Source organism: Lissotriton helveticus, chromosome 8 (assembly GCF_964261635.1).
Source record: "Lissotriton helveticus chromosome 8, aLisHel1.1, whole genome shotgun sequence".
Classification (NCBI taxonomy): Eukaryota; Metazoa; Chordata; class Amphibia; order Caudata; family Salamandridae; genus Lissotriton; species Lissotriton helveticus.
This window is the reverse complement of record NC_136069.1, coordinates 1031232016-1031742174: the sequence shown is the minus strand read 5'-3', so window position 1 is coordinate 1031742174 and position 510159 is coordinate 1031232016. Positions and strand designations below refer to the sequence as shown.

The following is a 510159-nucleotide window of genomic DNA, read 5'->3' as shown; positions in this document are numbered from 1 at the left end:
CCGCTGACAGGAGGTCGGTAGGCCCCAGTACCAAAAACGATGTTGGGCGGACTTAAGTTGGCCCAACATCGTAATTAGGCCCCAGTATTTGCGCTCCAGTTTTTAACTGAAGACAGTTCTTTTCCCCATTCATATTTCACCAGGTTGTTTTTTCTGGTGACCTGTGAATGCGGAAACTTCAGAGGTGCAGATTACTTCGCTTAACTAGTACTCCTGATTCAGTCGGAATCTACTGCTAATGAGGCGGTTCAGTCTAGATCACCTCTCCTCCTCTCATGTGCATATTGAATGATTGTCAAACATAACAACACATGTTGGAGGTCCACTGATGTTGATTTATGCCTCAGGCCATTTGTAGGTAGTGTTAAGTGAAAATGACTCGACAAAAGCTCTGTTTTATTTTAACACTATACAACTAGAGGAAGGCCATTGTAGAAAGCCGATTAACCTATACATTTGTATTTTAACTCTGCTGCTTAACTGTCCGGGTAGTTCCGATTTTGTTTTCCAATTGTATAATCATGATGGTGGTATATGTGGCTCAATGATATGCTTTGATGCCTTTGTAAACAGTTGTATTACAGTCCAAGACCATCACAGGTGAAATGAACTAGTCGGTTTAAATATTTTTATTGGGTACCAACATGAAGTAAAATAGGAGACACACAACAACAACCTCGTTGAGATCTAATCTCAGCAAAGTCAGCTAAAAAAGGTCCGAAACGTAATTTAGCAAATAATCACTATAACCATAAAACCTGGCTGCTCTTTGTGGAATCAAAGGGAAGGAAATGTAAAGGAGAGAAACAAGAGAGAAACAACACAATACTCGCTCCTCCCTGGTTTTTGGGGCATGCGCCTTCCAGATCATGACATGAGCATCCCATCCTGAAGATCAGTGACCCATGCAGCACTCAATGCATCCAGTCATGTAGAGATTCAGGCAGCCTCCAAGGTGGAGTACCGAGCAGCCACACGTTGAGGATCCTTCCTTAAGTTGAAGTTGTCAATCAGTTCTATCTTGATATCAAGTTGCAACACAATGTCAGTTGCATGTAGGTTGAAGGAGGTGATCTCCACCCCCTCCGATACAGTTCTAGCCCTCAGAATCTCCAGACATGCACTATGCTTTGTCTTCTTTGTCATCTGTCTAGGCTCAGCACTGAATCCAATAAGCAAAAGGAGTCAAAGGGGGAAGAAAAGGCGGGGCTGCCTCCCACTCAATTAATTTCAGACAATAGAAGGCCCCACCTACGTTGCACTTATCATGACTTAAAACACGGGGGATAATAGTAACTTTATTTTATTCTCCTCCTAGTGTGTTAATTTCCACTACTACGTTTCATCAAAGTGCTCCTTTAGTACTAAAAACTGTAATCACAGGTCTAAACTAAGTCGTGAAAAAGTGTGGTGTGTGAAGAGAGAGTGCCTCACGGTAGCAACACCCGAGGGGGTTCCTGACCTGTAATTGCCAGTCTACCCACTTCTCATCATTGGTCACTCTCTCTTCGTTGTGTGTATGAAAATAATAATCACCCAAAAGAACTGATATGTTCCCTTTTCAACAAAGCTTGTATAGTGAAGAAGTGGTGGACATAGTTGTATGTGTCCACTGCACTAACCATTTACGTGCTCACAAAACCCCAGTGAAAACCAAAAAGGAAAGACATTTTTTGTGTTCTCACTTATTAAAACTGGGTACTGCTTGCTGGCCATCCAATTTTATTCCTAGCTGCAAGCATTCCCATTTAAAAATGGTTATCAATTAACCATGTTTTACGCCAACATGTTTCGTTGCCGGAAATTTTAGGCAACTTCGTCAGGGCTATGGGGGTTTCTAAGTTCTTATTCTCCACTCCTGGTGAATCCCAAGACCTGTGATGACATTAAAATAAACCAACATTAGGTCACGAAAAGTTCATGCATCTAGAGCCACAATCACTCAAAGAACCCGGAAAATTCAGTGTATAGGTTGTATACATTTTGTAGATGTTCAATTGTCTCAACATACCTAGTGGTTGCCGTCTCACTGCATACCTGCAACCACCATTCATAAAAAGAACCCCGTGTCAAGAGATCACGTGTCCGCCGGGTAGCCCCTCAATGTCGAGCACCCTGCAAAGTGTATCAAGCCAAGAGATAAGCAATGTAACATCCCCATCATCCCTCTTAAATTGACACAGACGCATGCCCACATCAAGAAAACGTATGCAGTCTGTCACTTAATCTCTAGTCACTAAGGTGTTTGTTGGGATTGGTAAGGTATTGCCTCCTTCCTTTATCTACAATAGCATACACAGACCACTACTCCTCACATACCGTAACGGTCCCTTATGCAACCCTCACTGTACCTTTCACCCGTCTTCCAAACCTACTGTGGATAGCTTCTGTGAAATACACAACAGCCAGTGCGCTCGTGTGCTTACCGATGCCGAGTCCCTCCGGCACGTGTAGAGCTACGACAAGCTGCTCTCGCCGCCGCTCGGTTTTAAACACAGAAGCTGGCCACCCCTCCAAACACGGAAGTGGTGTGTACGCCGGCCCATCAGCGAGCGCGGCGGTCATCCTAGGTAGGGAAGGCGTGTAGGTGTAATGATACCCTTCAAAATTTATATCTTCAGAACTTTTCTAGGGGTGCTTTTTAAATTCAAAAATACGCACCCTGACATGCAGCCTACCCGAGAAACTCGCAGGAGAAATGAACGAGCACGGGGACTGTATGTTGTTCCTTCTGACAATGGTGGCCATCTTGGATCGGGGCAACCTCCTCAAGAATACAATTACCAAATTTAAGTATTTAATATTGGGGCCGCCCTATCTCACATGCTGAGTGCTCTGATTGTAATAAAAATTAAATTAAAATTAAAATTCATTCCAGTATGTGCCAAAGGGGTCAGGAGCAGAGCAAATGAAAAACTCCGCCTCCTAATCACGTAGAACCCCCGTGCATTGGTCTGAATGCTGCGCAAAAAGGAGGGAGGGGATAATGTTGTCTTAAACCTACGCACTCCTACCAAATGGCAAAATAGCATGGTAAAATGTGCCATCCACGTTTCATAGAATTTTATAACAAGTGGATATCATATGCTACTTCATTTTTTGTTTATACCTCTTATTTCTTATCAAGGTTCACAATTGTCACCGCTTGCTAACATTATTCCACTCTATGGAATCATTGAGCCCGTCCTGATCTGCTTGTTCTAAACAAATCCATTTGGCCTCTTTTCTGGCTAATATGGCCTCCAGAGTGTGGGAATCACCCACCACCTTCTCCAACACAGTCCATCTCAGATCCCTAGGATCATGCCCCTTGTCAATAAAGTGCTGTACTAGACGTGTTGTCAATTTTTTGGCTTTAATAGTGCTCAGATGTTCCTGAATGCGTATTTTTTCTTTCCTAGAGGTTAGTCCAATATAATGTAGATCACAACTGCAGGTAAGTCTGTAGATCACGTATTGGGTATTACAGTTGCTGAAACGGTTTTGGAACCAAGTTCTCCCATCATGTAGTATGACACTTTTCGTCTTGTGGGTCAAACCACAAACTGAGCACTCACCACATGGATAATGCCCAGTGGGCAGTGTGTTCTAAGGTGCCTTTATTTGTGTGCGTGAGTGGAGAAATTTATCTTTAAGGTTTGGTGATCTTTTAAAAGCAAACCACGGCATTGGCATTTTGCTAGTCCCGGTATCCAAAATCAACCAGTGCTTGCGTATATTCTGTCTCATTCTTGTGGACAGAGGGTCAAATGTAGTCACCACTGGGGTACAAGCCTGTCTTTCCTTCACGTTTCTTTCAAGCAAGGCATCATGCGGGGTGTTTAATGCCCGTTTCCGCGCCTGCTTGATAACCTTCACCGGATACTCTCTCTCCTTCAATTTGTTCATCAATTCCTTAGATTGTTCCATATACATATCCGTTGTCAAACAATTCCTCCGATATCGTAAGAACTGGCCGACCGGGAGATTATCCCTGAGGGCCCTAGGGTGGAAAGAGCGATAATGAAGGAGCGAATTGTGATCAGTTGCTTTGTGATGGACATTCGTAGCCAATTTGTGTTCTACCGCACAAATATCAATGTCAAGGTATACCGTAGACATATTGCTGACAGACTATGTGAACCGCAAACTTTCATCCGCCTGGTTCATCCATTGCAAGAACGACATGAGCAGGTCCTCTGTACCTGTCCAGATACAGAGGACGTTGTCAATATATCTTCGCCAAAGGGAAATGTTCCCCAAATACGGGTTGGATGGATGCTGGACCACTGTGCTACACTGGTGGCAGCAGCACGCGCCCTGGGGGATCTTGGGCCCGATTCACAGAACTAACTTAAGACAAAATCCTAAACTTACTACTTTTGGTATTCACAGAAGGCATTTAGTAGTAGTAAAGTTAGGATTTTGTCTTAAGTCTGTCTTAAGTCTGTCTTAAGTCTAATTGAAGTCAAACTTAAGACAAAATCCTAACTTTACTACTACTAAATGCCTTCTGTGAATACCAAAAGTAGTACGTTTAGGATTTTGTCTTAAGTTAGTTCTGTGAATCGGGCCCCTTGAGTGGTTTTATGACACACCACAAACTTTTGTGCTGCAGTGCATGGAGCTGACAATTTTTTTTTAATATCAAGGCCAACTGTATTTGCAGGTGGCAGGAACCTCGATGGGGGCCACAGTTGCCCCAAGTCTGGCCTGTATTTATGTGGGCCAGTTTGAGGCAAATGCGGTCCAGCATCCATCCAACCCGTATTTGGGAACATTTCCCTTTGGCGAAGATATATTGATGACGTCCTCTGTATCTGGACAGGTACAGAGGACCTGCTCATGTCGTTCTTGCAATGGTTGAACCAGGCGGATGAAAGTTTGCGGTTCACATGGTCTGTCAGCAATATGTCTGCGGTATACCTTGACATTGATATTTGTGCGGTAGAACACAAATTGGCTACGAATGTCCATCACAAAGCAACTGATCACAATTCCCTCCTTCATTATTGCTCTTTCCACCCTAGGGCCCTCAGGGATAATCTCCCGGTCGGCCAGGTCTTACGATATCGGAGGAATTGTTCGACAACGGATATGTATATGGAACAATCTGAGGAATTGATGAACAAATTGAAGGAGAGAGAGTATCCGGTGAAGGTTATCAAGCAGGCGGGGAAACTGGCATTAAACACCCCGCGTGGTGCCTTGCTTGAAAGAAACATGAAGGAAAGACAGGCTTGTCTTCCAGCGGTGACTACATTTCACCCTCTGTCCACAAGAATGAGACAGATTATACGCAAGCACTGGTCCATTTTGGATACCGGGACTGGCAAAATGCCAATGCCACGGTTTGCTTTTAAAAGAGCACCAAATCTTAAAGATAAATTGGTCCACTCACGCACACAAATAAAGGCACCTCAGAACACACTGCCCACTGGGCATTATCCATGTGGTGAGTGCTCAGTTTGTGGTTTGACCCAAAAGACGAAAAGTGTCATACTGCTTGATGGGAGACCTTGGTTCCAAAACCGTTTCAGTAACTGTAATACCCAATAAGTGATCTACAGACTTACCTGCAGTTGTGGTCTACATTATATTGGACTAACCTCTAGGAAAGTAAAAATACGCATTCAGGAACATCTGAGCATTATTAAAGCCAAAAAATTGACAACACGTCTAGTACAGCACTTTATTGAAAAGGGGCATGATCCTAAGGATCTGAGATGGACTGTGTTGGAGAAGGTGGTTGGTGATTCCCACAATCTGGTGGCCATATTAGCCAGAAAAGAGGCCAAATGTTTTTTTTAGAACGAGCAGATCAGGACGGGCTCAATGATTCCATAGAGTGGAATAAGGTTAGCAAGCGGTGAAAATTGTGAGCCTTGATAAGAAATAAGAGGTAGAAACAAAAAATGAAGTAGCATATGATATCCACTTGTTATAATATTCTATCAAACGTGGATGGCACATTTCACCACGCTATTTTGCCGTTTGGTGGGAGTGCGCGGGTTTAAGACAAGATTATTCCCTCCCTCCTTTTTGCGCATCATTCAGACCATTGCACGGGGGTTCTACGTGATTAGGAGGCAGAGTTTTTCATTTGCTCTGCTCCTGACCCCTTTGGCACATACTGGAATGAATTTTAATTTAATTTTTATTACAACCAGAGCTCTCAGCATGTGAGAGGAGGTGGCCCCAATATTTAATGCTTACATTTGGTAATTGTATTCTTGAGGAGGTTGCCCCTATCCAAGATGGCCACCATTGTCAGAAGGAACAACATACAGTCCCCGTGCTCGTTAATTTCGCCTGCGAGTTTCTCGGGTAGGCTGCATGTCAGGATGCGTATTTTTGAATTTAAAAAGCACCCCAAGAAAAGTTCTGAAGATATAAATTTTGAAGGGTATCATTACACCTACACGTCTTCCCTACCTAGGATGGCCGCCGCGCTCGCTGATGGGCCAGCATACACACCACTTCCGTGTTTGGAGGCGTAGCCAGCTTCTGTGTTTAAAACCGAGCGGCGGTGACAGCAGCTTGTCGTAGCTCTACACGCGCCGGAGGGACTCGGCATCGGTAAGCACACGAGCGCACTGGCTGTTGTATATTTCGCAGAAGCTGTCCACAGTAAGTTTGGAAGACGGGTGAAAGGTACGTGAGGTTTGCATGAGGGACCGTTACGGCATGTGAGGAGTAGTGGTCTGTGTATGCTATTGTAGATAAAGGAAGGAGGCAATATCTTACCAATCCCAACAAACACCTTAGTGACTAGAGATTAAGTGACAGACTCAATCAATCAATCAATCATGACACTTGTATAGCGCGCTACTCACCCGGAAGGGTCTCAAGGCGCTTGGGGAGGGGGTTCGCTACTGCTCGAACAGCCAGGTCTTCAGTTGCTTCCTGAAGGAGAGGTGGTCCTGGGTCTGCCGGAGGTGGATGGGGAGGGAGTTCCATGTCTTGGCCGCCAGGTAGGAGAAGGATCTGCCTCCGGCGGTGGCTCTTCGGATGCGTGGTACGGCGGCGAGGGCGAGACTAGCCGACCGTAGCTGGCGGGTGGGTGTGTGGAAGGTCAGGCGGTCGTTGAGGTACTTGGGGCCCAGGTCGTGGAGAGACTTGTGTGCGTGGGTGAGGAGCCTGAACGTGATCCTCTTGTTGACGGGGAGCCAGTGCAGGTCCTTCAGGTGGCCGGAGATGTGGTTGCGTCAGGGGATGTCCAGGATGAGTCGGGCGGAGGCGTTCTGGATGCGTTGGAGTCTTTTCTGTAGCTTGGCTGTGGTTCCGGCGTAGAGGGTGTTTCCGTAGTCCAGTCGGCTGGTGACGAGGGCCTGGGTGACCGTCTTCCTGTGTTCGGTCGGGATCCATCGGAAGATCTTGCGGAGCATGCGGAGGGTGTGAAAGCATGAAGAGGAGACGGCGTTGACTTGTCTGGTCATCGAGAGGGAGGAGTCTAGGATGAATCCCAGGTTGCGTGCGTGGTCTGCAGGCTTCGGGGAGGTGCCCAGGGCTGGGGGTCACCAGGAGTCGTCCCACGCGGAGGGTGATGGTCCCAGGATGAGGACTTCCGTTTTGTCTGAGTTCAGTTTCAGGCGGCTGTTCTTCATCCACTCAGCGACGTCTTTCATCCCTTCGTGGAGGCTGGTTCTGGCGGTGTCGGGGTCTCTGGTGAGGGAGAGGATCAGCTGGGTGTCGGCGTAGGAGATGATATTGAGGTTGTATTGGCGTGCGATGGTGGCGAGAGGTCTCATGTAGACGTTGAAGAGGGTGGGGCTGAGTGATGATCCTTGCGGGACGTCGCAGATGACTTCAGAGGCCTCGGATCGAAACGGGGGGAGGCGGACTCTCTGTGTTCTTCCGGCGAGGAACGAGATGATCCACTTCAGTGCCTTCTCTTGGATGCCGGAGTTGCTGAGGCGTTGGACTAGGGTTCGGTGGCAGACAGTGTCGAACGCTGCAGAGAGGTCCAGGAGGATGAGTGCCGCTGTTTCCCCGTTGTCGAGCAGGGTTCGGATGTCGTCGGTGGCTGCGATGAGGGCGGTCTCGGTGCTGTGGTTGGCTCTGAAACCGGACTGCGATGCGTCGAGGGATCCGTTCGCCTCGAGGAAGGCGGCAAGTTGTCTGTTGGCGATCTTCTCTATGACTTTGGCAGGAAAGGGGAGGAGCGAGATGGGGCGGAAGTTTTTGAGGTCGGTGGGGTCCGCTGTTGGTTTCTTCAGTAGGGCGCTGAGCTCGGCGTGCTTCCAGCTCTCCGAGAAGGTGGCGGTGTTGAAGGAGGTGTTGATGACGTCTCGGAGTTGGGGTGCGATGGTGGAGTCGGCCTTGTTGAAGACGTGGTGGGGGCAGGGGTCAGTCGGGGATCCGGAGTGGATGGTGTTCATCGTGCGGGCTGTGTCTTCGGTGGTCACCGTGGTCCAGGTGCGGAGGGTGGCGGTGGGGTGCGTTGGTTCGACGGTTGGGTGCATGGATGGTGCGCCGAAGCTGTTGTGGATGTCTGCAATCTTGCGGTGGAAGAATGAGGCGAGGGAGTCGCAGAGATCTTGTGAAGGGGTGATGTCGGTGTTGCCGGTGCTGGGGTTGGAGAACTCCTTGATGATGCTGAAGAGTTCCTTGCTGTCGTGGGCATTGTTGTCCAGTCGATCCTTTAGTGATTTCTTCTTGGTGGTGCGGATGAGCTGGTGGTGCTTGCGGGTCGCGTGTTTGAGGGGGGTCATGTTGTCAGTGGTCCGATCGAGGAGCCAGGCTTTCTCGAGGGTGCGGCAGGTCTTCTTGGAGTCCTTGAGTTCGTCTGTGAACCAGGGGGCCTTCTTGCTTCTGGGTTTGCTGGGAGGGTTCTTCAGTGGTGCGAGGTCGTCGGTGCAGGCGGTCAGCCATTGCGTGAAGTTGCGGGCTGCTTCGTTGGGGTCCGGTGTGCAGGCCGGGGGGTTTTGGCTGAGGGAGGTGGTGAGCTGGTCGGCGGTGATCTTGCTCCAGCTTCTGTGAGGGATCTGTTGCGGGTGGTGGTTTTTCTGAAGCTGAAGTGGACGCAGCTGTGGTCGGTCCAGTGCAGTCGGGTGGAGTGGCTGAAGGCGATGTGCTTGCTGGATGAGAAGACGGGATCAAGTGTGTGGCCGGCGTAGTGAGTGGGGGTGTTGACCAGTTGCTTGAGTCCGCGGTTGGCGAGGTTGTCCAGCAAGGTGACGGTGTTGCGGTCCTTGCTGTTCTCCAGGTGGAAGTTGAGGTCCCCTAGGAGGATGTAGTCGGCGGAGGGGAGGGCGTGTGAGCTGATGAAGTCCGTGATGTCTTCGCTGAATTGTGCGCGTGGTCCCGGGGGTCTGTAGATGAGGGTGCCTCTGAGGGTCGTCTTTGGGTTGGTGTGAATCTGGAAGTGGAGGTGTTCGGCGGCGGTGAAGGTGTCGTCGGCGTCGGTCGTGATGCGGATGGTGTTTTTGTGGGCGATGGCGATTCCTCCTCCGGTCTGGTTGACGCGGTCCCTCCTGATGATCTTGTATCCATCCGGGATGGCGATGGCGATGTCGGGGGCTGAGGAGGCGTTCATCCATGTTTCAGTGAGGAAGGCTATGTCTGGTGAGTTTGTGTCGAGCAGGTTCTAGAGTTCGACGGCGTGTCTGTGGACGGAGCGGGTGTTGAGCAGGATGCATTTGAGGTCGCTGCTGGAGTTTGGCTTGGTGAGTGCGGTGCCTGGTCGGAGGCAGATGAACTTGCAGGTTGTGCAGGTGAAGGGTCCGTGGAAGCGTTTCGGGGCGGCCGGGCAGCAGGTAGGCCTCCGGCCGGTATTGAGTGCGTTGAGGGCGGCGTCGTCGTATGTTTATCGGGTCGTCTTGCGTCGGTGGGGGCCAGGGGTCCTGGCGCTGGGCGCAGTCCAGGCGCGGACGGGCGCAGACGAGCTTGCCTTTGGCGCACAATCGGCGCGCCCGCTGCGCGTACGAGCGGTCGCCATTTATGGCCAAGTGGGAGGGAGGGAGGAGCAGCTGGGAGGCGGGAGCGGGGAGGGCACAAAACGAAAAGGGGTCGTGTCCGCTTGGACGGCGGCGGGAAGCGGGGAGTGGGGTGGGCAGGCACAGGGGGACTGAAGGACAAAAAACAGATCTAAAACAACAACGTGCAAGGGGACAGTAGTCACAATAATAAAGGCAAATGAAAACAGAAAGGAAACAGAAAGATTAATTAAGCACACGCAAATACGGCGGAGGGGCGGGGATCAGCGAGGCAGGCACAACGAGGCTGCGGGCAGCAGCGAGGCGAGGGGCACACACACAGCTGGTGGCCGTGCGGCGCGGGGGTGTCCTGGGAGCAGGTTTTCTTGATGTGGGCATGCGTCTGCACAATTTAAGAGGAATGATGGGGATGTTACATTGCTTATCTCTTGGCTTGATACACTTTGCAGGGTGCTCGACATTGAGGGGCTACCCGGCGGACACGTGATCTCTTGACACGGGGTCCTTTTTATGAATGGTGGTTGCAGGTATGCAGTGAGACGGCAACCACTAGGTATGTTGAGACAATTGAACATCTACAAAATTTATACAACTTATACTCTGAATCTTCCGGGTTCTTTGAGTGATTGTGGTTCTAGATGCATTAACTTTTCGTGACCTAATGTTGGTTTATTTTAAAGTCATCACAGGTCTTGGGATTCACCAGGAGTGAAGAATAAGAACTTAGAAATCCCCATAGCCCTGATGAAGTTGCCTAAAATTTACGACAACTAAACATGTTGGCGTAAAACATGGTTGATTGGTATCCATTTTTAAATGGGAATGCTTGCAGCTAGGAATAAAATTGGATGGCCAGCAAGCAGTACCCGGTTTTAATAAGTGAGAACACAAAAAATGTATTTCCTTTTTGGTTTTCACTGCGGTTTTGTGAGCACGTAAATGGTTAGTGCAGTGGGCACATACAACTATGTCCACCACTTCTTCACTATACAAGCTTTGTTGAAAAGGGAACATATCAGTTCTTTTGGGTGATTATTATTTTCATACACACAACGAAGAGAGAGTGACCAATGATGAGAAGTGGGTAGACTGTCAATTACAGGTCAGGAACCCCCTCGGGTGTTGCTACCGTGAGGCATTCTCTCTTCACACACCACACTTTTTCACGAGTTAGTTTAGACCTGTGATTACATTTTTTATTACTAAAGGAGCACTTTGATGAAATGTAGTAGTGGAAATTAACACACTAGGAGGAGAATAAGATAACGTTACTATTATCCTCCGTGTTTTAGGTCATGATAAGTGCAACGTAGGTGGGGCCTTCAGCACTGAATCCGTCAACATCTTCTCTGCTTTCTTTGCAGCCACTTCAATGGCCCCAGTTTTTTCTTCCGGGTCTCTATGCAGGGTCGCAAATGAGAGAATCAAAGAACTTCCTCCTTTGTCAATTCCGCATCACCAGGGGGCTCCAGTGGTGCCATGTGCTATAAAGAGTCCACTCAGTTTCCTCTTGCATGCACATCACAACCTGTCAGGTAAGGATACGTAAAAACACCGCAGCACCAACAGGCAGACACTCAGCATCTCAATGTCTACATTGCGGCTAGATCACTGCAGTTAGTTCTCGGGGTGCTTCATCCAGGGGAACGTCAGAGGCACAGATATCAACTGACTGGTCATGATGCTTGTTCCATGGTTTCCCAATGCTTTGTGGGAAAAAGAAAGGGTGATTATTTAGCATCAGTGGCTCGTCTGCCTGCCCTCAGTCAGGCCAGCGCGGTTATGACAAATTGACACTTTTCGAAGTTAACCTCGCCTGCCTCCTCCTCAGTACCTCCAGAAGTCTGGAGCCCACTGTACCATGGTACTGTCTGTTGTTACACAGGGTGGCAAGATTGTCACTACTGGCACTGGCTCCTCCATTCCTGTGCATGGTCACTGCAAAGATAAGGGTGCTGAAGAAGCAGACAGGCTTCTGACCGCTGATCCATCGGAGGTAGATACATTTAGCATCCTCGTGGGCGCAACTCCATTGGGGGGGGGGGGGGGTTATATATATAAAAGGACTCGACCCGAAGGTATCAGAGGCTTTACATGAGCACCAGTGGCGTTACAGACGGACACACTCATTTTGTTAGGCACGGGGAGATTACATGATTTGCCCAGAATCACAAGAAACTGAGCATTCCTGCCGAGACTCGAACTCAGTTCCGAGGTTCACCCTCTTGCCATTAAGCCGCATCCTTTATGCCACATCCACATGCCATTAAGGCAGAAGACATCAATATCAGTGGCTTAGCTGTGGCCAGTGGGTGCAAAATGGCAGAGAACCAAGAGTTCGACCGGGAACACCAGGATCCAAGGTAAGCTTAAGACCTGTTCAGCCGCACCGTTCATGACGCACTTTTAAATAAGCCTGCCTTCCACACCAATCTAGGCCTATCTTCCGATCGCAGTTATAACAGTTGTGTAGCTTCATGTACTGCCACCCGGGGTGGCCCCTAAGTTTGCCGGTAAGAGCGGGGGTGGTGATGGACGACTTGTTCTGGGGTGGGTGTGGCGGCCGACAGATGACTTGTTCCTGGGGTAAACAACATTTACAACGCAACTTTTACAACGCACTACCATTACAACGCATTTTTTACAACGCAAAAACTTTTACAACGCATACCATTACAACGCATGTTTTTACAACGCAAGTACTTTTACAACGCATGCCATTACAACGTAAGTATTGGTAAGTATATAATTATATTTAATATTTTATATGTTTGGTTTTTTTTTACGTTTTCATCTTTTGGGTAAAGGGGTATTTTTAGGGTTCAGGGTCAGTTTTCAGTTTTTGGGTAAAGGGGTATTTTTAGGGTTCAGGGTCAGTTTTCAGTTTTTGGGTAAAGGGGTATTTTTAGGGTTCAGGGTCAGTTTTCAGTTTTTGGGTAAAGGGGTATTTTTAGGGTTCAGGGTCAGTTTTCAGTTTTTGGGTACAGGGGTATTTTTAGGGTTCAGGGTCAGTTTTCAGTTTTTGGGTAAAAGGGTATTTTTAGGGTTCAGGGTCAGTTTTCAGTTTTTGGGTAAAGGGGTATTTTTAGGGTTCAGGGTCAGTTTTCAGTTTTTGGGTACAGGGGTATTTTTAGGGTTCAGGGTTAGTTTTCAGTTTTTGGGTACAGGGGTATTTTTAGGGTTCAGGGACAGTTTTGGGTTTATGAGATACAGGGTTTTTTTGGGTTCAGGGACAGTTTTGGGTTTATGAGATACAGGGTTTTTTTGGGTTCAGGGACAGTTTTGGGTTTTTGGGGTACAGGGGTATTTTTAGGTTTCTGGGTTAATTTGGGTTTTGGGGGTACAGGGGTACAGGGTAAAAAAATTAAATTAAATAAATTAAATTAAATTAAATTATATTAATTACAATTAATTTAAAAAAAATATATTATATACTTACCAATACTTACGTTGTAATGGCATGCGTTGTAAAAGTACTTGCGTTGTAAAAACATGCGTTGTAATGGTATGCGTTGTAAAAGTTTTTGCGTTGTAAAAAATGCGTTGTAACGGTATGCGTTGTAAAAGTGTGCGTTGTAACATCATAGATCCGTTCCTGGTGGTGGGAGAGGAGGTGGCGGCTGACGGCTTACTTGTACTCGGGCCCGTGGGGATGATGGTAGTCGCTGCTCCTAAAAACAGTGCCGCCCGGGACGGATTGTCCCCCTCCTCCCCCCAGCTATGCCACTGAGTTCTAAAGCTGGAGAGGAATAGTAACAGGGGTTTCTGTAACTCAAAAATGACTGTTTGCATTTTGAGCAGCATTCAGTCAGAATTCATCAAAGTAATGGTATTGAAACAGCTAATTATAGCACTGCAATAGAAACCTCTCGAGGTCCGATTATAAAAAATGTGCACTTGTGCAAATATCGAGTGGACGGTATTTGTTCTGTTCTTGCTAGTTGCATAACAGATAACCAAGAAAGCAGGGTTACCACTACTTCATGATACATAAACATGTTTGCAACAGGGAAAAATGAAGAAAACATATTGTAAAACGTGTTACATATATCATAAAATGTTCAATAAGAAACCAAACAAATTCAATAATGGCCCCTTTCTCCAAAAATCATTAAAAATATATTTTGCATTGTTTGAGAAATATGTTTTAATATGAAACGAAAAAAATGTTAGCTAAAAATGTGTTTTGTCTTGGGCATTAAAAAATGGAGGAAAGTATGGGTATCATTTATGAGGAATTGGCGTAGAGTAGCGCCACAAGTCTTCTTGCTGCGCTGCCCTACACCAATGTGAAAGGGCAGGAATCCACTGTATTTATGACATAGAGTGCATTCCTGTCCTTTCCCCCTGTACTGGAGCACAATTAGCTTCCTAGCGCCAGCATAGGCAGCCTTGCAACATGGTGCAAGGGTACCTCCGTTGCAGGCAGGATTGTTTTTGTGCAGGAAGGGGCATCTTCCTGTACAAAAAGAAGCCTGAGAGAATGCCGCTGCCCGCGTCCCACACAGGGGGACATCAGCAGGGCAGCTCCCTTAGTGGCCACTAGTCGCAGCCCCCCCCCCTTTCCCAGGGCGAGGCCCCCTTTGACATTCCCGCCCTCCATCGGCCTCTTTGCGGTATTCCTTCTGGTCTATCGCTGCCCGCTGGCCGCGCTGCATGATCTCTGCCTGCCGTCAGTTTTTGGTAAGTGCCACGCTCTCGCCTCCCCCCGCCCCTGGGTTAAGCCCAGGTTGCACAGAGGCCTGTGGTGGGATACCACGGGGGGGGGGAGAGGTGGCCAGACTGCGGAATTTGTGTGCAGGCAGGCGGGGCCTTGTCGGGTTTGCGTGAGCGCGGTCGGGGAGGTGGGAAGGTGGAGCTGGAGGGCTGCACATGGGATCGGGAGCGCGGGCACCCCCCCTGCCAGAGCAACGGCTCTCCACGCGGCAACTTCGCCTATTTCTTTCGCCTAGACCCCCGGCCTCCTTAGTACATCGCAACGAGTGCAACACGTGGAGGCGGGGTGGGCTCCCGTCCTCAGCTTCGGGCACCCCGCCGCCCGCCCTGCAGCAGAGCCAACTCGCCCCACTGCATCATCACAACGACCGTGGAACGAGGAGGCTGTGTTGGCTCCCGCCTCCAGCGGTGAGGCATCGGGGCTCCCGCTCATCAAGGGAGCCCTGCTAAGGGGGGCACACGGAGGCGGGGTGGGCTCCCGTCCTCCATGAAGAAGTACATCGGGGCTCCCTTGCTTCAGTGGAGCCCCGCACCGGTCGCGGCGCGCGGAGGCGGGGTAGGCTCCTGTCCTCCATGTTAGACGTATCAGTGCCCCCCCCAAGCTGTGGGAGGCACCGGGAAAGGCCACGGACCCGTCTTCCACGATGTGGGCATCGGGGCTTCCTTTCTTTGGGAGCCCTACATCATTCGGGCCACGCGGAGGCGGGTGGGCTCCCGTCCTCCACAACTGCAATGCGTCGGGACTCCCTCACGCACAACGGAACCCCGTAAAGAGCGTGGCATGTGGAGGCGGGGTGGGCTCCCGTCCTCCACAACTTTAATGAGTCGGCCTCCCTCTTCGCAAGAATTGTGCGGTGGGAATTGGGAACGGGCCGGTGCCAGCGGCTACAGTGGTGCTTAGTTGTCGCTCAATATATATCCAGGCCACACGCTAGAGTGTTTAAAAGGCAAGGGGGACTGAGCATGGCAGCATTTAGGCACAGGAAACAATATTATGTGCGAAGGACTATGGTGACACTATGCCCCAGATGTAAGTACACTGGTAATTCATGTGTGCCCATATTGCTGTGGTGTCTACTTTGGATAGGTCTACTTTGGATATTCTAAGCGTGCCGCTCCAGTGAAATAAGAATGTCCACGTGATTAATAAGTTGCTTAAAGGAGAAAGAGCAACTTGTTACCTAACAGCCACATGCAGAATTGTTGGAAGCCTTCTGCGGGATATAGTCCTAGCGGGAAGAGAAGCACCCTGGCACCCTGGGGACTGCGATGGGATTGGCGGTGTACCACAAAAAGCTAGGCAAAGGTGGTGTTCAGGACAGATTTGAGCGCCACTGTATATTTATTAATTAGTTATGCAATTTTATACAGCGCAGACTTTATCGGTAGGTGGCAGAGCGCTTCACAATAGGAACAGTAGCGGTACATGAGGAGGGAATTACAATAGCAAACGTTACGTTACTTGAGGCAATCGGGACAATTGTGAACAGTGCATGGTCATTTGTGGTACTCAACGTGATGTACCAAAGGATCCACACATCGAGTGGTGTTGCAAGGTGCCTCGTGCATGGTGGCACTGCCCGTCAGGGGAACCTGGTTTTTTCCATGGCGACGGCCGCACTGATTGGTGGTTACAGCGAGCTGAATCTACTGCGGCCACAGTACTCAGGAGCTGGTGTCGCCCCCCCGCCCCTGTGGTTGCACGCTCCACTAAACTGCATTTGGCCCGGCCTCAGGGCGGATTACGCAGGTTTAAAATCACTGGGCACCCTGGGTCCCGTTTTGTTCCACAAAACGCGGATCACGCTGCCACGGAGCGCGGCGCTGGCACAAGGGGCGCACTGGCACAGGCTTTGTTTGTGCTGCAATTAAAAACAAAATAGTCCAGCACACGCTGTGCTGCAGCAATGCAGACAGCGCGACTGAGCGCTAGGGCATCCCTGCGCTTTCTGGTGCCTTGTAACTCGAGTGCTGAATGTAGTAGGCAGCTGCCTGGTTGTACCCTAGCCCCCCTTTGTGGTGAGAGTCCAGAGAGGGGCTTAATTTGTGTACTGACAGAAGGCCGTTGCATGGTGCTTCATAGCGCAGTGAGGGGTGCTGAAGTGCATGCCGGGTGGGTAGTGCCACACAACATTGGGATTGTACAGTGGGTAGTGTTGTTTTGGTTGGCCCCTTTTTAGAAGCGGCCAAGGAAAGAACGATTGCGTCCTTGGAATGGCATGAAGATGGCCACTCCGCCCCCTTGATTTTGAAATCATGAATGATTAATCCAGAAAGGAAATGCAAACTTATTGGATGCTCTCTAGGCTTACACATCAGGTTTGTGCACAGTTTAGAGTTGAAGAGGACTCAGCTCCCCCATATACAGTTCGCTTGATCCCCCCCTGCTCAGCATCGGGTGGGGCGGTGTGCCGGTGGCCGGTCGGATTGGCATAGTCAATGCCGGAGCAAGCTGGGTAGCCCGGCAGATTATTTTAATTTGTCAAAGTTAAAAGCCAAAACAGAATAAAGCAATAACAGTCAATATTAATTGAAAGGACAATACAATGTTAGAGAGCTACAAGAAACAGACCAATACAATCAGTCTTGAAGAATTTACACATCCATTCTCAAAAGATTGTACTAGCATTGAGAGATAATCTTCGCATTTCTCCTTACTCAAACAATGCGGAATGAAGAGATTGTGTGTGTTGTTGGGGCGTCGACGCGTTGCGATGGTTTCTTAATTTATTTATCGTTGCCAAGACCAATTGATAGCTCTCTTTTTGTATTTATTTCAAGTGTTCACCTTAAGAGCACAAAGGTTGATCGCCTTATAGTCATATGGCTCCTCTATCTCAATGAGATGCAGGCCATGCATTGTATATATGCTCGTTTTCTGGTTTGGTTGAATATCAAGCTTGGGTCTCTATTTGGCGCCTTTACTGTTTGCTTCTCTGGGACAATCAAAATATTAAAACTTGTTTCTTAAGAATTTCTCCTTCAGAATGGAGGAAGAAGATATCCCCTGTGAGGAGGTCGATTTATATTGTCCCGTTATTTGGATAGTATTCATTGACTCAATCCGTTAGTTGGTTATATTGATAAATGGGCTCAACCCCCGTCAATGAAGTCCGGGAACCAGTGAAAATGTCCGCTTTGCTCCACTGTTGCAAAAAACCTAAGCATGGCAAAAGGGAGTTTTGGGCAAACTAGAGAACTTATTCAAATCGCACACAGAGTGTTGAACGCGCGTGGGGAGCACGAGTGACGCATGACGTTTTTCTCCGGGCCTCCTGTCTGCTGATCTATTTTCAGCGTGGGCCGCTGGCCCCCCAGAAGGGGTAAGCAGCGTCTAATCTGCGCGTCTTCTCCCGCATACAAGATGGCAGCAGGGGACGTGAGCATGATCTTAGCATCTACCGCTTTTATTAGTTGAATTATGGTTTCTGCTCTGTTTTACGGGCCTCGACCTTACTGGAAGATTACCGGCACCACGGGTCCCTCGAGGGGGCGTGGGCCAGATAATTAAGGGCGTGGCAAAAACAAAAGTGGGGCTGGCACCCCACCCCCTTTTTTAGCCGTTCTGGTTGCGGACCTGTCAGTTGACATTCCCTCCTGATCGTTCTCACCACCGCCATTCTTTCGAATTGCCGAAGGTCTTTAAGTGTCAAGCAGGAGCTTACGGGACGGTAAAATTTCATCATTGTAACTGCCAGTGCAGTTAATTAGTATTCGGCACAAATGAGCGCTGCTTAATGTCATTCTAGCCTGCACCCTGTAGGTGGGCCCCCTACATGCCGTTTTGTTGGATGCTGTCGAATGGAAGGGATTTTCATTCTCACATGACGTGACCTTCCTGGGGATGATGTGGTGTTGTGGGAGTCAGCTTATAGCTAGTTGGAAGTTCACCTATCCTGTACCCTGTCTGTAGTCCTTGCCCCTTATTTATGCTTTTATATAAACGCTGACTTTACTCGGAAATGTCAGAGCGCTTCACAATAGGAACAGAACTAATACATGAGAGCACTATAGGTGCACACATTACACAAGCAAATACGAAGCTTCATCAAGCAAAGTGACTAAGGTAAGCAAACAAGTCAAGAGGTAGCAAACAGGCATTACAGGAATTACGTTGGGTGCGAGTTACGAAAGTGTACAAAGTACAAGAAGAGGTAAAATACTGCAATACGGGGCAGACACCCAAACACAAGAACTAATGTTACGTAGGCAATGGTGGCACTTGTGCAAAGTACCAGAAGCATAGACAATGTAAGGGGTTGCATACAGAGTGTTACATGAGAATTGTGATGTTGCTTGTTACTATAGAGTACCAAACACAGGTAGAAGGATATTACTCCAATAAAGGGCAGACTCTCAAACCACAAGAACACTCTGGGAAGACACTTCCATAATCAAGGAGGATAGAATTTTCTATATTAAAAGGTCTTCCATCAGATAAGAGAGAGAGCAGGGTTTAAATGTGAAGTGTCCCTGAGGGAGGAGAACTTTGAGGTCCGTTCAAAGGACATGGAGGATGAGGTGTTTTGTGAGAAGAATAGTAAGGGGACGAGTTAGGAAGGACGCCAAATCACACACTCCAAACTGCATTGGTCATTAGCTGAGTCACCATGTGAATAATTGACTTAGTTTCAAGACGCCACACTGCTGCATCTGGCTCCAAACAGGCTTGGCCTGGGCAGCGTGTGGGGCATTGTTGGCCCCTGTCTCATTGCAGAGGTTCCAGGTTGGTTGATAGATGAGGGGGGGGGGGGCAGGGCTTCTAATGACTTTTTTCTGTCTCTAATGCAGGAACCTCGTTGGAGAACCGCCCTACTCACAGGAAGGGGCCACCTGAACTATCAACAGGTATAAGGGTCAAAGCACTCTGAGGCAGCGTGCTAGGGTCGGGAAGACCCATGTTCTCCCCAGTTGTCATTACTGCCCTTGGTGTAGGGCGCACAGGTTACACGCATGAAAGTGATTCATTGGTAGTTAACTGGTGAGCTGGGACATGTGAAGGCCCCTGCGCAATATTACGAGGTCTCTCTTTAATGAACATGTATTCCCTCATAATAATTCGAAAGACGTTTTCTTTTAACAACTGGCGGATCTCCTTAAAGTAAGGCGTGTGCAGCATGGACCTGGGGTAGCCAGCTCAGGCTTGCCTGGGTTGTAAAGTCGATGTGAGGGCCGGGGGTGCTGCACCATGGGTAAATGATATGGTACAGCATCTAGTTTGCCAGTTCGGGATGGGACCATCATTAGCAACAGCAGCTGCTTAAATGGATAGCATTATAGCCTCTCCCAGTTCACCCAGGGTTGGGGCGGGCAAGGTCAGTAGCTGGGCAGCAGGAAACGGAGTAGAGAAAATCATATCCGGGGATGATCAATGTGCACTGGGCAGTCCAGCAAACTATGTGTCAACAGAACCCTGATGCACAGTCGGTAATAATTGCAAGGTTATTGGACTACACTTAGATATGCCTTGATTGATGCAAGGGGCGCGAGTGAGCCATTAAAAAAAGGTGCAATCGGCCTTGTCAGTACTGAAATGGAGGGGATTGGACACCAATAGGGATACCTCCTAAGCATAATCTGCAGTGATAGTTGAGAGGTTCTGGGACTTTACTGATAAATCCAAGGCAGACTCACCTAGGGCGGCCCTGGCCATTCAGGACGTTTGCGCAAATGGGCTACCCGGTACTACATATTCGGAGGTCCAAAACAGATCAGGCAGGGCAGGGCAGGACAGTAGGACTACAAATTTGGGGAGACCCCGGATATTGCCCTGTGACCAAGGTGAGGGAATACTTGCTAATAAGGCCTGTGTGTTCAAGACAGGCGTCGCTGGCAACCCAATTGTTTTCAGCGTTCCATCCTTCTCCTAAATTGACAGAGTGCAGCAGGGTTGCCCGGTGTGGCTGCGGGGACATTCATACGTTGTAAGGTTGGCATAGTGTGTTTCCCTGGGATGAGATGGAGCAGCACGAGAAACAGTTTAGAGCAACGCCTTGCACTCAGGGGACCCCCTACCAATAGTCTTATTATCCATTGGGTGGCAATGAATTAGTCTCCAAGGAGAGGAGGGCACTCATACAGCCCATGCAAATTGACCCCGGGGCAATCAGCAATAGATCGGGGTCATGCAAGCGATGGTGGTCAGACATTGTCCCACGTAGAGAGTGGCGAGGGGCCAGATCCATAGCTGCGGTAGTGCGCTTACGCAAGTGGGTCAATAGGGCTATGCAGAAATTAACGGAACAAGGAGGCCTTGGGTTCATCAGGCATGCATGTATACAGGCAAGAGTGGAAGGTTATTATGAAAAAGATGGTGTGCACTTGTCCAAGTCGGGATGGATATGTTTCTCCTTGATGTGCAGGAGTCAATTGAAGCAGGGCCCTTGGATTCTTCAGGCATGTGCTGATCCAAGAGAAAGGTGAGGGCCTTTATGAGAGAGATGGGGTCCTCTTGTCCAAGGTGGGGGATGGATATGTTCCTGTTAGATGTGAAAGATGCCCTTGAGGCAGCAGAAGGTCAGTAAGAACTTTGAGAAGGGGGGCTCTATCATCGACGGTAGCCTCATCCAGAGCTGTGGCGGAGTAACAGGGCGATCTGGAGGCAGACGGGGCAGACGGGTACAGTGAGGGTAGCTCTGCGGCAGACTGGTACAGTAAGGGTACCTCTGCCTGGCACAGTAAGGGTGCCTGAGTCAAGGACCTGGAGCCACAAGAGGTTCCAGGAAAACCGCGACGGCGCCCCGTTAGTCCTTCGGGTGGTTGGGGGGCCTGACCAACCGGGGGTGTGCCATACCGCTCCGCCCTGAAAGGGGCAGGAGTAGAAGTCAAGATCACGTGGCGCCCGGAGGAGTGATCTAAAAAAGGTGCTGCACTGTCCAGGCATCTACCCACCGTGCTGGCTGGCTCATTAGGCAGGCGGGGCAGCGAGGGGCTGCCGCCTTGGATCGCCCATAAGATACATACTTTGTTGTATGAAAATAAACCTGCAGCAGTTCTTCACCCACAACGTGTGTACAGTGTGATCATTATATGTACTAAAATGTGACATGTTGGGTGGGAGCGGATGACGGTGTGGACATTATGCCGCTGCCCGCGTCCCACGCAAGGGGACATCGGCAGGGCAGCTCCCTTAGTGGCCACTGGTCGCAGCCCCCCCCCTTTCCAAGGGCGAGGAGGGAGGCCCCCTTTGGCAGTCCCGCCCTCCCCCGAGGCAGCATTGGACGCACTTCTGGGGGAGGGCGTGTGGTACATGGGGGGGCGGCCGGGAACATATGCCCCGGTCGACCCCAGATCGGCCTCTTTGCATTATTCCTTCTGGTCTATCGCTGCCCACCGGCCGCGCTGCACACTCCCTATCCTCGTTCCCAGCAGCTAGGCAGGCGGCGCACAAACCAAATGTTTTAATGTTTTTCTTGTGTTGCAGGCGGAGTTACAGGGCGATCTGGAGGCAGACGGGTACAGTGAGGGTACCTCTGCGGCAGACTGGTACAGTAAGGGTACCTCTGCCTGGCACAGTAAGGGTGCCTGAGCCAAGGACCTGGAGCCACAAGAGGTTCTGGGAAAACCGCGACGGCGCCCCATGAGTCCTTCGGGCGGTTGGAGGGCCTGACCAACCGGGGGTGCGCCATACCGCTCCACCCTGAAAGGGGCGGGAGTAGAAGTCAAGATCACGTGGTGTCTGGAGGAGTGATCTAAAAAAGGTGCTGCACTGTCCGGGCGTCGACCCACCGTGCTGGCTGGCTCATTAGGCAGGCGGGGCAGCGAGGGGCTGCCGCCTTGGATCGCCCGTAAGATAACCCACTAACGCCATACTTTGTTGTATGAAAAGAAACCTGCAGCAGTTCTTCACCCAAAACGTGTGTCCAGTGTGATCATTATATGTACTAAAATGTGACATGTTGGGTGGGAGCGGATGACGGTGTGGGCACTATGCAACACATACGTAAAGAGGAAAAAATGAGGAGAAATGAAATTATTTCTCCTTGTTAGACCTGCTCTGGAGATGAGTAAGGGTGTAGCGCTTCCCCAGGTTTACGTGAGTAAATTTGATGCAGCGTCAAAATCCATGGAAAAACCCAGCGCAACACCCATGGAACACCTCCTCAATGCAGGGTAAGCCAAAATAGCGACTTGCACAGCTTTGTCTTCTCCATATCTATGAGCCCATGCAAAGCCATGCAGAGAGACTTATCATTGCCTCTTAGTGATGATTGAGAGGCTTGTGCTGCCCCTACATGTTTCCTTCCTTATTATTATCCTTATTCACAAAGCGTTAGTTGAAGCGGAAGGGCATGTGATCCCGTTATTTGAGTGTTTGGGGAATTTTTTAGGAATTCACAAACATAGACTTTGTCAATGAATTCTATGCCGGTTATAGATTTCCTTGTGCTTTACAATGAGTAATGTTTGCTAATACAGGCAGTGCACCACGTGGAAAATGCTAAATGGATTATTATGACGCAAATGCTCATTTTTACATGTAACTTTTTGGGAGCTGAGGTGGAATCATTTTTTCCTCCTGGGAAAATGTATTCTGTTACACCCTATTAAATATGAGGATTTTTCCTCCTCATGCCCACCCTCCAAACATTCTTAGAGACAGTGTATTATTTAGTTCTTGCAAAATACTGGTCGCAATTTGCGGGAAGTATTTTTGCGGTCAATAATGATTTTCTGAAACGACATATAACCTCGTGCACATGTAATATATCACTCATTTACGTGCGTACATCCCGAAGTACTCCGATGTCACATAAGGTCAAATGCTGTGATTCACAAAAAACAAAAACTACAAAGGTAAAATAATATAACGTTGTTTCTCATAAATACATAATCGTGCACTTTCAGCTATATATGGGAAAAGCTATGTCAGGCTTAATTCTGGCTTGGGCCAAAGGTATGGCTCTCCCCCAAGTCTTGAATCCAATTAAAGGATGAGCCTTAGACCAGCCATGGTCCTGTCCTCTTTCACCCCCTCAGCACAAACAGTTTTCTGTATAATAAAAGAAAGTGGCTGCAAACACACGTAGGTTTGCATGTATGTATATTCTATTTTTAAAGTGTGAACCTAGCCAAAAGACAACAGAGTGCTTCTACATGGTCAAAGACAAGAATAATGTCAACACATAATACAAGAGGAAGCTGGGTTGTGCACAGTTAATGCAATGAGGATATTCTTCAATTATTTCCTAAACTGGAGCAGTGTTGGGGCAAATCTGATGGCTGTGGGGATGTTGTTTCAGATCCTGGGTACATAGGTGAAAAGGCCTGCTGTCGGGTTTTACATTTCTTCACTTCCGAGGACCTCATCTAGATCCTGGTGGACTGCTTGTTGTCCTGCCAGGGCCCAACAGATTTATATTATAAATGACCACAATGCTGGTGGCCATTTATAAAGCCTTGGTAGGAACCTCTGTGATGGAGGTTTCTGTCAATGCTTTTCGCTGTTTGGTGCAGGGCTCCATCAACATTACGGAGCCTTGCACCAAAGAGTTTTCAAACGGAAAATTCATAAGTGGACATGTCTTATTTAAATAAAAAAGATAATGCCCCCCCTGCCATGGGAGTCCTCTCCCATGGCGAGGGGGGGCATTATTCCTTTCTTTATTGTCCCTTACTGCCAGGGTTTGCCTGGCGATGACAGACAGTACAAAACGGCTATATATCAGCCCATCCTAATTGGACCAATGGACATATTGCCAATTCTCCAATGGTCCTTACTCCATTAGAGAAGTTCGACCGCAGCAGTGACAGAGGACTCACCACTGTGGCGAAACTTAGGTTCCTCCCATGCTGGTGCACCACTGTATTGGCAGGGAGGGAACTCTGTTGCATTATGGCTCCCCTCCACCAACATATAAATCCGGCCTTTAGACTGCAGCCTGACGGTGTTCTGCCTGCACGTGCATTGAGAACTATCAGGGATGACAAGCTTATCTGCAAAATATGTAGAGGTGCGGTTTGTTCTGACATTTCTAAATGATACAGATGTTTTTGAAGATAGTGTGGGCTAACAAGGAGAGCCAATACATTTAATTCAGGATAAGGATGAGGTGATAATATTACTTCAGGCCCCTGGATGAGAGGTGCTTTGATGTGTAGGATGACTCTAAGAGGTGCCAGTGTGGAGTCTGGAAGGTTATGTAGTATGGTATTACCACCACTCAGATGCAAGAGTATAAGGGCTTGAACAGCAGTTATGAAATTGCTTTCTAGTTGAAATGGTTTGACTTTTTTTATAAGAGAGAGCTGGTAACAGCCCGTTTTTGTGTTTTTTGGCAATATGTTACTTGAGCGTGAGGTTGGTGTCCAGAATGAATCCAAGTGACTTGACATTCTGTGAAAGTTGAGGTTCAAAGACATCACGATTCATGTCATTGAATTAGGTTTCTGCTGTTTCTTGTTCTTGGCAAATATCAGGAATTCTGTCTTTGATCAGTTGAGCTTCAGATAGGTGCTGGATATCCAGGTCTCGATTATGTCACTTTCACTGACCAGAAATACAATCTGATAGTACTTAACAGTGTCTTGTTAATACATTTTATTAACTCAATCAAAGTGTGAGTCTTCTTCTGAAGCAACTTCTGTGGGAAGTCATGGAGGGCCCTTGATACTGGCATGTAAATGGAGGGCTCTGCTTTCCTAACATTTAAGTTTGCCCTATGTGATGTCTTCAGCACGTGAATTCCAACTTGGAATCACATGCATAGAAGAAGATGTGGAATGTAAAGGTGGCTCGGGGTGCTACCGAGCCACCCCGAGACGCACCCACGGACCCTTCTGCTGCAACTCCTGCAAGTTCACCTGCATCCTGACCTCCACTACACCAGCACCGACCAAGACGAGCAACAGCCACAGCCACCTGAAATGCATCCTGCTCAACACCCGCTCCGTCCACAGGCACGCCATCGAGATTTGGAACCTGCTCGACTCCACAGCCCCAGACGTCGCCTTCTTCACGGAAACCTGGATGAACGCCTCTTCAGCGCCCGACATCGCCATCGCCATCGCCATCCCAGACGGCTACAAGATCATCCGAAGGGACCGCATCAACAACACAGGAGGAGGCATCGCCATCATCCACAGGAACACCATCCGCATCTCGACCAACACCAACGACACCCTCGCACCCACCGAACACCTGCACTTCCAGATCCACATCAACCTCAAGACCACCCTCAGAGGCACCCTCATCTACAGACCCCCGGGACCACGCACACAATTCAGCGAAGACATCGCCGACTTCATCAGCCCGCACGCCCTCTGCTCTGCTGACTACATCCTCCTCGGGGACCTCAACTTCCACCTGGAGAACAACAACGACTGCAACACCACCAACCTGCTGGACAACCTCGCAAACCTGGGACTCAAGCAGCTGGTCACCACCCCCACCCACTACGCCGGACACACACTCGACCCCGTCTTCTCATCCAGCAAGGACATCGCCTTCAGCCACGCCACCGGACTCCACTGGACGGATCACAGCTGCGTCCACTTCAGCTTCAGAAGGACCACGATCCACCACCACCAGCAACAGGTTGCACGCAGAAGCTGGAACAAGATCACAGCCGACCAACTCGCGACCTCCCTGAGCATGAACCCTCCCACCAGCACACCGAACCCAAGCCAGGCGGCCACCAACCTCACCAAGTGGATCAGCAACTGCACAGACGACCTCGCCCCCCTGAGGACCCCGCCTAGCAGACCCGGCAGCAAGAAAGCCCCATGGTTCACCGACGAACTCAAGAACTCCAAGAAGAACTGCCGAGCCCTCGAGCGAACCTGGCGCAGAGACCCAACTCCGGACAACATGGCTGCCCTCAAGCTCGCCACCCGAAAGCACCACCAACTCATCCGTGCCACCAAGAAAACCGCATTCAAGGAACGACTGGACAACAACGCACACAACAGCAAGGAACTCTTCAACATCGTCAAAGAGCTCTCCAAACCCAACGCCGGAAACAACGACATCACCCCTTCGCAAGACCTCTGCAACTCCCTCGCCTCCTACTTCCACAACAAGATCGCGGACATACACAACAGCTTCAGCACTCAACCGACGCACGCCACGACCGAACCCCCGCCCCCCACCACCACCCTCTGCGCCTGGACTCCGATCAACACCGAAGACACCATCCGCACGATGAACTCCATCCACTCCGGATCTCCGACCGACCCCTGCCCTCACCACGTCTTCAACAAGGCCGACGCTGTCATCGCACCCCACCTGCGGGACATCATCAACACCTCCTTCGACACCGCTACCTTCCCGGAGAGCTGGAAGCACGCCAAACTCAGCGCCCTACTCAAGAAGCCATCAGCCGACCCCACCGAACTCAAGAACTACCGTCCCATCTCGCTTCTCCCGTTTCCAGCCAAAGTCATCGAGAAGACCATCAACAAGCAGCTGGCCGCCTTCCTCGAGACGAATGGATCCCTCGACCCCTCACAGTCTGGCTTCCGAGCCAACCACAGCACCGAGACCGCCCTCATCGCTGCCACCGATGACATCCGAGCCCTGCTGGACAATGGTGAAACAGCGGCCCTCATCCTCCTAGACCTCTCCGCGGCGTTCGACACTGTTTGCCACCGCACCCTAGCGCAGCGCCTCAGCAACATCGGAATCCAGGAGAAGGCACTAGAGTGAATCATCTCCTTCCTCGCGGGAAGGACACAGAGAGTCCGCCTACCACCATTCAGATCTGCAGCCACGGAAGTCATCTGCGGCGTTCCTCAGGGCTCCTCGCTCAGCCCCACCCTCTTCAACGTCTACATGAGCCCCCTTGCGGCCATCGCACGCCAACACAACCTCAACATCATCTCCTACGCCGACGACACCCAGCTGATCCTCTCCCTGACCAACGACCCCGCCGCCGCCAGAACCAACCTCCACGAAGGGATGAAAGACGTAGCCGAGTGGATGACGACCAGCCGCCTGAAACTGAACTCAGACAAGACGGAAGTCCTCATCCTGGGCTCCTCACCTTCCGCCTGGGACGACTCCTGGTGGCCCCCCGCCCTGGGCACCGCACCCAAACCAACAGACCACACACGCAACCTGGGCTTCATCCTGGACTCCTCCCTCTCCATGACCAGACAAGTCAACGCCGTCTCCGCATCCTGTTTCAACATCCTGCGCATGCTACGGAAGATCTTCCGGTGGATCCCCACCGAGACCAGGAAGACGGTCACCCAGGCCCTCGTCACCAGCCGACTGGACTACGGCAACGCCCTCTACGCCGGAACCACCGCCAAGCTCCAGAAGAGACTCCAGCGGATCCAGAACGCCTCAGCCAGACTCATCCTCGACATCCCCCGACGCAGCCACATCTCCGGACATCTGAGAGACTTGCACTGGCTCCCCGTCAACAAGAGAATCACCTTCCGTCTCCTCACCCACGCACACAAAGCCCTACACGACCAAGGCCCGAGCTACCTCAACAACCGCCTCAACTTCTACGCTCCCAAACGCCACCTCCGATCGACCAACCACACCCACGCCACCGTACCCCGCATCCGAAGAGCGACAACAGGAGGAAGGTCCTTCTCCTACCTGGCCGCCAAGACCTGGAACACCCTCCCGACCGACCTTCACCTGACCCGAGACCACCTCCTCTTCAGGAAGAAGCTCAAGACCTGGCTGTTCGAGCAGTAGCAGCACCCCCCCCCCCAAGCACCTTGAGACCCTCCGGGTGAGTAGTGCGCTTTATAAATGCCTTGATTGATTGATTGATTGATGTTGTGATGCATTCTATGTTGTTGGACTTGGCCCCTTTTCCCCCAATTTTTTTTTTGCTTCCCCCCCTGTTTAGGATGTCTCCCTCATGGTGAAGATTACTGTATAGGCCAATTGTGGTGTGAGACGCCATGTTAAATGCAATGCAATGGTGTGCAGTTTTTAACCCCCCATTATAGAAATGTACCCTGATGGAATGCTGCATTTAAAATGGATGCCATGGCTATGTGTTGTGCCACCTGACTGCTGTAGGTTAGCGGTCTAGTTGTTTGGTAGCCAGCCATCCCAGCATTTGGAGGGAAAGCTGGCACCCAGGGTGCTCTACTCCTCCCCCTGAGCCAGTTTGAACCAGTTCCCCAGAGGATTCCAGAAGCTTCTGGCACTGTCTGGTAGGTGGGGTGAGGGGCATATAAATAAGGGGGCTGTGCCACCATGTGATGATCAAAACAAGCGTGCCCCTGATTGGGGGACGTCCCCTGGTCAAAGCTCTGTACCCTCCTGAGGTTGTAAACTTCAAAAATAAAATTATAACAACAAAGTTGCTCCAGAATTCTCTTTATTTCATTCTGTTGTTTTCTCTTTCATCATGTATCTTTTTATTACTTCAATTCAAATGATAATCACGATTTCCAGCCTCTATTCCCAGCCTTTCATCCAATGCATTTCGGGTAGCTAGTAGCCTTCATCAGGGAACTGGGGTCTAAAAATTAAATCATGTGTTTAACCCCTTCGACGCTGATGACGAGCTGGGCTCGTCATGAGGTAGCCTCCTCGCACGCTCATGACGAGCCCAGCTCGTCATGTAAAGTGCGAATCCCTAAAACCCAGCGTACGGGCGGAAATCCTACCGCAAGCATGCGGTTAATATATGAGGAACCACAAGGGAATGTATTTGGGATCTATGTAGTGGAAATAACCTAAATAGCTGCGGGGACGGTGTGTCGATGATAACGTGCTATATTAACTTCAAAGTCCGTGTGAATGTGCTCAATTACACTATAATCAGAAATGATTAGTGACCATTATTGTGTATCTATATGTAATTCGGGAAAATGGACCATAATCAAAAGTGCCAATTCCATGCAAATAACCTTTGCCGTGTGATGCTCGGTTCACCTCGTCAGATTTACAATTACCAGACATGAAATCAGTTGATGCTGTAAAAACCATGGTAGACATGAGCAATCGTTTGCACCAAGAACTAAACGATTTAAACATGAACGCCATCAAAAAACATTGTGCAAGTGTCTTTTACCGAATATGCTGCCGTGTGTACGCATCGAGTTAACTTATGCCCAAGCATTATCTAAATTCGTGATTTATAAAAACGGGCCATAGTCTAAACCCAAAATAAAATTGTGAAAACATAATTTACTGGCGAGCGTTTGTGGTCATCAACTCCTTCTCGTGCAAGTAACCAACAGCGAGATAGGACTATTATGTAAAACTAAATGGGGGCCATCTTTGAAAGTGCAATCAAAGTGTATACAAAAGGAGATGGCAAGTGAAAAAAGACTGATCAAACTCATACCTGATGTGTGGGAGAATAAATAAATAATAATCACAAAGATTATCTAATAATCATGAAAATTAAACATGAGATCCACATATTCTTTCAATGAATTTTTAGGATAAGCAAAAATTACATATTTTATCCATAACTCCAAATGGGAAAAAAACTCAGTGTTAGCATGCGTAGTTAATATATATAATGATTCAAAACAGTGTCTTTATAGATAACAACTGTACTCCGCCCGGTCATTCATTCCCATTGGTTTCAAGGTTTCAAGCTTATAAATCCAATAGTTTTCGCGTTGTAGCAAGTTTTTGTTATTGTCCACTCCTTCTCTTCTGGTGATCACCTCAAGAATAGTGTGTCTCAGTTGACTCACGTTGTGTGAAGCTTCACAGAGGTGGGTAGCTACAGTGGATTTCATCATCCTATTGCGGATGTTGGAGTTATGCTCGTTCAGACGAGTTTTGATTTTTCGTCTGTTTTACCTACGTATCCCTGTCCGCAGGGACATTTCAGTAAATAGATCACATTCATCGTGTCACAAGTTGCAGACACATTCAACTTGCTTCTATGTCCCTTACTTGGGTGCGTGATTACATTGAATTTAATAATGCTGTTGCAATGATTGCAATTGTAACAGGGCATTGTCCCCTGGTGTGTTTCGATGGGTCTACATTCTTTTGGTTTTAGTGATTCTCCTAAGTTCTTGGCTCTTTGATAAATTGAAGATATGAAGAATTAAACAGAAAGGATGAGCATATCCAATTTACATCAGAGGTCAATACCACAAGAAAAACTTTTCTAGATGGTGAAATTTGTAGGAATGGTTCAAGTTTTGAGACAGACATCTATCGCAAATCAACAGACCGTAATAATCTGTTACATCACAATAGCTTCCATCAAGATTGCCTAAAGAAACATCTTCCGTACTCTCAAATGTTGAGAGTGAAGAGAATTGTATCTTCACCGGAGAAGGCGGAAGTCAGAATTAATGAAATGGAAAGCAGATTTAAAGATAGGGGGTACCCCAAGGAAACGTTAGAAGAGGCCAAAAATAGATGTGCACAAAAGAAGAGGAAAGACCTTCTGACGAAAACCATGAAAAAGGAGAACACGAGGACAGTGATAGTATCTAAATATTCGACGAAGAGCAAGGCATTCAAAAATATCATCAAGAGGCATTGGAGTATTTTGTCACAAGAAAGTGATTTCAACAACATTTTCAATGAAATGCCCCTCTTTGCTTATCAAAGACCCAAGAACTTGGGAGCATTACTAAAACCAAAAGAATGTAGACCAATCGAAACACACCAGGGGACAATGCCCTGTTCCAATTGCAATCATTACAACAGCATTATTAAAGGCAATGTAATCACGCACCCAAGTAAGGGACATAAAATCAAGTTGAATGTGTCTGCAACTTGTCATCTATTTACTGAAATGTCCCTGCAGACAGGGATACGTAGGTAAAACAGAACGAAAAATCAAAACTCGACTGAATGAGCATAAATCCAACATCTGCAATAGGATGATGAAATCCACGGTAGCTACCCACTTCTGTGAAGCTTCACACAACGTGAGTCAACTGATATACACTATTCTTGAGGTGATCACCAGAAGAGAAGGAGTGGACAATAACAAAAACTTGCTACAACGCGAGAACTATTGGATTTATTAGCTTGAAACCTTGAAACCAATGGGAAAGAATGACCGGACGGAGTACAGTTGTTATCTATAAAGACACTGTTTTGAATCATTATATATATTAACTACGCATGCTAACACTGAGTTTTTTCCCCATTTAGACTTATGGATGAAATATGTAATTTTTGCTTATCCTAAAAATTTATTGAAGGAATATGTGGATCTCATGTTTAATTTTTATGATTATTAAGTAATCTTTGTGATTATTATTTATTTATTCTCCCACACATCAGGTATAAGTTTGACCAGTCTTTTTTTCACTTGCCATCTCCTTTTGTATACACTTTGATTGAACTTTCAAAGATGGCCCCCATTTAGTTTTACATAATAGTCCTATCTCGCTGTTGGTTACTTGCGCCAGAAGGAGTTGATGACCACAAACGCTCGCCAGTAAATCACGTTTGCACAATTTTATTTTGGGTTTAGACTGTGGCCCGTTTTTATGAATCACAAATTGAGATAATGCTTGGGCATTAGTTAACTCGATGCGTACACATGGCGGCATATTCGATAAAAGACACTTGCACAATGTTTTTTGATGGCGTTCATGTTTAAATCATTTAGTTCTTGGTGCAAACGATTGCTCATGTCAACCATGGTTCTTACAGCATCAACTGATTTCATGTCTGGTTATTGTAAATATGACGCGGTGTACCGAGCATCACACGGCAAAGGTTATTTGCATGGAATTGGCACTTTTGATTACGGTCCATTTTCCCGAATTACATATGGATACACAATAATGATCACTTATAATTTCTGATTATAGTGTAATTGAGCACATTCACACCAGCTTTGAAGTTATTACCGCACGTTATCATCGACACACCGTCCCCGTAGCTATTTAGGTTATTTCCACTACAAAGATCCCAAATACATTACCTTGTGGTTCCTCATATATTAAACACTTGATTTAATTTTTAGACCCCAGTTCCCTGATGAAGGCTACTAGCTAGCCGAAATGCATTGGATGAAAGGCTGGGATAGAGGCTGGAAATTGTGATCATCATTTGAATTGAAGTAATAAAACGATGCATGATGAAAGAGAAAATAACAGAATGAAATAAAGAGAATTCTGGAGCAACTTTGTTGTTATAATTTTATTTTTGAAGTTTACAACCCCAGTAGGGGACAGAGCTGTGACCAGGGGACGTCCCACAATCAGGGGCACGCTTGTTTTGATCATATTGCAGTACTCTACGGAGAGTACACCCTGGAGAACGCAACAGCATCAAAAAAGATTGATAAAATCCAGAGTGGGAGTGTAAAACAAACTTCCACCATGTGATGAGACAGAGCAGGGACAGAAACATGAGGGGACCTGCTGCCAGGGGATACTGCCACTCGGGCCTGTGTGCTGGACCCTGCCCCTATCTAGAACCCCTCTGCTAACCCCAGGGCTAGTGGAAGCCCCACTGCAGGAGTTCAGGCTGCTGTATAGGAGGAGGGCCACGCTACAGTGGAGGATGGTGAAAGCCTATTGCCCTGTTTTGATGAGTTCCCACTAACTGCTGACCTGGCCCAGTAGTGCCTGCTGCTCTGTTCCCTGGCCCCAGAGGATGGAGTGCCAGCCTAGGTCCCTGAGGCCACTGGGACCTTGCACCACGCAAGCGCTGTGCCTAACAGGCCCTGAAGAGGAGAGTGCTGTAATGGGGCTGGACTGGACCCCCCAGGAGGTGAGGAGCATCACCCTGGGGCCCCTGGGGCTTGCTGCTGGGACTATCTGCCCCCTAAGCGCCACAATCCTAAAGCGCTGTGCCTAGAGGAAGCGATGTGTGCCAGGAAGCGCTGTGCTTAGAAGAAGCGCTGCTTATCAGGGCTGGGGAGAATGACTGCCTGTTAAGAGCTGTGCTGCAGAGTCCCACAGCGCTGTTTAAAAATAACTGGGCAGTCCCAAAGCGCTGTGCCTAGAAGAACTGAGCCTGTCGAGTGCTATACTGCCTGTGCCTGCTAAGCGTTGTGTTGCCACAAAGGAATGGTTCTGCTGAAAAGTGTCGCGGGTGCCTACCCCGCGTTTTGTTGCCCTTGGACTAAGTAATACTGTCACGGGTGCCTACCCCGCATTGTAGTGCCCCTGTCGTGGGTGCCTACCCCGCGTTTTGAATAAGCTATGAGCGAGTGCCCACCCCGCAGAATTGCCACCTAAACTCACCGCTGCAGCCTGGGGACCTCTGGAGAAGCACCGCGAGTTACCTGCGGGGCTCCCTGGTGGAGGGTAGAGCCCCGCTTGAAGGTCACGAAGTCCCGGGCCCCTCGGAGCGGGACCTGGGTGAAGAGGAATACGCTGTCCGGTCAGAGGAGGTCGGGAGCCTACGTTGCCTCCACTTGAGCGCCGTGAACAGGAACCACCACCGCGGCCCAGCGCTAACTCAAGAAGGAGGCCATTGCTGTCTGCGACCTCCACCGCGGCCCTCAAAGCCAGGAGAGGGCTGCTGCGGTAATCTGGCAGGCCGTGCCGAGCCTGGTGAAGCCGGGAGACACCACCACCACGTGACAGGGCATCGGCCGCGTCACAGGCCACGCTGATGACGCCGATGCAGCGCACTGATTGGGCCTTCTGATGCGTCCACTGGGAGGCGCGCCCTGATTGGCTGGAGCTGCCGCGCCTCCCCACAGGCCACGTCCCTATTGGTTCCCGGGCTCGTGGAAGAGCCAGAAGGACAGGGACCACCCGGAACACCAGCGAGGGGGGCTCCCAGGAGTGGGAGAGTCCCCGGAACGCCCCGAGGCAGAGCCAGCAGCTGTCTGGAGGAAACGGAGGGGGCCTCGGGGCACATTGTCGCTGCCTGCCCCCCTACTGCATCCGAGCCAGAGGGAGATCCCGAGGAGCCCGGTGAGTGGGGCTCAGCTGTGTGGTGGTAGGGGGTGTGTGTCGGGGCACAGGGTCGGTGCCCGTCCCCGGGACCAGTGTTTTGCTGCGGGGGAGGCCTTGAAGGATTCCGGAGGCCGCCCTGACCCCGCCAGAACCTGATGTTGGGCCCGTTGGCCCCTGTTAAGAGAAGGAAGGCCTAAAAGGAACTAAGGCCCCTGAACTGGGTGAAAGCTTGAAGTACTGACTGTGTTGTGCTGCAGGAACCCCTGGCTAGGGGACTGTCCCTCGTAGGCTGCCTTTAAGCAGGAAGCCAGGTTGCTGTTAATAACGTGCCATGCACCTAGGGGTTCTGGTGCTAAATGACTCAGAACATGTTGTTTTATTGATCCCATTGAGGTCCATGATTATAGGAAAGGTTACCGTCCCTGAGCCTACTGCTTTCACCCTGAGGGGTATGCCCACAGGTTTGTGCCCGGTGCTAATGCTTACGCCCCATGTAACATGTGGTCTGGCTAACAGGCCAATGTAGGTTTTACGCATAGTGTTTCCCCACCTCAATCTGGTTTTGCCTACAGCGTTGATTATGTCGGATGGGTTCCATACCAAAGTTAAGTCTCTACGATCGCATGCTTTGTGCCTAGGAGGTGTAGGGAGTTTATAGGCCTAAGAGAGTGCCCACTCTTTGACTGATGCTGGGGACAGGTACCTACATATGATTATGCCTTCTAGGCCTGATGTTAATGTTGTGCGCTTATTGTTCTTTTTTTTGCAGGAGACGCTAATGCAGGTCATACTGTGCGTTATGCCTAATGTTTTATCTTTATGCGGAATGCCTGAATTTAAAATTTGAATTGAATTTGAATTTGAATTGAATTGAATTTGCCTGCTGTTATATGCCTACTGAAGTCCCCTGCCATGTGATGTTGCTGTATGTTTTTTTCTTCTACAGCTTTTTAGCCTAATTTCTTATGCCAAAGTGATAAGGCTTGATTTTTTCTATTCCAGCATTGCAGCTGATGGACTCACCTTGCTTTTCTCATTTTCCCTGTAAATAATCCCCCTGGTATACATTGCCCTGTCACCAGTTGGCGCCCCATTGTGATTACTGTGTTTTACTTTTGCATCTTTAGTACAATACTAAAGTTATTCTTTTTCATCCAAATTGGTGTTGTGTCTCTTTTGTGGTGTGCCTGGTGTGTCGTCTGTGCGTACTGCGAGGATGCTTCACACATGTCCTCAGGAGCTTGGCCTGCCCGCTCTGCACCATGCTACCCCCCGTAGATTTGGTCGCCCCATTTCTAACATTGGTTGCAGCGGTGGGACAGGACTTGTGTTTGAGCAGTACCACAGTGGCCACGGGTTACACTGCGAATGTAGCTTTGAAGAGTAATCCCAGTCTTTTTGTGGGGATTATTGTGTTTTTCCTGATTATTACTTCCTCCTGAAAGTGTTTTTTGAATTGTGTTGCACTATGGGTGGTGTGTCCTGGGTGTACCTTGCCAGGATGGGGTTGGTTTACGATGAGGACTACCTCATGGAGTACACCAAGCAGGAAGTGTTGTATTTCTGCCAAGAAAGAGGGATACCCCTAGTAGGCGACACTCGCAGGCAGTTATTTCTCTATGAGGCCCTCAAGAGGGGGGAACCCTTAGAGCCCTGTGGGGACCTGTCTGATTACCCCTCCACGTATTTGAAAGGTGGACTTGGTAGAGACCAGAGTGAGGGGTCCCAGTCCATAACCCTGGAGGGTGGTGACTTTGAGGAGGAGGAGGAAGAAGTTTATAGGGCGGAGACACCAGTAGCCAATGAGGATACCATGGATAGGGAGTCCAGCGCTGGGTCCAGTCCCAGGGGCACTGCCCCATCCCTTTCCCTGTCCCCAGAAGAGTGGGTAGATAGGAGGGAAGGAACGGAACATCAGCTGGTGCTGGAGAAGCTCAGACATGCCAAGGAGTTTGCGCAGCTGAGGGTGGTGGAGAAGAGGTAAGAGACGGAGAAGGTCCTAGCACAGGAGAGGATGGCGGAGGCGGATAGGGCCTTTGCCAGGGAGAGACTAGCTCAGGTGGGTAGATTGTCCCCTGAGAGTGGTTTCTGTGGTCTGGATTCGCCAGTGAGGCTGGGATCCAGTGGTGGCAGCGAGAGTGGTTCCAGTGCATGGAGTCCCACTCCCAGAGCCCAGGAGACGGTGCCTGATTCCCAGGAAGAGGGGGACGGGTTGGAGTTCAGGGGCAGGGGAAACCTGTCCCACCAGTCCTGGGGGAGTTTGCGGAGGAGTGTTGGACTGCATTGGAGGATTAGGTAGTGAGTAGAGCAGTGGAGGATTGGTAAGGCCTGTGCCAAGTAGTTATCAAGGAGCACATGCTGAGGATATGTTTCCCAAGTCTGCTTCACCACCTGTTGCAGTGTGGGTTCTCAAACCCCAGGGAAGTTGCACGGGAGGCAGACCTTTGGGTAAGTGCCAGAGAGTTTGAGAGGGCATTGGAGAGTGATCCTGAGGGGATTGGTGCAGGGATCTTCGGACCAAGCGAGGTGGGAGAGGTGAGGAAAAGCCCAGCTAGGACCCGGGTTAGTGAGAGGGTTGTAGGGCCTCACGTCCTATCTACAGGAAGTAGTGAAACGGGGAGGTTTCCCGAGGTGCCCAAACCACAGTCTCAGAGCCTGGAGAGTTTTAGAAGGGAACCCCAGGTAGGGAGCCTAGGCTGTCCTGATGTGCCATCCGGTGAAAGGGATCCCCTTGTGTCAGGAGAACCCGGAGCCTCTGTAATCGGAGCTCCAGGGGTTCGGGGGTCTGCTTAGCCGCAGGGTCTAGATCCTGGGCTGGGGTGCCAGGTTCAGGGGTTGCCTGACCTGGAGGGTGGGGCACTTGTAATCAAGGTCCCTACCGGTTTGACTCAAAGGGGTACTACTCCAGGTAGGAGGGTGCGGAACATTCGGAAGGGGTGCAGGGGGATGGAGGACTCGCCCCTGTCAACGGACAGCTTAAGGATTTAGATCCTGGGCTGGAGTGCCAGGTTTAGGGGTTGCCTGACCTGGCGGGTGGGACGTCTGTATTCAGTGTCCCCCCGGAATTGACTTCCAGGGGTACTTCTCCAGGTAGGAGGGTGCAGAACTCTGGGAGGGGGTGCATAGGGAGGGAGGACTTGCCCCTGTCACTGGGTCAGCTTAAGAGTTTACATCCTGGGCTGGGATGCCAGGTTCAGGGGTTGCCTGACCGGGCGGGTGGGACGTCTGTAGACAGTGTCCCCCCAGAATTGACTTCTAGGGATACTACTCCAGTTAGGAGGGTGCTGGACTCTGTGAGGGGGTGCAGGGGGAGGAAGAACTCACCCCTGTCACCAGTTCCACCTAAGAGTTTAGACTTTAGGTTGGGGAAACCGTTGCAGGGTCAAGGCCCTAGACTGGGGAGAGAGTGTTTGTCTGAGGGTGTCCCGCGTGATAAGAGAGGGCAGAACTACAGAAGGAGAGGTAGGGGAGGAGATCCTCACCCCTGGTGGCTGGTCTGCCTGAGGGTTCGGACCACAGGTGGGAGGACCAGTGGCAGTTTGGTAGGAGGAGAGTGGTAAAAGGATACTACTGGCCTGGGGCTAAAGCTTCCCACTCCCACTCCCCAGAGGATTCCAGAAGCTTCTGGCACTGTATGGTAGGTGGGGTGAGGGGCATATAAATAAGGGGGCTGTGCCACCTTGTGCTTAGACAGAGCAGGGACAGGAACGTGAGGGGACCTGCTGCCAGGGGATACCGCCACTTGGGCTGTGTGCTGGACCCTGCACCTATTTAAAACCCCTCTGCTGTCCCCAGGGCTAGTGGAAGCCCCACTGCAGAAGTTCAGGCTGCTGTATAGGAGGAAGGCCACGCTACAGTGGAGGATGGTGAAAGCCTACCGCCCGGTTTTGATGAGTTCCCACTAACTGCTGTTCTGACTCAGTAGTGCCTGCTGCTCTGTTCCTTGGCCCCTGAGAAAGGAGTGCCAGCGTAGGTCCTGAGGCCACTGGGACCTTGCGCCACGCAAGCACTGTGCCTAACAGCCCCTGAAGAGGAGAGCGCTGTATTGGGGCTGCACTGGACCTCCCAAGAGGTGAGGAACATTACTCTGCGGCCCCTGGGGCTTGCTGCTGGGACTGTCTGCCCCCTAAGCGCCACAATCCTAAAGCGCTGTACCTAGAAGAAGCGCTGTGTGCCTGGAAGCGCTGTGCCAAGAAGAAGCACTGTTTGTCAGGGCTGGGAAGAATGACTGCCTGTTAAGAGTTGTGCTGCAGAGTCCCACAGCGCTGTGTTAAAAAGAACTGTGCAGTCCCAAAGCCCTGTGCCTAGAAGAGCTGAGCCTGTCGAGTGCTATACTGCCTGTGCCTGCTAAGCGCTGTGTGGCTACAGAGGAACGGTTCTGCTGAAAAGTGTCACGGGTGCCTACCCCGCGTTTTGGTGCCCTTGGACTAAGTGATGCTGTCACGAGTACCTACCCCGCATTGTAGCGCCCCTGTCGTGGGTGCCTACTCCGCGTTTTGAATAAGTTATGAGCGGGTGCCCACCCCACATAATTGCCGCCTAAACTCAACGCTGTGGCCCGGTGACCTCTGGAGAAGCACCTTTAGTTACCTGCGGGGCTCCCTGGTGGAGGGGAGAGCCCCGCTTGAAGGTCACTTAGTCCTGGGCCCCTCGGAGCGGGACCCAGGTGAAGAGGAATACGCCATCCTGTCAGAGGAGGTCGGGAGCCTACCCCGCCTCCACTTGAGCGCCGTGGACAGGAACTACTGCCGCGGCCCAGCGCTAACTCAAGAAGGAGGCCACTGCTGTCTGCAGCCTCCGCCGCGGCCCCCGAAGCCAGGGGAGGAGCCTCCGCGGTAATCCCGCAGGCCGCGCAGGGCCTGGTGAAGCCGGGAGACACCACCACCACGTGTCGGGGGTGTTGGCCGTGTCACAGGCCACGCCCCCGCCAATGCCGCGCACTGATTGGGCCAGTTGATGCGTCCACTGGGAGGCGCGCCCTGATTGGCTGGAGCTGTGGTGCCCCCCGTACGCCACATCCCTGTTGGTCCCCGGGCTCGAGGAAGAGCCAGAAGGCCCGGGACCGCCCGGAACACTGGCGAGGGGGGCTCCCAGGAGTGGGAGAGTCCCCTGAAAGCCCCGAGGCAGAGCCAGCGGCTGTCTGTAAGAAACGGAAGGGTGCCTCGAGGCACATTGTCGGTGCCTGCCCCCCTACCTCATCCGAGTCAGAGGAAGATCCCGAGGAGCCCGGTATGTATGGCTCAGCTGTGTGGTAGTTGGGAGTGTGTGTCGGGGCACAGGGTTGGTGCCCGACCCCGAGACCAGTGTTTTGCTGCGGGGGAGGCCTTGAAGGATTCCGGAGGCCGTCCTGCCGCCGCCGGAACCTGATTTTGGGCCCGTTGGCCCCTGTTAAGTGGAGGAAGGCCTAAAAGGAACTAAGGCCCCTGAACTGGGCGAAAGCCTGAAGTACTGACTGTGTTGTGCTCTAGGAACCCATGGGTAGGGGACTGTCCCTCATAGGCTACCTTTAAGCAGGAAGCCAGGTTGCTGTTAATAACGTGCCATGCACCTAGGGGTTCTGGTGCTGAATGACTCAGTAAATATTGTTTTATTGATCCCGTTGAGGTCCATGAATATAGGAAAGGTTACTGTCCTTGAGCCTATTGCCTTCACGCTGAGGGGTATGCCCACAGGTTTGTGCCCGGGGCTAATGCTTACGCCCCATGTAGCATGTGGTCAGGCTAACAGGGGTTCGGACCCCCGGTGGGAGGACCAATGGCAGTTTGGTAGGAGGAGATTGGTAAAAGGGTACTACGGCCCTGGGGCTAAAGCCTCCCACTCTGTGAGAGAGCAAGGGACAGAGACGTCTGGATGGCCTAGTGGCCGGTTCAGGCCACATCCCGCTAGAGAGCTTCAGTGGGATGGTTTGGTTAGTGAAGGAAGGGTTGAGAGAGGGAACCATCGGGTTCCAGAGTGGACAAGAAACTGCAGGTGCTCCTGTAGTTGCTGGGCCTGTCTCAACCTTTTTTCACCCCAAGCAGGGAAGCCCATCAAGGCATTGATTGGTCTACCCTGGCTTTTGGCTAGAGGGGAGTCGTATTGGACTTGGCCCTTTTCCCCCAAAATGTTTTCACTTTTCACCCCCCTGTTTAGGATGTCTCCGCCATGGTGAAGATTACTTATAGGCCATGTGTGGTGTGAGGCGCCATGTTAAATGCAATGCAATGGTGTGCAGTTATTAACCCCCCATCATAGAAATGTACCCTGATGGAATGCTGCATTTAAAATGGATGTCATGGCTATGTGTTGTGCCACCTGACTGCGGTGGGTTAGTGGTCAAGTTGTTTGGTACCTAGAAATCCCAGTATTTGGAAGGAATGCCTGGCACCCAGGGTGCTCTACTCCCCTGAGCCAGTTTGAACCAGTTCCCTAGAGGAGTCCATAAGCTTCTGGCACAGTCTGGTAGGTGGGGTGAGGGGCATATAAATAAGGGGGCTGTGCCACCATATGCTGAGACAGAGCAGGTGCGATAAACAATTCCTAGGCAACTAAAAAATTCATATATACAACAATGTGCGGAGGGTATAACAGAAACAATGAACTAGGTGTCTAAAAAGTTGTGTTATTTTTATTCAGTTATAAAAGTACATGTCTTATTAAAAACATTATTTTGGTCATTTAGAACATAAAATGTTGACATAAACAATATATCTCATGTAGTCGAAATGCAAATAATATATACAATACTAGTTTATAAACATATAAAATAAAAAATTATACACATATACAGCTTTCTTAGAAAGCTATACAGCTTTCTTAGAAAGCTATACAGCTTTCTTAGAAAGCTGTATATGTGTTTTGCTGCGGGGGAGGCCTTGAAGGATTCCGGAGGCTGCCCTGCCCCCACCGGAACCTGATGTTGGGCCCGTTGGCCCCTGTTAAGCGGAGGAAGGCCTAAAAGGAACTAAGGCCCCTGAACTGGGTGAAAGCCTGAAGTACTGACTTTGTTGTGCCGCAGGAACCCCTGGCTAGTGGACTGTCCCTCAAAGGCTGCCTTTAAGCAGGAAGCCAGGTTGCTGTTAATAACGTGCCATGCACATAGGGGTTCTGGTGCTGAATGACTCAGCAAATGTTGTTTTATTGATCCCGTTGAGGTCCATGATTATAGGAAAGGTTAACGTCCCTGAGCCTACTGCCTTCACGTTGAGGGGTATGCCCACAGGCTTGTGCCCGGTGCTAATGCTTACGCCCCATGTAACATGTGGTCAGGCTAACAGGCCAATGTAGGTTTTACGCATAGTGGCTCCCCATCTCAATCTGGTTTTGCCTACAGCGTTGATTATGTCTGATGGGTTCCATACCAAAGTTATGTCTCTACGATCGCATGCTTTGTGCCTAGGAGGTGTAGGGAGTTTATAGGCCTAAGAGAGTGCCCACTCTTTGATTGATGCTGGGGACAGGTACCTAAATATGATTATGCCGTCAAGGCCTGATGTTAATGTTGTGCGCCTATTGTTCTTTTTTTTTGCAGGAGACGCTAATGCAGGTCATACTGTGCGTTATGCCTAATGTTTTATCTTCATGCGGAATGCCTGCTGTTATATGCCTACTGATGTCCCCTGCCATGTGATTTGCTGTATGTTTGTTTCTCATACAGCTTTTTAAAAAAATCTTTTTATTGTAACAAAACAAAAAAACTAATAAAATACATACAATTAATTCTCAGGTGGATGCATTCACTACTAGCACATGGGTCAACGCAGCAGAACACAGAATCAAATACACAACAATCAATATTAGGGTCCGGTGGATTCTTGCGCTGTTGGGTCCAAACCGGACATGGTTGGCTCACAAATTTCCCCACGGTGGCTGTTCCACGCCCCCCAAATCTTACCCCACTTCTGTGGGCAACCCCTGGCAACATATACTGACCTCTCTCTAAACATGCACCAGTCAAGGTCCTCTGCCCATTTATTGATTCGGGGCGGCTGGCTGGCCCCCCCAAAGTTGAGCGATATTACATTTAGCAACCATATATGTTAGCGTAACCCACTGCTACTGGTAGACACTTAAGTTGGATGGCTCCCACACATTCAGCAAACATCTCCGGGCTTCTGGCTGCATCCCCACCCTCAACACTTCCTTCAGCTCATCGCGAATCTTCGCCCAGTACAACTGTATCTCATCGCAATGCCAGAGGGTATGCATCAATATACCAACTGCTCCGCACCCTCTCCTGCAAACTCCACTCTCAGCACGCCCCATTCGTACCAGACGGGGCCCCGTTACGTAGGATCTATGCAATATCTTTAGCTGCACCAGTCGGAGCTGCATCTGGATAGCGACTACCTTGGGGGAGGGCACCGCCTCCACCCAATCCTTGTCGTCAAGCTCTAGCCCATCCGCACTCCACTGAGCTCTAATCCTCACCAACGGGTTCTCCGAATTGTTGATCAATTTCCGATATATCAATGAAATGGTTTTCTCCGGAATATGCCCATCCAGCACACGGTCCTCAAGAGGAGAGGCCTCAGGGAGTTCGGTGCCCTTGGGAACATGAGTGGAGAGAACATGTCTCACCTGTAGATATCGGAAATATTTGTTCTGATGTAGACTATACTGTTGTACAAGGGACCGAAACGTATGCAGTGAGTCCTTCCCCCACACATCCATTATCCGGGTAATTCCAATAAGGTCCCATCCATCGAACCCCTTGGTCTTCCACAGGCTGCCCAATCTCCCAGAATTCAGCAAGGGGGTAGCTAGTGTCAACTTCCCCTCCCACCCGAGACTTTTATTGGCGCATGCCACACCTGTGTCACATGCGCAGTCGGACCAGTCAAAGGAAATCTCCCTGGTCGAGAGTACAATGCCCTATCAAGCATCCCACCAGGGGCCTGACCCCGGTCCATGGCGTAGCCCGGTTCTCCTGGAAGTCCATAGATAATGTGGTTCACTGCAGCCAATTGCGAGGCCCAATAGTACTTCCGCAAATCTGGAAGTCCAATACCACCATCATACCAAGGGAGAGTTAATTTATTGAAAGCAATGCGGGCCCTGCCATCCCAGAGAAGCTGCCTCTGGAGAGCCTCTATATCCTTGAAGTATGCAGCCGGTACAGGGTCCATCGAGTTCTGTAAAGCATACAGAAACCGTGGCAGCGCCATCATCTTGAAGAGGACGGCTCTCCCAAGCAAGGAGAGGGGAAGGGTCTTCCAGCGCTCCACGTCTTTCCTACACTGATTTAACGGAGCGGCAAGATTACTGTCATACCGCAGCTTTGGGTCGAGCGTGATATACATGCCCAGATACTTAAATCCTGTAGTCTCGACACGAACAGGGCACGACTGCGGGATCGTCGGCGGATCGCCCACCACCACAAAAAGCACCGACTTGGCCTAGTTGATGGCCAATCCCGAGTATCTGCTGAAAATAGCAAGCACATCTAGGAAGTTGTGAAAGGACTCCGTGGGGCTAGTAAGATAAAGCAGCACGTCGTCTGCGTATAACGAAATCTTATCTTCCCAGTCAGGAGTTCACCGCAGACCCCGAATCGACCTATCCCATCTCACCCATGCCGCCAATGGCTCCATCGCAAGCGCGAAGAGCAACGGAGACAGTGGGCATCCCTGTCTGGTGCCTCTCCCCAATAAAAAGTCACCGGACCTGCAATTGTTGACGACTACTCTCTCCAGGGGTTTCGCATAGAGCAGGCGCACCCAACCGATAAATTTACTTCCGAAGCCCAGCTTCGCCAACACTGCAAACAAATACTGCCACTCCACTCTATCAAAGGCCATTGTGGCATCTAGGGAGACTAGCATCGTCTGTTCATGTATCCTTGGTCCTCCCCAAGGACTCCGTGCAGCCTGCGTAAATTTAGCCCCGTGTTATGGCGTGGCATGAACCCGGATTGATCCGGGTGAATCAGAGACGTGATCACCTTGACCAGTCTGGTAGCTAGAAGTTTCGCCAGTATTTTGGGCTCTGCGTTGAGTAACGATATAGGCCCCCTCCATTATCAATATATGACAGATGCTTTTGCGCTCAGCGTTAAAGCGCAGTTGACGCGCCCCATGCGTGCCAAAGGTGCGCCAAAGGTAAGCCCGTCTACGCCCGTCCGCGCCTGGACCGCGCCCAGCGCCAGACCCCCTGGTCCCTGCAAATCCCACTCCACCCGCATAACGTACGATGCCTCATCCCTCTCAGCACTCAACCCCGGCCGTCACCCAGACTGCTACCAAGCTGGACCAGGACACACCCATGGACCTTTCACCTGCAACTCCTGCAAGTTCGACTGCATCAGGACCCACACCAAATATACAAACTCCAAACAGAGCTCCGACACTAATCACCTGAAGTGCATCCTACTCAACACCCGCTCGGTCCACAGACACGCCATTGAACTTTGGAACCTACTCGACACCACTTCGCCGGACGTTGCCTTCCTTACAGAAACCTGGATGAACGCCTCATCAGCTCCCGACATCGCCATAGCCATACCGGACGGCTACAAGATCATCCGAAAAGACCGCACCATCCAAACAGGAGGAGGCATCGCCATAGTACACAAGAACTCCATCCGCATCACGACCAGCTCAGACGATAACCTCGCAGCCGCCGAACACCTTCACTTCCAGATCCACACCGACCCCAAAACCACACTCAGAGGCACCCTCATCTACAGACCACCAGGACCCCGCACTCGATTCAACGAAGACATCACTGACTTCATCAGCCCACACGCCCTCCCCTCTGAGGACTACATCCTTCTGGGAGACCTCAACTTTCACCTGGAAAAGAAAAACGACAGCAACACCACCACCCTCCTGGACAACTTGGCCAACCTCGGACTAAGACAACTTGTTGATACCCCCACCCACTACACCGGGCACACGCTCGACCCAATCTTCACCTCCAGCAAGCACATCTCCTTCAACCACACCACAGCTCTCCACTGGACGGACCACAGCTGCATCCACTTCAACTACAAAAAGACCACGACCCACAACGTCCCTCAACCAATCCCTCGAAGTAACTGGAACAATATTACCACCGACCAACTCTCTACCTCGCTTAACAATAACCCTCCTGCCAAAACATCGGACCCAAACCAAGCTGCCACCAACCTCACACAATGGATCACCCACAGCGCCGACGAACTAGCCCCCCTGAAAAACCATCTAAACAAGCAAAATAGCAAAAGAGCCCCCTGGTTCAACGAGGACCTTAAGACATCAAAGAAGCTCTGTCGTACCCTCGAGGAAGCCAAAACAATTACCCAATGCACACCAATATACAGTACAGAAAGAGATGTCTCAATGGGCATAATATTGTACAAATGACCAAGTTCAGAACAGAAAAGAGGGAAGCGAAGTTGTGCGGTTCCTCTTTAATTGTATGGATGGCCAGCCGACACGTGTTTCGTCGTTAAGCGGTAACAATGCTTGTACGACTCATCAGGGCTGTAACGCGATGAAATAGGGCCATAGGTCGCTAAGCCGGTGATACTTCCAACCCGGCCCCTGCTCGAGACCAGGTTACTGCTCGTCGGTAATTGGTGCTCCAAATATCGAGAGTACTGCAGTTAGGGCACGCTCTGTGTTTCAGAAACGGTGCTCCAGGCAATTATGGTGTATACGGAGCCACAAATGAATATAGCGAAGCCTCTGTTTACGTGGTGCTTAAATGTCTGGGTTGGACGATCCGTAGTGGTGGTCCAAGATGCTAGTACTCGCACAAGTATGTGCGTTCAGAGATTGAAGCGAGTTGCTGGTGGCACAGTCTGCGGGATGTGTAACTCCTCACAGCGGTTCCGGGTGCGGACCCGGAACCGCTGTGAGGAGTTACACATCCCGCAGACTGTGCCACCAGCAACTCGCTTCAATCTCTGAACGCACATACTTGTGCGAGTACTAGCATCTTGGACCACCACTACGGATCGTCCAACCCAGACATTTAAGCACCACGTAAACAGAGGCTTCGCTATATTCATTTGTGGCTCCGTATACACCATAATTGCCTGGAGCACCGTTTCTGAAACACAGAGCGTGCCCTAACTGCAGTACTCTCGATATTTGGAGCACCAATTACCGACGAGCAGTAACCTGGTCTCGAGCAGGGGCCGGGTTGGAAGTATCACCGGCTTAGCGACCTATGGCCCTATTTCATCGCGTTACAGCCCTGATGAGTCGTACAAGCATTGTTACCGCTTAACGACGAAACACGTGTCGGCTGGCCATCCATACAATTAAAGAGGAACCGCACAACTTCGCTTCCCTCTTTTCTGTTCTGAACTTGGTCATTTGTACAATATTATGCCCATTGAGACATCTCTTTCTGTACTGTATATTGGTGTGCATTGGGTAATTGTTTTGTATTTGTTAAGCGTGTGCCCTGCACACTCTTTAGAGGGGTTTAGGGCCTTTTTTCCCCTCACCTTTTTGCACCCAGACCTAACCTTTCTTTACACTTACGTAAGCTGTGCGCCCAGTATTTCCCTGAACTTCTAAAAAACCCGTTCCCCACAGCTTCTACCCTCGAGGAAGCCTGGAGAAAAAACCCAACCACTGACAACCTAACCACCTTCAAGAACGCCACCCGCAAACACCACCAACTAATCCGATCCACCAAGAAATCTGCATTCAAGGATCGACTTGACAACAACGCCCACAACAGCAAGGAACTATTCAACATCGTCAAAGAATTTACCCACCCCACCGCCGGCACCAACGACACCACCCCATCCCAAGACCTCTGCGACTCCCTAGCCTCTTTCTTCCACAACAAAATTGCCGACATACATAACAGCTTTGAAAACAAGTCCGGTGACCAATCCACCCCACCCACCCCCGAACCAAATCCCCCCTCTAACAACCTTTACGCCTGGAACCCAATCACCACTGAAGACACCATCCACCTGATGAACTCCATCCACTCAGGATCGCCAACCGACCCATGTCCCCACCACATCTTCAACAAAGCAGACTCCCTCATCGCACCCCATCTCCGAGACGTCATCAACTGCTCCCTCAACTCTGCCACCTTCCCGGAAAGCTGGAAACATGCCGAACTCAGCGCCCTTCTGAAGAAACCCACAGCAGACCCCACTGAACTTAAGAACTACCGCCCCATCTCGCTCCTCCCATTCCCCGCCAAAGTCATTGAGAAGGCCGTCAACAGTCAGCTCGCCACCTTCCTCGAATCCAACAAATCCCTCGACCCCTCACAGTCCGGCTTCCGAGCCAAACACAGCACCGAGACCGCCCTCATCGCAGCAACTGACGACATTCGAACACTACTGGACAATGGAGAAACAGTCGCCCTCATCCTACTTGACCTCTCCGCAGCCTTTGACACGGTCTGTCACAGCACCCTCATACAACGCCTCAACAACGTCGGAATACAAGGAAAAGCTTTGGACTGGATCATCTCGTTCCTCGCCGGAAGAACCCAGAGAGTCCGCCTTCCCCCTTTCAGATCGGAGCCCACCGAAGTCATCTGTGGCGCACCACAAGGATCATCACTCAGTCCCACCCTCTTCAACGTATACATGAGTCCCCTCGCATCCATCGCGCGCCAACACAACCTCAACATCATCTCCTACGCAGACGACACCCAGCTGATCCTCTCCCTCACCAAAGACCCAAACTCCGCCAAAACCAACCTACATGACGGGATGAAAGAAGTGGCCGAGTGGATGAAGAACAGCCGTTTAAAACTGAACTCAGACAAAACGGAAGTCCTCATCAAAGGATCATCCCCCTCTGCATGGGACGACTCATGGTGGCCACCTGCCCTGGGAAACGCACCCAAACCAACGGACCACGCCCGCAACCTGGGCTTCATCCTGGACTCCTCCCTCTTGATGACCAGACAAGTCAACGCCGTTTCCTCATCATGCTTCAACATCCTACGCATGCTCAAAAAAATATTCCGTTGGATCCCCACCGAAACAAGAAAAACGGTCACCCACGCACTGGTCACAAGCCGACTGGATTACGGAAACACCCTTTACGCAGGAACCACAGCCAAACTACAGAAAAAACTCCAACGCATCCAAAACGCTTCAGCCAGACTCATACTAGACATACCCCGCCAAGATCACATCTCCGGTCACCTGAAAGACCTCCACTGGCTCCCCGTCAACTAGAGGATAACGTTCCGACTCCTCACCCATGCACACAAAGCCCTTTACGACCTAGGACCCGAATGCCTTAACACGCGCCTGTCCTTTTACACCCCCACCCGCCAACTCCGTTCATCCAATCAGGCCCTAGCCGCTATCCCGCGCATCAACAAATCCACCATGGGGAGAAGATCCTTCTCCTACTTAGCGGCCAAAACCTGGAATTCTCTCCCCATCCACCTACGCCTCACACAGAACCACCTCTCCTTCAGAAAGCAACTAAAAACTTGGATATTCGATAAGTAAAGTACTCCCCCCTCCTCCCTCAAGCGCCTTGAGACCCTCCGGGTGAGTAGTGCGCTATACAAATTCTGAACTTGAACTTTAACTTGAACTTATATGAAGAGCATAGTGTCCTAGGCTTGCCCGCTTTATGTATGACCACTATATTCGCCACAAGCTGGACATAAGGAAGTTCCCCACTTTCCCTACTTCCATGAACATGATGCGAATATGAGGGGCTAATTTATTCGTGCTCAACTTATACAATTCGCTAGGTATCCCATTAAGGCCCGTCGCTTTACCCGATTTTATCTGCCTAATCGCTTGGGCAACCTCGTCATCTGTCAGTGCGGAATCAAGATAGCTCTTGTCCTCCTCTGACAGACAGGGCATGGCTATATCTCTAATCATCTCGCTGTTCTCCACTTCCGTGTAGTCAGTGTCAGCCGCATAGACCTTTTGATAATACGCAGAGAACTCGTCCGTCATGGCCTGTGGATCCGTAAATATGCGCGACTCCAGCCCTTCCAACTCTGGCACCAGCCTGCATGCCCGCTCCCCATGCTCAAGCCATGCAATCAGTTTGCCGGCTTTATCGCCATGTTCGTAGATGCGGCTCTGAACAGCATTATGGTGGGTCACAGCTCTAGTCCTAACTAATGCTCTGTATTCCTCCTCTCGGAGACGCAGCAAATAAAGGTCCACCGGCGTATGTGTCTTAGCTATCTTCTCCTCCATATGCAAAACTTCCACCTCCTTCTGAACTACTTCCGCCTGGCCTCTCCTCTTCTTCTCAGACACTAAGGATAACACTTCACCTCTCGCTACAGTCTTATACGCTTCCCATAGGGTTCGGGCGGAGTCCACTGACCCAGTGTTCTCCACGAAATAACGGTCCGTCATCCGGAGGACTTCTCTCTTAATGACAGGGTCTTTTAACTGCCAGGCACTAATGGGAGCCACCCTGCTGACTGTTGGCAATTCCAGAGCGAGGCCGAGCCACAGCGGGGATTGGTCGGAAATGCCTCTACCGAGATAGTGTACCTCATGAATCATAGGCACCATCGCTGCTGGGAGCAGCACATAATCCAGCCTAGACAGGCTGCCGTGGGCAGCCGAGACATGTGTGTAGTGCGTAGATGTCGGGTGACGAACTCGCCAACTGTCTACCAACCCCAAAGTATCCAGAAAGTTAGACAGCCACCTCAGCGTTCGCCCAAGCGCGCGGAGTGGGTTACGATCAACATCACCATCCAACACAGAGTTAAAATCACCACCCAACACTAGGACCCCAAGAGGCAAGGAGAGATAGACAGTGCTCAAATCTTGATAGGTCTCAGTCTGGAGGCCGGGCGGCACATAAAGACAGAAGAGTGACCGCACGGCCCCCAACCTGCCCCGAGACACCTGCGTATCTACCCCTCTGATCAATCCAGGTGGCTCGCACAGACAAAGGGAAGGAATTCTTGACCAGGATCCCGACTCCTCTAGAGCCGGTTGTAAATCCAGCGTGCACCACTAATTTATACCCTCCCGTATGGAGGGCTAAGCATCTGTTACCGACCAAGTGCATCTCCTGCAGTAGTACCACATCCGGGGAGTGCCGCCGAATGATCTGACTAACCATCCCTCTCTTGATCTTGTCACCCAGGCCATTCACGTTCCAGCTCAGCACTTTCATCCCGGACCCTGTATTGTTCCGCATCGCGGTACCCATGCAAAATGGTCATCGCTACAGTTTCGTTACCTGAGACCCTAATACAATCTGCAACACAATACAAAAAACAAAATAAACCAAATTCCAATATTGCAACACACAATAATGCAATGCCTCGAACAAAAGACAGAAAAACAATAAAGTGTTTAACTAATACTGTGACACTCAGAAAAACAAACAATCCCCCAAATCCCCTTCCCCCACCCCGCACCACTGCCTATCGCCTACGCACATCCCCAACTAGCAGTGTGCCTGTCGCCACTTTACCCAAACACTAATCTACAAAAAAGGTAGAAAAACCGAGGGAGGGCCTGTACTCGCCCGCCACCTCACCCCGCTCCCAACTCCATCCCCGCCACCCCGCTTTCAGATCAATATATTCAACTTATGGGAGCATCGCAACTCAAGAAAGGAGTATTTACGCCCCTCTTTATCCCCGCCCCCCCCCCCGAATTGCACACTTTACTGCTGGAACCCAGTACGATCATTATACATTATTCCTGGTCTCCCATCACTCCCCGGTCCTGGCCCTCCCTTTCAGAGGCCATCACGCTATCTAACCAGTCTGTCGCCACCTCAGGATTGTCAAAAAACCAGGCCTTTCAGTTAAGCTCAAATCGGAGCCGGGCCGGGAACATCATCGCATATTTTAGCCCTTTATCCCTCAGTCATTTCTTCCCGGAAAGGAAGCTCTGCCGCTGCCTCTGCACCAACTGGGTGAAGTCTGGAAAAAAGAAAAGGGTCACATTCTCATACTTCAATTGGGGGCCACTCCGCGATGCCTGCAAGATCACGTCTCTGTCTCTGAAATTCAAAACTCGGGCAATCATAGGGCGAGGGGGTGCCCCCAGTCTCGGCCTTCCCCCCGGGACTCTATGTGCCCGCTCCACTGTGAACAAGTTAGTAAGACCTTTAGGATTGAGATGTTTGAGAATAAGATTTTTGACAAACAGATCCGGTACCTGACCCTCTGATTTCTCGGGAACCCCAAGAATACGGATGTTGTTGCGTCTTACTCTTCCCTCATACTCGTCCAGCTTACGATCCATAAGAGTGCTCGATTTCTTGAGGTCCTGAATCTCTTGCTGCAACTGGCTGACATCCTCCATTAGGCCGTTCGTTTTGAGTTCAAGTGACTTGACCTTCTCATTGGTTTTGGAGAGGTCTGTGCGAATTAACCCCATTTCAAAGGTGACGGTGTCTAATTTGGCGTCGAGAGCTTCCATCTTCTGACCAAAAGACGCTTGCACACCATTGATAGCTGCCATAAGATCAGTTAATGTAGGTTCAGATGGATCCATAGGTACCTCCTCTCTCATTAATGGTGCCTTTTTGATCTCCCCGGGGACCCCTTGGGTTTAGTGTAGCGATGAGTTTATTGACTTGGATTGGCTTGGGCCCCCTGGAGGAGCGCGATGAGGGCTTATCTGAATCCAGACGTACAGCCATGGTGTTACCTGCCACAGAATCCAGCCGGAATGAAATACGAACCAACTTTGGGTCTTCCACCCCGTCATTACCTTAACGTCTACCAATGACAACGCTCAAGATCGTCTCCACCTCTCAACCATCGGGACCCTTCAAGACGTATAGGCCAGACCTCTCTCCATAGAATGAAAGAGCACTCGAGCAACAACAGGGGTGCAAAGGGGGTACAACCTCCAGTAGAGTATTGTCTCACGAGGTATGGCTCCAAAAGGTACAAACAGGGGACCAGGCTCTCTGGCCTGCAATCTTCTCATCCGCCTCCGTTCAGTGGACACTCAGCATACCCGCCAGTGCCCCACCTTCCACCAGAAAAACACCTCCATCACCAGTCTTTCAATATCACCCAGGCCAACAGAGCAGTTCCCGCAAGTCTCACTCACAAAGCAGCTGCACTCATTCCACAGCGTGCCAGAGCACCAAAAATTACCTGGTCCACGGGGGATGGCTCTTAAACAATCCAGAGACAAAGCGCAGCAATCCCCCAGCACTCTAAGCAGATGACCCAACCACCGGGGTCAAAGACCGTGTCCAATGAGCCCTCAGCTCTCCTGCAGGTGATGAGCCTCCATATACCAGAGCGGCTGGTTGCCACCGGGGTCCCAGGGTGATGGTGCAGTCTTCACGGGAGCCCGCTTTCAGTACTCGTGGGCCCCCGCAGCGCCGTCTCGAGCACAGCTATTTCCAGCAATCACCGAATCAACCCCCTGTAGCGCTCGAGGGGGGGTTTTCTGTCGTCCTGGTCTCTCAAGCACTTCACCAGGCAGCAACCTCGGCGCGTAGTCGGGAGCGGCGCCGCAGTCTGCCACCAGTGTCAGACAAAGAAGGCTGCCCAGCCGCGCTCCACCAGCAGCCGCCGCATAACCCCTGCAGCGGCGGAAAAGTACAGCCTGAAGAACCGGAGCACCCTGCAAGGCGGGGGACAGCGACAAGTCCCGCAGAATATGCCACAATATAGCTTCACCCGCGAGTCCGGGAGCGGCAGCCGCAGCAGCCAAGTCCAATCGGCAAACACCAACCACGGGCCGGTACAGCACCTCCCGCGGCCCCGCTGTTGTTAAACTTGACTCCGGACTCCAACGCCACGGGAGGCCCCGGCTCCCAGCCCCGACCAGGCCCCGATCTTCCGGACAGGATATCGCCGAGGTCCTGGCTCACAGACGGATCGGGAGAGCAGGCAAAAGCGTCGCTCGCCAGTACCAAGCAGAGGGTGATAGTTCCTAACAGGATAAGTGACAGGATGTTAGTAGTAGGAGCGGAGATCGGCGGAGCCGAGTTTTCACACGACCATCTTGGTCGCTGGCTTGGCTCCTCCTCTCATACAGCTTTTAAGCCTAATGTCTTATGCCAAAGTGATAAGGCTTGATGTTTTCTATTCCAGCATTGCAACTAATGGACTCACCTTGCTTTTCCCATTTTCTCTGTAAATAATCCCCCTGGTATACATTGCCCTGGCGCCAGTTGGCTCCCCATTGTGATTACTGTGTTTTACTTTTGCATCTTTAGTACAATACTAAAGTTATTCTTTTTCATCCAAATTGGTGTTGTGTCCCTTTTGTGGTGTGCCTGGTGTGTCGTCTGTGCGTACTGCGTGGATGCTTCACACATGTCCTCAGGAGCTTGGCCTGCCCGCTCTGCACCATTCTACCCCCCGTAGATTTGGTCATCCCATTTCTAACATATGTCAGTTGCTCTTGCCTGTTATTGGGTGAGGTGTTCTTCAATAAACTTGCAATACAGTTATCACCCACCTTCTGTGTAAGTGCAGTTTTTATCTAATGTCACACCATATGATGAATAAAAGAGGAGCATGCCCAATTCTTCTAATCTCTTTAGTTTTCCCGAGTGTTCTATACTAATGTTGCAGATATTCCTCTGTGAATCGATAGCTCTTACATTGCCCAACTTGTTTCAATGTACGTGTACTATGTTACTTGTATACTTTCATCAGTCAATTGTATTCAACATTTTGAACACAGTGTACTGTCAGCTCCTGAAAGACAGTTGTACACAAAACATTCTTATTTCGTATAACACTTGGAAGAGGAGGAGGTAACTCTCATAGCTGAATTGCATGAGCCGTGATTGAAAATCCTGGCTTTCACTAGACCAAATTGTGTGATTCTTGGCAACAACTTTACACCACTAAATCTTATTTTCGTTCCCTGCACATATAATCACTGTAGGGTTATCCCATTAAAAACGTAATAATACGTTGTTTAATGGAGTTCAAAGTTGGTCCATTTATGATAATAGTATTATTGGCAATGTATACTATTTATATTACAGCAAAGTATGGATCATGTATCGCAAACTCTTTCAATCCTTCTTTCTTTAATATTTTCAAAATATCAAAACTGTTAGCTAATGTAATGTATCAAATTGAAATGCAATATCTGTACTGTGATGCATCTGATCGACCATTCGGTGGTTCAGCTCGTGCTTTGGTTCTTAGGACCAAGTCAGAACCTTGTCCCAGCCCTGGTTTAGCTCTTCCTATGACATTCCGGGCTAGTTCTCCTTCTTTTATCCTCGACCAATCTTGTTCACCTGACCAAAAACACAAACGTATTATCCGGTCCAAATTTACATCCAAGCATTTCCAAAACCGTAAATTATGTCCTAATATTATTTAAAGATCCGCCCTTTCCTCTTATAAAATGGATTGAAACGTAAAGGTACTGCTTTAATTCCCTCACATGGTCATGCTACGTCACTCCAATTCATACCGTTAGCAAATTCAGATGCGAAGAAGGTTGGGAGCTCAAGAAGTCATTAAAAAAACAGGCCTATTTACTTGTATAACAATCATTTCTATTCTGGAGTTCAAAAACCACAAATAATACTTTAACCAATTAACATCTGCCTCAAATACCTAGATTGCACTTTTCCAGACTACCACTAGATGGCAGTCGAGGCGAAAATATAATAATTCAGTAAAACACAAAACTTTAGCAGAGTCATATGTCGTCATTTTGTGAAACATGCTTATGAGTGATCTTGTAAAGTGAAGTTTTGTCATGACTGGTTCAAAATTTGGGAGAGAATATGATGCTTTAAACGTCACAAGCACCCGAAATATGGCTGGTTAGATCAAATGCAGAAACAGCATTGGCAAAGCCAATATGTATATCTATAGAGTGATGCTGAGGCACACGTAGCTGTTCTTAAATTAAAAGAAAAGAGTGTCTGCTCACGGTCATAACGTCTATTGCTCGTTACATAAATAATTAAAGCGGCACTCTGTGCAGACAGATTGTACACTTGAATGAATTGGTTCTAAGTGTTTGAATCGACTAGAAAAGGGAAGTCACCCCTCCCTCGACCATCCCTACTTTCATCATTCATGCACACAGCTAAAGAATAGGCACATGCAGGCTCCAACCGAATACATTTTACAGATGATCATTCATTCATGCTCGTCATCGGCCTGCACCCGAGGAGAAGAGGAATTGACTGTCTGTTAGCTGCAGCAGCTCACAAGTGCATGTGTCTGAAGTCAATTGAAGTGTGTGTGGCTGCCAGTGAGTGTGTGCGTGGAACTTACTTGGAGGAAGGCAAGGCAAGCTGAAGCACATGATGATTTGGAACTTTATTACATGCAACTAAAGTGAACTTAGAAGGATTTTAATGCCCCATGCCTGCCTTAGACTCCGCCTATTGTATGTATGTTTTCATTGCAAAGTGAAACGCTCGGAGTGCATATTGTTTAAAAAGGGTGCAAGTGTTGATCTAATAAAAGATTATGTTAAACCAGTGGGACTGTAAAATCATCTATTCTGTAATCCCACTCATTTGTTCTGCACATTATGAAGGCAAGGAATGTGCTTCCACGGTCTGTGTGTGCTATTATTCACAGCCGTGGGAAGAGTGCTTGATCATGAGTAAAAGATAGGAACACAGGGGCATATTATCAAGGACGGTTGATACATTATCGCCGCTTTTATCGGCAGGAAACTGCCAATAAAGCGCCGATAATGGGCTTGATAATATGCTCTATGAATTCCTATCGAAGCCTATGTTAGATGTGAAGACAATGAAACAATGAAATAAATAAAGTAAAAACGACCACAATAAAGGCAGACCAATGACTACGGCGACTTGAGTTTGATCATACATGTAGCCTACATGTCGATTAAAAGCAAATGAAATTAGTAAAAACAGTAAAAACAACCACAATAGAGGAGAATGGATAATGAGTCAATGAACTTCACACATGTGAGAATAAACATTTTGTCATAGAAATACATTTGGTGTAAAGTTTTGGCCAATTGTCCCAATGTAATAGCTGATCTCAGTCACTAAGGCATGAAATAGACCGGTTACAAGTGCACAGGGACAAGTGTCAGCATATAATGTCTTAATGTCTGGGCATATTGATGGAGTAGTAGCTGTTATGGTGTGAACATGCACCACAAAGGTGTGGCTCTGATATTAAAGGAGCATATTGGTAACGTGCATGTGTGCCCTCTGGCAACATGATTAAAGGCTGTTACAGTCCAATGAATTCTCATGAGAGTGGTCGTTCTACTGTGCTGTTACTCTGCTTAGTATCTAATGTATATGGCACGTGTGCTATTTAAGACAGCAGTGTGGTAACAAAGCCCCTCCACTCTTCCTTAGTGTTTAGGCTTTGTGATATTGAATTGATTTTTTCAATCCAACGACACTCTAGTCGCTGTAGAATTTGGGTCATGTCTCCACCTCTGGCCGGCACTATGGCCTTGTCAATGACTTGCCACTTAATGTCATCTGGTGTATGGTTATGTTCTGCATAGTGTGCCACCAAGGGTGCATTAGGTACTGATCGTCGAATGCGACCCACTCTGGTCTTAATGGGCTGGCGGGTCTTGCTGATATATGGCAAGCCACATGGGCACCAGATGCAGTATACCACATTGCGTGTGTTGCAATTAGAAAAGAACTGCAGGGAATGTAGTATAGCTGCATGCTCAAATACTTTGGTGTTGTTAGTCATAGGGCAAACCACACAGTTCCCGCATTTGTAGTGCTCTTTCATTTCGGTAAGTTCCAGGTGGATAAGATGGTGGACTCCTTTCGCTGGGTAGTTTTTGGGGAGGAGCGTATTAGGTGGTCTTTTATGTTTTTACCCCTCTTAAATGCAAACAACGGCATCTCGTGGGCGGATTTCAGTTAAGGCAGGTGCTCGAGTTGAAGAAAGCTAACTTTGTAACCATCTTAGAATGGCGCCGGCAAGTTGCCAGAGTTGCAACTTGCAAGTAAGCAACTCTGGCAGCTTGCCGGCGCCATTCTAAAATGGTTACAAAGTTAGCTTCAACTCGGGCACCTGCCTTAACTCTCTAAGTGCTTCCTGTGTGCCAAAAATTAAACCTCAACAGGAAGCACTTACAGATATAAATAAAGCAGGTGCCCGAGTTGAAGCTCAAATTCAGTAACGTTTTAATCAGTGCAAAACATTAGTGACCACAGTCGAGGATGGGCAAGTGTGCTTTAAACCCATATCTGCCGTCGAGAATTAGCTGTAATACTCGAGGGAGGTCTTTGCATCCATGAGTTTCTCGAGCGCAATCCCTGTGTAGTTCCTCGGACCAGGAGGCTGCTTTCTCCTCACCTGCTGCCCTGCTCGCTCTCTGACCCTTTATTCACAAGAGGCATGTTGACATGCATAGACGCCCTGCACCACACACTAGCGGTATCAAACGTCTTCCCGCCCTTTCCCAACTATGATGGACAGCTCACTCAAGGGACCTCGACGCCTTTTGGCGCGATGGCAAAGTTACAGGCACACATGGTCAGTGGAGACAAATCTTTTGGCCCTTTACGCAGCTGCAGTGTAGGAAAAGCACTATACATTTACCCAACGAGGTAGCACTTACTGATTAGCCAGTAAAAGTACTCCAGTTGAGTAGAGGTATTGCAAAAAATGGTGGCATGTTCGTGGATAACTATGCAGGGCAGGATTCATTCTGGCACGAGGATCCTGTCACAAAAATTAAACCTCAACAGGAAGCACTTACAGATATAAATAAAGCAGGTGCCCGAGTAAAGCTCAAATTCAGTAACGTTTTAATTAGCCCAAAACATTAGTGAGCACGGTTGAGGCTGGGCAAGTGTGCTTTAACCCCATATCTGCCGTCGAAAATTAGCTGTAATACTCGAGGGAGGTCTTTGAATCCATGAGTTTCTCGAGCGCAATCCCCTTGTAGTTCCTGTGACCAGGAGGCTGCTTTCTCCTCACTTGCTGCCCTGCTCGCTCTCTGACCCTTTATACACAAGAGGCATGTTGACACGCATAGAAGCCCCGCACCACACACTAGCGGTATCAAACGTCTTCCTGCCCTTTCCCAACTATGATTGACAGCTCACTCAAGGGACCTCGGCGCCTTTTAGCGCGGTGGCAAAGTTACAGGCACAGGTCAGTGGAGACAAATCTTTTGGCCCTTTACGCAGCTGTAGTGTAGGAAAAGCACTATACATTTACCCAACGAGGTAACACTTACTGATTAGCCAGTAGAAAGCACTCCAGTTGAGTAGAAGGAAATCGCAAAAAAATCCACATGTACGCGGGAAAATCTGCGAATTCGCTGACTTTTGTTTTGCGATTTCGCACAAATTCGCCCATACTTAGTGTCTATGCTCCTTATCAGATGCCAATTCTTTTGAATTATGTTTCTCAATTTATTGGAGTGAACCCCAAATGTGGTGACCCAAATCAATGTATCCATATTCTCTTTCTCTTTTGGCCTAAGCAGCTCCTCCCTTCGACAGAATCAGGTCCTTTTTAAGGATCTCCTGACTATCATATTGGGAAATCCTCTGGCCAGCAATTTTTCTTTAAGGACTTCAACCTCTGCCATGTAGTCTTGTTTGTGTGTGCAATTTCTGTGGAGACGCAGAAACTGATCGAATGGTAATCCATCTCTCAATGCTCTGGGGTGCTGACTCTGGTAGGCAAAGAGAGTATTTCTCTCAGTAGGTTTCCGGTGCAATGATTTATAAAATGAACCCTCTTCATGTTTTATGTTGAGATCTAGGAACGGAATAGATGATTTGTGGATGGTTGAGGTGAAAGTTAAATGCCTCTGTGTATTATTTAGATATGTGACAAAGCATTCAAAGTCAGTTTTAGTACCTGACCATATCAGATAAATATCGTCAATATACCTTTTCCAAAATTTAATATTGTCCATATAAATGTTAGCCAGATTTGTGGCAAAAATTGCTCCCATGCTGGTCCCCGAGCATTGTTGATAATAGACCCCATCGGATATGAAGTAATTACATTCTAATGCAATGCGTAAAAGATTGGTGATGAATGAAGTGGGTACCTGTAGTGGTCTTTCTCTGGTCTCTAGTAGGTTCTCTATGACTTTGATGCTGTCCCCCTGTGGTATATTGATATAGAGTAAGGTGATATCTAATGTTGCCAGCCAGTCAGTATCTATATTGTAGGGCATACCTTCTACCCGGTTTATCATGTACCTTGAGTCTCTAATATAAGATTCCTGTGTGAGTACAAATTTCCTAATGAAATGATCTATGTATTTCCCAATCGGTACTAGTACTGAGCCACAGCCGGATGAGATGGGACGTCTTTTGAGGTACTCTTGTGGATTTTGGGCAGGGTGTATAGGACCGGGGTTCTGGGATTTTTGCCATTTAGGAACTCATATTCCTTTTTGCTAATGTAGCCTTCTTCTTTGCCTAGGGTGGTTATATTTAGAATGTGTGTGTACATATGGCATTAAGTGGGTTGCTGTTCAGTTTCTTGTAGTGTCTAACCTCACTTACTTGCTTGCAAATCTCATTGTCATAGTCTACTCTATCTTGTATCACTTTTCCCCCACCCTTATCCGTGGGTTTTAGGATGATAGAGTTGTCATTTTCAAGGTTTTTGAGAGCCTCTCTCTCTAGTCTGGTGATGTTATATGGTACAAAGTATTTGGATTTTTGGAGATTCTCAAGGCCTGCTAGAATGATTTTCTCAAAGACCAAAAGTTTTGGGGGCATCATACCATTGGTAGGATAAGATGTTGATGGTGGTCTCAGACCCGTGACCGAGTCAGGTGGTATTTCTTCTCTGTCCCTAAATAATATTCTTAGTCTTATTTTTCTGAAGAATTGATATATTTCAGTTTTCAGATCAAAGAAATTAGTCCGCTCGGTGATAACAAAAGATAGGCCTTTGCTTAGCAGGGATATCTCTTCAGACGAGAGGATATGTTGCGATACGTTAAAAATGGGTATTGTAGCAACACTGTCTGTTACTTGATTTAGTAAGGCTGGGGGCCCCACTGGTAATGTTTGCGCCTAGTATGTCGTTCCCCTCCGTATTGGTGCCATGGTCTGCCTCAAGTCTTCTCTCGTCATTCTAAAAAAGGTTGTGCCTGGCGACTGTCTTGGCAACTGGTGCTTGGTTGAGGATCTGAATCGCCAGACCCACCAGATGATTCGGAGAATGTGACTGGCTGGTTTCTTTTGAACCTACCCCAAGTGTTCTGCCTGTATTGTGGTCCTACTGTGGTATAGTAGTCCTCTCTGAGATAAGGATAGGCTCTTTCTGTACTAAAGTTTTTTTTATGTCTTTAGTTACTTTATCTGCCTTCTTTTTCAGCACAAATGAATTAAAGTCCTCTATTGTTTTGTTGAGTTTGTCTAGCAGTATTCTGGCTTCCGTCACTCCGTCACCTCCTAGTAATTATTTTTTTAAATCTTCAATTTCATTTAGCTCGAGTTTTGTGTGTTCTAGTGCTGCCTCGACCCCTAACACCATCCAATGCCTTGAGCAGGTGGTGGAGATGTTACTAAATTTGCCCTTGAATTTAGGGTCTTCTCGGAAAATACCAGGTATGTTTTTTATTCGGAGTCCTTGGGGAGTTATACCTGCTTTTAAATATTCTGTTAACATGCAGGCATGCAACTCTGTTCGAACATGTTTTTTCTTGGCCTTTTCTAGTTTTTCTAATAGTTGCTGTCTGGGACTGGTAGTGATGATAGGTTGGATGGAAATAAGGGATGGGCCACTCGCAATTTTAGTAATATACTCCTCAGTGTATAAGGGTGCCTCATTGTCTGACATCTTGACCCAGGCAAAAGTGGAAACCCAATGGTCACATAGGGTATGGAAAAGAAATTCTTATGGAAAATATCTCCCTTGCGGTGCAGCCACCACTCTAAAGTTAGTAAGAAAAACAAGGGACCCCTACTCACAAGGAACCAGGGTAGTTACTGTATGTCAAGAAACAGTGGTTCATGTGGCAAACAATCATATAGAAATGATGATAATTATACTGCGCAATGGCATTCAAAAATGGATCATATGGATGTCAGACAGAGAGGAGACCGAATACAGTTTGATTGAATACTTACAATTTATAACAGTTATTCGAATAGTTTTCACATATATACAAAACAATACAGTGCTTTGTGTCCCCATTGTGTATTGGAACCAAAAAACAAAAAAGAACAAACTTGTGACAACAGTGATATATGCAATTTAGTTTCCTTCATACGAGAAACTATCAATGAGAATAATAGTTCTTTATCCAAACACTGTGTTCAGTAAACAATGCTGGTGTGGTGATTCATTTCTCTTTCAAGTCGACGGCGTTTCGACCCCTCTGCGGGTGTGGGGTCTCTTCAGGACCTAATAATGTAGCGACATCTGAAAATTTAAACGGGAGAGTGGCATCAACCTCCAATCAAGGGGAGCGTGCGTGTTTCATATATCAGGAAATAAGGTGAAAGGGCCAAGACATTACCTGAACGATTAAGGAACAATATGCGCAGCCACGTGCAATTAGTGAAGAACACCGGTGTATGAATAAAGTAAATAGAATACTCACAGTGGACCCAGCCGGGTGCTACACGTGTGAGAAGGAATAAAGAAGTAAAGAAATAATTAGAGAGGTGGTAGCAATGATAGTGGCACTGATCAAGGGGAGGTGTGTCAGTTGTAGCTTACCTCAGTGTGAGGCAGGAAAGGAGGGGAAGGCTGGCAACTAGTTGTGAGGCACGGTGGATGACGCTGTCTCTTAACAGTGCTTCTGCTGGAGTGCTGATGAGGCTGTATTCAATTGATATACAAGGGGTACAGCCGTGTTACCCACGATATCCAATCTGCAGAAAGGTACAACAAGTCGCTGTAAGCACCCGATGAATAATAAGTGAAATACACAGGATGTGTGCTGATACATTAATATCCATTTAATTTTGGCCTTTAATCATTGCATGATACTATTTAATATAAGTACCATCTGTGGGCTGTCATTTATAGTTTAAGACAATTGATAGTCAAGGAATCGAGAGTCCAAAGGACATTATTTGAATGCAGGGAAAATAGTCCCCGGTAAAATGGAGTTTTAGAGAGGAAGGCTGCAAATTAGTTGACTCCGCCTAGGCACACACATACTTGCTTGTACTTGTGACTGCTTTCGGTGGCTGGGCCACCTAGGGCAGCTGCATTTCTGCATACATGCAGGTCCCCTTTCTCGCCTTTCTGTTTGCCGGCCACCCTCATCAGGCTCGCTCGGGCCGGCTATCAGCTGCAGGGGTCCCGGTCATGATTACCACGGCACCGCAAACTCATGATGCAACCTTCTGAATTGCCGCCAGCTCGTACCATGGGATGGGGCAGGCTTCGTAATGACCCATAACAGTGAGTGTGACAGGTCTCCCTGTCTCACTCCTGATCTTACTCATATCTCGAGGGGACCCATTGGCAGACACTAACTTGAAGCCAGTCAAATATGCTGTGCCGCGGTGATTGAATGTGGATCCAGTGTTACATTGTAGTGAGGTGAGCTCAGCTCAGCCCCACCTCCCCAAGAAGTCTAAAATAAATGAATGTAGGGGGTCTGTTGAAAACCTCCGGCCCCAGGGACCACCACCTACTCAGGACTAACTTCTATGATTGAGGGGGGCTGCATGGCCCCCTTCATGGAGCCATTTAAGGCCATGGGGACACCCACCCCCCGGGGCTTGCTCCGGCTACCTCTTGAGCGCCCACCTTTGGGAAGTAGCTGTTCGCTTTCGCTTGGTAGGAGCTGACAGCTCTCACCAAGCAGAAGTGTCGTGTATTTCTATAGGTTCTGAATCAGTCCCCCTATTCCTGACCCTATTCTGGTTAAACTAACTATCAAGTTAACTAACAGTCAGCCCATGAGGCAAGAAAACCCCCATGATGCAGATACCGTTATCTGACGCAGTCACACTACGGCACAGGAACGTGTTATCTGATTAGGTCATAACGCTTGAGATCTAATTAGACAAGCGACATTCCTCCAGCCCCTGATAAGGCATACGACGTTCTCATAACAAATCAAACCTATGACAACCTGGACAATCCGTGCGGCCATTGTTTTGATTTCACAGAGAACTTTTGCAAAAGAATGTGCTAACGAGCAAGTCGTATGACATCTTTATTGACGTACCTATGTCCATCCTTACGTCAATCTCGGCACCTTTAAGGTATAAATATTGCCGACCTTGCCCTATGCAAACACACGCGTGGTGACAAGACGGAGCAGCCATACTTGCCGAAGCCGAGAGCAGAAGCAGACCCCGCTGGCGCAGCCCCGCCTTCCTGACGCGCTGAGAGACGCGCTGCTATCTCAAGCCGAGAGACCCAGCACCGGCGCTTTCGGGCAGCCCTCGCAGGCAGCCTGGAATATCGAGAGCAGAGAAAGAGATACCATTCCTCATTCATCCTAAATTCCAGGTACAGAACTGAATAACCCCTCACAGAGAATTCTTTAGTTATTCACTTGGCAAAAACAAACTTAACTTAAACTGTAACTTTCTATTCCCGCCCACGCATTAGACTTAGGTCAGGTACACGGGGTAGGCGTATTTAGAAACACCAGTTGAGTACGTTTAGTCAAATGTATATGTGTATGTAAATATATTTTAATCATTTTAAACATCATATGGCTCAGAAACCATATCAATGTTTTTACAGTATTATTTTATACTATTGCTTCTAATGTATGCACTTTACTTAACTATAAGTATTGCAATAATATCGATCCATTTCTCATGTATGAGAAAAGAGACTGATCAATAAATAACACCTTTTTATTGAACACGCCCGTCTCTTCCTTTTCTCTACATTCTGATGAGACTAAGAATGCACGTACTGACTGAGTAAAATAATTGCCTTGTCCTCACACGACTCTTGAGATTGACTCTTGATTAGGGGAGAGCAAAGTTGTCATGTTCTATGGTTGTCAGAAACTAAATCCCTTCTTGTCTAATCAGGGAAGTTAATCCTTCCTTGAACATTCGAGAAAGTTTCTAGCGAACTCTGAGCTTAGCTGGCAAACCCAAAAATTAAGTCTAGTATCGACAGTAGTAGACCTAGTTAACGTCTGGCCTAGGCCTTTACTGCTGTAGGTACTATTCCAATGCGCAGAGCCTATTGGGAAAATAGGAACTACACTACATGGCGCCCAACGCGTTTGGAAAGGGCGATAAAACTAACGTAAGACATTTAGAGTAACTCAGTCATGCTTTCTCACTCAGACCCCTTTTCCCAAATACTCCAAAGACGTCTGGAGTGGGTGAAAGGTTATATCCTCCAAAACCTCGCAGGAGGGAACTCCTATGTATGGTTCTTGGTCAAGTCAACGTTGAAGGATAAACAGTTCCAAAATATTGTACATCTAATCTTTGTTCCATAAAGAAACCTGATCTGCAAACAAACATAATACCATCCTGTCTGTAAAATGGCAGAGAGTGATGATGAAAGAGAGGCAGTTAGATTAGCAACTGAACTCACAGATGCTGATGCTACCATGCAAGCAGCAGACCCGAATATAACACTCATTCCGGTCATTAAAAGGAGATCTATAACCTTAAAACTTATAGAAAATGGACTGACACCTAGAGGTGGCACAGTCATATTCGTAATTGAGGCACACGAATATCGGCAGACAGAGGTATACTATTCATGGATACATTTTCCAGCAGCAAATGCTGTAACAAAGTACTTCCACTATTACAAAGTAGAGGAACCTCCTGAAACGTACACTCCTTTCGAGGAGGTGGAAGTACCACTCAAATTCCAAGAGCATTTGCTCTTATTTGATGGCGCCCTAAAACATAACAATCACATTACAAGGCTCGGTCCTTTAGGAAGACCAGGAGCAACGTGGCCGGTCTTAGCCGGATACACACCACATCCAGACATCGAAAGAATGCCTGCAGCAGAGCTGTTAATACAGCTAAAACAACTACTAAAAATTCATAGACAATTAGTTCAGTATGTAATGCGGACTTCAACAATTCAGCCAGCGATTAAACTTCCACAGCTGACCCCTCACCAGGGGAACACAAATAAAATTACACCACAGAACATCCAATCCTGCCTAGGTAAAGTTCCAGCTAAACGGGAACAAATACCATTCTGGTTGGCACAGAAAATCACCCAAATAGAGGCGGTGTTTCCTGACACCACCCCGCTGGAAAAACACAGGATTCTGACTATATGTCTCCCAATGGGAATCGCACCACACATTGAGGACTGTGACACTTGGGGTACAGTCTTTGCTTCCATCTACACAAAAACGCACGGTGTTCCATCCATTTCGGTAATACCAGATGTGCTAAAACAAATTCAAGATGAATACGGTCCAGAACCTGCTTTAACTCTTGGTATGAAATTACTGAAAGACTTCAAGCAGGTCTCGGCTATATTACTAGCCAACATAAAAGGTGAAGCAGCAAACGTGGCGATCCGCCAGAGGTTAAAAGAGACAGATATAGCAGACCAACCAGCTGAAATAGCCAGAATCATAGAAAAATCCTATGAAGAACTAGGCAGAGATAGTCTAGGTGGAATACCAGTAAAACCGCAACTGACTACAAGTCCAGAAAAAATATTTTTTAATAATAATAATTCACCAAAAAAGAACTGGGATGGAAACAAACAATCCAATCCTAAAGAAAAGAAATTCCAGTCCAGAGGAAGGTCTCCGAGGCGAAGAGAGAAATCTCCAAACCAAAGACAGAGGTCACCGCAGAGTGACCCCTCGGGGAATAGATATAACCTTAGAAATAGGGATAATATTAAAAAACCTGATAGATATCAAGACATTGATACACGTCCCTCTCAATCTTTTCAGAATTCCTCGCAGAAATCGGAAAGAAGAGGACGATCAGAAGAGCACGCCAAGTCCAAAGACAAGGAATCTGCTCAGCAAAAAAAGAAATTACAATTTCCAAAAAAGAAGGTAGCCAGTATCAAGGTAGTTAAAAATGCCGAGAATACTGAGGACACAACTGAAAAACGGAGAGTGGGCTCAGACAATGCTAGACAGCGCAGCAGAGGTGAGCATAGCTCGCAAAGTCCTTATGAATCATCTGGAGACAGTGGACACGAATGAATACCTTCAAGTGGAAACTGCAGACACCAGAGTTAGCAAGCCCCACAAGATATACGAGATAACATTACGTATAGAGGGAGATAAGACTAGGAAAATAAGGGGACTATTTTGGGATAACCTCTCAAAGGGTTATGACATCCTTCTAGCTGAAAAAGACTGGCCACCAGAGTTTGTCAGGGAGTGCCCTCATGGCGAAGAAGTAATTATGCCTGCCTTCTCGAATCAAATACCGATTCATAAAAAATACACACTTGCTAGAAAGTGGGCAGTGGCCTTAGCACCTGCTTTATATAAAAATCATGTAGGATGGGATGAGGATTCTCCTCCTCACAAAATCCAGTTAAAATCACAACCAACTGCACAAAGGCAGTACCCAATTAAGCAAGAAGCTAAAAAACAGGTAAATGAAATACTAGATCAGCTAGAATACCAGGGGGTGATTGAAACTTGCACCTCACAAATGAACAATCCTTTGTTTCCGGTCTCCAAACCAGAATATTCATATCGTCTAGTTTTGGATTACCGACACCTTAACACATGTTGCAAAACCTTTGCAGTGCAAAACTCACACAGTGCTGCACTAATGAATAACATAGTGCGCAAAAAATACAAAACAACCTTGGACATCTCCAATGGATTCTTTTGTCAAAACATAGCACCAGAGAGCAGATCTTTAACTGCATTCTCAGTAAATGGCACTCAAAAACAATTCTGTCGGTTAGCCCAGGGGTACAAGAACAGCCCGGGGGTATTCTCAGCGAGAGTAACAGAATTACTACAACTATATGATGATGAAGCATTATCTTATGTCGATGACATTTACTTAACAGATGATGACTTGGAGACTCACTTGAAAAGAGTGAACACCATAATACTTGGGTTCGCTGCAGAGGGTTACAAATTCAACTTCAAAAAGTCCAGAATTGCCCATCTGACAGTCCTATTCTTAGGATATGAGTTATCAAGTGAAGGCAAAAGCCTGGCAGACAATTTCCTAGAGAAATGTGCCGTAATCCAAGCTCCTAAAACACTAAAAAACCTACAGTCGATTCTAGGTTTCCTAAATTTCGGAAGAACATACATTGCAAATTACGCAGAAAGGGTCAAACCCCTTTATGATCTAATTAAACCAGACTTTAAAAGATCCAATTGGACTCAAACACACACAGACATTTTGAGATCCTTACAAACAGACATGCTAATTAAAACAAAATTAGAAACTCGTGATAACACACGCAATCTTGTGATCCGAGTCATCCCAGGGAGATGCGGATTCACATACCTAACCTCTAATGAGGGAGATAAGGTACCAATTGCATTCAAATCACACATGTACACAGAAGCTGAACAGAAATTCAGTAATACAGAAAAAATCATTCGTGCAGTTCAAACCGCAATAGCTAGAGAAAAAGACATAGCTGACGGTAGACATATCACAGTCAGAACAGCAGAATCAGCCTTTGAGGCACTAACAGCACCGTGTAATTTACCAACAACAACATTGAATCCGGAATGGATACAATGGGTGAATTCAATCACAATGGACAAAGTATACTACTTCTTTGATCCAGAACTAGAAGAATTAAAAAATCTAAAATATGAAAAGACGTATCCTCTGCCAATCGACATTCTGCCTCTACGACATTACGCCTGTGTAATCTATACAGACGGACATGCTCAACCCTCCGTTTGGGGAGAACAAGCATACAACCCCACATGTGAGATTACAAAAGAAGTGTGGCGCGGAGGTAAACTAAGACCTCTATTAACAAAATCACACTCAGTAGAAACTAATTCAGAAAAACAAACTGAAATAATAGCTTTGAAAATGGCGCTAGATAATGCGGATCGCGAATTCCCGACACTTATAGTGTCAGATTCATATTACTGCGTCAAAGCATATAACAAGGATTTGCAGACATGGATTCAGAACGGTTACAAAGATGACACAGATGCACCAATAAAGCAGAAACTGCTCTGGGAACAAGTAGCTCTTTTGAAAAAAGAACTACCAAAGACTCACGTGACACACTCACTGAGTCATCAGCGTGATGGCGTTCACGTTGTGGGGAATTCATTGGCTGAAACAGCCGCAGCGGCAGCCACTAAACCGGCTCCCGTAGATCGAAAAAAGCGTACATTAAAATACATTGACGGTGAAACAATGCTGGCGGTGAAAATGTCATCAAAAGGCGACTGCTCAGCGTTACCGATCAACTATCCACTCAATTATACATACATAATCGATGCAAACTCCGTCCCTTTTGCTCGAATCCCTGGAGTGGGGGATAGAGTGATTCCAAACATGGACAGGAGAAACTTGTTAATCGCAGACGCACACATGGGCGAGGGTCTCAGACACCTTAAATTAAAAGATTCTCTGGAAGAATTACAATCACGGTACTGGTGGCCAGGCATGAGCCTGCACTACACCATGTTTGTAAAAAACTGCCCAAACTGCAACAGAGATCGCAGTGGGGAGAGAAGCAGTTTAATACCTCGTCGTATCAAGGCAGATAATATTACCAGCAAAAAGAATGGCTTGCGATTAACATATACAGGCTAGTTTCCACTTATAATGTAGATCACCAGCACTCGGCTGACGTCCGGACTATTATACAAGATTTGCGAGTCTAAATGGCATATACGCTAAGAGCATGCTACGTTCGACCATTGTTTTCACTCAGGCAATCCAGCCTGGGGGAGAAACATGGCCAAATGAGCACAGCCCAGCGGGAATCTTCTCACTTCCTTCCTGAGGGTACGGGATGGTGTAAAGAAAAAACCAAGGCAGAAAACAATCTATAATGGAAAGGATATTAGGTTCGGGAGCTGGGTGGGTCAAACATCTAATAAGTGTCCAACGTAGTCTAAATAACTTGCCAAGAAATTCTCTGAAGGGATTCAGTCCGTACGAATTATTATTCGGAACTAGGATGTTGATCTCTGACCTTGATAGTCAGACTTCAGTGGTAATAGAAAAAACCTTTGATGTCAAAGACCGTTTGGCTATTTTGCAGGACTTAAACAAAACAAGAAAAGACCTGAGCAACATACAGTTGAAACAACAGCCAACGACCACTGAAGAATCACCACCTGTCCCAGCAAGACCTGTCTGGATTCCAAAAGTCGGGGATCTAGTCAGGGAGAAGATCGCGGTAAAGAAGGAATTTGGGCCTTCTTACAGAAAAGCAGTTCCTGTCTTGTCTGTCAACGGGACAAGATCAGTTGTACTACCGCCACTTGCTGGTAAAAAGGAGAACCGAGTTGTATCCATCGACCTGGTAAAACCACAACATGTGGCCGATAACAAACAGTAGGCCAAGTGGACTCCCAATAAGTAGCAGAACACCAAGGTTTGCTACCAGTACAGAGGTCCTAACAAAGAGGCTCATCACATTCGAAACGCCTACAGAAGAACAACAAGGACTATGCAACAATGCAATAGAACTCAGACCTCTGAAAACCCAAATAAAGACATTTAGCAGAGACACACCAATCTATACTGAAGTACCAAGTGAAAATGCAAAAAACAAAAATCCTGAACCAATTGGAACAATTGACAGAACTGCATCTGGTTACTTCATCAACTTCGATGATTCCTCTGACGGCTTCAGTGAATCAAAGACACAGCCATCATCAAAATCCTTTAAAGACAACGCGAAGGAACTTTTGAAACAACTGAAAGAAACATATCTGATTTCTCCATGGATTGAATTTTGGGTGGGTTTTGGTGCATTTATCCTCATACTTTGGCTCATCATGGTATTTACTTTGGGACGCTTCATTGAGGGAAAATATGCTAAAATGGACACAGCAAGTCAGAACATCAACTTGGTCCTCAAACCACACACATCTTCACACGTCGAGAAAAGAGAACTTTCTCCAGAACTTTCTTCAGCCAACTTCACAGCCAACCCGATACCTGGTGGGGTAGCCTGGGACAACACTGACTATGAAATTTATGGTCCGGTCGAAATCCTGAAATATCCACACCAAATCAAGATCTCTTTGAGTGACTTTGCAAAACCAAACTCATTTGCTGATGATTGGGACTTCGAAAGCATTAACAATATGATGTCTGATTTAGTAATGTCTGCTAAATTTACAAAACATGATTATTTGCAAGGTTCTACAAATTATGATAGTATGTATTGCTATAACCATTATGGTAACCATTTTTTGCATAAATCGGCACAACCTAGAAATGTTTTAAATTATAATCAATGGGAACATTGTGCTACACCTCCAAAAGGAAGCTCTAGAACCGTATATGACAAATATTCATATTTTTCAGGTTTTAACACAAGCAATGCTGAAACATTTTATTTTAAATTGTCAAACAAGACAGGGATGAAAACCATGATAACCAACACAAAATTGATATATTCAGACTCATTCTTTGAACAAATGAATACTTTTGGATTTGATTATTGGGACAAAAATGTTGATTTGAAAAGTGTTTGGGGTACAAAAGAATGGCAAGTACAGGGTTTAGAAGCTTTGTTTAGAGCCTGCATGATCCCAGAACAAATGATATTTTTAAATGACACTGTTCAACAAACCACCTGTCTTGGCTTAGCCAAAATCAAAGATTTAATTAAACCGTCTATTCCAAAGCCAACAATGTTTAGCAATAGCTCTGATACAGATGAAGAGATAGACGTAAACCATATACTTAACCAAAACAGAACACATCCTGATTGGAAACAATGGTGATCTGGCCCACAGATACAAATAACTGTCAAGATAGATTCCTGAATAAAACACAGGGTTTCAAAATGACCAGGCCAGACCCTAGATATCCCCAAAGACATCACCCAGGGATAATAACAACCTACAGTGTGGGCAAATTATGCCTTCAATGGCTACAGACTTCCACACTGCCTGAAATTAAGCAACACCTAACTTTACTTACTGATGGTGCTGACTTGCGTGATTTCATACTGGGACCACGCAAACAGCGTCAAAAGCGTTTCATAGCAGCCTCTGTATATGCAGCATACAATGAGGCCTGGAAGGTTACTCAAATTGAAACAGCAGAAAGAATACGGGAAATTGACCGTATCAATTTGGAAAAATCACTATCTGTAGTGGACAATGGGTTAATGACTCTGTCCTCCAGAATTTTTTCATTGGACAGCATTGTGTCTTCAGCAATCGATATATTATCGCAAGACTTACTGTTATTACAACATGGACAGTCACAATTGCGTTCTATTGTACAGCTTGGCTGGACGTTACAAAATCTGCGTTCAGGCTATGTGCCTTGGCGTTTAATCAACACAACGTCACTATTCCAAATCTTTAACCTTACTGATAGACAAATCGGTATGGCGCAAAAGGGTGCTGATTATACAATCTTGAGCATTGAAAAACTAGAAAGATTACCAATGACAATGTCAGAACGACCTGTCAGTGAATGGATAATCCACGGAATCATAAATATTCCGATCTCAACCTTCAGGTTTCAATACTGCCAAAAATATATACAGGCTGGCATGTACGAGAAATTGGGAAAGGGGTACCTTAAAACAACTTGGAACCTGCCCTATTCACATGCATGTGTCAGTAATAAAGGACAGAAAGTGTTTCTTAGTGGCAACAATTGTGCTATGTCACTAAGCGGCACGCTTCTGTGTAACGGAATTAGTTTGCATGGAGCCTGTGAAGGGAATTCATACAACCTTTCATGTCACCAGCAAGGCGCACCTGCAACTGAAATAGAACCATTCTTTCAAAGACTCTATAATGGGAGTTACATTCTTATTGTAGACCGCAGATGTTGCAGTCTTATGCCCGGGACTCCTTATCTAGTAACTACAACGGCGAAGGTCAAGTGCTGTGGACGTTCTTTATTCCCCAGCTCCTTTCCAGACAGGGAGGCAAGGGCATGGCCCAGTTTGAAAATTACTTCTATTCGAATAGACACTTTAAGCAGAATGAAAACAGTGCTTCTTCAGACGCCTACAAGGCTCACGTCATCAAAAGAAACATATGATCTACAAGTCGCAAGGACGACTGCAGAGATACATACATTATTATCAACTAATTCCCCCGTACATTTCGCGGAAATCCTGAGCGAAATCTTAAATATTTCTGATACCACTGGGGTCTCAAAGGTATTTAAGACAGTATTTTCGATGGCATTAACACCATTCAAAGCCATACTGGGTATTTTTCCAGATTTCGTCCATTCGATTTTTGGCGGACTTCCCCTGATCCTGGGACTAATTGCAGGAATCCTATTCCTAGTCCTTATTTTTCGTTATGGCAACCCATGTCACAGATCAAACTCTCGCGACAATGGAAGATACGATCCTAGCCATTGGATACCGGGACCGGATATCAAAAATCCTGGGACTCTCCCGGCTTAGAGACCTGAACATGACTTGGTTTCTATCATTTCGACCAATGTGGCAAAGGTGTGTTTTACCTGTACTAAGGTGTCTGCTATGCGGAGAAGAATGCGTGTTAGACACCTGTCTGACGCTACAATCGGATGCGCCAGTGGATGCAGATACACTGTTGGTTCCTACCAAGGTTCACGCTTTGTGCTGCCCTCAAAGGCTGCCAATCCTGATGACGGCATTCCTGGAATCTTCACCACTACGATTGAAGAGTAGTGAAGTTCAAGATGAAAGCAGCATCGAACAGGTACGACCTTCTGTCAGTGATGCGAATCAGAATGTCAATGGAGACAATCATGCGCACGAATGCATGGTTACCCCTATTTCCGACTTAGTGGAACTTTCCCATGAAGCTGTTGACAGTTTTTTCGAAAGCCTGAATGATATGATGTTCTCTCCGGAACAGAAATAGAGACTTTTGAGTAAACTCGCACACGGCGTTCCCTGAATTCGGCCTTCAACTTTAAAAATAAAGTCACATGAACAATTACAATCCAGTTCACGGACAGCAATTTTTTCAGCAAGCCCCTAAAATATTTTTCTTCCTATATTTTTCCCGGGACACTGATCTTCTGCTTAGAGTAAGAAACTATTCCTAGAGAACTAAGATTTCTATTTTTAGATACTTTATATAGACTTTAGCTGCCCGCTGGTATGTTCACAAATATTTTATTATGTGATGAAATGGTCTCGAACTTCCTTTCTGTATAGCCATATTAAGAGCCATTTCATGTGTATTTCTCATATACCAATAAGCAATAATGCATAAAAATGCGTGTTTACTTTTGCATTTAATTCATAGCTTAAGTACATACAATATATATGACTGCAATTTTTCAGTATATTTGAAAATTTCGAAATGCATTTATGTATTTTGGGGTGGTAAGGTATACACTATACTCTATAGTATGTTGTACTATGTTATACTATGCATAGATTAGTAGATATGACCATAGTTAGCGTGGAGTGGGTGTCGTGTATTTCTATAGGTTCTGAATCAGTCCCCCTATTCCTGACCCTATTCTGGTTAAACTAACTATCAAGTTAACTAACAGTCAGCCCATGAGGCAAGAAAACCCCCATGATGCAGATACCGTTATCTGACGCAGTCACACTACGGCACAGGAACGTGTTATCTGATTAGGTCATAACGCTTGAGATCTAATTAGACAAGCGACATTCCTCCAGCCCCTGATAAGGCATACGACGTTCTCATAACAAATCAAACCTATGACAACCTGGACAATCCGTGCGGCCATTGTTTTGATTTCACAGAGAACTTTTGCAAAAGAATGTGCTAACGAGCAAGTCGTATGACATCTTTATTGACGTACCTATGTCCATCCTTATGTCAATCTCGGCACCTTTAAGGTATAAATATTGCCGACCTTGCCCTATGCAAACACACGCGTGGTGACAAGACGGAGCAGCCATACTTGCCGAAGCCGAGAGCAGAAGCAGATCCCGCTGGCGCAGCCCCGCCTTCCTGACGCGCTGAGAGACGCGCTGCTATCTCAAGCCGAGAGACCCAGCACCGGCGCTTTCGGGCAGCCCTCGCAGGCAGCCTGGAATATCGAGAGCAGAGAAAGAGATACCATTCCTCATTCATCCTAAATTCCAGGTACAGAACTGAATAACCCCTCACAGAGAATTCTTTAGTTATTCACTTGGCAAAAACAAACTTAACTTAAACTGTAACTTTCTATTCCCGCCCACGCATTAGACTTAGGTCAGGTGCACGGGGTAGGCGTATTTAGAAACACCAGTTGAGTACGTTTAGTCAAATGTATATGTGTATGTAAATATATTTTAATCATTTTAAACATCATATGGCTCAGAAACCATATCAATGTTTTTACAGTATTATTTTATACTATTGCTTCTAATGTATGCACTTTACTTAACTATAAGTATTGCAATAATATCGATCCATTTCTCATGTATGAGAAAAGAGACTGATCAATAAATAACACCTTTTTATTGAACACGCCCGTCTCTTCCTTTTCTCTACATTCTGATGAGACTAAGAATGCACGTACTGACTGAGTAAAATAATTGCCTTGTGCTCACACGACTCTTGAGATTGACTCTTGATTAGGGGAGAGCAAAGTTGTCATGTTCTATGGTTGTCAGAAACTAAATCCCTTCTTGTCTAATCAGGGAAGTTAATCCTTCCTTGAACATTCGAGAAAGTTTCTAGCGAACTCTGAGCTTAGCTGGCAAACCCAAAAATTAAGTCTAGTATCGACAGTAGTAGACCTAGTTAACGTCTGGCCTAGGCCTTTACTGCTGTAGGTACTATTCCAATGCGCAGAGCCTATTGGGAAAATAGGAACTACACTACAGAAGCAAATATAACTCCACTGTCTGCAAGCCAGAGCAATCAAACAGCTACTGTATGCAGACAGCAGAGTTTTCATCTGTTTTCCTGCATGCAAATATGGGAGCCAGGTGGGCCAGTGGGGCATACGTGCTCTCCCATGGTCCATTGCACACTGGGTGCCCTGGGGGCAACCGGGTGACATGGCCGGGCCCCAGGGGATATAGTCCCTGGGGCTGGAATCTACCTGAGGAGGGAGGCCGTGCTGCCCCTCCCTCATTTAATTGTGGTTGGGGTCCCCAGACCTAAAGCAGCCGGGGTGGGAGGGGTGCACGGTCTCCCCCCATAGAATATTGGCTGGGCTCAGAGGTCCCCAGGGGCCTAAACCAACCCACAGAGGGGAGCCACACAACCCCTCCTCCCTGATTCTATTGTCACCGGACCCTGGGAATGGCTGAAATAGGCCCAGATAGCATGGTTGCATGGCCATTTCCCCCCATTTAGTTATAGCCGGGCACAGGGATAGGGTCTGCCCAGGTTGAAATCAGCCAAGGGAGAGGGGCTGCATGGCTCCTATCCCCCATTCAAATGTGGCTTGGCCAGTCACACACTCACTAACAGACCCACTTACCCACTCACAGACACACACAGACACACACACACAGTCCCAGACCCACTCGACACTCATGCACCCCCTAAGAGACCCCCTCAGATTCATGCAACCACTCAGAGGCCCACTCAAAGACTCACACACCCAGTGAGACACTTATGCAGACACTGCCAGAACCACTAAGACACTCACACACCCACTGACAGACCCATAAAAATACTCACTCACACAACCACTGAGATACTGATGCATTTACTCACACACTCACTCTCAAAAGCTATAGTCTACACTATGGAAATAAAATTAGAAAACCTTAGAAATTCACTTAAAAAATCAAAGGTTACCGGGACGTTATTGTTAGGAAATAGACTTAAAAAACCTAGTAATTCACAGAAAAAACAAAGGTTACAGGGACGTTATAGTTAGGAAGTAGAATTTAAAAAAAAACTTTCCCTGAAAAAACCCAAAGATTAGAGGGACGCTATAGTTAGAGTCACATTTCACTCATACAAAACCAGTGAAATTCAGCAGTTATAGTTACGTAAGCTAACTGTAACTTACGCCCCGCAATGCTCTGCTTATGACCTCATATATTACATCACTCATGACATGGTCAGTGACATCTCCGATGACATCACTGATTACATCTCAAAAGACACCAGGGATGACACCACTTTCACATCATTCACAAAACCACTCGCACACCCTCTCAACTCCCATTGAAAGTCTCACATACCGACTCCCACACAACAACTCACTTATCCATTCATACAGTCACACACCCACTCCCTCATCCATAGCCACACACACATCCACTCACCGATACACCCACTCACATATCCAGTCATATGGACAGACACTTACACACAACCTCATATACTCTTACAGCCATTCAATCACCCATACAGAAATTCACTCAGCCACTCACTCACCCCATACAGGCACTCGCACACCCACTCACTCACCCATACAGCCACTCATACTGCTTCTTACTCACCAATACAGCTACTCACACACCCATTCAGCCACTGACATACCCACCTACTCACCCTTACAGCAACTCACAATGGCATTCACTCTCCAATACAGCCACTCCCACCCACTCACCTATACACACACACAGCTACTCACTCATCCAAACAGCCTCTCACACAGCCACTCACACACCTATACAGCCACCCGCACAGCCACCACAGTAACTGATACACTCAGTCACACATACACACTCACCTACCCATACAGCCACTCACACAGTCATGCATACAGCTACTCACATACCCACTAAGACATCCATAGAGCAACTCATACACCCATAAAGCTCATCAGACACCAACTCCTCCACTAATACAGTCACTTAGATGAGATATATTATAGAGTAGCACTCATTAGTAGAACAAGGATGGTAATTTAGCTTATGCAATAGCTTAATATATATCTTTAACTATCAGAAACTTTAACAAAGCGGGATGATGTCACCAGTGATGTCATTTGAGATGTCATTAGTGATGTCATTAGTGATGTCATTGACCATCGCATGTGTGATGTAACATGTTAAGTCATAAGCAGTCCGTTGTGGGGCATAAGTTATTGCTCAGGCAATAATAACTGTTGAATTTCACTGATTTTGCACGAGTAAATTGTTACCCTAACTATAAAGTCTCTGTAACATTTGGTTTTGTTTTGTCAGTCATTGCACAGATGACACTGCTTCATTACCAAAAACATCATGAGTGAAGATTCCATTTTGAACATTGAATGAATGCAGTCCGAGATCATCTGTGGCGTACCCCAAGGCTCATCCCTCAGCCCAACGTTGTTCAACGTCTACAAGGCAACGCTCGCCCACGTTGCACGAAGGCACGACCTAAACATCATCTCCTATGCCGACAACACCCAGCTGATCCTCTCCCTCACCAAAGACCCCCACGCCACCAAAACCAACCTCCATGAGGGAATGAAGGCCGTCGCCGACTGGATGAGTAACAGCCGACTGAAGTTGAACTCGGACAAGTCGGAGGTCCTCATCCTTGTATCCACCCCACTACCTGGGATGACTCCTGCTGGCCGACTGTGCTAGGAGCACACCCCACACCCACCGACCACGCACACAATCTTGAGGTCATCCTCAACTCCACCCTCTCCATAACGAAGCAGGTCAACGCCGCCTCCTCCTCCTGCTTCATCACCCTCTGCATGCTTCGCAGGATCTTCAAGTGGATCCCCACCAAAACTAGAAGGACGGTCACCCAGGCCCTTGTCAGCAGTAGACTGGACTACAGCAACACACTCTACTCAGAAGCCCCAGCCAAACTCCTGAAACGGCTCCAACGCATCCAGAACGCCTCCGCACGCCTGATCCTCGCCATCCCTCGCCGCAGCCACATCACACCCCACCTGAGAGACCTGCACTGGATCCCCATCAACAAGAGGTAACCTTCAAGCTCCTCACCCACGCATACAAGGCACTCCACGACACCAGACCAGCGTACCTCAACAGCCAACTCAGCTTCTACACCCCCACCCGACAGCTCCGCTCCGCCGACCACGCCCTCGCCACCGCCCCCCGTATCTGAAGAGTGACCGCCGGCAGCAGATCATTCTCCCACCTCACCGCCAAGACATGGAACACCCTCCCCATCCACCTGCAGCAGACCGAAGACCTCCTAACCTTCAGGAGACTCCTCAAGACCTGGCTCTTCGAACAGTAGCAGCCCCCCCACCCTTGTGCCTTGAGACCCTCACGGTTATGTAGTGTGCTCTATAAATACCTTGATTGATGATTGATTGAGTGAGGCAGTAATCAGATGGTATTGTCAGTGATGTTCAGTCTATCTGGATGCAATGATTTTAAACAGTAGATCCAAATGTTTTCTCTGGAGTCTAGTAGTGCTTCCTGTAAGACATGTTCCAAAGATAAATTCTTCAAATCTTATAGCAAATGGTCCACAAGATTTAAAGTGATTGGCTATAGGCTGTCGAAGTTTCTTATTATTTATTGCTGAATTGTGGTTCCTGAATTGTGTACAGAGGTCAATCACTGTTTGCCTATGATTTGTTTTTACAGCTTTGTTTTTTTATACCTAAGTAGAATACAATGATACCTTTCATCACCATTCATTTTTTGACAGGTGGGAACGCCCCCCGAAAGTGACGTAGGAGCCGGAAGTCCCGCCCCGGAAGTCCGGCCCCGGAAGTCCGGGACCGGAAGTCCCTCTCCGGAAGTCCGGGGCAGGAAGTCCATGGCCGGATGTCAAGGGGCCGGAAGTCCAGCCACTGAGGGTCGGTTCCTGAAGGGCAGCTGTGGAAGTGGGGCGGGCGTAGTGTGTGAGTGCCCTTTACACAGGAATTAATGGATGTGTGTCAATGGTGTAGAGTGGTGGTGTGGGGTATCTAGGGGTATCGGCAAGGCAGCTAGTAGGGCCTACAGGGGTGTTTAGGGTTGTGGGATGGATGAGCAGAGACTTACCTGTGTGCGCCATGTTTGTTGTGCCAGCAGGGACATGTCTGGGCATGCAGGGACATGTCTGGGCGTGTCCAATGGCTAGTAGCGGTTGCAGGCTGATGTTGCTTGAGCAGCGCCGAGGTCCATCTGTGGAATGGGATCCCTAGAGTGTTGCAGGGTCTTTTTTGGGCGATAGGCTAGCCCCCTAGGAGGTGTGCCTGATGCCAATGGCGTTCCTGAGTGGTGGCCTGAGGCGTGGGGGCGTGCCATAGTCAGCAGAGGACGGGAAAGCCATTGGCCCTAAAAGAGGCGGGAAGCTAGACCATTGGTTTTCTGCGGCAGTAATTTTGCCGCCTAATTTTAAAAAGTCTCTGATGAAAAATGAGAGTTATGAAAAATAGATAAAATAAAAAATAATAAAGAGAAGTGTTACGCAATTGTGGTTTCTTTTTACATGGGGGTAATGTGTTAGGTATGATAAACATGGCCATCTCGTAAAGCAGCGGCAGGGGTCTGGCAACATGTCCAGGCTTTGTTCTGTAACATGGTGGACTGTCCTGCATCAGCCCCAGACTGCTAGTTTGCCAGTGCAATATTTTGCACAGCCTAACATTAAAGTCTCAGGTGTAAAATGACGCCTTTTATGAAATGGAAAAATAAAAACATATTTTAAGGTCTCTGATGTAAAATGATATCTGTTATGGAAACCTGAATAAAGGAAATTTGGTGCAGCATCATGCACAGCCGAAGTTGAAATGCACCGATGTAAGTGACAATTACTAAAAGAAAAAATAGATAAACATTTTAAAGGCTCTGATGTATAATGATTCTAGTTATGAAAAGGAAAATAAATGAAATAAAAAATAAATGAAGACAAGTGGTATGCAATTGTGGCTTCTTTCTACGTGGGAGTAATGTGTTAGGGATGATGAACAGCGGCCAGAATGTAAGGCAGCTGGGGGCTGTGTAACAGACCCTTGCTGGGTTCTTTACTGGGTAATGTGTTGTCACAAACCTAGACTGTGAGTTTCCTGGTGCAACATTATGTACAGCCTATTTGAAAGTCTCCGATGTAAATGACACTAATTATGAAAAGAAAAAATAAATAAAGTCCTGTACTGTGCAACTGATGCTTTGGCTCTACATGTGAGTGTGGGGACATGTCTGAGAAACATTGCAATCTTGTAAGGCATGCGTTAGGGTTCAGCAACATGGACAGGCAAATTTTTGTAACGGTAAAATGTGCTGCCACAACCCAGAAAGTGCTAGATGGTGCAAGTTCCACAAAAGGCGGCAAACCAACCAGGCATTGAGCTGTAACAGGGTGAAGAAAAATGCTGTTGCAGCCCAGAAAGAGCGGGACGAACCAGAGTTTCATAAGAGTGGCCAAACTAAAATGTAAGTTTGCTGATGTAACAATGTTACCACCTAGTTTCAAAAACCGCCTTAAAAGGGTGCTAAGACACAAAGGCTTCTACATGGAGAAAGAGGTGTCAGGGACAGATAAACATGGGAGTCTTGTAAAAAGTGGCACCGAGGGCCTTGGAATATGCACAGTCATGATGTTCTTAGATGGGACATCCTACACATTGCCCCACTGGATAAAGGTATACTTATGCCAGATTACAACATCCCATACTTTATACCAAGCCACATCACAGGCTATCATATTGCACTCCACCCATCTATCAACCTCTCCCATAGTTCCCTATGGTTGCACATCAGACTACACCACACCATGCAGTAAACATGCCCTTCAATATCGCAACTATCCATATAAGAGCCATTAGATTGCACATCATAGCACAGCAGAACTATTCAACAACAAAGTTCACTTAGTACATATCACCACCCGCACCAGCGAACACACCAACATACCACACAAGACAATCCACTCCACTTCAGTCTACCTCACCACAGCTCATACACTAACAAATGCCATCATGTCACATCACCAATTTTCAACACCACATCTCTCAGTACCACCCCACTTTCAACACACTCTATACCACACCATGCCACTCTTTTTCAGACTTTGGCACACCATATGATTACATCTCACCTTAAAGGTCTGTGTACCACATCACCAAATGGCACATAACACCATACCTTCCCCCACTAAATTGCAATGTAATTACTACACAACTCATTATAGTACAATAGCCAAAACCACACTTGACTCCCCACACCACCCTACACCACCCACTGCAACACTACATCAGTCTAAACCATACCAACCTGCTTCTTTACACACGTTACAGCACGACACAAGTCTTACACAGAAAATGAGGGTTTTTAACATCTAGTATAAACCATCAATGTATTATGGCAAAACTCTTCCAGCAAAACCTCAGACTGCTGGGCCAAACAGAGCTGTAGTATAATATACAAATATAATGCAAACCACACAGCCCTCAACCAGAGGCATCTGCTTGTTTACATCCACAAATGGACAAACAATTGTGTTGAGGCTCAGGGATAGAGACACACCACCACAGTGCAAATTGAGGAAAGCCACCACAAACACACTGACAATAAATCAGGAATACATAAGTCTGATTTCCCCAATAAATGAACCTTCTGTTGGAGAGCAAACTGCCATAACACTTAAGGGGGTTAACAGACCATGTAAATGCAAAGAGTTCTTTCCTATTTGCGTGGTTGCTACTAACACAGTAGCAGGTTTACTTCCTTGCTTTCTGGACATCCAAGTCCATTTTCTTCTTCGGCTCAATACACCACAGAAAGTCCTATTTTGACGCACTAAGTATGTAGATTTTAAAGATCGTTATGGTGATGGAGGGATGTCTACCTTGGTCTAAGACACTTTTAATTGCACGAGGATTTGGAAAATAAAAATCTTCTGTCATCTAGAATATGGAAGGTCTAGACTCATCCGCATAAGTGCTCTAAGGCATGAACCAACGTAGGATCTGCTTCCCAGGGAGCTTGAAAGGGGTAAGCTGGTGAATGATGTCACATGAGCTCTGAAAAGCCATCAGTGATGCTAGAACACATTTCTGATTCAGGATGCAGGCCAGGGGCTTCAGTACACTTAAACTGTAGGTGTTCTAAGAGCATCATGCTGTTATTGAACAAGCAAGTGTATGAGCATGAGAAAAAGTTTTGAGTGGGGAGCTGAAGGGATGGAAGGGGGCGAATGATAGTCTGAGACCTTTTTTAGTGAAAATGTGGTTCAGTTTGCATTATGGCCGATATTATGAAACATGTGAGTACATTGTGTCAATTTATTTTTTAAACAAATATTAAAGAAATTAGTTTTTTCGAAGAGACTATTAATAAATCAGAGTGGTTTTTGCCATGTATGCACGCAAGGGTAAAATAATTTGTGGATTGGTTTGTTTTCGCACCCTACTTTAACACATGTCTGTCTCCACATTTCCCAATTAAAAGACTCAAATGATTCTTGTTTGCGATGTTGGCAAACTTTAAACAGGATGTGCTGGTTACATTAGTGTCTTTCATGTGCCTCGTTCTTGTAATCTGATATCACCGACTCACAAGAGTGGCATACCTTTGTTCTCTGGGCTCTCCTTAATTTCTGTTGATCTTTCACTGCTTTTGAGCACACAGCTAATGCTGTTTGAAAATGTCACAGATTGAAAGGCTTCACATATGTATTTTTTATGAAACTAGATTACTAATGGTTGATTTTAGAATGCTGATAAAACTTGTACCATAAATCATATGGTTTAGTATAGAATGCTGATACAACTAGCACAATAAATAAAAAAAATCCAGAAAGGAAAAACTTTCTTTGATCACTCTGGCCATTATGCCACATCCTCTCCCCACTTTCATGGTTGGTAGTTGGTTCTGTTTTAGGCGGTGCTAACAGGAAAAATGGGCTGGTACAAGCTGCCTCCTAACAAGAGCCCCAGCACTTATTTTTCACAAATTAACCACTGCGAAGAATGGTCTACAGAGGAAAATTTTTGCAACTGATATCAAAAGAGCAAAACCTGTGTATCCATGAGACATGGAATCAAAGCAGTAAAACTACAATAAAACAGTATTGTGAATACAGCAGTCGACTGAACAGAAGACAATCACAAGGAGGCTATCAGCGGTGCCAAATAAGGGGATAAAATGGCAGTGTGCTGAGGAATGTAATGCCACGTCGGTAATTGTTAAATGCAATGGTGTTGTCTGAGCCCTCTGATGTGCACTTTGTATCCTGGCTGCTGTAAATACAAATGTACTAGACTAACAGCATCATGGCACACTCACCCTGAAAACATCAGTAATCTTCTCAAATGAATGCGAACATGAATAGAATGTTGATAGGAAGTATTGTCATTGTCGATTTCCCAATAACATTACTGTACTGCAACAGCATCATGGCACACTCACCCTGAAAACATCAGTAATCTTCTCAAATGAATGCGAACATGAATAGAATGTTGATAGGAAGTATTGTCATTGTCGATTTCCCAATAACATTACTGTACTGCCCCTAAACAGTATGAGACTGAGAATAGCCAGCACTACAAGTACTGGAATGCAAGCTGTGTGAAGTAAAGATCGTGTATCAGTCTGCTGAGGAGTGTGCTCGCAGAAGATGCAGCAGGGGAAGGCAAGCAGTCAATAAAATGTAGTATCTGGGGTAGAACAAGTGCGCAGATCAGCAGCCAGTGCACCTACCACAACTGGCCCCTTGTAATACAGCAGACACCGGAGACCACCAACACTTAAGGTATGTGTATAAAAGGTATTGTTTTATTTTGTAATTTTTACCCTCTTAAAGCTGTTAGGTCTCTATGACATAGTACTACAATAATACTGATATGCATGCTTATTTTACAGTTATTCCTTGTCTAATGTTTTAACAAATACCAGGCCTGCCTTATAGAATAAAAACAAAATCCCTGTTTAGACGAAAAGATACAATTAGGTGCTCCAACAAATTTCAGAGTGCAAGGGTAGTTACGTCCCTATTTTAATTTTTTCTCTGCACACTCCCAAGGTGTAAAAAGCGCGCCTTAAAAAATGTCATACTTTCACCGACCTCTCCCTGTCTAAGAACATCATGACTGTTCATATTTCCAGACCCTCAGCGACACTTTTTGCAGGACTCCCATGCTTATCAGTCCATGCCACCTCTCTCCCCACGTAGAAGCCTCGTCGTGTCCTAGACAGGCAGGAAACTCATGGAAATAGAGTTTACGTGTTGCATTTCAATTTTTTTTCTCTGCACACTCCAAAGGTGTAAAATGCACGCCTTAAAAATGCCATGCTTTCATCGGCCTCTTGCACACTGTCCCATCTAAGAACATCATGACTGTGCATATTCCAAGGCCCTCGGCGCCACTTTTTACAAGACTTCCATGTTTATCTGTCCCTGACACCTCTTTCTCCACGTAGAAGCCTTTGTGTCTTAGCACCCTTTTAAGGCGGTTTTTGAAACTAGTTGGTAAAATTGTTACATCAGCAAACGTACATTTTAGTTTGGCCACTCTTATGAAACTCTGGTTCGTCCCGCTCTTTCTGGGCTGCAACAGCATTTTTTTTCACCCTGTTACAGCTCAATGCCTGGTTGGTTTGCCGCCTTTTGTGGAAATTGCGCCATCTAGCACTTTCTGGGTTGTGGCAGCACATTTTACCGTTACAAAAATGTGCCTGTCCATGTCGCTGAACGCTAATGCATGCCTTACAAGATTGCAATGTTTCTCAGCCATGTCCCCACTCCTACATGTAGAGCCAAAGCATCAGTAGCATAGCACAGGACTTTATTTATTTTTTCTTTTCATAATTAGTGTCATTTACATCAGAGACTTTCAAATAGGCTGTACATAATGTTGCACCAGGAAACTCACAGTCTAGGTTTGTGACAACACATTACCCAGTAAAGAACCCAGCAAGGGTCTGTTACCCAGCCCCAGCAGCCTTACATACTGGCCCCTGTTCATCATCCCTAACACATTACTCCCACGTAGAAAGAAACCACAATTGCACACCACTTGTCTTCATTTATTTTTTATTTCATTTATTTTCCTTTTCATAACGGGCATCATTTTACATCAGAGACCTAAAACCTCAGTTGCATAACACACACCTTTTTATTTATTTTTTCTTTTCATAATTAGTGTCATTTACATCAGGGAATTTTAACTTTGGCTGTGCATGATGTTGCACCAGCAACCTTACAGTTTAGGTCTGTGACAACACATTGCCCTGTTAAAGAACCATGCACTGGCCTGTTACACAGCCCCCAGCTGCCTTACATACTGGCCATATTCACCATCCCTAACACTTTACTCCCCCATAGAAAGAAGCCACAATTGCATAACACTTGCCTTCATTTATTTTGTATTTATTTTATTTTCCTTTTCATAACTAGCATCATTATACATCAGAGCCATTAAAATGTTTATTTATTTTTTCTTTTAGTAATTGTCACTTACATTGGTGCATTTCAACTTTGGCTGTGCATGATTCTGCACCAAATTTCGTTTATTTAGGTTTCCATAACAGATATCATTTTACATCAGAGACCTTAAAATATGTATTTATTTTTCCATTTCATAAAAGGCGTCATTTTACACCTGAGACTTTAATGTTAGGCTGTGCAAAATATTGCACTGGCAAACTAGCAGTCTGGGGCTGATGCAGGACAGTCCACCATGTTACAGAACAAAGCCTGGACATGTTGCCAGACCCCTGCTGCTGCGTTACAAGATGGCCATGTTTATCATACCTAACACATTACCCCCATGTAAAAAGAAACCACAATTGCATAACACTTCTCTTTATTATTTTTTATTTTATTTATTTTTCATGACTCTCATTTTTCATCAGAGACTTTTTAAAATTAGGCGGCAAAATTATTGCCACAGCAAACCAATGGTCTAGCTTCCCGCCTCTTTTAGAGCCAATGGCTTTCTAGTCCTCTGCTGACTATTGCACGCCCCCACGCCTCAGGCCACCACTCAGGAACGCCATTGGCATCAGGCACACCTCCTAGGGGGCTGGCCTATCGCCCAAAAAAGACCCTGCAACACTCTAGGGATCCCAATCCACAAATGGACCTCGGCGCTGCTCAAGCAACATCAGCCTGCAACCGCTACAAGCCATTGGACATGCCCAGACATGTCCCTGCTGGCAAAACAAACATATTCAGAAAAGGGGGTGGTGATGAACAGAGTGTCTGAATTAAGCAGACCACTCTTACCCAGTCCAAAGATCAGGGCTTGATCCATCACCGTTATTTAGCTCACTGCCCCATCCCAGCTCAGAACCTGGCTATATGCAAATTAGTCTGTCCCTGGCCCAGTGCATCATGGGAACAGGGCAGACCAAACTACCAAGCCAATTCTTCACCAGAAAGGAGACAAGCTTCCGGGGACCGGTTTCTGCCATTTCAGGCGTCGTCGGCCCGGCTTGCTTGAATCCTGATGGAGCAGTGAGCAAGGGACTCATGTCTGAGTATACCCTTCCACGCTTATGGTGGACAAAATTATTCAGAAAAGGGGGTGGTGATGAACAGAGTGTCTGAATTAAGCAGACCACTCTTACCCAGTCCAAAGATCAGGGCTTGATCCATCACCGTTATTTAGCTCACTGCCCCATCCCAGCTCAGAACCTGGCTATATGCAAATTAGTCTGTCCCTGGCCCAGTGCATCATGGGAACAGGGCAGACCAAACTACCAAGCCAATTCTTCACCAGAAAGGAGACAAGCTTCCGGGGACCGGTTTCTGCCATTTCAGGCGCCGTCGGCCCGGCTTGCTTGAATCCTGATGGAGCAGTGAGCAAGGGACTCATGTCTGAGTATACCCTTCCACGCTTATGGTGGACAAAATTATTCAGAAAAGGGGGTGGTGATGAACAGAGTGTCTGAATTAAGCAGACCACTCTTACCCAGTCCAAAGATCAGGGCTTGATCCATCACCGTTATTTAGCTCACTGCCCCATCCCAGCTCAGAACCTGGCTATATGCAAATTAGTCTGTCCCTGGCCCAGTGCATCATGGGAACAGGGCAGACCAAACTACCAAGCCAATTCTTCACCAGAAAGGAGACAAGCTTCCGGGGACCGGTTTCTGCCATTTCAGGCGTCGTCGGCCCGGCTTGCTTGAATCCTGATGGAGCAGTGAGCAAGGGACTCATGTCTGAGTATACCCTTCCACGCTTATGGTGGACAAAATTATTCAGAAAAGCGGGTGGTGATGAACAGAGTGTCTGAATTAAGCAGACCACTCTTACCCAGTCCAAAGATCAGGGCTTGATCCATCACCGTTATTTAGCTCACTGCCCCATCCCAGCTCAGAACCTGGCTATATGCAAATTAGTCTGTCCCTGGCCCAGTGCATCATGGGAACAGGGCAGACCAAACTACCAAGCCAATTCTTCACCAGAAAGGAGACAAGCTTCCGGGGACCGGTTTCTGGCACACACAGGTAAGTCTCTGCTCCTCCATCCCACAACCCTAAACACCCCTGTAGGCCCTACTAGCTGCCTTGCCGATAGCCCTAGATACCCCACACCACCACTCTACACCATTGACACACATCCATTAATTCCTGTGTAAAGGGCACTCACACACTACGCCCGCCCCACTTCCACGGCTGGCCTTCAGGAACCGACCCTCAGTGGCTGGACTTCCGGCCCCTGGACATCCAGCCCTGGACTTCCGGCCCCGGACTTCCGGAGAGGGACTTCCGGGGTGGGACTTCCGGGATGGGACTTCCGGCTCCTACGTCACTTCCAGGGGGCGTTCCCACCTGTCAAAAAATGAATGGTGATGAAAGGTATCATTGTATTCTACTTACCTAAATAACATAATTTACATTGTCATCAGATATATACAGGATGGCTAAAAGTATTTACCAATTACACAAAACATTGTAACAATTGGAAAAGTGGAGTGTTTTACATTTTACTATCTCTCTGGCTGACATTGAATACTAAGATACAGGGCCTATGCTGTGATTCATACTTTGCGAATGTTATGTAAGATGCACACATATCTCTCTAGGTCTAGACATGGGAGATAGAAGTCATCACTTCATAGAATCAAATATCTAATTCTATCTATCACCTATAAGTAGGGCCCCACTCCGCAGATCACCATCCATTGCTTGGATAGTAAAAGGGCCAAAGTTGTAAAGTGTGTTGTGGATTGCGGACCATCCTTGATATAGCCAGTAGTGCCACTGCTGGAGAGAAGTCTTTTGATCACACTGTTCCCCGATTCTCTATAGCTCTCCTTCAAGTAAGTTGCCACTGCTGGACACCAGCAGACCACGCTAAAAAACATTTTTCTCATATGAACATTTAACACATATGGTCTACATGGCTAGACTGAATGCTTTGAGTCTTGGAATGTGAAATAGACTCATTGGATGAATTCCAAATGCAGTAGCCTATATCTGCTTTCCAAGGATATAACCTTTATAAGGGAGCAGCAGCATTTCCACTGCACATAGGTCTGCCTCACAATCCCATCTGGCTCCATGTGGCACAAAGTCTTGAGTCAATTAGGACACTTGTATAGTTGGATACAAGAGGTCTGGCACTAGGATTATTAATCACAGATGTGAGAGCAGTAAGAGGGGGAAGTTCTTTGGGAAACTGTGGGAGCTCTTAATGAGTTGTGCATTCTTTGGTATAGGAATGCATTCAGTGGTTTTAATGTAGGATAGTCTCCTTTGAAGTGATTCAAAGTTTAATATGGCCCACTGTGAATAGGTCTCCTGTTCAAGTCACCCACAGTTTCGTGGGTTGTTTTTTGACTTTAGGTTTCAATATTAAGGGTACCCAAAAGTTATCCCTAATTGGCACCAATGGGGACTAGGATCTTTGTTAACCCAGTTGTTGTATTCTAATTCCTATTATTACTTTGTTTTATCACTCCCTTTGTTCCTTTCCCCCTTTCCCATTTCTATGAGTATTGGTTCCTCCCTGAATGTTCAGGCTGGAACGTTCTATGGGAGACAGTCAAAGTCATTCATTTTACTGAACATGAGAAGTGAAGACGGAATAGAATTTGCTTGTCAATCTACCTGCTTCTGCCTTCGTGTGGGTTATTATACCAGTCTACCTGCCATACTGTTCCATAAATCCACCATGCATAGCACCCGATCCAGTTAGCCCCCTGCTATCCAGTCAGTAAAAGCACCACCATCCTGAGAGAGCTGTCCCTATCTCTGTTGCAACATGGGGAAGTCCCTGAGATACATTAATCTAAAAAGTGTGTGAATCTCACCGGAGCCACACAAACATATAGCTCAAAGTCCATTACAGAGAGCTATCGGGCCTCAAAGTGCAAAATAAGGGTGCTAATTTTGACCCAAGGCTGTCCATCTGCCCAAATCAATCTAACCATGAGTGAGTTAAAATGGTTAGTAAAGGCTCATGTTGGTGTAATTGTTATGCTAACAAAGAGGCGGGTCAGCATGGGTAGAACTATAATTTTAATGAGCTCTATGCAACCAGCCATACAGATTGGCAACTTAATCTAATGGTTCACCCATTCAAATAACGTATTAAGTATTTCCCCATAGTCATCCATGAAGACCACCAAAGAGTCATGCTGCACCACCCCTTGGGATAGTAATTGAGTCCTCTGCCCACTGCAGCAAGCAGTCCACACTCAGTTATGCTACTGGTCAGAAAGAAGATCAAGGGTTTTTCTAACTGAGCTTGAGACTGGAAAACACAATCAGATCTAATAATCTTGCTTACTATCAGGGAGAGGTTAACCCTGGGGTCTCTAACATGCAGTGGGATATGAAACAGAGGGATGATTATACACTGCCCTGACAATCATAGACCCCTCAATGCATGATGGCCCTCTAACATGTTCGCTAAAGAATAGCACTGATGGTTGTTTCTGTCAATGAAGAACAGTTATCAAAATAGCTGCACTCATGTATAGGGTAATGCACCATTGAAGATGCTGTAGTGGGAGCAGACTGACAATTAATAGTACAAACAAACTTAGCCATTTACAGATTTACAGTTCAAATAATATATGGCCTTTATTATCACAATGAGCTTTGTTATGAAAAGAAAATTATTTACACTGAAGTAAAACGAGCACACCTTATTCTAGTTTCCAAAAATGCTTAAGTGACACATAGAAGGTACCCATCCCAATATACATGACACATGTGCAGGACTAGGATGTTAATGGCCATACTTTTTTCCTTTTTGGCAATTCTTGTGGAATATTACTGTCCACAATGGTTTCATACACTCCTCTGGATAATACTCCAGATGCATTAAGTTTCATGTAAAAAGAACAATTGGTGGACAGAATGTTGGACAATGTCAAACATTAACCCCAGTACAGAGATCTGGGCCTAAATCCATTGTTTGGTTGCTCCCCATGCCTCGCGAGTTTAAACCTAGCCATATGCAAATCAGTCTTGAACCTGCTCCCACATGGGAACAGTCCAGACCAAACTGCCAGGCCAGGTCCTCCATGGACCTCAAACAAGCTTTTTGGGACCAGTTTTGGTGTTTAACCCTTCATCCTCCAGGGTACCTTGACTCCAGTGACCTAGAGAGCACAGGACCCACGTCTGGGCATACCTGTCCCACTCGGGGTGACAAATGCAAAAAGAACAATTGATGGGCAGAATGTTGAACAATGTTAAACATTCACCCCAGTACAGAGATCTGGGCTTTAATCCATTATTTTTCTCCAGTTCTTATGGCTTTTATCGCCCTAAGTGGGAAGGGTATACCCAGACATGGGTCCCGTGCTCTCGGTGCCACTGGATTCAAGCTAGCCTGGTTAATAAGTGGTGATGCCCCACAACTGGCAGGATGCTTGTTTCCGGTCCAGGGAGGACCTGGCTTGCTATATAGGCAGATTTGAGGGTAGAGGCTATAGACATCTGCACCTGACAAATGTGGTATATCTGGATATGGGGTACTTAGTGCAAAGAACCAAGGAGCACTCCCTTCTATGCGCCTTACTTAGGAATACATTCCTATAACAACATTGAAAGCAAAGGGGTTCAGCACTTTCTGTTATAGTAACAAAATAATGTCCAAAGTGGAGAGCACACACAAGATGTTCAAATTCCTGATGTCAATTTCTTTTCTGAGTTGTCCTTCATTAAATTTTAAAATTCACAAGACCATAGCCGACTCATTTTGAAAATGGAATCCATGATATTTTATTGAACCACTCATCATTCCTGAATATGGTTATTGTGACATGAATGAGCCCTGAAGAAGTCTCAAATAGAGACGAAATGCGTCGGCTATGGTCTTGTGAATTTTAAAATGTCCACAGTGAAAAGTATTGTGTCATTCCACTCTGTGTGAGTAGACAGTATCACAATTTCTGCAATGTCATAGACATCAACTGACAAATAATATGATCAACAAATATTTTGTATCTAAGAACAAAAAATAAATCATATAAATGTATGAGACGTGTGTATGTACAATGGTGTAGCAAGTCAGTAATCGTAGAAACATAAAAAATAATTATGTGGTTGAACAAATCTTGTTTTCCTAAGCATATGTGTTACACATGGCAGTATATATGTAGGATGATCAAATTATTAGGAACACAAATGGAAAATGCACATCAAAAATTAATGTTGGGCATGCACTGAAAGAGTAGTATTAAATCATGAAATTCATTTGTACTCTAGGTACATATGTGATACCAAATGAGCAAAGGACAGAAAATTTCCAGATATCACAACATTCAAAATCAAAATGTACACATAGATCATAATCCTCATTGACATAGTTATAAATGGGATACATAACTAATTACTTGCCTCAAGTTACCCATATTTGCTGTTCTCAGTTTACCAAAGTAATAGTGACATAATGAGTATATAGGCTTACAAATACGTGATACACTAGGAAATAATCTAGGTAAAAACTTTCTCATGCTAAAAAAATGGTGTAAGAATCGAGGCATATAAGTAAATATTCACAAACCAGGAAAAATTACATAGATACATGTATAAACAGGAAGTGTTGTGGATATGTCTGTAGAACAATGTTACTTATTTCAACATCATTTGGCTTCATGTGAAAAAGGGCTATGCTGTTCATTAAGACAACTTACAGTGCAAAACTCATTAGCTGATGTATGAAAAATCCCAATTAAAATTAGGGATGTGTGAATAATTTGGCTCCTCTGGCAGAGTTTTCTCTAAGCATGGGCGTAAAATCCGTTACGCTCGCGGATTTTTCGTATTTTCGGAGAATCCGCAATCCGCGAACTCTCGCGGATGCGGCGAGAATACGCAAAATCCGCGCGAAGCGGATTTTTTGTTTGTGTTCGCACTGCTCGTGCTGCTCGCGGTCCGCGGCGCGGGCAGGAACAATCTCGCACTAGCGAAAGTACAAAAATTAGTAAAGGAAGTGGCCCAGTCTCCAACTTCCTGTTCCTGTCCAGCAAGCTCCTCCCATAGGGGTGGGGTGAAGGAAGTGCCCTAGTCTCCAACTTCCTGTTCCTGTCCAGTAAGCTCCTCCATTTCCTGGCCACTTTGATTTCGATCTTGACTGGGAAGGATTACTTTTTGTGGTTGCTGCTGGATATTTGGATTTGAGGCCTTTTGGATTACTTTTGGATTCGAAATTTGATTTCACAAAGAAGTAAGTTGATGTTGTTTGTTTGTGGTGATTTTTGTGTGTGTTGCTTTTTTTCCGACTTTTTTGGGGGAAAATCTGCAAGTTCGCGAGCTGAGGATGTTTTTGCTTGTGTTCGCACTGCTCGTGTCCCGCGCAGCAACAATCTCGCACTCGCGAAATTGTAAAAATTACAATTCTGCTGCACATGAATAGAAAACCACCAGGCTTATTTATGGGTGCATGCATGATACAACTGTTTTGTTGATTTTTTTTTTAACATGATTCTGGCCAGGGCATGGATGGCATTGGATTGTGCTGATTTTTGAGTGTTTTAGGACTTTTTGGGGTGGTGTTGGGGGCTTGCTATGTGGGTGGGGGCCATTTTATTGTCTGGTCCCGTGTGGGTGGGGGTCTAGGGGCCATTTGTAAGCCAGTTTGTGTGCTTTGTGCCATAGGCCTGCACCCACTGTGCTCTGATGTCATCCATTATGCCCAGGGGGGCCCAGAATCGGTCTGTTCGCGGTTTTTGCGGGTTTTTGCCACGTTCGCACCGTGAAGCAACAATCTCGCACTCGCGAAATTGTAAAAATTGCAATTTTGCACCGGAAAACCACCAGCAGGCAGCATAAGCCTTCTGAAAATGGATGGATGGCATTGGATTGTGGTGATTTGATTTGTGTTGTGTTTTTTGACTTTTTGGAGTAGGGGTTGGGTGCTGGCTATGTTGGTGGTGGCCATTTTGAGGCATGGTCCTGGCCATGTGGATGGGGGGTCAAGCGGCCATTTTGAAGGCAGGCAGTGAGCTTTGAGACATAGGCCTGCACCCATTGTGCCTTGCTTTCACCCATTGTGCCCAGGCGGAGTCAGGGGTACATGAAAGTACAACCCTCTGTGTGTTTGCTCTCTTGGATCAATGTTAAATTCCTGTTTCCCAAAAATTTAGCAAATCCTAATTTTGAAATTTCCATATTGTGTGGTGGTGTGCAGTGTGCACGTGTGTATTCATAAATGCCTACTTGCAAACTGTTTATTCAAGCGCTACATATGCAACATTTATATTTACTGATGTTCCTCTGTCTTCGTTTGCGTTTAGGTGCACAAAACTCCGCATCATCGTTGAGCATCAGTGCCAGGAAGAAGTGCTGCTGCGGCCTGTTGTTCCGACATCTGAAGAAGATGGCTCCAAAAAGAGGTGCCCGTAGGTCCTCTTGCAATAAAGATGTCTCTACTAAGGAGAAGAAGAAGCAAGTGGCACCACTTACCAAGGAGACTGGTGGCTCAACCAATACATTTTTTGGGCAACAACAACAAAAAAAACAAAGGCCCACCATGAGTGCTGCACAGGTAGCCTGTTTAGTTGTTGAATCACCAACGACCAGTGATGTTGGTTCCTCGCAAGAAAGTAGCAGCACACCATCAACACAGGTTGTAACTCATCTCACAAGTACTATTCAACAACCAAAGCCGCAACAACAACTGCATGGGCTACTAGTACAAGCAGAAGTACATGCGCAAGGAGCTGTCCAAGAAGGAGCTGTCCGAGAAGGAGCTGTCCGAGAAGGAGCTGTCCGAGAAGGAGAAGACCGAGAAGGCCGAGAAGGAGAAGGCCGAGAAGGAGCTGGCCGAGAAGGAGAAGGCCGAGAAGGAGAAGGCCGAGAAGGAGAAGGCCGAGAAGGAGAAGGCCGAGAAGGAGAAGGCCGAGAAGGAGAAGGCCGAGAAGGAGAGGTCCATGGAGACTTGCAAGTAGAGGTCAGAGAAGATGCCCATGTAGCGGCGCATGGAGCGGTGCAAGTGCCCACAATGGTTGTTCTTCCAGAAGTAGGGGCACAGGAGGAAATTGACTTTGGAGCCGGGGTATCATGTTAGGAAGACGAAGCCACTCCTCCTGATGATTCATTTTCTCCCAGCTCCCCAGCAAGGAAAAGATCAAGGAGGGTGTGTAGAAGTTCCTCTTCAAGCCCCGCTCCATCAGATGATGATCTGGATCTAGATTGGCAACCATCTCTGACGTCTGAGAGGGAGGCACACCATGAGCTGCGAAAGGTATCACATGTTAAAAGGAAGGGCCCCGGAAAGCTCATACTTATGGATCCGAACGTCCGACTTGATGAAGTGGTGCATTCTGATGTTGTTGAAGAGGATGACAGCAATGATCTATTCATCACACATGTCAGTCCAGCCACACCGGCCATGCAGCAGACAGACATTTACACCCTATCCCGACGTCATGCTGAGCGTGACCCTGGCGACGTGCCACTGGTAGCACCACCAACGCAGTCAAGTAGTACCACAAGTTCAACAAAACCTACAGCTCCCATATTTTCTCCCCAGAGGGGGACTCCATCCAGCTCGACTCCCTCAAGTAAGGTTGCTGCAATAATTGCACAACCCAGTAGATGTCTGCAAGGCTCATCCACCACTGCTTCATCTGGCATTGGCAGCAGTATCGCCTCGTGCGGCAAAACCAGAAGTTTCCAGTCCCCAGTTTGGAACTTTTTTAGTGTCCATGAAAAATATGATAACATAGCCGTTTGTTGCATTTGTAAGACTAGCGTTAGCCGTGGTAAGACTGGTACCAACTATGGAACCGGAGGCCAGATAGGTCATCTTGAAAGAAAGCACGCTGTCGAATGGTTTCCGCACCTAGCAAACGTCAAGGGAAAGCGATCCCAAAGGGCAAGTGGCCAAAATATACCCATAGTAGGTGTTTCATCTGAAGATGATGGGGAGGTAGAAGAAGCGTCAGACATGTGTCCGGTTGCACCCAGTACCCCTGGCAGCACCACACCCTCCGTAACACATAGCAGGCACACTGAGAGTCTGGGAGACACACCAATGCGGAAAATGTCAACACTGATCAGAAGTGGGTCGAAGAAGGCATCAGCATCATCCCGTAAATTTGTCCAGCGCACCATTTCAGCCATGTTCTCCTCAGATGCGCAATTTCAACGCAACCACCCAACTGTACGCCTCTATAACACTAAGCTGGCAAAAATGCTAGCAGTGGACCTTCTCCCTTTTTCGTTTGTCGAAGGTGTGGGTTTCCTTGAACTCGTGGCAACATTGGCCCCTAAATGGAAGGTTCCTAGCCGGTACTATTTTGCCAGGGTTGCTGTTCCAGCACTACACAAAGAGGTGCTTGAGTTGGTGGGGGCAGCTTTGCAGAAGAGTGCTGTTCACACTATACACCTGACAACAGACATGTGGACCAGTTGCCAAGCCCTTGATTACATGTGCATCACTGCACACTGGGTCTCTTTTTCAGGGGTTATAAAACAGATAAATGCAGGTGGTGACTTGATCGAGATTTTTAAGGGTGCTCGTAAACATGCAACATTAGCCATGTTTGGCATGGAGAAAAGTCATACTGCAGTCAACATTTTGGCTGACTTTAACAAAAAGGTCTTGCAATGGCTGCGCCCAAGACATTGCAAGGTTGGTTATGTTTCTACAGATAATGGCAGTAATGTAGTTAAGGCCATGGCGGACGGTTTCTATTTCAGAGTGCCGTGTTTGGCGCACTGTATCAACCTTGTTGTGCAAAATTTTTTGAAAAAAGAACTTGCAGTCGACAAAACACTGACCATCTGCAGAAGAATATGCACACATTTCAACCATTCTTTTAAGGCCCGGAAGGAGCTGAGGCGCAAGCAAAATGAACGTAGAATGCCAGTGAAAGCACTTATCCAGGAGGTGGCAACACGTTGGAACTCAACCTTCTACATGCTTGAGCGTCTGCATGAGCTGTTTCCAGTAGTCAATGAGTATTTCTACAACCTGGGTGGTGATACGACAGAAATGATGCTAGCGGTGGAGCAATGGCAGCTAGTTAAAAGCCTGACAGACATGCTTCGGCTTTTTGAGGTCTTCACGCGTGACGTCAGCAGGGAGGACTGTTCTTTGAGCAAAGCTATCCCACTGTTGCTGAAGCTCGAGCACCAAGTCAAGGTGGTGTCTTCACAATTAGAGGACGTTGGAAAGAACGAAGCACATTAGTTGGCGCAGAGATTATTACAACGCCTAGTTAGCAATGAACGGCTTGTAAATATCAAGAAACAACAGCACTACATTTGTGCTACTATTCTGGATCCACGTTACAAAAAGCCATTGTTTGGCAAAGTAATAATTCCTTTTGAAACATCGGATGTTACAGAGTACAAAGGTTGGCTAGCTCAGTCAGCCATTCGTTTTGAAAGAGAGCGGAAGGAAACTGTAGGAGAAGACAGTACTACTAGTGAATCAGCAGGCCATCAGGCGTCCCAAAAAAGCCCTTCTGCATCTGTGCCTGTGGCAGAAGTGAGTGACTTTCCCTCTGAGCCGTTAACCACACCAGCAACCGTATCATCTGCACCAGGCGCATGCGATATGTCAGAAGCGAGTTGGCTAACTCAGCTAGGGTTTCCTGGTCCTAGAAAAGACACAGAAGTGCAAAGTACAGGAATCCGGGAGGACATTCTTTCAATGGTGCAGGCCTATCTGGATGACTCAACAGAGGTCAATATTACTGAGGACCCATTGGCGTATTGGCATGGGAAAAGAAAAATATGGCGAGAGCTCACCAACCTGGCTATCAATTACTTGTCTTGCCCACTCGCAAGCGTGTCCTCAGAACGTGTTTTTAGTTCTGCTGGTGGCATTGTGACTTCCAAAAGGTCCCGCCTCTTGCCCGCAAATGTGGAGCGGCTCACCTTGATAAAGATGAACCAGCACTTCATACCACCAGATTACAGAGTACGAGAATGCACGCAGGAAGAAGAGGACACCGCCCTACCTGAGGAAAGTTCTCCTCAGTTACCAGAAGTAACCCCGACTGATGATTTAGCAGAGTATGAGGACGAGTTCTGCTTCCCTGACAGCGAGTTCTGAAAATGACTCAATCATTCATTAATTGTAAATAGTCCTCCTTATTCACTTTTATTCCTGTGTGTCTGTCTTTCTTTAGCAAGTGCTTCATCACATTCCCAACAAAACTGTAATCAACCAATAAAACAACAAGCCCATCAACAGAACTGTCTTGATTTTGATGCCGCAGCATTCCTCAGGTTCACAACAGTTAGTTGACAAGAACTCAGTCCTGGTCGTCTATCCTGAGTCCTCCTCCTCCAGACTCACCCTATCCATTACCCATAATGCTGATGCCTGGATTCTGCACAATGAAGAAACTTACGTTGACGAGTCCCCTAACGCCTTAGGACACTGTGAATTCCAGGTGGAGCCAGCCCTCAAACACAAATTACAGGTAAGATAAGCGTTTGGATGGGAGGTAGTATAATGGAGTGTTCGGAGAGGCGAGAGAGTGACAGTGGTACTGGTAGTAAAGTCCTAGGGCTCTTGAATTAACAAACTCTGTGACAGGCATTTACTTTGGAAAACATTTGGCCTATTGCACGTGAACGTTTAGGCGTTATCATTGCTCGCTTGCCTGTCTTAGGGGTGCTGTCTGTGGGGCTTCTAGGTTTTTGTGGTGTGTGAGCACCGCTGCCACATTTCTAATTTTGATTGCTTTTGTTTTGCAGAAAATCCACGCCGGGAAACTCCAGTTGTGGCCCTGCTGCAGAACGCTTTAGGACTCTGTGAATTCCAGGTGGAGCCAGCCCTCAAACACAAATTACAGGTAAGATAAGCGTTTGGATGGGAGGTAGTATAATGGAGTGTTTGGAGAGGCGAGAGAGTGACAGTGGTACTGGCAGCAAAGTCCTAGGGCTCTTGAATTAACAAACTCTGTGACAGGCATTTACTTAGGAAAACATTTGGCCTATTGCACGTGAACGTGTAGGCGTTATTATTGCTCGCTTGCCTGTCTCAGGGGTGCTGTCTGTGGGGCTTCTAGGTTTTAGGGTTGTGTGAGCACCGCTGCCACATTTCTAATGTTGATTGCTTTTGATTTGCAGAAAATCCACGCCGGGAAACTCCAGTTGTGGCCCTGCTGCAGAACGCTTTAGGAGTGGGACTCTGTGAATTCCAGGTGGAGCCAGCCCTCAAACACAAATTACAGGTAAGATAAGCGTTTGGATGGGAGGTAGTATAATGGAGTGTTCGGAGAGGCGAGAGAGTGACAGTGGTACTGGCAGCAAAGTCCTAGGGCTCTTGAATTAACAAACTCTGTGACAGGCATTTACTTAGGAAAACATTTGGCCTATTGCACGTGAACCAACACGATGACAGTGTTCAGTTAAATGAAATTACTGCAAAACCACCACCCACCCAGCTCAAAAGTAGTAAAAAAACAGGTATGCTCAGATAAAGTTTGAAAAAGTATATTTATATCCCTAACAAAATAATAATCTCCCGCAAGACCCTCCCTAACCCCAACAAATAAATAGTCCTCAAAAGTCCCCAAAAAACCCAACTCCCAATTCCCACCCCCCAAAAGTCTCAAAAAAAGGGGCAAGGGACACTCTAGGGATGCAAGCTGTTAAGTTTGGCCTCCAGGGCATCATGCTTTAGGGCCAGGGCATCATACTTTTCTTGGAGGATGGCTTGATCTAGGCGGAGGCCCTCCACCACATTCTGATATTTGTGCCATTTCTGGACCTCCGCCTCTAGGTCGGACACTCTGCGGAGTGCACGGCGCAAGCGACCTTTAACAGTGCTGCGAGGTGCAGCTTTTGCTGCTCGGCGGTGGCGTCTTCCGGCACGGCTCCGGTTCGCTGGAGCACTGTGCTTACCGGCAGAACGTGGGGTAACAGAGGAGGATGTAGATAATGTTAGGTTTGATGCACTGGAGTGCGTGTCATCCCCCTCCAGTTCCACCAGTCGCCGATATTCGGCAACAGTTGCTTCCAGCCTCCGTTGCCGGGCCAGTACAGCCAGCATACTCCTCGTTGGTTTGGAGGTTTTAGTATTGCCAACTATATGAAGAAAGAAAGACATAATCTGTAACCAATGCTCTTTAAGAATATGATTAACACAAAATGATTCAGCAGGAAGTTGTGTCACAGTACAACTAGCAACTAGCCAGGGCAGTACAAAACTATTCAGGCCAGTATCATGGGCGTCCGCAGGGAGGGGCGCTTGAATCACCATTTCCCTTCCCACAACTCACTTGTATCCTTGGTTTGGTGCTCTTTCATATGAAAGAGATCTGGCAGAAGTGAGTGATTTTTCCTCTGAGCCGTTAACCACACCAGCAACCGTATCATCTGCACCAGGCCCAGGCGATATGTCTGTTTCCCTCCCTCTCTCTCTCTCTCTCTCTCTCTCTGTCTCCCTCTTTCTGTCTCCCTTTGTCTCCCTCTACCTCGCTGTCTCTCTCTCTCTGTCTCCCTCCCTCACCCTCCCTCTGGCTCCCTCCCTCTCTCTCTCTCCTTCTGTCTTCCTCTCTCTCTGTCTCTGCCTCTATCTGTCTGTCGGTCCCAGCCTGCTGTAATTACCATATTGTAATTTGTCACTGGGCCACCACTGAATACACATCATATCCTATCTAAGAGTCAGATAGTACCTCCATGATCCAGCTTACCTGTACTCGCCACCGCCACCGTCTCCTTCCTCACAGTCTGTACTTCTTGCTCTTGGTCCGACTCCTCTAGCGCCGCCTCCTCCCCAGATTGACCCTCGGACTCCGAGTCAATGATGACCACCACATCCGAGCTGGCCCCGCCACCAGATGTTCCACCTACAAAGTAGATTTAAGAATGTTAGATTACACCACTCCACTAGTATTTGGTCTATGAATGAAAAAATGTGAAAACAACAGAAAAATTAATTGACTGTCTACTCTAGTCTAAAGTAAAAATGTCCCTCCTTCCAGGGAAAGCTGTTGTCTTGCTTCATTTTTTTGTCACAATTGTTGAATGCTTGCTTAATTTTAACACACACTAATTTTCTCTGAACAGACAGAAACTGGACTTCTAAGGACAAGAGGAACATCAACTTGAAACCAGGTGAAAGCTCGGCTCGACCACAAGAAATGTGTACCAATCCAGTACTCATCAACTCAGCACCAAGCACTTTTCCATTTCCAACTAACTTTATTTTAATATATGTGTTTACTTAAACTTTTAATAAAGCTTTTAAACTTGAATTGACTCTGTGGTTTTTAGTCCTCCAGAGAGTCCAGACTAGAGTGACTGAGCGAAAAGTTTTGCAATTTTTGCAAGGAGGAATCTGTGCTGCTGACACTACCAGGTTTACTTTATTTATACAGTGTGCCAAACACGCCACTCTGAAATATTATTACTCTGGTCTTTGGTGTCCATAGTTCGGTTTGTGGAGAATTGTCCCTGCAACAGTAGGATTATTGATTTTGCTCCTATCTAAACACTATTTCGAAACAATTAAATTAGGAATGCTTGGACAACAATAGGTCCTCTATATTTAAATGAAAACTTACTGGGGCCAGCAAAGGAGCACTCGCCGCCCTGGCCTGCATCCTCCTCCTTTGGAGCCACTGCTGCATCAGATTTTTCGGTCCGCTTGCCCCTGGGCGGACCTGATGTACAACATGAAAGAAATAACAGAAAACATTGATGATTGCTGCTTGCCGATGTCCTTGTCAACCAAATCAAACATTTAGAAAGAACAAGAACCTACTATTTCATCCAAAAAGAGGGCTACAAAGGAAGGACTGCACCTGAGCCTCTACTCTAATGGGCAGATTTACAAGCCCCTTGCAGCTCTTTTGCTCCATTCTTGCGTCAATTTTGTGACGCAGCGCCACAACAAGAGAGGCGCCATGGTGTGGCGTATATTAACAACGTGACGCATATGGGAGATGCATCCCATTCTAAAACCCTGCGCCATTAGGGAGCATTCCATCGCAAGGGAGGGCGTTCCTGCGCAGGAACGCATGCTAAAAGTGGTTATGGGGAATATATAAAATTTCAATCAGTCATTTAGGACAATGATGCGTCACTGAAACCCTGCGCCTGCATGAAGCAGACTAACGGCTTGACGCAGCATTGCTGGAGCTGCGCCATCGTTGCAACGCAACTCCATCAATGAGCCGCCTTTACGGCACCGATGCGTAACGCTTCGGTGACGTTTTGGGACCATGGTGTGCCGCATTGTAAATACGGCGCACCATGGGTGGTGCTGGCGTGCCGCACACTTTGCAGGGATGCGCAGGTAATTGCTAATCTGACACTTAGGGGCATACTTACGAGTTCTGAGCTGGACACCTCCAGATGTGCACCAGAACAAATGCGTAACGCAAAACTAACCTTGCGTCACGGCAGATGCGCCGCTATTACAATGCGGCAAACCCTGGCGCAAGGGTAGGCAGATGCGTGACGCATCTCGTGACAAAATAGGGGCGCATCTCTAGAGTCGCGTCGCGGGCGCGATGCAACTATAGCAGTGCTCAGGGCTGCCCAATAATACTCAACATACCGCATCAGTCCTTACGCCTGCTTCAAGCAAGCAGGCATAAAGAATTGACATAGCAGCGTCGCGGAAGTGCCTGCGTTAAATCTTGTAGATTTCACGCAGGCACTTTTGCGAGGCACATATCTGCCTGACTGGCACCCCCCACCCCCCACCCCCCCCCCCTGCGTGGGAACGCACCCATTGTGGCGCAGGCCCAGGCCTTCACGTGGCGCATCTCCTTAGATGCATCACGTTGTACATGACTCGCAGGGATGCGCCACGTTTACGTCGCTGTGCGTCAGGTAAGGCAGTGTAAACGTGGAACGTGGCTTGTAAATCTGCCCCTTTGTGTCTAGCATTACGCAGTTCTGTAAAATACACTCATACATTACTCAGCCCAATTAAATGAACACAAAATAGAAAACAAATAAGCAGTGGCACCGGCACAGAGAAGGAGAACAGTGCACCTGAAATGCACAGAAGATTTTGAAATAGTAATTTACCTCTCCTATCAATGTAATCACCAGCAGCATTATTGCTCTTTGTAAAAAAGTTAAAGCAAACATTTGCAATATAACACAGCCACATAGAGCAGGAGAAAAAACAGAGTAGTGAGTAATGAAAAAATTGCTACTACTACTCACCAAGCCCGGGGACCTCCACTCCCAGCACGTCTAGCAGGTCACGCTCTCGGTCAAGGATGTCGGTCCAGCGGTGGGTCACCTGATTGTAGGTGCGCTGGACCCCCGTGATCTTAAAAAGGGCCCGGCACACCTGCCCCCACCGCTTCCGTCGCTCCTGGCTGTTGGTGTAACCAGCAGCGATCCTGCCGCCTGCCGCGATGGTCCTGGGGAGACGGCGCTGCACATAAAAAACAAGTGCGCCCACCTCCTCAGGGCTGAAGATCTCCCGGGGCACCACCATTTCCGCCCTCAAGCGACCACACGGGAGCCGGGCACGGGCTGCGGTGCCCGTCTTGGGCAGCTTGACAGCTGTCTTGACCATGTTCTGGGCAGGTGTTAGCAGTAAAGAAGAGAAAAAATGAAAAAGAATAAGAGTAGGGAAGAAGGAAATAAAAGTTTAAAAAAGTAGTTCAAAAGTAAACAAAAGTAGCCTAAAACACAAAAATATAGATCTAGAAAAATAGAGGGATAGAAAATAAGTTAAATAGATCAACAAAATATTAAAACAAGCAAAGGATGGCAGAGATATACAAAGGATAGAAACACCATACCCAGACACATAGGAATGAATGAAAAACAAGATGGCGGCCCGATCACGTGCGCGTAAGTAAGTTCGCACGCGATTTCTCTCGCGAACTCTTGCGAACTTGTATTCGCAAGGCGCGAGTCGCGCGAGATTACACATAGCGGGCGGAAACGGAAATACGTCACGCAAACAAAATGGCAGCGCCCATACTCAACCTTGAGGTAACTCGCACGAGTTCGCGGCCTCCACGGGCCAGTTCGCACTACGACGCGCCCCGCGAATAGGGCGAAATTACCGAAAAATGAGTTTTGCAAAAGCAAAACGAACGAGCAGGTGCAAAAGTTCGAGCTCATCATTTGTAACCATTTACCAGGCTGTAGTGCTTCCTGAAGGGGCCCTCCAGAATCCGGTTGCCTACTTGCAACTATTGTGTGACCCTGCTCTGACAGTCACAGAATAGTTACAAGTATGCCATTGCATCCTGTTAAAAAAAATTATTTACATTGCATTTGCAACAAAAAGGAAAGGGAGCAGACAAGCAGGTGCCAACCTTCATTAATGTCAGTTGGGGCAGGGCAGGTGTTGTTGTTTGCAAAACTTAAAGCACTTAGCAGGTGTTTGTTCACTCAGTGGTCAATCAGAGGGTGTTGTGATGACACTGAGGGTGGCATGGGTGTGCCAGCCAGAGGGTGGCATGGGTGAACCAGAGTGCCAGTGTTGACAGAGGATGGCAGTGCTTTGTTTTGCCCCAATAATGTACACTGGTGAACTAGAGGGTGATGTGATGACACAGAGGGTGACATGGGTGAGCCAGAGGGTGGCATGGGTGACCAAAGAGAGTGCCAGTGGTGACAGAGGGTAGCAGTGATGAAGAAATCTTAGCAAACAGGCTGGGCACGTAGAAACAACAAGTTCGCAAAACTGGCGACCCGACAAGTAAGTTCGCAATTTGCGAAATTGTACAAAACCCTCGCGAACTTGCAGAAACCCGTGCGAACACACACACCCCCAAAAAATACGCAAATCCGCGAGAATTCGCGGATTTCGCGTATTTTCGCAATCCGCGAATACGCAAATCCGCAAATTCGCGGATTGCGAATCCGCAAAATCCGCCCATGCTTAGTTTTCTCTTTTGTGCGGCTCGCCAATGTTAAGTTGGTGAGCGCGGGTGAGAATTGATGCCCCCTAGCATGTTTTTCGGGTGCTAGAATGCCTCTCAGTGGTTTTTCTCAATGCAGGCAGTCATGACACGTCACAACCATTTGCATTGAGAAATCTGCAGCTGAAGTAGAAAATCTACTCAAGTGGCAGAAAGACAACAGCGCCATATGGTGTACCACGTGGTACCATTTGTGCTGATTTTACAAAAACGGAACAAGCTCCTAGGCTGAAAACAAGTTTGAGCAATGCAACGTGCTGTATTCCGCCTGCTCGCAAAACTCCTCGGAATCTCACAGACATTTTATTTAACATTGCAGAAGTTCACAGAGTTATATTCCACGAGTTCGGCCCACCTCTAATTAAAATTTGCATATAATATATTGAATAATGGCTACATTTGCTAAGCAACTATCCATCCAAACCTATCTATGGCTGTACAATGTAGATAAACAAGGACATCATAGATGGAATTAGGAGAAATGTATGTCTGAGTCTTAAAGTTGCAATCACTGTCCCTACCTAATAGCTCATAATGTATGCAAGATAACATGATCCAAAGTTAGAAACATTCATACATATTGAGTGCAATTCTCATATAGCAGATGCAAATATTCTAATTTACTTAAAATACTAATCTGCTTAATAAACATCAATATTAGTATGTTGATGTGTTGTGAGTCTTACACTATGTACAATATGTGTAATGAACCATATATGTTGAACATTCATGTGTAAAGCAATGGTCAACAATATCCAAGACTTTTCAGCTTAAAATTAAGAGGAATGTGCAGGAAATTTCCAACATGCCTAATAGACATAGCTTGTCACGTAGAAGTAAAAACAAATCAACTAATTGAATGGTGTTTTCTCTGATTTCAGGTGACTAAGGATATGATTTGCAGCCATAGATCATGACCCCTTATTAATATTCCCTGACTGATGAACAGAAAATATTTAATTCTGCCCTGAGCAAAACTACAAATGTTGTTGAGTGCATGTTTAAAAAACTTCCAGTTTTAGATGCCTCGATCGGTCTGGTGGTAGACAACTGTACTCACTACCAATGAGTTGCGACATAAAATTAGTCTGTGCAATGTTGTACAACATATGTCTGCAGACAAATGTCCCAAGGGAGCATTACTGTGCAATCCCACCTGATGATGATGACGAATCATAAGCAGATATTGTGTACGCAATGGCAGGTCATGTCAGACGTGACTAAATTGGAGCCATTTATTTTGTTAATATTTGTCATATCATTTGTAACTGATTTTTGATTTGTGACCTTTAACAATAAATACATTTTCAGACATCACAATGTTTTAAACTTTGTATTTTTTATATTTGTAAAAAATAATGTGGACCTAATCCCTGTGACTGTCATACAAAAAGATGTGAAGACATATCATACAGAAATGTGACATATATTTGGAACTTCAGAATTAGGTAAGTGTGATGTCTGATCCACTATTAACACATACTGATTGAAATGGCCATATTTATGAGCCTACCTAGATGCATGACCCTCAATGAATAAAAATTGAAAAACTACTTGTTGAACATAAAATAGAATCCTACCACAACACTGTGACTGTTAAGCTATCAATGCTTTCCCATATAAGTACTATTTCTATTGTTTAACTTCACACTTCAAAATTACTGTGCAATTACTTTTTCAAAGGGTGACTTGTCTATATCAAGTCCCCATGTGGTCTATCAAACATATGTCACTCATAGAAAATCATGTCTCACTCAGATTGTGATATGCAACAATCAGCTGCATATTGTAGCAATTGTCACAAAGATGTTAGATGTTAGATGAGAAGTTTATCACCCAATGAGTAATGTAAATGTATTTGAATCCATCTGTACATAAGCATGTTGAAGGTGATCATGCAATGGATCCCACACCAATTTTGAGGGCAATGAATAGGGCAATATTAACACAGTTGGTGGAATACTCATCACATGTACATACAAAAGAAAAAGTGCCACTACAGCTGTAACTTTCAAATAAAGTAATAATCAGGGGAGTTAAAAATAAAAAATAATTGTGTACACAGTTATACATACAACATTTTGTGCATACACACTAACTCACAATTAATGCTTATCCTATACCGATAATCACACTGAAATTAAAATGTATAATGACACTAGTACTGGTAAAACATATACAGGTAGACTCATGAAAGAAAATGTGGCTCGCAAAGGGCCAGATTCTGCGAATCTGGCCCTTTACGAGCGCAATTTTGGCATTTGGGATTCATCATCCCAAAAAATCGCTATTAGCGAAATCACATATTTGCGAGGAATTGCATTTAAGAAATCTCTATTTGAGATTCCTTAAATGCAATTCATGAATCATTTTTCAATTGTGAATTCGCAATTTTTAGTCGCTATTTACCACGAAGTCAGACTTCGTGGTAAATAGCGAAAAAATAGAAAAAAGCACTTTAGTGCATTTTTCTCAATTGCATGTTACACACACACATGTCCTTTGGACATGTGTGTGCCTAACACCTGTGTAAATTTGCATTTCAGGGGTGCCACAGGGTGTCCTCTGGACACCCCTGGCACCCTTGAATTCGCTGTAGGAATCGCCATAAATATTGTGATTCCTACATGAATCCCGTTTTGCGAGTCTGTAATGGCGATTCCTTATGAATCGCTATCAAAGACTCGCAAAACGGGTCTTTGATGAATCTAGCTGATAATCTGAGCAATGAGAATGCTCGTGAAATCAGAGAACAAACCAAAAGCACCTTATTAATAGGTTGGCAACAAGTCTATTTGTTTGAACTTACAAATACCACCATATGGGTACATCATCACCAGTATGACTGCAAATGACAAAAACGGTCTAGAATTGTGTGAGTTCAGAGTTAGGGCCAAATTTACAAGCCCCTTGTGACACTTTTGCACCGTTGTTGCATCACTTTTGTGACACAGCGGCGGCGTACAAAATAAGGCCAATTTACAAAGTGACGCATCTAGGGAGATGAATCATGTGTAAAGACCTGCTTCACATTATACCTGCATCAGGTATAATGTATAAGGGTGGGCGTTCCCAAGCAGGAAAGCCTTGTAACAGTGACGCAGCGAAATCTACAAGATTTCACTGCGTCACTTCTAGGACGCCACTGCATCAAAACCTTATGCCTGCTCTAAGTAGGCGTACGGAGTGATGCAGTGTAGTGGGAAGGGGCCTCAAAATACATTGCTGGAGTTGCGTGGTGCTTGCGACAACTTCAGTAATGCGTGACTTTTGCCCCAACAGATGCATCAGGATTTCTGACGCATCTGTCAATCCTTGCGCCATGGTGCGCTGTATTGTAAATATGGCACATTGGTGCATGAAGTGACACCTGCCTGTTATACCAACACAAAGGAGCAATGGGTCAAAGAAACAATTAATTAACTAACTACATATCTGCAAAGGAGAAGACAGAATAATCCTAACTAATAAAGTGTACTAGTGAAAACACGCCTAGGGTATTCCTTCTTTGTGAAAAAATTCCCATCAGTTATCGACCGAACCACCCTGTTCATCATCTGGGATCCTTCACTCCTGAAGGTAAGATAGTATACCCACAGCAGATAGACAGATGTATTCGCCTAATCTGACCTGTGAGACCCAGTGAATTCTATGGTGAATAAAGGTGTAGGGTGACAACTGTAGGGCAGTGCAAAAACTGTGAAAGAACTTAAGAGGTGAAAATATGTGTGTATCAATTGGTAAAATTGGATAGTGAAGGGGTAAGGAACCTTTAATATGCACCTCTTCACTCCCAAATCAATAAAAGAGTGCGATGATAGTAGTGTAAACAAATAACTACTATAACTTGTGTTAGGTCAACATGTTTCTGCAGACTAAGTGGAGCCAAAAGGTATCCTGCTGCTTCATCAGGACCATTACCGCTACTGCTCAAATATTAAAGTGTAAATAAGGATTTTTTTCACCTGAGTGTTAATCAGTTCATCCTTCTCCTGACTTCATGGTCCATAGTACGCCAGGTGACCCGGAAACACACACGCAGATACATAGAAAGACAAATACATTCCAATTAGTCATGATTCAATCACCGGATACCGATCATTTTAATCCAGTACAGTCATTTTAGGGCAGATGATATATCTCCCTTGTGTCCATTAGGACATATGTGTTATCGCATGCACATTGTGTATAAACTCACTCACCTATGTGGCAGGAGAGACTGTTGTGTTTGTGACACCTGCCTGGCCATAACTAATCCTGATCGGCATTTATGTCTTGCTAAGTGTGCTGCATATGGCAGCTCACTTAGAGAGTGATCACAACAAGAAGATATGACCATATATCTCCTCATTAGCCCTCCCCAGTTAGTTGTGGATAGTTATAGGTTCCCTGCTCTAACTCTAATGCAACATCTGTGTGTACTACTAAAGTAATGTATGGATGTGTGAGTATACACATGATCAAGAAATGAATTTTAGAAGAATTCATATTGATAAACCGAGAAAATATCAACAACACTGACAAACTGAGAGAGGAAAGGGGAGAGGAGGAAGAGGCAAAGGCGGGGGGGGCAGAAAATAAGAAGAGGAAGGTCTGATAAATAATGTGTCCCCCATGAAAATAAGAAAGAGGGGACTCAAATTGGAACAGAAATGGAGAACACAACGAATGTGGTAGATTTATCTGATCGAACATTAACTAGTAATGAAGTAAATGTATTGAAATTAAATGTATGTAAATGTAAATGTAAATGTAGTTGAGCTTATATAGCGCACAGCTACCCGCAGTGGGTTTCCTGGCGCTTGCTTAGGGAACCCTTCCTGGTATTCCCCTGTGAGATAGCAGGGTATCCACAAGGTGAAAGTCAGGCATCCCGCCGCGAGGGGCCGTTGTGGAGATTAAGCAAGCTATTGCCCAGAGTCGCAGAGTGTGAACCCGTGAGTCGAGGAGGCACCGGGGCGAGAATTATCGAGTCCGTGGAATTTTTAGCCCAAGACCCTGCCGAGGCGGGGAATTGAACCCTGGTCCAGGACCGATCTCAGCTTCCGGGTCTGCTGCCTTTAACCCCTGAGCCACACTTCTCCACAAATGTATCCTTCGGTCCCATAAATGCATTCAACCATGTTCAGAGGCGCATTGATCTTTTCAAGTTTACTATAAAACTTAAGTAACACCAGTGGTACACACTAAAGGGTGACTATCCTACTATGAAGACCCGGTGAGGCTTTTCAAGTAATCTTAGTATCATGGATAATGCATTTTTCACGTTGGTGCAACTGGACCCTGAGAGTGGGAACACTGGTGACAGTTATTTTGACTTAGAGCACATGGGCATTGAGCTTGATAGGAGTTGTACCAGTGATTTCAGGGCCAAATCTACCATCAGTTCCTACCCTTCCCTATGATGTGATTAATACCTTTAAAACTATTACTGTACAAGACTTAAATACATTGTTGAAGAAAAATAAATGGCAAGGTGATAATCTGAGCCACAATGAGAGGAAGGCTATTAGAAACCTATAGACAAATACTAATTCTCGTTTGGGCAATTGGATAAAGGTGGTAATGTGCTTATTTTATCCAATGATATGTATCAGAAGAAGGTTATACTCAATTGAAAAACGGACAGTGGTATAAAATGGTACAAAAATGTGATATTTCAATTTAATCATGTATATCATAACACACTGATTAATAGATTATAGAGAACATGGTCTGATTGAATGGAAAGAATATACGTTTTTGCATTGTGAACATCTTAAAATTCTCATTCTTTATTTGCTCCCCAAAATGCATAAGGATGCTATCAATGCCCTAGATAGGGATACATTGACAAAATCCATCGTCCTTTTGTCACTTCCCTACCCTCCTACATTCAGGACCGTCTGGATTTTCTTGCCTGCATTTAGGGCATATATTGGGATGATGATTACCTATTATTAACACTGGATGCTCGTAGTCTTTATACCAGTATCAGTCATAGGCGTAAAGCTATTTCTTAAAAGCAAGATCGTTGTCATTTTTATTTCATACTAAAATGATTACAGAAATGATTTGGTTTTGCCTGCACAGCAATTTATATGTGTTTGATGTCAAATATTTGGACAAATTTGACACTCATGTGGTCACTTGAATATGACATATTGATGATCTATTTGTGGTATGGAGAGGTAATAACATCGAAGCCACCACATTTGTAAAGAAACGTAATGATAATAAGCAGAATTTAAAACTCAGCAGGCACGTGAGCAGAACTGACATTGAGGGCCTTATTTATGAAAAGTGTTGCATCGCTGCGTGAAATCAGCAATGCAACACTTTTCAGTGCATCCTCCTTGCGACACCATGGATGCCCCGTATTTACTGTACGGCGCTCCTTGTTACAAGGATTTACAGATAAGTCTGTATTCCAGATGTATCTGTAGGCGCAAAAGTGGTGCTTTGCTGGGGTGTGTCTGAAAACAGACACAACTCCAGTAATGTGTCCTTTCACATAGGCAAGCCCCATGTGAAAGGGCCTTCGCCAGTCTTACGCCTGCTGTGAGGCAGGCGTAAGGATTTGATGCAGGGACATCCTAGAAGTGTTGCAACACTTCTACGACCCATTTTAGCGAGGGAACCCCCACCCTACATTCATTATACATGATGCAGGTATAATGTAGCACTGGGGGTTTACGAAGTGAAGCATCTGCTTAGATGCATCACCTTGTAAATATGTTGCAGAGTGGCGCATTTTACGCACCAGTGCGTCTCTAAAAGGGACACACCGGCAGCGCAAGGGGCTCATAAAAAAGTCCCGGAGTGTTTAGATACCAAAGTAGAGGTAGTGAATAACAGGCTCACTACTAGATTGTTTAGAAAGCCCACAATAGGCAACACTCTTTTGCATGCTCAGAGTAGTCTCCCCAGAATACTGAATTTGTAGTACTGAGGAAGCCATCAAGTGAAATGCAAAAATAATGATTCAAAGAGAGGGGTTACTCCACTTATACGCTAGATTCTCCCTCCAACTGGTACAGAAGGTACACAGAGAAGAACTGCTCATCTCCAAGCCAGTTACTCCAGCTCCCTATTCTATCACCTTGCGATTCATCACTGCTTAGATTTATCACTACTTACAATCATAAGGCTAGTGAGGTTTGACATTCTAGGGAAGCACTGCAACTGAAGGACATCCAAGACTGACATTTAGAAGAGGTGGGACCTTGAAGAACAGCCTGAGTAAAAATGCCATCAGCAACATCTACCCCTCAGACAATACCAGAGTAGGTTTCTTCACTTGCAGGCACCGTAAAGCTTATTGAAACAGCACAAACATCAGCAAATATTATTCGCCTCTACGGGGCATGGAGAGAATTAACGACAAACATCTTACTTTCACCTCCAATTTTGTGCCACAAGACAGGAGGTTAACACCTTTAATTGAGGCAAACACAGTTAAGCATGCGTACATTCTCCCCCTCAGCAATTGCAAAGCCATACGCGTTTGGAACACTCCTGTGTTCTTGGTCACGGGCACAATTAAGGCAAGCAGGCGGCAGTTCAAAGGAGCCTTTGATAAATGTTCTGAGTCCCGCCCCAGTGGGCGTTTGGATGCCACACGGCCTGCTGGTACTCGTGGTTCCTTTGTCAAATTAATACCCCCAGTGGGTGCCGCATTTGTTCACAAAAAATAATTTTGAATTAAATACTTTTTGTGGACAAACGCGACCTGACTTTCAACACCGTTCACAGTTCGATTCAATACTCCATCAGCATCTTAGCCCACCACTATCCCACTGTAAGTAATACCTTGCTAATCTTCCCAACGCCCCAAGTGCCAGCACACCTTTCTGAGGGTAGGTTTACGATTTACAAATGGTAGCATTTTTTAAATTAAGAAGCATAATAATAACAAATATTAATCCTTTTTTTCTTCTAATGTGAACGATATTTTTTTTATGTCTTCTATTTAGATGTTTTTAATCATGAAAATGCAAAGAACACAGTTTACCGAGTAACACTTTTTAAACTCGCCAACTTCTGTAAATAATAATACCTTATACGTGTTACCATCGAAATCGAAACCTTTACAGCTTCTCAGTTTGTAACTTTTCCCAACACGTGCAGAAGTAAAACAGGTCAAACGTGAGCATGTGTAAACTGCAAAACGTGCCATCTAAATAGGCGGAGCCACATCTTCCTTCCGTAGACTACTAAACAAAAAAAATCTATGTAAACCACACCTACTGTGCATTTAGTTTAGTTTTCATGAGTTATTTCTGAATCTGTGTTGCAGGTTCCGTTTTCTAGCATCGGATTCTCTTTTGGCGTCAACAAATATATTCCGGAGTTGTAAGTTGTTTTAATATGGCATAGGCATATATCTAGAAAAAAATGTTATGGCATGTTTTTCACTTTTTCTCTGTAACGTCAGCAGCTTGTTTTTAGAAACAGATAGATTATAACAAACATTGCTCCTTTTCTGGCTCCTTTCAGCCTATATATAGTGACTTTTTATATTATAATATTGACACTGTACTTCGCTTGAGAGGTGTTGGTGACCCGTCAACGCAAACCCTAAACATTTACAATCAACGTCACCATCTTCCATTTGTTATTGTGTTTTCCCCTAGAGATCACATACTGTTAATATGTATATTATAATATAAACAGTTATGGTGTTCTTAGTGGAGTTCACGATCCGTCGTCACAAAGAGTAACGATAAGTAAGCAACGTTACCGGCTTGCAGTTTTCAGTCTATTTTCCCCTTGTGATCATGTGCTGTGAAAATATATACATATTATTATTCTCACCGTCATGATCTCAGAGGAGTTTATGACCCGTCGCCACGAAGATCAAACTTTTTCACCTCCCGGAGAAAAGAAGTTCAGTAAATAATTACCGCTCAAAAGTAGTTCATTATGGATGTTCTGTTAAATACATAACTTTATTTTCCTTTTCTTTTTACTGTAACAATGGTATCAATCGTTATATTATAATAGATTGTCCTATTGCTACATAAGAGGAATGGGAGATTTTTCAGCGCCATCTGTAATATAACTTTCAAATATTAAAAAGTACTAGATCAGATATTTTTTTCAAGAAACATATTTTACGAAACTGCAGAACAAAAAATATAGCTATCATGCATACTTTGTTACTTTAAATATTTAATAAACCCTACATTTCTGAATGTTATTTTCTAATTTCTATTCTTATTTGCAGTTCCTATTCACCTTCTCCGTAAAGAATAAATAGGACCTGCACTATATATTATAAGAGTACCATCCTATATATTCTTTAGTGAGTATGTGATTTGTTAGCGGAACAGTCTGCAACCTCTAAGCACTATGACAGCACGTTCCTGAATTGTACAGAATACAAATTTTGAAAATAATGATGCAAACATTTCTATGTAATATGAAGTTACTTGTATTTAACTGTTTTTTACTTGTTCTCTTGATCTCAGCTAATGTAGTGCGAGAGTGTTTGTTGTAGCACTTCTATTCTACTTTATCTAAAAGTAACTGATGCCCTCTTACATCATCAAGAATGTGGGGCAACACTTTTACTAACTGTAGCAGAAAAAAGAAGGATATAGCCACGCTTAACTGATATATTATGAAATTCCATTTTTAATTGTCACCCCTTTTATATATACAGCGACAGTTTGTGAAGAAAGTTTATTTGTATTTGCTTAATAAAAACTGTTTCAAACCTAGACTGAATTTTTTGCTGCGCAACCACACCTCCCCATCAGGAAAGTAAACACCACATTATAAATAAATAGTACTCCTAAGAACTATGTCACCCACAAACTTGATAAAAAAAAACAGCGCAAGACACTGTCATTTTTTCCGCCGTGATTTATACACCACACGGCAATTATATAAATGGCCCTTGAAACATATAAAAACATTTTTTCCCTCATAATCCCTCTCCACCACCTTCTGGGCACTGTACAGAGTTAATACTGTTCCTAACCTGCCCTCTACTACTTTCTTTTCCCATACTCCTTTGGAAATGCGTCACAATATCACTGACAACAGTGAACCGTTCCCACCCAATAAGGAGCAAACTTGTGCTCGGAACACTTTAGCCAATAAAATGTCCATGTTGTTCCGCACAGTAGGAAGGAATGACTGCCTAAACTTCTACTTTTAATACTTCACAGCCAATGAACATTAAGCTTCATAAAGTCCCGCTTGGAGCACGTTACCCGAATTCTCCCCTAAGAGGAAGGAATCGCTTACAAAACTTTTCCACTGACTTCTTCTACGACTAACGGTTCCTATAAAAACAATAAAAATCTTCAGCACAGTAACTATTTCAATTAGCAACATATTGTGGTGAACTTCTAACCTCTATGCTCATGCAAGTGTTCCATGAACTGTCACTATGGTAACAGGCAGAAAGCCGTTTGAGAGTAGCGTTGAAAGGTACTGGCTGTACAAAAACCAATATATTTACCCTGGATCCTCTACAAGACCTAAAGGAAAGCAAACTAAAACAGAACACTGTGTACCACATTTACAACCCCTTGCGCCACTTGCGCGTCCACTCCCCCCTACAAATTTTTAAGTCTGTGGACCTCAAACCCCGGGAACAACCACCCCCCGGAGATTTCTGTATTGTGTGACAGATGCTCGGTTGCCCTCCGCCTGGTGCCCACGAGAGCCCTGGAGACCACTATGCCCAGAGCCGGTTCCTGCAGTGTCCCAGGGTGCCTACCCCCGGGATACTGCTGTTTGCTATGAGAGGGCGAAAGTCTTGCGGCTCCAGCCCTACCATAGCAAACTTAGTTTGAACTTTGAAAGACACAGCAATGAAATCTGTTCTCACTTTCAAAATCCATACAAAATTGTATTTCCCAATGCAACTTAGCATCTCCCCATGTGTAAAAGCAATGACGGCTCCAGAAGGACACGAGGAGTCGGCGGGACCGTGGGGGCATTGTGCGCTCCGTCTTTTTTATAGATAGGGTCACGTGTGTAATGACTGATGCGATGGATGGGTGTGGTGTGGGTGTATACCAGCCATGAGGGACTGTGTATGCCGATCTGACAACTAGACCTGGAACTAAGAAATCACTACAATCCCAATCTGGGCCATATAGTGTTGTTGTGTTTTCCTGGTAGCGTAAGCACAGCGGGCTTTACCAACGTATTCAGTCTCGATTAATTTACACCTCCCCCCGGGGCTTTTAAATGTTGGGAGGGGGGCCGCGCAGCTCCGGGACACTGCAGGAGCTGGTCTTGGGGCGTGGCAGTCTCCAGGGCCTTTGAGGGCTCTGGACATAGGGTCACGCAGTCTGCCACACACAATACACTAAAAAGAAGAGAAAGTGATGAGAGATGATTTCTGACGTGTTTAGGCTTCAGAGCCTGGATAGTCATTAAATGGGGTCGTGCAGTGAAGTGCGTACTTATTCTGGAAGAAGCCTTTCGGGGTCTTGCGAAAGCAAGTCATCTTTAATAATTGCCTCTCGCTGCGTCTACATGCAAACATATCTGATTTGCTCGTATGTTAAAAACAGAAGCTTTCAACATCTCTTTTTGATTGCTTGTGAAGCATTGTTAGAAGACTATTCACCTGTGAGGATTTCCAGGCGCTGGGGGAGTATGTGGGGGGGCTTTGTGCAGCTTTCGTCATTCAAAAAGCCAGGTGTTATGGCTCTTACTGAATGCTTTCAGTGTGGGGGTTCATCTGATGCTGAGGGGGAGTGCTTTCCAGGTCTTGGTCATGATGTAAGAGAAGGGTGTACCTCTTGTCTGGTTATGTAATTAGAGGGGATTTCGGCCAAGGCCTGGTCAGAGGAGTGGGCCCCCCTCAGGGCTACCCATTATAAATAAAAACATTCCCCCCGGGATTTGCCCCCCCCCCGGGGGCTAACTAACAATAAAGCGGGCTTTGTTTTTTTTCTTCTTTTTCACAGCATATGCGTACCTTACGCGTATCACGACAATTAGCATGCAGCTCGTGATCGTAATGGTACGCACACTATCCTCGGACAGTACTCGTACGGTACTTCGTCTATAGATAGATCTATAATTTTACTTTAGATTTTCTCAGAAACTATTGAACGGATTTACACCATTTAACAAAAAGCATAATCTGCGAACCAAACTCTACCTTTTTGCCAATTTTGGTATAATTCCGTTCAGCAGTTCGGGCTGTAGCCCGTCTTAAAGGTCCCTATTGAAAATTGCATGGAGAAAACATGTTTTGGGACCACTCTTTTTTCTCGGCCCCCACTTCACGAATCATCCCGAAACTTTCAGGGAAGGAGCGGACGGAGCAGACCATTTTCTTGGAGAATTTTGCGTGTATTCGTCAACCAGAGCCAAAGTTATTCCAAATAGAATGTTGCAGATTTCCTATGGAAACTAGGTCCTAACTATAACTACCTACTGGCGACCGCCAGTAGGTAATATATATATATATATATATATATATATATATATATATATATATATATATATATATATATATATATATATATATATATATATATATATATATATATATATAACTGATGACATCACAAATGATATCACTGATGAGATCACTGATGACATCATCTAGTGACTGAGTGTTTCTAAAAAGTTTAAGAATTATATATATATATATATATATATATATATATATATATATATATATATATATATATATATATATATATATATATATATATATATATATTCACTGAAAAAACCATAGGTTATAGACCATATATAGTTAGGAATTAGCATTTAGAAAACCTTATTTTACTCACACAAAACCATTGAAATTCCAAATATAGTTAGTTGCTCTAACTATATATCGCGCACCCGCAATCCACTGCTGATGATGTCACATATTACATCATTCATGACATGGTCAGTGACATCACTGATGACATCACTGATGACATCTCAAATGACATCACTGATGACATCACTGATAACAACATCCAGTGATTTTATGTTTCTGTAAAGTTTAAATATGTCTTACATATTGAAGAATGAGTGGATGTATAAGTGTCTGGACGAAGGATTTAGTAGGTGCATGACTGACTGTATGAGTGAGTGATTAAATATGTCTCACTGAGTGCATGGGTTAGTGACTAAACTGTCTTAATTTGTGCATCATTATGTCTGTTGTTCTGTAAACTGTTGCATGTGTTGATCAATAGCTATATGAGTAACTATATGGGTTATTGATTGATTGTCCAAGTATTTGTATGGGAGACTGAGTGTGTGTGTGGCTGGCTGGGAGGTGTGTGACTCTGTGCAGATCAATGTGTACTTATATCAATAATTGTATAACAAGGTAAGTATGTGTTAGTATATGTTTGAAAATATAAGGTGCTCTATGTTTAACTATATAGACAAGAAAATGGAAGTGTGATTGATTCTTTACAGGACTGACTAGGTGTGTGAGTAACTCCATGGATGAGTGGCAGAGTGTGAGTGTCTGTATAGGTGTATGAGTGCATATGATAGTGTTGTAAAGATGAGTGATTGTATGTATGAATGATTGTATGGGTGAATGAGTGAATGTGTGTGTAGACGTAGGAATCAGTGAGTACATATGTAGTAACTAGTATTGGTGTGTCAATGGTTTCAAAAATTATACTTTGTATTTAACACTGGGTGAAACAGAGGTTATATTAAAATATGAGGAGATGCATTGTATTGTCACATGAATGATATCATCAGTGATGTGGTCATTGATGTCAAATGAGATGTCATCAGTGATGTCATCAGTGATGTCATTTGAGATGTCATCAGTGATGTCATCAGTGATGTCACTGACCATGTCATGAATGATGTAATATGTGACATCATCAGCAGTGGATTGCGGGTGCGCGATATATAGTTAGTGCAACTAACTATATATGGAATTTCAATGGTTTTGTGTGAGTAAAATAAGGTTTTCTAAATGCTAATTCCTAACTATATATGGTCTATAACCTATCGTTTTTTCAGTGAATTTTCAAGGTTTTGTAAATGCTAATTCCTAACTATATATGGTCTATAACCTATGGTTTTTTCAGTGAATTTCATTGGTTTTTTAACAGCTAATATCTGTAGCTGTAAAATGTATTCTTCTTTAAATCCAAAAATATATTTTATATGTTTATTAATAATTTTTTTTTTAAATATTTTTTTTTCTTCGTTCCCGCTTCGCGAATCGGGAAGCTTCCCGTTAGCTGACCTTGATGCCGCGAAATAGACCGCGAGCCGGTAAACGTTTCTTTACCGCAACTGCCGCGTTAGAAAACAACATCGTGACGCCTCCCGTCCGCATGACGTTTCGCGTTGTCGCGTGATACGTCATATGACGTGCTACGTTAGCGAACTGGTACGCTTACCGAGTCGCAAAGCACAGGTTTCTGGAAGCAAACCGGGAGGCCCTGCAAAGCGCTTAACGTAAACACAGCAGGTCATGTGACTTGGTAATAACACTTTTCATTGGTTCATTTCACTTTTGGTTTCCTAATGATGTAAGACTAGGTCATATAATCTAAAATGAACACTTTTCATTGGTTGAGAACTATTGTTTTTCCCAAATGATGAAAATCCCTCCTTCTTTCCTCACTCTGACTTTCATCATTGTGAGAGAAAGACCCTTTGTTACCAGTGAGCAATGGCTTCTTTAGTAGCTTCAGCTGGTGCTTCCCCACCACCTCCACCACATCCAAGGAAGAGTGGACCACCTGCTCAAGTTATAATTCAGCAAGAAGAGGAAGAAGAGGAACAGGACGACGAGCACGAAGAGAGGCACTTTTTGCCTGAGGAGCCCAGGACGTCTCACCGGAAAGAAAACTTCATTTGGCAATTTTTTAAAATTCCCAAAGGTCAGAAAAAAGTAAATGCAAGATACGTAACTTGCCTTATATGTCAAGATAGACTGTCCAGAGGGACCGACAAAAAATACAGTTTCGGAAACTACACAATGCATCGCCATATGACTAGGTGGCATCCTAACAACTACAGTGCTGCACAGTTTCGTAACGACCTAGATAATCTCCCTATTATGGCCAGAAGATCTGTTGTACCGGAAGTAACGGGACCAGAGGGCAGGGAGATGGTGCCAAATATTCAAACGAGATTTCATGAAGTAAAACACGTCTGCGTACATTGCAATGGATTCATTTGCTACGGAGAAAGAAGCATCACTCTGATCAACAGAGCTATTGACTATCATATGCAAGTTTGTACGAAACGCCCCAAATAATAAATACTTTTTTTTTGTTTTGTTGCTCCTGTTGAGCCCTTTACAATGAATCGTTTTCATTGCCCCCTGCAAGAAAAACCCCAAAAAATATAAAACTGTTCAGAAAAATTCAAAAAAAGTAAAAAAATGTTCAGAAAAATAATAAAAAAAATATAAAACAACAAAAACAATAAAAAAAAAGTTCTTTTCAGAACTACCTCCCCGTTATTAAAAAATTGGTACAATATTTGGAACTGTGCCAACCTCTATTTCTCGTAGTTCGCTTCCCAGTTCGCTCGCCGGTACGCGAACCGGAAGTGAACCAAAATTTTTTTTTAAAAAAAAGAACAGTAAGTATAAGGGAAGGAAACAGACACTTATGTTAAAAGAAAGACAGCTATAGGGGAGTAAACTAGAGATACTATTACCCGTAATCCACTGCTCATGATGTCACATATTACATCATTCATGACATGCTCAGTGACATCATCAGCAGAGGATTGCGGGTTTTTTGGCAACGTGCCTTATCCACGGTTTAATAACGCTGCCTTTTGCTTTATATAAGTTTTCAAATTGTATGAAATATATACCAATAGGTCGTTATGAACCTTTAGGTAGTGCTTTTCTTCATGAGGTCTGGTCGCTTCCATACACATATAGATGTTTCAAAGATGATCAAGAAGTTTATCTGAATGGAGAGGAATGCACTGAGACGCCAGATCATTCACTAATGTGTAGGCACATACAGTTACACGGTTCATGCAACAAACACCGACCAAATATGGCTTGCGTGTTGCAAGGCACGCCAGTTCCTGCTATCATCCCCACGTTCAAGTTGTTGGAAAATGGTAGTTATTTGATGCTCAATAATGAAGATTGTTCTGGGTTAATTAAAAGTATTCCTTTTATCGTAACAGTAAATGAACGGGTTATTTGCTGCAGAAATGTTCTATTTCCTCCCACACATGAACATAGGGAGTTTTCAATCTGGCCACAAATACCAACCATGGGAGCACATTTCAACGGCATGGCAAGAATAAGAGCTCTTTTATCTCAGAGAGAGGTGGCCTTGAGTTCGGCCCGTGAAACTTTCGTGCTTCACATAGCGAACACCCGTACAGAGGTGCAGACCCTTTTAAATACTGATTCGCCTTTGCATTTCAGCGACATGGTTCGGACTATCTTTAACGCGTCCTCCACAAAGGCCCTGGCGCACTTTTTTAAAGTTGTTACCAGTGGTCTCGTGACTTCATTTGAGAAAATCTTTGGAGTCATCCCTGCTTTCTTTCATTCTATTTTTTCCACTCTGCTTCGTGGATTCCCATTTTTACTTGCATTACCAGCGGACGCTCTTGTGCTTTTTTACATTTTTAAATATGGATGTCCCTCCTGTGCAAGCTCCCGCCCTGCAGCTGCTGACACTGTTCCGCAATCGCATGCTAGAATATTATGGCACAATGCCGTTGGCGATATTAAGCACGGCATATGGATTATCTTTTCGATTCTCCTACTTCACCTGTGTCCAGCCTGTATTTCACTGCCTGACCTGTGATTTCGATTGGGCCATTGATTTGTGTCTCTGCGGACCGGTTTCTCCTGACGTCGACTTTAATCAGCTGATGACTCCTATCATTACTCACGAGTTGGTTTGTCCTGGCGAAAGGATTATGGCTGTGGCATTGATGCATGGACTAATTGGTCCCTGGAATTTACTGGCGGCAACACAGTCTTTCTTGGAACAGAGCTTTCTTGAAAACCCACCGAGCTGTCCTCTGATGGTGATAGAGGATCCGGTGCTGGGAGAGCACGTATGTTCTTTTCCGCTTTTAAATAGGATGGCTGAACTCTTTTCGGATGAAGACGGTGACTTCCTATTGGAGGCTGTTGCAGCTTATTTTGCATACACAGTTATGTCATAGACCTTTTTCATGTTTGATATGCTGAGTACTAGCATTTCATTGACAATTCATTGACTTATTTGTCAAGTTTTTATTATTTAGCTTGCCTATTGGCTTAAGCCTCGATAAAGTAGTTGGCTGTTTTATTTTTCTTTAGCATTAAATTTTCCTAGTTTTTAATGTTTTACCTTGCGGACCGTCCACATATAAAGTTGCAATCTGCTCTCATGAGATGGCACTTCTATTATCTTATTCAGTTCGTTTCCGGATCATGGGGAGGTGTCATCTAGGTCCTGGATATCTTTACACCGTGTTAAGTTAGCATGGGCTCATTACCGGTTTAAACGCCATTTTTCCTTTTTTGCAACTTCTGCACACGACACTTAGTTGTTGCTTTAGCTTTCAACCTAGTAGTTCATCGTGGTTTACATGAGAATAATATGTTATTGCTCTACTATCTGCTTTGCTTGTTAAACTATATCTGTACAGCGAGTGCTGAAGTTTCAAGAACAACACGATACAGAATTGTTATGAGGTCTGATCTCCACGACTTCATACTCATAAAATAAGTGCAGCTTCTGCCAATTCTGGGCATGAGGCGGGTTTTATATTGCTTTGCCGAACACACATACACAACAGTTGATGCGGTTCACATGAAGAGAGAGCTGGTGTATGCTGATGTGATTCCTTCAAATCTAAGACACTAAAGTATGGGCACGCCCTAAACCAACACAAACAGACCTTCTTAGCAAATAATATAATATGTGTATTAGGGAGGGTGAGATATAAGCAGCCGCGGGCCGTGGAGGGAGTTACGGTGGGGCAGGGAGGCGGGGAGGGGGAGGGGCAGGATGGAGCCCTCTCCACCCTGCCCCTCCCCCTCCCCGCCTCCCTGCCCCACCGTAACTCCCTCCACGGCCCGTGGCTGCTTATAAGTGTTGCTAACTCTTATTCATTTACAGCATGTTAACATACTGTCACCATTCGCTTTCTATGTACTAGTAACTATGCTGGTAATTTTGCTACTGATAATATGTGTACTTGTATTATCTAAGATACTACGCCTGAGAAGACGGCATTAGTAAATAAACATTTCAAATACACATGTGTTCTTCTTAACTCCATGTTCTGGTTTCTAAGAAATATATAACGACCGACTGTTCATGAGTTCCACGTATCCTGAGGTACTATAAGTTCATATTCTGGATTGTCTAAACATTGAGAGTTTGTTATATCCAATGTGACACTGTACCTAGCTTGCTAAGGGGTTTTTGATTACTAAGGTGAGTTTTGGGACACCCTAATTCGCCGAGGTTCCAATCCTCTGTCCACAGTTCTGTGTGAGAACAGAAACCCTGCGACAGGGGCACCCCCGACCCTTGCTGGAGCTTCATCACACTTGCGATACAACTCCAGCAATGCGCCACCTTTACGGCACAGATACATCACGCATCTGTGCTGTTTTTGCCCCATGATGCGCCGCATTGTAAATGCAGCACACCATAGGTGACGGAACAGCGGCACAGAATGACTAACACATCCCTGGTGATGCGCCAGTCATCATAAATCTATCCCTATGCTTCTTATCTTGTTAGAGATGAACCGCCATATGTATCATCAAAGTTTTTTGCATTTCCTAAATAGCGAACTTTAAGGAATAAATAGCGATTCTTTACCATTCCTAGTTTGCGATGAGCTATTTGCTAATTACAAATTACCCATTCATTTCCTTCATTTCCATAGGGCGGTTGGACTCACTTTTAGCTCGAACGGCTGAATGGATTTCCACGAAACTTGGCAAAATTGTAGGGACTGGTAGCCCGATGTGCCTTTGCTATGTCTCAAGATATATGCTCCAGTGGTTTTTACGAAAATTAACTTTGAAAAATATATATTGGGCTACATTGGCCTATATATATGTTGGAGCCCAAATGTAGCCCAATGTAGCCCAATGAAGCCCAATGAAGCCCAATGTAGCCCAATGTAGCCCAAAGATGGCCACCAGAGACAAAAAAAACAAATGTAGCCCAAATATCAGCCAGATGTAGCCCAACTATAGCCCAGTGACAGAATGACCAATCAGCTTCGCAAACCTCCGTTACGCGAAGCGGAGCGCTGTTACAGATATATATCTTTTTTTGAACGTTAATTTCTAAAAATCCACTGGAGCACATATATTGAGACCTAGCAAAGGCACATCGGGCTACCAGTCCCTAATATTTTACCAAGTTTCGTGCAAATCCATTCAGCCGTTCGATTATTATTATTTTATTTTTTTTTGCCCCGCGGGGCCCTTTTAAAACCTCCACATCAAACCTAGGGGGTCAGCGAGGATCTACTATGCCCCCTTATGGTCATTTGCCCCTTCGCTTTGGCCTCCTCTTGTCTCTCGATCCTACCGAGAGACAAGATGGCGGCCGCTACGGACTGTTTGGAATGTTTACAGACGCCGGAGAACCAATCAGCTTCGCTTCACAAAGCTCCGTTGCGCGAAAAGTACGCGTACTGGAGCGCTGCCCGGTCCGCTGTTACAGATATATATCTTTTTTTAAACGTTAATTTCTCAAAATCCACTGTAGCACATATATTGAGACCTACAAAAGGCACATCGGGCTACCAGTCCTTACAATTTTGCCAAGTTTCGTGCAAATCCATTCAGCCGTTCGGGCTAAAAGTGAGGCCAACCGCCCTATGGAAAACTCAATGTTAAAAACACGTTTTGGGACCCCCCTTTTTTCTCGACCCCCCCTGGACGAACCCCCCCCCCCAATTTTCAGGGGCTGCTCAGAAACAAAATGTGCCATTTTCCTGAAAATTTCAGCCAATTCCGTCCACAAACGCCAAAGTTATTTGACATAGAATTTTCAAAAATCCCATAGAGAAAAAATCCTAACTATATATACCTACTGGCGACCGCCAGTAGGTAATATATATATGATTGGCTACCATAGGAAATCCGCAACATTCTATTGGGAATAACTGGCGCCGAATGAGGAATTTGTGTGTAATTTTCCAAAATTTTGGCCAGCTCTGCTCCGCTCCTTCCCTGGAAGTTTCGGGGGGATTCGTGAGGTGGGGGCTGAGAAAAAAGGGGGATTCCAAAACGTGTTTTCCCCATATTAATTTCCAAAGGACGGTCTGACAAGTCTACAGCCCGAACCGCTGAACGGAATTACGCCAAAATTGGCAAAATTGTAGGGACTGGTACACAGATGTGCTTTTGCTATATTTGGTGAAAATTGCTCCAGTGGTTTTTTTGAAAATTAACTTCAAAAACACATATACATCTATAGGCGCGCTCCGAGCGCTCACCGGTACGCTACGTGAGTGCGCGAGTGGAAAGCTGATTGGCTGTCGGGTGTCTGTCAACATTCTAAACAGTCCGGAGAGTCCGCCATCTTGTGTCTCAGTAGAATCGAGACACAAGAGGTGAAAAAGAAAGGTGGAAATAATTAAAAGGGGGCAGAGTAGACACCCCCTGACCTCCTAGGTTTTTCGAGGGGGGTCAGAAGGACCCTGAAGGGCAAAAAAACGTTGTTTTTAAAAAAAAAAAATCACGGGGTAAGCGCTGGGTGCGCTCCCAGGTGCGCTCTCCGGTACGCGCACCCTGAGCGCACCACGGGGAAAAACAGTGTACGAAAATATGAAGCCCCTTTAGTCTCTCACTCCTCTTCTGTCACGCTCACTCCCTATAACTCAGCCATACTCCCACACTCACCTTCTTTCAGACCTTAACCTTTACTTTCCTTCCTGTCTCTTTCCTTCTTTTGCTCCTTCACTCTTTTCTCTTCCCTTACTCTCCTTACTCCACTTCACTAACTCCTTCTCTTACTCCCTCTGTCCTCTTAGTTCTATACTCCCCTTTCCTCTTTCTCTCTCTGTTAGCCTCATTCTCTCTGACCCCTTAGTCTGTCACTCCTCTTCTATCACGCTCACTCCCTATAACACAGGCACACTCCCTCACTTATGTTTCTTTCCTCGCTCACTCAGGGCCTCATTTATGAGAATTGACGCATCGCTGCGTGAAAGCAGCGATGCGTCACTTCTCAGTGCGCTCTCCTTGCGACATTCATGATGCGTCATATTTAATGTATGAAGCATCATGTCGCAAGGACTTACAGATACGTCAGTATTTCTGACGTATCTGTAAGCGCAAAAGTGACGCATTGCTGGAGTGTGTCACACAAGTGACGCAACTCCAGCAATGATCCTTTCACATGGGGCAGGGCCTGCGTCAGTCTTACGCCTGCTGTGAGGCAGGCGCAAGATTTTGTGGCAACGGCGTCCTAAAAGTGACGCAGTGAAATCTCATAGATTTCACTGCGTCACTTCTACGACCTTTCCTTGCGTCAATACGCCCCCTTTGCATACATTATACCTGGCGCAGGTATAACGTGGCGCAGGGGTTTACAAAGTGACAAATCTACCTAGATGCGTCACTTTGCAAATATGACTCAACAAGGCGCATTTTTTACACCACTGGTGCGTCACAAAAAGTGACGCACCGGCGGCGTAAAAGTGACGCATGGCCTCATAAATGAGGCCCTCAGTCTTATACTCTCACTTTTTCTTTCACTTTCTCTGTTTCTTCACTCCCTTACTCACCTTGTCTCATACTCACTTGCCTTTATGCAGTCTGTATCTCCACTCTTTCCTAAACATCACTGCTCTTTTTTTACCCGTTCCTTTACTACATTTTCTTCACTTATCCTCATTCCCCATGTTCACTCTCCTTCTCCTCACTCACCTCCCACACTCACCTTCTTTCAGTCCCCCTATTTCACTTCCCTTCCCCTCTCGTCCCTTTCTTTGCTTTCTCACTCATTTTCCTCTCCTCTCTCACTGCACTCCACTTCAGTTACTCTTTTTGATTTTTTTAAGAACACAGCTCTTTTTTGAGAATTGGAGGTAGTTCTAAAAATACTTTTTTTCCTTCTTTTTTCGTTTTTTTCTCAACAAAAACAAAAACAGGGATTGTCAAACTGCTCAACAGGAGCAAAAAAAAAGAATCAAAATTAGGGCTGAGGACGGCAGCGGTGGTTCTCTCTTGCTCGGACAATGTTCATAATACTTTGTTCACCCTAACAAAGTAGTTAATCACAATCTTTACATTTGTTTATGATGCCATGAAAAACAGGCTGAATATTTGGAATCAGCTGTTCTGGTCGCCCCCTCACCGATACAGTTGCTCCTCCAGTTGAAGTAGAGGCACCATCCCTTGGAGCCTCTTGTGCCAGAGCCCTGACCTAGTTCTGGGAGTGCCTGCGTTGAACGTGGCGAATCATAGTTGAATTTCCAAAACTGTACTTCCTTTTGGGGTCTCCTCGGGAAAGTACAGTATGGCAGATCTTACATTCAACTTTGGGAGCATTCACCTTTTTTAATCCTTCAGGCATGTCAAAGAACTTCCAAATAAAATGTTCTTTCACCTTCGGCTGAGGAGGCTCTTCATCATTAAAACCATCTGACCCCTCACTGAAACTGGTGGGTCTAGCAGCCATGATAATTCCAAAAAGGGTGAGCAGCAAAAAACAGGCCTTTCAGTCACAAAAGTGAAAGAAGAAGTGAAGGAAATGGGTGGGGTGTTCATTCTTTGTAAAAAAAACTGTAAGCAACCAATGAAAATTGTTATTTTAAGGTCACATGACTTGACGCGCTTACGCTGCGCGCACCGGAGCGCTTCCGGGGGCGCTTACGCGGAGCGAACGTAGGCGCTTCCGGGGGCGCTTACGCGGCAAGCCTAATTACGTTTTGCTAGCTTTTTTATACGCATGCGGAAATAGCGCTCTTGGGTGAGCTTACCGGTGCGCGCACCCTGAGCGCTTCAAGACAAAATATATTTTTTTTAAAAACATGAAAATTAGATTGTAAAAATTTTTGGGGTAAAAAATAAAATAAAAAATAATAGTTATAGTTATAAAAAACAGCTAATAAAAAAAACTGTTTAAAAATCGTAGGCTACAAACTCGATATAAAAAGGAATTAGCTTTTAAAAAAACTATGAAATTCACTGAAAAAACCATAGGTTTCACAATCATTGTATTTAGGAATTAGCATTTAAAAAACCTTTGAAATTCACTAAAAAAAACATAGGTTTCACAATCGTTATAGTTAGGAATTAGCATTTTAAAAACCTTTGAAATTCACTGAAAAAACCATAGGTTTCACACCAGTTACAGTTAGCTGAACATTTTACTCATACAAAACCATTGAAATTTCCACGTTATAGTTAGTTGGACTCACTATAACTCGCGCGCCCGCAATCCACTGCTGATGATGTCACATATTACATCATTCATGACATGGTCAGTGACATCACTGATGACATCTCAAATGACATCAATGATGACATCACTGATGACATCATCCAGTGAATGTGGTTTGCTTCATTATTTAAATATGCATTATATATATAGCAATTTGCATTGAAGTATGAGTGGATATCTAAAAATAAATATTTGGATGGAGGACTTTAACAATGTATAGTGTCTCACTAAATATAGTGGATAGTGACTAAACTGTGTGAATATCTGTATCACTTTGTCAGTTGTTGTGTAAACTGGTTCTCCAGTTGGTTACTAGCTATGTGAAAGTCTATATTAGTTATTGATTAGTTAATTGAGTATTTGTAAGGGAGAGTGAATGTGTGTGTGGTTCGGTGGAGGGTGTGTGACTGCCCAAAGATGTGTGAATAGTTTATTCAGTAGATATATGAAGTTAAAACTACATGTTCTAACAGTTGTTTGGGTGAGTGAATATCTTTATGGGTGTGGTGATGAGCAAATATATTTTCCAATGGTACATGTGCAACAAACTAGAAAAATAAAAGGCAGTGTATGTGTCAGGTGTTGTATATAAATAAGTATACATAAGACTCAATGATTGTGTGAGTGACTGTATGGATAACTGTATATTTGTAATAATGATTTTATACTATACTAAATATGACTTACTATCTAAATGAATAGATGAAGTGGTGTTTGTATAAGTGTGTAGCTAACTAAGTATGTAAGTATGATCCATTGTTTGCATAAGTGAGTAGGATAACTTCATATGTGAATAGGTTGTGTGGTGGTGTGTAATATCAATATAGGTGTATAAGTATTTTTGATAGTATTCTATTTTTCATTGACAGCATTTATGAGTGAATCTACAGGTAAGTGATTAGATGTGTGTATACATCTAGGAATCAATGAGTGGGTTTTTAAATACTTGTATTGCTTTGTCAATGGATTCAAGTATGATACTCTGTATTTTACAAAGAGTGATGAAAGATTTTACTAGTGTATGAAAAGGTGTATGTGATTGTCACAAGGATGATGTAATCAGTGATGTCATCATTGATGTCATTTGAGATGTCATCAGTGATGTCACTGACCATGTCATGAATGATGTAATATGTGACATCATCAGCAGTGGATTGCGGGTGCGCGAAATATAGTTAGTACAACTAACTATATAGGAGCAATTTCAATGGTTTTGTATGAGTGAAATGTCCAGCTAACTATAACACCCCTAAAACTTATAGTTTTTTGAGTGAATTTCAAAGGTTTTTTAAAAGCTAATTCCTAACTATATAAGGCCTGAAACCTATGGTTTTTTCAGTGCATTTGCAAGGTTTTTAAAATGCTAATTCCTAACTATATAAGGCCTGAAACCTATGTTTTTTTCAGTGAATTTGCAAGGTTTTTTAAATGCTAATTCCTAACTATATAATGCCTGAAACCTATGGATTTTTCAGTGAATTTGCAAGGTTTTTTAAATGCTAATTCCTAACTATATAAGGCCTGAAACCTATGTTTTTTTATTGAATATGCAAGGTTTTTTAAATGCTAATTCCTAACTATATAAGGCCTGAAACCTATGGTTTTTTCATTGAATTTCAACGGTTTTTTAAATGACAATTTTTAAATGTATTAATTTGTTTTTTTTATACTGATTTACTACATTTTTGCAGGCAGGTGTTCAGAGGGCACGCCCCCTTTTTACAACACTCTGCAGCGCACCCCATCCGCGTTTGCAGAGGAGGAACTAATTGCCCCTGAATACTGGGGTCCCTGGGGGGCAACTAGCCCACCAGGAGCCTCCAGTATAAGCCAGGGGGCTGCATTGCAGAGAGGTGTAATGAAGCCACACCCTTTTTTACACCTCTCTGCAACGCCAACACTCCAAACCAGGAAGTGTTGGCAGCCATCTTGTGCCTCGGTAGAACGAAGGCACAAGAAAGCAGTGAAACAAAGGTGCAAAACACGCAAAGGGGGCAGGGTAGAAGCATCCTGACCCCCGAGGGCTAGGATTTTTTTTTAAATCACGATATTCCGAACGATTGAAAATTACTTTTCTTGAGATACATTTGGATTTGGATTATCATGTTCTATACTTTGGAATCTTGAAAGACTGACTTTGAGGATGCTATAAATTACTCAAGTCTGCCCGAATTGTGTGGGTAAAATTGATACCTAGTCACTTTGAATTAGAATGTATTTACGTCTCATCTAACATTTGGAAGAAATATCTAGTTATATGACAACAGGATACCGACATAACTTGAAGGAAATAAGAACGCCCTGAAGAAGTTCTGTTGTACAGAACGAAACGCGTCGGCTGACTGTGGTACATAAACTTAAGGAAAATAAAAGCATCTGAATATACACCAAGATTCAGCACTTCAATAAGAACTCTAAGTGATATGATTTGATTGGACTTGTTGTGCAAGTTATGCTGTGCCAAACTTTGGAATATTCTCCACTACTCTCTACTACTCACTCTCTACTACTCCACTACTCTCTAATACTCACTCTCTACTGCTCATTCTCTACTACTCTACTACTCTCTACTACTCTCTCTCTACTACTCACTCCCTACTACTCACTATCTACTACTCTCTACTACTCACTCTCTACTACTCTTTACTCCCTACTACTCACTCTCTACTACTCTCTCTCTACTACTCACTCTGTACTACTCTCTCTCTACTACTCTCTACTACTCACTCTCCACTACTCACTCTACTATTCACTCTCTACTACTCTCTACTACTCACTCTCTACTACTCTCTCTCTACTACTCTCTACTACTCACTCTACTACTCACTCTCTACTACTCTCTACTATTCTCTCTCTGCTACTCACTCTCTACTACTCACTCTCTACTACTCTCTACTACTCACTCTTTACTACTCTCTACTACTCACTCTCTACTGCTCTCTACTACTCACTTTACTACTTACTCTCTACTACTCTTTACTACTCACTCTCTACTACTCACTCTCTACTACTCTCTACTACTCACTCTACTACTCTCTACTACTCACTCTCTGCTACTCTCTCTACTGCTCTTTACTACTCACTCTCTACTCTCTATTACTCACTCTCTACTCTCTACCTCTCTACCTCTCTCTACTTGTCTCTACCTCTCTACCTCTACCTCTCTACCTCTCTCTACATGTACACATATACACACATATATATGCATATATATGCATATGCATTTATATATATGTATGTGTATATATATATATATATATATATATATATATATATACATACATATATAAACATATATGATCTGCATATCTATAGAAATACAAATATAAATGCATGCATGCATATACATATATGCATACATATGCATGTTATTTACATGAAAGTTTGAAAAACACTGATAAAAGCAAAGCTAAAAAGCCACCTCATTACAAACAGAATGGCTTTAACTTAAACGAGGGCTAGATCTATTGCATTTTCAATGCTTGTTTACTTTGGTTCCATCAAGAAGGCATTCAGATATGTCACACATTTGCCATAAATTCTGAATGTTAGCACTCTAGTTGCTCATTAGATCACTGTAGTAAAGCAACTGCTCACCAGGGAAGTCTGCTGCTGGTATTCAAAGTGCATGTTTCAGTCTGCATGTCAGAATTTTTTTAATGAAATAGAAGAGGATTTGAGAAGTCACTCAAAATGTGCCCTAATTTTTCATTCTGAAGCACTAATCATACTTTCTATAGCAAAATGAACTCCCTCATTTTGTTCCTTTTTAAATTAAATGTTTTCAGACTTACCACTTCATTCCAATCAAGATGGCTTTTGGTGTGCCATACTTTTGTCATAAGTAGGACTGTTAGCGCTCTAGTTGTTCTTTAGAACACTCTGGGACATTCTGTCATTGGGCTATACTTGGGCTACATCTGGGTGATATTTGGGCTACATTTGGGCTCTTTTGTCTCTGGTGGCCATCTTGGGAGACTGCATGTCAGAATTTTTTAATGAAAGAGATGAGCATTTGAGAAGTCACTCAAAATGTGCCCTAATTTTTCTTTCTGCAGTACTAATCATACTTTCTATTGCAAAATGAACCCCCTCGTTTTGTTGCTTTTTAAATTAAATTATTTCAGACTTACCACTTCATTCCGGCTTCTGGTGTGCCATACGTTTGTCATAAGTAAGACTGTTAGCGCTCTAGTTGTTCTTTAGACCACTCTGGGACATTCTGTCATTGGGCTATACTTGGGCTACATCTGGGTGGTGATATTTGGGCTACATTTGGGCTCTTTTGTCTCTGGTGGCCATCTTGGGAGACTGCATGTCAGAATTTTTTAATGAAATAGAAGAGGATTTAAGAAGTCATTCAAAATGTGCCCTAATTTTTCTTTCTGCAGCACTAATACTTTCTATGGCAAAATATACCCCCTCTTTGTGTTCCCTTTTAAATTAAATGTTTTAAAAGTTACCACTTTATTCCAATCAAGATGGCTTCAGGTGTGCCATACCTTTGTAATAGTTTGGACTGTTAGCGCTCTAGTTGTTCTTTAGAACACTCTGGGAAGCTGCAGTAGAACACAACGGAATCAACTGACAGTCTCTGTCCTTGTTGGATGTACATGTTTTACTGAGAATGTCAGACTTCATTCTCACATGACTGAGAAAGATAATGTGAATTTACAGAAAATATGGTTTCAGCTTAGCTTATAGATCCCCTTCCAAACCACTGTGGGAAAAGCATGAGATAATAGTTTTCTTTCAAACATGATTCATGATATCCCAGCAGAGGGCTTTTTCATATGGTAAAATCACCTTATAATTTATAATGTAACTAAAGTCTTAAAACCTTCTATTAACTGCAATGCTTTTTAATGAGGTGCTATCATGTATATTGGTCCCAAGATGGCTGCCAACAGTTTCTGGTTTGGAGTGTTGACAGACAGTTGACAGCCAATCAGCATGCAGCTCGTGCTCGGAAAGGTAAGCTTACAGTAAGCTTACAGTAAGCTGCTATAGATATATATATTTTTCTCTTTTGATTTTCTCAGGAACTACTGGAGGGATTTTCACCAAATATAGAAAAGGCACTTCTGCATACCAGTCCCTACGATTTTGCCAAGTGTGATGTAATTCCGTTCAGCCGTTCGGGCTGTAGCCGTGTCTAATCGTCCTATGGAAATTAACATGGGGAAAACACGTTTTGGGACCCCCCTTTTTTCTCGGCCCCCGCTTGACGAATCCCCCCAAAACTTTCAGGGAAGGAGCAGAACTGAACTGGCCAAGATTTTGGAAAATTTAACGCAATTTTCTCAATCGACGCCAAAGTTGTTCCCAATAGAATGTTGTGGATTTCCTATGGTAACTAGGTCCTAACTATATATACCTACTGGCGACCGCCAGTAGGTAATATAAATAGGCGTATTGTAGAATGAGTGGGTGTATGAGTGTCTGAATGGATAATTTAGTAACTGACTATATAAGTGAGTGATAAACGTGTCTTAGTGAATGCATTGGTGAATGACTAACCTGTGTGAATGTTTGTATCAGTCTGTCAGTTGGTGTGTAAGTGGCTGCATGGGTTGGTGAGTAGGTACATAAGTGTCTATATAAATTATTGATTAGTAGTGTGAGTACCTACTCTGAGTGTCTGAGTGTCTGTGTTTTTATAACTGAAACGTGGGAAAATGGAAAAAGTGATCCTGACTGGCATCTAGCAATATTGATAGAAGAGGGGCAAAGGGAGGAGGAATTGCGTTAATTTATAGATCTCGCTACACAGTTAGGATCTCACTTGAGCCTATAGTTGGCGCAGAAGCACTGTATTTTGTTATAAAATTCAACAATATAGAAACGTTTCCAGGCCTATTTATCTACAGACCCCTGGCCCAAGATCCCCTTACTTGGTTTCCCTTCAGACATACCTCGAGTCTTGCTTAGACTCTGACTCCTTCACCATATTAGGTGATATCAATTTTCATTTGGAAGATAATAACAATTCAGATATGACCTGTTTACTAGACAAACTAGCTAGTTTTGAATTAAATCAATTCTGATATGACCTGTTTACTAGACAAACTAGCTAGTTTTGAATTAAATCAAATCGTCTGTGAGCCTACGCAAATAGCAGGACACACACTCGATGGCATTTGCACCAATAACCCTCGGATAGAGGTTAAAAAAGTCTTTCCTCTCCCCTGGTCTGACCATTCTGCGGTGCATTTCACTGTTGCATTGGTAACGTCAGCCTGTGGACAGAGAATCAGACCTCTGACTGGTAAATACCGTGCATGGAAGTCAGTAAAAAAAATGATTTTGTGTGTGCACTTAATGACAGGCCTGTGATTCCAACTGCCGCAAATCAAGCTGCTATGGAATTACATAACTGGCTAAATAGAGCCGCTAATATGGTAGCACCAGAAAGAACTATACGACCACGACAGAGAATGGCTTAGTCCCCATGGTACTCTGCAGATCTTAAACTAGCAAAAACTAAATGTAGACAAAAAGAGCGTACTAGGAGGTCACAATATGACATTGCACAAAAGAAAGTCTACTGTGCGGCGGTTGAAGACTATAAGAACGCAATTATTCAGGCTAAAACTGCTTATTTTACCACCAAAATCCAAGAGGCCACGAACTCTCCAAAAGAACTGTTTCAAACAGTCTCCGCATTATTGAATTGGCCACGGGATGCAACTTTCACACCAGATCAAAAGTTCACAGACAAATTAGCTAGCTTTTTTCAAAGTAAGGTTCAGTCTGTGTATAACGGCCTTTTAAGAGTAGCAAAGGACACAGTGGGAAATGCTTCTGCGCAGTCTGAAGTTAGGGTCAAGAACTGCGGTTTATTGCATTTACCATCATTGGCAGAGGAGAAAGTGGCGGATCTGTTACTAAAAATTATGTTAGCCTTTCCCATGAACCCTTGCCCGCAGTTTGTATTACATCTCGCCCCAGAGGAGATAAGCTCCTTATTATCTCCTGTATTAAATCAAAGTTTGACTTCAGGAATTTATCCAACAATTTGGAAAAAAGCCTGTATTCATCCCCTTTTAAAAAAACCTAATCTGAACCCACTAGGCGAGAAAAACTATCGGCCCATCTCCTGCTTACCTCTGCCTGCCAAAGTTTTGGAGTAGGCCATGAACTCTGAACTAACATCTTATCTAGAGATCAATGACATTCTCGATAACGGAGACAGCCTTGATTATGGCAGCCGAGGAAATACGTAAGGTGATGGATGAGGGAGGAAGGGCTATACTAGTCCTGCTTGATTTAACAGCAGCCCTTGATACAGTGAGCTATGCTGTATTAATACCAAGGTTACAGGATGTAGGTATTAGTGGCACAGCTCTTGCCCTCTTTTCCTCATTTCTATTGTCTAGGGCAGCGTTTCCCAAACTGTGGTCCGCGGACCCCCAGGGGTCCTTGACACATTCCCAGGGGGTCCGCAGGCAGCAGTTTTAAAAGCACTTCAAAGTTCTTGGCAGAATTAGCAGTTTTCGAGCAACAATAAAAGTGTCAAGATAACACCAGTGATTAATGTACCTGCTGGAGAGAGAGAGAGGAGAGTTGTGTCCAGTGGCAGCTTTAACTTATCTAATGTAGCACAGAGGGTTAATATGCCTACTGCAAAGAACATGTACCATGCATTTAATTGTTTTAAAATTTTATGTGCATAGGTCAGTTGGTTACTTACTGCTTTTGTCAGTAACTTATTTTTCTTCCCAGATTGTCGTATCCTGGTGCATAATAAGGTCTTCATTTACTATTCTTTAAAAGCTAATAAAACTCAATATGTAATGATAACTGTGTTGTAGACTGCACCATTGTTTCCCAAAAACTTTTGGGGGAGAGCATTCCAAAGCCCCCTCTGTAGTGGCCAGGCTCACTCATTGCACTTGGTATGCACTGTATGGGTACTGGTCTGAAAACATTTTCTATGGCTGCTTTTGGTTTCCAGTCTCGCCCTGGCAGGAGCAGGAGCCTCGTACTGCAAAATAAAACCAGCCATGTAAAAGTTTGTCACTGGGATGCAGCACCAATCTTCCCATTAAATTATTATTTTTTTTGCAAATTCTTTCAATATAAAATATTAAGAGGGATATTTACAACAGAAGTGGGGGAGCATGTCGTTAGCCACCTTGGCTTAATGACACGGTCCACCACTTCGGAAACGTGGGGCTGCACCATATTTACAAGAATATGGTGCAGCCCTGCGTTTCCCCCTGCGCTGGCGCTACACTTAGCAGGGTAGCGCCAATGCAGGCACCCTTGCACCATAGTGCAAGTGTGACTGCGTGCAGGGGAAGATTGTTTATGTACAGGAAGATCCTCCTTCCTGAACATAAAAAACCCAAGGCGTTTTGCTTTTTCCATGTGTACTGCATAAGGCAGCACACATGGAAAAAGCAACTTCGAGGAGAAATAAAGCATTTCTCCTCGTTTCGTCAAGTTGAGTCCAGGTGTTTCCCGGTTTTAATTTTGGCGCAGCCTCCTATTTACACTGCCCTTGTAAATAGGAGGCAGCGTTAAAAAAATCAATGGGTGTTGCAGTGGAACGCCCATCGCAACCCCCACTGCCCACCTCTTTCACGTTAAGTATTGCATGAAAGGGGGTCTTATTTGCAAAGCAGCGTTAAGCCACAGTAAGTGGCTCAACGCTGCCTTGTACATAAGGCGAAGCCCATATCGCCACGGGAACATCGGAAAAAGTGACGATTCCAAGGGGATAGGGGCTTGTAAATATGCCCCAAAAATTGTTAGTAATTCAAGTTTTTCTTTTGTGTACACCTGTGTTTATTTTGTTCGAATTACTGTTTTAATGTTTGAAATTTAAATCCTACAAATTGCTTGGGGGTCCCCGGCTTCCGGTGGTGACTCAATGGGGGTCCACAGGAGTGAAAAGTTTGGGAACCACTGGTCTAGGGAACAAGTCATTTTCTGGGATGGATATCAGTCAGAGGAAATTTTACTCACTGGTGGAGTTCCTCAGGGCTCTGCCTTATCCCCTACTCCTTTCAACATTTATGTTGCGCCGTTGGCAAAATGAATAAAAAGCCACAGCTTTACGCTGCTGTCATATGCTGATGACACTCAGCTTATAGTGTTTGTAACCCAACCGGTGGATGTCATGGCAGCTGAATTCTTCAAGTGCACCTCTGCCCTGATGACTTGGATGAATTCTAATTTTTTTAAAGCTGAATACTGACAAAACTGAAGTCTTAGAATTTGGTCAGAAAGTCTCGATATGGAAGCAGCTTTGGTGTCCAACTACAGCCGGTACTTATCCCGTGACAGTGAAAAAAGCCGGGAACCTTGGCTTTCTGTTTTATAAAGATCTGACCTGGGCCGCTCATATTAACCAAGTTTCATCTGCTTGTTTTTTCATGTTAAAAGGCCTGAGAAAGATTTTGCCGTTCATCCCCCTCTCCCTGAGGAAAACAGTTATAAGTGCCACAATTCTTTCTAGAATTGATTACGGTAATGCTCTTTATCTGGGAGCAGGTGCTGCCCAATTTGCTAAACTTCAATCAAATCAGAACGCGGCAGCAAGAGTGCTGCTCAAACTACCTAAATATCACCCCATATCAAACACTATTAAACAAATTCATTGGCTTCCAGTCCGACGACGTGTCGATTTTAAGACACTTTGTCTGGTACACAAAGCATTGTTTGGTGGTGGAGCGGAGGATGTACAATCCTTGTTTTCCCGTTACCTACCAACACGTTCCTTAAGGTCAGCCACTCTTGGCTTGGTCAAACTCCCTAACCTAAAAAGAGCAAGGTGTGGAGGAAAACGCTTTTCCTTCCTGGCATTTAAGCTTTGGAACTCAATGCCAGTACATCTGAGAATGATACCAAATCGACTGGTCTTCAGGAAGGAAATGAAACCATGGCTCTTTTCCCAACTTTAAACAAGTCAGCGTTATGCTCAACTACTTTACTCAGCGCCAAGACGCCTCAGGAGTAGTGCGGTCTAAAAATACCCTCAGCCAGTCAGTCTGTGTGGGTGGGTGAGGGGGTGTGTGACTCTGCATTGATGTATGAGAGGGTCAATCCCTGGGTGTACGGGCTCATGAGTGTGAGGGGCTGTATGGGTGAGTGAGTGTGAGTATGGCTATGTCCGTGAGTGAATGGATGGCTCAGTGGTATATGTGTGAGGAACTGCATATGTGTAAGGAAGTATATGTGAGTGTTGGAGTATATAAGTGACTGTACATGAGAGTGAGTGATTGTGAGAGAGGCTTTATGGATGAGTGTGTGCTTGTGTCAGTGATCATATAAGAGAGTAAGTATGTCTTAGTATTGGTATGAATAAGCGAGGTGGTGTGTGTAGTGGTGTGTGTATAACTGTACAGGTGAGTAAATAGCAGTGTGATTGATTCTTTGCATGACTGGGTAACTGTGTGAGTAAATCTATAAGTGAGTGGTGGTGTATGAGTGTCTGTATGGGTGTATGAGGGCATATGATAGTGGCTGTGTTGATGTGTGACTGAATGTATGAGTGACTGTATGGGAGAGTGTGTGGATGTGTGTATCAACAAAGGAATCAGTGAGTGGGTGTGTAGTTACTGGTATTGATGTGTCTATGGTTTTAAGAATGGCAGTCTGTAATTAGAGTGAGTGTATCAACAGTTGTATTAGGGTGTGAGGAGGTGCATCAGATTATCACGTGGATGATGTAATCAGTGATGTCATCAGTGATATCATTTGAGATGTGATCAGTGATGTGATCAGTGATGTCACTGACCATGTCATGAGTGATGTAATATGTGATGACATCAGCAGTGTATTGCGGGGCTGTGCGTTATAGTTAGCTCAACTTTCTATATTGGCCGATTTTCTCTGGTTTTGTACGAGTGAAATGTCCAACTAACTATAACGTCCCTGAAAGCTGTGTTTTTTTTGTGAATTTCTAAGGTTTTTTAAATGCTAATATCTAACTATAACGTCCCTAAAACCTATGTTTTTTAGTGAATTTCTAAGGTTTTTTAAATGCTAATTACTAACTATAACATCCCTGAAATCTATGTTTTTTTCAGTGAATTTCTAAGGTTTTTAAAATGCTAATTTCTAACTATACGTCCCCGAAACCTATGTTTTTTTCAGTTAATTTGAAAGGTTTTTTAAATGCTAATTTCTAATTAAAATCTCCCCAAAATAATTTTTCTATTTTTTTTAAGTTTTATAAAAATAAAGTGATATTTTCCTTTTTAAAATATTCTTTTTTTTCTTTAAAGTGGATTTGCATACCAGTCGTGTACCAGTCTTGGTGGTTGCGCGAATCCAAGAAGTTTGCCGCCATATTGGTTAAGTCATGAGTGATGCACTTTTGGTATGCGATGGATGCATGGCTCATGGTCCTGCGTAACATCACATACGTATTTCCTGGGTCATGCTGGGTGCGCGAATCCATCGCAAATCTTTAAGTTTTAAAAGTATATGTTTATAAATGTATTATATATATTATACTAAGAGATACTATACTAAGAGATTATTTAACAAAATTGTAAATATCATATATTTGTAACTGGAATAAAGATAAATTATTGTTAAATATATTTTTCCGAAATCGTGCCGGATGTGCTCTGGTTGCGTGCCAGGTGCACGGACCTCTGTGACTTCAAAAGAAAGGATTTAATTGGTTACGAAGATTATTATTCTAGAAGTGACAGCCCCCCACTGAAATTTCTCATTCCTCCAACAAGATTGCTAGGAGACGCACCTTTTGTGTTTACTGCTCTAGTTGCATTTTTTTGGTGTTTTTGGGGGAAAACATGGAAAATTACATCTTCAAATCCACCAGATGACATCCTTTGTGAGGAAGATGACTTGGAGAAACCACGAAAAACTAGAAAAAAGAGCATTGTTTGGGACTTCTTGACCTTTCCACCTGGAGAAAAGAAGATGAATGCAAGAAAAGTGACTTGCACTATTTGTGAACGAATAATATTTCGGGGCTCTGAGTAAAAATATACTTGCGGTACGTCATCTTTATCTGGCGGAGTCTGAAATGTATGACCTCCGACTTATGTCCCGCCTCTTTCTCCACTGCGGACTCTCTCCCGTGGACTCCCTGCTCTCCCTGGCCTTTCTTATTTTTGTAACTTGTAACCTTATGTTAGCGCTAGACCTAGTTTTTTTCCAATGCCCGGTGGAGCTACCTGATAGCTATGGAGGAGATGGCCCCCTTGGCCATTACATACCTCGCTGGACTTTGGACAGACTTTCCTTCATCTTGCCTTTGCATTCTCCCTCCCACCCCTTTACACTACCCCCTTTCCCCCTCTATGCTCCATTTTCTCGTCCCCTTATTAAAGACCTAGCTATTTGGCCGATGCCCGGTGGAGCTACCTGATAGCTATAGAAGAGATGGGCTGTGGACTTCCCCCTCGGCCATCACCTACCCAGCCGGACTTTGGGCAGATTTTCCCTTGTCTCTCCATCCTATTTCCCTCCTACCCCTTCTCCCTTATAAGCTCCTTTTATCTCGTCTTTACGCTCTTGAAATGTTTTTCTAGTAACTGATGTAACTGGTAACTGATGTAATTTTGTAATTTTGTGGAACCTTATGTAAAGCACTCTGATACCTCCGGGTCTAGCCAGCGCTATATAAAACTCAAATAAAACAATTAATTAAATAAAAAAGAAGCACCTCCAAACCATGCACCCTTGTTGGCTAGCACAAGAGAAACATCGATGAGACCTGGAACAACAAGCCCAGCAAGGTGATGAAGATGCAGGACCTAGCAGCTCAGCTGGTACATCAAGCTCTATAAGAGGATCTGATAGTAGACTAGAGTTTGCTGGTCTAGAAAAAGATGCATGAAGTGAAAGAAAGTTATTTGAAATGGTGAGCAGTCTGTTGACGCAATTTATTTGCAGCAAAAAACCACCACTGTTAATTTTTTTTTTTTTTGCAATGACTTTTTGATTGCAAACATTTAGACAACAGTTTTGTCAGTTTTTGTTCATTTAAAAAAAATACAAAAAATACAAAAAAGAGTTTGAAAAACACAAAAATATTATAAAAGAAAAAAGAAGCAAACAAATGGTTCTTGTGAGAACCGCCTATTTGGTTAAAAATAGACAAATTTGTATGTGATGAATGAATTGCAGCGAGTGTAATATATGTAAAAAACATGGGTAGTGCATGTGTGACTGCATGAGTGCATGTGTACTACGTGCATAATTGGAGAAGTGCATGGGTAATGATTGCTTTATTGTATGAGTGCAGTGATAATATCTGGGTGATTGAAGGAGTACATGGGTAATGCCTGGGTGTATGGAAGAGGGCATAGGTAGTGCCTGAGCACAAGTAGAACTGCATGGAAAGCTCCTGGGTGATTGGAGGAGTGCATGAGTAGTACACGGGTGATTGCATAAGTACAGGAGTAGTGCCTAAATGATTTAAAGACTGCATGGGTAGTGCTTGGGTGATTGCATGAGTGCCACAAACGTGCCTGAGTGCATGTATGACTGTATGGGTAGTGTCTGAGTGATTGCTTGAGTGCAAGGGTAGTGCTTGGGTACATGGAAGAATATATGAGTAGTGCCTTAGTGCATGTAGGACTGCATGGGAAGTTTCTCAGTGATTAGAGTGCATGAGTAGTACATGTATGATTGCATGAGTACAGAAGTAGTGCCTGAATGATTGAAAGATTGCATGGGTAGTGCTTGGATGATTGCATGAGTGCAGGGGTAATGTTTGGGTGATTGAAGGAGTGTATGGATAATGCTTGGGTGCATGGAAGAATGCATGGGTAGTGCCTTGTTGCATGGAGTTGTACATCAGTAGTTCCTCAGTGATTGAAGCAGTGCATGACTAGTACCTGCATGAGTGCATGGGTAGTGCCTGAGTGATTAGAGGAGTGTATGGATACTGCTTGAGTTATTGCATGATTACATATGTATGGCCTGGGTTATTTTATGCGTGCATGGGTACTGGATGGATGATTGGAAGAGTGCATGAGGAATGCCGGGGTTCATGGAAGAGTGTATGAGTAGTGCTTGAACGCATGTAGAACTGCATGGGTAGTGCCTGGGTGATTGGAGGAGTGAATATGTGGTGCGTGAGTGATTGAAAGACTGCATGTATAATGCCTAAGTGATTGCATGAGTGCAGAGGTAATATCTGTGGCTTTGCAGAATTGCTTGGCTAATACCTAAGGGATTGCATGAGTTGCAGGCATAATGTCTGGGGTATTAGAAGAATGCATAGTTAATACCTCGGTAATTGCACAAGTGTAGGGGTAATGTCTTGCTGATTGGGAGACTGTTGGGGTAGGGCCTGGGTGATAGGAGGACTGCATAGGTAGCGCCTGAGTGATTTGAAAATTTGAAGGGTTCTGGCTGGGTGATTGGGGAAGTACACGAGTACTACTTGGGTGATTGGATGAGTGCATATGTGGTGCCTGAGTGACTGAAGGAGTGCATGGGTAATGTGTGGGTGATTGTATGGCTGCAGGGGTAATGTCTAAATGATTGGAGGGAAGCATGGGCAATGTCTGGGTAATTGGAAGAGTGCCTGGGTACTGCTTGACTAATTGAAAGGGTGCATTAGTAATGCTTTAGTGATTGCATGAGTGCAGGGGTAAGGTTTAGGTGTTTGGACGAGTGCATGGATAATGCTTGGCTGCATGGAAGAGTACATGGGTAGTGCCTGAGTGCATGGTGAGGTGCATTTGTAGTGCCTGTGTGATTGCATGAGTGCATAGGTAGTGACTGGATGATTTTTATAAATGTACAAATACTCCTGAGTGAATGAAGGAGTGCATGAGTAATGCATGTATGAGTGCCGGGGTAATGTAAGGGTCATTGGAGGAGTGCATGTATAATGCATGAGTGCAGGGGTAATGTCTGTGGCATTACAGGACTGCATGGCTAATACCTATGTGATTGCATGAGTGCAGGAGATTTGAGGAATGCATAGTTAATACCTGAGGAATTTCATGAATGTAGGGGTAATGTCTTGCTGATTGCAAGAGTGTAGGAGTATGACCTGGGTGATTGTAGGAGTGCATAGGTAGTACCTGAGTAATTTTAAAACTTAAAGGGTTGTGGCTGGGTGATTGGAGAAGTACAGGAGTAGTACCTGGGTGATTGGAGAACTATATAAGTAGAGCTTGGGTGATTATATAAGTGTATGTGTACTGCTTGAATGAATACATCATTGTATGGACACTACCTGGATGATTGAAAGAGTGCAAAGGTAGTGTATTGGTGATTGCATGAGTGCAGGGATCATGTTTAGGGGATTGCAGAAGTGTATAGGCAGAACCTGGGACATTGGAAGAGTGTACAGGGAATGTGTAGCTGATTGTATGAGTTTACAGATAGTGCCAGGGTAATTGGAAGAGTACATAGGTAGTGTCTGGGTGATATTATAACTGTGTGGATGCAGGCTAGGTGATTTGAGAAATGCATGGATAGTGTATGGGTGATGGCAAGAGTATGGGAATAGTACCAAACTGTAGAGATCAGTGCATGGCTAGTGTTTGAAAAAATAGATGAGCGCAACAAACCTTTCATATGTGCCTGCTGGTATATGTTTTAAGCAATACTGAAAATGGAAAATTGTAACAGGCAGAGTGATTGTTCCGTGTATTATCCATTCAATAGCTGTTTTTCAGCGACTGTAAATGACAATCTTTCCAGTTTTTCTATGCTCAGCAACGTATAGTCTTCTCCCCTCTGTACCAGTTTGATCTGTTTATCAGTAAGATTGAATTCTGGAAACAGTGACGTGGTTTTGATTAAACGCCAAGGCACATAGCTTGAATGAAGGTTTTGCAACATCCAGCCTAACAGCATTATAGAACGTAATTGCGACTGACCATGTTGCAGCATGACCAAGTCCTGTTCCATTATGTCTATGGCAGAGGATACTATGCTGTCCAAAGAATATTTCCTGGACGACTGAGTCATTAACCCATTGTCTTTTTTTTTTTTTTTTTTTTTTATCCTCATATTGCGAAAATTTTATGTATTTTGGAAAGTTTGATTTCTACCTCTGAAGCTTTCCTTTTTGTACCGTCACTGCCCAATGGTCTCTCTTTACTTGGGAGTTTTCCCTTGTCTTGCTTGATCAGAGGAGAACCTTTTCCATTTACATATTAACATATCTGTAGTCGAGAGGGAGGGAGCTAGCCACCTAGGCTACTTCTATGAGTATCATACTCATAACACAGAATACGCTTTCGCATTAATCATAGGACAGTGTGTTACGCCCGATCCTCGGAGGTCAAATGTTTCTCCATGATTTCCCAATACTTGAACCTCTTACTAGTTTTTCCCCTTCTGTCTAATTTATTTATTTTGATAACTGAGTTTAACCACTCTACATGTATCGGGGGCTGAGGACCTATCCACTTAATGCAGATCTCCCTTCTAGCTATCACCATTAGTACAAAGAGTAATTTTGCTTCCATTACTGTTAGTTTAGCTACCCCCGTTGTGTTATCAATCCCGAAGAGAATAAGAGTTGTACTTACATTTAGATGTTTTTGAAATATTGAATTCAACGTCTTACCAACTCCTTCCCAAAATGTTCTCAAAGATGGGCAACTCCAGAACATATGGACATCATCCGCCTTCTCTTCCCCACATTTAGGGCATTTTCTGATTCCCGCATTTTTAAATTTTGAAAGCTTTTTCGGTGTCCAATAGGCTCTGTGCAGGGTGTACAGATGATTTCTTTTTAGTGCCACTGTTTTTAATGTTGACCAACATTTCTCTATGGAATCTTCCCATATATTTACTAGATCTTCTGAAGCCAGGTCTTTTCCCCAGATTTGTTCTACCATCTGGGAGCTTTCCTCTTCATTGTCTATAAAAGTCCAATACCATTTTGCTACCTCCTTCTTTATGGGTAAGATTTTTATCATTTCTTTTTCAACGGTCTTGTTTTCTTTATCGTACTTTGGTAGTGTCTTTGCCCAACTGTTTAGTTGATAAAATTTGAATTTTGATATTCTTCTATTGGAGATCTTATTCAGTTCTTCCCATGATATTAATGTTGTTCCATTTAAAAGTTGACCCCAATATTCGATGTTACATTGTTTTAAGGGGGTAGCCATGACATCTTTTAAACAGTCCGGAGTTCCGGGAGAGTTCCATATCGGTGCCATTGCACTATAATAGGGGATTTTTAAGATCAATCTGATTTGTATCCAGAGTTTAGCCGCCTCCTTCAGAACTTTTAGCTTAATTTTCTTGAAGTACTTTTGGTGACCAAATTTGAAAAGAAAATGATCCTCAGCTTCTGTCATACCTTTCAAATATTCCGGGTAATATTGGTGTATTCTTAGAAGAGACCGAATGTTTTTAAATTGAAATGCTCTGCAGTATTCTGTTAAGTCGGGACTTGCTATTCCTCCTTTCTCTTTTTTTCTCCTAAGTTTTTTCCAGGATATTCTAATTCCCTTGGAGGCCCATATAAAACTTGCTATTTCCCCTTGCAGCCTTTTTAGCTCGGTTTTTTTAAAATCCAAAGGAATAGTGTTAAATAGGAAGGTATATTTTGGGAGTATACTCATTTTTATGATATTAGACCTCCCTATAAAGCTTAAAGGAAGGCTGGACCATACTTTAAGCAATTTTCGCACCTCTCGAGCTACTTTATTCAGATTGTTTTGTGTTATTTTGTTAAGGTTTTGATTAACCAAGATGCCTAGATATCTTATCTCTTCCTTTATGTTGAGGCAGTTAAACTGTGTGTTCCATGTCATTATTTCTGTTTTTGCATGGTTAACTAAGTATCCTGAAACTTCCCCGAATTTGCTGATTATATTTTCTATCGCGGGTTTGGATTTTACATATTCATCTGTAAATAGCATCAAATCATCTGCATAGAGGGCCAGCTTTTTCTCCCATCCTTGGGTCATTAACCCATTGTCAACTACGGAGAGAGATTTCTCTAAATTAATACAATCAAATTCTCATATTCGTTCTGCAGTCTCTGCTTGCATAATCTTCAATGCTTCATTATAAGCAGCACAGATACCGGCATATATAAAACGTTTATTATGAGGTTTAGTAGGTCCTTGCAAGAAGTCCCTTCGATCAGCACCATCTTTAAGTAAAGATAAGTGTTGTTTTACATCTTTGAGTGTAGATTTGTGTAGCCACTCAAGGCACAGTTTCCCTACACTGTATGTTGTTACTATTCCTGGATGCTGTCTCTGAACATATCTTGGATCTGGCCTAGTGAATGTGAACCCTTGTGTCTTATTCAGGAATCTATCTCAACAGTTGTTTGTGTCTGTGGGCCAGATTAACCATTTGTTCCAATCTGGATATGTTCTGTTGAGATGCAAAATAGTATGTACGTCGACCTCCCCCTCTAAAGTGTTACAACTAAGTTGTTTAGGTGCAGGTATGGACAGTTTGTTTAGGTCTTTGATCTTGGCTAACCCAAGACAAGATGTCTGTTGGACAGTGTCATTCAAAAACATTATTTGCTCTGGGAGGATGCAGGATCTAAATAAAGCTTCTAATCCCTGCACTTGCCAATCTTTTGTGCCCCAGAAAGATTTTGTCTCAATGTTGTCTTTCCAAAAGTCGAAACCTAGTGAAGACAGCTGAGCCTAAAATGCCGCAGAATAAATTTGCTTGGTATTTGTCAACATACTTTTCATTCCTGTCTTATTAACATTTTTAAAGTAAAATGATTCTGGATTGGAAATATTAAAACCTGAAAAGTATGGACATTTTCCATTATATGTTTTTGAGCTACCCTTTGGTGGCGTAGGACAATGTTCCCATTGGTTATACATCAGTACATTTCTAGGTTTTGCAGATTTGTGTAAGAAATTATGAACATAGTGATTATAACAATACATTTGTTCATAATCTGATGAACCTTCTAAATATTCATGATTTGTAAACTTTGCAGACATTTCTAAGTCTGACATCATATTATTAACAGTCTCGAAGTCCCAATCATCAGAAAAGGTACTAGATGAAACAAGGTCATTCAAGGAAATCTTGAACTGGTGTAAAATATTCAACAGCTCTGCCGGGCCAAAGATGTCATAATCAGTTCTGTCCCAAGCTATACCACCAGGTATAGGAATGGATGTGATGTTCACTGATGACAAGTCTTTACGTTCACGATGGGAGGATTTGTGTGGCTTGAGTAGTAAGTTGGTGTTCTTACTTGCTGTGTCCTTTTTAACATATCTTCCATTTATCAGCATTCCCAAAATTATTACAAGAGTCAACCAAAGTAGAAGAAAAAGCACACCCAACACAATCAAAAGATCAATCCATGGTGACACCAGATAAGTCTTTTCCAGGTGATGAAAAATGTCTATTACTTGTTCTTTAAGAAAGTTCTTTTTGCTGGCATAATTTCAGGTTTGCTTGGATCCTCAGAAAACGTATCAAAGTTATTGAAATAGCCAGAGGCAGTTCTGTCAATTGTTGGGATTGCATCAGGATTAGTTGAAATCGCTGGAACCACTTGATCACTTGTGACTTCGTTGTAGACAGGTGTTTCTTGATAAACTGTTATTTGGGTTTCAAGAGGTAAAAGTTCCATAGCTTTGTTGCATAGTCCTTCTTTTCGCACTTCAGATTCTTCAAAGGTGATGAGTCTCTCAGTTTGAACCTCTTGGATAGTAGCCAGATTAGGGCGTCTGCTACATTGTCGGAGTCCACTTGGCCTACTCCTTATGATCGACCACATGATGTGATTTGACCAGGTCGATGGACACGATCCTGTTCTTCTTTTTACCAGCAAGGGACGGCAGTAATACTGTTCTTGATCTGTGGATTGCTAGGACAGGTACTGGTTGTCGGTAAGAAGGTCCAAATTCCTTCTTGTCCGCGATCTTTTCTCTGACTAGACCCCCCAAGCTTAGGAATCCAGACAGGCCTTGCTTGGACGGTCGTTTTTTCTTCAGAGGTTGTTGGCTTCAGGAACACATTACTTTGTTTCGTTCTTAGTTCATTTACATCCTATAAAACAGGCAAACTGTCTTCGATATCAAAGGGTTTTTTGTCTACCACTGAAGTCTGACAATCGAGATCCGAAATTAACATTCTGGTTCCAAAAATGAACTTCATATGTGATACCCCCTAGAGAACTTCTTGGCAGATTATTAAGACTAAGTTGGACACTTATTAGATGTTTGACCCACCCGTCACCCGAGCTTAATACCCTAGCTGTTATAGATTGCTTTATGTCCCGTTTTTTTCTCTCCACTACCAAATTTCCCTCAGGATGGAATGGACTAGAGTACCGCAATGCAACACCCAATTTGGCCATGGCCTTCTTGTAAGCTCCAGAGCTAAATGCAGGGCCCTGGTCATAATGTAGCGTGCTGACTGCGTATGTGCAGATCAAGGCTTGCAAATCTTTTATAACAATTCGAGCATCAGCCGAGGGCTGAGGCCACATCCAGAACCTTATCTTAATATTTGTGGAACCCAATTTTGTCCATAGGGACGTCTACGTGTAGAAAGTCTAATGTTGTCTAACAATGGTGTCTGAACTGGGCCGGCTACACTGTAGTAAGGTATCTGGTAGCGTTCTTTGCTGCGATCTCTGTTGCAGTCATGGCAGTTAATTGCAAATGTGTGAATGTGAGCATTCATCCCTGGCCACCAGTACATCTCTTTTAGCTCTAGTATAGATTTAGAGATGCCCTGATGTATCAGACCCTCTTCCAAATGTGCTTCATGTATCAAATCTACTCTACGTTTCCTGTTTGGAATCACTCTATCCCCCACTCCAGGCATTCGAGCAAAAGGAACAGAGTTTGCATCAATTATACGTGAGTATTTGAGTGGAAAGTTTTGAGGTAACGCTGCACCGCTGCCTTTGCTTGTGGCATTGACAGCTAGCATTATTTCGCTGTCTATTTTCGTTTTTGAATGAGTGAGTGCAGCTATGGAAGCTGTTTGCACAGCTGCCTTCGCGGCTTCATCAGCCAATAAATTCCCTGCAATGTGAACGCCATCACGTTGATGGTTCAGTGTATGTATCACATGAGCATTTTGTAGTCCTTGTTGTAACAGAATTACTTGTTCCCAAAGCAATTTACGCTTGATTGTGCCACCTTTTACATCTTTGTAACCGTTTTGAATCCTGTTTTGCAGGTATTTATTGAAAGATTGAACACAATAATACGAATCGCACACTATGAGTGTGGGGAATTCGCGGTCGGTATTCTCAAGCGCCATCTTGAATACTTGTAGTTCAGCTCGCTGAGCTGTACAATCTCCTAGAGATTGTGTTTCAGTGACATTGGTCGGAATTTGCCATAGCTCCAGCGACCTTTAACGACTGCGCATGCCGCACTATAGGCTTGTTTACTCCCGTAGCGGGTTGAGCTGATCCGTCAGTATAAATTATATATTCATACTGCTCTAGAGGCAGAATTTCAGTAGGCAGAGGACATTCTTGTTCATATTGTAGAAATGCTTGTGTTTTCAAATATGGATAAAAAACGTATTCAACGTCTGTTGCAGCAATAGAATTAACCCATTGTATCCATCTCTGATGTAAAGCTGTTGCATTCGGAATGCTCACTTTTGTTACTGCTTCTAACACAGGTACAGGAGTAACGACCATAATACGTTTACCCTGTGGGAGGCCTCTCTCTTTTGCTACTGCAGTTTGGACCGCTGTCAGGATTTTTTCTGTAGAAGTGAATTTCATTTCTGCTTGTGTGTACAAGTGTGATTTGTAAGCTATTGGTACTTTTTCACCTTCGTTAAAAGTTAAGTATGTGAATCCGCATTGTCCTGGAATGATTCGGATCAGTTGCGTACGTTTACGCGTGTTTGCAAATGTTTTGTTGTTAACATGTCTGTTTGCAATGAACTCAAAATTTCTGTGTGTTCTTGTGTCCAATTGATCATTTTAAAATCAGGTTTGATTAATTTGTAGAGAGGTTTAACCCTTTCTGCGTACTTTAGAATGTATGTTCTTCCGAAATTTAAGAAACCTTGAATCAACTGTAAGTTTTTTTGCGCTTTTGGAGGTTGGAGCAGCGCACATTTCTCTAGAAAGATTGCTGCCTGGCTTTTGCCTTCACTTGAAAGTTCATATCTTAGGAAAAGGACATTTAAATGGGCAATTCTAGATTTTTAAAAATTGAATTTGTACCCTTCAGAGGTGAAGCCCAATAATATGGTGTTCACCCTGTTCAAGTGCCTATCCAAGTCATCGTATGTTAGATAAATGTCATCGACATATGATAATGCCTCATCATCATAGGTTTGTAGTAACTCAGTTACTCTAGCTGAAAATAACCCAGGACTATTCTTAAATCCCTGTGGGAGATGACAGAATTGAACCTGTGTCCCCATAATTGAGAAAGCGGTTAAATACCTATTTTCTGGTGCAATGTTTTGACAGAAGAAACCATTAGAAATGTCTAATGTGGTTTATATTTTTTACGCACAATTGTATTCATTAGTGCTGCACTGTTCGCATTTTGTACTGCAAATGTTTTGCAACAAGAGTTTAGATGTCTGTAATCCAATACTAGACAAAATGTATTGTCTGGTTTGGAGACAGAAAACAAAGGATTGTTAATTGATGAGGTGCATGTTTCAATTACCCCTTGGTATTCAAGTTGATCTAATATATCCCTGACCAGTTTTTTAGCTTCTTGCTAAACTGGGTACTGCCTTTGTGCAGTTGGTTGATTTTTTAACTGGATGTTATGGTGAGGAGAATCCTCATCCCATCCTACATGATGATTTTTGTATAATGCAGGAGCCTGGGCCACTGCCCATTTCCTGGCATAAGTATATTTTAAACGAATTGGAATATGGTTGGAGAAGGCTGGCATAATGATGCCTTCGCCATGTGGGCACTCCCTCACAAATTGTGGTAGCCAGTCTTTTTCAGCTAGAAGGATATTATAACTCTTAGAAAGTCGCTCCCAAAAGAGTGCTCTCACTTTTCTTGGTATGTCTCTCTCCATCCGGAGGTTTATTTCATATAACTTATGTGGAGAACAAACCCTGGTATCTGCAGTTTCAACTTGGATGTACTCATTCAAGTCCACTGTCTCCAGATGATCCTTCAAGTTCTTGCGAGCTATGTTGAGCCCATTCCCTGTTCTTGAGTTGTGTCCTCAAGATCCTCGGCATGTCTGATTTTTAGACCTGCTACTTTCTTTTTGGTGAATTGAGGTTTCTTATTTTTCTGAACGTGTTGATCGTCTTTGGACTTCACGCTTTCTTCCTAGTTTTTTGACCATCGTCTTCTTTCGGATTTCTGTTACGAAGTCTGAAAGGTACGAGAGGAACGTGTATCAGTATCTTGATATCTATCAGGTTTTCTTAAATTATCCCTATTCCTGAGGTTATACCTCCTTTCAGAGGGCTCCTTTTGAGGAGACCTACTTCAGGATTGAGAACGCTTCTCTTTAGAAGTGTGTGTAGTATTCTCCCACTTCTTTTTAGAAGGAGTAGTAGTGTTTTTATTAGAAACCTTTTCAGGACTTTCAGACAGTTGGGTTTAACTATAATTCTACTAAATTTTGTATATTACTTAGTAATTCATCGTCTGACATTGCTTCAATGTCAGGGACATTGCTTCAATGTCAGGGTCGGGTGTGTAGTTGGCTAGAGCTAGCCATGTTGCTCCTGGTCTACCTAGTGGACCGAGCGTGGTAACGTGATTTATATGTTTTAGGGTGCCTTTAAACCAGAGCGCATGCTTCTGGTAAGTTAGTGGAATTTCAATATCCTCAAAAGAAATGTATTCCTCTGTTGGTTCATCTTCTTTGTAGAAGTGAAACACTTTTGTTACTGGATTTGCTTCAGGGAAGACTATCCATGAAAAGAATAACTCTGTCTGATAATATTCATGCGCCTCTATCACAAAAACTACCCTACCACCTCTTGCTGATAGGCCATTTTGTATACGTTTTATAGTGATGGCTTTCCTTAAATTTTCTGGAATGCTTATGGCATCCTCGTCTCTTTCATTAAAACCTGAAATGTTAAGAGCTGCACCGGCTTGATCAGCCGCAGATCCACTGTTCGGTGTTGTTATCCCCGTTTAGGGACATTTTTGTTTAATGAAAGTTTGCAGAGCAAGTTTCAAAGAAACAAAGATAAGGTGCACAATATTTTGGAACACTGTATCCTTCAAATTTGAATAAACCAAAAACGAATACATATGATTTTTCGTCCTACTCAGCTTTGGCGGATATTATCCCTTTACCCACTCCAGACGTCTATTGGAGTATTACGGAAAAAGGGGTCTCTGAGAAAAGCACCACTGAGTTACTTTAGTATCTAGCGTTAAATGAGTGCCTTACCAAACGTTAGGTGCCATGTAGTGTAGTTCCTATATTCCCAATAGGCTCTGCGCATTGGAATAATATATCCTATAGATTTGACGTAGGACTTAAGTCAATAGGTCTATATCGAATATACTAAACTTAATAGTGAGTGCAAGCTAGCTCAGAGTTCACTAGAAACTTTCTTGAATTCACAAGAAGGGATTCGTTTCTGACAACGGCATAAACATGACAACATTGTTTCCCAAGAATAAGAATATATCACTCAGAGTCGTGGAAACAATAGAGAACTAGTTCACTCAGTCAATCGTGCATGCTTTGTTTCTACAGAGTTGCAGAGAAATAGAGAGACATGCGTTTTCAATAAAAGGTTTATAGAACAGTCTGCTTTCTCATGCAAGAGAGGTGAACTGCTACAATCGTTAGGCAGAATTCAAAGTATGATGCGTACAGCATAAACAGTAATATGAAATAATACTGTAAGAGCATTGTATGGTTTCTAAGCCATACAAAAATAAATACATAAATAACATAGACTAAAATACTCAACTGGTGCTTCTAAAATATGCCTACCCCAATGTACCTAACCTAGGTCTAGTACCATGGAAGAAGTAGGTGTTTGTCTTTTAGCATAGGTTTAGTTCTTGCCAAGAATCTACCAAAGGTTTCTCTAGGTCTAATCAGCTCCATACCTTAGAATGAAGGAGGTCTGGTATCTCTATCTCAGTACTCGATTTCCCAACACCCCGCAAGGGGAGTCAGAAACACTGGAGCTGGATTCTCGGCAAAGAAGGGCAGCTTCCTGATCAGTGCGTCAGCTGGAGAGTCGGCTTCCTTCGGCACTTGCTGTAGCGAGCTGCTTCGGACAAGTAGGTCTTTCAACTGCTCCGAACCACTGTATCCTGCTATAGCACGTGAAGGTATATTTATACCTTGAAGGTGTTTAGGAATACCATAGTTGATGTAAAGCGGGCATATGAACGTCATGAATGAATCCCTGGGGAATAGTTGTTCATTGTAACTGAGTTCTTGGAGAAATCAATATTCAAGCAAGGGAAAGTCCCTAACGGCTTAAGCTGGTTTTCCAAGAAATCGGTGTGACGTTTGGTGAATGACGGAAGTAGCCATGCCTGTATTTGGATAGCATGGGCTATGCCTAAATAAGGGCTTGATTTTTTATGCCTATATAGGGGCAATGAGAATTGTACCTGTTGGACTTGGGCCTTTTTGGCAGGTTCACCCCTAAACTTGTTGCCTTTAATCTCTGGAATAGTAGTAGTGATTTTAGGCCTCTGCGCACTTTAGCACTGTGGCCCAGTGTAAAGTGCATGTGCACTCTGAGTGTGTGTGGTGAGATGGCCTGCCCTCTCATAGGAATGCATGGGGGATATGTGTGTCCATGGTAGTTCCTGATATGTGGGGAGTGCAGGGTCGTGTTTAGTATGTGCAAACTCATGAGAATAGATGCTGCGCAATGGTGTGCACAGATTTATTATGTCTAGTGGAGAAGTGCCACTTTCAGAAGTTGGCATTTCTGTGTTCTGTGAGATGTGAATTGCCTGTCTGGCTTGTGAGTGACAGGGGCTGGTGGGTGTGGTTGGCTCCAGGAGCCAGGATGAGTCTGCCCGGTGGTGAATAGGGAGATCTGCATGTAGATGGGAGGGAGGAGTTGCACCTGGGACCTGAATAGGGCTGTGCCTTCCCTCCACAATGCCGGCTCAACCTCCTGGCACATTTATTTCAAGGGCCATTGAGAGCCATGCCCCATTTGAATGTTTTCCAGCTGCCCAGCAAGTAGTGGGCAGCTGCACCGTTTAGGTCTTCTTTTCCTTTAGGGGACATGGTTAAGCCAGGAGTGAGACGCACTCTTTTGCCCCATCTTTGCCTGCACAGCTGCACAGCACTTAGTGCCAGCTGCTATGTTTAGGCCCTGCATTTAAGATTCTCAGCTGCCCAGCAAGTAGTGGGCAGCTGCAATGTTTAGGTTTTGCGCAAAGTGCGCACCCTTGACTGTCACCGCATTGGCAACTCGCCCTGACTTTGGACAGAGGGTATTTAAGCCCCTTAGAAATGGCCAGTTGGCCCTGGGGACTATTCGATTTATAGGCCGCCAGGCCCTAGTGTGACCTATATAGGTGCTAGGAAATGCAATGTTTATATAGTATGTTTTGTGCACCTTGATTTATGCTTATAGATGTGCTTTTGTGATTATTAGGTTTTACCTACTGTCTTATGTTTTATTTTGATTCTCTACTGTGGTCTAGGTTTGATTTATTCCCCACTGCATGTTATGTTATTAAGTTTATTCCCTAATGCAAGTTATGTTTAGGAGATTATGGTCTACTATATTTAGATTTATGACGTTGGCGCAGAATAGAGTTCTCGCCTTATGTGATACTGTGCCTGTTATGATTCATGTTACAGGTTGACGCTGAGTATAGTGTCTGCCAATGATAACTGGCTGTGTTCTAAGTTGATGATATATTCTTACTTTTACTATTCTTTACCAATTGATACTTCGAACAGTGGCCCACGTGGCCCTGTCATGTGTAAATAATCCCCTGTAAATATTGCCCGTGCCAGTTGACATGATGTATATTGTGTGATTACCATCTAATGTGTTTTATTATAATACAAAGGCTATTTTTATATATAACCTTGTGTGGAGTTCCTTTTGTGGTGTGCCTAGTATGTTGTTACCGTGTGTGTTGTGCAAATGCTTTACACATCGCCTCCGGGATAAACCTAACTGCTCGTGCCAAGCTACCAAGGGGGTGAGAAGGGGTTATCTTTGGCATGTAACTCCCTTTCCCTGACTAGAGTGGTGGTCTCTGCTGGCTTTGGCGCAAGCCTTAGCCAACCAGAGATCCCCATTTCTAGCGGTACCTATATAGGGGCATGAATTGGGAAAATTCAATCGGAGCCTAAAATGCCACACAACAGTACAATGTGGCCCACAAATGCACCAGGGGCATTGTGGAGCACACATTTGTGTGTTGAAGTCATGTTTCAGGTGCCTGGACGTCACAGGGGGAAACAACCGTTACATCGCAACTTTTACAACGCACTTCTATTACAACGCAGCTTTTACAACGCTGGATCCATTACATCACATGTCTTTACAACGCATGACATTACATAGCAGATGCTATTACAACGCATGTTATTACAACGTAAGTATAAGTAAGTATATAATTTTTTTTACATTTTATTTAATATTATTAAATTAATTTAAATAATATTATGAATAAAAAAAATATTAATTTATGTTTTTTATATTATAAATTAAATATATTAATTTAAGTAATTTTAAAAAATAAGTATGAGTATAAGAGTATATGTTTTGGGGTACTGAGGTATACGTTTTGGGGTGTTTGGGTATTTTTAGGTTTATGGGCTGGGTTTGGGTTTTGGGGTACAGGGGTATTTTTAGGTTTTAGGGCTGGGTTTGGGTTTTGGGATACAGGGGTATTTTTAGGTTTCAGGGCTGGGTTTGGGTTTTGGGGTACAGGGGTATTTTTAGGTTTTAGGACTGGGTTTGGGTTTTGGGGTACAGGGGTATTTTTAGGTTTCAGGGCTGGGTTTGGGTTTTGGGGTACAGGGGTATTTTTAGGTTTCAGGGCTGGTTTTGGTTTTTGGGGTACATGGGTATTTTTAGGTTTTAGGGCTGGGTTTGGGTTTTGGGGTACAGGGGTATTTTTAGGTTTTAGGGCTGGGTTTGGGTTTTGGGGTACAGGGGTATTTTTAGGTTTCAGGGCTGGGTTTGGTTTTTGGGGTACAGGGGTATTTTTAGGTTTTAGGGCTGGGTTTGGGTTTTGGGATACAGGGGTATTTTTAGGTTTCAGGGCTGGGTTTGGTTTTTGGGGTACAGGGGTATTTTAAGGGTTCAGGGCTAGGTTTGGGTTTTGAGGTACAGGGGTATTTTTTGGGTTTTTAAAAAAAACGATTTTAAATTAATTAAATTAAAATAATTAAATTAAAATAATTAAATTAAATTAATTAAATTAAATTAATAATAATTTTAAAATTAATTAAATTAAATTAATTTAATTAAATTAATTACAATTTTAAAATTAGTTAATTTAAATAAATTAAATTACATTAATTAAATTAGATTAATTACAATTTTTTTTAAAAACATATACTTACCTATACTTACATTGTAATGGCATGCGTTGTAATAGCATCTGCTATGTAATGTCATGCGTTGTAATACCATGCGATGTAATGGATCCTGCGTTGTAAAAAATGCGTTGTAACAGAGTGCGTTGTAATATCTCGCGTTGTAACGTCATACATCCCGTCACAGGTGGTAAGCTCCTGTACAGCCCAGACCTTGTGTGCAAGATGATCGTTGCATGTTGTGTGTTGCACAACATATGTGTACGCAGCAAGGCCCCATGGATACGAGTGCCAGATGCACCAAATGATGATGATGACGATGAGGCAGGTGGACCAAGCCCCACTGCAGCCGCAGCAGGAATAGCCCATAGGGACTACATCATTGACAGTTTCTTCCCTGGTTTGTGTCACATTGTGTGGGTCCTTAGCAGTAATGGCACAGTACATTGACAGACCACAGGCACTGCATGTGCTAATAAAAGCATTCCAATACACATTTCCTGCATGCTTGTCACTCATATGTACAGGCACTTCACTCAGACAAGTGTGGGCACGACATGTTGTGCTGTCAATTGAGGGATTTGTTAATGGATGGTGGGTGTGTCACCTCTGTGCAGTGAGGCTGTTTATGGTGTCACGTTTTCGTACTGCCAGTTCTGTGTGTCACAGCTGTTACGGTATCCAACTCTTAGGCATTTCACATATTCCATTTTGGCTGTCATTTGTGGCCTACAAGTGACCACAGGGATTCTTTTTTGCTCTGATATATGCCGCCATGATGCAGGGATGCACCCTGTGTCTCAAGTCCCATGACATGGCCAACATGTACGTAAGGGTAAGTCACTGCCCCTACATTGGTCCGTGCTGTCATTCTTGTTTGCTCATGGACATGGCACGTCGGTGTGCAGGTGATGTTGTTTGTCCCTCTGCAATGTGAGGGGGAGATGTGGTTTCATGGTGTTTACCGTGTTTGTTTCTGCATTGGCGCAGGTTAAATACTGAACGCATGTCAATGTACATTGTGGCTGTTTGTGGGGAAATGCCTATCTGATTTGGACAATGGTCATTTGTTTTGTGTCACAGCTGTGGGGTTGTGCTCGCACATTGTCATCTCACCATTTATTTACTCTGCTTTTATGGTGCATTTCCCCGCCAGATGTGTGGGATTTGCAGGCCGGTGGCTGGTTTTCCTTGCTTTTTGTATCGCGATTGGCCTCATCGCAAGATTTTTTGCGTTCGTGTTTCGCATTTTTGCGGTGTAGCGTTGATTTTACCACGTTCATTTAATGCGTTATCTGGAGACTATCGCGTGGTATGACCGTGTTAAGAATGCTTCGTTAACACGGCGTCATTTTCTCGAGATAGACTGCGATATGCACAGTTGCGTTAAGTTACTTTTGCGATGATTATCACACGTTCTTGAAAATATGCCCCTTAGAGTTTTGTTGTTTTATTTTTGCTGGTGGTTAAACAGCAACTTTTCTTACTGACGCTACAGCACTGGCATCAAGCATTGCCAAGGCGCAGCTGTAAAGTACATGAAAGGTGCCTATGAATTGTACTAATGCTTGTTTTCCTTGTTAGGGCTCAGCCCTGGCAGTCCTCTTTCCACCTAGAGCAGTGCTAACAATCTTATTGAAGCCACTTCAAAGAGCATCTCAAATCTGAAAATAACGTAATTGCCACTACAGTACATTTACAGCCCCTGACTATGATTTTCGGCAGTTAATAAAGTGACTTTCGTTGCCACGCACTTTCGGTTCACTATATAGAATTTCATACAATACATTAAAATCACTCCCCTTTCTTATAGTAGGCAGGCCGGGACACACCCGCCCATCTCGTTTTCCCACAAAGAGACCCATAGCCAGACAGAGTTCCACTTCCTTCTAAAGAGGCTTAGTTTTGCAGCGCCGCACGCTAGGAGCTGTTTACTTTCTCTGTGGCCTGGCGCTGACGCTGCTCTTTGCTCCAGCAGCGAATGAGGGTCTGCTTTAAAGACTTTAAAGGACTTTAGGTCATTCGTACTGACTCGACTGCTGGCGGGTGAGTGTCTTTGTTCTTTCTGTATGATGTTACAGCCCAAGAAAATGATTAAAAAGACGAATGTGCGCATATGCAGTAGCATGTCTTTCAATGAAGCAGCAGTTGCGGTGGTACTGGGGTCCAGGCTAGATGTGATGAACCCATTGCACCCCAATTCATGTCCTTTTTCGCAGTTTCTTCTAGGGACATGGTGGCCATTGACCCTGTTGGCTTAGGCACCGCGGTTCTCTTGCTGCGCTCTATGGCACTGGAATAGGCTGCTTTATTAAAATTAAAAAAATTAAAAATAAGTATCTGGGCATCACAGGAGAGGTTGATGAATACCAAGACTGCCTAACCTTGGTTATATCGCATGCCTCTTTCTTTCAGCACCCTACACTAAATGTCTCTTGGTCTCACTTTTCCAGTTTTTTTCTCCATCTCTGCTCCTCTAGGCTTATGTCCTTTTCTTTCTCCTCCGGTCTCTTTCTGTCATTCTCTCTTTTCCTATGAGTCAAATTCTGACTCTGAACAATAAGGCCCGGTCCCAAAAAGTGAATCGTGCGCCCGCTACCTACAACCACCTGCGCAAATTAAGACCTGAATAAGTCTAGGCTTTCGTGGGAGGCAGGTGCTCCAAATTATTAGTAAACCCATACCAGTACATATGTGCTACTTTAATGTCAGATGTCTTGCAGCACCTTGGGGTGTGCTAAGATTTCGTAACCAAGATGTGTGCTATCAGCCATTATATATGAATCTTAACTTAAAATGGCTGATGTATCATTTTTTTAATGTAATTGTTATATTTATAAAGCGAGTCATGGGGTATCTGTGCAGCTTTCGATTCAGGAGTTTCATAAATCGTTGACCATGCTTTGTTTTCATTAGGGATCTGAAATGTTCTCTTGATTCTGTGAGTGCTGTACAAAATAACCCATTAATTAGATAGTTTGGCAAAAACAAAACCTTTATAAGTAAGCATATATTTTGTATATACCACATAATAGGGTTGTTTTCAGTAAAAGAGTGGTGTTTTGAACATGTTGTCTTAGAAGTGATTGCATTAATGTTCTGGTAAACATCAACATGGCTTCTAGCTGCAGCCATATATGCAGGGGTGCAGCTTCAGGGGGGTGTTTGGTGCGTGAAACCGCCAAATAAACACATTTTTGGCTTAGTAGTTGTCTGGGGCCATAAGCCAGCTTTAAAATGTCTGTTTCGGGTTTTCTTGTCATCCTGATTTCACTAAGACATTTTAACTTGTTCATTTTTTGGATGAAAAACTTAAATATATATAGAGACTAGTTTACCAAAAAAGTTGCAATTCTGCACCGATAGAAGTACTCTTCGAATGGATGCAAATTTACTATCTTTTAGAATTCACGGACATTGGCAGAAGTAGGCTTGGAAAGCTACTCCAGTCCCAGGTTTCCGGCATACTATTGGCCTTCACACACTCGAAAGGTCATATGATACATGATTACAAGTAGTCTAACCCTTGGCAATCACTCAGGGCAACATTCCAAGCCTTTGTTTTTCACCCACTGTGCCACTCTAGACAGAGGGCCTGACTTAGGCTTTGGCAGATGGAATAAAGGTTGACAGAGTGACAAAGGACTTTACTATGTTTAATCCTCCTACCAAATGTACAGAAGTCCGACGGCCCTGCAGACATCTCTATAGATTGGCAAGAACTGTCTTCATGGCAGTTCATGTCAATGTAGGAAAAGTTTGATGGATGGCTCCTTCAAGCCAGACAGCAGTCCGTCAAACTCTTCCAAAGTTTTTATTTTTCAAAAACCAAGTCCCAAACCAGTTATTTGGTTTTGAAATAATTAAAAAACGAATGACCCCTTCAACCTTGGAGTTTTCTCAAATGTTGGGGGGTGATTATTCTTTTCTTTTTTTTACAGTCCATTACCGCCAGGATACACCGGCAGGTGATTGACAGTAAAAAAATAGCCATCCAACAGTCCTCTCTAAATAGAGTGGACAGTCAGATGGTTTACGTTTGACTGCACCTATTCAATCAGCCTTTGGAGGCAGTTTTACCCCAACAGAGTAGTTTTAACTCCGCTGGTGTAAAACTTGTAGTCTGCCCGACTCAAATTTAGGTGGGCATACCTTGAGTTTGTCGAACAGGGTACTCCATTGCAGCTGCATTGAGGTACCAGTCAGGCAAACTCTAAATCAGCCACAGAGGCCCAGCTAACTAAATCAGTAAGGACTCAGATACTCATAGAAACAGTCCATCCTGAACCTTGTCCACCATACTCATTTACACCTCAGTACATTGCTTTTTACGTTGGGAAATTTGAGATTCATCCTCCCAAATCTAATTGAGTAAACTACGTCCCTGCATGTATGTGTTTCCCACTTAATCCAGTTGGCACCATTCCAAGTTCTTATAAGAAAGAAGACAGCACCAGGCAATAATGATCAGAGCCAGGATGTGGAAAGATTTCCTTTTGCCTTTCATTATAGTTAGGATTTGCAGAGATCGGAATTCCTCAGATGTTTGCTGGGTAACAATTTCGACACCATTTGGCGAATCTCCTCAGAACATTGCCAACCTATTTCTTTTTCTACATTGGCTAATGATGCACAGTTTTGTGGCGAATAATTAAGGGTGTGGAAATGAATAACGGTCGTCCCAAATCATGCTTTTCCACCAATGTATTTTCCATGGAATTTTTGCACAGAGGTAGCACCAAAATGGCTGAAGACATTTTTATGAAATTTGGCAGGTGTTAGACCTGGCAGCCTTGGCGTGGGTTTCCCCTGTGTTTTTGCCTTTGACCCCTGTATTTTTTCTGTGTGTTGGGCTTCATTTTGCTGGTCTAGATGCTTTGAGCACTTTGCCACTGCTGTTCAGTGCCAAAGTGCAAGTGCTCCCTCTGTAAATTCTTATGATGGATTAGTCGTTCTATGATTGGTTTAGTTGGTTTACTGTTAAGTCCCTAGTACAGGGCACTCTGTGCCCAGGGCCTATAAACCAAATGCTGCTAGTGGGCTTGCAGCACTGATTGTGCCACCCACACAAGCTGCTTTGTAACAGAGTCTCAGACCTGCCATTGCGGTGTCTGTGGGCAGCCTAGTACTGCCTTGTCGACCCAGCAAGGGCACCCAACTGCCAGGCCCTAAACATCCCTTTTTCTTACATGTGAGTCTCCCCTAAGATAGGCCCAAGGTATCCCTGTGGGCAGGGTGCAGTGTATGTGAAAGGTAGAACCTGTCCTGGGGTGCCGGGCATGCCATGATAGTGAAATACTGCCAATGTTGTTTTTTTACTATTTTATGTTATCTGTCCCATAGGATAGAATGGGAGTTCATTAATACCAACTCATAAATATAAGTTCCCTTTCGGACAAAATGGGAAGGTAAAGTTTAGTATACCTGTACTCAGAATATAAGATGCATCTTTTAGTGAGGATGATTTTTACATTCTGTGTTTGAAAATACCACTTTTAGAAAGTAGGTATTTTCTTGCTTGGCTATCCAGTGTGACTCTGCTAGGTTTGTGTATTGACTGTCTGCCTTTGGAGTGACAGGGGCTGGGGATGTGCATTCTTTTCAGACAGCCACTTTGGGAGGGATAGGTGATTCCTGCCTTTCCAGGGTGAATCAGGGCTGAGCTGAATGGATCTGGCCTGCATTAAGAGTAGGGAGAGGAGATTTCTTTTACATCTGAATGGGCCTGGTCTACCTTGTCTCCACCTACTGCCAGGAAAGCACAGAACTGGTTTTGGCTGGGCAAAGAGTTTCTCTGCCACCAGAGAACAAAGGAATTTGTGCTACAAAAAGAGGGTCCCAGACTCCTGAACTTTAGATTACTGCTGGAGTTCAAGAGGAACCTCTGCCAAGAAGAAGAGCTGGGAAAACTGAAGGAGAAGTACTGCCCCCTTGCTGTGTGCTCTCTGGGTCGGCCTGCAGTGGCTGTTTCTGCCAAGGAGAGGATGAAGACTTTACTGTGTGCTGTGTCTCCTGCTTGAGGACGATCTGCAAGGGCTTGTAGTAGAGCTTGGTTCCTGTTTGAAGTCTTAGGGATAGAACAACTTCACCCCCAGCTCCCCTGAACTTCCTTGCTGAGAGTTCTGACCTGCCAAGAAGTGCATGTGGCTGTATTGGGTCTCTGGAGGTTGTTCTGCCACTTGGAAAAGCAAAACAACTTTGAGAAGCGCGATGCATCCATACCTGTTTCCGACGCATCGCCGAAGAAGCCGGTATAGCGCCTGCCTGCAGCTCGAGAAAATGCTGCACGCCGAATCCTGTGCAAGATCTCTGAAGTTCGAGATCACCGCACCTTTTCTGATGTAGGCCCTGCTGTGCGGCTGCAAGAACCAGTGCATCGTGGGCCAGCGGCTGCAGAGACCAACACAGTGTCATCGCCGCAGCCCTATGGAGAAACGACTCATCCCCGATTCGAATGCATCGCATCTGGGCACCACACCTGCAATAATGCAGGGGCCGCATTAGGAAACCAACACATCACCTCCCCGCACAGTAAGAAACCGCCAAATCACCTCCCCTTCAGTAAGGAACCAGCGCATCACCATCCCGGCATGGCAGTAAGGAACTGACGCATCACCTCCACCGGAGTAAGGAACCGACGCATCACCTTTCCTGGGAATAAGGAACCAACATAACACCTTCCCTGCAACAGTTTTTGTTTGTGCGCTTGACGCATCCAAGGTACTTTGTGTAACATCTGTCCGATCTGCAATTTGTTTTGAACAGAACTCTTTTCTACCTTTTAAAAGTCATATTTTTATTACTGTATTGTGGATTTTTGTTGTTTCGGTCTTAATTGGTTTAGATAAACTGGTGTGGTGTCCATTTGTAGTGTTTTCATTGTATTACTGTATATGTTCACACATGCTTTGCACACTGCCTCTGAAATAAGCCTGTTTGCTTGTGCCAAGCTACCAAGGGGGTGAGAATGGGTTATTTTAGAAGTGTATCCTCCTTACCCTGACTGGGAAGAAGGGTCCCTACTTGGACAAAGAAACCTACCTCTGCCAAGTAGAAAGCCTAATTTCTAACAGCAGGAATGTAGGTTATAGTGTAGAAAGGGTACTTTTTGATGGGAGATGCAGTTGTTTAAAAAAAATTGAGGGTCCGAAACTTAGTGATATATTAGGCCACAGTATAGCGCAATACTACATGGTGATGACAAAACACTAAGCGGCCGATTACGATATTGGTCGGAAACCCTCTGACCGCAGGTTGTAGGCTTTCCGACCAACATTGTTGGTTTCAATTCCGACCGCCTAATTACAATCTAGGCGGTTGGAATTGAAACCGGCTGGTCATTCTGGCTGGCTTCCGACAGTCTCACGGAGCCAATCAACCAGTTCGATATCGGCCCGTAATCCCAATAGGATGGCTTCTCCGTCATTGGGATTATGATGTGGGTTACGGACAGCCTTTCCGTGCCGGCCTTTCTGACACAGAAAGGCTGTCGGAAACTTATTTTGTGGGCCCTTAGCATGGCCCCCTTGTCTCCACAGCCTACAGTTATGGGCCTGGGGGGCACCTATGGAAACTGTCTGTCCATGTCTGTCCATGAAAGGACCGGACAATCACCTCAACTGATAGGTTACATACGCTCAAGTTCCACATACAGCAACCCACGACCAGCGTCAGTTACTCACGCACTCACACATTCGTTCCCCCTATCTCGGTCCAAACAGGCAGTTGACGTTACCTCACGACTCCCTTAAAAATGGTCGACAATTACTCGGGGTGTCTGCTACACGCTAACTGCTTAAGCTACTCCTTGAGCCTAAGACTTTCCCAGGCTGTGCGCGCTCACAGCCTGATCTCCATTCATACAACAGACATTCCAACTCCGCAAGACATCACAACACAAAACACCGCAATCTAACAACATATAACCCTGTTCATACTCATTCTCACACAAACTGCTGCTTTCACCGCACCGTACTCTCCGTCGGTTTCCATGAAACACTGTCTTCCACCGGTAATCCACTGGACAATCATCACCTGAATTCTATGGGCCTTAGGGAAACTCTTTTTCTAATCTAGATCTCCCCTTACTCTAGAGACAACCATCCTCGGTTGCTACCAACTGTTACAGCCGGATTCTTATCTAGATTTTACCTTACCAATCCTTTAGAATCTTTGGTCGACTGGATCTTTATTGCCTGCTAAGACGTGTAAAGGGAAGATTACCAAATTCATAATTCACGAAAATCCTGTAAATGACCAAATCAATCCAATTTCAAAGGACCACTGACTATGAAGTAAAACTTAAAGGTTTTATTACAAAGCCAAATATAACTGAACATACAAACATCTCAGCAAGAGGTTTACGAAATAGACCGGTACTAATACAAACATAATCCTACGCAAGAGTCTCAGGCGACTCAATATGAAGATTAGAGTAAGCTCTAAAACCATCAGGCAAACAATGACAGTCCCTGCTTGGAGCCTTTACTGCATTTACCCAAAGGAAAGAAAAGGTTAGTCTGTCCCTACACTAACTCTAAGGTGACGTCCCTACTTAGCGCCCCTCCCAGGCAAGAGAAATGGTGTCAGCAGTGAAGGCTTCCTAAGAAGCACACACACTTTCTTCAGATAAGTAGCCTAAGCTACAGAGTTCTTTCTAAGATGCTCCTTCCTGCTCAAAGTCTGAACTAAGTCTGCTCTCCACCCTTGGGCACTGTCCCTAATACAAAATCTCAAAAACAGTAGACACGCCTTAAACACACCCCTTTAGGCAGGTGCTTGCGCCTGGATTTTTCCACCAGGTTCCAACTTCATCCAAAAACCGTTTCTGTGTCCTTGGGTCCCAGGCACCTTCTCCGCCAAATGTAACATCTTCACATTCCGATTCACTCCCTCCTTACTCGCTTCTACTATCCTAACTCCTAAACAAAGGATTATTCTACCTAACAAAGCAAAAGTCCTTGCACCTGCAACAGAAACGTGTGAGAAAGAAACCTGGCGCACACACAATATTGCAATTCGAAATTCAACTGAGAAAGGAGCTTTCCCAAGGAAAAATACATTTCAAATCTACGGCGTGTGGTCAAGCTAAGAAAATACAGTTAGGCCTCCACTGGCATCTTCATGTCTCAGGCCTTTACACGTTTAAATGCACTTCTAATACTACATCATAAGCATTACATTCAAACCACTCTAAAGCATTATTTCATTTAATTTCTAAAGCATTACATTTTCTCATGTTAAAACATTACGCTGTTTCATTAATAGGCAACCCTACATGTGTAACTTTTAATAAGGCACGTTAATCCTGAAGCAACATTTTACACATGAAGCAACAATTTCTACATTACTTAAGGTATATTCTCGGTTAAAGCACTACATTAGTCTTCAAATGATATGAGCACACACCTACATTTTACAATACACTCGATTTAGTTCTACCTTTTTAATGATCACACGTTAATACAGTCCTCTAAATATGCAGTAATATCATACTGAATGCACACTGATACCGTGTGGTGCTGTCAGCTCACAAAGTGGTGCAATTATCTTGGCATAATCTTTAACATATCTTGAACACTAAATTTCCATTCCCAAAAAGGATCATAAGTCTGATATATCTTTTGATTTAGTTGTTACTTTTAATGAAGACATATTTTGTGGCTCAGGTCTCATTCCATAATGAGAGAAAAAATGTGCCTAAGAATTAAATTAATTTTTGTGTACCTATCATTTTTCAGCATTTCAAGTTAATCCATTACTATTTAAGTGCATGTGAAGTTCAAACAGTAGTTGGTCTTGTCCTCCTTGGTTTCTAAGAAAAGCTAAAACATCATCAATATAGTTAAGGAAATTCCATAAAGGGGAAAAGGTTTTGCAACTTGTCTTGTGAAAAATTGCAGTACAGCAGAATAGACTCCAATACTAAGTCACTTGTATCTAAATAGGCGTTGATGAGTAAAGAATGTAGCGGTATGACATGACTATCCACCCAGTTCTAGTTGATGGTAACCCTTAGGTAAATATAGATTTGAAAAAAATCAATGCTCTATTAAAGGGGCTTATCATGCCATTTACGGGAGGACTTAAGTGTCTTTCTCTCTCAATATCTGTATTTGGCTCTTCATGTCCACCCGGATTCTAATTTTGCTGCAATTCCCTTTCTTTCTGCACAGCAACAACTTGAGTCACCCACGGTCTAGGTCCTGTCACTGGCTCAATTGTGTCTTGTAATACATTTCAGCTCATTCTCTACATTCTAGTTGTGAACAGGTACTCATCTGTGTCTTGAGCTGTGTGTCTCACAACCCCATTTATAAGAAGTGTGATTCGCTTATCTTTTAGTTTACCAAGTCTTTAAAACACATTTAGAAATGTCCCTAATGTTAAAAAAATGCTCATACACCAATCAAAGTGTGAAAGAGTTTATTAACTTGAGAAAAATGTATAGCATGTGACACACACGTCTAGCAAGCCAGAATTGCCCCTGATAAGCTCAGATGGTGAATCCTCATTGTGCAAAGGCAAAGCACAGGTTTATAATATTTACAAAAGTTTCTTCAGTGGGGAACATGAGATAAGGTTAGACGCAGAGAACATACAGGTATACAGGTATCTGAGACTGAGGGCATGAGAAAAGAAGAGGACAACCTTCAGTTTCTCAGCAAAATGTAAACATTTTGGCTAAGCACTTTCAGGTCTCAGGGACCGAAATATGAATGAGAGAGGCTTAAAACATAAGGCTCGCACTTCATTAGGCGCTTGTTTGCATAAGCTGATAAACATGAGCGAAGCAAGGTATATGTATCATAATGAAAAATTATTGGCCAAAGTCATATTCAGAACAAGTTAGGAACATGAAAGGCCATTGACATTAAACAAAGAAGTCGAGGTGTTACGTTGCTAAAAAACACAGGGTGCAGGCTACGAGGAGCTACTTCCCCCAGTAGCACATGCATTTGTTCACTTGACATATTTCCATATACCAATGTTTACTTGCGTTTTCCAAGATTTTCCATTGGATGGCTTGCACCCCACTGTAAAACATTGACATTTAAGTGACAGTGTAGTGTTTGTGAGCATTTATTCATATTCTGCAGCCCACAAAATATTTAAAGAGGCGCCATTATCGAGAATTAGTGGATCAATTTATTGCCCAACTTGTAATGCCATGACACAGTTTTCTATACATCTTTTCTTTCTAAGAGGCTCCATCCCCATCTAGCATATCCTGCATCTTATTTAGATGTTCTTTCACACTCCTTACAGTAGAAAATTCTGTTGTGACTTAGGGAGGAAAGATAGTCTCGAGGACATGGGAGGCAAGATGGCCGCTAGGCTGCTGTAGAAAGCAGTCGCACTTACTCCTTCTCCTGATCCATGGAGTATGAGGCTGGAAGTTCAAGAAAGATATGCTGATTTTCTGGAAGACACGCAGCAGTGATGAAAGTACTGAGGTGCTAAAGAAAACACTGATTGCCCTACGACTTTATTTTGGAGAGCAACTGAGGAAAACGCTCAATCAAGGCTTCATTACACTTAAAAGGATGGCACAGCGCACAGGAGCTATCCCGAAAACGACAGCATTGAGCAAACGAACCACTGCAGCGAGCATTACCGCTCAAAAGGCACAGCTTAGGAAAGGAGAGAAAGGAGAGAAGTCAGATAAAGCCATTAAAGAAAAAGCTGAGCCCAAGGCAACGTCACAAGCGGGAACCCCTGCATCTAAAGGACAGCAACAACAACAGAGGCGCCACCAATCGGACAGCGGAGCTCCGAAGCACACGAGCAATGTACCTGTCCCAGGCAAAGATTTACGGCAATCCACAGTCACGGAGGCTTTTGTGGGGAGAATCCAGCCAGCAATCTTGATCTCCGAAAGCGCTGCAGTCTCTGGCACTGAGACAAACACGGAAGCTGAGCTCACCGGCCGCGAGGACGCAAGCACGGCGGTTGCCAGGCAACCGGAGCCCCAGGCGTGCACGCCTCACGAGAGAGCCGTACTGAGAGAGAAGGCTGTCGAGAAAGCAGGCGAAGGGCCAGACGTGGATGCAGTGACAGAGGCGGACGCAGACTCAACACCAGAGCTGAAGAAGGTAGGAGAGGCAATGAATGTTAACAATGTTCAAATGCTCGAAGCTCTGATGGAGGTAAACCTTGCACCCACGCCTGGGGACAGTAATATCCTAGCACAATCCAACTGGGGAAGCATGAAAAGTTTAGAAAGTCGCGCATCAAAGGGGGCTAAAGGAAGGAGAGTACGCTCCCCCGAGGCGGAAAATTTTTACTCTGTGACTGAAGGCTCGGATTCCTCGTTACTGGGCTCAGAGGAGGAAGATAGTACCACAGATCTCTCGCTAGGATCAGAGTCAGAAGGGTCCCACTTTAGTGAGCACAGAAGTAAAGAAACACAGAGAAAAAAAAGACGTACTATGATAAGACGAGACAGAGACATAGACAGAGCTGCATCAAGTACGAATAGGAAATTGCTATGGGACTATGGCAGTACCTCTAAAATATACCAGGAACATGAGCTAGGCGATGCCCTTGACAATCATCCTACAAATACCTCTCAAATTACAACCGAAGCGCCACCCCAAGCGACTCTGGATGGAATGTTTGCCATGCTGAAACAGATGCACATGGAAGCTCGTCTGGAGAGCAGGAGAGCTAGACAAGATACTAAAAAAATACAAGCAAGTATCAGGAAAATGAACAAAAAATATGAAGAGGTGGAAGAAAGGGTGGTACAGGTCGAGGAAAGAACTGGCAGGTTGGAGGACGAAGTCACAGATTGGCAGACTTCTAGAGCGGAGCAAGGAAAGGTGATCGAGGATCTACAGTGGAAGCTGGAGGATTTTGAGAATCGCCAGCGGAGGAACAACCTGAGATTTCTGGGTCTAGAAGAAGGAGTGGAAGGGAAAGACCCAAGGGGGTTCATGATCAAACTGTTGAAAGGCGCATACCCGGAGACACAATGGCAATGGGAACTTGAAATCCAGAGAGCGCACAGATTCCCACTGACGCAGAAGAAAACAAGAGAAAATGTTAGTTTTCTTTGGAAACTTTTTGGCCAGACAGGAAGTTATGGAGACTGCCAGACCGGAGAAAAAAAAGTCATTTGATGGGATCACATTCTTTACTAGGCCAGACTTCTGTCACACGACCGTAGAAAGAAGATGGAAACTTAGGCAGCTAATCACTCCATTTCAACCCCAGGGTTCTGAAGCATACCTAATGTACCCTTCAAAGCTGAAAGTTGTTACAGGGGGTCGCGTCAGAATGTTTTTCTCAGAAGTAAAAGCAGGCGAGTATCTCGCAGAAATCGCAGAGAATCAGAAAGGCAAGAGAAGTAGGGACTCCGAACCAGCATAGGCTCCATTTTTTCAAGTTATATTGAATATGGGAATACACAGGCAGGATGGGTAGGAGAAGGAGGCGACACTACAGGAGTGTGTAGCCACACATAGGTCATGATTGACCTATTTGCCTGTAACAGGGGGGGGGTCAGCAAGGGGAGGGGGGGCGACAGGGGGGCGGGAGAGGGGGGGTGGAGGGAAAGGGGCGGTGTAGAAGTAAGGTTATGTACAGCACAAGCTAAGAAGTTATGCAGGTATAAACAGGTGACAATAAATATTTTGAGGAGGATGATTGCGGGCTTAACTTTTAAGATCAGATGGCGTTAAGAGTTGCTACCATTAATATCTGCGGCTTAAATGATGGTGGGAAAAGACAGAAAGTTGCAGCTATGTGTAGACTATTAAAATTGGATGTTATATGTCTTCAGGAGACACATGTGAGAGGAAAGGATAAATACCTTATGGAGCAGCTAGGGTATGAAGTATTAGCACACACACAACAAGATGTAAAAACAAAAGGAGTGGCAATTGTCGCAAAAAAAGGGACTATGGTGGTGAAGAAAAAGAAGGAGGACGATGAAGGGAGATGGGTGATGGTAGAAGGGGAGACTGCTGGAGGGCGATACACAATTGTGTCTGTATACGGCTCGAACGAAGACGAACCTGAACTATTCGAAACACTTGATGTCGAGCTGGCAGTTTGGACAGAGCCAGTAATTTTTTGCGGGGACTTTAATATTAATGGGCTAACAGGGTTGAGTAGGTCGGGAGGGGGGATGAAGGGAGACCGAAAGAAGAAAACACGAAGAGCTATTATCAATTTAATGGGCAATAACGCATTGGTGGATGTTTGGTCAGCACACAATCCCACGGGAACAGGCAGCACCTTTTACTCGGCACCCCACAAAGTTATTGCTAGATTAGACTACTTTTTAGTCTCTAGTCCCTTGGTATCAAATTTAAAAATAGAAAAGTTGCCCAGGGTTTTTTCAGACCACAATCCATTGGTACTGACTATTCCTCAGAACTGCAATACTACCTATAAAGAATATAATTGGACCTTTGAAAGAGGGCTACTCAAGGAAGAAGATTATGTTAACAGAATGAAGAGGTGGATCAGACAATTCTGGGAGGTAAATAGAGGCACGGCCTCTGCAGGAGTGGTCTGGGATACATTCAAAGAGGGGAAACACTGGCCTATACTCTTCACAGGAACAAAAAAGAAAAACTTGAATTAACAAATAGGCTACAGGATTTAACAGAGCAAGAACAACAGCTTATCCAGGCGGTCACTAATCAAGGGCCTCTGGAGGAGATCCTATTAGAAATAGAACTAAAAAGGGCAGAGACTAGCGAAAAACTGGCAAATAAAGCGGCAAGTAATTACTTAGTAAAAAAGGAGAAATGTTACGAATTTAATGAGCGGGTAGGACATATGTTAGCAGTCCGTATTAGACAAGATCTGGCAGCAGGAGAAATTAAAGAAATTAAGGATAAAGGGGGAAATGTTGTGACTAAGGTAGAAGACGTGAGGGAGGTGTTCAGGGAGTTCTATTCTGAGCTATATGATCAAGATTCGGGAGATGTGGAGGATGAGATAGAGAACTACCTAACGGGTATCCCCCATAAAGAATTAAGTGCGGAGGACAAGGTGACATTGGAATCTATACTAACACTGGGAGAAATCCATATGGCAGTAACTAAACTCCCCTCAGGGAAGGCTGCGGGACCCGATCAAATTCCAGCGGAATTTTATAGAGTCTTTTGGGACACCCTGGGGATTGGTATGCTGCAAATTTTAAGACACGCACAGAGGGGGGAAAATGTACCAAAATCATGGGCCGGAGCAAATATTATTGTTATTCTGAAAAAAAACAAATCACACCTGGATCCCGGTTCATATAGGCCGATAACGCTTATGAATGCGGACGCTAAAATTTACTCCAAAGCTCTCTCACTAAGACTAAGTAGGGTAATCGAGGGGATGGTAGTCACAACACAGCACGGATTTATACCTGGTAAAGGGACCACTCAACACACAAGGCAATTGATTACTATATTGGACGCTGCAGGCGCCACAGGAGACCCTGCCTCGGCCATCTTCTTGGATGCAGAGAAGGCCTTTGACAGGGTCTCCTGGGGGTACTTGTGGAAGGTCTTGGAGTGGTTTGGGCTAGGAGTAGGATATATAAAGGCTATAAAGGCGCTATATTTAGAACCCACAGCCAAAGTAAGGATAAACAGAGGGTATACTGATGGTATACGTATAAGACGCGGTACAAGGCAGGGCTGTCCGGCCTCGCCATTGTTATTCGCCTTATACCTTGACCCTCTTCTGCGAAGATTGGAAGGGAACTCCAACATTCTCCCGATTAAATTGCATTCTCATGAGTACAAAACACTTGCCTACGCAGATGACGTGGCGGTGGTTACCCCGGAACCTGGGTCGGCTATCGTAGAAATCGAACAAGAAGCTGTACTCTTTGGCACTATCGCAGGATATTCACTGAATAAAGGGAAAACACAGATTATACAAAATAACTGGGTGAACTTTCAGGATACAAGAGTAGTTACTGAAGTTACATACCTAGGCGTTAAGATTACAACTGACTTAGATAGGCTAGTCGAAATTAATATGAGTCCGCTACTGTCAAAAATAAAAACTAATACAGAAAGAATTAATAATTTGCATCTGACCTTAATGGGCCGAATTAATGTAATAAAAATGGTAACATTCCCAAAAGCTTTGTATTTGTTTAGATCTATTCCATTATTTTTTGAAAACATATGGTTTAATAAGCTGGAAGCGATCTTGAATAAATTCATCTGGGCCAAAGGGAAGACAAGGAGAGCTTATAGACACCTAACAGTAGACAGAGATAAAGGTGGTTGGGGGGCGCCGGACTTCAGGCTCTACTATTGGGCCGCTGTAATGCAGTACTGCCGGGGGTTAATAGGCGGGGGAGGTACAGAACATACAAGAGAAACTGAGGCAGGATCAACTAATGTCTATATTACACTGTTGGGTGAGGAGGCTGAGAATGGGTTTTTAAACACAACAGATTTCACTTATTTTAAGCATACACGGTTTAAGACCTTGAAGGCAGCCTACAGGGTGTGGCAAGGAGTGACAAAAAAACTTGGTTTGGGTAGATTTAATAACTACACGCGGCTGTACACAAATTGTTCACTACCGAGGGAGATCTTTAGGGATGTTACTATGAGAGACTGGTATAATAAGGGCATAGTGAAAATAGGGAATCTGTTGGATAGCTAGGGGAATATGCTACAGTTTGGGACCTTAAAAATGAAATTCGGGTTAGAACACAACAGCTTTTATAAATATCTTCAAACCAGAAGTTTTTTAATGCAAAAACAAGGTGGCCCGGCAGGATTGGGATACTGTAAAATTATGGAATATATAGAATTAACCAATAAGTGTACGATCAGACAACTCTATGCGGAACTGAAAGATTATAAAACAGATGAAAGGGCAACATACTCACAAAAATGGGCAGGAAAATTGGGGTCAGGGTTAGAAACTTTCCAGTTATCTTTGGATTTGGGCAGAACAGTGCTATGCTCTGCAACCCTCCAATCACAGCACTTTAAGACACTATTTTCACTTTATCACACCCCGGCCAGAATAGCACAGTGGGGCGGCACGTCGGGTACAACATGCCCTCGGTGTAACTCAAATGAAGCAGATATTGTACATATGTTTTCACAGTGCCCACAACTGTTTACCCTGAAAAAGGCCATTGAGGATTTTTTTGATAAATCACTTAGGTTTAGGATTAAACTCACTGATGAATTAGTTATACTGGGGGTGGTTGGTTCGGCAGAAGGTATGCCAGTAGAGTTTATTTTTGTTTCACTTGCAGTTTATCGTATATGCATAGCAAGAAACTGGTTGAATAAGGCTCCCCCCCCATTCCAGGAATGGATTGCAAGTCTTCTGTCTATATATAATTTAGAAAAAGCAATCTATGAAAGGAAAGGAAGGAGGGCTAAGGTATTAGGTAATAGTATATGGCAACCTATCACGAGGTGGAAAAACAGTAGGCTAAACCCAGGTCAGTGAAAGAAAGAATTTTTTTTTTCTTTTTTTCTGCCTTTTATCTGGGTTCCTCTCGATTGTTGTATAGGTATGGGTAGTATATATTATGTATATATCTGTCTGATGATTCTTCTTCGACATAAATGTATAATAATGTTCTTAATCACCTGTGAAATAGGTATGTGCTGTAATCATATGCAGGAATATGTGGAAAAACTTCTTGGAAATGCTTAATAAAAATGCTTTAAAAAAAAAAAAAGAACATTCTGTTGTGACTTTTTGATCATTTGCTTCTATTTGTCTACTATTTCTTGTGTACTTCCAGTCACTGTTTAGTAAGTTATGAAATTCATATTTCGTTATGCTTTCAACTCTGAATTTTGTACACTTGTACAATGATTGTTTTATTGCACATTTTTGGCAACATTATGCTGGCCATGTGCCAGTGTGATGACTTATTAGTCCTTATCTGTAGCAAAGTTGTGCTCCTTTTTTTTGCAATTTCTGTTTAAACTTCTGTCTTCACTTCACTGCCTGACATTTAACAAACTTACCCTACAGTTCTTGCTGATCCACTTCCATGACTACTGCATGGGCACAAGCCCTAGCTTGAACACAGGCCACATTGAAAATTGTTGGATGATCAAATGGTTCCTTAAGTAACTTTGAGTGAAATTCAGTGAAGTGGCATCCTTCAATAATCTTCATCCTTATTGCTTCCTCATTATCAAAATTTGGAAATTCACCATGAGTATGAGAAACTTTGATAGACGAATAGCAAAATCACCCACTGATTTATTTAGATCTAGACATGCTGTGTTAACATGTACCTCTCAAACTCTATGTTACTCACTGTATCAAACCTTTCAAGACATTTTACAAGGCCTTTTATGATTGAATATCTTCTGCTGTAAAAGTCATAATTAAATAATCTCCTATTAAGTTAATTTTCAGATCTGGTGCCTGCTCATCTTATGTTTTTTACATCTTGTGTCTTGTGTTCAGACTGGCGCAAATTTCCCAATCTGTTTGGAAATCTGACATATTAAAAATCAGTGGCTGCCAAAAACTAAAACTAGAAATGTTTTCTTCTTCGTCCATGTTTGCATGTATTGGTTCCGCTGAAGTGGTTGCTGTAGCAGCACTTGTAGACATTTTTTGCATGTAATTCTCTGCTTTGCACAATTAAAAGATATTGATGCTCTGCCGGACACTTTTTATTGGATTGTTTATATAAATAACTAGCAGCTCATTCCGACGTTGTCGGGGTATGAAATAGAATGTGTGTAATGTGTGTATTTTGCAAGGGCAATTTATTTTAAAATCTCGCGGTAGACAACATTATTTGTTTCATTAGAATAGGGACGGAGAAGGCCCAGCTGCAGCCCTGGTTGATGATAACAGGCGCGTGTAATTGGTGTAGTGATCCGCCGCCTGAGCCCGGCTACAGCCTTGGTTGATGTTAGCAGGCTCGTGTAATGTCGTTGAATGAGAGAGTTATCAGCCGCGGGTAAATCCGTTTAATGAGAGAGTTGAGTGACAGCGAGTAGGAGAGGCTGCAGTAATTGTCCCCGCAGACACGCTCATTTGCGTGTTTCCCCGCTTGAGGCCCAGATGCAGGCCTGTTTGATGTTAGCAGGCGCGTGTTCCCCCGCTTGAGGCCCTGTTGCAGCCCTGGTTGATGTTGTCAGGTGCGTGTAATTAGTGTACTGATCCGCCGCCTGAGCCCGGCAGGCACAGGCGCCTGTAATTTCATTGAATGAGAGAGTTCAGTAACAGCGCGTAGGAGAGGCTGCAGTAACGTTACTTACCAGGCCTCCAGGTGAACGCGTTTATCACGCCCCCAGCACACGGCCACAGCAGTCGATCTTCTGATTAATGTACGACCCACACGGCATGAAGGGCGGAATGTAGCACAAGCCCCCAGCGTTTCTCACGCCCCCAGCGTGCTCCTTGATGCGGCACAATTGCGTTCACATGGCATGAAGGCCGGACACACGCCCCCAGCGTTTCTCATGCCCCCAGCGTGTCACACCCCCAGCGTGCCCCTTGATGCTGCACAGCAACGTAATTGGCGCTTGTATGTACGACTCACATGGCATGAAGGGCAGACACACGCCCCCAGTCTTTGTCACCCCCCCAGCGTTTGTCCCGCCCCCAGCACATGCCCACAGCCCACGATGGGATGGCCGTACCACACGCCCCCAGCGTTAGTCACGCCCCCAGCCCACGCCCACAGCACAACGCAGACACTCCCACAAGAAACTACTTTGCTGGCACGGTTCTTTTACCTTTTTTAAATGTATAGAGGAGTTGGCCTAACAGCTAAGGCGCTCAACCTCGAACTTGGGGATCTGGGTTCCAGTCTTGGTAACGACGCCAAACGTCCTGTGATTCTGGGCAAATCACTTAATCTCCCCGTGCCTAACAAAAATGAATGTGAGTCCTAATGTAACGTAACTGGTGCTATGTAAAGCGCTCTGATACCTGATTCAGTTCGGGTCAAGTTCGCGCTATATAAAACTCAGCAAAAAAAATCTGATTCAGTTCGGGTCAAGTTCGCGCTATATAAAACTCTGCAAAAAAATATGGTGGCCGTCTGCATAACCTATGTCCTTCTGCTGCAACTGCCCTTTCCAACGTTGTATTGGGTGTTGTGTTTCGTGCTGTGGTTACTGAGATTACCCGCCTCAAATGTTTGGGCTCTCTCTTTATAATATTAGTATGGATAAAAAATGTGTACTTAAGATTGCATTTTATTGATTAGTCAACTTATCTACTTCCATGTTGTTCATGTTTCCTGTTTTTTACACTTTCTTTTGTTTCTTAATGTCTTGTTGCCTGCGCAATGCCCGCATGTTCCAGTCAATTGCCTATATTACTAAAATGTGCCTGGTGCTTTCTGTTTCTTTTATATCTACTTCTGTTTCTTTGCTTGCATTTGGTCTCCATTTCGGTTCTTTTTGCAAGATGTGTTTTTCTTTACTCAATTGGGCACTGTCAGCTTTGTCTAGTGGTTGTGTGCAGATTCCTCTCAGTTCCCTCTTCAGTCCACTCACGTGACATTGCTCACTGCTTTGTTTACTCAAGCGAGATGCATCCTTGAGGCAGGCACTGGCCTCACACTGAATTGAGCAATGAAGGCATAAAGATACACTTGTCATCCTTGCCTTAATCTGCTGACTACATCCTCCCCAGACATTTTGTAATGCAAAATAGCTAACAAGGCAGCCAAATAAGGGAATGCAGATAGTAAATGCATTAAGAAACAAGAGTTTTAGTCACAGGCCTATACCATTCCCCTGATGAAATCGACCCCATCACAAGAGATTGAAATTGATTAATCATTCAATGTGGAAGAGAATGAGGAGTCAAAAATGTTGAGCAGAAATATTTTACATTAATTTTCAAAGCTTCCACAAGTCCAACCTTCTCTTCAAGCATGATATGTTAGACTGTAATGATAGGAAAAATACAAATTTGAAGCCACTTAGAATACACACTCAAGCCGAAAATTAAGATCATATTTATGAGCCCCTTTGCATCACTCTAACACCACACAGCATGGTGCAAGAGCGACACAAATGAAAAAATTGATTTATGAAGCCACAGCTACGTAAGGCCACCTTGTGTGGCTCTCAATGGCTTAGTAAATCTTGAGCGATGTAAAGCAGCACAAATCGCTGCGTTGCATTATCCTGCACCAGGGAGGCATTTCAACAGGTGTTGTATTGGTGTTTTCGCGCAACATCCATGGAATTTGATGCATTCCCAGATTTACTGGAACAAGCAAACCTGGGAATGTGCCAAAAAGATACGCCTCCGCAGAAGGGGTGCAGCAATGAAAAATATCTATCTTTGCCCTCATTGTTTCCTCTTTCTACGTGTGCTGCATTCTGCAGCACATATAGAAAGAGGAACAGGCCTCTCAGGATTGTTTTTGTGCAGGAATGTGCACTTTCCTGCACAAAAACAATCCTGCCTGCAACGCAGGCACCCTGGTACATGGCGCAAGGCTGCCTGCGTTGGTGCTAGGTAGCCCATTGTGTGCCAGCGCAGGGGAATGGACAGGAATGCACCATATTGCCTTAAATATGGCACATTCCTGCCATTTCCCAGTGACACAGCGCAGCAAGGTTACTTGCTGCACCAGTTTTTCATAAATATGGCTCTTGGTGTCTCTTCATTAACATCCTCTCTACTTTCTCTTGCTTTTATCCCTCCTTTAAATATCGTTATCTTGCCAGCTCCTCCACAAAACTATACCCCACATTTTAAACACCGCCTTTCATTGGTATTTCCCATTACTGGAGTCAAAATTTACAGTGCTCTAAACAGTAGCACAGGTTCTTCTTTCATTCACCTTGTTGAGTTGTATTCATTTTGTTTTCCGTTCTTCATTTTGCTTACAATACTGTGACAGCACGCTAATTGTGCCTTCAGGAGTTTGCATGTACTTTCCTAAATATGTATCTTTTGGCAGATAAAGAAAGGTGCTTGTCAAATGTTTTCATGCTTCCTTTTTTGCGCTGCTTATCCTGAAATTACAATCATGTTCATTTTTGGCTCCCTTTGTGTTAATCAAGATTTCTCTGAGATGCCTCTAATCGTCCCAGGCTTTTAGGGCTTGATTCACAAAGGTAAAATTAGACCAAAGTCTAACTTTGCTACTTTTCGGTATACACAAAGGTAAGTTGCAATGAGTAAAGTTAGACTTTTGGCCTAAGACAGCCTTTTGGTCTAACTTTACCTTTGTGAATACCAAAAAGTAGTAAAGTTTGACTGTTGATCTGCTGATTTAAGTTAGACTTTTGGTCTAACTTTACCCTTATGAATACCGAAAAATAGTAAAGTTAGTCTTTTGATCTAAGTTAGACTTTTGGTTTACTTTACCTTTGGGAATCTGGCACTTAGTCTTTAACTTGAAGTGTCTTTCTCACTTTCGTATCAATTTTACGTTCTATTGTCTTTGGAAGGTCATTGCTGATTAAAGTTTGTTTATCTTTACAATCATGACGTTTTTTTTTGTTTTTTTTAAAATAATTTTTATTGCATTTTACCACAAACACAACACCCATATTTATGACACAGTTTCAATAGGGGCACATTTCTCATCACAGACTATAATTGTACATTTCCTTCCATTGAACTTGTGTGCACATTATATTTACTATCCCAGTAATCTTCTTGGACTTCCAGCTTTCAGATAATAATCACTTTGCCCATGCATTCTATAGCCTTGCTCATTACTGTGCTGTCCCAGAATTGTACCCCCTTTGTCATTTGCTTCTCCCTCCCTCACCTCCCCTAACCCCCCCAACGGTGTGCTCCAGTTAATCTAAACCAAAGATTTTTCAATCGTCATCACTGCGCAAGGGTATGCAGCTCCCCTACCTACCCCAGCTCAGGCCATTTCTAGATCCGCATCTTGAACACCAAGGTCAACCTAGGCCCCATTATAAGCCCTGCACTCAGGTGAATTCCCGCTGCACCTCCAAGGAGTCTGTATCTGATTCCTGTTCTGGCAGCGTCAGCGATACCACCAAAGCTTCCCATGCCTGTGCAGTATCCCTTGCTTTTTTGTTGTTCGCCCTCCTAGCCTGCTGGAACCTTACCACACTCTCACTAGCCGCCCAGGATGCCAATTCCGCTCTCCAGCTCTTTATGCTAGGGCCCCTCTTAGATTTCCACTGCCTCGTTAATTATCTTTTAGCCAGCAGCAACCCTAGGCCGATGAACGTGCTTGTGACCTTTGACGTACTGTATAAGGAAACCAGTGGAGTATAAACACTCCCATATTGTGTTCTGTCTGCTTATCCGTCACTCCACACAAGACCTCAACCACCTCGTCCCAGTATGTTCCAAGCTGCCGGCAGCTCCACATCATATGATGGAAGTCTGCCGCTTTCGACTGGCACCAGGGGGCAATGGGCTGTATCCACATTAAAATATTTATTTATTTGTTCCGGAGTTAAATACGCCCTGTGTATTATATAAAAGTGGATAAGTTGGAATCTACCATTCTGCGTGCTCTTCCACGCCCCTTCTACTATTTTAGCCCAAGTCGTTTCTGGAATGTCTATGCCCAGGTCTGCCTCCCACTTCCCTCGCAATTGGCTCAGTGGTTGCAGTCCCTCCTCCACCATTCGCCTATACAAACACACTACCACCTTCACTGTCCCCGCTGCCATTACGACATACTAACATGTCAAAGACGTCTGTGTTTCCGACAACCCTTCTCTCCAGTATAACTGGATCGCCGACACTAGAGCGGCATGCAGTAAGAAATCGCCCCAGGGCAAACTGTACCGTTCTTGCAATGCCTGAAAAGGCAAAAGGACTCCCTCCCCGTAGAGATCCCCAACCATTTGCAGCACCAGTTCCTCCCACCCTGCCAGTGCAGACCAGTCTCCTCCGTGTGGGAGGGCCGTACACATACCAAGAAGTATCTCCGGGGCGTACAGGCGAGTGACACCACCCCTGCGCCTGCTTCTATTCCAGCACGCTCTCAGCGCTTTCTCCTCATATGACAATGAACCTACATTAAAAGATATTGCTGCTCTGCCGGACACTTTTTATTGGATTGTTTATATAAATAATAAAAAATGTGTTCTTAAGATTGCATTTTATTGATTAGTCAACTTATCTACTTCCATGTTGTTCATGTGCACTGTTTTTTACACTTTCTTTTGTTTCTTAATGTCTTGTTGCCTGCACAATGCCCACATGTTCCTGTCAATTGCCTATATTACTCGAATGTGCATGGTGCTTTCTGTTTCTTTTATATCTACGTCTGTTTCTTTGTTTGCATTTGGTCTCCATTTCGGTTCTTTTTGCAAGATGTGTTTTTCTTTACTCAATTGGGCACTGTCAGCTTTGTCTAGTGGTTGTGTGCAGATTCCTCTCAGTTCCCTATTCAGCCCTCTCACGTGACATTGTTCACTGCTTTCTTTACTCAAGCAGGGCCAGTCAGTTCCTCCTTCTCCTGGTTCCACAGAATCCTCTCAGGTTTTTTTCAACCTCGACACGTGCAAACATTGCCCTGAGCTCCACACCTCAGAATGGGGATAACACATTTATACCGTATGGTAAAATCTATTCTGAGATGTGAAAACCCAGATTTCAGTGCTTTCCCCATCTGGAATGTATAGCTGATAGGTGTGTTTTCATTCCTTAGTGATAAAGTTGTTGCCAACTTGTATTATTGACATAAATGAACTACCCACTTCCCCTGTTCTAAGTGAGATTATTTATTATTTTACACTACCCATCAGATCACATATTATTTATATTGAAAAGATAATGGGCCTCATTTATGTTTTTTTGCCGCAGGCCAGCGCAACAGGCCTTCCGGCTGCGCTGCCCTTCAGCAAAAGAAAAGGGCAGGAATGCATCATATCTATTGGATACAGCGCATTCCTGTTATTTTCCCCTGCGCCAGCACACAATGGGCTGTCATCAGCCAAGGCAGACACCTTTGCACAATGATGAAAGTGTGACTGTGTTGTGGGAAGAAGGAAAACCAGTTCCTTCACAAAAACAATCACAAGAGGCTTTTTCCTCTTTTTAAGTGTGCTGCAGAATGTAGAACACATAGAGGAAAAATGAGGAGAAATAAAGATATTTCTCCTTGGTTTGCCGTCTTCAGACCTCCCGTGGGGAGGCGTACTTTTTTGGCACTGCCTCAGTTTTACGATTTTGCCTCCCGTATAAATATGCGCACCTTTATTATGGAAAGTATGAGATGTATCCCTTATTCTGACACAAAAGACAAATAATTTAAATGCCCCCAAAAAATTATAAGTAAATAAATACTACTGACCATTGACATGATTGAATGGCCTGAGTCTGGTTAAGCAAAAAGCAGCAGTTCAAATGACAGCTAGATAACCTCTTGCTCCAATTTTGATAGGCACTCCCTAGTCGGCGGTAATAGGGCCCAACCCCATTATGAGTAACTTTTAAGAGCGGGTAGCTACCCGCGAGGGTGTTTACATAAAATTTACAAACATATATACAATTATAGAGTCTAGTGGTAGAGGTCACAGGGTTCACAGAGGAGCACATACAGAATTTAATTTCCACCCCTCTCCTTTTTCTACAATTAGCCTGATTACCTCAGCTAAGCAACAAAATGAATCTGATAGGCTAATCTGCCTGTGAAAAAAACACATAAGGACAGAATTACATACATTTTAGACAGAGAATTCAATAATAAGGACAAAAACTTGCATGACTAGAGACAAAGGCGGCAAAGGGAACCGCAAAGCCATAACAGGTACCCCACCTAATATAATCAGAACCATAAAATTGTAGATATCTTTAAGACAAATCTATGAAAGTCTAGAAATGAATGATTGAATATTCTTGACCTTTCATTACAGACCCAGTCTAAGCCCTGAAGAGAACCCCACAAATTGTACTGGGGCTCGAAACACTTCGGCAATATTCACCACCAGGGCAAACACTAAATTAATTTGTACTTTCTCGTAGTGAAAAGCTTCCCATAAATGTTTGTCCCTGACGAACTTAAATAGTGTTCCCAGTGGCAAGCAATCTCATTTTTTTAGAAAATGACTATCTGATAAACAAATCAGGACGATGGTTGAGGCTTATTCAGAATGATGACTGGTTTAATAATGAATGTAATTCGTTCCACACAATTGTATTGTATATGTAATGTACTGTTTGTTACATTTTATTTTGTAAATTTAAATGTATATTTATTATGGGAAGTATTAGGTCTAACCCTTATTCTGACACAAAAGACAAATGATTTAAATGGCAAAGAAAAGATAAAATGATAAGTAAATATAATACTACAGACCAATGAAATGACTGAATGGCCTGAGTCTAAGTAAAAAGCAACAGTTCAAATGACAGCTAGGTAATTTGTTGCTCTGACGTTTAGAAAGTTGGCGTTTTCTTGTCCTAACTATTTGGTGTCTGATGCGTCTGCTGCCTCTTTCCCGGGTCACACAACTAGGTGTAGTTGGCAGATCGTCTTTGTGCATTTCTATATAAACGAAACAAGGAGTATCACCAATCAACCTGAAGAGGTCCTATTGGAAAAAAAGGGAAAAGGGGGAAAGTCCAAAAGAAAATTGTTCTTTTGTTAGAAGACCCCTCACTCACCAACCTGGTTGGTGACATGCTTCATCATCGGGGTCCCACCCGGACAGCCGAATGCCATCCGGGTGTGCTGCGACACCTGATTACAGTGGAGCGGGTAATTTGAGTGAGTGTAGTGTGAAAAAGTGAGTTAAAAACTGCCCAAGTATAACTTCTAAGGAAAAGCTTTATTTTGAAGCTACTTGACAGTATTAAAAACAGTATGGAGAAACTTCCGTTGGTTAGGTTTACCGATGGTATCTATGTGAATGGTCAATGGTCTACATGTTTCAACCTGTAAAGGAAAATGCCAGGTTTTCATCAGGACCAGGTGGTGGGAGACCTGGGCGGTATACACTCGCTAAGGTGTATCCAACCCTCGGTCCCAGTGTCCTAACTGTGTACTTACAGTTAGTAGTCCTTGATCCAAAAATAATAGACAAGGAAAAAAAGGGAAACCTGTGGAGAAAAGAATAATATCACAAACATAAATATTACGTGCCTGTGCTATGGTCTCTCCGTGGAGCGGTGCATGCTCTCCCCTTCATGCGTGAAATTGCGCGCTTAACTATGCATACTCTCGAGGATGGTTACTGTGGTGGTAGCGTGAGCTGGCCTGGTATTCATAGTATGCATATATAAACATTACTGTAAACAAACTGAATTACAGGAGTCTTAGAAGCCAAAATGTGGGTTCTAATAACAAGGCTGATTAGCCGTGACATCTGCAGTGTCTAGTAAACTCACACGCTATCAATAGTAAGTGCACTGGTGAGTATATTTTTATGCACAACACTTATACACATACTTAGGAAAAGTGTTTAACACACGCTCCACTGTTTGGTTGTGAGCGCGATCTTGATGCATGCAATCTTTCTGATTAGGCGTTGGTTTAAAAGGCATCGTCAGTACAACAGGAGGAATGCGGGTAGCGGTGGGGATGCGGGGTGGGGAGGGGGGACTAAGGTGCAGAGGGAAAGATATAGGCTTACTCGTATTTCTAGTGTATTCAGGTTAATGGGAGTCGGTGTTGGATAGCAGATCCTAGGCTTGATCTGCATGGAGGTCAAAAAGGAAAATGGAAATAAAGAGAAGAAACAAACGAGCGTCAAGGTACGCGCTCGTAGTTGTGAGAATGATAGCAAGCTGCCGTGGGCATATCGGCAAGCTGGCATGTAGTAACCTTCGTTGGGGTGCCTGCAAAGTACTCACTGTGCCGCTCGATCTGCTGGGCTATTCACCTATGTGCTGTCCACCGCTCCCCATTGATAAAGACGGAGGGAAGCGCCGGTGTTTAAATACGGCCTCTTCCGGATGGGGGTGTGGTCCCGTAGTCACGTGTTCCCAAGACGTGGCGTTGCTATTGGAACCAAGACCCGCAATCGAGGGTAGCAGTGAAAGAGACTAGAATGTAAACCGCAACGAGATATAACACAGCGGTACTCTGGGATCTCAGGACCGCGGGGGGTGGCGGGGTTTGCTGCAATGTGACAGTATGTATATTAAAATAGTCAATGGACTATAAATGAAAATTAGCGTGGGGGAAGGGAAGGGGAAAAAAATGCTTAATTAAAGCTTTAGCGATAAGAAAGAGAAAACAGACTACATGGGTCTGAAAAGAATAGCTGTCTCTTGGAGGTTTACCAAGCCTAAAAAAGACACTATGGGGCCTAACAGGGGTTTGTGCAGGCTGTCATTATCAGAAAGGTGCTGGCATACAACGCAGGCTGTGAGGGGTGTATCAAGCCTCGTAGAATAGAGGAAAAGAAGGATGCGTGTTGCAGGATTGAAAAAGGACTGCATGTCAGTTAAGTAATGCAGGGCATGCTACATGGAAGGAGTATTTGGCTCAGGGTTTTCTGTGCAAAAGCTGAGGGCTCATCTTTGTAGTACAGTATTCCAGGGAATATTGTCATTTAGTCCTGTTTTATTGGTGGTAAGCCTGTAAATCCAACGTTGCTTTTTTTCGAATAATCGTTGCATTTTAGGACCAGATTTGATCCGTTCAATGATAGTCCATCTTAGGTCATTGGTGGTGTGATTTCTCTCAAGAAAATGTTCGATCAGTTTTGTCACATTCTTTTTGCACCTTATGGTGCTACGGTGTTCGCAGATCCTCTGCTTGATTTTTCTGCTAGTCATTCCTATGTAGGAAAGGTCACACGGGCATTTGATCAGGTAAACGATATTTGTGCTGTTGCAATTTGTGTGGACCAGTTGTTTCCACACCCTACCTGGTTCCAAAGTTAATGTTTTAGTGTTGGTCGTAAGGTGGCACACACTACAGTTTCCACATTGGAAGTGACCTACGATGCTGGGGAGACCCCATGCCATGGTGATTGATTGTGTTTTCTCCTGGCTGATGTTCTTCGGGCGTGTGTTCACCAGGGAATCTCTGAGACTGCGTGATTTCTTGAATGAGAACAATTGTTTTTCCAATGGAGATTTCCTGTGTTAAGGATAGACCAGTGTTTGTTGATTGATCTTGTCATTTTGTTGGAAGCTGCGTTATAGGTTGTTACACAGGTAAGAGGTACTTCCTTGTCTTCACGTGGTTTGTCTTCAAGGAGTGCTTCCCTGGGTTGGTTACGTGCTCTTTTTTGGCATTTGTTGAGGATTTTCGTGGGATACCCCCTGTTGATTAGTTTGTCAGTCAAAGTGCCTGTTTGAGTGTGGTAGTCGGATACTTTGCTGCAATTACGGCGTAGACTCAGATATTGGCCATATGGGAGGGTTTCCCTCAGTGGTCTAGGGTGGAAACTTTCAAACCTAAGCAGGTTGTTTTTAGCACTGGGTTTGTGATAGGTCCTCGTCTCTAGGTGGCTGTTCTCTTTTGTGATTGTAATGTCCAGAAAAATCATTCTGTCTTGGTCTATGGTGTTAGTGAACCTCAGATTTTGATCACAAGTATTTATCCATCTGGTGAACTCCTTTAGTGTGTCGAGCGGTCCTTGCCAAATGGCAAGGACATCATCAATATTCCTTTTCCAAAACACTATGTTGTAGGAGAAGGGGTTTTGGTCATTGAGTATGAATTTTTTCTCGAAATTGTACACGTAGAGTCCAGCCACACTGGGGGCAAAAATACTCCCCATAGAGGTACCCCCGATTTGGAGGTAAAGTAATCCGTCAAATTTGAAATAATTCCTTTTTAATGCCAGTCTAGCACATTCAAGGATAAATGTTTTTGGTGTGTTGTAACACCATGTGGTTTCGTTGAGGGTTTCAGCTAGGACAGTTAAGGTGTCGTCTTGGGGGATGCTGGTGTATAGGCTTTCTATATCGAAGCTGACCAGGATGGTGTTTTCATCCACATTAATGTCTGTAAGCAGTCTAAGGAGACTTTTGGTATCCTGCAGGTAGGTGGTAGTTTTTTGTACCAATGTCTTAAAGAAAAAATCACAGAAGCTGGACAAGGGTTCGAGTAGAGAATCGATACCGGATACTATAGGTCTACCCGGTGGAGGAAGTTTGCCCTTGTGCTTTTTTGGCAATGTATAAAAGTACGGAATCCTACCCTCGCTGTTTGTGAGAAAGTCTGCTTCTTGTCTAGAGATGTGGCCTGCCGACTCAGCATGGTCTACCAGATACTTGATTTCTGATCTGAGTTCATTGATGGGATCATATTGAAGGGGTTTGTAGTTTCTAACGTCAGTTAGTAGTCTTTGGCATTATGCACGATAGTCCTCTATATCAAGGATGACCACTCCCCCACCCTTATCAGCTGGCTTTATAATGATGGTATCACAGGATTTGAGAGCCACCAAAGCATTGTTCTCCTCTTTGCTCATATTTTGGAAGGGAGTCTCTATATCCAAGTCCTCAATGTCGTTAAAGACAGCTTGCTCAAAGGTAGCTATTTCAACAGGGATAGTATGTGGAGGGGGTGAGAAAGTAGATTTGACATGCAGTCCTGTTTCGTTCAGGTTTTCTGTAGCCGATGGTTCTCCTTGTTTTTCAAAAAAAGCTTTAAGTCTAAGTTTCCTGAAAAAATTCACCAGTTCTTAGTGTATTTGGAATTTGTCTAGGCGAGCTGTTGGAACAAAGCCAAGGCCCTTGTTGAGAACTCTCTCTTCTGTTGTTGAGAGCGGCCTTTTGGACAAGTTGGTGACTAAGTCCTGCTTTTGCTCGGTCCTGCCTGTGCTTTGCTCCGGGTGTAGCTGCCTACCGGGTCCTCTTCCTCCCAATGTACCTGATTTGCTGATTTTCTTCTTCCTCTTCCTCTCCTGCCCCGGCCTAAAAAAGGGGATCTGAAGGAGTTGGGTGGAAAAAGGGGCTGTGGGAATGGTGGCTGCCATCCATACATGGGATAGTGTTGTTGAGGGTTATAAGGTGCTTGGAAGCCTGGTGGTGGGTGCGGATTGTACATTGGCCAATTGTTTTGTGCCCTGTTCCTATCCTTCTGTCTCCGACGTCCACTACCTGTGCTTTATCCACTACTTCCATTAGAGGAATTACCTATTACATCTGTGTCATTATCAGGTTTACTGGGGGGGTGTACTCTGGCTCGGAGTAAGGGTATGCTTTCACAAAAGAGAAGCGCTTCAGATCTTTGCGGAAATTTTGGACCGTTTGTTGGGTAAGGTTATCTCTGTATTCATTGATTTCTTTTTTCAGTTCCTCTAGTTTCTTTTTGTATCCTGTGAGTGTGGTTTTTATATGGTTTTCAGTCAATTGAATTTCGACCATTATTGCCTCTGATAGGCGTAGTGCATTCTTAAGGATCAGTACAATCCAATCATGTGTGCAGTGCCATGCAATGAGGGCCCAGTCTTTCCTGAACTCAGAATCCTCCAGAAAGATGCGTTTGATCAGATACATGACATTTGTGCTGTTGCAATTTGTGTGGACCAGTTGTTTCCACAGCTTACCTGGTTCCAATGTTAATGTTTTACTGACAAACTAATCAACAGGGGGTATCCCACTAAAATCCTCAACAAATGCCAAAAAAGAGCGCGTAACCAACCCAGGGAAGCACTCCTTGAAGACAAACCACGTGAAGACAAGTTAGTACCTCTAACCTGTGTAACAACCTATAACGCAGCTTCCAACAAAATTACAAGATCAATCAACAAACACTGGTCTATCCTTAACACAGGAAATCTCCATTGGGAGCAAGTGGCAGAGAGAAAATTGAGGGGGATGTGAGCTGAGGCAAGATGGCGGCTGCTTGAACGGCCGGTGCAGTTCAGCAGTGAGGATACAGACGGGAAAACCCGCCCGGGACCAAGCAACATGCATGGGGAATCCGCACTTTGATGTAGCGTGCTATCAGATGTGAAGAACAGCGGTTGAATAATACTCGCGGAGAAAATATTTACCGGCTTTCGGAGGGCTGGATGGGATGCTGACTCTCACCTGTGCCGCGGTGGCAAAGCTGATCCTGCGGGCGGTTCGGCTGACCCTGAGGTCTCTACCTGCTACCTTCGCCTTCCGCATTGCTGAGAGGCGGAGTCAATTGCGAAGTCAGCTGCGGAGCCAAGCACGGAGTCAGCCGTGGAAGAGAGCCCTGACACTGAGCAACGGCGGCTGGGGAAGTGCTGCTTTACACCAGCAGCCAGAACAGAAACAAGCGCGACCGAGGGGTCGCTGTGGCAGAAGCGGGAGCAGGGGGAAAAAGGGGAAAAAAAGCGAAGCAGCGTCCAGTGATTGCAGCCAAGCCTATCAACCAGTGAAGCACTTCAGGCAGAGTATTCTGTCTGTAATGGCGCCCAAAGTTAATCAGGGGCTTAAAACAACGCAGAGAAAGAAAATGCAAAAAGAAGAAGCTGCTAATGCTGGTAATGCAGCCCCCGACAACCCTTGCGGCGATGAGACCACCACCTTACCCGATGCGCAACAAAAAAAACGCCAGCAGGGGGCCCCCAAGACCCGGTTGGCGACTGCATCAGTTTTGGACCTCCTGGTAAAAGCGGGTAAGGAGAAGGGGGGCAAAGATATTGCTGAGAGTAAAATGCCCGAGATTATAAATGACTTGAACCAGCCATGTTCCCCCAAGATCCAAATGCCAACCCCATTATCAACAGCAGGAACATTAATGGAGATCGAGACTGTTGAGATAAATGAAGCCGTGTATGAAATGGAGAATGTAACTAAGGCAGCGGGTTTAAATTCAGCCCCTATATTAAACAAAAACGGTGATGCTATAATTGAGGCACAGGAGCTGGACATAGGCACCCAGCCTACTAGGGGAGACACCAGTAACATAGATGGAGCATTATCTGAACCCTTAACCTCCCTTACCGCTAAAGATGAAATGATACTAAATGGCGCTTTAGGAGGGGGCGGCGGCGACAAGGAAAACGACCCCAGTGAGGCATTCTTTTCAGTCTCCGATGGAGGAGAATGGTCTGATGAGGATGAGGAACGTAGCTCCTGTGTGGAGACGGATACTGATTTGGAGGATAATATCCCGACTACAGCCTTGAGGAAAAAAAAAGCTGACTGGAGTCAAGAGATGGAATACCAGGAACATCAGGAGCATCAGGAGCTCACCTGGGATCATTCCTCCACACAACTGCTACCAGGAAGTCCTCATCTGGAACAAGCTCAAATGTCACTACTTGAGACAATCCATCAGGAGATACTAGCACACCGCGAGGAGACACGCCAGGACAGCAAAAAATCACAGGCTGCCTTGAGGAAAATGCAGGGGGTAGTGAGAAAGCTCACCAAGGCTTGCGCCACCACTGGGGACAGAGTGTCAAATCTAGAGGAGAGGGTGGTCGCTACAGAGACTGAGATGGCAGCTGCTACGGCAAAAGTCGAGGCTCAATGCTCCCAAGTTACAGACATACAATGGAAGCTGGAGGAGATGGAAAATCGTCTCCGAAGGAATAACCTTAGAGTCCTAGGAATTCCGGAGGGAAGAGAAGGGTCAGACATCCGAGCATATATCGTGAAACTTTTCCAACAGGCTTTCCCTGAATTGCCCGGATGGGATTGGACCAAAGAGATACAGAGAGTCCACCGTATTCCCTTTAAAATAAGAAAAAACACTAAAGAAGGAGATAAACCCAGGGCAGTGCTGATTTTTCTGGGGAACTTTGTACTCAGACAGGCAATCTCGGAGAGGGCAAGACCAGATGCAAAGAAGAACTGCGATGGTGTTTCTTTCTTTGTCCGCCCTGATTTTTGCCATGTGACAGTGGAAAGACGTTGGCGGTTAAGAGGGCTAATAAAGCCTTTTCAAGATAAGAAACTTCAGGCCTTTCTAATAAATCCAGCCCAGCTCAAGGTTATTAATGAAGGGAAGACTTTATATTTCTCATCAGAGATTAAGGCCAAAGAATATCTGGATAGCCTAGACAAATAATAGTAAATGGTCAGAATGAAAATAGGGAATGTAATGCGTGGATTCCTCATGTGTGGTCAGCTTGGTTAGGAGGTGTTTAAGCTGGTTTTGCCATAATTATGGTAGTTATTCTTTTTTTTTCCCGGGTGTAATTTTATTATAACTAAGTATGGTACTTTGGTATCCTCATTTGCAAACTGCATGACCATCACACGCACAAACAAGTGTTGTGCGCCTCACAGTGTGGGTGGGTGTGTCGGGTGGACAGGGTGGGGGGTGGTGGGAGGAAGAGGGGGTTGGGTGTGCTGGGTGGGCCTAGGGGGGGGAGAAAAATTAAAAAAGATATAAAATGGAGTTCAGGATGCATCGCCATGGCCAAGGTCATATCAGGACACAGGAACCACCTAATTCAGTCGAAAGATAATACCAAATCTAAGAGGCAGAAGATGACAAAAGGTCAAATTAGAAATAAAGATGTCAGACATTAAAATATGTACATTGAATATCGGAGGGCTAAATGACTGGAGGAAAAGACAAAGGCTGAATCATTTTGTCAAATTTAATAAAATTGATGTGTTATGCCTCCAAGAAACGCACCTCCCATGGGCAAAACGAAACCTTATGTCAATAAATGGATTTGACCTGGCTGCGTGCTCACTGCAAACCTCAATGGTCAGAGGGGTAGCTATTTTGATAAAAAAAACCTTGGGGGGGGTTAAGAAGGTTAAAGCTGATAGCTATGGCAGATGGGTGATTGCTGAGCTGGATCTAGGATTTACCATTTGTGTAATTTATGGATCGAATTGCGATGAACCAGAAATTTTTGATTTTTTAGAGATTGAACTTGCAGGTTGGGTCGTACCTGTAATAATATGTGGGGATCTAAATATCTCTGCTAGCTGGGAGAATACCGTAAAATATAATGGCCGAAAATCAAGAGTTTACAGGGCAATCAAATCCCTGAAAGAATCTATAGATCTAGTGGACATCTGGGGGGTCAAGGAGCCTAATAAATCTGGTTTCACATATTTTTCCAATCCTGCTCAGAAGCACTCTAAACTGGATTATTTTTTTATCACTACATCTGAGATAAATAAGGTAACTATTACTAAACTACCAAGAATACTATCCGACCATAACCCCTTAGTAATAACTTATCAAAGGAGCTACCGTAGAACAAATAGACCACCATGGTCTTTCGAGAGGAGATTGCTGGAGGATGCCAGATTTACTGCCCATATTAAGAGCTGGGCAGATGACTTTTTCTCGGCCAATAGATATAGCTCAACCAGGAACATAGTGTGGGATTGTTTTAAAGCAGCTTTGAGGGGAGAAACTATTAGCTATTCGACCAAAATAAGAAAAGATGATAGAAAAAAAGAAGAAAAATTACTTGATAGACTCATGAATATCGAGGAAGAGCATGTAAAAGTCATTGCATCAGGGGGAGACGGCAGCAGCAGTCATAAAGTACTAACGACAATTAAGGCAGATCTCCAGGAAATCTCCACTCAGAAAGCGATGGGCGAATATCAGGCTACAAGATCCAGTCGATATGAAACTGGAGAACACGCTGGCAGAGCCTTAGCCCTGCGACTTAGGCAGGAAAGGTCAAAAAACACTATTAAAAAGATAGAAGAAAGGGGTAAAGAGTACACAGAAACAACAGACATCCTTCGTGTCTTCAGAGACTTTTATAAAAAATTATATGACGAAGAAACAATGATCGGGGGGCATTATACGAATTTAGAAGATTCTGGTCCCTGTCTTGATCCCTCCCTTCAAGAGGAACTGGACAGAGACATTACCGAACTGGAAGTTAAAACTGCCCTCCAGGAGTTGGCTTCAGGGAAGGCCGCCGGCCCGGATGGCCTCCCCTTGGAGGTATACAAATGTATTGAATCCGAAATCATAACCCTATTAGTTGACCTCTTTAATGGGATAGTATACAAGGGAGAAACCCCGGAATCTTGGAAAGAGACAAACATCATTATCTTCCACAAAAAAGGGAAACCTAGCGAGAGTCCGGGGTCATATAGGCCGATATCCTTGATTAATTCAGATACAAAGCTTTATTCCAAAATTTGGGCCTCTAGAATGGGCAGGGTCATTGGCGGCCTGGTCTCTCCGTGGCAGCATGGGTTTGTCCCTGGACGAGGCACCACCGATCATACAAGCAGAGCAATAGCCATATTTGACGCCCATGCTGTCACGGGGGGGGGGGTCGCCATGATCCTGCTAGACGCGGAAAAAGCTTTCGACCGCGTGGTATGGAGCTATCTATGGGAAATCTTGATAGGGAGAGGTTTTGGGCAAAAAATTATCGGAGCCCTAAAAGCGATGTACCTCAATCCTGTGGCAAGAGTCACGGTCATGGGGGAGAAATCTGATATTTTCGACATTAAGAGAGGAACCCGGCAAGGATGCCCGTGTTCCCCTATTCTTTTCTCCCTATATATTGACCCACTTATTCAGGCAATACTGGGATGCCCTAGGTTAAAACCGGTGGTAATAAATGGTTTCGAAAATAAAATATTAGCCTATGCCGATGATTTGGCTGTCTTTACTGAAGAACCCCAACAAGCAATGTCAACGTTAGTCGATCTGACAAAACAATTTGGTTCCAAGTCAGGTTACCTATTAAACGAAGCAAAGACCCAGATAATCTGCACAGGGAATGTGGTAAAGGCAGACTCCAGATATGTGGATGCAGCAGTATACCTGGGGGTCACAATTAATGCTTCTGTAGGGAAGATAGTGGAGGGTAATTATTTACCACTGATAAAATCAATAGAGACTGACCTAAAAAGATGGGATGGACTACACCTCTCTTTGATTGGCAGGATAAATGCAGTCAAGATGACTATGTTCCCGAAGCTTTTATATCTCTTTAGAGCCATACCATTATTTATAGAGGAAAAAATAATGTCAAAAATGGAATCGGTCTTCATCAAATTTATTTGGCAATATGGTAAAGTAAGAAGGTCAACAAGCCTGTTATCTCTTCAGCGGGAAAGGGGGGGCTTGGATCTCCCAAACCTAAGGCTATACCATTGGACCTGTCTTCTAGTACAAATGAAGATACTATTTCAATTAGATGTTAACTTTGATAATGTTAGACCAGAAGCATATCAACCCCCATCTATTTATGAATTATTATTGGGAAGAAAGGCCACTGGTATCATGTTATGTGAAGTAGATCGAAGATTTTATAAAAAAGCAAGATACAAGATTATTGATAGCGCATGGAGGGTATGGAAGGCCAGTAGAAAACTGTGTAATATCCCCAAAATTAATGCTTATATCCATATCCACAGATTCAGCCTCTTTTCAAGGCTTGGGATTGGAAGGGTTTTAAAAATTTGGAGGGAATTGGGCATTAATACACTTCGAGACATAATGGAGGTAGAAGGATTCATGAGTTTTGAGGCATTACAAAGGAGACACGGTTTCCCAGATAATCACTGGTTCGCCTATACCCAGGTCGACCGTTCCCTGAAGTCCATTAAACCAAAACCACCTCCCCCTGAACATAGCCCCCTCTTGGAAGCATTGTCCAAAGGATGCAGTAAAATCAAGCCTTTATATAACATCCTCCGGGCTGAGATTAAGGACGATGTTGATAAAACAGAGGTTGCATGGTCTAACAAATTAGGGAACCCGAATGTAGATGTTGACCAAGCTATAGCATTGAATAAAAGAATATTCAGAGCTACTAACCTAAGAGCTCAACATTATAAAACGGTATTTAACCTATACCATACTCCGGCAAAACTATACACATGGGGGGCTAGAGCGGACGATAATTGCCCAAGATGTGGGGGGGGTCAAGCAGACCTACTGCATATGTTCTTCTCTTGCACTCTCTTGACTCCAGTGAAAAAAGAGATTGAAAAGCTATGGGAGGGGCTGCTAGGTCATAAGATCGATCTATCCCCTACCCTGATGATTTTGGGCACAGATTCAAATTTAAATTTGGGCAAGGAAGAAGAAGCACTGGTATTTATCTCTGTTGCCGTTCTTAGGATCTTGATTTCTGCGGGGTGGAAGGACACTGTCGCACCATCCTTTCATATGTGGTTATCTAGATTCCTTGGTATACATAATATTGAGACTTGCCTATATGAGTATAAGAGAGGGAAAGTACGAGACTTCGGAAGAAGGTTCTGGGCCCCGATAACTAATTGGAGGCAGACTTATGTAAAAGATGTATAAATTGTTAATCCGCATACTTGGTTGTCTATTAATATTGGAAATATAATTATGTACTTTGCCTCCCCCTCCGATTTATATTCTGATGATTTTATATAAGCTTTTCCATTTTAGAAGTCTTAACTATTTATCTAATGCATGTTTGGATTGAGTATTTGTCTTTTGTATTTAAAGAATATGAGAATTAATTGTTAAGCCTGTGCCCTGAATGATCAAAATATGTACTTTTAAAAACCCTTTTCTTTTCTGTGATGTATTTTTGACTCCAAATAAAAATAAAAAAATAAAAATAAAAAGGAAATCTCCATTGGGAAAAACCATTGTTCTCATTCAAGAAATCACGCAGTCTCAGAGATTCCCTGGTGAACACACGCCCGAAGAACATCAGCCAGGAGAAAACACAATCAATCACCGTGGCATAGGGTCTCCCCAGCATCGTAGGTCACTTCCAATGTGGAAACTGTAGTGTGTGCCACCTTACGACCAACACTAAAACATTAACTTTGGAACCAGGTAAGGTGTGGAAACAACTGGTCCACACAAATTGCAACAGCACAAATGTCGTTTATATGATCAAATGCCCATGCGACCTTTCCTACATAAGAATGACTAGCAGAACAATCAAGCAGAGGATCTGCGAACACCGTAGCACCATCAGGTGCAAAAAGAATGTGACAAAACTGATCGAACATTTCCTTGAGAGAAATCACACCACCAATGACCTAAGATGGACTATCATTGAACAGATCAAATCTGGTCCTAAAATGCAACAACGCTTATTCGAAAAAAAAAGGGCAACGTTGGATTTACAGGCTTTCCACCAATAAAACAGGACTGAATGACAATATTCCCTGGAATATTGTACTACAAAGATGAGCCCTCATCTTTTGCACAGAAAACCCTGAGCCAAATACTCCTTCCATGTAGAATGCCCTGCATTACTTAACTGACATACAGTCCTTTTCCAATCCTGCAACACGCATCCTTCTTTTCCTCTATTCTACGAGGCTTGATACACCCCTCACAGCCTGCGTTGTATGCCAGCACCTTTCTGATAATGACAGCCTGCACAAACCCCTGTTAGGCCCCAGAGTGTCTTTTTTAGGCTTGGTAAACCTCCAAGAGACAGCTATTCTTTTCAGACCCATGTAGTCTGTTTTCTCTTTCTTATCGCTAAAGCTTTAATTAAGCGTTTTTCCCCTTCTCTACCTCCCCGCGCTAATTTTCATTTATAGTCCATTGACTATTTTAATATACATACTGTCACATTGCAGCAAACACCGCCACCCCCCGCTGCGGTCCTGAGATCCCAGAGTACCGCCGTGTTATATCTCATTGCGGTTTACATTCTAGTCTCTTCCACTGCTACCCTCGATTGCGGGCCTTGGTTCCCAAAGCAACGCCACGTCTTGGGAACACATGACTACGGGACCACACCCCCACCCAGAAGAGGTCGCATTTAAACACCGGCGCTTCCCTCCGTCTTTATCAACGGGGAGCGGTGGACAGCACATAAGCGAATAGCCCAGAAGATCAAGCAGCACAGTGAGCACTTTGCAGGCACCCCAACGTGGGTTACTACATGCCAGCTTGCCGATATGCCCACGGCAGCTTCCTATCATTCTCAGAAGAACGAGCGCGTACCTAGACGCTCGTTTGTTTCTTTTCTTATTTTCCTTTTTGACCTCCATGCAGATCAAGCCTAGGATCTGTTATCTGACAACAACTCACATTAATCGGAATACACTCGAAATACAAGTAAGCCTATACCTTTCCCTCTGCACCTTAGTCCCCCCTCCCCCACCCCCGCATCCTCACCGCTACCCGCATTCCTCCCGTTGTACTGACGATGCCTTTTAAACCAACGCCTAATCAGAAAGATTGCATGCATCAAGATCGCGCTCACAACCAAACAGTGGAGCGTGTGTTAAACACTTTTCCTAAGTATGTGTATAAGTGTTGTGCATAAAAATATACTCACCAGCGCACTTACTATTGATAGCGTGTGAGTTTACTAGACACTGCAGATGTCACGGCTAATCAGCCTTTTTATTAGAACCCACATTTTGGCTTCTAAGACTCCTGTAATTCAGTTTGTTTACAGTAATGTTTATATATGCATACTATGAATACCAGGCCAGTTCACGCTAGCACCACAGTCACCATCCTCTTGAGTATGCATAGTTAAGCGCACAATTTCACGCATGAAGGGGAGAGCATGAACCACTCCACGGAGAGACCAGAGCACAGGCACGTAATATTTATGTTTGTGATATTATTCTTTTCTCCACAGGTTTCCATTTTTTTCCATTTTTTTCCTTGTTTATTATTTTTAGATCAAGGACTACTAACTGTAAGTACACAGTTAGGACACTGGGACTGAGTGTTGGATACACCTTAGCGAGTGTATACCGCCCAGGTCTCCCACCACCTGATCCTGATGAAAACCTGGCATTTTCCATTACAGGTTGAAACATGTAGACCAGTGTTTCCCAAACTGGGGTCCGCGGACCCCCAGGGGTCCGTGACACATTCCCAGGGGGTCCGTAGGCAAAAGTTTTAAAAGCACAGAAAAGTTTTTTGTATAATTAGTGTGGTGTTCACCACATAAAAAGGAGGAAACAGGAGATTTCAAGGATGGATAAGTGGGTTTATTGACCTCATCCACCAACGACCAACTCACAACTGACTTCCAGAGAAGCCTTCATTCCAACAGAGAATCCCATACAGGATTCCACAAGTTAAAGGTACAGTGAACATTTATAGTACAAAATGGCACATTATCACACATCTTCCTTCCCAACAAAACAAATAAAAAAAATTAAAAAAAACTAAACATAGTCTTTCAAGTAGGGAGGAGGTCTGCGCGCTCTTTGACCTCTTCTTGAAGAAAACAACAACCCTGGAGCCCCAAAAGTATCATTATAGGAATTACACGAACCACCATCAGCACAGGGTACATCTCTACCCACACAAACAACAGGCAACCTTGAATTAACCAACACCACACGACTATTATTCCATATCCTTCCATCTTCTGTCTTGACAGCATTCTTGAAGACCTTTATCACAGAACGAACTTCAGTGTACTTCGACCAAGGCCTACACCCAACAGGCGCTCTGATGCGTACAAGATCACCAAGGTTGAACTTTTGAAAAAACACACACTTCCTATTATCAAAATATTCCTTCCTAGCAACTTGCTTATCCAACTCCTTGCATCTCCATTCCCCAATACTATTATCTACCAACCCTTTATTCAGCTTCATCCAACCTGGACACCACAAAGTATTAGGAACTCTGCCCTTGAACAACTCAAAAGGAGACCTTCCTGTAGTAGAATGAGGGGCCATACGATAACTAGTAATTCTGTCCCCAAGAGACACCTTCCAGTCCAAACCAGAGGACCTTGCCAATTGAATACTTTCCTTAAGGGTCTTGTTGACTCTCTCCACAGCTCCATTCGACTCAGGATGATATAAAGAGCACTTCTTATGAACCACACCACACTTCTTTAAATATTCTTGAAACATCCTCGAGCAAAACTGTGGCCCATTATCCGAAAGCAAACTATTAGGAAAACTTTCTTTTGAAAAAACTTCATCCAAAAACCTAATAACAGTATCTGAGGTTATATCTCTTACAGCACAAACCTCAATCCATCTTGAATACAAGTCTATTAAGACAATTAAATATGGAGTATCAGAAACTCCAGACAAAGGACCCACAATGTCTATTGCAACCTCATCCCAAGTAGGTAAAGTTCTTTTAACCATAGGCATCTGCTTAGTCTTTACAATCTTATCACTCGCACAACATTCAGGACAGTCTCTCACCATTCTCTCTATTTCTAGATCCATACCAGGCCACCAAAATTGCAAACGGAGAATTTCCTTCGTTTTGACAATACCTAAATGACCACAATGAGCATGTGACAACAACTTCTTTCTAATACCTATTGGAGGAATCAACTTCGTTCCACGAGTTAGAAGACCACTATCAGTAACAGAAAGTTCCCCAGAAACTAACAACTAAGGCTTTTCCAAACGACCGTTGTTCCTCAAGGAAGAAATAACCTTAGAAATCTCCTCATCTTTCTCTAACTCACTCCTCCATTCGCACTCATCAACCGCTCCTTCAGTAACCTCACACACACTGATGTTCTCATCTGCTTCACACAAATCCTCCTCAACGAAATTCTCAACACTAACCAACCTTGACAAACAATATGCTGACTTGTTCGCCATACCAGGTATGTACTACGCCTCAAAATCAAACTCCTGTAAAGAAATCACCTATTTCCTAATCCTTGAAGAAATGGCATCTAACCCTTTTTTTAAGAAGACCTCCCTTAAAGGCTTGTGATCTGACAAAACACATACCTTCGAACCCCAAATCAAATTTCTGAACTTCCTCAAGGCCCAAAAAATAGCAAGAGACTCCTTCTCTATGACCGAGTAGTTCAATTCCGCACCCCTGAGACACCTCGATGAACAACAAATCAACAAATCCTGCCCATCCTTTCTTTGTACCAGAACAACACCCAGGCCTTTGTCACTAGCATCAGTGAACATGAAAGTAGGAAGACCAGGAACAAATGCATGAAGTGAGGGAGCTTTGCTTAACTCAAATTTTATACTTTCAAACTCCCTTCTACAATCATCAGACCAATCAAAAACAACATTCTTTCCCGTCAACCTCCTCAAACTATGCATCTTATCTGCAAAATTAGTGACAAACTTTCCATAGAACTCAACCATCTCTAGAAAAGAGAGCAACTCATCCTTATTAACAGGTTCTTTTACCTTCCAAATGGTCTCCACCAATTCCTTTTTGGGAAAAACACCTTCACCAGTAATCCTATGTCCAAGATAATTAACTTCTTGCACACCAAATTTGCATTTGCTTTTTTTCAGAGACATACCAGCCTCATCTAAACGTCTAAGCACAGCACACACACGTCCATTATGTTCCCGCAGATTATTTCCAAATATTAACAAATCATCCTGATAACACTTCACACCACTCAAACCCTTCAAAATCTTAGACATGATCCGTTGAAACACAGAGGCTGCCGAAACGAGGCCAAAAGGCATCCTCTTGTATCTAAATGTGCCCATAGGTGTGATAAAAGCAGTCAGATCCTGGGAGGACTCATCTAGTTCCACCTGGTGGTAAGCAGACGCAAGATCAAGAGTTGTGAAATACTTTGCTCCCTCCAAAGTACCAATCAACTCATCAATATTAGGCAAAGGAAACCTATCCACAACTACCTCCCTATTCAGTGACCTAAAATCTATGCAAAGTCGAATTTCACGTGTCGGTTTCTTTGCGACTACGACAGGAGCCAACCACTCAGTGGCCTCAACTGGCTCTATTATTCCATTACTCATAAGTTTTTCAATTTCCTCTTGAACTTTCGCCTGTTCCATTAAAGGAATTCTCCTCACCTTTGCTACGACTGGAACAGCATTCTCTTTTATCTTGATATGATGCTTATAGCCACGCAAACATCCCAAGCTTTCCTTAAAAACATTCGGATATTGTTCAGAAAAAACTTTGCTCAAATCCTCACTCCCACTACTATATTCACTTTCATGTACCTCCTGAATCTGAACCTGAGGCGATGCATTAGGATTAAGTTTCACTCCAAGCTCTCCTTGATGTACCCACCCCCAGTAATGCATCACCTTTCTTTGCTACATATATCTTACCAACAATTATTCGGCTTCCTAACTCTATCTCACCCAAAAAATATCGCACCATTTTAATTGGTTTATCACTATAACCTAAAGGTGTCATATCAGATTTCATCAACTTAACTTTACCCGATAGAGTTTCTTTGAACAACTTTTCACCAATCATCGTTATACGAGAACAAGAATCAAATTTAAAATGTATCATCTTATTCTCCACCTTAACCAGATGTGAGGGATGATCAGTGAGGGATGATCAGTTTTCGTACAATTTATCTCAAAACTCACAGTTCTGACTTGAGGCTGTGACCACTTTTTCTTTGTTACATCCCCTTTAAACATCTTTGTTCTAAAGAACTTTGCATAATGCCCCCTCTTGCCACACAAGTTACACAATATTTTTAATGCAGGACAAATTGATGAATTTGCTAAATGCGAAAATTGTCCACACCTGAAACAAGAAAATGTGTTAGCTTGATCAGAATACAAAGTACCAGACATGTTAGAATTCATTACATTTGGCACCTTGTTTTCCTAGCCCAACACCACCCTCCTGTTTTTTTACTTGACACACCACATCTTCCACCTTTGTTTCCTCTTTTGTTTCAGGCTTCTCTTTTTCTTTTTTTAATTCACCAACACATTTAGTCATATGCTCCACTTGTTTCGCAATGACTAAAACTTCCTCAAGGGGAGGTTCATCTTTTAACCATAACTCTTTCCTGATATCATCATGTGCACATCTCAAAACAAATTGGTCTCGTATTCTCTCATCAAGAGTTTTTCCGAAATTGCACGACGATGCCAATTTTCTGAGAGATGATACATACTCTTCAACTGTCTCATCCTTTTGCTGTTCCCTCAAGCCAAAGTGATACCGCTCCATTATCGTGCTTAGTCTTGGCAAGTAATGACGATCTAATTGTAATATAGCAATTTCATACTCATTTAGACTTCTTTGATCTGCTAAAGGCAAATCTGGCAAGTGTTCCAACACATCCTGCCCTTCACCACCCAGACAATGTAAAAGAAGAGCAAGTTTCCTTTCTGCGCTCAAATTTGTTCCACAAACCCTAGCATAGTTAGCAAAAATCTTCTTCCACTTTTTCCATTTAACATTTGGTTCTCCAGGGCTAACTAAGAAAACGGCTGGTTGAGTAACATTCTGCATTTTTCCTTTCTCTTTTTTTTTGTTTGTAACAAGGAGTTCTACTTTCCTTCAATATTCTTTTCCTTCCTTTGTTCAAAAGAATCCTCTTTTTTTTTTTTAGCCCTCTGTCTCTTTTTTTTTTAAGTTCTTTCGCTCTCAATATTACTTTATCTGCTTTATTATGCGTCACAATGAAACAATTGAATGTTCCTCGTAGTAAAGAATCCCATTAACAAAATCCTTTCCTTCGTGCACACTGAGTCATTGTTCTCACGTTGCTTAGTAACAGTCAGCCAAGTCAAACAGAAGCTTGAGACGCATGAGCTGAAACGCAAGACAAATGACAAAATGCGTAGCCGAATACTCGACTCAAGCACTACGTTGATGACGCAGAGTTGAAACGCACTGCTGAAACGCAACGTAGGATGACGTAGAGTCAAAGCGCACAGAGTTGAAACGTACAGCTAGAACGTAGAGTCGAAGCGCACAGCCAATCAATGACTCAACGTTCGGTTGAGCTCGCGCTCCCTTCTCCAATTTAATATGCGCTCGCGACTTCCATCACCCAATTCGCCTTAAAATAAACGCTTTTAATCGCTTTAAATGTTTGCTTTCAAATTATCCCCACCACTCTCCTCACCATAAAGTACACTGCCTTCAAAACTGCCTTTACAGCCGCTGGGAAGTCACCGCTTCTCTTCTTTAAATTCAACCGCTGGAGGAGGGGTGTTTTCAATTCTTTTCCATCGTGTTGAGGTTTTCCCGATCGTCGCCAAATTAATGTGGTGTTCATCACATAAAAAGGAGGAAACAGGAGACTTCAAGTATGGATAAGTGGGTTTATTGACCTCATCCACCAACGACCAACTCACAACTGACTTCCAGAGAAGCCTTCATTCCAACAGAGAATCCCATACAGGATTCCACAAGTTAAAGATACAGTGAACATTTATAGTACAAAATGGCACATTATCACAATTAGCAGCTTCCCAGCAACAATAAAAGTGTCAAGATAATGCCAGTGATTAATGTACCTGCTGGAGCGTGAGGAGAGTTTCGTTCAGTGGCAGCTTTGACTTAACTAATGTAGCACAGAGGGTTAATGTGCCTACTGCAAAGAATGTGTAACATGCATTTTAAAAAGCAGCATTTTATGTGCACAGGTTGTCAAAGATTCTTTCGTTACTGTGCACTTCATAAGTGACAATCGTTATGTAGCAGAGGGACCTATAACATGTCAAAGAGCTGCTTGCAAACTGCATGGTACCAGTTAGTAACTTAGGTTTTTTCCCAGTTATTCTTTATCCTGATGCTGCTAAAAAGATTTATGTGGGTGGAAATAAATTTTTAATGTTAAAGTCAGTGCTAGCTACTGTGTTATGTTCTGAATCCTGAGTTTGTGCTTTTCCAGACCAAGCACTCTTTAAACATGTTATATACACACTGAGTTACATGTATGATTCAATGTCTCTATATGTGTGTGATGTAAAGTGCTCTGACATCCTACAATGGTATGAGAGATGCTATAAAACAAATGAAATACATGTGACAGAGGGGCTATTTCTTCAATATAAAATACTAAGGGCCAGATGTACGATCCGTTTTTATATGCGCGAACGGGTTCGTGAACCCGTTTGCTCAAGCAAAATTCCTATTGGGCCATGTACATTGCCTATTTCGCGAGTCGCAATTTGTTCGCGACTTGCTAAATAGATTTTGCAACTTGCTATTTGGAAAGGGCATTCCCTTCCAAATAGTGAGTCTCAAAACCATGTACAAATATTTTGCGGTCGCAAAACACTCGCAATTACCACCTACTTCAAGTAGATGGTAATGCATTCGCAAATGGGAAGGGGTCCCCGGGGACCCCTTCCCCTTTACAAATGCATGCAAAATTCTTTTTTAAGGGCAGGCAGTGATCGCAGGGACCTCTGCCTACCCTTAGAAAATGAAACGAAAAAGTTTCATTTTCTTTTTTTTTTTTAAATGCATGGTAAACTGGCTGCATTTTTTTTTAAAAACTGCTTTATTTAAAAGCAGTCCCAGACATGGTGGCCTGCAGAGCCCAGCAGGCTACCATACCTGGGAGGGCTGGCATTCCCAATGGGCTCGCAAATTGCGAGAGGCTCATTAATATTAATGAACCTCGCAATTTGCGACCCCATTGGGAATCCCAAACAGTGTTAAACACACTGTTGTACATTTCATTTAGCGACTCGCAATTGGCCACTCGCAATGTGTCGCCAATTGCGAGGCGTTAAATGAAATAGTCGTACATCTGGCCACAAAATCCTTAGTACTTTGAGTATTTATTTTGTGTGCACACGTGTATTTTTTTCGAATTACTGTTTTAATATTTGAAATTTAACTCATACAAATTGCTTGGGGGTCCCCGGCTTCCAGTGGTGACTCAATGGGGGTCCTCAGGAGTCAAAAGTTTGGGAACCACTGATGTAGACTATTGACCATTCACATAGATACTATCGGTAAACCTAACCAACGGAAGTATCTCCATACTGTTTTTATTACTGTCAAGTAGCTTCAGAATAAAGCTTTTCTTTTGAAGTTATGCTTGGGCAGCTTTTAACTTTTTCACACTGCACTCACTCAAATTACCCGCTCTACTGTAATCAGGTGTCGCATCACACCCGGATGGCATTCGGCCGTCCGGGTGGGACCCCGATGATGAAGCATGTCACCAACCAGGTTGGTGAGTGAGGGGTCTTCTAACAAAAGAACAATTTTCTTTTGGACTTTCCCCCTTTTCCCTTGTTTCCCAATAGGACCTCTTCAGGTCGATTGGTGATACTCCTCATTTTGTTTATATAGATTTAGGTCTAGGGGACCAGGATTACCCCGTTCCACACCAGTGGAGAATCCCATACTCTCTTAGTTGTTTTTTTCCTTTGTGCATTTCTCCCAGGCGGCAGTGAAACAAAGGACAGCAGAGGTTGGCAGGAAAGGCCACCTCTGACTTGATGATGGAGACAAGCTGTCACCTACTACACTTGCATATCACAAAGGCTCTGCCTGAGCACTCTCACAAAGGAGAAATTGGGGCCAGGGCAGAGAGGCAGAAAATTCCAAACAAACTGAGGGGGGGAATCCTCCAGAACCTACTCCTACTTCAAATCTGGTACCAGGTATAAATATTGGACCCATAAACCCAACTCTTCAGTATGCCTCTGGACCTGTGGAAGATTTAGAAGGACTACTGTGCTGCTCTGCCAGAAGGACTGCTACTCTGCTGCCCTGCCACCCTTATGCCTCAGTGAAGTAATGGACCTGCATCTTTAACCCATGACTCCAAGTGCCTGTTGCCTGGCAGGGACAGAACAAGTTGTAACCATCTTGACCCCAGTTCTTCACCATTCGAAGTGCACCTGAAGGTGCTGTGACAGCCCAGCTTTGGTCCTGCAAGCAGAACCGCAACACATCTCCTTGCAACCAACTCAGAACTGCCGCAGCGTGACGCATCCTTGATACAGGACTTTGCATTGCAGGCCAGAACCTCTTTGGAGCCGCCACTGCGAGATGCATCCTTGAGGCAGGCACTGGCATCACACTGAATTGAGCAATGAAGGCATAAAGATACACTTGTCATCCTTTCCTTAATCAGCTGACTACAGCCTAAACCAGACATTCTGTAATGCAAAATAGCTAACAAGGCAGCCAAATAAGGGAATGCAGATAGTAAATGCATTAAGAAACAAGAGTTTTAGTCAAAGGCCTATACCATTCCCCTGATGAAATCAACACTATCACAAGAGTTTGAAATTGATTAATCATTCAATGTGGAAGAGAATGAGGAGTCAAAAATGTTGAGCAGAAATATTTTTAATTCATTTTCAAAGCTTCCACAAGTCCAACCTTCTCTTCAAGCATGATAAGTTAAACTTTAATGATAGGAAAAATACAAATTTGAAGCCACTTAGAATACACACTCAAGCCGAAAATTAAGATCATATTTATGAGCCCCTTTGCATCACTCTAACACCACACAGCATGGTGCAAGAGCGACACAAATGAAAAATTTGATTTATGAAGCCACAGCTACGTAAGGCCACCTTGTGTGGCTCTCAATAGCTTAGTAAATCTTGAGCGATGTAAAGCAGCACAAATCGCTGCGTTGCATTATCCTGCACCAGGGAGGCATTTCAACAGGTGTTGTATTGGTGTTTCCGCGCAACATCCATGGAATTTGATGCATTCCCAGATGTACAAGAACAAGCAAACCTGGGAATGCGCCAAAAAGATACGCCTCCGCAGAAGAGGTGCAGCAATGAAAAATATTTATCTTTGCCCTCATTGTTTCCTCTTTCTACGTGTGCTGCATTCTGCAGCACATATAGAAAGAGGAACAGGCCTCTTAGGATTGTTTTTGTGCAGGAGTGGGCACCTTCGTGCACAAAAACAATCCTGCCTGCAACGCAGGCACCCTGGTACATGGTGCAAGGCTGCCTGCGTTGGTGCTAGGTAGTCCATTGTGTGCCAGCGCAGGGGAATGGACAGAAATGCACCATATTGCCTTAAATATCCCTCCTTTAAATATCGTTATCTTGCCAGCTCCTCCACAAAACTATACCCCACATTTTAAACACCGCCTTTCATTGGTATTTCCCATTACTGGAGTCAAAATTTACAGTGCTCTAAACAGTAGCACAGGTTCTTCTTTCATTCACCTTGTTGAGTTGTATTCATTTTGTTTTCCGTTCTTCATTTTGCTTACAATACTGTGACAGCACGCTAATTGTGCCTTCAGGAGTTTGCATGTACTTTCCTAAATATGTATCTTTTGGCAGATATAGAAAGGTGCTTGTCAAATGATTTCATGCTTCCTTGTTTGCGCTGCCTATCCCGAAATTACAATCATGTTCCTTTTTGGCTCCCTTTGTGTTAATCAAGATTTCTCTGAGATGTCTCTAATCGTCCCAGGCTTTTAGGGATTGATTCACAAAGGTAAAATTAGACCAAAGTCTAACTTTGCTACTTTTCGGTATTCACAAAGGTAAGTTGCTATGAGAAAAGTTTGACTTTTGGCCTAAGATAGCCTTTTGGTCTAACTTTACCTCTGTGAATATCAAAAAGTAGTAAAGTTTGACTGTTGATCTGCTGATTTAAGTTAGACTTTTGGTCTAACTATACCCTTGTGAATACCGAAAAGTAGAAAAGGTAGTCTTTTGGTTTACTTTAACTTTGGGAATCTGGCCCTTAGTCTTTAACTTGAAGTGTCTTTCTCACTTTCGTATCAATTTTACGTTCTATTATCTTTGGAAGGTCATTGTTGATTAAAGTTTGTTTATCTTTACAATCATGAAGTTTTTTTTTTGTTTTTTTTTCCAATAATTTTTATTGATCTTTACCACAAACACAACACCCATATTTATGACACAGTTTCAATAGGGGCACATTTCTCATCACAAACTATAATTGTACATTTCCTTCCATTGAACTTGTGTGCACATTATATTTACTATCCCAGTAATCTTCTTGCCCTTCCAGCTTTCAGATAATAATCACTTTGCCCATGCATTCTATAGCCTTGCTCATTACTGTGCTGTCCAAGAGTTTTACCCCCTTTGTCATTTGCTTCTCCCTCCCTCACCTCCCCTAACCCCCCCACCGGTGTGCTCCAGTTCATCTAAACTAAGGATTTTTCAATCGTCATCACTGTGCAAGGGTATGCAGCTCCCCTACCCCATTAGTGTTGCGCCCCAGCTCAGGCCATTTCTAGCTCCGCATCTTAAACACCAAGGTCAACCTAGGCCCCATTATAGGCCCTGCACTCAGGTGAATTCCCGCTGCACCTCCAAGGAGTCAGTATCTGATTCTGGTTCTGGCAGCGTCAGCGATACCACCAAAGCTTCCCATGCCTGTGCAGTATCCATCGCTTTTTCGTTGTTCGCCCTCCTAGCCTGCTGGAACCTTACCACACTCTCACTAGCCGCCCAGGATGCCAATTCCGCTCTCCACCTCTTTATGCTAGGGCCCCTTTTGGATTTCCACTGCCTCGTTAATTCTCTTTTAGCCCGCAGCAACCCTAGGTCGATGAACTTGCTTGTGACCTTTGAGGTGCTGTATGAGGAAACCAGTGGAGTATAAACATTCCCATATTGTGTTCTGTCTGCTTATCCATCACTCCACACAAGACCTCAACCACCTCATCTCAGTATGTTCCAAGCTGCAGGCAGCTCCACGTCATATGGTGGAAGTCTGCCGCTTTCCACTGGCACCAGGGGGCAATGGGCTGTATCCACATTAAAATATTTATTTATCTGCTCCGGAGTTAAATACGCCCTGTGTATTATATAAAAGTGGATAAGTTGGAATCTAGCACTCCGCGTGCTCTTCCACGCCCTTTCTACTATTTTAGCCCAAGTCATTTCTGGAATGTCTTTGCCTAGGTCTGCCTCCCACTTCCCTCGCAATTGCCTCAGTGATTGCGGTCCCCCCTCCACCATTCGCCTATACAGACACACTACCGCCTTTACTGTCCCCACCGCCATTACGACATACTAACATGTCAAAGACGTCTGTGGTTCCGACAACCCTTCTCCCCAGTATAACTGGATCACCGACACTAGAGTGGCATGCAGTAAGAAATCGCCCCTGGGCAAACTGTACCGTTCTTGCAATGCCTGAAAAGGCAAAAGGACTCCCTCCCCGTAGAGGTCCCCAACCATTTGCAGCCCCAGTTCCTCCCACCCTGCCTGCGCAGACCAGTCTCCTCCGTGTGGGAGGGCCGTACACATACCCAGAGGTATCTCCGGGGTGTACAGGCGAGTGACACCATCCCTGCGCCTGCTTCTATTCCAGCACGCTCTCAGCACTTTCTCCTCATATAACAATGAACCTACACGCCTCCACTGGCCAAGAACAACAAATGACAGAACATGTCATGGGAACCATCGGTCCACTGGGCCATCCGGGCCTCTGAACTCCCGAGCTACCGCCTGCGTAAGCCACTGCAACTGGGCTGCCAAATAATACGGATGTATGTCAGTACAACGCGATCTTTTAGATCACGGAACTTAACAATGCGGTTATTACAACGCAAGTCATTACAACGACTTACGTTGGAGGGCGCGGATTGAGGAATATTATAATTTTATATTCCAACACCAGTCCACGTAACAGTAGGGAAGGTGTTGGAAAATAAAATTACAATATTCCTTAACCAACAGCGCCATCCAGCGCAAGTCATAGTAACGACTTGCGTTTTAATGGCAGAGTGATAAAGGTCGTGCGGTGTAAACACCGCGTTGTAAAAGACGTTTACCAAATAGTACAGTTCGAAGTCCGGGACTGCCCATCCACCCTCGGCACGAGGTCTCATCATCGTGGTCAATGCCACCCGCCACCTGCCGCTCCCGCACAGGAACCCCCCTCACCATGGACTGAAGCGTCCTGAACACCGAGCCCGGGATCCAAATTGGTAGCGTCCTAAAGTAATATAACAGTCTAGGCAGTGCTACCATCTTCAGAAGTGCCACTCGTCCTGCCACTGAAAGCGGCAGTGTCCCCCAAAATGCCATGCTCCCCTTGATCCCTCGCACCGCTCTGCCCACATTGCCCTCCAAAAGATCTGCCTGCCCATGATAGATGTTAGTTCCCATGTAGGACAGGCAGCAGGGTTCCCATCGTATTCCGTCCAGACTGGTAGGGCTCTCCGTCGTCTGGTGTACCGGGAACAGGCAAGTCTTCTCCCAGTTCACCCGTAGTCCCGAGATCTCCCCAAACCTCCGTAGCAGCGTCGTTGCTCCACCTAGTAATATCTCGCCTGCAGCAGCCAAAAACATTAGCAGATCATCGGCATAAAGCGATATATATATATTGCATGTCTCCACGTAACTCCAGCCCGACACAATGCTTCCCCGACCTAGCTCGCACCGCCAATGGTTAATCACAAGCGCGAACAGCAGCGGAGAGAGCGAGCAGCCTTGTTGCGTCCCTCGCCCCATCAGACATGGTGACGACACCATCGTTCCTGTCCAGACTCGAGCCGTCGCTGAGTTATACAGTGTTTGGGTCCATCCTACAAACGCCTCCCCCAGGCTCATCTTGCGCATGACTTGAAAAGATAAGGCCATTCTAGGCTATCGAAAACCTTTTCAATGTCTACCGAAAGAATCAGAGCAGTTGATGGTGAACCATGGTTTTCTCTAAGATTCGAAGCAGCCCCCGCACATTAATAGACTTGTTTTGCTTAGGGATAAAACACCGACTGGTCCTGATGGATGAACTGCGACATATACAGGAGGAGTCGAGATGCTAGGATCCTGCTCAGAATTTTGTAGTCGGTCATCAACATTGAGAGTGGACGATATGCCTTTCTGTCTGTGGGTTCCCTTCCTGATTTCAAAAGAGGGATAATAATAGCCTCCCTAGTGGTCAAAGGTAACTGCCCCATCTTACGTGCCTCCCGATATAGTACTTGTAAGCGGGGGGGCTGTTAGAAATGGGGATCTCTGATTGGCTAAGGCTTGATCCAAAGCCAGGCAGAGACCTTCACTCTAGTCAGGGAAAGGGAGTTACACGTCAAAGATAACCCCTGCTCACCCCCTTGGTAGTTTGGCACGAGCAGCTAGGCTTATCTCGGTGGCGATGTGTAAAGCATTTGCACAACACACACAGTAACAACACACTAGGCACACCACAAATGGAACTCCATACAAGTTTATATAAAAATAGCCACTGTCAGAATCAGCACTTGGTAAAGAATAGCAAAAAGTAAGAATAAATATGAACTTAGAACACAGCCAGTAATCACTGGCAGACACTATACTCAGCGTCAACCTGTAATATAAACCATAACAGGTACAGTATCACATAAGGCAAGAACTCTATTCTGCGTCAATCTCATAAGCTAAAATAGGATAAACCATAATCTCCTAAACATCAGGAAATACACTTAATAACATAACCTGTAGTAGGAATTAAATCAAACCTATACCACAGAGAATCAAAATAAAGCATAAGACAGTAGGTAAAACCTAGCAATCATAAAAGCACATCTATAGCATAAATCAAGGTGCATAAATCATACTAAAAACATTACATTTCCTAGTACATATAAAAATGACATTAGGGCCTTGCACCCTACAAAACCTAATAGTTCCAGGGCGAACTGGCCATCTATAAGGGGCTCAAATGCCCTCTGTCCACAAAGTCAGGGCACTGCCAAGGCAGCGACGGTCACTGGGGCGCACTTGGTGCAAACCTAAACGTGGCAGCTGCCCACTACTTGCTGGGCAGCTGGGGATCTTCAAGGAAAGGCCTGAACGATGCAGCTGGCTCTAAGTGCTGCGCAGCTGTGCAGGCCAAGGTAGGGATGAAGGAGTGCGTCTCACTCCTGGGTTAAAAAGATATGTCCCCTGAAATAAAAAGCCTAAACGGTGCAGCTGCCCACTACTTGCTGGGCAGCTGTGCAGTAGAATTGCGGCATGGGGTCTCACTGGCCCTCAGAACAAATGTGTAGGACATTGGAGCCATCTGGCTCTGAAAATAAAGTATGTCCCTGGGAGCACTCTGGCTCCTGCAATAACTATGCGCCCAGCGTTGGAGCCACGGGGCTCTGGGAATGAACATCAGCAATACATTGGAGCCATCTAGGCTCTGAAAACAATTAGGCACTCATGGAGCGCACTAGCTCTTTAAAATTAGACAAGCCCCCAAAAAGCATGGACCCCTCGGGGCCCAGGAAAACATAAGTATGCTCACACCCGGGGAGCGGTAAACAAATGGAGCTCCCCAAGTCCTCCACTCTGGGACTTTAAGAAAATGGTGGCCTAGCAAGGACTTCCCCCAACGTTGAAGCCTCCGGGGGCTCTGTCACCAACTATGCCCCCATACAAAATGAAAGAATGGGCCCCTCTGGGCCTGGGTAAGCGGGGGCTAACCAACGTTAGAGCGGCCCGCTGTCAAGTGGGGCCGCTCGAAGAACAAAAGGGGACAACCCCGAGCCCCCTCCTTACCTGGCTCCTGGCCTCTCTCCATTGGGATGCAGCGGGGGCAGGCACCGGCAATGTGCCTCGCGCCCCCTCCGCAGAACTCACGTTGCTGCTCCTGCGGCGGCCGACTTGCTCCGCACGGTCCCTCCTTCTGGGTGCAAGGCTCCAGGCGGCCTATCTGTCAAGACCAAGATACGTTGTTCCTTACCTTAAGTGGAAATGAATTCTTGTTGACAACGTAGGGGATTTCGCAGAGACGCAAGGGACCAACTTCCCAAAAATCTAACTAAAACTTGCTGACTGAATCGAAAGCAATTTTTGAAGAATTGCTCGGACCTGCTGCACATGTTCCTCTTCAGAATTGGAAAAAATAAGTATGTCATCAAAATACACAACACAGCATACATCAATGAACTCATGCAGGACTTCATTTATAAAAAAATGGAAAGCAGCAGGGGCATTGCAAAGTCCAAATGGCATAACTTGGTACTCAAAAAGTCCGAATTTTGTGCGGAATGCTGTCTTCCACTCGTCGCCCTTTCGAACCCGTACCAAATGATAAGCTCCACGCAAATCCAATTTTGTATAAATGGTTGCCTTTTTGATCTGGTCTAACAGAGTGGGAATCAGAGGCAGAGGATATCTGTTCTTAATGGTCACATTATTTAAAGCTCTATAGTCAATACACGTGCGCAATCCACCTCCCTTTTTCGGAATAAAAAAGAGAGCTGAAGAGACAGGAGACTTGGAATGACGAATAAAACCATTTGCTAGATATTCATCTAGATACTCTCTAAGATGAGCATTCTCCTTTTCCGTTAACGCATATATCCTGCTACAAGGTAGAGTTGCTCCAGGGACGAGATCAATTCTGCAATCAAAATCTCTGTGTGGAGGAAGAGTATTTGCCTTTTTCTTATCAAACACGTCTTGAAGATCAGAGTAAACAGGAGGTACCCCTTCTATTGCCAAAACACAGGATGAATCTGAAGGAAAATTAAAACCTTGGATAACATCTTCAGACCTTTCTAGGAGAAAGCATTCTTTACTACAATGAGATGAATGAAAAGTTAAAGTCTGCGACACCCAATCTCTACTCGGGTTATGTTTGATCAACCAAGGGATTCCTAAAATCATCCTGAATTGAGGGGCGTCAATAATGTCAAATTGGATCTTTTCACTGTGAATTGGGGAACTGTTCATGTCAAGAATCTCAGATTGTCGGTTTATCTGTCCAGAAGTTAATTCCTTGCCATCTACTGCTCTAACTATCTCAGGATGATCTTTTAGGATGGATTTAAAGCCTAACTGCGAGAAAAACTGTGTATCTATAAAGTTTCCCGTAGCCCCAGAGTCTATGACTGCTTCTACCTTTTTGGTTGGAGAGGAAGGAGATAAACCTCTTAACTCAACTACAATACCAAAATGCTTACATCCCAAAGGTGGAACAGTAGAGGCCAAACTGGAAATTACACTCGATGAACCGACCTCTTCTTTCATCGAGTTTTCTAGTTTTCCGACGACTCCTGTGTCAAAGCTAAATCTGAAGATTTTGGCTTAAATTTATTTGGTTTGATTAGACAGTCTCTCACAAAATGTCCAGTCTTACCACAATATAAACATTGATTTAGTTTTCGCCTTTTTTCTTTCTCATCTTTTGAGAGTGGACCTCGAACCGTTCCAATTTGCATAGGTTCCACAGGATCTAGTTTAGAGCCTACTTCTTTAATTGTCGTATTTTTATCTTTTACAAACAAGAGTTTATGATCACTCCTTCCCTTTTCGCCTTTCCTTTCACCTAGACGGTGATTCAACTTTACCACTAGATCAATGAATGCATTGATGTCGTCCGGGGGTTCTAAAATTTGGGTTACCATGTCCTTCAAATCTTCCCGTAGACCTCTGTAGAAAATAGAAATTCTTTTGTCATACGGCCAACTAGCCTCAAGTACCAATCGATTGAAATGGGAAATGTAATGAAGTAGATCAGAAGACCCTTGTTTTAAATTCAATAATTCGTTGTCTGCAGACTGCACAAAAACATGTTTAGCAAAAATCTTTTTTAATGCACGTTCAAAATTCCGGAAATTATACAAAATCGGATCATCCTTTTCTACCAAAGGAATTGACCATAGAGCTGCATCACTCCAAAGTAAGATAACATAAAGGCCACTTTGGATGAGTCATCTGGAAAGGCTGTCTTCTTGGCTAAAAAATGTAAATGACATTGTTGCAAAAAGATGGAGAACTTATTACAGTCTCCATAAAAACGTTCTGGTTGAGCTAACGGAGTAGGCATAGGGGTAACCACTTGAATCTGAGTTTGCGCTCCAGAATCAGAAGATGTGCCCTGCAAGGTGACGGGGTTCTGCTTAAGAGCTGCTTGTAATGCAGTCATGTCGTTTCTTAGGGAAACATTTTCATTTCTAATGTCTTTTAAAACTGCAGCTATATCCTGCAAGGTAACTTGGTCCATTGCGTCTGGGCGAAATGTTCTTCTTGGGCTTTGCCTTCTGTCAAGACCAAGATACGTTGTTCCTTACCTTAAGTGGAAATGAATTCTTGTTGACAACGTAGGGGATTTTGCAGAGACGCAAGGGACCAACTTCCCAAAAATCTAACTAAAACTTGCTGACTAGAATTTAACAGCTAAGTAGTAACTAGAACTTCGGGAGGAGGGCCGGTACTGGACGTTGGTTGGAGATTCGGACTTTTGCTGTCGACCTGCGAAACAACAAAGTGTATAGACTTTACTAACAATCCTAGCCTATAGAATTCCTACAAAGACTGCCCCTCCCTCTTTCTTCCTGAATGAGCTAGAAATCTAACTGAATCCTACCTGCGATCAGTCTGGTTCTGTCCTTCGTCCAGTATTTCTTGTCTTGTCGGGGAATGGAGTCTTGAGTTGTCTTGTTAGATGAAGTTGGAATAACGGTGTTTTGAAGTTCTGTAAATAAACAACATCTATTAAAATAGTTCTTGTATCAAAATGTTCTCTTTCCTTTTGACCCCCTTTTTCTAATGACCTAAACTTACGTGAATATCTACTTCTAAGTATTGTGTACAGGTGGGTTCAGAGATTTCCAGAGAATCTTTTAACCTAAGAAATAAACATGTAAAGGAAAAAACACAATCTGTGCAAACCTATCTCACAATTAGCTTCTTGTGAATTAAGTTAAGTAAACATCTAAAGTCCAGAATTTCTCAATAGTCACAGAACAGAGGAACGAAACCAAGTTCTTTCTTCCTCTCAAAATAACAAATGGAATCTGTAAATGTTTCTTTCTTGCGTTGGGCGCCTTGGAAATGCTTTAGGAATCACTTAGCTTAAATGTTTTCCTTTTCGTTTGAAGATCAAGATGCTTTACTGCTCCAGGCGACGTTCCCCTAAGAAGCGCTGATCACCGAGGGCTGGAAATCCGAGGTCTGGAACTCGCGCTGTTGCTTTCTTGAGAGTCAGGAGGCAAAGCGAGTTCCAGAAGCCTGGGTGCGGTTTAAATACCGGCCGCACCCAGGAGAAACGTGCGCACGCACGTTTAACCGCCCACAGTCATCAGCTTCATTACGGCAAGGAAAGCAGATGCTCATTTCCTTTGCTGAGCGTAAGAAGCATGACACTTTACTGAATCATTCACCAAACACCCACAGAATGCCTTGAAAAACACTCGTAAATAATTAGCAACATGATTAAAACGAAATAACATTAATAGACCTTCACTTCCTTATCCTGAAATGCAAAACTGTCAAGTAACAGTGAAGTACGTTCAAACAATCTACACTACATATGTTCAATCAAGAGGTGCAGGTGCACGGGAGAGGGGTGGGTTTTCTAAAAGGAATTAAGGCAGTTATGTACTAGGAGTGTACATAACTGTTTACAGAGTCAGCAATGTTTATGCATTAAGGATTTACATGATATGTGTCTACATTATGTACAGAAATTCTAGATAAAGACAGTAGGATCATGACACTATCCTCCACACAGCGCGGGAATTCCCTCCACCACACGGGAGCCCCGTGTAGGACATCTTACTCTGGTGCCCTTCCGGCCCAGTTGCAGGCCCCGCCCCGTCACGGGCAGGAGTGCCTGGCTTCCGGGTCGGCCAAACGGGGCTGCGGCGGTGATCTCTTTGCTTCAGGCACAACGAGGGGTAGGCTCTCTCTTTACGAAAGATAGAAAGCGGGGTGGGCACCCATACATTATAACTATAAACAGAAGGTGGCCACGACGCGGGGCGGCACCCGCAAAGAGAAACGAAGTCGCGGGGTGGGCACCCGTGCAATTAAACCCTAAAAGACCACGGGCATAATGCAGGATGGGCACCTGCAAGGTAATAGCAAAATAAGCAGGGTAGGCACCCGCAATGAAGGCAGCCCAGTGCTGCGAGGCCAAAATAAAGCGCTCCCAGAGGGGGATAAAGCGCAGAGAGAGAGCCAGGGACATTAAGATGGAGCACAAACAGCTCCTTAGCCAAGGAAAGTCTTCCAGCTCTCCCAGGCCAGGCAAAAGGGGTCCAAAGAAGAAGTCCTCCAGGGATCCAGGGGCTAGGCAGGGCCCAGGGAGGAAAGCCTTCCCCTGAGCCCCAGCAGCAGCACGCCCCTGTTAGATTCCAGTCCAAGAACAAGAACAAGAACATTTACTTGGGGTCACAGCCCCTCTTTTATACACACAAATCCTTTGCTGTAGCAGTGTAGGCAAGGGGAGAACCAGATGCAACTGGTTCTTGAGCACTTTGTTTTGCTCAGCCCCTCCTCCTATTCACAAGACAGGCCAGGGACATCAGACGCACCACAGGGGGTGGAGCCAGCATTGTGGAGGGAAGGCCCAGCCTTATTCAGGTCCCTGGTGCACTCCTCCCTCCCATCAACATGCAGATCTCTCCATTCACCACCGGGGCAGACCCATTCTGGCTCCTGGAGCCAGGCACACCAGCCAGCTCCAGACAATCACGAGCCAGACAGTCAATTCACATTCACTGCACAGACATGCCAACTTCTAAAAGTGGCACTTCTACACTAGACACAATAAATCTGCGCACACCATCGCACAGCATTTATTATCACGAGTTCGCACATACAAAACTCAACCCTGAACTCCCCACATATCAGGAATTACCACAGGCACACATATCCCCCATGCATTCCTATGGGAGGGCAGGCTACTCCAGCACACACACTCAGAGTGCGCACGCACTTTACACTGGGCCACAGTGCTAAAGTGCGCAGAGGCCTAAAATCACTACCACCATGCCAGAGACTAAAGGCAAAAAGTCTAGGGGTGAACCTGCCAAAAAGGCCCAAGTCTAACAGGCGCCATATTATCCACGTATTTGGAATAGAACTCTATGGGGAGACCGTCCACCCCAGGTGCCTCGTTAAGGGCCATATGCTTAAGTGCACTCCTGATCTCTCCCACCGTAATCTCGCTGCCCCGCAGTTCTCCCTGCTCTTTTCCCAGGCTCAGCAAGGCTACTTCCTCAATATATTCAATATATTCCCTTATATCATCAGCATACAGAGTCAATTGGCTGCTGTAGAGCCCAGTATGATACTCCAGGAACAGATTATTTATCCCTGATTGCGTGCACACCACTTCTACTGTGTGGGCGGCTAGTCCCAATATCGATACCCCCCTGGGAGTCGCGTTAACCAACCATGCCAGTAGAGCGCTCAATCTGTCCCCCTCTGCATGCATCCTTGCTCTGTAAGAATTATAGTCAAAGGAACGCAATCTTTCCATCTGTACCACCACTGCCTCTCTAACCTCCAAAACCTCACTCTGGGCCTTAGGGTCCCCAGGTCGAGCTCTCTCCACTTCACGCAGCCGTACCTCTGCTTTCTCTAGGTCTATCAATAACGTTTTCCTTACTCCAGTCATTTTACTAATACAGATACCCCTGTTCACCACCTTAAATGATCCCACTCGATCGCTGCTGACGTTGCTGTCCCCTCGTTCTCCTCAAAGTACTGGTCAATGCCCGTCCTCAGCTCTTCACAGAAACCTGGGTCTTCCAGTGCCTCTGGTCGGAGCCGCCAAGTTGGTATTGCCGCCCTCTCTCGGTTCCAACGTATCTGCACTAAAAGCGGGTTGTGGTCCAATATCGTTCTGGCCAAGTATTCACTAGCTATCACCTTGGAATGGACATTGGGAGTACACAATACTGCATCTAGTCTCACGTGCAGGTCATGGAGGCCCGAATAGTAAGAATAATCCTGCAACTCCGGCTTATGCGCGCGCCATGTGTCAACCAGCCCCCAGTTAGTCTGCCACATGCTTCTTCCCTTGGCTATTCTATGTATCGGAGCGCCAGCAAGCGGGGGGTTGGGATCAGTCTCTTTCCACGGCTTCTATTGAATTAAAGTCTCCTCCCATTATCGTCAGGTATGGCGCTAAACTCACCGATTCTCTTTGAAAGAAAGAGAGTTGGTCCACATTAGGGGCATACACACTACATAACGTTACTTCCACTCCATTTAGCCTCCCTGACACCACTACGAACCTTCCCTCCGGATCCACCAATTGTTGCATCGGCTGGAAAGGGACACCTGCTCTGACCCACACCAAGGTGCCCCTGGCAAAAGCTGAATAAGTCGTGTAAAATAATTGCCCCCTCCATCTCCATTTCAGAGCCAATCCCTCAGGTCAATTAAGATGCGTTTCTTGAAGGAAAGCTATCTGCGCCCCTCGCCGCACTAGGTAACCATGCACCTTGTGACGCCGCTGCATTGTATGTAGCCCTCGCAAATTCCAGGTAATACATTTAAAATCATGTAACGTCCCCATTGTTCCAACATTTCCCCCTTTGTACACACCCCACACTTAGGCGCACACCAGTGATTCTAACTCCCCCCACCTCCTTCCCATTAATGCCCCAACTCCCTCCCCCCAGACCAGGCGCTATAACATTAGAACCCATCCAAACTTATGCTCAAACGGCTCCCTCGAGAAACCCTATGGAGCTATACCCACACAACCTTATGGGGGGGTGCGCCCCAAGCTTCAGGGAGTCGACCTCCTTGTAAGCCACTATCCTGTGCTCGACCCCCTTGATGCCTAACTAGCTCCCTCCGAAGCTATATGACAGCAGTACCTTCTTCATATATATCACAGTCCTCGCCTGCCCCATACCCTCAATAATCAGTCAGCCATCGGGCAGGTCCACAGCAAGCCCGTTCCACCACAACCACCTCCTTGCTTTTTTTCTCATCTCATGTCCAGCCAGCCACTACATCACCCATCTATGATCTTGTCTGCCGTTCCAGCTGTTACATGAGGTAATTTCAGACTTCCTGTGTCTGATTGTTAATTTCCCTCTTCCAGAGATACCCCGTCTGACTCCGTCTCCAGCTGGGACGCTCCCCCTCTTCGTAGGGAGATAGCCGTGAAGGCCTGCAATGCGGCTGCGCGCTCCTTCCCTGTTTGCGTCTCTGTTGGCTTCCGGGCTGCTGGTTGGCGTCGCCTGTTGCGCCGCTGCCTGCGTGGTCGAGGTCCTTCTGTTAGCGTATGCGAGCCTCGCCCTGCTTCTCCTGCGCCCACTTTATACATCTCTTGTCAGTCCCAGGCCTCCTCAGGACTTTCATGGAATGACATCTTGTCGTCTACATTTACCTTCAAGCGTGCCAAAAACGTCAGGGAGTATTGAATGCCCTCATCCCGGAATGCCCTCTTGACAGCCACGAATGATACCCTGCGGCGTTGTACCTCAAGTGTATAATCCGGGAACAATGTCACCTTACTGTTGCCCACTGTGTACGGTCCTGTAGCCCTGGCCTTGTTCAGCGGAAGATCTCTGTCTTTATAATGAAGCAGCCTAGCCACCACTGGCCGAGGTGGTCTCCCAGGAGTGGGCGGCCTGGCCGGCACTCTATGGGCCCTCTCCAGGGTGAAGAAGAATGACAACCCCTCTGTAGCAACAGTCCTCTTCAGCTAATCCTCCAAGTAGTCCACCATATTGGCACCCTCCACGCCTTCAGGCAGCCCAACCACCTGAATGTTATTCCTTTGAATCCTCCCTTTGGCTTCCTCTGTTCTCCACTCCAAAGTCTGCAGCCTGTGTTGGAAATCAGTCATCTGTGCTGCCATCGTCTTTTTAGCTGGTTCCAGGGATTCTAGGGCTATCTCTGTGTGTTTCCCCGGCTGTCGGCCAATTTGGCATGGTCCGCCCTGAGCAGTCCGAGACCCTGCATCACGTGCGCTATGTCCAGTTGTAGGGCCTCTCTGGTATCATTGATGGCTTTTAGTATTTGATCTACCTGTTGCTGGGGCAGCCCCTCAGAGAGTTGCTGCGATCCCTCCCGTGCCTCCGTAACGGCTGTGCCCTCTTCCTGCTCCGTTGGGGCTCCTGCCTGCTTCCCTCTTGGCTTCCCCATGTTTGCCCACCATGTGAGATCAGTTGATCCGACCGGCTCTTCTCCAGGACTCACCTCGCCATGGCGGCCTCTAACTGTGTACTCACTCTTCAGGCAGGCTGGTCGTCCTCCCTGCTCCGCTCCTCTCCCTCTGAAGGGATCGCCCTCTTCGTCTAGCTGCCTTCCACTTGCAGGTTATCTAAAGTCCCTGCCCGACAGGAAGACCTAATCCGGGTTAGTCTAGGCCTCCAGCCCCCATTTGCAGGGCTCAGTGCCCACCGGCCCTGCTGTTCTTCTTGATATACCTGTCGGTAGCCCCGCGGCTTCTAGGGCTTAAAACAACAGGCTTTGCCGCCTGTCCAGAGCCCGCTCTTGCCAAGCCACTTGATTGTGCAATCAGTGTGGACTTTTATCCTGCCACTTCCACCGGCCCTGTTAACCTTGTAGCATCTCAGTGGCATCCTCCTCTCGCTGGCGTCACCCAACAGTGGCTCCATGCATCCCGGCCCCCGCCATCTCAACTCACCGCTCCCAGGTGGATCTCCTCATCTGCCAGGGGTGTCTCCCTCCCCGATCGCCCAGCTTCACTGGTTGTTGACCTGCCGAGGGTGGGCACTCACAACCGGCTCCGCTCTACTGTCAGTCCCCTCCAGCAGCCCGGTCACACCCCACCACGGCTATTCCTGCCACAGGAGATCCTCCCCCTTCAAGCAGTCCCTGAAAGCAGGCAGCTGTCTTGCCTTGTAATCGCTGCCTTACACCCATCTTGATGTCACTGGTTCCCTACTAGAGCAGTCTGCTTAGTCTCAACTCAACTCTCCCCCGCAGCAGTCACCTGTTTCCTTTGGGGTGGCAGGCAGTTCCTGGACCCCAAACCTCGTCTGGGGCCACTGCTGAGCCACACCCACTTCAGCCCTCGCAATCAAGCTCTATCCCCCTTGCTGCTTCCCCTGGCGATTCCAGGCCGTCTCGCTGCTCAGCGATATTAACTTCTCCCGTGGGCAGCTGGTGTCATCTACATCTCCGCCGTTGCGCACCCGGTACTTTCAGTCTGCCAGCTATTTCTGCGTCCGTGTTCGCACCCTCCTCAGGCTCATTGGCAGTGCGGGCAAGCAGCCGGGGCAGCCACAGCAGCTCCAGCTTCCCAACCCCAGCTGTCAATAATTACCGTCTAATCCACTTGCCTCCGCCGAGATGGGCCCTATGATATTGCCCGATCCTTTGCCTCCTCCTCCGACCAGGAATCCGGGACTCTTGCTGGTAGCACATACACCAGAGCTGGGGAACTGCGCCGGTACCTCGCGGCCGCAGTTCTTTATCAATCCGCCCTCGCTGCCATTTTACATCCCCTCAGCCGCTGGACTCTTACTTATGCCCGCAGCGTGTGGCAGTCCTGCGTCCTCAGATCCCCATAGTGGTGCCAGGTCTGGGTGCCAGCGGGTGGTGTCTTCTCCCTCAAGCGATCTACTTTACTTCCTGCAAGGCAGACAATCTACCCTGCCACCGGATCTGCGAAGCTCTCATACCGCCATCTTGGGTCTTTGCAGTTGGCTATTTCCACGGTAGAGTTACACCGGGCTTCTCCTTCCCGACGGCCGTTGCCTCCAGGCTCCCGCCGCCGCTATCCCAGGGGTCTGGGGGTTTCTTGCAATGTCCCTGCACAGGATAACAACTGGGGTCGGCGTGGAGCTCTGTGCTCACGCGTCCTCCCTCATCCGCCTCGTGGCCACGCCCCCACAATCATGAAGTTTATCATTAATATTTATGTGTAGTTTGAATCTACTCTCCTGTGAGGTGATCATTCTTAGGCTGCAAAGCTTCCTTCATCCAAATCTGTCATGTACATTTCATACAGTTTCACACACTATAGGTGTCTTCCTGCTGGCCGCCTTCTGTCTCAGTCACAACAAGCAGCGGGAAATTATGTTTTTTTATATTCCAGGACATTTACTTTTGCATTTATTTGTACATCACTGCTGGTCACTGTAATTCCAATGTTATGGAGATGCCTGTAAACAACGCAACAATGAGAGGCAGAGGATACAAGCAAAAATACTAAGACACAAGATTTATTCAGAGTAGCAGATTTTCTGATTGTCAATAAAAGCTTCTCATTGCAGATTACGTGAAGGCTTAAGATTCCTGCAAGCTGCGGATCTTAACAACAGCCATACAGTAGTGGCAATCGTTTGGGAGTGTGTTAGAGACTGCTGCACCCGTAGATGACCACAGTTTGATTGTAATCTGATGTAGTTGCATGTTCATGGTGCTTTGTACACCTCAGGAGTTGCAGGGGCTAACACGCTCTGTGGCGATTTGGTGCGGAGGCTTACACGCCTCTTGACTGGGCCATTTTACCATTACCATTTTAGCTATTGGAATGCAACGTCTCACTTAATATGCTCATCTTCTTTGATGGAAACGTCTATTTCAATTTGTTTAGGGGTGCTCAAACGCTTCATGGCAATATCTTGCGGGGCACACATGCTTCCTGGTTGAATTTATCGCCGAATGTGCTTAATGTGTTCATTCTCTGTGATTTTAAATGCTATTGAATTGATACATGTGACCTTACTTTTACCTGATGAGTGCAACTATTACTCCCTGTGCTCCTTTGCTTGCTGCATGGGACTCTAGTATTGGCATTTCACTGGTCTGCTAACAATGTTAGTATGATTTTATTAACTCCTTGTGAGTACGTACAGTGGATAATTAGATATTATTGGAACGCTTGTGTGTAAGTAACATTCTGTTGATTAGATACTCCTCAAATTTCCCACGTTTAAGAAACGTTTGTTGTAGCTTCACACTCTTGAAGGACTATGAACTCAGTGGTCCATGGGCTAGGTTTGATTATGTTAGGAGGCTTTTGTTTTTTATAAAGAAAATCCGAAGTATTCATGTCGCATTGCTCTCCATGTTTTTAGGCTGTTTCACAGCTCTAGTACAACTGGTCTTCCTTACCTCGCCTTATAGGTATATTTACCAACGACTCTGGAGACGCCAGGAATTGGTAACACACTGAGGCCTTAGGATATACTATTGTCACAGAAGGTATTCATTTGTTGATTGTATCCCACTTACACAGTGTGGTCTCTAGTCTTTATGGCTTCATACTGTTTAGGCTGCATGATTGCGCAGTACTATTACTCATTGTGCTCCTAGGATTAATTGCCCTACCTTTCTGATTGAACACTGATTCTTCATAATCTAGGCATTTCATTGTGATGGCATGTTCCATACCTAGCCCGCAATATCTCCATTTTTGTAAAAGGCCTGGGAATTTTGGCGATATTGTTCATCACTAGTGACACCCTCACACGGCGGTCATCTTTGGCGCTTCTTTCTGATGTTTTACGTTGGCATTGGCATACAAATCTTGATAAGTTTGGTAAGCAGCTAATGCTGGACATTTGTGTTTTTACTTGGGCTGCACTTGGGATGCACATTTCCATTTGGGGATCCTCGTCATGGGTTTTTAACAATCTTAAGTCTTCTTGGTAAGCCCTTTGGGTTTAGAAACACTCATATGCTGCACTTTCACAGATCACACTCATACAGTTTTACTTCACGCGGTTGGTTCCTCTTCTGACGCAGATTTTGCTTTTCTTCTCTTTGGATATGACAGTCCAAGTTCCCTTCACCCATCTCTTTAGCGCTCTTCTGTCATAACTTTACTGTGTAGTAGGATTTTAAAACAAGCTATGTTGTATATATTTATAGCCCTGAAGAAGTTCTCCTGAAGGGTGAAACGTGTTGGCTGTATCCTAAAGTATTTAAAGGATTGTTTCAAATAAAGGACTTGCATTGGACATCAACAACACCTGCAAAAGAACTCCTTTTTTTGTGTCTTAACCCATTGTTGTTCTTCTGTGTTGCCTCTCATCAGCTTTGTTGTTCTCTTTGTACGCTTCAGGAGTGGCCTGAGCACAATTGCGGTCAGCTGTCATGCTACTTTTCAAAGTGCTTTTAATGGAACAGCATATGACTGTTATACGACAGGGTAGTGGGTAGTGATTTATTGTTGTGTAAGGACTTGAGTCCTACTCCTGTCATGCTTTGGTGGTGCACATTGACATGAATTGAAGAGAAAATGAAACAAGATACATAATGCTTGAGGATTATATGCCACGGTTAGAACTGCTCAGGTCCTGTTATGCACCTCATACATAAATTACAGGGGTGCTGGTATTTAGCTGTGCAAAGGGATTCTGGTGCAGTACTCACACCAACCTTCGATGCAAACAAAATGATTGTTGCAACCCATCTCTTCAAAATGTTTCTATGGAACTGAATGATTTTAATGCACTGTTGTATATTTCTCATTTGTAAATGTTGCAAATTCCCATTCTGGTTACATGTAAAGCGATACATTGCTCTTCTGTCTAGGTCTGTGCTAGAAAATTGCTGGAGTTTGGGCCCAGTCTAACATCTATCTCCAGATGGATGTTCTTGATAGATGCATGAGAAGTAAAGGGAGAAAGAAATCACTTGTTAATATCTCGAATACATTATAACCAATGTGGTTACATAATGATTCACTCAACAACTTAATTTGAGTTTGGTAAGGTTTCAGTATAAATTTAGAAACAAATCGATATAGACCAGCCTCAACAATATCATGTAGAAATACAGGACAAACAAAATGAATCCAAATCTCCTAAAAAGATTTACCCTATATAATACAAAGCAAACAAGTAACTCTGTGATGGCAACGAAAATAATCAGGAAAAATAATTGAGTATTAAACTGCATCAAATGTTTTTCCAAAGTAAACATGAACAAACTATCTCTCCATACACTACCTTAAAAGGGGTAGCTCTGGTGGTGTGTTCTGGCCACAGATGAAAATAGGCGCTTGGTCACTGAGATCCACCATGAGACAGGCCCCCGGATGGAGACAGTGGCTTCTGCTGTGAGGCGGGGACTACCAATCAACCCCTTTACCTTGCCTGCATTCCCTTATGCCCATGGTGGTCTCTAGTTGGCAGAGGTAGGTACCTGTGTCCAAATAGGGACCCTTGCTTCTATTCTAGGTAAGGGTGATACACTCTTTAGATAACCCCTGCTCACCCCCTCGGTAGCTCGGCATGAGCAGACAGGCTTATCCCAAAGGCAATGTGTAAAGTATTTGTACCAACACTCACAGTAACACAGTGAAGACACCGCAAATGGACACCACACCAGTTTAGAAAAATAAAATATCTTTATCTAAACTAAACAAGACCAAAACGACAAAAATCCAACATACGCAGTTAGAAATATGGCTTTCAAAAGGTTTCAAGAACTTGTACCATAGAAAACTATGGATGTGTGACTTTTACAAAAAGTACCTGAAGATGTGTCAACATTCACAAGGCCAAGCAGCTGCAGAGAAAGGAAGCATTGGAAAACACAGCAATACATCAGTTCCTGAGTCCTTGGGGAGGCGAGGCAACAGTTCTGCTGCACACAGAAGTGATGCACCAAATCCGGACTGTGGGGGGAAGTGAGCCGTCGAAATCCAAGACGGTTCTGGTCTGCGGGTGATGCCAGGAAAACTTGTTGCACAGGTACGATGCGTGACACACCGGAGGTGATGCGTCGCTTTGCAAGGCTTCGCGGCGTCCGGTGTAGATGGTGGGGGCTGTGCCGCAACACTGCACGTCGCCCGGCAAGACTCGACGAGGCTTCTCGTCATCCAGCGCCAGTTCAGAGAGACTTTACACGACTTTGCGATGCTTTGCGATGTTTTGCGCTGGTTCTTGCAGAGATTGACTGCAAAACCCACCTCTGAGGTCCTGTAACTGGAAGGAGGCACCTCAGGCAAGGGTAGAACTCACAGATGGCAGAGTCCAGCAGCACCAGCAGATTTGCAGGAAGTCTTTTGTGTCCCTGAGACTTCAGAACAAGAGGCCAGCACACTTCAGGCCCTTAATCTCCGTCAAGCAGGGGTGACAGCAAAGTCCTTCTCCTTTCTTTGGCAGAAACAGGAACTGTAGGCCAACCCCAGACACTGCAAGGGCAGTACTTCTGCTCAGTATCTCCAGCTCTTCTCCTTGGCAAAGGTTCCTCTTGAATTCCAGTAATGATGTAAAGTTCAGGGGTATTAGGTCTAGTACGTATACCCCAAAAGGTCTTTCTTTTCTTTGGCAAGGGGCTCTGAGCCCAGTTCAAACCAGTTTTGGGGGGCACTCTGCAGGTGCACAACTACATCCATTGTCCGTGTGAGCCTTGGCTCTAGATACACAGCAGGGGGGCGGAACCAGCATTGTGGAAGGCAGGCACAGCCATATTCAGGTAAAGGTGCTACTCCTCCCACCACTCCAAATGCAGATTAGGCCTATTCAGCCTAATGCTGATTCATCCAGACTCCTGGCCCCACTGCACCTCCCCAGCCCCTGTCACTCCAAAGCCAGACAGTCAATCTACAAGCAGGCAGAGGGATACAGGAAGGTTGAACAGGAAAATAGCCACTTTCTAGAAGTGATATTTTTAAACACACAATTTAAAAAACATCTTTACTAAAAGATGTGTTATTAAATTCTGAGTTCAGGGGTACTAAACTCCATTTTTCCATCTTATCCCCATGGGAAGATATACTTGTAAAACGTTACAAAGCATTCCCCATTCTGTCCTATGGGCAAGATAGCCTTCCAATAGTGAAAAACTAAATTGGCAGCATTTCACTATCAGGAAATTTTACACACAACAGTACATGTCCTGCCTTTCACATACACTGCAACCTACCCAGGGGGTACCTTGGGCCTACCATAGGGGTGTCCTATGTGTGAGAAAAGGGAAGGGTAAGGCTTGGCAAGTGGGTGCAATGTCACTGCGGTGGCAGGCCTGAGACCTCTTTTCAGGGCTACTCATGTGGCTGGCACAAACAGTGCTGCAAGCCCACTAGTAGTATTTGATTTACCAGCCCTGGCACACTCAGTGCACTTTACTAGGGACATACTGGTAAATTAAATACGCCAATCATGGATAACCAATCACAATAACAATTTACAAAGACAGCATATGCACTTTAGCACTGATCAGCAGTGGTAAAGTGCCCAGAGTCCTAAAGCCAATTGCAACAGGCCAGGAGAAAATAGCAGGAAGAAGCAAAAAGTTAAGAGATAACCTTGCAAAAAGGGCCATTTCCAACACAACCCCCTTCCAGCTTAAATCCAGGGTAGACGAATCCATACATCAATGGGCTTCTATGCTTGGGGCGATAGAACATGGAACCTGGACTGCAACAGCAGGTATCTATTCCCATTCTACCCCTTCCTGAACCTAGTTGAATCCCTCTATTCATGCTCTCAGGGCCCACTAAGCTGATCCATGGGGAACCCTTCTCCTCAACTCCATCTGTGCAGCACCTAAACTTTCTTTGGTCAAAGATGTGTCCCAATAGGCAGACAGTACCCACATGGCCAACACAGTGGTGTGGCGCAGCCACCCCGGGGTGTGACTCCTATCGCCCGCCCAGGGGCAACTCTGTCTACCAGGACAGCCAGCCACAATGGCCACTAACATCTGTCAGTGATGAGAGCCAGGCCTCATGCCTTTCTGGCCTCTCTAACCTGTGTGGCATCAGAAAGTGTGGGGAGTAGCCCCAGGTGCATGGCAAAGTGTCTCCACTCTCCCTCCTGCCAAGTCAGGTATGGCATCCTGACACGGGCCCACCAGCCCAGAGTCTGTACCCTGTGGCTGGACAAGAGATTGGGGTGGGCTCTCCCACACATTGTCTTCCTTCCTGGGGCTCAGGGCCCTCCCTCCTGGAGCGGTACCCCCAGAAGACTACTTGGTAGGGGCACTGTTAACAGTCCCTCCTTCCTCCAGGTCAGGGGAGACACCCTGAACCTGTTCCTCCAACCCAGGGTATGTACCTTTAGGCTGGACCTGTGCCTGGCAACCTAGGACTTCGGGAGAGTACACTAATCCCCCCATGGGAAACACACTCCTCATGAGTTGTACGAGAGTCTGCCTGGCGCAGGACTCCAGCCTCCTGTCCACTTGACAGAGCATGAAGACGCCCAAGGTGAGAAGTGGCCTTACCAGGGTCAGTCCTGGGGTGCTCTGACTTCAGGGCTAGCAACCCCTGACCCACTGGTCCTTCCACTGGGGACTATGTCACCCCCACACCCTTTTCTCTGGACTCCTACACCCATGCACCCTCCACACTGGAGCGGTGCTGCCAGACACCAGAACTGGTGGGATGCTGGTTACAGCAGCCTCCCCTAGTTCACCTAAGTGTTCCAGGGCTGGTAAATCAAATGCTACTAGTGGGCTTCCAGCACTGATTGTACCACCCATGTGAGAAGCCCTGAAAAGAGGTCTCAGGCCTGCTAATACAGTGCCTGTGCGCAGTTTTTTACTGCAATGTCGACTTGGCAAGTGCACACACTTGCCAGGCTGTGAGAAATTGGCCTGGCATATGCTGCCCACTAGTTATAATTAGGGCTCCCGGTTTTATGGTATTTTTTAAACGTTTTCGTCTGTATTTAACCATATTTATGTTTTGGTCATTTTATCAGTATTTTTCCACATTTATTTAAATAGACATCCACACTTGCACTTGGTTGTTATAGGTTGTTGTAACTGTTTTTCAAATTGGCGCACATGCTAAGTGTGCTTTACATATTGGGAACAATTGTCTTGCCTGTCCTCTAAGAAAAGATGTGTGAATTAGTGTTATTGATTAGGTCTCATTGGCGCAGCTGTCTGGGAAAAAGCCAAAGCATTACTCCCTCCTTTACTTGCATTCTATCAGCCATCACAGAGTGTCTGCTTGAAGACAAACATTCAGAGAGTCTTTTCCAGGGCCCAGACTTTGGGAGGTCGTCTCTCCAACCATTAGCACACAGACTACTTGCTGACGACCCACAAATGAACAAACCTTTTGGGGTACCTGTTTGTTTGATTTTGAAGCTTGCCTTTGTGAAAGGGCTGCTTCTGTCTGTAGACAAGTTTTTGCAGGAGTACTGCGATGAGTGGCCTTTTCACCAAATTAATATGGGTCAACTTCATGATATGCAGGGAAATGGATGTGAACACTGGTGCAGCAAGAGCTACTGAAATTCAAAAGTCACAGGACTGCAGCTATCCATAGTGGACAAGAGTCACAGGCCTTTTAATGAGGCAGACTTTAATGGTCTACACAATCACTTCATGGCAGAGAGCAGATACTTTGTGTATAAAAACTGCTTAAGAGATATTTTTAAAGGGCCATTTGCGTTTCCTCAATATTTTACATTGTAATTTTGGTTTGCCTAAAAAATGAAGCACTGAATATAGAAACCTGTTTGTTCTGCAGACACGGAGCTCCCAACAGCACTTGTTCACCCGTCTCCAGAGTGGCAGTTTGTCGGCAGCGGTTTTATAATTTTTTCTGCAGCCCCTATGTGCTTCAGACACAGATTTTACAGAGGAGCACAGAGGTAGCAGGAGCATTTGGTTTGTCAGTATATTTCCGTTTTTATATATAAATACAGACAAAGAAAACACGTTTTCTGTCTATATTTATATGTAAAAATCCGTTTAAATGGAAAACCGGGAGGCTAAGTTATAATGGGAGCCTTGCACCAGTTCAAAGAACCCCTTGAAGGTGATAGGTTAAAGACAACCTTATTTGAAAGCTATCCTAGTGGTAGCTATGGAGAGCAGCCTTCAGGCTAAGTCTTGAAGGAATGTAAAGCAGCTTGTTTTATCAGCCTATAATCTCTTGAATGGCTAAATGAAAGGAGAACCACACCAGGTATATATATAAAATATGTGTGTTTATTACTAAACACTCCCTACTAGTCTCTTTATGAGGCTAGAGGTCAAAGCAAATACGTTACACTTAATATATCACAGTAAATTAGCACAATATACGTTAGGCCCTAGGGGCGAGCTAAACCATATATTAAGAAAGTGGTATAAGAACCACGACTTGACTAGACACAAGGCCTAGAGCCTGTAGAATCGCTGGGACCACAAGGAACCACCCAAGGTAATGACACAGGGGACCCATGAGGGACGCGTGCAGTGTGAGAACACAGCCGTGAATCACCGTTAGCTTCTATGGGGAAAGTTGCGGTTGGAAATATAAAGATTAGGGACACTTAGGAGAGGACTTTGAGAAAACCCCTTCAGACTTAAGGGGTTCTAGGGCCAACACCCGCAGGAGCACCGGAGAACTCGAGTTACCTCACCCAGGGAAGTCGGGTGCATAGGTGTCTTTTGGTGTCGGGAATCGTCGTTGATTTCAATGGCGATCTGCTACAAAGTGCTGCTGCCTTCGAGGAGGAGAGTGTCCGGGGTGATCCAAGCCTGGATCTAGGATAAGAACCTGAAAGCAGAGGGGACAGAGTCTGGGTCACTTGCCAGTGACCAGAGGCACGATAGACGAATGCGCACTGATGTCGGGTGATTCAGGTGTGAAGAGGTGAAGCTAGACTCTGCAGCCACAAGGACTACGAGGCATCGATAATGACCACGAGCTGGATTCGAGCTGTACCACAAAGGATATCGAGTGCTGCGGTGTCGGTGCCTGGATTTGACCCAAAAAGCCTTGCCAACAGCAACCCACACAGGAAGAGAAAATGTGCTTCTGTGCGGACCAGCAAGGTCCGGGGGACTCACCAAGTGGTGGAGATTCAGGGCATATCTAAGCAACCAGGAAAGCCTAAGGAAAGTCAGAATTGCCTTCTCAGGGACACACCAGTCAACAGACCAGGGATCGCAAAGGTACCTCAAGCGGAAGCACAAAGGGCTGGCTCACGGAACACTCATGGAGAGTAGGCCAACAATATTCAGTGGAAAAGGTGCTTGGGGTCTGGGCTACAAGTAACCCAATGCACAGACTCAAGGAACGTTGAGAAGCTAATGCACTTGCAAATGTGCACGGTGTCCAGGGGTTCCGGTTCCATGGTATCCACGAGGGCTAAGGGTCTCAGCTTTGCTGGGGACTCGGTTCGGCCTCTGGGAAGTCTGGAAACCCACCTCCAGTGTTACAAATACTTCCTGTGTGAGCTTCGGAGATGCAAACCAGGCAGATGCGTCTTTGGTGCCTGCCAAGCAGGGTAGTAACTCCTTTACTCCAAGGGAGATTATTCAGTCATCTAGTCGTGTAGATCGTCGAAGTTCCAGGATTTCTGTAGGAGAGGTTCTTCCAGGTGGAATCTAAAGTCCTATAGTCAGGGGTTCATTTCTTATACCCCAGGAAGGGTTTGGACTAACTCTGGGGACCCACCTATGGGAGGGTTTGGAAAGAGGGGTGGCTACACCCATTACCTTTGTCCAGTTTCATGCCAGAGGAGGGGCTTGTAGCCCCTCCAACCAGTTTGAACTGAGCTATGCACAGGGATACTAAATGTGCCCCTAGTGCAAACTTCAAAGCACTCTTGGAGTGCACCCACCCAGCCCCAATATACTAAAACCTGTCTGGGAGGTGGTTACACCTCCCTGTGACAGGAAACCTATTGTCCAGACGTCCCCTGCTGGAGTTTCGTCCAGCAGCAGGAGGCCAGATTGTGTCTGTGGCATCCATTTTGCGATGCCAGGGCTCTTTTAAACTGGCACCGGGTACACTGGTGTGTACATGTCTCTCCCGCTAAGAGGGTGGAATCATACCCCTCCACCAGGACTGGTGGGGGGTATGATTCTAAATTGTTTGACACCAAACACAACATGTTTCTTTGTAACCATTCCAAAGTTAGCATTTACCGTGAGGTTTTAATGCACTTAAGAGTATATGGCCTGGCTGCATCACAGAACAGCCCCAGAGAATGGATTCCGAAGGCTGGAGAGGGGCCTTGCCCATGCATGGGCATCCTCTCACACAAAACCCACCACGCTGCCTTCAGGATTGATAAGGCCTGCCATAGGGGTGACTGATAGGTTTATATGTGTAGTGATTTAAGGTAGATATAAGTGAACTTATATCTAAGTAAGGGGTTGCATGCACCACCTTACCCAGGCTGCAGTAGCAGTCCTGTGGTATCATTATGGAAGGCTTCCCAGGTGTGGCATAATACATGCTGCAGCCCCTGGTAGGCCTCTGGGATACCTATGTCCTTGGTACCTTATACTAGGGACTTGGAGTGTTCCTAAAGTACATGGAATCAATTTAGAGAGGAAGCAGCTTGGCTGGGGTCCTGGATAGCAGGGCCCCAACCAGACTAAAGTAGAAAAACAGTGAAACACCAGCAAAAGTGGGGGCAACCATAAGAATCAGATCCTACTCTCCTATACACCCCCCCCAAAACGCAGGGACATTAAACTAACCTTGACCAGCTGAGTCTTCATGTTCTAAGTGGAAATATCTGGAGAGTCCATCTGCCTTGGCATGGTTACGCCCAGGTCTATGTTCCACTGTATCGTCCATCCCCTGTAGGGAAATGGACCACCTCAAAAGTTTGGGTTTTTCATCCTTCATCTGTTTTAGCCATAAGAGGGGCTTATTGTCTGTCAGAACAGTAAAGTGAGTGCCAAACAAGTATGGCCTCAACTTCTTCAGAGCCCAAACCACAGCAAATGCCTCCCTCTCAATAGCTGACCAATGTTTCTCTCTGGGGGCCAGCCTTCTGCTAATTAAAGCTACTGGCTGGTCCTGACCTTCATCATTCAATTGTGATAACAAAGCCCCTACCCCCAACTCAGATGCATCTGTTTGGACAATGAATTCTTTGGAGTAGTCAGGACTTTGCAGAATGGGAGCAGTGCACATGGCCTGCTTCAGGTCATCAAATGCCTTTTGACAGCTAACTGTCCACTGAACTTTCTTAGGCATTCTCTTGGAAGTTAAGTCATTCAGGGGTGTCACAATGAATCCATACTCCTTGACAAATCTTCTGTAGTACTCAGTCAGGCCCAAGAAAGCTCTGCCCTGAGTCTGGGTAGTTGGAGCAACCCAGTCCATGATGGTCTGGATTTTGCTCTACAATGGTTGAACCTGGCCTCCACCCACAAGGTGGCCCAGGTGCACAACCTGACTCTGCCCTAAATGGCACTTAGTAGCGTTGATAGTTAGGCCTGCTCTCCGCAGGGTCTCCAAAACATTTCTCAGGTGGACCAGGTGATCCTCCCAGGTGAAGTTAAAGACAGCAATATCATCTAGATATGCTGCACTATAGTCTTCCAGGCCTGTTAGGACTGTATTCACCAACCATTGAAAAGTGGCAGGTGAATTCTTCAAACCAAAGGGCATCACCACAAATTGGTAGTGCCCACTAGGGGTAGAAAAGGCTGTCTTAGGCTTTACATTATCAGCTAGTCTGATCTGCCAGCAGCCAGCTGTCAGGTCAAATGTGCTCAGAAACGTGGCTGAGGCCAAAGTGTTTATAAGCTCTCCTGCTCTGGGTATTGGATGGGCATCAGCCCTAGTGACTGCATTGAGACCACTGCAGTCTACACAAAACCTCATCTCTCTCTTACCACCCTGGATGTGAGGTTTAGGCACCAAGACTACTGGACTAGCCCCAGGGCTATCCGAGGGTTCAAGAACTCCCAAATCCAACATCTTCTGGACTTCAGTCCTGATACAATCCCTGACATGGTCAGGTTGCCTGAAAATCTTATTTTTAACAGGCAGACTGTCACCAGTGTCCACTTCATGAGTGCACCAGGTAGTCTGACTTGAAGTCAGAGAGAACATATGTCTATACTGATTGATCACCTGTCTGTAATCAGCTAGCTGCTGGGCAGTGAGGCTGCCTGCCAAGGCGACACCATTCACTGACCCATCATAATGGTCCTGTGAGAGCAGGTCAGGGAGTGAATCACTTTCTTCCTCCTGCCCCTCGTCAGTAGCCATGAGCAAGTCCATATCTGCCCTGTCAACATATGGTTTCAGTCTGTTGACATGAAGCACCCTATGGGGGCTCCTGGGAGTTCCAAGGTCTACCAAATAGATAACTTCTCCCTCCTGTTCAAGGATTGTATGGGGGCCACTCCTCTTGTCCTAGAGGGCTGCTGGGGCAACAGGCTCCAACACCTTGTGTCCTGGCTGGTAAACAGCCAGCACAGCCTTTTGGTCATGCCAGGCCTTTTGCAATTCCTGGCTAGCCTCAAGGTTTTTAGTTGCCTTTTTCGTATACTCTGCCATCCTGGAGCAGAGACCAAGTACATAGTCCACTATGTCCTGTTTAGGGGGTTTGAGAGGTAACTCCAATCCCTCCTTCACCAGACACAATGGACCCCTAACAGGATGTCCAAACAAAAGTACAAAAGGGCTGTAACCAACCCCTTCTGAGGAACCTCCCTGTAGGCAAATAAAAGGCAGGGCAAAAGTATGTCCCATCTGTGTCTAAGCTTTTCTGGGAGACCTTTAATGATGCTGTTAGAAGCGGCTGTCTCTAGTTGGCAGAGGTATACACTTCTGACAAATAGGGACACACCTCCTCTAGTCAGGGCAAGGGGATCACACACTTAGATAACCCCTGCTCACCCCCTTGATAGCTTGGCAAAGCAGACAGGCTTATCTCAGAGGCAGTGCGTTAAGCATTTATGACCACATACAGTAATAAAGTGAATACACTACAAATGGACACGACACAGTAGTATTATAAAAATAAGGATTTTTATATAAGGCTTAGCACAAGACCAAATAACGACAAAATATACCACAGTCTTAATAAATACTCTTGGAAGGAAAAATAATAATTCAAGCACGGTTTCTTCTTGGCACAAAGTCTTTAGTATCAAAAGCAACTCTTCTTCTTTAAAACACAGTTCTTGGCAACAATGTAACCCACACGGGAGTCACACGACGTCGAGGCAAAATTAATCCAAAGGTTCGGCGTCGACCGCGAGGAGCGCTACGTCGAGCCCGGAGTCGCACAGACCCCAACAACACAGTACCTTGGAAAAGTGAAGCACTCGATGATCAGCGGCGTCGAGATGTCCGGCGTCGCGTCTTCGGCGTCGATCGGGCCTCGGAGTCGGGGCGATCTGCAGCGGCGTCGACCGAAGTCAGGCAGGAGCAGCGCTCACGAGAGGAAGCAGGATACGGCGTCGTCGATGTCGATGTTGCAAGAGTGAGCAGCGCTCACGGCGTCGAGAGGGCTCGAAGTCGATGCGAGCAGCAGCGGTGCAGACACGAGGTCACTTGGAGCTGGAGCCGAACTCACTACTCACTGGCATTGTTGCTGGCGTCGATCGGGCCCGGCGTCCGGCGTCGAGGAAGCGGGACACTGGAGCCGTTACTCACGATGTCGAGCTGGATTCGGCGGCGTCCGTCGGCGTCGAGATTGCTGGATTCTTTCAGAGGTGCTGGATTCACAAGTTCCAGCAAACAGCACTTTAAGCAGATGAAGTCCTTTAGCCCTGTGACTTCAACAGGAGACTGGCACTCTTCCAGCCCTTGGAGATTTTCTTAGCAAAGATTGAGAGTACACACACAGTTCCTCTCTCCTGGTTCCTTGGCAAAAATAAAGAAGCAATGCAGGATTCCCCCAACAAACAGCACTCTGGCAGAAGGGGTAGGCAGTCCTTAGATCAGCAGGCTTCTTGTCCTTGGTTCAGGTTTCCTTGTCAGAAGTGATCTAAATTCTTGGTTCAGGGGTCCTTCTCTTATACCCCTTTTTGGCTTTGATCCCTTTGTCCATGCAGGGGAATTTCCCCCCATCTTGGGTTTGTTGTGGGTGTTGCCAGGCCGAAGCACCTGGCCTATTCACTGTGCAGGGCAGAGTCTTCAGCCGCCCAGCAGGAGCGGAGCCAGCATTGTCACTGGCAGGGGCAGGGCCATCAGTTGCCCGGCAGGAGGTGGGCCAGGAAAGTCCCAGGCAGGCACAGAGTCATCAGTCGCCTGGCAGGGGGGCGGAGCCAGCATTGTATCAGGCAGGGCAGGCTATCAGGAGCTACTCTTCCCCTACTCTCAATGCAAATGCCCCACTCACCCCACACTGACTCATTCAGACCTCTGGAGCCACCCAGCTCCTGTCACACGCACACCAGAACCAGCAGAGACCGGTAGACAGTTAGACAAGAAAATAACTACTTTCTAAAAGTGCTATTTTCAAACACAGAGTCCAAAAACCATCCACACAAACGGATGCGTTATTAAACCCTGAGTTCAGGGATACCAAACTCGACATTGCACCATGCTCCCCGAGCCCGCTAGGATTATAGCATTAATAATCCTGGCAGCCCATTCTAACTGATGGAGAGCAGGTTACCTTACAATAGTGAAAAACGAATATGGCTGTAATTCACTATTAGGACATGCCAACCTTGTCAGGCTTGTCCTACCTTTTGCTTACAATGCACCCTGCCCTTGGGCCTACCATAGGGGTGACTAACATGAAGTTAAGGGAAGGTTTAGGGACTGGCAAGTAGGTGTACTTGCACAGTCTGCGTGACAGTACCAGACTGCACGTGGTCTAGCAATGGTAGCCCTTCAGACATACTTTTACTAGGCCGCTCTTGTGGGTGGCACAACACGTGCTGCAAGCCCACGAGCAGCATTTGTATTTACAAGCCCTGGCACTCCTGGTGCACGCTACTAGGGACTGATAGTAAACCAAATAAGCCAAACATGGAATTCAATCCATACAGCAATTTCACATAGGGAGCACTTGCACTGTGGCACTGATCAGCAGTGGCACAGTGCCCAAAGCATTTCCCAGCAAAAACATCGTAAACAGAGGAGGCAAACAGAAAAAATGGAGGAGAGACTCATGCCAATGATGCCAGGTCTAACACGTGTCCCCTCCAGCTGAAATGTGGGGAGAACTACCCTTACCCTAGGGAGTCCTCATCACTAAGGCGGAAAAATCTGGACAGACCATCAGCATTGGCGTGGTCTGTGCCAGGGCGGTGTTCCACCGTGAAGTCCATCCCCTGTAGGGAAATGGACCACCTCAACAGCTTTGGATTCTCACCCCTCATCTGCATCAACCATCTGAGGGGCCTGTGGTCTGTCTGAACCCGGAAGTGAGTCCCAAACAGGTAGGGTCTTAGCTTCTTCAGCGCCCAGACCACAGCAAATGCTTCTCTCTCTATCGCACTCCACCTCTGTTCCCTGGGAAGTAACCTCCTACTGATGAAGGCTACAGGTAAGTCTCGGCCCTCTTCATTCACCTGAGCTAGAACAGCCCCCACGCCATGCTCTGAAGCGTCCGTCTGGACAACAAATTCTTTAGAAAAGTCGGGTGCCTGGAGTATAGGTGCTGTGCACATTGCAGTTTTCAGAGTGTCAAAGGCCGTCTGACAGGCGTCAGTCCAGATCACAAGTCGTGGCTGCTTCCTGGAAGTCAGCGAAGTCAAGGGGTGCACAATGTTACCATAATCCTTGACGAACCTCCTGTAATAACCCGTGAGACCCAAGAAGGCTCTCACCTGAGTCTGGGTTTTGGGCGGTGCCCATGCCAGGATGGTATCAATCTTGGGTTGCAGGGGGGCCACCTTGCCGCTCCCTACTTGGTGCCCCAAGTACACCACTGAACCCTGCCCAATCTGGCACTTACTGGCTTTGATTGTGAGGCCTGCTCTGCGCAGGGCCAACAACACTTTCTGGAGGTGGCGCAAGTGTTCCTCCCAGCTGGCGCTGAACACTGCGATGTCGTCCAGGTAGGCGGCACTGAAATCCTCCAGTCCAGCCAAGACCTGGTTGACCAACCTCTGGAAGGTGGCAGGGGCATTCTTCATCCCAAAGGGCATAACCCGGAACTGGTAGTGCCCATCTGGTGTGGAGAATGCTGACCTCTCTTTTGCCCCATCAGTCAAGGCGATCTGCCAGTACCCAGACGTTAGATCAAACGTACTAAGGTACCGGGCAGCCCCCAACCGATCTATGAGCTCATCAGCTCTGGGGATGGGGTGCGCGTCAGTCTTGGTGACTGAATTGAGTCCTCGGTAATCCACACAGAACCGAAGTTCCGGTGAAGCACCAGGCGCTGCAGCCTTTGGGACCAAGACCACTGGGCTGGCCCAAGGACTGCTAGAGGACTCAACCACCCCTAAGGCAAACATTTTGGAGACCTCCTCCTTGATGTATGCTCTGACCTTGTCAGTCACTCTGTAAGCCTTGTGCTTGACAGGAGTGCTGTCCCCGGTGTCCACATCATGGACACACCACTGAGTGACACCAGGAATCAAGAAAAACAGATCAGGGAATTGTCCCAACAGTTTACGACAATCCTGCTGCTGTTCAGGGGTCAGTGTGTCAGAGAGGACAACACCATCCACTGACCCATCTTGCTCTTTTGCAGACAGGAGGTCAGGAAGAGGCTCACTCTCCTCCTCCATTCCAGCATCTGTAGCTAGGAGCATGCCCACTTCGGACCTTTTTAAGTGGGGCTTTAAACGGTTGACATGCAGGACCCGCAAGGGGTTCCTGGGAGATTCCAAGTCCACCATGTAGGTGACATCGCTCTTTTTCTCCACAACCTTAAATGGTCCAGTCCATCTGTCCTTGAGCCCACAAGGTTCTACAGGGGACATAACCCAAACTTTCTGTCCAGGCTGAAGCTCTACCAGAGTGGCCTTCTGGTCGTACCACCGCTTCATCTCTTCCTGGCTGGCCTCCAGATTTGCCTGAGCAAGATCTCTGAAGCGCCTAGTCTGGTTCCTAAAGGCCAGCATGTAACTGTATACATCCTGGGGAGGTTTCCTGGGAGATTGCTCCCAGCCTTCTTTGACCAGACTCAAAGGTCCTCTTACCGGGTGACCATACAAGAGCTCAAAGGGGCTGAACCCTAGAGACTTTTGTGGCACCTCACGGTAAGCAAACAACAGGCATGGCAAGAGGACGTCCCATTTACGCCTCATTGGTTCTTCAAGACCCATAATCATGCCTTTAAGGGTACGGTTGAATCTTTCAACCAACCCATTACCTTGAGGGTGGTAAGGAGTGGTGAACTTGTAAGTTACCCCACACTCCTTCCACAGAGACTTCATATAGTTGGAAATGAAGTTGGTGCCCCGGTCTGACACCACCTCTCTGGGGAACCCCATTCGGGAGAAAACACCCAGCAGTGCCCGTCCCACCACGGGGGCCGTCACTGTTCTGAGAGGGATGGCTTCCGGGTACCATGTGGCATGGTCCACCAAGACCAGGATGAACCTGTTGCCCAGGGCTGTCTTGGGGTCCAGGGGCCCAACAATGTCAATCCCCACCCGGTCAAAGGGGGTACTGACCACGGGAAAAGGTTGGAGGGGAGCCTTCTGCTTCCGCCCGCTTTTCCCACTTGCCTGGCAAGTTTGACAGGTCTTGCAATGGATATCTGTATCCCTTCTCATCTGAGGCCAATAAAAATGGGTGACAAGCCTGTCATAGGTCTTGTCCTGCCCCAGATGTCCAGCTAAAGGAACGTCATGAGCCAAACCCAGTAGGAAGGCTCTGAAGCGCTGGGGTACCACCAGCACACGGGCTGACCCAGGCTCAGCAGCCTTAGGCTCGCTATACAGGAGGTCGTTCTCCCAGTAAACAAAATGTGACCCTGACTGATCACCTGAGGTTTGGGCTGAGGCCTGCTGCCTCATACCCACAAGAGAAGGGCACACTTTCTGTTCTGCACAGAATTCTTCCCTGGAGGGACCACTATCCTGCTGCCAGTGGGTCAGCTCGGGCAGGTCTCCCAGTTCAGCAACTTGTTCACCTGTGGGTTCCAGGGCATACCCCTCAAGGTCTGCCTCCTCCTGGACCACGGGAACTATGGGGGACAGTTTCCCGCGCCCCCTGCCTCTTCTCTTCACAGCTGGGTCCTGGGCCATACTTTCAGGCTCCGGGACCCCATCAACACCCTTACTTGCTGTCATGGATCGAGTGGTTGCACACACCCACTCTGGCACACCCAACATTTTCAAATGTGTCTCCCTCTCCACCTTAGCCCAAGGGGAGTCTTCTAAATCATTGCCCAGGAGACAATCAACAGGCATGGCGGGCCTTACAGCAACTTGAAGAGTACCTGAAATTCCCCCCCATTCAAAGGAAACTTGACCTACCTCACACTCTCTCTGGGAGTTGTCAGCAGCTATCACAGGGTAGAATGCGTGGGGAACAACCTGCTCTCTGGACACAAAGTGACACTTGACAGCTGTCACACTCGCTCCGGTGTCTCTGAGAGCTTCCACTCTATGGCCATTAATGGTCACCCACTGCCTATATTTCTTAGTGTTACTAGGCAGCGGGGGTGCAGGGACCAATTCCATGTCTCCTAGAGAGACCAGGGACATCTCTGCGGGACCCTCTCCACCATGGGCAACCATCTCCTCCCCTCCCAGGGCTACACTCCCAACTGACGGGGGGCAGCACGGGGTGGTGCACTAGAGTTCTTCAAGGGACACTGGGGATCATAAAACCGGTGTCCCACCTGCTTACAAGCGAAGCATGTCATTGGGCCCCTACGAACAGGTTTACCTGTCGGGCCTCTGATTTCTTCTCTGGGGGAGGCTGGGAACCCTCCCTTGGTTCCCTTGGGGATTACTTTGGGGCCCTTTCTGGAACTCCCTCTGTTTACCCTTGTCCCCCCCACTCTTCTGCTGGGGACCCTGCCCACCTTTGGCTGAGTCTCCCACTGGACCCTTGTGGACCCTGGTACTGACCCAGCGGTTTTTCTAGGGTTAGATATCTTGCTATCAATAAGGTGCTGGCGCAGCTCTGGAAAACAGTTATTAGACAAGTGCTCCCAAGCAACCAAATCATAAAGAGCATCATAACTTTCCACTTTGCTGCCCTTTACCCAACCATCCATGGCTCTGCAAAAAAATGACACATATTCAATCCACGTAGTACCAGGCAACTTCTTACATTCTCTAAAGGCCTGTCTGTACTTTTCTGGGGTTAGGCCATACCTTAACATTAAAGCTTCTTTCATATGAGTATAAGACATCCTATCCTCAACAGGCATGTCTAACAGGGTATCTCTTCCCTCATTCACAAAGCGACCCCACAACCCCGCTCCCCAATCCTTCTCAGGGACCCGGTGGGCCAACAATGCTAACTCATATGCTTTAAACCATTGACCAATATCCTCATTCTTCTGAAAATCTTTGATCACATCTTTGGGAAAATAAAACCTACTTTCTGCAGGCACAGATTGGATGCTGCCACCAGAGGGATTCAATTCTAACTCTTTAGCTTTGAGCTCCAACTCCCTCATCCTGGTATCACGCTCAAAAGCTAACTTCTCTCTTTCAAACTCTAACCTTTTGATCTCCATATCAGCTTCTCTCCTGCCTCTTGCATTCTCTATTTCCAACTGCCCATCTATCTTAAGTTTTGTCATCTCCATGTTGTATGCTCGCTCCTTCGCCCTTTCTTCTCTTTCTTCAGGAGAAAGACCTTTGGAGGAAACACTGCTGCCAGGAGAGGATGCGGGCCCATTCACTGGCACCTCCTCCTCCCCTTCCTCTGTCGGTACCACCACCGGATCAGAGGGATCTCTGGCCTCTAACCAGGCCTCCAATGCTTTGAGATATTCTGCTTTCTTGGAGAGGCCTGGAGTAGGGACTTTCAATTGCTTGCAAAAGTGTTTCAGCTGCTGTGCTTTGTACTCCTTTATCTTACTCCTATCAAATTCCTCCCCAACAACAGCAGGGGTAGTGACTCCGGCATCACTCATGGTCAAAACTGGCAGTTTCAAAAATCAAGTTCCAGGAAAGCGGAGAACAAAAATAGAATCCTTCCAAATTAGATTGTGGCTGCGCTATGGTCTGCTTTCACTATGTAGCGCACACTAATCACTGCACATGGGTCATAAATGCAAAGTTCAAATCCTCACCGCTGACCCACCAATGTTAGAAGCGGCTGTCTCTAGTTGGCAGAGGTATACACTTCTGACAAATAGGGACACACCTCCTCTAGTCAGGGCAAGGGGATCACACACTTAGATAACCCCTGCTCACCCCCTTGGTAGCTTGGCAAAGCAGACAGGCTTATCTCAGAGGCAGTGCGTTAAGCATTTATGACCACATACAGTAATAAAGTGAATACACTACAAATGGACACGACACAGTAGTATTATAAAAATAAGGATTTTTATATAAGGCTTAGCACAAGACCAAATAACGACAAAATATACCACAGTCTTAATAAATACTCTTGGAAGGAAAAATAATAATTCAAGCACGGTTTCTTCTTAGCATAAAGTCTTTAGTATCAAAAGCAACTCTTCTTCTTTAAAACACAGTTCTTGGCAACAATATAACCCACACGGGAGGCTTACGACGTCGAGGCAAAATTAATCCAAAGGTTCGGCGTCGACCGCGAGGAGCGCTACGTCGAGCCCGGAGTCGCACAGACCCCAACAACACAGTACCTTGGAAAAGTGAAGCACTCGATGATCAGCGGCGTCGAGATGTCCGGCGTCGCGTCTTCGGCGTCGATCGGGCCTCGGAGTCGGGGCGAGCAGCGCTCACGAGATGAAGCAGGATACGGCGTCGTCGATGTTGCAAGAGTGAGCAGCGCTCACGGTGTCGAGAGGGCTCGAAGTCGATGCGATCAGCAGCGGTGCAGACACGAGGTCACTTGGAGCTGAAGCCGAACTCACTACTCACTGGCGTTGTTGCTGGCGTCGATCGGCCCCGGCGTCGAGGAAGCGGGACACTGGAGCCGTTACTCACGATGTCGAGCTGGATTCGGCGGCGTCCGTCGGCGTCGAGATTGCTGGATTCTTTCAGAGGTGCTGGATTCACAAGTTCCAGCAAACAGCACTTTAAGCAGATGAAGTCCTTTAGCCCTGTGACTTCAACAGGAGACTGGCACTCTTCCAGCCCTTGGAGATTTTCTTAGCAAAGATTGAGAGTACACACACAGTTCCTCTCTCCTGGTTCCTTGGCAAAAATAAAGAAGCAATGCAGGATTCCCCCAACAAACAGCACTCTGGCAGAAGGGGTAGGCAGTCCTTAGATCAGCAGGCTTCTTGTCCTTGGTTCAGGTTTCCTTGTCAGAAGTGATCTAAATTCTTGGTTCAGGGGTCCTTCTCTTATACCCCTTTTTGGCTTTGATCCCTTTGTCCATGCAGGGGAATTTCCCCCCATCTTGGGTTTGTTGTGGGTGTTGCCAGGCCGAAGCACCTGGCCTATTCACTGTGCAGGGCAGAGTCTTCAGCCGCCCAGCAGGAGCGGAGCCAGCATTGTCCCTGGCAGGGGCAGGGCCATCAGGAAAGTCCCAGGCAGGCACAGAGTCATCAGTCGCCTGGCAGGGGGGCGGAGCCAGCATTGTATCAGGCAGGGCAGGCTATCAGGAGCTACTCTTCCCCTACTCTCAATGCAAATGCCCCACTCATCCCACACTGACTCATTCAGACCTCTGGAGCCACCCAGCTCCTGTCACACGCACACCAGAACCAGCAGAGACCGGTAGACAGTTAGACAAGAAAATAGCTACTTTCTAAAAGTGCTATTTTCAAACACAGAGTCCAAAAACCATCCACACAAACGGATGCGTTATTAAACCCTGAGTTCAGGGATACCAAACTCGACATTGCACCATGCTCCCCGAGCCCGCTAGGATTATAGCATTAATAATCCTGGCAGCCCATTCTAACTGATGGAGAGCAGGTTACCTTACAATAGTGAAAAACGAATATGGCTGTAATTCACTATTAGGACATGCCAACCTTGTCAGGCTTGTCCTACCTTATGCTTACAATGCACCCTGCCCTTGGGCCTACCATAGGGGTGACTAACATGAAGTTAAGGGAAGGTTTAGGGACTGGCAAGTAGGTGTACTTGCACAGTCTGCGTGACAGTACCAGACTGCACGTGGTCTAGCAATGGTAGCCCTTCAGACATACTTTTACTAGGCCGCTCTTGTGGGTGGCACAACACGTGCTGCAAGCCCACGAGCAGCATTTGTATTTACAAGCCCTGGCACTCCTGGTGCACGCTACTAGGGACTGATAGTAAACCAAATAAGCCAAACATGGAATTCAATCCATACAGCAATTTCACATAGGGAGCACTTGCACTGTGGCACTGATCAGCAGTGGCACAGGGCCCAAAGCATTTACCAGCAAAAACATCGTAAACAGAGGAGGCAAACAGAAAAAATGGAGGAGAGACTCATGCCAATGATGCCAGGTCTAACAGATGCCCTTCAAAGTTTTGTTTAATCTCTCAACTAAACCATTACATTGTGGGTGATAGGGTGTGGTGAATTTGTAGTTCACTCCACACTCCTTCCACATTGCAGTCAAGTAACTAGACATGAAGTTGGTACCTCAGTCTGATACTACCTCCTTAGGAAAACCCACTCTTGAGAATACTCCCAAGAGAGCCCTTGCCACCACAGGAGCTGTGGTGGTCCTAAGCGGAATGGCTTCTGGGTACCTAGTGGCATGGTCCACCACCACCAGGATAAATCTGTGCCCCGAGGCTGTCTGAGGATCCATGGGACCAACTATATGAATCCCCACTCTTTCAAAGGGAACCCCACCACAGGTACTGGTGTCAGGGGGGCCTTTGTTGCACCACCTGCCTTGCCACTGGCTTGACAGGTGACACAGGAGCGTCAAAACTCCTTGGTGTATTCAGACATATGAGACCAATGAAACTGAGGGACAATCCTGTCCCAAGTCTTGTTTTGGCCCAGGTGACCTGCTAAGGGAATATCATGGGCTAATAGGAAGCCCCTAAACTTCAGAGGTATAACCAACGTCCTGGCTGCACCAGGCTTGGGGTCACTACTCTCTGAGTATAGGAGTCCATCATCCCAATAGATCCTATGGGTACCACTAGAATTCCCAGCAGCCTCAGCAGCAGCTTGCTGTCTGAGGGGTTCAAGAGAGGGACAACTCAGCTGCTCCTGGCTCGGATCTGCCCTGAAATGGCCCCCTGTCCCCAAGAACTCAAACTGATCAGGCTCAAGCTCATCTGGGACAGTTCCTTCTTCAGGACTAAGATCATCTCCCTCAAGAGACTGACCTGTATTCTGAGTCAGGGGGGAAGGCACTGCCTTAACCCTACTGCACCTCTTCTTGGATGACACCTGGTCCATTCTTCCAGAATCCAGGGCCTGTTCAGCTTTTGACATGTTGGCCTGTGACCTGGTCACAGCAAACACATGTGCAGGGATTCCTAACATTTCTGCATGGGTCCTGAGCTCCAATTCAGCCCAAGCTGGAGTCTCTAAATCATTGCCAAGTAAGCATTCAACAGGGAGGTCTGCACTAACCCAACCTTCTTAAGGCCAGTTACCCCTCCCCAGGAGAAATTACAACTGCCAGGGCATGGTCAGTCCTGACATTGCTAGCATTTGTCACTTGGTACATTTCATCAAGTATGATCTGCTCAGGAGCTACAAGGTCTTGTGTCACCATTGTGACACTTGCCTCTGTGTCCCTGAATGCCAAAGCCTCTTTTCCATTTATCAAAGGCTGTTGTCTGTATTTGCCCAGATTACTGGGACTGACAAAGGAGGACATATCTATGTCCCCATCATAGATCAGTACAGCCTGAGTTGGAACTCTGACTAGGCCAGAGTCCATCTCAGAACCCAGGGTTAATCCTACTCCACCCTTATTCTGAGTACCACCACTTGCAGCTGAACTAGGGGGAACAGTTGCCTTCGGGGCAATGGGGGCTGGAGTTGAGTCTTTGGACTTATTACAATCACTAATCCAATGGGTTTTTTGTTTACAGATTTTACACCATGGTTTCTTTTGGCCTTTTCCTTTGCTTGATTGGGACTCCCCACCAGATGCAGATTTTTGGGGACCTTGAGAAGACTTCTGGTCTTTACCCTTTTCCACACCCTTGTAAGAGTTCTTAGAATCTTGCTTCTTTGGGTCGCCATCTTGTTCCTGAACCTTCTGCTTCACCCTGGTTGTGACCCATTTCTCTGCCTTCTTTCCCAATTCTTGGGGAGAGATCAGATCATAGTCCACCAGGTACTGATGCAACAGCTGATGTTGACAATCATTAAGGATCTGCTCCCTCATTATTAGGTTGTACAATCCTTTGAAATCACACACCTTACTGCCAAGTAACCAGCCCCCCAGAGCCTTAGTAGCACAATCTACAAAGTCCACCAAGTCTTAATTCTGTGCCTTTTGGATATCTCTGAACTTTATCCTGTATTGTTCAGTCGTAAGGCCGAACCCTTCGAACAGTGCACTCTTCAAGATGTGGTAATCATCAGCATCCTCCTCTCTAACAGTGAGGAGCTTATCTTTACCTTTGTCTGCAAAGTAGAGCCACAGTAAACTGGTACTGGGTGTACTGGTGTGTACATGTCTCTCCCTCTAGAAGGGTGGAATAATCCCCCAGCCACCAAGACTGGCGGGTGGGTATGATTCCAAAGTGTTTGACACCAAACACAACATGTTTCCTTGCAGCCTTTCTAAAGTTAGCATTTACCGGCGAGGTTATAATGCACTTAAGAGTATATGGTCTGGCTGCATCACAGAACAGCCCCAGAGAATGGATTCCGAAGGCTGCAGAGGGGCTCTGCTCATGCATGGGCACCCTCTTACACAAAACCCAGCACGCTGCCTTCAGGATTCATAAGGCCTGCCATAGGGGTGACTGATAGGTTTATATGTGTATTGATTTAAGCTATATATAGAAAACCTATATCTAAGTAAAGGGGGCATGCACCACCTTACCCAGGCTGCAGTAGAAGTCCTGTGGTGTCATTTTGGAAGGCTTCCCAGGGGTGTCATAATACATGCTGCAGCCCCTGGTAGGCCTCTGGGGTACCTATGCCCTTGGTACCTAGGGTATCATATACTAGGGACTCATAAGGGTACCCCAGTAACCAAATTGGAGTGTAGAAAGTACATTGAACCAATTTAGAGAGGAAGCAGCTAGGCTGGCGTCCTGGATGGCATGGCCCCAGCCAGACTAAAGTCGAAAAACAGTAAAACATCAGCAAAAAGTGGGGGTAACTATAAGAAGCAGATTCTATTCTCCTACACAGGTCTTATCCTTCCCTTTTCTTACACATAGGATAACCCTATGGTAGGCCTAAGGTACCCCCCTTGGGCAGGGTGCAGTGTAAGTGAAAGGCAGGATATGTACTGGTGTGCGTAACATGTCCTGTTAGCGAAATGCTGCCAATTTCGTTTTTCACTATTGGAAGGCTATCTTGCCCATAGGACAGAACGAGAAATGTTTTGTAACATTTTACAAGTATATCTTCCCATAGGGATAAGACAGAAAATGGAGTTTAGAATCCCTTAACTCAGAATTTAATAACACATCTTTTAGCAAAGATGGTTTTAAATTGTGCGAAAATATCACTTTTAGAATGTGGCTATTTTCTTGTCCAGCCGTCCTGTGTGCCTCTACCTGCTTGTGGATTGACTGTCTGTCTTTGGAGTGACAGAGGCTGGGAAGGTGCAGTGGGTTCAGGAGTCTGGATGAGTCAGCACTAGGTAGAATAGGCCTGATCTGCATTCGGAGTGGTGGGAGGAGTAGCACCTGAACCTGAATAGGGCTGTGGCTGCCTTTCACAATGCTGGCTCTGCCCCCCTTTGGTGTGTCTGGATCCAAGGCTCACATTGACAATGGATGTTGTTGTGCCCATGCAGAGTGCCCCCGGAACTGGTTTGAACTGGGCTCAGAGCCCCTTGCACATAGAGAAGAAAGACCTTTTGGGGTATATGTATTAGACCTAAAACCCCTGAACTTTAGTTCATTCCTGGAATTCAAGAGGAACCTTTAACCTTTGCCAAGGAGAAGAGCTGGAGAGACTGTGGAGAAGTACTGCCCTTGCTATGTGTTTGAGGATGGTCTGCAGTTGCTGTTTCTGCCAAGGAAAGGAGAAGGACTTTGCTGTGGGCTGTGTCCCCTGCTTGAAGGAGATCTCCAAGGGCCTGAAGTGTGCTGGCCTCCTGTTCTGAAATCTAAGGGACACAAAAGACTTCTTGTAATTCTGCTAGTGCTGCTGGACTCTGCACCTGTGAGTCCTACCCTTGCCTGAGGTGCCTCCTTCCAGTTACAGGACCTCAGAGGTGGGTTTTGCAGTCAATCTCTACAAGACCCGGCGCGAAACATCACAAAGCATTGCAAAGCCATGCAAAGTCTCTTGGAACAGGCGCTGGGCGAAGTGAAGCCTCGCCGAGTCGCGTCGGGCGACGCGAAGTCTCGCAGCGCAGCCCCAGCACCGACACCGAATGCTGTGATGCCTCACAAAGCAACACATCACCTCCAGTGTGTCATGAATCATACCAGTGCATAAAGTTTTCATGCATCACCCGCAGACTAGAACCGTCTTGGATTTTGACGCCTCACTTTACTAGGGACCTACTGGTAAATCAAATATGCCAATAGTGGATAACCAATCACAATAACAATTTATACAGAGAGCATATGCACTTTAGCACTGATCAGCAGTGATAAAGTGCCCAGAGTCCTACAGCCAACTGCAACAGGTCAGCAAAAAATAGCAGGAAGAAGAAAAATGTTCGGGGATAACCCTGCAAAAAGGGCCATTTCCAACAGCGCTTGATCACCGAGCACCACCGCGAGACAGGCCCAGGATGGAGAAAGTGGCTTCTGCGGTGAGGCGGGGGACTACCAATCTTCCCCTGTACCTTGCCCGCATTCCCTGATGCCCAGCTTGAGTGCTCGCTTGACCGCCATGACCGTCAGTACGGCTTGAGCTCTGTGCGGCTGTGCAGGGCTGCTGGGCCTAGAGACGGAAGCCCAGCCGCAGCCTCCAGCTCACAGCCTCGCCACTCCCAGTGGAAGTGGCCTGTGGCCGCATATGACTAGGCCCCTGTTGGGACCAGGGGCTGATCTCAACATTGGAAAGCACCAACAACGTCCTTCCGGCTGGCTTCTTGGACTCCAATGCCGAACGGGTGTACCTGGCAAGATCTTTGAAGGTAACGAGCTTCGCACCACTGGCATTGGGGCCGCGACCTGGAGTTCGCCTTACACTGTCCATCAGCTACAGATAGGCAGGGGCTCCATGCACAAGGCCCCTCCACCTCCTCACGTCCTCATAGGAGCTCTACACATAGGAACCCCTACACACCAAGGGAGAGCGCAGACTTACTGCCAAGAACAATAGTAGCACAGTTGCACTCCCCTGATCCTAGAGCGACAGCTCAACAGCATCCTGTCTAGTGGTGGTGCTCTCACAGTGTGGCAGAGTCCTCCAGCCCACTGCTCATCAAGGGAACACTGACCAGATACGGACCCACCCAGTTCAAGGGCTGCAGGCTTACGAATCACTCCTGGCCTAGCGCCCAGGACACATACTCACTGGGACCCTACATTTTCTACCTACTGAAGGATTAATGGATCACTGCATAACCATGCGTTACAGTAACAGAGGACTGTGGCACCTCAGCTTATGTGGGGCCGTTGTACAAGATCCATGGCCAGCAACTTCTTTGCCCCTTTCACTTTCTGACAAGTGCAGGAGGCCTCTCATATCACCCTCAAACCAATGCCCCACGGTCTGCTTGCAAGTAGGGCAGTGCATCAGACCTGGCGACTTGGTGGTCAACTGCGTAACCTGCATCTTCGGGCAGCCCCTCAGCAGGAACGTGCTGTCTGACCTATTGGTACCGGAAACCTTTGCTCGAGGATAACCAACGACGGTGGATCCTCTTCACAGTCCAGATGAGAGGAGTGGGCCCAGCCGGAACAGAGTGACCTGCTAGCACTGTCACTACCCGCTTGCTCCAAAGGTCCTCACACGGCCTCCAAAGCCCCCCCTCTGGCTACTTTGGGCCCAGTAACATTGCAGCAGGTCCCAGAAGCACTTATCTCTTGATCTACAACATTCTACCAGGTTTCGCTCCCCACCACCCACGCAAGGGGTGACTACGTACTCCCAATTGTGAGTGTCCTGCAGTTTCACAGCCCGCCTCACCCGACTGTACATGCAGAAGTGCCCCTCCATCCCGCATGCCCCACTTCCATTGTAAGGTCCAAATACATCCCTGGCCCACAACCTAGCCACGAGTGGTGTTGGTCGACAACTACCGTCCCGATTATTAACATCAGGCATGGCCGGCACTGTGCCACTGGAGAACTGACTACTCCGCAATGTCCATAGATGAATGTCATCTGGCAGGACCACGGGTAAATCTGCAAGGCAGCTTCTGTTCATGGAAGCTCTTAACCTACCCCGCACCATGGCTGTGCCAAAGGGGCCTACTCCCTGCCTGCAACTGCTCTCTCCCAGCCCCCTGTGAACACCGCTCAGGAGAGCACCATGGAGCGAATTCTCCAAGAAATCTTGGCTTTAGGCTGTCGACTGGAAGGCATGGATGCAAACATATCAGCACTAATTGAGGAGACAAAATCGATCAGGCTGGACATTGCAGGATTTCAGACCTGAGTGAACAGGCTTGAACAGAGGGTGACGACGATGGAATTCTGCCTGGACACCATACCGGAAAAGGCCAAGAACTTTTTTTCTCCCTAGTAATGTGACCGACCTATAAAAACGCAGCAGGAGAGATAATGTCCCTTTTTTGGATTTCTTGAATCAACAGAGGGCCCTGACGTCAAGACCTTCCTCAGAGATGCCCTCCCCAAGCTCACAGGTATCTCCTTCGACCCTCTGCTGGAAATGCAATGCGCTCACTGCATCGGCCCTCCACACAAATACCCAGCAGTTCGTCCACTGCCTCTAATTGCCTACTTTCTGTGACATAAACTGTCTCGACAACTACTCTCTGTGTCTGGTTCCCAAGATCCATTCACATATGAGGGTAATGAAATACGCATTACAGCAGACTTGTCCAAAGAGAACAATGACGGTCGTAAGGCTTTTCTCTCCTTCCGGCCCCATATGTGCTAGCTGGACAGCAAATATGGCCTCTTCAAACCTGAGTGATTCCAGGTAACTAAGGACAGTATCGGCATAGAATTCTACAACCCGGAGGACCTGCGTCTATACTAGACAACTCCCAAATGCATGGCATGGACACCTTCAGCTCACCAACTGAGATGAATTCCACCTCGTTACCTCCCCTCTCTGTCACTGGCAGGCAGAGGCGAACTAGCAGGGCAGGCTGCAGCTATGGTGATAGAGTGCAAGCCCTCTAAGCAGTGGCTGTCTCCAACCAAGACCAGGACAGATACAAATCTCGTTCCCCCCTGAAACCCGCTCCTGCATTGGAGTGACCGCCAACCTTTCAACTGGAACTGCCAGATTTCATGCTACAGGGCCAAAAGGAGTGGCGCCCACCAGATATCTGAGTATCACACTGGCCAGTTGTGAATGATTGCATATTTACCTGCACTGTTTATTGCTGTGCCTATCTTCGTTGTTACTACTGTTATGCTTGATGACATATGCTGTGTATTTTGAATTCCATTTCCCCTTATCACCCCCCTTCCTCTTCTGGGATAGCGAAACTTACCTCCATAGCGCTTATTGACAGGAGTCGGATAACAAAGAACATTGTGCCAGCCACAGCTAATTGTTAATTTAGTCTTACCTATAAGAACCATAGGGCCTACCTGCATTCCCGCTCCCCTAACCCACCTCCATAAGCTCATCGGCTCATCCTCTTCACTGCCCTGTGGTCCCGATGGGCCCCGCTCAAAGCGATGCCTCTGAAAGTTTAGACCTGCGGTACATAGATCTGCGATTTCAGTGCTGCATTGTCCAGCAGCACTATCCATGATTCCTTCGCTTTCTGTCCCCCTCCTTATTCTCCAATCGTTCACATATACAGATACATTCGCCTGTTATTTACATATCAGCTTTGGGCAGTTACCCTCCCTATTACACTGGCTTTTCACCCAAAGCACCTCTCCCCTGCTTGCCCAGGGACATATCCACTACCCCCTCTCCATATCTCTCCTCCTTTTTTCTCTCTCGTTTCCTTCTTTTTCCTCCTCCTCTCCTTACCTGTACATCCCCTTACCTCTCCTCTCTGCACCCTTCTCTCCAGCCCTGATGTTTGCAATCCCCACCCACCCTCACCCCTCCTCTCTTCCTCTAACCGGATCTCATCCCTCACCTACCCTCGTCACATCGATCACACCCATTGCCATCGATCATACCTCACCTATAATCTTGCATATTATAACCCACACACAGACCACACAGTGTAGCCTCCCATTGCATATCTCTTCCTACTCGTGGTTGTGCTACACACTTTTAATATCAATACGCAGAGGAGGTGTCTGGGACCGCCACGCCTACCCTAGCTATGTGCACCTCTCACCCTCTACGTGCTCTCTCTTTGAATGTTAATTGACTCACACATTACATCAAGAGGAAAATAGAACTTTCTTACCTTCAGTTCAAAGGAGTACATATGGCTCTGCTACAAGCAACACACCTAGATGCCCTGGAGTCCGACAAGTTACGCCGTGATTGGGTGGCAGGGTAATACACAGAAGCACTACTACACAGGTGCCCCCTGATAGTGGGCCTCCCGCACATGCAGGGACCCGATCCTTATCCGCAAATCGCTGTCCGTCACTGTAACAAAGAGATGGTCTGACCCCGAGGATAGATACACATTAGCCAAACTATGCCTTAGAGACAATTTCTTGTGCATGGGCTCTGCCTACGCGCTGACTGGGGTAAAACAGTTTTTTCTCCTGCACCCAAATCGATTGTTAACAGAGATAGGAGCCTCGCAATATGTCATTGGTGGAGATTGGAACCTCACGTGGGACCCAGTACTGGACAGAACAGGACCCTTAAACAGAAGCAATGATGCAAACAGGACCCTATTGTCAGGACCATGGTTGCAGTAGCGAGGTTGACCAGAAGAACTTCGGGGAAAAGCCACTATTTTAAGAGCTTGAGGAGATATTCTCGTTGGAAGAGGAGACACATAGTATCAAAATCCATGTTTAGGCAGTTCATTCAGACTCTAAGAGACTCGTACCAGAAAATGGCCACCAATGCTGACAAACATTCCCAACTGGGTTCGCGGACTAGTGGTTGGAGACTCTCGACCCAGAGACCGCTCAGTGCGCATGCTCCCCATAGGAACTGCGCACTTCAACTGATATCGTGAGGTGAGCAGAGTGTCATCTCTTTGCGCATGACAGGTTTTGACTAAAATTCATGTGCGAGTAGCATTTCGTAGTCCACCTTGAAGAACGCATGCGCAACGTGGGAGCCAACGAAAAAGAAAACAACGTATCAACGTGAGAGAAAAAGGTTCGTCAAATAGCGCTGCGAGTCACAGCGTGCATTCCTCAGGTACAATTTTGATTAGTTACAGACTTATCTCCGTGCTCAATGTGTCATTTAAATCCTGGCCAGTGTTCTAGCAGCATGCCTGAGGTAAGTCTTCCCTTCTCTAATCCACCATACACAGGTGGGCTTCGTGCCGGGCTGCTCTTCCAGAAATGATCTTCGCACCCGGGCACACACCCTCTGGATGGCCAAGGACCTACCGACGGATGCAATGGATCTTTCTCTCAAATCTGAAAAAGCGTTTGATCATATTGAATGGGACTGCCTATTTGCTACACTGGAGCGCTTTGGCTTGGGTAACCAATTCATTGCCAAGGTGCGGCTGCTATATGACTGCCCCATGGCCCAGGTTAACTGCGGGAGATTCCTAGCCAACCCCTTTCTGAACCAAAGGGGAATGCCCCAGGATTGCCCTCTTTCATCACTTCTATTCCTTGTTCCTGGGCATGGAACCTCTTGACTCCACCATACTCAAATCTGCCAGCATAGTAGGTTTCCCACTTATAACTGGATATTTCAAGATTTATAACTGTGCAGACGACGTCCTGCTTCCCTTAACCAACCTTAACTTCTCCCTCCCGGCATTGCTGAGCATCATTGATGACATCTCCATCATATCTGGGTACAAAGTAAACTGGGAGCAGACTCAGAGTGAGGCACTCTCAATATCGGCTGGCACCAATAAAGCAGCCATACATGGATATCCCTTCAGGGCAGCCTTCTCGCCTGAGATACCTAGGTATACTGGTGAACAGGAGAATGGAGGGGATGTTCTTGGATAACATGTCCCCACTGGTGGTCCAGATAAAGCCCAACTTTGAGAAATGGTCAGGCTTGGGGTTCTCTATGTGGGGTAAGGTGCTGGCAGTACGGATGGTCACACTACTGCAGGTCACATACACACTTGGGAAGCTCCCCATCCCGGTGCCCTTATCCATGCTGTGCCTCATCAACTCACAAATCCTATCCTGCATATGAGGATCCTCGAAACCCCATCTAGCCGGGAAACATCCTTTACGACGCAACTTTCACTACGCAGTACCTTTACAACGCAGGTTTTACAACGAAAGTCATTACAACGAATTGCGCTTGGGGGGTGCTGCAGGATAGGGAATAGTTTAATTTACTATCCAAAACCTTCCCTACTATCCACGGGGACTGGAGTTGGAATAGTAAATTAAACTATTCCACTATCCAGCGCCCCCCCCAACGCAAGTCGTTGTAACAACTTGCGTTATAAAACCTGCATTGTAAAGGCATGCGTAGTAAAAGCATGTGTTATGATGACATACATCCATCTACCCGTGACCAAACTGATGGCACGCAGTTTACAGGGAGGCCTAAGCCTCCTGTAGGTGGAACCCATGCCCACCAGCTCTCCCAATTGGCATACCTGCTCCCTGGCATCCCGGAGCAACTGTAATGGGTACACATCAAGCAGGAACTGCTCTCTGCCAGCGCATGGCTTTCTGTGCTATATGGGGGTAGTGCCCACCACTCAGTACACCCACACCCTGTGTTATGTGCTATGCACCAGGCCTGGCTACGAACACACCCCCTCCTTGGGGTAGACCCGCGATTACATGAAAAGACACCCCTATGGGGCAACGACAGCATATGCATCGATGGATGGCCCTTGTTTTGGTCGCAATTGAGGGAAGCAGGTATTCACACCCTAAACTAGCTTCTGCTCAATGGAGATCTTAAGCTGTTCAAGCAAATAAGGTAGGAATTTGACTTCCATCAGCAGCAAACCTGGCGTTATAATCAACTGCAACACTGCCTAAGACATTGTTTGGGTCCCCACCCTTGGTCTCTACAGTCCTTGCCTATAATGTTGTATCTTACCGTCTGGAGGCTCCATAAGGGAGTGATGTCAGGACTATACGGCATGCTCTCAACCCACCTTTTCTCACAGCCCTTTTTTGCGTACTCTTCGTGCCAAATGGCAAACTCGTCTACAAACCTCCTATGAGGATGATGAATGGGCAGATATTCTAGAAGCCCTGGACAAAGGCACGAGAGAGGCCTGCCTGAAGTTGTGCTTCTTCAAGACACTACCTGACTGGCACTGGACACCAATGAAATTGAACAGAGCAGGTCTCCTCCCCCACACAAACTGCTGGCGATGCACGAATACTCACTGTGACATAGAACAAATCATATGCGACTGCCCTTCGATCCAACTCTTCTGGCTTCACATAGGAACGGTTGTGAGTTCCTCCATGCTACTACACCTTCCACTCACCCTCTCAGTTATCATCCTCCATGATGTGAGGAACTCGCAAGAACTTTCACGCCCACAGCTCCACCTCCTCCACACAGCCTTGGCCACAGTCAAGATATGTTTTTTCTGCCAGTGGAGGACAGATAACGGACATGCTGTCCCAGGTTCCCATCCACTTGAGTCATATAGAGCTGAAATGCACAAAATCGATTGCTGCCATCTCACCAAATGCTTATGACCCTTCTGCCCTTCCTTTTTCCTGGACACCTCACTCCTGTTACCCATGTAGTGATGACACCTGTGCACCCCTCACCCTCCCACCCTCACCCCATCTGGTCTCTCCCTCCTTCCCGGACCCCCTCTCTCTCCATCCCCTTTCCTCACCTCCCTTCCAAGAGCCCCATAGCCCACTTTCTCTCAGCCTCCACCCGCCCTCCTTTCCCCCTGTCTCAACCCCCCTTTTACCCTCTTCCTCTGCCTCTCTTATCCCTCACTCCTTCCTCTAGCCTATCACCTCCTCCCCCCTTGAACACCAGACATGCAGGCACACTAAAAGACTGGCTCCCCCCTCCTTGCCAAGGACCACAGCTACCACCCCTAGAAAACCAGTTCCACCCTTCACACTACCTCTACCTACCCTGCTAGCAAACCGTAAATGACTCCCCTGTGTTGACAGAAAAATATTTCTCTTTCCTTCCCTTATCTTCCTTTTTCCTGACATGACCTGACTCTAGTCCAAATCTGCTGCCTGTACCACCTGGCTCATAGTGGTCTGCCCCTCTAATTCACCACCTCTCAACACAGAAGATGGCTCCTCCTAACTCCCTCACTCAGCCGTGTTCTTATCCGAAGCTCTCAGGCCCAACAACTTCCATTGCATGGGCCCTCTAAGGATCAGATTCCCCTCAGAGAATTAAACCCCCCCCCCACCTCCTTCTTCTTCTCCCTTCCCAGGGTAGTTACCACAGGGCTTCAATGTCTCCTAGTGTCTTTTAGTATTTACTAGTTATTCTCTTTTACCCCTCTTTCGGTGTGTATCCATCTAGCCCCCCTCACTTTTTTCATACGAGGGATAGTATCACCCTGTCCCTATTTATACAAGTGTTATTACAATTGGAAGCAGATTGATCCCCACCCCAGATGTATGAATATTGTTTACTTACTCAATAATAATAATAAAACAAATTGTAACACACAAAAAAGGGTAGCACTAACCTAAGAAGCAAAGGTGAAATCAGAAAGGTGTCAGCTGTCGGAGTCCTCCGTAGAAGGTACTCCAACCATGGATCAAGTATCATAAAGCCACACAAGCAGACACATAGATCTGATTCCTATGAAGTCATAAGATGTCTCCCCTGTCCTTCACTATGTTTCTGCATAAAATAGCAATTGCATTCATGGTAGATAGTCCCATGTGACTCTCACTAGTAATTTTCCGGAACTCCGGCACCACTGGTTACTTGCACTACCTTTCCCACATCGAGAAGTTGCAACTTCGTTCGTCCTTGGTCATTCTTCTGCTCCTTCATGATAACTCCCCTTTTTGCTTGTTATCACGCTTCTCCTTGCCAACTTTGTCTTCTCACAGCCTGCTATTGATGGAGCGAGATAGAAAACAAAATTTTGTTTAAACTCGCAAAGTCACATTTCCATAACATGAATAAAATTATTAATGATTTGTGATATGTCGTACTAATACAACTTAGATTAAACTTTACACGTGGGGGGACTAACATGTGTGCTCATAAACGTGCATATTTGTTGCATCTTTTTGTTCGTGCAAATTAATAAATAATTTATTGTTTTCGTTTTTGTCATTACTAACTGCTGCAAACTTAAAAGAAGCATGTGCTTGTTTTGCTTTTCCTTGTCTGTGTGATGTCATTTCTACTATTCTAGGTGCATATGGGTCTCATAGAAAAACGGAGACTGGTAAATATAAACGCTGCTTTATTTGTTTTGCAATGGCTAGGTAACATTTTGATTAATCGGGTGGGTTAATTAATTAGTAAACCATGGGGTGGATACAGAATATACTTTATTTCTTACATTAATACTTTTCTTGTGTTTGTTTTATACTAGAAAACATAAGTTGCCTGCTTTTGGGCCTAGTTATTTGAGCCGCAGAAAAAGAGCTGATCTATAATTCTGCAGAAAGTCACGAGACGCCCATTCTGAATTAAAACGTTTATTGAAGCTGCATTCACAAAGCAAAAACTGATGAGCTGACATCATTCTGTCGGACATGGCCAAGGTCGAAAGTGAACTTTTTGTCAGTCCTTAACTTGGCATCCGCGGAAGTTGTACTGAAAGACTATGGAAGCTGCGAGGATGACTTAATACAAAGTTGCAATCGCAGGAAGCTTCTGGCTTCACGTGGAAGAGACAATGGTCTTTGTAAGACATGATTTTGTGGAACTTTTTAAGAATCGGGTGACATGTCACTTGTCACTCTCAGCCAATGGGACGTCGAGGATTTCTGAAAACTTTCCTTTGCTAGTTTAGTTAGCGTAGAAAGGTATAAAAAGTCATGCCCTTAGGGTTGGGCTGGCTGCTGCTTTCTGACTTTCCGATGAGGGTGATGTGCTGCTGGACTTTGCGTGGAGCACGTAAGAATCCTCAAAGATCTTTACTTTAATTTCTGTCTATTTAGCTCAGTTAGGGAAATAGGTTTTAGAAATGCTAAACTTTATATAATTTCTTTAAAATTGATTCAATTGCTTAAATTGTATTTTTTCATATTTCTTACCATCATGCTTGCTTTATTGGAAATAAATTTCATTTATAAAACTTACAACATATATACCATAATTTAGAAAATAAAATCTTACTTTTGACAAACAAGCTGGTCTTGATTATTTAGAAGTATAGGTTACCATTAGCTAGATCACGTCACCTATGGTGGTCGTTTAAATGGTTGGGTTTTATTCTAATGACAAAATTCTTTTTGCAAATGTATAAATATGTATATAGTGTGTAGATAATGTGTATATAGATTTATTCTGACCACCTGATTCAGTAGGCCCAAAATATATCAGGTTCATAAATGGGTCCATATTTAGTATAGAATTTTGTTTATAGGTTATGAAGTTGGGTAGCGTAGTTTATGATATATTTTCTATAGCCCGCTGGATCAATTCTCTGGTAGCAGAAATTGATGGTTGCTAAGAGGTAACCAAGGTAATATGTTGGTTGCTAAGGGTTACGTCATGGTATGGAAATAGGATCGATGTTTTAACACATGTTAAGTTCGTTTTTCGTGCCTATCTGTAAGCTATACCGGTATAGATTGTGTGGCAAGAAATTAGTCACGCAAGCCATCTGTTCTGTTTGTAGTGATATCGCCGAGTATCACAAGAGGTATCGCCGTGTACCATAGTGTTGTCGCCGAGCAGCACAGTTTTAGGGCTAGGTCTGAATCTTGTATAGTGAGGATTTTCTAAGAAATCAAAGCAGCATGAGAATAGGGACAAAGCGCCTTCCATAAAACTCACTGTGATGAGAGTATTAGTTATATCCGAGCTTGAGTGAAGGGTAAAATTAACGTCGGTGCATGATTATCTATAAACAGGTTAGAGTCCTGTACGGGTACATGTTTCATATCTATAAACAGGTGAGAGCCCTGTACGGATAACGTCGTTATTTTGCTAACGGTGCATGAATTCTATAAACAGGTGAGAGTCCTGTACGGATTTCATGTGTGTTTGAATTTAGGGAATTTTCCGTGTAAAAGTGCGAGTTTGAATTGTATTTTATGTTCAAGTGGAACTCTTAGAACTTTCACTTCGCGGTGGGTTCAGAGCAAAGCGAGTTCATAATTATACGTGTTAGAAGGGTGGGGTAAGGTTACTCTACTGACAATTGAATATTATCCTTAGTGTGAATAGCGCCGTCTATTCCGAAGTGTGGATACTTGAATGTATGTAAACTATCCTAATTAGTGAAACGAACAGATGTTGTCTTTATAGTCATTGTTAAGAATTAATTTACACTGAAAAGTGTCCTTAAAATGGCGCTGTGAAAAGATTTTGTGAAGGAGGGGTAAGCGCCAGGAGTGAGAAGCGAGAAACCGCAGCTGCTGTGTACGTCACAGAGCCGCGCTGGGATTGGGTGACCTACGTCACAAGCTGTATTCTGATAGGCTCTTGAGTCTCTGACGGCCTGTGAACTGATTGGTCGTTCGGAAAAACTCTAAATTTATTGGTTGAGCAGAAAAGTGACGCAGCTCAACTGCCATTGGCTTGTTGGTGTGTTTCGCGCACGGATTGGTTGTTTTGCGGAACATCCCGGAAATATTTTACGAACGATTTTGTGAATTAAATTTAACTCTTAAAAATGAGTTATCATTTTAAACATGTTGAGAAAAAGACAACATTATTTCAGAAATTTAAGAATTTATTTTCACCTGACAAGAAAATCGAAACGCGAGGTGGTAAACTACTTCATAAGTATAAAACACCTGCAGCGTACATGGAAGGTGAATACGGATATCATACTGTCTTATGGTTCGACAGTTGGAAACGTTATACTAAAAACGACGGTGTTTTAGCTTGGCCTGATGATGGTGCATTTAATGTAAGAGTTTTAAGAAATTTACGAGAGAAAATGAATGCTCTTGTTCCAAAACCGAGACCAACTCAATTTGAAGCTTTAGTTGAGTGGGAAGACGAGATGTATCAGTTACAAAGAGAAGCTAGTGGAATTAAAAGACCTTCTAAAAATCCATCATGGAAAAGAGAAACTCATGAAGATAGATTGCGAATGTGGAGACAGGGAAACATGAGTGAAGGATTGTATTTAATTCATGAAATGGTAATGGGTTCTCCTACAGGGAAATCTATGGAAAGTGAATCTGAGGATGCAGTTATGGAAGAAATATATACAACTGCTAGAAAGAAACAGCCTAATCAGCCTTTGAGACCTCCTAGATCATGGTCTACTCCGGTGGTTTCTACTGAAACTTCACCGAGTGCACCTCCAGTTAGTGAAGCTCATAAACTTTATCCAAATAATAGTGAAATCACTGAAACTCCTAGAAGATCAGAATTCGAGAATGCTCGAAATGAAGGTAGACATTTTTCAATGACTCCAAGAGCAAGGGAACCTCCAAAAGATTATGCAAGAGAGACAAGAAATGTTGAGGATGTTGATTATAATGAATATTTAAGATCTAAAGAAGAATTAATTAAAAGAATGACAAAAGGCATGGAAGCTGTCACAGTTCCAGTAACAATTGGTCCTGTTCAGCCTGTATTTGATCAAAGAGATACAAACAAAAATGGATTAACTATTCCTTTAAATACAGAAACTCAAAAGGCTACTGAAAAATTTTATTCAGACTTGACTGAATTAAACACTTCTAGATCGAGAATGCCTGATTTAACCTTTAATGAGGATTTATCTCCAAAAACACCAATGGGTGCTATGTCAGATGTAGGAAGTCCTGAAGTTAGGGTAACCACACCAAAACTTGATGTGGCCAAATTAAAAGCTAATATTGAAGAATTAATAATTGGAACAATTGGCCCAGATAGTTTAAATTACTATCGGGATGATGAACTACTATTCATTTGCAAAAGTATTCAGTGGAAAACGAAAAATAAATATGATCAATTAGAGGATCTAGCTGCAGAACTTGAAATCGATGTAAGTAAACAAAAGAATTTTGCAAAGCATTACAGATTAGATTTTTCAGAAAGTGACATTGAGAGTTTGAACTCAATGGGAAGAATAGTTCACATTAAAGATTTGATTGTCTATATCAAAAAGTTAGGAGAACTGAACAAATGGAGAGTGAAATGGACCAAAAGGAAGGAAGATGAAAGATTGGAAAAATTGTCAAAACAATTTCCAATGAGGGAAGTTGCAGGTGGAGGATATGTTCATGTCCCATGGTCAAGACAAGACATTCTGTTATTCACAAATGACTTTCCAAAATTGAGGGAAAAACCAGTTGAGTGGTACAGGCAAGTCGATAGATTTATCAAAGTGTCAAAAGTTCTGTGGATTGATTTAGATGGATTTTTTGACATTGTAGTTCCATCTGATCTTTGGACAGAATGTAAAATATCTATTAGTTGGCCAAAAGCAGAACCTGAGCGAATTAAAGAAACAGGTGCCCCAAATCCACTTGTAATGGATTTCTATGAAAAAGTAATTGTTTGGATGAAAAACAAAATTCCACCCAAAGAAGTTGATTGGGTTAAAATAGAAAGAACAGAACAGGAAACAAAAGAATCAGTTCATTCTTTTTATGAAAGACTATTGTTAATCTTTAAACAATACAGTGGTTATGAAAAATTAGATGAAAAAGACATGAGTCATTTTATCTATAGATTTGTTTATGGACTAAAACCTGAAATTGGAGAAATGATCAGAACTAGTATTGTCGGATGGCAAGCACTATCTGTAGATGATATTCTAAGAAAAGCAAAATATTGTAGCGATGAATTAGAAGTAAAACAGAAGAAGCTGAAGGAGAAAGCCATGTGGGCTCAGGTAAAGGTGGCTGAGCAACAGATTGCCAGCATGGGAAATAAGAACACTAATTTTGTTCAAACTGGAAATACAAACCAGATACAAGGAAAGTTTAAAGGTAATAATTTCCCAAAGAAATTTAGCCCAAAGATAGAAGAGCTGAAACAAAGATTACCTTGTTTTAATTGTGGCGAAATTGGACATTGGAGGGACGAGTGTCCTCATCCTCCTAGAAACTCAAAGAATCCCTTATTGAATCCACAGATGCAGAATGGTGTTAACCTGCAGCAACAGCTACAGATGCAACAGGGGTTAAATGAATTTAATATTCAGCGACAGTTACAACAACAGCAACAACAACAGGTGAATAATCGTCAAGACCAGTTGCCACAACCACCTTTTCCGAATTGTGGGGGAGTTCAAAAATATAATCCTAACGTGGGATTTCAGGGATGTGAACAGGTAATAAAACCACAAAAACAGCAAAAGCAACAAAGGGTTCAAATGCAAAATGCTTCACAACAATTTTTATTAACAGAAAGTCAAGACAGTGATTCTGATGATTATTGCTGACGGTGCCCGAGAGAGGAGGAAGAGTGTGTTGTTGGAGCCACTCTTGAGGTTGACCAGTCTGGTCCTTATGTAAACGGGAAAGTTAATGATGTAGACATCACTTTTCTAGTGGACACTGGTGCTACCCGTTCTACTGTTAGATCAGTGGAAATTGAAAACCTACCTCTCTCTGGGGATACCATCCAAGTTGTGGGAGTAAGTAATCAGCAAATTAAAACAGACTTAACTGATCCAGTACCAGTTGAAATTGGAAATTACAAAGACAAACACAGATTTGTGGTTTGTAATAGTAGTCCAGTAAATCTATTAGGTAGAGACATCCTATGTAAAATGAATTGCAGAATATATTGTTCTCCTGAAGGAGTTGAGTTACAAACAATGGAGGAAGATGGTTTGTACAGAATGACAATGATGATGATGGAAGCAGAAGAAACAAAAATTTGAAGAAAAGGATTTACCTGAAGAGCTAAAGGAAACAGTGAAATCTGAAATATGGGATTTTACTGGGAATGAGATGGGTCTGATGAAAAACGTAGATCCTGTAAAAATTGCATTGAAACAGGGAATAGAATTTCCAAACACTCCACAGTATAAAATGAAAACAGAGACAATTGAAGGTATTACACCTATAATTGAAAAGTTAATAAAGCAAGGTGTATTAAAGGAAATGAAGAGTAGTTCTTGTAATTCACCAATTATGGGAGTTAAAAAGTCTAACGGAACATTTAGGATCGTACAAGATTTGAGAAAGGTTAATCAAATTGTCATTCCATGTTGTCCTGTGGTTCCAAATCCAGCAGTAATTCTATTTCAGATTCCACATGATGCTGAGTGGTATACAGTTATTGACCTTTGCAATGCATTCTTTACTGTTCCCTTACACCCAGACAGTTATGAAATCTTTGCTTTCAGATTCCAAGGTAAGACCCTTGGATGGACAAGAATCCCTCAGGGCTATACAGAAAGTCCTTCAATCTTTAATGAATTGTTAAAAAGATCATTAGAAGATTTAGACTTACCAGGTAGGTCTACGCTGGTGCAGTATATTGATGATTTGTTAATAGCTGCAAAGACAAGAGAAAATTGTGTAACAGACACAATAATTCTGTTAAATCGCCTTGCAGAAGAAGGACATAAAGTGTCCCCAGCAAAACTACAGTTTTGCAAACAAGAAGTAAAATATCTTGGTCACAGAATTGCAAAAGGAAAAAGACAAGTAACAATAGAGAGAATAAAAATGATTCAAGCAATGTTACCGCCAAGAACACAAAGACAGGTCAGAATGTTCCTGGGAATGGTAGGTTACTGTCGACAATGGATAAGTGGATTTTCAGTAATTGCAAAACCACTACAAAGACTGACCAAATCAGATGTAAAAGATCCAATTATTCTCAATGATGCTGAGATGGAATCTTTTGAGAACCTGAAAAAGAGCTTATGCCAAGCTCCTGCTTTGGGTATGCCAAATTATGAGAAAGATTTTGAACTGTATTGCAGTGAGAGAGAAGGATGTGCATTATCTGTATTAATACAAAGACATGGAAATTTAAAGAAACCTATTGCATACTTCTCTGCAGTTCTTGATCCAATTGCAAAAGCATTACCAGGTTGTTTGAAAGCAGTTGCAGCTACAAGTATCAGCCTTGAACAAAGTGAAGGAATCATAATGGGATTTCCTATGAAAGTTTTTGTGCCTCATTCAGTTGAAATATTACTGACAAGAGGTAAGACTCAACATTTAACAAGTAGCAGATTGACAAAGTATGAGAAAATAATACTGGGAGCAGATAATGTTTCGATTTCAAGATGTTTGAATCTGAATCCTTCTACATTACTGCCTGATTCTGAAATTGTTGATGATATTGAAACTGAACATGAATGTTTAGATGTCATGGAATTCTGCACAAAACCAAGAAAAGACATCAAAGACAGACCTTTGTCTGAATCGGATTTTGTCTACTTTGTAGATGGCTCATGCTTAAGATCCGAAGGAGGCGTCTTGAAAGCTTCATACTCAGTTTGTACAGTTGTAGATGTTGAAGAAGCATCATGTCTTGAAGGAGTTCGTTCAGCACAAGTGGCTGAATTGATTGCTTTAATTCGTGCATGTGAAATATCAAAAGATATTAGAGTTACCATCATTACTGATAGTCAGTATGGGTACGGAGTTGTGCATGATTATGGACAACTCTGGTCACAGAGAGGATATATGACATCAACAGGATCACCAATTAAAAATGCAGTTTTCATTAGAAGATTAATTGAAGCAATACAATTGCCAAAAGAAATTGCCATAGTCAAGTGTGCAGCGCACACTAGAGGAACTGATTATATTTCCAAGGGAAATGCCTTCGCAGACGAAACAGCAAAGTACTGCGCAAGGAAAAATTATTCATATAATCGGGAGAGGAGTAAAGAAACTGATTCAAATTCATTAATGCTAACAACTGTTGTAGAAACGTGGCATGAGATTAGAGATTTACAAAACGAAGCAGATGATGAAGAAAAAGACCTATGGTTAAGATCAGATTGTAGACCACGTGAAGAAGATGGAGTGTGGGTTTACAAAGATGGCAGAATAGTCTTACCAAATTGCTTGATTGCTGACATGGCCAGATTATATCATGGTCCTGCACATTTAGGAAGAGATTCTATGGTCAGACTTTTTAGAGAAACATGGTTCAATACAAAATTTAGAACCATTGCAGAATCTTTTTGTCAAAGGTGTTTATCATGCCAACAAATGAATCCAAACAGAAAATCAGTGGTGGGGACAGGAATAATTGGTCGAGAAGGTGGTCCCTTTACCAGGTTACAAATAGATTTCATTGAAATGCCTTTACACAACTGTTTGAAATATGTACTTGTAATTGTATGCTTATTCTCAAGATGGGTAGAGGCTTTCCCTACACGACATTGTGATTCAATTACAGTAGCAAAACTAATGCTCAGAGAAATCATCCCAAGGTACGGTTTTCCAGTCACTATTGAGAGTGATGGAGGAAGCCATTTTGATAACAAACTGTTGAAGTTAATTTGTGAAGCTTTGAGCATTGAGCAGAAAATACACTGTGCATACAGACCAGAGGCATCAGGTGTAGTGGAACAAATAAATGGAACTATCAAAAACAGAATTGGAAAAATGTGTCTAGAGACAGGAGTTAAGTGGACTGATGCTCTTCCACTTGTTTTGATGTCATTAAGAAGTACACCAGATAAAAAGACAGGTCTGAGTCCTCATGAAATTTTAATGGGAAGAGTTATGAGGCAAGCTTTTGTACCTGTAGGTAAACTGTTGAGCATAAATGACAGTGCAATTTTGGATTACTGTAAAAGGTTATCTGATATGGTAACTTCTGTGTCTAATCAGGTGGGAACTGAAGCTCAATCAAATGAAAAAGTTTTGACTCATGATCTGAGACCTGGCGATTGGGTCAGAACGAAAGTACATCGGAGGAGGAATTGTCTATCTCCTAGATGGCAGAAACCTAGGCAGGTAATCTTGATCACTACTAATGCTGTAAAGTGCAGAGGATTGAAGCGCTGGATTCATCCAAGTCATACTATTCCAGTACCAACTCCTGAGAGTTCTGATGTTGAAAGTGATACCACAGATGATTCTGATTCTGAAGCAGAAGACAGAACAGAAGGTGAAGTAATTCCAGATTCTGAAGATCGACAAGAAAGTCGACATCTGGAAACTGTGCCAGTGAATGGAAATCTGACAAGAAAAGACTTAGAAATAATTGAAATAGATTCTGAAGGTGAAGAGAATCTGTTAAAAGGAAAGATAACTGAGGATTCAGTTGTCTCTATTGAAGACAAAGAAGCTGAACCAAAAGAAGTTTCAGACCAGGAGAGTACCGAAAGGCAGAGAACAAGCTCTGAAGTAAGGAACAGAAATCCGAAATCTGGGAAGCTAGAGGTAATTGAAGAAGAAGAGGAGAACGAATTACCGAGTACCAGTGATGGAAGACAAAGTGAAGTTCCTGAAGGAGTGAAATTGCCGAATAGAGAAGTTCCTGAGTCAATTGAAATTTCAGACTACGAAACTGAAGAAAGTGACGTGGAAGGTGGAAGTGAAAACAGAAAGAAAAGGACTTGGAAGTCAGAATCAAATAATTGTGAACCAAAGAAGAAGTACGTGAGAAAAGCAGACTACTGGCCTGGTGGAAGATTGAGAGTCAGATTGATTAAAAAGCCAATAGAACAAGTTGAAGAAATCAGTAGTCAAAAGAGTCCAGGAAAAGAAGTTGGAGTTGGAAGAAAAATTGAAGTGATATCGAGAAAAGGGAAGAGAATAATTAGACCAAACCAGAAATACAAGTCTCCTGAGTGGACTTACTTAGTAATTCCACCTGTTATTGACATATATGATAGTAGTGAAGAAGAAAACGAAATCCAAGAAATTAGTGACAATGATTGAAGTACAAAATTATTAAATTGGCAAAAGGCTGAAGAAATCCTGTTAGTTGACACAAGGTCGAAGAAAAACTGTTTAGTAGAAGAAAACTTATGTATGACATAAGGTCGAAGAAATCTTGTTTAGGGTTATAAAAGAAAAATATATTTTAAAAGGGGGGTGTATATAAATTTTAAAATTTATTTTTATTTTTGAGGCTAAAACTAACCTAAAAATGCCTTATGTTAAGGAGAGCACTTCAAAGTGTTCTGTTTTTAAAAGATGCTGTAAGATGACTCTGGTGTGTCTGCTCATTTTAGTTCTGCTCTGGTTGGTACTAGCTGTGATTATACCTTTAGAAATGAATAGAGAATTACACAAAGTTAACATAACAAGCAAAGCTCTGGTTAGCCAAACTAAACATAGTGCATCTGCAAAAGTAATTGATCATCAGCCTAACATTCATCAAGATAAATCAATAGGTGATTTTTCAAGCAATACATTCACAAAGCTTTTGAGTGAATATGTAAAGGTAATGGATGCAAAAGACTGTTATGTCTGTGTTAAGTTACCTGCTTCTGTTTCTGAGGGAGTAACATATAATATGCTTCCTCTCACTTATGCTGTAACATGTAGTGTATTAACTAGTTTATTTTATCAAACTGGACGTTTAGAATATTACTATTCAAATTATGATGAGATTTTTGCTAATGTTAAGATTGATAATGTTTTAAATAAGCATAAGAAAGCAAAACAATTGAGAGAATATTTCCTTGTTACTAACGAACTCACTTATGAGTATGCTTATAAGAATAATCTAACATGTAAATTAAGTGCTGAAGGAAAGACATTTTTGAATATGGTTGAGGAGAGAAGAGCAATTTATAAGAGAAATGAATTAGTCAAGCAGACTAAGTCATCCTTCTGGCAAAAAGAGGATGAGAAATTAAATGGCAAAATGCTTGAAAATATTGCAATTCACATAGACAAACCAGTTAGTGGAAAACTTTGCATTAGAAGAGATAACACACTTTTTGATAATTATTTTGTAGGTGCAAGCAACTGTGAAGATACTTATCAGATTATGGGAGGTTGGGGATTTAAAGGTGGAAAAGATCCTATCTTCCCTGGAATTTATTTTGTTTGTGGTGACAAAGCCTACTACAACCTTCCAGACCATTGGTATGGAACTTGTTATGTGGGAATTGTTTTTCCTAAAGTGTTTCATGTTGACAGAGATTCAGAAGGATTGTTTAAAATTCATAATTATGTAAATAGAGCTAAAAGAGAAACTTTTACCGAAGTTCTGGGAGATATTTTTCAAGCTGTAATACCTTTTGTTGGTATAACCCTAAATGCAGGGAGAATCAGAAAATTGTCCACTATAGTTGATAGATTATCAACTGACACTGCTGATGGGTTTCAATTAGTGAATGTTGAAGTTATTGCAATTAGATCCATGGTAATTCAAGATCGTCTTGCTTTAGACATACTCCTAGCAAAAGAGGGAGGAGTCTGTGGCATTTTACACGTCCAACATTGCTGTACATATATTCCTGATGAAAGTAAGAATATTGAAATGTATATTAAGAATATTACACAAATGCATTCAGAAATAATTCCTTTAGAAGAAGAAGATTTTACAGGGAAACTTTCAAAAAGGTTTCAAGCAATTAAAAACTGGTTTCATAATATCGGAAGTTCAATTCTTGGCAAGATTTTGGCACCTTTGATTATAATAGTATTCATTTTTATTTTGACTAAAGTAGGTTGTTTGTTATATAAAAGAAAGAAACAGTTGAAGGAAAAGAAGAGAATCTATAAACTCAGAAAAGAAGAGGAAAGGGAGATCGAGTTACAGGAGTTACATAGAGAGCGTCATGTTAATTGCAAAGATTATGCTGAAACAGACTTTTAGGTTTACTAATACAATTGAATTTGAATCGATTTCTTAAAAATTTAATTTACCAAAATTTTGAGTGCTGGTGTGGTGATTTGTTAATCACCAGATGAGGGAGTTGATGGAGCGAGATAGAAAACAAAATTTTGTTTAAACTCGCAAAGTCACATTTCCATAACATGAATAAAATTATTAATGATTTGTGATATGTCGTACTAATACAACTTAGATTAAACTTTACACGTGGGGGGACTAACATGTGTGCTCATAAACGTGCATATTTGTTGCATCTTTTTGTTCGTGCAAATTAATAAATAATTTATTGTTTTCGTTTTTGTCATTACTAACTGCTGCAAACTTAAAAGAAGCATGTGCTTGTTTTGCTTTTCCTTGTCTGTGTGATGTCATTTCTACTATTCTAGGTGCATATGGGTCTCATAGAAAAACGGAGACTGGTAAATATAAACGCTGCTTTATTTGTTTTGCAATGGCTAGGTAACATTTTGATTAATCGGGTGGGTTAATTAATTAGTAAACCATGGGGTGGATACAGAATATACTTTATTTCTTACATTAATACTTTTCTTGTGTTTGTTTTATACTAGAAAACATAAGTTGCCTGCTTTTGGGCCTAGTTATTTGAGCCGCAGAAAAAGAGCTGATCTATAATTCTGCAGAAAGTCACGAGACGCCCATTCTGAATTAAAACGTTTATTGAAGCTGCATTCACAAAGCAAAAACTGATGAGCTGACATCATTCTGTCGGACATGGCCAAGGTCGAAAGTGAACTTTTTGTCAGTCCTTAACTTGGCATCCGCGGAAGTTGTACTGAAAGACTATGGAAGCTGCGAGGATGACTTAATACAAAGTTGCAATCGCAGGAAGCTTCTGGCTTCACGTGGAAGAGACAATGGTCTTTGTAAGACATGATTTTGTGGAACTTTTTAAGAATCGGGTGACATGTCACTTGTCACTCTCAGCCAATGGGACGTCGAGGATTTCTGAAAACTTTCCTTTGCTAGTTTAGTTAGCGTAGAAAGGTATAAAAAGTCATGCCCTTAGGGTTGGGCTGGCTGCTGCTTTCTGACTTTCCGATGAGGGTGATGTGCTGCTGGACTTTGCGTGGAGCACGTAAGAATCCTCAAAGATCTTTACTTTAATTTCTGTCTATTTAGCTCAGTTAGGGAAATAGGTTTTAGAAATGCTAAACTTTATATAATTTCTTTAAAATTGATTCAATTGCTTAAATTGTATTTTTTCATATTTCTTACCATCATGCTTGCTTTATTGGAAATAAATTTCATTTATAAAACTTACAACATATATACCATAATTTAGAAAATAAAATCTTACTTTTGACAAACAAGCTGGTCTTGATTATTTAGAAGTATAGGTTACCATTAGCTAGATCACGTCACCTATGGTGGTCGTTTAAATGGTTGGGTTTTATTCTAATGACAATATTCTTTTTGCAAATGTATAAATATGTATATAGTGTGTAGATAATGTGTATATAGATTTATTCTGACCACCTGATTCAGTAGGCCCAAAATATATCAGGTTCATAAATGGGTCCATATTTAGTATAGAATTTTGTTTATAGGTTATGAAGTTGGGTAGCGTAGTTTATGATATATTTTCTATAGCCCGCTGGATCACTATCTAATGAAAAGAAACCCTTTCCATGTAAACTAATCTTTGTTCATACCTGTAGTGGAAACACAAATACAACAAATGCCTTCTACATTGAAGGTTAAATACAAAGTACATGTTAGACTTGAAACTTGAACTTGAACTGAACTGGCTTCTCAGGGCCACTGCAATCAACTTTATTAGTGCACAGGGTTACAGAATATGTGCACATTTCTACACACATAATAAATGCAACCTCTCAATACATGGATAAATTGTAAAGAATTATGACTATGCCATTTCAAATGCACTCGCATAGAAATAATTCATGTTACTTGTACACATGTTTAAACATTAGTTTACACTTACAGATTCTATTTTATTAGCCTCACAATGGGACACATTTTATGGTAACTTCTCCTATCACATTAATAAAAATCTTCATGTGCAATATTTTAAATATGCAAGACTCCATTTCCTTGGTAACATTAACCACACAGAATATATTCGTGTGCTTTGTACTTATGATTATGATGCACTCCTACAGTCACTCAGATGGGATCAAAATTACACTTCTCCTCAAATATTACTGTTAAATTGGAAAACAAATTATAATTTGTGTTGTGCGGCAATGCCATGCATTTAGTGAGCACTAGTGCAGACAAATAGTAAAACATGGGTTGAATGTGCCCATAGAAAGAGCCCACAGATGAAAGCTGATTTCCTTGGGAGTTGCCATCTTTCTTCGACTGCAGGACATGGTGTGTAGTCCACATAGAAATAACAAAACACCACTCATAGAAATGGGTATTATGCAACCAACCATGCCACATTCATTGTAAAATCCATCTAAGAGGTGGAACAACCCAAAGAAATGCCCATTAAGTCACAAGACATGGCACATGCTCTAAGGAATCTTCCATAGAGCTGATAAGGAACAACCCTTAGGAATGGGTATTATGCACCCAGCTGTAACATGCTCTTAGCGGTCCATCAAAGAGTAGTGAATAAGCTGCCTATATTATAGGTAATTATATCACTTGCCATGGTAAATATTCTAAGGATTCTACCCAGGATATCAGAGTAGCAACTCATAGGAATGGGCATTAGGCAACCTGCCATGATTTATGCGCTGTGGAATTCATCCAAAAGCGGCAGGGGACCAACCCTCAGGAATGGGTAACCATGAGGAGCTACTACTGAGGAGCTCACCCCAGATGGCCGAGGCAATCCACCAAAGTACATGCTCTGAGACATCCACCTAGGAAAAAGTTCATATATCCGACAGTAGTAAGTGATACTACAGCTGAGGTGAAAAAATCTTGGTCTTTATCCTGGGCAAAGATATAGGTACATCCCTCTTCTACAAAGAGGGATTCCAAGTGTATCAAGATCCAAGCTGTGAACAGGCCATAAAGTCCACTTATCGATGGCCACTTAACAGTATTCCTCTATGAGTGCAAATATTAGAGCACCTAAAGATGAGTATCAATGGATGTAGGATGGCAGGAGTATTTTTTCTTTAAGTAGGAGTATAAGCTGCCTTTAACTCAGGGCTCAAACATCGAAGTAATCCATGTGGCTGCATGTAAGTGGCTCAGAAAATTACCTAATTTTCTGGGCCGTGTGAAGGCAGTCACAGGGATTTTTTATATAACATAACTGTAATAGTTCTATAGAAGCGTGTGCCTCACAAAAAAGTGTTTAACAAAACATTACCAACTGAGACACTTGCTGTTGTGTCACTCTTAACGGCCTTAATATCCTCAATCTTGAAAAAGACAAAAAGTGAAACAAAGTTTTTAACTCATGCTGCCACGGGACTCTTGGGGAGAAGACTAGATTTAAGTGATACGGTTTTAGCCCATGTGTAATTTTTATTAGATGAATGTAATCACACTTAGATGCCAGATATTGGGTTACCGGAAGTTTGCATTATCTCCTTCTTACCTTATCTGTATGTGTGGTGGTCTGGTTTCATTACATCATGACTTCTTGTCATGGGAATCCAGAATGTTTTATGTGTATTATGAGTTCAGGGATTCTATGTTTCACAGTTACTCTGGGGCTGCTGCAGCTGTGACCAATAAACCTTTATCTTGAAGTATTTACGTCTTCTGGCATTTCCTCCTTCATACTTCATTACATTTTGGCGACGCTTTGGTCACAGCAAAGAATCCACACAGCAAAGAAGCATTTCTACCAACTAAAGATTGAATATCAAAGAAAAATTACTTTCATTGAAGAGAAACAGGAAAAAGTTCGCTTTTACTGGAGAAAAACAGGCCTGTATACTTTTATTTATATGCCGATTTCAAGCGCAGGATAATTAGCTTTCATCTCGAGTTTCCAGATTATATATTTTTGATTATTTGTGAAAAGACTGTGCTGAATCGCGTGTAGTGATATGCGAATGCCATTTGAAGCTTGAAATCTGCTTAACATAAGGAAGATATCTTGCTGTGTGCGTGAATTATTGCCTGGAAATTTTTCAATTAAACTTCGAGTTAAAGAATGTAACCGCAGGTTATAATTAATTATGAGAGCGACCACATATTACTCAAAGTAAACATAAATGTTGATGGCTTGATATTATCACTTTGGCATGGAAAGCATTTAACAATTTAAAAAGTAATTACAGCCGTCTGTGTGAAGAACAGAGTGCGAGGGAGCAGTGAAGCTTTTCAAAATTAAACACATTCGTCTGTGCGCGAGGAGCAGAGCGCAAGGCAGCATTGAAGTTAGCTAAAAGTAAATGCATCCATCTGTGCGCGAGGAGCAGAGCAAGCAGAGCGCGAGGCAGCAGTGAATCCTTCATTGTTTTTGTGACGAAGCTTTTAAAAAATAAACACATTTGTCTGTGCGCGAGGAGCAGAGCGCGAGGCAGCATTGAAGTTACTTAAAAGTAAATGCATCCATCTGTGCGCGAGGAGCAGAGCGCGAGGCAGCAGTGAATCCTTCATTGTTTTTATGACGTGCTAATTTCTTAGTAAGCGCGAGGTTGTTTACAGCTCAAATAAAGATAAACACATCTACGTGCGCCTATTCCAGTGTGAGGCAGTTTCTCATTAGTAACCGTAAACCGCTGTGCGCTTTCACCAAGAGCAAGGTTTTGAATACACCCTGCTGTGTGTTAAATTGACTGTTTGTTTCTGACTAAAGAAGTCCGTCTCGCTCTGTCTTCCCAAGCGTGAAATTGAAACCGTCTCTCTCTGCCTTTTCAAGCGCAAAATTTAAATTGTGTCCCACAGAGTCAATCCTTTTCAAAGACTGTTGTGTAAAGGAAACAAAGCTTACTGATAACAAAACCACAAAGTAAGTTATAAGTTGCTTACTCAATTTATTTACAAAAAATCGAGTTTCTTCTTGTGGAGTATATCAGTCAGTCACCAGCTTTTCAGTTGTTTCCTGCAATACTTGAAGAGTGGCAACTGAAGAAGGACTACAGGAAGTGGTTTAAAAAAAAAAAAACAACAACTAGAACACCGACCTCCACAGCAAGAGGAACATCACAAAGTTGTCTTTAAGTGTTTCTTTTACAAAATGTATTTCTTTCTAGAAATAGCACATCCGTGCTGTGCACATGCAGACCCAAGTAACACAAATTCATACTTTTGCCATAAGGAAAAATACACTTATAAAGTACATGTTCTCAATGTATATCTGTGATATGCACAAGTCAAAAGCAGGAACAAGTCTTGTCTTCAACGCTTATCCGTGATATGCACACGTTAAAAGGAGTAACAATTCCTTAACAGCCTTTTACTATCAGGAAAATAAATTCAAAATCATTTAACTGAGTTTTATTTCTTACAATTCTTCTTGTGTTGGTGATTGAATATTATCACCTAACATTGAATAGTGACTTTTATGATCATTTGTAATTTCTTGTAACTTATATTCATACAGTTTTAAGTGTCATGGCCATGATGCAGAATGTTGGTGCACCTCCTCCTTTTCTTCAAACTCCTGGTGATCCCCCAGTGCCTTGGCGGAATTAGTACAGGGCCTTTACTAAATATTTAGGAGCAAATGGTGGTAATAGATATCGGCCTGAAAGAAAGATTTTTATTGGAACACAATTTGGGTTCGAGGGCCAATCTATTTATGAGCATCTACCACCATATATTGTCCCACAAGATCAAGAAGATTTAGATGAATTTGAACTGGCTGTTAAGAAATTAGAGAAACAATTTGATGTACAACCTAGTTTAATTGTTAACAGATACAAGTTTTTCACAAGGCAGCAGATGCAAGATGAATCCATTGATACTTATGTTGCTGTTTTACGTATGTTGGCGGCAGAGTGTCAATTCGAAAATTTCACAGATCAACTTATTCGTGATCAAATTGTTGTGTGTTGTTTTAATGAAAAAGTTCAAGAAAACTGCTCACATTGAGAAATCCTAATCTTGCTGAAACAATTGACATCGTGAAGGGAATTAAGGTTTCACGTAAGGCACGCAGAGAACTCACTCGAAAGGAAAACAGTGGAGTGTCTATAGTGAGTCTACATAGAGACATAGAGAGTGTCTACAGTCTCAAGGCAAAACAATAACTTTAAAAAAGTTGTTAAAAAAAAGATAATAAAAATAGTTTCTTTTCACAGAAAAACATTTGCTTTAGGTGTGGGAATTCTAAGCATGCAGCTAATGGTAGACCATGCCCTGTGAGAAGTGTGAAGTGCAAATTGTGTAACAAAATTGGGCATTTTGCAAAAGTTTGCCAGACACCCAAAGATAAAATAAATTCTGTTCTTGAGGGTGATCAAAGTGACAGCTCAGAAGAAGAACATAATTGTTCCAGAGGCATTAGAGACATGATTGTGGTGGTTCAAGATGATAAATTCGACTGTGTTGATCCTTATGAGCACATAGAAATTGATGGGGAAAATCTGAGACTACTCATTGATTCTGGTGCCAGAATGACAATGATAACTAATGAACTGTTTGATGAAGTGTGGGGTGAACGTACTCTATTTCCCCCAGAAATGAATCCAGTTACATATGATGGAAGAAAGATTGAACTGTCAGGGTACTTTGAATGCCAACTTAAATTCAAAGGACGCTTAATCTTTGGGAAAGTCTATGTTGAAAAGAAAGGCCTAAAGATACTTGGCTGTTATCACCAGGGCCTATTTGGTATGACACTTAGACCTGGGAGAAAAGTACAAGTGTCTTTAGTAACTGATGATGAGGAAAACACGGACACTGTTGAGAAATGCGACAGTAGCAGCAAATAGTTTGAAAAATTCCCTAAGGTTTTTGCAGACAAGTTAGGGAAAATAAAGGGATTTCAACATAAAATTAAGGCGCAGCATAATGTAACCTCAATTAAACACAAGTTGAGGAATGTACCTTTTAGTGTACGTCAAGACTTGGCAGATATCCTTAAAAAAATGTGTGATGATGGAGTCATAGAACCCATTGAATCATCTTTATGGCTAAGTCCATTAGTTATTGCAAGGAAAAAAATTGTAAATTGAGAGTGTGTGTTGACCTAAGGAGCTTGAACAAAGTTATTTGAGTTGATTCACACCCATTACCCAGGATTGACAACAACATCTGTACATTTTCCGGTGCTAGAGTCTTTTCCAAAATTGACCTAGCATCTGCTTATCATCAGATAGTAGTAGAGGAGTCTTCAAGACATCTCACGGCATTTGTATCTCCCATGGGCTCTTATCAATTCAAACGGATGCGGTTTGGGCTTGCATCGGCGGCATCCGTCTTCCAACGTGTTTTGGAGAATGTATTGGAAGGAGTTGATGGGGTAGTAACCTTTCAAGATGATATTTTGATTGCAGGGGAGAATCAATCTATTCATGATATTAAACGCATGTCTACTGTGTTAGAGAGATTATAAAAGTTTGGTGTGGTTGCTAACCGTGAAAAGTGTGAATTTGGCAAGGATTCAATAGAGTATCTAGACCATGTAATCTCAAAACAAGGTGTTGACCCTAGACCAGGTTTGGTTGATGCCATAACTAAACGAAAGAGAATGTGGCTTCATTTTTAGGACTCTATGAATTTTATTAGAAGTTTATTCATAACTTCTCAGCAAAAACTGTAACATTAACGGAATTGTTGAAGAAAGACAAAAAATGTGTGTGGGAAAAAATTTGTCAAGAGGAATTTGATGGTTTAAAAAAAGAGATCATTTCAGCTGATGTACAAACTGCGGTTCTCTCCCCAGCTCGGGACCAGAGAATCCCACACTCCCTGCTGAAGCGAGAGGTTTCCAACAATAAGGTAATACAATATACGTCTCACAATTAACGTTCCACCATTTAAACAGGGATTGATGCATTACGCACCAGATAACGCAACTAATACCGCGTTTCTCTGAACGCTTGACACACTGTTTAAAATACACCTTTACAGTGAGCGCTCCATGACGCACTATAACTGTGGGCTAAAAGTAATTCATGAAGAGATCAAGATACCTCTATATGAGACTACTTAATTACTTACTCTGCATTAACGGGCGCAAACAATACACTTTCTACAACCACAGTACTAGCGCGATATAACGATCAAGCACTTGGTCATACAATATACAGCCCATGGCCATTTATCTGAATACATTCCAGGCCTCCTGCAACCTAGGAACTAGTGCGACATAAACGTCAGGCACCTGATCAGACTATATAGAGCCTGTGGCCTTTAATTTAATTATAAACGTGAATTTCTTTACCCCAGTTTGCTATACCAACTTGACGAAAGCATAGATCTTAACAGAGGGGTAATTTCCAGACAGATCAAAACCATATAACACACAGTCAGACTCTGAGATCCGTGTGTACATCTGCATTGAAAAGATTTCGCCTCTGAGTGTGGCACAGACGTTAGCGGTCCTTAGTGGGACTACTCTTCTGAATATAGTATTTAATATTAGCAAGTTTTTTCTAAAAATCTCAAATTGAAGTTCTTTATACATAGTGCTGAACCTGCACCCCAATATCTGTATGTTATGTTTCTTTTGTTTTTATTGTAGGAAATCTAAACAAGTTAGAAACTAAGCATTGAGCCTAACACTATTGAAATACTTCACAATTTGTGTAAGTAACACATATGTTGTTTGTTGTGTCTGTCCTGACGAATGCTCCGTAGACCCGGCTGGGCGGAATGAAGCAGAAACATGTTGACCTTGTGAACCACGTGTTATAATGAGATTCAGTAACACGATCTCAAATTATACCCACCATTTTTAACAACAAAACTCTACCCTTTTACATTAAAATTTACTTACGGTGGAGCTTTGCTTTTTAAACACTACCTCCCAATTCCTTTTCACTTTCTTTGGGGGTCTCCCACTATCTATGGACACTACTACTTAAGCCAGAGGTTGCCTCAGGTTGAGGCTGGCATACAGCATGTTTTTGGACACCCAATGACAATGCCGTAACGCATATGTGGGGCGGAGAAACGATATACACCGCACAATTAACATAGCGTTTATGAGGGTGATTCAATTTAACCTACGGTCACGTAGTTACAAGTGTCCATTCTCTCTTTTGATAATTTTGCATATTGAGTCTGGGAAATGAATGGACCAGAAATCCTCCTCCCTACCTGTTGATTACAAAGCTTGTTATTTAGGGCCTGTTGGGAAGCGAAATCCAACCCGAGGAGCACCAATGTGACGGTTAGAGTTATATTTACTCCCAAAATGGTCCTTATGGTGTTTTCTACAGACCTCCAAAATTCTTTCAGTCTGGGACATGCAAAAAATACATGTATATCATTTGCCTTTGGGTAGTTGCATCTTTTTCATCTTGGGACAGGCTGTAATACAAACTTAGATAATCTTTGTGGTGTCCAGTACAACCTATGGATAACAAATCAATGGTGATGTTTAAAATTTGCTGGTGTCACTGTGGCATAAAGTATTTGCACAGAGTCTTTCCACAGAGATTGTACACTACCCTCCTGTAATATATCTGTCCAGACTCCTGATAAATCCTTCATTTTCTCTTCCTCTGCCTCCAGGACCATATTGCCACTTCTTTAGCTTTCGGACCAGAATCCTGAAGCAAGGTCTCAAATTCCCAATTGCCTCAAACTTCCTAAACTTCAGCCAGGGCCCATGAGGTAAGCTGCAGATATTTAAACCTGGAAAGCATATTGCCTGTTCTAATATTCAGGACCTCCCAGGGGACCAATCCATCTATTGTTTTCAAATCACCCCATTTTGTTATCCCAGCCATCTTTAAGGGTAGGCTCAGGGCATCTTCTAGGAATTCTGGCGTCCCCGGGGATTCCCAAATCGGGGCAAAATCAGAGAAATAGCCAATCTTTAAGGACCATATCACTGCGAGCCATAGGCTAATAGCTGCTTTTAACACATTTAACCTTACTTTTGTGAAAAATGATTGGGCTCCAAACTTATATTGATAGGCTCCCCTCACTTCTTTAGTCATTTCACTCAGTATTAGACCCCATGTAGTACTTCCCGGCTCCCCTGCCAACATGCGAACATTCTTAAATTGAAAGGCCATACAATACAATCTAAGGTCTGGATTGGGCTAAACCCCCTTCTTCAGGCAACTTCTGAGTTTCATCCAAGAGAGCCTTATTTCCGTGATGCCCAAATAAAGCTAGATATCTTCCCCTGTATTTTATTTATTTCATCTTTAGGGAAGCTGAGTGGTATGCAATTAAAAAGGTAAGTTAATTTTGGGAGAACAGACATTTTTATCAAATTAACCCTCCCATATATTGAAAGGGGTAAGTTCTTCCACCTGGCTAGTTGTCTGACGACCTCCTTCATCACTCGCTTCAAATTCCGAGAAGGGATCTCATTGATTTGTTCCACAATTGTTATCCTTATCCTCAGATATTTAAACTCTGAACAAACTCTGCCACCCCATCCAACCATGTTCCAACACATTACTTCAGTTTTTGAAATATTGACTAAATAACCAGAAAGTGTGCCAAATTCAGTTGTCAATTGCTATATCCTAATCAATGTTTGCGCTGGATCAGAAGTATAAACTACCAAATCATCTGCATACAATGCGATCTTACTATGCGTTGGAAGCTGTTAGATAGGGATGATCTGCTCATCTGTTCTCCCTCCTTATATACTGAATTAAAAAGGATCACCATTTCCAGTACTATCTCCTCTATTATCAATTTATACACCTCCACTGGTACTGAATCAGGGCTGGCCGCCTTACCATTTTTCATATGTTTAAATTGTTCTCTAAATTCCTCCTCCGTAATTGGTGAGTCAACCCGGTTCCTCCCTTATGTTGTTAAAACCGAGAGACCAATATTATTTAACCATCCATTTAAGACCTTTTCAGCCGGCTTCTCAGACTCTGCATACAATTCTGAAAAGAGTTTTACCATAGTTCCCTGAATATCCTTCTTATTATTGGTAATATCCCCCTCACGATTAATGACCAACTCTCCTATATGGCTTCTCGTCCTATCTGCCCTTGCCTTCCAGGCTAATAAGGCTCCGGCTTTCTCGCCATACTCGAAATGTTGCATACGGCTTGCCTCCCACCTTTCTTTTCTCTTTATTTCCAATCTCATTCTGTAATTCAATCTGGCTTCATCCAAATTTTTTACCATCTCCACACTATACTGCGTAGCCTGCTGCACCCTTCCTTCTAATAACCCAATCTCTTCCTCCAACTTTTTTCAGTCAGCTCTCTCCACTTTATTCTGATATGAGACCTGACATTGCAGCACCCCCGAGCATAGGCCTTGAAGGTGTCCCAGATGACACCAACTGGTGCTGAATAAGCATTCATCCGGAAAAATTCAACAGTTTTTTCCTTCAAAACAGTTGCCATGCCTAAATCCAATAATACGGCCCTATTCAGCGTCCATCTAACGTTGTTCCTAACACTAATCTCCCCCAATGTGATGCTAACCATATTGTGATCTGAGATGTGCCCTGGAACTATATGTACCTCTTTTATTTTCCCGGCCCATTCTCTATCTACTAATGTATAATCTAGACAAGAAAAATGATGGTGCTTCTTGCTATGAAAAGTATAGGCTCTTTTACCATTCATTAGATACCTCCAAGAATCAACCATACCCAAACCATGTAACATGTGTTTTAAAGCCGACCTAGTTTTAGGTGCTTGGGCCTGAGCCCCCCTCCTACTTGTGGATCTATCCAGTATTGGGTCCAAAAGAGTATTAAAATCGCATTCTATTATTATAGGCGATGTTGCCCCTGCTAATCCCAATTACATATCCACTATGTATTGGGGGTCATCCGTATTCGTGCCGTAGAAACAAACGCACACAAACTGATGACCCAAACACTTGAGAGTGGCCGTAACCCATCTACCTGAATTATCAGAATTGGAGGTGACCATTTCTATCCCTGACCCCTTCCTAACAATTATTGCCACCCCTTTAGAGTACGCTGATTGGTCTGATGCTTCATAACTCCCTATCCTTTTTTGTTTGTTTGGAGTATAACCCCCTGCTCTCACATGCCGTTAGGTGGGTTTCTTGTATGATTCAAACTTGGGCCTTAGAGTCTTCTAGGTATCCCAATACCCCCTCTGTCTGTTTTTTTTTTTACCTTAATCCATTTACATTCCATGTTGTTGTTATAACTTTATAATCTCTTCCTGCCATTTATGTATTTCTTTTTTTTGTTGGTTTATCCCAACTGCTTGGACTTGAGGATCCCTAAGTTCTTTTAAAATTTGCCAAAATACAATGTGTTGTGTATCTGTTTTGTCTAATGAGGACTTATTTTTTCCACTGCTCCCCACTCAGTGCACCCTCCCCCTCCCCATGGGAACCCTCCCCAAACTATCCGGCATAAAGCCTATTGAACCACTAGGGGAGGAGCCCTATCTATAACCATACTCAAACCACCCGTCACCCCACAGTGATGCTAATATTTAATTATTGTTTGAATTATGTGATTTTCCTTTCTACGTCTTCTTCTCCTTAGGGTTTTTTCTTTTTTCCAGCATTTTTAAGTTAAAGTTACATTGACAAACTCATCTACTTAGGAGCGGCCCTCTTTCCTTAGGGATTCTATCAGGCTGTCAGCCTCCGCTATAGACCGTATATTGCGCATTTGATTGTTCCACATGACTCGGAGCATAGCTGGAAATTTCATTTGAGCCTTGGCCCCCAAACTATTGAGTTCCCCCATTCTTTTGCCCAGTTCCCATTGTTTCTGATCGGTCGCGTGGCATAAAGCAGATCTAATAGTGAACTTATTGCTCCGCAATACATAAGGACCATTCCTCAATGCAGCCAACAAGATAGCTTTCTTGACCAAAAATGAGAGGAAATTGATCCCGGTCCTGGTTTACATCAGAAACCTCTCCTTTCTTCTCACCTCTCTTCCCTGCAGGTTTGAAGCTATCCTTCTCCAGAGGGGTGTAAAGCAGTTTGCAAGATTCCCCCTCAAGCACCTCCTATTACTGCAATTCTGCCGAGAACCTTCTTCACATTGCATCCAGATTGCCGCTGCCCGCGTCCCACGCAGGGGGACTTTGGCAGGGCAGCCACCCTAGTGGCCACTAGTCGGAGCACCCCCCACCCCTTGTCCGGGGCTAGGATGGGAGGCTCGGCAAACATCACCTGCCCCTCCCCGTGGGCGCCATGACGCGCTGCCAGGGGAGGGCTTACCTCTGGATCGTTCTAAGGGGGCAGGTGGAGGCGGGGTGGGCTCCAGTCCTCGGTTACGAGGGCATCTGGTCTCCCTACATGGCTGGGGAGCCGTGCGGCGATCATGGATCCTGTCCTCCTGTTACTGCATCGGGGCTCCCTCTCTTCAGGCGAGCCCCGCGGTGGCGGGGTGGACTTCCGTCCTCCGGTTTCCGCATCGGGGCTCCCTCTCTTCAGGGGAGCCCTGCAATGATTGGACACACGGAAGCGGGCTGGGCTCCCGTCCTCCGTTAGTGGCTTGTGGTCGATACATTGCTTAAGGGGTGATGCACTTGGATTGGCAATGTTTGTGGGGCTGGCGCCTCGGAGGGCCCCTATGCGTAGCGTACACGGCATCACTGAGGCTGGTACGCTCCGCATCGCGTGCGCACCCCAAGCAGAGGGGTCCGCGAGGTGTGAGCTTTACTAACCGTAGTACAAGTTGCACACCAGTAGTGCGACTCGTCCCCTTTGTCCGGCTGTGGTGTACGGGTCTCACGCGAGATGCGTGAGACTTGGTTGGGCGTTTTTACCCGTAATCGTGCGAGGCGCATGGGGGCCCTCCGGGGCGTCAGCCTTGCGGCTGTTGCTGGAGCTGGGTGCATCGTACTTTGAGTGTCAAGGGGGCCGTTTTTGCCCTGACTGGTGCCATTTGGGTGCTGTGAGCCGTTTTTAGCACATGCTCGTCATCGGGGCTCCCTCTCTTCAGGGAGGCCCGCGGCACGCTGTGACGGAAAGTAGATGCACCCGGGATTAGAGACGCCGGCCATTGTGTACATCCTCCCCCCTCCGTCACCTGCTCTACATTGGCTAATCAATCGCTTTCTGTTGTCCTTAGCTAGGCGCGGTGCTCGTGTTCGCAGATGCGCACCGGGAGTATGTAGTGTGGTGTAAGACACCCAGACCAGCACGGCTGGCATTAGAGGCACTCACCAGAGGCATGGGTGTGCCTTAGATACCTGGTTATGGGTTCGGAATGGCTTCAGCAATCTGCACAGCTAGCTCACTCCTGGCGGGGTGAGCTCCTGTCTTACTCTCGTGCATCAGTGGTCCCTCAGAGCGGGGGTGCCCTGCAAAGAGTGCAGCACGTGGGGTGGGCCCCCACCTCCCGCTTCGGGCACCGGGCCGCCCACCTTGCGGTAGGCCCGGTGAGGGGTAGCAGGCGTGCAGCGTCCCCCGGCTCCACTGTCTGTCAGCGAATTAAGGCGGGTGAACCCCGTCGTCCGCATTGCATGTGCGTCGTGGCGGGCCGTCCCCTTGCGACTGTGCCCACCACACCCCTGCCTGGCGCAGAGCGCAGGTGAACAGCACGGGGATGCGCCGGGGCTCCCGTTGGCAGTGGAGCCCCAGCAGCACTCGGCCGCTGCCCCCCCCCAGCATTAGTGACAGGCGGAGGTGGGGCGGGGCGGGCTCCCGCCTCCTCTATCGCTAAGCGGAGGGACTCACCGCGCAAGGAATCCACGTGGGGTGGGGCTTGCGAGGCGGGGTGAGCTCCGTCATTCATAACTTAATAAAGAGCCGTTCCCCCCCTCTTTGCACAGCGGTCATGGCCAAAACGCCGCATGGCAGGCAGGCCGGGCTCCCGTCCCCCAAATCAAATTGGTTATGTTATGTTATGTTAATTTCGATTTATATAGCGCCAAATCACCGACAGGTCTCTTAGCGCTTGCTTTGGGAACCCGTCCTGGCTTTCCCTGCGAGATTACCCCTACTGGGCATCCCCAAGGTGAAGACCAGGCATCCCGCCGCGGGGGGCCGTAGTGGAGATTAAGCAAGCCATTGCCCAGAGCTGCAGAGTGTGAACCCATGATTCGAGTAGGCACCGAGGCGAGAATTATCGAGTCCGTGGACATTTTAGGCTCAAGACCCTGCCGCGTCGGGAATTGAACCCTGGTCCCGGGCTGACCTCTGCATCAGGGTCTGCCTCCTCTAACCTGTGAGCCACACTTCTCCACATTGGTGTCACTGGGGCCCGCCCCCAGCGGTGGGCGTGGCCACCACGGTAAAGACAGAATAAACACTCCACACTGGTAGAAGGGGCTAATCCCCCAGGAATAGATGTAAGGCCATGTTCTGCAGGTTGAGACCGATGCATGCCTCCAAGGGTGCGGGCGGGCAAGCACCATGTTCGGACCCAGAGGGAGGGGATTAAGATATTGTTAATTTTACCCTTGTCATTTGAGGTCTGTCGCTACGCCGAGGGTTGAAAAGGAATGGCTGGCCCGACAGTTCAGAAAACATAGAAGAAAACCAGGGACCCGCAAGGGCAGAAGCCAACTCCATGAGGACGGACTCGGGACCCCCTTTCCGTTGTTCACCCAGGGGTCCTGTGTGGACGACTCGCAACCGGGCATGCCGCAGGATGGGCTGTGGGCTGAATTTATGGCCATGGCCAAGGCGAAGGGACCAGTGTGGGCGCAAGGATTTATCGAGGCGCGCAGACAGGAGGACTCGGGCGTCGTAGTTGCCTCCCCACCGGACGACGTGGCGGGACCCTCGACCCAGGGGTTGTGGAGGTCCAAATGTAACCACAAACAGACCCGCAAAGACTTCCCGGTCGAGGCACTGCTGGTGCAGTCTAAACCGCCCCCCGCCACGCAGGCCCCTGAGCCATCGAGGGCACCAGTGGTGGTGCAGGACTCGGCCACAGGCCTAACTGACTTGGCCCAAATGGGTAAGGCGATGGACCAAATGTTGGGGCTAAGGTCAGTTTTTTAAAAGCGTTTGGATGCTATGACGGCGATACCACAGGTATTGCCACCTGCCCCCACAGCGGCGGCACCGGTGTCGGTGCTGCAGATGTGGGCTGGTCTGGCCGATGCGGGTCCGACCGTGCAGGTGGGTCAAGGGGCACAAGCCGCCGGAACGCTTGGGGCAGGGTCCACAGCAACTGCTATGCCGGCCGCAGTATCCTCAGCACCTGCCGCAACCCTCCCAGTAGGGCCGCCTGCCCAACCCAGTGGCACGGCATTTCCCAGCGCAGCAAGCACAAGTGTGGCAACTGAAGTGGTACAGCCCGGCCCGATCGGGGACACCCCGGTTCAGGGGGAGATAGTAAAGGTGTTCACAGGAGGGGTACCGCAACCGTTAGTCACGCAAGCACCCCTGGCTTCGGGTCATTGTTCATTAGCATGGCAGGTACCGCTGGCAGCAAAAGAAGGAATATGGAGGCGAGAATACATTGATATCTTGACATTATTGATGCATGGAACGGCAGGCGCAGACACTAGAAAGATGGGGTAAGGATGATGAGAAAAAGACCAGGTACCAGCGTTGGCCTGAAAAATTGTTAGAAAATTGCACAGCGGCATTCAACATCTTAGCTGCAGTAGTAGTACAGGAAGACCCTGACCAAAGCGAGGCCCTGATGCAATACGCAAGCACCATCCAGTATGAAGCAAAACATGCAGGGGGATGTGGGTGTACTTGTAAAGCGCACTGTGACTCCAAGGAGTATCCTGGCGCTGAAGACCGCTGGGGAACCCGTCCTGGTTTTCCCTGTGAGATGGTCCCTTTCTGGGTATCTCCAAGGTGAAACCAGGCATCCCCAGCGTCTGTGGGGGACCATTGTAGAGATGAGGCAAGCTTAATGCGCAGAGTTGCAGAGTGTGTTCTCTGGTTAGAGTAGGCACCCAGGCGAGAATTATCGAGTCCGTTTTGACCCTGGTCCACGGCCCTGCCGCGTCGGGAATTGAACCCTGGTCCCGGGCCGTTCTCTGCTTACGGGTCTGCCGCCTCTAACCAGTGAGTCACACCACTCCACGGGTTGGTTCTACTATGATCAAGATTTTCGCAAAAGAATGGCCATATGCCCGGAGTTAGGGTGGGACCAGAAGGAGATCCAAACCTGGATCCAACACATGTGCAGGACCAACAGCGAAAAGAAGGAGACAGCATACAAAGCGCAGGGCGAGGTAGAGAGCAAGAAGGGGGAGCAGTTTCCTAGACGGCCTTTCAAGCAGTCCTTTCGAGGGGGCCGAGGGAGGGGCCAGAGTGTTTGCCCTAAACGTTTTAACTCCGGGACATGCAGACTGTTCAATGGGGGGGGTGTACCCGGGGGAGGGCTTGCAAGTTCACACACAGCTGCAGCAAATGCGGCGCCCAGCATGCAGCATTCTCCTGCACAGCCAGCCAAGGTTTGCCCCCCGCCGCCCAGGCTAACAGATCAGATGCTCAACACTAGTGAGTGTAGCAATGCGGGTCGGACCACAACGTTGACAGACAACAGTGCCCCCTTTACAAGAGATAGATGTGAGCAGCCACCTGCGAGTAGCAAGGGCCCCTCTACCATCATCCTTCAGAACATCCTCCCATTAATCAGGTCGTATCCCCTTGTCAAGGACAGGGTACTACTAGCAGAAGGTTTTATAGACGGGTTCAGGATACCATACAAAGGTCCCTTCGGTTGTAGGGACGCCTTGAACCTTAAATCAGCCAGGGAACTTCCTGGGGTGGTCAGCGAGAAAATTAGGAAGGAGTTGGCCCTAGGGAGGGTGGCTGGCCCATTTCTCAACCCCCCCCTTGAGCACTTTTTGGTTTCACCACTGGGAGTTGTGCCAAAAAAGCAGCCAGGAGCATATCAACTGATTCATCACTTGTCCTACCCCGAGGGTAACTCCATGAACCATTGGCTGGAGGAAGGGGCTTGTTCGGTGTCCTATTGTTCACTGGACATGGCTATAGATATGGTCAAGAGGACTGGGAAGGGGGCATGGCTGGCCAAGGCGGACATCGAATCTGCCTTCTGCCTCCTGCCTGTGCATCCATCCAGTCAACACCTGCTGGGTTTTAAATGGGGAGGCGATTTCTTCTTTGACCGCTGCATGCTGATGGGTTGTGCCGTTTCTTGCGCCTATTTTGAGGCTTTCAGCTCCTTCCTTCAATGGGCCCTTTCTACCACCCATGGCATATCACAAGTGACACATTACCTGGATGACTTTCTGTTTTTCGGCCGGGTAGGGACACAGGAGTGTGCAGAGGGGTTGCGGGCCTTTGAGACGGTGGCGGGACACCTCGGGGTGCCCCTTGCCCCGGGTAAGACCGAAGGTCCTGCGCAGGTCCTGACTTTTTTGGGCATCGAACTGGACACCATCAAGGGCGAATCCAGGCTCCCTGCTGATAAGGTCTGTGATCTGAAACAGGACATTCAGGCATTATTGGGCAGGGATAAAGTGACCTTGGGGGTCATCCAGAGCCTCTTGGGCAAGCTGAACTTTGCAGCCCGTGTCATACCAGCAGGCAGAGTGTTTTCGCGCAGGTTAGCAAAGGCCACAGCCAACATAAGTAGGAAACACCATTTGGTCCGCCTGGGTTCTGGGCTGAAAGCAGACCTAGAAATGTGGGCTGAATTCCTAGAACACTTCAATGGGATGGTCATTTGGAGGGCCCCCTGGGCGGGTAGCCAGGAACTCTGTCTTTTCTCAGATGCGTCAGGTAGAGAGGGCTTTGGTGTGATCTTGGGAGATGAGTGGTGTGCGATGCGGTGGCCCAATGCTTGGCGGAAGAAAGGGATTACTGCAAACATTACCGTCCTTGAGCTCTTTCCCATTGTAGGTGCATTGCACCTGTGGCCGGAGAGGTTGGGCAACAGGAAGGTGGTGTTCTGGTCGGACAACATGGCCGTGGTTCAGGCAATAAATGGGCTGTCAGCCACGTGCCCCCTTGTTTTGAGTTTACTCAGAAAATTGGTGAGAGTGGGTTTGCAAAAGAACACTGAGTTTAGGGCGCGACACATTGAAGGTGTGAACAATGTGGCAGCTGACACTCCCTCTCGCTTTCAGTGGCTCCATTTCCGAGAGGCCTGGCCGCGGGCGAGGGCGGCGATGACGGTGGGGGAGCCATTGAAGAGGATGGGCGAGCGATCCCTGGCTCCTGCAACTCGGAAGAAATATGGCTCCCAGTTGCTAACTTTTAGGGCAGTGATAGAGTCCGTAGAAGCAAAGGCACTGGGACTGGAAGAAAAGGTTGAGGCTTTTGTGGTTTGGGCTAAGGAAACCGGCAAGACACATTCATGGGTGTGTGGCCACCTGGCGGCCCTGAGGCATGACACCAGGCTCAACGGGGGTTATGACCCCACCAGCTCATTCAGGATGAGGGCAGCACTAAGAGGGTGGGCCCGGGATGAGGTAAAGACCCCTGACACCAGGGTGCCAATAGATTTTCCGTCCTTGCAGCGCATGATAGAAACCCTACCTCTAGTCACTAATTCCCCATTCAAGGCCAGGCTTTTCACCACTGCATTCTGCCTGGCCTTTTTTGGGGCTTTTAGGGTGAGCGAACTCATGGCCAAAGCAAAAACAGATAGGACAGGTGCGGCACTGGACATGTTGGATGTCTGTGCGACAGATGCTCTGGCACTCCGCATCCGGAGATCAAAGACAGACCAGTCAGGGTGGGGCACAACCATAGTGCTACAGGTGTTGGGGGACCCCAGATATTGCCCTGTTACCACAGTTAGGGAATACTTGAAGATTAGACCAGCTATCTCGGGGCACTTCCTAATTCATGCAGATGGGGCGCCCTTGACCAGGTTCCTGCTGGATCGCATCATGGGGGCAGCTTTGTCCAAATCCGGTCTCGCAGGTAAAGGGAAGATATTTTCGAGCCACTCCTTCAGGATTGGAGCAGCCACGGCTGCATTCAAGGCAGGTATGGGATGGGGCCAGAAGGTGTCAAAGGCGTAGGGCGTTGGAATTCGAACTGTTTTCAACTATACATCCGCCCCTAGAGGTTCAGGCAATGAAGTGTAAATATGTGTTTCGAGCATTATGACTTGTTTTACTTATTACTTTCTTTACTTATTGTGCAGTGCACAAACAAATCAACCATGATCTTTTTCGTTACTATTGTGAGCAGTGTTCAAGGATTAAAACCACTTGCAATAAACTGGCGTCATCCTCCAACTTTGTTTTGAATTTGATTTGTCTTTTTTCAGCAGGCTGTAAAGTGTGGTTGATGGGACATTCTTACGTTGCCAGGTTGGAACAGTGGGCAGCACACAAGAATTAGACCCGGGGTTTCGCACAGACGCAGGGGGCGCCCCGGGGATGAAATGGAGCAGCCTGAGGATTAGTCTAGAGCAGCGCCTCTCATTAGGGGGATCTCTACCCAATGTCCTTATCATCCACTTAGGGGGGCAATGACTTGGTCACCAAGGGGAGGAGGGCACTCCACTGATACAGGCCATGCAAACGGACATCGTGGCAATCAGCAACAGGCTGGAAGTGTGCAAACTATGGTGGTCTGAGATCGTTCCTCGCAGGGAATGGAGGGGGGCGAGATCCACTGTGGCAGTAGAACATTCACGCAGGAGGGTCAATAGGTCTATGCAGAAGTTCATTGAACGGAGAGGCTTGGGATTCATCAGGCATGCATTGATACAGGAGAAAACTGAAGGTTATTATGAAAAAGATGGGGTGCACTTGTCAAAGGTTGGAATGAATAGGTTCCTATTGGAAGTGGAAGAGGCACTTTCAGCTGCATGATGTCAGTAAACTACCATGGGATGGGGGCTCTGTCATCGACGGTAGCCTCCTCCAGAGCTGTGGCGGAGTTACAGGGCGATCTGGAGGCAGACGGGTACAGTAAGGGTACCTCTGCGGCAGACTGGTACAGTAAAGGTACCTCTGCCTGGCACAGTAAGGGTGCTTGAGCCAAAGACCTGGAGCCGCAGGAGGTTCCGGGAAACCGCGAAGGCGCCACGTTACTCCTTCAGGCGGTCGGGGGGCTTGAGCTGACCGGGGGGTGTGCCATACCGCTCCGCCCTGGAAAGGGGCGGGAGTATAAGATAAGGATCTACAAGGTGCTGCACTGTCCGGGCGTCGACCCACCGTGCTGGCTGGCTCATTAGGCAGGTGGGGCAGCGAAGGGCTGCCTGCCTTGGTTTGGCCGCAAGATAACCCACTAAACGTCATACGCTTGTTGTATGAAAATAAACCTGCAGCAGTTCTTTACCCATAAACAATGTGTCCAGTGTAATCATTATATGGGCAAAATGTGCATGATGTTGGGCGGGAGCAGATGACGGTGTGGGCACTATGAGCCCACTCCCTTGTGACACAGAAACGCCGCGTATGAAGCGGAGAAGCTTGTGCTGCTTCTTCGACTCTGTGCACGTGCCGCTCTGTGCCGCTGCAGCAGCCCTGCTGCCTTCTGCCACATCGGCGTGATCCCTGCGTCTCCGTGGCCGGGAGTGCCCTTGTTGCTTTGCCGCATCAGAACCATCAAAATACCACAATACTTGTAAGTATTAAGGAGATTTAGAGTTATACTTGTACTCTGTACACCTCGCATAGCATAATTCAACGATGCAAGAGGGGCATGGGGCGTTTAGACCCTCTTTATCTCACATCCCCTCCCCAAGCGGTCCGCGACCGTTTACATCGCGGCCGCCATGTTCCCTCTTTTATGTTACATCGTCTACAGGGTTTTCTTAAAAGGGTTGGTGCAATGCATAAACTACAAATTAATTTGCACCTCTCCACTGCATTCATTCTAATTTGCATGGTTTCATTATTTAAATATAGTTCCAGTAGTTCCATTGCTAATCCTACTTGTCTCGAGTGGCAATGGTGCTCTTATTTATGGCATTATTAATGATACAGGGGTCCTGGAAAGGTCTGTTGAAGAAATGTGTAAGATGAAATTCATGATATCAGAGTTTTTATGTGTTTTTTGTTTTTTTATTTGAGCAGAATTTGTACAGAAATACATGATTTCAACTAGGGAAAGACTATACTAAAAACCTTTCAATCATCAGTAATAATCAATGTAAGTTACAAATTAAAAAAGGGGTATAATTATTCATACATAGTATGTACCAGATGTAGCTATTATCACTAATCAAGTAAAAACTTCCAGAAAGAAAATTGAAAGTATACTAAAGTGCAAACCATCTAAAGGACAAAAATTCATTACTAACGTACCATGAGAACATAGTAAATACATAAGCAGGCAAGCGTAGAATAATATTAATTCCTAAGGCTCTTTCAGAATATAGGAACGTGCATACACAGACAAGAGTACAAATAGTAGCCGGACATCAATAGTCCTCATAATCATGCTATATGATGAAATACGAATCACCGCTGCAATAAAGCACCACAAGACATCAATCATTTTCAATCACAATTCATTAGGTCAGCCACTCGACCATGTGGAATTTTAGAAAAATACTATAGTCCAACCCTTCTAGACATGGAGCAAGATTCACCTTAAAGGGAATCCAAACTGCCCGGAACGACAGAGCCAAGACTTTCAATTAGATTGAGATATGGGCAAGAGGCATTAAATCTCTGTAAGCCCCAACCCTTTCTGTGTATGCTTCCTCAAATTGTTTTGTTCTAATCATTTTATTCAGCCATTCTTCATATACTGGGACCTTGTATGCTCACCGCAATTGCAGAATCAGAGAGCAGGCTATAGTGAAAACAATTGACAAAAATCTCTGTCCTAATTTCATTATAATTGAGTATTGATCATTCTTAAAACCAAACAGAAAGTACCAAGGCAGGGTTCAAATACATTTTTACCCCAATGGCTGAGCTTAAAACAGAAGACAGCTGCTGCCGAAAGGATATTAACATGTGGCAAGAGTAACAAATATGAAGCCACCCTTCTTCGCCCTGGCACTTAGAATGAAAGCAGCAATTACCAAGTGATGGAAACATTCTATTCAGGGCTGCTGGAGTATCCAACAACATCCTTTTAAAGCTAGCCACTCTCAATGACTTATGGCCAAGTAGTGATATAGTCTGCCAATCCTCCTCCCTAAACTTGTAATGTGTGGTAGACGGATTTTATCTAAAATATTATTATTTACATTCTGTGGCACCCTTAGATTCTGTATTAGCCGGTACCAGTCCCTACACCAACCATCTTGGTCCTAAAAAATGCACAAAGTGCAGCATGAATATCAAGACTGGGATCCAAGTGTTGAGCCCTGAGAAAGTATGTGATCTGATGACAACCCAGAAAAAGCTGATCCCCATGTCCACCACACAGAGTAGAAATCTCCTGCCATGTGATCTAGCTGCCATGAAGGGAAAACAGTCTCAGCTCTCTAAATCCAGATTAATTTCTAAGTCTAATTAGGGCAGAAGAAATTGTTAAACCCAGATGCCCAAATTACTGGAGTGTAAGAAACATCCAGCCTGAAGAAACATGATTTGTACGGTATGTGTTCAAAAGTCTAACACTTAAATCTATCAAAACCTTTTATCTGGTCTTTTTCAAAACTTTGGAACCTTAATAAAGACTGGTAGTTGAGTACCAGCATCCTGCATCATTTTATCCCCCAATAAATAGTCCATCGTACCAACACCCATGCACACAAATCAAAAAAGGATGCCTGGTGGTACATTTGGAAATGGGAAAGAGCCAGCCCACCTTGTAAGGTATCTAGCTAGAGAGTTTAGTATTTAACCCTAGGTACTTTTCTGTTCCAGATAAACTGCCTAAAAAGTAAATTTAGTCAGTAAAATAACTACTATTCACTTTAATGGGAACGTTAGAGAAAAGAAACAACAGCAATGGAAGAACAGACATTTTTATAAGAGCCACCCTGCCCATCATGGTCAGAAGAAGCAAAGTTTATCTATTGAGCAGTCCCTTTATTTTGTAAAACGTTGGGAGATAGTTTAATTGAAAAAGCTTGGAATAATCACCAGTGACGAATACCCCTAGATATCGAATTGGCATCTGGGCTCTGGCCTGTGAATGCAAAAGGACTGGGAGAGCATCGACATGAGGATTGAAAAGCCGAAACTCAGTTTTCTTTGGATTGATTTTATAACCCCCAATATATTTAAAGTGTTTGACTCCATCTAAAACCTGCTGAATATTGCTCTCTCATGGTTCCAGATACATTATCTGTAAAAATGTTAAGCTTACCCATATCCGGGAGAGGGGTCTCAATAGCCTGGGAATCCCTAATCTTAATCGCAAAAGGCTTTTTAAAAAACTTCACCAAAATGGGTGAAACAGGGGACCCCTGATGGGTCCCTTCATTTATTGCCTCTATGCCTGCTAAATGGAAGCTGACAAAATGTTATCTTTGGCCCCATGATATATATTTTAGAGCCTTCTAACGAAGTGGAGAAGAAAACCAAATCTCTCCAGACCAAAAAACAGCACATCCCAGTTAACCAGATCAAATGCTTTTTCAGCATCGACCATAATAAGTACAGTGTTTGTCTGGTTCACTGAGAAAAATCAATTGCCTGAATTAGAAAGACTGTTTTTTCAGCCATCAGTTGCCCTGCCACAAAACCTGACTAGTCACTATGAATTAAATCCTGGGTGTTGGACACGGCCCTTTTTGGCAGGTTCACCCCGAAACTTTTTGCTTTTTCCTAGCCTATTTCTGTAGCCTGGTGTTGGTGATTTTAGGCCTCTGCACACTTTTTCACTGTGGTACAGTGTAAAGTGCGTGAGCTCTCTGTGTATGTGTGGTGAGTGACATGCCCTCCCATAGGAATGCATGGGGAATATGTGTGACCATGGTAGTTCCTGATGTGTGGGGAGTGCAGGGTCGTGTTTGGTATGTGCGAACTCGTGAGATTGAATGCTGCGCAATGATGCGTGCGGCGTGAATGTGTCTAGTGGGGAAGTGCCACTTCTAGACATGGGTGTGCGTGTGTAGTGAGTGTGCTGGCACGTGATTGGCAGGAGCCTGGCTCCAGGAGTCTGGATGGGTCTGCCCAGTGGTGAGTGTTGAGATTAGCATGCTGATGTGAGGGGAGGGGTGCACCTGGGACCTGAATAGGGCTGGGCTTTCCCCACACAATGCTGGCTTCGCCCCCTGTGGTGCGACTGATGACCCTAGCATGCCTGGTGAATGGAAAGGGTGGCTGGGGAAAACAAAGTACTCCAAAACCAGCAGCTACTGTTTTCTCCCCCACCCTGCACCCTGTGACAAAGGGATTTGCTGTATAAAAAGGGGCTGTGTCCCCTTACAAAATGTTCTTGTTTCTAACTTGAATCCTGCCAGGGGCGTGCTGCTGCTTGGGCCCAGGGGAAGGCTTGCCTCCCTGGGCCCTGCCCAGCCCCTGGATTGCTGGAGGACTTCTTTCTGGGGCCCCTTCTGCCTGGCCTGATGATGTCTGGGAGACTCTCCATGCCCTGGAAGCCTTGTCCTGTGATGCTGGGACCCTTCTTGCTGTAGGGGTCATCCCTGGGGCATTTTGGAGATGTCTTTGCCCCAAGTGCCTGGAGAGCTCTTCAATTTTGTGCTTTTGCAGCCCTGGGATGCTGTCTAGGTATTCCTAGCCATCCAGAAATCCCAGTTCTAACACTGGGCAAGTGGAGTAATATGAGTTGCCCATAATATCATAAAGAGCTTGCAATCAGTGCTAAGCAAACTAATGAGCCTGTATGAAATAACGTCTTTAGGATTCTTGCCCTTTTTAAAGAAACTAACAATAGTTGATTCCTTAAAATTAGTTGGAACGTCACCCACTTCTATAACAAAATTAAATGAGGCAGTAATTCTGTGACAAATGTTTTATAAAATTCAACTGGAAAGCCACCATTACCGCAAGCCTTCCCATTAGGCATTGTGGCCAAAGCATCTTTGATCTTCGTAAGCAAGACAGTAGCCATAAATTTCTCCATCTGAGTATCTGACAAACACAGTATTCTAATAGCTTGAAAATATTGAGCGATACTTAACTGTGAAGTTAAATAGCTTGTTTTGTAAACGTCCTTCTAGTGCTGGACAAAGACTTGTGGAACTTGATCCATAAGTCAAAAATCAATTCTTGATTTTTGACTCTTGAGTCTATTGGTGCTCTGTCCCTTTTGAGTAGGGGAGCTCCTCTCCTTGCTTTTCAAAAACAACTTAATCCATATACAAAACTAGAGCTTCCGAAGTGGGATACTGCAATTCCCCAACAAACACAGCAACCTGTCTCAACCGGGTCAACCAAGCCAAATGCCTTGAAATCTGTTGACTTTCTGAATATAATTGCTGGTGAAAATCCTTGGAACCAGTAATTTCTTGTAAAAAAGGCAAATCCCTGATGTTCTGCTTGGTCTTTCCATAGGTCCATGAGTGTCTAGTTAAATGTGATGTGTGGTGTGCTGTTGATCGCAGCTGAACAATTCTTTGTCGATGCTCCCTTTGTTGATTTGCCTGGAAAGTAATAATTTGCCCCCTTGCTCTGGCCTTAAAAGCTTCCCAGAGGGAAAACTAGGAAGTTGTGTGCTGATTTACTTTAAAAACTCATGACAAGCCTGCCTCATGTCTAGGAGCCATTATTGATCTGATAATAACGATCAGTCCAGCTGCCACCTGGGTCTATCGCTCTGAGTAATCTCAAGGTCTACGCCCTTTTGATTTAGTGAGAGAGTAAACAAAATAGATATGGGAAGCAGTGTGATACCGGTATGAGAAACAGGTAAATTGTTGAATATCGGGTTGATCAGACCTCCAGGGGTCTATGAGGTGAACATCGCGTATGAGGATATAGATAACCTTTTTTTAGTTCATGGCTTTAATTGTTTTTTTATTTTGTTAGGGGTATGCCAAGCGAGCTTCTGTATGAAATTAAAATCCCCACTCAAGAGAATGGGCTCAACCGCTCCTGTAGCAATCTTATAAAACTACAACAGAGGTTCAATCTCATCCACCACTGGGGCATAATAATTTACTAGATTTCAGGGGAGTCCATTAGCCGGGGCCTTCAACCAAAGTCGTTGATCCTGCTGGTCACTGATTATAGCTGAGGGCCCAATTCAAGCCTCTGCCCAAATAGATTCCAAAACCTCTTACTGCAGGACCAAACAGTGTGGGAGTACTGCCTCTGAATATAGACCTTGGGGAGTTGACCTTAAGATGAGTCTCTTGTAAAAACAAAACTTCCGGGGAAAAAGAACACAGCAATCTCAACAAGGCACCGTATTTGCATCTATTAACCATGCCATTTGCATTGCACGAAAAAATGCTAACTTTGTGACTCATTTCAGAATCAATTTGTATCAACAAACAACATTTCTGAACCCCTCAACTTTAGCCAACAAATCTGCTAATTTTTCATGTACGTGCCTAACCCCCACACTCCACCATGACACCCATCAGTGCCCCATGAAAAGATAGATTGTGAAAGAAACACACAGAAAAAACCCTACCCAAAAAGAATGGGAAGTGCCCACAGTACTCCTTCCAGTGCAAGCCTAGCTAAGCTGGGTGTCATGAAACTATACCATGTGACACCCAAACCCCTCCCCACACCATTACCAATCCTGTTTTTACAGAGAGTACAAGGGCATCATTGTGACAAAACCAGCTGCCATCAGATATATCCTGGTGTCAATATACAATAATGGTCACTATATATCACAATTTATGGCAGTTACAATTAGGTCATATTAGAAATCTGCTGCAGAAGCTCCTGTGACTGAGACATTACAGAAACGGTGAAATTTCCTCTTTAGCAAAACCTTCAATTTAGATTGCTTTGCAATTATTGCTTGCACACACTGTGCTTTAAATAGGTAAAACAAAATCTTTTCGCCGTCTGGCTACAGAGGCAGACATATCAGAAAAGATGCAGAAAAGGGTACTTCACGAGTGGAGAACGACCTCTTTTTGATTGCCTTTGGCAACACCTGTTATTTGACTTGGTATTCCCCAAAATTAACCAAAATGTTACATGGGAATTTTGAACTGGGGGAACGCTGCACCGGGACACGATGGGCTCTTGTTAATCTCAAATCAACAGAAAAGTCAGGCAAAACATGAGTTCTAATAAATGTTTCGATCCACTGAAGCATTTGTTGGCCCTCAGAGCCCTCAGAGCCCTCCAGAACCCCTACAATGTGCAGATTGGAACGTCATGAATGATTTTCAAACTCCTCTATCTTATATTCCAGCGAAGACTGTTGTTTATGGAATTGAGCGAACTCCTTCTGCATCATGACAAGCATGTTTTTGACATCCAATTGCATAGTAGCAGTCTTAACGCCCTGCTGGGAAGCCTTCTGCTGCACCCCAGTTACCAACTCACCCAACTCTCGCCCCCTAGCTCAACTCCCAAGCTATTTGACTGCAAAGCAACTGATATAGTCTCCTGAAGAGCTGATGAAGTCTGTTGCAGGAAATCAACATAGCCCATAGAAGCCGAGACAGGTATTAGAGCATGAGGAGAAGAAGCAATTGACTGTAAGTCCTTCAAACCACCAGCCTGGTGCCTGATTTATTTTTTAAACAGAGGATATTCCTTGACGGTGCCCATGCCCAGGCTTGACTCAGGCTCCAAAGAGGTCATGGCTCCATCTCCCCAACCACCTGCTTGGGAATTAGAGTCCCAGTGTCCTTGAATGCTTTGCCACCCTGCAGAGAAGTGGAGTCTGCTCCTTCGAGATCAGAATGTTCAGCGAAATTTAGAGCTGCCAGATTGCCATCAAGGTTCACTGTACCAGCAGCCATCAATAACTCTTTTCATAAAAAGGAAGAGCGGTTTGCCTGTGCCACTGCCTGTCTTCCCCGTTTTTTCACCATTTGTGCCAGAGATAATGTCTCTGAATTGACAGATGATCCCAATGCCTTAGAATGCTTTCACATAGTCCAGCAGATTCTACTTTGAAATGTGTCACAAGAAGACTAATGGAGCCACAGCAACTTTGGGAGACCACAAACTGCCAGAACCTGACCAGTGACCCCTGACCAGGTGGTACATTTAATGCCTCTTAATGATTGAAACTGAACAGAGAGCACTTTATCTCACGGTGAGAAACCTAACAGTTCAGTACTCTCTCCTGTCTCCACAAGTAGCCACCAGTCCCAGCCTGGCTCTCAGTTGGGTCCTCAGCATATTCAAAGAGGGCTGCAGAGGCTAAAAAAACAAATGGGCCACTGTTGACCACAGTGGCTTCTTGATACTGTCTGCAAGCTGCCTGAAGTAGAAGCCACCACTACCAGCACACTCAATCCGACCGGCAGAGTTACAAGCCCACAGCCACAGGACCAAAACACTGAACACGTGTTCCAATTTCAGGCTGTACATGCAGCATAGGAGAAGAAAGGTAGCAACCCATGCTGCTATGGTCTCCGGCGTCTTGCTTCACCGCGTCTCATCCTGGAAGCAACAGGGCTGCTGGCAGGGCATCCTGACGGTGTAGGAGCGAGTGCTCAGTAGTGGATCCTGTGGGATTTGCCCGCTACCGACGATGACATCAGAGTTGACAATTCTTGATGTATCAGTGGATTATGTGCCAGAGATACATAATTGTGTAGAAACATGGGGATTTTCTTAGCTTTAGTAAAAGAAAGTCTTTATTTTATTAAAGACTCTGAGGTGGGTATTAAACCTTCTTTTCTTGCATTTTATTTGATAGCAGCCAAAAAGAAAACTACAGTCCCAGTGAATCAAAGTAAAACAACTACAGTGTATCATAACAATGATATTAACCAATGAGATAAAAGGACACACAAACAAACTCTTGACTGGGAGTATCATGCCCTCTTTGCTTTCAAATGTAGTTCCAGAACTATGTAATGTAGGGATAGAAACCAAAACAATTGTGAACACCATTGGTAAAGTAAAAAGGACTTTAGCAGAGTCCACCAGAAGAATTCTGTGTGGATTCTGAAATGAGGACCTATTAGTGATATTCAGTTTATCCTGCTTGTGGGAGACATAGTCCATGGCTGGACTGAGTTTTTTCCAAATTATATCTTCCCTATTACAATCCTCATTAAGCAGGTGCATGCTGGATCCAGTTGGCTGTATTGCGAAGAAAAAAGGGAGGGTTAACATGGCCATTGTGGTGGGATAATCCTCACCTCCGCCTTTAATAAAATAAATACTTTTTTACACCAATACCAAGAAAATTAAAGTTTTTTTTACATGACCAGAATCTCCTGTTATACTTGTTTGAAGCATGTTGTATACAACAGGGAGTAGCCCAAGTAACCCTCTCAAGCCTTTGGCAGAAATACTCAACTCAACACAAGGAACTTGACTTGTGAGGGGTAAATACCAAAATTATGTGTCAACAATAATACTTAAATTATTATTGGACTTTTACTTAATTTTTATCCACACATATTCACTTTTATAAATGATATCAACCACTTCTAGAATATAAATTCAATTTTTTTATTAATTCATGTTTTAGGGTATCACTCCCATAATTCAGTAATTCTGTAATTCTACAATACAAAAACACACTGTCCTCATATAAACTCTTAATATTTATAGACTGCCACCATATATACTTTTTTAATGCGGTCCGTCTATGGGTTGTCCATTGATAGTCCCAATAAACCAGTTACCTAATGTCTATATATCCCACTAATGAGCTTTATGTTTTTGAATATTTTCCAATCAGTGTGGACTCCTTTTCAACAAAGGAATGTGTTTGCAATATGACACTCTAAAAGCAGATACATTGGACCAGTGAACCAATTTCAGTATGTAATACAAACCTGCACTAGCCCAAAAGTGCCTAGAATCCATGGAACCCCTTTGAAAATCTTACTCTCTTTAATAGATGATACATCTATTCCAGAACGTCCATGCAGATCTCTATAATTTTGTTGTGATAGGGAGCAAGGATTGGCGTATGCGCTGGGCAGATTTCTCTGAAATTCCTGGAGTTTTCCAGGCTGACCAGAAACTATCCATGCTATCAGGTTGAGGAAATTGTTAAGAATCGCGGCATTCACCTTGTGTGTTCAACAGCAAATTGGAAAAGGTTGTTCTGAAAGCGATAGATTCTTAGTGAAATAGTGTTCACCTTGCCAGAACAGAGTTCTGGTAAGTAAACAGAACTGTTGCATTTTGGAAACATATTTGGGCCAGCACCCAAGTTATAATGACAAAAGGAGGGAATGCGTAATTCAGTTGTAGAGACCAATTCTGAAGAAAAGTATCCATTGCTTTTGCCCATGGGTCTAGTCTCCAAATGTAGTAGCAAGGGAGTTAGTTGTTCAGACGAGATGCAAAAAGTGCTGTTGCAAAGTGACCGAATTTGAAAGAAAATTTCCAGAATATTAAAGAAAGAAGATGACAGTCATTCATGTCTGGGTGATATCATGAGTACCAATCTGTTGTTGTTTTGGGATTGCCAGGCAAATATTCTACGTGAACTGAGAGCTTCCGCCAAAGACAAATCTTATACAATTTCTTTGCCAGCTCAGTTAGATGGTTTATATATCTTATTGCAGAAAGATTGTCCACTCAAAGAAAATTGAGCAGCTTATCCTGTTCTTTGCAAATGCTTGTATTGAAAAGGAACCTGCAAACATCTCTAAACAATTGATATTCAGTGAAGACCCCTCTTGTGACCATGTACCGCCAGTCGAGGACTGATCACATCTTGCACCGCAAACAATCCCACTTGCTTCGTATTCTAAAACAAGATCTGGGGTAGTAGAAAAAGTTTGCCATTCTATGCCTCTTAATGGTCTTGCCACAACTGAAGTTCCAACTGAGATTCTTGATGTAGGTACAAGTAATTTGTTTATTAATGATCTTGCTGAGCACCTATTAGCTATAAAATTAGATGTCCCTGTCATCAGGGGGACAAACAACAATACTGTTATTCACTGACAATGCCATTGTATTAGCATGGACAGAGCTCTCCATCCATAAGTTACTACTTAGTAAGGGGGTTGAAAAATATTATTCTCAGAAGAACCTCATAATTAACATCAGCAAGCTAAAGAACTTCTTAGTTAACTCTCTGCATCGACTGAGAAATACATCTTTAAAGACTACAATCAGCAACTAGACCATGTGCACTTGTATGGCTGCTTTAGGATAAGGCTTGAAGTAGAACTAACCTGGGTAAAGCAGAAAATGAAGAGGCAGCCTGCCTAGCCCAACATTCAAATGCTGTGCTATGCTTAAGTAGCACATTTGGTCAAAAACGGATCTGCAGGCCTATCAGGTGAAACACAAGCAGCTGGCTGACACAGGTCTGAGCTTTGGGGTTGCAATAAGGCACTGGGCCTTTTGAAAACTGAAAAACACTGTTTACGCCATTTGTTACAGGATGGAATGGGGACCTCAATGCCAGTTATCAGACATGTGTTGGGCATGAACAACACAGAAGCTGCTACAATGCTTAAACCACTCTTGTTCTGGTACTGAATATGGACTAAACCAAACCTGGAAATGTATCTCAAGGCCATCCGCGAACTCTGGCAAAGTAGTAATTCCCTAAATCTGCCTTGGCTAAAACATATTTAAAGTTCCTTAACAAGCATAGGATGATACACATTTGGTCCAATCCAGAAACCATGGCTTCCTCAACTTAGGAAGTAATTAAACAAAAATACTGGTCATGTCTGTTCAAAAATCAAGAAGGAAAGTTGTTTACATTTCACCAGGAAATCAAAACCATTTCTGGATACAAGAGATACTTGGATGAACTTTTTCTGTCAGCAAAGAGAGGTTTATTAATACAACTTAGGTTAGGATGCCTCCTTGTAAAGACCCTTATAAACAACTGGCCGAATAGCAATCTGTACACTATCTGTACTTGCCCACAAGGTGACAAGTCACTTTTCCACTTTACGCTGTTATGCACTATTTTGTTTGCCAGCTAGAAGGCTACACCTCGGTCTACTTTAAAAGAATGACAACATAAGACACTGTGATGCTGCCATGAACTTTTGCTTCTAAAGTGATAGAGAACTCATCTTTAACCCAATGGCCTCTTACATTTATGCAATCTGGAAAGCCACACGGCTGCCACCTCATGAGTAAATCAATGTCTTTTCACATTTAAAGGTCAATTGTTAACCATGTTTTGCCTTTTGCTGCAAATCCCTAAATCATTTACCCTCCTTGTCTTGGGCCTAAGACCTATGCCCAACTGAATCTGGTCAGCCATTCACTTAAGATTGTTTACCGTCATACTGTATATCTCTTGTTTCATATCATAAGGAACCTTCACTGCATGTACACCTGAAGTGCGAAAATGAGGGACTGAGATCAGCTTGTGCGTAGAAGGCACTTACTAAGAGTTTTCAGATATGTTGATTGTAACCAATTCTGTCTGGCAACCCACATTTGCTTAATAAATCATTGGCTAAATGCATTGTGCTCTTTAGGAGGATAGCAAGGTGATTTAAGATATTATGGATGGGATTCTAGAATATTTACATGGCGTTCAGCTGTTTTGTCACTTTTTAGGTAGAATATTTTATTGAATCGTCCAGCCAAATTTACTTCGTAAAGTGAGGCTTTTAATGTTTCAAACTTGTGGATTATCATTTTTTTTATATTGTATGGCTTGTATATACAAGGCGTAACAATGAAATAAATTCACTGACTCTTGATATAGGTGAATCATGTTTGAATAGGATAAACCATTCAGGGGATGGCAAATTTCCAACCTCTGTAATTCCCTGCAATGAACGGACCAGGAAATATGGCCTGAATTGAAGATGCTAATAGGTCCACTATTTATACCAAAGTTCTAAGAGATAGGGTAGATTTTGTTACAACTTATTCTCCTGCTTTATGAGGGAAGCCTTCTCTTGAGGAGGTCGTAGGATTACATTGTCTGAAGCTGTCATGAACCCCAAACAATTGTTTTGAAGACTGTTATGCAGAAGGAAACCAGACTCTGTATATGGGTCATACATCATCTAGCTAAGCAATGATTGAATTGCCTAGATATGCAAATATGCTTATCCCTTGCCCTCTCATGTGCGTAGTGACAACTTCATTACCTTGGTGAAACACCAAGGAGTTGAAGACTAGGCCTGGGTGGAGAACGCAGAGCTTCACTCTGAGGAATTCAGCGCAGTTATTTAAAAACTCAGCGAGATTCCATTGAGTTCCACGAGCAGGCAGAGTTCCGAGTCCTGATGTTACTCTACTTTCAGAAGCTACATTTGCCTTCACTGCATCGCCAACATAAGGCACTTTGTGTATAGTAAACACTTGACGTGGATCCTGAAACAGACAGGCCAGCACAGGTGGGGCTCGGCGGCTCTATGAATACTGGAAGATGCTGGACACTAATAACTGCAACAGTAGCAGAGCCAGAGCTGCGATGCTATAACAGACTGTCCCAATCTTGGAGTGGCAGGCAGCGTGGCTGGATCAGCCTCCTTCCTCGGCCCTCCCTCATTTGTGATTCTAGGTGTGCGACTTTGGCTCCTGGTGACTCATGCGTGGATCACACTTCCCCATTCTTTGCCTCTATAGAAGCGTCAGGAAGGAGAGCCCTGCCGGAGACCTTCAGCCCACTCAGCGTTCTATCATTCTTCTCAGGATCCTGCTCTCACCTTGTATTGCAGCTGCACTTCCAGCGTGGAGCAACAGGTGTTCTCTGTCTGCGGGACCCCGGTATGGCTTAGATATGAACTCTAGTCGCAATGAATATGTCCCAGTATAACTTTGCCACGCTGCTTGGCTGGAGGGCATACTCCACGTAACTACCCCCTACCCCTCCACTCAGATGTCCCACCCATGCCACAGGAAACGTATTCCTCACCCATGACATCAGCGGGTTGGCAGCGTGCAAGCTCAACTTTTATCCAGCATCATGCCCTTTAGCGAGTTTGGAAGGTGTAGCTTGGCACTGTGCATGTGCACAAATCAGGATCTCTGCAATAGCCATGCTCAGAGGTCAGAAATGTCCCTGCGCATGTGTAGAAATAAAGTGGCAGATTTTTAGTTCCTGTACAAAAGGGGGTGGTGATGGACGGAGCATCTGAACCAATCAAACACTCACACCCAGTCAAAAGATCTGGGTTTGATCCATCACCGTTCTTTAGCCCACTCTGCCACCCCAGTTCAAACATGGCTATATGCAAATCAGTCTGACCCTGGGCCTCATGGGAACAGTCCAGCCCGAACTGCCAAGCCATGCCTTCCCTGGACCGGAAACAAGCTTCCGAGGACCGGTTTCTGGCATTACAGCCCGGCTTGCTTGAATCCAGTGGCAAAGTGAGCAAGGGACTCACGTCTGTCACATTTTCAGTTCCTGGCGCATCCCTGCAAATCAGCAGGGATGCGCCAGGAAACTTGCGACACGCATCACAATCCTTGCGCCACCACGGATGCAGTGCATCATGGCACAAGGAAATGCAGATGCGTGTCGCATCTGCCGTCATAACCTTGGTGCAGTGCTGGAGTTGTGTCGCGGGCGTGGAGCAACACCAGCACTGTGCCAACCCAGCCTATCTTGCACATGGTGCATCACACCTTACACCTGCTTCAAGCAGGTGCAAGGTTTTGACGCAGCGGGGTCGCAAAAGTGACTAAGTGAAATCTTGTAGATTTCACTCAGCCAGTTTTCCGAGATGTTCCTTCGCCGGAACGCCCCCCCCCCAGCGCTGGAACGCCCACATTAAACCTGCCCCAGGTTTCAAGCAGTGCAGGGCTTTACAACGTGACACATCTCCCTAGATGCATCACGTTGTAAATACCCTGCAACATGGCGCTGGCTTTACACCACTGCTGCGTCACGGAAGTGACGCAACGGCAGCGCAAAAGTGATGTACGGGAATTGGAATTGTGCCCCGCAGTATCTCTATATTGGTAGAAACAACGTGGACGAACCCACAAATAAGTGTTACCACTTCCGTTGACTCAATATCATGTAGCAGAGTACAGACATCCAATGGATTTGTAAAAATACCCCACACCCACCAACCTAGTTGGTGGCATGCGTCATCATTGGGGTCCCAGCTGGCTGCCAAATGCAACCCATCTGTGCTCAAGCAGGACCAGACTGGGAACTGAAACTGGCCCTGGCAAACTGCTCGGCCAGCCCCCGTGGTTGGCGGGAGGAGGGAGGTTTCGGCAGTGCGGTTTGCTAATGCTGGTTTCGGCCAATTTTGTTACTAGGACCTGATATTGCCGGCCTGGGTAAGAAAACAGCCCCCGCCCAGGGGCCTAAAACCGGCCCTCATCCTGGCGGCCCACCGGGGAAATGCTGATGCCTGCTATGGTCAGTCTGGCCTTGGCTACAATGCCTGACTACAGCTGAGCAGGTTTTTGGTTCAGTGAGGTGAGTGCTCTGGGAGTTGGGTGCTCAGAGAGTGGTGAAATTAAAAATGCCTCTAAGAAGTGCTCAAAGGAATAACTTTATTTAAAGTGTCTTAGGACATGGTTAAAATTAAAGCTGGGATATAGTGAAAATAAAATTGCTGCTTCAATATCCCTTAGATGTAGGTAAACATGTTTCAGCTTTTTACGATAGTCGTAAGTCTTTCATCAGGCCCATAGTGTGTAAAAATGGTGAGGTTGCTACAAAAGTAGAGGTAACCATGTGATTGAAATATCAGCACTCACCATAAGGTGTGCAGTGAATGTAGTGGGCAAACAATACTTATGGACCCACTTAATGGTTGAAATCTGTAAGAGAAAACACGCAACATAAAGGACATACAAAACATATAAAACATATAGGCATTGAACACATGACTTTCTTACTTGCATACTGCACGCTTTATTGTGCTCTGATGCTTTGGATAAGTCGAAAGTAGCTGTGAAAATACCCTGTTAAAGGTGTTGCATGCACTGAACATAGATTTATGCAAAACGTCATGCATGGTGATTAGTTTAGCATGCATGATTTAGGCACTAGCGTATACCATGCATGGTCACAAGTATGTGCAAAAACATTCGGCCATCAGTAATAGTTTAACTGGGCTAACTTAATTAATGTGTGGGACACACTAAGTCTATAACTATGAGCGAGGAAGAATGGTCAGACCTATGCCGGCAAAAGAAGAACTAGGTATTCATAGCTGATTAATGCATGAAACGTATAAGTTCTATAACTGTGAGCGCGATGAAATTGTTGCACTTATGCCAGCAAAATAAGCGTAATGTTCATAGGAACAACATGGGTGGGTGAGTCCAGGGTAGATCAGTTTAGAGAAGAAGAAACAGAAAGAAGTCTTACTTCAGCCAAGTTTAAAAGAATCAGACGGATCCTGCAAGGGGGAGCCTCCTGTAGTCAAACACAGGGTATTTTCACAGCTACTTTCGACTCATCAAAAGCATCAGAGCACAGTAATGCTCGCAGCATGCAAGTAAGAAAAGTCAGGTTTCAGCCATTAATTGGGTCCATAAGTACGGTTTGCCCTCTACAACATTCACAGCACACCTTAGCGTGTGTGCTGATATTTCACTCACATGGCTACCTTCACTTTTATAGTCACCTCACCATTTTTCACTCTATGGTCCTGTAGAAAGCCTTAGGACTATCGTAAAAGGCTGAAACATGTTGACCTACATCTAAGGGATATTGAAGTAATATTTTTATCTTCACTATATCCTGGCTTTATTTTTAAGCATGTTCTTAGACCCTTTAAATAAAGTTTTTCACTTGGGCACTTCTTAGAGACATTTTTAATCTCACTACTCTCTGAGCACCCAACTCCCACAGCACTCACCTCTCTGAACCAAAAACCTGCTCAGCTGTAGTCAGGCATTGTAGCACAGCTGGGTTTCATTCGGCAGCCCAGCTGCAACCCCAGTGATGAAGCATGCCACCAACTAGGTTGGGGGAGAGGGGTCTTTTTACAAATCCATTGGATATCTGTACTCTGCTACATGATATTGAGTCAACGCAAGTGGTAACACTTATTTGTGGGTTCGTCAACGTTGTATTACAATTATTTTGGGGAAGAGGACGCACCCCCATATATTTTTTCCTCGCTCTCCTGTTGTTTTCTACGTAACTCTATATTGGCCATGATCAGAATTTAGATCTTACTGCATAAGTGTATGTAATTGTGCTGGCACGTCGAAATAAGTAAATTAGCACTCTAGATCTTCTTAGAACATGAGTCCTAGACACACTTAAATAGGATCGTAAGGCAGTGAGACTGAGCAAGCTGGTGAACTCTGCTCTGCCAGTGGTCAGCAGAGTTTTGCCAAACTCCACACTCCAAGCAGAGCGTGAAGTAACAAACCTCCACAAACTCTGCCGGCAGAGCAGAGCCTGCCGCCCACCCATACTGAAGACAGACCAAATGGTAGGCTTTAGAATTAGAAAAAGTTGTTTTCATATTGTAGAAAGTTCCTGTTTGGTCAACCACTGTATGTATGGAATTTGTGCGAGTAGGAGTTCTAACTAGCAGAGGTGTCTGCGATTGTTGAGGTATGCTGATGCTGGGCAAGTGTTATGTAGTGCCTTGAAAGCATGGGTGAGAATTTTGAATTGTTCTTGTTTGTGAATGGGGAGCCAAGGGAAAACCTTCATATGTGGCGTTATATGAGTGCAGTGTGGGAGGTTGAGAGTGGTTCTGGCTGCTGTGCTCCTGGCATTGATGGTGTTGCTGTAGTCCAACTTGCTTGTGACCAGGAAGTATGTGACAGTTTTTTGGGTGCTGATAAAGAGCCATTTGAAAATCTTCCTCAGCATTTTCAGGCTATGGAAGCGTGAGGCAGTGACAGGATGGGCTTGGGAGGTCATGTCAAGCTTTATGTCAATGATTAGCCAGAGGTTCTTGGTGTGGCAGGTGGGCGTGAGTGTTGGTCCTAGCCCTATTGGCCAACAGGTAGAGTACCATGATGAGGTTCTCTTCCCATGATCACAATTTGAGTCTTGTTGGTGTTTAGCTTAGTCTAGAGCCATTGAGGGCTTGGATCTTTTTTTAGCCCCCTCTTCATCATCAGAGCCTGTGCTAGATCTAACACCTGAGGATCCAACATTTGTTGCCCACACCCCAACACCGAAGAGGAAGAGAATGTGTGAGAATCCCCCAGCGGTAGTTGGTGGAACGTGTATTTGTGTGCTTGCCACTTCAATGAATGCGGAGGCCGTTACTGACCCAGTTCTCTGTGATGAGCCACACACTGGGCTCCATTTATGGCTAGAAATACAGCATTAGTGGAAGGTCTGTTTGCCTTGGTGATTAAGGCTCGCTCGAAAAAAAAAGCCTTGAGCATCATACTGAGTTGCAGCAAACAAAACTAGATGTATTAGGTGACAACGCTTTGAATTCTGATGGAGATCATGTAACGATCAATTTACTCCCAGCTTGCTACCCCTATGTGGCAGTTTTAGCTAACGTCCCCTCTTTGTGGCCAGGACAAATAGAGACCCATAAATCCCTGAAAAATAGAGTGGTACACCAGCTTCACAGGAACTGTCTTTATCCGATAGGGAGAGCACCCCAAATCCTTTTCCCTGAGGAGAGTGGTATGGAATGGACCTCTGAGGAAGAGCCTCAAATGGGACTGTATTATTATCAACTTTCAGGATCCTCACTGGGTGAGGGAAGTCTTAATCAGGGCCATACCTCCATCCCCGCTGGCTTTGAAATGTTTCTCTAATAACTTTAATCTTCTTTTATAGGCACCTACATAACGTTCATCCTATATTTAATGTTGCCTGTAATATGTCTAATGCTCTATGCCTAGACTTTCCACCCTGCCCACCCCTGGTTGTATCCAATAGGATTCAGGCACTGAGTACCCTACCAGACAATGATTGCCAAAACCTGTGTCTTGGTGTTACAAGAGATAATGCCCTTTTAAGGATTAACAAGGTAGATACTGATCTGGATCTTTTGGATACCATTCCAAAAGACAACCCTTTGCCAGGGTCTAGTTTAGCCATTGATTACCTATGTTTGAGTAATAATACTGCTGACAATACTTGTCCTAGTAGCTCATGGAATAATATATCATCCCTTTGTAACCCCAGTTTTATTCTGGATGGAGGCATTACAATTGCAACATGGAATATGGATGGTCTAGCAACTAAGCTGGGTTCCCCTGAGTGTTCCTATTTTATTTGTGATCTTGAAGACATTTGCATACAGGAAGCATGGTGCTTAGCTCCTATCCATGTTGAGGGTTTTTCATTGCACTGGCTAGAAGAGACTATACCCTCCACTGCCGGTAAGGCCAAAGGGGGGCTTTTGATTCTTATTTCAAATATGCTCCCTGTGCGTGTCAAGAAAACATTAATAATCGGATCTCACTCACAAATATTGTAGAAAACATCTAAAGGGGGGCAGGATCTGGTATTGGTAGATTTTTATAATAATGTGTTTGACTCCACCTGTAGCAAAGTGGTCTTTGCACTTGAATGGGGCCTAGATACACTTTTACCTCCTATTCATACTAGTTTTTGAACCCATATGGGCAGGTGATTTTAATATCGAAGCCTACCCAATGTCGGGTACTAGGGTCTGTGGGGTACCCAACCACTAGGGGCAGGTAAGACACACTTTTGTCACGAGTATGTGGGTGCATTTAATCTCTGTGAATGTGGGGGACTGGCGGACCGGAATATCAAGCTAGGAGGCCGTATGTAGTGGGCAATGATTGTTTATTCTTGCCACGGGATAGACACAGTACGTAAGGGTTTTAGACAACAAATGAAGAAGCGGCTCCTCTGGATGACGTTTGCGGTCTGGTCCGGGGCACGCCAGGGTCTTGTTCCTCCGGGATCCAGGTCTGGGGTGGTCCTCGGAGGTTCCGGGAGAAAGAAACAAAACAAAGGAGCCGTTAGTCCCACCGGACTTTGGTAAGCTGGAACCGTTCACCAACATCCGGGTACAAGTGAGAGGGGAGAAGCGACAGTGGGGAGGGGGAAGGTAGGGTCGGGTCAGGATATGAAATAGGACGGAAGCAGAGAGACAGAACGTGTACTGTGAGAGGGGACGTGAAGGGGAAGACTCTCTACCTACAGTGCTGTACAGGGCAATGAAGTGCTTTACAAATTATTACAGTGGCTACAGGCGATAGTGTCACTCTCAGATGACTCAAAAGGGGAAGATTATCAACAATGCACCTAATGTGCTTCAGGGGCGGTTCTAGGGTACTCACACGCTCCGCCGCAACTCTCCTGGTGAGTTGCGGCCGCTCCCCAGCCACCTCCTGCGGACTCCACCAGTCCTCGCTCCACTCGTCTTCTTCCTCAGCCGCCTTCTCCATCACCGCTCCGGTCTTGGTCTCCTGCCACGGGCTTGATCCGACGTCCGTCTGGTTCCTGCTTCCGGCTTTTCCAGCGTCCGGATCCCGGTCGGGGGAGGTGCTTCCGGGGTCGTGATGGTGTGCTTCCGGGGAAAGATCGCTCCTGGTTGGCTCCTGGAATAGAGGACAGAGGGGTGGGGTTCGGGTTGGCCAGGTTGTTGCTAGGGACGCATCGGGATCGGCTTCCATGCGGGGCGAATGTCCGAAGAGACGCGGCCCAAGCGAGGTAAGGGACGATGCCGCATCACAATCTCATTACCACGAAGTATGATATACAGTTGCCTAAATATGAGCGCTACAACAATGGAGGTCAAATTCCAACTTTCACTGGAAGAAATTCATCAACCTTCATTGACCACATTATGATTTCCACCTATGCTACTAACTTGTGTGGTACCCCTAGTGCCGTTCAGTCAGTAACAATTGACTATAAATTTGGGGGGGGCGTGGCCTGGCGCGAGGCATGATGGCCGCATAACTGTGCAGCTCTGCTGGTCGCCTCGAATATCCTTAAAATATCCTTTTCCCCGTGGGCCCAACAACCTGAAAACTCCCAGGAGATATCTGCCAGACCTGGGCGCTGCCGGAATCCGCTGTCGACGCTGAGCGGGGGAGCCCATGTGAACCGGGGAAGGCTGCCGGCGTTATTGCATCGGTGAGGGCGGCCTTGCGTGGCAAGAGAGACCAGTAGAGACCCCTGGCTCTGTTCCCGTCTGTGCGCCTCACAGTGCCCGGCGGGAGAAGGTGCGGTCGGAGAGTGCGGGGACATAAGTGTCAGACTGCCGCTGTGAGGTGCTGCTGCCCTGCGATCGAGGCACTGTGGTGCCCGGAGCGGTGCTGAGGGAGCAGGGCCTAGAACGAGTACAGCCGGCAACCTCCCCTGGTGAGTGGACCTGTGGCTGCTGCGCCGCGGTCGGCGGCGCGGCCTGGCGGAATACGGACACCGCTACCTCGCCTCGAGCTGTGCATTTTGGGTGGCCCTACACAGCTGCATAGCTGATCTCTCCTGACGGCTGCAGGACCCCGGACTGGGTGAGCTGAGCGGGGCCTCCCGGCTTTCGCAATTACATTTTTGGCGGGCTTAGAGGTCGGGGGAGGAAGGACACCCGCCCTACGGTATCACTGGTGCTAGAGACAATCCGGAGGCACGGCGGCTCAGGGCGGACGGTGGGCACTGAGGGCCCGAGTCTATTACGCTGCCATTTAGCTCGAATGCTGATCTCACCCCAAGCGGCGGCCGTTTTAGTGCATTGACACTGTACGGCCGCACTCTGTTGCTTGCGGGAGGCCCACAGCCTTACACCAGCGCTGTTAGGACATTGCTACACTGGTGACTCTATCAAAAACAAAATAGAATCCACCAGGGAGTTGAGTACACTGGTACTCTGGACTCCTGCCCCGCTCTACCAGGGAGGGGGTATATATTGTCAACCAGCGTGGGCCCCATTCAGAGTGCTCGCCCCGGACTGGGACGCACGGTGAGCCTTCGCTTAGATCCTTGGAAGCGTGACACAACCAGACATGGGGAAGCCGGAGAAGAATCAGTCGTAGCTCACGTTCGAGCTGTGGAGGGGAGGTAAATCACAGCAAATGTGTCTGACTCTGAGGTGGACTCTGCTTCTTCGGCTCCATCTGCCTTAGAGAAGACGCACTCAGCCATACAGGCCAGCCTACAGTCTATTGATGGAAAGATAGATGCTCTGAGTGGCCGTATGGATCATATGTCCACTAAGTTAGACAAACACGCGGCGAGGTTTGGCGAAGCGGAACAAAGAATCTCGGACACGGAGGATGGTCTACAACAGGTGGCGGCTAAAACCAACGACATAACGTAGTTATTGGCGGTCATACAGGCTAAGAACGATGACATCGAAGCTCGCTCGAGACGCAATAATGTCCGCATTTTAGGCCTGTCGGAAACTACAAATGTGGGCCGTCTGGAAGACTTCGTGGAGACACTGCTTAAGGAAATCTGTGGGCCTGAAAGCTTCTCTCCCATGTTTGCCATCGAACGCGTGCATAGGTCTCTGGGGCCGCGGCCAAAACCGGGGGCTCCGCCCCGGCCCATCAGTGCAAGGCTGAATTTCAGGGACCGGGACGCTGTTTTGCGGGTCACCCGCCAGAAGGGCTCCATCACCCATCAGGGCAATGCACTGTCCTTCTTTCCAGATTTTACGGCAACAGTGCAGGCGGCAAGGAAAGAGATCCAGGGAGTCAAACAACTCCTCATGAAAGAGCAGGTGCCGTACGCCATGCTGTATCCCGCACGGCTCCGCATAGGGGTGGAACGGGACGCAAAGATTTTCACGAATCCCAAGCTCGCCATGGATCACGCCAAGCAACTACAAAGAAAGAAGCGGGATGCGGAACACATTTCAGATGTGGACGAATAACAGGGCAGTGCCTGGCTCTGCTATATGAGTGCATCATCTATGACTGCCATACCTACTTAGTGTGCCTTCTTTGGTCTGGGGGCGAGGGTGCTTCAGTTCACTGATTTATTTGCTTGTGTGCTGTTGAGGTGGGGATAGTATCATTGTTGCTTGTGAGATTATTTCAGTTAGCTGGGCCCTGATGACACAGCAGTCCCTATCTCCCCGCCCTCTGCAGAGTTAAGTTATATACGCAGGTGGATTGTGTGGTGCTGCCCTAGGGGGGCTCCATGAGATATATGGTAGGGCATGCGCACAATGTCTGGGATTGGCAATCAGTCGCTGGTTATTGCTTGAGTTTTCAAGATATTTGTTCATTTGTATTCTGAATGCAATGCTGGATTGGGTGGGTTTGCGGGGCTGGTAGATCGCCTGAGGCGGCCCCTCCCTCTGGCTTGCCAAGGGGAGTGTTGAGCGCCTCTGCGTCCCCTACTTGGGTGTTCCCCACCTTTAATGTGTTGTGCTTCACTTTTGAGATGTTTAGGGGTATTGGCTTCGGCAAGATTGGGTTGCTGGAGTGGGTGGGGGGTGGGGGTAGGGATTGAGGTGCCGAGTACGTCAGGAGATGCAGCGGCTCAGAACATGCACAGTTGCACAAGATGCTATGTGGCGTAGGGTTTTACAGATTACATAATCATTATGTGAATGTCTACCTCAAGCTGGATAATGGGTGAAGAGTATCAGTGCATTACATGGAATGTTCGCGGCCTCAACACGCCGAAAAAGATCACACAGATGTTGTCGTATCTAGATAGACAGAAGATACAGATTGCATTATTTCAGGAGACTCACTTGACCAAATACACGGACACCAAGGTTGCAAGCAGGTGGTCAGGCTTCAGATTGGCATCGTCCTACTCGTCTTATGCACGTGGTGTGCTCATCCTGGTTGAGAAGGGCGTCAATTTCAGTCCCACACACACACTCACAGATGCTGAGGGGAGATGTGCGATGGTGCGGGGCAAATTGGGGTCGACGGATCACACTATCATTAACATGTACGGGCCGGTTGTGGATGATCCTACTCCGTTCATACAGATGCTCACAGTTCTGTGCTCATGGCCGGAAGCGGCGGTTGTCTGGGGAGGGGACTTGAACACGCACCTTAACCCACTGGTGGCTAGAGCATATGGGGAGGGTGGTAGACCAGGGAGGGTTCTTGCTGCCAAGCTGCTGTTTCGGGAGCACCATCAGCATGTAGAAAAAAATGTAGATACTAGCGGCACGGAGCACTTCTCCCCACAAGAGGTGACTGAGCAGTTTAGACAATTCTATGCAGCATTATACACTAAGCGAGGGGGCGTAGGGGATGACGTCATGACGGAGTATTTATCAGACGTCACCTGTACATGGCTGTCAGATGTACACAGGAAGTACCTGTCCCTCCCCATAGACGAAACCGATGTCAAAGATGCCATTCTTTCTCTCTCTAACAGCAAGGCCCCTGGACCTGATGGTCTAACGGCGGAATTTTATAAAGCATACGCGGACATTTTAGTGCCCCATTTATTAGAAATGTATGCAGAAGCACATGAAATTGGGTGCCTCCCTTCCTCCGTAAGACAGGTTTTGATTGTCACACTTCTCAAGAAGGACAAACCTCCTGAATTGATCGATTCGTATCGCCCACTTTCGCTGATTAATATTGATGCGAAAATACTGGTGAAAATACTAGCTACTAAATTACAACCTTTGATGCCTCTTCTTGTGCTCCCGGATCAGTCCGGTTTTTTACCCGACCGATCCACCTCCCACAACTTGTGCACCATCTTTTCCATGTTCCATGTCCTTAATCCTGATCTGCCGGCCACCGCTGTCCTCCTGGATGCGGCCAAGGCATTTGATTCCATAGAGTGGGGATACATGTTTCATGTGCTGCGGAAGATGGGATTTCCCAGTGTCATACTGCAATGGATTAAGATGTTATACACGGACACGACGGCCAGGGTGCGAGTTGGTGGACACACCTCTGAGTCTTTACAGATCCAAAGGGGCACTCGGCAGGATTGCCCCCTCTCCCCCCTTCTTTTTGCGCTGGCCTGCAAAATCCGCCAGACTCATAGAGTAGCGGCCCTAAATTTTAAGCATAGACCAGTGGGCATATCGCTATACGCTGACGATATGGTGCTGTTTGTTAGAGAGCCCCAACAACATTTGTCCCCCGTCCTACGTCCCGTCCGTCACTGGAATACCCGCTAGAGTGGTCAACTGAACGGGTCAAGTATTTGGGAGTGTGGGTGCACCGGGACCCTGAAATTGTGGTCAGGGAGAACTATGGTCGTGCACATGATATGCTGGAGCAACAAGTGGACAGGTGGACACGGTTACCTCTTTCCCTGGCCGACCGCGTCAAAGTGATCAAGATGGTAGTGCTCCCCCGCTTCCTCTATTTCTTTGCTAATATTCCCCTCAAATTGACTCAACAATATTTTAAAACGCTGAAGTTGCTGTTGTTACGTCTGATATGGGGTTCAGGTCCACCTAGGGTCGGCTGGCTGACAATGACTCTACCATATGACAAGAGGGGCTTTGCGGCACCGGATTTTTATGTGTACTACCTCTGCGCACAGGCACAATACGCGTATTACTGGGTTCGGCCGCATGCCTTTACACCTCATGTGGTGGTGGAGGAGGGGGATGCTCATCCCACCCCTCTGGGGAGCATACTAACACATGCGAATAGACACACTCCCAAAGTTGAAATCAACACAATTGACACCACAATTGCAGCGTGGCAGGCGATTGGCAGGCGGGCTAATAAGTTGCCCCTGTTTGCACCGGCACTCCCCGTAGCTCATCACGCAGCTTTGTCAGTAACGCAAGAGGCGGGGACTTTGCGTTCCCTTAGGGAGGCAGGAATTGCTCAGATGGGGGATATATATCCCGATGGCCAGTACATGACTGATAGTGACTTAGCCTACATACAGAATCCCTCTCCTCTGTTTCAATTCACTTGTTTTCACCTCAAGCGGGCCATACGTGACCACTATCCGGACTTCCCTGCGGAGCCACCGACACTCCAAGCCCTACAGCTGATCCTGGTACTGCCTACCAGAAAGAAACTAATAACTAAATTTTATAGGGCGGTACAGGAGGAGACGTGTAGGGGGACAGACACTAGTTTACATAAATGGAATACTATCCTTCATCCCACATTCAGGGGGAGGAGTGGGAGAAGATATGTCAATTGACAGGCCGCCTTACCCCCAACGGTAACTTGAGGATCATTCATTTCAAATTTCTACACCAGACATATCACACTCCCGCAAAGTTTTATAAGATGGGTCTCAGGGATACTGACAACTGCAAGTGCTGTAAACTTCCTGGCGCAGATTTTCTACATCTGGCCTGGAGTTGCCGTTTGGTTCATCAATACTGGGAGGATGTGTTGGGCTGACTGAATGCCATGACGGTTCTGCAGCTTCCCTGCACACCTCTACTCTGCCTGTTGCACTACATTCTGCAAGTCAAGGGGGTGGTGGGCAGGTTTGTCAGAATCGCAGTGTTGTTGGCTAAACGACATGTACTTTTCACTTGGGACATTGGGGCATCTCCAAAAATAGATTGCTGGGTGAAGGATCTGGTCTACTGTAAGGAGACGCTAGCTACGTATGCAGAGGAGCTACCTGTTACATCCAGACCCAAGGACATCTGGGGCCCGCTTGTTCAATTCCTAGCCCGCCCTTCTCCTGAGAGTGACCTCGAGCAATCTTCCATGAGTGAGTAACTCCTAGCTGCCACTGTACGGTTATGTGGGGAGTGACAACCGTGTCAAAGTGTTATAACATGTGTGAGGTGCAGACTGTTTCGTATCATATAAGTGCTGTAATACCTGCTGACGTATCTGTTACTCTGATGTATTGTTGTTCTTCGCAGTATTGCTGTATCATGTTCTTTAAAATAAAATAAAAATTACAAAAAATAAAAAACAATTGACCATAACTTTACCACACTGCCATTTTTCTTCTGTGGAGGAAGGGCCAAGTCCAAGTCTAGAATTGTTAATTATATTATTTCCCACTAGACCAAATGGGGTACATGTTTAGTGGGTTGGCATTGATCCCCGCAGATTATTACATGGTATAGTTTCTAGGAATCATGTTGATATCTCCTACTATTTTACAGATTAAGTTACCCCAAACCAGTTATTGGTCAGTTACCAATATTACTTGCTCCCTTCATTCTCTACTGTCCTGTACTTGTAATTCAATACACAGAAAGCACAAAGACTGGTTCAATCATGCATGTACCAACGCCTCCCAGCAATTGAAACTGGCCCTTCACTGTCAACCCAGAGATAATGACATTAATACCCTTTGATTTAATTATAAACAGGCCCTTTCTACCCGGAAAAAAAGAGCTTCAAGAGGAAGCTTGGATTAAATTGTCTCAGGCTGCAGATACCTCAGATAATAAACTTTCGGGATCCAATTAATTCATCATTCCTAAAGATAGGTTTGATCCCAGAGGTTATCTCTCATGTTCCTTGTGACTCCTGGGTTGTGCACTTTTCAGATTTCAGATATTTTCAAACAGTCCAATTTGGCGAGTGGGCATAGTGAGGTGCCAGGTTACTGGATTCTTTTTCTATTGAATATTATGTAATGTAATGTAAAAGACATTTCTATAGCGCTACTTCAATATAACCAATTGCAAAAAGGGTAGCAAATCTGAACTGAAAAACTATCGCCCGATGTCGCTTTTAGATTTCTCGGTGAAAGTGATGAGCAGGGTATTTACTAAAGAGATTAGAGGAATGGGTATCTGAACACTTGCTCCTTTCACTAACACAGTATGGTTTCAGACATGGATTGGGGACTCCAGAGCAATGCGTGAACTTGGATCTGCTAATAGGTGAATATTCTTGTGTTAAAGGTGGTACATTGTACCTTTGCTTTGCAGATCTCAGCAGCGCATTTGACTTAGTAGATCATTCCATCCTTTGGCCAACCCAGCTTGCCCTTGGTGCCCCTAGACCAAATATTTGTTTCTTAGCTAGGCTGTACGAGAAGTTAACACGTAGGATTCGGTTTGAACCCCATGCTGAGTGCACACCATATTTCAATGTGAAAAGAGGCATCCAGCAAGGTTTCGTCCTTGCCCCCCCCTATTGTTTGCCTTGTTTTTTACGATGAGGACAAGGCTCTTAAGGTGGTCCAAGCAGATGCTCCACGAGTCACTGGGAGTCCTACACCACTGCTATTATACGTGGACGATGGTGTTTTGATTTCTAGGACACCGGTCGGCCTACAGGGATTAAGGAACACATTTGGAGAATTTATCTCTGCGAGGAAATTTTAGTTAATAAAACTAAAACTTTTACCTAGGGATGCAGTGACAAGCCAAACAAATGTACATCCTTCTACATTGACAATATCCCGTTAGCCACTGTTAAAACGTTCTGCTATTTTGGTATTACATATGCAAGTTCTGGGTCATGGCTGCATGAGCTAACTAATGTTAGAGCTAAAATGAGTAGAAGTGCCCATGGGATTTTTAGGTTCTCTGCAAAATTGGGCAGTCACCCAATGATAGATATGGTAGTGATTTATAAAGTTAGAGTAGTTCCTACCGCTACCAATAGGGCTGGTGTTTTTTTAAATTAACAAATTATTGCAGAATGAAGAAAACAGTTTTTAAATGTGTGCTATGTTTACCTATCTCTGCCTCTATGAAGATTGAAGGTAGGCTGCAGTATTTAGAGAACATGCACAAGCTACGTCCATTGCTACTCTGGCACTCTCTTTGGGTTAAAGGATAACACTAGCTTCACCAAATCCGTTATATTCATTTGTCTGTCCTTGGACAAAGCCCTGAGCATTCTCTGGTTAGGTTACATCAATTCCATTTTTAGCAAACTGTTTAAGGGACCAATCCGGTCCAATCCCTCTCAAGTGAGCTCTTTCACCAAATTGTCTACCAAAGATACCTTTATGAATTATCAGTGGGAATCTTTACATGTTCCTTTTGCTGCAAGAAGTTTGTCAAAGCAATTTGTCCAGGGTTAATAATTTATTGCATTATTTTGTATTAACTAGATTCATATTTGGGACTGTCCATCATTTGGTGGCCTTCCCTACAATGAAATCCTGCTCTCCAGATACTATTACCTGTCCTTGTGATGGACGGAGCAAGCAAAGTACAGATCAATTTGTTATTTTGTTATTTCTATTTGTATTTCAGGAGCTTTTATCCAAGACTCCTTCTAGTAGCACGAAACATCAGATCACATATTGCTGCCCTGAAATGTGTGCTTGACTTGAATAATAGCAGGTTCTATTTTAACATTGCACTTTTTTATCCTGAAAGCAATCAAGGCACACAAAGTATAATGTCCTAAATGTTGGAGGAATGCAGAATTATTAACTTGATTTGATGACTAGTAACTGTAAATAATGAATAAGGATGAAGTTATTTATTTATTTTTTTTAGGTACCGTTTATGATTGTGACTACCGGTTTTAATTACTTGTATCTATTTTTATTTCTGTAACCACTTTGATGGCTGTTTATATATGCTGAATAAAGTTTTGAATCGATTGAATCGAGTTTGAGCAGTTTGCACTGCTCCTTTTGTCTGCCACTGGTAGGCCTGCTGTCAGTAGGTTGCATGGGTCACCCAGGGAGGCACAAACTCATGCTACAGCCCTTGGGACCCCTTTACCATCAATATCCCGAGTACCCCTTGTACCATACGCCAGGGACTTTTAATGGGGCAAAGCTTTTGCTAATTTGGTGTTACTAAGTCAAACATAACAGTTTTAGGAGAAAGCACAGTCACTAGTTTATGTACATTGGACTTCAGTGCACTATCAGACTCATAATCATCGGAATTTGGAGCAAAAAGTGGGGGCGAGCATACAAAAAGGGGCACATGCCCCTTCTCAGGTGAAAGGTGATGGGCAACTAACCTATCTCCTGATAGTTTGCATCATCTTAGTGTAAAAACCTGGATAGACCATCTGCAGTGACATGGTCAGTCCCTGGTCTGTGTTTCACTGTAAAGTCCATACCTTGTAGGGAAATGGGCGACCTCAACAGTTTGGGCTTTTCCCTTCTCATCTAAATCACCCATCTGAGAGGCCTGGTGTTGGTTTGAATCTTGAAGCGAGTGCCAAACAAGTAGGGTCTCAGCATCTTCATGGACCAAACCACTACAAAGGCTTCCCTTTCAATGGCACTCCAATAATGCTCTCTATGGAGGAGTCACCTGCTGATATAGGCAACTGGTTGATCCTGCCCCTCTTCATTGGTTTGTGACGATAAGCGTCTATTTGGATAATGAACTCCTTTCCATGGTCAGGTGCCTCTTTCAGGGTGCCAAAGATGTTTTGGGATCCTGTGGTCTATATGACCTTCTAAGGCTGCTTTTTGGAGGTAAGTTCAGTGAGTGGAGCCACAATGGTCACATACAGTTTTACAATCCTCCTGTAGTACCCAGTCAAGCCAAGGAATGTCCTGACTTGAGTCTGAGCTTTGGGAGCGTCCCAGTCCAGAATAGTCTGAATCTTGGGTAGTGGAGGTTGTACTTAGCCTTAGTAGCTCTCCCCGGTGATTGTAACTGGGGCTGCGAGCTAATTGCTTGTTACCTGTAATCTAGACCCGAGACTGCACCATTTTTAATAGTGTTTTTATCTTGTTCTGTAAAATTTGCACATCGATTGACATTTTGTATTTGGGGGATTCTTAACTTGAGATTAACTTGGGGAATTATATCAGGCACTCTAACACCCTTGACACGCTTCATCTCATCTTTTCCTACCTCCGTTTTTGACTATCTGCTCAGCGTCTGGCGGCGGTGGGCGCCATCTTGGGGGTAGCGGGGTCAGCGCTCTAGTCGCGCAGGACTCCCGCCCTCCCAGCATACTTAAGGTAGGCTTCTCGGTGGCCGCATTGCCTTAGTAGCTCTCCCCGGTGATTGTAACTGGGGCTGCGAGCTAATTGCTTGTTACCTGTAATCTAGACCCGAGACTGCACCATTTTTAATAGTGTTTTTATCTTGTTCTGTAAAATTTGCACATCGATTGACATTTTGTATTTGGGGGATTCTTAACTTGAGATTAAATTGGGGAATTATATCAGGCACACTAACACCCTTGACACACTTCATCTCATCTTTTTGTGGTATATAAATAAATAATACCGGATCTAGGTTTGTCTGGACATAGCAATAACAGATAGCTCAATAAATAAGAGTCAAGATTTGAGGTAGTAGGAGTTTGCAGGTTTAATACAGCATAAAGGACAGGAACAGGACAACCTGCACGGACAAGATCTGGGATGAGCGCGCTCCAGGATAGGACAGGAAGGACGGATAACTTTAATAACAAATGCATAACATATATATACTAAAACAGTTACATTACAGTGAATTACAGTAGGCGGAGCAGTGGGTGTGGTCAATAGCAGTCGCGAAAGATAAGGCATAAAAGTGGGTGTAACAGGGGCGTATACATAGACATGTGATGTAAACGTAACAGAATATGTCATAAATGGGGCGGAAACATGGAGGGGGCTACCTAAGGAGCCGGGACCTCTAACCTAATGGTGCGCGCAAACTGACAATGACGTGTTACTAGGAGAAGCTGGGGGCTATGAACTCTGTGCTAGGAGCAGAGACTGAAGTCTGGAGAGTCAGGGCGACATGTACCTAAACAGTATCTAGTATCTGATGTTTAGAGGACATGTTGATAGAATCCAAAAGTTATCGGGGTAAAGGCTAACAGACTCTAAGAATGGTGCATGCATTATTCTACATGTAGTGCGTGTTGAGGAATATTAAATGACCATTAAATGCAGTATTTCTCTTACATGGAGACGTAAAGGCTAGACAATGACGGAAACTATTGATGCGATTCAGTAGCTTAGGAATGCAGAGAAGGAGGGCTGGACTGATAACTAGAATCATAACATACTCTTGGCAGACTCAGAGGCAGAGCCAGGCCGAGCCGGGCACTGTGAGGCAGGAAGTAAGTGAAGGGTCGAGGATACAGGTGGGGGCTGTATCACTCCTCAGCGAGGACTCAGAAGACAGGAGCTGAATCTGGTGTCCGGGCCCTTTTGAGGCCTAGAAACGGGGACTTTACAATAAAATAACGTGCACACTGAGAAACGTGGCAACGTAACTTTACATAGGCCTGATACTCGTAGCTTTCACGAGAACTGGAAACTGGCATACTAGTGATGGACACAACTGTAATTGCGTCTTTAATCAAACATGGGGGATACATATGCATATTAATCATGCACACATAACATAAGATGGAGGACACGTAGGGACACAGAACATGGCAAAATTTACTTTTCCACATTCCCTCCTTGTCACTACGTTTCCATCAGGAAACATCAATATTCATGATACCATCTATCATTTCATACAGTATCATTTGCTCGTCTCGAATTTTCTTGGAACGGGATTTAGGACGGGACTCGGGACTAGGAATACAAGATGTAGCACAAATGCCGCAAATCGCAGGGCCACATTGTAAACAGAGGCAGCAACTGAATATGATCGCTACTGCAATACCCAGAAATGACAATACTTTCCATCCCCAGGCGGAAATTGTATTCCAGAACCAACCGGACCATGTCCAGGTGCCTGGATCTTGGTGTAACATATGGGCAATTTTATGGAGTCTGGTAATAGCTGAATAAACAGACGGTGCGTTATTAGGAATGAAAATGCAGCAACTAGATCCGATGACTCTACATCCCCCGCCCCTATCGGCCAGTATGACGTCAAGGACGAGACGATTCTGGAGCACGACAATTCTCATAAAGGATTGTTCTTCGGTTAAGTTACCTAGAGCAGAAGTAGTCTCGATCACTACTGCTTCAAGGGTTCTGGTTAATCTACGTATCAGTTTACTATTTACAACAGTACCTAAGTAGGGGAAGACACCTTTATTGATATCTATGTATTGTTCTAGAGCGGTTTCAGTATAATCGACAATCGGGAGGGTTCTCTTGTGTCTAGTATGTACTAGGTGGGAATTCCTATGATAGTCAGGTGGGGCTAAGAAAACTCGTGGCAGTAGGAAGGCAATGTAACATGTACCATCCCAATCAAGGGGCAGACGAACATATGCGGTCTGACCACAAACAAAATAAGAATGACGTGAAGCTTTGAAAATAGATTTCCTACTGTCACTATACTTGATAATAGTAGTACAATCACTATGGCCTACATGTATGGAACCATTATTTCGGACACATAATTCACCTTTGACTGGTAATACTGACATAGCAGGTAAGTCTGGAGTAGAATCAGACTGAACATTCAGGACCATAAAATTCGAAGAATAATTACCCAAATTATAAACTTCATTTTCTAGATCTAACCCTGTTCTGTGGGGAAGACCTTGCTTCTCTGGGAAACATGTACTGTTCAGAAAAGACATATCTGTTGAGGATGACGTTAACGTGGACCATGCTCCACACGAACCGTTATGTGAAAATGGATAAGGAAAGAGTGGCAGAACTCCCTTCGGTGTCTGGAAAGGGGGGAGTCGACCACACACCCAACAATTAGTGGCATTGCTGGTTTGGTGTGAATAATGTAACATGCGGATAAAGGAGTTATTACGCATAGCAAGACGATAAGAAAGTTCATGAGGAGGCAGATCACTAAACGTGTGCTCTACTGTAACATTAGCAGACTTATTTACATGAGAAACTGGAAAATACAAATAAAATGCATAACTGGTGCAGGAAATCATAATGCTAAAATATAGCAGAAAACATAAAATAATAGTGCAACTTCTAGAGTTCTCACTAACTCTCTCTCTGTGGGGGTCTATTATATACATGTCAGAAACCGGTCTAACCGTTTCACCTAGGGGAGGACTTAGACAATCAAACTGGCTGACTTATTTTACTAGACCTTAGTTTAAGCTTATACTCCTGCTGCGGAGTTTTCTCTAACAGGGAAGGGTTCGTAGCAATGTCTTTTGCGGGACAGTCCTTAAGAATAGTACTTTGGCAGTTTTTAGAATCCTCGGAAATGTTCTTTGAAACAGGTTTCAGTCCATAAAACTTCTTTAAATGCGACAGATGTACCCAGCCTTTTCTCCCCTCCAACTTCACGGCTGTACGAGTGGTTAGGAGGACCAGTCGGGGTTCTTTCCAGCGAGGCTCCAGCGGACTTGAACGATCAAAGTTCCTGACAAGAACCATGGATCCGGGAACGATTTCATGCGGTGCCACCTCGGTATTGTCTGGAAAGGCGGCAGCAACCTGTGAACGACAAGAGTTGAGGGCAGACATCAAGGAAGCTAGGTAATCTGTCAGCATATTACTTGAAACATCGGTAATACTTCGAGGTCTAGGTGTACCCCACATGTTAGGGGGGCGGCCGAATACGACCTCATAAGGGGACAGACCTGATCTGGAATGTGCGACCATGCGCATATAAAACAAGGCAACTGGCAGAGCTACTAGCCAGTCCACACCTTTCTCTTTACATACTTTTGCAATTCGAATTTTCAGGGTCTGATTATGTCTCTCTACGAGACCGGCTGCTTCAGGATGGCGTACACAATGGAACTTCCACTGGTACCCTAACAACAGGGAAATATGTTTCATGAGCTCAGATGAGAATGGCTGGCCGTTATCAGAATATACGACTCTTGGGAGTCCGTAGCGGGGGAAGAATTCACGAACCAACTGCTTGGCAGTGGTCGCGGCTGTGTAATCTGGGACTGGATATGCTTCTGTCCACCTGGACAAAGCGCATACAACTACGAGGACATACTTGAAACCTCGACATCGCTCCATCTGAATATAATCCATCTGGAGGACTTCAAAAGGGTGGTCAGGGGGCTGGAATCCACCTTGTTCCACCGGAACACTTTTACCTGGATTAAACTGACAACATATCATACAGGTACGGACTTTCTGCTTGGCTGCAGCTCGTAAATGCTTGTTGAACCAAATGGTCTGGATACTATCTAACATAGCTTTTTCTCCTAAATGTGCTGGACTATGTGCGGTATTGATAATGACTTGAACCATAGAATCGGGGAGAAACCATGTGGCTTTACCCTTCGTTACCCATCCCTGATCTGTCTGGACCCCTCCTTGTTCGGACCATTTCTTGATTTCATCGGGAGTAGCATGTAACTGGATATCTATGACATCTTGAGTGGGGTCCTTAACTGTCATACAGGTAGTCAGATCTGAAGTGTGTGTCGGTGTCTTATTAACTGGAATGTCTGGTGTCTGTGCTGTAAGCTTGGCTGTGCGATCTGCTAGATCATTACCTTGGGAAATAGTGTCAGTAACTTTCGTATGTGCTTTGCATTTCATGATAGCAATAGATGTCGGTAAGTGTATGGCATCTAACAGAGCTTGAATAAGGAGACCATGCTGAATCTTGGTTCCATGAGAAGTCATGAAACCTCTCTCCTGCCAGAGCACTCCGAAGTCGTGTACGACTCCAAATGCGTAACGTGAATCTGTGTAAACATTAACTTTCAGGTTCTTGGCGTGTATGCAGGCTTGTGTCAGAGCAACTAGCTCTGCTGCTTGAGCAGACAGGGTGTCAATACGGTGTGTTTCAATAACTTCAGTGTCAGTAGTCACAGCATACGCGGCTACTAGTTCTCCTGTACTTGTTCTCATACATGAACCATCCACATAAAGTGTCAGGTCGGGATCTGGTAATGGAATATCTGTCAGATCTTGTCTTGGCTTAGTCATAATGTTAACTACTTCCACACAGTCGTGTGTGGCAGGATTTGAATTAACTGACGGTAACAGTGTTGCAGGATTTAGAACGTTGCAGCGTCTGATTTCTATGTGTGGCTGGAACAGTGTCAATTCATAACCTGTTAAACGTGCAATTGTCAAGTGCTGAGTCTGTGTTCGGTTTAAAAGAACTTCCACGGAGTGTGGAACTTGTACTGTCAAGGAATGTCCTAATACTATGGAATCACTTTGTCTGATAGCTAGTGCTGTGGCTGCAACTGACTTGAGGCACGCAGGCAGAGCCTGGGCTACAGGATCTAATGTGCTCGAAAAATAAGCACAGGGCTTGTATTGTCCTGCTTGATCTTGTGTGAGAACAGATAATGCTGTACCTTCGCGTTCAGTGACAAAAAGTGTAAAAGGCTTACTGTAGTTCGGTGTTGCTAGAACTGGAGCTTGGCATAGAGCTTTCTTTAATTCATTGAAACTAAGTGTATGTTCAGATGTCCAAGGGAGGACAGTCGATACGGCTGCCTCCTGTGTCGTTAACTGTATCAGTGGCTTAGCTAGAAATGCATACTGAGGAATCCATTGTCTGCAGTAAGAAGTAAGGCCAATAAAAGCACGTACCTCCTTCTGGGTCTTGGGCTGAGGAAGACTCGCTATTAACTGGATACGGTCTGGTGTCAACTGCCTACCCCTCTTGGACAGTAAGTGGCCTAAATAGATCACTTGCTGGACACAGAATTGAAGCTTAGAAGGGGACACCTTGTGCCCCATCTCGGCAAGGAAATACAAGACTGTAAGGGATGCTCGCTCGCAAGCACGTTCAGAACGGGCTGTGATCAGTAGATCATCGACATACTGGAGCAGGGCAGTGTCAGTTGGCATGTGAATATTGTCTAGTTGTCTCTTAAGTGCTTGACTGTAAATACTAGGACTTTCTGTGAAACCTTGAGGAGCTCGTGTAAACATATAGCTCCTTCCATTTAAACAAAATCCGAAAAAGAACTGGCTGTCTGGATGAATGGGGACACTAAAAAATGCGTTCTTGAGGTCTATGACTTAAAAAAATGAGGCTTCAGAATCAATGGCTGTCAATAGGGAAGAGATATCTGGGACAACTGGGTACTGGGGAATAATACATTTGTTAAGCTCTCGGAGGTCAATCACTAATCGATATACTGGGGGTGCATTTGGATCAGTACGTTTCATGACTGGAATGATCGGAGAATTACATACATTGGAGTCAGTTTCTACAACCACTCCTTGAGCCATGAGCTCGTCAATAATTTTGGATAAGGCTGCTACAGCCTCAGGTGGCAATCTGTACTGTCTGATTCGTGGTAACACTACACCTGGCTTGAGAGTCACACGATGGGGTGTGATTTGCATGAAGCCAACATCAGTTGGACCTTGTGCCCATAGATGCTGCGGAACATTAGACAATCTCGGATCAAAATCTCGTAATACATAGTGACCCTTGAAGTCACGTAGGAACAGTCGTATTCCCTCTGGGGAACAGCAAATAACTGCACCTAATTCTTTCAGTGTTTTAATACCTAACAAATTTTCTGGACATGACTTCGTAAGTAACAGATCAGTAGTGCGGGACAATGGACCTACTTCTAGAGTAACTGGCTTAGATATCTCGTTTACAATAGGCTTTCCTGAAAATCCAAGGGAAACATTTCTAGAGCCTGAGAGCGGAGCCCCTGGAACTTCGGCGTGACTGATGGTGGTCCTACTTGCCCCTGTATCAATCAAAAACTTTCTGTCTATCACCCTAATACTTGACTATGAACATAGGGACCCTCTTGATCTACAGGTATCTCGATGAGAGGCAAGCCTACCTCCCTCTCTAGGCTGTTTCATGAATATGACTGATACTCTGGATACTCGGACTGTGCATACTGGTACATCTGCTGTGTAACATGCTGTGTTGCAGCAATAGGCTGCGGTGCTGGAACTGTCTGTTGTGCATTCTGTGGCTGAGAAGTCTGTGAAACTTGTTCTTGTCTAGGCGGACGTGGTCTTTCTTTAGTCTTACCAGTAGCTATGTTGTGTTTCAGAACTGCACACTCGTTTATATAATGACCTGGCTGTTTACAATAATTGCAGGTCCCTTTAACGGGAACTGCAGAATGACTGGCTTGATTCGTACCCCTCTTCTGACTGTCTTGAGGAACAGATTGTGCAACTAGTACTTTCATTTTCGTGTCTTTCATACGTTTCCTTTCGTGATCTTGTTCTTCTCTGATTCTATTCTGGTGGTATTGAAGCATCTGTAACATCTGGGACGGAGTATTAGCTTGCCAGGTACTTTCGACTTTCAAAACTCGATTCTTCACTTGTGGACTTGAATTCTCGACTAATTTAGTAACAAAAAGATGAGGGTATGACTCGCTACTTGTCTTGAGGCCACTGTTGATACTAAAGCATTTCTCGAATCTAGAATAAAAATCACTAGTGTCTTCGTCTTGTTTCTGTTTACAGGCTGAGATTGCATCCCAGTCTTCCTTTTTAGTGGCTAATAATCTTGGCAAAACTTGTATTAACAGTTCTGGTAATTCTTTACATTTTTCTCCTAGACCGGTACCTGGTACTCGTATCTTATCTTCAGCTTCTAGAACTGCCCAATCGATCTTTTTCTCTCCCACCTCCCATTCTTTTTCCTTGAGTTTCTCGTATACCCCTGCGGGCAACAGGACCTTTAACATTTTAATAATATCTGGATACGTGTATTCTCCCATACGGAGCATGTCTTTTAATTCTCGGTGGAACCCTGCTGGATCTTTGTCATGACAGGGAATTAATTTCTTCATCTCTAAGAGTTCCATCTTTGTAATCGGAGTGTAAACAAACACTCGTTGCATTTCACCATCTGTTGTCCTAACTGGGTGTACTTCTTGTAACGGATTCTGTCTGTCTATGTAAAACGGTTTACTTTCTGGAGGTGAGACATGAACAAAATGCGGGTTCAAAAACGTTCTATATTTGTGGCGCTGTTCTAGGATGACACTAATTAAATCGGTACCTAAACCTTTCCATCTATACTGGAGTAACTCGTTCAGGACATCGTGTAACGGACCTGGATCAGAATGTTGACCCTCATACAGAGTAATGAGGTGCTGGATCATATACATACCCACCAGTCGTTGCTCGGCTGGGGGCAGTTTCAGAAACATTTGAGCCACTATTTCATCTGGAAAAGTGGTAGAATCAGTAATCCATCGGACTGCTGATCGGGCTAGTTCTTGTTCATGCATAGTACTTAACTCACTATAACCGATTCGTGATTTCAGAATGTGATCGGTAGCTTGAAATACTTGTTCCAGAGAACCTTGTTCTGGTGCTGGATGATGTAAAACTGACTTGTGTTCTAGGCGCAAATGGCGATCTGGAAATCTAGATTTTCCTACATACGCTATTCTAGTGGGATTCTCGTCGTCTACCTCTTCGGTAGAGCATTTTCTTTCTCGCTTACTTGTGCTGCTTTACGTTGTTCGTGTAACTTTAGTATTTCCTTACGAATTTTCTTGTACATACTCTCTATACTACTGATAGTCTTGTGTTTACCCTCGGCTATATTATCACTCCACCTTGTCAGGATTTTCATTTCGGCCGGATCTTTAGTCGGGGAATCTTGTTCTCTTATTAGACAATTAATCAGAAACTTTAATAACATGAGCTGGATCTCAGCTTTCCTTTGAGACATGGCTTCGCCAATACTTTCTGGATCATCCCCTGTACGGATGAAACGATATATTCGGTCTAGATCTCCTTTCATATCTGGTAGGGTGTCCAAATACCCGGTCACCCGTCTTACACGGATGGAATATATTACTGTACTATCATCACCTGCAACTGGATCATAGCGGCATTCAGTGAGAGCTCGTCGGATGTCTGCAACGGACTTATATTTGGGCGTACGCTGTAACGCACATTCATGTAACTCGGCCAACGTTCTACGTTGGTGTGGCGGCGGGGTACCAGGAGGACCTCCTCTTGCGGCCCCTAAACTGGAATCATCGACTGATACTCTTCGTGCTGGCAGAGTGGGAAATTGTAATGTAGGCTGGACCGGGGGTACCGTAGCGGGTACTCCTGTGGTAAATAAATAAATAATACCCTATTTTTGAATATATAAATGAATAACAGATAGCTCAATAAAATAAGAGTCAAGATTCGAGGTAGTAGGAGTTTGCAGGTTTATTACAGCATAAAGGACAGGAACAGGACAACCTGCATAGGAATAGGATGACAGGGCCCAGCAGCGCTGCTGGTGTCAGGATCGGGACAAGGGGAACGGATGACTTTTTTAATAACAGTGCATGAGCATATATACATAACGCAAACACATAGCATTACATTGCAGTAGGCGTAGCAGTGGGTGGAGCAATAGGCGTGACGCGTAGCAGTCGCGAGAGATAAAGGTGAAAGTGGGTGTAACAGGGCATATACATAGACATGTGATGCAAACGTAACAGAATATGTCATGAATGGGGCGGAAACCATGGAGGGGGCTACCTGAGGAGCCGGGACCTCTAACCTGGTGGTGCGCGCAAACTGGCAATGACGTATCACTAGGAGAAGCTGGGGGCTTCGAACTCTGTGCTAGGAGCAGAGACTGAAGTCTGGAGAGTCAGGGCGACATGTACCTAAACAATATCTAGTATCTGATGTTTAGAGAACATGTTGATATAAACTAGAAGTCAGGAGGGGAAAAGCTAACTTGATTCTAAGACTGGACCATGCATTATTCTACATGTAGTGCGTGATGAAGAATATTAAATGACCATTAATACAGTATTTCTCTAACGTGGAGACGTGAAGGCTAGACAATGACGGAAACTATTGATGCAGTTCAGTAGCTTAGGAATGCAGAGAAGGAGGACTGAACTGATAACTGGAACTATAACATACTTTTGGCAGACTCAGAGGCAGAGCCAGGCTGAACCGGGCACTGTGAGGCAGGAAGTAAGTGAAGGGTCGAGGATACAGGTGGGGGCTGTATCGCTCCTCAGCGAGGCTTTAGGAGACAGGAGCTGAATCTGATGTCCGGGCCCTTTCGAGGCCTAGAAACGGGGACTTTACAATGAAATAACGTGCACACTGAGAAACGTGGCAACGTAGCTTTACATAGGCCTGATATTCGTAGTATTCACGAGGACTGGAAACTGGCATACTAGAGGTGGACACAACTGTAATTGCGTCATTAATCGAACATAGGGAGTACATATGCATATTTAATCATGCACACATAACATATGATGGAGGAGGCGTAGGGACACAGAACATGGCAAAATTTACTTTTCCACATTCCCTCCTTGTCACTACGTTTCCATCAGGAAACATCAATTTTCATGATACCGTCTATCATTTCATACAGTATCATTTGCTCGTCTCGAATTTTCTTGGAACGGGATTTAGAACGGGGCTTGGGACTAGGAATACAAGAGGTAGCACAAATGCCGCAAATCGCAGGGCCACATTGTATACAGAGACAGCAGCTAAATATGATCGCTACTGCAATACCTAGAAAGGACAAGACTTTCCATCCCCATGCGAAAATTATATTCCAGAACCAACCGGACCATGTCCAGGTGCCTGGGTCTTGGTGTATCAGATGGGCAATTTTATGGAGTCTGGTTATAGCTGAATAAACAGACGGCGCGTTATTTGGAATGAAAATGCAGCAACTGGATCCGATGACTCTACAGGCCCCGCCCCTATCGGCCAGTATGACGTCAAGGACGAGACGATTCTGTAAAACGACAAATCTCATAGCAGATTGCTCTTCGGTTAAGTTACCTAGAGCAGAGGCAGTCTCATTTACTACAGCTTCGAGGGTTCTGGTTAACCTACGGATCAGTTTACTATTCTGGATAGGTCCTATAAAGAAGAAGAACCCTCTGTTGAAATCTGTATACTGTTCTAGAGCAGTTTCAGTATAATCGACAATTGGGGACTCCCTTCTATGTCTAATGTGTACTAGATGTGTATTTCTATGATAATCAGGTGGGGCTAGAAAAACTGGTGGCAGTAGGAAGGCAATGTAACAGGTTCCCTCCCAACCGAGGGGCAGACGAACATATGCAGTTTGACCACAAATAAAATAAGAATGACGTGAAGCTTTGAAAATAGATTTCCCACTGTCACTATACTTGACAATAGTAGTACAATCACTATGTCCTACATGTACAGAACCATTATTTCGGACACATAATTCACCTTTGACTGGCAGTACTGAAATAGCAGGTAAGTCTGGAGTAGTATCAGACTGAACATTCAGGACCATGAAATTCGAAGAATAATTACCTAAATTATACACTTCATTTTCTAGATCTAACCCTGTTCTGTGGGGAAGACCTTGCTTGTCTGGAAAACATGTACAGTTAAGAAAAGACATATCTGTTGAGGATGACGTTAACGTGGACCATGCTCCACACGAACCATTATGTGAAAAAGGATAAGGAAAAAGTGGCAGAACTCCCTTCTGCATCTGGAAAGGGGGGAGTCGACCACACACCCAACAATTAGTGGCATTGCTGGACTGGTGTGAGTAATGTAACATGCGGATGAATGAGTTATTTCGCATAGCGAGGCGGTAAGAGAGTTCATGAGGAGGCAGATCACTAAACGTGTGCTCTACTGTAGCATTAGCAGACTTATTTACATGAAGAACTGGGAAATACAAGAAAAATGCATAACTGGTGCAGGAAATCATAATGCTGAGAAATAATATGAAACATAGAAAAATGATACATCGGATTGAGTTTTGACTAACTCTCTCACTATGGAGGTCTATTTTATACATGTCAGAAACAGTCTAACCGTTTCACCTAGGGGAAGACTTAGACAATCAAACTGACTGACTTATTTTACTAGACCGGAGTTTGAGCTTGTACTCCTGTTGTGGAGTTTTCTCTAACAGGGGAGGGGTTGTAGCAATGTCTTTTGCGGGACAGTCCTTGAGAACAATATTTTGGCAATCCTTCAAATCCTGGGAAATGTTCTTTAAGACGGGTTTCAGTCCATTAAATTGTTTTACATGAGAAAGGTGCACCCAGCCTTTGCGACCTTCCAACTTCACGGCTGTACGGGTGGTGAGGAGGACCTGTCGGGGCCCTTTCCAGCGAGGCTCCAGCGGACTTGATCTGTCAAAGTTGCGGACCATCACCATGGATCCTGGAACGATTTCGTGCGGTGCCACCTCGGTATTGTCTGGAAATGCGGCGGCAACCTGTGAACGACATGAGTTGAGGGCAGACATCAAGGAAGCTAGGTAATCTGTCAGCATATTACTTGAAACATCGGTAATACTTCGGGGTCTAGGAGTACCCCACATATTTGGGGGGCGGCCGAAAACGACCTCATACGGGGACAGACCTGATCTGGAATGTGCGACCATGCGCATATAAAATAAAGCGACTGGTAGAGCTACTAGCCAGTCCACACCTTTTTCTTTACACACTTTTGCAATACGGATTTTTAGAGTCTGATTATGTCTCTCTACGAGACCGGCTGCTTCAGGATGGCGTACACAATGAAACTTCCACTGGTACCCTAACAAAAGGGAAACATGCTTCATGAGTTCAGATGAGAATGGCTGGCCGTTGTCAGAATATACGACTCTAGGGAGTCCATAACGAGGGAAGAACTCACGAACCAACTGCTTGGCAGTGGTCGCGGCTGTGTAATCTGGGACTGGATATGCTTCTGTCCACCTGGACAAAGCGCATACAACTACAAGGACATACTTGAAACCTCGACATCGCTCCATCTGAATATAATCCATCTGGAGGACTTCAAAAGGGTGGTCAGGGGGCTGGAATCCACCTTGTTCTACCGGGACACTTTTACCTGGATTAAACTGACAACATATCATACAGGTACGGATTTTCTGCTTGGCTGCAGCTCGTAAATGCTTGTTGAACCAAATGTTCTGGATACTGTCTAACATAGCTTTTTCTCCTAAATGTGCTGGACTATGTGCGGTATTAATAATGACTTGAACCATAGAGTTGGGGAGAAACCATGTGGCTCTACCCTTCGTTAACCATCCTTGATCTGTCTGGACCCCTCCTTGTTCGGACCATTTCTTGATTTCTTCAGGAGTAGCATGTAACTGTATGTCTATGACATCTTGTGTAGGGTTCTTAACTGTCATACATGTAGTCGGATCTGGAGTATGTGTCTGATTAACTGGAATGTCTGGAGTCTGTGCTGTAAGCTTGGCTGTGCGATCTGCTAGATCATTACCTTGGGAAATAGTGTCAGTAACTTTCGTATGTGCTTTGCACTTCATGATAGCGATAGATGTCGGTAAATGTATGGCATCTAACAGAGCTTGAATAAGGAGACCATGCTGAATCTTGGTTCCATGAGAAGTCATGAAACCTCTCTCCTGCCAGAGCACTCCGAAGTCGTGTACGACTCCGAATGCGTAACGTGAATCTGTGTAAACATTAACTTTCAAGTTCTTGGCGTGTATGCAGGCTTGTGTCAGAGCAACTAGCTCTGCTGCTTGAGCGGACAGGGTATCAATACGGTGTGTTTCAATAACTTCAGTGTCAGTAGTCACTGCATACGCGGCGACTAGTTCTCCTGTACTTGTTCTCATACATGAACCATCCACATAAAGTGTCAGGTCGGGGTCTGGTAACGGAGTATCTGTCAGATCTTGTCTTGGCTTTGTCGTAATGTTAACTACTTCCACGCAGTCATGTGTGGCTGGATTTGAATTAACTGATGGTAACAGTGTAGCAGGATTTAAAACGTTGCAGCGTCTGATTTCTATGTGTGGCTGGAACAGTGTCAATTCATAACCTGTTAAACGTGCAATTTTCAAGTGCTGAGTTTGTGTTCGGTTTAAAAGAACTTCCACGGAATGTGGAACTTGTACTGTCAAGGTATGTCCTAAGACTATGGAATCACTTTGTCTGATAGCTAGGGCTGTGGCTGCAACTGACTTGAGGCACGCAGGCAGAGCCTGGGCTACAGGATCTAATGTGCTCGAAAAATAAGCACAGGGCTTGTATTGTCCTGCTTGATCTTGTGTGAGAACAGATAATGCTGTACCTTCGCGTTCAGTAACGAAAAGTGTAAAAGGCTTACTGTAGTTCGGTGTAGCTAGAACTGGAGCTTGGCATAGGGCTTTCTTTAACTCATTGAAACTAAGTGTATGTTCAGATGTCCAAGGGAGAACAGTCGATACGGCTGCCTCCTGTGTCGTTAACTGTATCAGTGGTTTAGCTAGAAATGCATACTGAGGAATCCATTGTCTGCAGTAAGAAGTAAGGCCAATAAAAGCACGTACCTCCTTCTGGGTCTTGGGCTGAGGAAGACTCGCTATTAACTGGATACGGTCTGGTGTCAACTGCCTACCCCTCTTGGACAGTAAGTGTCCTAAGTAGACCACTTGCTGGACACAGAATTGAAGCTTAGAAGGGGACACCTTGTGCCCCATCTCGGCTAGGAAATACAAGACTGTAAGGGATGCTTGCTCGCAAGCACGTTCAGAACGGGCTGTGATCAGTAGATCATCGACATACTGGAGCAGGGCAGTGTCAGTTGGCATGTGAATGTTGTCTAGTTGTCTCTTGAGTGCTTGACTGTAAATACTAGGACTTTCTGTGAAACCTTGAGGAGCTCGTGTGAACATATAGCTCCTTCCATTTAAACAAAATCCGAAAAGGAACTGGCTGTCTGGATGAATAGGAACACTGAAAAATGCGTTCTTGAGGTCTATGACAGTGAAGAACGTGGCTTCGGAATCAATGGCTGTCAATAGGGAAGAGATGTCTGGGACAACTGGGTACTGAGGAATAATACATTTATTAAGCTCTCGTAGGTCAATCACTAATCGATATACTGGGGGTGCATTTGGATCAGTACGTTTCATGACTGGAATGATCGGAGAATTACATACATTGGAGTCAGTTTCTACAACCACTCCCTGAGTCATGAGCTCGTCAATAATTTTGGATAAGGCTGCCACAGCCTCAGGTGGCAATCTGTACTGTCTGATTCGTGGTAACACTACACCTGGCTTGAGAGTCACACGATAGGGTGTGATTTGCATGTAACCTACATCAGTTGGACCTTGCGCCCATAAGTGCTGCGGAACATTAGACAGTCTTGAATCAAAATCTCGTAATACATAGTGACCCTTAAAGTCACGTAGGAACAATCGTATTCCCTCTGGGGAACAGCATATAACTGCACCTAACTCTTTCAGTGTTTTAATGCCTAATAGATTTTCTGGACATGACTTAGTAAGTAACAGATCAGTAGTGCGGGACAATGGACCTACTTCTAGAGTAACTGGTTTTGAAATCTCATTTACGATAGGTTTTCCTGAAAATCCAAGGGAAACATTTCTTGAGCCTGAGAGCGGAGCCCCTGGAACTTCGGCGTGACTAATTGTGGTCCTACTTGCCCCTGTATCAATCAAAAACTTTCTGTCTTTCCCTAATACTTGACTGTGAACATAGGGACCTTCTTGATCTACAGGTATCTCGATGAGAGGCAAGCCTACCTCCCTCTCTAGGCTGTTTCATGAATACTGCTGGTACTCTGGATACTCAGACTGTGCATACTGGTACATCTGCGATGTAACATGCTGTGTTGCAGCGATAGGCTGCGGAGCTGTAACTGTCTGTGGCGCATTCTGTGGCTGAGGAATCTGTGAAACTTGTTCTTGTCTAGGCGGACGTGGTCTTTCTTTAGTCTTACCAGTAGCTATGTTGTGTTTCAGAACTGCACACTCGTTTATAAAATGACCTGGCTGTTTACAATAATTGCAGTTCCCTTTAACGGGAGCTGCAGGATGACTAGCTTGATTCGGACCCCTCTTCTGACTGTCTTGAGGAACAGATTGTGCAACTAGTACTTTCATTTTCGTGTCTTTCATACGTTTTCTTTCGTGTTCTTGCTCTTCTCTGATTCTATTCTGGTGGTATTGGAGCATTTGCAACATCTGGGACGGGGTATTAGCTTGCCAGGTACTTTCGACTTTCAAAACTCGATTTTTAATTTGTGGACTTGAATTCTCGACTAATTTAGTAACAAAAAGGTGAGGGTATGACTCACTACTTGTCTTGAGGCCACTGTTGATACTAAAACATTTTTCAAATCTAGAATAAAAATCACTAATATCCTCATCTTGCTTCTGTTTACAGGCTGAGATTGCATCCCAGTCTTCTTTTCTAGTTGTCAATAATCTGGGTAAAACTTGTATTAATAATTCCGGTAATTCTTTACATTTATCTCCAAGACCGGTACCTGGTACTCGTGCCTTGTCTTCAGCTTCTAGAACTGCCCAATCGATCTTTTTCTCTCCCACCTCCCATTCTTTTTCCTTGAGCTTTTCATACACCCCTGCGGGCAGCAGAACCTTTAACATTTTAATTATATCCGGATACGTGTATTCTCCCATACGGAGCATGTCTTTTAATTCTCTATGGAACCCTGCTGGATCTTTGTCATGACAGGGAATTAATTTCTTCATCTCGAGGAGTTCCATCTTTGTAATCGGAGTGTAAACAAACACTCGTTCTAGTTCGCCACCCGTTCCTCTAACTGGGTGGACTTCTCGTAACGGATTCTGTCTCTCCATGTAAAATGGTTTACTTTCTGGGGGCGAGGCATGAACAAAATGTGGGTTCAGAAACGTTCTATATTTGTGACGCTGTTCTAGAATGACACTAATTAAGTCGGTACCTAGACCTTTCCATCTATACTGGAGTAACTCGTTCAGGACATCATGTAACGGACCTGGATCAGAGTGTTGACCCTCATACAAAGTAATGAGGTGCTGGATCATATACATACCCGCCAGTCGTTGTTCGGCTGGGGGCATTTTCAGAAACATTTGTGCCACTATTTCGTCTGGAAAAGTGATAGAATCAGTAATCCATCGGACTGCTGATCGGGCTAGTTCTTGTTCATGCATGGTACTTAACTCACTGTAACCGATTCGTGATTTCAGAATGTGATCGGTAGCTTGAAACACTTGTTCTAGTGAACCTTGTTCTGGTGCTGGAGAATGAAAAATAGACTTGTGTTCTAGGCGTAAATGGCGATCTGGAAATCTAGATTTTCCTACATACGCTATTCTGGAGGGATTCTCGTCCTCTACCTCTTCAGTATCAGAGTTACTTTCTTTCTCGCTTACTTGTGCCGCTTTACGTTGTTCGTGTATCTTTAATATTTCTCTACGGATTTTCTTGTACATACTCTCCACAGCACCGACGGTCTTGTGTTTACCCTCGGCTATATTATCACTCCACCTTGTCAGGATTTTCATTTCGGCTGGATCTTTAGACGGGTAATCTTGTTCTCTTATTAGACAATTGATCAGAAACTTTAATATCATGAGCTGGATCTCGGCTTTCCTTTGAGACATGGCCTCGCTAATGCTTTCTGGATCATCCCCTGTACGGATGAAACGATATATTCTGTCTAGATCTTCTTTCATATTCGGTAAGGTGACTAGATACTCGGCCACCTTTCTTACGCGGAATGAATATAAAACCATATTATCCTCGCCTGGGACTGGATCATAGCAGCATTCGGCAAGGGATTTTCTTATTTCTGCTACAGTCTGATGTCTGGGCGTACGCTGTGATGCTTGTGCATGTAACTCGGCTGTCGTTAAACGCTTGTGTGGCGGCGGGGTTTGAGGAGTACCTCCCCCTGCGGCCCCTAAACTAGAGTCGTCTACTGAGGCTCTTCGTCCTGGCAGAGTGGGAAATGGAAATGCAGGCTGGACTTGTATGGCGGGCTGGACCGGGGGTACCGTAACAGGTACTCCGGTGTCTGGAGGAGCGGGAAGTGCCTGATTTACAGGGACTGGCGGAGCGCGAACAGGATTTGCATATTCTGGGACTGTGTCGTCCAAATAGGACGAAATAAAAATATCAGCTGCGGTCTGTTTGTGACGTAGCTTAGTCGGAACTAATGGTGGCGGGAAATTACTGGATGCCTCTGGGGTCGCTTTTGGCAAGCCCTCGGCAAGGAGAGGATACATACCCCTATTAAGGGCATGCCTCTGTCTGTCTGACTGTTCGGCTTTGACTTGTTCACCAATCTCGATTAGTTCTTTTTCTTGTGCTCGTTCTAAGGATTCTCTACTTAATTCTGACTTTCTGATTTCTTTTTCGGTTCTTTTATGAGATTCTTTACGCCATAACTCAATGGCATCTTTCTGTGACTGTCTGGCTTTCTTTTTCCATAATGCTTCTTCTACTCGCATGATGCACTCGGCATCCCATGTACCCGATACGGGCCATCTATACTTTTCTTCTAACTGTTTGGTATACTCTACCCATAAATCTAGATACAATATGGCGCTTATGCCATGCTTCTGATACATAAAGTGACCTGGACTGTCCCTCGGCGGAACAGGAACTGCTTCTTCTAACAAACCTTTTCTAGTTTTTAGCTGACGTAATCTCGAAAAGAGAGACATTGTAAACTTGAATCGGAACACAATACCATACACGAGAAACAATAACAATTTGGAGAACAATTCAGGCATACCACGACATTGGAAATACATTGAACAACATCATAACATAACAGTTCGGACAGAATATTACCTGGAATACTGAAAAACAGAAACACAAGAATTTCTCGAGAACGGAACAGACTAGAGTTACTGGATGCACTGCTGAAACAGTACGGAACATACCGGTCCCATAAAACGACGCATCAAGACCCGTATCCACCTAGGTGAACACTTCGTTTGTGAGTCTGTGTACCACCAACCCACGGACCAGAGTCAATTTAGATTGACCCTGTCTAGATACTACCCCAGTAATGGTACTAACCGGGCAGCAAGAACGGAAAGCCTCGGATCGGACTGAACTGCTACGACGACGGACGACGAACTTCGGACTTCAGTTACGGGTGGGCCTCCGGATACCTCGGACCTTGGACTCTCGGCTTGGGCTCTGGTCGGGACTCACCGCGTTCCTCCACCGCCTCGTCTGGATGCTGGACCGCCTCCTCCGTCTCCTCCGTGGGCCTGAGGGATACTTGAAGCAGAAATATCTGCCGGTGCACGGTATGGTTCCGTCACGGCTGCAGAGGGTCAGGGGGCCGGCGTGGCTTCACCGGCGCGTGGGGAAAGGGCAAGTCCCTGTTCGGGCGCCATTATGTGGTAAATAAATAAATAATACCCTATTTTTGAATATATAAATGAATAACAGATAGCTCAATAAAATAAGAGTCAAGATTCGAGGTAGTAGGAGTTTGCAGGTTTATTACAGCATAAAGGACAGGAACAGGACAACCTGCATAGGAATAGGATGACAGGGCCCAGCAGCGCTGCTGGTGTCAGGATCGGGACAAGGGGAACGGATGACTTTTTTAATAACAGTGCATGAGCATATATACATAACGCAAACACATAGCATTACATTGCAGTAGGCGTAGCAGTGGGTGGAGCAATAGGCGTGACGCGTAGCAGTCGCGAGAGATAAAGGTGAAAGTGGGTGTAACAGGGCATATACATAGACATGTGATGCAAACGTAACAGAATATGTCATGAATGGGGCGGAAACCATGGAGGGGGCTACCTGAGGAGCCGGGACCTCTAACCTGGTGGTGCGCGCAAACTGGCAATGACGTATCACTAGGAGAAGCTGGGGGCTTCAAACTCTGTGCTAGGAGCAGAGACTGAAGTCTGGAGAGTCAGGGCGACATGTACCTAAACAATATCTAGTATCTGATGTTTAGAGAACATGTTGATATAAACTAGAAGTCAGGAGGGGAAAAGCTAACTTGATTCTAAGACTGGACCATGCATTATTCTACATGTAGTGCGTGATGAAGAATATTAAATGACCATTAATACAGTATTTCTCTAACGTGGAGACGTGAAGGCTAGACAATGACGGAAACTATTGATGCAGTTCAGTAGCTTAGGAATGCAGAGAAGGAGGACTGAACTGATAACTGGAACTATAACATACTTTTGGCAGACTCAGAGGCAGAGCCAGGCTGAACCGGGCACTGTGAGGCAGGAAGTAAGTGAAGGGTCGAGGATACAGGTGGGGGCTGTATCGCTCCTCAGCGAGGCTTTAGGAGACAGGAGCTGAATCTGATGTCCGGGCCCTTTCGAGGCCTAGAAACGGGGACTTTACAATGAAATAACGTGCACACTGAGAAACGTGGCAACGTAGCTTTACATAGGCCTGATATTCGTAGTATTCACGAGGACTGGAAACTGGCATACTAGAGGTGGACACAACTGTAATTGCGTCATTAATCGAACATAGGGAGTACATATGCATATTTAATCATGCACACATAACATATGATGGAGGAGGCGTAGGGACACAGAACATGGCAACATTTACTTTTCCACACTCCGGTGACTGGAGGAGCAGGATTTACATTATTTACAGGAGCTGGCGGAACAGGATTTGCATATTCTGGGACTGTGTCGTCCAAATAGGACGAAATGAAAATATCAGCTGCGGTCGGTTTGTGACGTAGCTTGATCGGAACTAGTGGTGGCGGAAAATTACTGGATGCCTCCGGGGTCGCTTTTGGCAAGCCCTCGGCAAGAAGAGGATACATACCCTTAATAAGGGCATTCCTCTGTCTGTCTGACTGTTCTGTTTTGACTCGTTCACCTATCTCGATTAATTCCTTTTCTTGGGCTCGTTCCAAAGATTCTCTACTTAGTTCTGACTTTCTGATTTCTTTTTCGGTTCTTCTATGAGATTCTTTGCGCCATAACTCGATGGCATCTTTCTGTGACTGTCTGGCTTTCTTTTTCCATAATGCTTCTTCTACTCTCATGATGCACTCGGCATCCCATGTACCCGATACGGGCCATCAATACTTTTCTTCTAATTCCTTGGTATACTCTACCCATAAATCTAGATATAATATGGCGCTTATGCCATGCTTTTGATACATAAAATGACCTGGACTGTCCCTAGGCGGGACAGGAACTGCTGCTTCTAGCAGACCTTTTCTGGTTTTTAACTGACGTAATTTCGAGAATAAAGGCATGACTGAACTGTAATCTAGACACAATACAATACACAATGAACACGATAACTACACCACTTTCATACCACGACATTAAAAATACATGAAGAACATTTAAAATAACAGTTCGAACAGAATACTACCTGGAATACTGAAAACAGAATACATGAATTTTCTCGAGAACAGAACTGACTAGAACAGAAACTAGATGCACTGCTGAAACAGTACGAAACTTACCGGTCTCATAAAGAGACACGTCAGGACCCGCATCCACCGAAGTGGACACTTCGTTTTGGGTCTGTGTACCACCAAAACCCACGGACCAGAGTCAATTAGACTGACCCTGTCTAGATACTACCCCAGCAATGGTACTCACCGGGCAGCAAGAATGGAAGGCCTCGGACTGGACTGGACTGCTTCGACGCCGGACGGACGAACTTCGGACTTCTGTTACGGGTGGGCCTCCGGATACCTCGGACCTTGGACTCTCGGCTTGGGCTGTGGTCGGGACTCGCCGCGTTCCTCCACCGCCTCGTCTGGATGCTGGACCGCCACCTCCGTCTCCTCCGTGGGCCTGAGGGATACTTGAAGCAGAAATATCTGCACGTGCACGGTATGGTTCCGTCACGGCTGCAGAGGGTCAGGGGGCCGGCGTGGCTTCACTGGCGCGTGGGGAAAGGGCAAGTCCCTATTCGGGCGCCATTATGTGGTATATAAATAAATAATACCGGATCTAGGTTTGTCTGGACATAGCAATAACAGATAGCTCAATAAATAAGAGTCAAGATTCGAGGTAGTAGGAGTTTGCAGGTTTAATACAGCATAAAGGACAGGAACAGGACAACCTGCACGGACAAGATCTGGGATGAGCGCGCTCCAGGATAGGACAGGAAGGACGGATAACTTTAATAACAAATGCATAACATATATATACTAAAACAGTTACATTACAGTGAATTACAGTAGGCGGAGCAGTGGGTGTGGTCAATAGCAGTCGCGAAAGATAAGGCATAAAAGTGGGTGTAACAGGGGCGTATACATAGACATGTGATGTAAACGTAACAGAATATGTCATAAATGGGGCGGAAACATGGAGGGGGCTACCTAAGGAGCCGGGACCTCTAACCTAATGGTGCGCGCAAACTGACAATGACGTGTTACTAGGAGAAGCTGGGGGCTATGAACTCTGTGCTAGGAGCAGAGACTGAAGTCTGGAGAGTCAGGGCGACATGTACCTAAACAGTATCTAGTATCTGATGTTTAGAGGACATGTTGATAGAATCCAAAAGTTATCGGGGTAAAGGCTAACAGACTCTAAGAATGGTGCATGCATTATTCTACATGTAGTGCGTGTTGAGGAATATTAAATGACCATTAAATGCAGTATTTCTCTTACATGGAGACGTAAAGGCTAGACAATGACGGAAACTATTGATGCGATTCAGTAGCTTAGGAATGCAGAGAAGGAGGGCTGGACTGATAACTAGAATCATAACATACTCTTGGCAGACTCAGAGGCAGAGCCAGGCTGAGCCGGGCACTGTGAGGCAGGAAGTAAGTGAAGGGTCGAGGATACAGGTGGGGGCTGTATCGCTCCTCAGCGAGGACTCAGAAGACAGGAGCTGAATCTGGTGTCCGGGCCCTTTTGAGGCCTAGAAACGGGGACTTTACAATAAAATAACGTGCACACTGAGAAATGTGGCAACGTAACTTTACATAGGCCTGATACTCGTAGCTTTCACGAGAACTGGAAACTGGCATACTAGTGATGGACACAACTGTAATTGCGTCTTTAATCAAACATGGGGGATACATATGCATATTAATCATGCACACATAACATAAGATGGAGGACACGTAGGGACACAGAACATGGCAAAATTTACTTTTCCACATTTTCCTACCTCCGTTTTTGACTATCTGCTCAGCGTCTGGCGGCGGTGGGCGCCATCTTGGAGGTAGCGGGGTAAGCGCTCTAGTCGCGCAGGACTCCCACCCTCCTCACTCTCCTATATAATGTGCGTTATTACCAGACGGCGCAGCGGGCTGGCGCAGCGGGCGCGCCGGGCGCGCGCCGAAGCCGTGCCTAAGCCAAGCCCGTCTGCGCCCGTCCGAGCCTGGACCGAGCCCAGGGCCACCCCCCCTACATCTCTGGCGTCAACAAGGTTAGTCTACACAGCAAACGAACTTCTCAACCTAAACAACACTCTACATAAGGCGCATGATCCCCCGATATGCTTACTTGCTGATCCTATTGGAGGGCCATTTCTTTGTACCCTTTGCACAAATAATAATCTGGTAACACCAACACCCCAAAATTTGATACATGCAGCACTAGTTAACGCTCGCTCGCTTCCTTGTCATAGAATTGAAATATTAGAGCGGCTTAATACCTACGCCATCGATCTCCTATTCCTCACCGAAACTTGGGGAGACGATGCATCAGGACCTGATTTTAAAGCTGCCATGCCAGAAGACTACTGTGTTCATAGGCAGGACCGCATCTCTGCGCACAAAGGCGGAGGGATTGCAATAATATACCGTAACAGCCTCCGTGTTAAAGCTATTGACTTAAAACACGGGAGCTGTGAGGCACTTGCCTATACGGTCACTCTTACCACTAACCAAACATTCACAGGCATTCTTCTGTACCGACCTCCAGGTTCTCGTACTATTTTTCTCTCTCAACTCCATCAATTGAGTGAGTTAGCCGTGGACCACAAACACTTCGCTGTTTTGGGAGATTTTAATTTTCATCTCGAATCCCAGACTGATAAAGACACCGACCAGCTTATTAACGATCTTCTGTCTGTAGATCTTGAACAACTGATAACAGCTCCAACACATAAGGCAGGACATACGCTTGATGGCATTTTTACTAATAATCCTTATATCATCTAGAACAAAATACTTCCCCTAACATGGTCTGATCACTCTGCCATTCTATTTGACATTAAAACTAAAACGATAGCTCCTAAAAACACATCTCAGAACTCCCATCTAACCACTAGAGACTGGAAAAACTTAGATTACAATCAACTCACACATTTTTCACACTAGCTCCACCCAGAACATCCAAACATAACAGGAAGACCCCCTCGGCTCCATGGTTCACGGAAAATCTTAGACTTCAACGACAACATTGTCGTAACCTTGAGCGCCACTGGCGCAAACACTACAATTCATCAGACAAGATAATATACAAAGCTGCACTTCTTAACTACAAGCAGAGCATAGTAACAGAAAAAAACATCTATTACACCTCCCAAATAGATCAAGCCGGATGCAGCATGAAGAAATTGTTCGAAGTTGTAAACCATCTTGCCGAACCATCCAACCCTCCTACTGAAACATCTCAAACCCTTTGTAATACACTGGCTGACTTCTTCTCTGAAAAGGTCACATCTATATTTAAGGACTTCACCCCAAATTCCAACAATACTGACTCGTCTAATACTCAGATAAACTCTAACTCTACTGATTTGACGGAATTCACTAAGATATATCCACAACACATCCATAAATTAATTCTGTCAATCAAATCTGGTTCTCCACTCGACCCTTGCCACCCTTCCATACTCAACACTATTCCAGACATCATCACTTTACCACTGACACACATTTGTAATACTATGTTTTCAACAGGTTCTTACCCTACTATTTGGAAAAACACTGTAATCAGGCCGCTTCTCAAAAAACCTTCCCTTGATCCTACACTACCTTCCAGCTACCGTCCTATTGCATCTCTGCCGTTCCCAGCTAAGATCTTTGAATCTGTCATGAACAAACAACTGTCTGACTACATTCAAACTAATGACCTTTTAGATGACACCCAGTTCGGTTTCCGACAAGGTCATGGAACAGAAACTGCCTTGATCAAGGCTGCAGATGAAATAAGGACCACGATGGATAACGGCGGACAGGCTGTCCTGATTTTGTTGGATTTGTCGGCGGCTTTCGACACGGTCGATCATTCTACTTTGATCGGCCGTGTCGAGGCCATCGGTATTAAACACAAGGCCAGAGATCTTATTACATCTTTCCTGGCTGACCGCAAACAGGCAGTTAAGTTAGGTACTTTCACTTCTCCTACTTTTAGCCTTCCGTGTGGAGTCCCTCAGGGTTCCTCGCTAAGTCCGACCCTTTTTAATATCTATGTTTCGGACTTAGCGAGGGTAATAAAAGCCCATAACATCAACCTAACAACATACGCCGACGATACCCAGTTGGTTCTATCCATATATAGAAATGGACTGAAGGTTGCAGCAAACTTCAAGGACGGCATGAGGGCCATTAGCAGTTGGATGGCTTCCAACTGCTTAAAACTTAATTCATCTAAGACGGAGGTCATGTTCTTTGGAAGTATCCAGCCTCTGTGGTCCCCCTTATGGTGGCCGGAGGAAATGGGAACTCCACCCCAACCAGTCAGTAAAGTCAGAAACCCGGGAGTAATATTTGATGATAAACTCCTTTTCCATCATCACGTAAACGCTGTAGTATCATCATCATTTAACATCCTAAGGAAAATAAAGAAACTTCTCCCATATCTTCCCACAACTACAGGAAAAACACTTATATCTACATTGGTGTTTTCACGTACTGACTACTGCAATGCCCTTTTCCTCAACGCAGAAAAAAAGGTCATGTCCAAATTACAAATGATACAAAATGCCTCTGCCAGAGTTTTACTGGGCATTCCAAAATCTAGCTCGGTTTCCTGTTATTTGGACCAATTGCACTGGCTTCCAGTCAGAAGTCGTACGAAGTTTAAGGCCCTCTGTATTGTCTACAAGGCAATAAACAACATGGGACCTAAATTCCTCAGAAGCTCCCTTAAGCCTTTGGCTACCCCCAGAACGCTTCGTTCTAACACGGCTCATTTGCTTCAGATACCCAGAACAAGGAAAGTTAACTGGGGAGACAGATGTTTTACCATAGCAGCTGCAAAACTATGGAACTCCCTTCCTTTTAACATAAAATCCAGTCCATCCCTGATCATTTTCAGAAAACACCTAAAGACATGGCTGTTCTCCCAACGTTACGACTAATCAAATCTTTTTAATCTTTGTCTTAGAGATCTAACTACTGGTATCAGCTCTTAGCCCCTAGCGCCGAGACACCCTAGGGTAATTGCAGCGCTTTAAAGATTGCATAAATAAATAAATAAATAAATACTTGGCATCCAAGTACAAGGAGGCCCAAATACGCTACAGAATTCTACCCTATCTGGCACTTGCTGGCCTTGATAGTTAAGCCTGTAACACTTCCTTGAGGTGGATCCAGGTGATCCTCCCAGGTGGAGCTAAAGAGAGCAATATTATCTAGATATGCTGCACTGAAGTCATCCAATCCTGAATTAACTCTATTCCCCAACTCCTGGAAAGTGGCAGATGCATTTTGTAATCCAAAAGGCATCATTTTGAACTGGTAGTGGCCTTCTGGGGTGGAAAATGCTGATCTCTCTTTTGCTCCCTGGGTGAGTCCAATCTGCCATTACCCTTATGTCAAATCAATGGTACCCTTTAGAGTGAGGTTTGGGGACTAGTACCACTGGACTTGCCCAGGGACTTTCAGAATCTTCAAGAAACCTGAGGTCTAACATCTTGCTGGCCTCAGTCTTAATAAAAGCCTTAACTTGGTGTGATAACCTGTACATTTTATTTTTGTTAGGGAGGCTGTCACCAGTGTCCACATCTTGGGTACACCATGTTATCTGTCCAGGTGTTGAGGAAAATAGATCACCAAACTGTACCGGGACTTGTCTGTAGTCAGATTGCTGTTTTGCAGTGAGAGTGTCAGACAAGGCAACACCTTCAACTGACCCATCATGGAGTTGTTTGACAGCAGGTGAGGGAGGGTTCACTTACCTCCTACTGGACTCTGTCAGTGACCATGAGCATGGTCATGCCAGCTCTGATTTATGCAATTTACATGGAGAACTCTGTGAGGACTACTTGGGGTGCCTAAGTCAACCAAGTAGGTAACACCCCCCTTCTAACTCTAAGATTGGATAGAGCCTATTCCATTTGTCCTGGAGGGCCGGAGGAGCAACAGGCTGCAACACCCACACCAGCTGACCTGGCTGGTAATCCACCATGGCTGATGTAGGCCTGACACATAGTTCACTGTGTCTTACTTGGGCTCTTTGAGAGGTCTCTCCCAGCCTTCCTTCACAAGACTTAATGGACCCCTTACACGATGGTCAAACAAAAGTTCAAATGGGTTGAATCCAACTACCTTTTGTGCAACTCTCTGTATGCAAACAGTGGGTAAGGTAACAGGATGGCCAATCTCCTTTTGAGTTTTTTAGGGAGTCCCATTATCATGATTTTCATTGTTTTTGTCAAGCATTTCAACTAAGCCATTTGTCTGAGGGTGCTAAGGGGTAGTGAACTTATAGTTCTCACCACATTCTTCCAACATAGCTTTTAGGTCTACCAGAGACCACCTCATTAGGAAACCAAATGCTGGTGAATATTCAAGGAGGGCATTTGCTACTGCAGGAGCAGTCGTAGCCCTGAGGGTAATTGCCTCTGGGAATCTAGTGGAATGGGCCATCACCACTAGGATACATCTATTATCAGATCCAGTTTGCAGGTCAAGGGGACCAACAATGTCAACTCATGCCCTCTCAAAGTGGGTCCCAACCACTGGTAGTGATATAAAGGGAGCCTTTGGCTGTGCACCTTACAAGAGCAACAGAACTCCTTCACTTTTTACATGCATCGGGGGCAAATAAAAATGGGCAAACACCTTTCTCATGTTTTGGTTTCTTCCAGATGTCCAGCTAGGGGGATGAATTTGAACAAAGTCAGGATGGACTCTCTGTACAATCGGGGAACCACTACTCTCTTGGCTGCACCTGGCTTGAGGTCCCTGGCATCAGTGTACAGAAGCCCATCCTCCAAGTAGACTTTGTAGGTGGCACTGCCATCTCCCTCTTCCTGCCTTGCAGTTTGCTGCCTAAGCCCCTCAAGAGTAGGGCACTGCTTTTGCCCTCGGCAAGTATCCTCTCTGGAGGGTCCACCTGGCCGTAAGAGCTCTGCCAGGTCAGGCCATACACCATCAGCTGAAGTTCTCTCATCAAGTACTAGGGCATCTCTCTTAGGAGAACTCTCCTCCTGGTGCAATGACCTCTTAGAAGCTGCCTTAGCCGACCTCTTGCCCTCTCTGTTCATTGGGGTCACTCAATACAGTGTTTCAGGATCCAAGGCCCCGTGAACCTTCCTGATGCACTGTCTGTGCTCTGGTAGGAAATAACCTTGGGCGGAGCTGGCGGAGCGGCACTACGCGAAGGTCCACGGAGTTGGTCACCGACTCTGTGGAAACTCTGTTCCGCTCTGCTGCCCATCTCCACCTCCCCTAGGAAGAATTACATTAAAGGTAAAAAAAAATAAACACTTACCTTGATTGCAACGTCCCCAGGCTGCCGTCCTCCTCTTCCTCGGTTTCAAGATTGTCTGCGCATGCACGCACACCTGCGCATTACTCGCAACAAATGCACATGCGCTCGTGGGCACGTGCGCATGGGCAGATCATAGTGAAACCAAGGAAGAGGAGGACGACAGCCCGGAGGATACCGCAGTCAAGGTAAGTCTTTATTTTTTTTAACCTTTAATGTATGTTTAATGTAATTCTTCTAAGGGGGGTGGAGGTGGGGGATGGTCAACTCCGCTTCACCGTGGAGTGCGTGGAGTTGTGCCTACTCCACGTTCTCTACGGAATGTGGAGTAGGCACAACTCCACTCACTCTGCGGGCAGAGCGGAGTTCTCCGCGATGGTTAGTAGTAACACACACACTCAGGGAGACCCATCATTTCTGCATGAGACTTCCTTTCCACCTCTGCCCATGCAGAAGTCTCAAGATCATTTCCCAACAGACACTCCACTGGGATGGCAGTGGACACAACCACCTTCTTTGGGCAAGTAACCCTCCCCATTCTAAGCTTACCAAGGCAATTAGATGGAGCTCAGTCTCATTGTCAGCATTGGTTACCTGGTGACTGACACTAGCCAACATATTGTCTGGGGAAAACAGTCTATCTGCCACCATAATGACACTGTTTTGGGAGACAAGGGTACCCCGATATGTGAACCTGGGGTGGTAAGGAATATTTAAAGAACACTGGTTCAAGTGTGGCCTAAAAGGTCCAAAAGCACGAGGGGTGACCAAGGGAGGGGCACTGTTTTTAGGTTTCGCCCTGGGCGTTGTAACTGCGTAGCAGTTGCTCCGCCCACGGCGAAACCTCATGATCCTACATATGGACTTTGGTTCCGCCTCTGTCTCCCATTGGCTAGCTCCATAAATGGAGGTTAGCCATTGGGAGACAGAGGCTGTCAATCACGCTTTCTCGTGAAAACACGATTCGGGGGCGTTTCTCAGTCTTTTTTTAAGTCCCGCCCCTTTGTCCTGGGCCGCGCTGCCATTGGCTGCCGGCCCGGGACACCCCCGTGACGTCATTCCCCGGGCCGCGCTGTGATTGGCTGCCGGCCCGGGACACCCCCGTGACGTCATTTCCCGGGCTGCGCTGTGATTGGCTGCCGGCCCGGGACCTGACTTGTTTAGCCGAGTGGTCAATTGGCATGAGGGCCGCGCAGTGGCAGTGCGGTTTCCCGTTCCCAAGCCTTTGAGATCAACAATTTTGTGTGTTTATTTTTATGATGTATTTATTTGGATGTGTATTGTTTTTTTATGGGAGGGCTTTCCTGGTGTGGATGCAAGTACTCATTCAGGCCGGTTTCTCACATCCAGGTCGACCAGTGATATCCTTACATGTTCCTCAGCGGTGAATATTACAGTTGATCCTTGTTAGGGTAGAAAAAAATGGGTTTTGCCCGTGCCTTCTGCTTTGTGTCGCCATTGGCTTTCTGAACTACACTGTTGGGATGACTGCAGCCAGGCGCGCAACGCCCATAGGGCCCCCCCCCCCTCCATGTGTGAGACCGGGCTGACAGCCTCCAGGGCTGGCTGGTCTGACGTCCGTCTTATCGCAGCCGCACCCGAGTACTTCACAGGTCTTTAATGACCATTTACTTGTTAACGAGGCTTTGCTGTTTTTTTTTTTTTATCCCTTCTTAGATTCCCCTGAATCTCCACTCTGCCTATTACCCCCTGCCCCAACATTTTTAGTAGCCCTCGCCACCGCAAAATGTGGTTCTAGTTGCGCCTCTGCCTGCAGCAGTCTTCTGAAAGTGGATTCTCGGCGGGGCAGGCGAGGACTTTTATGTTGCCGATGGGGAAGGGTTAACAGCACCAAGCTGGGCAGAGTCTTATGTGTTGGTAAAGCACTATTGAGCCGAAGCATTTAGAGTTACATTAAGGGCAACTCAAACACTGTGACTGGTACAACACCGGACCCTTTTTTTTGCCGCCTTCAGCGGGTCCTTTTCTCAAGCTGGAGGCAGGTTTCTCCCCATCACGAAAAGATGGCAATTTACACACGGCGATAGCCTCCCCTTGAGCACAGGAGTAGTCGCACTACAATAGCAAATTGGTGTAGAAGCGTGACTCGCTGTGTTGTATTCTGAGAATATTCTTTGGACCTTCGAGGATCCCACTTACTGCGTGCAAGAGAGCGCTACACACGGCTGGAGGCTGTGTTGTATTGCAGAACCAACTGGACAGTCTTTACTTTAAACTTATCATTCTAACACAGCAGGATAATAATGGACTTTAAATACTTCTTTGCTAAGGCAGGGACAACGTTTTGCACGATCCAGTTTGTGTTTAATTTTATTGTACTTGATTTATTGGAACCTATTTTAGACCTGGGTCTGCAAAATGTTTGTTTCCAGCACGATGATGTTTTCTTTTCACGTAAAATCGTTCACATAATAATTGTACTGCAACAGTTCCATAAGGCGTTTAGCCCACAGGGTGGCACTGCTCCACTATTCAATTTCTACCAAACATGAGGCTGAAGGAGGGCAGTTGATTACGTGAATTTGAACTTGCAAAGTGTACTCCAAGGGCGTCCAATGTAGGTCTTGGAGGACTGCACTATGGCTAGACTTGGTGTTTGAGTATCTCTGTAACTGACTAATATATATATGCTCGGTTCAGGATCATTGTTTTCATATATATATATTATTCTAAACAGTGGAAATCGGCTATGCGTTTTACCTATTTTGGGCGCCTACGTTTAACACAGACCTCTGCCGGGGGTGTTTACCCCCAACTGAGCTAACTGAGTTTGACTGAATCCTTTACATTGAATTTGTTCGGTCAGACCAGGTACTTAGAGCTGTCAGCACCATAACCTTGTAAGCAGGGGCATGACCTCTGGGTATGTTTCTAAATCGAGATGCTTAGTCTGGGGAAACCTGATTTTATCATGAAACGCTTTAGTAGCTGCTTCCGGCTTTAGGGGCCAGCCCAGCTCTGGACTTTTATCTTGAAGTGTATATTTGTAGATATATGCGCCTGCGGGGGGGGGGGGGAAGCATTTGCAATGCAATAGGTGTCTGATTTATGCGAGTTTAAGCTATTGGCATTGTAAATGACAATCCCTTTTATTTATGTTTTAAAAACCAAAAAATAAATAAAAGTAATTGTCATTTACAATGCCAATAGCTCTAACTTTTCCAAAGGCGAAACCATTGCATTGTAAATGCTTGTTTACAAATGAAATCAATTCAAAAGGGAGCGAGAGACAGAGTCTATAAAGGGTCATGTAATCAAAAGATGACAGATATGTACTTGAACAGATTACATTTTTAGAGTGCTCACATAATAAGTAAAAGAAAGCGTGGTGGCCAATTTATCAAGTAGGCCAAAATTATTTTTGGGGTTCATTAAAGGAAATCAAGGGTTGGGTTGACATAATTTCACTGTGTGTGTTGCTATTATAACTATTGTATTAAAGGAACAACAAGGTACAATTGCCATGGTGCTAAAGTACGCAGCTGGGAAAACAGCATTCGTAAAGGCAGCAGGTGGTACTACTTAATTAAATACCGGTGCTGGGAGCAATCACGCTAAGCGGCTACTATGTCCTTAGTATTAACATAATTAAACCTGGAAAACGTGGGCGCTGGTAGTAAGTCCAAAACAAACGCGCTAAGCGGTAAAAAGGGGCTCAGTGGTAACTTAATTAAACCTACTTGGATTGAGGTGGCGCTGGCGGTAAGTCAGAGATAAGTGAAGAAAAGATAGGTCCGAAGTAGTCTGCAGATCGGGAGAAGATTAAGGTATAGGTATGCGTTTAGACTTTCAACTAAGAAAAAGGAGGCGTCTAAGGTCAAGTGAGGGGGCAAAAGTACTTACTTGTATTAGCGATAAACAACCCAAAAATAGTTTGGAAGTTCCTAGGGACAGTGCTCCAAGGTGGGAGTCAGGGGCTCCACGCAGGCAATATTAATTAAGAGCCAGACTGTTGAGAGAAATAACTGTGATTGGAAAGCGAATAGTGAGGTGAGTAAGAAAGGGGAAGAGGCGAGTCAGAAACTTACTGAATTAGTTTGAAAAAATCAATCAGGTGTTAGGCTGAGCAACTAGGCAGTACATAAATCTGCCTGGGCAGTATCAATCTTAAACATAGATAATGTGAAATATAAGCTACAAGAGCCGGGCGCTCTTGGATATTATAAGCGCGGGGGTATTTTAGTTAGAACTTACTTCTGTGGAAAGGCGACAGGGCATTGAATGGGTGCCTGAAGCCGAGCAGCCGGAGACGTCCTGCTGCTGCTGGGGCTGGCTGTTGAATGCGAAAGTAGTGCCGTATGTGTGTGCTAATTATATTAGGGCTCTGCTGGAGGGAGCCTTGGGGCCTTGCTAATGAGGGAACCTAGCTCGCATGAGGTTACTTTTTTGAAAATTGCCTCCAGCGATTGATTTAGTGGGCGAGTTGCACAATGCTGCCTCGTATAACTAATCAGCAGGAAAATTGCAAAAATATAGGATTTCTAAGTTATGTATACAGCAGGGAGTTAATACACGCTGGAGGGACAATAACAAATTAATCATTTGAGGCTGCAAGGACAGCCATGCATATTATTCAGGGTGATTCTGGATAAAGAAGTGGCAAATTATAATTATGTACATAGTGTGCACAGTATATATTGTAAAATGCAACCAAAATGCGAACATAATGAAACAAAAGGATACATATATTCAGTATTGCTGGGATTCTAAGTGATACTAGAATATGTTAGCTGAGATCAAGACTTGGTGTGTGTCTGTAATTCTGTAGAAAAATTGTCTGTCGAATCCAGAATTTTAAAGAATGGCATTCCATTCCTCCAAAGAGTTCAGTCCATTTTCGATAGGCCGACATTTAAAAATCCATTTACATTCAAGGCGTTTCAGGATTTGTTGTTGATTTCCGCCTATGTGGCTGGGAAGCAAGCTGTTAATCACCGGCCATGTGAAGTCTGTTTTTGAGTGTCCTTTTTCAATGAAATGATCCGCAAGTGGTGCTGTTGTAATCTTGCATTTGATTCTGCTCCTGTGCTGAGCAATTCTGGACTTGATCTTTTGTGTGGTCTGGCCAACGTACCGCAGTTTACAGGGACATTCAATGCAATAAATTACATTTTGTGAATTACTATTGGTGAAACATTGCATTGTGTGTTTTGTGTTCCTAAATTCAAACCGTTTTGTGAAACAAGTAGACTCACATGCCATACAGTTATAACATTTATAGTGACCTTTCTGTGTTGGTAGGCTGAGAATAGAGTGTATTGAGTGGTCCTTAGTGGTGGGTTATGGGCTCTCACTAGGAGATCCCTCATGTTACGTCCTCTTTTAAAGGAAAAGAGAGGGGTGCCTGTTGCAAGATCTAGAGGAACAAGGACTGTCCAGCGTTTTTTTAAATCATTTTTGTAACTTTGTTGCTGGCACGGCAGAATGTGGTCACACATGTGATTCTGGATAGAGGCGTTTTTTCTCTGGGTTGTAGGAGGTGGTCACGGTGGGAATACCAGGCACGTTTCATAGAGCGTTTAACTAAACATCTAGGGTATCCTCTGTCAGTCAGTTTTTTACAGAGTACTTCAGATTCTTGGAAGAAGTCTTCTTTAAACTTACAATTCCTTCTGATTCTTAGAAATTGCCCAAAGGGCAGACCGTCTCTCAATGCCCTTGGGTGTGCACTGTTGTATTGAAGGAGGGTATTGCCTGTAGTGTTTGTTGTTAAACTGAAAATAGTTTCTAGTTAGGACGAATGAGGTTAATCATGTGCCTGGTGTCTTTCACATAGGAGATAGTTGTCTGTACCATGTTTTTGATAAAGAAATCAATGTATTTCCCCAGGGGCTCGATTCTTTATCAAAGACATGGTACAGACAACTATTTCCTTTGTGAAAGACACCAGGCACCTGATTAACCTCATTGAGTCCCAACCCTTTGATCCCCATACCGAACTACTTGTCACTATGGACATTGAGTCCTTATACACAAATATCCCTCAAAACAAAGGCATAGAAGTCATTAAGAAACATCTGAACCTCCTACCACCCCCACACCAGGTACCAACAGATTTCATTATTTCACTTTTTTTAATCGCCCTAACTAGAAACTATTTTCAGGTTAACAACAAATACTACAGGCAATGCAAGGGTACCTCTATGGGGCAATTTACACTCCTAACTTTGCCATCCTGTTTGTGGACAATATAGAGATAAGTACCATCCTTAACTGTATGAATCCATTTCTTCCTAAAATACTTACATGGTGCAGATACATAGATGACGTCTTCATGATCTGGTCTTGCACTAACATTGAACTAGAAGCATGTTGCTCTTGGCTTAACAATGTACAACCCGACCTTAAGTTCACTCACAACTATGACAACACCAAGGTAGACTACCTCAACGTCTCCATTAAGAGTGCCAATGGAGAGCTCTACACTACTATATATAGAAAACCAACCGAGCGCAATACCCTCCTTCAATACAACAGTGCACACTCAAGGGCATTGAGAGACGGCCTGCCCTTTGGGCAATTTCTAAGAATCAGAAGGAATTGTAAGTTCAAAGAAGACTTCTTCCAAGAATCTGAAGTACTCTGTAAAAAACTGACAGACAGAGGATACCCTAGACGTTTACTTAAATGCTCTATGAAACATGCCTGGTATTCCGACCGTGACCACCTCCTACAACCCAGAGAAAAAATGCCTCTATCCAGAATCACATGTGTGGCCACATTCTGCCCTGCCAGCAACAAAGTTACAAAAATGATTAAAAAACACTGGACAGTCCTTGCTCCTCTAGATCTTGCAACAGGCACCCCTCTCTTTTCCTTTAAAAGAGGACGTAACATCAGGGATCATCTAGTGAGAGCCGATAAACCCACCACTAAGGACCACTCAATATACTCTTTTCTCAGCCTACCACCACTGAAAGGTCACTATAAATGTAATAATTGTATGGCATGTGAGTCCACTTGTAACATAAAACTGTTTGAATTTGGGAGCTCAAAACAAGCATTGCAATGTTTCACGAATAGTAATTCACAAAATGTCATTTATTGTATTGAATGTTCCGGAGCTGCCAAGATTTCAGAGTGCTGTGTGTGACATTTTCATAATTTCAGTGTAATTATGAGTGACATTTGAAAGACTTTGAGTGACATTTTCCTGAGAGCCAAATCAAGCAATGAAGATAAGATAAAACGTATAAATATCAGGAACTACACCCGTCGGCGCAATGAGAAACTTTAAGACGTTAACTGCTGCAAAGTAACAGAAATGGAAAGGCACTAACCTACTGCCCTTATAATCTGAAGTGGCATTTGAGCTCAGTGGAACTGACTGGTGATTGCTTGTCTATGATGCAATTAGAGGAAGACTCCAAACAGCAGAAAGCCGTCATGTAGAGATGGCAGGTAATGGAACATCCACCAAAAACTGATGGCTACAAAATCTGTCTTACCTCTCAGCACCCCCCAGTCCCGCCCCTCCTCATTCAGAGGTTGGGTACATCAGTGTGTTCCATCATGATGTTGAATTGTACAGTAGCTCCATCGTCACTGAAGCCTTGAAGGAGTGGTGTGGGGCATCAGCTGCTACAATTTGGTATGGTATTACATAAAAACTGTTGTTTTTTCTGCATTCACGATGCAGAACATGGTGGTGCTGGTCATGGAAAAATTATCAATGGCTGCTTACTTTGGCACTGGGAGCCAGGTTTGAGCCTCGACTAACTGGCCCAAAATCTTGTGATTCTGGAAAAATCATTTAATTTCCACGTGCCAAACAACAAATGAACGTGACCTTGTAATGAAACTGTGGCGCAAGTATAAACCTTCAATTATACCATCGGGTCACCTTCGCGTCATATAAAAAAAACCTGCAAAAGAAAGCACTCCCTGGGACAAACTTTCCAGTATGTTTGGAACTCTGGCCGAATAGCAGACTAAATAAGGCCCTGCCTGAAACCTCCTTCGCATTAGGTGTCTCGTGAAAAACCCAACTGAATCTCCACCGCAGACGGGTGGCACAGAAGGTTGGGGAACACTGAAAAATGTCAATTAAGTACTCACGTAGTTTGAAAGGTGAAGTCAAAGTTGGCCGCACATAGCCGTAGGATCAGCGGTACCAGGTCCTTGACGCTCCAGTAGCTTGGCAACTAAGTAGCTTGTCTGAATGAGGCCGTATTTAGTTTAATATTTAGAAATAGTGAGGGCGGCTGCAATAATTGGTCAGGGAGTAAATGAACAGCTGAGCAACAGGCAATGTGCCAGCCCGGGTCAGTGCGAGGTGCCTGCAGCAGCATTGTGAACGGCATCATGATTCAGTTTACGGCGCCACCAGCAAAATGGCCAGCACGGAGGGGCGGCACCTTCCTCCAAACTCCGCGCTCCAGCAGCAGGATGTGATGACCCCCGCGGAGCTGCAAAGTACTAGCACAACCTGAATAGGCCCGGCATTCTAGTCATTGGATCATGACGTCAGGCGTGAGAGCCGTACCGCGGGTGAATGTTCACAATATTGTGATACATTTGAAGCACTAGTGAAGCTGAGTGAGGTGAGGCTGCCATTATTCCTGACCTCACAGCGCACGCAGTCCACAATACTTTGCGCTTTCATTGTCACAGTAGATATGCATGACAATGCATTTTAGTGCGGTAATGCGGATTACCACACTGAAATGCATTCTTGTCACGCCTGATGCGTGACACTTGACAGGGCTGATGTCCCTGTAAACTGCGGTACATTGGCCAGACCACACAAAACATCAATGTTGTGTGCCAGGGCTATGGGCGCGCCTAGCTGCAGTTAGGCCTACTATGTAGCGCGGAGGCTGGCAACGCTCTGCGCAGTGACTCAGGCCGACACCGTGGTTGCAGTCGGAAGTGACGTGCACGAGCGCCCGCCCTCCTTTTATTTAACCCCGCAGGCCACGCCTGGCCTGCGGATGTAGGGATGCGTGTGTGCGTGCAGCAACTAGACTGTTGGTAGCATTACATCCCTATCCAATTATATAATTTTTCACAATGAAGAGACAACAGTCCTAAATTGTAAGGCAGTTCAAACAAAAGTGCCTGGATACTTGCGTGTCCCTTGGTGACGGCTTCAGGGTCTCAGCAGGCAGGCATAGTCTTTCAACTTTTGACTCGGTGGTGGGTTGGGCCGCAGGTTGTATCTCCGGGCGTTAGCCCTGCCACCTTCAGCACCTTGATGAGTGTCTCTGATAGTGGCCCGCGGTGTCTGGGGCACTGACGTGGATTCAGACCCCTCCGCCTGGCTCTCTGGAGGTGTGTTCTCTTCTTCTCCGGGAGTCGTTGCCACGTGTGGCTCGTTGTTCATTTCTGCTGTCTCCGGGCATTGTCTGGATTCGGGGGGTAGCGCCTTGAACCAGGATGCATTTCTTGATACTTCCTCATCCCCTTTTTGGGCGGTGATCATAGTGCCTCTTGTAGATGTGACTGTCCAGGTGCCCGGCTCATATGGAGTTTGGAACTTCCCCCCGGGGCCTCTGTTCCGAATGATCACTCGGGTTCCCGGGCTTAAGCTTCTTGGGGTGGCTCTCATGCACCGGCTGGCTCGCTGATTTCCTCGTCGTCTCCGTTCTTGTGCTTCTTCGGTCGCAGCTGGGGATGGTGCCCACCCCGGGGCATTGGGAAGAAGATCTCTCCGTGGCCCTTGGAACATGAGGGTCCATGGGCTGCTTTGGGTGGTGCAGTGAGGTGTGCCCCTGTACTCCCTCAGGAACTCATGCAGTCTTTGTTCGGGGTCGGCCTGTTCCACCATTGCTATCCGAACCACTTTGTTAAGGGTCCGCATGAATCTCTCAACGTCCCCATTTGCCTGGGGCCATTGAGGTGTGATGCGACGGTGCTGAATCCCCCTGTTTTTGAGGAATGTGGCAAATTCAGCCCCTTGGAAGGGTGGTCCGTTGTCACTTCGTATTTCAGATGGATACCCGAACATGGAAAAAAAAATTCCAAGGCTGGTCCTACGTGTGTGAATGCAGTGGAAGCGACCCTCTCCACTAACGGGTATTTCGAGTAGGAGTCGATGGCCACTAGGGTGTGTCCTTCCCCCGGGAAGCACCCAAAATCAATGCTGACATTGGTCCAGGGGGATGTGCAGGCTTATTCGGTGATCACCGGTGCAGGTCTCTCAGGGTCACTTGTCAACTGGCAGGCCATGCAGTTCCTCACGTACTCCTCCACCATGTTCTCCAACTCCGGGAACCACACCTTTTCCCTCATGCGTGCCTTCATCTTTGTCGTGCCTTGGTGGCCCCCATGGGCGAGTTGTACTGCCCATGTGCCTCAGGCTCTGGGGAATGACTAGCCGTGACCCCCTCAGTAATACTCCTTCTTCAGTAGCGCTTAGTTCGTGCCGGACTCGCCACATCTTCGTGAGTGCCTCTTTGTCTTCTGCGGACCAGGAGTTGGGTGGGCGTAAGTAGTCAGCCGACGAGCCTTCTCGGACTGCCTGCAGCGACCTCAGATAGATGTTATCAGCGGCGGCTGCTTCCTTAATGTCTTCTATTGTCATGCTCTGGGGGCATGCCGTGAGCGCCACCCATTGGGCGTATTCCTCACAGTCGTCGTCCACTGGTTCTAGCTCCGGTTGGGAGGGATGGCGCGATAAATAATCGGCGGGATTCTTGGCCCCAGGGCGGTATATCACTTCCATCTTGTATGGTTGTAGCTGAATTACCCATCGTTCAATGCGAGGTGGTGGGTGTGGAGCAGTCCCCTTGAAGAGGGACACCAGGGGTTGGTGGTCGGTGACCATTACAAAAGGATGTCCTCGTAGGTAGAGATGGAAGTGGCCACAGGCCCATTTAATAGCGAGGGCCTCCCTCTCTATCTGGGCATACCTGGTTTCCGTTGGAGTTAGGGCTTTGCTGGCGAAAGCTAGCGCCGTCCACTGGCCAGGTTCATGCTCCTGGGTCAAGACCGCGCCGAGGCTCACCGGGCTGGCGTCGACGATTACCTCCGTGCGTTTCGTGGGGTCGAAGTATGAGAGGGTGGTTTTCTCCAGGAGAGCATCCTTGATTCCCTGAAATGCTTCGTCTTCCTTTTGGCCCCACTGCCAGGTGGCATCTGTCTTGGTCAGCGCTCGTAGCGGCTCACTCCGCGTAGCTAGGCCCGGTATGAAGGCACAGTAGGTGGCCATACCAAGGAAACTTCTTACTTCCGTTGGGGACTTCGGCGCAAGGGCGTCTTTGATGGCCTTGGACTTCCTCGGGTCTACCTGGATACCCTCCTGGTTAAAGACATAGCCGAAGAATTCTATCGATGGCTGAAAGAATTGACACTTTTCTTTGTGGAGTGTCGCTCCATAGGCACTCAGTCTCTTTAGCACATCCCGGAGGTGTTTGTGATGTTCTGACGCGGTGGCGGAGTGTATCAGATTGTCATCGCTGACATTTATTACCCCAGGCAGGCCGGATAGGAGTTCCCTGATGGTGTTCTGAATAACCTCCGCCGCCGAAGAGATGCCGAAGTTTAAACGCTTGTAGCGTCGAAGGCCGAGATAGGTACTGAAAGTGGTAATGAACCGACTTTCCTCCGCTAACGGGAGCTGGTGTTATCGGGCGTTTAGATCTATCTTCAAAAACAACTTCGATCCGTTCACGTCAGCAACGATATCATCCATAGTGGTCAGATGTCTCTCCCTCCGGATCGCGGCATTTGGTAGCCGCATGTCGATGCACAGGCGGATCTCGCCCGGTTGCTTAGGTTTTTCCACAATGACCATTGGTGATACCCACGGGGTGGGCCCTGTGACCTTTTCGATGACCTCTATGCTTTCCAGCTTTTCAAGTTCATTCTCCACCAGTGGCCGTAGGTGAAACGGTATCCGACGGTGACGCAGGGCGGTGGGAGCCACCGATCTATCGATATGTAATTTGATCGGTTCACATTTTATGCAGCCCAGGCCTCGGAATAGTTCGGGGAATCGCCCCAATAGTTCGTCTACTTGGTGTGCTCTGATGCGATTGGCAAATGCTATTAGCTTCAAGTCTTCAGCTGTGTGACTACTTATCATAGTGTCGGCCTCTCGGTTGATTATGTGGACTGTCGCCATCACCTCTGACTCGTCGGCCTGTATGGGTATTGTAATTTTTCCTTTGAGGGGTAGTGGTGTGTCCGCTCCATAAGCGAATATCCTCGTCTTGGACGGCAGTACCTGGGGGCGCGGGAGCAGTTTATTGAACTGCTGCAGACCCATTACATTCACTGTGGCGCCATTGTCAATTATGGCCTTAACTTCGTTTCCCGCCATCTGCACGATGCACGTCCGTTGCGGCCGCCGCCGTTGCTTGAGCTCTCGTGCAAACGAGACGATGTAGGCCTCTTCATCCTCCGAGTCGTCATACACCGTGGGTAGGTGTCTCTCTGTCTTTGATGGCAGTGGGTCAGCCAGCGACAGCTGTCGAACGGCTTTGGTAGGCGTCCGGGATTCCTTGAAGCTCTTGGATGTGTTCCTTCTGCGGCATACGTTTGCGAAATGGTTTGGGATTCCGCAATTTGCACAGGTTTTGCCCTGGGCTGGGCAGTCCTTAGCCACGTGGGGCTTGTGTCCACAATATCCACACCGCGCCCGGGGCGGGTCTCTCCGGTATTCTTTCTGTGGTGGTCCACGCGGTTGGGTCCGCACCGCATCTGCCCGCTCAGTCTTGATGGTTTCTGCCTTAGATTGTGGTTTGTGTAGTGCTTGTTCCATGGCGGTAGCCCTGACGTTTGAGAGTTCGTGAGATCTGGCCAGGACTAGGATATCTTCCAATGTGATTCCTGGTTTGCGTAGAATCGATCCTCTCAGCACCTTGTCTCGGCAACCCTGAATAATTTGTCTCCTTATGGCCTTCGGTTGATCCTCGTCGGTGCAGGAACTGGCTAGCTCCCTGACGCGGGCATAGAACTGGTCCATCGTCTCACCTTCCCTCTGGCGTGCCTGTCCCAGCTTGAAAACTTCGAAGTCCAAGTTCAGCTGTGGATCAAAATGGGCGTTGAGGGCAGCAACTGCCGCATCGTAATTGTCCGCCGCCCCCGTATTGGGCAGGTGTTTGAACAGTCTGAATATTTCATCCCCTGCATAATGTAGTAGGAGTGATCTTCGCACTGCTTTATCTGTCTCTCTCGTGACCACAAAGTAGTTTTCCAGTCTTTCGAGCCATATCTTCCACCTTGGTGAGGCTGTGGACGGGTCCTCCGTTTCACTGAATGGGGGTAACACCCCAGATGCAGCGTGCTGAAATGGAATGTTGATGGTGGCTGCTGGCGCGTCTTCATCTGCCATGGTGGCAGTCCGTCGGGGTGACTCCCTCTACTTTACGTTTGCTCCCAATGTGATGATTGCGCACGCTTGCTGACTGTTCTCCTCAGTTGCGCCTGGTCTGCGACACCTCGTGGCAACTGCGCGGCTCACCTTGGCTTCATCGCGGCTCACCTTGGCTTCGTCGGCGTGAGGGCGTTGAGATACTGGTTAGGGTCCTTCTCAGTGCTGCGTAGCGGCATGCACTCCCTCCAAGGCGCGGTAGAGAACTCCCCCAGCTGTTTTCCACATCTCACGCGCAATGCGTGAGTATTGGCAGGGCGGTTTCCCGCTTCTCACGCGCAATGCGTGAGCAAAGGTAGGGTGTCTCGGGATCCACGGCGCACGCGAGATGCGTGAGAAATGGCACCTTGTCGCGTCTTCGGTCCGGTGTAGCTCACCACGGCGCCGCGTCCGGTAGGCAGCCACAGGATCCTCCAGGTCGCAGGCGTGAGGTGGCAGGGGTGGGTGGGCAGGACCAGGATGGGCACAAATGCCGCAGCAGGCAAAGCACCGCAGTGGGCACCGCGTAAGGGAGCAGGCAGCTCCGACTCAGGTACCAATGCACGGCCGAGGGTTGGGCCCACTCCGCTCGTCGCCAATGTTGTGTGCCAGGGCTATGGGCGCGCCTAGCTGCAGTTAGGCCTACTATGTAGCGCGGAGGCTGGCAACGCTCCGCGCAGTGACTCAGGCCGACACCGTGGTTGCAGTCGGAAGTGACGTGCACGAGCGCCCGCCCTCCTTTTATTTAACCCCGCAGGCCACGCCTGGCCTGCGGATGTAGGGATGCGTGTGTGCGTGCAGCAACTAGACTGTTGCTAGCATTACAATCAAGTCCAGAATTGCCCAGCACTGGAGCAGAATCAAATGCAGGATTACAACAGAGCAACTCGTGGAACATTTCATTGAAAACGGACACTCGGAAACAGACTTCACATGGTAGGTGATTGACAGCTTGCTTCCCAGCCACAGAGGCTGCAATCAACAACAAATCCTGAAGCGCCTTGAATGTAAATGGATTTTTAAATGTTGGACTATCAAAAATGGACTGAACTCGTTGGAGGAATGGAATGCCATTCTTTAAAATTCTGGCTTCTACAGACAATTTTTCTACAGAATTACAGACACACTCCAAGTTTTGATCTCAGCTAACATATTCTAGTATCACTTAGAATCCCAGCAATACTGAATATATGTATTCTTTTGTTTAATTTATGTTCCTATTTTGGTTGCGATTTACAATATATATACTGTGCACACTATGTACGTAATTATTATTTTGTCACTACTTTATCCCGAATCACCCTGAATAATATGCATAGCTGTCCTTGCAGCCTCAAATGATTAATTTGTTATTGTCCCTCCAGCGTGACTTAACTCCCTGCTGTATGCATAACTTCAAAAACCTTTAGTGACTAGAAATCCTTTATTTTCACAATTTTCCTGCTGATTAGTCATACGAGGCAGCATTGTGCAACTCGCCTACTTAATCACTCAGCTGCAGGCAATTGTCAAAAAAGTAACCTCACACGCGCTCGAGGTTCCCTCATTAGCAATTCTCGAGGTTCCCTCCAGCAGAGCCCTAATATAATAAGCAAGCACACACGGTGCTACTTCCACATTCAACAGCCAGCCCCAGCAGCAGCAGGAAGTCTCCAGCTGCTCGGCTTCAGGCACCCATTCAATGCCCTGTAGCCTTTCCACAGAAGTAAGTTCTAACTAAAATACCCCCGCGCTTATAATATCCAAGAGCGCTCGGCTCTTGTAGCTTACATTTCACATTATCTATGTTTCATATTGATACTGCCCAGGCGGATCTATGTACTGCCCAGCCGCTCAGCCTAACACCTGATTGATTTTTTTCAAACTAATTCAGTAAGTTTCTTACTCGCCTCTTCCCCTTTCTTACTCACCTCACTATTCGCTTTCCAATCAGTTATTTCTCTCAACAGTCTGGCTCTTAATTAATATTCCGAATCGAAAACAAGAAGAACGGTTGCACTCCTTTATGAATACAGAGGTATTCTGGTTTTTTTGGTAGGTATGTTGGTGCTATTTGAGTACTTCCTTCTGAGTAGAAGTCAAAATTAGACACTGTAGCGTTATTCTAGCCGAGAGTAATGTCCCCAAATGCACCCAGAAAGCAATTTCCTTGAGTTATTGTTGTTTTTGAATAAAGTTTTATTGAAATTTCCTTTGAAAATCATTCATGTTCTCTAGATGTTGTTTTCACATCTGTTTATACATTGTCATCATTTCTTTTTTACATAGCCCAATGCATTTCGGGCAATTAGCCCTTCATCGGGGGCATCTCTGGGTCACCCCTCTTGCTTTTGGACCTTTGAGGCCACACTTAAACCAGTGTTCTTTATATATATCACAGTGACACTGGCACATGTTTCCCTTAAAGCCTCTTCCTCCATCACAGTGATCTTTAGGCCTTGTCTATACTTCTCCAAGCTTGGAGGCAAAACAGCCAGGGCTTCAATGTCCACCCCACCCAGGGAAACTAAAGTGGCCTTTGTAAGCTCTGGCCTTTCTAGAGTATACCTCTACCCCCACTCCTATGTTAGCCTATCTCTTGGACTGTCCACCATTGGGGGACTTTTTGGAGCATGCTGCATCTCCTCTATTATGCCTTGCCTGATGACAGTCACAACATAACACAGAAGCCTTTGCGGGATTCCAGTTCTTACGCTGTTACCCCTTGCTTTTGGAGTGGGAGTAGTTCTGAACTCTGTGAATCCTTTTTCTGATCACTTCTACCATGGGTCTTTCTGAACACCCTGGTTCTGTCCCATCTGTTAGATCTTATCCTGCTCTCTGGGTGCAGGCAACTTGGATTCCACCAAATTCTGATACAATTTCTCTCTGGTACAATTAGTTAAAATGTGTTACTTCATAATTAAATTATACAGACCATCATAAGTGTCCACCTCATGGCCCTTGATCCAGCCATCTAGTGCTTTTTACTGAAGGGCCCACAAAGTCCACCCATGTGGTCCTTGGTTTCCCACTAATAAATGTTTAGTCCAGTCCTAGTAGAGTGGCAAAGATCAGTCAGGCTTTACTAGAGGAACATGTGCTAAGCATTTCAGAGTACCAATATGGACAATAAGTAATTGCTACACATCGAGAGAAATCCAACACCAATTTATACAACTAGAATGTATTTTATCTTAATTTAGACACCAAAATGAATTGAATATCATACATATAACAGGCAATATTAAATCAGTTCAGTAAAATACATAAAGAAAATAACATTGGGGTCAATGGCAAAATCCACTAGTGACAATTGGTTACTTGCTAGGCCTCAATAGTCAGACCAATTTTACCCAGAATGTGGAGTCCAGGAGGAGAGTTGTTCTTACTGTTCTTGGTGCTGAACCGAAGCCCCGGGCGCTGCTGTTTTTATCACTTTCACAGTGAAGCAAGAAACTAAATGCAAAAGCTCAAGAGGTGCACAACTGCTGACATCGGATGATAGTTGCATGATATTCTCTGTAGCTGCAAAGTCAAGTTTAGGGGTTGGTTAGCCGACTGGTGAGCAACAGGCCATGGCAGAGGTTAGCACACCAAAAAGCTTTTGGTACTTCATTGGACCGGGGGAGTAACATAGCAGCCTGAGACTTTGGGGCAGCAGAGACTACAACTCCCACAATGCACTGAACCACCTGGAATTGGGCAATCCTGCGTAGGGCCTGATGGCTAGCGATTCTTTAGATCCAGTGAGCTTGTTTACCTGCAGTTTGCAAGGGACTAGTCCAAGAGAGGCTGAGGGTGCTTTTGGTTTCTACAAAGTCCCCCCTCTTCGGGAGTGTCGAGTTTTTGCCAAGGACGAGGGACATTGACTGAGTTCCAAGTCTGTTGCCTCAGGGACTGTGTAGCTCTCTTTTGCTTTGTGCTGGTAGACAAAGTCCTGTTGTCGGCGACACAGTACTCCTCTTGGTCCTTCCTTGAATTAAGTTGTACGGATCTGAGGCTCTGGTGTCTGGGGAGTCCCTTATATCCTAGATTTAGCGGAGTTAGTGTTGTGGGAGCTAGTATCCAATTCGCTGCTAGTCCCTGCAGCTAATTTGCCCCTGAGTTGACCACATCCGGTAAGGTAGGTCACCTTTTCTACCCAGAACCCGCTATTTCTGCTGTCATAAAGGTGGCAGAATTGACTTTTAGATGTAAAGACCAGGCTGCTCTGCTCTAAAGGTGTGACCTGCCTACCTGGGAGTACACTTCCTGCATATCTAATTTTCCTGCCTCGTCTGAGTGCAAGCACGCCTCGGGCACAGGGAGAGTTGTTTCCTCCTCAGGGGGACAGCCCAAATGGATATGGAGGCAGTGGAGCCTTTGAAGCTCATAGCTCTGATGTGCCAATTCACTAGCCATCTGGGAAGGAGGGAGGTGTGACCTCCTTGCTGCCCAACCTTTGTCTCTGAATCATAGGAGTAATCACATTGCCTGGCAGGAGGTCATAATATTGTCTTAGTGACAGCAATCATGGAACTGCATGGGCTGATCAGCCAGAACACAGTAAAGCTGGGGGCAACCAGAGGGTAACATCTAAGTTGTCCTCTGGGTGCCTGTCATATCACCCAGGGCATGACAATAATAGCAAGGTGAGATGGCATGTTTATTTATACCAAACATGACTTATTTTGGTGGTACCATCACAGCAATACCAATCTCGAGGAGTGCCCGTTTGGCAACCCATGTTATCCTATTGACCTCTAGCACATATAGTAGTATTCAATGGGGAATTACACTATAGGAACATATAGGCTTGCATTTACATGTTCACACCTTAAATATAATGCATCCTATCGCTTGGGCTTATAAGGCAGCCCTGGGGACCCCTTTATCATCAGTGCCCTTGGCACCCCTGGTGCTATATACTAGGGACTTATAAAAGGGTAAAGCTTTTGCCAGTTTGGGATTACCAAGTCAAACATGACAGTTTTAGGAGAGAGCACAGGCAGCAGACTCCATTGCACTATCAGAGCCATAATCATCAGTACTTGGAGCAAATAGTGGGCATGACCATACAAAAAGGGGCGCCTTCCTACACTGACAAACTTAAAGTGAGATCATTAGTGATCGGTAATAATGAAAAATCATTCAATTTCTATATGAAAATGCTAACTGTGCAATAGCGAAAATTCAGCTGTTGGCTATTTCTGTGAATTTAGCACTCATACCAGTACCTGGCGGATTTTCCATTGCTTCACAACTGTAAATCAGGAACTAGATATTCTGAGGTCAGCTTTTGGATTAGCTAAAGAAAAAAAGTGGCACCAAAATATTTTTTGGCACTAGGGACATCCTTCTCCCTATCTTCTACGGATGTATGACGTTACAACGCATACATTTATATCGCAGTACATTACATCGCAGTTTTTACAACGCATGTCGTTACAACGACTTGCATTGGAAGGCGCTGGACTTAGGAGTAGTATAATTTACTATTCCAACTCCAGTCTACGTACAGTAGGGAAGTTGTTGGATAGTAAATTATACTACTCCTTGTCCTAGAGCGCCATCCAGCGCAAGTCGTTTTAAAAACCGAGATGTAATGGCATCGCGATGTAATCCCTGCGTTGTGAACGATGTTTCCCATCTTCTACTTTAAATAATGATGAGCAGTAGGCATAGTAAAACAAAGCCACACCTGTTCCAAATACATGATGAAAGCGTTCATTCCTCTACCTCATATTGGAAAGATTGACTGACTGACTAATAGGATCGACCATGAATCTGAACTGACATTGGATTCCAATTGAGCAACCTTTGGCAAATATCCTTAACACCTTTCTTCAATCCATCCCCCAGAGTTTCCCACGTAGTGGTAGAAAAGGAAATGAATATTCTTACAATTGCTGATAAGCTGTATCCCCCTTGGTGGTCACTGGAAAGAAAGTTTTTGTAAGTTAGATGAAGATAGATCAGTTAATTGGATCCCAGCAAGAAGTGGGTGAAGTGAGGTGTCTACCTGCAGTGAAGAATATTCTGACTATTCTCAGATACCCTTTATTATTGGAGCAGTAGTCTGAGAATGACCCAGGCCAGAGGAGGGAAAATACTGCACCATGTCTGCCCCCTTTGAATGTCCCGTGAGACGGTCCAGAGTCCCTTCAGAAGTCTTGTATTTGATCTCAAGGCTTTGGAACAATTGTCAGGTCAGATAATCCAATCTGTACAGGAAATGAAAAGCTCTATCCCATGCATGTGATGATTATTTCAAAAAATGCCCCATCTGTAGACTGTCAACAACACAACGTGACTTCGTACCAAGTTGTGCGCTAGCTTTACGTCAGCTGTTTAGACCATTACAGTCGTCTTGTTATACAACAATAGCAACTTGAGGCTCCGCCTTTGCTCGAGTTAGGCAAAACCAGTAACTAGGTATTCAAGATGGTCTCCATGGATTCACTCATCTGGGAAGTGACTGAAGCTCAATTGATCTCTTCAGTATTTTACCCTAAGTGGGCGGTGATGGGTAGGAGTACAGTAAACCATATATCAGTATACTGCCATCCCCTGGCCTGCCCAGGGTAAAATTACTTGTGGATCGCAGACTTTACCCTGAGGTCCAGAGAAAGCTGCGCTCCTGCAGCCAAGAGCTCCCCTAATCCAAGCATGTCCCCTGGATAAATACACATTACAGAACAGCTATACAATATATGATACAAGAGCTGTATAAGTGCTTAATTTGTAGAAGTAAGAATGCTGTGCTGATGGCCGTCTAAGAATCTCAGGGCCGGCGCTTTTAAATCTCAGAGCACTAAATACCAAGGCTGAGTATCATTAAATACACCTCATGCATCTTTATTCGACTTCCAAAACACTTCCTGTCCATGGACATTAATTCATCAAAATGCCAGAGGTAGATAAAGTGACATTGAATGCCATTAGACCTTTACTTTGACTCACACACAAATGCTTACCCATAATAACACATTAACACATGCTGGCACACTGAAACACACTCTCACCTGCAAGCATACATACAACATACATTTTACAGCATTTTTTACTTACCTTGGCTTCCAGACAGGGTCATATTTCAGCTAATGTTCTTTTTTTGTTACGCTAATAGTAAATACTATTTTCTCTAATAGTATAATAAAAAAATTAACAGAAACTAGGCAAGTAGCTCTCCAAGCAGCATCCATCAGGAAGAGCTGCCTCTCTGTTACAGGCACTGATTTTGCCACCTCAGGGGTCACAAAATCAGTGCCAGGGGTAGCAAAGGGCAAGCCAGGGTTCGCAGTTGTGACCCATGGTGGCCTCTAAAATATGCCCATGTTCCTGTCCCTTTATCTCTCTCTTGCAGGCTCCTACTTTCTCTCTTTGTGACTTTTCTCAGTCATTCTCTTTCTCCTTCTTTCCCATTTATTTTTCTGTCTTGCTCTCACAAAAATTCCAATGAGAAAATATAAGTGCTGATCCCCAAAAATAGAGTGGCAGTGGACCCCACCGGCAACCAATGGCTCTAATTAAGCACTAGCTGTGGTGTGGTATGGGACCAGGTGTGGCTGTATCTAGCAAACGACAGCCTTCCAAATGATGTGGTGGCATCATTCTCCACATCAGTGAATCCAAAGGTAGAGTGCCAAATTTTGTCTGGTAGAGGCACCAGGCTGCCCTAATGCTGGGGAGTGATTGTCATCCTGGGGGAGAAAATCACTAGCAGTCTTTTGTCTCCCCGCCTACATTCAACCCCGGAAGCTCAGCATGTGCTGAGCCCACTCCTCTTACTGTCAAGGCAGGTATGTCGTTCCATTGCAGGAGCAAAACGTTGTGTTTGTGGACATCCACACACATGTGAGGTTGATGTGTGCAGTCAATCACCTCAGGGAGGTGGGCCTTCATCCTTCAAAGGGTGCAGTAGAGAAGGGGGCAATATTAGCAGGATGTAAACCTGTATGAGCACTTCAGGGATAGCAGTAGACTTTAACTTATCATCTAACCATACAGCTAAATATTGTCACAAGGGAGACCCCTAAACTATGTTTAAAAAGTAATTTAGAGTAGACAATGACCTAACTCAAACATTCCAATTTAAATTGATAGTAGTGATCCAGTGGAAGGCCAGGGATTAACACTTCAAAGTCAACAATAAATTCAAATAGGGCCCATATACACACTCAAGTTTCCTGGCTGTTCTGCTGGGGGTCAAGTTTTATATTTACTTTGATCTTGATTAGTCAATACCTAACTAACCTTCACAGATCAATACTCTTCCTTTGGTCAATGGACCATTAGTTGAGTAGTTGATGATGATAGTAACAAATTAACTAATTATAACTTACAACTTTCAATAAAATAATCACAGACACTGGGTAAGATTCAATACATTTTATCTAATAACTCAGTCAAAATGAACACTCGTTTGTACAGATTCACAGTGCAAATTCCATCAAGTTTCATGGAAGAGAAGAATTTCATTTATCAAATACATTTAATTCATTGACTCATTCAGCGATTCAATGCATTAGGAGTGGATAGATAAAGAGACAAAAGGCATGATAACTCCTACATTTGCAAAGGATATGCAAATATAAGACAGAATAAAAGTTACCAAATGGTGAATTGGGAAACCCAACCCTCTTGCCAAAGGACTGGTGGAGGACTCCTGATTAAGAATAAGGAGACAAAGACTATAGGACAGGATCAGGATAGGATAATACTTACTAAAAACTTCTCTGGAACCCCAATGCAACCCTCTCTTACTCTCTCTCCCTCATTGATATTCTTCTGCAATATTCAATCTAATCAGGCTGTCTTTCAGGAATGAATCTTCCCAGTATGTTCTCTTCTTTTCAGCAGCAACTCTCGCCCACACCTCACTCAGCATCGACGTCACACTATGAACTCCTCTGACGAACTCCTCTGACGAACTCCTCAACTAATCTTTTGTTACTCTAGTTATACTCTTTAAGTCTGCATGTCCCACCCTCAAAGTTGCAGATCTTGCTAAAATATGAAATATGATTGGTCGAGACCAGGGGAGTTCAAATCATTCTATGCTAACACAACCAGTTTTTTAAGACCCTTTTGTTTTGCAAACCCTTCCCCTTTAGCTCATAGATGTCTTCCTTTCCCATATATATTTTGTTGCTAATTAAATAAAATTGTATTCAAGCTCCATTGACAAATATCACATGTTCCCATGTTTACACAGCTGCTGTCCTTGGTCTATTGCAGTTATTCAACTTTTCCGGGCAATAGGTGACATCACGTCAGTTTTCGGACATGCGCAGTACATTCTTTCTTCTAACACCATTTTCTTTCATTGCCAAGGTATACCGGCCCAAATGTACACTATTAATAAAAGAATCATAAACAGATGTTAACCCGTTGGCTGCGTCGAACATTCAGTTCCAGTGCTGAACGTTCGAAACACGGGTGGGGCAGCGTCGGCCAACGGACGTGCGCAGCAGTACCAAGATAGTGCTTGCGACGACCGCTGGCCGACGGCAGCAGCCAATGGGTTAATTTCTAAAATATGCGATTGTCACTGTTCACCACCCACTTCTACTCTATCCCATGTTAAATTCTCTTTCTTTAAGCAAAAGCATTAGCAGCAACATCTCCTTTTAAAGTTCAGGCAAACAAATGCCAGGCACGCGGTGCCTCATGACCTAAGGTTAGTAATTCTTTTGCATGCGTGAAAGTTTCCCTCGCAAGCAAGTAAATCACATGATTATTTACGTAGGTTCTTGTTTGCACATGCGCAGAAGCATTTTTCGGTTTCAAGCGGGATTTAGTCTCATTGCAAATTATTCTTTGTTATTTAAGCATGCATAAAACTCTCTTCCCCACATGTAATTGTTGTGCACATTCTAATTCTGTGTCTAATTTCTATCTCTATTGATTAGTTCTTGTTAATGAGGAATTGATCTGAGCAAGTTTCATTTTCTTGAATCCTTGCTCCATCAATACACCCTCTGATGGCATTTTTGAGCCATCATAAAATACCCGTCATTACGAAATGCCAACGTTTAATCTTGGTATCTACATTGTTTTCTACACATTCTTTATTTCTCTCGTTTATGTTCATTTCATTCATCTTGCCATACAGAAGTTGAAATAAAAGCAAGCTCGTTGGTTGACGATAACTCAGAATTGCAGCGTACGGTGGACGACCTCCACGTCTACACTACTAAACTAGAGGCACAGCTGGATGACTATGAAGGGCGCTTCCAGCGCAATAACGTCCGCATATTGGGGGTTCCGGAAAGAGCAGAGGAGCCTGTAGCGGACTTGTTCGTAGAGGAACTGGTCACCACTTATCTCAAACCAGGAAAGCATTCTAACTTCTTTTCGGTGGAAAGGGTGCACCAAGTGCCGGGGGGCAGACCGAGGCCTGGAGCTCCCTGAGGCCTATAGTCGCTAGGGATAGGGACATCATCCTGCAGGCAACTCGAGCGGCACCCCCACTTGAATTTCAGAACAGCAAAATAACCTTTTTCGCGGACTTCACCCTCAAGGTGCAGCGACAGTGACGCAGTTTCCTGGAGGTCAAAAAGGCACTTTGTGAGAAGAATCTTAAGTATGCCATGCTCTTCACGGCCAAGCTGAGGGTGGAATCGAAGGGAATAGTCTGCTTCTTCACCACCCCCGAGGAGGCCTGGGACTGGTTGGACATATGGCGCATGACAAGACGGAAAAATTGGAGGCGAGGGGGGCCATGGCGATCCCAGCAGGAGCACACAGCATGGTGAACACGAAGAGGTGATGGGGGGACCGAATAACTGGTCTATATGAAAACCTTCTCGTGGGCTGGGCCCTAACTATTAGCCACTCGGCCGGGGCGAAGACCAGGCCCTCATAGTGGCCGCACCCAGTGCTGAACTGTGCCTAAGCGACTGTTGAGCTGTGGCCACACTGCTAGCTTGATATAATAACGTAGTTGCATGCTTATTTTATTCAAAGCAAAGTCTTTGTCTTTGTATCTGTACCGGGTGCCCGGCTGGTCACACACACCTTCAAGTTTTAAGTGGTGGGCGATAGGCACTCTGCAAGTTTGGAGTGGTGGGAGGTTTTGTTACTGCCATGCAGGGAGGCAGGGATGGGGGTCCAGTTTGAGGTTTTTTGGGGGTTGGGACCCTGTGAGCAAGGTCGATACGAAATGAACCATAGACAGAATGTCATCCAGATTGCTTTTCTTGACACAGGGATTTCTTGCAAGGGATGGGGGGGATGTTTTAGTTTGTATTGTTCTATGTTTAATAGGTATGACAAGTATAACATGCTCCGAGGAATGGCAATGCTTTTGGTATTTCTGCTTATGAAGTGCAAGTGGTCTACTGATGTTACAAATGGGGGTGGGGTCGCACACTACTCACACACCGGCAGTGCGCCCCTAAGGACTCTGGTCAATGTAGTAAAGTGTTCGCGATGCATCATCTTTCGATCTTCTGCTGTCTTCGCTGTCTTCGCCATCCCTGGACACGTGTTTCGGGGTATCACCCCTCGTCAGCAGGGATAGGCCGTGTACTGGGGTTGCCGATGGCTGCCAATATCTGCCAGGTATAGTACCACTCAGGCGCGTAGGTGCGGGATCCCAGGCTCGTCAGCCCACTGCTCACGGGAGCTTTAAAGTTACAAATGGGGGTGGGGTCGCACACTACTCACACACCGGCAGTGTCACCCCTAAGGACTCTGGTCAATGTAGTAAAGTGTTCGCGATGCATCATCTTTTGATCTTCTGCTATCTTCGCTGTCTTCGCGATCCCTGGACACGTGTTTCGGGGTATCACCCCTCGTCAGCAGGGATAGGCCGTGTACTGGCGTTGCAGATGGCTGCCAATATCTGCCAGGTATAGTACCACTCAGGCGCGTAGGTGCGGGATACCTGGCTCGTCAGCCCACTGCTCACGGGAGCTTTAAAGTTACAAATGGGGGTGGGGTCGCACACTACTCACACACCGGCGGTGTCGCCCCTAAGGACTCTGGTCAATGTAGTAAAGTGTTCGCGATGCATCATCTTTCGATCTTCTGCTATCTTCGCTGTCTTCGCCATCCCTGGACATGTGTTTCGGGGTATCACCCCTCGTCAGCAGGGATAGGCCGTGTACTGTGGTGGCCGATGGCTGCCAATATCTGCCAGGTATAGTACCACTCAGGCGCGTCGGTGCGGGATCCCAGGCTCGTCAGCCCACTGCTCACGGGAGCTTTAAAGTTACAAATGCGGGTGGGGTCGCACACTACTCACACACCGGCGGTGTCGCCCCTAAGGACTCTGGTCAATGTAGTAAAGTGTTCGCGATGCATCATCTTTCGATCTTCTGCTATCTTCGCTGTCTTCGCCATCCCTGGACACGTGTTTCGGGGTATCACCCCTCGTCAGCAGGGATAGGCCGTGTACTGGGGTTGCCGATGGCTGCCAATATCTGCCAGGTATAGTACCACTCAGGCGCGTAGGTGCGGGATCCCAGGCTCGTGAGCCCACTGCTCACGGGAGCTTTAAAGTTACAAATGGGGGTGGGGTCACACACTACTCACACACCGGCGGTGTCGCCCCTAAGGACTCTGGTCAATGTAGTAAAGTGTTCGCGATGCATCATCTTTCGATCTTCTGCTATCTTCGCTGTCTTCGCCATCCCTGGACACGTGTTTCGGGGTATCACCCCTCGTCAGCAGGGATAGGCCGTGTATTGGGGTTGCCGATGGCTGCCAATATTTGCCAGGTATAGTACCACTCAGGCACGTAGGTGCGGGATCCCAGGCTCGTCAGCCCACTGCTCACAGGAGCTTTAAAGTTACAAATGGGGGTGGGGTCGCACACTACTCACACACCGGCGGTGTCACCCTTAAGGACTCTGGTCAATGTAGTAAAGTGTTCGCGATGCATCATCTTTTGATCTTCTGCTATCTTCGCTGTCTTCGCGATCCCTGGACACGTGTTTCGGGGTATCACCCCTCGTCAGCAGGGATAGGCCGTGTACTGGGGTTGCCGATGGCTGCCAATATCTGCCAGGTATAGTACCACTCAGGCGCGTAGGTGCGGGATCCCAGGCTCGTCAGCCCACTGCTCACCGGAGCTTTAAAGTTACAAATGGGGGTGGGGTCGCACACTACTCACACACCGGCGGTGTCACCCCTAAGGACTCTGGTCAATGTAGTAAAGTGTTCGCGATGCATCATCTTTTGATCTTCTGCTATCTTCGCTGTCTTCGCGATCCCTGGACACGTGTTTCGGGGTATCACCCCTCGTCAGCAGGGATAGGCTGTGTACTGTGGTGGCCGATGGCTGCCAATATCTGCCAGGTATAGTACCACTCAGGCGCGTCGGTGCGGGATCCCAGGCTCGTCAGCCCACTGCTCACGGGAGCTTTAAAGTTACAAATGCGGGTGGGGTCGCACACTACTCACACATCGGCGGTGTCGCCCCTAAGGACTCTGGTCAATGTAGTAAAGTGTTCGCGATGCATCATCTTTCGATCTTCTGCTGTCTTCGCTGTCTTCGCCATCCCTGGACACGTGTTTCGGGGTATCACCCCTCGTCAGCAGGGATAGGCCGTGTACTGGGGTTGCCGATGGCTGCCAATATCTGCCAGGTATAGTACCACTCAGGCGCGTAGGTGCGGGATCCCAGGCTCGTCAGCCCACTGCTCACGGGAGCTTTAAAGTTACAAATGGGGGTGGGGTCGCACACTACTCACACACCGGCAGTGTCACCCCTAAGGACTCTGGTCAATGTAGTAAAGTGTTCGCGATGCATCATCTTTTGATCTTCTGCTATCTTCGCTGTCTTCGCGATCCCTGGACACGTGTTTCGGGGTATCACCCCTCGTCAGCAGGGATAGGCCGTGTACTGTGGTGGCCGATGGCTGCCAATATCTGCCAGGTATAGTACCACTCAGGCGCGTCGGTGCGGGATCCCAGGCTCGTCAGCCCACTGCTCACGGGAGCTTTAAAGTTACAAATGCGGGTGGGGTCGCACACTACTCACACACCGGCGGTGTCGCCCCTAAGGACTCTGGTCAATGTAGTAAAGTGTTCGCGATGCATCATCTTTCGATCTTCTGCTATCTTCGCTGTCTTCGCCATCCCTGGACACGTGTTTCGGGGTATCACCCCTCGTCAGCAGGGATAGGCCGTGTATTGGGGTTGCCGATGGCTGCCAATATTTGCCAGGTATAGTACCACTCAGGCGCGTAGGTGCGGGATCCCAGGCTCGTCAGCCCACTGCTCACAGGAGCTTTAAAGTTACAAATGGGGGTGGGGTCGCACACTACTCACACACCGGCGGTGTCACCCTTAAGGACTCTGGTCAATGTAGTAAAGTGTTCGCGATGCATCATCTTTTGATCTTCTGCTATCTTCGCTGTCTTCGCGATCCCTGGACACGTGTTTCGGGGTATCACCCCTCGTCAGCAGGGATAGGCCGTGTACTAGGGTTGCCGATGGCTGCCAATATCTGCCAGGTATAGTACCACTCAGGCGCGTAGGTGCGGGATCCCAGGCTCGTCAGCCCACTGCTCACCGGAGCTTTAAAGTCACAAATGCGGGTGGGGTCGCACACTACTCACACACCGGCGGTGTCGCCCCTAAGGACTCTGGTCAATGTAGTAAAGTGTTCGCGATGCATCATCTTTCGATCTTCTGCTATCTTCGCTGTCTTCGCCATCCCTGGACACGTGTTTCGGGGTATCACCCCTCGTCAGCAGGGATAGGCCGTGTACTGTGGTGGCCGATGGCTGCCAATATCTGCTAGGTATAGTACCACTCAGGCGCGTCAGTGCGGGATCCCAGGCTCGTCAGCCCACTGCTCACGGGAGCTTTAAAGTTACAAATGCGGGTGGGGTCGCACACTACTCACACACCGGCGGTGTCGCCCCTAAGGACTCTGGTCAATGTAGTAAAGTGTTCGCGATGCATCATCTTTCGATCTTCTGCTATCTTCGCTGTCTTCGCCATCCCTGGACACGTGTTTCGGGGTATCACCCCTCGTCAGCAGGGATAGGCCGTGTATTGGGGTTCCCGATGGCTGCCAATATCTGCCAGGTATAGTACCACTCAGGCGCGTAGGTGCGGGATCCCAGGCTCGTCAGCCCACTGCTCACGGGAGCTTTAAAGTTACAAATGGGGGTGGGGTCGCACACTACTCACACACCGGCGGTGTCGCCCCTAAGGACTCCGGTCAATGTAGTAAAGTGTTCGCGATGCATCATCTTTCGATCTTCTGCTATCTTCGCTGTCTTCCCCATCCCTGGACACGTGTTTCGGGGTATCACCCCTCGTCAGCAGGGATAGGCCGTGTACTGGGGTTGCCGATGGCTGCCAATATCTGCCAGGTATAGTACCACTCAGGCGCGTAGGTGCGGGATCCCAGGCTCGTCAGCCCACTGCTCACGGGAGCTTTAAAGTTACAAATGGGGGTGGGGTCGCACACTACTCACACACCGGCGGTGTCGCCCCTAAGGACTCTGGTCAATGTAGTAAAGTGTTCGCGATGCATCATCTTTCGATCTTCTGCTATCTTCGCTGTCTTCGGCATCCCTGGACACGTGTTTCGGGGTATCACCCCTCGTCAGCAGGGATAGGCCCTGTACTGGGGTTGCCGATGGCTGCCAATATCTGCCAGGTATAGTACCACTCAGGTGCGTAGGTGCGGGATCCCAGGCTCGTCAGCCCACTGCTCACGGGAGCTTTAAAGTTACAAATGGGGGTGGGGTCGCACACTACTCACACACCGGCGGTGTCGCCCCTAAGGACTCCGGTCAATGTAGTAAAGTGTTTGCGATGCATCATCTTTCAATCTTCTGCTATCTTTGCTGTCTTCCCCATCCCTGGACACGTGTTTCGGGGTATCACCCCTCGTCAGCAGGGATAAGCCGTGTACTGGGGTTGCCGATGGCTGCCAATATCTGCCAGGTATAGTACCACTCAGGCGCGTAGGTGCGGGATCCCAGGCTTGTCAGCCCACTGCTCACGGGAGCTTTAAAGTTACAAATGGGGGTGGGTTCGCACACTACTCACACACCGGCGGTGTCGCCCCTAAGGACTCTGGTCAATGTAGTAAAGTGTTCGCGATGCATCATCTTTCGATCTTCTGCTATCTTCGCTGTCTTCGCCATCCCTGGACACGTGTTTCGGGGTATCACCCCTCGTCAGCAGGGATAGGCCGTGTACTGGGGTTGCCGATGGCTGCCAATATCTGCCAGGTATAGTACCACTCAGGCATGTAGGTGCGGGATCCCAGGCTCGTCAGCCCACTGCTCACGGGAGCTTTAAAGTTACAAATGGGGGTGGGGTCGCACACTACTCACACAGCGGCGGTGTCGCCCCTAAGGACTCTGATCAATGTAGTAAAGTGTTTGCGATGCATCATCTTTCGATCTTCTGCTATCTTCGCTGTCTTCGCCATCCCTGGACACGTGTTTCGGGGTATCACCCCTCGTCAGCAGGGATAGGCCGTGTACTGGGGTTGCCGATGGCTGCCAGTATCTGCCAGGTATAGTACCACTCAGGCGCGTAGGTGCGGGATCCCAGGCTCGTCAGCCCACTGCTCACGGGAGCTTTAAAGTTACAAATGGGGGTGGGGTCGCACACTACTCACACACCGGCGGTGTCGCCCCTAAGGACTCTGGTCAATGTAGTAAAGTGTTCGCAATGCATCATCTTTCGATCTTCTGCTATAGACTATGTTCTGAAGCTAGCCCACCAACCTGACAGCGTAAAGAAAATACAGCACCTGGCCAGGGGAATCTCTGACCATTCACCTATACTATGTTGCCTGGAGGTGGCAGAGACCACGGTTGGCTGTACAGCCTCAATTAACCCCATGTATCTTATGACTCCCCAAATCAGAGACAAGATTTTAAGTGAGTCCGACCTTTACTTCCTGGAGAAAGATGGGTCAGTAGATTCGGCAATAACGTTTTGGGAGGCCTACACGGCTATTATAAGGGGGTGGCTTTGGCCCAGATCTCGGGACAGCAGAAAGAGAAGTGTGCAGATATGACCAGCTTGGATGGGGAAATCTTACATTTAGAGGAAGCACTTTGGCTACACGACTCTGTGGAGGTGCGACAGAAATTGCGTATTAAAGTCAAGGAGTACACCGACTTGGCAACTGAGGCTACCAATTCGCACCATAGGGCCATGCTCAGCAGAATTTATGACGTTGGCGATAAGGCTGCACGTCTGAGCATACCCTGCCACACTTATGGCGGCCAAAAGCGATACAAAAGGGGGTGGTGATGGACGGAGCATCTGAATCAATCAAACACTCACACACAGTCAAAAGATCTAGGTTGAATCCATCACCGTTCTTTAGCCCACTAGGGTATGCTCAGACGTGAGTCCCTTGCTCACTTTGCCACTGGATTCAAGCAAGCCGGGCTGAAGACGGCTGGAATGCCAGAAACCGGTCCTCGGAAGCTTATTTCCGGTCCAAGGAAGACATGGCTTGGCAGTTCGGGCTGGACTGTTCCCATGAGGCACAGGGTCAGACTGATTTGCATATAGCCATGTCTGAACTGGGGTGGCAGAGTGGGCTAAAGAACGGTGATGAATTAAACCCAGATCTTTTGACTGGGTGTGAGTGTTTGATTGATTCAGATGCTCCGTCCATCACCACCCCCTTTTGTACCGCTGTTGGCGATAAGGCTGGCAAACTGTTAGCATGGCAAGATTGCAGAGATCAGGCTCATCTCGTTGTGGTTGAGATAGAGACAGACTCGCACTCCCGCCTCACTGCCCCCCAGGATAGAGCGGATGCATTCGGCCAATATTATCAGGCACTCTATACGTCCCAAACGCCGCACACGGAGGAGGAGGCTTCCTCACTCTTGTGGGATATTTCATTACCTTCGCTCACTGAGGAGGAGCATTCCAATCTTGACCTAGATATCACAGTTACAGAGGTCGACAGAGCCATCCACGACTTACGCGGTGGGAAAGCATCGGGCCCTGGCTGCTTGCCCATTGAATTGTTTAAACTCACAGAGGGCAAGACAGCACCCTATCTCACCGAAATGTTCCATGAAAGTAAGAGGGGGGAATTCTGCCCAAGGACCAGAGGCTTGCTAGTATTGTTGTCATTCATAAAGTGAGCAAACCGAGTAGTAAGTGTTCCTCTTACAGACCCATCTCCTTGCTCAATTTGCAAAGCGAAAATCCTGGCTAAGGTCCTTGCCTCTCATTTGCTCAGGGTCATTACCCGCATGGTCCACCCGGACCAGTCGGGTTTTATGCTGTCATGGTCTCTCTTGATGCTGCTGCGGCATTTGACACCATCGAGTGGCCCTATATGTTTGCAGTCCTCCATAAACTGGGTTTTGGCCCCGAATGTATTAGTTGGGTTCGACTTCTCTACCAACAACCGCTTGCCCAGGTAGCGGTCAACAACAGGAAATCATCCTCTTTCATTCTCAGCAGGGGTACCGGGCAGGGATGCCCCTTGTCCCCGCTTCTCTTTGCCCTGGCCCGTGAGCCACTGGCAATATGGGTCTGCAAGGACCCCGCCATAAGGGGCCTAAAATGGACGTCTGGATGGGAGGACCGTATATCGCTGTAGGCAGACAATATTTTACTTTATCTGGCCTCACCGGCTGCCTCCCTCAATGTGGTCCTGGACATATTTCAGGTGTTTGGTAGATATGCTGGCTATTCTATGAACTGGACCAAATCAGTGCTAAATGTCCTTTATGGAGAGAGGCCTCCAATCCTTTTGGGATATCAGCTAGGGGAAGCTTCTGACTGCCTCAAATACCTGAGGATCTGGGTTTCTAAAGATCTGTCCAGATTTTATAATCGCAATCTCCTGCCACCTCTAGTGCGTCTTAAATCTAACGTCCTACACTGGAAATCGGTTCCATTGTCCCTCTTGGGGCATGCCGCCCTATTCAAAATGATGTCCCTTACCAGATTCTTATATGCTCTGCATAGCACTCCACACCCTGTTGAATCCTTGTACTTCAAAGACATTGATTGTATCATACGGGACCTGCTGTGGGAGGGTAAGCCACCTCGTATCACAATACATAAGCGCACGCTAGGGTGGTTTGATGGGGCATTGGAATTCCAGACATAAGGAAGTATTATTGGGCATCACATCTCGCAGCAATTAACCAATGTATGTACAGGCCGCAGGGCGACCTGGCCTTCCAGATTGATAGATGGCTCCTGCCGCGAGGCAGTTTTGAAGGGGTTCTTTATGTGCGGTCGTTGAAGCCAGCTTTGACTGGCTCAACTGGGCATGTAAAGCGGCTACCAAAAGTTTGGGATGGGAGTGGAAAATCACACAGGCCAGACCACTCTGTCATAGCGAGCAATTGGGCAGGCTGATTTGCTCGAGGGGCTTCGATCACTGGGACCTCATAGGCATATCCAGGGTGGGTGATTTGTGGAAGTTAGGTGAGGTGATCCCTTTTCCTCAGCTGCAGCAGGAATATGAATTAGCACAATCTGAAAATTTTAGGTACCTCCAAATTAGCCATGCCTTACTTGCAGTTCTCCCTAAAGGTGGTGCACTCCCCGAGTCCTCCCCACTTGAGAATACAGTTTTAGATGGCGACCTACCGTAGAAGGCCATATCACTTATTTACAAAAAGCTGATTAGCAACATGGCAGATCCCCTGATTCACCTGAGGGCTAAATGGGTCACGATGTAGTGGGATTGGATGATGAAGAATGGCTGGCACTTCGAGAGGTGGTCATCTCATCCAAGCTTCACCTGGTGCAGCTGAAGCTTCTCCATAGATCCTCTCTGTCTGGGCCATTATTGTTGGTATGGGATATAGCTCAGATTGTGGCTGCGTAAGGCAATGTGGGCAGGAGGGAACCTTTGTCCACACTCTTTGAGAATGCAAGGCTATAAAGAGATATTGGGAGGCAGTAGTGAGCCTTATGGAAAAAGTGTTGGGGCAGCAGATTGCAATATTACATTGGCCCTCCTAAATGTATGGGGCCCTACTGACTTGAGTTCTAAGGATCGAATATGGGTCCCCTTGGGGTTGATGGTGGCAAAACGAAACATTGCGAGATTGTGGAGCGCTCAGAGCCCACTGAACATAGAGGAATGGGGTAAAGATATGGACTGGTGTATGGTCACGGAAAAATCGATATACGAAGCCAGGGGATGCGCAACTAAATGGACACAAGTTTGGGGGAAATGAAACGTCTACATGGGAGAGATATGTGAACCTCCAACAATGAGAGACGATATTGTAAATGGGACCTGAATATGTATAATTGGGGACTGTAATTATTGTTTTGTGATGATTATGTCTCAAGTGCCACTTGCAGTGTAACAATATTGCCGATGTACGTGCAACTTGGCTTTTCATATGTCATGCCTTGATTTCAATTTTAAAAAATTATAAAAAAAAATTTAAAATCCTGGAAATACAGCATCAGTCCCTCCTTTTAGTCCCCATCCCCCAATAATTAGGAAGGTATGTTCACATTTGCTAGTACCAATGAATGGAGGTACATGTGACTTTTGTTCAGCGGCTTTCTTTTGGAAATCCTTCCTTCTTTCTTCTACTAAATTCAAAAAATATTTTTCTTCATCACGCAAAAGATATCTAAGGTTGTTTTTATGAGCCTGTGTCATGTCAATGGAATTCGTTGTTAAGAAAAATCCACCCATAAATTCTGCATTCTTACTACTAAGTACAGGGTTTAGATTTCTACGAATAGGAATTTCTGAAATGACTAAATCCATATTACTATAATAGTATTGCAACTTACCAGTAACATAAAACAAACTAGTCATAACACCACAAGTTACACCATAAGTAAATGGCAGATTATGGTATGTTACACCTTCTGAGACAGAAGTGGGTAGTTTTATGCAAACTTAACAATTACTCAGGTCCATTGTATTGACGTATTGGTACAAAAGTTTAGTGAATACATTTAATGACGAATCACTACTTGATTGGTCATGATAATACATGCTCTTATCCATTTATCTTAAATCTAAAGTAGTAGTTCTTTTAGTAGCTGCACTAACTCTCTCACTAGTATTTGTGTTATTCTAAGTATTAGTTACCATTAGGACAGATATCACAACTGTTAACAATAACCACATTAAGAGTAGTATTGTAATACCACACAAACAACATTTAACTCATCTCAGTTTTAAACTAGATTTTGGATGTTCAGTCACCTGCACTTCCACCATTTCAGTATCTACATTTTATTTCTGAAAATGTGTTCTTTTCTAAAGAAATTGTAAAATTGTAAAAAGTAAAATCTTTGTGTGATCCTACACTTCAAAGGCTTTCAGCTTTTAATCAGTTCCTTTTTTTTCATTCGATCTTTTTCTTCTTTTGCTTGATAAATTCTCAATAAATCCACCCTTTGTATAAAAGTATTTTCTTTAAGGGGGTCTCAATTCCCTTTCATCAGAACCCTCAACAATGCCACTCTCTGGTTCTCCATTTAGATGAAGATTTTCAAAGTGTTCGAGTATTATATAAGTCCACTCTGGAGCCTTATATTTTCTACTTGGTACTCTTCCTCTCTTTGACAACCTCAATGATCTTCTTCTTGATTGTTCTTGTTCCTCGATTGTTCTTGTTCCTCTTGCCTCGACACCTCATTTACCTGTTCTACTTTTTAGAAAGTATCTCAGTCGTTTCACTCCACTCGGCTAGTAATCACCCTTTCTGACCCTCTTTGACTGTACTGCCTTTTCACCTTCTTCACCTATTTCAAGTGTCCTTTTATTTCTCTTTCTCTTGGTTGATCTTGTTCTGAATTCCCTACTTTTTCTTCTTCTGTTGTGTGTCTTTGGTTTGGACTCTCTACTCTTCTCTTTTCTTCTTCTGACTGGCTTTCATCTGAAATTTCTACAGTTGATTCTTTCCCACTTCCTAAATGAACTGAGCATTCTACAATGGATTCCTTTTCTTTTCCTTCTTGCAATAGAATTTGATCTAAGTTTTCTGCATGCATTTTTCTTCTAATTCTAACTGAGCTGAATCTTCGTTTTCTGCAATGAGTTCTTCTTCTAATTCTAACTGAGCTGGATCTTGGTTTTCTGCAATGAGTTCTTCTTCCAATTCTGACTGAGCTGAATCTCAGTTTTCTACAATGGCTCGTTCTGGTCTTTCACTTTCAAGCTTTCTTTTGGTCTTTACAGCAGTCTCTTCAGTCCCAGTAGCTGATACCCACTCTACTTGACTTGTACTTGGTTGTTCATCATCAATGCGCTCTTCAGAGTTTATTTCTCTGGTTTCTTCGACTTCACAACCTTCAGCTTCTGGCTCTTTTCTTTGTTCTACCAGGTGCTGCTTTTGTCAATCCGGTGGACTTGGGACTCTTTGGGTATGACTGGCATGGATCCAATTTGGCAAGCCAGCACACTTTAAAGCTGTTGTTGTAACCAAAATGATTTGATGTGGTCCTTTGCACCTGAGTTCCAGACACGATTTCCTTGTGTGCTTTTTCACCATGACCCAATCTCCAGGACACAAATCATGAGCTTGGTTTGGCTGTGCTGTGATTGCATTTTTTCCAACCTGGTGAGACACAGAACATACCTGATCAGCTACTCCCTTACAATAGTCCAACACTAGATCATCAGTTATGTTCACCAATGTGTTGCCAGGTACAAATGCTTGTCGCATTGCTCTTCCCATGAGGATTTCATGTGGATTTAATCCTGTTCTTCAGTCAGGAATGTTTCTAAGACTCATCAATACAAGGGGCAAAGCACCAGGCCATTTCAGTGAAGTGGATGCAAACACTTTCCCTAACCTGGATTTTATTGTGCCATTTAGCATCTCAACCACTCCAGAAGCCTATGGTCGATAGGCACAATGTAATGTCTGCTCAATTTTGAAAGCTTCACAAATTAACTTAATTATCTCATTATTAAAATGAGGTCCTCTATCTGATTCCAAAGTGACTGGAAATCCGAAACGAGGAATGAGCTCCCTCAACAGAAGTCTGGCAACTGTGAGACTGTCATTCCTCCTTGTGGGAGAGGCTTCTACCCATCGAGAAAACAGACAAACAATGACAAGGACATGCTTCAAACCGTTGCACGGTAGCAACTCAATGAAGTCTAGTTGCAATCTTGTAAATGGTCCTTCTGCTTTTCCAATTTTCCCCCAACTCCCACAGTCTTTATCACTGGGTTTTGCAGTTGGCAGGTCAAAGATCTTTGGCAGAGACTTTCTGCAGCTACTCTGAATTTTGGATTATACCATGTTTGTCTGAAATGTCTATTCATAGCATCCCTCCCAATGTGTGTGGTTCAATGATATACCCTAGCCATTTGTGATAACAAACTTTCTGGTTATACCATCTGGACACACCTACACTTCATCGTCAACTCTTCTTGTATAACCTGTTTTGATCCAGGGTTCCTTTTCTTTTGTGTCTGCCTCATCCTGGAACTGCCTAACCTCATTCCATGTTTCAAAAGCAGAGAAAAACATTAGTTGGCAATTGGCAACTTCTTTTTCCATCCCTCTGTTCAAAGAAATTGTATTTCTTGCATAAAATTGTGGCACTTGGCTTGCGTACCGATTACCCAATGTCACACACTCATTTCCTGACTTATGTGCGGCACATTTGACCTCTGCAATTTCTTTTGGCAACTGTAATGCTTCCAATAGTTATTTAACATATGTGCCATTCCTGATAGGAGATCCTGAAGAAGTCAGAAATCCCCTCTATAACCACAATTGGTCGAAGTCATGCACAATACCAAAACCATATTGACTGTCCATAAAGATGGTTACTCTCAATTTCTTTCCCCCTTTGCAGGCGTTTAATAAAGCGAACAATTCGTCTATTTGTACAGACTTGACTCATTTTAGACAGGAAGCTTCTATGATACCTGATACAGTACATACAGCATAACCAGACATTAATTCTCCATTCTCCCTTCTCAAACATGACGCATCAACAAACAGTACAAAGTCTGACTCTTCCAATGGAACATCAAGGTGGTCGGTTCTTGGCTTTTTACACATTTCTGTCACATCCAAACAATCATGATTAATTTCTTTCTTCACTTCTTCACAATAGGAATCAGGCAACAAGATTGCTGGATTCATCATGGTGCACCTTGTCACACTTACATTTTCAGCACCCAAAATTACTCTTTCATATTTAGTCAGCCGACTAGGGGTCAAATGTTGAGAACGAGTCCTTGTTAAAAGGATCCCAACTGAATGTGGAAAGCCTGCTTGCTGTTTGTTTTGCCCTCTGGAGGGGACTAAGTCCACCAAAGACCAGAGATTGCCTGCGGGAGCGGGAGAGTGCTGGACTACACTCCCCAGACTCCCTTGCCACCGACGTCACTGCTGCGCCAGGAGGCACCTACAAAATCCTCCCGGGATCCCCGCAGCGCGGGAAGCCTGCATGATGTTTGTTTTACCCTCTGTAGGGGCCTAAGTCCACCAAAGATAGGAGAATGCCTGCAGGAGAGGGAGGTACTGGACTACACTCCTCAGACTCCCTTGCCACCAACGTCACTGCTGCGCCAGGAGGCGCCTACAAAATCCTTCCGTAAACGCCGCAACGCGGGACACGTGCGGGCGGCACCTGGGCCAAGACCGGGTCAACACAGGCCCGTTCCGAGACCGGAGGAGGCCGGGCTGGGACACAGTATTGACATTTTGGTTCGTACCTGGACAGTATTGGTGGTAACCAACTTGTGATGTATTCCTATAGGTACTGTATCGATTCCCCTATTCCTGACCCTGGTCTGGTTAATAATTAACTAGCAGCCATCTAACGGTGCAAAAACCATTATCTGATTAAGATACACCACGGCACAGAAGCGCGTTATCTGATTAGGTCATAACGCATGCCATCTAATTAGACAAGCGATATTCCTCCAGCCCCTGATAAGGCATACGGAGTTCTCAAAACAAATCAAACCTACAGCGACCTGGGAAATTCCCATAGCCATTGTTTTGATTTCACAGAGAACTTCGGCAAAAGAATGTGCGAACGAGCCCGTTCATATGACATCCTTATTGACATATATATGTCCATCCTTACGTCAATCTCGGCACCTTTCAGGTATAAATATTACCGACATTGCCTTAAGCAAACACATGCGGTGGTGACGAGATCGGAGCAGCGAGACGTGCCGAGGAGCCCAGCAGAGAGCGAAGCCCACAGGCGCTGCCCCGCCTTCCTGACGCGCTGAGAACGAGACGCTGCCTTTCTCCTGCTGAGAAATCCAGCTCCGGCGCTTCCAAGCAGCCCTCGCAGGCAGCTGGAATATCAAGACCTGGGATAAGAGATACCAGCCCTCCATCATTCTAGATCTCAGGTACAGAACTGAATAACCCCTTGCAGAGAATTCTCGAATCAGTCCCTTGGCAAACAAACTTAACTTAAACTGCTACTTATCTACTCCCGCCCACGTATTAGGCTTAGGTCAGGTACACTGGGGTAGGCGTGGTTAGAAGCACCAGTTGAGTATGATTAGTCAAATGTATATATGTATGTATCTATTTTATCCATTTTAAAGTATCATATGGCTTAGAAACCATATCAATGCTTTTACAGTATTATTTTATAATTCTGTCTTTACTGTATGCACTTTACTTAACTATAAGTATTACAATAATAGCGATTCATTTCTCTTGTATGAGAAAGGAGACTGATCAATAAATAACATATTTTATTGAACACGCCCGTCTCTTCCTTTTCTCTACAATCTGGTGAAACTAAGAATGCACTGAACTGACTGAGTAAAATAAGTTGTCTATTGTTTTCACACGACTCTAGAGATACACTCTTGATTAGGGGAGAGCAAAGTTGTCATGTTCTATGGTTGTCAGAAACTAAATCCCTTCTTGTCTATCCAGGGAGGTTAAAATCCTCCTTGCCTATTCGAGAAAGTTTCTAGTGAACTCTGAGCTAGCTGGCAAACACAAAACTTTAAGTCTAATATCGTCGGTAGAAGACCTAGTTAACCTCTGCCCTAGGTCTATACTATTGAAGATATTATTCCAATGCGCAGAGCCTATTGGGATAATAGGAACTACACTACATGGCGCCCAACCGTTTGGATAGGCGATAAAACTAACGCAAGACATTAGAGTAACTCAGTCGTGCTTTTTCACACAGAACCCCTTTTTTCCCATAATACTCCAAAGACGTCTGGAGTGGGTGAAAGGTCATATCCGCCAAACCTCGCAGGAGGAGACTCCTATGTATGGTTCTTGGTTAATTCAACGTTGAAGGATACACTGTTCCAAAATATTGTGCATCTAATCTTTGTTTCCATAGAAACCTGATCTGCAAACAAACAGAATAACCTTCCTGTCAGTAAAATGACAGAAAGTGAAGAAGAAAGGGAGACAGTTAGACTAGCAGCTGAACTCCTAGTAGCAGACAATACTCTGCTGGAAAATGACCCAGATGCAATACTCATCCCAGTCAACATAAGGAAATCTATAACCCTAAAACTTATAGAAAATGGACTGACACCAAGAGGTGGTACAGTCATATTCGTAATTGAGGCACACGAATATCGGCAGACAGAGGTATTCTATTCATGGATAAACTTTCCAGCAGCAAACGCTGTAACAAAGGACTTCCACTATTACAAAATAGAGGAACCTCCTAGTGAGTACACTCCTTTCGAGGAAGTGGAAATACCACTCAAATTCCAAGAGCACCTGCTCTTGTTTCATGGCGCCCTAAAACATAATAATCACATCACCAGGCTCGGTCCACTAGGTAGACCAGGAGCAACGTGGCCGGTCCTAGCCGGATATACACCACATCCAGACATTGAAGAAATGCCTGCACCAGAGCTTTTAGCACAGCTAAAACAATTAATAAAAATACATAGACAATGAGTCCAATATGTAATGCGGACTTCAACAATCCAACCAGCAATTAAAATTCCACAGCTGACCAATCATCAGGGGAACACAAATAAAATTACACCTCAGAACATACAGTCCTGTCTAGGTAAAGTACCCGCAAAACGGGAACAAATTCCTTTCTGGCTAGCACAAAAAAATCACTCAAATAGAGGCGGTGTTTCCAGATACCACCCCTGTTGAGAAACATAGGATTCTGACTATCTGTCTCCCAATGGGAATCGCACCACATGTGGAGGACTGTGACACTTGGGGAACAGTCTTTGCTTCCATTTACACAAAAACACATGGTGTACCATCCATGTCAGTAATACCAGATGTGCTAAAACAGATTCAAGATGAATACGGTCCAGAACCCGCTTTAACTCTCGGTATGAAACTACTGAAAGATTTCAAGCAGGTCTCTGCAATATTATTAGCCAACATAAAGGGAGAAGCAGCAAATGTGGCGATTCGCCAGAGGTTAAAAGAGACAAATATAGCAGACCAACCATCTGAAATTGCCAGAATCATAGAAAAATCCTATGAAGAACTAGGAGAGAGGAAGAGATAGTTTGGGTGGAATACCAGTGAAACCTCAACTAGTTGAAAGTCCTGAAAAGGTATTTATAAAAAATAATCTAAACACTCAAAAAAAGAGCTGGGATGGAAATAAACAATCCAATCCTAAAGAAAAAAGATTCCAGTCCAGAGGAAGGTCTCCTCGGCGGAGAGAAAGATCTCCTGATCAAGGATGCAAGTCTCCCCAAAGGGAGCCCTCTGTGAAAAAATACAACCTTAGAAATAGGGATAATATAAAAAAAACCTGATAGATATCAAAATATTGATACACGTCCCTCTCAATCTTTTCAGACTTCCTCGCAGAAATCGGAAAGAAGAGGACGATCAGAACACAGGGAAGAGCACGTCAAGTCCAAAGACAAAGAACCTGCTCATCAGAATAAAAAATTAAAATTTCCAAAAAAGAAGGTAGCCAGTATTAAAGTAATTAACAATGCCGAGAATACTGAGGACACAGCTGAAAAACGGAGAATGGGCTCAGACAATGCTAGACAGCGCAGCAGAAGTGAGCATAGCTCGCAAAGTCCTTATGAATCATCTGGAGACAGTGGACACGAATGAATACATTCAGGTGGAAACTGCAGATACCAGAGTTAGCAAACCTCATAAAATATATGAAATAATATTGCGTATAGAAGGGGATAAGACTAGAAAAATAAGGGGTCTATTTTGGGATAATCTCTCCAAGGGCTATGACATCCTTCTAGCTGAACGAGACTGGCCTCCAGAGTTTGTTAGGGAGTGCCCACATGGTGAAGAAATAATTATGCCTGCCTTCTCAAACCATATTCCAATTCATAAAAAATATACACTTGCAAGGAAGTGGGCAGTAGCTCAAGCCCCTGCCTTATATAAAAATCATGTGGGATGGGATGAGGACTCTCCTCCTCACAAAATCCAGTTAAAATCACAACCTACTGCACAGAGGCAGTACCCGATTAAGCAAGAAGCTAAAAAACAGGTAAAAGAGATCCTAGATCAACTTGAATACCAGGGGGTGATTGAAACTTGCACCTCACAAATGAACAACCCTTTGTTTCCTGTCTCCAAGCCAGACAATTCATATCGTCTTGTTTTGGACTACAGACACCTTAACTCATGTTGCAAACATTTGCAGTACAAAACTCGCATAGTGCTGCACTAATGAATAACATAGTGCGCAAAAAATACAAAACCACCTTAGACATTTCTAATGGATTCTTTTGTCAAAATATAGCACCAGAGAGCAGATATTTGACGGCGTTCTCAATAATTGGCACGAAAAAAAATTCTGTCGTTTGCCCCAGGGGTTCAAGAACATCCCAGGATTATTCTCAGCGAGAGTAACTAAATTACTACAAACATATGATGACGAGGCATTATCTTATGTCGACGACATCTATCTAACAGATGATGACTTGGATACTCACTTGAAGAGAGTGAACACCATAATACTTGGGTTCGCAGCAGAGGGTTACAAATTCAACTTTAAAAAGTCAAGAATTGCCCATCTAACAGTCCTGTTTTTAGGATATGAACTATCAAGTGAAGGCAAAAGCTTGGCTGACAATTTCCTAGAGAAATGTGCTGTAATCCAAGCACCTAGAACACTGAAAAACTTACAATCAATTCTAGGCTTCCTAAATTTCGGAAGAACATACATTATAAATTGTGCAGAGAGAATTAAACTTCTCTATGATCTAATAAAACCAGATTTTAAAAGAATCAATTGGACTCAAAAACACACAGAAATTTTGAGATCCTTACAAACAGATATGTTAGTTAAAACAAAACTACAAACACGTGACAACACACGCAACCTTGTGATTCGAGTCATCCCAGGAAGATGCGGATTCACATACCTGACCTCTAATGAGGGAGTGAAGGTACCAATAGCTGGCGGTGAAAACGTCATCAAAAGGCGACTGCTCAGCGCTACCGATCAATTATCCACTCAATTATACATACATAATCGATGCAAACTCAGTCCCTTTTGCTCGAATCCCTGGAGTGGGGGATAGAGTAATTCCAAACACGGACAGGAGAGGCTTGTTAATAGCAGACGCACATATGGGTGAGGGTCTCAGACACCTTAAGCTAAAAGATTCTCTAGAAGAATTACAATCAGTGTACTGGTGGCCAGGCATGAGCCTGCATCATCACAATTTTGTAAAAAACTGCCCAGACTGCAATAGAGATCGCAGTGGCGAGCGAGGAGGACTATTGCCATGGCACTTCGCTCCAGAAAAACAACAACAATAAGAATGTACCCATCACGAAAAAGCGTTATATTAACACAAAAAGACAAATTTTCACTTATGATGTAGACCCCAGCGCTCGGCTGACGTCTGGACTGTTATACAAGGATTTGCAAGTCTATAATGGCATATACGCTAGAAGCATGCTACGTTTTGAATAATGTATTTCTTTTAGCCCTCAGGCTTATAGGGAAGCATGGCCAAATGAGCATAGCATAGGCGGACTCTTCTCACTTCCTTCCTGAGGGATACGGGATGGTGTAAAGAAAAAACCAAGACATAAAGCAATCTGTAACGGAAAAGGTATTAGGTTCGGGAGCTGGGTGGGTCAAACATCTAATAAGTGTCCAACGTAGTCTAAATAACCTGCCAAGGAATTCTCTGAAAGGGTTCAGTCCGTACGAACTATTGTTCGGGACTAGAATGATGATCCAAGATCTTGATAGTCAGACTTCAGTGGTTAAAGACAAAAGCTTTGATATCAAAGATCGTTTGGCTATTTTACAGGACTTAAATGAAACAAGAAAAGACCTGAGCAACATAAAGTTGAAACAACAGCCAACAACCACTGAAGAGAAACCACCTGTCCCAGCAAGGCCTGTCTGGATTCCAAAAGTCGGGGATCTAGTCAGAGAGAAGATCGCGGTAAAGAAGGAATTTGGGCCTTCTTACAGAAAAGCAGTTCCTGTCTTGTCTGTCAACGGGACAAGATCAGTAGTACTACCGCCCCTTGCTGGTAAAAAGGAGAACCGAGTTGTATCCATCGACCTGGTTAAACCACAATCATGTGGCCAAGTGGACTCCCAAGAAGTAGCAGAACACCAATGTTTGCTACGAATACAGAGGCTCAAACTGGAAGACTGATCACATTTGGAAAAACTACAGTGAATCAACAAGGACTATGCAACAAAGCAATGGAACTTGAACCTCTTAAAACCCAAATTAAAACTTTTCATCAAGAAACAACAACCTATGATGATGTAACTGCAGACTTTGCTAATGAAACAAAGCAAAATCCAAAAACAATTGGAACAATTGACAGAACAGCATCCGGCTACTTCATCAACTTCGATGATTCATCTGAAGACCTGAGTGAAGCAAAGAAACAGCCATCAACAAAAACTTTTAAAGACAAAGCTAAGGAACTTTTTCAACAGCTGAAAGAAACCTATCTGATTTCTCCATGGATTGAGTTTTGGGTGGCCTTCCGTGCATTTATCCTCATTCTTTGGCTCATCATGGTACTATGCTTGGGACATTTCATTGAAGGAAAATATGCTAAAATGGACACATCAAGCCAGAAAATCAACTTGGTCCTTAAACCACACACATCTTCACACATCGAGAAAAGAGAACTTTCTTCAGTGAACTTCACAGCCAATCCTATACCAGGCGGTGTAGCATGGGACAAAACTGATTATGAAATCTATGGTCCGGTTGAAATCCTGAAGTATCCACACCAATTCAAGATCTTATTGAGTGACTTTGTAAAACCGAGCTCATTTGCTGATGATTGGGACTTTGAAAGTATTAATGATATGATGTCTAATCTTGTGATGTCTGCTAAATTTACAGAACATGATTATTTGCAGGGTTCGTCTAATTATGATCAGATGTTCTGCTATAACCACTATGGTAACCATTATCTACATAAATCTGCTCAACCTAGAAATGTTTTAAATTATAACCAATGGGAACATTGTGCTACTCCTCCAAATGACAGCTCAAAAACATTTTATGATAAATATTCATACTTTTCAGGGTTTAACACAAGTAATGCAGAAACATTTTATCTCAAATTGTCAAATAAGACAGGTATGAAGACCATGCTTACAAACACAAAATTGATATATTCCGATTCATTCTTTGAACAAATGAATACATTTGGGTTTGATTTCTGGAACAATAATATTGAAGCAAAAACTGTTTGGGGTACAAGAGATTGGCAAGTACAAGGTATAGAATCATTGTTTAGAGCCTGCATGATCCCAGAACAAATTATATTCTTGAATGACACTATTCAACAAACTACCTGTCTTGGCTTAGCCAAAATCAAAGATTTGAACAAACCGTCTATTCCAAAGCCAACAATGAACAGTAATAGCTCTATAGATGATGAGATAGACGTAAACCATATATTAAACCAAAACAGAACACATCCTGAATGGAAAAAATGGTTGATCTGGCCCACAGATACAAATAACTGTCAAGACAGATTCCTGAACAAAAAACAGGGGTTCACATTGACTAGGCCAGACCCTAGATATTCCCAAAGACAACATCCAGGGATAGTAACCACCTACAGCGTGGGCAAGCTCTGCCTTCAATGACTACAAACGTCCACACTTGCTGAAATTAAGCAACACCTAACTTTACTTACAGAAGGTGCTGACTTGCGTGATTTCATATTGGGACCACGCAAACAGCGTCAAAAACGTTTCATAGCGGCCTCTATATATGCAGCTTATAACGAAGTTTGGAAAGTAACTCAAATTGAGACAGCAGAAAAAATACGGGAAATTGACCGTATTAATTTGGAAAAATCACTTTCTGTGGTGGACAATGGGTTAATGACTCTGTCCTCCAGAATATATTCTCTGGACAGCATTGTGTCTTCAGCAATCGATATAATATCGCAAGACTTACTGATGTTACAACACGGTCAGTCCCAATTGCGTTCTATTGTACAGCTTGGCTGGAAGTTACAAAATCCGCGTTCTGGCTATATGCCTTGGCGTTTAATCAACACAACGTCATTATTTAATATCTTTAACCTTACTGATAAACAAATCAGTTTGGCACAGAAGGGTGCTGACTATACAATTCTGAGCATTGAAAAACTTGAGAGATTACCATTGACAATGTCAGAACGACCTGTCATTGAATGGATAATACATGGAATAATAAATATTCCGATAACTACTTTCCAATTTCAATTCTGCCAAAAATATATACAGGCAGGCCAGTATGAAAGGTTGGGTAAAGGGTACATTAAGTCAATATGGAACTTGCCCTATACACACGAATGTGTCAGTAATAAAGGCCAGAAAGTGTTTCTCAGTGGCAATAATTGTGCAAGATCACTAAGTGGTACACTTCTGTGTCAGGGTATTAGCTTGCATGGAGCCTGTGAAGGGACTTCAAATAACCTTTCATGTTACCAGCTAGGCACACCTGCAACACAAATAGAACCATTCTTTAGGAGACTCTCGAACGGGAGTTACATTCTAATAGTGAATCGCAGATGTTGTAGTTTGCTGCCCGGAAAACCTTATCTCATAACCGTGACTAGGAAGGTCATGTGCTGTGAACGAGTATTGTTCCCGAACGATTCTCCAGACAGGGAGGCAAGGTTATGGCCCGATTTGAAAATTGCTTCTATTCGAATAGATACTTTAAGCAGAATGAAGACTGTGCTCCTACAGACGCCGACCAGGCTCACGTCATCAAAAGAAACGTATGATCTCCAAGTTGCAAGGACAACAGAAGAGATTCATTCATTATTATCAACTAATTGCCCCATACATTTCGCAGAAATACTGAATGAAATCTTAAATATTTCTGATACCACTGGTGTCTCCAGTGTATTTAAAGCAGTGTTTTCGGGTGCTTTAACTCCATTCAAAGCCATCCTGGGTATTTTTCCAGACTTTGTCCATTCCATTTTTGGCGGACTTCCACTCCTTTTGGGACTAGTAGCGGGTATTCTATTTTTGATCCTGTTATTTCGCTATGGCAAACCATGTCACAGACAAAACACCTGCGACAAGGGAAGAAATGATCCTAGCCATTGGCTACCGGGACCGGGTAACTAAAATCCTTGGACTATCCCGGCTTAGAGACCTGAACATGACTTGGTCTCTTTCATTTAGACCAATGTGGCAAAGTTGTGTTATGCCTGTATTAAGGTGCTTGCTATGCGGCGAAGAATGCGTGTTGGACACCTGTCTGGCACTACAATCGGATGTGCCAATGGACGCAGATACCTTGTTGGGTTCGGTAACGGCTCATGCATTGTGCTGTCCCCAGCGGCTACCAATCCTGATGACGGCATTCGTGGAGACTTCACCACTACGATTGAGGGGTAGTGAAGCACAAGATGAAAGCAGCATCGATCAGGTACGACCTTCAGTCAGCTATGCTGATCAAAACATCAATGGAGGCAATCATGCTCAGGCTCATGAATGCATGGTAACAACCTTTTCCGAATTAGTGGAACTTACTCAAGAAGCTGTTGACAGTTTTTTCAACAGTCTAAATGATATGATGTTTTCACCAGAGCAGCAGGAATAACTTTGAGCAAACTAGCACTCGGAGTTCCCTACATCCTGAATTTGGCCTTCAACTTTTAAAAAGCGATATGAAAAATTTTTCTCATCAGTTTTTCAGACTGCAAGAACCTTTTTCCCCAATTCAAAAATATTTACGATTTTTGGGACACTTATCTTCTGCTTAAAGTAGACATTATTCTTAGAGAACTAAATTTCTATTTTAGGTAGTCACGAGACATTAGCTATCCTCTAGCATTATTATACATAACTTTATGATTGTGATGAAATGGTCTCGCACTTTTTTTCTGTATTAAGAGCCATTTCATGTGTGGTTTTCGCATTTATTCATGCTGAATTTAGAAATATGCGTTATATGTTTAGCATTATTAGACTGCTTGTGCATATAGTACACGTGATAGTACATGTGATTATGTTTCAAAATTTTCAGGATACATATGAATGTATTTTGGGGTGGTACGATATACACAAACGCTACTGGTTTCACTATGCCTAGATTTGTAAATATGGACATAGTCTACATGGAGTGGGTGTGATGTATTCCTATAGGTACTGTATCGATTCCCCTATTCCTGACCCTGGTCTGGTTAATAATTAACTAGCAGCCATCTAACGGTGCAAAAACCGTTATCTGATTAAGCCACACCACGGCACAGAAGCGCGTTATCTGATTAGGTCATAACGCATGCCATCTAATTAGACAAGCGATATTCCTCCAGCCCCTGATAAGGCATACGGAGTTCTCAAAACAAATCAAACCTACAGCGACCTGGGAAATTCCCATAGCCATTGTTTTGATTTCACAGAGAACTTCAGCAAAAGAATGTGCGAACGAGCCAGTTCATATGACATCCTTATTGACGTATATATGTCCATCCTTACGTCAATCTCGGCACCTTTCAGGTATAATTATTACCGACATTGCCTTAAGCAAACACATGCGGTGGTGACGAGATCGGAGCAGCGAGACGTGCCGAGGAGCTCAGCAGAGAGCGAAGCCCACAGGCGCTGCCCCGCCTTCCTGACGCGCTGAGAACGAGACGCTGCCTTTCTCCTGCTGAGAAATCCAGCTCCGGCGCTTCCAAGCAGCCCTCGCAGGCAGCTGGAATATCAAGACCTGGGATAAGAGATACCAGCCCTCCATCATTCTAGATCTCAGGTACAGAACTGAATAACCCCTTGCAGAGAATTCTCGAATCAGTCCCTTGGCAAACAAACTTAACTTAAACTGCTACTTATCTACTCCCGCCCACGTATTAGGCTTAGGTCAGGTACACTGGGGTAGGCGTGGTTAGAAGCACCAGTTGAGTATGATTAGTCAAATGTATATATGTATGTATCTATTTTATCCATTTTAAAGTATCATATGGCTTAGAAACCATATCAATGCTTTTACAGTATTATTTTATAATTCTGTCTTTACTGTATGCACTTTACTTAACTATAAGTATTACAACAATAGCGATTCATTTCTCTTGTATGAGAAAGGAGACTGATCAATAAATAACATATTTTATTGAACACGCCCGTCTCTTCCTTTTCTCTACAATCTGGTGAAACTAAGAATGCACTGAACTGACTGAGTAAAATAAGTTGTCTATTGTTTTCACACGACTCTAGAGATACACTCTTGATTAGGGGAGAGCAAAGTTGTCATGTTCTATGGTTGTCAGAAACTAAATCCCCTCTTGTCTATCCAGGGAGGTTAAAATCCTCCTTGCCTATTCGAGAAAGTTTCTAGTGAACTCTGAGCTAGCTGGCAAACACAAAACTTTAAGTCTAATATCGTCGGTAGAAGACCTAGTTAACCTCTGCCCTAGGTCTATACTATTGAAGATATTATTCCAATGCGCAGAGCCTATTGGGATAATAGGAACTACACTACAAACTGAATAGTGCTGTACTTGTATATATAAGCTAGGTGGAGGAATTATAATTAAGTATGAGCAGGTGAATATCTCGTCATTGGTCGGGGAGTAGTTGGGACTTTGGATGAGCATTTAACAAGGGCAGAGACAGCGTTTATTCATGAAATACAGCTTATCGAGCATAGGTTTTCACTGGAACCTCTACACCCCCCAGTTTGCCCTGTAGTAATTTCCCCCGTAGCAAACATATTCAGAGCAGTAGTTTATCTACAACTCCAATGCCCCAGTTGACAGTGGCTGATACAGAGGACATTGTTTCACCTAAGATTTTAGAGACCAGTAATAAGGAGGCCAAAAGGCGAAATTCACTGATTGTGGTAGTGTTACTCCCCCACCCAAAAAGAGGAAGGGGCAGGGTACCAACAAACAAAGACAAACTGCAAAACATCGGGCTCGTAAGATTAAGACTGTGGAAAAGGTACCTAATAAGGAGCTGAACATAACTCTGAGTGCTCAAGACCGTTCAGGTTTATAGGTAGACAATGGGCAGGAGGAAATTTGGAAAACGCTTGAATCCACTAAAACAAATGCTTACACAACATGAAAGCAGGTTGCTTACATTGGAGAGTTTAGTAACCACGGTGTGCAACTGCAGGCAACAAGTGACATAATCTAGTACAAAAAGAGCCATGTTAGGTTGCCATCTCGTAGATAATCACGAGAGTGGGATTGTCCATTAGCAGCAGACACAATCTAACTTGCCTAGCCCAAAGTCCCTGATAAGACAGATTAGTTGGGAGAAAGCGTACCACATCTATCCCAAAAGCAATCCCAGGTAACTCATATTAGACAGGGCATATCATCAGGGAGAGGGGAGGCAGCAAACGATCCCACGCAGACTGTTTTAAGGAACGATATGCAAACACAAGGAGGTAAGGATAAGCCCATAAATCTGACAGGACACGTATCTTCGAGGTAGGAAGGGTTCTTGGAAACCAGTAATTTGCATCTTCCCCCGGAAGCAACTCCATATACTGTTGTTCTAGCGAATGTTCCCCCATTACTAACGGGTGAAGTGGAGCATTGGACAACATTGAGAAACAAGTCACTTCACTTCCTGGGGATAAGGACAGGACTTACTAATACATTATTTACAGAGTTCAAGATGGCTAGTAGAATTGTATGGGAAGGAAGATCTAGCAAATCTATGCCTGGAGATTGCATAGTGTTAACATTTAGATCACCTAATACGATTCAAACCATACTGGAGAGAGCCGGATCTAGACCTATCACTCAAAGGGGGATAAACATTCTACCTCTCGGTTTCTTTTACCAACCACCCAGGTGCTCACAATACCCCACGGAGATAGAGGACTCATTTGGGGGGGTTCAACAAAGATTTCCTATCCCCACTAGTAATCGATTTGATGTTTTCAGCTCCTTGGGTGATATTGATTGACTGACTCTGGGTGCTCAGCACTTGGCCGAGAATGCTGGGTCAGTACCCGCCAATGGTGTGGATATTTTAGCATTGGAGAATCATTTGGAGTTAAGCAACCTGGGATGTGATGTTAGTAAGCAGCAAAGAGTAGTGGGTACACAAGTGAGGGGTCTAGATTCTGGAAATGAGGTGTCTTCACCTCTAAACTGGAACTCCCCTGTGCAAATACTAAAACCAGCCTGTTCTGGTGACATTAATAATTGTAGGCTTGCCTCACCCCTACCTCTACAGAAAAGCGATGTGCACTCCTGTGATATTATCTCATGGAATATTGCAGGGTTGAGGTCAAAAATAGATAACCCAGCATGGTATAAACTGATGCAAAATAGAGACATAATATGTTTACAGGAAACCTGGTCTAGTGATTCATTCCAGAATAATGGTTTTAAAACTTTTAATACACCGGCCTTGAAGGGCCTTCGGGGAAGGCTGTCCATGTATATTTCCAACAAATTTGCATTTAGCAAAATACAGTCATTTTTGGGCAACAGTTTCTATCAGATAATTAAATTGTTTTTAAGTATTGATCAATGTGTAGTTTTGGTAAATTTTTATAATAACATCATTTCAGTTGAACTCTGCCAGGTATTAAAACATTTGAGTGGGGATTTGAATGATATCTGTAATGTTAGCTCAGCAGATGTAATGATAACAATGATGGGTGATTTTAACTGTGCAATGTTCCCCTTTGAGGATAATAGATTATGTGGCCATGTGTATGAAGAAGACACTCACATGACCCATTTCTGTCATTCGGAGTTGTTTAATGAATTTTTAGTCACTAATGAATTAGGTTTTGTAAATGAGCTTTTGGAGCCCGCAGTAATAATGCCCTACACCTACAACGTAAGGGGTTTTTCTACAATTTTAGTTTCATACAACTATGCTTCTAGACTACTTTGTTTTGAGGTTGGTGAGAATCCCCTGAGTGATCATTTTCTGTTATGCCTGGTGGTTACTTTGCCCTTAAACAAGGCTAACAGGAATAATAAGGATAGAGAGGTCACAGGCAAAATTAAACTAGATAAAACTAATGGTTACACACTAAAATGGTCAAAAGTGGACCCCGTAGTAATAAATAGATCTTTTGTGATAAATCGTAAATCAGTTATTGAGGTCTGCCTGTATGAGACAGCCCTAAGTGCACGTATTGTAGCATCCTATATTGAAATATCGAACGTGCTTAGGAAATTATTAGCACAACACTGTAAGAAAAATCAGGACTCGGGCTGGTTTATCCCAAGATGCACACAAGCCTACTCTAATCTGAAATTTGAATTGCATAGGCAACCTTAAATAATGTGTAAAATTAGATTGGCAGGAATGGAATATAGACAGGCAATAAAGGAAAGAAAGAATATTTTGAGAGATGAATCATGGGAAGCCCTACATACAGCAGCTGTATTGAAAGATTGTGCAGCTTTTTGGAGGGCCGTGAAGACACCATTCTTAACCACTCAGGATGGCCCATCAATAGCAATTGCTATCTCGGAAGAGGAATGGATTCGGTATTTCTCACAGGTATATAATGGCATAGACATTTCTTGTACAGCATCTGCTGATATTTTAGAGAGTAATTATCCTAATGTTGACTTAAATTTTACTTTAGATGAAGTGAATAGAGCTCTACAGTTGAGCAATATCAGTTTAAATTTAATATTTGGTTATGGGGGCCTATTATAACACAGGCCATTGATTCTAGTTGTCAAACTCAATTTCCTGAGACTTGGGAAGTGTCAATAATAGTTCCTATTTTTAAAAAAGGGGATCGTAAAAACCCGGGTTGCTATAGACCAATCTCCTTATTAGACTCCATGGTGAAAGTGGTGGGCCACGTGATTTTAGAGCGCCTGCAGGATTGGGTAGAAGAAAACCATATTTGATCAGATTTACAATTTGGCTTTCGCAAGGGGCTCGGAACAACGGAGCAGTGTCTAAACTTGGCCCCGCTTATAGGAAAGTATACCAAGGCAAAAAAGGCAGATTGTACATGCTTTTCATTAACTTAACTGCGGCTTTTGATTCTGTAAAGCACGCAAGACTGTTGGAGGTCCTTGAGGATCTGAGAGTAGACCCCCAAATTATTGCTTTTTTAAGGAACCTTTATAGCAGGGCGTCAGCTAGTGTGCGCTTTGGACTGGGGGGGGGACGTATGGCTACCTTTCCTGTTAGAAGGGGGTGAGACAGGGCTGTGTGCGGGGCCCCTATCTTTTTAATTTGTATACTAATGGGTTAGGGGAAGCATTAGCAAGAACTACACATGACCTCCCCCAAGTTGCAGGCCGACCCATCCTGGAACTCCTTTATGCGGCTGACGCAGTTATGCTGGCAAGAACCCAAATTGCTCTCCAAAGGGTCCTTAATGGATTTTCTGTTTTTAAGAAGGATTTAGGCCTCAGCATTAACATTTCTAAGGCATATGTAATGAGATGTGGCCAAGGGACCATGAGAGGGAAAGATATTTGCGTAGAGGGACATAAGCTAACTACAACTAAGAGCTTTTCATATTTGGGTGTATGGTTCAATCAAAACGAATCATGGGTTCAAACAATAACTGCAAAAAAATGTATCTTTATTCAGTCATCCAATGCCCTGGTAACCTTTTCTAAGAAATTGGGGCGGAAACCCCCTTGGGAGTTGTTACAAATCTATAAAGCAAAGTGCATTACATCAGCAATGTACGGAGCCGGGGTGTGGGCCTAGCAAATACAGCGCAGCTGCAACAAGTTGAGAATTCTTTTTTAAGATTTATCTTATCTGTCCCCCCTAGTACCTCATCTTTTGTTTGCCATGAAGAACTGGGTCTCTCTTTATATCTGACTTAATTAAAATAGAACCGATACTGCTGTGGCATAGTATATGGTCTAAGGAGCAGACACAGTTAAACAGGGACATTTTAGATGACTGTCTTAAATTAGACGGAGCCTTAAAGATACCATGGATTAGATTTGTTTGTGATTTTATGAACAATTTAGGGCATCCAGAATATTTTACTGACCCAAGTTCCTTGCAGATGATTTAAAGGGAAGCATTAAAAAGGAGGGGCTTCACATGCTGGAAGAGGTCAGACTGTCTAGTGAACTCTTGAAGCCCACTATTAACCAACATCAATCTATATTAACTACAATTGGCACAGAGCCATATTTGTCATTTGTCCCTGGAAATTATCATAGAATGTTATTGGCCAGATTTAGGCTTAATACGTTTCATAGACTGGTGACTTGGCCGAAAATGAACGACTGGTCGAGGCAGCCCTCATTGTGTCCTTGTGATAATCAATCATCTCAGTCTACCATTCATTCCGTCCTTTTCTGCAAATTTTATTCAGAGTTAAGGAAAGTGTGGTTAATTCCACTTTTAAAAACCCAGGGGCTAAGGCAATGTCGCCCTGCTTTTTTAAAACTTCAGCTGATGGATAATGAACATGTAGTATGGAGGCTTGCTATGTTTTTAAAGAGAGTACTCCGCTTAAGGAAAAGTCTAACTGTTACAGATGAATTTTAATTGCTTTTTAAGTGTTTTTAAAAGCCTTTATATATTTCACTGATGAACGTGCCTGTTTTATGAAACAGCTGCTGTTCCTTAATTCCCCTTTGATTGGAAAGCGATGTATATTTTTTCTTTTGTGCTTTTATGATTGTAAATTCATAACAGTCGAATAAAACTTTCTTGATTGATTGACTGATTGATTGAATGTGGCACAAACACCTTTGCAGGGTGTCCCATCACAATTGATTCACTCTCTGTTCTAGGCTCACAGAAATAGCAGCTACTGCTTTTAAGCAGCCAGGTAATGCCGCAGCCACTGGATCCAGAGTAGGAGAAAGTATGATACTGGACGTCGTCACAATCCGTGTCTCTGGGTTAATACTGAAAGTGCACAACCTTCCTTTTCATAACAGAACACAGCAAACTCTTCCGTATAATCTGGAATTCCTAGTCCTGGTGCTTGACACAAACAACTTCTCAATTTTATGTATGCTTCCTCAGTTTCATCATCCCACTCAATTGGATCCATCATATCTTTTCGTGTCAACCTTATTAAAGGTTTTGCAAGCAGTGAAACTCTACTTATCCACTGACGACAGTATCCAACCACTCCCAAAAACATTTGCACTTTCTTTTTAGTTTTAGGCAGGCTCATTTGTTGAAACACTTTTATTCTTTCCAATGTCACCTTTCTGACTCCTCTCTCTATCTTACGTCCGAGATATTGATCTTCTTGTTTGCAAAATTTTAATTTTTCTTTGAACACCTTGTGTCCTCCCTCCGCCAAATGGTTCAGTAAAGCTATTGTGTCAGTGACACAAGCTTCTCGTGTTTTTGATGCCACCAATAGGCAAACAATATACCGAACCAACACCAAATTTCTGGCATAACCAAATTTTCAAAACACTTTTTCTGAATCTGGTTGAAAATTGAAGGACTCACTGTGTACCCTTGACGAACTCGGCACCATGCCAAAACACGGTCTCCAAAGCAGAAAGCAAAAAGACATTGGCTATCCGGATGCAATGGATTCGAAAAGAATGCTTGGCACAAATCAATCACAGTGTACCAATGCGCATCCCATGCTGTCCGATAAAGAATCACTGCAGGGTTTGGTACTGTAGTGTAGTTCCTATCATCCCAATAGGCTCTGCGCATTGGAATAATATCTTCAATAGTATAGACCTAGGGCAGAGGTTAACTAGGTCTTCTACCGACGATATTAGACTTAAAGTTTTGTGTTTGCCAGCTAGCTCAGAGTTCACTAGAAACTTTCTCGAATAGGCAAGGAGGATTTTAACCTCCCTGGATAGACAAGAAGGGATTTAGTTTCTGACAACCATAGAACATGACAACTTTGCTCTCCCCTAATCAAGAGTGTATCTCTAGAGTCGTGTGAAAACAAAAGACAACTTATTTTACTCAGTCAGTTCAGTGCATTCTTAGTTTCACCAGATTGTAGAGAAAAGGAAAAGACGGGCGTGTTCAATAAAAGATGTTATTTATTGATCAGTCTCCTTTCTCATACAAGAGAAATGAATCGCTATTATTGTAATACTTATAGTTAAGTAAAGTGCATACAGTAAAGACAGAATTATAAAATAATACTGTAAAAGCATTGATATGGTTTCTAAGCCATATGATACCTTAAAATGGATAAAATAGATACATACATATATACATTTGACTAATCATACTCAACTGGTGCTTCTAACCACGCCTACCCCAGTGTACCTGACCTAAGCCTAATACGTGGGCGGGAGTAGATAAGTAGCAGTTTAAGTTAAGTTTGTTTGCCAAGGGACTGATTCGAGAATTCTCTGCAAGGGGATATTCAGTTCTGTACCTGAGATCTAGAATGATGGAGGGCTGGTATCTCTTATCCCAGGTCTTGATATTCCAGCTGCCTGCGAGGGCTGCTTGGAAGCGCCGGAGCTGGATTTCTCAGCAGGAGAAAGGCAGCGTCTCGTTCTCAGCGCTTCAGGAAGGCGGGGCAGCACCTGTGGGCTTCGCTCTCTGCTGGGCTCCTCGGCACGTCTCGCTGCTCCGATCTCGTCACCACCGCATGTGTTGCTTAAGGCAATGTCGGTAATATTTATACCTGAAAGGTGCCGAGATTGACGTAAGGATGGACATATATACGTCAATAAGGATGTCATATGAACGGGCTCATTCGCACATTCTTTTGCTGAAGTTCTCTGTGAAATCAAAACAATGGCTATGGGAATTTCCCAGGTCGCTGTAGGTTTGATTTGTTTTGAGAACTCCGTATGCCTTATCAGGGGCTGGAGGAATATCGCTTGTCTAATTAGATGGCATGCGTTATGACCTAATCAGATAACGCGCTTCTGTGCCGTGGTGTGGCTTAATCAGATAACGGTTTTTGCACCGTTAGATGGCTGCTAGTTAATTATTAACCAGACCAGGGTCAGGAATAGGGGAATCGATACAGTACCTATAGGAATACATCACACCCACTCCACGTAGACTATGTCCATATTTACAAATCTAGGCATAGTGAAACCAGTAGCGTTTGTGTATATCGTACCACCCCAAAATACATTCATATGTATCCTGAAAATGTTGAACTACGAAACATACGAAACATAATCACATGTACTATCACATCTACCATATGCACAAGCAGTCTAATAATGCTAAACATATAACGCATATTTTAAATTTATCATGAAAAAATGCGAAAAATACACATGAAATGGCTCTTAATACAGAAAAAAGTGCGAGACCATTTCATCACAATCATAAAGTTATGTATAATAGTGCTAGAGGATAGCGAATGTCTCGTGACTACCTAAAATAGAAATTTAGTTCTCTAAGAATAATGTCTACTTTAAGCAGAAGATAAGTGTCCCAAAAAAATCGTAAATATTTTTGAATTGGGGAGAAAAAAAAAACTCTTGCAGTCTGAAAAAATGATGAGAGAAAATATTTTCATATCGCTTTTTGAGAAGTTGAAGGCCAAATTCAGCATGTAGGGAACTCCGAGTGCTAGTTTGCTCAAAGTTATTCCTGCTGCTCTGGTGAAAACATCATATCATTTAGACTGTTGAAAAAACTGTCAACAGCTTCTTGCGTAAGTTCCACTAATTCGGAAAAGGTTGTTACCATGCATTCATGAGCCTGAGCATGATTGCCTCCATTGATGTTTTGATCAGCATAGCTGACTGAAGGTCGTACCTGATCGATGCTGCTTTCATCTTGTGCTTCACTACCCCTCAATCGTAGCGGTGAAGTCTCCACGAATGCCGTCATCAGGATTGGTAGCCGCTGGGGACAGCACAATGCATGAGCCGTTACCGGACCCAACAAGGTATCTGCGTCCATTGGCACATCCGATAGTAGTGCCAGACAGGTGTCCAACACGCATTCTTCGCCACATAGCAAGCACCTTAATACAGGCATAACACAACTTTGCCACGTTGGTCTAAATGAAAGAGACCAAGTCATGTTCAGGTCTCTAAGCCGGGATAGTCCAAGGATTTTAGTTACCCGGTCCCGGTAGCCAATGGCTAGGATCATTTCTTCCCTTGTCGCAGGTGTTTTGTCTGTGACATGGTTTGCCATAGCGAAATAACAGGATCAAAAATAGAATACCCGCTACTAGTCCCAAAAGGAGTGGAAGTCCGCCAAAAATGGAATGGACAAAGTCTGGAAAAATACCCAGGATGGCTTTGAATGGAGTTAAAGCACCCGAAAACACTGCTTTAAATACACTGGAGACACCAGTGGTATCAGAAATATTTAAGATTTTGTTCAGTATTTCTGCGAAATGTATGGGGGAATTAGTTGATAATAATGAATGAATCTCTTCTGTTGTCCTTGCAATTTGGAGATCATACGTTTCTTTTGATGACGTGAGCCTGGTCGGCGTCTGTAGGAGCACAGTCTTCATTCTGCTTAAAGTATCTATTCGAATAGAAGCAATTTTCAAATCGGGCCATAACCGTGCCTCCCTGTCTGGAGAATCGTTCGGGAACAATACTCGTTCACAGCACATGACCTTCCTAGTCACGGATATGAGATAAGGTTTTCCGGGCAGCAAACTACAACATCTGCGATCTACTATTAGAATGTAACTCCCGTTCGAGAGTCTCCTAAAGAATGGTTCTATTTGTGTTGCAGGTGTGCCTAGCTGGTAACATGAAAGGTTATTTGAAGTCCCTTCACAAGCTCCATGCAAGCTAATACCCTGACACAGAAGTGTACCGCTTAGTGATCTTGCACAATTATTGCCACTGAGAAACACTTTCTGGCCTTTATTACTGACACATTCGTGTGTATAGGGCAAGTTCCATATTGACTTAATGTACCCTTTACCCAACCTTTCATACTGGCCTGCCTGTACATATTTTTGGCAGAATTGAAACTGGAAAGTAGTTATCGAAATATTTATTATTCCATGTATTATCCATTCAATGACAGGTCGTTCTGACATTGTTAATGGTAATCTCTCAAGTCTTTCAATGCTCAGAATTGTATAGTCAGCACTCTTCTGCGCCAGACTGATTTGTTTATCAGTAAGGTTAAAGATATTAAATAATGACGTTGTGTTGATTAAACGCCAAGGCACATAGCCAGAACGCAGATTTTGTAACGTCCAGCCAAGCTGTACAATAGAACGCAATTGGGACTGACCGTGTTGTAACATCAGTAAGTCTTGCGATATTATATCGATTGCTGAAGACACAATGCTGTCCAGAGAATATATTCTGGAGGACAGAGTCATTAACCCATTGTCCACCACAGAAAGTGATTTTTCCAAATTAATACGGTCAATTTCCCGTATTTTTTCTGCTGTCTCAATTTGAGTTACTTTTCAAACTTCGTTATAAGCTGCATATATAGAGGCCGCTATGAAACGTTTTTGACGCTGTTTGCGTGGTCCCAATATGAAATCACGCAAGTCAGCACCTTCTGTAAGTAAAGTTAGGTGTTGCTTAATTTCAGCCAGTGTGGACGTTCGTAGCCATTGAAGGCAGAGCTTGCCCACGCTGTAGGTGGTTACTATCCCTGGATGTTGTCTTTGGGAATATCTAGGGTCTGGCCTAGTCAATGTGAACCCCTGTTTTTTGTTCAGGAATCTGTCTTGACAGTTATTTGTATCTGTGGGCCAGATCAACCATTTTTTCCATTCAGGATGTGTTCTGTTTTGGTTTAATATATGGTTTACGTCTATCTCATCATCTATAGAGCTATTACTGTTCACTGTTGGCTTTGGAATAGACGGTTTGTTCAAATCTTTGATTTTGGCTAAGCCAAGACAGGTAGTTTGTTGAATAGTGTCATTCAAAAATATAATTTGTTCTGGGATCATGCAGGCTCTAAACAATGATTCTATAACTTGTACTTGCCAATCTCTTGTACCCCAAACAGTTTTTGCTTCAATATTATTGTTCCAGAAATCAAACCCAAATGTATTCATTTGTTCAAAGAATGAATCGGAATATATCAATTTTGTGTTTGTAAGCATGGTCTTCATACCTGTCTTATTTGACAATTTGAAATAAAATGTTTCTGCATTACTTGTGTTAAACCCTGAAAAGTATGAATATTTATCATAAAATGTTTTTGAGCTATCTTTTGGAGGAGTAGCACAATGTTCCCATTGGTTATAATTTAAAACATTTCTAGGTTGAGCAGATTTATGTAGATAATGGTTACCATAGTGGTTGTAGCAGAACATCTGATCATAATTAGACGAACCCTGCAAATAATCATGTTCTGTAAATTTAGCTGACATCACAAGATCAGACATCATATCATTAATCCTTTCAAAGTCCCAATCATCAGCAAATGAGCTCGGTTTTACAAAGTCACTCAATGAGATCTTGAATTGGTGTAGATACTTCAGGATTTCAACCGGACCATAGATTTCATAATCAGTTTTGTCCCATGCTACACCGCCTGGTATAGGATTGGCTGTGAAGTTCACTGAAGAAAGTTCTCTTTTCTCGATGTGTGAAGATGTGTGTGGTTTAAGGACCAAGTTGATTTTCTGGCTTGCTGTGTCCATTTTAGCATATTTTCCTTCAATGAAATGTCCCAAGCATAGTACCATGATGAGCCAAAGAATGAGGATAAATGCACCGAAGGCCACCCAAAATTCAATCCATGGAGAAATCAGATAGGTTTCTTTCAGCTGTTGAAAAAGTTCCTTAGCTTTGTCTTTAAAAGTTTTTGTTGATGGCTGTTTCTTTGCTTCACTCAGGTCTTCAGATGAATCATCGAAGTTGATGAAGTAGCCGGATGCTGTTCTGTCAATTGTTCCAATTGTTTTTGGATTTTGCTTTGTTTCATTAGCAAAGTCTGCAGTTACATCATCATAGGTTGTTGTTTCTTGATGAAAAGTTTTAATTTGGGTTTTAAGAGGTTCAAGTTCCATTGCTTTGTTGCATAGTCCTTGTTGATTCACTGTAGATTTTCCAAATGTGATCAGTCTTCCAGTTTGAGCCTCTGTATTCGTAGCAAACATTGGTGTTCTGCTACTTCTTGGGAGTCCACTTGGCCTACTGTTTGTTATCGGCCACATGTTTTGGTTTAACCAGGTCGATGGATACAACTCGGTTCTCCTTTTTACCAGCAAGGGGCGGTAGTACTACTGATCTTGTCCCGTTGACAGACAAGACAGGAACTGCTTTTCTGTAAGAAGGCCCAAATTCCTTCTTTACCGCGATCTTCTCTCTGACTAGATCCCTGACTTTTGGAATCCAGACAGGCCTTGCTGGGACAGGTGGTTTCTCTTCAGTGGTTGTTGGCTGTTGTTTCAACTTTATGTTGCTCAGGTCTTTTCTTGTTTCATTTAAGTCCTGTAAAATAGCCAAACGATCTTTGATATCAAAGCTTTTGTCTTTAACCACTGAAGTCTGACTAGCAAGATCTTGGATCATCATTCTAGTCCCGAACAATAGTTTGTACGGACTGAACCCTTTCAGAGAATTCCTTGGCAGGTTATTTAGACTACGCTGGACACTTATTAAATGTTTGACCCACCCAGCTCCCGAACCTAATACCTTTTCCGTTATAGATTGCTTTATGTCTTGGTTTTTTCTTTACACCATCCCGTATCCCTCAGGAAGGAAGTGAGAAGAGTCCGCCTATGCTATGCTCATTTGGCCATGCTTCCCTATAAGCCTGAGGGCTAAAAGGAATACATTATTCAAAACGTAGCATGCTTCTAGCGTATATGCCATTATAGACATGCAAATCCTTGTATAACAGTCCAGACGTCAGCCGAGCGCTGGGGTCTACATCATAAGTGAAAATTAGTCTTTTTATGTTAATATAACGCTTTTTCATGATGGGTACTTTCTTATTGTTGTTGTTTTTCTGGAGCGAAGTGCCATGGCAATAGTCCTCCTCGCTAGCCACTGCGATCTCTATTGCAGTCTGGGCAGTTTTTTACAAAAATGTGATGATGCAGGCTCATGCCTGGCCACCAGTACACTGATTGTAATTCTTCCAGAGAATCTTTTAGCTTAAGGTGTCTGAGACCCTCACCCATATGTGCGTCTGCTATTAACAAGCCTCTCCTGTCCGTGTTTGGAATTACTCTATCCCCCACTCCAGGGATTCGAGCAAAAGGGACTGAGTTTGCATCGATTATGTATGTATAATTGAGTGGATAATTGATCGGTAGTGCTGAACAGTCGCCTTTTGATGATGTGTTCACCGCCAGCACAGTTTCACCGTCAATGTGTTTTACTGCACGCTTTTTTTGTAGCTACGGAAGCCGATTTTGTTGCTACCGCTGTGGCTGTCTCAGCCAATGAATTCCCTGCAACGTGAACGCCATCACGCTGATGACTCAGTGAATGTATCACGTGAGTTTTTGGTAGTTCTTTCTTTAAAAGAACTAAGTGTTCCCAAAGCGCTTTCTGCTTTATTGTGGCACCTGTGTCATCTTTGTAACCGTTTTGAATCCATTTCTGCAAATCGTTATTGTATGATTTGACGCAGTAATACGAATCGCACACAATAAGTGTCGGGAATTCGCGATCGGCATTATCTAGCGCCATTTTTAATGCCATTATTTCAGTTTGTTGTTCTGAATTATTTTCCACTGAGTGTGTTTTTGTAAGTAGAGGTCTTAATTTGCCTCCGCGCCACACTTCTTTTACAATTTCGCACGTGGCGTTGTAAGCCAGCTCTCCCCAAACTGAGGGCTGAGCATGTCCGTCTGTATATATTACACAGGCGTACTGTCGTAAAGGCAGAATGTCGATTGGCAGAGGGTATTCTCTCTCATATTTTAGAAATTTTAATTCTTTCATTTCCGGGTCAAAATAGTATTTTACTTTGTCTGTAGCAACAGAATTTACCCATTGTACCCATTCTGGATTTAGTGCAGTTGTCGGTAAATTACATGGTGTTGTTAATGCCTCAAAAGCTGATTCTGCTGTTCTGACTGTAACCTGTCTACCGTCTGCTTGGCATTTTTCCTTTGCTACAGCTGTTTGAACCGCATGAACAATGCTTTCCTTAATGCTGAACCTTTTTTCAGCTTCTGTGTACAAATGTGATTTGTATGCTATTGGTACCTTCTCTCCTTCATTAGAGGTCAGGTATGTGAATCCGCATCTTCCTGGGATGACTCGAATCACAAGGTTGCGTGTGTTGTAATTTTGTTTTAACTAACATATCTGTTTGTAAAGATCTCAAAATTTCTGTGTGTTTTTGAGTCCAATTGATTCTTTTAAAATCTGGTTTTATTAGATCATAGAGAGGTTTAATTCTCTCTGCATAATTTATAATGTAAGTTCTTCCGAAATTTAGGAAGCCTAGAATTGATTGTACGTTTTTCAGTGTTCTAGGTGCTTGGATTACAGCACATTTCTCTAGGAAATTGTCAGCCAGGCGTTTGCCTTCACTTGATAGTTCATATCCTAAAAACAGGACTGTTAGATGGGCAATTCTTGACTTTTTAAAGTTGAATTTGTAACCCTCTGCTGCGAACCCAAGTATTATGGTGTTCACTCTCTTCAAGTGAGTATCCAAGTCATCATCTGTTAGATAGATGTCGTCGACATAAGATAATGCCTCGTCATCATATGTTTGTAGTAATTCTGTTACTCTCGCTGAGAATAATCCTGGGCTGTTCTTGAACCCCTGGGGCAAACGACAGAAATGTTTTTGCGTGCCATTTATTGAGAACGCCGTCAAATATCTGCTCTCTGGTGCTATATTTTGACAAAAGAATCCATTAGAAATGTCTAATGTGGTTTTGTATTTTTTGCGCACTATGTTATTCATTAGTGCAGCACTATGCGAGTTTTGTACCGCAAATGTTTTGCAACATGAGTTAAGGTGTCTGTAGTCCAAAACAAGACGATATGAATTGTCCGGCTTGGAGACAGGAAACAAAGGGTTGTTCATTTGTGAGGTGCAAGTTTCAATCACCCCCTGGTATTCAAGTTGATCTAGGATCTCTTTTACCTGTTTTTTAGCTTCTTGCTTAACCGGGTACTGCCTCTGTGCAGTAGGTTGTGATTTTAACTGGATTTTGTGAGGAGGAGGGTCCTCATCCCATCCCACATGATTTTTATATAAGACAGGGGCTTGAGCTACTGCCCACTTTCTTGCAAGTGTATATTTTTTATGAATTGGAATATGGTTTGAGAAGGCAGGCATAATTATTTCTTCGCCATGTGGGCACTCCCTGACAAACTCTGGAGGCCAGTCTCGTTCAGCTAGAAGGATGTCATAGCCCTTGGAGAGATTATCCCAAAATAGACCCCTTATTTTTCTAGTCTTATCCCCCTCTATACGTAATGTTATTTCATATATTTTATGAGGTTTGCTAACTCTGGTATCTGCAGTTTCCACCTGAATGTATTCATTCGTGTCCACTGTCTCCAGATGATTCATAAGGACTTTGCGAGCTATGCTCACTTCTGCTGCGCTGTCTAGCATTGTCTGAGCCCATTCTCCGTTTTTCAGCTGTGTCCTCAGTATTCTCGGCATTGTTAATTACTTTAATATTGGCTACCTTCTTTTTTGGAAATTGTATTTTTTTATTCTGATGAGCAGGTTCTTTGTCTTTGGACTTGACGTGCTCTTCCCTGTGTTCTGATCGTCCTCTTCTTTCCGATTTCTGCGAGGAAGTCTGAAAAGATTGAGAGGGACGTGTATCAATATCTTGATATCTATCAGGTTTTTTATATTATCCCTATTTCTAAGGTTGTATTTTTTCACAGAGGGCTCCCTTTGGGGAGACTTGCATCCTTGATCAGGAGATCTTTCTCTCCGCCGAGGAGACCTTCCTCTGGACTGGAATCTTTTTTCTTTAGGATTGGATTGTTTATTTCCATCCCAGCTCTTTTTTTGAGTGTTTAAATTATTTTTTATAAATACCTTTTCAGGACTTTCAACTAGTTGAGGTTTCACTGGTATTCCACCCAAACTATCTCTTCCTAGTTTTTCATAGGATTTTTCTATGATTCTGGCAATTTCAGATGGTTGGTCTGCTATATTTGTCTCTTTTAACCTCTGGCGAATCGCCACATTTGCTGCTTCTCCCTTTATGTTGGCTAATAATATTGCCGAGACCTGCTTGAAATCTTTCAGTAGTTTCATACCGAGAGTTAAAGCGGGTTCTGGACCATATTCATCTTGAATCTGTTTTAACACATCTGGTATTACTGACATGGATGGTACACCATGTGTTTTTGTGTAAATGGAAGCAAAGACTGTTCCCCAAGTGTCACAGTCCTCCACATGTGGTGCGATTCCCATTGGAAGACAGATAGTCAGAATCCTATGTTTCTCAACAGGGGTGGTATCTGGAAACACCGCCTCTATTTGAGTGATTTTTTTGTGCTAGCCAGAAAGGAATTTGTTCCCGTTTTGCGGGTACTTCACCTAGACAGGACTGTATGTTTTGAGGTGTAATTTTATTTGTGTTCCCCTGATGAGTGGTCAGCTGTGGAATTTTAATTGCTGGTTGGATTGTTGAAGTCCGCATTACATATTGGACTAATTGTCTATGTATTTTTATTAATTGTTTTAGCTGTGCTAAAAGCTCTGGTACAGGCATTTCTTCAATGTCTGGATGTGGTGTATATCCGGCTAGGACCGGCCACGTTGCTCCTGGTCTACCTAGTGGAACGAGCCTGGTGATGTGATTATTATGTTTTAGGACGCCATGAAACAAGAGCAGGTGCTCTTGGAATTTGAGTGGTATTTCCACTTCCTCGAAAGGAGTGTACTCACTAGGAGGTTCCTCTATTTTGTAATAGTGGAAGTCCTTTGTTACAGCGTTTGCTGCTGGAAAGTTTATCCATGAATAGAATACCTCTGTCTGCCGATATTCGTGTGCCTCAATTACGAATATGACTGTACCACCTCTTGGTGTCAGTCCATTTTCTATAAGTTTTAGGGTTATAGATTTCCTTATGTTGACCGGGATGAGTATTGCATCTGGGTCATTTTCCAGCAGAGTATTGTCTGCTACTAGGAGTTCAGCTGCTAGTCTAACTGTCCCCCTTTCTTCTTCACTTTCTGTCATTTTACTGACAGGAAGGTTATTCTGTTTGTTTGCAGATCAGGTTTCTATGGAAACAAAGATTAGATGCACAATATTTTGGAACAGTGTATCCTTCAACGTTGAATAAACCAAGAACCATACATAGGAGTCTCCTCCTGCGAGGTTTGGCGGATATGACCTTTCACCCACTCCAGACGTCTTTGGAGTATTATGGGAAAAAAGGGGTTCTGTGTGAAAAAGCACGACTGAGTTACTCTAATGTCTTGCGTTAGTTTTATCGCCTATCCAAACGTTGGGCGCCATGTAGTGTAGTTCCTATCATCCCAATAGGCTCTGCGCATTGGAATAATATCTTCAATAGTATAGACCTAGGGCAGAGGTTAACTAGGTCTTCTACCAACGATATTAGACTTAAAGTTTTGTGTTTGCCAGCTAGCTCAGAGTTCACTAGAAACTTTCTCGAATAGGCAAGGAGGATTTTAACCTCCCTGGATAGACAAGAAGGGATTTAGTTTCTGACAACCATAGAACATGACAACTTTGCTCTCCCCTAATCAAGAGTGTATCTCTAGAGTCGTGTGAAAACAAAAGACAACTTATTTTACTCAGTCAGTTCAGTGCATTCTTAGTTTCACCAGATTGTAGAGAAAAGGAAAAGACGGGCGTGTTCAATAAAAGATGTTATTTATTGATCAGTCTCCTTTCTCATACAAGAGAAATGAATCGCTATTATTGTAATACTTATAGTTAAGTAAAGTGCATACAGTAAAGACAGAATTATAAAATAATACTGTAAAAGCATTGATATGGTTTCTAAGCCATATGATACCTTAAAATGGATAAAATAGATACATACATATATACATTTGACTAATCATACTCAACTGGTGCTTCTAACCACGCCTACCCCAGTGTACCTGACCTAAGCCCAATACGTGGGCGGGAGTAGATAAGTAGCAGTTTAAGTTAAGTTTGTTTGCCAAGGGACTGATTCGAGAATTCTCTGCAAGGGGTTATTCAGTTCTGTACCTGAGATCTAGAATGATGGAGGGCTGGTATCTCTTATCCCAGGTCTTGATATTCCAGCTGCCTGCGAGGGCTGCTTGGAAGCGCCGGAGCTGGATTTCTCAGCAGGAGAAAGGCAGCGTCTCGTTCTCAGCGCGTCAGGAAGGCGGGGCTGCGCCTGTGGGCTTCGCTCTCTGCTGGGCTCCTCGACACGTCTCGCTGCTCCGATCTCGTCACCACCGCATGTGTTTGCTTAAGGCAATGTCGGTAATATTTATACCTGAAAGGTGCCGAGATTGACGTAAGGATGGACATATATACGTCAATAAGGATGTCATATGAACGGGCTCGTTCGCACATTCTTTTGCTGAAGTTCTCTGTGAAATCAAAACAATGGCTATGGGAATTTCCCAGGTCGCTGTAGGTTTGATTTGTTTTGAGAACTCCGTATGCCTTATCAGGGGCGGGAGGAATATCGCTTGTCTAATTAGATGGCATGCGTTATGACCTAATCAGATAACGCGCTTCTGTGCCGTGGTGTGGCTTAATCAGATAACGGTTTTTGCACCGTTAGATGGCTGCTAGTTAATTATTAACCAGACCAGGGTCAGGAATAGGGGAATCGATACAGTACCTATAGGAATACATCACACCCACTCCACGTAGACTATGTCCATATTTACAAATCTAGGCATAGTGAAACCAGTAGCGTTTGTGTATATCGTACCACCCCAAAATACATTCATATGTATCCTGAAAATTTTGAACTACGAAACATACGAAACATAATCACATGTACTATCACATCTACCATATGCACAAGCAGTCTAATAATGCTAAACATATAACGCATATTTTAAATTTATCATGAAAAAATGCGAAAAATACACATGAAATGGCTCTTAATACAGAAAAAAGTGCGAGACCATTTCATCACAATCATAAAGTTATGTATAATAGTGCTAGAGGATAGCGAATGTCTCGTGACTACCTAAAATAGAAATTTAGTTCTCTAAGAATAATGTCTACTTTAAGCAGAAGATAAGTGTCCCAAAAAAATCTTAAATATTTTTGAATTGGGGAGAAAAAAAAAACTCTTGCAGTCTGAAAAAATGATGAGAGAAAATATTTTCATATCGCTTTTTGAGAAGTTGAAGGCCAAATTCAGCATGTAGGGAACTCCGAGTGCTAGTTTGCTCAAAGTTATTCCTGCTGCTCTGGTGAAAACATCATATCATTTAGACTGTTGAAAAAACTGTCAACAGCTTCTTGCGTAATTTCCACTAATTCGGAAAAGGTTGTTACCATGCATTCATGAGCCTGAGCATGATTGCCTCCATTGATGTTTTGATCAGCATAGCTGACTGAAGGTCGTACCTGATCGATGCTGCTTTCATCTTGTGCTTCACTACCCCTCAATCGTAGCGGTGAAGTCTCCACGAATGCCGTCATCAGGATTGGTAGCCGCTGGGGACAGCACAATGCATGAGCCGTTACCGGACCCAACAAGGTATCTGTGTCCATTGGCACATCCGATAGTAGTGCCAGACAGGTGTCCAACACCCATTCTTCGCCACATAGCAAGCACCTTAATACAGGCATAACACAACTTTGCCACATTGGTCTAAATGAAAGAGACCAAGTCATGTTCAGGTCTCTAAGCCGGGATAGTCCAAGGATTTTAGTTACCCGGTCCTGGTAGCCAATGGCTAGGATCATTTCTTCCCTTGTCGCAGGTGTTTTGTCTGTGACATGGTTTGCCATAGCGAAATAACAGGATCAAAAATAGAATACCCGCTACTAGTCCCAAAAGGAGTGGAAGTCCGCCAAAAATGGAATGGACAAAGTCTGGAAAAATACCCAGGATGGCTTTGAATGGAGTTAAAGCACCCGAAAACACTGCTTTAAATACACTGGAGACACCAGTGGTATCAGAAATATTTAAGATTTTGTTCAGTATTTCTGCGAAATGTATGGGGGAATTAGTTGATAATAATGAATGAATCTCTTCTGTTGTCCTTGCAATTTGGAGATCATACGTTTCTTTTGATGACGTGAGCCTGGTCGGCGTCTGTAGGAGCACAGTCTTCATTCTGCTTAAAGTATCTATTCGAATAGAAGCAATTTTCAAATCGGGCCATAACCTTGCCTCCCTGTCTGGAGAATCGTTCGGGAACAATACTCGTTCACAGCACATGACCTTCCTAGTCACGGATATGAGATAAGGTTTTCCGGGCAGCAAACTACAACATCTGCGATCTACTATTAGAATGTAACTCCCGTTCGAGAGTCTCCTAAAGAATGGTTCTATTTGTGTTGCAGGTGTGCCTAGCTGGTAACATGAAAGGTTATTTGAAGTCCCTTCACAAGCTCCATGCAAGCTAATACCCTGACACAGAAGTGTACCGCTTAGTGATCTTGCACAATTATTGCCACTGAGAAACACTTTCTGGCCTTTATTACTGACACATTCGTGTGTATAGGGCAAGTTCCATATTGACTTAATGTACCCTTTACCCAACCTTTCATACTGGCCTGCCTGTACATATTTTTGGCAGAATTGAAACTGGAAAGTAGTTATCGAAATATTTATTATTCCATGTATTATCCATTCAATGACAGGTCGTTCTGACATTGTTAATGGTAATCTCTCAAGTCTTTCAATGCTCAGAATTGTATAGTCAGCACTCTTCTGCGCCAGACTGATTTGTTTATCAGTAAGGTTAAAGATATTAAATCATGACGTTGTGTTGATTAAACGCCAAGGCACATAGCCAGAACGCAGATTTTGTAACGTCCAGCCAAGCTGTACAATAGAACGCAATTGGGACTGACCGTGTTGTAACATCAGTAAGTCTTGCGATATTATATCGATTGCTGAAGACACAATGCTGTCCAGAGAATATATTCTGGAGGACAGAGTCATTAACCCATTGTCCACCACAGAAAGTGATTTTTCCAAATTAATACGGTCAATTTCCCGTATTTTTTCTGCTGTCTCAATTTGAGTTACTTTTCAAACTTCGTTATAAGCTGCATATATAGAGGCCGCTATGAAACGTTTTTGACGCTGTTTGCGTGGTCCCAATATGAAATCACGCAAGTCAGCACCTTCTGTAAGTAAAGTTAGGTGTTGCTTAATTTCAGCCAGTGTGGACGTTCGTAGCCATTGAAGGCAGAGCTTGCCCACGCTGTAGGTGGTTACTATCCCTGGATGTTGTCTTTGGGAATATCTAGGGTCTGGCCTAGTCAATGTGAACCCCTGATTTTTGTTCAGGAATCTGTCTTGACAGTTATTTGTATCTGTGGGCCAGATCAACCATTTTTTCCATTCAGGATGTGTTCTGTTTTGGTTTAATATATAGTTTACGTCTATCTCATCATCTATAGAGCTATTACTGTTCACTGTTGGCTTTGGAATAGACGGTTTGTTCAAATCTTTGATTTTGGCTAAGCCAATACAGGTAGTTTGTTGAATAGTGTCATTCAAAAATATAATTTGTTCTGGGATCATGCAGGCTCTAAACAATGATTCTATACCTTGTACTTGCCAATCTCTTGTACCCCAAACAGTTTTTGCTTCAATATTATTGTTCCAGAAATCAAACCCAAATGTATTCATTTGTTCAAAGAATGAATCGGAATATATCAATTTTGTGTTTGTAAGCATGGTCTTCATACCTGTCTTATTTGACAATTTGAAATAAAATGTTTCTGCATTACTTGTGTTAAACCCTGAAAAGTATGAATATTTATCATAAAATGTTTTTGAGCTATCTTTTGGAGGAGTAGCACAATGTTCCCATTGGTTATAATTTAAAACATTTCTAGGTTGAGCAGATTTATGTAGATAATGGTTACCATAGTGGTTGTAGCAGAACATCTGATCATAATTAGACGAACCCTGCAAATAATCATGTTCTGTAAATTTAGCTGACATCACAAGATCAGACATCATATCATTAATCCTTTCAAAGTCCCAATCATCAGCAAATGAGCTCGGTTTTACAAAGTCACTCAATGAGATCTTGAATTGGTGTAGATACTTCAGGATTTCAACCGGACCATAGATTTCATAATCAGTTTTGTCCCATGCTACACCGCCTGGTATAGGATTGGCTGTGAAGTTCACTGAAGAAAGTTCTCTTTTCTCGATGTGTGAAGATGTGTGTGGTTTAAGGATCAAGTTGATTTTCTGGCTTGCTGTGTCCATTTTAGCATATTTTCCTTCAATGAAATGTCCCAAGCATAGTACCATGATGAGCCAAAGAATGAGGATAAATGCACCGAAGGCCACCCAAAATTCAATCCATGGAGAAATCAGATAGGTTTCTTTCAGCTGTTGAAAAAGTTCCTTAGCTTTGTCTTTAAAAGTTTTTGTTGATGGCTGTTTCTTTGCTTCACTCAGGTCTTCAGATGAATCATCGAAGTTGATGAAGTAGCCGGATGCTGTTCTGTCAATTGTTCCAATTGTTTTTGGATTTTGCTTTGTTTCATTAGCAAAGTCTGCAGTTACATCATCATAGGTTGTTGTTTCTTGATAAAAAGTTTTAATTTGGGTTTTAAGAGGTTCAAGTTCCATTGCTTTGTTGCATAGTCCTTGTTGATTCACTGTAGATTTTCCAAATGTGATCAGTCTTCCAGTTTGAGCCTCTGTATTCGTAGCAAACATTGGTGTTCTGCTACTTCTTGGGAGTCCACTTGGCCTACTGTTTGTTATCGGCCACATGATTTTGGTTTAACCAGGTCAATGGATACAACTCGGTTCTCCTTTTTACCAGCAAGGGGCGGTAGTACTACTGATCTTGTCCCGTTGACAGACAAGACAGGAACTGCTTTTCTGTAAGAAGGCCCAAATTCCTTCTTTACCGCGATCTTCTCTCTGACTAGATCCTTGACTTTTGGAATCCAGACAGGCCTTGCTGGGACAGGTGGTTTCTCTTCAGTGGTTGTTGGCTGTTGTTTCAACTTTATGTTGCTCAGGTCTTTTCTTGTTTCATTTAAGTCCTGTAAAATAGCCAAACGATCTTTGATATCAAAGCTTTTGTCTTTAACCACTGAAGTCTGACTATCAAGATCTTGGATCATCATTCTAGTCCCGAACAATAGTTCGTACGGACTGAACCCTTTCAGAGAATTCCTTGGCAGGTTATTTAGACTACGCTGGACACTTATTAAATGTTTGACCCACCCAGCTCCCGAACCTAATACCTTTTCCGTTATAGATTGCTTTATGTCTTGGTTTTTTCTTTACACCATCCCGTATCCCTCAGGAAGGAAGTGAGAAGAGTCCGCCTATGCTATGCTCATTTGGCCATGCTTCCCTATAAGCCTGAGCGCTAAAAGGAATACATTATTCAAAACGTAGCATGCTTCTAGCGTATATGCCATTATAGACTTGCAAATCCTTGTATAACAGTCCAGACATCAGCCGAGCGCTGGGGTCTACATCATAAGTGAAAATTAGTCTTTTTATGTTAATATAACGCTTTTTCGTGATGGGTACTTTCTTATTGTTGTTGTTTTTCTGGAGCGAAGTGCCATGGCAATAGTCCTCCTCGCTCGCCACTGCGATCTCTATTGCAGTCTAGGCAGTTTTTTACAAAAATGTGATGATGCAGGCTCATGCCTGGCCACCAGTACACTGATTGTAATTCTTCCAGAGAATCTTTTAGCTTAAGGTGTCTGAGACCCTCACCCATATGTGCGTCTGCTATTAACAAGCCTCTCCTGTCCGTGTTTGGAATTACTCTATCCCCCACTCCAGGGATTCGAGCAAAAGGGACTGAGTTTGCATCGATTATGTATGTATAATTGAGTGGATAATTGATCGGTAGTGCTGAACAGTCGCCTTTTGATGATGTGTTCACCGCCAGCACAGTTTCACCGTCAATGTGTTTTACTGCACGCTTTTTTTGTAGCTACGGAAGCCGATTTTGTTGCTACCGCTGTGGCTGTCTCAGCCAATGAATTCCCTGCAACGTGAACGCCATCACGCTGATGACTCAGTGAATGTATCACGTGAGTTTTTGGTAGTTCTTTCTTTAAAAGAACTAAGTGTTCCCAAAGCGCTTTCTGCTTTATTGTGGCACCTGTGTCATCTTTGTAACCGTTTTGAATCCATTTCTGCAAATCGTTATTGTATGATTTGACGCAGTAATACGAATCGCACACAATAAGTGTCGGGAATTCGCGATCGGCATTATCTAGCGCCATTTTTAATGCCATTATTTCAGTTTGTTGTTCTGAATTATTTTCCACTGAGTGTGTTTTTGTAAGTAGAGGTCTTAATTTGCCTCCGCGCCACACTTCTTTTACAATTTCGCGCGTGGCGTTGTAAGCCAGCTCTCCCCAAACTGAGGGCTGAGCATGTCCGTCTGTATATATTACACAGGCGTACTGTCGTAAAGGCAGAATGTCGATTGGCAGAGGGTATTCTCTCTCATATTTTAGAAATTTTAATTCTTTCATTTCCGGGTCAAAATAGTATTTTACTTTGTCTGTAGCAACAGAATTTACCCATTGTACCCATTCTGGATTTAGTGCAGTTGTCGGTAAATTACATGGTGTTGTTAATGCCTCAAAAGCTGATTCTGCTGTTCTGACTGTAACCTGTCTACCGTCTGCTTGGCATTTTTCCTTTGCTACAGCTGTTTGAACCGCATGAACAATGCTTTCCTTAATGCTGAACCTTTTTTCAGCTTCTGTGTACAAATGTGATTTGTATGCTATTGGTACCTTCTCTCCTTCATTAGAGGTCAGGTATGTGAATCCGCATCTTCCAGGGATGACTCGAATCACAAGGTTGCGTGTGTTGTAATTTTGTTTTAACTAACATATCTGTTTGTAAAGATCTCAAAATTTCTGTGTGTTTTTGAGTCCAATTGATTCTTTTAAAATCTGGTTTTATTAGATCATAGAGAGGTTTAATTCTCTCTGCATAATTTATAATGTAAGTTCTTCCGAAATTTAGGAAGCCTAGAATTGATTGTAAGTTTTTCAGTGTTCTAGGTGCTTGGATTACAGCACATTTCTCTAGGAAATTGTCAGCCAGGCGTTTGCCTTCACTTGATAGTTCATATCCTAAAAACAGGACTGTTAGATGGGCAATTCTTGACTTTTTAAAGTTGAATTTGTAACCCTCTGCTGCGAACCCAAGTATTATGGTGTTCACTCTCTTCAAGTGAGTATCCAAGTCATCATCTGTTAGATAGATGTCGTCGACATAAGATAATGCCTCGTCATCATATGTTTGTAGTAATTCTGTTACTCTCGCTGAGAATAATCCTGGGCTGTTCTTGAACCCCTGGGGCAAACAACAGAAATTTTTTTGCGTGCCATTTATTGAGAACGCCGTCAAATATCTGCTCTCTGGTGCTATCTTTTGACAAAAGAATCCATTAGAAATGTCTAATGTGGTTTTGTATTTTTTGCGCACTATGCTATTCATTAGTGCAGCACTATGCGAGTTTTGTACCGCAAATGTTTTGCAACATGAGTTAAGGTGTCTGTAGTCCAAAACAAGACGATATGAATTGTCTGGCTTGGAGACAGGAAACAAAGGGTTGTTCATTTGTGAGGTGCAAGTTTCAATCACCCCCTGGTATTCAAGTTGATCTAGGATCTCTTTTACCTGTTTTTTAGCTTCTTGCTTAACCGGGTACTGCCTCTGTGCAGTAGGTTGTGATTTTAACTGGATTTTGTGAGGAGGAGGGTCCTCATCCCATCCCACATGATTTTTATATAAGACAGGGGCTTGAGCTACTGCCCACTTTCTTGCAAGTGTATATTTTTTATGAATTGGAATATGGTTTGAGAAGGCAGGCATAATTATTTCTTCGCCATGTGGGCACTCCCTGACAAACTCTGGAGGCCAGTCTCGTTCAGCTAGAAGGATGTCATAGCCCTTGGAGAGATTATCCCAAAATAGACCCCTTATTTTTCTAGTCTTATCCCCCTCTATACGTAATGTTATTTCATATATTTTATGAGGTTTGCTAACTCTGGTATCTGCAGTTTCCACCTGAATGTATTCATTCGTGTCCACTGTCTCCAGATGATTCATAAGGACTTTGCGAGCTATGCTCACTTCTGCTGCGCTGTCTAGCATTGTCTGAGCCCATTCTCCGTTTTTCAGCTGTGTCCTCAGTATTCTCGGCATTGTTAATTACTTTAATATTGGCTATCTTCTTTTTTGGAAATTGTATTTTTTTATTCTGATGAGCAGGTTCTTTGTCTTTGGACTTGACGTGCTCTTTCCTGTGTTCTGATCGTCCTCTTCTTTCCGATTTCTGCGAGGAAGTCTGAAAAGATTGAGAGGGACGTGTATCAATATCTTGATATCTATCAGGTTTTTTATATTATCCCTATTTCTAAGGTTGTATTTTTTCACAGAGGGCTCCCTTTGGGGAGACTTGCATCCTTGATCAGGAGATCTTTCTCTCCGCCGAGGAGACCTTCCTCTGGACTGGAATCTTTTTTCTTTAGGATTGGATTGTTTATTTCCATCCCAGCTCTTTTTTTGAGTGTTTAAATTATTTTTTATAAATACCTTTTCAGGACCTTCAACTAGTTGAGGTTTCACTGGTATTCCACCCAAACTATCTCTTCCTAGTTCTTCATAGGATTTTTCTATGATTCTGGCAATTTCAGATGGTTGGTCTGCTATATTTGTCTCTTTTAACCTCTGGCGAATCGCCACATTTGCTGCTTCTCCCTTTATGTTGGCTAATAATATTGCCGAGACCTGCTTGAAATCTTTCAGTAGTTTCATACCGAGAGTTAAAGCGGGTTCTGGACCATATTCATCTTGAATCTGTTTTAGCACATCTGGTATTACTGACATGGATGGTACACCATGTGTTTTTGTGTAAATGGAAGCAAAGACTGTTCCCCAAGTGTCACAGTCCTCCACATGTGGTGCGATTCCCATTGGAAGACAGATAGTCAGAATCCTATGTTTCTCAACAGGGGTGGTATCTGGAAACACCGCCTCTATTTGAGTGATTTTTTGTGCTAGCCAGAAAGGAATTTGTTCCCGTTTTGCGGGTACTTCACCTAGACAGGACTGTATGTTTTGAGGTGTAATTTTATTTGTGTTCCCCTGATGAGTGGTCAGCTGTGGAATTTTAATTGCTGGTTGGATTGTTGAAGTCCGCATTACATATTGGACTAATTGTCTATGTATTTTTATTAATTGTTTTAGCTGTGCTAAAAGCTCTGGTGCAGGCATTTCTTCAATGTCTGGATGTGGTGTATATCCGGCTAGGACCGGCCACGTTGCTCCTGGTCTACCTAGTGGACCGAGCCTGGTGATGTGATTATTATGTTTTAGGACGCCATGAAACAAGAGCAGGTGCTCTTGGAATTTGAGTGGTATTTCCACTTCCTCGAAAGGAGTGTACTCACTAGGAGGTTCCTCTATTTTGTAATAGTGGAAGTCCTTTGTTACAGCGTTTGCTGCTGGAAAGTTTATCCATGAATAGAATACCTCTGTCTGCCGATATTCGTGTGCCTCAATTACGAATATGACTGTACCACCTCTTGGTGTCAGTCCATTTTCTATAAGTTTTAGGGTTATAGATTTCCTTATGTTGACCGGGATGAGTATTGCATCTGGGTCATTTTCCAGCAGAGTATTGTCTGCTACTAGGAGTTCAGCTGCTAGTCTAACTGTCCCCCTTTCTTCTTCACTTTCTGTCATTTTACTGACAGGAAGGTTATTCTGTTTGTTTGCAGATCAGGTTTCTATGGAAACAAAGATTAGATGCACAATATTTTGGAACAGTGTATCCTTCAACGTTGAATAAACCAAGAACCATACATAGGAGTCTCCTCCTGCGAGGTTTGGCGGATATGACCTTTCACCCACTCCAGACGTCTTTGGAGTATTATGGGAAAAAAGGGGTTCTGTGTGAAAAAGCACGACTGAGTTACTCTAATGTCTTGCGTTAGTTTTATCGCCTATCCAAACGTTGGGCGCCATGTAGTGTAGTTCCTATCATCCCAATAGGCTCTGCGCATTGGAATAATATCTTCAATAGTATAGACCTAGGGCAGAGGTTAACTAGGTCTTCTACCAACGATATTAGACTTAAAGTTTTGTGTTTGCCAGCTAGCTCAGAGTTCACTAGAAACTTTCTCGAATAGGCAAGGAGGATTTTAACCTCCCTGGATAGACAAGAAGGGATTTAGTTTCTGACAACCATAGAACATGACAACTTTGCTCTCCCCTAATCAAGAGTGTATCTCTAGAGTCGTGTGAAAACAAAAGACAACTTATTTTACTCAGTCAGTTCAGTGCATTCTTAGTTTCACCAGATTGTAGAGAAAAGGAAAAGACGGGCGTGTTCAATAAAAGATGTTATTTATTGATCAGTCTCCTTTCTCATACAAGAGAAATTAATCGCTATTATTGTAATACTTATAGTTAAGTAAAGTGCATACAGTAAAGACAGAATTATAAAATAATACTGTAAAAGCATTGATATGGTTTCTAAGCCATATGATACCTTAAAATGGATAAAATAGATACATACATATATACATTTGACTAATCATACTCAACTGGTGCTTCTAACCACGCCTACCCCAGTGTACCTGACCTAAGCCTAATACGTGGGCGGGAGTAGATAAGTAGCAGTTTAAGTTAAGTTTGTTTGCCAAGGGACTGATTCGAGAATTCTCTGCAAGGGGTTATTCAGTTCTGTACCTGAGATCTAGAATGATGGAGGGCTGGTATCTCTTATCCCAGGTCTTGATATTCCAGCTGCCTGCGAGGGCTGCTTGGAAGCGCCGGAGCTGGATTTCTCAGGAGGAGAAAGGCAGCGTCTCGTTCTCAGCGCGTCAGGAAGGCGGGGCAGCGCCTGTGGGCTTCGCTCTCTGCTGGGCTCCTCGGCACGTCTCGCTGCTCCGATCTCGTCACCACCGCATGTGTTTGCTTAAGGCAATGTCGGTAATATTTATACCTGAAAGGTGCCGAGATTGACGTAAGGATGGACATATATACGTCAATAAGGATGTCATATGAACGGGCTCGTTCGCACATTCTTTTGCTGAAGTTCTCTGTGAAATCAAAACAATGGCTATGGGAATTTCCCAGGTCGCTGTAGGTTTGATTTGTTTTGAGAACTCCGTATGCCTTATCAGGGGCGGGAGGAATATCGCTTGTCTAATTAGATGGCATGCGTTATGACCTAATCAGATAACGCGCTTCTGTGCCGTGGTGTGGCTTAATCAGATAATGGTTTTTGCACCGTTAGATGGCTGCTAGTTAATTATTAACCAGACCAGGGTCAGGAATAGGGGAATCGATACAGTACCTATAGGAATACATCACAGTACTACAGGACAACAGGGTACTACTATCTTATTTATTTTACTCAAATCCTGCACTATTCTATATTTTCCACTAGGCTTTTTAAGTCCCATGATTAGCGAATTACAAGGATTGCTTAATATTTCTTTTAGAATACCTTGTTCAATCATTTGATCAATTACTGGGGTAACTCCTGCTTTGTCTCCATGGCTAGTTCTGTACTGTGGTGTGTTTGCATATATTGCACCTTCTTTTACCACAACTTTAACTGGGTCTTCCTTTGCCATTAGACCAATCTCCTTTCCCGTAAAATCCCACACATCTGACCTCACTGTGTTTCTCAATTCATCAGGTAAATCATTCTCGGTAAGAAGGAAAAACATCTCATCCACCTCTGTTCCCTGTTTTGCTAGCATTATTTTGAAAGCCACATCTTCACTTGGTGATTGGAAAGCCACACAATCAGGCGTACAAAAAATGGTGCAGTTCATCTTGCAAAGTAAGTCTCTACCTAATAGGTTTACTGGACTTGAATCACATACCACAAACCAATGCATGTCTCTGAAATTCTCAATATTCACTACGATTGGTTTTGTGATTAGAGTCCTAATCTGTTTATTTGAGACTCCTACAACTTGGATAGTTTCTCCCGAGAGGGGTAGGTTTGGGATTTCCGCTGTTCTCACAGTAGAACGGGTAGCGCTAGTATCCACTAGGAAAGGGATGTCATTTCCTTCAACTTTTCCATCAACAAAAGGACCTGACTGATCTATCGCCAAGGATGCGCCAAGTACGCACTCCTTCTCTCCCCTCAGGTACCGTCATTGTGGCATTCCCAATTCCCTTGCATCACTTTGCATCCAATATTGTTAAACGGTGCGTGTATTCTTACCACTTTCTCCTCGGAATTCGGTGTTCACACTGTATCTCTGCACCTGAGTGTTCAAATTGTTGAGCAAAGAGGCTTGTTGCACCTGTAACTGAGGAGTAACTATCTGTTGTCTGTTGGTTCACAGGCACCTCATTCTGCATCTGTTGATTTAAAATTTTATTTACCCCATTATTCTGTTGTATATTTCTACACTCATTCTTCCAATATCCAAGCTTTCCACATCCATGACAAGTGTATTTCTTTTTCTCTTCAGCTCTATTCATTCAACCTCTTCCTTTATTTCCATTCAATGCTTGACTACTCTGATTCTGCACATTTGTCTGGTTGCTTGTTGTCCAGAAGCTGTCTCTTGATGTTCTGCCAATTTCACTTGTGACCACATCATTTTCTCTATTAACTTTTTATGTTTTGCATCAATGTCATTACTACAGTCCTTTGCGTACTTTAGAATGTCATTGATTTGCTTGCTTTGCCAGAAAAACATATGGTGCTGAATCATCTGACTAATTTCTGATCTTAACCCATACACAAATCTGTACACGAAATGTCACATATCTTTATCACCAATGTTCTCCAATCCACTATACTGCTTAAATACCTGCAACACACTTTCATAGCATGCATGCACTGACTCCTTAGGTTCTTGAGTTGTTCTGTCTATTTTAACCCAATCTGTTTTTTAGGTGGAATTTTCCCTTTCAGAAAAGTAATAACTTGATTACATTTCTTCATTACTTCCTCTGACGAGGCACCTCTCTTCGTGTCTCTAGGCTACTCTTCAGTTGGCCAATCAACTGTAATTTCACATTCTGTAGGTACCACTATATCAAAAAACCCATCCAAATCTTTCAACAAAACCTTTGAAACTTTTACAAACCTCTCTACCGGCATGTACCATTCAATTGGTTTCTCTCTGAATCTGGGAAAGTCATTTGTTAAGGACAAAACATCCTGCCTACTTCATGGAACATGAACATATCCACCACCGTGACCTCTCTCATGGGACACATCCTCTCCATTGTTCTACCTCCATCAACGGAAATGTAGATACTTCCTTTATAGCTGCTTCATCTTTCTTCCTTGACCATCTACTTCTCCATTAATCCACGATTCCCCATTTCTTCAAAATGTGTATTAATTCCTTTATTTGCAATCTTCTTCCTGATGCATTCAAAATTTCTAAGTCATTCTGAGTGAATACTGATCTATAGGGTTTTTGTAGTATTTTTGATTTCTCCATATCTATTCAGAATTCTATAGCTGCCATACGAACCTAATGTGTCAAGACCTATCGTACCAGTGATCATTTCTTCCAAATCTACCCTCAACTTGCTTACATCTATAGTTTTCGGGGGCATTTTCTGTTTTTCTAATCCTTTTGTCCATTCCTCCAGATCTTCAGGAGAAAATTCAGTAGAATGTCCTGCCACTGGAGGGACAGTTGATACTTTTCTCCTTGCATCAATGGGTGAAATTCTTTTTGGTGTTTTGGTCATAGTCTCAATATTTGGGAGATCTAACAATTAAACTTTCAAATCACTCTCACTAGTTTGATCTTCTAACATGTCTATCTCTTTCCTAGCACTATTCTGTGTTACTATTATATTTTGTGATTTTGGTGTACCTCGTTTATGACCACACAATTGTATCTCTAGCACTTTCTTGATAAGGCGAGGGTCTTTTTACTAGAATATCTTCCAACAACTCATCATCAGACTCATCACACCCTATTTCTGTCACACCTATGTGTTTCGTTTTTTCTTGCACTTGTTCCCTTCTTTGTCTTCAGCCATCAATACTGGATACAAACCCTCAGTTACTACAGCCCTTCTCCATCTTTTCATCTGATCTCCTCGGGTGTCAAACGGATATCTGTGTATGAATCCAATATTGACTCTTCTACCTCCTCTGTACTTCGCCCATTCATATGCCTCATTTTCCCATTCTTCCAAAGCCTCGTATTGTGTCAACCTAGGTCTCGGTTCTAATGAATTCATCCTAATTCTCAAATTCTAAAGAATTCTTCCACTAAATGTACCATGTTCTGGAAAAGCTAGAACACCATCACCTTTTGTATACTCCACCCAATTCTCCAACCATACACACGTATGATATCCACTTTTCATCATCACAAAGGAAGCTGGCGTATTAGGAGGTGGCATAAGAATTCCCTCCCTAGTTAATATGTGCTTGTCCTTTTTTATTTATTTATTTTGTTTTTATTAGCCATAAGTTGTAGACAAAAAAGCAAAACATTGCGCAATGAAATAGAATATATAAATGCCATCTTCATAACACAAATAAAGGTTCTGGGGACGAGATGCCAGAACAATATTAGAAAAAACAACATGAGTACAAGAATGGACACAGACTTAAATAGTATAGGCATTATCTATACTAGTCCTAATGAAGACTTAAGCAGATCCTTTTTAATTTAACCGTTGACCTAGGACCCCTGGCTTTAGCTAAGGCCAGTTCTAATTCATAAATCCCTCTTAGTAGTGCCCAAAATTCAGTAATTTTCAGGCTGGTGGTTTGAATCCATGCCCTGGCAATGCACAAACGGGAATAAGCTATAATGATTGAAGCCAGCGACTTTGATATATTGCACAAATCATCTATTATCCCCAATAAGATTCCTTTTGCAGTTAATTGAATGTCTATACCTGCTAAATTACTCAAAACGTGGGTAACCTCAACCCTAAACATATTTAGCTTTTGACACGTGACAAACATGTGTCGAAGATCAGTGGCATATTCCTGACACTTCGGGCAGCGTGTCTTTGAAGAAACATTTGTCGGTGTCCACTTAGAGATAACTTCTGTGGTATAGTACAACACAAACATAATCCGATGTTGCTGTAATTTCAAATTAACTGAAGTAACAGCAGTATCAATTGTAGTCAATGATTCATGTAAATCCTCATTTAAAATATCAATTACAAATATAATTTAGCTACTACCTGTAAACCATCATCCTTAGCGGCCGATAAGAATCTCTGGTAAACTTTCCCAATACACCCCCAGCCAGAAGTCCGAAAAATTGCATATACTACCTCAGTTATGCTAGGTAGGGTTAATAAGCCCTCGCCTCGAATAAAATAATCCCTGACTTGGAGATATCTAATGTGCTACCCCAAACTCCTCTCTAAGTGATGCAAATGATCTAAAACCTTGCTCTTCGTATAACTGCACGAGGCGTGTTATGCTGCATTGTTGCCACCCTCTCCCCACTCAGTCAAAGAATATGTCAGATAATCTCGGGTTACCCCATAGTATAGTAAATTCATGCAGGTCGGTTATTGAATATGCTTTAGAAATGTCTTCCAGACCCGCATCGTATGTCTAACTATATTAAATCGGACCCTTTTATAATATTTTTGATTCGCCATTTTATACAGTAATAACCCACAATTAGGGCCACCACCCAGCTGATACGAGAACCAAATATTACCCACATCCGGCCACTTAAGTAAACTCTGAATCCGGTTAATAAAAACCGCCCAAAAATAGCCTTTAAAGTCTGGAAGTTGAAAACCGCCCTGTTTGTATGTTAGCTTGATATATCTAAGAGCTCTCCTAGCCCTCCGATAGCCCCAAATAAAGCTGCCTACCATACTATCTAGCCGCTTAAAGAAGGACGTAGGAACCCTTAATGGAATTGTGTAAAACAAATAAAGGAATTTCGGTACAATATTCATTTTAATTGTATTGCACCTCCCCAAAATAGTAAGTGGTAGCTTGTGCCACCTACGCATATCAGCAATAACTTTTTAAGCAATAATATCATCAACATGGCAACTAAGGAAATAGAGCTTGACACGGGGCTGGGGAAAAGGAAGATGACGGATTGAGTCCGCTGCTGGTGGACGCTCACCGCTACCTCTCGCCGGGGACCTGGGCCGACCGCTACCTGCCTGCACAGTGCTTGCCAATTTCCGATGGTGCTATGAGGAGAGACGAGACGGGAACATAGATCGGAGCCTGAAGAGGGTTGTTGTTGTAACCTGGAGACAGGGGAGAGGAGAAGGGAAAAAACTAGTCGGTGTTACCTGGCCGCCTTCCCGCTGATGGATGTGCCGAATTGCTCAGCTTAGCAGTGCTGTATTTGACAGCGGCGCAGCAAGGTGGTTTACAGCTACACCGTTCCTGTCATCACTACCACTAATTGCTTTATATTCAAAACCGCAACTCACCAAGGGGAGCAGAACGAGGTGCTGTCGAACTTGAGCTCCAGGAAAGTATTTACACGGCTTAGCTCTCATCCAGTGAAGGGAATGGCCCCACCGTGGAGTACACGCCGCAGACGTGCAGAGCATCCGGGGGAAGCCGGGAATATTACTGAAGCCGTGGATGGTCTGGAGGCTCCAGAGAGTAGCAGAGACACTTGTGGAGGCGTTCAGAGTGAGGGGGGTCCAGTAACCAACACTGCACTGCTGGCTGTTAACAATGCGAACCTAAGCTCAGTAACTGCCCCCCAAGTTGGAAAAACAATGCTGAAACTCCTGTGGTGTGGGGGAGCAACATCTCTTCTTTGATTCTAAGGCTCTGAGACAGCCATCCCGGGTTTGCAAATGGCTGAAGTCTTGAATACGGCTATACATGAGGGATGGGTTGCTGAGGATCCGGTAACATCAACGCCACCCGATGTCTCTCTTGACTAAAATCTTAGCTCTGATAACTTGTCTTTAGCAACTACTCATGACGTGCTTGTCAGTGAGACAGTGTTGGAACCATGCCCCCTCCCCAGTTGGTACTGTTGGTAGCGCTTTGGTCATTGTGGATCAGACTTTACAGCCCGGAGCGGACCCCTTGGATTCTTTCGTTAATGGGAGACTGCATGATGGTAACCCAGCAATCAGGTGTGATGAAACACGTGCAGATGGGGATAACGGCATATGTAAGGTGCTTAATGATAGTGGGAGCGATGCTGTGATAACCCCTGGGCAGCAGGACTCTCAATATTGTCCTAACTGGACTACAGGTATTCCCACCAGCCCCAAATCTAACACTCCGGAGGAGGTGATAACAGTTAAAGGGAAAGCCCTAAAACCAACTTAGGCTGGCAAAGGTGGTAGGGGTTGGGGTGGAGTTGGAGCCAAGGTACAGGTGACAGAGGCGTTGGGAAGACTTAAGGGATCTGCAAAGGCTATAAAGTCATGCGCTGGTGTGAGCTCACTGCGTAAATCGGTCGCATCAAAAGGCGAGGTCAAATCTATAATCTCTAGATTATCCACTTCAGGAGATCCCGAAATTATGTCAGGTGCTACTATGCAGTCTGCCCACCTAGAGTTAGCAGCAATTAACGTTACTAAGGCTCCTATTGCTGCTACTGTTGCTGCTGAAGCCCCTGTCACTCTGAGCAGCTCACAGATTGAGCCTGACGTTGGGGTCCAAGGCCTTTTACAATGGTCAGAAAAAGGGAGACAGCCCAAGCAGTAAGGCTTATGCTTACATCTACATCTATTGCTCCCTCTGCCCCTTCTGCAATGCCTTCTGTCATCACTCCAGTTGCCTCCTTGTCATAATCTACTTCATTATCGCTTCTCAAAGAGACAGGAATTGAGAGCGGTATAAGTCATCTCCAGTACAAGGATGAAGAACCCTCACTCTCTGGGATTATGCAGGCACTCGCAATTTAGAGGGCGGAAGCACAGAGCTTTTACCAGCAGGCTAAGGCTGGTTTTATAAAACTTTTAAAGATATATTGGTCCCCGTCCTCCTAGGACGATATACTGCAGTGCACGGATGTGCCCGCCTCTTGGAATATAACTAATATAATTGTTTTTCCCAAAAAAGGGAACCCTGTGGAGGATAGGAGCTCATATCGTCCAATATCTCTAATTAATGTGGAAGCAAAAACATTTTCAAAACTCATTGCTTCTCGCTCAACCCCTATGATTCATATACTAGTATCTGAACAACAGCACGGTTTTATCCCAGGGTAGGATACAGCGGCACACATTAATACAGCTATTGCTGCATTCGATGTAGCAGGACAGTTAAATCAGCAGTTTGGGATGTTGATGCATTATACTGAGAAGGCCTTCGACCGAGTTGCTTGGGGGCCCTTATGGCTGACGATGTCTTCTCTAGGTCTCGGTCGGAGGTTTATCTCAGCAGTGCTGAAACTATATAGCAACCCAACTGCCACTATTATGCTGAATGGTCTATCTTCCACTCTTTTTAATATTCAAAGGGGCACGCGGCAGGGATGTTCACTCTCCCCATTAATATTTGCTCTCTATATTGAGCCTTTTATTAGGCATTTGCTCCTAAATACTTTTATTTCTCCAGTGTCCTTATATGATATGGTTTTAAATGTAACTGCATATGCAGACGACATTGCTGTATATAGTACAAAGCCTGTGGACACTATGAACTATAACAGTAGAGGCTCAATGTTTTGGATCGTTTTTGGGCTATAAGTCAAACTTAAATAAACACAGTCAATCTTAAATTTTGAACTAGAGGCAGCCCCATTTCAATTAGGGATTACCAGAACTGCTACCGATCTCGGAGTTTGCCTTAGGCTCTTGTCCTTTTTAAAGAAATTCTTGATCTTATTATAATCAACTTCATTCTTCCGATTCTTAAGTAATTCAGTCACCACAATCTGAAAAACCTCTCTGTATTTTCCCAGGCCCTGTTCATTAACACTCAACCTATACCAGTGCGGCTCACACCAACATTCCAATCAAGGCTCACTACATATTCAACCAATACCAGCACACTACCTGTCAACTTACTAATCAGAGCTTACAACACACCTACTCATCTGACCAATGCCAGCGCGGTTCTTTGTGATGTCAGTATTACTCCTACTACTGACCCTCCCTTTACAATCTGCAGTTTTCTCATGCCCTTTGCTTCAACCAATACCAGCGTGGCTCTCTGTGACGTCAGTATGGCTATTGCTACTGATCCTTCCTTTACAAGGTGATACAAAATTCTTTTCTAACTTTTCTTTATGAAAATGTTGTTAGTAACAACATAAAAACAGCACTACTCTGTCTGCTCCACTAAACCAAAGATAGTTTCTTCACTCGCTACAAAGAGAAAATTCCTTCCGGTTACTACGAGTAAAAACCACTGTTTACCCTTCACTTAAGCACGGGAAGAACCTGTTAATTATCCAGGGATATTCCTCTTCTGAGTAAGACCTAATTCCTACAGGCGAGCCCTCTGCTGTTTCTCACACCCTACTTTATACAAAATAGTCCATAATTAGGGCTCCGGTTTTATGGTATTTATTTTTTTACCATTTCCGTCTGTATTTATCCATATTTATTTTTTTGGGCATTTTTTCTGTATTTATCCACATTTATTTTTGCCACAAGCAAAAGACGACGCTACAGCTAGTATTTTTGGACATTTAATTAAATTGACAATTTTATTAGTTTTCTAGTACAATATAATATATATTGTACTAGAAAACAAATAACAAGCATTGGTATAGCCAATAGGTCTCGCCTTTGGGAACTTATATGTATTTAGTTATTCAGAACAATATCCTTGGTGCAACAACATCAACTGTTGCATGGACAAACACTTATAAGGTCCCAAAGGCGAGACCTATTGGCTATGCCAATGCTTGTTAAGGTTTATGGTTCGATAATGGGGCCACTTTTATGTTGGTGCCAAGATAGGAAGGAAGTGCACGTGAAAGCGGCTCATACATGAATAAATAGGACTGTGCATCAGGCTACCGTGCTGTGCCAGGCCTCGCTGCCACTTACTAATTGTAACCGCTACAGCCTGTGATGCCCACAATGCTACAGACCTAGAGAACCAGCAGGCTAAGGGGTCCCTGCTCCCAGCAGCAGCGGTCCCTCCTTTTAGTTAGTGCAGGCTGTGATGCCAACTTAAAAGGGGCTCCAAATCCGAGACAAAAATAAAATTAAAACAAATACAAAGTGGTCGGGGTACCTATTGCATGGACTGGGCAGTCAGGTAGGCAGTGTAACCAGGTCCACTATAGACATTTGGGTACTTCAGAGGGAACAAGGCAGCCAGGAGCTCCTCTGGAGAGTTCAGTTACTGGAATGGCACGGGTGCCTATGAGATGGTAGTGTGGCCAGACCCAGTGCAATGTAGTACTCTGAGACAGCCAGTAGTGTTAGGTGGCAGTCTCTCTGTCTATTCTCATGGAACCCTGTCTCGCCTATTGAATGTATGAAGGATAATTTCAAATAATAAAGCGCCATTATGCTGGTGTGCCAATTCTCTACGCAGCATGGCAATTGTGTTCATCAAAAATTGTATTCCCCAAAAAACCCTGAACGCAGACATGCCCCAGAGCAAACATAAATAAATTGTGTTTTCTATCAAACAGTTTCAAAGATTGAGACACAAACTGATTCCGAAGAAAAGTTATTGTTTTGCGCGTCTCGCTATTAGAATATCAAAACCACAAAGGCAGTCATTATGGAAATCGCTGAGAAACAATTGATCTAAAGGGCATTTGCAATTTAGCTGTACCTGGAAACTTGCACTCGTTTTTTATTTTAATTTGAGAACACCCTATGCATAGATCCATCCATCTCTGGCACGTTTCCTTTTTTGGTACTGTCTCGTGTAATACAAACATTTTCCTGTCACACTTTGCTCGTGTTTAATTTAAAAGTGCTTGTGGCACTTGATGGGCACTAGTAAACATACATTTATCCTCAAGAGTTCTCATCTTTTGAAATAGCTTTCCATGCAGATTGGATGCACAAGCCTTTGCACAGTCAGTAGGAACTATTGGACTAGAAACAAAAGAAATCTGGGGTGTTTTAGCTCCTTCCTGGCTCCATAATTTCTGAGGGACTGTCACTCATTCACAACTGGAAACACTTACAATTCAGATTAAATAGCTTTCTCAGCATTTTTGTCGCAGCCTTCGCGTTTATGGGTCCTCCAAATTCTCCATGGACCGCATCCACCACAAAGCACATGACATGTTTAAGTGTAGCCTAGTTTCTTATGGAGAAGACTAAGGTGTTTAATGCATGTCTCTTCCACATTTTAATTAGCCATAAGGACTCCTTTCTCCTAAATTGCTCTTCTGGTTTTCAGTACTGAACCCTGCACTAGGTTATCTTAGCCTGTGGCAAAGACATTTTAACTCGTCAACATTGGCTTTTTCACTTTGGAAGAGAGACCATTTTTGTGGCATTGCAGCAACCTTAGTCCAGCCTGCCTTTCACACCTCATTTACGGTGATGGGAGGGGAGGGGCAGGAGCAAATCACAAGCCCTGCAGCCAGCGGCGCAACTGGAGTCACATTTAGTGGGGGGTGGGGGGCTGGGAAAACATTTTGGGCGGGGGTGGGGGCAGGGCGACTCTCCCAGCAATAGTTAGATTGGAGATACAGAGGCCCTAGAAGTGGTGACAAAACAACAAAGCAAGTTAGAGGTCGTTTAAAGATCTGTGAAGTACTCGGTTGCAGCTGTGCCCGGGAAGCTGACTCAGCCCAGGCAACCACACACGAGGGGGGGGCTGTCTGCAGCTGAGGGACTTGGCAAGTCACCTCGGCTGGAGCACGGCAGCACACACAATTTACTAGTATTTAACCGCATCTACATATAAATACAGACAAAGGAAAAATAGTTTTCCGTCTGTATTTATGTGTAAATATCAGTTTAAACGGCAAACCGGGAGCCCTATCCATAATATAATACTGCCAGCCCTGCGTAGCTTCTCAGTATTATGACAACAGATGAGTAACCTTCTGCAGTGTGCTTTCTTTACCACACTCTTCTACATTCTGTTCCCAGGATTCCCAGGTATCTATGTACTGTGTTGATGGTGATATCAGCAAATTAACTAATTATAACTTACAACTTTCAATAAAATAATCACAGACGCTCGGTAATATTCAATCAAAATTTTCGAGTACTCAGTCAAAATGAACGCTGATTTGTACAGATTCACAGTGCAAACTCCATTAACCTTCATGGAAGAGAAAATTTCATTCACCAAATTCATTCAATTCATAGACTCATTCAACAAGCCATTGCATTAGGAGTGAATAGATAAAGAGACAAAAGGCATAATAACTCATGCGTTTGCAAAGGATATGCAAATATAAGAGTGAATAATAGTTACCAAAATGGTGAAACGGGAAACCCAACCCTCTGACTAAAGGACTGGTGGAGGTCTCCTGATTAAGAATATGGAGAAAAAGACTACAGGACAGGATCAGGATAGGATAATACTTACTAAAAACTTCTCTAGAACCCCAATGCACCGGAGACCAACCCTCTCTTACTCTCTCTCCCTCCTCGATATTCTTCCGCGATCTTCAATCTAATCAGGCTGTCTTTCAGGAATAAATGTTCCCAGTCTGTTCTCTTTTTTTCAGCAGCAGCTCTCATCCACACCTCACTCAGCAGCAACGTCATTCCATGAACTCCTCTGACGAACTCCTCAACTAATCTTTTGTTACTCTAGTTATACTCTTTAGTTCTGCATGTCCCACTCCCAAAGTTGGAGATCTTGGTAAAATATGAAATATGATTGGTTGAGACTAGGGGAGTTCACATCATTCTGTGCTGACACGGCCAATTTATTTGGCAGGCACGCAGTGCATCAAGACCCAAGGTTAGTAATTCTTTTGCATGTGGGAGAGTTTTCCTCTCAAATGAGCTAACCACATGATTATTTATGTACGTTCTGATATGCACATGCGCAGAAGCATTTTTCTGTTTCAAGTGGGCTTTAGTCACATTGAAAATTATTCTTTGTTATTTAAGCGTGTATTAAGCTCCCTTCCCCATATGTAAGTGTTTTGCACATTCTAATTCCGTCTCTAATTTCTATCTCTATTGATTAGTACTTGTTAATGAGGAATTGATCCAAGCTAGTTCAGTTTTCTTGAATCCATGCTCCATCAGTTGAAGAAAAGATTTATTAGGCTAAAATGGCATCATTCAAACTAAACTGCATGTCAATTAGTTGGAGCTTCACAGAAGGTGGGAAATCTAGACACTGCTGTTAATTTTTTGTGTACAAATTGTAATTCTATACCTCCCTTTTGTAACAACTTTGCAGTCATTTCAAAGTATTATCAGGCAAAATCAATATGGCCGCTCGTATAACAGTAGTGAACCTTTGAAGTTATCTCTTTTCAGCATGAAAAAGGGGCACGTGCCTTCATTTTTTGAATGTCACTAATCCATTTTTTTCTATTTTCAGACAACACAATGATTTCGTCCCACAAGTTTATTCCGGTGCTGCTCATCTACGGCGCTTGTAAATCACTTGCGGTGGATAATAGTTGGAAGACGCTGCCTTGTGATGTGGCAAGAATAGGTTCCATCATTCGCTTTGACTGCAGAAGCCGCGGACTACAGAAAGTGCCGAAATCCGTGGAATTCAATGAAAGATCTGGAGAATTAATTTTGTCAGACAATAAGATAGCGTCCATTGCTGCCAAATCTTTTCAAGGGTGGCACAAACTCACAAAGCTTATTCTGAACTGGAACCATTATCACTACAACGAAAGTGCTAGTGATTTCTGTGAGAGAGGGACAAATATTTCTGAGGGAGCGTTCGCCATTTTAAACAAGCTTATCCATCTGTTTGTGGATGGCTTTGGCCTTTGTGAAATTCCAGTGGGAATCCCTTTATCTTTGCGCACACTTAGTTTGCAATACAACCACATACATTCAATCAGCAAAAAAAGCCTTTCTGAACTTATCCATCTGAATGCTTTTCGTTTGGGTCACAATTGTTACTATGGCAATGCATGTGGCAAACCTATTTCAGTTCCAGAAGATGCTTTTGAAGAGTTCCGAAATTTAAAAATACTTACACTTTCTTTTAACAACCTCACCCATGTGCCCCTCGGCCTGCCAGCTTCATTGAGGGAACTTTATCTCAGCAATAATCAAATCAAAAATGTGACTCAAAATGTTTTTAAGAACCTCTCTAATTTGGAAATTCTTCATTTAAGTGGGAACTGCCCCAGGTGTTACAATGCTCCCTACCCATGCCAAGAGTGCCCAAACGGTGCTGCTCTTGAAATCCACCCCCTGGCATTTCAAAACTTGGCTAATCTACAAGAACTGAACCTTGGCAGCACTTCACTTAGGCACATACCTGCTGCCTGGTTTGAAGGAACAACACAATTGAAGAGGCTGAACCTGGAAACTAACTATTTGGTGCAGGAAATTGCTACAGGACAATTTTTATTTAAACTTCCAAATTTACAGGTACTTGATCTGTCTTTTAATTATAACAGAGGGTCATATCCAAGATATCTGAATTTCTCACACAATTTTTCCCAACTATATTCTCTCCAGGAATTGCACATAAAAGGATATGTGTTTGAAGAGGTATTGGCAGAAAGCCTAACTCCCCTTAAAAATCTTCCCAACTTAAATATTCTTAACCTTGCAATCAATTTCATCCAAAAAATTGACCTCCAAGTATTGGAGCAGTTTTCCAATTTGACCGTAATTTGCTTGTCAGAGAATAGAATTTCTCCTCTGTCCAAAAACGTACTCTAGAATACTCACAGAAATGGAATGCGGGACCATAGAATCAAAAAACGCTCTCTTTTAAACAATTCAAAGACACTACCAAATATTGGCATGTGGGATTCTACCATGATCACTGGCAATGGTATCCACAATAATTACCAACCCTTAACTAAGGCGAAGTGCAGTAACTATGGTAAAACCTTAGACTTAAGCTTAAATAGTATTTTCTATATCAATCCAGAACAATTTAAAAGCTTTGGGGACATAGCTTGTTTAAACCTGTCAAGCAATGGTATTGGGCAATATGTAAATGGTACAGAATTCATCTACTTGACAAATCTAACTTATTTGGATCTTTCCTATAATAAGCTGGATTTGGAAAATACTTTTGCATTCACAGAATTGCATAAGCTGGAAGTACTAGACCTTAGTTATAACTCACACTATTTCGTTGTCGAAGGAATCATTCACGAGTTGGGATTCCTGGAATACCTTCCAAATCTTAGGGTATTAAATTTGAGCTGGAATCAGATTGTTACTCTCACACACTCACAGATCAACAGCAGCTCCTTGAGGGAACTTGTTTTCAAAGGGAACCGACTTGATCAAATGTGGAGAGTGGGAGATACAAGATACCTGCAGTGTTTCAAATCTCTGAGCAATCTTACATATCTTGATCTTTCATACAACAAATTGAAAGGAATTCCTAACGATGCTTTCAGCTCTCTGCCCCTGACCCTCAAAGAGTTGTATTTGAACAATAATGAGCTGGATTACTTTTTCTGGACAGGACTGAAGGACTTTCATTTCCTAGAAAAGCTGGCTTTGAGTGCAAACAAACTACAATTGTTGAGTGCGGATGCCAATATTGTCATGTGGTCTTTGAAGACCCTTCTCCTGAATCATAACAGCATTGCACAAATTGAAAAGGGGTTTCTGGATCGAGCCCTCTGCCTTACACAACTCGACCTGAGTAACAATCAACTGCAGACCATCAACCAAACAGCATTTTTAAATCAAAGAAGCTTAAAGATTCTGGCGCTAAGGCGAAATCCATTTCACTGCACATGTGAAACTAGTGACTTTTTGAGGTGGATTCAGTCAAATAACCTTAGTATACCACGGCTAGCAACGGATGTAACTTGCTTAACCCCTTCTGACAAGAATGGTGCCAAAGTAGTGTTGTTCAATTTGCAGACCTGCAATTTGGATCACATTGGACTGCTATTATTTTTGTTGTCCTTCCTTATCATTTTAAATACCACAATATTATCAGTACTCAAACATCTATTCTATTGGGATTTGCGGTATATTTACTTTTTCTCTTTGGCAAAATTAAAAGGCTATCATTCTGTTTCTCTGGAAAAATGTATTTATGACGCATACATATCGTATGACACGAAAGACTCAGCAGCGTCTGAATGGGTTTTCAAGGAGCTATCTGTTCACTTAGATGGGCAGGGAGATAAGCCGGTTCTTCTTTGTTTGGAAGAAAGAGACTGGGAGCCAGGCAAAGCCGTCATTGACAATCTTGTGCAGAGCATCCATCAAAGTAGGAAGACAATATTTGTTCTTACGCAGCGGTATGTGAAAAGTGGTACCTTCAAAACTGCATTCTATATCGCTCTGCAGAGACTGATGGACGAGAGCCTGGATGTGGTTGTCCTCATTCTCCTGCAGCCCGTACTGCAGCACTCCCAGTACATGCGCCTGAGGAAGCGCCTTTGCAAGAGCTCCATTCTTGAGTGGCCTACAAATCCAAATGCTGAAAGCTTTTTCTGGCAAAAACTAAAACGTGTTGTACTAACAGACAATTATGGCCGCTACAATAGCTTCTTTACTGATCCCATTATGCCTCCATATAAACCAGATCCAGTTGCTCTTGCTCAGTGGATCAACAAAAGCCCTCAGATTCGCTGATATCACCAATTATTTCTAATACATATTCACTATGTGTTTGTAAATGAACTCTTCTTAGGATATTTGAGAGTTTAAAAAAACTAAAATTAAGTGGGCATCTGTTTGATTCTGCATTGTGCCTAGTGGCATGTGTAGCTTCTTTTTTCTTGAAGTACTTTAGCAGACTCTGTGAGATCACTTTTTACTTTCTCTTCATTCATGGGAGGCACCTCCCAACTCGAGTTTTGGACATTGAATGACATACATTATCAAAACCCCCAAACCATCTAATTTATCGACTCTGTAAAATGAACACTTAGACGCCATTATGTTTCTCCGTACTGGCATTTTTCAAGTGTGAGCTTCTTTGTTATGTAACATATATGTATTTTGTTATTCTAGTATGAGCGCGCAACATACAATAATTAACAAACTAACAATTGCCTCTTTTCCCCTAAAAATTGGCAGAGTAAAGCAAGGATTAAGATGATGGTGGCTGCTGAGTCTTAACTTTCAGCTGTTGAAATGTGAAACATGTGAGACAAGTTATATTGTGTGATTCTAGGGTCGGTAGAGTGTATAATAGTCACGCCTTCTCACCGTACGAATGGGCCCGATAGGGAATGCAAACTGCACTCTTTGGTACTTCACAAGTTGAAGAAGAGATAAATCGGCATATAAAAGTGTTTTGATTTCTCAAGCTCTGCAACTATGTAAGATGTGTAGGTTTATATCTATATTTACTCTTACAATGATTTTTTTTAAACACTTTATTAGTTTTTGTTTAATTCAAACATGAGACTCAGTCTTTTGGTATGGTAATAACAGTGACACATTTCAATCACATAACATAAAATACATCTCCGAAAGTTATCAGGCATGTCATAACACGTGGCATTTTATTAGCAGAGCACACCTCCCACCGCCCCATCTCAGACTTTCCATCTCTGCACTCCCATGTAATAGCATCCTGTAGGTGCCTAACGAATACATCCCACATAGCAGCAGTACGATACACATCTGACATTTTGCGTGAACCACGCAAACCCTGCGCCACTAGTCAGCTCGGTTGATCACACTTAACTCCTGATTTTCAGCTTCCGTGGGTGTAGTGTCCCTCTCCCTAGTGGCTATATATGTTTTGTACAATGCCCCAAAATTTGAGGTCACTGAAATTCTCAGTTTGTGTGCTACAATACAACATGTCACTTGACCACTGTGCTATCATAGGGGTCGGGCCTCTCCACCAACACATCGCAACTCTGCGCCTAGCTAGCAGCAACCCCATATCAACCAACCTACGGGCCCTTTTTGGTATCAGTTTGGAGAAGCCCAATAGTGTCAATGCCGGCTCGGGGGAGAGGGCCAGATCTACCACTGTCCCAGTTCCTTAAAAACAAAGTCCCAAAATGTGGCGATCCCAGGGCAAAGCCAGGCCAAGTGTAGAAAATCAGCTATCTGTTCGCTGGAGAGGTCACAATCAGCCCCATCCCTCAGACCGTATCTAAACAATCTCTCCGGGGTGTAGTATACCCTATTTAAATATTTGAACTTAATCAGTCTGTGTCTACCATTTAAAGATATACGCTACGTACTAGTACAGCAATATGTCCACATAACGTCATCAATATCCCAGCCCAAATCCCTCTGCCAAGCTAGACAAGCTTTAGTGTAATGGTTTTCCCTGTAGGCCATGGACAGTCTATAAATCTTCGACAGTATACGGAGTGGCGATTCAGCTTTGATAACATAGGATAAGGAGGACAGCTCCGGTGGTTCCCACAAGTCCCTACCCAGAGTATGTAACAATGCCTGCCGTGTTCTGTGGAACTGAAATTTAGTAAGGGGGTTACTACTGAATCTCCGGTCTCCATCTCCTCCCAGCTCTTTGCTGTGCCCCCCTCGAACAAATTCCAGACTGTTCGCACCCCTATTGAATTGAGCATTCATGTAAACCCCCTTTCCCTGCAAGGGGGCAGCCAGTGACACCACTCCAGCGGTGTGTGCAGGAATTACAGTATGGCACTCGCCTGCAACTTCAGGAGGTGGTGCCAGGCATGCATTGTAGCATTCACTGAATCTAATATCCCGGTCCTACGATCTGGAGGTGAAAACAGTAATACTGGCATGGGTAGAGGTGAGGCCACGACTTTCTCTATACACAAGTGTGGGGTGTCCAGTGAGCCATGCATCCAGTGGTAAGCATGTGCGCTCTGTGATCCCTGTGATAAAGATCCAAGTCCGGTGTACCCAGCCCCCCCATATGGTATGGTAACGTAAGTACGTCCCAACTGACCTCTGCCTGCTTGACAGCCCAAGCCAACTTGATCATTAATGCTGTGAGTCGCCGAAAGAAAGAGGAAGGGAGAACCAGGGGAATATCAGCGAAAAGGAACAAAAAACAACGGAGTATCACCATTTTCATGATGGAAACTCTACCCAACAAGGACAGTGGCAAACGAATCCAGCCTACTACGTCATCTTCTAGTTTGCTTATTGCTACCCCATAGTTTTCCCTGAACACTACCTCTGATTCCGTATGTCTCTTTATATTGTGAGTTTTAATTAACTGTACAATAAAGTAAATCTAAATCTAGTACGTATCTTGATGCCTAGGTATCTCACCAACTCTGTTGTCCATTGCAGTGGGTATTCAGGTTCAAATGGGGTCGTACCCTGTGTGAGAGGAAATATTATAGATTTCGGCCACTTAACACGTAGCCCCAACACAGCTCCAAATCTCTCCACTTCACGCAGGACAGAAGAGAGGTGTTGTTCTGGGTCTTGTACATATAATAGAGTATAATCCACATAGGTGGAAACTATCAGCTCGTAATTCGGAAATCTTAAACCCTTATATCTGTGGTATTCTTGGAGCGCGCAGGCTAAGGGCTCAGCCACTAACGCATATAAAATAGGACACAGTGGGCAGCCTTGTCGCGTACCCCTAGTGATGTGTATAGCATCCATCACCAGGTTGCCAAGTTTGATTCTAGGAGTGGGTGCACTGTATAATACCCCTATCAGCTGCAAAAAAACATTCTCCCAACCCCATCCTCATTAGGACCTGATGCATAAAGGGCCATTCAACCGCGACGAAGGCTTTCTCCATGTCGAGAAATCCAGCTACCGACTGTATCTCCAGTTTAGTGTGCTGCATCATTCCGAACACTGTTCTCAAATTGTAAGTTAAGTTTCTACTTGGAACAAAAGCCGCCTGCTCCGCTGCCACCAATATCGGGACAAGTGGGAACAGCTGGTTGGCTAGGATCTTTGCAAAAATGTTTGTATCTTCATTAAGCAGTGAAAGCGGACAATAGGAAGCACACTCATCTGGAGGCTTGCCCGGCTTCAAAATAGCAACAATAATCACCTCATTCATCGAAGGTGGCATAGTGCCCGTGACACACATATCGTCAAAGAGAATAACTAAATGCGGGACCAGTAAGTCCATGAACGCCTAGTAAAACACTACTGTCAGGCCATCTACTCCTGGCACGCTCCCTGATTTCATACCTGACAAGGCCAGTGTGATTTCGTCTCTCTCCAAAGGCCGCATAAGGAATTTGCAGTGCATGTTTATTAACCATGGGCGCTTTATATGTGTCAAGTAGTCGAATATATCTGCTTCAGTGCCACTACTGCGAGTGGAAGAAAGCTCTGAGTAATATTGTCGTAACATCTCTGCTATAGCCTCCTCTTCAACCAGTGCATCCCCCTCCGCAGATTTGACCTCCACAACTATTGTTTTCTCCCGCCTCTTTCTGAGGAGCTGGGCCAATACTGCACACGGCCGCTCACCCTCACCATACGTGCGTGCCGTGGCATATTTACCCAGGTGTTTAATTTCTGCATCAGCAGCGTAGTAATATTTTCCTAATTGCGTTTTAAACTCCTGCGTGACATCATCATCCGCTCTAACCAGGAGTCGCTTCTCAAGGTTTGCCAATGAAACCTCCAGATCCGCCAGTCTTTTGAGAATCGCTCTGAGAACTCCAGAGTGTTTGGTCATCATAATACCTCGGATATATACTTTAAATGTTTCCCAAATGACTTGGAAACTATCCACTAACCCTATGTTTGTGGCAAAAAATGTTTCCATCGCTTCCGCCAGTTCCTCTTTAAAAAATGTGTTTAGCAAAGAGTAGGGTGGGAACCTCCATGTAAAGAGGGGAATGATTTTCTGTGGGGTGTCAAATACAAGCAATATCGGGGAATGATCCGAAAGCGTACGGGGTATACCTCACAGGCCTGGACCCTCGCCGGTCAGCCAATATTCTATTCGCATATGCAAATCATGGTATGCCAAGTAGTGCGTATATCTCCCCTTCTCCGCATATCTCTGTCGCCACACATCACATAAGTCAAGCTGTATCATCACATCTGTCACTGTGCACTCTGACGCCGTGACTTGTCTATCCGGCCCCCCGACCGATCCCACTGTGGGTTCCTGACTAGATTGAAATCACCACCCAAAAGCTGTTCCTCCTTCCCGCACCCACAAACTGTCTCCGGCAGGGAAGAGTAGAAGTTGGGCTTGTCAAAATTTGGGCCATATACGTTAACTAGGAGTAGTTCCATTCACTTGCCCCTACATCTCGAGATCACAAATCGCCCATCCCGGTCTGTGTTTAATGGCTCTAGTTTTAGTGTGGCCCTAGGATTCACCCATGTAAGCACTCCTCGTGCATGTATGGTGAAAGCCACTGTATGTATGTTGCCCAGAAGTCCCTTTCTGCACATCATAGGACTATTGGGGGGAAGGTGCGTCTCTCATAAGAGCGCCATAACAACTTTGTGTCTCATAAAGTAGGCCAGGACCTTTCTAAGTTTCCTATGGTTGTTGAGGCCTCGTGAGTGCTCTGACCATGCAAGTAGTGCCAGTAGTACTGGGCCTAGTAGGGGCTGTCATGGGTGTGTGCAGTGTCTGTAACTCTCGACCAGCCACTCAGACATGCAGTATATGTATGTACTAAACTTCAACCTGGAGCCAACATAATAACTGCCATACGTCATTAATCTTAAACCCCTCCCTCCCCCCACTCATGCCAGGCATACCCCAACTGTGCCTACACGAGATACCCACAAAAATTCCCCCCCTTCATCATTGGAACATTCAGTAACCTAAACCAGGTGAGAATTAAACAAAGAAACCCTCCCACCTCAGTTTAACTCCAAGGGTGTGTGATACAATTGTGGGAAGATGTTGCCCGACTAGTAGGTTAATATAACCGAACCAGACCGAGTTCCACCGCCGCTCACCATCAAACCATTATGAAGCATCTGCAATATGAGTCTCCCGTCCCCCACCACCACCCATCTCCTCGCACCCAAAGTATCATAGTGCATAGAGCTAACTTCTCTGAGAGTAATTCTATAGCCCAACCATTTCTGTGGTACTTTCTGATTAACTGTCGCACATTAAAACAAGGCAACTCTCTTGCAGTCCCACAAACCCTTGCAACTTTCCCAACCAATTACCCATAAGTGTGACCCTCTTATCTGTAACTCATGCAATCCAATGTTTAGTCCTGATCGTCCAAGCGACCCTGATCACTCCCTCCAAGGAACTCCGCTCCGGTCTGCAGCGCTTCTCTTTAGACGACTCCTTCAGGGCCTTCTTTAGGGTTTTTGAATCTGTAAAAATTCTTGAGTGGCCCTGCCGATTGACGCAAAGTCTTGCTGGATATAGCATGGTATAGTCTAGATTGAGATCCCGTTGTTTGTGCTTCTATGGCGCAAACTGTTTGCGCGCTTCCTGCACCCAAATCTTAAAATTCAGATACAAAGATATGTTGGATCCCTCATACTGCAACAACTGATTTTCTCAGGCTACCTTCAGCGCCGAGTCCCTGTCGCGGTAATTCAGCAGTTTCACTATTATCGCTCTAGGGGGAGCACCGGTGCGCCCTCTCTACTACGAACATGGGAGAGAATGTTTCACTTCCAAGTAGTGTTACCAGCAACGTCTCAATTAATTTTTCCATGTTGCTGGTCTGGGTCGACTCCGGAAGGCCCGTAATCCTTAAGTTGTTCCTGCGGTACCTCGCCTCAAGGTCCTCAGTCTTGTCTTGCAATATTTGCAGCACCCTCCCCATTTGCTTGTAATAAGTGTCCATTGTTGTCTGCGCTTCTTCCACCTCTGTGATCCGCTGTACTGACATATCTAGCCGTTCAGCATGCTTGTCCATTCGTTCTGACATTCTGTCCATTCGGTATGAGAGGGAGTCCAGTTTTGTCCTCAGAGTAGAGAGGCTGTTCTGCAGGCCTTTTTCCATTGGGATAAGCATAGTGTGAATGTCTCCTTCTGTTTCCTCTTAGGCTTGGTCCTGCACATTGTCCCCATCCTCTGGGGCATTTCCCCCCCCCCTTGGCTTTCTTTGGATCAAATATAAGTTTAGGCTGTGTCTTGTCTACTCTACCCATTGCAGCTAGTCCTCAGCCTACTCAGGTGACCTGTGTTCAGCTCTCAAGCCAGCCAGTAGGGTCCTTGAGGCAGAGCTTTTCTCAGGGCAACCTCCACGCCCGCTCAGAATCACTGTCCAGAGAGGTGCCCAGATCGGAACAGGGATATATTTACTGCCCAGCCGTGCTCCACCACAAAGCAACAGTCGTCCGCCACCACGACCCAGATGCCAACCAAGCTTTATGAGTGAATGTACCAATCCGGGAATCCAAGACTTGTCAGGCGTTGCACTCAAGTTCAAACTGAACTCTCTGTAGGCTGCCGGTGCTCACAGCGTCGCTCCCCGTAGTAACTCGGGGTCACTCCCACCTTCAGTAGCGTCTCGCGTGGGTTCACACCTTGGGGCCTACCAGTTTTGCACTCAGTAAGCTCCTCCCAGCGTGTGCAACACAACTCTAGTCCTGGCACCCTGCTTCAGAATAAGCAGTGCACGTCTCGTAGGGGGGTCACAAAATGGCGCCTTTGTTATCAGGAATCCCTCACCAGGACAGTAGATGCAGCTGAAGCCCTCCAGGCGCTTTCTCCAAGCGTCGTGCCACAAGCGTCAGCCCATGCTGTAGTATACACAGCGCACCACTCCATTCAATCACAGCTTCTGCCCCCAAACAGCAACTTCCCTGTTCCACCACTTGCACCGCTCTGCTCGTACGGCAGCCGTGGCTCATGGAGGGAGTTGCGGTGGGGCAGAGAGGTGTGGCAGGGGAGGGGCAGAGTGGGGAGTGCTAAAAACCGGAATATGGATAATTGGAGGTAAGTAAACAATTTAATTAATAAAACGAATTTTGTAGCTCGCGCTGCATCACATTTTGCGATGCCCCACCGCAACTCCCTCCACGGGCCGCAGCTGTCGTACGGCAGTCCGCGGGGACATCGACCCACCGCCCACCGTACCTCGCATGGCAATCTGGGGTCTGTGCTCCTCGTTGCAGCTCCATCGCGGCCCGCGATGGGATGTTTCTTCGTGCCTTCCCGGCTCTCACAGCAGTGCCAAGGGAGAGAGCTGCCACCAAGAAAAAAGAAAATGCCGCTGTGTTCTGCACCGTTTCCGTACTGTTACTCCGGCCTACAGAGGTGCCCGCACTCTATCAGCACCAAAGAAGGCTGAACCTCACAGGGACGCTGCCTACACAGCAACTGGAAGAGCAGCAGCTGCCTGCAGCCCCGTCAAACTTTGCCGTGTGCACCTCAGCACATGCAGCGCCCACGAGCCACACATCCGTCGGGTCTATATCTGCCGCTTTTTCTCCACTGCAGTCTGGGGATGTCAGCCTAGCACATGGGTTCCTCCTTCCAATGCTCTCTGCTCGCTCGTTTCTGGGTGTGGAAAGCGCAGGGACAGCTCGTCGTGTTCCCGACCTGCTCCGGAACCGCTGGCAGCACAATTCTGGTCAGAAAGACCCCGCAGATGTAGGATTCCTTCAGGATAGCGTGATGGCTATGCAGAGCTATTGGTTACAGTGCCCATCTTAGTATCGTGCAAGCTCTGCCCCCTTACAATGCTTATTTACATTGAACAATATACAAAATGATTTGTTTTCAGGTACTTTATAAACGGTGTTTATCACTACCCCACTCAATGGTATCCATTTTGAGAACTTGAAACCTTCCCAAAAGATTCAATGAATACATACAAAGATTCAAACCTTTTCCTTGACGCCATCTCTACAACAGATGCAAAATACACTGAGCCATTTTAAAAGTGTTGCAACTTGTTTTCTGCAGTTTATGAAAGGATTTCTGAAGCAAACATATTAACATGCTGAGCTAAGTTATGACACTCTGACAGTATCTTGGTAATCGTAGATGATGTGGTCTCCAGAGGAGATGATGCATCACGGATGCAGGTGATGCGTCGGTTCCTGAAGGCAGTGCAAAGTCTTCAAGGTGTTGGCACTTGGGGATGATGCGGTATGCAATGGAGGTGATGCGTCCATTGCTGGTGTGAGGCCTCAGTTCCAATTGCAGTGTCAATGATGCGTTGATGTCAAGAGTGTGGTGTTTTGGCTCTGCATCTTCAATGTCAAACCAATGGGCTTTAGGAAATGTATTGGATGGAAACCACGGAGGGCCGGGAATGCATCAGAGCCAGGACGGTGCACCACGAAAATAGGTAATGCGGTGTCCAAGACTCATACAGCAGTGCTTCTTCTGAGGCACTGCAACAAAGTGGAGGCAGGTTTGTAAGTCAAGGTTGTTGCGTTGTGCACTCTGCGAGTGGGAACCACGGCTTCGGTGCAGGCAGTGATGATGCATCAATTTCAAAGGGATGCACTGGTTCCGAAATTAAGTTTTGTAGTTGATGCATAGATTTCTTGTTTTTCAGCACACACACACACTCACTTCCAAGGGCCCAGGACTGGATTTGGCAGAACTTGTCAGAGCAGGACTCACAGCAGTGGAGCCCAGGTGCCGGTAGCAAGATGCAGGTTAAATCTTTGGTGTCTCTGAGACTTCACAACAGGAGGCAAGCCCAAACAAGCCCTTGGAGAACATTTAGAGGCAGGATGTAGAGCAGAGATCTTTTAACTTGTTTCATCTGAGCCCCCTCCACCCCCCCTAAGCCAAATGTATTGAGGTTGGCTCCCCCTCCAAAGCTGTTTGGCAAGGATAGGGAGAGCGCTTAGGACATAGCTGTGTGCAGAGTGCAGGCTTATGAGATGGTTTCAGGATAACGTCGCATAAACCACACAAAGTATGAGACTTATAAAACAGCAAATGCATCAGACAAAAACGTATTGTCCCAAAATTACTGCTCCTCATATCTGGGTGTTGTGAGCCCCTCACAATCTTGGACCTCAATGCAACTACACCTACTTCACTAATGATAACTGAAGTCCTGAGTAGCTGGCTATCTCCTCTGCATCTTTCTTCTCTTCCCCGCCATGCTTGACCATCTCTCCAATCTTGAAACAGGCTCCCTGTCCTATTCAGGAAAAAAACAGCTACCACATGTGTCATATTTTTCTGCAAGGGTTCCCTCGGTTGTTATGCGAGAAAAGGAAAATAAGCTCCCATACCCCTTTTTTAAAGGTTGACAGTCATAATTGTGATGCTATGGGCTCCTCAAACCCTTGGGCCCCAGTCCTGCTGAATCTGCCTCATTAATGACAACCAGCGGAGGTCACTTACAAACTTGGCAGCGGTACCTGCTGCACTAATAAATGGCCCTTTAAAAAGACGGTTATGTTGTCCCCTTCTTTGGGGTCCCTCTGTGAAGAAGCTGTCCTCTGCCATTTGTAAACAAAAACTGAGTCCTCATACAGTGCTGTCTATTCTGGGTCATCTCTTTTACAATATCCATGAATTTCGCTTCTTTCTTATTTCTCCTGGACCATTGCTGTGAGGCCCCAGCAGTCAAGAAGATTAGGGTTCTGCATCTGAATGAAACCCTGCTGTTCCTCTACCTGCCACCCCATGTACTCGGCTACCATGAAAAAAACTGCCCCTGAATGGTTGATGCTGACTTTGAGGTGCCTCTGCTTGAAAGCAAAGGGTGTGGTAGTTGTGCTGAATGTTAGAGAGGAAACGAGCCTTACCAGCTTTAATTAATTGAGTCACTTAAAGCCAGGGCCACTGGAATTATGGGTTGCTGCAGCAGCAGCGTTTTCCACATAATTAAGAGTTTACTGCATTTGCTACATAATCCATCATCTGCTGCATAATCAACAGATTTTAACAAAAAGAAATTCTAGCTCAAATGGAACCAAAGTTACTTAAAACATGGAAAAGTGTTCTGGAGCAGTGGAAAGCCCTTTGTAAAGATTGATTTGTAGTCTTGTAGCCACTATTGTTGAATTTAGGTGTTAAGCTGTTTAAACTGGTGAACTATTTCTCCTGATAGCATTACCATGATTTAAAAGGTCAAAATAATTAAATAATGATAACCACAAAATGTGCCGCATTGTTCCGGATAATTTATCGTTTCTTGCTGCATAATTTAGTCAACCTTGCTGCATAGTGTGGTCCTCTCCTGCTGAATAATTCCAGTGGCTATGCTTAAAGCTTCATGGTGATACCAAAGAGGATGATGGACGGAGCGTTTGAGCAAATCAAACACTCACCCCCAGTCAACTGATCTGGGTTTAATACATCACCATTCTTTAGCTCACTCCACCACCCTAGTTCAGACATGGCCATATGCAAATCAGTCTGACCCTGTGCCTCATGGGAACAGTCCAGCCCGAACTGCCAAGCCATGTCTTCCCTGGACCGGAAACAAGCATCCTGGGACCGGTTTCGGATTCATAATCCTCATCAGCCAGGCTATCTTCAATCCAGTGGTAGAGTGAGCAAGGGACCCACTTCTGGGCATACCCTGCCAACTTAGGGCAAACAAAGCGATACCAAAGAGGATGATGGACAGAGCGTTTGAGCAAATCAACACTCACCCCCAGTCAACTGATCTGGGTTTAATACATCACCATTCTTTAGCTCACTCCACCACCCCAGTTCAGACATGGCCATATGCAAATCAGTCTGACCCTGTGCCTCATGGGAACAGTCCAGCCCGAACTGCCAAGCCATGTCTTCTCTGGACCGCAAACAAGCATTCCCTTTTGTATCGTAAAGCTTCATGGTGGCAAAAATATTTTTCTGTTTGAGGTGTAATATAGGGGTTTTATCGGATGAGTTCTGAAATAATGGAGACATACAAATGTCTGCATTTGATACAGTCTGATTACTTATTACTAAATACTTTATTTTGTAAGAACTTGTTTTATCTCAAACAATGCATCATTTTGCTGAGAGTCAAGTGCTGAATGGGTAGTACTTGCCCCAGCTGTTAAGGATCCATAGTAGGTCAAGCCCTGAGACAATAGGTGTAAAAGCTTCAGCCCTGCTGCTGTGCCCCACTATCACCTACCTGCCCAGTGGTCCTCAGAAAGGTATTAGGACAATTCTTCCATTCATGCACTTGAAGTTATTGTTGAGCTGCTCCACAAAACCATTGGCTTGAGTCCCAGCAGTTTGCACCCACACCTCTCTCGTATGAGAAAAGATAAAGTTGGTCTATTTGTGGGTCAGTGCAACGGGAAATGCTTGTGCAACATTGGAACCAAACCAATAGCCTCTTGCTAACACCCGATACAGGGTTTACCGACTTACTATACAGGAAGCTATCCTCCCAAGCAACATAGTCTTTCCCAACCAATCCTTTGTTGATCTGTTCCTGGACTTCCTTGAGAAGTCCCACAAGTATAGAACACTTCAACTGTGTCTTGTGGAAGTTATCCCAGGTAGGCCTCCAAGCAGCTACCAAGCCCTGCATTTCTGGTGGCAGTCAAACTCCAGCACCTGGTCCATTTCAGCAGTCTCAGCCTCCTCTCTCTCTGGAGCAAAAGCAATGACCTCCACGACAAGTGCCTTCCTGGAATCTGGCTTTACCGAGGTCTATGTTGTCCTGGTCTCTGCAAAATGGGAATGATCCCATCTCTTTCTGAGGTAGCTGCCAAGAATTTGCTCTAGTCAATACACATGAAAATGTCCAAGCCATGTAGGCTACTGGTTCGGGCATCAAGATGGGTCAGTAAAATCATTGCCCAGAAGACAACCATCGCCTTACTTCTCTCACATCCTCTCATTCCACTACTTCATTGCGGCTTCAACTCATGTAAGTAGGTATTCCATGTCCTCACCAATGGCTACTAAATCTGTACCCTTGGTACCAGGGAGAATCTCCTTGGTTTTGAGATACTTCCTATCAACCATAGGTCTGAAATCTCCAGTATCCCTCAGGGCACGTTCCTTCTTCACGTTGATGCTACCTTCCTGCACAAACACAACCATGTTAGGATAAATATGCTTCAGGGCATCTAAAACCTTCCCCCATATGTCTACAGCCACTAGGTTGAGCGAAACATGAGTCTCCCATGTCCTCCACCCATGTGCAACACACTTACCATCAGAGGTGCAGCTGGTATTGAATGTTTCACCTGATTGCCATTTCTTTAGTGTCTGCCTGGTGTCACTTATAACAAGTCACCACTTCAGATTTTAAAGAGCCTTCCTGTTCTCCCTTCTCAAGGTATTCATTGCCATACACTCCATTACTACTACCATTTTGCCTGGGTCATCCTCTGGTCCCTTGGGAAATTCTTTGGCCTAGAATTATGCTGCTCTAGCCCCTTGTGAACACCGTTAGGTATCCACATGCAGCCAACACTGCAAGTTTCTCTGGATCTCTCTCTGTCAGATCTTAAATGTATTGGTTATGTGGGGTAGAGCATGACTCCTTGAGACACTCTGTAATCATCATCATCTGGTTCACTGAATTAAAATCCTTGGCCGCCATCCCTCTCTCGTACTCTTGCCTCTTACCGTAAATCCAAGTCTTGAGAGGTACACCATTGGTTTTCTTGTATTAATTGAATCTCTTAAGGTACTGAGCAGGCTTAAGTCAAACCTTAAGGCCAGAGCTTACTTCATTTGCACCCAGATGATCTGGTCTGCCAGGGGATCCTTCCAATGATACCTGTCCCCTCCAAAGGCAAGCAGTTCATTAAAGAAGTTGCTTTAGGCACCTTATTCAATGCCTGAGTCTCATAAACACCCTCAAAGCTCACAAATCAATCCAAGATATCCTGCCCTTCCACATACATGTGTGTAAGCTCTCTTAGAATCCTGACCTCCTACCTGGCCTGAACAGGAGATGAAGTCGCTGTTCCTAGATTGAGTTGTTACTGCTGCCATCTAACCTTCTCCCCTTCAAGGACAATCATTTCCCTCTCCAATTCTCACTTGCTTTCCTTTTTTCACTCTTCCTGCCGTATTCAAATCCTGCCCATTTCTCCTGTCTTCCCTGCCTCCTCTGCTCTTGTTCCTGGCAATCTGGCCTCAGCTTCTCAAACTCTCTGACCTACTCCTCTTCCTCAACCTTCACATTTTGGGGATCCAACTGTAAGTTCAGGGTCTCTGTTAGACTCAACCTATCTAAGTGAATTGCTCTTGGAATTGGTGGAAGTGAAACTCTAGAAATAAACGTTGGAGTCTGTAGTGGGGGCAATCTAGAAAGTGCATTTGGAGACTCACTTGTGTGTGTCTAGAATATATCTGTGCTAGGGGGTCACAAGAGCCTGACTCCAAAGCCTTCACCTTTGGGGTTCCCATTATGTTTCCCTCTGTAGATTCAACCACAGACTCTTACCTTTCACCCAGTCTCTCAAAGTGTTGCTACTTCTGGGAGCCCTCTAGTCTATGGGGCAGATTTACGAGGAAGTGCTGTAGAATGCAGCACACATTGAAACAGCGAAAAACGAGGAGAAATTAAAACATTTCTCCTCGTTGCGCCTCCCACCCCTTCTCCTGGGGAGGCGTAGCATTCACACACATTTCCAGATTTACCTCGTAAATCTGGAAATGTGTCTTGTTCCATGGGTGTTGCGTCGGAACACCCACAGCAACACTCATGGAACGCCCCTTTCACGCAAAGTGCTGCATGTAAAGGGGCCATATTTACAAGAACAGGGAAAGCCACGCAGGGTGGCTTTTCTTGTTCTTGTAAATAAGGAGCAGTAGAAGACGCCACCAGTACGTCACAAAAAGTGACGTACTGGTGGTGCAGGGGGCTTGTAAATCTGCCCCGAAGTCTCTCTATAGATCCTTCTAATGGTCTACAGACATTGTGCTATGGTCTACTGCCAGTGCTGAACCTAGGGTTTAAAAAGCCAGAGGCGTAAATTGGAAATTACTTATGCCACTTACACTCTGGACTCCTATTCATTAGGTACACAACTTACTACACTAATTGTCACAACCCTTTTCAGAAGGCCATGGGGCAGGCAGGGGCCACTAGCCAACCATGGGGGTTGGGGCTTTTTACACCTACTGTCTCTAGGCCTGCCATACTGTGGATCATGAACAGCTGAGCCACGTACTGCCTTTCATCACTGATTCTCTGTGGTAGCATGGGTTGGGCAGTTCAAGGCATCTGGGGGAGAGGTAGGTGCAAGGAACAAGATTCAAAATAAAAACAGTGACTCCAACAATCTGATTGCCTAGTCCAATACTTACATTTAGTTGGGAAAGAAGTATTTATTACAAAGCCAAGTATTAAATACAACACACTAAATAATAGACAATAATGTTTCTCAGAGTGAGTGCTCTAGCCCACTCCTAGGCAATGTCTCCTCATTCCCCTGCCTCTTTCCTCCACACTAATAAACATATTTCTGGCGTTATACTGACAACTGCAGCCTGCGCTATCAATGGCAACAAAGTCTCACAGCCCTGACAGTTCAGCTTGATTGAGGTAAAATGAAGAGTTCATGCAAGTCTCTAAAGGTCTGTGGCCCTGCTCCAGCCTTAACCAGTCACATCCTGAAGAAATGTTTGCATTGTCTTGTGTTCTGAAGATAATCGAGATGCTGGGAATCTTCCCACAGTCAACAGGAGCAGCATGCTAAGGAGGTAGCAGTCAGAAATGGCTTCTGGGCGGGTGATGGGGTAGTGGTTGTGGTCCAGAATGGCTTTTGCTCTTAATCTAGAGTGCCACTGATGGTCAGGGGGAACTCATTCCACAAAAGTGGTGTCACTAAAGGTCATGTGGCCCCCTCTTGGCACCCCGGCATACGGGTTTTATGGACAAGAGTAATGGTCCCAATGATATTAGATGCACTGGTCGACATCTCTAACGGTCCTACTGGGCTGCTTCTTGCAGATGAGGGTTACTGGCAGGGGCAATGGCCCAATGGTTTCACTTCAACGGGTGACAGCCCAAAATGTCATGCCGACCCCAATGCCGGCTGGTGGGGTTGGAGTTGCCCACTTCTGTAAGCAGACAGAAAGTTCTTCTGCATAACAGCATTCAAGACAATCTTCATACTTCACTCACCAGGATCCACTCTCCCCGATCCCTGTTGGGTCTCACTTCCTCCAAGCTCTCTCTTCCTTCTCATAGTGCACATTGGCCTTGGCTGACAGACAAAAGTCTAGTGCTCCCGGCAGAGAGCATGTTGTGGTGATTTTGTCCAGACTGATAAACAAGTTTTGGGTTTCTGACTCACATTTTTATACTGTTGTCCCAGACACCAGAAGTGATTGAGTACCTGGTCTTTTGAAATTCTTGGTCTGAATGCAGAGTCTTATGAAGTGCCCACCTCTCTCTCCGGATCGTTGTCAGAGGGCTAACTGCCCCAGCAGAAGTGCCATCAGAATTGATGGGCCAACTACACTGGCCATGGATGCACATTCAGTGTCACATCTGGGTTTCAGCCTCACTGATGTCTGCCTCACAAAGGTTCAAAGGCCTAAGCCACTCTTATTTTATGATTCTGTGTTCGAGTAGTGTTTACCTTAGCAGACCAACCATCTACCACAAACATTATGCCCATGCTCCACCGACCAGGTCCCTTCTGAAGCATGAAAACCTTTGATGAACACAGAGGATGACGTGCTCGTCTCCCTTCAGTGTATACCCTTTGAAGCCCTCAAGAAGGCCAGTAATCAACATCTCCTGTTTTGGTCTGCAGTCCACACCTCAAACTTAGTTCTGCTAGGGCCTAAGCTTCCCAAATGAAGCTCACAGGCCTTTGTGTTATGTACCAAACTCAGGTACATACACATGCAACACAGCATGCACAGTCTTATGCTGTAAGGCACTTCCAACATTCACCATGTATGCCAAGGCGAGTTAAATGGACAGCAGCAGAAATTGAAACAAGTGGACCTGTAGTCACCACTCAGTGACATTGGTAAAAAGGCCTGTAACATGACTGATTACCATAAAACACAAAACATGCATGTTGCCACCTCTGGGTTTGTGCCATTTAACTCCTGGTAAGGGCAGTAGCCCTCGTCCACTATAAGGATAGCACTCGGTGCATACCTTCTGGTCTAACCATACCCCAAATCCAAAAGACAGGCCTATGTCATGGTGGACAAGCATGATTCATTTTTTGCATATGATGAAAATTCAGTCCCAGGGTTTCACATATCCATGCAGTTGGTGCACTCAATGGACTTGTCAGTCCTAACAGTATCCCTCCTCTATCTTGTGCCATTCTAAAATCGACCTCACAGGTCCCTGAAATCACACTCTCACAACATGTCAGAATGTAACAATCTAGGTATTACACCTCAAAATAACTTTACACAGTGGGGCTGATAGGCTACATTCCCAGTGAAACAGTAAAAAATGTGGTCAAGACTACGAACGCCCAAAAATTGGAGTGCTGCTACCACCATCATGCATGTTAACAAACCGGACATGGACAGTAGTCACATGTCATTACAAACCGCAGGCTTGGTGCACCTCTCCAGGTCACAGAAGAGGTTCTAGACCTTGGCTTTACCATATACAGAATTAAGCATCAGCGCAGACACTGGATTAGGATGCTAGGTGGGTCAACATTAAGTCACGCTAACAGTTTCATGTACAGTCAGGACACTCAAGGCATGGGTACTTGCCCAAGCATCATGGAGGGAATATTGCAAACCCAAAAACACCCCTTACAGATCAGACTACCCAGAACCTTACTCGATCATTGGAGAAGTCTGTTTATTGGTTTGGCAAAACCAGGAGGAAAGTACAGCTGCATGACCATGTTGCATTCCTGCTATCTGTTCTACAGTCGACTTGTAATAAGGCAGATCATATAAATAACTTGGGATTCTCATTGTTCACTGCCATCAAAACATGAGTGGTTTGTGATCTAGTTGGACAACAAACTTGGGTCCAAACATGTATTGCCAAAACCTGTCTAGGGTTGACTCTATCACAAAGCATACATTTTTAATGACAGCCTAGTTCTATTCCCTAGGAAGCAGTCTGACACTAATGAATGCCTCTGAACACTCTCTACCCTTGAATTGAACCAGTACAGTGATCTGAAGCATCAGTCTGTACATGGGGGGAGGGGGTAGAACTAATTTCCCAACAGTTAGCAAAAGACACAATACTACGTTGTCCAGCCAAGTACTGTTTTTGTAAATAGAGAAGCACTTTAATAGCAAAACGTAGGACACCACATTGTAATGCGTTCAGTTACAGAGCTTTTCCAGTTCTAGGAGTTGCAACCAATTATAAAGCTTCCACATCCACCTGACGTTCTATACCAGGGGCCCTTTTTTTCCATCATACATCAGTCACCATTGCTTTGGCTGCAGCTGTTGCTTATCTAGGGGACATGCCACTGTGGGGCTATTCATGCAACAATCATCTCAGGTGTGAGTACTCTAGTTGATTAAACAGGTGCTAGCCCAATGTGGGAGACCAACAAGTTAGTTCAAATTCTACCTTCTAGAATTAGTGCTCTATGTCTTTTCTTTGAACGTCAATGGACTGGGTGACAAAATAAAGAGAGGTATTGTCCAACAGTATCTGTTCTGTAGAGACAATCCCCAGATCTTGTTCTGCTGCAGGAAACCCACTTACTGGGTAACAAAAGCAAGGCTCTCAATAGATGGGGATACCGGCTCCTGGTGCATGCTGACTATGCCACTTGTTCTCGAGGTATGTGTATTCTGGTTAAAAAAGGCACACCCTTGATTGGTGACAAGACATGGACAGACCCGGGGAGACGGTTTGCTGTGGCTGAAGCCCAAAGGGAGGGGACGGCTCTTAATGTAGTCTCTGCGTACCTGCCACCGGCATTGGGTAGGGATGCCTTAGCGGATCGGGGCAATGGGTTGATCAGACTCTCGAATGGCACATTGATACTGGGCGGGAATTACAATATGACCATGGATGATACGATTGATAGGTACCCGCAAAGTAAGGGGGCCAGGTCAAACGAACTTATGGCGGAATTCACCGCGGCAATGGGCCTCTCAGATGTGGGGCGGGAGTTACAAACAGCGGATTCCAAATATACGTACTTCTCCAGTGTGCACAGTAGTCTCTCCCGAATTGATTCTTTTTTAACATATACGGCCTTCATAGGTAATTTTAGACACCCTCAGACGTTGCTCAGAAGTATCTCGGATCATTCTCCTGTTGGGGTTGAGTTCACACACGGGAAACAACAGTTGCGGAATACTATAGTTATCAACCCATGGCTGTTGAAAATACCAGATATTAAGGAAGAGCTCTGGGTGCAAACTGGGAACTTTCTAGCAGAGAATCTGGGATTGGTAGACTCGACACAAACCATATAGGAGGCATATAAGGTGGTCTTAAAAGGGTATGCCCTGTCACTGAAAACAAAATATGTTGCTAAGAGGTGCCAGATCTTGCTTCAATTAGAAGAGGAACTTTGGGGACTTGTGGAAGGGCACGCACGTAATCCCTCAGCAGATACACTACATAGTTCGACATTGAAACAAGATGAATGCAGGCTCACAACGTGTGGACACATGATGGACAAGCATAGTGCTACCCAGCATAGGTTGTATGAGCTGGGAGATAGGGCAGGAAAGACACTAGCCTGGTTGGGAAGGAGGGAACAGTGTTCGAGATGGGTGCCTCGACTAACGTTGCCTAGCGGAGAGGTCCTCTACTGCCCCAAAGATATAGCGGACGCATTTGCAGATTACTTCGAAAAAATATATTCTCCCTCCACTACGTACACGGTAGAGGACTCACGCCAGCTTCTGGCAGATAGTGATGTGCTGACTCTCTCAGAGATTGATAGGTATGTATTGGATGAAGATCTGACAAGTGAGGAAATCCAGAAAGCTATTGGCCAAATTAAGTCCGGAAAGGCGATGGGGCTGAATGGCACCCCCATTGAGTTCCTTAAAGTCATGGCCTCTCAGGTTGCCCCACATTTGCGGCCAATTTATGAGGAAAGTTGTGAGAAGGGAGTTCTGCCAGCAGACCTGCGTCTTGCTAGTATTGTTTTTATTCACAGAGCGGGAAAGCCTGTTGATGACTGTAGCTCGTACAGGCCAATCTCACTGATAAATGTAGAGGCAAAGATCTTGGCAAAAGTTCTTGTCACGCAACTGGCAACAGTAATCTCCTCTCTGGTGCACCCAGATCAATCTGGCTTCATGCCTGGTAGGAACACGGCTCTTAACATACGCCGGCTACATAATATGATGGCACGCAGGGACTCCTTGAGGGAAGATGCAGCTATCTTGTCCCTGGATGCCTCCATGGCATTCGATTCGATCGAATGGCCATATCTGTTTGAAGTTCGAAAGAGTTGTGTTGGGCCCTAAATTTAGAAGATGGGGGAAGCTGCAGTACACGGACATCCAGGGATAGGTGAGAGTCAACAACTATACATCCCGAATGTTCACGCTACAGAGAGGCACCAGGCAGGGGTGCCCACTGTCCCCAATGCTGTTTTCCCTAACGCTGGAACCCCTGGCGGCCTGGATCCGTCGTGATGTGATGGTACAGGGTTTCAGATGGTCGTTGGAGTGTGAGGACAGAATATCCCTATATGCCGACGACATATTACTATACCTTGTCCCCCCATACAGGTCTATCCACACCATTTTCAATAGTTTTACAAATTTTGGGAAGTACTCGGGCTATGCAATTAACTGGGGTAAGTTGGTGCTCTTTGTGTTGCATGGACAGACTCCCTAGAGACTGCCTGTTAGTGGTCGTAACAGATGGATTTAAGTACCTGGGAGTTTTTATTACGTCAGACCCTCTCTTTTACAGCCGTAATTTGGCACCCCCGCTGGCCAGACTGCGAGCAGACGTTAAGCACTAAAGAGTACTGCCTCTGTCTTTGGTGGGCCGCGCTGCTCTTTTTAAAATGTTGGCACTCCCGCTATTTTTATATATCCTCCAGAATTGCCCGCACCGAATTTCAGATGCGTACTTTGTAGCGGTTGAAGGAGAAATACGTACGCTGTTATGGGATAGTAAGGCCCCCAGGATTGCTCTTCAGAAACTAACGAAGGAGTGGTACGACAGGGGGATGGCATTGCCCGAGATCAGGTTGTACTACTGGGCCTCTCAATTGGTGGACGTTTATTACTGGATGGACGCCCCGCTAACAGACACGGCCTATGTCTTATATAGGAACCAGATGGATCGCTCGGGCTATCTGGGTGCCCTCTATTCTCGCACCAAGAAACAAAGATATATCGGCCCAACACTGCACACGGTAAAAATTTGGCATCTGGCTAACTCGTGGCTGGGATGGGCTGGCGTCCTCACTAAGGAAACACCGCTATGGTACACTCAAAAAATAGGCATGCTGTGTTATCAACCAGGATTCGATAGGTGTTATGTAATAGGCATCTCGGCAGTGAAAGATCTGGTCAAAAAGGGAGCAATACTCAAATTTGAAGATCTCCAGAAGAGCTACCAATTGGCTCCGGGAGAGGATGTTAGGTATCTGCAAATCATACATACCCTGTGCGAGGCCTTCCCGAGCTGTGAGGACATACCGGACTCGTCGCCTCTGGAGGATCGCTTTCTGGATGGGCCACTGCAGTCTAAGGCGATATCCCCGACTTATATAAAAGTTAGTAATAATTTGCCAGATACCTTCGACAAACTCAAGGAGAAATGGGAGAGAGATCTAGGACCGATTGACAAGGAGGAATGTCGTCTGGCTCTTATGTCACCTAGAGAGACGGCCATTACGCTTAGATTCAGATGAATATAACTCAGGATTTTGCACCACTCCTATCTGACAGGGATAACGCTGGCCAAAATTGGGTCTGGCAAGATGATCTGTATTTGAAGGGTTGCAGGCAGCCAGACATTTTCTATCATACTCTGTGGGAATGCCCGCTGGTGCGAGATCTCTGGGGGAGAGCCACGAATCATATGTAGTCTGCATTGGGGAAGTCAGGGAACCTGATGCCCCGATTGGGCCTGCTTAATATATGGGATGATACAGACCTGACTGAAATCGAACAACCATTGGTGACGCTGGGATACACATTAGTAAAGAGATAACTGGTGAGGGGATGGGGTGGAGTGGCACCGCCTACCGTGTCGGTGTGGCTGAAAGAGTTAGACAGGTGCATGGTAGCAGAGAAAGAAGTCTTAATAACCAGAGGATGCCCAAAGAAATGGGATAAAAAGTGGCTGAAATGGAACACTCACAGAGGGGAGATTTGTATATCACCCATGGTAGAATTGGAAAAGGGAAGATCTGGAGACAGAGATGTCACTGTTTAACATATCTGTTTTTTCCAACCTCTATAACCTGTATGGCACTAAATGTAACTTGTACATGCCGTATGTAATTGCTGTTTACTTGTCTGCATGAACCTTGATCAATAAAAACAATAAAAAAAAAAAAGAAAATTCTACCTTCTAAGACCACTCCTAAAAAAATCTATTTCAGTTTAGCCAATCCTAGCAGGCACCAACCTATCTCCCCACTGCCTTTCTTGGCTAAGGTGCTGGAGAAAATACTAAATGCACAGCTCATGGCATTCGTTTCATCCATGGACCTCCTAGACCCCTCACAATACGGGTTCCGTGAGGGGCATAGCACTGAGACAGCTCTGGTTGTGGCAGCAGAAGAACTAAGAGCAATGCTGAAAGCTGGTGGGAAGGCCGCTCTGATTTTGTTAGATCTATTGCCGGCCTTTGACTCAGTGAACCATGAAATATTAGCCAACAGGATAACTGAGCTCGGAATCAGAGGTACCCCACTTTAGCTGCTGACAACATTTATCTCCTGTAGGGTTTAATCAGTAGAGTCCAGAGCTTTCTCGTCCAAGCAATTTAAACTCCCCTGTGGGGTGGCACAGGGCTTGTCCCTGAGCCCCACGCTTTTCAATCTCAATGTGACTCCGCTGGCTACAATCATCAGACAATTCAGCTTCTCAGTGGTCTCATATGCTGATGACACCCAGTTAGTGGTGTCAGTTTCAAGCAATGTTGAAGAGACTTCAGATCGATTTAATAGCTGCATGACGCAGGTAAACCAATGGAAGAGGTCCAACTGCCTAAAATTGAACGGCGGAATACTGAGGTCCTTTTGTTATATAAGGACACCTCCTTTTGGTCACCAAAATGGTGGCCTCCCAGTTTGGGAGACCTTCCAGTTTCAGTGCAGAAGGTAAAAATGTAGACTTCATTTTTGATGACAAACTGACATTCAAAAATGAGATCAGTACCCTCAACTCAACTATTTTTTATCTTAAAAATAATCGGTAAAGTTCACCCTATCAACCCGCCCGACACCCTAAAAACACTTGTAACAGCATTAACCCTGTCCAGATTGGACTACGGTAATGCTCTGTACATGGTTTCCAATCGCAGTGTCGACAGAGAATATAGCATCTCCAAAATGCAGCAGTTAGACTATGGCTAGATAGCCCTAAGTTCCAACCTGTTGTCCACTGTCTGAGATCCCTGCACTGACTCCCAGTGGACAAGAGGATCAAATTTAAATCCCATAGCCTAGCTTTTAGGGCATTGCACAGTGCTGGTCCTCAATTCCTGAAGAAACATCTGAACTGGTATGTGCCTTCCAGAAAATCTAAGATCTGCACATAGCAAACTCCTGCAAACTCCCAGGTTCAAGAACCCTCGATGGGTTGGAAGAAGCTGTCTGTTAGGGACGGTCAAAACATGGAACTCGCTCCCAGCCTGCATAAAGAATAACCCTACGCTTCTGTCTTTTAGGAGATTGCTAAAAACCTGGCTGTTCACCAACTAACATGTTCATCTACAGTTTCATCAGTAACCTTACTGGATTCTGTGGTATAAGTGCCTAGACACCCCTGGGCATTTGTGCGCTTCATAAATGCACAAATTTACTGCACAAATTAAATCAAATCAAATTTAAAAAGATCATTGTGGCATTCATGCCAGAATACAGTATGGATTTCTACGGCAAGACAAAGTCTCTCACTCCTTTAAACATGTCCTCATGACACCTCCTTTGGCAGAGCATTGTTTAAGGATGCTGAGGTCATCCGGCATCCTTCACGATTAAATTGCAGAGTCATCTGGCAGTGGTAGTAGGGTTACGGCAATGGCCCCCCTCTCAAGTCAAGTTGAAGATACAGCATGGAAAGCTGGGAGTCAGCCGCCATCCTTTCCTTGGCTGTCATGCCCAATGGGCCATCAGGAAGTCCTTAGCTGCAGCGGTTATGTTTGTATGCACAGCTTGTTGGCAGTGGTAAACAGGCCCATCAGGTTCTGGATGGCACACTGGTACTCAAAGTTGATGTTGCTTCGTGATGTTGACAAATGAGCAATGTATGGATGCCATGTGCCCTCTCAGCTTGAATCAGCATGAGGCACGCTTTTGAATACAAGTCTGCTTCTTCTGGGTGTTCCATGCACCAGGAATACGGCTAGGATTTTTCTTCTATACAGTCTCCCCTCCTACAGGGCCAAGCACTCTACTTTCCTCTCTGAGCAGGCAGACAGGCATGCGTTTAGGCTCTAGGCATATCCACAGCTTCTCCATTACGATGCCATACTTCCAGTAATGTTTCCGCATCTGTAAGAGACTGGATGTCCAGCAGCCCTGGACTTACAAAATTCTTCAAGAGTTTTACAAGGTATGGATACACACATACTCGACCGGCACACAAATGCCAGAGCAATGGTGTGGGTGTTACATCTCAAAAGAATTTTACACCAATGGGGCCGGTAGGCAAAACTCACTCTGAAACACAAAAATATATGCCCTGGATTAAGAATCACCACAAATCGATATGACCGTCCCATGTGGAGAAGTGTGGCTCACTGGTTAGAGGCGGCAGACCCGTAAGCAGAGAACGGCCCGGGACCAGGGTTCGATTCCCGACGCGGCAGGGTCGTGGACCAGGGTCAGCGGACTCGATAATTCTCGCCTCGGTGCCTACTCTAGTCAGAAACCACACTCGGCAATTCTGGGCATCAGCTTGCCTCATCTTCACAACGGCCCCCCAGACCGCCGGGGATGCTTGGTCGCACCTTAGAGATACCCATCAGGGACCATCTCTCAGGGTGAGCCAGGACGGGTTCCCCAGCGGTCGAAGCGTGGAGATACTCCTCCGGGAGTCGATTCCTAGCGCTATATAAACCCGCAATTAAATTAAATTAAATGTTGTTACAGAAACTTGGTGAGTGCATCCCTCCAGGTCAGAAAGCGGGTCCTGGACATTGACTTTGCCTTGGACAAGCCTAGGCCTCAGTGTCCACACTAGATTAGCACGCTATCTGGGCCAAACTTTAGTCAGGACAAAAGTTTAACATTTAGTCAGGCCACCCAGGGCATGCCCAAATACCTCACATATAACATTCTCCCCTTAACAAACCCATATGTTTTTGTGCCAAACCTGGGCCATTATGATAGCCAGACTGGGATTTGCATCAACAATTAACACTTACAGGAAGGACAGTTCAAACATGGGAAATGTATATATTTCTCAAAACAAAATAAGGAAATGCATGTGTTTTGCAGTGCACAGCATGCTTCCAGTGCTTTGGATCCTTTTGAAATTAAGTAGTCATAGGAATTTGCATTGGAGGGGTATGCTTCCATTAAAATCCTATTCTAGTCAGTTCACTCACTTCTGCACCATGGTGTCAGGCTTTGCATTGTGGAAGACAGCCATATGAGAGTACCAGGGCAGGTGATTGCCATAGCCTCAGGCCAATCTTGGTGGCCATGGCTCTGTGCTATGTTTTACTGATTGCACAATAAAGTACAGCAAATGTGATTGCTGTGCTGCATTGCACGAAACATTAGCAAAACTGAGGTTTTGTATCAACCTTTCTCAGATGCACTGAACCAGTTACATGATACAGAAGCCAGCACTTAAGAACTGATCGTAACTACAAGAGAAGGGGCTAAATAGTTGATAGGGAGGGATGAACATACAGAGACTACTGATGTTAAGGCAAATGTATCTATCATAGCAACGAGTTGTCGTAATGTGTGAAGTATGTTAAATTGTAAACAACAGCGCAAGGATCAGGTGTTTAACTGTTCGATTTTTAAAAATATATACTATGTACGAATTTGTCTAATGGAAAATTCCAACAATAAAATCTGTCACTAATAACAGCAAGGTGTGTCCCTTACTGGGACAAACCTGTATTTACCAGCCACCAAAAAAGATTAGGATAAAAATACCTAATTTGTTAGCCACCTTTTTATGACATACGCAAGATTAAAATTAGATTAGATTTATGGTGCACCACAATTCAAGTTGAAGTGGACCATTAAAAATAGCTGACACTTTCCCAGAGTCAATACAGCAGTAAGAAAAAGTTGCAAAAGTCTCTGGGTCATCTTTAAGGACAGTTTTTACATCATATGATATCTTCTCTAATGCCTGCATCTCAAAACAGTAGATATAACGTATTTACTCAAATATGCTTACCTGAGTGTAGGTAGAGTTTAAGTAAAGTTGTATTTTTTTTCACTGATGAGACCTTGACCCTTAGCAGATATCTTTGAGTACAGTTGGTAAAATCTGTCAGTTATCAGTTCCTGATTTACTTCCACTACATTGCTAAATGCATCCCTTTTCTTTTAGATCAGCTGTCAGTCTGTTTTCCTTATTCATAAAATCCATGTCTTCATTTGAAGGGTTCTTAGCAGCAATTGGGTTATTAGTTTGGGATGGGATACCTTGACCAACATAATAAGCACAAGCTCGATGGGGTACAACACATGTTTTAGAGAATCTTGTACTCAAACCCTGGTAGCTATAACACAAGCAGAGGTAAATTCCACAGATAAAACAACACTATAAAATTATTTAATACATTTATAATAGAAGAGAATGGTTTAATGTGCAAAATGACAATAAACAAACCAAAATCCTACAGAGGTAACTGGAGATATGAATGTTCAAAGTGTTAAGGCCAAAAGTGGATGGAAACAGTAAATCGCCAGTGGAAAATATCAGTTCATTCTTCACTGAGATCTAGGTATGATTTCATGCTGACTGTGGTGGAGCAGATATCAGATACACTTGGGGCAGATTTACAACCGGTTTTTGCGTCCCCAAAGGGGAATTTGGCCCCTTTGCGACTGCAAAAAACGTCTGCCCAATGTACCATCTCTTTTTGCGAGTCTGTAACCTATTAGCGACTCGCAAAATATGATTAGTGACTCGCTATTAGGAAGGGGCGTGCCAAGGGCATCCCTTCCTAATAGCGAGTCCAGGGCTGGACTGGGAACTGAAAGCAGCCCTGGCAAAAGCTGCCAGACCAGCCCCCGTCCGGCGCGTAGTGATTGAGCGCGACCGCTACTAGAGGCAATGGGGGGGGGGGGGGGACAGAACATTCTGGAAAAAGACAGCCCAAAATGGTAAATTTTACAGCACATTTTTCATTACATATTCAATTGTATCAACTTTCAAAGCACAGTAAATAGTAGATGATGACCTTAAAGAACATCAGGTTACCCACCCAGTCATATGTACCCTTAGACATTTTTTCAGAGAGCACCAAAAATAGATAAGAAGTGAATCAGAGAGAACAAAGTAAAAGTGAGACCAGTCCCCACATGGTGTGTAGCGAGCAAGCGCAGTGAGCAACTACTACTAGGGGGAGTTGGGGGGGGGGTTGTCCCCCAAAGAAAAGTTTGGAGACAGAAAGGCCAAAACAAAGCATTTTTCAACACATTGTCTCTCCTAAACCACACTGATGACATCACCATGTCTGCAACTAATGAGGCAAATCCAGTAATTGATCACGTCATCCATGTACAACTGAGCCAGTTCATAGGTATAATGGATGATTCCATCACAATGCCCTTGAGCCAGAGAATAATTAAAGACGTCATCTTCTTGCCATGGTCTCTCCTAGGCTGGGTGCTTGTGGTCGCTGCAGGGTTGCAGTGCTGCCAGAAGACAACATGCCATGACAATAGGCACTACTCTTGTTTGCCAGACATTACCTTGCATTCTGGGGCTTGTAGTTTTTGTTTTTCCAGTTATGGGCCTGGGTCTAGATTTTCATGCAAAGTGCTGTGGCTAAAAAGTCACGATGTGGTGAAAGCATCACACGCTGGCCAGGAGTCATTTTACAGTCTGTTTTTCAAAGTGAATCACAATTTCATCAACCAGTGGTGAGAAAAATGAAGACAATAATAGTTTTTGGCACAGTGTTTTGGCCTCCTCATTAGCTACTACTGCTGACATGATGCCAGTTACCAAGTGGCTTTTCCTGGTGCCACCAAATTTCTTTCCCATCCCCCTCCAGCAGCGGTGTGCCCCTGAACCAGCCGGCATCCCATGGTGATACACACATCAGACTGCCCTTGCATGTGTGACCACCCTTAACATGTGGGTACACCTCTCGCAGCACCCACTCCAAGCATCTTCGGTCACAAGGTTTGCTGGGCTGGCAGTGTGTGCGCACAAACCCAATGGCACCTTCTGTTCATTGTGGGGCATGTAGCATGCAGGGTGCCTAATATGTTAGACCACTGAGACGCACATAACCCCCAGCACCTAATCTGCACAGACTACATACAAGTCAATCATGGCCAGCACCCTGTCCTTGCTAAACATACGAAGGAAAACAGCTTTCCACACACAGACGTGGGAGGATACAATACAAGCGTCATCTGTGGTTTGAATTCTCATTATAAATGCTTCGCTTTAACATACCATAACAGAACACCAATATAAAAAAAATACATGACTGCAAGTACCAGAATGCACTCTGCCTGGCAGAAGTCCTATATACAACAATATACACTGTACATGCAGTTTTGATTTTCATTTTATAAACACAGGAATTCAAGTTCCATAAAGCAATATCCCACGAGAAGGTATGATATGTAAAATTCATGTAATTTTGAGTTTCATTCTGGTTCTGTAAGTACCAGAGTGAAATCTATCAAGCACAGATATGCTACAAAAATACAAACTGTACTTGCTTTGATTTTCATTTTATAAATGCAGGAGTATAAGTACCAGAATGCAATATTCCTCCTACGTGTAATATATAGTACACACTGAGTACATGTTCTGCTGGTTTTCATTTTACAAATGAAGGACTACAAGTATCAACATACATCCTAGGTCAATTATAGCATAAAACACACTGTACATGTTATTTTCATTTTACAAATGCAGGACTCCAAGTCCCAGAATGCAATACTCAAAGTACATGCATGATATAAAACAATGCACAATGTTATTTAGATTTTCTTTTTACAAATGCAGGACTGCAGCTACCAGAACGCAATATTGAATAGACAAGAAGAACAGAAGCTGCTTTTGCAGTTTAGATTTTCCTCCTATGAACGCAGGCTACAAGTATCAGCACACAAACTGCGAAACAGGGCAAGAAAAGTTGTTGGAAAAACAACTGAGGAGGTAAATCGCAAATCTCTAGTCACACACTGACCTGCTAAAAAAGGACGGATGCTATATCACTCAGTCAGCAATCCCTCATACCCCAGGACATAAGCTCCTCGCTAGCCAAGCGCCTAGGAGACATCACATGGTTCTTGTTAGCGCTATAGATACTCATCACACAGACCTAGCTGCAGATAGTGGTGTGACGTAAACCCCACTCCCCCAGCAAAATGAGCTGAGGGGCCACTGAAACTCTCATACCTCACACACATTCTCAGTATGGAGGCTGAACTGTTGGCCCTTAAAGGTGGAACGACACCACTACAAGGGCCTGCGCTGGGCCCCTGGCTGCAGAGAGACATAAAGGCGTCATGCCAGCGCTATGCAAATCATTAAAATAAATGAAAACATATACAAAAGCTTTTTTTAATTCAATAATATGCGTGAAATTTTGCATACATTGAATATATTGATGTGACGCATATCCCTTTATAACTGAACACCTCTTTGCCAAGCAGTCCTTTCATTATGCTCAGAAGGTAGGGCCATGCTGACCTGTTACAAAGCCAGCATAAAAAAACACGGCAAGCCACAACAATGACGCTGTTTGTCTCAACCGGATGCCTGTGCAGTCTCATCGCCTCCAGCATGGCTTGGGGTGGCATAAAAGCAATACTGGATTGTATTTGCATTGCATGCAATTTAAACGGCTGGCATCCAGTCGTAATTAAATAGACTCTCTTTCCCAGACCTGTCTCTGGCCTCTGAGATTCCTGCCTCAGAGTCACGCACACTTTTTAATGTGCAAACCCAAATGCGCATGTCATGATGAGCGTCACCAGGCAGCAGAGACCCCACTCTAAGGTAAAACTAACTGTATAACCCCAGCACGCAGACACGGATGCAGAGACATCTGCGTGCTGTGCGCGTCTACGACTATACGAATGTCATCATGGTCAGCTCAGGTGGTTTTTAATCAGTGGTCGAAGTGGGGGGAAAAAAGTTGGGGAACTGGGGGCGGAGACTCTGAGGGCAGGGATAACCCAAGGATTGGATCAGTGGGTAAAGTCAGAGGTGTGGCCTGAATGTGCCAAACATCCCAATTTTTAGTATTTGTTTTGGCATTTCACCAACCAGTTACAGCTTATTGTGTTATTTAATTCAACCAATGGATACACTTGATTATTTAAGGTTTAATAGGAGTTATTGGCATTTAGAATACATTCACAAAGTGGGATATATTTCCAATCACTCAATGTCCAAAATACGCTTAAAAGTGGAATCACAAGCCATTTGTCTCCAAGCCATGCAGTTTCTCTCATTAGCACTTCTCCTCCCTTCTTCCACAAGAGCAGTTCAAACACGAATGGCAAAATATCCTAGTTTACAATTGTTTTCTATATAATTATGACTCTGCCATATTTGCCACATGATACATCATCCACTGCATAATCTTACAGTTTTAACTAAACATTTTTTAGCTCAAATGGATAAAAAGTTACTAAAAAAGTGACTTGAGTCGCTGCAAAGTGGACGGCCCTTTGCAAAGGTTGACTGATCACCTTTCTCACTGCTGCATTTGTATGTTATACTGACACTAATTAGGCAGAATCTTTGCAGAAACGTAACATGTGTAAAATGTCTAAATAATAAAGTATAAGAAAATATATTGCATTACGCTGCAGCCGTTTGTTTGTTGCATAATTTAGTCAACACTGCGGCATCATTTTGTCCCCCATTGCTGCATAATTCCAGTGGATCCAGAGCAGGTAGCACATGTTAAAAGTGCTTGTGCATGAAACAGAGAGACTGTGAAGTTTACAAACTTTGGGGCCTATTAGGATGGCGGAGGGACCTGCGTCCGTCCGCCACCCCAGAGGTGGAGGGACCGTCCGCAGGGGCAGCGGCGGTCCCTCCGTGCAAATTAGGATGTGACCGCCATCCTGGCGGTCACATCCTGTATTTTTAACATTGCGGCGGGTGCTGCTTGAAGCAGCACCTGCCGCAAGGTTAACAATGCATGTTTAACATTTACATGGACAAAGCGACAGGCACCGCGCGGTGCCTGCTGCTTTGTGCATGTAAATGCTGGGGGTTATCATAGGTACCCCCCATGTGCACCCCCCACCTCCGACACCCTGGGGGCCCGCAACGGGCCCCCAAACGCCAAAGACCACATGCTTTTCCACGGCGGAAAACCCGCAGTGGAAAAGCATGTTTCCCCATGCATCGTAATATGGCTGGCGGTGCCTGATATTCACCGCCACCATATTAGAGCTTTTCCGCCGCGCGACCGTGGCGGAAAAGTGGCGGACGGTCTCCCCGTCCGCAGATGACCCCCCTGCCATCCTAATCTGGCGGGGGATCTTTTCTCTCACCGCAGCGGTGAATCCGCATCCTCCGGGCCGGCGGTGGATTCCGCCGGCCCAGAGGATGCGGATTCACCGCAATCCTAATCGGGCCCTTAGTTTGGTGTGCTCGCAAATCCTGCATTGCTGATCCTTGGCGAGTTGCAGCTACTACTGCTGAAACAAGGCCAATGGAGGTACCAATGTGTGTGGCGGACTGGCCTCGATGGCAGGACCGGCTTTAGTGCTGGTGGTGCCCTGTGCAACAATGTTTGTTGGTGCCCTCAATGACCCATTAACAGTCCCCCTCAAGTCTCCATAACCACACTCTCAGATGCATTTAATTTGATTTAGAGCGCCACTCATACCAGTGTATGGTGTCAGAGCACTTTACATCACACCCTACACAGAGACAATCATTTATATGTGTGTAAATCACTGTATAGGAAATGTTACATAAGACAAAGGACTACAAGGTATAGAAGCCACATGACAACCATACTAGTAGGCAGTATAGTTTAATAGCTCACTGTTCAATGTTAGGATTTTAACTTATAAACTGCAAGTAACAAAAGCATCTCTCTGACAAAACAGTAACCTACTAACCTAGTTAACATTAAGGGCACTTTGTGATCTGCATGTTCTTTGCAGCAGGCACATTAACCCTCTGTGCTACCTTTCCAGGAGTCAACCCATCCACTAGACAAAACTCCGATCTCTTTCTAGGACGAACATTAATCACCGAAGTTATCATGACATTTTTATTGTTGCTGAAAATTGCTGGAGGCAAGGAAGAAGGCAGCAAGTTTTTTAAAATCATAATATACTTGCAAACACTATGCACCCACCCTAAATAGGTACCCAATGTGGTCACACCGTTCTTACCGCCCTAACCTGCTCAAGGTTCATGTGACCTCAGTGACAGAGTCACAGTGACTGGATCACTGTTGCTCTAGGTTGTGCTGCTTCATAGGCCTGCCCGCAAGACTGGAGATGAACTTCAGTATGGATTGTGGTGGACAGGCCTTCAAGGTTAACCCACAATTGACACCACTAGGGTATATCTGCTTGTGCTAAGACATCAGGCCTTCTAAGGTCTAGTGGGGCCTTCTAAGGTATAGCATGGGAATATGCTCCCTCAGTAGAGTGGTCTGGTGGACTGGTCATGAAGGCTGAACCTGGTTCCCCAGTTCCAAATTCGACAGCTCTGGCCATAGTGCCACATCCTCTCCCCCACTGAACACCATACTGCCCCACTGAGAGAAACTCGCACTGCCTTCAGCTACAATCTAATTGTGCCGCGCTATAAACACTTGGATGTGGCTCAATTCAAATTGATAAGAGCAATATGCTGCCTAAAAAAAAAAGTAAAAGCACACACTCATAGGGAATGAAAGATTAAGTAAAGCATGTGAAATGTAAACAGAAACAACATGGTTACCTTAACGATCTCTCACTCACTATTCAGAAATCAGCAAGTGGTTTTACCTGAAAAGTTAAGGACATGACTACAGGGCCCTGAAGGGAACCGTTTCAATGTCCATTGCTTATATCCTTACAAAACGTAAGCAGTCTGGTTGAAAAAAAGACCACCTCGATAAACACAGAGCCATGGTACACATTTTGTTTTCCAAACCACCCATCAACCATGTATTGCAATACATCCAGGAATGGTGCACTTCCCCACCTGGGGACAACAGTGCTATTCAAAAAAAGACGAGAAAACAAAAGTAGCACTCCACTGCAAAGTCTGTAAAGTGAGCCTAATATGCTTGGATGTCAATAAAACCAATCTGGCCACTTTGCAACTACTCTGTCTTGCTTCATTTAGTTATGTATTTATTTTTGATATTTAAAACCTTTTATTTCGCTCCATCCCGAGGCTGCACTTTGGAATAGAAAAATGTCAGCAAAAGGGCAGTACCCGCAAGTGTTTTTCTTTTTTTGATCCATTTCACAGGGAAGCAACTAAATGAAAGAAGGAAAGAGAGGTTGTGAACTGTTTCATCAAGTCACAGTTTTCAGTAAGTGAGGAAAAAGACAGAAAGAGAGAGAATAATAGGAAGAGAGGGGGGAGGGGGCATCTGCCAGCACGGAATACAGAAACTGCCCCCTGTCTCAAAATCGGCCCCCACCCTATCCAGCCTACCGGGGGATTGCCCGGTGCCCGGACTTACCAGTCCGGCCCTGAGCGAGTCTCAGACCTATGTATGATTGTTTTGTGATTGCATTTGCGGTTGCAAAACACTCAGAGTTGACCATCCTTTAAAAAAAGGGTGGTAATTCACTCACAAATGGGAATGGGTGTCCAGGGGACCCCTTCCCCTTTGTGAATAGGTGCATACATATTTTTTAAGAGGAGGCAGTGGTCCCAGAGACTACTGCCAGCCCTTAAAAGATGAAAATGAAATGCTTTTAGGGTGGTCAGGGGAGGGAAAACATGGCGGCCGGCTAGGTAGCAGGTCGCGGATGCTAGGAACAGCGGCGGTGCCGGGCGGGGATGTTTATCGGCAACTGAGCTAGTGTTTGTCTTCGAGGAGGCGCTTACCGCTCTTGGGGGTCTCAGGCTGTCTTGGTGTCTAGCGGTAACTTCGGAGTTCGTTTTTTTTCCTTGCTTCTTGAAAGCGGATGGCAGAGATCTCCGAGCAGTTTAGAGCGGAGAGTGAGAGTGAGGAGGCGGAGCCGCGTCTTTTCAGCGGGGCTGTGCAGCGGGAGCTGGGGAAGGGCGGCTCAGGAAATCGGCAGAGGACGCCGGATGATCGCAAGAGTTGGAATCCAACCCAGGGGAGGTCGGGGGAGAGGAGAAGAGTCTCTAGTGAAGGCTGCCCCTGGGTCTCTGAAGGTAAAAGGTGCAGAGAGTGGGCTGGATTCACAGGAATTGTGTTTAGCGGTTACTGACTTGGAGAAGCGGAGAGAAGGTTTGGAAGTGGCATCTGGGCGTCCCAGATACTTACTAAGAAGCTCAAAGCCAGAAAATAACGAACCTGTGTTGGGCAATCCCAAACCTTTGCAAAGAAGTCTTAAAAAGGGCCCAATTAAAGTGATTAAAACTAGTAAGCTAGGAGAGTGTTCCCAAAAGAAAAACACGAGAAAAGGGAAACAAAAGGGGCCTGAGCATAAGTTAATCACAACCCCATCGCTAAACTCCTACTTTAAGCCAGTTCCCAAGGTATTATTCTTGAAACCTGCACTAACAGCTCACAGCTCACTAACAGCTCAGAACCCCATGTCTATCGTTATTGAGGGTGGTAAGGTGGTGGGACTCCCAGACGGGGGTACTGAGGATCTAGACTGGTCTGCACATTTAACTCCAAACCCTTTTCAGGCTCTGGCAGCTGAAATGGAGTCTGAGAAAGAAGAAGCACTGTTACGAACTACAGAGTTGCCGGACATAGAGAACCCTCAACAGCTTAACATAATACCAGAAGCGGAGGGTGTAATTGTAGCAGGAGTAGTAGGAGGAACAGCTAAAGAAATGATAGAAGGGGAGACGGAGGTGGGGATACTGGATGGACTTTTAATCCCTCAGGATGGGCTGGACACGAGGCAGGCTGATTCTCAGCAGGATGGCTTAGATATACCAGATAAATTGGTATTGACATTATTAAGAAAGCTGGAAAGAGACATCCACATGGGTTTTGAAGCCTCAAAGAAAAATCAGGAGCGTATAAGTGCTTCATGTAGTCTCTTAGAAGACAAGTTAGATAAATTAAGCACTCGCACAGAAGTGATTGAATCAGAGATGAAGGTGATGCAGGGGAGAATTGTCGATAACCGCAAGGAAATTGAGGCTTTAAAATTTAAAGAACGGGAGACGGAGGAGAGAGTCGAAAGACTGGAAAATATGCAAAGGCGTAATAACCTGAAGATCTTAAAATTACCAGAAGGAAAGGAGGGGTCAGATTTAAAAAACTTTGTAGTACAATTACTAAAGGTTGAGTTAAAGTTAGAGGAATCAGAAGAAACGCTGATACGAGACATTCAGAGAGTTCACCGGGACCCCTTCCGATTGAATCCAAATCGCTCCAAACCAAGGAAAATATTAATCAATTTCCTTACGTATAACTTAAAAGAGAAAATTCTAACGGCAGCCCTCAAGAAAAAGAATATAATCGCTGATGGAATTTCAGTAGACATTAGGTCAGACTTATCGCCAACTACAGCAAGTAGGCAATGGGAATTAGGGAAGCGTATGGCGCCCCTAAGAGAAATGGGGGCAACTGTCCAATTGAAATTCCCTGCTTTCTTAAAAGTAAAGTGGCGCAATAAAATGCATACGTTCCGTGCAGTTGAAGAGGTGGACGCTTTCCTGGATCAGTGTCAAGAAGTATAATATCAGATAGCTCAGATTGTTGCCTAAACACTCACAAAATTAGTCACTAGTTTTTTTTTTTTTTTAGATTAAATAGGGGCACCGCCACTGTAGCATCCACTGGCCTAGGGTTAGGCCTTGGGAATCTTGGTTGGGTTTTCCAGGGAGAAAGAAGAGGGAGGAGATGAGGTAGGGGTAGGGCTGTTAGGGGGTAGGGGCAGGGGCAGGGGCAGCGGGGTGGTGGGGGGGGTTGGGAGGGAGGGGAAGTAAGAAAAGAGGAAAAAACCCTCAGGAGCATCTTTGCCACCGAAAAGTAAGAGAATTATGGGATAGTTCATATGACTGGGGTTAAAATTAAGGAGCTAAAGTTCCTCACATGGAACGTTAATGGCCTACGAGGAAAAACTAGAAGGCAACTGATATTGAAATATCTGGAGGATTCTCATGCCTAGGCGATTATCTTGCAGGAAACCCATCTAACTGAAAAAGAAAGTAATGAGATCTTCTCTACACAGAAATGCATTGCTAATGTTGTTTTTACACCTCAAGAGTTAGTAACTAAAGGTGTGGCAATTTTGCTTAGGAAAGGGGGTGATATTGTTCTGGATGAGAAGTTAGCAGACAAAAGAGGAAGATGGGCGATTGCTAAGATAAGAGTGGCAGGGGAAGCTCTGGTAGTCGCTGGGTATTATGGACCAAATGTCGATGACCCATCGGTTTTAGATAATTTAACAACAGAATTATTGGATTTCTCAGGAAAATTAATTTTGGCCGGTGATTTCAATACAGTGTTAGATGCCAAGTTAGACAGGACAGGAAATAGTCGGGCTGTGGTGAATGGTAAAATGTCAGCTATGTTAAGGTCAATTATGGCGCAGCAAGGTTTATGCGATATTTGGAGATTGAAAGCCGGCCAGCAGTTAGGGTTTACTTTTCGCAATAAAAAATATAACCACAGCTCAAGAATAGATTTTTTTTTACTGGATACTAGGTTGAAGGATCGGGTCACGAAAGTGATACACCTGGGTGCACATATCTCAGACCACTCAGCGGTTAGTTTAGACTTAGAATTAGGAATAGAAGGGTCGAGTTCTATTTGGAGATTGGACCGCACTATTTTATTGCATGAGGATTACTTACAAACTTTAAGAATAGAATTACAAAACTTCTTAGATGTAAATGAAGGATCATCTAAAGGAGATATAGTCTGGGACACATGTAAGGCATATCTGAGAGGGAGATTGGGAGCTCAGGGTGCTAAAAAGAGAAGGTCTTACTACAGTAAAATTTCAGACTTGGAAAAAGAAATACGATTCTGGGAGGGCAGCAGAAGTCGCTTAGGGAGTGATTGCACCGAGGAGGAAGTTAAAAATAAGCTTCAGAATTTAAAAATAGAGCTTACATTAGCACTTTCTCAAAGAGTCAAAGATCGCTGGGAAGCTAGTCAGCTGCCTCACTTTTCATACGGTGAGGGCTGTGGTAAACTGTTAGCGTGGAAAGCAAAGAAAGATTTAATGCGCAATCAAATAAAAGAAATCAATAAGGCTGACTCAGGAGAAAGTATAACAGACAGCAAAGGAATAGCGGATGCCTTCCATAGCTACTTTGTAAATGTTTACGCAGAAGACCTTCACATTATACAGAACTTTAGTTGACGTAATCTCTCCTACACTCTGTCAGTTATTCAATCAAGTTTTTAAAGGGGAGGTAACTATACCTAGTTCATGGAATGAGGCAACTATCTCCTTGATACTTAAACCAGGGAAATCTCCCAGTAGTTTAGATGCTTACCGACCAATATCACTTTTGAATTGCGATTATAAGTTTTTCGCAAAAGTTTTAGCCGACAGACTTGCTAAGGTTATTCAGAAACTGATTCACGAGGATCAAAAAGGTTTTATTAAGGGGAGATACTTGAAGGAACTTACTTTTACCTTGGTTGGAACAATTGATATGGCTTCCAGTCAAAAGTTTCCCTTGGCGGTGTTTGCACTAGACGCCGCCAAGGCATTTGACCGAGTAAACTTTACATATCTGAAAGATCTTCTGAAATATCTTAATTTAGGGAAAAATTTCACTCAATCTCTCTTGTCTCTGTATTGCTCCCCGACATCACGTGTTTTAGTTAATGGAAACCTTACTCTTCCCATAAAAGTAATGAGAGTCAAGTCAAGTCAAGTCAAGTCATAAGATTTATATAGCGCACTACATACCCAGAGGGTTTCAAGGCGCTTAGGAAGGGGAGGAGGATTATTTGTCAAATATCCACGTTTTAAGCTGCTTTCTGAACGCTAGGTGATTCTGGGTGAGGCGAAGGTAAGCGGGGAGTGAGTTCCATGTTTTGGCAGCCAGGTATGAGAAGGATCTGCCTCCCATGGTGGTCTTGTTGATGCGAGGTACAGTGGCGAAGGCTTGGCTGGAAGAGCGAAGTTGGCGGGAGGGGGTGTAGAAGGACAGTCGAGAGTTGAGGCAATCTGGTCCGATGTCGTAGAGTGATTTGTGTGCGTGGGTAAGCAGTCGGAAAGTAATCCTCTTATTGACGGGTAGCCAGTGGAGGTCTTTAAGGTGACCAGAGATGTGTTCGTTGCGTGGGATGTCTAATATGAGCCTGGCTGAGGCGTTTTGGATTCGTTGTAGTTTCTTCTGGAGTTTAGCGGTGGTACCTGCGTAGAGGGTGTTTCCGTAGTCCAGTCGGCTCGTGACTAGAGCGTGGGTGACTGTTTTCCTTGTTTCGGAGGGGATCCAGCGAAATGTTTTTCTGAGCATGCGAAGAATGTTAAAGCAGGAAGAGGATACGGCGCTGACTTGTCTGTTCATTGAGAGTGAAGAATCCAGGATGACGCCAAGGTTCCGTGCGTGGTCTGTCGGGATGGGTGCATTTCCGAGGGCTTCCGGCCACCAGGAGTCGTCCCATGCGGAGGGGGATTTACCTAAGATGAGGACTTCTGTTTTGTCTGAGTTCAGTTTCAGACGGCTTTGTTTCATCCATTCGGCGACTTCTTTCATTCCTTCGTGTAGGTTAGTTTTGGCGGTGCTGGGGTCCTTGGTGAGAGATAGGATCAGTTGTGTGTCATCCGCGTAAGAGATGATGTTGAGGTTGTGTTGGCGGGCGATGGCCGCGAGGGGGCTCATGTATACGTTGAAGAGGGTGGGACTGAGTGAGGATCCTTGTGGTACGCCGCAGATGATTTCAGAGGCCTCGGACTTGAATGGTGGGAGGCGGACTCTCTGGGTTCTTCCGGTGAGGAACGAGGTGATCCATTCCAGTGCCTTTCCTTGGATTCCGATGTTTCTGAGGCGTTGTAAAAGGGTGCTGTGGCAGACTGTGTCGAAGGCTGCAGAGAGGTCGAGGAGGATGAGGGCGACTGTGTCTCCATTGTCCAGTAGAGTTCGAATGTCGTCTGTTGCTGCGATGAGGGCGGTCTCAGTGCTGTGTTTGGCTCGGAAGCCAGATTGTGAGGGGTCGAGTGATTTGTTGGCTTCGAGGAAGGCGGCGAGCTGGTTGTTGACAGCTTTCTCGATGACTTTGGCCGGGAATGGAAGAAGCGAGATGGGGCGGTAGTTTTTGAGTTCGGTGGGGTCTGCTGTTGGTTTTTTCAGAAGGGCGGTGAGTTCAGCGTGTTTCCAGTCTTCTGGGAAGGTAGCGGAGTTGAGGGAGCAGTTGATGACGCCTCGGAGGTGCGGAGCAATGACGGAGTCTGCTTTGTTGAAGATGTGGTGAGGGCATGGGTCTGTGGGGGATCCAGAGTGGATGGAATTCATCAGGCGGATGGTGTCCTCAGTGGAGATTGGGTTCCAGGCGTTAAGGGTGTTAACGGGGGGAAGATGGTCAGCTGATGGTAGGGTGGGTTGGCTTCCGGGTTGGTTGTCAAAGCTGTTGTGGATGTCAGCAATCTTGTTGTGGAAAAAAGAGGCTAGGGAATCGCAGAGGGTTTGAGAGGGGGTGATGTCGTTGGAGTTGGCCGAGGGGTTGGAAAATTCCTTGACGATGTTGAAAAGTTCCTTGCTGTTGTGGGCGTTGTTGTCAAGTCGATCCTTGAATGCTGTTTTCTTGGCTTTTCGGATCAGTTGGTGGTGAGTACGGATGGCGCTTTTGAATGTGTCCTTGTTGCTGGTGGATGGGTCTTTTTTCCAGGCCTTTTCAAGGGAGCGGCACAGTTTCTTGGACTTCTTGAGGTCATCGTTGAACCATGAGGCCTTCTTGATGCCAAGTTTGTGTTGACGTTTTTTCAGTGGTGCTAAGGTGTCGGCGGTGTTGGATAACCAAAGGGTGAGGTTGGAGGCGGCTACGTTGGCGTTAGAAGAGATGGCTGGGGAGGTTTGAAGGAGCGATGTGGAGATCTGCTCTGTGGTGATTTTGTTCCAGTTTCTTTGTAGAGTTGGTTGGAGGTGGATGATGGGTTTCGGCTTGTTGTAGGTGAAGTGAACGCAGCTGTGGTCAGTCCAGAGGAGATCCGTAGTGTGGCTGAAGGAGACATGGTTGCTGGAGGTGAAGATGGGGTCGAGAGTGTGACCTGCGATGTGGGTGGGGGAAGTGACCAGTTGTTTAAGTCCGAGGTTGGCGAGGTTGTCCAAGAGGGTGGCGGTGTTGCGGTCGTTGATCTTTTCAATGTGGAAGTTGAGGTCTCCCAGAAGGATGTAGTCTTTGGAGGGGAGCGCGTGTGGGGTGATGAAGTCCGTGATGTCTTCACTGAATTTTGCGCGTGGTCCTGGTGGTCTGTAGAGGAGGGTGCCTCTGAGTGTGGTCTTGGGGTCGATGTGGATCTGGAAGTGAAGGTGTTCGGAGTTAGCGAGGTTGGCGTCAGAGCTGGTTGAGATTCGGGTTGATTTCTTATGGACGATAGCGATTCCACCTCCTGTATGGTCGGTGCGGTCCTTGCGTGTGATCTTATAGTCATCAGGGATAGCGATGGCGATGTCAGGGGTGGAGGAAACGTTCATCCATGTTTCCGTTAGGAAGGCGACGTCAGGAGAGATGGTGTCTAGTAGATTCCAAAGGTCAATGGCGTGCCTGTGGACCGAGCGGGTGTTGAGAAGGATGCATTCTAGGTGGTTGGGTTCGGGAATCTGTGTTGTGGTCGTAGCGGAGATGTTGTCGGTGCCGCTAAATTTGCAGGAGAAGCAGGAGAACGGTTCATGGGTGCGTCCAGGAGCGGCTTGGACGCAGTTTGGTGAGCGACCGGGGTTAAGGGCTAGGAGGGTGGCGGCATCGTAGGTAACGCGGGGGGGCTGGGCAGCGCGAGGGGCAGGGGGTCTGGCGCTGGGCGCGGTCCAGGCGCGGACGGGCGTAGACGGGCTTACCTTTGGCGCACCTTCGGCGCGGATTGGGCGCGGTCGCTGCGCGTGAACGCTGCGCGCGGGAACTACTGTCATATATGGATAGTGGAGGGGGAGGGGCGAGGGCGGCTCAGCTGGGAGGCGTGGCGGGCTCAAGGGACGGGGCACAACAACAACAAGCTCAAAATGGAGGGGAGGGCAGAGCAGGGCGCCGGGGGATCTTACAAACAATGCGCAGGTCGGGTTGAAATGAGCGAGAGTGAAAAACGGAATGCACGCGCTTTTAAAATGCTTTTACAATGGCAAACTAGTCACAGTGCAGCTTTGAGGTAATTACGATATGAAAAACTAAATGCACGCGCTCTGAAATCGCCAGAGTTGGACACAGTGCAGCCTGAGAAATAATCAAGAAATGATAACTTAATGCACACGCTCTAAGGACGCAAAGCTTATTAGCAGAGCAGTTTGGAAATAACGATACCAAGTTGTACAGGGAGCGCAGGCAGGGGAGCGATCACTCGAGCCAGAAGCCAGGGGTGAATCACAGCGCTGCGTGGTCAGAGGACGCGCTTTAACGCTAGTGGGAGGGCGGCTCAGCTGGGAGGCGTGGCGGGCTCAAGGGACGGGGCACAACAACAACAAGCTCAAAATGGAGGGGAGGGCAGAGCAGGGCGCCGGGGGATCTTACAAACAATGCGCAGGTCGGGTTGAAATGAGCGAGAGTGAAAAACGGAATGCACGCGCTTTTAAAATGCTTTTACAATGGCAAACTAGTCACAGTGCAGCTTTGAGGTAATTACGATATGAAAAACTAAATGCACGCGCTCTGAAATCGCCAGAGTTGGACACAGTGCAGCCTGAGAAATAATCAAGAAATGATAACTTAATGCACACGCTCTAAGGACGCAAAGCTTATTAGCAGAGCAGTTTGGAAATAACGATACCAAGTTGTACAGGGAGCGCAGGCAGGGGAGCGATCACTCGAGCCAGAAGCCAGGGGTGAATCACAGCGCTGCGTGGTCAGAGGACGCGCTTTAACGCTAGTGGGAGGGCGGCTCAGCTGGGAGGCGTGGCGGGCTCAAGGGACGGGGCACAACAACAACAAGCTCAAAATGGAGGGGAGGGCAGAGCAGGGCGCCGGGGGATCTTACAAACAATGCGCAGGTCGGGTTGAAATGAGCGAGAGTGAAAAACGGAATGCACGCGCTTTTAAAATGCTTTTACAATGGCAAACTAGTCACAGTGCAGCTTTGAGGTAATTACGATATGAAAAACTAAATGCACGCGCTCTGAAATCGCCAGAGTTGGACACAGTGCAGCCTGAGAAATAATCAAGAAATGATAACTTAATGCACACGCTCTCAGGACGCAAAGCTTATTAGCAGAGCAGTTTGGAAATAACGATACCAAGTTGTACAGGGAGCGCAGGCAGGGGAGCGATCACTCGAGCCAGAAGCCAGGGGTGAATCAAGGGGCACCCTTGTCTGAGAGGCACCAGACAAGGGTGCCCCTTGTCGCCCTTACTCTTTAACTTATATATAGAGCCATTGGCTTGTAAGATAAGGGCTTCAGAAGAGATACCCCCTCTTGTAGCTGGAGATTGGTCAAAAAAACTGGGCCTTTACGCGGATGACATTATTATTTATTCTTCTAATTTACATCACTCGTTGGATAACTTGTTGAAAATAACGAAAGATTTTGGAAAAGTTTCAGGTTATCAAATAAACCAGGATAAAACTGAGATAATGGCCTGGAATTTAAGTACAGAAGGGATAATTAGTAAATCTGAAATGAGATATTTGGGGTCAGGATAACTCATAAGATTGAAGATCTTGCTAAAGTTAATTTTTTTAAGATCAAGAAAGAAATTACGGCTACTTTAAAAGAATGGATGAATCTTCCTCTGTCATTGTATGGACGGACCAATCTTGTGAAGATGGTGATCGTACCGAAAGTTACTTATTTGTTTGAGACTATACCGCTGGGATTTAGAAAAGAATGGTTGGCTAAGGTCCAGAGTGAGGTAGCTTCATTTATATGGGCATCAAAAGGTGCACGAATATCATGGAAAAAGTTGAGGAGGAGAACTAACAAAGGTGGCTTGGCTGCACCAGACTTACAAATTTATGCGTGGGCTTTTTGTTTAAAGAACTGCAGGATGTTGTTCGGTACCCTAATTAAATCCACGATTGGAGACATATTTGGCGCGTTGTTAAAATGTAACGGGCTCGATGATTTTGGTCTTTTATATAAGTTTGCAGACCCTAAATTTTTTAAAAAGGTGAGATTAAAGGTTTTGCGAGACTTGGCGGAGGTATGGTATAAAATAAGGAAAACATTGAAATTGCCTTATTTTAGTTTTATGGCCCCAATATGGGATTCTCCTGGAGCTCCACTTTGGACAAAGGATGCTTTGGCTTTTCAGTTGAAAAAAGAGGATGGGCTACAAAGATGGAAAGACTTGTTTCAGGATGATAAATTGATTTCTTGGAGTCTTTGTCAACAACAATGGGGTCAAGCTTTTTCCAGGTATAAATACATACAGATACAGAGATGGGCAAGTGATACACAAATTGTGATTGGGACTCAGAATGATTTCGAGAAGAAGGAAGTGGCCACATGGTACTGGACGATATTAGAAATGGAAGATGGACCATTCGTGCTTCCGGAGGCCCTGTGGTTGGAAAGCTTGCCGAAGATCGCGACGGAGAGTCAATGGCAAGTAACGATGTCTATGCTCTATAGTATTGTTAAACCTGCAAATTTAAGGAGGAATCTTCTCTTTACTATCCATAGGGCATACTGGTCCCCTCGAAGATTATCCAAATTTAAAACAGGCGGAGTTGTGGGATGTCCGAAGTGCAACACTTTAAATGCCGATGACCTACATATGTTTGTCTTTTGCCCAAATATAAGACAATTCTGGCTGGATCTAAGTAATTGTCTATCCATAATTTTGAACCTGCGAATGGAGGTAAGCCCCGAATTTATAATAACGGGGAGATATAATTTAGAAAACAAATGTTTGAATGATAATGTAAGACTTACTTTTTATGCCGTACTGTTAGCTCGCAGAGAGATTTGTAAGTTGTGGGTCTCTACATCCTCCCCTAAATTAATGGATTGGATTCTAGCCATGAGGGTTGTGGCTAAGCTTGACACTCTAGATCATTCTAAGAGAAATCGAGGGTTTTGGGTACCTTTTCTTGAAGTTTTTGGTTGATTCTTTACAATTTGGTAAGATTTTCCGATGATTAAGCCCGCGCCTATCTAGCTGGTATAAAATGTATGGTGCTCCAGGTCGATAATAGAGTGAGAGGTGGATATGCCTGGTGAGTCAGCTGGTCAAGAAAGGCAGTTCGACACACGACCAGACTCAAAATAGGTGTAGCTTCCCCTCAAACAGTCTAACCAGCATATGAGATAAATGCCCAGTGGTGGACTCAGTCAGAAGAAACGGGTGGCGAGACGGCAAATGAGGGGAAAAAAAAAAAATGAAAATGTAATTTTTCTTTTCTAAATACATCCCGTTTTCCTCGCTTTTTTCAAAAAGCAGTCTCAGACATGGTGGTCTGCTGACCCCAGCAGTTCACCATCCCTGGGAGTGCTAGCCATTCCCAATGGGGTTGCAAATTGCGCTTGCCTCATGAATTTTAATGGGGCATGCAATTTGTGACCCCATTGGGAATCGCTAACAGTGTCTGAGAAACTGTTGTACATTCATTTTTATGACTCGCAAATTGTGAGTTGGATTTCGACGCAATATGCGACTTGCAAAAGTGAATGGTCGTACATCTGGCTTTAAGTGGGTTGCCTTGTCAGCATTCTAACCTTTAGGCTTACACAATTTTTGGAGTTCAAAGTCTAACACTGAAGCAAGGTCTAAGGCTGAAGCCTATGAAGATCCCTTGTAATTGAATGCATCACCATCGTAGAGCTCTTGCTGAATCTGTTGGTTTTGGTTTCAAGAGCTGTGACTGGGACAGTGCTTGCTTACTTCTCAGAGACATTTTCTCCCTTGCCCAGGTCCAAGGTTTTATCTTTGGACAGAATCTCTTTTTTGGTTCTCCAAAATACACCAGTGGGGCAAGATTGGATGTTGTAGATAAGCAGGGCTGCCAGATCTCTTTACCATGAGTTCCCGTCCGAAGTCTTTTTCAGCATGGAAAAAAGTTAGAGCAAGGCAAGCCTGATTTTTTTGCTTGTCTAGGATGCACCCTTCATAGGTAAGCCTCAGCACCTTGTCTTGGTCCTTCAGAGCTAGACAAAATGACTAAGCCCCATTTTTCTTTATATGCTCATAAAGCTCCTCCCTTTCACTCCTACAGCACTCAGGGAAGTCTTCTGGGCATCACGTCTCTCTGACTTCGGGGCACCTACAGTATCCAATACTCAATGATCAACTGGGCCATATTTTGAGCAGTGCATGATGTGAATCCGTGGGGTCCACCAGCACTAATTTTTGGGACAAGCTCCCATTTGTCCAACTCAGAAATTTACCAAATACAAGGGAGACAAAAAATACACTATGCAAAAATACAGAGAAAGAGAAAGTTGGAAAAACTGTCACAAAGGGAGAAAGAAAGAACCTGCAAGAGTGGTGAGATAAAGGGACAGGGAGTGTCTGGTATTGGATTAAAGAGTCAAGAGGTGGATTTAAGGCAAAGCAGCTTTGGTATTGGGTGCTCTGACATTTGAATATCAATGGCCAGGGTATCTGAGCAAAGCTTTGTGCGACAGCACTCATTCATTTATATACTAACCACAGGTCAAACTTCGTCCTACTTTTTGTTTCCCTACAGCACGCAAACAAGAGACCAACCACTTAGTTCTTAGTGATCATTTCCAGTCCCTGGTGTGAGTAAAACTGAGGATTCCTTGTGTCCTTTTTTTCCAAGAATAGTTTTCTTTCTCTAGTTTTCTTAGGAGGTAGCGGTGATGTGTCTTACATATGCAGTGTTCTATCCAGTGACTGGAGAAATTTGTACATACATTCCTGTCTACTTTCTAGACCTTTGCCCATCTCCTTTTGCAGCACTTCTGCATTGCCGTAAAATGCCATAAAGATTCCCAGAATCCCTAAATCCAAAATGGCTAACTCCTTAGGAGGGAGAAGGTTTTCCCTTCGCACACCACTATTTAGATGAGGTATCGTTACCTACATCAGGGTCAACAGCGGCTTCTTCATACTGCTTGGGATGGGGCCAGGATGTCTAGAAAGGATTCTTAGAGTGAATTGGTGCAGATCAATTTAGTAAGTTCACCATGATTAGGCCCTGGGTCTTCATCCCTGTAGTGATGTATCTACAGAATACGTGTTACAACATATATATCTATATGTGGCTGACTTCAAACATTCAGCGAGAGTGGAAGTGCGTGCGATACATCTTGGGCGCTGATGAAGGCACAAAATTGCCGAAATGCATTCGCCATTAAAACACGAATAAAGGTGCTTCCAAAGGATCCCCCCATGTGGCTGCTGTTTTATTTTCATATATATATAGATATTTATAATACCTACTGGCGGTCGCCAGTAGGTAGTTATAGTTAGGACCTAGCTACCATAGGAAATCCGCAACATTCTATTGGGAATAACTTTGGGACCGGTGGAGGAATTTGCGTGTAATTTTTCAAAATTTAGGCAAGCTCCGCTCCGCTTCTTCCCTGGAAGTTTCAGGGGGGATTCGCCATGCGAGGGCCGAGAAAAAAAGGGGGGTCCCAAAACGTGTTTTCCCCATGTTAATTTCCATAGGACAAATAGACAAGGCTAAAGCCCGAACCACTGAATGGAATTACACCAAACTTTGCAAAATTGTAGGGACTGGTACGCAGAAGTGCCTTTTCTATATTTGGTGAAAATTGCTCCAGTGGTTTTTACGAAAATGAACTTTAAAAAATGTATATATCTATATGCGCGATTCGAGCGCTTACCGGTACGCGTACCGGGGAGCGCACCCAGTGGCCACGGTAGTGCGCGAGCGGGAAGCTGATTGGCTCTCGGGTGTCTGTCAACATTCTAAACAGTCCGGAGAGTCCGCCATCTTGTGTCTCGGTAGAATCGAGACAGAAGAGGTGAAAAAATAAAGGGGGAAATGATTAAAAGGGGGCAGGGTAGATACCCCCTGACCCCCTAGGTTTTCTGAGGGGGGCCTAGAAGGGCCCTGAAGGGCAAAAAAAACTATTTTTTAAAAAAAAGTTACGGGGTAAGTGCTGGGTGCGTTCCCGTGTACGCTTCCAGGTACGCGTACCCTGAGCGTACCACAGGGAAAAACTGTGAAAAAAAATAGTGTAAAATAAGAATTTGGAGTGCTTAGAGGTAGGGTAGCTCTAAAAAGAGCTGTTGTGTCATGTGGGTGATTTAAGTACCTACAAGTAGGTACTGATGCAGAGTCTAAAATTCAACAGAAAGACTCTGTTTCCCTCATCTGAGAATTGTACAACATCTCCTCTGTAGATATCTTGCATGTTGTAACTCAAGTTATTGTGGCATATGGAACGCATACCTTAGTCTCTCAGGAAAGTAGAAACAGATCCTTTTGGGGCCCCCTGATAAGGACTGGGGGATCAGGGGCACTCTATCCTGCCCTCTTTTCACGTTCTTAACTATTACATGTCACTCTCTTCTGAAACTACACAAAATGGCGGCGATAGGGTGCATCAGAGACAGACAGTGAGAGAAAGGAGGCAGGAGATGAAGAAGAGATGTCAAATTTACATTGGAGAAAATATAGTGGGAGAAGGGAAGTAAATATGAGTAAACTTACTCTGTAACATAAAAATGTTGCACTCTATACTATAAGTCTCACTTTATACTACAATCACTTTGCTACTACCTCATAAATTAGAAATAAAAATGAATAATATCTCAAACAATTTTTAATTTCTAAATATTAATTTATTGTTCAGAATTTTCATAATTTAAAAGAACTTGTAACATGTCCTCATCAGGAATTTCCTCTTCAATCACATCATCAGGAATCTCCTCATGAAAAGTCTGCAATGAGGATTCTTGGAACTCTATGGTCTCCAAACATTCGATAAATTGGCCGTCAAGAGACTGATCCCAAAAATCACTCATGTCATCTCCTCCAAGAGAACATATTTCATTATTGGTGCTGTCAATATCCGTGACATTTAGAATCTCAATAAATGTAGGGGAAAATTCAAAAGAAATTTCAACGGTCTCTTCATTGTGATCCATTTTATTTTGAAATTTCTTGCTGTAAATTGCAGAAAAAAATAATCACTTTCATTTATCGTTTTTAGTAATACATAATATAAAACTAGCTTTATCAAGTATTTAGTTCTTTAAAATTATTATGCACATTTTTTTTAAAGAAAATGATATAACTGTATCAGTAGAGTTAGGGCACTGTAGGAGTCAAGTTGACAAAGGTACTTCTGAGTTTTTAACAGTGAAGTTTTCTTTGGGCAGTGTATAATATCAGGCAGGAAATAGAAATATAAAGCACTGCATGTGATGAAGCCTATCTCAATCCATAACTATAACAGAAGGACTGTAAATAACTAAGAGAAATAATTTTTCAAATTATCTTAAAGTGTACAACATAGTTCCCCTTACAAATTAACAACTCACCTTTTTGAAAGTAGGAGAAGAGTTAGTACTGTGTAAATCTTACACCTGAAATTGAACACCAAAAATTCCTCACAAATGTACCTCAGACAGTAGTATCACAACATGGCTGTGTTTTCCTCTCATTTTAGATATATACATAACCAATCAAACTTCATCACACACAAATTCAAAACCAAAGTAACATTTTAATTGGTTCTAAATGTCAACTCTTTCAAATGTGTTTTCCCCAGGCAATTTTCCATAGGACATTTAGACATGGCTACAGCCCGAACGGCTGAACGGAATGACACCAAACTTTTCAAAATTGTAGGGAGTGGTACACAGAAGTGCCTTTTCCATATTTGTTTAAAATTGCTCCAGTGGTTTTTACGAAAAATAACTTAAAAAACACATATATATCTATAGGCGCGCTTCGAGCGCTTACAGGTACGCGTACCGGTAAGCGCACCCGGCGCGCCACGGACGTGCGCGAGCGGAAAGCTGATTGGCTCTCGTGTGTCTGTCAATATTCCAAACAGTCCGGAGAGTCCCCCATCTTGTGTCTCGGTAGAATCGAGACACAAGAGGTGTTAAAAAAAGGGGGGAAATTATTAAAAGGGGGCAGGGTAGACACCCCCTGACCCCCGAGGTTTTCTGAGGGGGGCCTAGAAGGACCCTGAAGGGCAATAAAACTATTTTTTTTTCCGCGAGGTAATCGCTGGGTGCGTTCCCAAGTACGCTTCCCGGTACGCGTACCCTGAGCGCACCACGGGGAAAAATAGTGAAAAAAATTAGAGCAAAATAAGAATTTAGAGTGCTTAGAGGTAGGGTAGCTCTGAAAAGAGCTGTTGTGTTATGTGGGTGATTTAAGTACCTACAAGTAGGTACCAATGCAGAGTCTAAAATTCAAGAGGAAGACTCTATTCCCCTCATCTGTAAAATGTACACCATCTCTCCTATAGATGCAATGCATGTTGTAACGCAAGTTGTTGTGGTATATAGAACCCATACCATAGTCTCTGAGGAAAGCAGAAACAGATTTATTCACATGTTTCCTTGCTTTCTCAATCTGTGGACAAAATTGGTTGGACCCGTTCCATTTTTGCCTATATATTAGAATATACCAAGGCAGTCTTGGGAAAAAGTGACATCAATTGCCCGAAGATGTCCTTTAAAAGCATTTCCAGACCTACCCCTGTCAAAGTGCCCAGGTCATTTCCACCACAGTGCACAATTATGAGGTCAGGGTGTGGTAGATGCATAAAGGATTTTACCAATGGTATCAATTGGTGACATCACAATCCTCTCTGGCCAATCCACATAATATCCACATTTGGTAAATCAAGGTTGGGAATACCTCTGTTTGCTGCATACTATTCACTCCAGTGAACAAAGCTATGACCCACAATCCAGACTTTTGGCATCTTGAAGGTAGATGTGGGTTTACTCAGATGGGCTGTGGAAATGAAATGGCAGTTTGAAAGTAGGAGTTATGAAAAAAAGTGGTTGAGATTCAGTGCACTTGAAAAAGAAGAAATGATTGGTGGTTTCTTTTAATTCTCCACTGAAAATTAGGGTGCATGCTTTTGTTTTTTGAAAGAAGTAATTCTAATGGTTGAGAAAAAGTCATTGAAAGAAACATTGAACATGATTAGCTAGTATATTTAGAGGTCCAACACCATTGGGGGATTCATTTGCAACATAGTATGATGAACTTTTCACCTGTGTGCTGAGTTAGGTGGGAGTTACCATGGTAACAGGCTGAATGAGCATTGGGGGATGGGTGAATATTATGTGAGTTTGAAAGTGTTGAACTGTAGAACCAATTAAAATGTCAGTTTGTTTTTGAAATAGTGTGGGAAGAATTTTAATTGGTTAAGTCCAGGGATATGTGTGAAGAATTACAGGGAATCAGGGCCATTTGTGGTTGCAGTGTTTGATGTGCATTTCAGATATTCTGCTTAAGAAAATCTGGTGTGTGTGACTGACACTGTTCTAAATCTTCAAAAGCATTTTTAAAGGTGAGTAATGATTCATTTAATATAGATAGAGTGCTGTATGCACTATGGGGAAGATTAAGAAGCATATTGGGCTAGTTTATTCTTGCATTGTGTCTCATGTTTCTATGTAATGTTGGCAAAAAATGAATGGTGCATATTGGAATTGTATTTTGAAAATGAGTCAGGTTTCTTTCTTGTAATTTAGTGATCATCTGAATGGGCTGTGCTCTGTGTGTAAAACGATTTACTATGCTACATGTTTTTGGTAAAATGTAGGATGGTGAGAGATGGTATGAGCACAGACACACATAGTGGAGGCAGAGACAGACATGGTAGATTACATGTAAAATCCTGGTCATGTGCCTAAGATCACACTGCGAGTCAAGCTTGATTTTAAATGAATCTGGGTAAATAATTAGCTTAGTTGATGTGTTTAAAAATATAGGAATACATGTATTCTTGAAGTCAGTTAGGCTTTAGGATATGTACTAGTAGAGAATCTTAGGCAGCATGTCTGTTAGGCTTCTTAGTTCATAAATAGGCTCTAAGCTGTGCAATAAAGATCCAGGGTGTGCTGTTGAAATGAAAAAGGAATGTTATGTCTTGCTTATATATATGTAGTCTGTTTTTTGCCAGTAGAGACAGTGAAATAGTATGAGCAGAGACACACATATTGCATGCAGAGACAGACATGGTAGATTACATGTAACATCCTGGTCATGTGCCTAAGATCACACCGTGAGTCAAGCTTTCTTTTAAATGAATCTGGGTGAATAATTTGCTTAGTTGATGTGTTTAAAAATATGGGAATACATGTATTCTTGAAGTCAGTTAGGCCTTAGGATATGTACTAGTAGGGAATCTTAGGCAGCATGTCTGTTAGGCCTCTTGCTTCACAAATAAGCTCTAAGCTGTGCAATAAAGATCCAGGGTGTGCCGTTGAAATGAAAAAGGAATGTTATGTCTTGCTTATATATATGTGGTCTGTTTTTTGCCAGTAGAGACAGTGAAATAGTATGAGCAGAGACACACATATTGCATGCAGAGACAGACATGGTAGATTACATCTAACATCCTGCTCATGTGCCTAAGATCACACTGTGAGTCAAGCTTGATTTTAAATGAATCTGGGTGAATAATTTGCTTACTTGATGTGTTTAAAAATATGGGAATACATGTATTCTTGAAGTCAGTTAGGCTTTAGGATATGTAGTAGTAGAGAATCTTAGGCAGCATGTCTGTTAGGCCTCTTACTTCACAAATAGGCTCTAAGCTGTGCAATAAAGATGCAGGGTGTGCTGTTGAAATGAAAAAGGAATGTTATGTGGTCTGTTTTTTGCCAGTAGAGACAGTGAAATAGTTTGAGCAGAGACACACCTATTGCATGCAGAGACAGACATGGTAGATTACATGTAACATTCTGGTAATGTGCCTAAGATCACACTGTGAGTCAAGCTTGATTTTAAATGAATCTGGGTGAATAATTTGCTTAGTTGATGTGTTTAAAAATATGGGAATACATGTATTCTTGAAGTCAGTTAGGCTTTAGGATATGTACTAGTAGATGAGAGTTAGAGAGATGGGGTAGGCACTGAGTGAGATGCAAACTGTGAGCAGACACAGGTGACATTATTGAAAAATGTGAAAATATCATTCCTTATTTCATACAGACACTCAGTGTGATCCTTGTAAAAAAAAAAGCCATACATTTTACGAAATGATACACAGAAAGAGAGAGATGGGGCACGCACAGAGTGAGATGACACACAGGCACAGAGTGAGGTGAGACACATGCACAAAGTACCCTTTAACCTTAGAGATGCAAACTGTGAGCAGACACAGGTGACATTATTGACAAATGTGAAAATATAATTCCTTATTTCATACAGACACTCAGTGTGATCCTTGTCAAAAATGTTAAAGCCATACTTTTTACCATAAAACATTTACCAGAGTGAGATGAGACACACACAAACAGACAAATGACACACACAAAGAGAGAGAGATGGGGCAGGCACAGAGTGAGATGACACACAGGCACAGAGTGAGGTGAGAAACAGGCACAGAGTACCCTCCAAGCTTAGAGTTGTAAACTGTGAGCAGACACAGGTGGCATTATTAAAAAATGTGAAAATATAATTCCTTATTTCATACAGACACTCAGTGTGATCCTTGTCAAAAATTTTAAAGCCATACGTTTTACCATAAAACATTTACCAGAGTGAGATGAGACACACAAAAACAGACAAATGACACACACAAAGAGAGAGAGATGGGGCAGGCACAGAGTGAGATGACACACAGGCACAGAGTGAGGTGAGACACAGGCACAGAGTACCCTTTACGCTTAGAGATGCAAACTGTGAGCAGACACAGGTGACATTATTGACAAATGTGAAAATATAATTCCTTATTTCATACAGACACTCAGTGTGATCCTTGTCAAAAATGTTAAAGCCATACTTTTTTACCATAAAACATTTACCAGAGTGAGATGAGACACACACAAACAGACAAATGACACACACAAAGAGAGAGAGATGGGGCAGGCACAGAGTGAGATGACACACAGGCACAGAGTGAGGTGAGAAACAGGCACAGAGTACCCTCCAAGCTTAGAGTTGTAAACTGTGAGCAGACACAGGTGGCATTATTAAAAAATGTGAAAATATAATTCCTTATTTCATACAGACACTCAGTGTGATCCTTGTCAAAAATGTTAAAGCCATACGTTTTACCATAAAACATTTACCAGAGTGAGATGAGACACACAAAAACAGACAAATGACACACACAAAGAGAGAGAGATGGGGCAGGCACAGAGTGAGATGACACACAGGCACAGAGTGAGGTGAGACACAGGCACAGAGTACCCTTTACGCTTAGAGATGCAAACTGTGAGCAGACACAGGTGACATTATTGACAAATGTGAAAATATAATTCCTTATTTCATACAGACACTCAGTGTGATCCTTGTCAAAAATGTTAAAGCCATACTTTTTTACCATAAAACATTTACCAGAGTGAGATGGGACACACACAAACAGACAAATGACACACACAAAGAGAGAGAGATGGGGCAGGCACAGAGTGAGATGACACACAGGCACAGAGTGAGGTGACACACAGGCACAGAGTGAGGTGAGAAACAGGCACAGAGTACCCTTTAAGCTTAGAGTTGTAAACTGTGAGCAGACACAGGTGACATTATTAAAAAATTTGAAAATATAATTCCTTATTTCATACAGACACTCAGTGTGATCCTTGTCAAAAATGTTAAAGCCATACTTTTTACCATAAAACATTTACCAGATCGAGATGAGACACACACAAACAGACAAATGACACACACAAAGAGAGAGATGGGACAGTCACAGAGTGAGATGATACACAGGCACAGAGTTAGATGAGACACAGGCTCAGAGTGAGATGAGACACAGGCACAGAGTGAGATGAGGCACAGGCATAGAGTGAGATGAGACACGCAAAGAGAGAAATAACACACACAAAGAGAGAGATCGGGCAGGCACAGAGTGAGATGAGACACAGGCACATAGTAAGATGAGACACAGGCACAGAGTGAGATGAGACACAGGCACAGAGTGACATGAGACACAGGCACAGAGTGAGATGGTGCAGACAGAGAGTGAGATTAATAATGAAACTGTACTGCACTGTTGCTGTGACACAGTTGCTGTGGTATAAACTTACTTATGTTGTAAACTAGTGTTTATATCGTTTACTTATTGTAATTGCTATGTAGTATGTTTGTAGTTGTCTATAATATGTTATTTTTTCTTTACCACAGATTGTAATCATCTATAGAAAGATAAAAGAATATGCCGACGAAGGAAAGATGACAAAAAATATATAAACATGATTTATGGTCCAAGAAAACACAAATAGAAGTTTCATCCAAAACACAATCTTCAGTGAAAAAAAGAATGCTCCTGGTAAGCTAACAAAGGAATTTTTTAAGGAAATTAATGAAATGTAAAAAAAAAAGATGTTCTTTCAAAGAAAAAAAAACCCATCTCTAAATACAAAGAAAAAACTGTGCCCCTCAAAAAATGAAATGAAATGAAATGAAATGAAAATTGCATTTGTATAGCGCATAAACTACACTGAGGCCTCGCAGCGCTTAAATGTTAAATGTTAGACCTATAGAAGGAGACGATATTCTCTATAGCAATAGACGGAGAAATCAATTTATTGACATTCGTAGACGAATGTTTTATAACAGAATTGTTTTAAATTTATTAAAAAATGTAAAGATGTATCAAAAGAAGAGTGCTTTTTACAAGAAAAAAAAAGCATAGTGAAGATTGTGGATCAGGCATTTAAAGTGAAAAATACATTATATGGTTTAGTAATCAATAGAATTCGTACACTAGATAAGGTAATCAATGTTTTCAAATCAAAATGTAAGTGGAAAAGAGTAATTAATCGGACTCATTTTTGTGATGTTTTTTCTGGAGAATGGAAGCATAGTTCAAGTTGTGAGCCATTTTTTAATGAAGAAAGATACTTTCAGGACAATGATTTGGTGCATGAAGTTGACACCAGTGGTCGAGCATATGAGGTGAAGGACGGTTGTCCGGTTGAAAAAGAAAAAATTGTGCCTAGAAATGCAGAAGAGGTGTTAGCTGATGAAGTTTTAGGGAGATGTCCCAAGGCTCCAGTGTATACTTGGAATTGTAGTAGTATTTGTAGTGTGCGACAGGATTCAATTGATTTGTTTCTCAATTTCTTACGGACATATAGTAAGAAAAGTCTAAAACAAAAGATGAAGATTTTGCAAGAGTTAGATCCTTGTAGATTGAGAGAAAAATGATACTGTGCTGGCCCCATTTCTCGGTGCATTGTGTGCCATGTCCCTGACACTCTCCCTGGAAAAGTTGTTTGGGTGTCTTCTCTGCACATGCCTAATTAAAGTGGCATTTCCAAAACTATATTTTTTATTAGGATTGCCACGTGATAAGGTGGTGCCACAAATTTTGCAGCACACCTTTGCTACATTCACCTTTTTTTGACCTTCAGGGAAGGTAAAAAACTTCCAAATGAAGTGTTCTTTCACTTTCCTGGTAGGAGGATCCTCAAGCAGGAATTCCTTTTCAGAATCAGAGGAAGTGTTGTGAGAAGCAGCCATCTCTCCAAAATTAGATGCAGAAGCAGGCAAGAGGTTTTCTCTTAGCAATTGCAAAGAGGTAGTGAGGGATATGGGTGGGCACTTTCAATATTTGTGGGAAAAAACTGTTATGAACCAATGAAAAGTGTTATTTTAAGGTCACATGACTTGATGCGCTTACGCTACACGCTCTGGAGCGCATCCGGGGGCGCTTCCGGGGCACGTACGTAGGCACTTTCGGGGGCGCTTACGCGGCGCATCTAAGTGACTTTTTGCTAGATTTTCGGAAATGCGTTTAAAGTTAAAATACGGTTATTTAAAATCAAAAATATTACTTTTATGAGTATGCCACTGAATGTCTTGCATTATTATTTACTTTAAATACATACTTATATTTTTTTCCGCTCGCAGGAATAGCGCTAACGCTACGTTTACGGGTGCGTTTACGGGTGCGCGCACCCTGAGCGCTCCGTGGTTAAAAAATAAAAAAAAACAAACAGGAAAAATACATTGAATAATTAATGTTTGAAAAATATACATTATTTAAAAAATTATATAAAAATTATAATAATTAATAGCAATAAAAATTAGCTATTAAAAAAACTTAATAATTCACTTAAAAAACCGTAGGTTTCAAACTCGTTATAGTTAGGAATTAGCATTTAAAAACCTTTGAAATTCACTGAAAAAACCATAGGTTTGACACTCGTTATAGTTAGGAATTAGCATTTAAAAAACCTTTGAAATTCACTGAAAAAAACATAGGTTTCACACCAGTTATAGTTAGCTGAACATTTTACTCATACAAAACCATTGAAATTCCCACGTTAAAGTTAGTTGGACTCACTATAACTCGCACGCCCGCAATCCACTGCTGATGATGTCACATATTACATCATTCATGACATGGTCAGTGACATCACTGATGACATCACTGATGACATCTCAAATGACATCACTGATGACATCATCCATGTGATAATACGATGCACCTCCTCACACTCTAATCTAACCTTTGATACACCCAGTTTTAAATACAATCTACCATTGCTGAAACCATTGACACACCAATACCAGTAACTACATACGCACTCACTCACTGGTTCCTAGGTCTACACACACATCCACTCATTCACCCATGCAATCACTCATACATACAGACACTCATCAATACAACACTATCATATGCACTCCTACACCTACACAGACACTCACACACTGCCACTCATCCATGGAGTTACTCACACACCTAGTCAGTCATGCAAAGAATCAATCACACTCCCATTTCCTCATCTATACAATTATACAGACAACACCTCAAAAATAAAAACATATACTAACACATACTTACTCTCTTATACAATCACTGATACAAGTACACATTGATCCATACAGCCACTCACACAATCACTGGCTCTCATGTACAGTCATTTATATATGCCAACTCTCACAAGCACTATGTTTTACATATGTTCTTACGTGGATATGTAGCACTGAGATATCCATTCACTCACCCACACAGCCATGCACACAGTCAACCGCCCATACAGCTGTTTCCACATGCACTCTTGACCTCATACACCTAGTGAATCAACTGGTCACACATCTATGCACAGAGTCACACACCTCACAGCCACCCACACACACACTCAGACTCACATACAAATACTTGCGCAACCAATCAATAACCCATATAGCCACTCATATAGCTATTGATCAACACATGCTGCAGCTTACACAACAACAGACATACTGATGCACACTTTCAGACAGTTTAGTCACTAACCCATGCATTTAGTAAGACACATTTAATCACTCACTCATACAGTCAGTCACGCACCAACCAAATCCTTCATCCAGACACTTATACACCCACTCATTCTTGAATATGTAAAACATATTTAAACTTTACAGAAACACACAGTCACTGGATGATGTCATCAGTGATGTCATTTGAGATGTCATCAGTGATGTCATCAGTGATGTCACTGACCATTTCATGAATGATGTAATATGTGACATCATCAGCAGTTGATTGCGGGCGCGCGAGTTATAGTGAGTCCAACTAACTATAACGTGGGAATTTCAATGGTTTTGTATGAGTAAAATGTTCAGCTAACTATAACTGGTGTGAAACCTATGGTTTTTTCAGTGAATATATATATATATATAAGACTCGCGCCAGTCAGACAAAACCCATAAATTTAAATTGAAGCCGAAACATTGTGGATTGATACAATGTATTCGGATCGACGCCGAAACACAGCAGACAAACTTTTTGACATCGATGCAGCACAAACAGCTGCAGCCAGCAAACCTAATGGCAGTACTAAAAGTCCTCTTAAGACCTCTTTCACACAGTTAGAAAGACTGTATGAACGTGAAATTCGCAAATGATGGGAGGCTACGTCCCTCGAAAAATACTTGGCAGTCAAACGCATTCCACGTGGACTCCGTGTTTACACGGTACCCGCTTATGAAAATCCGGATCCTCATTTATTGGATGAGTGATCCACTTATATTGCGGAAATGTCTGGTGGGATGCTCAGAATACTTATCAAATTTGCGTGGAGCGATAGAGCAAAATGCCAAAAGGAAATTGATGACCTGGAAGCCCTAATTTCCCAGGACCCAGATGTGGCAACTATAGATCGCCTACGTGAAGAAATGAAGACACAACTATTGGCATATAAAGACAAGATTAGACAACGTAAGCAGTCTAAATTCCAACGAGATGCCAAGGATTATGCACAAGGGCGCATCTTAACTTTCGCTCGCAAATTTGATGCACCAAGAAAAGCGCTTAGAAGTAAGGCAATGAACATAGCCGCCCCAGAACCTGTAACATCGGAATCGGATGTCACTGACGCAGAACAGTCAGGAGATGAAAGAGCTGCTACATCAACCACAACACCGAGTACAGTGATGTCACCCACCCCGCAGAACCTTTTTCGCGAGGAGTTCCAGTTAATGCGTCAAACAAAACAAAGGTGCACAAAAGGCAAGCCACTGGAAGTACAACAAAGAAAAAGCAGATACGACGCGGGGGCTTCCACTGCAGGCAATCAAGGCATGGCCACCCAAACCAGGAGCAAGAGAGGCACCAGACGATAAGTGTTCAAGAGGACTTAACTACCGTGAATAATATTTTTTTGATCATGAATAATGAAAATGAATCGATGTCTTACAATTGAATTTTGAAATGAATTGATTTCGTATGATTTGGTTGCCCATCCAGGGCTCAATTATGTCTGTTGATGCATATTGGCCATAGAATCTTTGTATTAAGTAACTCATTACAAGATGGCCACTATGTTTACATTGAATTTAGTCCTTCTTATGTGTTCATTGAACATTAGATTGACGTCAATGCATATCTTTATTTAAACTGTCAATGAATTTGGAGCGAGTTGCAGCAGATGAAGGCGCGAAGCCGAAACGCGTCCTGTTTGATTTGAATAAATCTGTAAAAGAGTCTTAAAAACGAGTTGCAGAGTGCGGTCCATTCTTTTGGAAGGGTAAAAGGATTTTGGAGCGTGAACATATATATATTTATATATATATATATATATATATATATATATATATATATATATATATATATATATATATATATATATATATATATATATATATATATTTCAACAAGGTTTAACTCCCGGAGGAAAAAAACATTGGTCACACCTGAAAACTCTGCTTCTGCCTTTTTTTATTGATGGAAATTCAGCAGCTTGTGGCACAATTCCAACATGTTTCGTTCCTCCCTGGAACTTCTTCAAAGGTATGCCTCGCTCTAAAACCAACCAGTGTTTTAAATTCATTGTGTTTGCCTCCAATGGCATTCTTTTGTGGAATCACTTCCGTTTTGAAATGTATTGTGGGACTTGTGGTTGTACGTTTGTCCCAGTCATTTTGTTTCACAGTCCGATTTTTTCAAGTCTCTTCTCCTTTATTTTGTGTGTCTCCGATGGTCGTTTTCCATGATAATATTTATTTTTGGACACCTACTCGGACCTGTGAATCAAAAGGCTGTTAATAATTGCAACCCTCCAGTGGGTAGAGCATTGTGCTGTTGTCCTTATCGGCACTTGTTTGCATATTTGTCCATCAATTTAGGTACAGAGTTTTCCCCGGTCAGTCTGCATTTGAAACTGACTCCAAAACCAATACCGAGATCCAGTCCTCGGCGGCACCACTCTCCCTATTTCCGGATCACCGAGTCCAACCAGATGGTTCAAGGCGGGAGAGCTGAGGCGCTCTTGTGGCGGTGTTTGACCTTCGGCAGAACCACGCCGATATGTATTTCAACAAGGTTTAACTCCCGGAGGAAAAAAACATTGGTCACACCTGAAAACTCTGCTTCTGCCTTTTTTTATTGACGGAAATTCAGCAGCTTGTGGCACAATTCCAACATGTTTCGTTCCTCCCTGGAACTTCTTCAAAGGTATGCCTCGCTCTAAAACCAACCAGTGTTTTAAATTCATTTCGTTTGCCTCCAATGGCATTCTTTTGTGGAATCACTTCCGTTTTGAAATGTATTGTGGGACTTGTGGTTGTACGTTTGTCCCAGTCATTTTGTTTCACAGTCCGATTTTTTCAAGTCTCTTCTCCTTTATTTCGTGTGTCTCCGATGGTCGTTTTCCATGATGACATTTATTTTAGGCACCTGCTCGGACCTGTGAATCAAAAGGCTGTTAATAATTGCAACCCTCCAGTGGGTAGAGCATTGTGCTGTTGTCCTTATCGGCACTTGTTTGCATATTTGTCCATCAATTTAGGTAGAGAGTTTTCCCCGGTCAGTCTGATATATATATATATATATATATATCGCTTAAACTCCGTTAGACGCTGCCGTCTCTCAGTCACATCTCTCGAACTGCAAAATGGATAAGACAGACCCAGATTTCGTGCAAATTCAGTGGTTTATTCCATAAAACAGAATAGCACCCAGCAAGCCCGCATGACGCGTTTCGCCTTTAGCCAGAGGCTTGATCACATGATACATTGCTTGGAAAGTGATGAGGGTACTTATAGGGCCTGTACATAAAAGGGTGGCGCTAGATGGCTCTGACCATTCCTCAATTAACCCTATAATGGCTGGTACATTTAACAACTTGTTTTAACATTAGAGGCATAGTGCCCGGTGTTGTTTTAAAACAATTTGGTCATATGGTTAATGCATAATACAAAACATGCAATTATAGTATAAAAATATGTTGTGATAAGGGTAATTCCAATCTCAAAAACTGTATAAGTGAGCCGAGCAAAACGTTTCCATCAATCTGCAATATGTAAATACTTGCTGATTACATAAAACGTAACAATAAATGACATAGTGTCTTTGTTTGTTATACCATTGCTAGCCCCTCAAAAGAGATTGTTTCTTAGACTAACTCATCTAATAACCTACACAATACATCACCATTATACTAACAATACAATTCTGTACAAATAGTCTCAATCAATATAGTCATTGAAATCATTTTGATCTTCACCAGAAACGAAAAGGACCAATATATCAACACACAGTTATATTGGGGTTTGGTTAAAGTCCAAATTTTTATCCATCAATGGTCCAGACTCTAAATAAGTATACATCCTCATATTAAATCCTGCCAATAACAGTGCATAAACAGTGCAAAAATTGTGTGATAAACATGTTTAAAAACATTTTCTTTCAACTCATGGAAGGATTTGAAAGGAGGAATTTAATTTTTGATCATTTCATCAACACCCTTACCCCATGGTGTTATAGAGAAAGTTCATTCAAAACTTGATAAAATAGAATAAAGTGCATAGTTCAATCATAAGACTAGATAACCACTGTTGATATAATGAATAGAAACTGCTAGAAAATTACCGTTGATATATCACAAACAAGTATATTCGCGTTAAGACCTTGCGGTGTCTTACAGTCCAATTCAATGATATATCTAGTTTCTAATAGACAGAGCTTAGCATCTCTATCTCCTCCTCTTTTGAGTGGCATAACGCAGTCGATAGCATAATATTGCAAGACTGAAGGATCACTATTGTGTCGGATCTCAAAGTGGCGGGCCACCGGGTAAGCTTGGTATTTCCCCACGATGGCCCGAATGTGCTGCAGTATCCGCTTGTGAACAGGCAAGCGGGTACTACCCACGTACCTAAGTTCACACGGACACTGCAGCACATAGACTGCGAATTCAGTCCTGCACGACATACGTTATATATATATATATATCCCCCAAACAGGAGACCCAAACGAAGCACTGCCACAGGAGATGAAATAGCTCTCGAGTTTAATGACACATTCCATGCAAGCTCTCTGCCAGGAACAAACATCACAGATTAAACGCCAGACGCGTTTCAGGAATTCCCTCTTCCCTCTTCAGTGGCGTGAGTTCAAAGGAAATGAAGCAGCGCTGTTGCTGAACACACTGTAATTGTAGGTACCTGCCTCAGTGGGCGTGGCCGTGTGCTCGCACGGCCTTCTGGATGGCGTAGTGTTCAAATAATGTTCCCAAGTGGGTGCGTCTTCATTACTTCATTACAAATAAGAATTTCAGTTACAGCAAAAAAAAAGGTTAATAACAAAATCTGATGCTTAGAGAAGAGTTTCTGCTCTTCTTGCCTGTACATGAGTAAAGTCAAAATCATCTAATTTAAAGTCCAAACTAATGAGCATGTTTAACTCTAAAAGGATCTAAAAAGTCTGGGAAATGCAGGAAAATGGGGAATTGCGGGAACGTGTGGGAAGGTGTCAGCATTTCAGAAGCTCGGTCAAGAGTCTTCTTGGGATGCGGGTATAAGTGTTAGTCTAAGCCACATTCAGTGAAGTGTCAAAAGGGTATACGCATAGAGATCTACATCTCTCAAAGTCCAAAGGAAAGTGCTCTCCCATCAGACAGTATGAACATAACTTATTACCATAAGATTCTCTAAAGTAACACTCCTTATTCGCATCATCAGGGGCTCAATTGTCCTTTTCCATTCTCCCATGTTATGCTGCAACATTCATGGATTCTCCCAGACTAGACCAAGGAACGATAATGTACTTGGCCACCTGCAACTCTTTGCACATTACTGAATAGAGACTGTCAGTTTATGCGGACGCCGCCGTCCTTATATCCAGGACCGCAAATGGGCTACAAATACTTTTATCTGCTTTCTCAAGCTTCATGCTTGATAGAGATTTGTTGATTAACAATTCCAAATCGTATATTATGCAGGTGGGGCAGAGGCACAGAAAGAAATATCAATTTCAAGTGGGAGACTCCAAGATCCATTGTTCCAACGTGTTCTCCTATTTAGGGGTCCTATTTGACGATAAGATTAATTGGGGCCCATTATTGCAGAAAACAAAAGGGAACATGGCGAGGGCAAACTCTGCAATTTTACATTTTTTGTCCAAAATAGGGAAGAAGCACACAGGGGCCATGCTACAACTGTATAATGCTAAAAGTTTTTCAAGAGCTATGTATGGCAGTGAATTATGGGGCTATACTGCAGGACAGTCCCTTCAAATATCAGAAAACAATTTTTTGAAGCACCGGTTATGTGTTCCTCGGGGCACCTCTAATATGGTGGCCCACGAGGAATTAGGTGTCCCATATTTAAATGACTTAATATCTTTGCATCCACTCTCCTGCTGGATAAAGTGTTGGCTGAACTCAGATATCCCCCTTACTCATTTAATTTTAAGAGACTGTCTGGCTCTTGATAATTCAACACGTATTCCCTGGCTGAATTGCGTGAAGAGAAGTCTGGAAAGGGTGGGGGAGGGGACTATTCACTAATGCTGCCTGTATTGTAAAGAAGGACGTGGAATCAATTAAGGTAGCCTTTTTACGAGAGAGGAATTTGCAAAGGGAAGCCAAGGAGGTTGAGAAATTCAGAGTGCACACACATATTATGCTAAAAACAACACCAAGGACAGAGCAATACCTTATGGGGTCTCTGTTTACGCACAATACATTTTTGTTAACCCGGTTTTGGTTGAATATGTTTGACCTCCTACTTGCCAGACCAAAATGTACTTTTAGAGGTATGGTGACAGCTTCCCGCCGGCTGAGACAATCAGTCTCCGCAGGACATACTACAGTTTATGTTTTTATGTAATTTTTATGCTTTCCCTCGTAAACATTTCCTGGTCCCTATTTTAAAAAGATTGAATTTTAATCAGGTTCGACCCGCACTGATGTACTTGCAATTATTGAATGATGACTGTTTACCTTTTATGCTGTTTTTTTTAAAGCATGTGTTAATTACAGGAACTACATGGATCAATAATGTATGCTATCCTCTGTCCCTCCTATATCTATTTATTATCTTGTTTTTTAAATTGTATTACTGGCGTTCTTTTATTGATCAAGCTTGGATCGTTTTAACTGTATTACTGGTGTGTAACTTTTATGTTTTTTTTTAAAACTGAATAAAGTTTATGAATTGAATTGACTGTCAGTTAACGCTCTGGCTCTCAATCTTCATTGTTAAGGACTTCTTCTCAGGCTCTCTATTGCTAATACAGTGTTATACCTATTTCCAAACTAACAAACCATGTGAATGTACCTGCAAGGAAAAGACACACAAACAGGAAATGGGAAAACAGCATCTCATGTAGAAAGAAATACAGGCCTAGTCATGGTAATAACATAATATATATATGGTGCACATTTAATGTTCGGGTGCACATATAACTACAAAATAAATGGAAAATGTCAGTGCATTAGATTCATGTTACACATTGAATAAAGGCGAAGTAACTTGAGTATATGTGCATAAATGTGACTAAGAACTACATTATCAATGCAAATATGACAATGTTAGTGGACATGTTACGTAAATCTTTCTTGTTTCTAAAGTAAATACATTTTAATCGTGTGATGATAGTTTTTATCAAAGTTCTAAGACCACAATTTATTTCAATAAGATTAAGGCACACAGTGAATTTAATTCTCTAATTCTTCAGTGAATGCACTTCAGGAATACATCTAAGGGCATCAATTTACATTAATAACGTTAGGACACAATGAGTATGGCGTGCTAAGTGCACTTATGTATCGCATATTTGTGATGTGTAAGGGTGGAGCCAATTACAGTGGTCCATTATTGTCCTACAATCTTCTATAGTTGATGTTTAGGATCCACAACACCTTTGGTGATACGCATATGACTTTTGATGCTGCTGATATAAAGAGGCTGTGTCTAACCTACTTGAAATGGGAATGCAAAACATAGGTAAACTTCATATTGTTATTGTTTAGTGGAATCAGTGCTTGTGTGAGTGTTAGGAACACAAGTAAGGGAATGGCCAGAAAGTATAAGGATACACAGAATGATAAGCCTCGTAATGGGTCAGGACCAACAAGGGTTTAGAGTTTGATATGGGCCAGACGCCTGTGGGTATAATCTGTCAAACAATCTCCTGATCACTGAGATGTTCATTGAAATACGTAGCACAGGCTGTAAACAATTTTGTTGCTGATTGTGAATTGGGTTTCAATTTCTTGATTGATGGTCTACAACTGAAACCTGAGTTCTAATGGGTGGAAGTTTTGTTAGAAACCAGAGCCACAAGTGACATTTAAATTAATTAAATACCCAATTGTTGGTCCAGAAGGATAGAACGTCTGTGTTTCTGTAAAATGAAGAAGTTCCTGTCTGCCCTATGAACTCTTTAATACTTTGGAAGATGCGCATACCCACTGCCAGCCCAATTAATACCCAACCGCCAAAGTGCAAGATCCCCTTCCTTTGCGGCATGGACGTTTCTTTGGAAGTTTTCCTACAGGAAAATATTTGTTGAAAATGCAAAGCCGGGCGTACAGTCATATTATGACGGCTCATTCAGGATGGTTTTTGTTTTTCAGAAACAAGCCGCCAAATGAGGCTTTGTTTCTGAAAAGCAAAATAACTATGTGCTGAAAACTTGCTTCCAGGGCATATCTTTCGTTTTTGATCCCCTAACATATGGTGATGTTTTTCTCTCTGATTTCACGACCACACTTTCGACTGACTTGCATCAACACACACATCCTTGCACCATTCTTCTATAATATACCTTCTGTACCAGATGGGGGCCCGATAAGAACTACTATTTATTAATTATCCCACTTTGTAATTGCATCTGTGTGATTTTTGTGTTTGCACACATGCTAAGTTTGAGAAGTATGAAGAAATTAAAACATTTCTCTTCTATTCTGCCTGCCTCAAGGAGGCTTAAGGTTTTGGCTGAAATCCTTGTCTACAATTGTTAGTAGATGGTGATTAGTGCCATACCCCTTAGGTAACTGGATTGTATGGGAATACCAAAGTACTACCCATGAAATGCCCCCTTGATGCAAAGCAGTGGAAAGTAGGGTTGGATCTGTTTTGCGTTTCTTTAGCCAACTTTCAAATATAAATACTAATTAGCGCTGGAAGGTAAGTACACTACACTTTGATCCATGCTTCCATTACAATATTACGCAGACGCAGCTCAAATTGTTAGTAAATATGGGCCCAGATGTGTGCCTTGACTAGGCCCAGCACTTGTCCTACCCAATCCTGGTGCATACAGCCTTTGGCTGTGCACATTGGGCGATTGGTACAGAGCTCACTTAGGGCAAGGCCCTGAGCCTGGGCTTCAGTCCAATGAGTTAGCTTTTCACCGACATGTGCAGTGACCACTGACTGAACGACCTGGCATATGCCAGATCTGGTGTCAGCCCCCATGCCCCTAACCTAGCTGTGCACATTCCACACTGGACTATTGCCATGCACAACAGACTTTTGGCATGAGAGCTGCTTTATGACCAGGCCTGACAACTATCCCATCCACACCAGCCGTGCTTTCCATCCAGCTCATATATTTGCAGTGTACAGTGTGCATGAACTTTGGATGTAGACAGTTTCACTGTGTATTTTTTGTAGGATCTGGGTCTGTGAATTGACACGTGTGAATAGAAAACAAAATGCCTGCCTGATAGTGTCTTCCGGCGGATCTGTGAATCCCATGACATGAATTTGTATTTTAAAAAAACACTTGTGCTGGCAGTGTGTGGCTTGATATGATTCCTCCAATCCTTCCTAGTGTCAGTAAAGGGATATCTCCCCTTTATAACGCCTTGTTACATTTTGTTCTGGACAAAAGCTTCAGTGGAGTGTAATTGCTCCTTCTCAGTTGAGGCTAGCCAAACAGCATTAAATCTAGGAAAAAACTCTTGTCCAATGAAATTACTTTACTTTCAAATAATTTATTAAAGTGTACTATATTTTTCTAAATGTTCTAGTGTTGTGTTTTCACTTTATTACTGTTTTGCATGCTGCATAAGTACTTCACACATTACCTAAGACTGACTGCTTTTTGTGCACAGCTACCCAGGGTTAAGAACAGGTTCATTTAGAGACGTTTTGTGGTACATCCTGCAAGGTATTGTGGCTGTTGCTCGAACAGTGTTAACACCTCAGTCAACCACCAACCTAATTTCTCTCCGGAACTTAATCAAGACTGGGTAGGAGAACACCAAGACCCAAACCCTTTGGCAAGACAGGTGGGGGGTGTCTTCTCCAGCTGGTCTGTAAGGCTGGGCAGGCTTAATTATATTCTACCCCTGCCTGATAGGATGAGATGTATACATAACCTCCCTATGCTCCTGGCCCGGGGCTGCAGGCGAATGAGCGTTACTAATTTCCGTTGTTGGCAATGTTTTTTATGTTCTTTGTTGGGAGATCATTAACACTTTACAGGATATACAGCATTGGTGATTGTGCATTGGACAGTTACAGTTACGCTATTACTTTAGTAAAGAATGGGCTAAAATTTACCAGTACTATAACAGTCACCAAATAAGGGAAAGGCTGCGAGTTGTCGATGCGGCAAGCGCCAGGTAAGCAGTTTTATTTCTTCATTTATTTTACTTTCCCTATCCCGTTATCTATCTACTCCCTCGCCCGCCCACCGCTGTTACCTGTGCCGGCCGTGCCTGTCTCAAGCTAACATTGGATGGAGGTAAGAACGCAGTGCTGATTTTATTAGATCTATCAGCCGCATTCGACACCACTTCACACAACATCTTATTGCAGCACATCTGAAACTGTGGCATTTCCCATCCGGCCTCAACCTGGCTTAAACCATTTCTTTCAAATCACAGGCAAACAGTGGTGTCATGACCTTTTATTTAACCGGAACAAATCATCACTTCAGGGGCGCCACAAGTCTCATCTCTTAGTCCGGCACTGTTCAACATATACATGGCCCCCCTTATTACATAAATCTCCTATTTTGGAATTGAACCACATCATACTCAGAAAACATGCAGCTTATCTTGGAGTTAGACAAAGCATCCATTTAATTACCAATAAACTTTAAACATTGCTTAACTGAGGTAATACGGTGGATGCAGTCCAACCATCTTAAATGCGAAACCGACCCGACAAAATGGAGATCATGCTTCTAGGTAAGACTAATTCCTTCGATCCCAAAAGTTGGTGGCCAGATTCTGCACCTCCTCTGGCAAACACAGTTGAAGTAGTAAAAAATCAGGGCAAAAAAGTTGACGCTACTTTATCTTTCCGTCCACAAACTCTTGCAGTGGCAGCAACATGTTTCAATCTGCTAAAATCCAAAATCAAATTTTTGACTACCTCCCTTTTGCAGCAAGGAAGTCAGTTGCCTTTGCATTAATTACATCTAGATTGAACTACTGCAATAGTTTATATGCAGGCACAACTAAACAGATTCTACAAAGATTGCAGGTGATACAACATGCAGCCGTCAGGCTCATGCTGGAACTGCCACTACGTTCCTCCCTCTCAGCTGCCCTCCATTGGCTCCCCATTCATAAGAGCGTCCTATTCAACATTCTTGTGTTCACTTTTAGAGCCTATAGAGCAGTAACACAAATAGCTACCTTCTAGATGCATCCATTACACCACCTCCCACATGTCTTCAGTCAATCTTCTCACACCCCCTACCTTTAGGTGTAAGACCAAGGGTGACAAATCTCTGGCAGTACTGGGGACAAGGGCCTGGAATCAACTCCCGAAACAGCTGAGATTTATTGATTCCGAACCCCTGTTTGAGAAACTTCTTAAGAACTGGATTTTCTCATCCTTTGATTCATTCTGCCACTCACTCATCTGATAAAGTTAAGTATTTCGACCTTTCTGCTATCATGAACTCTCTTCTTACCCGCCCAGCGCCAAGATGCTTCTTATGGATCAAAAGTTGCGCTTTATGAATACAATATTCATTCATTCATTCATCTTCGATGAAGGGCAATGTGCACCATTAATGTGATCCAGTATATTTAGGCCATACTGCAAATGACAGCCACACATGTAGCAGAAATCATAGAAATCAGCAATAATTAATAAGAAACTTGATCGTCCTGTAGCCAATCATTTTATTCTTTTGGACAATTTGCTGTCAGATCTGAAGTTTTTCTTGTGGAGCACATCGTACAGACCGAACTACTGGGTTGTACAGAAAACCTCTCTGTACTGTTCAAAATCAATCATTGTGTACAGCTAGGCTGAACATCAATGGCAATACCACCTAAGTGCATCCCTCAAGAGAGTGTCCAACTGTGTTGATTCAATATTTCAAACTTCAACCGTGATGCTTCTTCAATATTTCAATCTTCAACAGTGATGCTTCTTTAAAATCCAGCAGTATCAAATGAGAAAACAATCTTATACTACTTGAGGAAAGCAGAAGCCAAAAAGATATAGTGGAAATATGTTTGTTTTGGTGAGTCCACACACACATGCACGCACACGCACACACACACACAAACACACACACATATGTGCATATATGTAAATATATATATATGTGTGTGTGTGTATATATATATATATATATATATATATATATATTTATATATATATATATATATATATATATATATATATATATATATATATATATATATATATATTCACAGAAAAAACTCATGTATCAGGGACGCAACAGTTAGTTGGACATTTCACTTGTACAAAACCAGAGAAATTCGTCCGTTATAATTAGTTGAGGTAACTATAACTCACGCCCCCACAATGTGCGGCTGATGATGTCACATATTACATCATTCATGACATGGTCAGTGACATCACTGATGATATCACTGATGACATCT

General features: G+C 44.5%; 1 pseudogene across 1 annotated transcript; it reads left to right on the top strand.

The window, feature by feature from the left end:
• Window positions 1–158041: 158041 nt before the first annotated feature.
• Window positions 158042–441308, top strand: LOC144773076 (toll-like receptor 8 pseudogene; annotated as a pseudogene). Its single transcript, XR_013599914.1, has 3 exons — window positions 158042–158174; window positions 275753–275808; window positions 437631–441308. The product of XR_013599914.1 is annotated as a toll-like receptor 8 pseudogene (transcript).
• The last annotated feature ends 68851 nt before the right edge of the window (window positions 441309–510159 follow it).